The sequence below is a fragment of the Artibeus jamaicensis genome, unplaced genomic scaffold, assembly GCF_021234435.1.
Source record: "Artibeus jamaicensis isolate MK-2021 breed Jamaican fruit bat unplaced genomic scaffold, CSHL_Jam_final contig_471, whole genome shotgun sequence".
Classification (NCBI taxonomy): Eukaryota; Metazoa; Chordata; class Mammalia; order Chiroptera; family Phyllostomidae; genus Artibeus; species Artibeus jamaicensis.
In genome coordinates, this window is record NW_026521850.1 from 30,355 (window position 1) to 589,776 (window position 559,422).

A 559,422-nucleotide genomic window follows, 5' to 3' on the forward strand; every position below is an offset into this window, starting at 1 on the left:
GAATGCCCTGCAATGGCTGGAATAAGTTTGCGTTTGCTGCGCCATCACGCCTTGGAGGTGTTGAGTTTGGGAAAATAGTTTATAAAGGTGACAGTCACGTGGCCGAAATAGCCACATGGCACAATCCGGAGCAACACTGTAGGGCCCTGACTTTTCCTGGTTCTTCAGGAGCCGCATCAGGAAGTATTCTTCAAATGCCGCGCGTTTTATGAGAGATCAACGTAAAAATTTTTCATAAAACAGCTGAGAGTGATAATGCTTATTTCAGCAAAGAGGGCGGCACTGGGGCAGGAAGAGTGCTCCCTGCCCCACAGTGTTTGCCGGGGGACCTTCGGGTAAATCGGGGTGCAGTGGCCTGGGAAGGTAACACATCGGGCGCGGCCGCCCTGATGTTCTCCTCTGCACGCTCATTATAGGGGCTGGTCAGCGATGCCACGATGCCCCCGTCTCCCAGCTGAGGGCCACTGTCCCGTGTCTGAATGTCGTTTGAGGGCCATCATCTAATTCCCCAGAAATGCTGCATAGGATGTAAAGGTTCACAGGATGAGGCTCTTGCTTTTAAGGAACTTAAAGTCTGAGTGGTAAATGAGATAAACACCCAGTGCCTTTAAGGAGCAGCTGGGATTACTGGGGAGTGGCAGAAGCGTCTGACAAGGTTGCGGGCGGGGTTGGGGACAGGGCTGGAGCAGGAGGAGACACGCAGGGAGTCAGGCTGCTGAGCAGGTGACATTTCCACAAGCAGAAACGGAAAAGTTCAGCCCAGAAACGAAGATGCAGAGAAACCTCCATGTGGAACAGTGCCGGGCGGTCCCGTGCCTCTGCCATGGGGTCCCCCGAGCACAGCATCCCTGGCTGCGGCCCCACATCCACTGGGAGCAAGAGCCGGACCAGTGGAGGAGATAAGATCTTGGAAGAGAATTCCTCCACCTTCTCACACGTCTCCTCCAGGTCGGGCAGGTGCCAGACGAGTCTGTGCCGCCTGGGGTCCTGCTCTTGGGACTTTAATAGTGGAGATAAATAAGGAAGAACATTCTGTGTCCACCTGCTCCCTTTGAAGCAAGCAAAGCAACGAACCCCACAGACACCGGGTGTGGCCTGTGGGCAGTACCGGAAGGATGTCTGTGGCACCAGAACACTCAGGAAGGACTGACGGTGCCTCTGGGACACCGTCCCCATTCCTGTTTGTAGGTGCTTTGCTATTGAAGCCTATTTGATGCCAGTCACCCCCTCACCGGTCAGACCCCTCTGTCAATGGGTGTAGCCCCAGCCCTTCCTCTTCCCAGCGGCCCAGCCACCTGCTGCTTCCTCACCCATCTGGCCTCGTCCCTCCAGAACCCACTCTGCGTCCGTATGCCCCTCCCTCAGCTCCGGGCTCCGCCTCCAGCTCTGTGCAGGCCACGCTCAGCTCACCAAGACTCCGGCCCAGGTGCACCCCAGTGCGTGTGTCTGCAGTCAAACTGATGTCCCGACACCTCTCCCTCCTTTGAAATCTCACAAAGTGTTTTGTATTCTCTCACAGTGGAAATAGACTAACAGAATAAATAAAATTCTGATAAAGTAAGTACGTGGGAAAATCATAATTGGGGAAATAAACTCATGAACAACTTCATATCTGAAATATTACTATTGACCCACCGTTGTTGAGAGAAGACAAGTTAGACAGGAAAACTCTGTGCTGTCACAAATAGAGAGGGGACGTTTTGACTAAAGTATACATCTGGTGCTGCTACCTGCTTGGCAATGAAGGCCCACACATTTCAAATACAGTCCTTTTATGAAAAGACTGCGGAGTGTGTTCACTGGTTTCCCGATCTTTCAGCGGGCCACTGCGGGTCCCCGGACCCCATCGTGAACGGCCACATCAGCGGGGACGGCTTCAGCGACCGGGACACCGTGGTGTACCAGTGCAACCCTGGCTTCCAGCTTGTGGGCACCTCCGTCCGGATTTGCCTGCAAGACCACAAGTGGTCGGGACAGACCCCAGTGTGTGTTGGTGAGTGTCCCTCCCCAGGTGGCAGGGGCCACCTTCCTCCCGTCTCTCAGCTTCAAGTTGGGGCACAGGCCCGAGTGGAGACCTCTCCTGAGATGGACCGCCGGGCAGCTCGTCCCCTTCTGTCCCCAGGGTTCCTCCCCGCTCTGGTTCTGTCCCCTCCTGTAGAATCCATCAGTCCCCTGGGAGGGATGCTTCCCCTGGAGGGTGGAGCGGAGGGTGGCGCTCCTCCCCGATGTCCTCACAGGGCGGACGGGGACAGGAGCAGATCCGAGTGGCCCTGCACCGTCCCCTCAGCAGCCCCACTCCCCCCGCCCCCCACAGTTCTGTGTGTTTGCCAGGGACCCCCTCACACCACAGAGTTTGGGGACCGGTGCTTTCTCCCATAGAAAGAGGCGAATGGCATGTGACGATCGTCCTCAAACTCGGTAACTTCCGAGGTAAACGCGGAGAAGTGTTTTCAGGAGAGATTGAACCCGCACCGCAGATTTGGTCTTAAACCAAATTTTCTCCCGCCTGCACTTTACGAAACAGAGGGGATGTGTCTGTGACTGTGGCAGAGAGGCAGGCACTGTCTGGGAGAGCCAGTGGGTGAAGACTTCACTTGGAAGGAAAAAGTGTCGTCAAGATAAAGGAGAAACACTCCGGTTTTCTGACGGTCACGTGGTTTTTCCTTTGAAAGGGCCGGCAGAGGGTGTCTGTGTTGCCGTTAGATTGGCCTTGACGTGATGAGAGTTTGCTGCGTCTCAGAGGACCACACGAGAGGGGTCATCAGAGCGATGCTGTCTAGCGCGCACACTTGTTTTTGCTAATTTCCTGATGTGAGATCGTATTGGCATCATTTATCCACACACGGTTTGAATGATCAGCCCCCATAATATTTGGAAATGAGGGTTCTACCAAATTAGCTGGTGTTCTAAGGTGAAAATATTCAAAACTCATAATTAATGCAAAAATTTCAGCATCTCTTGTTTTCATTGCTCTATTTGAAAATTACTTGTTATTGTATCATAACGTAAGACATAGTAATTATTATAATGAAAAAAGTACATTTTGGGGGTGCATTTTCCACAATTTTACCAAAATCCTGTGGGTTCAGCCCGTGGTGTTTTCCCAATAGTTCCTTCCAACTCCAGTGTCTGATTAGTTGTAAACCCTGGAATCCATCCATTCAGCTACCTGCTGCTGGTTACTGACGAGCTCCAGGTGACAGGGGCGACCTGCTCGCTTGCTGACGATGAAACGCACCTGTCTCACCCCACAGCCATCACCTGCGGTCACCCCAGCAACCCCGCCCACGGGCTCACCGATGGCGGCGCCTTCAACCTGAAAGACGTGGTGAACTTCACCTGCAACACGGGCTACGAGCTGCAGGGCGCGCGACCCAGGCCCAGTGCAGGAGCAGCGGCCAGTGGAGCAGCCCGCTGCCCGCCTGTCGAGGTAGGGAAGCTCCCTGGGCAAGGGGCGCTGCCCCGCAAGTGGCAGGCCCTCGCACGGCTTCCATCGCTGTAGAAAACGTCCCCGAGGGGAACGCGCATCTCTCCGGGCCGGGCCTCCATGCGGGACAGAGGTTCATTCAGTCAGAGCTGTCTAGGGCTCTCTGCTTCCAAGACAGAGCCCCTCCCATTCCTCCGTCCACTCACTCGCCCGCTCCTTTGCGGCTCCCACGTCTGCTCAGCATCGCTGGGCCCGTGAACTTGCAGCCTTACGGAGGTGCCACCCACATTCACCAGAGTTCGAGGCCCGGCACCCGCAGGCTCCTTCTGAAAGGGGCCGGCGCTGGATCCACACGCCTGTGGGGCCAACAGCAAACTCCAGGCGCACTCCAAAGTGTGTGTGTGTGTGGGGGGTTCATTACTGTCTGACACGGTCCGGGAATAGCACCCACGGGGGAAAGTACTTAACCAAACGAGCCTCAGCTGGTTGCAGGTTATTTTCATAACATAAAAGCTTAACCAAGAAAACTGGAGTTTAGACTTTCCATGGAAGGAGCCCATTGTTAAGAGGTAGTTCAAGGAAATTTGCCTCATGTTGCTAAAATCCCTGTAGTTGCCTGTAGGGCACCTGACATGTCTGAGCCCCTCCGGCCCAAGGTGGTGAGGGGACGGCACAGGGGAGTGGATTTTATGACGAGCCGGCTGCGGGCAGTCATCTGGTGGCCTTTCCGCGGCAGCAAGGGGCCCTCTCTCTGAACCCCGCGTGTCCTGCTGTCTCTTCCCAGTGGTCAACTGCTCCGACCCGGGCTACGTGGACAACGCCATCCGCCACAGGCGGCAGCGGCCCCCCAAGAGCTTCGTCTATGGGACGAGTGTCTCGTATCACTGCAAGAAGGGCTTTTACCTGCTCGGCTCGTCCTCCCTCACCTGCACGGCGGACGGCTTGTGGGACCGTTCTCTGCCCCAGTGCCTGAGTGAGTGGGGCCGTCTCGGGTGGTGGTGCCCCAGGAGCCTCTGAAAACCCCAACTCAGCAAATGGGCTTTTTGTCAAGGAGCCACAAAGGTGTCGGTTTTTCATTCTCTCTACCCCCCAACCCCCCAGTCACAGGTTGTATTGTTATCATGATGTCTGCATAGACTGGCGGGAAGTCACCAATGACAGCTCAGACTAGTTTGGGGGGATTACAGGTGGGGGACATTGGCATGCTCACACCCCTGGCCCCAGGGAGAGACGGCCCAGACACGCACCCACGGGACCAGCTCCATCCGTCTCCTCTCTCCTCACCCTGCTCGTTGCTGCTTCAGCCCAGCAGACGACCAAGGGCGTGCGGCCAGACAGGGCGCCCAGCTACGTGTGCCTCTCACTTCGCCCGGGTTCAGAAAAGTGGGCCAAGGTGCCGGTGGGGACAGTCCACCTGTGGACCTCCCACCTGTGGCCAGAGCGGGGAGCACTTGCAGGGGCTGATTTGGGTGTCGTGGGCACTTCTGGTCAATAGTAACTACACTAAAAACGAGGCTCGTCCTCAAGTAGCTTCCTCTCTGTCTGCACGGTTGACTCGGGGCAGGCAGAGTGCTGTGAGGGACAGGCTTCAGTGAGCAGACGGAATCTGGGAGCCCCGCAGTAGCCCCCGAAAACATTATTATCTGTACACCTCATACCACATAGACCAATGAAATCCCTTTGTTTTAACCTAAATAATTATTATCTGTTTTTTGCCTGAAAAAGCACATAGTCCTTGCGCTCAAAGACGGCCATCTTCTTAGAACACAGCCTAAAACTTAGGAAAAGGGGCTACTCTCCTTGGCCCTTTACAAATCGGTCAGAAAGCAAACAGGCTTTAAAATGAGTATTTTCTCTTCTCAGTGTGTATTCCACGTGCGTGAAGGAAGTGGAGGGTTGTAAGCCCCCCGTGGGTGGCGTGTGATGAGAGGCCCGTGGCCCTTTCCACCCCTTGTCACTGCGGAGCATCTCCGTGCGTCTGAGAAAGGCCTGGGGCTAGAGGTTCTGGTCCGGCAGGCACTGCCCTTCCCCTCCGGTCCGACCCACGTGGGGCCCCGTCTCTTTCTGGCTGTGACCGGGCTGGCCTTCTCCATGGAAAAAGAGTGCAGAGAGGCACCCAGCCCCGCCAGACCAAAAACGCATCAGTAAACTTGGGGCCGTCACCCAATCTTGCCCACTTTCTGGTTTTCTTTGCCTTCACACAAGGGAATTGCTCTTAGAAATCATTCGTTTTTCTTTTTCTCCCCAAACATTTCTTGGAAGCCTTCCTTGTCTTGTGTGAGACTGCATTTGTTTTTGTAACCATGCCAAGGTGCTCCCAATCTCCGGGAAGCAAGTTCTCACCAGCTCACTTGTTCCTGGGTGGCTGGCTCCCCCCTCCCCCCACCCCCTGCAGTCATTAACCTTTGGAACTGCCAGGCACGTGGGAGCAGAGTCCTCCGAGGGGTGGTCCATTCCCACCCGCTCTGTGACAGCCGAGTGGCATCTCGGGCTTCGCCCTTCTGGTTCCCTTGATCCGCTTTCTTTCATTTCCCCTGGCACTGGTCATGGGCCAGGGCTCTCACCGATTCGGCTCAAATCGGCTTCTCCTTAGGCCCCTGTCTGTCCAGATCAAGCGTGATGTGCAGTGAGCGGCTGTCTTGTTCTCCCGAACGAGCCGCCGCCACCCCGAGGGCGACCGGGACTCTGGATGAGTCACGCCCTCCAGCTGGCCTTCAGGCTACTTCCCTTGGGGCTGCCACTCACCGTGATGACCCTTGGGTGGCACTGCAGTGGCCTTGTGACAATCTGTTGAGGACTTGAGTCCCATGAGCAGTTTGCAGGTAGCATAAAGTTTGTCTTGTTAATCCTGATTTGGGGCTTTCTCAACAGGGAAAGAGAAATCCTTATTATCCCATGTGAATCTGGGGTCCAAAATATGGCTTCTTGAGGGATAATTTCTGAATAAATTATGGGTCTGATTTGGTGTGAGTTTAAGAAAATGAATGGGAATACTGAAATTATATTGCAGAATGACTTGAAAAGCAAATTAATCAATAATTTATGATTATTATTGGACAAACATTTCAGACTCTTAGCTATTCAGAGAGAAATTGCTAGAGCCATCTCCGAGCTGTCAGAACTCAAAGAGTAAGCATATGAAACAGATTTTCCCCCAAATTATTATACACAATTGTCATCTAACTGAAGAGTGGAAATGGTTTTGAGGAATCAATGTTAACTTCTAGCATTTTGAATAATACCGCTTATTTGGGATACGGTTAAGGGCAAATGGAAAAGTCTACCTGGAGTGACTTTCTTTTGAAAAGCCTGAAGGTGAATGTGTGTCTTAGGCAAAGCCACTTGGATTCAAGACTTATAAAACCTCTTCACGGGCAGGACTCCCCTTGCCTGCAGTGACGTGTGGGGGTCCAGGTGGGGAAGTGTGTTCAGGGAGCCGTGGGGCCACGCCAGCATCCAGGGGAGTGTGCGTGGGCGTGTCTCACTGATGCGGAGTGGTGTGATGGGGACGCCATGCACAGTGGTTCCTTCGTTTCCCTTCAGCTGTATCCTGTGGGCACCCAGGTGTCCCGGCCGATGCCATTGTCACGGGGGAGGTGTTCACATACGGGGCTGTGGTTCACTACTCCTGCCATGGGGCCCGGAGTTTCATGGGTAACAGCACCAGAGTTTGCCAAGAGGATGGTCACTGGAGCAGGACCCTGCCCCACTGTACAGGTGAGTGATGGCTGTGCAGGTGAGAGATGGCTGTGCAGGTGAGTGATGGCTGTGCAGGTGAATGATGAGTGTGCAGGTGAGAGATGGCTGTGCAGGTGAGAGATGGCTGTGAAGGTGAGTGATGATTGTGCAGGTGAGAGATGGCTATGCAGGTGAGAGATGGCTGTGCAGGTGAGTGATGAGTGTGCAGGTGAGTGATGAGTGTGCTGGTGAGAGATGGCTGTGCAAGTGAGAGATGAGTGTGCAGGTGAGTGATGAGTGTGCTGGTGAGAGATGGCTGTGCAAGTGAATGTTGAGTGTGCAGGTGAGAGATGGCTGTGCAGCTGAATGATGAGTGTGCAGGTGAGAGATGGCTATGCAGGTGAGAGATGGCTGTGCAGGTGAAAAATGAGTGTGCAGGTGACAGATGGCTGTGCAGGTGAGTGATGGCTGTGGAGGTGAGAGATGACTGTGCAGGTGAGTGATGAGTGTGCAGGTGAGTGATGATATAACTGGGCGATTATTTGAAACACTGCATGAGAGTACAATTATTTTGAAATTATTAATAGTTTTCTTTTAGTCAAATATGCCTTTATTATATATCATCATTGTGTTTCTAACTAGTCTCAATATTTAATTTTATTTTTATCATTGTTTATTTCTCTTGCGCCCTCCTGCACCTCCATACCCCCCCACAATCACCAGGCTGTTGTCAGAGTCTTTGAGTCTGTTCTCTTTTCCTTGTTTGCTCCACCCCCTACCCCTGACCCCTGACCCCTGACCCCCAGCACCCACCAGAGCCCATAGCCTGCCCTCTGCCTAGGAGTCTGTCCCCATTCCATCCTCCTCATCCTCAGCCCTCATCACCTGCTTGTCCTGCTTTATCCCGCAGAGTCCAGAGCTGCTCTGTCACCTGTGCTGGGCGCTGGCCCAGAATGTCCCTGTTTGCTCTTTGTTCTTTTTTTTTTAATTTTTTTATTGATTATGCTGTTACAGCTGTTCTATTCCCCCCTTCATTTCCCTCTACCCTACACCCCCATCCCCACCATTACCCTCCCTTTAGTTTATGACCATGTGTCTCAAGTCCTTTAGATTCTATATTTCCCATACTATTCTTGCCCCCCCTTCTATTTTCTATCTACTGTCTATGCTACTTATTTTCTGTACCTTCTCCCCCCTTCTCCTCCTCCCACTCCCCTGTTGCTAACCCTCCTACAGATCTTCATTTCTATGTTTCCACTCCTGATCTAGCTGTCCTTTTAGTTTGCTTTTGTTTTAGGTGTGGTTGTTAATAACTGTGAGTTTGTTGTCCTTTCACTGTTCATGTTTCTTTAACTTCTTTTTCTTAGATAAGTCCCTTTAACATTTCATATAATAAGGGCTTGGTGACAATGAACTCCTTGAATTTGATCTTATCTGAGAAGCACCTTATCTGTCCTTCCATTCTAAATGCAAGTTTTGCTGGATAGAGCAATCTTGGTTGTAGGTCTTTGGTTTTCATGACTTGGAATACCTCTTTCCAGCCCCTTCTTGCCTGTAAGGTCTCTTTTGAGAAATCTGCTGACAGTCTGATGGGGACTCCTTTGTAGGTGACTGTCCCCTTAGCTCTTGCTGCTTCTAGGATTCTCTCCTTCATTTTAATTTTGGCTAATGTAATTATGATGTGCCTTGGTGTGTTCCTTCTTGGGTCCAACTTCTTTGGGACTCTCTGAGCTTCCTGGATTTCCTGGAAGTCTATTTCCTTTGCCAGCTTGGGGAAATTCTCCTTTATTATTTGTTCAAATAAGTTTTCCACTGGTGGCTGTGCCTTTCCCCCTCTGGTACCCCTATAATTCGGATGTTGGAGCGTTTAAAGATGTCCTGGAGGTTCCTAAGACTCTCCTCATTTCTTTGAATTCTTGCTTCCTGACTCTTTTCTGTTCGGCCATTATTTGCTTTCTTCTGGTCCACTCCACTGATTTGAGTCCCAGTTTCCTTTTCATTGCTATTGGTGTCCTGTGTAATTCCATTCATTTCAATTAGTTTCGCCTTCATATATTTGTCTAATTTGTGGCTATAATCAACCAGTTCTGTGAGGATCCTGATGACCAGTGTTTTAAACTGTGCGTCTGAGAGTTTTGCTATTTTTTCATCGCTTAGATCTATGGTCAGTGTGAAGATCAGTATGAGGTCACTCCTCATACATGGTCAGGCTGAAGAATTTGTTGTTATCAGACTTCCAAAAAGTTCAATTTTCTGTGTTCTGGCTGTGTTTTCTGTTGCTCTTATTTAGTTGTCTCTAAACTTGGTTGTGTGAGGAAGCACGGTGTCTCCACATATGCCTCCATCTTGCTGGAAGTCGAAACTTGTTTTTTATTAATGGCTCGTCTAAATAGAGAGAAATGCTCTCCCTGGGCATGGCTTTTCCCTCATGACTGCAGACTGGCTGCCATTGCTCCAGCCATCACAGCCACGTCAAAGGCTGACAGGCCCAATGTGTGGAGTAGGGGAGGACTGACAATGGCCACACTTTTGTATCAAGAAAGCCCCAAATTTCATAGCAGCTCCCTGGCTCTATCATGAGCCTTATTGGCTTCAATTTTTTTAAAGATTTTATTTGTTTATCTTTAGAGGGGAAGGGAAGGAGAGAGGGAGAGAAACATCAATGTATGGTTGCCTTCATGCGTCCCCTGCTGGGAACTGGCCTGCAACCCAGGCATGTGCCCTGACTGGGAATCGAACCATGATTGTCTGGTTTGCAGGCCCGCACTCAATCCATTGAGCTACACCAGCCAGGGCTGACTTCAATTTCTATCTCATCGGCTAGAATCTGGCCCCAAGCCCCTCCCTCCCCCACCAGAGATGCAAAGGAACCTAGGAAAACAGAGAAGGAACATTTTTAATATCATCATAATTTATCACCTGGAGAAATGTGAGAAATTCCCCAGTTTCAACTTGGGTTTTGATGATAACAGAAGGGAAATGAACTGCTTTAAAACATGTTTCTCTTTGAGGATCAATGAACGACCCCACACTTCCCCTCCAAATAAAGACCGGCCCTGCACCTGTAACTGTGGGTGGGATGCTCCTGCTCCCGCACTCATGGGCTCTGCCTCTTGGTGGGACTCCTGACAACTCCCAGCCCCGCACGCCCCCAGTTGTTTCATTTGGGGCCTTAGAACACAGCGGCACGTGGAAATGGTAAGTCTGTGGATGCAGGCCCTCACCAATGCAGCTTTCTTTTCGGGTCGGGCAGTAGGGGCTTGGGTGTGCCCTAAGCTTGTATTGGGGAAAACGGTTCACGCTGAACTCACCTTTGTCTGCACCTGTTGTTCTGAGGATGTGTGTGTGCCTGTGTGTGTGTGTGACAGACACCCGAGCAGACGTTCTGATGAGAAGGGTAGAAGCATCACAACAGTGTGTGTCCCTGAGGTCCTTCTTGTGAGGTGGCACATGGCTTGTATTCCTGAGGGCAATGGGGCAGCTTGTGCAAAAGCCAACACGCCATTGCCGCTGTCACGGCGTCAGCCCCAGGACCCTGAGCATGGCTCCCTGTGTGTTCATTATGAGTCGCCAGGAGAAAAACAGATTCTCTGTCTCTCATTTTTCTGTTTGACCCAGGCTCTTGTGGCAAATGTGCAAGAAGAGGGGAAAAAAAGACCTGAGCTTTAGAACTTTGTATCAACTTTAGTTTGATGTTTTTAAATAACAAAGTATTGAATGTTTAAAAATTTAATTCAGTGTGTACTTACGCGTACATTATGTGCATTCCAACATTCAGCTGGAGCTGTCTCTAAAGTCACCAGTGCCTGGGCGAGAGGCACTCGTCTGCTGCTCGTGGAATGTGCTGCCTCCCACGCCGGTCGTGGAAGAGCGGAGAAGGAGTTCTCGCCCTGCACAGAAGCAGTGAGGCAGCTGCAGGTGGTCTGCAGAGGCACTGCCGTGACCGATCCCGTGGATGCCGCCAGCCTGCTCCCAGGCTGCTGAGGGCCAGGGCCTCCTCCACATGCCCAAACTGGGCAGGCAGGTCAGTGTGGGCATCGATCATCAGAATCCTGTAGGTAGAGTCTGGCCTTTCTTCACATTAGAGATGAAAACAAACCCCAGAGTATAACTCTGGAAGAAAACAACACACACGCCTGTGCACTAGGTAGAAGATAAATACACACAGACATATGAATGTAATCCTAAAGAAGAACAGCAAATGGATATTTGTGAGGCATAATTTAAAATAAAATTGGAGAAATAAACACTATGCATCCATGAAAGCGATAATCATGAAGACCCAGTGCAAGTTGTTAGAGTTAGGAGGCACTGCAAAAATTAGCATTGATTTGCGCTCCCAACAAACTTGGAGACTCACGGCTCAACTGCCGCGGTCCGGCCGCAGCGGGTCAAGGGGTCCCACAGGTGAGGGTAGGCATCGGCACTGGGTAACAGACGACAACACGCCTCAAAGGACAGTGAAGCTCTGTTCCGTTTATTGCAAGTACAAGCAGGTTTTTATATTTTCATTTTAGGTAGTGATTAACATTTGCAGTATAACATGATCATTTAAGCAGAAAAAATCAATACAAAGGTAATCAGTAAAAGTACGAAAGTTCCCATAGATTTAGTTATAAAGATCAAAGATTATTTTAACTAGGAGAGCCATTAATCAGACAGTTAGAAGTATCCTATTGTATGTTAAAGTTTCTCAGAATTTGGCATAGGGCAAAAGGATACGCTAGATTGAGTAGAGAAAATAGGAAATTTATTATAAGGCCCTTGTGATGTCTAACTTAGCTATCTACCCTTTTTTTTTTTTTTGCCCAAAATGTTTTTCTGTGTACTATAAATTCTGACTCCCTAGTAACTGTTTAGTTTGTAATAACTAACTAGCTTTTGTTATTTCTTTGCCTGTCTAGTTGATATATATTCTTATTCAAGGTAAAGGAGGGGCTATTCTTATGTTGCAGGGGGCTTTCAAGGGTACTTCTTTTAAGTTTCTCTAGGAGTTCTTTTATAGACATGTTTTGTACTTTGATTCCCTCTAAGAAAGCAGTGAGATCATCTCCTGATTTCTTAGAGTATTCTATCTTATCTTGGGTGTTTTTCCAATGATCTGTTATTGATTAAGCTTGAATTCTCAGATTGTTCTGGTTGTTTCTTTGTACCTATATTCCCTGACGTTTCTAGTATGATATCATTATTCTGTTCATTGAGCTGGGAAAGGTCTAGGCACACTATCTGAATCACTGCCAGGGTATTCATAATGATTAAAGCAAAAAGGGTCATGATTCCCAAAGCAAGAACAATCACAATAGGTATTGCAGGGCCTTCCATGCCACGTCCACCAGGTTGGAAACTGCTTCCTTGAAGTCTTACACCCCCTCTCAGGACCTTGTCACGGAGAGAGGGATCCAACAGTGGACGTGGCACTCAACACAGCAGGCAACCCAGAGGCTCGCTCACACTATCAGAGGGGAACCAGTTATGGGTGCTTTTATTTCCTTCTTTAATGTTCTATTGGGTTTAGAATGTAGAAAAACCTTTTAAAGGAGTGAAAGGATAATCACTTCCAAACACCAAATACACTTGCAACTGCTGAAAATTTGGTTTCCTGTCAAAGACACGCCCACGATCCTTGTTCCCCAGGCAACAGACACCATTGCAAACTGCACATGGGTGATGTGGGTGTCCTTTTCATGTACAAGTGTTGCAGTTGAAATCCAGGTGGGCCCTGCTGGGACAATAGGGAGGGACTAGAATGTTCATCTGTTGCTGGGGAGGGTTTAAAAGGGTGTGGCCAGCTTGGAAAACAGTTTGACAGTTTATTAATACGTTAAAATACACTTACCTATGGTTTTAGATCCAAGGGAATGGAAATACAGGACTCCCATGTAAATGTTCCTGGCAGCATTTTTTAAAAATATATTTTATTGGTTATGCTATTACAGTTGTCCCATTTCCCCCATTCCCTCCCCTCTACATACCTCTCCCATCCACATTCCCCCACTTTAGTTCATGTCCATGTGTCATACTTATAAATTGTTTATCTTCTATATTTCCCCATACTATTCTTACCCTCCCCTTGTCTATTTTCTACCTACCCATCTACGCTACTTATGCTCTATACCTTTTCCCCCCTCTCTCCCCCTCCCACTACCTCCTACCCCACCCAAACCCCCCTGTTGCTAACCCTCCATGTGATCTCCATTTCTGTGGTTCTGTTCCTGTTCTGGTTGCTTGGTTTGTTTTTGTTCTAGGTGTGGTTGTTAATAATTGTGAGTTTGCTGCCATTTTACTGTACATGCTTCTTATCTTTACTTAGATAAGTCCCTATATCATTTCATATAATGTCCTTGGTGATGATGAACTTGACCTTGACATTGAACTTGACCTTGACATTGAACTTGAACTTGACCTTGAACTTGAATTTGGCCTTGAACTTGAACTGGACCTTGACATTGAACTTGAACTTGACACTGAACTTGACCTTGACATTGAACTTGACCTTGCACCTTAACAATGAACTTGACCTTGAACGTGAACTTGACCTTGGCACAAATGATTAACTTAACCTTGACAATGAACTTGAACACAAACGTGAGCTTGACCTTGATCATGAACGTGAACTTGACCATGATCGTGAACTTGGTAAAAAGCCAAACTTGACCCTGACAGTGAATGTGAACTTGACTTTGGTAAATACTCAGACTTGGACTTGACCTCGATCATGAACGTAAACTTGAACCTGACTATGATGAACTTGACCTTGGTGATGATGAACTTGAACTTGAGCTTATCTGGCAGCATTTTCCCATACTGGCCTTAAGCTGGGAAGCCTCCAACTGTGGACTGTAAGTGGATAAATCAGATATGGCATTCTTCACTCAAATGCTTGCTTGGGGACAAGGAGACCACCAGAGTGAGTGGCATAATGGTCAGCCTCAAGAACAGCAGGCTGGGAGATACAGGGTGGACGCAGAAGCCCCCAGATGGTTCATCCCTTGAACACAAGGGCCTGTCTGGCCAAGTGGTGTCTTCTCACTCCACACTGTGGTGACACACTCCATAACTTGTACACACTCACTAACCCCCCTTAAACCAAACATGAGGTCAGCCTAACAGAATATAAATTACACTCCAGTAAGGCTTTTGTGAAACAATTGGAATGAACGTTTTCATTTTCTTTCCTAGGCTCTGCACTAGCCAGACTTTGGTTACCCAGAGTTGATGGTGGCTGGCATTACCACGTTAAAGGGCGCAGATGACAAAGACTCCCTGACCGCAGTGGGCACTGGTGTTCACAACAGAATAAACGCATGGTGATGGCCCTGTGAGTCGGCAGCATCTCATGGGTACGTGTACTTTTCAGTGGCTGCAGCTTGCAAACTTCCGAGGGGGAGGAGAGATCAGCACCTTCGACTCTCCTTCCCCTGGGAAGGTTGGAAGGTGACCCCCCCCCGAAGCCACTGCTGTCTACACTCGGGAAAGGCTGCAGAGCCAAAGCTCAAGCCACAGATGGCAGTGACTGGGGGAAAGCAAGACCCCCGGAACTGCAGAGACAAGCTGGTTTTCATTGGAGTAGGATGAGGGAGCGCTCGCCTACTGTGACCACATCCCGGTGCTGCCACGGTGTAGCCACAGGCAGCCAGAGGCGGCCCTTTGTGCCCTCGCTGCTGACCATGGCAGAGGCACTGAACTTGACTTACTGTGAGCCTGGAAACAAGCCTGTCTTTGACTCAGAGGAGCGCGCCCTGTGTGCGTGACACTGGCAAATGGACGTGCCACACAGGTGCCCAGGAGGGTCCATCTCCGGAAGGCGTGGTGGACAGACAGCAGCTCTACATTTCTAGTGGAAGGCGTGTAACCGGCATTGCACGGGCAGGCAGAGAGCCATTTTCAGTCTTCTGTTCGGCAGACAGCAAAGGTCAGCATTCCCTCCGGGAACAGCAGCCTCAGTGCACAAATAAATCACTTCTCTATTTCTTTTCCTGCAAATCTACAACGCAGTTAGCTAATTTAAAATAAATGAAAAAATTTCTAAACCTGTAATAGAAAGGACTCCCGCCCCTAGCCGGGTAGTTTAAATGACATTGTGTAGAAGTCATTGCCTTCAAAATGATATTTTACTATTCAACTGGAGAATTTCTATTATTCAGCAGTTGCCCTTTTTATTTCATTGTGCACTAATTAGCTGCATAATTTAATTATGCATAAAGCTCTAATTGATGGCATTCAGGATGTCCAAATGGCTCTATCAATCAGCAGGAACAAACTGTGATTATTACACGGTTTGGTATGACTCATTCCAAATGAACAAGCATATCTCACACAGTGTGTGTCTTTATTCCTAAAGATAATCGGGATCTGGGAATTATCCCATAAATTTTTATGAAGACTCGGACCTGTGCTGGTCACTCAGGCTCATTAACCCAGCATTTAAACAGGTGTTTACATGTGCTGCCTTCAACCTCTGTCTTCCCGATGCTCCAACTACACTTCACCAAACATTTGAAAACTTAGCAACTTTGTTTTGTTTCTTTGATCAATATCCACAAAGGGAAGTAAATTTGAGTTTTAGGAAATAGATGAACTCTTTATGCCCATTAGGATATCATTGCATTCCTTATTCCTTCATTTTTAATTGGGTTTTTCTATTTTTAGTGCAATTATAGTTGCCCAGAATGTAAAGAGCCAAAGTGTTTCACAAGGCACAGCAGCTCCTACAGGTGACCACATTCAATTCTTGTAGTATTTTTTATATTTACCTCTGGAAGTATAAATCTTTTTAATTCCTAAATATTTATTTTCCTCCTGTGACAACATTTATTTTTATTACAGAAGTTGGCTGATACCTCCCTCCCTCTCCCCTCCCCTATCCTACCCTACTCCACAACACATTCCCTTTCTTCTTCTGTTTCCCTTAATTTTTTAAAGATTTTATTTATCTATTTTTAGAGAGAGGGGAAGGGAGAGAGGGAGAGAAACATCAATGGTTGCCTCTTGTGCACCCCCTACTGGAGACCCAAGCATGTGCCCTGACTGGGAATTGAACCGGCGACCCTTTGGTTCATAAGGCTGTGCTCAATCCACTGATCCCCACCAGCCAGGCTTCCTTTCCCTTCTATAACTTCACTTCAACCAACACGAACTGTGTCCTTGCAACAACGCAATGATGATTCACTGCCAAGCCACGAAGGTCACCAGGCCGCCTTCCATGTTCTGATCATCTCCTCTCCACCCTGGACAGACTTAGCACCCTGTTTACGCAGCTTTGTGGTGGGTGATTTCCTTTCACCCTGGCATTCGGGCAGCTTCTCTTTGGATGATAAATGTCACTCGAAAATTTCAGACCCAGTCCCCTTTGAGCTGCCGTCCCACTCGGCCAGCTGCACAGACAGCCCTCGGGTCTCCGGGCCGTATCCGAGGGCCACCTCCCCTGGTTCCTTCATTGCTTCCCAGGCTCTCCCTGTCCCTGTTCTCTTTCCTCTGTGCTCATTGGCTCGATGGGAGTGTGCACCCCCAGCACAAACATTCAGGGTCACACTGTGAGAGCTCATTGTCCCAGACTGTTTCTGGTATGTCACCAGACTTACGTACTGCGGCCTTGTGACCCATTCTACCTAGAAATGTTTCTTTTTTCACACTGTGAAGGCACTGGTCCATTTTCTCCTGGCTTTCACTGACATTACTGAGAACCTAGTGCTGTATGTCAATGAAATATTCAGACCATCAAGAAGATACAACAGTTATAAACATACTCACACCACTCACAAGACCCTCCCATCACTGAAAGTCCCTGTCAAAGATATGAAGAGAAAAAAGACAATTTTACAGTATCAGGTGCCAAAGTCGGTGCCCTATGTTCAACATTCAGAAGGAGAAGGCAGAAGGCCAGCACAGAAACAGGAGGACAGCACTGGAGAACAAGCCCACCTAAGGCCACGCTGGGGACTCTGCACAGGGACACACAGACACACACCTCTCCAGTGCACGGGGGCACCCACCAGAAGGGTTATTTTGTCAGGCCACAGAACGGTCTCAGTAAACTTAGAAAGACTGAGACCCAAAGCATCTTCTCTAAGCTCAGCAGAATGAACCAGAAGCTAATAATATATACTGTGCTTTTTTTGTCTCTTGTAGCCACTTTCAAATCAGTATCTATTTTGCATGCTATTAGTACGGCCTCCCCTGCCCCTCTGGATTAACACTTATTGGTATAGTTCAATGTCCCTCATTGCACATTCAATCTATCTGCATCTTTGAATCTAAACTGTTTGTCACTTTATTTGAGCCAAACTGAAGGCAACTGCCAGGAAGCAAAACCTCGAGGAGCTGAGAGAATGTTCCGGAGAACGGCAGTTTTGCTCCATAATACACGACAATCACAAGAGGAGGCATAAGGGGTTCCATGAAGTCCACTGGCAATGGATCAGGGAGGCGGGAGGAAGCAAGCAGGGAAACCTCTGGGATTGGATAAAAGGTAAAATGATAGGCGCATCTTTTGCGCAGTGGGTGCAGAGTAGTGACAGCCCACAATGACTGCGATAACAGTAACAATGAGGGGAGTTGTGCCCCCCCTGCTGTGCCTGTGCTTTGAGGGGTCTGGGAAAAGGAAATCTGTCATCCCAGAGGTGTAGTATTGTGGGTGCAAAAACACAACAGAAGGGCTCAGTTAAGGTCAAGATTAACCTTTGCCAGGTAGAGATACCAGCCTAGGACTTGACTGCCCGCCACAACCTGCTTTTAGTTAGAAAGTTTTTCATTTCAGACCTTCCTACGTGATTACTTGTGGTCTCTGCGTCTCAAGGCACACGCAGGCCCCGCTGAGCTGGTCAGTTCAGTGTGTGGCTGCTTTTCGCCCACACGAGGTGACCAGTGATCGGTGGGACACTAGTCTAGAGGTGGCCATAAAGGTGTCATGTGGGCGTAACAAGGGGCGTAACCCTTGTGGTTACCTTGTCAATGTTTATAAATACTCTGGCACTTGTTAAACCTGTGGTTTCATGTTTTAAATCAGTTTGAAACATTTTTCAGCCCTCACCTTCCTGCTCTCTCCACCTCTCTTCTTTTTGGTGTTTTTAAATAGATTGACTCTGCTCTGTGTTTGTAGATTACAAAATGTGGTGCTGAACACCCGGCTGTTTTTTTCTAAAGCAATAGCATTAGAAAATGCTATAGCATTTCTATAGCTTTTTTTTTTTTGCTTTAAAAATTTTTATTTTAAAAAACAAGCATTTTAGGGGGTGCTGGGAAGATGGCGACGGAGTAAGACGGAGCTGATGCTAGCTCCTGTACTCATGGGTGAAAATCCTGGCAGATCTATAGAGAAACAGCAGAATAAACTATCGGTTACCCAGCATTTATGAAATTAAGAGACCAGAGATTGTGACCGACGCTGAAACACCAGACAGCGGCAGCATCAGCTACTGGAGCTGGACACTCCAAGCCCCTGTGATGGTCCTGGGCAACAGAGGAGTCAGGAACCAGAGCTGGGACATTCTCCGCCCCTGTGCTGATGCCATAGCTACCGGCCTGGGCAACAGAAGAGTCAGTTGCAGGAGCTGGGACACCGGAAGGCCCTGTGACGCCACCATAGAGACGGGCCTGGGTCCTGGGGAGCCAGCTATGGGAGCAGGGACGTTCTCAGCCCCTGTGCCGCTGCCATAGCGACGGGACTGGACACCGGGGAGTCAGGTATGAAGCCTGGACACTCCAAACCCCTGTGACAGCCGCGGGCAGCAAAGGAGCCAGCTTCAAGAGCCGGAACATTCTCAGCCACTGTGCCACTTCCATAGCCATGGGACTGAATGCCGGGGAGACAGGTACGGAAGCCGGGACGCTCCAAACCCCTGTGACAGCCCTGGGCGGCAGAGGAGCCAGCTACGGGAGCCCGGGACATTCTCAGCCCCTGTGCTGCTCCCATAGTGACGGGTCTGGATGCTGGGGAGTCAGGTACTGGAGCTGGGACATTCTAAGCCTCTGTGCCACTGCCATAGAGACAGGACTAGATGTCGGGGATTCAGGTACGGAAGCCGGGACACTCCAAACCCCTGTGACGGCCCTGGGCGGCAGAGGAGCCAGCTACGGGAGCTGCTGCCATAGTATCGGGCCTGGGCGCTTGAGGAGGTGGCTACTAGAGCTGGGACATTCAGCAGTGGTAGGCGACCAACACAGGGACCAGCGCGAGGACCAGCGTGAGAGTAGGTGAAGACAAAGAACATCAAGAAACTTCAAGGAGTCTGCACAACTGAACTTCACAAGGATCATACCACGGAAGTTCACACCATAAAACCAGGCTTTCAGAACAGATCAATTTTAGAAGCAGAGACTAACAAGAACAATGGGAAGACAAAGAAACAATCCCCAAATGAAAGAAAAAGCAGAAACTTCAGAAGGAATGTTAGATGAAATAGAGGCTGATCAACTATCAGATAGTGAATTCAAAGCACTGGTTATTATGAAGTTCAAGGAGCTCACAGTGAACTACCAGAAACTACAGGGGAACTACAATGATCTCTCTGCAAACTACATCAACATCAAAAAGGAAATGGAAACTATCAGCAAGGGACAAGAGGAAATGAAGAATACAATTTCCGAATTGAATAACACAGTAGAAAGTTTCAAAAGTAGGATAGATGAAGCGGAGGATACGATTAGTGAGTTAGAGGACAAGGTAGAAAGCATCTCACAGAAAGAGCAAGAAAATGAAGAGGCTCTGAAAGAATGAAGAGGGATTAAGAGAAATGCAAGATAATATGAAACATAATAATATCCGAATAATAGGAATACCAGAAGGAGAAGAAGAAGAACAAGGGATAGAAAATGTATTTGAACGAGTAATGAGAGAAAATTTCCCTAATTTGATGAGAGAAAAAGTCTCATAAATCCAGGAATCACAGAGAGTCCCAATTAAGAGGAACCCAAGGAGGCCCACTTCAAGACACATCATCATCAAAATGGCAAAATTCCAAGACAAAGAGAGAATCTTAAAGGCAGCAAGAGAGAAAAAAAAACATACAAGGGAGCCCCAATAAGGTTAGCTACTGACTTCTCAATGGAAACACTTCAAGCAAGAAGAGAATGGCAAGAAATATTCCAAGTAATGAGAACCAGAGGCCTACAACCAAGGCTACTTTACCCAGCAAGGCTCTCAATCAAGACAGATGGCCAAATAAAGAGCTTCCAAGACAAAAGAAGCCTAAAAGAATGCGCCTCCACCAAACCAGCTCTACAAGAAATACTAAAAGGACTGCTTTAAGGGGAGGAAGGATAAGAGGGAGACAGAGAGGAACACAGGTACAAAAATGGCAATGAATAAGTACCTATCAATAATAACCTTAAACGTAAATGGATTAAATGCTCCAATCAAAAGACACAGAATAGCTCAATGGATAAGAAAGCATGATCCACACATATGCTGCCTACAAGAGACCCACCTCAGGACAAAAGACCATCACAGACTAAAAGTGAAAGGCTGGAAACAAATTTTCCAAGCAAACGGACAAGAATAAAAAAGCTGGGGTAGCAATTCTCATAGCGGACAAAATAGAATTCAAAAAAAGGGCCATAAAGAGAGACCCAGAAAGTCACTTCATTATACTCAAGGGAAGAATCCACCAAGAAGACATTAACATTGTAAACATATATGCACCAAACATAGGGGCACCCAAATATATCAAGAAAATCTTAGAGGACTTCAAGAAAGATATTGACAGCAACACAATTATAGTAGGGGATTTTAACACCCCACTATCAAAAATGGACAGATCTTCCAAACAAATGATCAACAAAGATATTGTGGCATTAAACAACACCCTAGATGAAATGGACTTAACTGATATATATAGAGCCCTTCATCCCAACGAAGCTAAATACACATTCTTTTCAAATGCACATGGAACATTTTCAAAGATAGACCACATGATAGGACACAAAACGAGCCTCAAAAAATTCAAGAAAATTGAAATCATACCAAGCATCTTCTCTGACCACAAGGGACTGAAATTGGAAACCAAACCCAAAGAAAAAAACCCAAAGCACCCAAAATCATGGAGACTGAATGGTATGCTATTAAACAACGAATGGGTCAAGAATGAAATTAGGGAAGAAATCAAAAAGTTTCTGGAAACAAATGAAAATGATCTCACAACAACCCAAAACTTATGGGACACAGCGAAGGCAGTCCCAAGAGGGAAGTTTACAGCAATACAGGCCTACCTAAAGAAGATAGAAACATTTCAAACAAACAACCTAACCCTACGCCTGCAAGAACTCGAGGAACAACAACAAAGACAGCCCAGAGCAAGCAGAAGGATGGAAATAACCAAGATTAAAGCAGAATTAAAGGACATAGAAACTAAAAGCACAATTTTAAGGATCAATGAATCCAGGAGTTGGTTCTTTGAGAAGATAAACAAAATAGACAAGCCTTTAAGTAGGCTCATCAAGAAAAGAAGAGAGAGGACACAAATAAACACAATCAGAAATGAAAGAGGAGAGATTACAACTGATACCACAGAAATACAAAGGATTGTAAGAAATTACTATGAAGAACTGTATGCCAGAAATTTGAAAACCTAGGGGAAATGGACACATTTCTAGAAAAATACAATCTTCCAAAACTCAGTGAAAAAGAAGCAGAAGAAGCAGAAAATCTAAATACACCAATAACAGCAAAAGAAATTGAGGCAGTAATCAAAAAACTCCCATCACACAAAAGCCCTGGACCAGGTGGTTTCACAGGAGAATTCTACAAAGCATTTAAGGAAGAGCTAACCCCTATTCTCCACAGACTATTCCAAAAAATCCAGAAGGATGGAAAACTCCCAAATTCTTTTGATGAAGCCAGCATCATCTTAATTCCAAAACCAGATAGAGACACAACAAAGAAAGAAAACTTCAGGCCAATATCGCTGATGAACATAGATGCTAAAATCCTCAACAAAATATTGGCAAATCGCATCCGACAATATATCAAAAAGATCATACACCATGACCAAGTGGGATTCATCCCAGGGATGCAAGGATGGTTCAATATTCACAAATCGGTAAATGTAATACATCACATAAACAAAAGCAAAGACAAAAATCACATGATCATATCAATAGATGTGGAAAAAGCTTTCGATAAGCTACAACACCCATTTATGATAAAAACACTCAGCAAAGTGGGAATACAGGGAGCATTTCTCAAAATAATAAAGGCCATATATGAGAGACCTACAGCCAATATCATACTCAGTGGGAAAAAACTAAAAGCTTTCCACTAAGATCAGGAACAAGACAAGGATGTCCACTTTCACCACTTCTATTCAATATAGTATTGGAAGTTTTAGCCACAGCAATCAGGCAAGTAAAGGAAATAAAAGGCATCCAAATAGGAAAGGAGGAAACAAAACTGTCACTGTTTGCAGATGACATGATAGTGTACATGGAAAATCCTATAGACTCTACCCAAAAACTGCTCGAATTAATTAATGAATTTGGCAAAACAGCTGGTTACAAAGTCAATATCCAGAAATCAAAGGCATTTTTGTATACCAACAGTGAATCAGCAGAAGCAGGAATCAAGGAAAAAATCCCATTTGATATAGCAAAAAGAAAAAAAAATATCTGGGAATAAACCTAACTAAGAAGGTAAAAGACCTGTATGCAGAAAACTACACAGCCCTGAAGAAAGAAATCAAGGAAGACACAAACAAATGGAAACATATACCTTGTTCATGGATTGGAAGAATTAACATCATCAAAATGTCCATACTACCCAAAGCAATATACACATTCAATGCAATACCTATTAAAGCACCAATGGCATATTTCACAGACATAGAACAAACACTTCGAAAATTTAAATGGAACCATAAACGAGCCCGAATAGCAGCTGCTGTTTTGAGAAAGAAGAACAAAGTAGGAGGGATCACAATACCTGATATCAAACTGTATTACAAGGCCACTGTAATCAAAACAGCCTGGTACTGGCATAAAAACAGGCACATAGACCAATGGAACAGAACAGAGAGCCCAGAAATCAACCCAACTCTCTACAGTCAATTAATATTCGACAAAGGGGGCAGTAACATAAAATGGAGTAAAGATAGCCTCTTCAACAAATGGTGTTGGGAGAACTGGAGAGCTACGTGCAAAAAAAAAAAAGAAACTTGAGCACAGACTTACACCATACACCAAAATAAATTCAAGGTGGATAAAAGACTTAAATATGAGCAGTGACACCATTAAAGTCCTAGAGGAGAACATCGGCAAGAAAATCTCAGATATTCCACACAGCAACTTTTTTACTGACATGTCCCCTAGAACAAGGAATATAAAGGAAAGAATAAACAAATGGGACCTCATCAAAATAAAAAGTTTCTGCGTGGCTAAAGAAAACAGTATTAAATTAGCAAGACAACCAACTGTATGGGAAAACATATTTGCCAATGATACCTCAGACAAAGGTTTAATCTCCAAAATATACAAAGAACTTACACGACTCCACTCTAAGAAGACACCCAACCCAATTAAAAAATGGGAAAAGGACTTGAACAAACACTTCTCCAAGGAGGACATACAGAACATTCAGAGACACATGAAGAGATGCTCAATATCGTTAGCTATCAGAGAGATGCAAATTAAAACCACAATGAGATACCACTTTATACCGGTCAGGATGGCTATCATAAACAAAGCAACAAACAACAAATGTTGGAGAGGTTGTGGGGAAAAGGGGTCTTTAGTTCACTGTTGGTGGGATTCCAGACTGGTACAACCATTATGGAAAACAGTATGGAATTTTCTCAGAAAAATAAAAATCGACCTGCCTTTTGACCCAGCAATTCCACTGCTAGGATTATATCCTAAGAATCCTAAAACATCAATATCAAAGAACCCATACACCACAATGTTCATAGCAGCACAATTTACAATAGCCAAGAGTTGGAAGCAACCTAGCTGCCCATCAGTAAATGAATGGATCAAAAAATTGTGGTACATATACACAATGGAATTCTATGCTGCAGAGAGAAAGAAGGAGCTACTACCTTTTGCAACAACATGGATGGAACTGGAAAGCATTATGCTGAGTGAAATAGGCCAGGTGCTGAAAGACAAATACCATATGATCTCACCTTTAACAGGAAGCTAAACAACAAAAAAACAAGCAAGCAGAAAAAAAACAGAAACAAAGACACTGAAATAGAGAACAAGGGGACAGTGACCAGAGGGGAGTAGGAAGGGAAGTTAAGGGGAAAAAGGGGGAGGGATTGGGAGAAACAAATAGGAAGGACACAGGGACGAGAACTAAGGGGGGTGGAAATGGGAGGGAGGTGGGGAGCAAGGGGCGGGGGAGGCTGGGATGGGAGAAATAGACAAAAACTGTACTTGAAAAATAACTAAATAAAATTAATTAAAATTAAAAAATAATCAGTTTTAAATAAATATATTTCTTTATTTTTCCAATAGCATAATAAGTGTCTCATGATGTCTATTGCTGTGCCAAAAACTGAGTGGTCCCAGGATTGATACGTTACACATTTTGGAAATAAACTAAGAGCTCAGTTTATGGTTAATTAAAAAAACTGTAAAATAAGTTTATTAAATTTCCCAAACATTGACCTATATTTTTTCCTAAAGTTAATTATTATATTGAATATAATGTCAAGTTGTGTCCTCAAGATGTTTTTATGTATTTCTTTTTAAAACATTATTAAATCAAAAAATGAAGGTTTAAAAAAAACAAGCATTTTAGAACAATTTTATATTTACGAAACAAATGAACTGATGGTCCCCCGTTTTCTAACCCTGACACCCAATACCCCCCCCCACACTGGACTCCTACGTTAGGGTGCCATTGTTACCACGAAAGAGCCAACGCCGATAAAACACTTACCTTAAGCATACGGTATACTCAGATTTCCTGCGTTTCCTGCCAGTCCTTTTTGGGCAGCGGGGTCCTGCCCTGGAGGGGACGTCCTGCTGCACTGCCCTCACGGTGTCTCGGATTTCCCTCCTTCGGTGAGCTCCACTCAGTCGACGCTGTGGGAACTGAGGCTGTCTCACGACATCCCTGGGACTGTGGGCTTGGGGTGTAAAAAGGTGACAGAGGAAAAGGGCCATTTTTACCAGGTCATACAGGGACTGCACATCACCACATCGTTTCCGCACCGCACTTGGGGTCCTGCTGCCCGCTGCCCCTTCTGGGAAGAACTGCAAAGGCAATGCTTTGCTGCTAAAGGAAAGGAGTCTCTATTTATTCCCAAGCAGCCCTTTAGCCCGTGGAGTCTAGCTTCAGATGCTTCCACCAACCAATTAAGGCTAAACTCTGACACCTGAGTTCCCTTAGCTCTTCCAGGTGAGTGGTTATCTTGCTCCTGTAGGGTTATCTTGTTCTGTTTTAGTTTTACAAACTAAAACAACATAATCTACAAAAGCTATGTAATTTTGGAAGAATGGCAGGCTTCGGCCTCAGAGCCTGCTCCCTCTAGAACCCCCAAAGAATAACCCTGCCACCCTCTGCCAGGCCAGCCCGACCCCAGGCTACACCTGGAGCTCCTTCCCATCCAAAATACCGTCCACTGGAAAACGCCGCTGCAGCTCAAGCGTCCGGGCATCCTCGAGAAGAGCCCTGGAGCCAGAGAGGTCCGGAGGACCAGAGAGAGCCCACCGAGGAGCCCGGGAGCCCGCGCTCCCCCTGCTTCCACTGGCTCTGCAGGCCTCAGCTTCTCAGCCAACCGGGTCCCAGACAGCCCACAGTCGCTGCGCAAACTCCGCCCACCACCTCCAGCTTCTCAGCCAACCGGGTCCCAGACCGCCCAGTCACTACGGCAAACTCCGCCCACCTCCCCTGCCTACTTCTCTTCAGTGTTCTGAGTTAGTATCTTAGATAGCTCTGTCTCGCCCGGACTGCCGACCTTGAAGGTTGAACTTGACCACCTGTCGAGGTGGTCTTTCTCGGTCTCTCCACCGCCTGACCATTTCCCCAGCCTTCCCCACGCTGCTCTCCCCAGAAGGGAGTCCCGGTGCACAGCACACGCCCCCAGGGGCTGTACGGCGCCCTGATCCTGAGTGCGGCTGCCCCCCGGGTTATAGGAGATGCTCCCATTTGCGTGTGCACACGCGCCTAGACTCACAGATGTTCACACTGTGCTCTCATCCAACGCTGCCGCTGAAGTCGTTCCAGGTTGGGCCAGGGGAGGCTTGCTCACTTGCTGCTGGCACAGACTCCCACCGAGTATTTTCCACTCGTTCATTTCCATTCGGGGGCCACTTCCCTATGTTCTGGTGCTACTCATGGCTCCAGACCCACGTCATCCCCTGGCCCTGTCATCGACTCAGCCGTGAGACCAAGGGTCTGATTCCTCTTACTGGAAGGTGGTGGTGGAGACCCAGACTTGGGCCCCAAGTGTTTAATTGCGAAAGGTCATGTATCCTTGTAAGCTCTCTCAGAAGGAAGAAATATAGGTGCTGACTTGTGCACAGGCACACGGCCACGAGCACTTATCTACGTGCATAACCACGTGTACCCACAGTGACCCCAACACGAGGCCATAACGACACCTCCAGCTCCAGCTCCTGAGCACGGACGGGGGTCACTCCGGATTGTCCGGCTGGCTTGCCTGTAAATTCCTTCCCCAACAGTGACAAACCTTCAGCCATCTGCTGTCCACTCACTTAACTGCTCCATTCCCGGACGTCTTAGGAGCAACAGTCGAACTGTTAACCTGTGAGATCTTTGCTAACGGTGTTGTCAACTCGCGTGCCGCTGTTCCTTCCGCCCTGAATCTACCAGGTTTCCCTCGCTCCTCCTTCGCCAGGGTCAGCACCTTCCCCCTCCTTCTGCGGCGAGGTTGGCTTTTGTACTTGAAACCGTTCCACTTTGTTGTTAAAGCCCGCGTTCCTTCCAGGGATTCCTTGGCCTTCTGGATGACTTTTTAAAAAGATTTTACTTACTTATTTTCAGAGGCAAAGGGAGGGAGAAAGAGAGGGAGAGAAACGTCAGTGTGTGGTTGCCTCTCACGCGCCCCCTACTGGGGACCTGGCCCGCAGCAACACACCAGGACAGCCTTCGGGATGATTTTAAGTTCCATGCACTGACCTTCGCTCTTTGGGCTGGGTTTTGAGGAACGCATAATGTCCCTATCCACCTTTGTGGAATCATACATGGCTCCCAGCCTTTAAAAGCCCGTCTTTTAATTATTTGTTTTCTGACCCACTTTCCAAGCCCCAGGCCACCACTGATTATCTCATTATCTCTATAGCTTTCAGTTCCCAGAAGGCCATGGAGTTGGAATCATACAGAATGTACATCTTTGGTCTGGATTGTTTTACTCGGCAATAAGCACAGGAGGTCCCACATCCCCTAATGGCCTGGCCGCTCCCTTCTTACGGTCGCTGGGAATACCCTCTTGTGCAAAAGTGCTGCAGATCGTTCGCCGTTCACACAGGGGAGGACGTCTCCCTGCCGTTAGTGTGGCCAGGGTGAGTGAAGCTGATGTGATATGAGTGTGCAAACTGTGTGTGAGAACATAAGTTCCAGGCATGCCGGGGCACCTGGTTACACACAGTGAGAGTGATTATGTTTGTAAAGCTGAAAATCCGTCTTCCTGCGTGGCCACAGCATTTGGTGTCCCCACCAGCAATGAAGGAGAGTTTGCTCCACACCATTGCCAGGGTCGTGGTATGTTCCACGTTTTGCATTATAGCCCCGTTCAGTGAATGTGTGGTCATGTGGGGCGGCCGTGCCGCGGTGGTGCTGGTGCTGCTGCTGACTCCCTGGAGGGGAGCCCGGTGGGGCAGAAAGCACCCAGATAGACACCCTGCTGGCTTCATGATGTAGCCCCAGGCTGGGTCTTATTCACAAAACACGTCACTCATACAAATCCAGCACTAATATCGTCGGAGACCCAAAGAACAACAACGAAAAACTGCCCTTGAGAAATAACACAATTAAAGAAACCTAAATTAGACATTTTCAGAGAGCAAGTTCACGTTTATTACCCCGCATTGCAAGCCTCTCATTCGGGTGCATTTTGCTGTGATTTTACAGTGTTGCTAGTTTGACTTTGAACTCCACGCGCACAGAGCCACAAACGGAAGCATCCAAATTGTTTTATCGACTGAAAAGCTGTTGCTAATATACATATTTGTTTTCTTAGGAATGAAGAATTTAAACTCTCAAAACACACAAAATTTTAGTTTGGGGATTCTCTCTCTCTCTATATTTTTCTATATAGAATATATAGAAATCAATCCTTAGGTGAAGAGTATTTCCAAGGGCGCTGGGGATATACAGGAAGAAAGGAATCTTGAATGAACCCGCAGTTTAGTTTTAATTACCAAGATGAACTTGCATTTATCACAGACCCAGAGCAAAGGGACAGTTTGCTACAGCACAGACCTGCGGCTCACCTCCAAAGCGGGACACTTTTCAGGCAGGTCAGACGCAGGCTGAGAGGCGTTTGATGGACATCACCCCACTTATTGATCCCCTGCTGCCCTGAGGCTGCCTTGGCGCCCTGGCACAGCGCCTGCCTGCGTGGACTCGGCAACGCGGAGCCATACAAAGGGGAAATGGGGGAGACCCTGCGCACCCCACAGGGTGCCCTGAAATCCAGTGTGCCCGCTGGATTATAGCTTCGATGTCGGTTTTCTTTGTTTTCACCTGTTTGCTTCTGATTGAACTTGCATCCTCAGGTGTGTGATGAGGGCCTGGCTAAGGAGTCCCTCCTGTGGCTGGAGCCTCGTCACCCCGCCCCCCCCACACACCCCTGCCTGGTCTGCTGCAGAACTGAGGGCGCCGCTTCAGCTGTTCTCTGTGGGCAGAGTCCTTCTCTGCCTTCCCCACTCAGGACCGTATGGACTGGGGGCAGAACTGTGTGGATCCGCAGGGTGGGGCCCCTCATCTTCCGAAACTCCCAAACCCAGTCTTGCCGACTTGTCTCTGTTGAGATAATTTGTTCATCAGGAACAGCACTTTCAGGGGCTGCCACCGCACGTTCTTCTGGAAGGCATCGTTCAAGTTTAAAAGCCGCTGCTTCGAAGGCGGAGTCCTGGGCCCAGCAGAGACCCCCTGGAAAGAAGGGCCATTGCTCTCATCTGGTTCTGGTCCTGGTTCTGGTTCTGGTTCTGCTTCAACACGGGAGCTGGTTCTGCCAGCAAACGACGGGTTTCCTGATCGTCCCTTGGGCCAGCCCAGACAGACATCCTGTCACATCCCAAGTTCAGCCTTTGGTCTAGTCCCAGGCCTTGCTCGCCTCGCACCAAGTGGGAGTCCTGGGCTTCACGTCTCCCCCGCGTTCAAACCCCGTCGTCTGTGCCACAGGCGGTGGTGGCATCTTTTCTAGCTCAGTCACCAGACGGGATTGTAAGCCTCGGTGGGAGGGAGTCTGTGGTGTGCGCTCATGTATCAAAGCCCTCACACCAGGTCTCCCCGTGCTCGCTCTTCTTCCCGGCGCTCCGAGGTTCCTCCTGGCATCCTTCCTTTCGTGTTAGAGAGCCTGCCTTAGTCTTACTCCGCGGGTATGTCTCTGTTGGCAACACGTTGCTTTTCTGCTGTCTGGCAGCGAGCCGGTTCTCACTGCACTCCCGACCATACTGTAGCAAGGCGTAGAGTTTTCTACACCTTGCAGCTGAAGCTTTCTGCAGCGGGAGCCCCCTGCCGGTGCCCCGGAACCACAAGCTCTCTCTCCGGAGGGGAGGGGCCCTTCCCTGAGGCTCAGACCTCACCTCCCCGTCCCCAAGGTGTGACGAACAAAAACTGCACCTGCGCGTCATGATCTTTAAGATGCGATGGAGAAGATCCTGCCGAGCAGAATGCCAGAGAGGGACACAGCGACCACCCCCAAAACTTCATCTATGATATGTTTACTCGTTAAAAAAATAAAAGTCCCAACTCTAAAAACTATGACAAACTTACTGAGACAAATGCTTATTGTTCCATGCTTATCACACTGCATTGCCACCATGTTTTAATGTGTTTTTGTACACTTTTGCTAGACCTCAGGAACATAAACTGAGAGTAAAATGACCCAGACACCAATGGATATTTTTCTTTTAAGTTTTACTATAAGTAAAATTGTAAAGCTTAAATTAAAAGCTTTACAAAAATATAAAAGTTTATAAAAATATATAAAAAGCTTTATAAAATATATAAGTTTAAATTATATATTGCTATTTCTGTGTGACAAGTAAAATTATACTCTCCCCTTTTAAAAATATATGTGTGTGGGTGTGTACATGCATCAAAGCTCCCCATGTACCCCAAGAAGCTGAAATTCCTATTTCTGTATTGTGCCATAATTTTCTTTACAGGCTGAGAAAGTAAGTCCACGGCAATGATTACAATTATAGTGGATTATGTTTTACAATATCTACGTCCTTATGGAGATAACTTCAAAAGCATAAACATCAAAGAAAACGATAGTTTAAAAAATTCACAGTAGAATGCCATAGAAAAATTAACCAAAGCAAATGAATAGTTTTGGAAATGTCTAATTAGGCAAATACCTAAAATATAAACTAGTTAATAGTCCAGAACATGCTTAATTGTCTATTTCAGTTTAAGGGCAATTAGCCATGGATAATTTAACAACAGTTGTAACCATATGTAAAGTTTCAAATTAGTCATAGAAGATACACTGTCATTCCATTTGTGATTTTTTTCTGAATTTAATACTGGTATAAAAGAAATAATACAGCTCAATTTTCTAAGTGCATCTTTATGAAACCTTATTGAGTTTGTTGGGGTGACGTTGGTTAATAAAGTTGTACAGGTTTCAGGTGTACAATTCTGTAGCACGTCATCTGTAACACTGTACTGTATGTGAACCCCCAAAGTCAAGTTTCCTTCTGTCACCACTGAGCTGCCCCGAACACTCCCCCACCTCCCCCACCCCCTCCCCTGTGGTAAAATCACCATGTTGCTCTCCAAGTCTGCGAGTTTTTTTCCTTGCTCAGCCCCTTCACCCTTTCCGCCCAGCCCCCCAAGCCCCCTCCCGTCTGACAGCCGTCAGCCAGCTCTCTCCATCCCGGCCTCTGTTTCTACTTGGTTTGTTAGTTCAGCTCGTCCATCAGAGCGAACACATAAGTGGAATCGTGCGGTGTTTGTCTCCCTCTGACTGGCTTATTTCACTCAACATAATGACATTTTCTCATTCCAATCCATGGTTTGTCTATCTGTTAGGCATGCCAAATCCAATGAAAATGGAAATCTTTTTACAGTACAGGCCAACCCCACACGGCCCCTATCAGCGAGATATGTAGATATTTGATATCTTCCCCATGAATTTTTAATACTCTCAACTCCATGTCACCTGGCTTCTCTGCAGAGAGAAGTAATTTATGCATGCAAATCGCTGCTCTTCATTCTGTATTCAGGAGGGAGGCAAGGGGGTGGGTTGTGAGGAGTGCATTGAACTTCACCTTAACTGTCATTGGCACGGGTGGTCTTTTCATGCGATGGGTTTTCAAAGTGTTATAATAGAATAAAATGGAATCCATATTAATGAGCATCGCTGTGTTTTGAAAAATTATGCAACAAAATAAGTCGTATCTGAAAGGAAAGTGGGCTTCTGTCTAACCCAGGAGGAATCAAGTATTGTGGTAGCAGAAAATTTAAATAAAGTTAAGTCTTCCAAACGTGACAGGAGAGCCTGGTAACTGCCATTCACACACACACACACACACACACACACAGGCACAAGCGAGTGTGTGTGAAGGTGTTCAACACACAGACTTTCTTCTGGGGGAGGAGGGGTGGACGCTGTTTCCTTGTTGCAGGAAAATGAAAGGACCAGACACCGAGGGTTTCTGGAGTGCAAGGTTTATTTTAACGTGTACGGGCCCAGAGGAGTCAGTGTCCAAATTCTGAGCCCTGAACAAAGGATTTGCCGCGGACCAGCCTCGCCAGGAGAGGGGAGGGGGTGGAAATGAGTCAAGGACGCAGGGAGTCAGGTTGGAGAGGTCTCAGCATCCCGCTGAGCCCCGAACTCCGTTTATTCAAGGCTTTTATTACAATTATGGGGAATAAGCAGGAGGGGGCTGCACCCAAGCTAGTTTCTTTGTCCTTTCTGCAAAGCTACTCCACGGAACGACAGGGGAACACAGGGTGCTATCAAAACTTCCCTGTTTATCAAGCACCGGTGCATGACCTACCCTTCTACAGGGAAACAGACTGTCTAGCTTTCTTGGGAAACCTATTGTCTAGCCACAGCAGGTTCCAGGCAGGGAGCCAAGCAAGGTGGAGAGGAACTGTGCCACGGGCAGCGGCCTTGCCAGCTGGCCCTGCCCCCCCCCCCCCGGCTTTGCCAAGGGGGGCTTACGGCACATCTCCACGAGCAGTGGCTATGCCGGCTAGTCCTGACCCCCTGGCTTTGCCATGGGGGGCTAGTGGCGCCCACAAGGATTCTTGGGGTTTTTATAGTTTACAGCGTCTTCTTGTCTATGTAGCAAAGCGGGATACAGAAGCGGAATGCGGAAGTCAGTTCTAGCTATGGGGCAGAAGCAGAGGACAAAGGCCAAACTCGAAGGTCAGTTTTTAACAGCAGGGGTGTTAATCTCAGTCCTAGTAATGCACTGTTGTTTACTTATCCCAGACAGCCCCATCACTCTCCCTAGGGCGCCTGGGGCGTGGACAAATAAAGGTTAAACAGAGGTTTTTTCAAAGTTTCCCATATCAATAATAGGAGAATTATCCAACCCCTATCATTCAGGTTCTGTTTCAGAATCAATAAAACCCACAAAAAATAGTACAAATATTTTTAAAATAACATGAGAAAAAATGGCATTCAGTGTGCATAAGTACTTCACTACAACCCAAAACTGCAAATTACAGATGCTTTCCAAGCTGCCTGGGAATTTTTTTAAAAAGTAACCATATTGTGATATAAAGCAAGTTCCAACAAACTTTAAAAAGACTGAAATTTATATATAAAAAGTGAAACCCCAAAAAAAAAAAAAAAAAAAAAAATATTTACAAATTATGAAATACACTTCTAAATAACCACCCCAAAATAAATCACAATTGGAGTTAGAAAATTATTTGCATGGAATGATAGTACATGATCACAGCTTCCAGTTCAGTGGTTTTCCACCTCAGGTGGACTTTTCCCCCAGGGGACATTTGGCACATTGTATGGAGACCTTTCAGATTGTTCTTGGGGTGGGGTTAAGGTGGAAGTTACTGGCATGCACTGAACAGAGGGAAGGATTACTAATAAGCACCTACAATGTGGAGAAAAATCCCCCAGGAGAAAATATGATCCATAGCAATGAGAAACCCTACTCTCTGTGGAGCAGGATGGAGACTCCATTAAAATACAAACAGCATGTGACTTTGCACCCTAGATCTGAAATCACGCCTCTCTCTAGACAGACAACCTGGAGGCTGAGAGGTAAACAACAACAACAAGACATAAATGAAATTGTCAGTCATCTTGCAAAGAGTGGGGAGGAATGTCCTTGGCTAAGAAGACACCCAGGGAAACTCAGAAGCCAAGGGAGATCTGATACCTTAAGAGACTGCACCACACTGTGACAAACCACAGCACTGAGGGTCACTGTCTCCTTGCATTGTCCATAAATCTCTCTTCAATAATTGTTTCTTAAAATTACTTAGAATCTACAATCTTACCCCTTTACATTCCAGAATTTACCATCTAACATTCTCCCTTGTGAAAATGTGGACATTTGCCACATTGTGAGTTCCTCAGGTAACCTACAAGGAGCACAATTTTACTTACAAAGTACTTCTGATTTCTAGAACACCATTGCTCCAGGTCCTGAACTCATTTACAATGCTAAGAAGCATGTTACTATTTTATCTAATTATTAATGACCTTATAACTAGCACATTTTTAACTCTTCATATTTTCATGTTTTATTCCAAGCTCTATTTTTCGTGCCTTATACAGCTAAACTAATGTAATTTTATTATTGCATGACATCTTATTTATCTTGACAACTCATGAATATCAACCTAAAGGTATCATAAATAATACAAGTTAGTAAATTGTCTGGTAAATAACATGCATAAGTAAGTATCTTTTATATATAGCAAGAATAATCAAAGACATAATTAAAAAACCAATGGTGAACCCCCAAATTCAGTGTCTGGTCCAGATGATGTGCTCATAAAAAGTGGTTCCAGGGAACTTGTCACTGACATTGGGACCTGAAATTTGTACCTCGAAACAGTCTTTTAAAAAAAAAATCAAAAGTCACTGATATTCCACTGTAATCAACCACTTTTCCTGCTGACCTGTACTAAGATGTTATTCCCCAAACTTCCCACGAGATGGCAGCAGAGATGCACGCTTGGTACAGGTATTAGTGGTTTGGCCAAACAGTTCCTTTGATTTTTATGTATAAAATGATAGTGTTTTATTTTTTTAACCTCTTGGGTTAAAATTCATTTCTTTTTTAATTTTTTAAAAGATTTTAAATTTATTTATTTATCTTTAGAGGGGAAGGGAAGGAGAGAGAGAAAAAAATATCAATATATGGTTGCCTCCTCTCTGCCCCCTGACGGGAACTGGCCTGCATCCCAGGCATGTGCCCTGACTGGGAGTCGAACCACAATACTCTGGTTCGCAGGCCCACACTCAATCCACTGAGCTACACCAGCCAGGGCAAAATTCATTTTAAAGAGATTTTACTTTCTTCATTGTTTAAGGAAGCTGCAACAAACAAAGCACATTACAAATGTGGTTTTCACACTTAGATCTTCTAAAAATTTCAAGCACACTTGGATCTTCTAAAAACCTGACTCTATTACACTATACAGCTAGTTCCAACAAATGTCACATAACACACATTTATTGCTTCCTTTGCTCTAATCTGGAAACCAGGTAACTGGGCAGTTCTTACATTTAGACATTTTTAAATACACTTCTAAATACCGTGGCCATCAACAGTCATTGACATTCCACCAGAACCAACCACTTTTCTTGTTGATTCTGTTCCAGTACTAAAGCGTTATTTCCAAAATGAACAAGAGATGGCAGAAGACAATCAAGCTTGGAACTGGTTTTTTGTTTCATTTTGTTTTGTTTTCATTGACCATATTGTACTATGGAGCAAGTTTTTTGTAAAAAATCAGATTCTTTGAGGTTCTGGCCAAGATGGAGATATAGCTAGAAAATTTTCACTTCCTTGCTCCAATGACCAATGTAAAATCAGTAAACAACCAGAACTGCCTGAAAACCACACTGCATGGCACTCTGACAACCAAAGAACTAAGGAAACAGTCAACCAGACCAACCAGACCAGTGCACACTAACAAAAACATATGGCCCAAATGAAAGAATGGAGCAAAACTTCAGAAAAGAAGCTAGGTGATGAGACAGCCAACTCATCTGTGGGAGAGTTCAAAGCCTTGGTAATCAAAATGCTCACAGAACTGATGGAGCTTGGTCGCAAAATGAAAGAACAAATGAAGACTACCCAAAGTGAAATAAAGCAAAATATTCAGGGAACCAACAGTGAAATGAAGGAAATCAGGACTCGAATCAGCTATTTGGAACTTCCAAAATGAACCACCATGGGAGTTACAAAATAATTTGAACTGAATGATGCTAAACATACTACACACTGAAACTTAAGAACAAAAGCTGCCCCTCTGAACGAACACACGGGTTAGTCACAAAACCTCCAATTGTACAAGAGTTGCACCCATTTTAGGAACTGCAATGAGTAAATGAAGCCAAGACACACTGGAGGGAATATGAGCACAGACGTGTACAGAAGGGCACAGACGTGAAATGACAGTGATGTTATTTTATTTTATTCTGTTCTATTTTATTTTATTGTATTCTATTTCTGTTCTGGATGAAGGATTTTGAATAAATTGTATTTTCCCCTTATTTAAGAAAGCTGCAACACACAAAGCAAATTAACCTGCACACCACTCACAAGGTAACTGGACCGTCCTGACATTTAGACGCTTTGGAATGCACTTGGAAACACCACTACCCTCAAAAGCCATTGATATTGCACTACAATTTAACCACCTTTCCTGCTGAACTGCACTAAGTGTCATTCCCAAAAATAGCCAGAAGGTGGCAGCAGAGACCACCACTTGGAACAGGTCCCACAAATGGCTCAGCTGAAAGGTTCCTTCACTTTTTACTGTGAGATGCGATGACAGGCACACTTTTCATTTTCCCTCAAACACGATGACTGCACAAGGTCGTCACCGTTCTCTTCCACTGCCTTCTGTCACCTTTCAGGTAATTTCACCATTCCATAGTCCCGTAACTTTGTTATCTTTGGGAGCACTGAGCTCTTCCAGATGGCTTCTGCAATCTTCCAGGGAATGGAAATTTCTCTCCAATAAGAGAAGTACAGACAGACTGAAGTAATTGGCCACGTGAATGTGCAAGGTCTGGTGAGCACTGTGGATGAATCAGGACTGTGCAGTCAGGCTGGAACTTTTTTTTCACTGGTCACCAAAGACAAACATGCATTCTCACCTTATCATGAAGCTTCTGCTGACAAATTCCAGACTCATTCCCTCAGGCAGTGCTTTCAGTTGGTCTGACCTGGAGCAGTGCTTGTTGCAAGTCACCTGCCGGCTTTCTACAAGGAATTCCTTCTGCAGGACCCCCTCCAGAAACCACCACAAGGGCAACATCACCTCTCTCGGATGAAGACCACCTTATGGAGGGGCCTGGTGTTGGTTCCTTTGCTGACCCTCAATCTCTCCCATCCCACAGTATTCTAACATATCAACAATTCATCACCCCTCACAATTTATTCTGGAAACAAAATGTTTTCCTTACATTTCAGTAGAGAACCACATGTGGATATGTGTTCAAGATGGGTCCCCTCCTTGTACCCGCCTAATTTCTGTGGAACCCAGACATCAGGGTGACTAATCTAACTGTGCTGGTGCAAATGATTTTCAGTGCTTAATGAGGATACTTTGATTATGTTGCCTTTCTCTAGTGAGCCACACCATGGTCTGTCTTCAGTAAATATCTGCCATGGATGGCTCCCCACTTCAACTGGCCTTTCAGACCCATGGAGCAACTGCACACCAGAAATCTCTGGAATGAAACTTGAAAATACACTTGTGACACGTTCCATCACTCAGTGCGATGTCTCCAAACACACCCCAAAAATCTTTCTTTGCCTTACACTTGCACCTTTCTTTCTTTTTTTTTTTAGGTTTTATTTATTTATCTTTAGAGGGGAAGGAAAGAGGGAGAGAAACATCAGTGTATGGTTGCTTTTCATGCATCCGCTGATGGGAACTAGCCTGCAGGGAACCGACCTGCAACCCAGCATGTGCCCTGAGTGGGAATCAAACCGTGAGCCTCTGGTTCACAGGCCTGTGCTCAATCCACTGAGCTACAGCAGTCAGGGCTGGACCTTTCTTGAAATGACAAAGCCTAAGGGGCTGAAAACGTTGCTTATGTTCTTCCATCTTCAGAGTGAAAATTGCCGCACACACATTCTCCTGTTGTAGTGAGATTTCTTTAATGCAAGCTGGTATGACAGCTGTCACAATGCATTCTAACAAAATGGTTCCAAATGACGTAAAGGCAAGTATGTGAGACCAGAGCCAGGTGATGGGCTGGGGTGTGGTGGTGGGGGAGGTTAGGGGGCTGAACTGACATTTTAAGCAGGCCCATTTATAGCAAGTTTCAACTAGCATCGCAGCCTCTAAATCCTATACAAAATGTTTTTGCCCTCATTGCACTGAAGCAGCATTCACTGAGAATAGATGACTAGAAAGTTCTGTTGTTTGGGACTTCTGAAATAAACTCCTAAAGAACCTCTGAAATAAACTGCCACTGGAATTACAAAGTAACTGGACCCGAGTGATGGTAAAGGTGCTCCGTAACGAAACTTGAGAAAGAAATCTTCACTTTTGAATGCACAGCTTGGAAACATACCCTGGAAATGCACATGTTTTTGCACCCGTATGAGGAACCTAAAATAGTAGACAAAGTCCAGGGAAAGGGAAGAAATCAGCCTGTAGACACGTCCCAAAGGGCAGGTACAGACAATGATGGCGCTGGTATTTTACTTTGCTTTTTTGTGTCTCTTGTAGCAGCATTATATATAAATTTTACCCCCACATTGTTTTAGGAAGCTGCAACAGACAAAGCAAATTACAAATGACTTTCAGGCACACTTGGCACTTGAAAACACCTGCCCGTATTGTGCTACAAAGCCACTTCCAAGAAACGTCCCATAAAACATGCTTATTCCTCCACTGGCGATTACTCTGGAGCCTAGTCACAAGATAGCTGTATAGTGCTGATATTTAGATGTTTTCCAATGCACTTGTAAATACCACTACCATCAAAAGTCATTGATATTTCCCTGGAATCAACCACTTTTCCTGCTGACCTAAACTAACACGTCATTCCCCAAATGTCCACGAGATGGCAGCAGAGACCGACACTTGGAACACATACTGTACTGTGGGCTTGGCCACAAGGTTCCTTCATGTTTTCCAGTAAGAAGCAATGACAGGCACATTATTTCATGGTCCTCAACACTGTGAGCAGTCCGCGGTGTCATCATTTACTTCAATTGTCCTCTGCTATCATTCAGCCCACTTCGCCATTCCATCTGCCCACAACATTGTTATCTTTCTGAGCACAGAACTCTACCAGGTGCCTTTCGCAGTCTTCAACGGACTAGAAATTTTTCTCCACTAAGAGAATTTAGGAAAGTCTGTTGAAATGCCTGGCAGTTGGAGGATACAACATCTTATGTGTACTGTGAATGAATCAGGACAGCCGCACCAGGCTGAAACCGTTTTCCCCTGGTCACCAAAGAGGAACATGTTCTCTTGCCTTTTCCTGATGGACAATTAATTAATTACACATCTTCTGCTGACAAACTCACTACTCTTCCCCTGGGGCAGTGAGTTCCACTGGTCCAATGGGGAGCAGTACTTTGGAAGTAAACACTTGGTATACAGCAAGGAGCTCCTAGTACAGGACTCCCTAGTGATCCCACCATATCCACAGCATCACCTTCTTTGGGTGCAGACCACACTTCGAAGTGGCTGCCGGCCCTGATGAAGGGCACTACTTTCGGGTTCCCACCATCTCTCCCATTCCACATTAGTGTCAGATATCAATGATTCATCCCCCTGTCCACAATGTCTTGGAAACATGACATTTTTCTCACATAGGAGCAGACAATTTGATGTGGAAATGTGGTCAGGCAGGGATCCTTCCTCTTCCTCCCTTAACTTCTGTGAACCCAAACATCAAAGCAATTAATGTAACCATACTGGTGGAAATGACTTTTGACACTTGCTTAGGGGTTTTTGGGTATGTCACCTGTCTCCCGCATGGCATAATGTGGTCTCTCCTTGATGAACATCTGGACTGGTTGGCTATCGACTGTGACTGGTCCATCCGATGTGTGGGGAAACCTCACACAAGAAATCTCCAACAAGAAACTTCGCAAACCACTTCTGACACATTCAAGCCATCATAACACCTCCTCTTACATGGCACAAATCTGGTATTCCATTCAATTGACACTTAAATCTCTTGATATGCCACAGTGTAATATACTGAAAATATTACTTCTATTCATCCATCTTCAATATGAAGATGTCCACACACTCAACACTTCTGATTAGTTGTTTTTAATGCACACTGATAGGACACCTGTCATGATACAATATAACCAAAGGGTTTCAAATAAAGTTAAAGACAAATACATGAACCCAAGTCCACATGATGGGAGAGTGAAGGTGGGGGTGGTGAGGGACTGAACTGACTTTTTAGCCAACCCAGGATAAAGCAGGCTTCAACAAGCATTGCAGCATTGAAATCATACACAGTGTGTTTTTTGCTCTCATAGCACTGAAGCTACAATTCACTGAAAGTGGGTGACCAGAAAGTTCTGTTGTTTGGTATTCATGAAACAGACACCTAAATAATCTTCAAAGTGAACCACTTTTTGAGACACAAAATAACTTTAACTGAAATATGCTTAACACACTACGTGACAAAACTTAAGAAAGAAATTTTCACCCAGAAATACGCATGTCAGAAACAGAAACTGGAAATGTACCAGTTTTTGTACCATGAGGAAACTAAAATAGTAAAAGATCCAGACCAAAAAAAAAAAAGAAAGGAAAAGAGGCCCAAGACATATCCCTAAGGCCACATACACAAAACAATGACACTTTTGTTTTCTTTATGTATTTTATTTTCTATTTTACACCATGGTAGAGAATACTGAATAAACTTTACTTTTATCACTGCTTAAGGAAGCTGAAAGAGACAAATCAAAATACGAAAGATTTCCAAGCACGCCGGCAACTCGTCAAAGCTTGACTTTATTACACTACAAAGCCAGATTCAAGAAACGTCACATAAAATGCATTCATCACTCCCTTTGCCCTTAACCTGCAAACCAGTCACAAGGTAATTGGATAGTGCTGATATCTAGACATTTTATAATACCACTGCCATCAAAAGAGCCATTGATATTCCAGTGGAATCAACCACTTTCTTGCTGACCTAAACTGAGGTGTCATTCTCAAGAATGACCACAAGGTGGCAGCAGAGACCGACAGTTGGAAACACATTGTTACTATTGGCTTCACAAAAAAGGTTCTTTTGCTTTTTACTGGTACAATAAACTTCAAACAGTAAAGTCAATCTAGGCAAAGCTGAGGAAACGAGCCCATCAACATGTCTGTGGGGGCACGTACATAAAATGAGGGGGCTTGTGCTTTACTTTATTTTCTTTTAACTCTTGGTGGAGAATTTCAAATAAATTTTACCTCTGTGGTAAGAAAGCTGTAACAAAGCAAATGACAATTTTCAAGCACACCTGGAAATTGTAGAAACCCGACTCTATCACACTACACAACCAGATCCAAGAAATGTCACATAAAACACGCTAATTGCTCTCTTGGCTGTTAATCTGAAAACCAGTGACAAGGTAGATGGACAGCCCTGAAATTTAGAGTTTTTCAAATGCACTTTGTACAAACCCCTGCGATCAAGCCCTGGCTGTTGTGGCTCAGTGGATTGAGTGCTGGCCTGCAAACCAGAAGGTTACTGGTTTGATTCCCAGTCAGAACTCATGCCTGGGTTGTGGGCCAGGTCCCCAGTTGGGGGTATGTGAGAGGCAACCGATCAATGTTTCTCTCTCATACATTGATGTGTCTCTCCCTCTCTTTCTCCCTCCTGCCCTCTCTCTCTAAAAAAAAAAGTAAACAATAAATAAAATCTATAACAAGATACTTTTTAAAAATTAAAAAAAAAACACCCCACCATCAATCAACCACTTTTACTACTGACCTGTACTGAGGCATCATTCCCAAAAATGGCCAGGAGATGGCAGCAGAGACCGACACATGGAACTACTGGCTTGGCAGAAAAGTTAGGTCACTTTTTAGCATCAGGTGCCATGACAGGCACGTTTTTCATTTTCCCCCAGCAACGTGACTGAACAACGACTGGACAACATAGTCACCACTTTGTTCCTGCTACTTTTCAGGCAACTTCACCATTAATCCCACAACATTGTTCTCTTTCAGAGCAGAGAACTCTTCCAGGTGCCTTCTGCAGTCTTCCAGGACATGGAAATTTCTCTCCATTAAGACAAGTTTGGAAAGACTGAACTAAATGGCTTGCACCTTCTGTGTCTTCTGCTGACAAATTCTGAACAATTTCCCACGGGCGGCTTTCAGTTGCTCTGTTGGGAGAAACCCGCTGGGTTTCTGCAAGGAGCTCCTACTGCACAACACCCTCGGGAATCCACCACATACACAACATCACCTCCTTTAGATGAAGACCACCCTTTGGAGGGGATGCTGGTGGTGGTTCCTTTCTTTCCCTCAATTCTCCCGTTCCACATTATTCTAACACATCAACAGTTCATCTCCTCTCAAAATTTGTTCTAGAAGCAGAATATTTTCCTTAGGTTTCAGTGGAGAACTGCTTGTGGAAATGCAGTCAAAAGGGGTCCCCAAGTGCCCCACTTAACTGCTGTGGAATCCAACGTCAAACTGATAAGCATCACTGTGCTGGTGCAAATAATTCTTCGTACTCGATTTTGACTCTCCTACTATGTCACCTGTCTCCTCCATGCCATAACGTGGTGTGTCCTCAATGAACATCTCCCCTTCATGGCTTTCCACTGCACCGTATCGCACAACTTCACTCAAGAAATCTCTGGCATGAAACTTTGCATTCCACTTCTGACATATTCCATCACTGCAATGTCTTCGCATACACCACAAAACTTTTGTTGCCTTGCAGTTGCGCTTGTACCTTTCTTGAAGGGACAAAGCCAAAGGGGCTGCAAATGTTGCTTATGTTCATGCATCTTCAGTGGGAAAAGGGCCACACACACATTTGCCACTTGTGATGAGGTTTTCTGTCTTCCAAAAACTTTAAGACACAGGGTTTAAGGTAAAAGAGGGTCAACAAGCTCTTGCTAGGAGTATTACTGTCTAGAGCTGTACTGAAGCTCTTTTCCTAAACCCAGTTTTGGCAACTAAATCTCTCAGGAATAAGTGACATAACAATCTTCAGTAATTCCCCAGTCTTCCCTTTCCTAAAAGCCAGTTTAAAGTCAACATGCCAAATGCAAAATGTTGCTCCTCTCCATTACCACCTCTGAAACTGCACATAGAAATTTTATATCAACAAACTAAATTAGTACATTGCTCCATATTTCATTCAAATAAGCATTCAGTTTTGAGAATAAGTTACTTCAGTTAAATTTTTAAATCTTACTTAAGATTAAATATCTTACTGTTTGCTTATATGGTGGAGAAACAAACCTTCCTCTAATCTCAGAAATCTTTGGGCTGATCTAATGATCCAACAGGTATGACACAGATTACCAAATGAAACCATCAAATTTGAGACGTGCATAGGCATGGGAACCTCACTCACATGAGAGAGTCAGGAACCCCACATGCAGAAGAACATCAGGGATAGAATGGAAACGTGGACACACAAAATGTACTGAGGCGGTGATAGTGTGAGGTGCCATGCGGTTTCTAAGTGACCTTGTAAAAAGATTGGAGCAAATGCTATGAAAAAGGTGCTATTCTCAAGATGCACACAAGGTGGCGACAAAAGAGCATTTCCTGCTGGCCTCAACTCGGATGCTATTCCAAAGATGCACACTACATGGCGGTGTGCAGCAGAGTGTGAAAAAGGGTCCCACTCCCAGAGAGCAGGGGTCCTGCCAAGTCAGCCCTGGGTCCTCTGACTGCCGGGAAAAGTACTTTCACCTAAGAGAGGATGGATCCACATAACAGGAGCTCTGGGTCCTCACCAAAGAGCATAAGAGGTCATGTCAGGTCATCTCTGCGTCTTATAAGCAAGGGAAGGGGCCCCACCTGAGACCTGTAGGTCCAAGAGTCCTGTGACCTCAGGTCTGGGCCACTTGAGTGTGGAGAGGACCACATGAGAGACAGGAGTGTCCTGTTACTGCACACCTGTGTCCTGTGAGGGTTCAGAAAGGTCCCTGTCTGTGAAATGTAAGTGTCCTGACCCTCCACCTTTGAGCCTGGTGACTGTGGGGAGGGGTCTGACATGAGACAGCAGGGGGTCCTGTCACTTCAACTCTGGGTCCTGGGAGTCTGAACACAGCCCCCCTAGGAGAGTACAGGGCTCTGCCACAACAGCCCTGTGATCTCGAGGTGCGCAGAGGCCATGGGTCCATGACTGCAGGGAACATCTCTGCCTGTGAGTGATGGGTCTCGTCTCATCACCTGTGTCCTGTGGGTGCGGCAACAGGGGCTTCTCGGAGAAAGCTGTGGGTCAAGTCCATACTTAAGGCTTCTCAGAAGTCACAGGCCCAGATTAGGGCTCCTGAGGGCCCCTGAATGTTTGCTGAATGAATGATTTCACAATTACTAATTAAATTAGAAGGTGATCAATGAACCCTGAAGATAATTTCTGTGGGATGGAAATATGGAGAGAGATGAGGGGTAAACTGATAGCACATTCATGCTTTATTACATAATTCACAGAATACTTTGTTGAATATTATTTAATTGCATGTTCAGAATAACATTAAAAATTATCATGTTATAGATCAGGAGACTGAAGAAAACTAGCTACTGGTACAACCTTATTCAAACAATTGGTGAGAACCAGCTAATCTAAGTACAAATATTCTTTCCAAGGTATTACATATTTTCTCACCATTTTATTGTCTAGACATGTTTCTGCCAACTATCCATTTATTCTCTTCCGAATATCCTTCACTCTCAATATTATAGAGACAGTTGAAAGAAAAGAGCCATAAGGCATGGGTTCTAATCTTGGATTCATTACCCACATTGGCCCCATACCCTCTAATATTTATACTCTTGAGGTATTTCCAAGGGTTGAACTATTAAAGACATGCATGTAAAATACATGATAAGCCTTAAAAAACTAAATACATGTTATTTTTTAATATATGACTTATATCGAAGGCCATTAAGCAATGAATATATAGCTTGAGGGAATTGTCAGGAACAGCAAATTTGATGACTGCAAGTGACTCAGAGCGGGCCCAGAAACCGGTGTTTTCTCCTGGTGAAACACGTGCCTTTGGAAAGCACACTAGGCAAAAATCAGGTAAGAGAAAATACTTTGGAAACTTTAGTTCTTCTAAGTCCTACCAAAAATCTAATAAGTATGGCCTAGGTCCATGGGGTGGACTTTGGTAGGCCTGGATTTAAGCTGGGCTAAGCTGAGACTGAAGTTACCACTGGACCTTTGGGCAAATCCTATAAATTCTCTGAGCTTCTACATGCTAATGTGTAAAGTGAAGATAAGGACATAACTCATATATTGTTTGAAAACATTAAATTGAATTTAAAACAGGTGACACATGCAAGTTGTCCAATAAATCCATCTGTGATAATAGCAACCACACTTTACTGTGTGCCCAGGCCTTTACTCAGTGCCTAACACATAATATGCTTTCCATAACTATTTTATGAACAATTAAAGATTGGCAACTTAAACCTGGTAATGCGAAGATCTATAAACTAAAATTGAATCAGTCATTTGTAGTTAGTGTGGAGTCTTAGTCTTCTGAACCAATAGTGAACAGTAAAATACCAGAGTATGCAAAGAACAGGTAATAATTTGATGGGAGGAGACTGTGTGTTTATGACACAATGGGAACTTACACTCCAGACCCCACCAACCTCACTTACCTGCTCTTCTCCAACTCAGAACTCAGCAGAAAGGAGATGGACATGAAGATGTACAGCATACAAGAGAGAAAGGACTGTGTGTACCAAGAGGTCACCGAGCCCCAGGATGATGTCTACCTTTGTAAGTGACCCTCACGAAGAAGCATGTTATGTATGATACAATAATTCCATCTGGTCCTTTGTTCCCCAAAGGGGAACTCATTGACCTCCTGTAGTGACCTGGAGTACAGGACTGAGTGTCAGTGATGTCAGTGCTGCACTCCCTCTGAAGCTCTTTGTGTCTAGGAACAGGCGCTATACCTTCCCCAACCCCTGTCATTCTCGGCTCCAGATTGTGAGAAGTGTCAGAACTTCTGCATCGACCGCTGTGCTGTACATGGGCCCCCTGCATTTGTAAAGGACTGTGCAGTGGACAAGGGGCATCCCCACCGCTCAGCCCTCACCCTCCCCCCTGGGTTGAGAATCGGGCCATCCTGCATCCTGGAGGCTGGGCTTGGAGTGTGGAATGAGGCAGCTGATTTGCCAGTGGGTCTGCACTTTGGCCCTTATGAAGGACACATCACAGAAGATGAAGAGGCAGCCAAGAGCAGATACTCCTGGCTGGTGAGAACTATTTACCTCTTCCACTGTCCTCTGGCTTCCCACATTCCTTCTGAGGCTTGGGGGGACCTCTCCTCTTATGTGCTAGACACGGAGGGGACAATGTGGTCAGCTCTGTGTACTGACTGGACTTTCCATGAACACAGAGCTGCTGTTTAAGGATCAGAAGATAAGTGGGAGCAAAGCGGTGCAGACACAGGCTCCTCCCTTGTGAGGCTCCTGCTCTGACTGGACAGGTAGACTCAGGTGTGTAGGTGATGAGTAAGAAAAATATGTGGTCACAGCTGGCAGTTGAATCCCCAAACAGGCAGAGAGAGGTTTGTTGACAGTAGAGCAAAATTCTTCTGATTATTACCTCCCCACGAAAAAAAATAAATAAAAGGCCTTTAACTTCTTTTCTGAAAAACAGTTCGCCAAAGGGAGAAACTGCTATGAGTATGTGGATGGAAAGGACAGATCCTGGGCCAACTGGATGAGGTGAGGCCACCAGGTCTCTGTGTGTCAGAGGGGACACTCAATCCCCACAAGCCCGTATATCTGTCCCTCTCATCATGGCTCCCTCAGTGGTCTCCCTTAATCTTTTTTTCCCTCTTTTTCTCCATACAGTGTTCTTTCATTCCAGGGGACTTTCAGGAAGAAAGTATAGCATATGTCCTCAAAATGTAAAGCTCTCTGCTAGACACCATCTGGGCGCTGGAAAGGTCCTTGAAGAGCCTAGATTCACCAGGGACACTGGATTACACTTTAATTTATCAAATGAACATTAATTAAGCACTTAATATATTCCAGATTAGGTGAAGGGATACGTTACTAAAAAAGATCATACGACCCATGTCCTACTGGAGAACTTATTGCAGAAAGACATAAGACAGTTGCTTTTAGAAACATTTAACTATAATTTCCAAGAAGTGCACAGTGTCAAGATAGCACAAACCAAGGGTGGCCTCAACCTGTGCAGGTAGCAAACCATCCCAACCTCACTTTTAACTAGAGCTGGGCTCTGAGGCCTGCAGAGGAATGGTCATGGGCCCTTTCTTGAGAGGGGCTCTCTTTTATCAGGGGTAACAGAATGGGATAACTCACATTCATAACAGAATGTGAATGAACTACTATTGTTCTGTTTTATTTTACTAAGACAAAAAGACCTCCACTTTTTTATAGTAACCTTGGCCACACAAGTGAATGGTACCCTAAATAAAGTATATGGGGGTTGGAGAAAGGCCTCTCAAGAGAAAACAGACATGGGCTGAGTACTGGATAATTAGTGAGCTAATTTAGAAGCAGAGCCCTAGATCAAGCACCAGGTTCTGTGGTGTGAGACAACTTGATTTAGAGTGTGGAGAAGCCAGAAATCACTGGATATTATGGCCAATCAGAGTGGACGTTAAGTGTAGAACTGGGTTTTAGAAAATAGTATTAGGCAGGATGAACACTGCAAGCAGGACTTGCAGGTAGGCATTCACATGACACGCTGGCAGATGCTCAGAGACTGAACAGAAGGTTCCCTGGGAGCATTAGGAGCAGTGGGCAACACCAGAGCCTGAGGGTCTTAAGAATCAGTGAGGATGGAGCTGGACAGGGATGTCACAGGTAGTGGGAACTCATCACCATGGTTTTCTTTCCCTTCCTCTGCCTCAATCCCAGGTATGTGAACTGTGCCCGGGATGATGAAGAGCAGAACCTGGTGGCCTTTCAATACCACGGGCAGATTTTCTACCGAACCTGCCGGGTCATCAGGCCGGGCTGTGAGCTGCTGGTCTGGTGTGGGGACGAGTATGGCCAGGAGCTGGGCAGCAAGTGGAAGACAGAGCTCATGGCCAGAAGAGGTGGGCACCACTGTTCTTCAAAACAGAAAGAAAAGAGAGAATTCTCCATAAACATATTCATGGTCCAACTCTTAAGTAGAGTAAAATCCACTCTAAAGTCAGTAAAGTTTCAAATCACATGCTTCAGAAATTCACAATTCATTCATATGCCTTTGACTCTTAGGCAAAATTTTTATATTTTTTATTTTTAAAATGTTTCATGAACAAAATATACAACCGCATATAGTGCTGAAAGACTGAGAGGCAGGAAAAAAAGTTTTCCAAGTACTAACCAGCTCTCTCACCAAGGCAGCTTTTCTGTCACTTTTAAGTTGTTTCTTCTTAATTTTCCTCCATACTTCTAAATGAAACATTTTTGTGTATAGGCATTCATTATTTTTTAAAGATTTTACCCTGGCTGGTGTGGCTCAGAGGACTGAGCACCGGCCTGTGAACCAAAGGGTTGCCAGTTTGATTCCGAGTTGGGGCGTATTCCTGGGTTTCGGGCCAGGTCCCCAGTACGGGGCATGTGAGAGACAACCACACATTGATGTCTCTCTCTCTCTCTCCCTCCCTCCCTTTCCCCTTTTCTGAAAATAAATAAATACATAAATCAAATATTTTTTAAACAATATTTTATTAATTTTTACAGAGAGTGGAAAGGAGGGAGAAGGAAAAATCAATTTGCAAGGGAAACATTAACCGGTTGTCTATGGCACATCCCCAGCTGGCCCACAACCCTGGCATGTGCCCTGACTGGAGCTGAACTTGTAACCTTTCAGTTTTCAGGCAACACCCAACCCACCAAGCCACACCATTCAGTCAGGGCACATTCGTTCATCATTTCAGTGAATTACATGTGAGGTCCTACTGTGGTGCACAGCGTCCTGGGACCTGGAAATACAGATAAACGTGAGGATCAGAATCCCTGCTCTTGAGGAGCTGACGGGTGAAGGACGGAAACCCAGACACACGTGCTTGCATGTGCATAACACCACAGAGCAGTTAGTGCTTTGGAGAAAACTACTCCAGGACCATTGCCTGGGGATCAGTGTGAGGGAAGGTGCAGTGTGGCAGGTGGTCTGGGAAGGGCTCTCTCCAGATACAACATTTACAGAAATACTGCAGGCAAAGGATCCCAGGCAGAGGGAGCAGCTAGTGCAGGGAAGAAAAAAGGTGGGGTGTTGAATTGGCAGAGGGTCACTCAGGTCTCGGCTCAGCATGCAGTGTAAGAAGGGAGTTCACATAGATGCCTAGCAACCTGGAAATGCAGTGACGATGATCCGAGTTGAGACACTGGGGACTTTCCTGAGTGCAAGTGTGCAGTCGTCAGCTGTTGAGTGGTGTGTTCTCTGTTCCGATTATGCTCTGTTAATTTTTAGAAAATAAACTCCAGGGGGGAATCCCCGAGGAGGTTACTTCATCTCCAAGTGAGAGACAATGGTAGATTGGCCAGAGAGGAACTGGAGTTGGGCGTATAGAGTGGTAGGAGAAATATTTTGAAACAGGAGTTCTCAGTGTATTTGAAATTGGCTAACACTGAATGAAATGAATCATAAAGATTTGGTGTGAGGCTTGAGGAAGGACTCTTTTTCAAAGATTTTATTTATTTACTTTTAGAGAGGAAGAGGGAGAAAGACAGGGAAAAATCAATGCCTGGTTGCATCTCACACGCCCCCTATGGAGACCTGGCCCACAACCCAGACATGTGCCCTGACTGTGAATCTAACCTGTGAGTCCCTGCTTCCCAGGCAGGCACTCAATCCACTGAGCCACAGGAGCAAGGACAGAGAGGACACCTGTAGTTGGGAAAGGTCACTGCAGTTTAGGAAGTGAAATTGCCTCTCATGCTACTCGAAACTCCCTATTCTGAGCAGTATTAGCAAAGACCCTTCATGTGGGTTTTCTGGATTTCTGAAGAAGAGGCACTGCATAAAAATAAAAAGGAAAATAGACAGCAAGGGGACACTTTGTGGGAGACAGAGGCTGTGTTATCACCACAGTAAGAAGGATTCATGGGGCAGGTCTTACTAGGAGACTAATCATATGGCCCAGACATTCTCATCAACATCTGCCCTGACCAAACCTTTCTCTTTCAGTGGAACCAAAGCCAGAGGTTCACCCATGTCCCTCCTGCTCTCTGGCCTTCTCCAGTCAGAAATTCCTCAGTCAACACATGAAACTCAATCATCCCTCTCAGATTCTCCTGGGAACATCTGCAAGAAAACAGCTCCAAGCAGAGGAACCCTGTCCAGAGGATCAGAATCAGCAGCACCAATGTACTAATACACACAGCTGGAATGATAAAGCTGAAGATCAAGAGGTCAAAGAAAGGTCCAAACCTTTGCTTACAAGGATCAGTGAGAGGAGAATCTCAAGACCCTGTTTCCAGCATTCCAAAGAACAAATGAGGAGCTCTAATGAGCACGAGAGAATGATGGAAGAAGAGCCCCCCAGAGGTCAGAAAGAGAGTTCAGAGGATACAGGCAAGTTATTTGTGAGAGTGGAAATGTCAAGAATTGTAACAATGGAGCATGGAGGGTGTTGGCAAGGCTTAAATGATGGGTCACATCACTTCACACACCAGAGGACACACTCTGGGGAGAAGCCCTATGTTTGCAGGGAGTGCAAAAGAGGCTTTCCACAGAAGACAAATCTCATCACATACCAGAGGACACACTCAGGGGAGAAGCCCTATGTTTGCAGGTGGACTAAGTGACTCGTTAACATTAAGTCACATGTGAATAGCCATAGGAAGTTTACAGCCCCTCACACTCCCCAAGATTGTAATTAGTACAGAAGTAACTTGTTAAACCTCCAGTTTCATGACAAGAGATGAGATGGACTAACAATTTCATAGTGATATGGGGATGTCAGTACCAATCTCATTTCTGGATTTTTGACATCCTATTCTGAAACATTTTATCTCCATACAAATATGAAACCCAATACCTCATTCTCCCCATCACCAAAAGTAGAGGGTTCCTGAAGAGCCACAAAGAACTCACACTCAGCCACATATATTCAGCTCCTGCCAATGTGTAAATCTGGAGTCAGTCTACTTTGGTTACTCTCCAGAGAGGGATTTGAGAGATGCATCAGGGAAGGGATTCCCCGGACTCATGGGAAGGGGGCCTTTTCTCCCAATCAGCTCCCTACCCTTCTCCCTTGGCTTCTCTTGGCTCTTCTGGTTTCCTACAACCTCTGGAGCCTCAGAGGTGTAAATGGCAGGGAGAGATGGATATTTGTGCATGGACGTGAGCCTGGCTCAGCCTGGGCACCTGGTCTTCCTCATTCTCCTTGCTGCTCCTTCAGGGTCATCACTTCCTGGTGCACAGAATACAGATTCCACATCAGTCCATACTGGGTGTGAGTCTCGGCTCTGTCTTCTCCAGCTGTGTGATGTGAGGCAAGATTCTCAACTCTCTGCCTGCTTCCTATTCTGTACAGTGTAAATGGGAACTCCAGCCTTTATGTTTGACTTTCAAAGTTGAGTCAGCACAGACAGCATCTGGCGAGAGCATTGCTGAGATCACAGGTCCTGCTGAACAGCCTTCAGTGCCCATGTCCTCCTGGTCTTTAGTGCTGGACAAAGGAACATAAGGACAGGGTAGAAGTCTGTAGCCAAGTTCAGAATTTGACCAGACACCACTGCTTTCCCCAGTAGACTCAGCTGCCCTGAGAAGGAGGCCTGATGTGGGGGATGTACCTCCCTTCAGGTCACTCCCCCCTCCCACTGACCCTGCACACCCTCAGAGCCTCCTCCACACACACAGCTGCTACTGAGAGCGAGCTGTAAAATAAGACCCTAGCCCACCGTTTGCTCAGAACTGACACTGGGAAAAACATCTGTCCGCGCTGGTGTGTTAGGATAGATGGTGAGCCAAGAGAGGACGAGGAAGACGTGCTACCCACTGACTCAGCAGTCCTGAGCCTGGTCCAGTTCTATCGCCAGATGTTCTGGCATCACAAACACCATGCTAACGCATTGAAATTCCAGGTCTCATTTCCAGTATATGGGAAAGAAAGGCTTTCAGACTGTATTCATCCCAAGGGCTAGAAGATGGGAGAGGTTCTACAGCACTCAAGGAAAAGACCCATAAAACAAATTTGGTTAATAGTTTTCCTATGGCCACTCTCTGTTTTATGAGAGGGTCCCTAGTGCTTACAGAAAGAACCCATTGGTAATTTTGGGTAACCACCTCAACTTTGTCTCCTGTCACAAATCTATTTTACAAGATGACCAAATGGGGTCTGAAGCAAGATAAAGATTCAGCATACCTACGTTTGGGTAGTCACATTCCCCATGCAAGCTGACACCACTTTTACCTGCTAAACGATGTGTAACTGCTCCCCCATCTCAGCAACTACCAATATATAAGTTCTCAGGACAAAGGCCCTGATGCTCTTGCCTCACTCCCATCTCAGCAAGACCTGTTCTCTTCCATGAGAATGTATCACTAATAAACCCTGCGTGCACACTAATACACTTGTTGATCTGTAATCCTTGACTGCATTGGCAGGAAGAACCGAGTTGCTCCTGTGACAGGTGCACCCAGTCTGCATATGGTATTCATGAAGCTCACAAGGCAGCAGCTTCTGTGATGCACTGTCCTTGTACCTGAGCCCCACAGGGCTTCATACACCACTGACACCATCTCAAAATTATTATTGTATCTTTAAACTTTTGTTTGTGAAGTCTGATGGGATGATGAGCATGCACAATGTTGGTCGTTCCTGGCCACCCATTCACAGGTAATGTCCACAATGGCCCAAGAGCACAAAATTCCCATGGACAAAATGGGTGGGAGTCCAGCGAGACTCAAGATGAGAACAAGGTAAAATCTACACCTGCATAAGCATAAAGAGGGGTGCTAACAGTTCCCAGAGGCCACACTTTTCTTAGAACCAGAGCTGAGTTCAATAGAGAGATGGCAATTAGCAGGACCCCATCATACCCTCTCCTGCATGAGGGAGACCTAAGCAACACCCACCCTTCTGCTGGAGTGGGTTCACCAAAGGGGGGCACCCACCCCCATGACCTGGAAGGATGACCTTTATGTCCTCCCACTGCCAGGCTTGTTAAGAGGAGTGTCTGCATAAACTATGTGATTTCAATAATAAATATCCACTATTATTTTCTTTCATGCTTTTTTAAAGGAAGGTGTCTTTCTTGGGTTTTGTTTCCCTTCCCTGTTTCTCCCTCCCCCCACCACAGCCCAGAGAGAACACGATAAACTCAATATTCTGTGGCTTTCAGCATGGGCCATGGAAGAAGGGCAGAGTCCTGGTGTAATGCTGGCAGAGGGGTTACCACTGAAATACAGTGGGGAGGGGAACCCACAGACTGCCAGGTGATGCTCACCACTCCCCCACCAGGACAGACCCTGGAGTGATTCAAGATGAGTACAGAGGTCTGTTCCCTCTCCCGCCCCTCCCCCATTATCTGTATAGCTGCCAGGCTCCAAGTCGTCCCCCGACTGCACATGCTGTCACCCCTGCCCTTGTACAGTCCCTCCTTCACACAGCTGAGCAGATCTTTGTTGTGAAAATGGTGTGTGGCTCTCAAAGCTAAGTCGGAGAGAGAAACTTTTGTCTCAGCCTTGCTTGCATAGTTCACACAATCTCAGACCACCTTGTACAGGGAGCTGGGTGTTTACACAACCCCCATTCCCACATGGCAGTGGCTGGCAGCCACCATCCTTGTTTTGAAGTGGAGGCTCCAAGAAGTGACTGCAGCCTGACATCTGCTGTATGCTGAGTCTCTTGCCCTTGCCCACAAGCTGGTCGTTTAACAGAGGATGGTCCTTCTAGGTGGGTGCCTCAGGGGTTTCTCATTTGTTCTCTGGGTGGTGCTGGGTGGACGAGCCCAACCTGCCTCTGATCCCCAGGGTGGAGCACCGCGTGTCTGTCTGCAGAGCGTGCCCGTGTACAGCCCAAGGTTCAAGGTGATGACCTCCAATGTGACAATTTAAGTTCTGCAGTGACAGGTAGACTCACACACTGATGCCAATAGCCACCCTCCCATCTCCAGCCTGACCATGTCCAGCAGGGGCCAGCGCACATCCTGTGAATTGTGTTTGCTGGTGGCTCATGCATCACTTTGTTGAGCCGCAGTGTTGCCTAGGCCTGTGGCCCTAACCAGGTGGTTCGTTAGAACCCTCTGGGCCTCACTGGGACACACCGACTGACTCTGTCCCAGGCAAGGGCAGCCACCCCTGGGAAGTAACTCGAATAGGGAGACCAGTGAAGAAAACAGAGTCCATGACAAAATCCAGATGTGGTTGCTCTGGATTTGGAGAGGGGCTCTGACTCCAACCACAAATTCCCATCACAGTGGTGTCATGGATAGTCAAAGGCATCCTTCCTGTGACAGTCCAGCCACCATGGCATGTGGGCCTCCCTGTGGTCTGTGTTTGTCCAGACAGCAGCCAGACCAGCCAAGTTCTCAGGACTCTGCTCAGGACCTTGGCTGACCAAGAGAAACCATCAGTTCCAGGTTACTGAGCAGCGTGTGCTGCGTGTTTTACCTGCATAGTCTCTAATCTATGAGGCAAAAATGCCCAGAAATGTCAGCAAGGTGGTTCAAGAGCACGACTGCACTATGGCCCTGTCACACAGTCCAGGCCCAGAGGCCCGGCTGCCAGGCAGCCCGGCAGCAGCACCAGGCACACAGCTCCACCTGTCCTGCTCTGTCTTCCTGGGCCTGTGTTTTGTCCTCCTGGTAGCGAGGGGCTCCTGCACTTACAGCATCGCACGCCTCCAGTCCCAGAGACAGGGAGGGAGGGGGCGAGAGCCAGTTCCTTTGAACTGGGAGGCCGCTACTGCTGGGCTTGTTACAGTTGGGAAGCCCTCCCCACTCTGGATGAAGCCATAGTTTGTGTCCTTTGATTCCAAAACAGAGATGCCAGGATGTAGGGAACTGTTCCACGTGGACTGGGGAACGTAGCCCAGCCCCTACTGGGAAACACCAGTGGGGAAGCAGGGTTGGCACACAGGACCCACACCCATGGATAGGTTTTCCCTTAAAGAATCAGGCCTACATTGTACCTAGGCTGCCATGAGACTTGCTTTTGTTAAAAATCCCTCTCCCTGGATTGAGGCAGCAACGTTTACTGCATATCTTTAACTTCCTAAAATCTGTGCTAAACCTCCCAAGTATGGAGTGTAACTGGTTCAAACACTTTTCCCCTTGATCTGCAACATTTTTCTCTTTGAAGTAATTAGCAACGTTCTTTCCTTTGTTATCTGTAAAAGGTAATCACGTACAGCAAACCTGTGCATAATAAATGAGGAGCATCCTTGATGTAATGTACCCAGAAAAGCATGAAGAGCCTGTTCAGGCAGAGACCAGGATGAGCACAGGCAGGGGTGTGCTCATCCTGGTCTCTCTTGTGATCTTTGAACTTCCGAAAATCTTACTTGACCTGGCTCAGCACTGCTGAATTACCGGGTGGGATGTGTCCCCATCCTCCTCCCTACCTTGGTTTGCTGTCTGTCCTGCTTAGCAGCGCTGAGAATGAGGAGCCCTGCTCTGTGTGGAACTCAATGAAGAGTCCAGGAGAATGGAAACCGCATGTCACTTTGCTCCCTAGATCTGAAACAATGTCTCTCTCTTTTCACAGAGAGCATAGAGACTGAGACCTAAAGAACAACAACAAAAGCTCGCCACCTTGCAGAGATTGGCCAGTGTCCTAAGCTGAGAAGACAGCCAGATAAAGTCAGGAGGCAAAAAGGTCTGACATCTTAGGAGACAGAACCACACTGTGATATGCCCCACATCTGAGGGTCACTGCTTCTTCTCATTGCCAATACATCACTCTTTAATAGATGTTCTACAGTGTTACTAGAATCAATAACCTTAGTCTTTTAGTTCTCAGAATTCACCATCTAAAATTTCCCTTTTGAAAATTTGGACATTTGACATATTTTAAGTTCCTTAGGTTACCTACAAGGACCACAATTTCATTTACAAGATACTTCCGAATTCTAGACCACCATGCATCTAGGCCCTAATTCATTTGAAATGCTAAGAATGCTGTTACTACTTTATTTAATCAATAGTGAACTTATAACTAACAAAAATAATTTTTCTACCTCTTCACATTGTCTTATTTCTTCATGTTTTCTTACAAGCTTTAGCTATTTTTAAGTTATATATAACTAAAAATGTGACAAATAATCATGTAATTATTATTACATGACAGTTTACTTACCTTGAAACTCATTAGAATGTACTTTTACATTTTTACTAATAGAATTAAGTAATGTGTGGGAGAGATTACATGCATAATTAAATAGCCTTTATATACAAAAGAGTGAGTTAAAAATGTAATTTTTAAAAACACCCAATAGCAACAACACTGGTAAAATGCCTGGTAATGAACTTAACAAGAATGTGCAAGATCCATATGAACCAATTCATAACTTGCTCCCCAATAAAAGACACCTGAACAACACCAACTTGGGTAGCTCAGTGGCTTGGGTGCCATACCAAAGACCTAAAGGTCACCAGCTCGATTACCGCTCTGGGGTGTGCCTGGGTTGAGGGTTCAGTGCCCAGTTGGGGGTGTATGTGAGACACAACTAATAGATGTTTCTCTCTCTCTCTTTACCCCTCCCATCCCCTCTCTCTAAAAATAAATAAAATATTATTTTCAAAAAGACACTTGAACCACAGGAAAGTAACAGCATATTATTGAATAGAAAAATATATAATGATCTCAATTTCACACAGTTACCTATAAATGTAACATGATGTAGATTAAAATATCAGCAAAAAAATTTTAATCCTCACCTGAGGACATGCTTATTGATTTCAGAGAGAAGGGAAGGGAGGGAGAGAGAGAGGGAGAGAAACATCCATGTGAGAAAGAAACATTGCCTCTCATGTGTGTCCCCACTGGGGACCAAACCCTCAACCTAGGCCTGTGCCTTGACTAGAGCTTGAACTACAACCTTTCAATTTATGGAATTGTTATGGGAGAAACTTGGTTCTTATTGATGGCTCAGTAAAGAATTACAGATCAGCCAGTCTATTCATGAGCAAGCAGGGTTTACTAGTGATACGTTCCCATGGAAGAGATCGGGCCTTCCCGAGGTGGGGGTGAGAGGCATAGATTCTGGGTAGGGCAAGGTAAGGGTGGCAACAGCCTCAGGTCCTTGGTCCTGAGGAATTAGGTAGTTGGTAGGATGGGGGTGAAGAACTTACATATGAGTTAGTGGGTAAAGGTGGTGCCAGCTTCCATGGGGGAAGTGACTAACCAAATGCAGGTATGTGTGGGGGTCTGTTAGCCTGAATCCTTATTTCACTCCAGAACCCATTTGTTCCTCTTGTAAAGTAAATACCTGACAGAAGCCAGTTGAAGCTGGGGCAGTTACCCAAAATTATTTATGGGCTTTCTGTAAACAGTAGGTACTCCCTTGTAAAACAGCTGGTGACCAGAGGTAGGCAAATAACCAAAGTTGCCTTGTGAGCTTCTTCTTTGGGCACTGTGGACACCCTCCCACCTACCAACCAGACCTTGGAATTAACACACAGTTTAATTCCAAGGCTTTTTTTTCCCAGACAGTGGGAACAGTACATAGAATTCCCTCCTCCTGTGCTACCATGTGTTTCTTGTGATGTTCCGAACACCTGGCACTATTATCAGATCAGGCTCAGGACGGCTGAGTCAGTGGGTGAGACACATCTCCCTCCTCCTCCTTTCCTGGGTTTGCTCTCTATCCTCCCTAACAGGACAATGCTCCAGCAAACTGAGCCACCTTGGCCAGGGCTCAGCAAAAATTTTTAAAGTAAAACAAGCTCAATTTAAGTGCACCTGTTAAAATAAGGCAGAATTAAAAGGTATATTGTATTATGAAGCTACAGTAAGTACAACAGTGGAGTAATGCCCTGTGAATAGACAGATTAACGGAAAAAATACAGGGTCCATGAATACATACAGATGCACATAGAAATTGTGTTTGTTTTATTTAGCTTTTAAAATGTATTGATTTATTTTTCATTTGGAACACTATCCTTTGCCTCTCATATGCTGTCAACTGGTGAGCTGGCCCACAACCTGTCACCAAATCTTGAGAAAGAAATCTTCACCCTTGAATGCACAGCTTAGAAACTCAAGCTGGAAAATGCACAAGTTTTGCACCCATACGAGGAACTAAAATAGTAAATGAGGTCCAGGAAAAGTGGAGAAAAAGAGTCTGTAGACTTGTCCTGAGAGCCACATACATGAAATGAGAGTACTTGTATTTTACTCTACTTTTTTTACCTCTTGGTGGAGAATTTCTAATAAATTTGACCTCCATGTTACCTAAGGAAGCTACAATGGAAAAAGCAAATTACAAATGATTTTCAAGCACACTTGACACTTGTAATAACCTGCCTCTATTATTCTCAAAGACAGTTCCAAACAACGTCACCTAAAACTCGCTTATATCTCCCTTGGCTGATATCTGGAGACCAGTCACAAACTAACTGCACAGTCCTGACATGTGGACGTCTTCAACTGTGCTTCTAAATTACACTACTATGAAAAGCCAATGATATTTCCCCTGTAACCAACCCCTTTTCCTGCTGACCTGCACTAAGGTGGACCAAAATGCACCCAAGGTGGCAGAAGAGACCAACACCTGGAACGCATGTCCTACCAATGGCTTGACTGAAAGGTTCCTTCACTTTTTACTGTGAGATGCAATGACTGGCACACTTTTCATTCCCCCCCCCCAAAACGTGACTGCACAACATCATTGCCACTCAGTTCCACTGCCCTCTACCACCTTTCAGGCACCTTCCCATTCCATCATCCCACAGCACTGTTACCTTTAGGAGCAGAGAGCTCTTCCAGGTGCCTTCTGCAGTCTTTCAGAGAATGCAAATTTCTCCCTACTGAGAGAAACTTGGAATACCGAACTAAACGGGCATGCGAAGGTGCAAGGTCTGGTGAGTACTGCGCATGAATCACAACTGCGTGGCCAAGCTGGAACCATTTTTCCCTGGTCACCAAAGAGAAACCTGCGCTCCCACCTCATCCTGAACCTTTCCGGTCTTCTGCCTCGACTCTTTCCCGCAGGCAGTGCTGGCAGTTGGTCTGATGGGGCAGCACGTGTTGTGAATTTCCCCAAGGAGCTCCTCCTACAGGACGCCCTCTGGTATCACCACACAGGAAACATCAGCTCCTCTGGATGAAGACCGCCCTGTGGAGGGGATGCTTGTGGTGGTTCCTTCATTTGCCCACAATCTCTCCTGTTCCACATTATTCTCAAGTTTCAATGGTTCATCCCCCCTCACAATCTGCTTGCAAGCAGAATAGTTTCCATGTATTTCCATAGAGAACCACATGTGGAAATGAGGTGGAGAAAGATTCCCCCCTCTTGCTTAACTTCTGTGGAAACCAAACAGCAAAGGGACTCACTGTAACCATGCAGATGCACATGATTTTCAACACTGGATTTGGATACTTTAAATATGTAACCTTTCTTCCACATGGCATAATGTGTTCTGTCCTCAGTTAACATTTGGACTCGATGGCTCTGAACTGCAAATGGTCTGCCAGACCCATGGGGCAACTTTGTGTGAGAAATCTTGGGCGTCAAACTTCACAAACCACTTCTGACACATTTCATCACCTACAGCGCCTTCTCCATACATGCTACCAATCTTTATATTGCATTCCAGTTGTGTTTTCACCTTTCTTGAAATGGCAAAGCCTAATGTGCCAAAAGTGTTCCTTATGTTCATCCATCTTCAGTATGAAAATCACCACAAAATCACAGTGGTTTTGATTAGTTTTTTTCTTTCAATGCACATTTCTATGACATCTGTCATGGTACAGTCTGAACCAAAGCTTTTCAGTAAAGTTAGACAAGTTAAAAACCAGAGTCAAAAGATAGGATGGGGCAGTGAGGGTGTTGGGAACTAAACTGACTCTTGAGCCAACCTGGTATAAATGAAGCTTCAACCAGAATCGCACCATTTACAGTATGTTTTTTGTTCCAACAACACTTAAGATAGAATTTACTGGAAATGGGGGACTGGGAAGTTCTCCTGCTTGGTACTTCTGAAATAGACTCCTACAGACCCTCCAAAATGAACCATCATGTGAGTCACAAAATAAATGGAACTGAATGATGTTAAAGATACTACACATTAAAACTTGAGAACAAAACCTGTACATTTAAACACACGGGTTGGTCACAAAACCTCAAATTGTACAAGAGTTGCACCCATTTGAGGAACCAAAAAGAGTAAATGAAGCCAAGACACATTAAAGGGAACATGCCTCTAAGAAATGTCCAGAAGGGCACATACATGAAATGATAGTGATTTTATTTATTTTATTCTGTTTTATTTTATTCCACTCTACTTCTGGATGGAGGATTTTGAATATATTTTATTTTCTCCTTATTTAAGGAAGCTGCAATAGACTAAGCAAATTACAAAAGATTTTCAAACACACTGAGAACTTGTGAAAACCTCACTCTATGATGCTACGAAGCCAGTGCCAAAAAATGTCACATAACACACGTTCATCACTCCATTTGCCCTTAACCTGCACACCACTCACAAGGTTAAAGGACAGTGCTGACGTTTAGACGATTTGGAATGCACTTATAAATACCACTACCGTCAAAGGCTGTTGATACTCCACTACAATTAACCACTTTTCCTGCTGACCTGCACTTAAGGTGTCATTCCAGAAATGCACCCGAGGTGGCAGAAGAGACCCACACTGGGAACGCATGTGCCACAGATGGCTTGGCTGAAAGGTTCCTTCACTTTTTACTGTGAGATGCAATGACAGGCACACTTTTCATTTTCCCTCAAACACGGTGACTGCACAAGGTCGTCACCATTTTCTTCCACTGCCTTCCGCCACCTTTCAGGTAAGTTCAGCATTCCATGGTCCCACGACTTTGTCATCTTTTGGAGCAGAGAGCTCTTCCAGGTGTCTTCTGCAGTCTTCCAGGGAATGGAAATTTCTCTCCACTAACAGAAATTCAGACAGACCGAAGTAATTGGCCCCGTGAATGTGCAAGGCACTGGTCACCAAAGAGAAACATGTATTCTCACCTTATCATGAAGCCTACATTTCTTCTGCTGGCAAATTCCAGACTCTTTCCCTCAGGCGGTGCTTTCAGTTGGTCTGACCTGGAGCAGTGCTTGTGCAAGTCACCTGCCGGCTTTCTACAAGGAACTCCTTCTGCAGGACCCCCTCCAGAAACCACCACAAGGGCAACATCACCTCTCTCGGATGAAGACCACCCTTTGGAGGGGCCTGGTGTTGGTTCCTTTGCTGACCCTCAATCTCTCCCATCCCACAGTATTCTAACATATCAACAATTCATCCCCCCTCACAATTTATTCTGGAAACAAAATGTTTTCCTTACATTTCAGTAGAGAACCACATGTGGATATGTGTTCAAGATGGGTCCCCTCCTTGTACCCGCCTAATTTCTGTGGAACCCAGACATCAGGGCGACTAACCTAACTGTGCTGGTGCAAATGATTTTCAGTGCTTGATTAGGATACTTTGAGTATGTTGCCTGTCTCCAGTGAGCCACACCACAGTCTGTCTTCAGTAAACATCTGCCATGGATGGCTCTCCACTTCCACTGGCTTTTCAGACCCATGGGGCAACTGCACACCAGAAATCTCCAGAATGAAACTTGAAAATACACTTGTGACACGTTCCATCACTCACAGCAATGTCTCCAAACACACCAAAAAAATCTTTCTTTGCCTTACACTTCCACTTGGACCTTTCTTGAAATGACAAAGTGTAAGGGGCTGAAAACGTTGCTTATGTTCTTCCATCTTCAGTGTGAAAATGGCCACACACACATTCTCCAGTTGTGATGACATTCCTTTAATGCAAGCTGATATGCCAGCCGTCATGATGCATTCTAACAAAATGGTTTCGAATGACATAAAGGCAAGTATGTGAGACCAGAATCAGGTGATGGGGTGGGGTGTGGTGGTGGGAGAGGGTGGGGGGCTGAACTAAGGATTTTACCAGCCTGATTTAAAGCAAAGTTCAACCAGTATCATAGCCTTGAAATCTTATACAATATGTTTTTGTCCTCATAGCACTTAAGCAGCATTCACTGAGAATGGATGACTAGAAAGTTCTGTTGTTTGGGAATTCTGAAATACATTTCTACAGAATTGCTGAAAAAACTGCCACTGGAATTACAAAATAACTGAGTGCTGGTAAAGATGCTCCATAACAAAACTTGAGAAAGAAATCTTCACCCTTGAATGCACAGCTTAGAAACAGAAGCTGGAAATGCACATGTTTTGCACCTGTACCAGGAACCTAAAATAGTAGATGAAGCCCAGGGAGAGGGAAGAAACGAACCCGCAGACATCCGTCAAAGGGTACATACAAACAACAATGTCGCTGGTGTTTTACTTTGCTTTTTTGGAACTCTTGTAGTAGCATTATATATAAATTTTACCTCCACATTATTTTAGGAAGCTGCAACAGACAAAGCAAATTACAAATGACTTTCAAGCACAATTGGCACTTGTAAAAACCTGCCTCTATTATGTATGCTACAAAGCTACTTCCAAAAAACATCCCATAAAACACAATTATTCCCCCCTTGGCTGTTACTCTGGAGAATAGTCACAAGGGAACTGTATAGTCCTGACATTTAGATGTTTTCAGATGCACTTGTACATACCACTCTCATCAAAAGTCATTAATATTTCACTGGAATCAACCACTTTTCCTGCTGACCTAGACTAACATGTCATTCCCCAAAATGGCCACGAGATGGAGGCAAAGACTGACAGTTACAACACATACTGTACTATGGGTTTGGCTACAAGGTTCCTTTGGGTTTTCCAGTAAGATGCAATGACAGACACATTTTTTCATTTTCCTCAACAATGTGAGTGGTCCGCGGATTCATCATTTACTTCCATTGCCCTCTGCTACCATTCGGCCCACTTCACCATTCCATTTGCCCACAACATTGTTATCTTTTGGATCACAGAACTCTTCCAGATGCCTTTTACAGTCTTCCATGGACTGGAAATTTTTCTCCACTTAGAGAATTTAGGAAAGGCTGCTGAAATACCTGGCAGTCGGAGGATACAACGTCTTATGTGTACTGTGGATGAATCAGGACTGCCGAGCCAGGCTGGAACCGTTTTTCCCTGGTCAAGAAAGAGAAACGTGTTCTCTTGCCTTTTCCTGATGGATGATTACGTGTCTTCTGCTGACAAATTCAGAACTTTTTCCCTGGGGCAGTTAGTTCCACTGGTCCATTAGAAAGCAGCACTTTGGAAGTAACCACCTAGTATATGGTGAGGAGCTCCTAGTATAGGACTCCCTAGAGATCCCACCATGTCCACAGCATCACCTTCTTTGGGTGCAGACCACACTGCAGAGTGGCTGCTGGTGGTTCCCTTCAGGTTCCCACCATCTCTCCCACTCCACATTAGTGTCAAATATCAACAATTCATCCCCCTGTCCACGGTGTCTTGGAAATGCAACGTTTTCCTTATGTATCAGCAGACAATCTAATGTGGAAATGTGGTCAGGCAGAGATCCCGCCTCCTCCCCCCTTAACTTCTGTGCACCCAAACATCAAAGTGATGAATGTAACCATACTGGTGGAAATGATTTTCAATGCTTGCTTAGGGGTTTTTTAGTATGTCACTTGTCTCCTTGGCATAATGTGGTGTCTCCTTGATGAACGTCTGGACTAGATGGCTGTCAACTGTGACTGGTCCATCCAACATGTGGGGCACCCTCACAGCAGAAATCTCCAATGAGAAACTTCGCAAACCACTTCTGACATGTTCAAGCCATCACACCACCTTCTCCTACATGGCACGAATCTGGTATTCCATTCAACTGGCATTTAACCCTCTTGAAATGCCACAGTGTAATGTACTGAAAATATTACTTCTATTCATCCATCTTCAATATGAAAATGGTTACACACTCAACAGTTCTGAGTTTTTTTTAATGCATGCTGATAGGACCTCTGTCATGATATAGTGTAACCAAAGGGTTTCAAATAAAGTTAAAGACAAATACATGAACCCGAGTCCACGTGATGGGAGAGTGAAGGTGGGGGTGGTGAGGGACCGAACTAACTTTTTGGCCAACCCAGGATACAGCAGACTTCAACAAGCACTGCAGCATTGAAATCATATACAGTGTGTTTTTTGCTCTCATAGCACTGAAGCTAGAATTCACTGAAAGTGGGTGACCAGAAAGTTCTGTTGTTTGGTATTCATAAAAAAGACATGTAAATAATCTCCAAAATGAACCACCACTTCAGATACAAAATAACTAACTGAAATATGCTTAACACACTACATGCCAAAACTTGAGAAGGAAATTTTCACCCGGAAACACACATGTTAGAAACAGAAACTGGAAATGTACCAGTTTTTGTGCCCATATGAGAAAATTACAGTAGTTGTGGACATCCAGACAAAAAAGAGAAAAAGAGCCCCAAGACATGTCCCTAAGGCCACATACACAAACAATGGCACTTCTATTTCATTTATGTATTTTATTTTATATTTTACACCATGGTGGAGAATACTGAATAAACTTTATTTTTCTCGTTGTTTAAGGAAGCTGCAATAGACAAAGCAAATTAAAAAAGGTTTTCAAGCATGCCTGGAACTTGTCAAAGCCTGCTGCTGTTACACTACAAAGCCAATTTGGAGAAACATCACGTGAAACACGTTCATCACTCCCTTTGCCCTTAACCTGCAAACCAGTCACAAGGTAACTAGACAGTGCTGATATTTAGACATTTTCTAATGGATTTGTAAATACCACTGCCATTAAAGGGCCATTGATATTCCACTGGAATCAACCACTTTTCCTGCTGACCTGAATTGAGGTGTCATTCTTGAAGATGACCACCTGATGACAGCAGAGACTGACAGTTGGAAACTCACTGTTACTACTGGCTTCACAAAAAGGTTCCTTGGCTTTTTACAGGTACAATGAATCTAAATACTAAAGTCAATCTAGGCAAAGCTGAGGAAACGAGCACATCAACACGTCTGTAGGGACACACAAATAACATGAGGGTGCTTGTGTTGTACTTTCCTTTCCTTTAACTCTTGGTGGAGAATTTCAAATAAATTTTACCTCTGTGTTGTTTAAGAAAGCTGCAACAAGGCAAATTACAATTTTCAAGCACACCTGGAAATTGTAGAAACCCGACTCTATCACACTACTCAACCAGATCCAAGAAATGTCACCAAAAAAACAAAAGCAAAAATGCTAATTGCTCTCCTGGCCATTAATCTGAAAATCAGTGACAAGGTAAATGGACAGCCCTGACATTTAGATGTTTTCAAATGCACTTGTAAAAAACCCTGCCATCAAAAGTCATTGATATTCCACTGGAATCAACCACTTTTACTGCTGATCTGTACTGAGGGATAATTCCCCAAAAGGGCCACGAGACTGCAGCAGAGACCGACAATTGGAATACATCAAACTACTGGCTTGGCAGAAACATTAGTTCACTTTTTAGCGTCAGGTGCCATGACTGGTACGCTTTTCATTTTCCCCCAGCAATGTGACTTAACAACGACTGGACAACATAGTCGCCACTTTGTTCCACTGCCCTTTGCCACTTCTCAGGTAATTGCACCATTCCATGGTCCCACAACATTGTTCTCTTTCAGAGCAGCGAACTCTTCCAGGTGCCTTCTGCAGTCTTCCAGGGAGTGGAAATTTCTCTCCATTAAGACAAATTTGGAAAGACTGAACTAAATGGCCTTGCACCTTCTGCGTCTTCTGCTGATGAATTGTGAATGCTTTCCCACAGGTGGCTTTCAGTTGCTCTGATGGGAGTAACCCACTGGGTTTCTGCAAGGAACTTCTACTGCAGAGCACCCTCAGGAATCCACCACATACACAACATTACCTCCTTTGGATGAAGACCACCCTTTGGAGGGGCTTCTGGTGGTGGTTCCATACTTTCCCTCAACTCTGCCATTCCACATTATTCTAACACATCAACAGTTCATCCCCCCTCAAAATTTTCTTGGAAGCAGAATGTTTTCCTTAGGTTTCAGTGGAGAACCACTTGTGGCAATGCAATCAAAAGGGGTCCCCCAGCACCTCACTTAACTGCTATGGAATTAAGTGTCAAAGCCATTAATGTCACCGTGATGCTGCAAATAATTCTTCATACTCAATTTTGACCCTCTGAGTTTGTCACCTGTCTCCTGTGTGCCATAACGTGGTGTGTCCTCATTGAATATCTTCCCTCCATGGCTCTCCACTGCACCTGGTCTACTGACTCATGCAACTGAGCTTAAGAAATCTCCAGCATGGAACTTTTCAATCCACTTCTGACATGTTCCATCACTCACAGCAACACCTCCATACACACCACAAACCTTTTGTTGCATTGCAGTTGTGATTGTACCTTTCTTGAAGTGACAAGGCCAAAGAGGCCAAAAGTGTGGCTTATATTCATGCATCTTCAGTGGGAAAACGGCCACACACACATTCATCACTTGTGGTGAGGTTTTTTATTTTCTGAGAACTTTAAGACGCAGGGAGTAAGGTAAGAGGGTCAACAAGCTCTTTCTAGGAGTATTACTGTCTAAAGCTGTGCTGAAGCTTTCTTCCTAAACCCAGTTTTGACAACTAAATCTCTCAGGAATAAATGAGACGACAATTTTCAGTAATTCCCCAGTCTTCCCTTTCCTAACAGCCAGTTTAAAATCAATGTGCCAAATGCAAAATGTTGGCTCTCTTCATTACCGCCTCTGAAACTTTGCATAGAAGTTTTATATCAACAAACTAAATTAGTACATTGCTCCATATTTCATTCAGATAATCATTCAGTTTTGAGAATAGTTACTTCAGTTAAATGATTGAATCTTACTTAAGTAAATGGTTATGAACATGTACTCACCAAATCCACCTCCTATTTAATATCTGACTGTTTGCTTATATGGTGGAGAAACAATCCTTTCTCTAACCTCAAGAATCAGTGGGCTGGTCTGATAATCCAACAGGTATGACACAGATTACCAAATGAAAACATCAAATTTCAGATGTGCATAGGCATGGGAACCTCACTCACATGACAGAGTCAGAAACCCCACATGCAGAACATCAGGGATAGAATGGAAACGTGGACACACAAAATGTACTGAGGCTGTGATGGTGTGAGGTGCCAAGGGGCTTCAAAGTGACCTTGCAAAATGATAAGAGCAGACTAAGAAAAAGGTGCTATTCCCAAGATGTCCACAAGGTGGCGACAAAAAGCAATTCCTGCTGGCCTCAACTCGGATGCTATTCCAAAGATGCACACTACATGGCGGTGTGCAGCAGAGTGTGAAAAAGGGTCCCACTCCCAGAGAGCAGGGGTCCTGCCAAGTGAACCCTGGGTCCTCCGACTGCTTGGAAAAATACTTTCACCTAAGAGAGGATGGAGCCCCATAACATGAGCTCTGGGTCCTCACCAGAGAACATAAGAGGTTGTGTCAGGTCAGTTCTGGGTCTTATAAGTAAGGGAAGGAACCCCACCTGAGACCTGTAGGTCCAAGAGTCCTGTGACCTCAGTCCTGGGCCACTTGAGTGTGGAGAGGACCACATGAAAGACGGGAGTGTCCTGTTACTGCACACCTGTGTCCTGTGAGGGTTCAGAAAGGTCCCTGTCTGTGAAATGTAAGTGTCCTGACTCTTTACCTTTGAGCCTGGTGACTTGGGGAAGGGTCTGATGTGAGAGAGCAGAGGGTCCTGTCACTTCAGGTCTGGGTCCTGGGAGCCTGGAAACAGCCCCCCCTCCAAGAGTACAGGGCTCTGCCACACCTGCCCTGTGATCACGAGGTGCACAGAAGCCGTGGGTCCATGACTGGGAGGAAATCCCTGCCTGTGAGTGTGATGGGTCCGGTCCCATCGCCTGTGTCCTGTGGATGTGGCAACACGGGCTCTGCAGAGAAAGCTGTGGGCCCTGTCACTTCAGCCCTGGGTTTGGGAATTGCAGAAAAAGCCCCACCAGGGGGAGGAAGGTATGGTTTTGAGTCAGCACTGGGTGTTGACTCAACAGGAGGAGAGGCCCCACCCGAGAGGACACCTGGTCTTCTGACATCAGCCAGGGTCCCAGACAGTGCGTAGGAGTTCAGCGTGGTATAAGCTGGGGTGCTGTGTCATCACCTCAGGGTCTTGTGAATGTGGGGTGGGCCCGTCACTGAGAAAGCAGGGGGCCCTGCCATCTGAACTCCGGGTCCTGGGAGTTTGGAAAGGGGCCTCTCTCTGTGAGGAGTGGAGTCCTGTCACAGTGAAGAGGGACCCGACCTGGGAAAGACAGGGGTCCTGCCTGACAGCCGAGTCCTGTGGACGCGGGAAGGGCTCCCACCTGACAGAGTAGGGAGCCCGTCACACTGGCTCTGTCAACTGTGCGTTGGAAAACAGTCCCACCAGGAAGAAGAGCGGTTCCCGTTGCCTCAGCTCTGAGGCGCCTGAGTTTGGGGAAGGGTCCATCCTGGAAAGCACAGGAAATCCTGTCTCATTGGCTCTGGGGGCTGCGACGCTGGGGTCGGGTCCCATTGGAGACAGGAGAGGGCAGAAGAAGGCAGCCAACGCTGTGGTCCCAATTATTCAGCAATGCAAGTCACAGACCAACACCAACCCCCAAGGACTTTGGAGGCAGTAACTGCTGTAAAGAAAGGTCCCAACTTCAGCAACCAGGTTGGGCGGGAGCTACCACCCTCTGACGCCTTCTGCCTGTTTCCTCCAGTCCATATGCCACCCGCCTAGTTTTGTTGCAACAGCAAAGTTCACTTTCATCTTTAGGGAGAACTGCTCACAGTGGCTACAGCAAAGAAGACCCTCTCCGTCAACCACTTCACTTAGGGGACCAGAACTGTCCCCAAACTCTACCTCGGCCCTTCCTCCTGCCGAGCACACAGTGAGAACCAGACCCCCACTGGGGAGGCGTCCCCTCGGACAGGGACGTTTGTCTCACCAGGAGCATTTCTGACATAAACGCTGACTCTCCCTACTGGCACCAAACAGCCAAAGAAAGGTCTGGAGAGAAAAGCGCGCATGTAACCACCCTGCTGCCCAGAGACCGCCCGTGTGCGCACGTCCCTGGCTCAGGCGTCCGGAGCGTCCGCGTCCGCACGTGGGGTCCAGCGACCCTCTCCCTGTTCTCGCACTGAGGAAAAAGGGAGAAGACCTTCATTCTTTCACCACGCTCCCCGGATGCCTATTTTTCCGTTTTTTGTTTTGTTTTTTTTTTTTCTTCTTTCTTAACCAGGAAATCGAAGGGTGAGCTAGGCGGCCTTGCAGAGCACATCCCTGTGAACCCTCCGTCCCACGCGCCCGTGAGAGGCCTCAGGCGGGGCGCGCAGCATTGTTCGCGGTGAGGCCGCTCCACTCCGCTCTCCTTTCCTTCCCACGGAAGAGAGGGGCCCCCCAAAGCTGCGTGAGCACACGACCCCGTGGTCCGTCTCCCACGCCTTCGCTCCCCCCCAAACCCTCCTGGAGTCACCTCCGCCCACAAGCAGATCCTCCTCTCCAAACCTCCGTTCTCTCGGTTCCACCCGATTTCTGCGCGGGCCCTTCCTCGTCCCGCCCCCAATGTAACCGAGTCTAACCTCCCCCAGCCGGCTCCGGTCCAGCCCCCTTAGTACCCTCCGCTTCCCAGCAGGGTCCTTCCAGACACTCCTCACCCTTCCCTTCTCACCCTGGCTTCGCCCCCTGAACCCCCGACCCACCGGCCCCGCCAGCACCTCCGCGATCCTAACACCCCTCCTCGACCCCTCCGTCCCTCACCGGGGAGCGGTCTGGTCACTCCTCCTCTCAAAGTTCTCCACGTTCTGGGACCCGCATCACCCGCGCCCCCCCCCCCCCCTCCGCTCTCCTTCCCGAGACCTTCGCCTCCACAGGATCCCGCTGACGCCTCTTCGCCTACGGGGGATCCTCCGCCCAGCATGTCCCGGTCATGCGTCCTCTGGGAGGAAGGAGAGGAGACAGGCTGGGTCTGAGAAGGGCTCTGGGACCAGCGGGACGGTCCTGACCACAGGGAGGCCGAGGGCGGGGCCAGACAGCTGCGACTCCACCCGGACGGACGGAGGACACCGACCAGAGGGCGGTCTCGCCCGGGAAGGAAGCGCGTTCACTCGGTAAGTGCCTGTGAAGACGCATCTGCTGGTGTCAGGCCCGGGTACGGGCGTCTCGTGCGTAATACAGGACACACCCTGGTGAGAGGGACACACGTGCCTTCGTGGAGCTCACGGTCCCGGCCTGTGGCCGAGCCGCGGTGGAAGCGTCCAGGCTGAGCTGGCACCTGCCTAAGCGCACAGCCAGCAGGTGGGACCGCACACCTGGGGAGACTGAGTCACGGTGGTGAAGCGCTGGAGGTATGAGAGGATGACAGATTTCTTGTCATTGCTCACACGTCACTCCTTAATAACTGTTCTGTCAGGTCACTAAAAGTAAACACTCTTGCTTTCTACATTCCAAAGTTCACCATCTACAATCTCCCTTACGGGAAATGGGCACATTTGCCATATCGTGAGTTCCTCAGATAACCTAGAGGGGGCGCCATTGCACTTACAAAACACTTCTGCTTTCTGCAAGACCAGGGCTCCAAACCCTGAACTCACTTAAAAATAAAAATCCTGTTCCTCTTTTATTTCATCATTCATGAACACCAACAAAATTTTTTCTGACTCATCACATTACCTCATTTCTTCATATTTTCTCTCAAGCGTTGTCTATTTTTACATGTTTTTACATAACTAAACTAATACAACTTTATTATTGTATGATAGCTTATTTACCTTGGTGAATCATGAAAAGCAACGTAATGATTACAAATAATAGAATTTATTACAGTGAGAGGGAATAACAGAGAAATAAATACCTTTATATATATAGAAACAATAAATTAAAGACAGAATCGAAAAGAACCAATAGTAACAAAACAAAGCGATTCCTAACATAAACGTCAGCAAGATTGTGTGTAATCTGGGTCAACAAAATGTTAAAAATGATGCCCAATGAAAAACACTTGAACAACTGGAAAGTAACATCATATTCTTTGATAAAAAATATAAGGATGTCAATTTTCCAAAGTTGCTTATAAATTTCTTGTGATACAATTTAAAATAACACTTGAAAACTAAAACAAACTTATTTTCAGTACACTTGTTAAAATGAGGAAAGAAAAGAGATTTCTGGAAAAGCAATGTAATAAATACAACCTAGCCCAACCGAACATAACTATTTATTGTGTTATAAATCTACATTAATTTAAACAGTGAGGTAATGGCCTTTGATTAAACAAATTAATAGGACAGAATACAAAGTCCAATAGTAAATGCAAAGTCAGAGGGAAATTTTCTATGACAAAGATCTCTCCTTAGATCTGTGGGAAAAATATTTATAATATAATAAAAGGTATTGGAACAACTGAATAGAAAAAATGTTGGCCCCCTACATTACATCCTCTGCCAAAATCAATTCTTTGATTGATTTTAATAGCCACTCATAACTAATATGAAACACTGAGAGCTATCTGAAATATGCAAACAGATCTAAAGTGAAAGAATGGGGGAAAATGTAGCTAACTGTTTCTCATGTGTGGAAATGTAGCTCAGCACTCAGGTGAACCAGTGGGGAGCAAGTGGCATGCAGGACCACGCCCACGGACAGGTTTTCCCTTTGGGGAGTCAGGTCTGCATTGTACCTAGACTGCTATGAGACTTTCTTTTGCTAAAATTCTGTCACCCTGAGTTGAGGCAGAAAGTGCTTACTGCAACTTCCTAAAGTCTGAACTAACCCTCCCAAGTATGGAGTGTGACTTGTTCAACCACTTTTCACCTTGGTCTGCAATATCCTTCTCTTTGAAGTAATTAGCAGCATTCTTTCCTTTGTTATCTGTAAAAGGTAGTTCCCTGCAGTGGACCTGTGTATAGTAAATGAGGACTACCCCCCATTTAATGTACCCAGAAAAACAATAAAAGCTTCTCCAGGCACAGGCCTCTGGCCCTGTCGCCCTCTCTCTCTGTCGGAGAGTGGCCATGCCATCCCTTTTTCTCCACAGGACTTCAGTTGTCCGCGTGTATTTGTTCACTAGCACCCACGACACACACAGATGCTGCCAGCCAGGATCCACATCAGGAAAATATACTATATGAACTTTAACCAAATGAAAATTATATAACAACATAGTAGACTTGAAAACAAAAAAATACTACTCCACATAAACAGCAGTACTTCATAGCAGAAAGTTCAATTTACCAGTTAGTTCCAAATTTTTATTCACTTAAAAACATAAATTCCAAATTATATAGAACAGAGCTACATGGAAAAATACACAAAATAATAATCATAATAGGTGATTCAACAAACCTCCATCATGTGGGTTCTGTTTCAGAATCAATAAAGCCCACAAAAAATAGTAAAAATATTTTTTAAATCTGAGAAGCAAATTGCATTTAATGTGCATAAGTACTTCACTACAGCCTGAAACTGCAAATTACAGATGCTTTCCAAGCACCCTGGGAATTTTTTTAAACACTGACCATGCAGTAATATAACGCAAGTCCCAATAAATTGCAAAGGACCAAAATTTGTGTGTGTGTGCATTTCTTGCTCTCACTGCCATTAATCAAGAAATCAGTAACAACAGATAACTAGAAAATACTTATATTCACAAATTATTAAATACACTTCTAAATAACCACCCAAAAATAAATCACAATTGGAGTTAGAAAGTAATTTGCATGGAATCATAGTAAAAATACTGCATATCAAGGCCAGATCACTCAGGTTACAAAGATGATTACAGCTTCAAGATCAGTGGCTTTCACCCTGGCTGGTGTACCTCAGTAGATTGAGCACAGGCTGGGAACCAAAGGGTTGCCCACTGATTTCTAGTCAGGGCACATGCCTGGGTTGCAGGCCAGGTCCCCAGTGGGGTCCACGTGAGAAGCAACCACATATTGATGTTTCTTTTCCTTTCTTTCCCCCTCCCTTCTCCTCTCTCTAAAAATAAATACATAAAATTTTTGAAACAAAATCAGTGGTTTTCAACCTAAGGTTGACTTTGCCCCCAAGGGGACATTTGGCACATTGTATGGAGGCATTTCAGGTCATCATTAGGGGGGTTCAGGTGAAAGTTACTGTCATATACTGAATAGAGATAACAGTTACTAATAAGCACCTACAATGTGGAGAAAAATCCCCCAATCTCACAGCAATGAGAAACCCTACTCTGTATGGAGCAGGATGAAGAGTCCATTAGAATACAAACAGCATGTGACTTTGCACCCTAGATCTGAAATCACACCTCTGTCTGGACAGGCAGCCTGGAGGCTGAGAGCTAAAGAACAACAAAAATAAATTTAAATGTCAGCCATCTTGCAAAAACTGGGGAAGAATGTGTTTGGCTAAGAAGACACCCATGAAAACTCAGAAGCCAAGGAAGATCTGACACCTTAAGAGACTGAACCACACTCTGATAAACCACAGTACTGAGGGTCACTGTGTCCTTGCATTGCCCATAAATCACTCTTCAATGATTGTTTCTTAAAACTACTTAGAATATACCATCTTACTCTTTTACATTCCAGAATTCACCATCAAACATTCTCCCTTTTGAAAATGTGGACCTTTGCCATATTGTGAGTTCCTCAGATAACCTACAAGGGGCACAATTTTACTTACAAAATACTTCTGATTTCTAGAACACCATTGCTCCAGGTCCTGAACTCATTTACAGTGCTAAGAATCATGTTAATATTATATTTAATTATTAATGAACTTATAGCTAACACATTTTAACTCTTCTTGTCTTCATGTTTTATTCCAAGCTTTAACTATTTTTCATGCTTTATACAGCTAAACTAATGTAATTTTATTATTGCATGATATCTTATTTACCTTGACAACTCATGGATATCAACTTAAGGTTATTATAATTAATACAACTTAGTAAATTGTGTGGTAAATAACATGCAGAAATAAATATATTTTCTATACACAAAGGGTAATTTAAAGATACAATCAAAGAAAACAACCAATGGTGAACCCCCAAATTCGGTGTCTGGTCCAGATGATGTACTCATAAAAAGTGTTTCAGGGAACTGCTCACTGACACTGGGGCCTGAGACTCATACCTGGAAACAGTCTTTAAAAGAAAAAAATCAACAGTCACTGATACTCCCCTATAATCAACCACTTTTCCTGCTGACCTGTACCAAGATGTTATTTCCCAAAATACCCACGAGATGGCAGCAGAGTTGGACAGTTGGGACATGTATTCCTGGCTTGGCCAAAAGGCTTGTTTGATTTTTACATATAAAATGATAGCAGTTTTATTTTTTCAACCTCTTGGTTTAAAATTTATTTTAAATAGATTTTATTTTCTTCATTGTTTAAAGAAGCTGCAACAAACACAGCAAATGACAATCGATTGTCAAGCACACTTGGAACTTCTAAAAGCCTGCCTATTACACTATGCAGCAAACTCCAACAAATGGCACAATAAACACGTTTATTGCTCTCTTTGCCCTAATCTGGAAACCAGTCACAGTCACAAAGTAACTGGACAGTCCATACCTTGAGACATTTTAAAATACACTTACTTCTAAATACCATTGCCAACAACAGTCATTGACATTCCCAGAATCCATCACTTTTCTTGTTGACCAGCACGAAGGTGTTATTCCCAAAATGAAAAAGAGATGGCAGCAGAGAACCACGCTTGGAGCTTTTTTTTCTTTTTTTACATTGACTATATTGTACTGTGGAGCAAGTTTCAAAAATATATATATATATCAAAAGATTGAAATTGTATAAAGTAAAAAAAAAAAAGAAAATAAAAAGAAATTGTATAAAGTACATTTCTTCCTCTCATTGCAGGTAACCTAGCCATCAGTAATAAAAGGTAACTAGAAAGTCCTTATATTTAAAAATTATAACATACACTTATAAATAACCCACAAATTAAATTACAATTGCAGTTAAAACATAATTTGAAATGAATGATAATAAAAATAATACATAAAAAAGTCTGGGAAAAATTATTGATAAATCCACACGTTAGGGGACAAAGCCTGATAATTCACAGATTTTGCATCATATTACAAACCCAGAATAATAAATTAAATCCAGAGAAAGTGGAAGTGTGGAAAGGTGCAAGTAGCGATGTCTACAAGGGTATATACTTTATTTCATTAAGTGATTTTTTTATTGTTATTCTATTACAATTTCCCAATTTTTCCCTATTACTCTCCTCCACCCACCCCACCCCACACACCATCACTTTGTTTACAAGCACATACACTTAATATAATAACAGTTATTACCTACTTGGGTAGAATTTTCAATTATTTTTATTTTTCTACATATTTTAAGTAAGTGGCAACAAAAAAAGGGCCATGTCAGTTTGGGCTTCAAAAGTACTAGAGGAGAACATGGTATAATTTAAAAATAATAATGATCTAGTCTGTTGTGGTGACAACACCAGAGGCCTTTCTTTGCTCGCCCAGCCCTTTCCAGTTTTCACTTCTTCATGTGCTAATGCAGCCCAGCACAGAGGAAATGAAAGGTCTACATGAGAAATCATGTAGATGAGTGGAGTAGATGCCCTAAACAGAACAGCCAGAGAGGGAGTTTGCCCCAGAACTGCCTCACTTCAGGACCTCCTCACAGGCCTGATGCTATGTAACTACGAAGCAGCAGTACTGAGTTGATACACAGCGTGCTGCTTCATAATTCACCTGTGACAATACTGAGCTTCTTAATAACCCTTCTTTACTCACAGACATTCTGTATTAAAGTTGAGGTATTTGCACTAAAGTTTCCTTCTTCACCACACACCAACCTTGGCATTGACTTGGAGCCAACAACTAAAAATTTATAGGAATGCGCATGGACCCCCCAAACACAAAAACCCAGAGACTGCAAAGCCACACCCCAAAAGACCCCAGATCCAAGACCCATAGAGAAATAGATTCAAACCCCAGCCACAGAGCTCAGACAGGACCCGGATCCATAATCAAGACTCGACAGCCAGACTCCAGAGTGGAAGCTGGACAATGAACCCTAGTTGCCAGATGCCAGACACAGAAGCTGAACCACAATAGTCAGGGCTTAAACTATTCTTAATAACATTTCTATAAATGATCTTGGATCCAATACCTAAATATAAAATTCACTATTTTGATAATAAATGGTTTGCATCTCTCAAACAAATAGTAACTGTGAGACACGGTATATTTTGCGCTGTGGAAATGTTCCTGCTGGAATACACTTTTGGATGTAAATCTGACACTTTGGGTGGTCAAGGTGTTATTCAGAGAAGAAAGGCAGCACAGGCCACTGGATGTAAGGAGGGTGTGAAAAATTTTTGTTGAGTCATTTTCAAATGCATACATATCTAACCAGCTACTCCTCATACATTCTTTTATCTACAATATTTAAAAATATTTATAGATAGGTTTATTCTAAGTAAAGTAGAAAACAAGTGACACAACATTCCAAATGACATGAAAGAAAGGCAAGTTCTCCCCTGCGTGTTGCCCAGGCCCTAATCCCTGTGACTAGTCCCTCTGTCTCCTTTCAGCACATGTCTTCTGCATGGGTTTTTTTTTTTTTACACAATTTGTTTTGCAGGATACTTTTCTCACATAATAACATTATTTAGAAATGATTCTGTTAAAATCCACTAGAACCACCTTACTAGGTTTTATTTCCTTAATGAAATATCATGTATTCTCACCCACTTTTAATTTTCTATAATGTTGCATTGTGAACAAACCATAATTTAATAAATTCTCTTCTACTGGAAATTTCAAAATTATATCTGTTATTATATAAGTGCTGGATACAATATTTTAAACATACTTCATTTCATACACAGGGAAGCATAACTGGGGGAATTTTTTTTATTCTTTTCTTTTAATTTCATTTATTAATTTGAAAGAAAGGGAGAGTTGTTCCACTTATGTATTCATTCATTGATTGCTTCTTGTATGTACCCTGACTGAAGAATGAACTGGCCACCTTAGCATATATGCAGGACACTCTAACCAAATGAGCTACCAGGTCAGGGCAACTAGGAGAAATTTTTGAAAAGTGGAATTTCTGGGTCAGAGGGTGCGACAATGTTATTTCTGGATAGCTATTGTCAAAATGATCAGCAAATAGTCTGCACCAAAGGACCCTTCCCCAAGTCTTTCAGAGCAAGGACACTGCACCTGCTTGCTCATCAGCCTCAGAGATTCCAGAAGTCCTCTGGATTCCCATATGAGCCACCAAATTAGGGTGACCTTAAAAGTATAGCAGTCAGTTATTTTACCAGCAGCTAAAGGGTTTATTCAGACACCGTAAAAAAATGCAATTTAGGACAAGCAAGCTGTAGCCAAAGATAGTCAAGCTCCCCAAATAAAGGAGAGCAACGTTATTTTACAGGGAGAAAAAAGTAAGTTGGGAGGGGTCACTTCAAATGAAAGTACGCTGCAAGAAAGTGTCAGTTCAGGGTGACGATGGTTTCTCTCCAGCTGAGTTTCTGGGGAGTCGGCTTCTCCTGGGGAGACACATGGTACATCTTCATGTTGGGGCCTATGACAGACAATTTTTCCTGTATTTGACCCCAGGTGGTGCTATGTGGAGCACCCCCACTGACCCCCAACTCCACTTTAGTAAGGTTTCCCTTTATGCGGTTTCACAGTAATAATTAGTTAGCTGGCTTATTTCTAATCCAAGGAAATCAAGGAACAAAGACACTATCCCACTTTATCCCGTGAAAGCTCATAGCATCTACCCTGCTCTGTGGACCCCTGTCCTCAAATTTGATGTTTTATTTTTATGCAAAATACTTGTAGGTTTTCTCAGCATTTAAAAAATCTATTTAGTTTTGTTTGGTTTTGACCTGTCTTCCTATTTCTGAAATCTTTTTAGAGTTGACTTACTTACACATAGCTTATTACTCATAACACCACTTATTTGAGAGTTCTCCCAGGGTTTTCCAGCATACTTATTATGTCACTTGTTGTGTTTAAATGTTTGAGCCCTCTGTGACTTATTGTGTGTCTATGAGTTGCTGGTCAGAATTTACAGACTTAAGTTTCCACAGGGTGCCAATGAAGTGTTGACGTCACCCTCACTGGTTACACAGCTTTTGCTGAAAGTGGTTTTGACAAGGTAGGGCACGGATGGGCCTAGACGAAAGTTGGGGATCCCGACCACAGTTGGTGGAACAAAGATACTTTCTCAGGCGGCAGGAGGGCCACATGCACCCCAAAGACTGGCTGGGACTCAGGGGGTCCCAGGTCCTGAGGACCCCTCATTATCCACTAAAACACAAGCCACAGAGCGCCACCCACAGTCCTAGCAGCAGTCGCTCTCTGGGCCCAGAGCAGCCAATCCCCGCGGGCTGGGGCGGGTCTTCCTCTGATCAGGCCACAACCCAAGTAGAGCGAAATGGCTCCGCCCCCGTCCCGCCCTGTCAGGTTTTCCTGACCGCCCTTTGACCCGCAGGACCCGGGGACAGCAGCACTGATTGGCGGGTTGCGCCCTATCCCAGCACGAACCTCGCCCCCGGCGCCCTCCGTCCTCCCGAGGGCGGGAAGCCCGGGATCTGGGAGAGGATGTTCCACAGAGGTGGGCAGCGCGGCAAGGACCCCAGGAGACTGACCGGTAAGCGGGGAGCCTTACCACGTGGAGCCCTTAGTCCGAGAGCTTCAAAGTCCAGCCCCAGATGCCCTCATCCTGAGGGGCCCCAAACCCCTGCAGCATCGAGGGGCCCGCGTCCGCCAACCCGGAGGACCCACATCTCCTGACCCCGAACGCCTAGACCCCCAAACAGCCCGAAAACCCCAGTTCCCCTCGGCTCGGGGCCCCCAACCTGCAGCTCGCCCGGAAAGACCGAATCTCCCCAAACTCAGAGACGCTAAACGCCGTCGTCCTGGAAACCGACTCAGTGGTGGGGACCCTGAAGCCCCTCCATGAGACGCCCCGAATCTCCTCAGCCGCAGGGTCTGACCCTCCCCCCAGACCTCAGTGTCCTCAGCCCGGAAGACGCAGGATCGGGTCTCAGGGACCCCGAGCCCGTCAGCCTGAGAGACGGCGGTCTGCCGGGGACGCGCCTGCGTCTCGTGCGGGCCTCTCCGGACCCCCGGGTGCACCGCCGAGCCCTTCCCCGGGAAAAGCGCGTTTCCTGCGCCGCCTCAGACCCGCCCGGACGCCCGTCAGACGCTGGGGCCACAACCCCGACGGGGGCCCGCAGCACAGCCCTGAGGGAGAAGCGGGGCAAACGGAGCGGAAGCCTCAGATGAGCTGAGGGGCCGGCGGGGAGCCTGGGGACAGGGCTCCGCAGACGCCCGGCCCTCTCGGTGACCCTGGCTGTGCGGGTGCAGGGCGCTGGTGGGAGAGACGGGACTCCGCGGGGCAGGGAAGTGGGAGAAGGCCCAGGGTGCGAGCAGGTCCCCGGGACGCGCTGGGAGGAATAGCCGCTCGGGGACCCAGGACACGACTGGAACACGACTGGGACACGGGCTCAGTGCTTGCAGCACCGGGACCACCGAGGCCCCGCCCGCTCCCTGCACGCGGGGACGGGGAAGGCCCGCCCCACGCATTCTCAGTCGCATCACCGAGTTACTGGTGTTTCCACTCCTCTCCAGGCTGAAGAAGCTTTGGAAGACGCTTCCCTCTACGTCTCCAGGGAGGACTGGGCAGCGATGGGAGACCGGGAGAAAGGCCGGTGCCGGAACCTGAAGAGGAACTTTGACGTGTTCCCCGGCCTAGGTAGCCAGTGCGCAGGCGCTGGGCCCAGGGGCCTGGTGACCTGACAGACTGCTGGGCTGGCTCTGGCTCCCGTGGGTCCATCTGCCTGCTACTCCGTTCTGTTTGGACACCAATGGGGGAATTGGCTCCTTCAGGTCACAGAAGGGATGGTGCAGCACTCACTGCAGCTCAACTCGTTTTACTCTCTCATCCCATTGGAGCCAGTCCCACGGGCTTCCTGGTGCTTGTTCTTCCTTCAAGCTCTTTGCTTTCTCGACAAAGGTTGTGTGTCCTTCTAGGTCTCAGACCCCCTCGGCCGCCCCCTCGTTGGGCCACCGAACTCCAGGAGGAGGACCCTGAGGACTCTGATGACGAATGGGCTCCAAGGCAGCGAGGTGAGGGGCAGGAGGCGCCTGAGCTGCCCTCCTGACACGGCCCTGGTTTAGGTCAGGCTGCATCTCAGGAGTTAACCAGGCAGCAGGGTTTGCTTGTCCAGAAAACAAGAAAGATGCAGAACAGTGAATTGTACAGTGAGGGGTTATTTCTGTAAACTTTCAAGTGTGAAACATAATTATAGATACGATTATAATAAGAAGTAAATGTATAAGAATATACAAGTGAACAAGAACTAACTAATTCAGAAGAGTTGTCATCACAAGAGAGGGAGGCAGGTCTGGCCGGTGAGGGGTGTTCCAACACCTGGCTGCCCAATGACCTGCAGGAGACGGAGGGGAAGCAGTGTTAACATGGTGATTACGGGAGCTGAAGGAAGGCCAGGGACAGGAGTGGATGATCACTGAATCATTTCCTGATGTGGGCCATGGTGCCATTCTGTCCAGTATCATGAGTGTTTGGTTGGTAGGACCCACTTTCATGGGTCTGGGGTTGAAACACAGCTGAAGTTAAGACATGACCTTTAACTTGATTGGAATTCTGTTTCTGTGGTCATCAGACTATGGATGCCAACCAGAGTCTAATGATAAGGAAGGGCCTGGATGGCCAGTATGTGCACAGGGGGGAGGATACCAGAGAAGGGAGGCGAGGTGGTCGTGGTGCCCTTAGCCTGGACAAGGCCAGTGAAGAAAACAAGACAGAGAAAGGGTTATGTTGAAAAACATGGAGTTTCTATGCGGTTACTTTTATTACGTTTTTGTCAGCAGAGGCCAATTTATTTTTTAACAAATGTAATAGATGGTTTATGAACATAGGAGGAAGTGTAGAAGAAACTTTGTCTATTTTTTTTATGATTCTAATGAAATTAGTGGATGGCCCCAATAGAAGCCTACACCTTAATGATACCTCAGAAAACATTTTCCAATCATCCTGGGATTGTTCTTGGACTACTCTCATTCAGAATTCTGTGTCCCTAATAAGAATCTCCAGGTTTTGGAAACATTTACCAAGCAAAACACTGATTTCTCATCATCTTTCAGTGAAACCTTCTTGGGAAGCCTTCAGAAGGACACAGAGTAAACACCACAAGGTGAGTATTTCCAAATCCTGTGGACAAAAAAATTTCCCTCATGGATAGAAATGCAGGGAAGAGTAGGAAAATGCAAAAAGTATCCTAGGAACTGCTGCCTTCCTTTCCTGGTCTTCCCAACACATTGTCCAACATTATCATCTTTTTAAAAAGATTTTATTTATTGATTTGTTTAGAGAAAGGAGAAAGGAGGGAGCAAGAGAGGGAGAAAAACATGTGTGAGAGAAACATGAATAGCTTGCCTCTCACACAACCCCAAATGGGAGACCTGGTCCACAACCCCAGCATGTGCCCTGACCAGGAATGGAACTGGTTATCTTTCAGTATCCAGGCCAACACTCAATCCACTGAGCCACACCAGCCAGGGCTCATCATCTTAATAGTTAATAACTACAGCAACAGTAGTAACTACCATTTGTTTCATTCTCACAGTGTTTCACACTTTAAGAATTCTGTGTGAATAAATGCATTTAAACATTACAACAACCCAATGAGGCATGTACTATATAACTGTCATCATTTATGATGAGGAAAGTAAGCTTTCAGACATAGAAGTATTTTGACTATATGTCTAAGATCACAGTATCAGTCATAGTGCAATCTAACCCATAGTTTCTTCTCTAAATCACTTACAAACTCATTAAAACTTTCGTAGTTTCACCCTCACCAGCATGACTCACTTGGGTGTCATCTTGGAAAATGAAACACTCCTGCTTTGATTCCTGGTCAAGGCACATGCCTGGGATGTGGGCCAGGTTCCCAATTGTGGTGTGTGTGAGAGGCAACTGGTCAGTGTTTCTCTCTCACATTGATGCTTCTCTTCCTCTCTTTCTCCTTCTCTTCCCCCTCTTCAAAAAATAAAAAAATTTAAGATAAAAAGTAAAGCTTTCATTGCTTTCTAAAGTTTACATTGTCTTATCCATATGCCATTACATCATTCATCTGACTGATACTTTTAACCAAAGTTCTATGCTATGCAGAAATGAGAGATGCACTAAGACTCTCTTACTAAGGAAAGTGTACGATGTGTAGGCAGTTGGTGCAGTGGATGGTCCCAGGTGAAGAAGAATGTAAAGTGTCCAGGATCACAGCCTCCCACTCCAATCAAAGACAGCATCTCCCACCCCTGAGGAGCTTCAGGTTTAATGATTGAGAAAGAACAAATAATAAAATGACTTGAGGTCTTCATATAGGTTATACTATTCAACAGAAATTCATCTATCTGGAACTGATTTCAAATGCCATTTCTTATAGGGTGAAGTAACAGCTTCTTTCTCTGAGTTCTAATGAGACCACTCTCATGCTGTTTAGAATCATTTGTTCAGCCTGCCTACCTCTGTGTTCTGAGCTCTTTTCAGGGCCTGGTTCATACCTGAGACTTCTCAGAGGTCACAGGTGCAGATCAGGACCCTGGAAGGCCCCGAAAAGTTTGCTGAATGAATGATTTCACAGTTACAAATTAAACTAGAAGATGATCGATGAACACTGAAGGTAATTTCTCTGAGATTTGAAATATGGAGAGAGCTGAGGGGTAAATTGATAGCAGGACTGTCATCTCACATTCATACTGTATTACACAATTCCCAGGGCACTTTGGTCAACAATATTTAATTGCACATTCACTATAACGTAAAAAAAATTAGCAAGTTATATATGAGGAAGCTGAAGACAACTAGCTACTGGTACAGCCTTAGAGCCATAAGGCATGGGTTCTAATCTTGGATTCATTACCCACCCACATTGGCCCTATACCCTCTAATATTCATACTCCCTAGGTATTTCCAGGGATTGAAGTATTAAAGACATGCATGTAAAATGTACCATAAGCCTTAAAACATTAAAGACATGTTATCTCTTAATATGTGACTCTTATGTTGAAGGAAACATCCAGGGTGCCATTAAGCAATGAATACAGTTTGAAGGAATTGACAGGAATATCAAATTTGATGACTGCAAGTGACTCAGAGCATGCCCAGAAACCAGTGTCCCTTCCTGAAGAAGCATGTGCCTTTGGACAGCACACTAGACAAAAATCAGGTAAGAGAAAATACTTTGGAAACTTTAGTTCCTCTAAGTCCTACCAAAAATCTGATACGTATGGCCTAGGTCTGTGGGGTGGACTTTGGATGGGCCTGGAGTTAACCTGGGCTCAGCTGAGACTGAAGTTAGCTATGGAGCTAACCTACAAATACAGGTATAGCTTCATTTATAGGGTTTGGGCAAATCCTATAAATTCTCTGAGCCCCTGCAGGCTAATGTGAAAACTGAAGATAAGGAAACATCACTCATATTGTTTGAAAACATTAAATTGAATTTAAAACAGGTGACACATACAAGTTGTCCAATAAATCCATCTGTGATAATGGCAACCACACTGTACTGGTGTTGTGTGCCCAGGCCTTTACTCAATGCCTAACACATAAAGTGCACTCAATAAACATTTTACGAATGATTACAGGTTGTCAAATGAAACCTGGTAATGGGAAGATCTGGAAACTAAAATTGTATCAGTCATCTATAGTTAGTGTGGAGTCTTAATCTTCTGAACCAACAGTTAACTGAGTAAAATACCAGAGTATGCAAAAGGACAGGTGATAATTTGATGGGAGGAGATTGCGTGTTTATGACAAAATGGGAAGTTACACTCCAGACCGCACCAACCTGGCTCACCTGCTCTTCTCCAACTCAGAACTCAGTAGAAAGGAAATGGACGTGAAGATGTACAACCTACAAGAAAGAAAGGACTGTGGGTACCAAGAGGTCACCGAGCCCCAGGATGATGACTACCTCTGTAAGTGACCCTCACTAAGAAGCAAGTATGCTACAATGCAGCAATTCCATCTGGTCCTTTGGTCCCCAAATCATTCCCTTCCTCTAGTAACCTGGAGTACAGGATTGAGTCTCAGTGATGTCAGTGCAGGACTCCCTCTGAAGCTCTTTGTGTCCAGGAACATGCACTACACCTTCCCTAACCCCTGTTGCTCTCCCCTCCAGATTGTGAGAAGTGTCAGAACTTCTTCATCGACAGCTGTGCTGTGCATGGACCCCCTGCATTTGTAAAGGACCGAGCAGTGGACAAGGGGCATCCCCACCGCCCAGCCCTCACCCTGCCCCCTGGGTTGAGAATCGGGCCATCCTGCATCCCTGAGGCTGGGCTTGGAGTGTGGAATGAGGCAGCTGATTTGCCAGTGGGTCTGCACTTTGGCCCTTATGAAGGACACATCACAGAAGATGAAGAGGCAGCCAAGAGCAGATACTCCTGGCTGGTGAGAAGTATTTACCTCTTCCACTGTCCTCTGGCTTCCCACATTCCTTCTGAGGCCTGGAGGGACCTCACCTCCTACATGCTAGACATGGAGGGGACAATATGGTTAGTTCTGTGTACTGACTGGACTTGCCATGAACACAGAGCTCCTGTTGAAGGATCAGAAGATAAGTGGGAGCAAATTGGTGCAGACACAAAAGAGCGGCTCCTCCCTTCTGGGCCTCTTGCTTTGATTGGACAGTTAGACTCGGATGTGTGGGCGATGAGTAAGAAAAATATGTGGTCACAACTGGCACTTGAATCCCAATGCAGGCTGAATGACTTTTGATGACAATAGAGTAAAATAATTCTTCTGACTATTACCTCCCAGCCAAAAAAATAAAAGGTCTTTAACTTCTCTTCTGAAACAGATCGCCAAAGGGAGAAACTGCTATGAGTATGTGGATGGAAAGGACAGATCCTGGGCCAACTGGATGAGGTGAGGTCAACAGGTCTCTGAGTGTCAGAGGGGACACTCATCCCCTACTGTTGTAGACCCTTCTGCTGGTTCTAGTAATTGTATCTCGACCCCTTGTGGCTAAGGGAGAGGGACTACCTTTGGAATGCAAGTGGAAGGAGACAAAACTTGTCTCTAGTAGCAAAGGCTGCCTCAGTTTCCTCTCCCTGCCCCCAAAACTTGGTGGGAAGTCAATGATGGGTAAGACCCCTCACAGCAGGGGGCAACCTAAGCCAGACTCAAAGGCCACCTGGGAGGCCTTCGTGGAAGGACTGGGTGTGGGAGGTGTGACAGGGAGCAATGGACTCTTGTCCCCGGCTTTGACAAAGCCCAGGTCCCCATGTTCTCTGGAAGAAGCGCTCCCTGGCTCTAATCCCCTTAAGCCTGAATACCTGATGGGGAAGGGTGCAGCTCCTTGTGTCTTGGGGAAAAACCTGGCATCACAAAGACTTCCTGATAAATCTGTGAAATCTGCTCTGCTAACGGTGCTTTCATCCATATGTTAAGGGTTCAAGTAGAAAAACCTAAAACTCTGTTCCTGACAGTCTGTGACTCATACAAAGCCCTCAGATTTCTTTGAAAGACGTGCCCAAAGACCCCCAAACTCACAGCCTTTTTCCTCTGGGAAAATGGCTACCTTTCATCCCCAAGCAGATCGTGTCTCGTCATATGTACTCTCATCCGTGGTGGCTGGGGGGACTTGTGAGGAAAGTCGCCCCCACAGCCCACAAGTCCATATATCTTTCCCTCTCATCATGCCCCCGTCAATGGTCTCCCTTAATCCTTTTTTCCCTCTTTTTCTCCATACAGTGTTCTTTCATTTCAGGGGACTTTTAGGAAGAAAGTATAGCACAGGGCCCCAAAATATAAAGGTCTCTGCCACACACAATCTGAATGCCAGGAAGGTCCTTGAAGAGTCTAGATTCACCAGGGACACTGGATTACACTTTAATTTATCAAATGAACATTAATTAAGCACTTACTGTAATCCAGTTGAGGTGAAGGAATATAACATTACTTAAACAGATCACACAACCCATGTCCTTATGAAAAACTTCTTGCAGACAGACCTAAAACAATTGCTTTTAGAAACATTTAACTGTAATTGCCAAGAAGTGCACAATGTCAAGATAGCAGAAACCATGGTTGGCCTAAAATTGTGAGGGCAGCAAACCATCCCAGCCTCACTTCTAACTAGAGCTGGGCTCTGAGGCCTGCAGAGGAATGGTCATGGGCCCCTTTCCTGAGAGGGGGTCTCTTTCATTAGGGATAACAATATGAATCAACTACTCTTGTTCTCTTTTATTGTACTAAGACAAAAAGACCTCCAATTTTCTATGGTAACCTTGGGCAGGCAATCAAATGGTACCCTAAATAAAGCGTATGGGAGTTGGAGAAAGGCTTCTTAAATGAAAACAGACGTGGCTTGAGTCCTGGATAATTAGTGAGCTAATTCAGAAACAGAGCTCTAGATCAAGCACCAGGTTCTGTGCTGAGACAACATGATTTACAGTTTGGAGAAGCCAGAAATGACTGGATATTATGGCCAATCAGAGTGGACGTTAAGTGTAGAACTGGGTTTTAGAAAATAGTATTAGGCAGGATGAACACTGCAAGCAGGACTTGCAGGTAGGCATTCACATGCCATGCTGGCAAACTCTCAGACACTGAACAGAAGGTTCCCCGGGAGCATTAGGGGCCGTGGGCAACACCAGAGCCTGAGGGCCTTCAGAATCAGTGAGGGGCTGGACATGGTTGTAACAGGTAGTGGGAACTCATCACCCTGGTTTTCTTTCCCTTCCTCTGCCTCAATCCCAGGTTTGTGAACTGTGCCCGGGATGATGAAGAGCAGAACCTGGTGGCCTTTCAATACCACGGGCAGATTTTCTACCGAACCTGCCGGGTCGTCAGGCCGGGCTGTGAGCTGCTGGTCTGGTGTGGGGACGAGTATGGCCAGGAGCTGGGCAGCAAGTGGGGCAGCAAGTGGAAGAGAGAGCTCACAGCTGGGAGGGGGTGGGCACCACTGTTCTTCAAAACAGAAAGAAAGAGAATTCTCCATAGACATATTCATGATCCAACTCTTAAGTAGAGTAAAATCCACTCTAAAGTCAGTAAAGTGTCAAATCACATGCTTCAGAAATTCATATGCCTTTGACTCTCAGGCAAAATTTTTATATTTTTTATTTTAAAAATATTTCATGAATAAAATACACAAGCACATATTGGCCTGAAAGACTGAAAGGCAAAAAAAAGTTTTCAAAGTACTAACCAGTTCTCTCACCAAGGCAGTTTTTCTGAAACTTTTATTGCTGTTTCTTTTTTATTTTTCTCCATACTTGGAAATAGAACATTTTTGTTTGTAGGCATTCATTATTTTGTAAAGATTTTGCCCTGGCAGGTAGGTGGCTCAGAGAATTGAGCGCCGGCCTGTGAAACAAGGGTTGCCAGGTTGATTCCCAGTTGGGGCACATGTCTGGGTTTCGGGCCATGTCCCCAGTTCAGGGCATGTGAGAGGCAACCACACAGTGATGTTTCTCTGCCTCTCCCTCCCTCCCTTCCCCCTTCTCTGAAAATAAATAAATACATAAATCAAATCTTTTAAAACAAATTTGTGTTTATTTTTACAGAGTGGAAAGGAGGGGGAAGGAAAAATCAATGTGCAAGGGAAACATTAATCGCTTGTCTATGGCACACCCCCAACTGGCCCACAACCCTGGCACGTGCCCTGAATGTAATTGAACTTGTAACCTTCCAGTTTTCAGACAACACCCAACCCACCAAGCCACACCATTAGCAGGCAGGGCACATTCGTTCATCATTTCAGTGAATTATCATGTGAGATCCTACTCGTGGTGCACAGCGTCCTGGGACCTGGAAATACAGATTAACGTGAGGGTCAGAATCCCTGCTCTTGAGGAGCTGACGGGTGAAGGAGGGAAACCCAGACACACGTGCTTGCATGTGCATAAGACTACAGAGCAGTTAGTGCTTTGGAGAGAACTCATCCAGGACCATCGCCTGGGGATCAGTGTGAGGGGAGGTGCAGTGTGGCAGGCGGTCCAGGTGAGGCGCTCTCCAGATACAACATTTGCAGAAACTGCGGGCAGAGGATCCCAGGCAGAGGGAGCAGCTAGTGCAGGGAAGGAAAGAGGTGGGGCGTTGAGTCGGCTGAGGGTCACTCAGGTCTCGGCTCAGCACAGAGGTAAGAAGGGAGAACAGATAGAGCAGCTCTGGAAATGCAGTGACGATGATCCGAGTTGAGACACTGGGGACTTTCCTGAGTGCAAGTGTGCAGTTGTCAGCTGTTGAGTAGTGTGTTCTCTGTTCTGATTATGCTGTGTTAATTTTTAGAAAATAAACTCCAGTGGGGAATCCCCTCAGAGATTACTTCATCTCCAAGTGAGAGACAATGGTAGATTGGCCAGAGAGGAACAGGAGTGAGGCGTGTAAGAATTGTGATTGGAGAAATATTTTGAAAGAGGAGTTCTCAGTTTATTTGAAATGGGCTAATGCTGAATGAAATGAAGCATGAATATCTGGTGTGAGGCTTGAGGAAGGACTTTTTTAAGGTTTTATTTATTTTTAGAGGGGAAGAGGGAGAAAGAGAAGGAAACATCACTGCCTGGTTGCCTCTCACACGCCCCCTGTTGGAGACCTGGCCCACAACCCAGGCATGCACCCCGACTGACAATTGAACCTCCAACTCTTTGCTTCACAGGCTGCCACTCAACCTGCACTAAGCTGCATGAACAAGGGCGGGAAGGATATTTTATTTTACTGTTTTGGAAACCAGAGAGAAGCAATTCCTAGTTGGGGCCTGTGTTTTCCTCTTTAACATGATTTGGAAGATACATATAGATGGAAAAGGTCACTACAGTTCCATCCACACAGGGAGTGAAATGGCCTTTTGTCATCCTTGAAAGCCCCTAGTCTGGGCAATATTAGAAAAGACCCTTGATGTGGGCTTTCTAGATTTCCGAAGAGACACTGCAAAAAATAACAAGGAAAATAAACTGCAAGTGGACACTTTGAGGGATAAAGAGCTTGCATTGTTACCGTAGTAATAATAATTCATGGGGCAGGTCTTACCAGGAGACGTATCATATGGCTCAAGTGTTCTCATCAACATCTCCCTGACCAGACCTTTCTCTTTCAGCGGAATCAAAGCCAGAGGTGCACCCATGTCCCTCCTGCTCTCTGGCCTTCTCCAGTAAGAAATTCAGCCAACACGTGAAACTCAATCCCTCTCAGATTCTCTTGGAAACATTTGCAAGAAAACACCTCCAAGCAGAGGAACCCTGCCCAGAGGATCAGAATCAGCAGCACCAACATACTAATACACAGAACTGGAATGATAAAACTGAAGGTCAAGAGGCTAAACAAAGGTCCAAACCTTTGCTTAAAAGGATCAGTCAAATGAGGATCTCTGATGAGCATGAGAGAATGATGGAGAAAGAGCCCCATAGAGGTCAGAAAGACAGTCCAGAGGGCACAGGCAAATTGTTTGTGAATGCAGGAATGTTAAGAATTGTAACAATCAAACATGAAGGGTATTGGCAAGGCTTCAGTGATGGGTCACATCTCATCAGAGGCCGGAGGACACACTCAGGGGAGAAGCCCTATGTTTGCAGGGAGTGTGGGAGAGGCTTTACATGTAAGTCAGCTCTCATCACACACCAGAGGACACACTCAGGGGAGAAGCCCTATGTTTGTAGGGAGTGCGGGAGAGGTTTTACATGCAAGTCAGCTCTCATCAGACACCAGAGGACACACTCTGGGGAGAAGCCCTATGTTTGCAGGGAGTGTGGAAGAGGCTTTACACAGAAGTCATGTCTCATCACACACCAGAGGACACACTCAGGGGAGAAGCCCTATGTTTGCAGGGAGTGTGGGCGAAGCTTTACATGCAAGTCAGATCTCATCAGACACCAGAGAACACACTCAGGGGAGAAGCCCTATGTTTGCAGGGAGTGTGGTGGAGGCTTTGCAAGCAAGTCAGATCTCATTAGACACCATAGGACACACTCTGGGGAGAAGCCCTATGTTTGCAGGGAGTGTGAGAGAGGCTTTACACGGAAGTCACATCTCATCACACACCACAGGACACACTCAGGGGAGAAGCCCTATGTTTGCAGGGAGTGTGGGCGAGGCTTTACATGCAAGTCAGCTCTCATCAGACACCAGAGGACACACTCAGGGGAGAAGCCCTATGTTTGCAGGGAGTGTGAGAGAGGCTTTACACGCAAGTCAGATCTCATCAGACACCAGAGGACACACTCAGGGGAGAAGCCCTATGTTTGCAGGGAGTGTGGGAGAGGCTTTACATGCAAGTCACATCTCATCACACACTGCAGGACACACTCAGGGTAGAAGCCCTATGTTTGCAGGGAGTGCGGGCAAGGCTTTACATGCAAGTCAGCTCTCATCAGACAACAGAGGACAGACTTGCGAGCAGGTGGACTCTGAGTCATGAGCATTAATTCACATATCAAGAGCCACAGGAAGTCTATGGCCTCTTACTCTCCCCAAGATTGCAATGACTACACAAGTAACTGGTTAAACAAATCTTCCAGGTTTATGACAAGAGATGGACAAACAGTTCCATGAGTGATATGGGGATGTCAACACCAGTCTCCTTCATGGCTTTTTGACATCTCTTTCTAAAATGTGTTGTCTCCATACAAATATGAAGCCCACATCTCTCATTCCCCCGTCACTGAAAGCAGAGAGGTCCAGAAGAGCCACCGAGAACTCACCCACAGAAATTCAACTCCTGCAAATACATAAGTCTAGTCAATCTACTTCGGTTTCTGCCCAGAAAGAGGGATTTGAGACAGATGCATCAGTGAATGGAGCTTCCTGGACTCCTGGGAAGTGAGGCCTTTTCTCCTAATAGGTTTCCTACCCTCCTCCTTTGGCTTCTCTTGGCTCTTATAGTTTCCTACAACCTCTGGAGCCTCAGAGGTGAATGGCAGGGGGAAATGTATGCTTCTGCATGTATGTGAGCTGGGCTCAGTATGTACACACCTCATCTTCCTCACTGTCCTTGCTGCCTCTTCAGGGTCAGCATTTTCTGGTGAATAGCATACAGTTTCCACATCAGTCCTTAGTGTGAGTCTCAGCTCTGTCTTCTCCAGCTGTGTGATGTAAGGCATGATTCTCAACTTCTCTCTGCCTGCTTCCTAGTCTGTATAATGGAAATGGGAACTCCATCCTTTCAGTTTAACATTTGAACTGGAGTCAGCACAGAAAGAATCTGGCAAGAGGATCGCTGAGATCACAAGTCCTGCTGAACAGCCTTTAGTACCTATGTCTTCTGGGTCTTTAGTGCTGGACAAAGGAAAATAAGGACAGGGTAGGAGTCTAGCCAAATTCAGAATTTGAGCAGACCCCACTGCTTTTGCCACATAGACTCAAGATTCCCCAAGAAGACGACCTGAGGTGGGAGATTCACTTCCCTCCAGTTCACCACCCTTCCACTGACCCTGTGCACCTTCTGAGCCTCTTCAACACAGGCAGGTGGTACTGAGAGTGACCTGTGAAATAAGATCCTCACCCACCCCTTGCTGAGAACTGACACTGGGAACAGCATTTGCCCGCACTGGTGTGTTAGGATAGATGGTGAGCCAAGGCAGGAAGAACAAGGAAGACATGTCTCTCCCACTAACTCAGCAGTCCTGAGCCTGGTCCAATTCTATTGCCAGATTATCCAGCATCACAAGAAACACCATGCTAACACGGTGAAATTCTAGGTATCAGTCCTACTATGTGAGAAACAAAGGATTTGAAACTTCATTCCAAGGCATAAAAGATGGGAGAGGGTCCACAGCACTCAAGGAAAGGACCTGTAAATCAAATTTGGCTAATTGCCTCTGGTTACTATCTGATTTATGAGAGGGTCCCTAGTGCTTACAAAAAAGCTCATAGGTAACTGGGTAATTGCCTCAACTTTAATTCTGCCCTGTATCTACATTACAAGATGACCAAATGGGATCTGAAGCAAGATAAGGATTCAGGCTAATGACCCCCACCTACATTTGGGTAGTCATGTCCCCCATGGAAGCTGTCACCACTTTTACCTGTCAATCAATATGTAACCTCCCCCCCCCCATCCCACCAACTATATAAGTCCTCAGGACAGAGGACCCGGTGCCCTTGCTACTCAAGCTCTTGCCTTTCACTCCCACCTCAGCAAGACCCGTCCTCTTCCATGAGAACGTATCACTAATAAACCCTGCTTGCGTGCTAATACACTTGCTTTACTGCATTGACAAGAAGAACCGAGTTTCTCCTGTGACGGATGAACCCAATCTGCATATGGCACTCATAAAGCCCACAACACAGAAGCTTCTGTAATGCACTTTCCTTGTACCTGGGCCGCACAGGCTTCAGACAATCACTGACACCATCTTGAAATTAGTACTTATTTGATCTTTAAACTTCTGTTTGTGAAGTCAGATGGGATAATGGACATGCACAATATTGGTCATTCCTGGCCACCATTCACAGATAGTGTCCATAATGGCCCAAGAGCACAAAATTCCCATGGACCCAATGGGTGGGAGTCCAGCAAGACTCAGGGTGAGAACAGGGTAAACATCTGCATCTGCATAAGCATAAGGAAGGGTGCCAACAGCTCCCAGAGGTCACCCTTTTCTTAGAACCAGAACTGAGTTCAATACAGAGAGATGGTGAACAATTAGTGAGGACCCCATCATACCCTCTCCTGCATGAGGGAGACCTAAGCATGACCCACCTTGTTCCTGCTGGAGTGTGTTCACTCAAGGGGGACACCCACCCCCATGACCTGAAATGAGGACCTTTCTGTCCTTCCAGTGCCAGGCTTGTGAAGAAGAGTATCTACATAATCTACATGGATTTCAAAAATAAATCGACACATGCACTGACCAGCAGTGCCCACGGAGTTATGGATGATCAAGACAAATTCTCACGGACCACTGAATCCTGTGGGGAAAAGGGGCAGGACACGCTAGGGGAGAGTGCTGCCTACCCTTTGCCTAGACAGGCTTTTATTGTTGTGTGTGTGTGTGTGTGTGTGTGTGTGTGTGTGTGTGTGTGTGTACAGGAATTCAGGTACAACTTATTAATCATGGATAGGCAGTAAACAGTAGATAGTATAAAAAGAACCATTAGGGCTTCTCCTAAATCAGGGTGTATCAACTAAAGGGCTGTAAAACTGAGGGAAAATAAAAACATTTAACTATAAGCATTCTTAGCAAAGCAGTTTTCACAGGATTGTTAAGAATTCTTTCTCTTGCCAGATACACCAGATCCTGCACTAGCTGGTAAAAGGTTGCACAGTCTTCCCTGTCACAGGTTTTCAGGCTTAAGGGGATTAAAGCCAGGAAGCACTTCTCCCAGAGGATATGGGGACTGGGCTATGTCAAAATAGCTAGGGCAGAGGAGGGGGGCGGGTCTATCACTCCCTCTTTCTCGCAGCCCCCCAAGTCCTTCCATGATGGCCTCCCAAGTGATCGAGTCTGGCTTAGGTTGCTCTTCGCTATGAAGAGTCTTACCTGTCATAGATCTTTGATCATGCATTGGGGGCGGGGGGTTGAAGCAGGGGCAGCATCTGCTGCCAGAGACAGCCTTGTCTCCTCAGTGGTTTGCATCCCGGAGGTCGCACAATCAGCCTTAAACGGTTACAGTTTCTGAAACCAGGCAGAGCAGTTTCCAACAATAAAAATCCACTATTATTTTCTTTTATGCTTCTTTAAAGGATGGTGTATTTCTTGGGTTTTGTTTCTTTTCTCTGTTTCTTCCCCCACCACCACAGCCCAGAGAGAACACCATAAATTCAATATTCTGTTGCTTTCAGCATGGGTCATGGGAGAGAACCAGAATCATGGTGTAATGCTGGCATCATGGCTGGCACTGAAATACAGTGGGGTGGGAACCCACAGACTGCCAGGTGATGGTCACCACAGCTCCCCGCCAGGACAGACCCTGGAGCTCTCCCAGGAGGCTTTGTGATTCAAGATGAGTAGATAGCCCTGGCTGGTGTAGTTCAGTGGATTGAGCATAGGCCTGTGAAGCAAAGGTTCACTGGTTCAATTCCCAGTCAGGGCACATGCCTGGGTTGCAGGCCAGGTCCCCAGTAGGGGACACATAAGAGGCAACCATACATTGATGTTTCTCTCCCACTTTTTCTCCTTCCTTTCCCCGTCTCTAAGAATAAATAAGTAAAATATTTTTTTAAACAGATGAGTAGACAGGTCTGTTCCCTCTCCCTCCCCTTCAGCAGGAAACCACATTCTTAGTGTAGCTGTCAGCCTCCAAGGTGTCCCCCAAATCCACATGCTGTCACCCTGGACCTCGTACAGTCCCTCCTTCACACAACTGAGCTGATCTGTGTTATGAAAATGGAGTGCAGCTCTCAAAGCTAACTCATAAACAAGCCCTTTTGTTTCAGCCTTGCTTGCATAGTTCACATGGTCTCAGACCACCTTGTGCAGGGAGCTGGGTGTTTACACACCCCTCCCTCCTACTTGCCAGTGACTGGCAGCCTCCATCCTTGTTTTGAGATGGAGGCTCCGAGGTGTGAGTGTAGCCTGACATCTGCTGGATTCTGAGCCTCCTGCCCTTGGCAGGCAGCTGAGGTTACTGTCGTGTCCCCATGACACCTGGTATGCCTCCGAGGCCATGCTAGCTGCACCTGCTGGCTTCCCAACTTCTCCACATGACACTGTGATCGACCTGGATAGGGTAGGTCAATAGTGCTTGTTCAAAAAGGACATCAGTGGCTGAGGCAAAAGGACACAATGGCCAACTGCTTCCATCACACATTTGACTGACTACAGTGGTCACCGCAGCTGTGGCCAGTCCCACCTGGTTTATGTTCTGATTGTCTGCCACCCAGGTAAGGGGGCTGTGGGCTGGCTTGGGAACCATTAGCTGGGCTGCTGAGGGGGTTACTCACCAGAATGGTCAGCCATGAACACAGACCAGCTCACTGCCTTCCAAGCTGGGGCCAGGTAAGCCTTTCTGAAATTTGGCAGATTTGTCTTGACACCCAGACCCGTCACTGTCTGTTATTGGTCTGGCCCCTGGTCTGGCCTTGGTCCTAACTGCTCTAGAAAGTTCCTGACCCAGCCTCCGAGAGCTGCCCTTGGGGAGGTATGTTATCCATAGATGCTGTCTTCAAATATCAGACTTCTTAAAAGTTACTAAAGAAAGCTTTTTTAAAAAATAATTTTTACAGTAAAAGATTGTTAATCTCATCACCTGGAGAAAACTGTAACATTTTGAAGTTTACACTTTAAGATCTTCTTTTGCAGACTCTCACACTTGATGGGAACTTTTTTTTTTATGATATGCAGTTATTGTTTTGAAACAGTCAGTTTAGGAAATACAGAAAATAAAACCACCCATTACTCCATAATCCAGAAGGCACACCAATTAGCACAGCCAGTTAGAGCTTTCTGTTCATCACACACACGGGCGCACCTGCAGTTTCCTTTACAAACGGTACGGAGCCCGTCCAACTTCCTCAGCAGCCTCTTTCCCTCCCCCAGGTCTTTGACACCCTCCTTCAGTTTCCATTTACATTGGGTTCCACACCCTGGGCTGGGGCGAGGTTGCACCAACCCCCCTTGTTGGAAAACAATGGTGTTTCCAGGGAGAGTCTGTACAGCACGTCAGCCTAGTTCAGTACAGACGTGAATGTGCAGTGTGTGCCGTGCATTGAGGGCCCAGGAAAGCTCTCCAGTGTCCTGCATTTAAGGGGACAGCACACTCCACCTTCGGGCCTCACAGGATGTCAGCATCCTCCTCTCAGCCTTCTTCTGAGGAAGGTGTTTCAAAATCATTGAGGCCATGGTGGGGGCTGGGGGCGCTGCTTTGTGGGGAGCAGAGGAGAAACACGAGGCTGAGTGGTGGCTCTCAGGTGGGTCCTCTGTGCCCTAGCCTATTTCTGTATAATTTTGCAGCTTTTTGCTCAGGTGATGCCTTCTAATAAGGGCCCTCAAATGTCTCAGATGCTGTGGTTGGTAATGGAAGGTCAGGATGCAGCAAACCCAAGTCCCTCCAACAGGTCACCATGGCACAGTCACTGGGCTTACTGGACAGTTAGGCTTGTGCTATGGTCTCTTTCCTGTTGTCCTTTTAGGAACCTCTCTATGGGCACCAGATGGACTACTGATGTTCCCCAATGCCCCCCTTGGTCTCAAGAGGCAATGGAGAGACAGCGCTATCCCTCCCATCTACTTCCCAAAGAATGACTGAGGCCCATTCCCAAAAGTGCAGGTCAGGAATTGACGGACCTAGGCAGGCCTAGGAGGAACAGAAAATCACCAGGCGGGAAACTGCCTGCCTCAGAAACTGCCTTGTTGACCCTACACAGGACGAAAAGATGCTCAGCTAAGATTGGGATCTGGGGTCTGCCCATCTGGCCTAACAGAATTCTCAGCCGCTTTAACCTGAGGCTAAGAAGATGCACCAAAAACAATGGTCAGGAGAATCAGCACCCAGCCACCAGCTCTAGAGGATCAGACTCTGACACCCCAACCAGTTACCCTTTGCTGTTTTTTGTGCTTAAAAACCCTGTCCTAAGGACAACCGAGCAATTCCCACCCTGCCTTGGTTGGCTCCACTTTCTCCACTTTCCCCCACTAATAAACCCTGCAACTTAGCTCACTGCGTCTGTCTGGTTTTTTTTTTTGAATGACTCCAACCGAACAGGAATGTCACAGGGCAAGCTCTGGTCTCATTCAAGGAGCCCGCTGAGAACACTTAGACCTGATGGGGATTGTTCTCTGCAGGTTCTGTTCCTGTGTCATCTCCAGATCAAATAGAACAAGGACAAGAAAGTCCAGGTTTCCTACAGCATCATTGTCCCAGGCACTGACCCTCCTTCTTTCTTTTTTCTTTATCACCCAAGGACATTTTTTTGGTCATTGCTTTTAGAGAGAGGGGAAGGGGTGAAAGAGAGAAACATTGATGCAATGATTGGTTGCCTCCCATACATGTTTCAACCAGGGATCAAACCCTCAACCTAGGTACATGCCCTGACTGGATTGGAACCCTCAACCTTTTAATTACAGGACAATGCTCCAACCAACTGAGCATCTGGCCAAGGCTGACAAACCTTCTTAGGTGTTTGTCGTAAGAAGGGAAAGTCGGTGGCTGCAGGTGACGACAACCCTGGACAGGGAGAAGCGATTGCACTGTTGTGTCTCCTGTGTGGCGTCAGGGGGGCCTAGAACCAGGGGTGACGGCCTCACTTCCTAAACACCTCAGACAGCCCCTCGTCTTGTGAAGTCATTCATGACACACTTGTCAGCCCCTTTCACATTCCAGGGGCTGCACACGGTTCAGAGGGTGGAGGTGGGCAGAGCTGGGTGCAGACCTGAGCAGTGTGCGTCATGGACAAGCTCTGGGCCTCGCAGGGCGGGAAGGTTACAAGGCAGGCCAGCCTCTGAGCTCAAAGTAGACAGCAGCAGCTGAAAAGTAAATGAAACTGAAAATTCCGCATGAAAGCACATTCAGATGGGCTGATTTCCTGTCCCACTCGCCTGCCAGTGGCAGCCACTGCTGTTTTCTCCCCCTTTTCCTCCCTTTTCTGTCATGGCAGCTTTGTCCCCACAGCAAACCCCTGCTCCTGATGCAGCACCAACCATCTCCTGATGACCCCATGGGGGGAACAGCCACCTCAGGTCCATTCATGGACCAAACTCCAAAGTCTTGGTTTAAGCGACCAGGACTCACTCCCCCCACCCAGCTCTCCCTTCTGGCTTGTGAGGCCAGTGTCCAGACAGGATGCCACTGACATTGTCAGTGAACGAGGGATGAGGGCCTGGGAGCAGTGGGACAGGTAGAGGGATGAGACCTGAGACAGCCACATGCCCTTCCTTCAGGTCACTGATAGTTTCATGTTAATGAGGGACAGTGTTCCCACAGCTACAGCCATGTCAGAAGAAGCCCCAAATCTTTCCAAGTGTGTGAACAAACAACCATGAAATCGCTGCAGTCGTGCAGTGGACTGTACTGCTGTATCACTTCACAGGCAGTACTGCCGTCTGCACTGTGAGGGGACTGAAACGGGAGCACGTTGCACTGTAGACTGCTGTGCTACTTTTGTTGCCATGCTGGTTGTCAGCTGTTGGGATGTCAACTCCTCTCTGCGTTTCCCTGCAGGCACCACTAGGACGAAGGTCACAGCAATGGACACAGCCGCTGACAACAATACCCAGAACGCAGCCACGGCTCACACCACGGTGCCTCAGCACAGCACGCTCACCATCAACCAGAACACGGGCATCGTCGCTATGCTCACTTCAGGGCAAGATGGTTCGACAGGGTCGGGGGCAGGAGGGGCCACAGAGTGGGGTGTGGTCCATGTATATTTGTCCCAGCTGGTGGGCACAGACTGGCCAATCAGAGCAGACATTGGCCAATCAAAGCAGACACCAGCCAATCAGAACAGACTCTTAGTTAGAACATGCGCCAACCACTCAGAAGGGGCACCTGCCGCAGACTGGGTCCCGCTGGTGCCCACAGGCTGACTTTGAGCCCTGAGCACAATAAGCCCTAAGGAATCACCAGAGTACATCAGAAATGTGCTCACAAGACCGCCCTGTATGTAGCAGGATGAAATGGCCTCTCACAAAATTAGACCACTAATTTTGTGGTCTATTCTCTGCTGAAAATAGAAAACACTCGCAGCATCGCCCGCCACCATAAGTGTGGAACACATAACTGAAGAGGTCCCAGGACCCATTGTCTGGCGCTGGGACTGGGAATACATGGATCAGATCCCGGTCCAGGTAAAGTCTCCTCAGGTCAGTTCTGGGAGGGGATGGTCTGAAATCACCAAACTTTGCCTTTTTGTGGAGTGGGGGGGCCAAGGCACAGCTGAGCTGCCTGTCACCTCACAGGACCTGACCCAGAAGCCGGTGTTTTACTGGAGGATGGTCCTTCTAGGTGGGTGCCTCGGGTGGGCTCCTCGTCTGCTCTATGGGTGGCCCTGGGTGGCGCTGGGTGGACGAGCCCAACCTGCCTCTGATCCCCAGGGCGGAGTACTGAGTGTCTGTCTGCAGAGCATGCTGGTGTACAGCCCAAGGGTTCAAGGTGATAGCCTCAATGTGACGATTTAAGTTTTGCATTGACAGCTGGATTCACACTCACTGATGCCAACAGCCACCCTCCCATCTCCAGCCTGTGTCCACCAGAAGCCATCGCATATCCTGTGATCTGTGTTTGCTGGTGGCTCATGCGTCACTGCATTCTGCCACAGTGTCACCCGAGCCCATGATCCTTAGGCAGGCGGCTCATTAGAATGCTCTGGTCCTTGCTGGGACACACCAACAGACTCTCTGTCCCAGGGCAAAGGCAGCGGTCTCTGGCCTGGGCAGTGATTCAAACAGGGAGACAAGGGCAGCAGGCAGAGTCCATGACAAAATCCAGATGCGGTTGTCCTGGGGGTAAGGGAGGGGCTCTGACTCCAACCGTGAATTCCCACTACAGTGGCTTTGGGGATGGGCACGGGCATCCTTCCTGTGATGGTCCAGCCTCCATGATGTTTGGGCCTCCCTGTGGTCGGTGCTTGTCCAGACATCAGCCAGACCAGCCAAGTCCTCAGCTCTCTGCTCAGGGCCTTGGATGACCAAGAAGAGTCATCCTTTCCAGTTCACTGAGCAGTGTGTTCTGCACATTTTACCTGCATGGTCTCAAATCTATGAGGCCAAGACGCCTTCAGCCATATGCCCAGAAATGTCGGCAAGATGGTTGAAGAGCACGACTGCAATGTGCCTCCAGCACATAGTCCAGGCCCAGACACCCGGCTTCTGGGCAGCCCAGCAGCAGCACCAGGCACACAGCTTCGCCTGTCCTTCCGCTCCATCTTCCTGGTCCTGTTTTGTCCTCCTGCACTTCCAGCATCACAAGAACACTTGTCCAGTCCCAGAAACTGGGAGAGAGTGGGGTGAGAGCCAGTTTCTTTTGAACTGGGAGGCCGCTACTGCTGGGCTTGTTACAGCTGAGAAGCCCCCCCACTCTGGATGAAGCCACCTTTTGTGTCTTTTTGATAGGGGACTCAAGAGTTGGAAAATTTTACTTTAAGGTAAATAGTTAATAAGCCTAGTGGGTAAGGCATGTGTTAAAGCTATTGTTTCAGGAATTGCCGGTAAGGCCCACTGCTGCTGGAGACATCTGAACCGTTGTATTCCAGGGAGAGGCAGATGACCGCCGCCCTCAGTAACACTCACCAGACACTGCCTGTGGGGACAGCCAACAGCCAAAGGCAAGAATGCTACAGTTTTGAATCTAAACTTCCCTGAATTCAAAACCCTTCACCACACTTTGTTCTCTGTTAAAAAAAGAAATGCCAGCTTGGCCAACTTGGAAGGAAGTGTAAGACAAGTCATTAGGGTGTGAAGCCTTGTCTTCTCACATGGCCATCTGAATAAAGCGCCCATAATGATTCAATCTGTCTCTGCTTCTTGGGTCTGGAAGGTGGCAGGTGGCTTCTCCCATCTCACTTTGATCTCGAGACAGAGATGCTGTAACCAGAAAAGACAGTGGTGTTCAGGCTGCCTGTCAGTACCAAACACAATAAGCAATGACAGCAATTGATCTTTTATGGGCACTTTATTCAGATGGCCAGAGATCTGAGAAGATGGTGGTTCATACCCTAACGGACCCTCTTGTGTTCTCTTTCTAGGCCAGACTTTTGTTTAATATATTTTATTGATTGTGCTATTAGTTTTCCCATTTCCCCTCCACTCTGCACAGACCCTGCCACCCAAATTCCCCCCTTTAGTTCATGTCCATGTGTCATAAGTTATTTAGTTTCTACATTTCCCATACTATTCTTGCCCTCCCCCTGTCTATTTTCTACCTACTGTCTGTGTTACTTATTCTCTGTACCCATCTCTCTCTTATCCCCTTCTCCTCCTCTTACTCCCCTGTTGCTAACCCCTCATGTGATCTCCATTTCTGTGGTTCTGTTCCTTTTCTAGTTGTTTGCTTGGTTTGCTTTTGTTTTAGGTGTGCTTGTTAATAGATGCGAGTTTGCTGTCCTTTTACTATACACGTTTTTTATCTTCTATTTCTTAGATATGTCCCTTTAACATTTCATATAATAAGGGCTTGGTGATGAACTCCTTGAACTTGACCTTTTCTGAGAAGTACTTTATCTGCCCTTCCATTCTAAATGAAAGTTTGCTGGATAGAGCAATCTTGGATTTAGGTCTTTGGATTTCATGACTTGGAATACTTCTTTCCAGCCCCTTCTGGCCTGTAAGGTCTCTTTTGAGAAATCCGCTGACAGTCTGATGGGAACTCCTTTGTAGGTGACTGTCCCCTTATCTCTTGCTGCTCCTAGAATTCTCTTCATTTTAATCTTGAGTAATGTAATTATGATGTGCTTTGGTGTGTTCCTCTTTGGGTCCAATTTCTTTGTGATTCTCTGAGCTTCCTGGATTTCCTGGAAGTCAATTTCCTTTGCCAGATTGGGGAAGTTCTCCTTTATTATTTGGTCAAAAAACTTTTCCACTTGTTGCTCTTCCTCTTCCCCTTCTGGTACACGTATAATTGGGATGTTGGAACGTTTAAAGATGTCCTGGAGGTTCCTAAGTCTCTCCTCATTTTTTTGAATTCTTGTTTCGTCGTTCTTTTCTGTTTGGTTGTTTCCTCCTTCCTTCTGTTCCACTCCATTGATTTGAGTCCCAGTTTTCTTCACATCACTATTAGTTTCCTATGCATTTTCCTTCATTTCACTTAGTGTAGCCTTTATTTTTTAAATCTAATTTGTGACCAAAATCAGCCAATTCTGTGAACATCCTTGATCACCAGTGCTTTGAACTATGCATCTGATAGGTTGACTGTCTCTTAGTCGCTTAGATGTATTGGCTCTGGGGCTTTGATCTGTTCTTCTGTTTGAGTCTTTTTGTGTGTTTGTTTGTTTGTTTAATTTTTTTTTAGATCTGGTTGTGCCTGTTACATAGTGAGGCTTGGAGCCTTAGGTGTTCACCAGGGCGGGGCCACACAGTGGCTGGGTTGTGACGCTGCATGTGGAGGTGGGGTCAGAGAGGAAACAATGGCGCTTGCTCTCTTCTCATATTTCAGTCCCTCCTGCCGCTTCCCACAAGCAAATTGGGTCCTTCTGGTGCTGGTTCCTGTGGGCTTGTGTACGTTCTAGGACCCTGTGGGTCTCTCCAGCAAAGTCTCCTGTGAGGCTGGGAGTCTCTCCAGGCACCTCAACCCCCACAAGTGTTTTCAATCAGTGCTTTGAGGCTTTATTTCCCAGAGCTGGGGCCCTGGGTTGTATGGTCTGTCTCACTGCTTGTTTTCACCTAGTTTATCTGTGAGCAAATGTGTATCCTCAGTCAGCCAGCATCCTTGCATGCCTCACTGGGTTTGCCTGTTGCTACCCCAGACCCAGAGTCTGCCAGTCACCACCTGCACACCTGGGACTGCCAACAACTGCTTTTTCTGCCGTGACCCCTCTCTGCCAGCTGCCAATTCCACCCCTCTAGGTAAGATGAATGGTTATCAGCCTTCCATAAGTTCAATTTTCTGTTAGATCTGGTTGAGGGGTTTTTTTGCTGTTGTTTCTAAATATTTTCTGTCCTTAATTTTGGTTGTGTGAGGAGGCACAGTGTGTCTAACTATGCTTCCATCTTGGCCAGAAGACTAGTCCAGACTTTTTATACCAGGGAATAAACAAGGTGCAGTGAGGGCTTTGAGATTCAGGAGGCATTAGATGATAGAAGCTACAACATACCTGTCCTGGGCAGTGAGCTGTTCCCAGGGGCGGTGGTCATCTGTCTCTCCCTGGAACATAAAGGTCGGGTTGCCTCCAGTTGTCCCCTTGTGGTCATCTTTACCAGTGCCCCAGAAGGTCAACTGTTTTCCCAAGAGCCGTATGGGACTTATCTGTAGTTTTGGAAACAAAAGCTTTAACATACACATTACTTGCTAGATTTATAACTTTCTACTTTAAGCTGAAATTTTCCAAATCTTGAGTCCCCTATCAATACAGGACACAGAGAATGGCAGGGGTTTGTGCCCTTATTCCCAGTGACAGAAATGTGAAGGCATGTCTGGTCCTGAGCAGTAAACCTAGCACTGCCCCCAAGGTGATGGGTGGATGTCAGGGTCTCACCTAGGGCTGCTGGGCATTCCAGCTGGACTCTACTGAAGATTTCCCAGCCCTGAAACATAGTCAGAGGGGCTGTGACAGGGAGGTGGGGGGTGGAGACTGTCTGAAGGAGACGCTCCAGACCTGACTTCTGGCTCTGCTCCCAGCCCTGCAGGGCCACAGTCAGAGCCTGAGGGTCTGCAGTCTTGGCACAGCCTCTTGAAGATGCTGCTGCCTCCTCCTCCTGCCAGTGGTGCACCTGGGATCCGGGCTGCCAGTTGTTCAGCCCCTGCAGGCAGGATCAGTGCTCCTTGTCTGACTGGACTCTGAGTCTTGGGGTGGGATGAGGCTGACTGTCAGCCAGGAGCCTGTGAGGAGCCACCCAGCCCCTGACCCCTGGCTCCCATCCCTACCTCTGCCAATGCCCCTGACTGTGGTTTGTCTCTGCCAAGCATCTCACTTGGGTGTCTTGGTACTTTGTTTTTCTTTGTAAGCATCATCTGTATAACTCTAAGTGCCCATGGTTTTAGATTTGTCCTAGAAGGGGCAAAAATAAAATACCATAAATTTAAAAAAATAGCCATATTGTGCTATAAAGCAAGTTCCAACAAATTTAAATTGAATAAAATTACATAAGGTATGCTACTTGTTTTCACTGCCAATAATCTAGAAATCAGGAACAGAGGTTAACTAGAAACTCCTTTTATTTAGATGTTATAAAGTATACTTCTAAATAACCCCCCAAAACAAATCACAAATGGAGTTAGAAATAACTTAAACCAAGTGATAATAAAAATACTGTGTACCACGCCAGGTCATTCAGGTTCCACAAATGATCAAAGTCAGGTGTTCTCAAGCACAAGTGATTTTGCCCCCAGGGGGACATCAGGTAAAGCAGGGACACATTTGAGATGGTCACAGGGGAGAAGAGGTGAGGGAGTGTGTTACTGGCCAGCAGTGAATAGCGGTAATGGATGCTAATAAGCACCTACAATGCAGAAAAGAAATCCTCCAGGGGAGAGAAGATGGTGGCGGAGCAGGATGGAGCAGATTCCATTTCCCCGTACACATGGGAGAAAATCCTGGTCGATCTACAGAGGAACAGTGCAAACAGCCAACAGTTCCCCAGCATATATGAAAATGAGAGAGCACAAATTGTAGTGGACACTAAAAAGCAGACAGTAAGGAGACAGCTGCAGGACAGTAGGGTCCCAGGGACTGAAGCGGAGACAGGAGTGGGCAGTCTCGGCCCACGCCCAGCACCTGGCGGGTCTACTGCTGACTCTTTGGGAGCCCCCGGCCTGCTGCAAAGTCCTTAGGAGAGAGCCAGATCATCAGCTTCCTCCCTCCCTGGGCAAGCAAGGTTGGGCAACACTGGGGAGAGACCTGTTTGCTTGAGTTTACAGAGGGTGATAAGGACAAAGGGCTGTGATCAACTTCGGAGTCTGGTCAACAGCTTGGGAGAATTGAGAGGCGCAGTGTTGAGGACGGACTTCAATAGTCACCGGTCTGGCTGGGGGATTGGGCTGTGCTGAGCGGCAGGCTTTCTTAACAAGAAATTTTTTGGAAAGTAAACTGAAGGATTCTCCTGCGACAGCCACTTAACCTGCCCCCCACCCAGCCTGGCAGTGATCCCGAGGTTGGGTGGAAGCCCTTGTGTTCCCACCCAGAACTGGGAAGGGTCTGCGCCTGAACCCACGAGACCCAGGCAGCCTGGCCTGCATGCATGCTTCTGCACCTCAGCCCACAGCGATGACCCCCAGGAAAAGAGTGCTCTGAAGAGGACCTAGATCCCCTTCATGGGGCACTGAGGAGAGGCGCCAGGTTAGCTCTTGGGGGAGCACTTGCAGAAATACCACACCAATTGCCCCTCAACCTGCTGCAGCTAGTGAGACAAGAAAAACTGGTTTGGCCAGTTTGAAACCAAGAGATTTTTTTTTTTGGTTTTTTTTTTAAGTAACTTTCTATTTTTTAATTTTATTATTGTTTTATATTTCAGTACCTTTTTCCTCTCTTTTCTTCTTTCTTGTTTTATTCCTTCTTCCTTTCTTTCCAAACTTATTGCTTCTTCCTCAATTCTCCTGCCTTTCTTCTCTTTTTTTCTTTTACCCACAAGTGACACAAACAACTTGGAACTACGAAAAGACCAGAGTTATTGAGCGCGGGCCTGCAAACCAGTCAGTTGCGGTTCGATTCCCAGTCAGGGCACATGCCTGGGTTGCAGGCCAGTTCCCTGCAGGCCAGTTCCCAGCAGGGGATGCACAAAAGGCAACCATACATTGATATTTCTCTCCCTCTCTCCTTCCCTTCCCCTCTAAAGATAAATAAATAAAATATTAAAAAAAAAAAAAAGAAAAGAACAGAGTTAGACCCAAAGAGGGGGCATCCCAACAGTAGAGACAAAGAGACAAATTTCACTTTGCTATAGCAGAGAAGCCACAAGTTGCTGCCTACTTGCATTATTATTTTATTTTTTATTATTCTCACATCTTTTATATTTTAATAGTATTTTTGTATTCCTCCTCTTTCTGTATAGGCTTCCTTGCCTTGGCTGGTTACATTGTATCATTTGACAGGTTTCCCCTGTTCTCTCCTCCACAGTGTATTGGTAATCTTCTATACTTCACATCATTTGTGTTCCTTTAGCACACTACTCAAAGTTCTATACCCCCTATTCATGTTACCCAGATCACATAGAGTCTGTCATATGATTGTTGCTCTAATATTATTGTAAATAATAGTGGTTCTATACAACTGTAACTACTTCACAACACACCTCCCAGATCTTAGCCCACTTCACAATTTCCTGAACTCTATTACTGTAGTAATTAACTCTATTTGCTCCCACACTACACCTATTTACTATTCTTTGCTCTCACCTTACCTCAGAATCTGACCACCCACAACCTCACTGCTTTCTAGATCCAACTCACAAGCCTTCCCTCCCCAACAAGAGTCTTACCTTCTGTCCATCATTTCTTAAAAGTGTCTAGTTGGGTTGAAGATTACAGTTAACACTATACATAGCCTAAAGATCTATCTCTTCTCTACTGGCTGTGACTGTAAATATCATAAAATACTCTCCTGCTGTCATAAATCATTTTTCCTCCCACTCCAACTGATCACACACACACACACACACACACACACAAAGGAGTAGGTGGAAACAGAGAACACCAGGATACCCACTGGAAGAGGAAACCCAACAATTGAACCACCAACAGGTAACAACAGAAGTAGGTGAAGGAGAAAGTAGAAACCACACAAACCTCAATCCAAGACCTATCTGAAAATACAACTACATAGTGGAGAAACCTACCCAGTACAAAGAATTGAAGAAGAGCAAAAGAGAATTCTCAAAACATTGTACAAATGGAAGAACTAGCTTCAACACAACTTTCCCTCACCTGTACAACAAATTAAAATAGGTAGTGGACAAAGGGACCATCAGTTAACCAGCTTGTGGGAAGAACCCACAAAAGAAAGACCCCAAAACAACCAAAATCCAAAGACAAACACAGAGCCAACTTAAATGACAGCCCAAGACAAGTGATCTTGGGAGATCAAGGAGACTACACCACCAAAGCTCACAGGTATTATACCACAGAAGTTCACACCATAAATCCAAGAAGCCTGGACAAATCAATTTAAGAAGCTGAAGCTAACAAGAAGACTCTCACAAACAATCGGAAGACAAAGAAACAATGCCCAAATGAAAGGAAAGGAGGAAGCCTCAGAAAGAACGTTTGATGAAATAGAGGCAAGTCAACTATCAGATATTGAATTCAAAGTACTGGTTATCAGGAATTTCAAAGAGCTCACAAAGAGCTACCAGAAACTACAAGGGAACTACAATGAACTCACTGCAAACTATATCAACATGAAAAAGTAAATAGAAACTATCAGCAAGGGTCAAGAGGAAATGAAGAATACAATTTCTGGATGTCCCCGAGACTTCTGCCAAGATGGAGGCATAGGTGGAGATGCCGTGCTTTCTCACACAACCAAGTTTAGAGACAACTAAATATTAGCAACAAAAAACATAGCCAGAACACAGATAATTGAACTTTTCGGAAGTCTGATAACGACAAATTCTTCAGCCTGACCAGTAAGAGGGGCGAAACCAGCAGCTGGTGGAGCAGGGATGCACAGGAAAACTCGGTCAGATGGACTCAGGTGCGCAGAATTCAGGCGCAGGGTTGGACCTGGTGGGCAACTCAGCGAGTGACCGCGGGGAAACAGCGAGGGAGCAGGGCTACAGGTTGACTGTGGTCGCACATTCATGCGTGGATAGACAAGCAAGGGAGTGGGCGATTGGACGGGAGCCAGCAGGCCCCAGTGGCAAGCGGCAGCGGAGGGCGCCAGCATTTCCCTGCTCTGACCCCGCCTCCACATACAGCGTCATAACCCAGCGACCTAAGTGGCCCTGCCCCGGTGAACCACCTAAGGCTCTGCTCCTCACCCAGCAGCACAAAACAGCAGAGGGGGCCACCATTTCCCCGCTCTGACCACGCCCCCACATCCAGCGTCACAACCCAGCAACCTGGGAGTCCAAGGTTCTGCTCCTCATACTTAACAGGTGCAAACAGACCAAAAATGGCTCAAGAAGATCTCAAAGCCCCAGAGCCTATAAATCTAAGCAATGAAGAAATAGCAAAACTCTCAGATGCACAGTTTAAAATGCTGGTGATCAGGATCCTCACAGAACTGGTTGATTATAGCCACAAATTAGAGAAACATATGAAGGCAAAACTAATTGAAATGAATGGAAGTGCACAGGAAACCAATAGCAATGAAAAGGAAACTGGGACTCAAATCAATGGAGTGGAACAGAATAAAGCAAATAATGTCCAAACAGAAAAGAGTGAACCAGACAGTTGCGGTTTGATTCCCGGTCAGGGCACATGCCAGGGTTGCAGGCTAGTTCCCTGCAGGCCAGTTTCCAGCAGGGGACCCATGAAAGGCAACCGTACATTGATGTTTCTCTCCCTTTCTCCTTCTCTTCCGCTCTAAAGATAAATAAATAAATTTTTTTTTAAAAAAAGAAAAGAGTGAAGAAGCACCAATTCAAAAAAATGAGGAGAGTCTTAGGAACCTCCAGGACATCTTCAAATGCTCCAACATCCAAATTATAGGGGTACCAGAAGGGGGAAAGGAACAGCCACCAGTGGAAAACTTATTTGAACAAATAATAAAGGAGAATTTCCCCAATCTGGCAAAGGAAACAGACTTCCAGGAAATCCAGGAAGCTCAGACAGTCCCAAAGAAGTTGGACCCAAGAAGGAACACACCAAGGCACATCATCATTACATTAGCCAAGATTAAAATGAAGGAGAGAATCCTAGAAGCAGCAAGAGCTAAGGGGACAGTCACCTACAAAGGAGTCCCCATCAGACTGTCAGCGGATTTCTCAAAAGAGACCTTACAGGCAAGAAGGGGCTGGAAAGAGGTATTCCAAGTCATGAAATCTAAAGACCTACAACCAAGATTGCTCTATCCAGCAAAACTTTCATTAAGAATGGAAGGACAGATAAAGTGCTTCTCAGATAAGATCAAATTCAAGGAGTTCATCATCACCAAGCCCTTATTATATGAAATGTTAAAGGCACTTACCTAAGAAAAAGAAGTAAAAAAAAAAACCCATAAACAGTGAAAGGACAGCAAACTCACAGTTATTAACAACCACACCTAAAACAAAAGCAAACTAAAAGGACAGCTGGATCAGGAGTGAAAACATAGAAATGAAGATCTCAAGGAGGGTTAGCAACAGGGGAGTGGGAGGAGGAGAAGGGGGGAGAAGGTACAGAAAATAAGTAGCATAGACAGTAGATAGAAAATAGATGGGAGGGGCAAGAATAGTATGGGAAATACAGAATCTAAAGAACTTGAGACACATGGTCATAAACTAAAGGGGGGGGGTAATGGTTAATGGTAGGGATGAGGGGTAGGGTGGAGGGGAATGAAGGGGGGAATAGAACAACTGTAATGGCATAATCAATAAAAAATAAATTAAAAAAAATAATGCAATTTCTGAACTGAAGAACACAGTAGAAGGAATCAACAGCAGTATGGATGAAGCAGAAGATCAGATCAGTGGGTTGGAGGACAAAGTGGAAAAATACACCCAGAAAGAGCAAGAAAAGGAGAAGAGGCTCAGAAAGAATGAAGAGGGATTAAGAGAAATGCAAGACAATATGAAACGTAATAATATCTGAATAATAGGGATACCAGAAGGAGAAGAAGAAGAACAAGGGGTAGAAAATCTATTTGAAAAAGTAATGAGGGAAAACTTTCCTAATTTGATAAGAGAAAAAGGCACACAAATCCAGGAATCACAGAGAGTCCCAATCAAGAGGAACCCAAAGAGGCCCACTTCAAGATACCTCATCATTAAAATGGCAAAATTCCAAGATAAAGAGATAATCTTAAAGGCAGCAAGGGAGAAAAAGGAAGTAACATACAAGGGAGCCCCAATAAGGTTAGCTGCTGACTTCTCAATGGAAATGCTCCAAGCAAGAAGAGAATGGCAAGAAATATTCCAAGTAATGAGAACCAGAGGCCTGCAACCAAGGCTACTTTACACAGCAAGGCTCTCAATTAAGATAGAAGGCCAAATAAAGAGATTTCAAGACAAAAGAAGTCTAAAAGAATATGCCTCCACCAAACAAGCTCTGCAAAAGATGCTAAAAGGACTGCTTTAAGGAAAGGAAGAAAAAGAGAGAGGAACACAGGTACAAAAATGGCAATGGATAAGTACCTATCAATAATAACCTTAAATGTAGATGGATTAAATGCTCCAATCAAAAGACATAGAATAGCTGAACAGATAAGAAAGCATGACCCACACATATGCTGCCTCCAAGAGACCCACCTGAGGACAAAAGACCTACACAGACTAACAGTGAAGGGCTAGAAACAATTTTTCCAAGCAAAGGGACAGGGAAAAAAAGATGGGGTAGCAGTACTCATCAGACAACATAGACTTCAAAAAAAGGGCCGTAGAGAGAGACCCAGAAGGTCACTTCATAATACTCAAGGGAAGAATTCACCAAGAAGACATAAACATTGTAAATATATAGGCACCCAACATAGGAGCACCCAAATATATCAAGAAAATTTTAAAGGACTTCAAGAAAGATATTGACAGCAACACAATTATAATAGGAGATTTTAGCACCCCACTGTCAAAAATGGACAGATCTTCCAAACAAAATATCAACAAAGATATTGTGGCATTAAACAACACCCTAGATGAAATGGACTTAACTGATATATATAGAGCCCTTCATCCCAAAGAAGCTAAATACGCATTCTTTTCATATGCACATGGAGCATTTTCAAAGATAGAACACATGATAGGACACAAAACAAGCCTCAACAAATTCAAGAAAATTGAAATCATACCAAGCATTTTCTCCAACCACAAGGGACTGAAACTGCAAACCAACCCCAAAGGAAAAAACCCAAAACACTCAAAATCATGGAGATTGAATAGCATGCTATTAAACAATGAACGGGTCAAGAATAAAATTAGGGAAGAAATCAAAAACTTTCTGGAAACAAATGAAAATGAACTCACGACAACCCAAAACTTATGGGACACAACAAAGACATTCCTGAGAAGGAAGTTCATAGCAACACAAGCCTACCTAAAAAAGATAGAAACATTTCAAACAAACAGTCTAACCCTATACCTACAAGAACTTGAGGAACAACAACAAAGACAGCCCAGAGCAAGTAGAAGGAAGGAAATAACCAAGATCAGAGCAAAATTAAATGACATAGAGACTAAAAGTACAATTCTAAGGATCAGTGAATCCAGGAGCTGTTTTTTTTTTAAAGATAAATAAAATCAACAAGCCTTAAGTAGGTTCATCAAGAAAAGAAGAGAGAAGACCCAGATAAACACAATCAGAAATAAAAGAGGAGAGATTATAACTGACACCACAGAAATAGGAGCAATTGTAAGAAATTACTATGAAGAACTGTATGCAAAGAATTTTGAAAACCTAGATGAAATGGACAAATTTCTAGAAAAATATAATCTTCCAAAACTCAATGAAGATGAAGCAGAAAGCCTGAACAGACCAATAATAGCAGATGAAACTGAAATAGTACTCAAAAAACTCTCATCACAGAAAAACCCTGGACCAGACGGTTTCACAGGAGAATTCTACAAAGCATTTAAGAAACAGCTAACCCCTATTCTTCACAGACTATTTCAAAAAATTCAAAATGATGGAAGACTCCCAAACCCTTTTTATGAAGCCAGCATCATCCTAATTCCAAAACCAGATAAAGACACAATAAAGAAAGAAAACTTCAGGCCAATATTGCTGATGAACATAGACGCTAAAATTCTCAACAAAATATCAACAAATTGCATCCAACAATACATTAAGAAGATCATACACCATGACCAAGTGGGATTCATCCCAGGGCTGCAAGGATGGTTCAATATTTGGAAATCAGTAAATGTAATACATCACATAAACAAAAGCAAAGACAAAAATCACTTGATCATATCAATAGATTCGGAAAAAGCTTTTGATAAGGTACAACATCCATTAATAATAAAACACTCAGCAACGTGCGAATAGAGGGAGCATTCCTCAATATAATAAAGGCCATATATGAGAGACCTACAAACAACATCATACTCAATGGGCAAAAACTAAAATCTGCCCTGGCTGGCATAGCTCAGTGGATTGAGTGCGGGCCTGCGAACCAGAGTATCGAGGTTCGATTCCCAGTCAGGGCACATGCCTGGGTTGCAGGCCAGTTCCCAGCAGGGGATGCATGAGAGGCAACCATACATTGATGTTTCTCTCCCACTCTTTCTCCTTCCCTTCCCCTCTCTCGAAAAATAAATAAATAAAATACTAAAAAAAAAAAAACTAAAATCTTTTCCACTAAGATCAGGAACAAGACAAGGTTGTCCACTTTCACCACTTCTTTTTTTTTTTAACTTTTTTATTGATTATGCCGTTACATTTGTTCTATTCCCCCCCCATTCCCCTCCACCCTGCATACCCCTCCCCCACCATTTCCCCCTTTAGTTCATGAACACGTGTCTCAAATTCTTTAGATTCTGTATTTCCCATACGATTCTTACCCTCCCCCCTATCTATTTTCTATCTACTGTCTATGCTACTTATTTTCTGTACCTTCTCCCCCCTTCTCCTTCTCCCACTCCCCTGTTGCTAATCCTCCACGTGATCTTCATTTCTATGGTTCATTCCTGATCCAGCTGTCCTCTTAATTTGCTTTTGTTTTGGGTGTGGTTGTTGATAACTGTGAGTTTGCTGTCCTTACACTGTTCAATTTTTTTATCTTCTTTTTCTTAGGTAAGTCCCTTTAACATTTCATATAATAAGGGCTTGGTGATGATGAACTACTTAGTTCATCTCTTAACCAAGAGAAGGAGCGAGCAGTGAGACAGACCACTCCGGCCAGGGCCCCAGCAACAGGAATTAGAGCCTGAAAGCACCAATTGGAAAGACTTTCGGGGTCAAAGTACCAGGAGAAGCTCCCAGGCTCACAGAGAGTTCATTGGAGAGACCCACAGGGTCCTGGAGGGTGCAGAAGCCCACACCCCTGGGAACCAGCAGCAGAAGGGCCCAATTTGCTTGTGGAAAGCAGCAAAGGGGACAGAAATCTGAGAGAGAGCAGAACAAATGCCATTGCACCTCTCTGACCCTGCCCCCACATACAGCATCACAACCCAGTGACCTGGGTGGCCTCGCCTTGGTGAACAACTAAGGCTCCGCTCCTCATATGTAACAGGCACAAACAGACCAAAACGTTATGGCTCAAGAACAACTCAGAGCCTCAGAGCTGATAAATCTAAGCAATGAAGAAATAGCCAAACTTTCAGATGCACAGTTCAAAACACTGGTGATCAGGATGCTCACAGAACTGGTTGATTTTAGTCACAAATTAGAGGAACATGTGAAAGCTAAACTAATTGAAATGAAGGGAAATGCACAGGAAACCAATAGTAATGGAAAGGAAACTGGGACTCAAATCAAGGGAGTGGACCAGAAGGAAGAAAAAAAATGACCAAACAGAAAAGGATGAAGAAACAAGAATTCAAAACAATGAGGAGAGGCTTAGGAACCTCCAGGACATCTTTAATTGGGATTCCAACATCCCAATTATAGGTGTGCCAGAAGGGGAACAGGAACAGCCACCAATGGAAAACTTATTTGAACAAATAATACAGGAGAAGTTCCCCATTCTACCAAAGGAAATAGACTTCCAAGGAAATCCAGGAAGCTCAGAGAGTCCCAAAGAAGTTGGACCCAAGGAGGAACACACCAAGGTACATCATAATTATATTAGCCAAGATAAAAGTGAAGGAGAGAATTCTAGAAGCAGCAAGAGATAAGGGGACAGTCGCCTACAAAGGAGTTCTTATCAGACTGTCAGCGGATTTCTCAAAAGAGACCTTACAGGCAAGAAGGGGCTGGAAAGAAGTATTCCAAGTCATGAAATCCAAAGACCTACAACCAAGATTGCTCTATCCAGCAAAACTTTCATTTAGAATGGAAGGACAGATAAAGTGCTTCTCAGATAAGATCAAATTCAAGGAGTTCATCATCACCAAGCCCTTATGATATGAAATGTTAAAGGGACTTATCTAGGAAAAAGAAGATAAAAAAGACAAACAGTGAAAGGACAGCAAACTCACAGTTATTAACAACCACACCTAAAACAAAAGCAAACTAAGTGGACAGCTAGATCAGGAGCAGAGCCACTGAAATGGAGATCACATGGAGGGTTAGCAACAGGGGAGTGGGAGGAGGAGAAGGGGGGAGAAGGTACAGAGAATAAGTATCACAGACTGTAGGTAGAAAATAGATGAGGGGAGAGCAAGAATAGTATGGGAAAAATAGAATCTAAAGAACTTGTGACACATGGACAGAAACAAAAGGGGGGGATGGCGGAGGAGGTGTGTGCAGGGTGGAGGGGAACAGAAGGGGGGAATAGGACAAGTGTAAAGGCATAATCAATAAAATATATTTAAAAAGAAAAAAAGCAACAAACAACAAGTGTTGGAGAGGTTGTAGGGAAAAGGGGACCCTAGTTCACTGTTGGTGGCATTGCAGACTGGTACAACCACTATGGAAAACAGTATGGGACTTCCGCCAAGATGGCAGCGTAGGTGGAAGCACTGCACCTTCTCACACAACCAAGTTTAGAAACAACAAAGTTTTAGCAACAAAAACGCAGCCAAACCACAGAAAATTGAACTATATGGAAGTCTGACAACAACGAACCCTTCAGCCAAACTGGTAAGAGGGGCAGAGCCAGCAGCAGAGCGAAGTCAGGCAGGAAAGATCCACCAGACCCACCTGGGTGCGCAACCCAGGTGCGCCAGAAGCTGTGGGCGGATCCCAGGTGTGGAGAAGCGGGTAGACCCACTGAGGGCAGACTGTGGTCACAAATTCACACGCAGATAAACCGGTGAAGGAGCTAGTGGTGGTGAGAGGGACCCCGCAGGCCCCAGCAGTGGGAAGCAGCAGAGGGAACCGCCCCCTCTCTGACCCCGCCCCCACATACAGCGTCACAAATCAGCGACCTGGGTAGCCCTGCCCTGGTGAACAACTAAGGCTCCACTCCTCATATGTAACAAGCACAAACAGACCAAAACATTATGGCTCAAGAACAACTCAGAGCCCCAGAGCTGATAAATCTAAGCAATGAAAAAATAGCCAAACTTTCAGATGCACAGTTCAAAACACTGGTGATCAGGATGCTCACAGAACTGGTTGATTTTAGTCACAAATTAGAGGAACATATGAAAGCTAAACTAATTGAAATGAAGGGAAATGCACAGGAAACCAATAGTAATGGAAAGGAATCTGGGACTCAAATCAAAGGAGTGGACCAGAAGGAAGAAAAAAATGACCAAACAGAAAAGGATAAAGAAACAAGAATTCAAACAATGAGGAGAGGCTTAGGAACCTCCAGGACATCTTTAAACATTCCAACATCTGAATTATAGGGGTACCAGAAGGGGAAGAGGAACAGCCACCAGTAGAAAACTTATTTGAACAAATAATACAGGAGAAGTTCCCCATTCTGGCAAAGGAAATAGACTTCCAGGAAATCCAGGAAACTCAGAGTCCCAAAGAAGATGGACCCAAGGAGGAACACACCAAGGCACATCACAATTATATTAGCCAAGATAAAAGTGAAGGAGAGAATTCTAGAAGCAGCAAGAGATAAGGGGACAGTCACCTACAAAGGAGTTCCTATCAGACTGTCAGCGGATTTCTCAAAAGAGACCTTACAGGCAAGAAGGGGCTGGAAAGAAGTATTCCAAGTCATGAAATCCAAAGACCTACATCCAAGATTGATCTATCCAGCAAACTTTCATTTAGAATGGAAGGGCAGATAAAGTGCTTCTCAGATAAGGTCAAGTTCAAGGAGTTCATCATCACCAAGCTCTTATGATATGAAATGTTAAAGGGACTTACCTAAGAAAAAGATAAAAAAGATGAACAGTGAAAGGACAGCAAACTCACAGTTATTAACAACCACACCTAAAACAAAAGCAACCTAAGAGGACAGCTAGATCAGGAGCAGAACCATAGAAATGAAGATCACATGGAGGATTAGCAACAGGGGAGTGGGAGAAGGAGAAGGGGGGAGAAGGTACAGAAAATAAGTAGCATAGATGGTAGGTAGAAAATAGATAGGGGGGAGGGCAAGAATAGTATGGGAAATATAGAATCTAAAGAACTTGAGACACATGTTCATAAACTAAAGGGGGGAATGGTGGGGGAGGGGGTGTGCAGGGTGGAGAGGAATGAAGGGGGGGGAATAGAACAACTGTAATGGCATAATTAATAAAATATATTAAAAAAAAGAAAACAGTATGGAATTTTCTCAGAAAACTAAAAATGAATATGCCTTTTGACCCAGTAATTCCACTGCTAGGATTATATCCTAAGAACCCTGAAACACCAATCCAAAAGAATTTATGCACCCCAATATTCACAGCAGCACAATTTACAATAGTGAAGAGTTGGAAGCAACCTAGGTGCCCAGCAGTAAATAAGTGGATCAAGAAACTGTGGTACATTTACACAATGGAATTCTATGCAGCAGAAAGAAAGAAGGAGCTCCTAACCTTTGCAACAGCATGGATGGAACTGGAAAGCATTATGCTAAGCGAAATAAGCCAGGTGGTGAAAGACAAATACTATATAATCTCACCTTTAATAGGAACCTAAACAACAAACAAACAAGCAAGCGAAATATAACCAAAGACACTGAAATAGAGAACAGGCCGACAGGGACCAGAGGGGAGAGGGGAGTGAATTTAAGGGGAAGGATTCACAGGAACAAGTATAAAGGACACATGGACAAAAACTAACGGGTAGAAATGGGAGGGAGGTGGGGAGCACTGAGGGGGTGGGCTGGGATGGGAGTAAAAGACAGAACACTGTACCTGAACAATAATTAAATAAATAGAAGGAAAAAAAAAAAGAAATCCTCCAGGAGACAGAATTACGTGGCCCAAAAGTCAGTAGTACAGGAATTAGGGGACTTCCCCTCCTCAGTTCTTGTCCTGTTTGACGAATGGATTCAGGCAAGGGACAACAAGCACAGTGAAAGTGAGGTAGCAGGTTTATCTGTGCAATGCACTTGACAGGAACCTGCACGCTTCCACCCAGCTAGTCCCACTGGCCCACCTCCTGGGGTTCCAGGGCTTTCCTGCTTGCAGCAAGCCTCCAGGCTTCCCCTCCTCACCCTTCTCTGGACCTTGGGATTAACATGCAGTTTCAAAAGCCTCCTTCCCCAGATAGAGAAAACAGTACACAGAATTTCAAAGGTTCCCCTCCAGCTGCTGATGTGCTCATCCTGGTCTCTCTTGTGACCTCTAAAAATCTCACCTGACCCGGCTCAGCACTGCTGAATTACTGGGTGGGACGTGTCCCCTCTCCCCCAGCTCCCTGCCTTGGTTTGCTACCTATCCTGCTTAACAGTGCTGAGAATGAGGAGCCCTGCTTGGTGTGGAATTCAATGAAGAGTCCATGAGAATGGGAAATGAATGTCACTGTTCCCTAGATCTGAGACAATGCCTCTCTCTTTGCACAGACAGTTTAAAAACTGAGACCAAAGAACAACAACAACAAAAACGCTCGCCATCTAGCAAAGATTGGCACGTGTCCTAAGCTGAGAAGACACCCTCAAAAAGTCAGGAGGCAAAAAGGTCTGACACCTTAGGAGATGGAATCCAATATCCTTCTGTGATTGAACTGGATGAGTGAGGGAGGGCAAAAGGGAAAATTGGGAATTTTTAATAAAATAACGATAAAAATTCATTTAATGCAAAAAAAAGTATATGTCCTTCCAGACATCACGACTTGGACATTTCCACACTTCCACTGTCTATGGATTTAATTTATTATTCTAGGTTTGTAATATGATGCAAAATTTGTGAATTTTCAGGCTTTCTCCCTAATGTGTGGTTTTATCAATACATTCTCCCAGAGTATTTTTTATGTACTATTTTCATTATCATTCAGCTCAAATTATTTTTAACTGCAATTGTAATTTGTGGGTCATTTACAAGTGCATTTTATAATTTTTAAATATAAGGACTTTCTAGTTATCTTTTATTACTGGTTGCTAGACAAGCTGCAATGAGAGGAAGAAACAACTTTATATAATTTCAATTTTTTGATATGTTTTTTGAAACTTGCTCCATAGTACAATATGGTCAATGTAAAAAAAAAATCTCCAAGCCTGGTTCTCTGCTGCCATGTCTTTTTCATTTTGGGAATAACACAGTGCAGGTCAACAAGAAAAGTGCTTGATTCTGGTGGAATGTCAATGACTGTCGATGGCAATGGTATTTAGGAGTTATTTTAATGTCTAAATGTATGCACTGTCCAGTTACCTGGTGCCTGGTTTCCAGATTAGGGCAAAGAGAGGAACAAACGTGTTTTATGTGCCATTTGCATGAACTTGCTTTACATTGTAATAGAGTCAGGTTTCTAGAAGTTCCAAGTGTGCTTGACAACCATTTGTAATGTGCTTTGTTTGTTGTGGCTTCCTTAAACAATGAAGAAATTAAAATCTATTTAAAATAAAATTTGCTGTGGTTGGTGTAGCTCAGTGGATTGAGCAGGGACCTGTGAAGCAAAGGGTCACTGGTTCGATTCCCAGTCAGGACACATGCCTGGGTTGCAGGCCAGTTCCCAGCAGGGGACATATGAGAGGCAACCGCACATTGATGTTTCTCTCCCACTCTTTCTCCTTCCCTTCCCCTCTCTCTGTAAATAAATAAATTAAAATATTTAAATAAATAAATAAGTAGATTTTAACCCCAGAATGTGGGGGCAGCTTTGCCCACAAAGGCCCCCCACCTGCCACGGAGGAAAGTAAGAAAACCACTCAAGGGGTGGTGACAGTAACCTGTCCTCTTATCTGTAACACACCTGGGGGCCTTACCAAAAGGTGCCCCTGGTCCCTCTGGGGATGATGTGCTAACTTCCGTCCACTTAGGTATGCTGTCTGTGGCGACAGCTCGTAGCCTCTGGATCGAAGCAGGTCCCATCGTCAGGTCCCTGTTTGGGCACCAGATGTGGGGGCAGCTTTGCCCGCAAAGTCCCCCCACCCACCACGAATGAAAGTAAACACTACCAAGACATGATCTGCTTGGGGAGGAAAGGTGGCTGATCCCTCAAAAGGGAAAGGCCCAGAGCTTCTTCCTCAAGGGGCTTTTATTGGGTTCATTTGCATAAGAATACAGGTAAGGATCAAACAATAGACAGCATTCGAGGAACTATGAGGGCCTATTCTCAGTCAGGGTCAGATAGCTAAAGAGCCATAAAACTTTGAGGAACAAATTTCTTGCTTGGACCCTTATCATTTAAATGAGAGCTTTCTAAACAGAGCAGGTTTCACAGGATTTTACATATTCTTTCTCAGGCCTGATTTACCCCGGATACCGCTCTAGCAAGGCAAGGAGCTGCACCTCCTCCCCATCACAGGTTTTCAGGCTTAAGTGGATTAGAGCCAGGAAGTGCTCTTCCCACAGGACATGTCACATAGCGGGGGGAGGGGGGGCTAGGGTCCATTGCTCCCTCTTTGTCACAGCCCCCCGAGTCCTTCCATGATGGCCTTCCAAATGATTGTGTCTGACTTAGGTTGCTCCTGTCCGTGTGAGGAGTCTTATTTGTCATGGACATCGACCATGCTTTGGGGGCAGGGGAAAAAGCAGAGACAAGCTTTGTCTTCTAGGTGGCTCACATTCTGGAGGTTGCTCACTCAGTCTTAGCCATGGGAGGCAGTTACAACTCCTGAAACCAGGCAAAGTGGTCCCCAACACAAGAGGCTACAACAAATAAACCACTATCATTTTATATGTAAAAATCAAACAAACCATTTGGTCCAGCCGCTAATACATTTCCCAAGTGTGCATCTCTGCTGTTATTGTTAGGTTAGGCCGGAATTAGATAAAATTAGCAGGGAGGACGAGGCAGGCACCAGACTGTCTCAGCAAGGGAGATAAAAAAGTACAGAAAGTACAAGGACAAGATAAACCGCCTTGTGCATGACCTTGTCTTTGCAGAAACGTATCCATTGTTGCAAGCAGAGACATAGCCATGTGTGTTCTCTCGAGATAGCCAATTGCTAACAGCTACATCTGCTTCTGTATTTGCTTGCTTGCTCACCCCAATAAAAACCCAGGCTGTAAGCGCCAGGCGCGACTCTCATTTGCAGCCATTTTGGCACCCGTGTCTCTGGAGGCACCCCGAGAGTTCGCCCCTGTGCAGGTAAAACTTTGAAACTTTGGCCAATAAAGTTCCATCTTAAACTCCTGAAGGTTTCCGACATTTGCTCGCATTGGGGTATGTTACATTATCTCCTAGGAATTTGGGGGAATAATATCTTAGGACAGGTCAGCAGGAAAAGTGGTTGATTATAGTGGAATATCAGTGACTGTTGATTTTTTTTAAGACTGTTTCAGGGTACAAGTCTCAGGTCCCAAGGTCAGTGACTAGTTCCTTGGGATCACTTTTCAGGAGCACATCATCTCGACCAGACAATTGGTGGGTGCACCATTGGTTCTTTTATTTGATTATATGTTTAAATGATTTGTTGTAAATACAAAAGACATTAATTTCTGTATGCTATTTACCACACAATTTATTAAGTTGTATTCTTTATTAATAACTTTAAGTTGACATTCATGAGTTGTCAAGATAAATAAGACATTATGCAATGATAACATTATGTTAGTTTAGTTGTATAAAACATGAAAGATAGTTAAAGTTTGGAATAAACCATGCAGACATGAAGAGTTAAAAATGTGTTCATCATAAGTTAATTAATAATTAAATACAATAGTAACATGATTTTTAGCATTATAAATGAGTTCAGGACCTGGAGCAGTGGTGTTCTAGAAATCAGAAGTATTTTGTAAGTAAAATGGTGTCCCTTGTAGCTATCTGAGGAACTCACAATATGGCAAAGGTCCACATTTTCAAAGAGGAGAATGTTTGATGGTGAGTTCTGGAATCTAAAAGTGTAAGATCACTCTTCAATTGTAAGAAAGGATTGAAGAGTGATTTATGGATAATGAAAAGAACAGTGACCCTCAGTGCTGTGGTTTTTCAGTGTGGTTCAGTCTCCTAAGGTGTCAGATCTGCCTTGGCTTCTGAGCTTTCATGGGTGTCTTCTAGCCAAGGACATTCCTCCCCAGTCTTTGCAACATGGCTGGCATTTTTATTTATTTATTTTTGTTGTTCTTTAGCTCTCAGCCTCCAGGTTGCCTGTCCAGAGAGAGGTGTGATTTCAGATCTAGGGTGCAAAGTCACATGCTGTTTGTATTCTAATGGACTCTTCATCCTGCTCCATAGAGAGTAGGGTTTCTCATTGCTATGAGATTGGAGCATGGATTTTTCTCTATATTGTAGGTGCTTATTAGCAATTGTTATCTCTATTCAGTGCATAACAGTAACTTCCATCTTAACCCCCTAATAACAGCCTGAAAGGTCTCCATACAATCTGGAAAATGTCCCCTTGGGGGCAAAGTCAACCTTAGGTTGAAAACCACTGATCTGTTCTTAAAAATTTTAATGATTTTTGAGAGAGGGGAAGGGAGGGAGAGAGGGAAAGAAACATCAGTGTGTGGTTGCCTCTCACGTCGCCCCCAATGGGGACCTGGCCTGCAACCCAGGCATGAGCGCTGCCTGGGAATAAACTGTCAACCCTTTGGTTCCCAGCCTGTGCTCAATCCACCGAGGTACACAAGCCAGGGCGAATATCACTGATCTTGAAGCTTTGATCATCTTTGGAACCTGAGTGATCTGGCCTTGATATGCAGTATTTTTACTATCATTCCATGCAACTTAATTTTCTAATTCCAATTGTGGCTTATTTTGGGGTGGTTATTTAGAAGTGTATTTTGTAATTTGTAAATGTATTTTCTAATTACCTGTTGTTACTGATTTCTTGATTAATGGCAGTGAAAGCAAGAAATATATATATATAAATTTCAGTCCTCTGCAGTTTGTTGAACTTGCTTTATACCATTATATAATCAGTGTTTAAAAAAAGTTTCCAAAGTGCTTGGAAAGCATCTGTAACATGCAGTTTTGGGGTGTAGTGAAGTACTTATGTGCCTTGAATGCAATTTGCTTCTCATGTTATTTTTTAAATATTTTTACTATTTTTTGTGGGCTTTATCATTTCTGAAACAGAACTTGAATGATAGAGGGTGGTTAAATCTCCTATTGTGATTATTAATTTGTGCATTTTTCCATGTAGCTCTGTTCTATATAATTTTGAGTTTATGTTAGTAAGTGAATAAAAATTTGAAACTAACTGGTAACATTTAACCTTCTGATATGAAGTACTCCTCTTTATTTGTAGTAGTGTTTTTTTTGTCTTCAAGTCCAATATGTTATCATATAATTTTCATTTGGTTAATGTTTGTATAGCATATTTTCCCCATTCTTTCACTTTAGATCTGTTTGCATGTTTCAGATAGCTCTCAGTGTTTTATATTAGTTATGAATGGCTATTAAATTCAATCAAAGAATTGACTTTGTCAGAGGATGTAATGTAAGAGGCCCAATATTTTTCCCATTCAGTTGCTCCTATACCTTTTATTATATTACATTTTCCCAGAGATCTAAGGAGAGATCTTTGTCATAGAAAATTTTCATCTAACTTTGCATTTATTGTTGGAGTTTATATTCTGTCCCATGAATTTGTCTACTGAAAGGCTATTACCCCACTGTTTAGGTTAATGTAGGTTTATAACACAATACATAATTCTATTTGGTTGGGTGAGGCTCTATTTATTAATTTGCCTTTTCAGAATTCTTTTAATTCCACATTTTAACAAGTGAACTGAAAATGAGCTTGTTTTAGTTTTAAAAAGTTTGATATTTAAAACTGTATCACATTCGATTTATAAGCAACTTTGGGAAATTGACATTCTTATGGTTTTTTTTTTTTAAATGGAAGAACATGATGTTACTTTCCAGTTGTTCAAGTGTCTTTCATTGGGCATCGTTTTAACATTTTGTTCACACACAACATGCACATTGTCGCTAAGGTTAATGTTAAGTATTGTATCTGTTACGTTGCTGTTGGTTCTTTTCTATTCTATCTCTAACTTACTGTTTCTATACACATATAAGGGATATGTGTATCTGCGTGTTATTTCCCCTAACTGTAATAAATTCTATTACTCATAATCATTACATTACTTTTCATGATTCATCAAAGTACATAAGCTATAGTACAATAATAAAATCACATTACTTTAGTTATGTAAAAATAGATAACACTTGAAAGAAAATATGAAGAAATGAGGTATGTGGAGTTAGAAAAAATTTTGTTGGTGGCAAGTGAAAGATTTTCTTAGGCTCCCCCGAGGAAGAAGTGCCAATCAGCCACAAAGTTAGGCAGTATAGAGCTTTATTGGGGTTTGCGCCGCTGGCTGAGGTTCTCTAGTCCAGAAAGTGAAGCCAGGGAAGTCGCACCCAAGCAGGGAATATGGTGGGGTTTTATTTTCATTGGCTCTTCGTGGGAGCTGGGGATTGGTCCCCTTTGAACAAAGCGACAATATATCATTGGTGGTTGTCCTCGGGCTCAGGTTGCTATGCAAATAAAGCCCACCCTTTGGACTCCCTGGTTTGACCGCATCTATTTTTCCCAGGTTGCAGTTCAGCCACCACTTTGTCCTACCCCGCCCATCCTGACATTCCGACCTCTTCGATAGGATAAGGGGCACCCCATTGGATCCGGCTACTTCCTGCTGTCAGGGGATGTTGGGGGAGGGGCTAGAGGTCAGCAGTTTCTGGTCTAGGAGGCGAGGTGGGTGATGATAGGCTGTAATCCTTTTAAGTTTGCGTGGGAAATAGGAAATTGGGGTTGGGATGGGAAAACGTCCAGCTGTTTTAGGCGGAGGAAGACCGGGCAGTGGCGAGAAGCCACGGTTGGGATAGAAGTGTCCCATACTTGTGGGTTGACAAGGGAAGAGGAAATGGGCGGAGCTGGAGGAGGAATTGGATTTTCTAACAGTGGGAGGAAGGGGTTGGGTTTTGTGCCATTCGAAGAGTGGTGCCTAATAATTTGAGAACATCCTGTCCTAGAATCGGAGTAGGGCAGGCGGGTATGACAGGAATGAATGGGAACAGGGAAAGCCATCCAGACTGCCCCTAAGCAGGGGGGTTCACCACGGGTGAGACAGGGTCCCGTCAACCCCCATGACTGAGATCTGGGAAGGGGTAAGAGGTCCTGAAAAAGATGGTAAAACAGAGTAGGTAGCTCCCGTGCCCACTAAGAAAGAGATGGACTTACCCACTACCTGCAGCATTACCCTGGGCTCGGGGAGGGTGATGGAGGTCTTCAAGTGTGGGCCGCTTCAATCGCCTAGGAGTCCGAGAAGTTCCGGTGCAGCCAAGGAAGCGTCTGCACCTTGATCTGCTGGTCCCCACTTGGAGGCGCCAGGGACGAGTCCCTAAGGGGGCAGGCATCCCTCCAGTGGCCAAGTTGTCGGCAATCGGGGCAAGTCTTCGTTGGTGGCCAAGGTTGAGGACACTGGCAGGCACAGTGCCCTTCTTTGCCACACTTGAAACAAGCCCCCAGTGGGGTGTTCTGTGACCCGGACTTAAGCTTCGCCCCCATGCCAGTGTTTGCCACTGGCCACAGGGCTGCTGCTAGCGTGGCTTGGGTTTGCAGGGCTACCTTTTGCTGTAAGCGAGCCTGGTGAGCAGCCTCGGCCTCTGCTTCCCGGTTATTGAAAACCTTAAATGCCATATTTACCAGATCTCGGATGGGGGTTTGGGGGTGATCCTCGGCCTTTTTCAGTTTCCTTCTAATATCTGGGGCCGACCGGGAGATAAAGTGAGTAGCTAAGACAGTGGCCCCAGCGTTAGAAGCAGGTTAAGGGGGGTATGGAGCACTATTGCCTCAGTTAGTCTGTTGAGAAACAGTGCCGGATTTTCTCCGGGGCCTTGGGTGACCTCTCTGAGCTTATCGTAATTGACTGCTTTCTGGGCAGATTGGTGCACGCCTGCTATGAGGCACTCGACCATTTGGTCCCAGCGCCTCTGACCCGCCTGTCCTACCTGGTAGTCCCAGTCTGGTTCTGCCTCTGGCACGGCTTCAGGCCCTACTGGCACAAGGGGATTGGTGGCGTGGGTTTGGCCTGCATGAGCCCTAGCTGCAGTCCGGATGTGATCATGCTCGTCCGGGGTCATGGTGGAAGTTAAAGTGATATGCAGGTCATGCCATGTGAGGCCACAAGCCTGGACTAGGTATTGGAATTCTTTGGTAGAATTGGTAGGGTTAGTGGAGAACGAGCCTAGGCATTTCTCAATTGAAGAGAGGTCAGTTAGTGAGAAGGGGACACGGACCCCAACGACACCTTCTGCTCCTGCCACTTCCCAGAGGGAGCCTAGGGGCTCTAGATTCAGGCAGGAGCAGGTGTGTGAGCTAAATAGGGAAGAAAGGTCTTCAGAGGGAGGGGGAGAATCCGGCTGAGAAGTAGCTGATGAGGAGGAGGGGGAGAAGGAGGGAAGTTCTGGGGCAGTGGGCTTAGGAGACTGGACAGGTTCAGGGTTCCCTCGGGCGAGGAGAACTTGGACTGTGGAGAACTGGGTGCACAGATCCGGGCGGGAGCGCAAGGCCCGAAAGCCCTGAAAGTAGGGAACCTCGGACCATTTGCAAAATGGTCCGTCTGCAAAAATTATCTAGGTCAGTAAGGGTAACAAAATCGAAAGTGCCTTCAGGAGGCCAGGTTTCACGATTATCGAGCTGACATAACGGTCAGGCCATTGTGGATAGAAAAATCAGCCATTTTCGCTTGAGGCCAGGGTCAGTTGTTGTCAAATTTTTCAGGAGGCACCATAGAGGTGACTTAGGGTCTGGTTTGGACTCCTGCTCCCCCATTCCTGGTCCCATGAGGAGCAGCAGATGGGAATCGGGGTCCCTCAACCCAATCTGCTGATCCGGTCGGGTAAAAATGGGGACCTAGGCCCAGGGACGTCTCCTCCGGTGCCTAGAGCCTCTCAGTGGGGGAGGGCAGTCCCTCCTGGAAGGGTTGCCCTGATGCAGCGCAGCGATTTGGTGGAGAGCAGTCTCTCCCAGCAGACGGGGCCCGGAATCTGTGTTCGGGGACCAGAAATTTAAGGGCAACGGCATTTACCCTGGTTCTTAGTCCGGACTGGTGGGGTGGCCGCGAGGGCTCCTCGGTGAGTATGGAGAGGAGCAGTCTTCAGCAGACAACTCCTCCCGGGTTTCGGCACCAAACGAAAGGGTTTCTAAGGCTCTGCTGAGCAAGAAATGCCAATTAACCACAAAGTCAGGCAGTATAGAGCTTTACTGGGGTTTGCGCACCTGGGTGAGGTTCTCCGGTCGGCAGAGTGGGCCGAGCAGGGAATGTGGCTGGTTTTATTTTGGTTGCATCTCCATGGGAGCTGGGGATTGGTCCCCTTTGAACAAAGTGGCAGTGTATCATTGGTGGTTCTCCTCAGGCTCAGGGTGCTATGCAGATAAAGCCGCCCTTTCGGCTCCCTGGTTTGACGTCAGCCATCTTTTCCGGGTTGTAGTTCAGCCGCCACTTTGTGCTACCCCGCCCCTCCTGACACTAGGGAGTTCATCTGCTGTTGGATAGTGGTTCCAGCAGACCTGTCTACCTGGGGGCCCATGAGGTGTACACTTCCAGCTCTGATACCCTAAACTCCCAACCATATGCCTGCCTGATATGGTTTCCTCCCCAGCTGCAAAGCGACGAGCCTCTAACACAACCTGAGGACACAGAGGTGCTTGACATGAAGTCTCTTGGCCCATGTACCAGGATATTACGCCACCTCCTTTTCTTATTCCTTCTGGTGCGCTGCATTTGCAAAGTGGGGCCGTAGCAGGGGCTGAGCAAGCTAAGCAAAACTTATTAAGTGTCCAAAAGTACAGACAATACAGAGGCAGGCTACCCCAAGAGCAGCCTGCTCCCCAGAACTCCATCCTGGGGGAGTTGCAGTCACTAGTCCAATTCCTAGGAAAACTGTGAAGATGCCAATGAGAGTCAGGAATCCCCAGGAACAACGATCCATTCCCCGGAGTCCTTGCTGGTGGCTGGTCTTCTCCTTAACCTCACGGTGGGCGGCCTCGGCGACGGTGGCTCTGGATCGTCGTCAGCCCTCTGGTCCTCGGGGTCTGCTGCTGTCTTGGCTCCTGCAACCTTAGGGCAGCTGGGGTAGTTAAAATGACTAACTGAGGCCCTGTCCATGTGGGTTGGAGGGGCTCCTTTTTCCAATCTTTTACCCATACATAATTTCCAGGCTTATGTGAGCGGGCTGGCCCCCCTTGTAGACAGGGTTCTTGGTCTAATCCAGCCTGGTGTATTTGGCTAAGCATTTCCCCTAGCTTCTGGAGATACCTAGTCTGCCCTGCTTCTCCAAGAACTTTAAGCTCTCCCCTAGGCAGCGTCAAGATAGCTGGTGGCCTGCCATAGACTAGCTGGAACGGTGTGTACCCAGTGGGGTTTGGGGCATTCTGAACTCTGAACGGTGCTAATGGCAGCAGGTCAGGCCAGGGTAGGTTAGTCTCTTGATGAAATTTGGCCGGTGTCTTTTTCAGAGTCTGGTTCTACTTTTCCTGAGCTCTGGGGGTGGTAGGCAGTATGTAATTTCCAATTAATCTTTAGCTGAGTTGCAAGACCTTGGATCACCTTGGCTATAAAGGCAGGTCCATTGTCACTCCCTATGGTGTTGGGCAGTCCAAACCTTGGAATTACTTCTCTGAGAAGAGCCTTTACTACTTCCCTGCTTTTCTCTGTCCGAGTGGGGAACGCCTCTACCCACCCGATGAATGTGCAGACCACCACGAGGAGGTATTTGTATCCTTTGCTAGGTTTTACCTCCGTAAAGTCTATTTGTCAATCTTCAAAAGGCTGTAGTCCTTTGCACTGGACTCCTACTGGAGTTTTTGGGTGGCCTGGTGCATTGTTCCGGGCACAGGTCAAGCACTGTGCTGAGGCTGTAGCACACAGCGTAGACATGTTGGGGAAGTGATAGTATCTCTTAAGCAAAGTCTCTAGAGAAGTTTTTCCAGGTGAGTGAGGGCATGGCATTGACTGACCAGGTTGCTGGCTTGGCCCTGTGGGATGCGGAGCCGGCCACCTGGCAGCTTCCGTATCCCAGAGGCGGTTTGTAGGCAGCCCTCTTTCACTGCCCACTTCTGCTCCTCCGGGGTGTAGTCCGGCTGGTCTATATCCAGGTCTATCGGGGCTCCCTGCAAGGCCGGCAGCATGGCTGTCGCCTCTGGGCTTGTTGCCGCCCCTTTTGCTGTCTGGTCAGCCCTCCGGTTTCCCCTGGCGACTTTGGTTTCCTCTCTCTGGCGGGCCCTGCAGTGTGTTACAGCCACTTCTTGAGGGGCCCAGACCGCTTCTAATAGTCGGAGTATTTCAGCCTTATTTTCTGTGTCTTTTCCTTTGGCTGTCAACAGTCCTCTCTCCCGATAGATGGCCCCATGTATATGGAGAGTGGCAAAAGCATACCTTGGGTCAGTATATATATTGAATCTTTTCCCTTCTGCTAGTTCTAGGGCTCTGATTAACGCCCACAGTTCCCCTCTCTGGGCTGACCACCCCGCTGGCAGTGACTTGGCCTCTACTGTTTTTGGTTGTCTACTACAGCATACCCTGCTACTCGTTTCCCCTCTATCATGTAGCTGCTCCCATCGGTATAGAATGTCAGCTCTGGATTTGTCAGGGGCTGGTCTCGCAGGTCAGGCCGGCTGGCATGGATCTCCTCCGTCACTTCGAGGCGGTCATGATCAGGTTCTCCCACCTCCGCCGGGAGAAAGGTGGCTGGGTTAATCTGCCGAACAGTTTTGGCTTTTATGCGGGGATTTTCACGAAGAAGGCCCTGATATTGAGTCAGTCTTGGGCTAGAGAGCCATTTATGTCCCTGTCCAGCAAGCAGGCTGGTCACCGGGTGTGTCACATAGATACCGATCTCCTGTCCTAGTGTGAGCTTGTCAGCCTCCTGCAGGAGGGTGCCTGCAGCCACTGTGGCCCTGAGGCAGGGTGGCCGGCCTGCTGCTACACTGTCCGGATGTTTGGATAAGTGAGCTACTGGCTGCTGCCGGGGCCCAACTTGCTGGGTGAGCACGCCCAGCGCTACTTTCTCTTTTTCATGCGTGTATAGACTGGAGGGTCGGCTGGGGTCTGGCAGCCCCAGTGCTGGGGCTCGACTGAGGTGGTCCTTTATGGCCTGGAAAGCTTTCTCTTCCTCAATGTCCCAAGAGAGAGACACCATGTCCGGCCCCTTTAATACCTGATATAAGGGTTTAGCCAAGGTGGCGTATCCCAGGATCCAGATTCGGCAGAACCCAGCTGCCCCCAGGACCTCTCGGAGCTCCTTCCGAGTCTTTGGGGTTGGTAGAGCTATGATAACTTTCTTTCTGTCTTGGGCTAGAACTCAGTTTCCCTGAGAGATGATAAACCCTAGATATTTCACCTGAGCCAGCATATTTGTGCCGTTTTCCACGACACCCGGTACCCTGTCCTAGTCAGCAGTTCGAGCAGCCAGCAGGTGCCCTCCCAGCACCGGTCTCGGGTTGGTGCTGCTAAATAGAGGTCATCCACATACTGTAGCAACACCAGGTCAGTCTCCCTCTCTGTGAACAGCCAGAGGTCCCTGGCCAGGGTCTCTCCAAAGAGAGTGGGAGAATTTTTGAAGCCTTGCGGCAGTGCGGTCCAGGTTAACTGGGTTTCTTACACAGTGCGTGGATCCCCCCATTCAAAGGCAAAGAGCAGCTGACTCGCCTTTGCAATCTGGAGGCAGAAAAAGGCATCTTTTAGGTCCAGACAAGTGAACCACTCGGCTCCTGGCGGGAGCTGACTGAGGAGGGTATACGGGTTTGGCAGTACCGGGTGTAGCATGGTTGTTGCCTCCTTCACTGCCCTCAGGTCCTGGACCGGCCTATACCCACTCCCATCTGGCTTCCGTACTGGCAGAAGGGGGGTGTTCCACGGGGACTGGCACGGTACGAGTATGCCTTCTTGTAGATGCTTGTGGATGACTTCCGCAATGCCTATCCTGGCCTCTCCGGAGGTGGAGTATTGGCCGACCTGCCTTGGGCTGGCTCCCGGTTTTAGACCTAATAATATAGGCGGATGGTTTTCTGCCAGTCCTGGCGGGTTATCTTCCGCCCATACTTTGGGATATTTTTCTCACAGGCTGACTTCTTTATCTTCTGCCTCTGTCTTCCAGTCCCCTTCAGCCCCCTGATATAACCGATACTCTTCCTCCCGGGGGACCAGGACTGCAGTGAGGCTTGGGGTGCCAACCTGTAGCTCGGCTTCTCCCCATGGATGGAAAATAACATGGGCTCCTAGTTTCGTGAGCAAGTCCCGCCCTAGGAGCGGTACAGGGCATCCTGGTAGGTACAGGAACTCACGCTTTATCTGGTGGCCCCCAAGTTCAACGGTTCGGGCCTAGCAGAATTGTTTGGGGGCTACTGGGCCATCCGTGGCTCCACTATAAAGATTTCATGGTCCGACAGCAGTGCAATGGGCGTAGTCACCACTGAGTGTTCTGCCCTGGTGTCTGTCATAAATGGGAGTGTTTGGCTCCCTACTGTCACTTTGACCATGGGCTCAGGGGGCCGAGATTCAGTGAGCCCGGTCCCTCCTAGTCTGAGTCCAAGCCAGCCAGGCTGAGGACTGCAGGTGCCTGTCGGCCTTCTCCTTTTCTTATTATAGGGGCACTCTCTTTCCCAGTGCCCTTTCTCTTTGCAATAGGCGCACTGGGGTCTACGCTCTGGGTGCCGGTCTATTTCCTTTCTCAGATGGCTGTTTTCCTCCTCCTCTGGTCAGCCCTTTCTTGCTCGGTAGGGGGTTACCAAGAGCGGCTGCCAGAAGAGATGCCGTCTCCCTCATCTTTTTCTGGGCCTCTCACGCTGCCGTCTCTTCCCTGTTGTTGCAGACGTTGTTAGCGACCTCTGTTAACTGGCTTATATTCATGGTGGCAAACCCTTCAAGTTTCTGGAGTTTCCTTCAGATGTCTAAGGCTGACTGGGAGATGAAGGCTGTGTTGACCATCCTCTGGTTATCTGGCCCTTCCGGCTCGAACGGGGCGTAGACTGAATAAGCCTCACACAGACGCTCATAAAAATCCCCTGGGCACTCATCGGGGCACCGGGTGACATCGGCTGCTTTCGACATTTTTGTCGGTTATCGGGCCCCTCCTCGGATCCCTCGGACGGCATCCCAGTAATGCTGGAGGGCAGCCCTCCTTCCCTCTGTATTGTGGTCACGGTCAGGCTGGGCCTCCGGAGCCACCGTCCTGGCCCATCGGACTGGGTCAAGGATGCCCACTGGTGCTACAGTCTCTAAGTATCGGTGGGTTTCCCGGAGGATATGCCTCCACTCCTCTGTGTTAAACAGGGTGAGGAGCAGTTGCCAGCAGTCATGCCAGGTGGGGCGGTGGGTCTGCATAATGGACTCCATGAGGTCTATCAGGGCCTGGGGCTTCTCTGAGTAGAATGGGGTGTGGTGCTTCCAGTTTAGCAGGTCAGTGGTGGTGAGAGGCTGGTAATAGACAACGGTCCACCCTGGCTGTTCGGGACCATCTGGCCCGATCTATGGCAGGGCCTGAGTCTCCCTTAAGGGCATCTGGACAGCAGGTCGGTGTCAGAGCCTTGTCATAACGGGCAGGCAGGTGGCTCAGCTGGAGCTGGTGCTGGGGAGACTGAGGGCAGTGGAGTTTCAATCTCTGGGGCCTGCAGGAGAGTTCCCGGAGCACATGGGGGAGGTAGACTGATCGGCGGCTCTTCCTCTGGCTCTTCTTTGAAAACGGGGGTGGGGGGCGGCGTGTTTTTCTTGACCAGGCGACTAAAACACTGGATTGCGCCACTTTTCACCTAGCACCGGCCTTTCCTACTGTCTTAGGCTTCTGACCTGTACACTGCCGGAGCCATGACGGCATGTCCTGTGCTAATTTCTGCCATCTGTCTATGTAAGTGTACTGATCTGGGTGTCCTGGCTTGCCTGTGACTTTTAAATGTACTGCCCGAATTATCCTTAAGTTCAGGGTTCCCTCAGGGGGCCAGCCTACCCCAAATGTTGGCCACTCTGATGTACAGAAAGTTTCTAATTGGTCTCGAGTCATGTTTGGGTCCTGGCCCCAAACCCGATCAAAGTTCTGCAACATGCAGTCTAGTACTGTAGAGGGTCCTGTGGCCATGATGTCCCTCCCACAACGGCACAGACAAAGGGATGGGGTTTCCAGTTTCGGTCGCCTAGCTTCTCCTCTCTCAAGGGACTTGGATCTGTCTTAGCTAAGGCTGCCCGAGTAAAATCCAGGTTAAACTCCCAGCCATTATGCCGTATGACCAACCAAGGAACCGCAGGTTGGGGCCCACTCAGACTCCATAGATTTTCACCTGTGGAGCCACTACTCAGTCACTCACACAAACACACAGACAAACCTCCAACAACACCCAAGAGTTTATACAGTCCCCTCGAGTAGGACTGCCCTAACCAAGTGGGGATATGTTTCCCCTGCAAAGTGGCCAATTGGCCTTTAAAGGACTTATGGCTAATTGCCTGCCTGAGAGATGATCAGTCTCTCCTTTCACTACAAGGGGTGGGTCTAGTCTCGGGTCCTAGTTCCCGGGGCACTCACCAATCCAAAGGCTGCGCAGCTCCCCGAGCTGGACTGGTTCACTCCCTCTCCTGCCCAGGTAGAGAGTGGGTCTTGCCGGCAGCTAACTGCGGAGTCCAGGATGGGTGAGAACCCTAAATAACCGAGGCCGCGCTTCCTCTCCATCATAGGGCTCCACGGAGCTCCCAAGGCAACCTCACCGGAGGCAAACGCCTGCTCGTGTGAGTCGTTTCCCAGTCAGGGAACCAAAATGTTACAGGAAGAACTCAGGCCGAACACTGGAGGAAGCGAAGTGGTTCCTTTATTTATGTGCTCGCAGACCCAGAGGAGGCAGTCTCCAAATTCTGGGCCCTAATCAGCAGGAAGCAATTGCTTACATAAGGTGAGGGGTGGTCTGTCACTTAGACCATTACTTCTGGTGGGAAAGCAAGAAGCAGCTTACAGAAGTGAAATGGTATCTCTAGCACACAGAGACACAATGTTGTCTCTAGCGCACAAATGTTATCTCTAGCAATCGTTATCTCTGGCGTGCAGGGACAAGCAAGAAACAAAGGGGAAAAAAAACAAGTCATTCCCTGGGTGCTGTGCTATGTTTTAAAATAACTGCCAATTTCCTCTAACAGAGTTACTTAAACATACCTATTACTCATAATGCCACTTCTTTGAGACATGAAATTCTCCCAGTGTGTTTTCCAGTATAGTTATTATTTTATTTGCTGTGCTTAACTGTTTGGCCCTCTGGGGCGTATTCCGTGTCTATGAATTGCGTGGTCAGAATTTACTGACTTAAGTTTCCGCGGAATGCAATGCGGTCTTGCCTGCGTCCTCACTCCTTATGCAGCTCTAACCGAAAGTGGGTTTGAAAAGGGGAGGAGGGGGCACGGACGGGCCTAGATGTAAGTTGAGGATGCCGACCACAATCTTGTGGAACAAAGACTCCTCATCAGGCGACAGGAGGGCCACGTCCACCCTAAGGTCCGGCCCTGGCTCGGGACTCCCAGCTCCTGCCGGGTGGGTTCCTCACCAGGTGCAGGCAAACTAGCCACGGTAACCGCCAATCCGCGGTCCTCGCTGCGAGACCCAGGGCGGCCAATCCCTGCGGGGCGGGGGCGGGGCGGGTCTTCTGTGCCGTCCAGTCCCGAACCCAGGGGGCTCTGCCCCCCTCTGCCCCGCCCTCTCAGCTTCTTCTGACCGCCCATTGGCGGCAGGACACTGGAATCCCAGCACTGATTGGCCGCTATCTAGGACGGAGCCTCCCCACCAGGGGCGGTAGCCAGGGAGCTCAGAGAGGACCGCATTAGGGGCCGCCGGAGACTGACCGGTAAGCAGGGACCCCTGCCACGTGGCGCCCTTAGCCCGAGACCTTCAAAGTCCAGCCTGAGAGACGCCAGATGCCCTCATCCTGAGGGACCCCAAACCCCTGTAGCATCGAGGGGCCCGCGTCCGCCAACCCGGAGGACCCACATCTCCTGACACCCAACAGCCCGAAAACCCCAGTTCCCCTCGGCTCGGGGGCCCCCAACCTGCAGCTCGCCCGGAAAGACCGAATCTCCCCAAACTCAGAGACGCTAAACACCGTCGTCCTGGAAACCGACTCAGTGGTGGGGACCCTGAAGCCTCTCGATGAGACGCCCCAAATCTCCTCAGCCGCAGGGTCTGACCCTCCCCCCGGCCTCAGTGTCCTCAGCCCGGAAGACGCAGGATCGGGTCTCAGGGACCCCGAGCCTGTCAGCCTGAGAGACGGCGTCTGCCGGGGACCCCGGGTGCACCTCCGAGCCCTTCCCCTGGAAAAGCGCGTTTCCCGCGCCGCCACAGGCCCGCCCGGCCGACCGAGCCTTTCAGACGCCCAGGCCGTGTCCTGCGGCTCTGTCCACCGGCGGCTCCCTCCTGCGTGGACACCGATCCGGGGAATTTGCTCCTTCGGTCACAGCAGGGCTGGCGCTGATGGTGCAGCGCTCACAGCAACTCGTTTCACTCTCCCATCCCAACCGAGCCGGTCCCACGGGCTTCCCGGTGCTTTTTGCTCCTCCAGGCTCTTTGCTTTCAGGACAAAGGTTTTGTTTCTTTTCAGGTCTCAGAGCCCTGCGACCAGCTTTCCTGTGTCACCACCCCAGGCAGGCCACCAAGCTCCAGGAGGAGGACCCTGAGGACTCTGATGAAGAATGGACTCCAAGGCAGCAAGGTGAGGGGCAGGAGGAACCTGAGCTGCCCTCCTGGCACGAACCTGGTTTAGGTCAGGCTGCATCTCAGGACATAACCAGGCAGCAGGGTTTGCTTGTCCAGCGAACAAGCAAGATGCAGAACAGTGTGTGGTACACTGAGGGGCTATTCCTGTAAACTTTCAAGTATGTCACATAACATATACATTTACAGATATATTAATAAGCAGTAAATGTATAAGAACATACAAGTGAACAAGAAATAACTAATTCAGAACAGTTGTTGTCACAAGAGAAGAAGGCAGGTCTGGCCGGTGAGGGGTGTTCTAACACCTGGCTGCCCAATGACCTGCAGGAGACGGAGGGGAAGCAATATTAACATGGTGATTACGGGAGCTGGGGAAGGCCAGGGACGGGAGTGGTTGATCACTGAATCATTTCCTGATGTCGGCCATGGTGCCATTCTGTCCAGTATCATGACTGTTCGGTGCGTAGAGTCAGTCCACTTCCATGGGTCTGGGTGTGAAACACAGCTGAAGTCACGATGTGATCTTTAACTTGATTGGAATTCTGTTTCTGTGGTCAACAGACTGTGGATGCCGACCAGAGTCTGATGATAAGGAAGGGCGTGGATGGCCAGTATGTGCACCGGCTGGGAGGATACCAGAGAAAGGAGGTGAGGGGGTCGTGGTGCCCTTAGCCCGGACAAGGCCAGTTTGAATGAAGACAACAGAGCAGAGAAAGGGTTATGTTGAAGACATGGAGTTTCTGTGCAGTTACTTTTATTACACTTTTGTCAGGAGAGCCCAACTTTTTAAAAATATATATTTTGTTGATTATGCCATTATAGTTGTTCTATTTCCCCCCTTCATTCCCCTCCACCCTGCACACCCTCTCCCCCACAATTACCCCCTTTAGTTTATGACCATGTGTCTTAAGTTCTTTAGATTCTATATTTCCCATACTATTCTTGTCCTCCCCTCTATCTATTTTCTACCTACTGTCTATGCTACTTATTTTTTGTACCTTCTCCCACTTCCCTGTTGCTAACCCTCCATGTGATCTCCATTTCTATGGTTCTGCTCCTGATCTAGCTGTCCTCTTAATTTGCTTTTGTTTTAGATGTGGTTGTTAATAACTGTGTTTGCTGTCCTTTCACTGTTCATCTTTTTTATCTTCTTTTCCTTAGATAAGTCCCTTTAACATTTCATATAATAAGGGCTTGGTGATGATGAACTCCTTGAACTTGATCTTATCTGAGAAGCACTTTATCTGCCCTTCCATTCTAAATGAAAGCTTTGCTGGATAGAGCAATCTTGGTTGTAGATCTTTGGATTTCATGACTTGGAATACTTCTTTCCAGCCCCTTCTTGCCTGTAAGGTCTCTTTTGAGAAATCAGCTGACAGTCTGATGGGAACTCCTTTGTAGGTGACTGTCCCCTTATCTCTTGCTGCTTCTAGGATTCTCTCCTTCATTTTAATCTTGGCTAATGTAATTATGATGTGCCTTGGTGTGTTCCTTCTTGGGTCCAACTTCTTTGGGACTCTCTGAGCTTCCTGGATTTCCCGGAAGTCTATTTCCTTTGCCAGAATGGGGAAGTTCTCCTTTATTATTTGTTCAAATAACTTTTCTACTTGTTGCTGTTCCTCTTCCCCTCTGGTACACCTATAATTGGGATGTTGGAACGTTTAAAGATGTCCTGGAGGTTCCTAAGCCTCTCCTCCTCTTTTTGAATTCTTGTTTCTTCATCCTTTTCTGTGTGGTCATTTTTTTCTCCTGGTCCACTCCTTTGATTTGAGTCCCAGTTTCCTTTCCATTACTATTGGTTTCCTGTGCATTTCCCTTCATTTCAATTAGTTTAGCCTTCATTTGTTCCTCTAATTTGTGACTAAAATCAGCCAGTTCTGTGAGCATCCTGATCACCAGTGTTTTGAACTGTGCATCCAAAAGGTTAGCTATCTCTTGGTCACTTAGAGTTATGGGCTCTGCGGCTTTGAGTTCTTCTTGAGCCATAATGTTTTGCTCTGTTCGCACCTGTTATGTATGGGGGGGCGGAGCTTCAGGTGTTCACCAGGGTGGAGCCACCCAGGTCGCTGGTTTGTGACACTGTATGTGGGGACGGGGTCAGAGAGGGACAATGGCGGTCCCCTCTGCCGCTTCCCCCCACTGGGGCCTGTACAGTCCATCTCACTGCTCACTCTTGGGCCAGTTTATCTGCGCGCAAATGTGTGACTGCAGTCAGCCCTCAGTGGGTCCGCTGCCTTGCACCCTCAGGGGGTCTGTCCGCTGCTACTCCACACCTGGGATCCGCCCACGGCTGCCTATGTGCCTGGGTCACAAGCCCAGGTCCGTGCAATGGATCTTTCTTGCCCGACCCCACTCTGCTGGCTCTGCCCCTCTTACCGGTTTGGCTGAAGGGTTCGTTGTTGTCAGACTTCCATATAGTTCAATTTTTAGTGGTTTGGCTGCGTTTTTGTTGCTAAAACTTCGTTGTTTTTAAACTTGGTTGTGTGAGAAGGCACAGTGTTTCCACCTATGCCATCTTGGTGGAAGTCACCCCAACTTACTTTTTAATAAATGAAATAGATGCTTTATGAACATAGGATGATGCATAGATGACACTTTGTCTATTTTTTTTATCATTCTAATGAAATTAGTGGATGGCCACAATAGAAGCATAGGCCTTAATGATATCTCAGAAAACATTTTCCCATAATCCTTGGATTGTTCTTGGACTACTCTCATTCAGAATTCTGTGTCCCTAATAAGAATCTTCAGATTTTGGAGACATTTACCAAGCAAACACTGATTTCTCATCATCTTTCAGTGAAACCTTGGGTGGCCTTCAGAATGGAACAAAGTAAACACCAGAAGGTATTTCCCAAATCCTGTTGACAAGAAAATTTTCCTCATGGACAGAAATGCAGGTAAGAGTAGGAAAATGCAGAAAGTATCCTAGGAACTGCTGCCTTCCTTTCCTGGTCTTCTCAACACATTGTCCACCATTATCATCTTTTTTTAAAGATTTTATTTATCGATTTTTTTTTTTAAGATTTTATTTATTTATCTTTAGAGGGTAAGGGAAGGAGAGAGGGAGAGAAACATCAATGTATGGTTGCCTCTCATGAGTCCCCTGCTGGGAACTGGCCTGCAGGGAACTGGCCTGCAACCGGGTATGTGCCCTGACTGGGAATCGAACCACGATTGTCTGGTTCGCAGGCCCGAGCTCAATCCACTGAGCTACACCAGCCAGGGCTATTTATCGATTTTTTAGAGAGAGGGGAATGGAGGGAAAAAGAAGGAGAGAAACATGAACAGGTTGCCTCTCACACTCACCCAAGTGGGGGACCTGGACCGCAACCCAGGCGTGTGCCCGGACCGGGAATGGAACTGGTGACCTTTCAGTCTGCAGGCCAGCGCTCAATCCACTGAGCCACACCAGCCAGGGCTCATCATCATCTTAATAGTTAACAACTACAGCAACAATAGTAACCACCATTTGTTTCATTCTCACAATGTTTCAGACTAAGAATTTTATGTGAATGAACTCACTCAAACATTACAACAACCCGATGAGGTACATACTATAACTCACCATTCATGATGAGGGAAGTGGGCTTTCAGAGATACAGAAATGTTTGACTATATGTCTAAGATCACAGTGTCGGTGGTAGTGCAATCTAATCCTTAGTTGCTTCTCTAAACCACTTACAAACTCATTAAAACTTTCATAGTTTTACCCTAGCCACAATGACTCAGTTGGGTGTCATCCTGCAAAGCAAAAGACCGCCAATTTGAATCCTGGTCAGGGCGCATGCCTGGGTTGTGGGCCAGGTTCCTGGATGGGGTACTTGCAAGAGGCAAGTGGTCAGTGTGTCTCTATCACATCAATGTTTCTCTCCTTCTCTTTCTCTCTCCCTGAATGTCTCCCAAGAAAATAAACGAAATCTTTTTTAAAATTTAGTAAAATAACCTTTCATAGTTTTCTGAAGTTGACATTGTCTTATCCATATATCATTACATCTGACTTATGGTTTCAACCAAAGTTCTTCTCTGCTATGCTGAACTGAGAGATGCACTAAGACCCTCTGACTAAGGAAAACATGTGTAGGCAGTTGGTGCAGTAGATGGTCCCAGATGAAGAAGAATGTAAAGTGTCCAGGATCACAGCCTCCCACTCTAATAAAGAGCATCTCCCACCCCTGAGGAGCTTCAGGTTTCATGATTGAGAAACAACAAATAATAAAATGACCTGAGGTCTTCATATAGGTTACACACTATTCAATAGAAACTCATCCGTCTGGAACTGATTTCAAATGCCCTGTATAGGGTGAAGTAACAGCTTTGTCTGAGCTCTAATGAGGCCACTCTCATCTTGTTTAGAATCATTTGTTCATCCTGCCTACTCTGTGTTGTAAGCTCTTTGAGGGCCTGGTCCATACCTGAGACTTCTCAGAGGTCACAGGCCCAGTTCAGGGCTCCTGAGGGCCCCCGAATGTTTGCTGAATGAAAGATTTCACAATTACTAATTAAATTAGAAGATGATCAATGAACCCTGAAGGTAATTTCTGTGGAATTGAAATATGGAGAGAGAGGAGGGGTAAATTGATAGTACATTCATGCTGTATTACATAATTCACAGAATACTTTGTTGAATATTATTTAATTGCATGTTCAGAATAACATTAAAAATTAGCATGTTATAGATCAGGAGACTGAAGACAACTAGCTACTGGTACAGCCTTATTTAGACAATTGCTGAGAACCAGCTAATCTACATAGAAATATTCTTTTCAAGGTATTACATATTTTCTCACCATTTTATTGTCTAGATATGTTTCTGCCAACTATTTATTTATTCTCTTCCCAATATCCTTCACTCTCAATATTATAGAGACAGTTGAAAGAAAAGAGCCATAAGGCATGGGTTCTAATCTTGGATTCATTACCCACATTGGCCCTATACCCTGTAATATTTATACTCCTCAGGTATTTCCAAGGGTTGAAGTATTAAAGATGTGCATGTAAAATACATGATAAGCCTTAAAAAACTAAATACATGTTATTTTCTAATATATGACTTATATTGAAGGCAACATCCAGGGTGGCATTAAGCAATGAATACATAGCTTGAGGGAATTGTCAGGAACAGCAAATTTCATGACTGCAAGTGACTCAGAGCAGGCCCAGAAACCAGTGTTCCCTCCTGGAGAAGCACGTCCCTTTGGAAAGCACACTAGACAAAAATTGGGTAAGAGAAAGTAATTTGGGAACTTTAGTTCCTCTAAGTCCTACAGAAGGGCTGATAAGTATGCCCTAGGTCTGTGGGGCAGACTTTGGTAGGCCTGGATATAAGCTGGGCTAAGCTGACACTGAAGTTACCACTGGACCTTTGGGCAAATCCTATAAATTCTCTGAGCTCCTGCATGCTAATGTGTAAAGTGAAGATAAGGAAACATCACTCATATATTGTTTGAAAACATTAAATTGAATTTCAAACAGGTGACACATGCAAGTTGTCCAAAAATCCATGTGTGATAATAGCAACCACACTACTGGTGTTGTGTGCCCAGGCCTTTACTCAGTGCCTAACACATAATGTGCTCTCCATAAATATTTTATGAACAATTAAAGGTTGGCAAGTTAAACCTGGTAATGCAAAGATCTATAAACTAAAATTGAATCATTCATCTGTAGTTAGTATGACGTCTTAATCTTCTGAACTAATAGTAGACAGTAAAATACCAGAGTATGCAAAGGACAGGTGATAATTTGATGGGAGGAGATTGTATGTTATCTGACAAAATGGGAACTAACACTCCAGACCCCACCAACCTGGCTCACCTGCTCTTCTCCAACTCAGAACTCAGTAGAAAGGAAATGGACGTGAAGATGTACAACCTACAAGAAAGAAAGGACTGTGGGTACCAAGAGGTCACCGAGCCCCAGGATGATGACTACCTCTGTAAGTGACCCTCACTAAGAAGCAAGTTATGATACAATAATTCCATCTGGTCCTTTGGTCCCCAGATCATCCCCTTCCTTAGTGACCTGGAGCACAGGACTGAGTCTCAGTGATGTCAGTGCAGGACTCCCTCTGAAGCTCTTTGTGTCCAGGAACATGTGTTATAGCTTTCCTAACCCCTGTTGCTCTCGCCTCCAGATTGTGAGAAGTGTCAGAACTTCTTCATCGACAGCTGTGCTGTGCATGGACCCCCTACATTTGTAAAGGACCGAGCAGTGGACAAGGGGCATCCCCACCGCCCAGCCCTCACCCTGCCCCCTGGGTTGAGAATCGGGCCATCCTGCATCCCTGAGGCTGGGCTTGGAGTGTGGAATGAGGCAGCTGATTTGCCAGTGGGTCTGCACTTTGGCCCTTATGAAGGACACATCACAGAAGATGAAGAGGCAGCCAAGAGCAGATACTCCTGGCTGGTGAGAACTATTTACCTCTTCCACTGTCCCCTGGCTTCCCACATTCCTTCTGAGGCCTGGAGGGACCTCACCTCCTACATGCTAGACATGGAGGGGACAATGTGGTTTGCTCTGTGTACTGACTGGTCTTTGCATGAACACAGAGCTCCTGTTGAAGGATCAGAAGATAAGTGGGAGCAAAGTGGTACAGACACAAAGGAGTGGCTTCTCCCTTGTGGGGCTTCTGCTGTGATTGAACAGGTAGACTCGGGTGTTTAGGTGCTGAGTAAGAAAAATATCATATGGTCACAGCTGGTAGTTGAATCCCCAAACAGGCGGAGAGAGCTTTGTTGACAGTAGAGTAAAATTCTCCTGACTATTGCCTCCCCACACACAAAAAAGTAAAAGGTCTTTAACTTCTTTTCTGAAACAGATCGCCAAAGGGAGAAACTGCTATGAGTATGTGGATGGAAAGGACAGATCCTGGGCCAACTGGATGAGGTGAGGTCAACAGGTCTCTGGGTGTCAGAGGGGACACTCCTCCCCCACGAGCCCATATATCTGTCCCTCTCATCATGCCCCCCTCAGTGGTCTCCCTTAATCCTTTGTTCCCTCTTTTTCTCCATGCAGTGTTCTTTCATTTCAGGGGACTTTTAGGAAGAAAGTATAGCACAGGGCCTCAAAATATAAAGGTCTCTGCCAGACACAATCTGAATGCTGGGAAGGTCCTTGAAGAGTCTAGATACACCAGGGGCACTGGATTACACTTTAATGTATCACATGAACATTAATTAAGCACTTAGTATATTGCAGTGTAGGTGGAAGAATATAACATTACTTAAACAGATCACACAACCCATGTTCTTATGGAGGACTTCTCACAGACAGACATAAATCAGTTGCTTTTAGAAACATTTAACTGTAATTTCCAAGAAGTGCACAGTGTCAAGATAGCACAAACCATGGTTGGCCTAAAATTGTTGTGAGGGCAGCAAACCATCCCAGCCTCGCTTCAAACTAGAGCTGGGCTCTGAGGCCTGCAGAGGAACGGTCATGGGCCCCTTTCCTGACAGCGGTTCTCTTTTATCAGGGATCACAGCATGTGAAGCAACTACTATTGTTTCTGTTTTATTCTAACAAGACAAAAAGACCTTCAGTTTTCTATAGTAACCTTGGGCGGGCAAGTGAATGGTACCCTAAATGAAGTGTAGGGGGGTTGGAGAAAGGCCTCTCAAGACAAAACAAACGTGGGCTGAGTACTGGGTAATTAGTGAGCTAATTTAGAAGCAGAGCCCTAGATCAAGCACCAGGTTCTGTGGTGTGAGACAACTTGATTGAGAGTTTGGAGAAGCCAGAAATCACTGGATATTATGTCCAGTCATGGTGGAGGTTAAGTCTAGAACTGGGTTCTAGGAAATGGTATTAGGCAGGATGAACACTGCAAGCAGAACTTGGAGGTAGGAATTCACATGCCATGCTGGCAGATGCCCAGACACTGAACAGAAGGTTCCCCGGGAGCATTAGGGGCAGTGGGCAACACCAGAGCCTGAGGGCCTTAAGAATCAGTGAGGGGCTGGACATGGTTGTAACAGGTAGTGGGAACTCATCACTGTGCTTTTCTTTCCCTTCCTCTGCCTCAATCCCAGGTTTGTGAACTGTGCCCGGGATGATGAAGAGCAGAACCTGGTGGCCTTTCAGTACCACAGGCAGATTTTCTACCGAACCTGCCGGGTCATCAGGCCGGGCTGTGAGCTGCTGGTCTGGTGCGGGGACGAGTATGGCCAGGAGCTGGGCAGCAAGTGGGGCGGCAAGTGGAAGAGAGAGCTCATGGCCGGAAGAGGTGGGCACCACTGTTCTTCAAAACAGAAAGAAAGAGAATTCTCCATAGACATATTCATGACCCAACTCCTAAGTAGAGTAAAATTCACTCCAAAGTCAGTAAAGTGTCAAATCACATGCTTGAGAAATTAATAATTCATTCATATGCCTTTGACTCTTAGGCAAAATTTTTATATTTTTTATTTTTAAAATGTTTCATGAACAAAATACACAGTTGCAAATAGTGCTGAAAGACTGAAGGGCAAAACAAAAATTTTCAAGCACTAACCAGCTCTCTCACCAAAGCAGTTTTTCTGTCACTTTTATAGCTGTTTCTTCTTAATTTTCCTCCAAAGATTTTGCCCTGGCTGGTGTGGCTCAGAGGACTGAGCACCGGCCTGTTAACCAAAGGGCTGCCAGTTTGATTCTGAGTTGGGGCACATGAGTGGGATTTTGGTCAGGTCCCCAGTACAGGGCATGTGAGATGCAAGCACACAGTGATGTTTCTCTGACCTCTCCCTCCCTCCCTTCCCCCTTCTCTGAAAATAAATAAATACATAAATCAAATATTTTAAAACAAATTTGTGTTTATTTTTACAGAGTGGAAAGGAGGGAGAAGGAAAAATCAATGTGCAAGGGAAACATTAACCGGTTGTCTATGGCACACCCCCAACTGGCCCACAACCCTGGCACGTGCCCTGACTGGAATTGAACTTGTAACCTTCCAGTTTTCAGACAACCCCCAAGCCACCAAGCCACACCATTCAGGCAGGCAGGGCACATTCGTTCATCATTTCAGTGAATTACATGTGAGATCCTACTCTGGTGAACAGTGTCCTGGGACCTGGAAATACAGATTAACATGAGGGTCAGAATCCCTGCTCTTGAGGAGCTGACGGGTGAAGGAGGGAAACCCAGACACACGTGCTTGCGTGTGCATAAGACTACAGAGCAGTTAGTGCTTTGGAGAGAACTCATCCAGGACCATCGCCTGGGGATCAGTGTGAGGGGAGGTGCAGTGTGGCAGGCGGTCCAGGTGAGGCGCTCTCCAGATACAACATTTACAGAAACTGCAGGCAGAGGATCCCAGGCAGAGGGAGCAGCTAGTGCAGGGAAGGAAAGAGGTGGGGCGTTGAGTCGGCTGAGGGTCACTCAGGTCTCGGCTCAGCACAGAGGATAAGAACGGAGAACAGACAGGTCTGGAAATGCAGTGCCGATGATCCGAGTTGAGACACTGGGGACTTTCCTGCGTGCAAGTGTGCAGTCAGCTGTTGAGTGGTGTGTTCTCTGTTCCGATTGTACTTTGTTAATTTTTAGAAAATAAACTCCAGTGGGGAATCCTCTCAGGGATCACTTCATCTCCAAGTGAGAGAGCATGGCGGGTTGGCCAGAGGAACAGGAGTCGGGCATGTAAGATGTATGGTTGGAGAAATATTTTGAAAGAGGAGTTCTCAGTTTATTTGAAATTGGCTAATGCTGAATGAAATGAAGCATGAATATCTGGTGTGAGGCTTGAGGAAGGACTTTTTTAAGGTTTTATTTATTTTTAGAGGGGAAGAGGGAGAAAGAGAAGGAAACATCACTGCCTGGTTGCCTCTCACACGCCCCCTGTTGGAGACCTGGCCCACAACCCAGACATGTGCCCTGACTGTGAATCTAACCTGTGAGTCCCTGCTTCCCAGGCAGGCACTCAATCCACTGAGCCACACGAGCAAGGGCAGAGAGGACACCTGTAGTTGGGAAAGGTCGCTGCAGTTCAGGGAGTGAAATTGCCTCTCATGCTATTCAAAACTCTCTATTCTGAGCAGTATTAGCAAAGACCTTCATGTGGGCTCTCTGGATTTCTGAAGAAGATGCACTGCATAAAAATAAACAGGAAAATAGATGGTGAGTGGACACTGTGGGAGACAGAGTTTGCATTGTCACCACAGTAAGAAGGACTCATGGGGCAGGTCTTACCAGGAGACAAGTTGTACAGCCCAGGCATTGTCCTCAACATCTGCCCTGACCAAACCTTTCTCTTTCAGCAGAACCAAAGCCAGAGGTGCACCCATGTCCCTCCTGCTTTCTGGCCTTCTCCAGTAAGAAATTCCTCAGCCGACATGTGAAACTCAGTCATCCCTCTCAGATTCTCCAGGGAACATCTGCAAGAAAACAGCTCCAAGCAGAGGAACCCTGTCCAGAGGATCAGAATCAGCAGCAGCAACATACTAGTACGCACAGCTGGAATGATAAAGCTGAAGGTCAAGAGGTCAAAGAAAGGTCCAAACCTTTGCTTAAAAGGATCAGTCAGAGGAGAATCTCAAGACCCTTTTTCCAACCTTCCAAAGAACAAATGAGCTCTAGTGAGCACGAGAGACTGATGGAAGAAGAGCCCCGGAGAGGCCAGAAAGAGAATCCAGAGGACACAGGCAAGTTCTCTGTGGAAGCAGGAATGTCACAAATTGTAACAGTCGAGCATGGAGGGTGTTGGCAAGGCATTAATGATGGATCACATCTCATCACACATCAGGGGACACACTCTGGGGAGAAGCCCTATGTTTGCAGGGAGTGCGGGCGAGGCTTTACACGCAAGTCAAATCTCATCAGACACCAGAGGACACACTCTGGGGAGAAGCCCTATGTTTGCAGGGAGTGTGGGCGAGGCTTTGCATGCAAGTCAGTTCTCATCACACACCAGAGGACACACTCTGGGGAGAAGCCCTATGTTTGCAGGGAGTGCGGGCGGGGCTTTACATGCAAGTCACATCTCATCCAACACCAGAGGACACACTCTGGGGAGAAGCCCTATGTTTGCAGGCAGTGTGGGCGAGGCTTTACATGCAAGTCACATCTCATCGCACACCAGAGGACACACTCAGGGGAGAAGCCCTATGTTTGCAGGGAGTGTGGGCAAGGCTTTACCTGGAGGTCAGGTCTCATCACACACCAGAGGACACACTCAGGGGAGAAGCCCTATGTTTGCAGGGAGTGTGGGCAAGGCTTTACCTGGAGGTCAGGTCTCATCACACACCAGAGGACACACTCAGGGGAGAAGCTCTATGTTTGCAGGGATTGTGGGAGAGGCTTTAGACAGAAGTCATGTCTCATCACACACCAGAGGACGCACTCAGGGGAGAAGCCCTATGTTTGCAGGGAGTGCAGGCGAGGCTTTGCACGCAAGTCACATCTCATTGCACACCAGAGGACACACTCAGGGGAGAAGCCCTATGTTTGCAGGGAGTGTGGGCGGCTCTTTACAAACAAGTCAAGTCTCATCGCACACCAGAGGACACACTCTGGGGAGAAGCCCTATGTTTGCAAGGAGTGTGGGCGAGGCTTTACACGCAAGTCACATCTCATCAGACACCAGAGGACACACTCAGGGGAGAAGCCCTATGTTTGCAGGGAGTGCGAGAAAAGGTTTACAGGCAAGTCAGATCTCATCAGACACCAGAGGACACACTCAGTGGAGAAGCCCTATGTTTGCAGGGAGTGTGGGCGAGGCTTTACATGCAAGTCACATCTCATCGCACACCAGAGGACACACTCTGGGGAGAAGCCCTATGTTTGCAGGGAGTGTGGGCGAGGCTTTACACAGAAGTCAGATCTCATTAGACACCAGAGGACACACTCTGGGGAGAAGCCCTATGTTTGCAGGGAGTGTGGGCGAGGCTTTACACGGAAGTCAGATCTCATAAGACACCAGAGGACACACTCAGGGGAGAAGCCTCAAGTCAAAAAGTTAGCAAGTCACCTCATCCAACACCAGAGGACACACTCAGGGGAGAAGCCCTATGTTTGCAGGGAGTGTGGGCAAGGCTTTACATGCAAGTCACATCTCATCCAACACCAGAGGACACACTCTGGGGAGAAGCCGTATGTTTGCAGGGAGTGTGGGCGAGGTTTTACACAGAAGTCAGGTCTCATTACACACCAGAGGACACACTCTGGGGAGAAGCCCTTTGTTTGCAGGGAGTGTGGGCGAGGCTTTACACGCAAGTCAGATCTCATCAGACACCAGAGGACACACTCAGGGGAGAAGCCATGTTTGCAGGGAGTGCGAGAAAAGGTTTACATGCAAGTCACATCTCATCCAACACCAGAGGACACACTCAGGGGAGAAGCCCTATGTTTGCAGGTGGACTGAGTGACTCGTTAGCATTAAGTCACATATCAGTAGCCATAAGAAGTCCACAGCCCCTCACAGTCCCCAAGATTGTAATTAGTACAGAAGTAACTAGTTAAACCTCCAGTTTCATGACAAGAGATGAGATGGACTAACAATTTCATAGTGATATGGGGATGTCAGTACCAGTCTCGTTTCGGGATTTTTGACATCCTATTCTGAAACATTTTATCTCCATACAAATACGAAAGAAACCCAGTACCTCATTTTACCCATCACTGAAAGCAGAGGGTTCCTGAAGAGCCACAAGGAACTCACACTCGGCCACATAAATTCAGCTCCTGCCAATGTAAATCTGGAGTCAGTCTCCTTTGGTTACTGCCCAGAGAGGGATTTGAGAGACGCATCAGGGAAGGGAATTCTCCGGACTCATGGGAAGGGGGCCTTTTCTCCTAATCAGCTCCCTACCCTCCTCCCTTGGCTTCTCTTGGCTCTATGGTTTCCTACAACCTCTGGAGCCTCAGAGGTGTAAACTGCAGGGAGAGATGGATGCTTGTGCATGGACGTGAGCCTGGCTCAGCCTGGGCACCTGGTCTTCCCCACTCTCCTTGCTGCTCCTTCAGGGTCATCACTTCCTGGTGCACAGCATACAGATTCCACATCAGTCCATACTGGATGTGAGTCTCGGCTCTGTCTTCTCCAGCTGTTTGACCTAAGGCAAGATTCGCAACTCTGCCTGCTTCCTAGTCTGTGCAGTGGAAATGGGAACTCCAGCCCTTGGGTTTGACTTTCAAAGTTGAGTCAGCACAGACAGAATCTGGCGAGAGGATCACTGAGATCACAGGTCTTGCTGAACAGCCTTCAGCGCCCATGTCCTCCTGGTCTTTAGTGCTGGACAAAGGAAAATAAGGACAGGGTAGGAGTCTGTAGCCAAGTTCAGAATTTGACCAGACACCACTGCTTTCCCCAGTAGACTCAGCTGCCCTGAGAAGGAGGCCTGATGTGGGGGATGTGCCTCCCTCCAGGTCACCTCGCCTCCCACTGACCCTGCACACACTCAGAGCCTCCTCCACACACAGCTGCTACTGAGCGAGCTGTGAAATAAGACCCTAGCCCACCGTTTGCTGAGAACTGACATTGGGAAAAACATCTGCCCGCACTGGTGTGTTAGGATAGCTGGTGAGCCAAGGCAGGGAGGACGAGGAAGACATGTGCTACCCACTGACTCAGCAGTCCTGCACCTTGGTCCAATTCTATTGCCAGATGTTCCAGCATCACAAGAAACACCATGCTAATGCGTTGAAATTCCAGGTATCATTTCCAGTATATGGGAAAGAAAGGCTTTCAGACTGTATTCATCCCAAGGGCTAGAAGATGGGAGAGGGTCTACAGCACTCAAGGAAAAGACCCATAAAACAAATTTGGTTAATAGCTTTCCTATGGCCACTCTGTTTTGTGCGAGGGTCCCTAGTGCTTACAGAAAGAACCCATTGGTAATTTTGGGTAACTGCCTCAACTTTGTCTCCTGTCACAGATCTATTTTTCAAGATGACCAAATGGGGTCTGAAGCAAGATAAAGATTCAGCATACCTACGTTTGAGTAGTCCCAGTCCCCGTGCAAGCTGATACCGCTTTTACCTGCTAATTGATGTGTAACTTCTCCCCCATCTCAGCAGCTACTGGTATACAAGTCCGCAGGACAAAGGCCCTGATGCCCTTGCCTCACTCTCATCTCAGCAAGACCTGTCCTCTTCCGTGAAAACATATCACTAATAAACCCTGCTTGCGTGCTAATACACTTGCTGATCTGTAATCCTTTACTGCGTTGGCAAGAAGGACCGGGTTTCTCCTGTGACAGGTGCACTCAATCTGCATGTGGCATTCATGGAGTCCACGAGGCAGGAGCTTCTGTGATGCACTTTCCTTGTACCTGGGTCCCACAGGGCTTCATACACCACTGACACCATCTCAAAATTATTATCGTATCTTTAAACTTTTGTTTGTGGAGTCTGATGGGATGATGAGCATGCACAATGTTGGTCGTTCCTGGCCACCCATTCACAGGTAATGTCCACAATGGCCCAAGAGCACAAAAATCCCATGGACCAAATGGGTGGGAGTCCAGCGAGACTCAAGGTGAGAACGGGTAAACACCTACGTCTGCATAAGCATAAAGGGGGGTGCAAACAGCTCCCACAGGCCACACTTTTCTTAGAACCAGAGCTGAGTTAAATACACAGAGATGTCAAACATTTAGTGAGGACCCCCTCAGACCCTCTCCTCCATGAGGCAGACCTAAGCATGACCCGCCCTGCTCCTGCTGGAGTGGGTTCACCAGTGGGGGACACCCACCCCCATGACCTTTCTGTCCTCCCAGTGGCAGGCTTTGTGAAGAGTTTCTACATAAACTATGTGGATTTCAATAATAAACATCCACTATTATTTTCTTTCATGCTTTTTCAAAGGGAGGTGTCTTTCTTGCATTGTTTCCCTTCCCTGTTCCTCCCCCCCCCCCACAGCCCAGAGAGAACACGATAAACTCAATATTCTGTGGCTTTCTGTATGGGCCATGGGAGAGGGGCAGAGTCCTGGTGTAGTGCTGGCAGAGGGGTTACCGCTGAAATACAGTGGGGAGGGGAACCCACAGCCTGCCAGGTGATGCTCACCACTCCTCTACCAGGACAGACCCTGGAGCTCTCCCAGAAGGCTTAGCGATTCAAGATGAGTAGACAGGTCTGTGCCCTCTCCCTCCCCTTCAGCAGCAAACCACATCCCTAGTATAGCTGCCAGCCTCCAAAGTGTCCCCCAAATGCACATGCTGTCACCCTGCCCTTGTACAGTCCCTCCTTCACACAACTGAGCAGATCTTTGTTGTGAAAATGGTGTGTGGCTCTCAAAGCTAAATTGGAAACTTTTGTTTCAGCCTTGCTTGCATAGCTCACACAATCTCAGACCACCTTGTGCAGGGAGCTGGGTGTTTACACACACACACCCCTTACCCACCTGCCAGTGACTGGCAGCCACCATCCTTGTTTTGAGGTGGAGGCTCCAAGGAGTGACTGCAGCCTGACATCTGCTGGATGCTGAGTCTCCTGCCTTTGCCCAGAAGCTGGTTGTTTAATGGAGAGGATGGTCCTAGGTGGGTGCCTCAGAGGGTCCTCATTTGCTCTCTGGGTGGCGCTGGGTGGACGGGCCAAACCTGCCTCTGATCCCCAGGGTGGAGCACCATGTATCTGTCTGCAGAGCGTGCCCGTGTACAACCGGAGGGTTCAAGGTGACGACCTCCAATGTGACAATTTAAGTTCTGTAGTGACAGCTGGACTCACACTGATGCCAACAGCCACTCTCCTGTCTGCAGCCTGACTATATCCAGCAGGGGCCAGTGCACATCCTGTGAATTGTGTTTGCTGGTGGCTCATGCATCACTTTATTGAGCCTCAGTGTTACCTGGGCCTGTGGCCCTAGCCAGGTGGTTCGTTAGAACCCTCTGGGCCTCATTGGGACATGCCGATCGACTCTGTCCGAGGCAAGGGCAGCCACCCCTGGGAAATGACTCGAATAGGGAAACCAGTGAAGCAGAGTCCATGACAAAATCTGGATGTGGTTGCTCTGGAATCAGGAGAGGGGCTCTGACTCCAACCACAGATTCCCATCACAGTGGCATCGGGGATGGGCACAGGCATCCTTCCGGTGACAGTCCAGCCACTGTGGCATGTGGGCCTCCCTGTGGTCGGTGCTTGTCCAGACAGCAGCCAGACCAGCCAAGTTCTCAGGACTCTGCTCAGGGTCTTGGCTGACCAGGAAGAACCATCGGTTCCAGGTTACTGAGCAGCGTGTGCTGCATGTTTTACCTGCATGGTCTCTAATCTATGAGGCAAAAACACCTTCAGCCACATGCCCAGAAATGTCAGCAAGATGGTGCAAGAGCACGACTGGCCTGTGGCTCCATCACACAGTCCAGGCCCAGAGATACGGCTGCCAAGCAGCCCGGCAGCAGCACCAGGCACACAGCTCCACCTGTCCTGCTCTGTCTTCCTGGGGCTGTGTTTTGTCCTCCTGGTAGCGAGGGGCTCCTGCACTTCCAGCATCACACTCGTCCAGTCCCAGAGACAGGGAGGGAGGGGGTGAGAGCCAGTTCCTTTGAACTGGGAGGCCGCTACTGCTGGGCTTGTTACAGTTGGGGAGCCCTCCCCCCTCTGGATGAAGCCATAGTTTGTGTCCTTTGATTCCAAGACAGAGATGCCAGGATGTAGGGAACTGTTCCACGTGGACTGGGGAACGTAGCCCAGCCCCTACTGGGAAACACCAGTGGGGAAGCAGGGTTGGCACACAGGACCCACGCCCATGGATAGGTTTTCCCTTAAAGAATCAGGCCTACATTGTACCTAGGCTGCTATGAGACTTGCTTTTGTTAAAACTCCCTCACCCTGGATTGAGGCAGCAAAGTTTACTGCGTATCTTTAACTTCCTAAAATCTGTGCTAAGCCTCCCAAGTATGGAGTGTAACTGGTTCAAACACTTTTCCCCTTGATCTCCAACATTATTCTCTTTGAAGTAATTAGCATCTACAGCCATACCAGCCTGAACGCGCCCGATCTCGTCTGAAGTAATTAGCAACGTTTTTTCCTTTGTTATCTAAAAGGTAACCACCTACAGCAAACCTGTGTATAATAAATGAGGAGCATCTTAGATGCAATGTGCCCAGAAAAGCAATAAAAGCCTGTCCAGACAGGGGTCGGGCCCTCTCTCACTCAGACAGCGGCCATGCCATCCCTTCTCCTCCACAGGACTGCTGTAGTCCGTGTGAATTTCTTTCTGGAAGCCACAACACACAGACCATGCGGGTGGGGTCCACAGCACCAGGACGTAGAGAATGGCAGGAGTTTGTGCCCTGATTCCCAGTGACAGACATGTGAAGGCAGGTCAGGACACTACTCTCTCGTCTAAATGGTCCCAAGCAGTAAAGCCAGCACTGTCCCCCAAGGTGATGGGCGGATGTTGGGATCTCACCTGAGGCTGTCGGCACTCCAGCCGGACTCTACTTAAGGCCGCACAGGCCTGGCTCAGGATGGAGAAATGTGCTCCCCTCGGAAACACAGCCAGAGGGGCTGGGACAGGGAGGTGGTGGGGGGACTGGCAGCAGAGGACACTCCAGGCCTGACTTCTGGCTCTGCTCCCAGCCCTGCAGGGCTGACTCAGACTCAGGGCCTGAGGGTCTGCAGTCTTGGCACAGCCTCTCACAGCCACTGCTGCCTCCTCCCCCTGCCAGCGGAGCAGCCGGGGTTAGGGCTGGGAGGTGTTCGGCCCCTGCCGGCAGGGTCGGTGCTCCTCGTCTGACTGGACTCCGGGTCTTGGGGTGGGATGGAGCTGACCGTCAGCCAGGAGCCTGTGGGGAGCCACCCAGCCCCTGACCCCCGGCTCCCATCCCTACCTCTGCCAACGTCCCTAGCTGTGGTTTGTCTGTGCCAAGCATCTCACTTGGGTGTCTTGGTATTTGGTTTCTTTTTTCTTTGTAAGTATCATTTGCATAACTCTAAATGCCCATGGTTATAGCATCAGACTGGAAAGAGTAAAAGTAAAATAACACAAATTTTAAAAAAATAACCATATTGTGCTACAAAGTGAGTTCCAACTGTCCATTGAATGAAATTATAGAAGGTATGTTACTTGTGCTCATTTCTAATAATCTAGAAATCAGGAACAGAGGGTAACTAGAAACTCCTTTTATTTGTATGTTATAAAATATATTTCTAAATAACCCCCCAAAACAAATCACAATTGGAGTTAGAAATAACTTAAACTGAGTGATGATAAAAATACTGTGTATCAAAGCCAGATCACTCAGGTTCCACAAAAGGTCAAGGTCAGTGGTTCTCAAGTACAAGTAATTTTGTCTCCAGGAGGACATTAGGTAAAGCAGGGACACATTTTAAAGTGTCATGAGGGCAGAGGTGAGGGAGGGGGTTACTGGCCAGCAGTGAATAGTGGTAATGGATGCTAATAAGCACCTGCAATGCAGAAAAATCACCCAGGAGAAAGAATGATTGGCCCAAAAGGCCCTCAGTACTATTACTAGGAAGACCCAAGTTAGGGGAGTTGGGGGATTCCCCTCCTCAGTTCTTGTCCTGCTCAAACGAATGGATTCAGACAAGGGACGACAAGCACAGTGAAAGTGAGGTAGCAGGTTTATCTGTGAAATGCACTTGACAGGAACCTGCACGCTTCCACCCAGCTAGTCTCACTGGCCCACCTGCTGGGGTTTCAGGGCTTTCCTGCTTACTGCAAGCCTCCAGGTTTCCCCTCCTCACCCTTCTCCAGACCTTGGGATTAACATGCAGTTTCAAAAGCCTCCTTCCCCAGATAGAGAAAACAGTACACAGAATTTCAAAGGCTCCCCTCCAGCTGCTGCTTTCTCTTCTGATCTCTGAAAATCTCACCTGACCCGGCTCAGGACTGCTGAATTCCTGGGTGGGACGCATCCCCATCCTGCTCTCCCTGCCTCGGTTTGTTGTCTATCCTGCTTCGCAGCGCTGAGAATGAGGAGCCCTGCTCTGCGTGGGACTCAATGACGAGTCCAGGAGAATGGAAACCGCATGTCACTTTGCTCCCTAGACCTGAAACAGTGCCTCTCTCTTTGCACAGACAGCATACAGACTGAGACCTAAAGTAAAGAATAACGACAAAAGCTCGCCATCTTGCCAAGATTGGAGAGTGTCCTAGGCTGAGAAGACACCCACATAAAGTCAGGAGACAAAAAGGTCTGGCATCCAAGGAGACGGAACCACACTGATACGCCACAGTGCACATCTGAGGGCCACTGCTTCTCTTCATTGCCAGGACATCACTCTTCAATAGCTGTTCTACAATGTGACTAGAATCGGTCACCTTAGTCTTTTAGTTCCCAGAATGCACCATCTAAAATTTCCCTTTTGAAAATGTGGACATTTGCCATATTGTAAGTTCTTTAGATTACCTACAAGGGGCACAATTTCACTTACGAGATACTTCCAAATTCTAGACCACCATGCATCTAGACACTAACTCATTGAAAATGGTAAAAATGCTGTTACTGGTTTATTTCATCACTAATGAACTTATAACTAACAAAAACAACTTTTCTGCCCTGGCTGGTGTAGCTCAGTGGATTGAGCACAGGCCTGTGAAGTAAAGGCTCTCACATTTGATTCCCAGTCAGGGCACATGCCTGGGTTGTGGGCCAGGTCCCCAGTGGGGGCCATGTGAGAGGCAACCACACACTAATGTTTCTCTCCCTCTCTTTCTCCTTCCCTTCCTCTCCCTCTAAAAATAAAGAAACAAAATATTTTTTAAAACTCCATATTTCCCTGGCTGGTGTAGCTCAGTGGATTGAGCACAGGCCTGTGAACCAGAGGACTGAAGTTCGATTCCCAGTCAGGGCATATTCCTGGGTTGCAGACCAGTTCCCTGCAGGCCAGTTCCCAGCAGGGGATGCACAAAAGGCAACCATACATTGATGTTTCTCTCCCTCTCTCCTTTCCATCTAAAGATAAATAAATAAATAAAATCTTTAAAAAAAGAATTGTTTTCAATAGTCACATTAATTTAAAAAGTCCATATTTTTAAAAGTGATGAAATGCACATCTAAAAACATTGAATTCCACATTCCTAGATGATCCAATGCACCCACAACTTTTCCTGCGGACGTGCACTGCGTTATTCCCAAATTGAACAGCAGATGGCAGCAGAGAAGCACATTGGTACTATGAAGCAAGTTTCAACAAACTTCAAAGGATTGAAATTACATAGTGTAACATTTCTTGTTCTCATTGCAGTTAATCTAGAATTCAGTAACAAAAGGTAACTGGAAAGTCCTTATATTTAGAAGTTATGAAACGCACTTCTAATTAACTTCTAATAAGTCACTACTGCCGTGGGAAAGTCATTTGAACTGAAATGCACTACATACCAAGAGCTACAGGGAAACGTGCCATCTTCAGTGCACACAGTAGGAAAGGACAGAAGCTGGCGCTCCAATGGCTCTGAACCCACACAAAGAACCCCGCGTAGTGAATCCAATCCAGAGAAAGTAGCAGGAAGGAAATGTGCAGGTACAGATGTCTGGGAGGGGATGCACTTAAAGTGGTAGCAGTTAGTGTGTCTTGGGGCAGGGTTTTCAACATACTTTTCTGTATAGTTTCAGTAAGCTGCAACAAACAAAGCCATTTTCATTTTAGAAAGAAAAGTACCAGAGAAAAACATGAAATGGTTTTAGGGAATTATAAATAATTCTACAGAGAATATGTGTAAGGATTGAGTTACAATAATCTAGACTCTTGTGGGGACATCAAGCCTTTTCTCTACTCATCCAGCCGGGTCTCTTGACAGTCACCAGGGAAAACATTCTAACCATTTAGACCAAAATGGCTCCTTTCCTCACTTGCACTTCTTCGTGTGCATTGCAGCAGTTCTGACAGAGGAAACTCCTAACCTTTTCGTCTAAAAGTGATGTGAGCCTGGGCCTGCCATTTACAAGCTACGTCTTTTGGACGTGGAAGAAGCCTCCCAGGGTCTTTGCTTTGTCAATGGTAACATTTTTCATTTTTATAGCTCACAACATTTAACTCTGAAGTACTAGACTTCAGACTCGGCTTTGCCTCCCGAGAGCCTGTGAGGCTGGCCCTGGCAATGCTCACTGAACTGGGACCAGAAGTCGTGCACTTCCAAAGCTGGTACAAGGTCTATGTAATGTGCTCACGAGAAGTGGTCCCACAGGAATGGCTCACTTACGTGGAGACCTCACACTCCTACGGCACAGAGCGCCCTTTGCAGCTCCTCCCAGACCGGCTGCGGCTGCTCCCTGCTCCCACTCACTTCAAACACCCCCCACCCCCGCATCCACCCACCGCTCACCTAATTTTCCATGGGCTGGCCTTACCCTGGACATTTCACCTCAACCTGACAGTTGGTTTGACACTAAGGGCAGGGTGAGTGTGGGCCTACAGATGGGGTCCCTAACCCTAAACCTGACCTTGACCCTAACCTTAACCCTAACCTACCATTTACACAACATTTTGGATGAAAACCTTCCTTTCGAGTGGCAGGTGGTGATTCCATTCTTTTGCACCATGATCTCTCCAGTTCCATGTTATTGTAAAGCGTCAACTGTTCATCCACCGTCACAATTTGTCTTGGAAACAGAAACAGAATTTCCTTATGTTTCTGAAGAAAATCCCACATGGAAATGCTGTCAAGAATGGTGGCTGGCTTTTTTTCCCACCTCACTGATGTGGAACCCAAACACTAAAACAATTACCATCACCGTCCTGGTGCAAACGATTTTCAACAACTGATTCGGGTCAACAACTGATTCCGGTCTTTGAGCGTGTGGCCTGCCTCCCACGTGGCCTCACGTGGTCTGTCCTCAGGGAACATCTGGACTCGATGGCTCCACCGCACCTGGTCTGTTCATCCCGGGGCACCTCCGTGTGAGAAACCTCCGCACAAAACGCTGCAAGCCGCTCCCGACACGTTCACTCTGTCACACCTTTTTGTACATGCCCAAAACCTTTTCTTCTGTTTACTGCCATTTTCACCCTTCTCGAAATACCAAAGCCTAATGTACCAAAAATATTACTATGTTCATCCACCTTAAATATGAAAATGGCCACGCAAACACTCAACAATGTTGATGAGTTTTTCTTAACTCACACTGATACATTTGTCATGACACAGTGTAACAAAATGGTTTCGAATGAAGTTAAAGACAAGTACGTGAACCAGAGCCACGTGATGTGGGTGGGGAGATGGGGATGAAGGCGGGGGTGCTGGGGGCCAAACTAACTTTTTGGCCAACTGGGTATAAAGCAGGCTTCACCCAGCATCACAGAGCTGAGATCATGTAGAGTGTGTGTTTTGCTTTCATAGCACTTAAGCTGGAATTCACTGAAAGTAGGTGACTGGAAAGTTCTGCTCTTTGGTACTTATGAGATAGACTCATGAATAACCTCCAAAATGAATCACTATTTGAGTTACAAAATAATTTGGGCTGAATGACTCTAAAAACACTACATAACAAAACTTCAGAAAGAAATCTTCACCCTTAAATTCACATGTTAGAAACAGAAGTGGAAATGCACAAGTTTTGCACCCGCACCAGGAACCTGAATCAGTAAATGAAGTCCAGGCACAGTGGAGGACACGAGCCCGCAGACATGTCTGGAGGGGCACGTACATAAAATGATAGCGCTTTTTATTTTTTTACTTCTAGGTGGAAAATTTGGAATAAATTTTACTTTTCTCATTGTTTAAGGAAGCTGCAACAGACAAAGCCAATTACAATTTTCAAGCACACTTGGAACTTTTAAAAAACCTCACTTTATTATGCTACAAAGCCACTTCCAACAAATGTCACACGTGACACGCTTATTCCTCTCTTCACCCTTAATCTGGAAAGCACTCATAAGGTACCTGGTCAGTCCTTACATTTAGACGTTTTCAAATACACCTGGAAATAGCACTGCCATCAAAACTCACCAATGTTCCCCTGAAATCAACCACTTTTCCTGCTGACCTGCATTAAGGTGTCATTTTCCCAAATCCCCACGAGATGGCAGCAGAGATGCACACTTGGAACACTTTTAACCTGACCATATTTAACCACAAAGCACGTTTCAATAAATTGTAACAGCTTGAAACTGTATAAAGTATGTTTCTTGTTCTCATTGCAGTTAATCTAGAAACTAGTAACAAAAGGTAACCACAACGTTCTTATATGCAGAAGTTATGAAATATGATTCTAAATAATCCCCCAAATAAATCACATTTAGAAAATACTTTGAACTGAATGATAATAAATGCTACATACCAAAGCCAACAGCAAACTGCACCGTCTTAAGTAGTGCATGCAGTAGGGAAAGAGAAAACCTGAAGATTCATGAGGCTGGCACCCATCTGAAGGGCCTGCTGTGGTAGAATCCAGAGAAGGCACATTGGAATAAAGGCCATGTTCACTTACCGATGCCTGGAGGGGCAGGTACTTAGGACTAGAACAGTTTTTGCTGCTTGGAGTAGGATTTCACACCAATTTTATTTTCCGGTGTTGTCCCACCCAGGCTGCTCAAGGTCGCTGGGGGCAGGGACCTGCCCTGAGCTGGGTGGAACTCAAGGATCTGCCCTGGTCCACCAGGACCCAGCTGTGGAACTTCCTAGAACCTTCTAGAAGGCAGTGCTAGGGTACCCCTGCTTGTGAGCACATCCAGGCTGCAGGGTCGATGTCCACAAGTTGTCCTCCGACTTTCCAACGGAGAGAAAAGGGACAGCTCACACCAGGTGGCATCCCAGCGCCCACTGAGGGGCCTTTGCCGGGGCACCTGGTACCTGCAGGACACTGGCCATGATGCAGTGTGTGTGTCGTGAATGAGGACGAGGCCACCCCTGTCCTGGGGCCTCCTTGAAGTCCACCCTGGAAACACGTGGGCCCCGGCCAGGAAGGTCGGGGTGAGCCCCCAGCTGGAGGGGAGGACGGGGAAGCTGCCCCCATCTGCCGCACCCACTCCCCAGGGCCAAGGAAGGTGGGTTCTCTGCCCTTGACCAGGAAGTTCACCAAATATCAGGAATCTGTTCGCGTTCCAGTCCCCCCAACTTGGGCTGAACTGGCAGCAGCTGCATCTACAACGTGTCTGCCTTCAGTCCTCTCTGACACCTTCTAGATGTTCAGTGTCGCTGTTACCGCTCAGGTTTCCGGAAGTGGTTTTCACCACGTTGCATTTAGTTACGTCCAGCCTGGCCATTCAGGCTACACAGGGGCTCCCCACTTCGGGAGCAGAGGGACGCGCGCCGGCCCGCGCGGACGGAGCTGACACGGAGCGCCGGGCACCAAACCCATATTAGAGGCAGCGACAAGAGTCCCCTGGGTGCGCCCCGGGGGCAGAACGCCACCCCCGGAGGGTCCCCAGTTTGGCTGGGAAGCGACTGAAAAGTAAGCTCTGTCGGAGGGGATGTGACTTTGCGGACAACTCTTCCCACTCGGACTTCTGATGAAAAGGCCCCGACGGTCGCCCGTCCACTGCGCGCCTGCCAGCAGGTGTCTTCTCTCCGGGCCCCGCTGGCCCCCCGGCCCCTCACCTGCTGTTTCTCGCCGCAGAGGGTCGGGGGCTGCGCGGGGGCCGCGCCAGGAACCACTGGTCTCGGCTTTGTCTCCACTCGGTTTCAGTGAACCCGCTTCTCTCGGGCGGTTCCCGCGGAGAACCGGGACAGCGGCGGGGCCACGTCCACGCGCTTCTCAGCCGGGCCTAACTCGCCGGCAGCGCCCACGCGGCACAGACACCGACGTGCGCGGACCTCAGTGTCTCGTGGGAAACGGCGCGTCTGGGAGGGTCTGGCAGGAAGACGGAGGGGCCCCCCGGCAGGTTCTCCCGCGGCCTCTGAGGACCCCGCTCCTCACCGTCGTCCTGGCCCCCGGGCACCTGCTTCCGCAGCCGCACCCACTGGGCGTCCACAGAGCGTGGGGAACAGGCTCCGGGCCCGGGTTCGGTGCTGCCGGAGCGGATTCCGGAACCTTCCTGTGCCTCCGGGCCGAAATTTCTCCCTACCCGGCAACCGCCAGCGCGCTCTTCCCGTCCCGGGACCCGCAGGGGCCGCGTCCTGCGCGCGCGCCGGCGCCCCGAAGGGCAGAGCTCCCGCACGCGGGAGACGGTGGGCACCGCCTTCATTCCGAGAACCGAGGCCTCAGGCTCCGGCAGCGGCTCCGAGTTCTCTGGTCGCCTCTTCCGAGAACCCAGGGCGCGTCCCCACAGGCCCGGGGCCGGGCCGGGGGGGCACTCGCGGGACCAGAGACGTGCGGGCCGCTGCCCCAGGGCGCCCAACCCGCTGTCACGGGGACAAGTTCCCCGCAAAGGGGCGGTGGCAGCGGCCCCTTCCTCGCAGCCCGCTCTGGCCCCAGGTCCGCGCCCTGAGACCACGGCGTCCCTACCGCGGAGCCCTCTCAGTGCCGGAGAGCGGACCGCACGTGGACTGCCCCCGCCGCCTCGCTTCACCACTTTCTACCGAACGTGCCGCTCAGCGCCCGGACTCCAGCAGCGACGCTCACATTTGCCCCCGAGCTCCACAGCCCACGATCTCACTGGCAGGCGCCCAGCTGTGGCCACTACGCCCGCCCTGGCGATGCGAAGCATGTGGTTTGGGGCTGGAGATCAGCTGCGGCTCCTCCAGGGTCTCCAGGTTTAGCTGCTCGTTGGTTCGGGTTCTGCTTTGTTGAATTGGCAAAGCGGAGGAAGGCACATGGCTTTGCCCACCGCGGGGCCTCTCCAGAGAGTTCCCCGGAGACAAGGCTCAGACAGCATTTCCAGGGCCGACCGCCCGGCCTGGACGGGTGCGCAGAAAGCCCGGCAGAACGAGCAGAGACAGCACCGCACGCACAGCTCCTCAGGCACCACCGGGACTCCCGTCACTGTTTGTGACTCAGGAGATTCCGCTGACCAACGCCCCGGGGAACCTGGAGAATAGCAGCCCCCAGAGCAGCTAGAGAATAGGAGCCGCTCACTACCACTCACAAGGCCGCAGGCTGCGGAGGGCACTTCGCCTGCGGACACAGCGCGCACTGCGGTCAGCACCACAGTGGAGGCTCAGACCAGACCCCGGGCTGGGAGGGCACAGTCCTGCCTTCCGGGGCCGCGCGGAACCCCGACAGCCACACCCTCCTCGCCCTCTGTCACGATCCCGGTGACACAAGCACCCTCCACTGATGGCAGGAGCCAGCATGGTGGTAACACAGGCGCCCACCAGCCTCGTCCTCACTCTGTGTCACTGACCCTGTCCCCCGGCAAAGCGGATCCGGACTCGGACTGGAAGGCTGGGAGGCGCTCGGTGAGGAGGGGCAGGGAGAGGTGAGGGGGACCCAGCCCCCAGGCTCCTGGTGGGGCTCAGCTCAGGGCCGTCCTCACTCGGGTCCTGTGTAATGCACCACGGGGACAAGTGCGGAGGTGGTGTCCTGAACTCCGAGCTCCAGGGGCTGAACTGCGACAGGGCACCTCTTCTTTCTCTGCAGGAGGAGGAAGCAGACGCAGGACCTGAGGGTGGGCTCGGCCGCGCGGCCTGGAGGAAAGGGGATGTTTTTCTTCCGTAAGCAGCTGCTGTCTCGGGGTCTGGAGTCACTGAGGGGAGCCAAGAGGAGGTGGACGGTGGGGACGGAGGACCCCGGGTCACCTGGGCACAGCTGGACGTGGAGACGGCCCCGAGGGGAGGGGTGAGCCCGAGTAAACAAACTCCCCCTCCCGGAAGACAAGGTTGCGCTGCGGAGTCTGAGACGCTGGCTGCCTGGGCTGGAGGCTGAAGGGCAGCGCCCTCCTGCGGCGTCCCGGTCTCGACGCCGGAACCTGTGCGTGCGTGGCTTTCATGGCAAGGACGGTGAGGGGGGTTCCCCCGGGTTGTGACAGGGGTCCTCACAAGAGGCACACACGTCGCTCCCTCAGAAACAGGTCTACACCCCCGTCCTCACCACAGCGTCGTCCACAGCAGCCCAGACGCAGACACAAGCCCGTGTCTGTGGCAGAGGCGTGGACACGGGGGTGTGCACTGCGCGTGTGGATGCGAGGGGCGCGGTTCGGCCAAGAGCCAGGAGGAGACCCGGCCCTTTGCAGCAGCACGGACGGCCCCGGAGGGCGTGTGCTAAGTGCGATGAGCCGGAGGAAGACGCGGCTGCTGGACCGCAATCTCACCCACGTGCGGGAGCTGAGAACACGGGCCCACAGGGGCAGAGAGGAGACGGGGGTCGGGGGTTGGGGCGGGGGAGGATGATCACAGGGACAGACGTGCAGTCACAGGTGAGTGAGTTCTGCGTGATGACTCATTAACAACCCTGGGAGCTCACTAAGGTCACTGGCAGGTCACTAAGGCGGTGGATCTTTGTTGCCATTACCACAGGAACACAGTGATGCCGGGAGGTGGTGGAGGTGCCCAGGCCTTGCGGCCGTCGTTCTGCTCCACGCCTGCCGGTCAGGTTGTCCCAGTGCGCACCGTGGACACACAGTGTTACATGTCAGCCTTGGCCCGGGCAAGCCTCGGGGGGACCGCAGGCCCTGTTGCTGAGGGTCTTTGGTGGGTGGGTGATGGCTGCTTGGCTCCTAGGTCACCAGCTCACCGGCAACTGGTTTCAGAGCCCTGGTCTCATGTAACCAGCTATCCAGCTGGCAAAGCAACACCACTGGGTGTTCTCAAAAAGAACTATACCCTCATGAGGTGTGGACCCCCCACGTTTGGTCCCTAGCAAGCCTGCAGCCCCCCCATACGGAGGGGCAGGTATTCCCGATTAGCCCACTAGTTGGCAACATTGAGGTGGTATCTGCGGTGGCCAGCACCCAGGTGTTGTTCTCAAGTTCCACACTAGATGGCAGTGGATGAGAGCGTTTCCTCCTGAGCTCTGCTCAGGTGCGTTTACCCGTTGCACCCTAAACTGCAGCAGAGAATAGTAACTTTTTATGATGCCATACACTCGGGTGTTATTCACCAGCTGCCCACTAGATGGCCGCAGATGAAAGGAGCTGGTCGCAGACGGGCACACAGTGCAGGGCTCCATTTACATGAACCGTCCAGGAGGGGCAGGTCCGTGCAGACACAGTGCATTAGTGGTTGCCAGGGACTCGGCAGAGAGGGAAGAGCAGTGACCGTTGAGTGGTAGGGGTTCTTTGTGGGGTGGAGAGAAGGTTCTGGAACTAAGTGGCTCAACCCACACTCCCCTGTACTCCTGACTCTCCACAAGGCCTTACCTAGGGTCCTCCTGCCTCCATCGACTGGGTCTCCACCCCGACTCCCAGCCGGGTCGTGGTACCACCGAGCTGTCGTTCCCTTGGTACCCTCCTCACCGCGCACGGCTGCCCGTGCGCCCACTGAGACGCCGTGGTCCTGGGACTCCCCGTCCTCCGACTCCCGCACCCGGCGCACACACACCCAGCAGCTTGGTGCGGTTTTGTGTTTTCGTTTTTTGCTAAGTTTTATTTTAATTCAAGGACTTTGCTTCATACAAAATGTCAATGTAGAAACAATAGCAGAATCCAAAGTTGGTTGGTAAATATCACTCAAGCAGCAAACTAGTCGATCACAGAACTTCTTTAAAAGTGAGCCCCAGTTGTGTTGTGTGGTTGGGACTTGTTTTTTTTTTCTTTTAACACTGTTCTTAAATATAAAGTTTTGCAACAAACTCTTGATTTATATCAAATATAATTAAAAATTAACAAATGATTACATTGTATCAAAAAGTACGAAGATATACATTGTCATGCACATACTTGCATATAGTATATATGTATAAATTTTACATGCACACGCAACTGGTTCGAACTACGGCCACTGCTCGAATGGTTCCGGTGCAGACAGGTGGTCGATGCATTCCAAGTTTGGCAACTCACTGTGGTTGTGGGGGAACGTGATGGCTGAAAAGACACGGTGCAGAGACAAAACCCCAAGCTGGGAAAACGAGACACACTGTGTTGGCCCCCACATTCTGTACTGTTCACCGTTCCAGTGTCTAGAGGAAGCAGCTGTGGTTCTGCACCTACTGAGCATGCTCAGAGTAATGGGCTGGGGCCCAGAGACGAGACCCCCTCTGCGCTGCGCCAGGTCGCAGAGCCCCCACGCACGGTCCCGCTGCGTCCGACTGGAGCAAAGTACTCCATGACCTTACAGTCTCAGGGCTGTGCCTTCCAGTAAGGAAACTATAAAATGGTTTGGTCACAATCGTGCTGAAACCCCAGAACAGGTGGCGGTCTTGTGTTTTATTTCTAGTAAACGTGTGTCTTTTGTTGCATAGCCCTATGGGGGAGCAGCATCCACTCACTGTGACACACACACACACACACACACGTCACACACCATTTCTTCACGGTGAATCGTGGGTACAGGGCAGTGGGAACACACGACGCAGCAAAGATCGACATTTCAAAACACAGAGGCCACGCTGGAACCTGCTGTCTGAACTCTCAGTCTCCCAGCGTCTCAGGCTTCACGTCCCACTATGGTCTTCCCTTCAGAGAGTGGCCGGCAGATGGACTCCACTCTCCCCGCCTGCGTCAGAGTGGGAGCTGCTCCAGCAGCCCCTCCGCAGCTGCTGGAGCCACGGTTCTCCGTGGAGGGGCGCTGCCTGCAAGTTCTGACCTCGGTTCAGCCGGGCCCCTGCCCGAGAAGCCCCGCCCAGCCCCTGCCCCAACACGCCCCCCATCTCTCCCACCTGGTGTGCAGAGGCACATTCACAACCACAGGTTCTGCTGGGCAGGTGTCCATCCCTGAGGGTCAGTGTGGCCCAGACTGGAAATGCCCCACACAGCACCTGCCCCTCGGAACGCTCAGAAACCTTCCATGTCAGAGGGAGCTGGGAAAGGGAAAAGTCCCCTCACCGCCAGTCACCCGTCCTACTGGACGTGGGCTGCGTGCTCTCAGCTGATGGCAGCTTTCTACTCGGTTGCCAGGTTGCCACACGGAACAGCAACCACACACCCAGCATGGCTCACACAGCCGCGTGGCACCGGCCCCAGGAGCCTGGCGCCAGGGCTTGGAGGTCAGGCACTTGGTCGGGAGCAGCGGGAGCCAGAGGTCGGGGGGGGGGGGGACCACCTGGACTGGTCAGAAGAGGGTCTCCTCACGCCAGTCACAGAACCTCGTGAGAAGTGGAGACCTTCCCACGGGTCTAAGCGTTTGCAGTCACTCCAGCATCTCCATCCCTGTTAGCTGGTCTCTGGTTTTTCTAGGTTGGGTATACAGAACTGACCAAAGAGCAACAGAGGTCGCTGTTAGAAACCAAAGCCGAGTTTCCGAGATTTGGTCCCTTGCAGGGTGGACAGTGTCTGGGGGAGGACAGAGTGTCGGACGTACTGAGTCCACTTGCTGCTTAACATTTAAAGAACCGCGCAGGACGCGTGGCCGAGGGGTGCAGATGAGACCCGTGCACGCCACTGGCGGGCCCCGGGGCTGCTGTTTTCCTCACCATTGCCCGGCCCCGTGACCTCGCTGCTGCTGCTCCACACCACACGTGGGGAGAAAGGCCACGCCTGAGGCCACATCTCCTCCAGGGCCCACGCGACTCCCCAGGTGCCGGGGCCCATCCCCAAAGGTTTGGACTCACAGGGCGCTGCTCCGCACACACCCCTCGTGTGGGGTCCATCGTGCGTGACCCAGAAAGGGAGCGTGAGGGGACAGAGGGCCGCGGGCCGTGATGCAAGGGCATGAAGCCCCCCCCCCCCAGTGAAAAACAGGAGAGGAGCCGCCGCCGCCGCCTCAGTCTCCCCGAGCGTCGCAGGAGCCCAGCACAGATGATAAAACTCATCCACGGGAGCAGGGCCCGCTGGCGGGTGTGTGGCGAGGGGGCCGCGGTGCGCCTAGCACCAGTGGTCCTGGTCGGGGTGGTGGAGGCTGTGCCGCGTGCGGCTGCCCGAGCCGAGGCCCAGGGTGCAGTGGTAGCCGTTGGGCACGCGGCGCAGGGGGTGGGGCTGGGAGGTCAGGGAGGACACGTAGGAGGTCCGGGAGGAGCGGCCCGAGTTGGTGGCCACGGCCTCCTCGAAGGTGAGCACGTCCTCGGGCTGAGGACGGGCAGTGGCCTCGCCGTCCAGGCGCTGCCCCAGGTAAGGGTCGGAGCCGATCCGAGAGCTGGGGACCAGGGGCTGGCTGAGGGGGTCTCTCTGGAGCAGGGCATTGTGTTCAGAAAGGCCTCGGCTCAGCCGGCCAGGGGAGAAGGCGGGCAGGCTGGTCTGAGTCCCTGCGAAGTGCACGGGCGAGGAGTTGGCCGTCTTGTAGGTGATGCTGGGGCGCGGCGTCAGCGGGGTCTGGGGGAGCTGCCTCCGCCCGCCGCGGCCAGGAGTGCTAGCACCAGATGTGGACAGCAGGGGGCTCCCGTTCACTGACCCGCCACCCTGCAGGAGGAGGGGGCACAGCAGTGCAGTGAGCGCCTCGGCAGGGGCAGGCTTGGGGGTGGGTGGCCGTGCCCAGGCTCTAGCTGCCGGTTGGGGAACAGTGGGTGCGGGTCAGAGGGGTGCCGCAGAGCCACGGAAAAGCCAGAGGGGATGAGGTCAGGTGGGGAGGGGCTCGGACTTGGACCAGGGAACAGGGACTAAAGGGGCACCAGGCCAGGTGTCAAGGGGAGAAGCGGCCTTGGCTGCCTTGGCAAACCTGTCTTGGGGGTCCTGGCTCCGGCCCAGCCGTGGGCGACGTGGGGTGGCTGTTGAGGGAGGGCCTGGGCTGCAGGGGCTCCCGGCCCCCAAATCGGTCGCATGAGTAGAAGCGCTGCTTCTCGGAGGAGGAGGAGGAGGGCTGCCTGCGTTCCTGGGACCGGCCCCGCTCCTGCCTGCGCTCCCGCCGGCCACCCGTGGGTGCGTCTCCAGGGGGCGGTCCCGGCCCCACAGTGCTGCTGGGTGCTGGTCCAGGGAGAGAAGTCGTCCACTGAGCCAGGCGGGGAGCAGGCGCCCTCACCCCAGACCCGGTGTCCAGGCTGGCAGAGGGTCCCAGGGGAGAGGCCGAGGCAGGCCAGAGCTGGGACACACTCCCGAGCTCAGGGCCGTCAGAGCCATTGTGAGGCACAGAAACCTGAGGGTCCCGACCCCCTCGGGCTGCCACACCCCAAGCTCAGGCCACTGCCACTGGAGGGCCCTCACACGCACCGCCATCCGCATCCGCTGACAGGCTGGGCCCCTTCTCCAGGGACTTCTGTTTCCGGTCCCTGCGGCGGTGGCAGCGGTGGTGGTGGTGGGTGGCAGCCTGGCCGGTGGGCGGACGGCCCAGGGGGGCGTGGCCAAGAGGAGCCACGTGGGGGCGCTGGGGCGCCAGCGTGGAGACGGAGCGCTTCATCGGGCTGGCGTCCGAGGCCGGCTGCACAGGGACAAGGGTGCGCCCGCCTGAGAGGGGCCCGGGCAGGCTCCCGGCAGGGCGCACAGCAGAACAGCCCCGCCACCGCAGACCGGCCTCCTGGGGCTTGCTGGGGGCCTACCTTACCCGCCCCGCCCCGCCCATAGACCACCCTTCGGACAAGAAGAGCATCTGCAGGGGCGCTGTACCTAATGGTGTCCCCCCTGCCCAGCTGGGTGGTGCCTGAAGGGACACCTGGGGGCAGTGGGGACAGACAAGAGGACGTGAAAACTGGAAGGACAGAGCCACCGTGGGAACAGGAGTGATAAGTGACTAGAATCGAGGGCAGGTTTAACTGTATGGAACCAGAAACCACGAGAGGGGAGGGCCCGGCAGGGCTCTGAGAGCTGCACACAGCCACCGACCCTGAGGGTCCAAGGCCAAGGCCAGCAGTGCCTCCTGACATGACCTCAGGTCTGCAGCCCCCTCCCTGCATCCTCATGAGAGGGGCCCAGCCCCTGCCAGGGCCCTGTGCTCCGTCAGCAAAGGGCCCGCAAGGAGCAGGGGCCAGAGGGGCGTCGCCTCTGGTGTCCAGAGAAAGACAGGCCAGGCCACCCCCAGAGGAGCCCAGGGCCCGAGGACATGGTGGGGAACGGGTGGTGGGAGGCGGGAGGCACCAGGGCATTTTGGGGGGGGGCTGGCAAAAGAGAAGAAAGGCTGGGTCAGGGACGCAGGCTGTGTGCCCCACAGGGACATACGGGGCTCTGGAGACCAACACTGTCTTCTGGGGGTACCCATCGGGGCTGACACTGTCCAGGCAGCTGTGAAGCTGGGGAGGCTGCAGGCCGGCTCTCCTCGTTTCCCCCTCCCACCCCCCACCCCAGCTCCCAGACCCCACCCACCTGTGTCCCTGCCGCCAGGCGGGGCATGGAGGCGGCTCGACCCTGGCTCTCCAGCCCAGGTTGGGGCTCCCCGTCAGGGCCCCGCGGGGCCTTGCTCTGCGTCTGCACATCCACAGCCTGGGGGTACAGCGGCCCCACCCAGTCACACCCACTGCGGATCCCAGCCTCGCCTCCTCCCAGCCCCTCCCCCAACCCCATCTGTTCTCCTCCACCCTCGTCCGGCTCCCGGCCCCGAGCTCAGCCCCCGGACACGCGCCCACCCCCGGCCCGCGCGAGCCTCCTCACTGGTTTTCCCGATGGCGCCGCAGGGATCTCTGTGGAGTGGCCGCGCTCCAGGGGGGTCCGCGCCTCGCAGGGCGCCTCCTGGGCCCTCTGGGTGGTGCCCCAGGAGACAGACTCTCTCATGCCGCTCTCGGGGGTTTGCCTGTGGAGAAGAGAGGCTTGCTCTGTCGGCTCCGAGGTCTGGGAGGCACGGAACGTCCACCCGGGTCCGGCCCCACTTGCCGGGAACCTGCACCCCCTCGTGCACAGGTGCTTCCGAGCAGGGGCACGGCCAGGGGTGTGGGCCCAGTGCCAGGGCTCCTGTGCAGCGGGGCAGGGACGAGGCCACATGTGCACAGCGTGTGGAACACAGAGCCGCCAAGACGTCCCGCCCACGGCGGCCACACCCCCTCCGGAGGCTCCACGTCCTCACCTCCAGGCCCGTCGGCCCCGCCGACCTCCCTGACTCCCCTCGGATGGGGGCTCCAGGGCCGCGCCTGGGGGGGGCTTCCACAGCGCATGCGCGGCGCCTGCAGGCTCCTCCCCCTTCAGTGCCAGTCTTTCCGATCCCGTCTCCCAAGTGGCATCAAAACTGCCCGGGTTCTGCCGGCTCGTGCCCACCGCACTCGTCTCCCGTCACCCGTCACCCCAGCCCAGTGGCGCCCTCACGCTCCGAGTCTGAAGGCGGACTGATGGCCTCTGCGGGCTAGCCGACAGCCACGCCGCTGTCCCTGGGGCTTCTGCCCCCACCCAGAGTCTGCGGGCACCACCGAGAACTGCGGGTTTTTGGGGGTCTGTTCCCAGTTTCCGTAGGGCCCCCTCCGGGTTCTGCGGGGGCTTCCCCTGCCGTGTCGCCCCCCCCCCCCCCCCCACGACCTCAGGCCTGGAGGATGGGCCCACGGAAAGGCCTGGACGCCTCCACCCTGGCCTTCCTCTCGGGCCTGCCCCAGACACTGCCAGGCTGGCCCCGAAACTGGAAGAAGTGACCCGCCACAGAGCTACAGCAGTCTGATGCTGCCCGGGGTGACACTGCTGCAACTGCCTGGCTCACCGTCCTCGGAAGAAGAATGTGAAACACAAGAACCAGAGCCCTCTGTGCCCACCGCGCTGGCCTTGCCCCATGGAGGACAGCAGGCTGGGGGCCAGGCCCCACTCAGCCCCGGCAGGGTCCGATACAGCTGTGTCCCTGCCCGGGCCAGTGGGGACCTGCAGGCAGGGGACCTGCGCTGGCCCGGCCCCGGCTGGAAGCGCCCTGCCCTCACGCGGAGCCCCCGGTGGCCGCCTGTCGGCTGTCTGCAGTGTACAGACCGAGACCGTCACGGCACGTCGCTTGGTGTGGGTGGCTCTTTACCAAGAATCACTGTGGCGAGTGTTCCGTGACATGGGGCGCCCTGCCAGCTGGCCTGGGACACACAGCTGCCTCAGAAATCAGCACCAGAGGCAAGACAGGGAGGCGTCTCGAAGGAGGCGGGAGGATCAGAGCGCTGACTGGCCACCGCCGGACGGCAGGGGGTGAGGACCCAAGGCGGGGACGAACGGTCTGCACGCGGCCAGGGCCCGTGAGGAAGGGGAGGCCCAGATCCTCACCCGACAGTGACACAGGCACTCGTGGTGGGAGGCGACAGCTGGGACCAGGACTTGTCTAACCACGGCTCTCAGAGCCGTCAAAGGCTGTCTGATGCCGGGGGGACGCAGTTCAGAGTTCACCACCAAAACGGTCGCACCTGGACTGGCTTACAGTGGGCTCCCACAGAACGCCTGGGGGGGGGCACAGAGCCAGTCCCAAGAGCTGTGACGGGCCCTGAGGACCCCTCTCCTGAGTGTTGCCCAGGGGAGCCCCTCGGAGTGGGGAGACGGAGAGCCCAGGAGCTCGGCTCTCCCCGACGCTGCCGGCCCCGCGCTGTCCAGGGTCGACACCCCCGCCCAGGACTCACACGGCTCCGCCGTTGCTGAGCGAGGCCGAGCTCTTCTGCTGGAGGAAAACCCGGGCTCCTCGCAGCACGGCCGGCTGCGTCTGCTCCAGTGTGGCCTTCAGGGGGTGGAACAGAGACACGGGGCCCATCTGCAGAAGGGGTGCGGGGAGAAGGGGTGCTCTGAGGGCTGGGTGACTCCTCGGCCCCACAGGGCCTCAGCGACCTGCTCCCGGGGCGGCCTGGAAGTGACCTCAGCAAAGCCACTTCGCTTCCCGGAGCTTCAGCCCCCCACCCACGAAGTTGGAGAGTCGATGTGATTACAGGCGGCGGAAGGAGTTCCTCTGAGCACCCCCCTCCGCTAGCCTGACAGAGGTGGCAGCAGCCCCGGGGGACAGTTCCGAGGAGGTTTTGCGGGGGGGACTCAGTGGACGATGGCAGCGGAGGGCTGTCCTGGGTGCCAGGCGCTTCCCTTCCCCAGGTGGGCAAAGACCCCAGGAGCTCCAAACACCAGGCCACTGGCTAGACAGACAGACCACGGGTGGTCACTGGCCGTGTGGGGAAGGCGTCGCCTCCACAGGGTGACTTCAGAAAGAGAGGCCCCCGAATCACCCCAGTCGGTGCCACAAGTGGAACAAATGGAGACCCCAGACTGTCAGTGGGGGTCGGTTTGGTCCCTGCCTGGGCCCAGGGGGGCGTGAGCTCTCCTTGCCCCTCCCAGAACTCTCTCCACCTGCCCCTTGTGGCGTTTCTTCCACGACCCACAAACACGGTGCTGCCTTGGGCCCACCCTCAGCCCTCTTACTCTCTGCCCCTGCACACAAGGGCCCCGAGTCAGGGGCTGCTCAAAGCCACCAGCAACCAGCTACAGGGACACATAAAGGCGAGGCAAGGTCCTGACTTCGGGGCCACCGAGGTGGCTGGAGGAGCTGCTCTTCCTTTTCCCCCCGCTGCTGTGCTGCTGTGAGAAGGGGCGGCCCCCGCTGTGCTCAGGCAGGGAGGGCGCCAGAGTCTCGGTACCGGAAACCGGGGGCTGGTACCTGCGACAGGCCTCCCGGAGCCTGGTGAAGCTGGTCTCTGCTGGTTTTGTTCTGTTTGTAGAAGTCAAATATCATCAGAGCTGCGTAGACTTTGCCAACTGTCATCTCGTCAGCTGGAGGGGACAGCGGCAAAGGGGAGGAGACAGAGACCGGAGCTTGGAGGAGCGGGGACCAGGGAAGCCACAGAAAACAGGGCGCAGCGTGGTGAGGAGGACTAGTGGGCACGCTCAGGCAGGAGCATGTTTTGGGCAAAGGACTCGTCCCCTGAACCCCAGCGATCCCTCCAGACCTGGCCACGTCCCGCCTGGAGCGCACTGACCCCACCCCTGCCCGGCCGCAGCAGGTCTCCCAGCCAAGGACAGTCAGAGTTTGTCTTTAGCACCTCATCATTTCTGGCATCTAAGACTGCTGGGAGTCCCCCCGTCCTTCCCCTGGGTTGTGTGAAGTCGCTCCCCACCCTGGGAGTGCGGGTGACTTTGCTCCACAGGGGACACCCCGGCACTTTCTCCCACGACTCCTGAGCACGACTTTAAAGACCAGCATTCCCCGCAGGTGGAAATCCAGTCTAGACTCTGCAGAAGGGGAGCCCGCCTCTCCGTGGTCACTGGGTAACACTCCGCGGGGGCCACCCTGCCCTGCCTCCGGGCGGGACACGGAAGGGAGGCTGTTGGCCTCACTCACGTTTATGAGGCGGCACCAGTAGGTCCAGGGTCTTCTGGGGCAGGTTGGCCCACACACAGGAGATCTCCTTCCTCAGTTCTGCATCACACTGGTGCTGCTTCGTGCCGGCTGGGGCGGGGCGGGAGGGGAAGAGGGGTGTCAGTGCCCCTCCGCAGTCCCCTTGGGGAACAGGCAGGGCTGGGCAGGCAGGGGAGACGTGGCCGTGGAGGCCGCTCAGAGCTGTGCCTGCCAGGACTGGTGTCCAGCGCATGGGGTGGGAGGGGCACGGTGATGTCCACACACCCACCCACAGGCTAATGCGCATGGAGCACCCACCCCACGTCCGGTGCTGCTCCCGGTGAGAGAACAAAACCGAAGGAGCTGCCCCGGGAGGATCGTGACTGTGGCCCACTGCGCAGGAGGGACACCTTCGCGGTCCAGTGTGGTGGGGAGAGGTGCAGCCGAGGGGGAGGGGGGACAAGTGTCAGGAGGCCAGTGTCGGGCAGGGGGGTCAGCAGAGGCCTCACGAGCAGGTGGCACGTGTGCGTAAGACCCTGAAAGCAGAGGGACCAGCTCTACTGTCGCCGCAGGGGTCAGGTGGCACCGGAGGAGAGGGCGTGGCACTGCTGCTGAGACAGGAGGCAGGCAACGGGGTGGGCCGCCCCTTCTCCTGAGGTCGGGCTCACCCCGACCTCCTCCGCGTGCAGGGCGAGTCCCCTTCCCAGGCGTCCCACTCCACGGACGCCCGGGAACCCACGTGGCGCAGCGCCCACCACCACAGCTGCGCGTGCGCCCTGGCACCACTGCCCACGTCCCCCAGAGCCTCCGCCCGCCGGTGGCCATTGCCGATGAGCTTCCTGTGCCTGTCACATTGCTTTCTGCAGGGCTCCGACTTCTTCACTGGGAAGGGTACGTGCGAGGCACCCACCTCGTGGGACGTGTCAGCAGCCAGTCCGTGTGCCACTGAGTGCTGGCTCACGACGCAGACCACACGCAGTGTGTCCGCCTGCTGGACGGACATCTGCGGTGTTTGCGGCGCGGGGCGAGCGTGGCCGAGGCTGCAGCCCTTCGCGTCTGGGCCGCTGTGCAGACTCTTCCACTTCACCCGGTTTGTCCTGCCCGGGTGACCGCTGACGCCGGGCCTCCTGCGTGTCTTTCCTGGCCTCCTCGTGTCCTCTCCGGTGCTGTGTCCGTTCAGTCATTTGCCTGTGTACTGGGCTGTTTATCTTCTTATTGCTGGAGACCACTCTGATATCACTGTGCTTGTCACACATATTTTCTCTCAGTCTTTGGCCTGCCATTTTATTTTCTTAAATGTCTTTTGAGAAGCAAGTTTTTAATTTTGATAAAACTCAATTTGTCAATTTTTTTCTTATATGGCTCATGCTTTTTGTATCTTAAAATAATCTTCGCCAAACTCGAAATTGCCAAGATCTTCCCCCTATTTTCTTTGAGAAGTTTTATAATTTTACGTTATGTCTATGATCCAGGTCTATAAACCCAGGTGGTTTCTTAAAAATATAGTTTGTTGGTCATGCGATTACAGTTGTCCCACTCCCCCCTCCTCCCCTCCCCCCGCACACCCCTCCCACCCACATCCCCCCCTTTAGTTCATGTCCATGGGTCACAAGTTCTTTAGTTTCTACATTTCCCACACTATTCTGCCCTCCCCGTCTATTTTCTACCTATTGTCTGTGCTACTTATTTTCTGTACCTTCTCCCCCCTTCTCCTCCTCCCACTCCCCTGTTGCTAACCCCCCATGTGATCTCCATTTCTGTGGTTCCGCTCCTGATCTAGCTGTCCTCTTAGTTTGTTTTTGTTTTAGGCATGGTTCTTAATAACTGTGAGTTTGCTGTCATTTTAATATACATCTTTTTATCTTTTCTTAGATAAGTCCCTTTAACATTTCATAAAATAAGGGCTTGGTGATGATGAACTCCTTGAACTTGATCTTATCTGAGAAGCACTTGATCTGCCCTTCCATTCTAAATGAAAGTTTGCTGGATAGAGCAATCTTGGTTGTAGGTCTTTGGATTTCATGACTTGGAATACCTCTTTCCAGCCCCTTCTTGCCTGTAAGGTCTCTTTTGAGAAATCCGCTGATAGTCTAATGGGGACTCCTTTGTAGGTGACTGTCCCCTATCTCTTGCTGCTTCTAGGATTCTCTCCTTCATTTTCATCTTGGCTAATATAATTATGATGTGCCTTGGTGTGTTCCTCCTTGGGTCCAACTTCTTTGGGACTCTCTGAGCTTCCTGGATTTCCTGGAAGTCAATTTCCTTTGCCAGATTGGGGAAGTTCTCTTTTATTATTTGTTCAAATAAGTTTTCCACTGGTGGCTGTTCCTCTTCCCCTTCTGGTACCCCTATAATTCAGATGTTGGAATGTTTAAAGATGTCCTGGAAGTTCCTAAGCCTCTTCTCATTTCTTTGAATTCTTGTTTCTTCATTCTTTTCTGTTTGGTTATTTCTTTCTACCTTCTGGTCCACTCCTTTGATTTGAGTCCAAATTTCCTTCCCATCACTATTGGTTCCCTGTGCATTTTTCTTCATTTCACTTAGTGTAGCCTTCATTTTTTCATCTAATTTGTGACCAGATTCAACCAATTCTGTGAGCATCCTGACTACCAGTGCTTTGAACTGTGCATCTGATAGGTTGGCTATCTGTTGGCTGTTTGCTGTGGAGGTTTGATCTGTTCTTCCGTTTGGGCATTTTTTTTTTTTTTGGTCTTGTCACGCCTGTTATGTAGTGAGGGGCAGATCACAAGGGTGGGGCAACCCAGTTGCTGGGTTGTGACACTGTGTGTGGGGGTGGGGTCCCAGAGGGAACGATGGTGCCCGCTCCACTCTTGGTTGGGTTTCAGTCCCTTCCACCACTTCCCCCAAGCAAACTGGGCCTTTCTGGTGCTGATTCCCAGTGGGTGAGCTTGTGTGCATTCCAGGACCCTGTGGGTCTCTCCAGCAAACTTTCCTGTGAGGCTGGGAGTCTCTCCCTGCACCTCAACCCCCACAGGTGTTTTTAATCGGTGTTTTGATGCTTTGTTTCCTGGCACTGGGACCCTGGGTTGCACAGTCTGTCTTGCTCCCCAATTTCACCTGGTTTATCTGTGCAAATATGGGACCGTGCAGCCAGCTGCCTTGCATGCAGGGCCTTGCTTCACAATTGCCACCTCGCTTGGTCTGCCCATTGCCAGCTGGTGCCCAGTCTGCCAGCCGCCACCTGCGTGCCCAGGACCCGCCCACTGCCGTCTCGCACGCCTGGGGTGCCTTGTACGACCGGGGCCACTGCTCTTTGTGCCTTGACCCCTCTCCGCCCGGCCACCCAACTCCACCCTGCCTACCAGTCTGGATGAATGTGTCTATATTATCTCCTTGGTTGTCCGACTTCCATACAGTTCAATTTTCTGTCAGCTCTGGTTGTTATTTTGTTTCTAAATTGTTGTTGTCCTTATTTTGGCTGTGCAAGGAGGCACAATGTGTCTACCTGCGCCTCCATCTTGGCCAGAAGGCAACCCAGGTGATTTCTGTCGAAGGTGAAAGGACAGGCTACAAACTGAATGGTATCCCCTTCACATGTTGAAGCACCGACCCCCAATGTGACTGTGTTTGGGCCAAGGATGAGGGAATTAAGGTGAACTGAGGTCCTAGGGGCAGGGGCCTGGCCCACAGGGCTGGTGTCCTCGGGAGAAAAGGCTGCACACGCTCGCCCTGTGCTCTGAGGGCAAAGGCCAGGTGGGGGTGGAGCGCAGGAAGGTGGCCGGGCCTCAGACGGAAACCTGCCTTCCTGGAACCCTGACCTTGGCCTCCAGCCTTCAGAACATGAGAAACGGGTTTCTGTGTTTAAGTGGCCTAGTGCTACAGCTAGTATTTCATTACAGCTGCCCAGGCTGAGTAAGGCAGTGAACATCCAGGCTTAAACAAGTAATTGGCACATAACTCAATTTCTCCAGCACCATCTGTTTTAAAAAATTCTTTTCTCCATTAAGTGTCTTTGCAACATCATTTAAAACCAGTCAACTCACACAAGGGTGAGCCCCTTCCTGGAGCCACCGCTGTCCCCCAATCTTGTCCCTAGCACTGAATGTCTCGGTCGACGCAGCTCTTTAAAAGTCTCTGATTCAGGCAGGTGAGTTTTCCAACTTCGTTCTTTTCAAATTGTTTTTGTTGCTCAACATCTTCTGCTCTTCTATGTACATTTTAGATTTAGTTTATAATTTCTACCCAAAAAGCCTGTTTTGATTTTGACTGTGCTAACATTAACTCTGTTGATCAGTAATAGAAGAACTTATACCATAACACCAAGTGTCCTGATGAGTGAACGCGACATACAGCTTCATTTGTTTAGTTCGATTCCTTTAGTTAATGTTTTGAAATTTGCAGCATACAAAAATTATACATATATTTTAGAGTTTCTGGCAATAAGGAAGATTTCATGTTTTGGGTGTGATTTTAATGGAACTTTGTTCCAACGTCAATTGTTAACTGATATCCTGTGACCTTGCTATACTCACATATTAGTTTTAGTAACATTTTTATGGCTTAAAACAATAAAAATATGTTGTCTCAGTTCTGGAGACCAGGAGCTCAAAGTGAAGGTCTCGGCAGAGCTGTGCGCCCTCCAGGAGGGACAACGAAGAGCCCTTCCTGGTCTCTTTTTAGCTTCTGGTGGTTCCCATAAATCCTTGGAATTCCTTGGCTAATAGTTGCCTCGGTTTTATTAGCATTTCATTCAGCTTTTTGGAATTTTCCTCATAGATAATCATGTCAATTGTGAATAGAGGGAGTTTTACTTTTTCCCTCCCAATATCTACACCTCATTTCTTTTTCTTGGCTTATTACACCAGCTAGGACTTCAAGTGCAACGCTGGACAAACATGGTGACAGCAGACATCCTTGGTGTGCTCTTGACCTTGGAAGAAAAGGAGTCAATCATTCTCTGTTAAGTATCCGTTAGTTGTAGGATTTTCACAGGTATCCTTTACCAGATTGAGATAGTTTCCCTGAATTTCTAGTTTATATAAAATTATTAAAATCATGTTTGTTTAATTTTGTCAAATGCTTTTTCTGCATCAATTGAGTTTTTTTATTTTCTGATGTATTACATTGTATTAATTGGTTTTTACATTTAAAACAAGCTTGAGTTGCTGGGACGAACCCTACTTCTGTCAAGTACTACTTTATAATGTGTGTGTGTGTGTGTGTGTGTGTGCACAACTGGACTCAGTTTGCTACAATTATGTTAAAGGTTTTTGTATCTGTGTTCATGAGAAATGTTGGTCTGTAATTTTTTTTCTACAAGGTCTGTCTGGAAAAAGTCCAGCCATTGTTAACACAACGAGAACAGTGTGTGCAACATCAGTGTAACGGGGCAGCCAAGGAGAGTGGACTGGGATGCACATGCGTGAACAATGACGACTTCACTGCACTAGTCAGTGGGGTGATAGATGCTGCTGAGTGAGCATGTGTGCTGTGTGGCCGTCACATTCAAAATGACTGTGCAAGTGGAGCAGTGAATCTGCACCAAATTTTGTATTAAGCTTGAACGTTCCTCTGCAGAAACTATTTCGATGATTCGGAAGGCCGCAGCTGTGGGCGACCGGTGACTGGCAGCTCCCGCTCATGCGTCACATCTCATGCAGAGTTTTCTGGGAAAACATCAAATCGCCCAGGTCACTCAGTCCCCCTACAGCCCAGATTTGATGCCCTGTGACTTCTACCTTTTCTCCAAACTGAAATTACCTTTGAGAGGGAGGAGATTTCAGATCTCTTTGATGAGTGAGGTTGATGAGATTCAGGGAAATACGATGGGGCAGCTGATGGCAATTGGGAAAACTGTGTGAGGTTCCACGGTGCCTACGTGGAAGGGGACTGAGGCGTCACTGTCCTGAAACAAGTGTTTCTTGTATCTTCTTCAGTACCTGCCTCTATTTTTCACAACCCATGGCCGGATACTTTCTGGACAGACCGAAGCTTTGTTCTGCTTTGACAGCAGACTAATGCTGGCCTTGTAAAATCAGCTGAGAAACGCCCCTGTGTTTCTTCTCTCTGGAGGAGCCTGTATGGAACTGGCGGTGTTCCCCCTCCTGTGAATGTCTGGCAGACGTCACCGAGGAGCTAACTGGGCCTGGGATGTTCTCTGTTGGAAGGTTTTTGACTGTGCAATCAATTTCTTTAATAAACACAGTGATACGCGTTGTACTTTCGTTCACCTTGGATGCACTGGACAGTCTGTGTCAGGACCTCTCCTATTTCCTTTGGGTCCCAGGCTTTGACGTCTAGTCGTTCGTAACATCTCCTCGTTACCCGTTCAGAGTTGGCAGGGTCCGCAGACATGTCTCCTCCTTCACTCTTAATGTTATTTTTATCTCCTTTTTGTCTTGATCCGTCCACATAGAGCTTTGTCAACTTTATGAGTCTGATTTTTAACTTGATGTTTCTGGCCATCAAACTGGAGGAGGGCTAAGGCGGCGAGAGCACAGCAGCCTGGACCAGGAGGCGCCGCGTGAGAAGGCAGAAAAGTGATCATACTCGGGATGTACTTTGAAGGCAGAGTCAGAAGTGATAAGAGGTCAGATATTGGTCAGAAATGGGGTAAAAAACAAAAGAGAAAATATGGCCAACATTTTCGTCCAAAGCCCCTGGAATCACACTTTGCACTGAGGGGCCAGGAAGACCTTGAGGACTCTCTGGAGATCAAGTTCAAGCAGGCGAGCTTTGGAAGCTCACTGGGCCTCCAAGTGCAGAGGGTAAACAGCCTGGGGGCGGAGATGGGGAATTCGGGAGGAGGCCCTGACTAGCCACATGGAACTGGGAGAGCAAACTGGAATTCACGGGGGCCGAGAGCCACGGGAATGGAAGAGATGGAAGCAAGAGACTGGGGGACCAGCAGAACCAGAGGAGACACAGAGGGGGCCAGAGAGGAGGGGGCAGGGCTGAGGAGACGCTGCAGACAGGTCTGTGTGGGGAGGGCTGAGGGGTGGAGGTCAAGGGCGCTCGGCGAGAGCAGTCCTGTGGTGCTGCGGCTGGGGCACACACCAGCCTCTCGGGAGCGGTTCGCCAGGAAGGGAGGGGGACAAACAGGGAAGGTGACAGGGAAGGGACACGTCAGAGCGCGCTCGCTCGTGCACTGACACACACAGAAAGGGGACAAGGCGAGACGCAGAGCAGGTGACGGGGACAGGACCTCGTGTGCAAGGCGGAGACTGGCCTGGACTCACCCGTCACAGGAGTCAGCTGAGCTCAAGGGTACAAGTGCAGGGAGGAGGGGGTGTGGGGGGCAGGGGCGGGGCAGGCCCCCCTCTGGTAACTCCGATGTTCCGTGTGAAGGGGAAACTGCGTCACACAGGGTGAGGGTGGGGAGCGGGCCCCAGAGCCTCGTCCCCTCTCCGACTCGGCACAAACCGTGGTCTTCTCGGCGAGCTCAGGAGAGGCCCCGGGGCGGCGCTGGGCCTGCCGGGGGGCGGGAGGAGCGCGGGCCGTGGGCTCAGGGCTGGGCCACGCTCCAGCTGCAACAGGCAGAGGCCTGGGTGACCTGGACCGGCCACTTCATTTCACTGCCCATCACGTGCAAGTGTCCTTGCGTGAAGAGAGAGCGCCGGCGTGCAGGACAGTTGTCAGGGGACAAACCAGCGCCCCGGCCAGACGGGCCCCTGTTCCCCTCCCTGCCCTCCACCTTGGGGGGCGGCTCGGCAGGGCTGTGCCTCAGCACCTCTGCCGCGAGGCCACTGTGCTCACCTGGAGCCAGCTTGATGTCCAGTGCGGTCCGGATGAGGGCCATCAGCGTGGATGTGAAGTGGACAGTCATGTCCTCATTGGAGATGGGCATGTTCATGCGAACCAGGCGCTGGGGACAAGGGGGGCAGGTCAGGCCCAGGCCTTCTGGGGGCCCCTGGAGGTGACCCCTGCAGGTGCCTGGGACAGAAGGTTGGACAGAGGGGAGCTTTGCCAGCATTCCCACTCGCCCCTGACCCTCCCCTACCCTCATTACTGAGCTGAGGGCTCTTGTGGCTACAGAAAAGCACAAGTCCAGGTAAGGACTTGCACCCTGGGGCCGGCTAGGAGCTCTAAATAGGCTTCCTCAGCTGAGGACCTCCCCACCCCCTGGCTATGGCAGGGTGGAGAGCACAGGGCCACGCCCGGGAGCAGGGACCTGGGCTGCACAGACAGGAGGGGAGAGACCTGTCCTGACTCCTCTGCCAACCCCATCCCTTCCAGCCACGGGCTGAAGCCTGGGCAAGGGCTGGGCGGCCGAGAGCGCAGCCTGGGCAGCAGCCCTCAGCCCCGGGAAGGCTCTGCTCTGCTCTCACTAGCCAGCCAGGGGCCTGGAAGAGAGACCAGGTCCAGGCGGGCAGACCCAGAATTGCTGGGACGGCGCGGGCCTTGGGCTCAGCCAGCTGCAGGGGTGGGGGTGGGGGCCGTCGGCAGGGACAGGTTCCGGTGGTTCTGCGGGAATACAAGTCCTCTAACCAGTGGGGGGCAGTGCCCCCGCAGGTGCGAAGACCCTTTCCCCTCCTCAGTCTCCAAGCACAGAGCAGTTGGGTCTGCGCCGCATACGGGGCCCGAGGCTTGGAGGACTAATGTACTCTCCAGGAGGCAAAGGGGCGCAGGTGTGTCTGCAGCGTCCTGAGCACGAAGGGACAGCACATCCCACCTGTCCTTTCCCAGCAGCCTCTTGGCCCTTCCACAGAGTGGGAGCCAGAGACGAGGGCACAGGCCCTCTGTGTCTGCTGACCTGCCACCTGGGCATCCTGCCCCCAGACGTAACCCTGAGCCTGACGGAGCACAGGCCTGCAGACATGGACCCAGATCCTGTCCCCGAATGCTGTCAAAGCCCCGCCTGGACGTCCGATCACGGTCCCAGGCCCTCACACAGCGCCCGTGTGGCGCACACCAGGAAGCCCGGCATTCCTGCAGACCCACTGGGTGGCAGTGGGAGAGGCAGGGGGGCTCCCCTCCAGGGGACTCAGGGATCAGGGAACCACAAAGGAGGAGCAAAGCAGGTGATTTCCAAGAGAGGAGGGCTCCGTCCAGGGCACCTTCCCCCAGAGGGCCTGGAAGCTCAGCGAGCAGTAGAGGACTGGACAGACAGACCTCCGTGCGCTGGGTCTAGACCCTCTTGGCCACATCACCCTGTGCATCTCCTGCCCCCTCCCCAGCTCGTCAAGCCCATCCACCCCCTCCATCCCGGCCTCTTCATGCCCGCAACCTTGGAGTTGGCCAGCACAGCTGGGGTGGGGTTCCAAGGTCACCATGGGCCCTGCAGCCCCCTGGCCCTGGTATCGGTGTGGACGGAGCTCTCCTTCTCGGGGACGAGGCTGTGGTGTTGCATGCGGGGCCTCCAAGAAGCCAGGTGCTCATGCCAGGCAGGGGTTGAGGGAGACACCAGAGGCTCCCACTCCACCCCCAAAGGCTGTGCTGGGCCAGGAGACAGACAGGATGCAAGCAGAGCTCAGAGACAGGCAGTGTGGACGGCACCAGAGAGACGGAAGCTCCGGCAGGGAGCTCACTCGGAGAGAGGGGGGCGGCAGGAAGGCTCCAGACCCATGCTGGCTGTTTGCTGGGGGTACGGGGCTGTGGGAGGGCTTTCGGGGGTGGGCGCTGCTGGACACCAGGGGGGACGGGACGCATGGGTGGGTGGGAGCAGGCTTGGGGCTGGGGCCACGTGAGGAGGGAAACGCGGAGGTGTCCCTCAGTTTACCCTCTTCCTGCAGCTCAGCGATGGGGGCGGGGGGCCAACACAGGGCCAGCTGGGCCCGAGGCCGCCCCCCCTGCAGTGACCCCTACAGGATGCCTCTCCTTGTCCTTCCCCTCAAGGCCACCGCGGGCTCACAAGGCCCTTCAGGTGTCCACTTCTGCCAGGCTGTGGCCGCCAGGCCTGGGGTGTGGCTGCCTTTCCCGCCTCAGACCCCTCCCTTCAGGGAGGCCCGAGGGTGGGACTGCGCCCAGAACAGAAGCCCCAGCCTCGAAGGCCGGCCTGCTCTCTCATTCCAGGGAGGAGAGGGAGGGACAAGGGCGGGGACACTCTGTCTCGTCTCCCTGAGCCTCCCGGGGCCGCCCTGGGGACAAGGGCTGGTGCAGAGACACCACCGCAGTGTCTGTGTCCCCCTGTCTGGGAAGAAAGCAGAGATGGCTGGGGCAGAGAGAAGAAACGAACAGTGAGACAGCGGAGTGGCAGACAGACAGACGGACAAGCCCTGACAGGCGATGGGAGGCCAGCCCCAGCACAGACAGCCTCTGGGGAGCAGGGCCAGGGTCTACCTTGTACGCCACTCGAGCAGGGCATTTCTTCCCCAGCCCCAGGGGCGGGGACATGTGTTTCAGCATCTCGAACATGTCACTGTACGTGATACGCCCGCTGGAGGCCCGGCCCAGGGAGGCAGAGGCAGAGGGTCCACGGGGCGGGGAGGGGAGTGGGGAGAGCGGGGGCGGGGGGGAAGCAGAAAAGAAAACAGATCCATTAGCCCGTGTCGGAGTGAATGCCAGAAGTGGGGTCACAAAAGTAGCGCCTCTCTGCTCCCGCACTCCAGCCCGCACCGCGGTGGGCGGGTGGCGTCAAGCTAATGAACATGAGGGGTGAGGAAGGGCGGCATCGGGGCGCCTCTGGGTTGCGAACGTCTGCTTCGCACCTTCAGAAACCACAGGGAGCATCGGATCAGAAAAGAGCCCCCTCCCGAGCGAGCGGGGAGCAGGGCGGCAGGGCTGTGGGAGCGGAGGCCGGCGGAGCCGCCAGGGACCCCGGGCTCCCCTTGGCGCTCGGGGTGCTTCCCAGTGAGCAGAACACAGAGGAAGGTCTGAAACGAGCAGGAAAATGAGCGGAGCTGCAGGGAGCCCGGGGCCCCAGACCCACTGGGCCAGGCACGTCCTGCTCCAAGCCCAGAGACGCCCGAGGCCGGCCCAGGGCAGGGCTGCTGCTGGGGGCAGGACTGGGCAGGTCACGGGGACTGCGGGTGGGCGTGGGGTGGGGGCCAGCACGAGGCTACGGCTCCAGGTTCGGGAGAGCGTCCGGTGGCCGGTGACCGCCTCTTCCCCAGGGAGACAGGCCTGAAGTCTCACCACCACCCATGGGACCAGCCTGTAGGACCTGTGTGGGGTCCCAGAGACACAGTCCTGTTCTGCTCACTGGGCCTGGCCCTCTGCCCACGGCTCCCGGCTTCAGCCTGCAGGTTCGTCCGGAGGGGGGGCAGGAGGGCCCTCCGCACCCCTAGGAACCAAAGACCCTGGGTTGTTGGGCTCTTGGGACCCAGAGGCGCAGCAGCTACTGGTCTGCTTGTGCCATGTGCTCTCTTCCGGTCCTTGGGCCTCCGGTTTCTCTGACCATCAGCCCACCCTCGAGAGCTGGAGGGTGGGTGGCGGGGAAGCCGGGGGAGACCTGGCCCCTGGCCCCCACCCAGCAGCCGGCCGTGGAGCTCACCGCCCAGCCCGAAAGCGCTGTGCGCCCCAAGTTGCAGGCTGTCTGTCCCTGCCAGCCGGAGGGTCAGGGAGGTTAGCCGGGGACCAGAGCGTCCGGGAGTATTAGTGCGGGGCAGGACAGGGCAGGGCGGGGCAGGGCGGGGCAGGGCGGGGCGGGAGGACAGAGGTGCGGCGTCCTCATTCCCAGACCAGGCGGGGAGTGTGTGCGGTGTCTGACTTCGGGCAGGGGGTATGTCAGATGGAGGCTCTGAAGTTGCAAACCTTGTAGGCCAACCTACGAGGGCACTTCTTCCCTAAGCCAACGGGCGGCGCAATACAACGCAACAAACTGTACATATCCTTATAATGAATCCGGCAACTGGAAAGGAAACGTCACAAGTTACGCAACCGAGGCTCGGGTGCCTGTCCTGCCGTCCGCCCTACCTGCCGGGTGCCGGACAGGCAGCTCCCTGGTGGGGTCTGGGGCGGGGAGCCACCGGAGCAGGGCCGGGAGCAGTCCGAGGGCTCTGCACGCACATGACCAGCCCCACCCCGCCTGGTGGCGCTCGCTGGCCCCTGGCAGTGAGCTCTCTGAAACCCGGGGGGCTCTCCAGACAGTTCCCGCCTCCCTGAGCAAGAGCCCTCCCTGGAACTCGGGGTCTTACAACGGACCCCCTCGCCCCAGGGTTGGCTTCTCTCCCTGCACCACGTCCTCTCCGTCCGATCAGCTATCAGTGTGAGACCTCACTTCTGGAACCAGGTGGAAAGAGCAGGACTCACCTGGCCTCGCCCCAAGTCATGCCAACATCGCGGGACCAGGGGGAGCGGCCCCCATCTCCAGTTCCGGCCTCACCTCTCCGCTGCCGCCAAACCCCTCAGGTACCTCCACATCAAAACTGTGGGCCCGACGCTGTCACTTGTACTAAAACACTGTCCCTGTGGTCTATGAAACAAGGTCACTTTCAAGGTCTCTCTCCACCTGTCCCAGCTGCCTTTCGCTAGTCTCTCCCTTCGGCCAGAGGCGCTCAGCTTCTACCACCTGCACCCGCAGCTCCTGGTCTCCATCCACCTGCCCAGCAACCTGCCGCCGTCACCGGGGTCAGACCCCACCTGCTGCAACTCACCCCCTCAGACACACCCTGGCCTCACAGGGGGCTCCTCTCTCTACAGAGACCTCGTGGGCCAGGCCCCGGCACGCCTGATGCCCGGCACACTCCCTGCACAGGCGGACGTGCGTCAGGACAAGCTGACGTCGCTCACAGAGGGCACGGCTGGGGTGCCGCTTTGAGTCCACACTCACCACAAAGCACCAAGGCAACTGGGGTGGGGACAGAAAGCAAGGCCTCCAAGCCTCCTCCTGTCCCCCAGCACAGACATGTGCACACAGGCACACCGCCAACACACAGCACACACATGCAGCCACATGCATGCACACATGTGTAGTTGTGTGCAGATTTACACAGCCACACAGGTGAACACACACACACACACACACACATGCACAGAAACTCCGCAAGTCCTGCCGCTATTTCAGAATCTCCCCAAGAAGGAGGACCCAGCAGAGCGACCCCTGGGGGCCGAAGGGGACCACACCCTGGCATCTCTCACAGAGGCCAGGGAGCCTCCAAGCACCACCCACCCTCTGCCGCACCTTCCCCCCCAGTGTCTGAAGCTGCCTGTGTTTCCAGCCCTGGCCCCGTGGGAGCAGTGAGGTGGGTGGGAGCTGTGGTCGCACCTCTGCTTCGGGTGGGCCACTCTGTGCCGGGGCTTCCACTGGGCTGCCTGCTTCCCCACTGGCACTTCCCTGTCCCTGTCCCTGACGGCTGTGCCCTCCCAGGGCCCGGCTGGGAGCTCTGTGCATGAGCGCCAGCCAGTCTGGCCAGGGTCGCGTCCTGGGCATCCTGCTCTGCTCCACCTGCGCTGCCCGGGGGTCCCAGGCTTGCAGTTCACACCAGTTGGAAAGCGTCCTCTCTCCACAGGCCTGCACCCACCTGCCTTCGCCCGCTGGCCCAAGTGCCGTCCCAAACAATCTGTTTTCCTGAAGCACAGCCCCCTCCAGAGGAAATGTGCCAAGAGACAGCGGTGTCCCTGGGGCAGTGTCGGGGACAGTCTCCTCCTGCCGGCGCCACAGTCTGGGCGCCAGGCCTGAGTGCGGCCACCCTGCCCTCCAACCCCACGGCCCTCCTGACCAGAGGACCTGCGATGGCCCCTCAGCCAGGACAACAGGCCACCCTGGGCCGTGGACTCGGCCTCGTGCACCCAAACACTCGGCTCCAGGCTGTGCCTGTGTCCCACTGGGTGAGAACCGTAGGGCTCTCACCGCAACGGGGAGCACCCTGAGGTGCTGCCGGGGCCTCCAGGGGAGGGCTGAGGGGAGAGGGCCTCACCCGGCACCTGTGGGAAGTTGGCTGGAGAGGGGGTGCAGGGGCTGGGGGTCGGAAGGCCCCGAGCGCCCTCTACCTGTGGGGCTTCCACTCAGAGGAAGACGGGTAGAGCCCCAGCGCTCGCTCACCACAGGGGCGTGAGCCCTGCCGCAGGCCTGCGCCACGCAGGGGCCACTGGAGGACAGGGCCGGACCCAGGTGCAGGCCCGTCCGCACCTGGGAGCCGAGTGTCTCGGCACCTCCCTGCCTTCACTCTACTCCAGCTCCATCCGGACGGATGAGCATGTGAAGGCACAGGTGACTGAGTGACAACGCACACACAGGTGGGCCCCAAATGCGAGTGTGCCGTGGGCGTGCGGGACTCTCCCAGGACAGGTGGTCTCAAACCAGCGTGACCCCAAACCACCTTCATGAGATCCTCGCTCTTCTTGGAAATGAACCCCCTCACTCACACGACAGACACAGTCTTTCCGCCACACCGGACACACACGACACCCTCCTGGCAGCTCATCCCGTCTCAGGAAAAGCTCACCAAGGGCCCACTATTTGCATCCTGAGCCGTGGACACAGAGGGGCACATGGATCCCCTCCCGGAGAGAGAGCAGCGCACGTGCACCCACTGGGAGACCGCCCGGGGCCCGCAGCGGTCTCTGAGCTCCGGGGGGACGGGGAGGCCGAGGAGATGGCCCCCGGCTGTCTCCAGGACCCTCATGTGACGGGCCAACCAGGAAGGGCCCCGAGCCTCACAAATGCCCTCAAAATGTTTCGAGACCCCCAAGTAACATCCTAAGGGCTGGACTGAGGATTCAAAAAGAAGTGCTGAGTGTGGGAAGCTTCTAGAGGTGCAGGGAGGGTGAGAAGGGAGCAGTGCCCAGGAGGGAGACAGAGCACCGTCCCACAGGGAGTGGGGACCCTGGGCCCCAGGCCCTCGGAGCGGGCACCTCACTCACCACGCAGCCGGATCGTACTCAGCCCAGACCCTGACGAACTCGTCCAGGTGGTGAGGCCCTAGGATGGAAGAGTCCCGCGTAAGGTACTCAAAATTGTCCATGATCACGGCCACAAAGAGGTTCAACATCTGCGGGACAGGAAGGAGAAGAGGTGACACACAGGGAGAGACCTCAGCCTGCCCTCCCGGCAACCCTGGCCCTCCAGCCTAGCTCTCCAGCCGAAGTCTGTGGGGAAGATCAAGGGGGCAGAGGTCAACGGACTGAGCCGAGCCTGTCCAGACCTGTGTCCCCGCAGCCTGGGCCCTCCGCTCCTCCCCCACCAGCCCCACTGCTCCTCCCTTACAGCCGCCAGGCCAAACCGGCAGCCGCAGAGGTCTAGCGTCAACCACAGTGAACCTCCGAAGGCTTTCGCTCTCGACTCTACAGCCCCGTCTGAATCAGGCCCCTCATCTCCTGACCACGGTCCATGCTGCCGCCAGGTCCCCCGCCACCACCGCCCCACCATCCCCTTTCTCTCCTCTGAGCGAGCCTTCCAGGGCGGCAGTGCCGCCGCCCGATCAATGGTTTGCTCCGGGGGCGGGGGGGGGGCCCAGTTTGCAGTGCGGAGTCAGCAGGGCACCCACCACGCCCCCCCACGCCTCCCGCAGCCCCTCCCCCTCCCATCGGGAACCCGCCGGGCGCCTTCCGTGTCTGCGCAGTTGTGTGTTCGGACGGTGCCTATGGGAGGAGCCAGTCGGACGCTATGCCCTGCTGGGTCCAGCTTCTGCGCGCTGCGTGGTTTCTGAGAGTCTCTCACGTGGGAGGCAGTGCGAGTGGGAGGCCGGCGGTGTCCCCTTGCAGGCAGAGGCCACGGCGCGCCTCTCCGTTCATCCTCTGACGACGCTGGCTCGTTGCCACCTCTTGCTCTCAGGGCTCCTGCTGCTGGGAGGGTCCCGTCCAAGTCCGTGTCCACACTGCTGGGCCGTGTGGTGCATCTGTGCTTAACTCGGGGGGAAATTCTAAACCGTCCTTTCAGAGACGCCCCTGCTGTTTTACATTCCTGCCTGGAAACGCACGAGATCCTATTGTCCATGTTCTTGCCACCCTAGTTATTTCCCATTAAAAAACCATTATTATCGCGACCCAGTGGCCGCGAGCAGCATCTCACTGCGGCTTTGACCTGCATTTCCTGCGCACAGATGTGGGGCGTCTTCACGCTCAGTGGCCCTGGTATTTTCTCTCTGGAAAGAGGGCTGTTCTGATTCTCTGCCCATTTTTATACAGTTGCTCGCCTTTTTGTTGTTGAGGTCCTGGGTTCTTTACATGTTCTGGATGTGAACCCCCTCTAACATACATGATGGGTAAAAACATTCTCTCCTAGTCCTTAGGGACTGTTCTTCACATCATTGGCAACGTATTTTGATGCAAAAGAGTTTTTAATTTTGAGTAGTTTACCTTGTTTGTTTCATGTTGCTCGTGATTTCGGTGAGTCTGAGGTCTAGAGTGAGGTGAGCACCCACTTCCCTGCTTTGCACACGGAGGACACTGATCAGCTATCGCTCACCGCTGGTGGAGGAAACCAGCAGGCCCGCCCAGAGGAACCGCGGCACCCTGGGCGAAAACGTCCCTGCGGCCACGCTGCTTTGACTGCAGGGGATTTGTGCTAAGTGTCCGGGAAATGTGCAAGTTCTAACTTTGTTTTTCTTCTTCAAGATTGTGTTGGCCATTTGGGCTCCTTGAAACTCCGTATGAATTTGAGGACAGGCATTTCCAGTTCTGCCAGAAGAAAACCGCTGGGACCCTGACAGGGGTGGGGGAGGGTGCGGCACCTGCCAGCTGCTGTGGGGCACTGTCACCCTCTGACTCACGGACAGGGACATCTGTCCACTCGGTCAGGTTTCCTTGCCGTGCTCTTGGCAACAGTGGCAGTTTTTAATATGCGAGTCTCTCACCTCCACGGGATCATTTATTTCTACACATTTTATTCCTGTGGATACGAATGGTAGTAGGTTTATTTCTCGACTTCCTTTTCAGATTGCTCGCTGCCGGTGTGCAGAAACACACTGATCGTCATGTACCCCTTCTGTGCCTGGAACGTCGGCGAACTCCTTTCTTGGCAATAGCCGCGCTCTGGTCAGAGCGTGGGCGCGCACTTCGGGATTTTCTGCGTGTGCAGCAATGTCATCTGCAAGTCCTTCCGCTCGGATGCCTGTCATGTCGTCTTTGGCGTAAGCTGGTATCTTTCACCATGAACTATGAGGTCCGCTGTGCATTTTCACAAAAGCTCTTTATCGTGTCCAGGAAGTCCCCTCCTTCTTGTTGGTTCACTGTTTTCACCATGAACGTGTGTTTAATTTTGTCAAGTGCTGTGTCCGCATCTATTGCGATGACCGTGTGGGTTTTTCCTCACTAGTGGGGTTTATCAGGTCGGTTGCCTTTCGGGTGGTGCTCTGTCCCTGCATCCCTGAGAGGGTCCCCAGGTCACGGCGTGTGACCCTCTGCACTGATGGAGTCAGGTCTCGGCGTCCCGTTCGGGACAGTCCCACCTACATTCATGCAGGACGTGCACAGTTTCCTCCTCCGGTCGTGTCCTTGTCTGGTTTTGTGACAAGAGGGTACTGACTTCGCAGAATGAGCCCAGGAGAGTTTCCTCCTCCCCCGGTTCTGTCGGAAGAGTGTGCAGGAGACCGGTGCCGACTCCTCCTTTACTGTCAGGTGGGGTTCCCCAGTGATACGTCCCATCCTGGACCTCATGTTTAGAGGGTGTTTTTCATTATCGATTCAAGCTCATTACTTGTTACATGTCTACTTGGATTTTCTGATTTTTTAAAAAAATTTTATTTATTTATCTTTGGCAGAGAAGGAAAGGAGAGAGGGAGAGAAATGTCAATGTATGGTTGCTTCTTGTGTGTCCCCTGCTGGGAACTGGCCTGCAACCCAGATATGTGCCCTGGCTGGGAATCAAACCGCAATCCTCTGGTTTGAAGGCCCAAGCTCAATCCACTGAGCTACATCAGCCAGGGTGATTTTCTGATTCTTCTTGACTCAGTTACGGGGATTTGTGTCCTAGGAATTTGTTCATTGCAATAGCTGGGTCCCACACGCAGGCCAACCACGGCGTTTAGCGCCTCCGAGCGCCCGGTTTGTCATGGTGACATCAACCCCCGGCTCCTTGTCTACAGGAGCCCGTGGGACTCAGCATGGCGTCTAGGTCAGCAGCTGTGAGCAGCTGTTCTGCTCTCCTCTGCTCAGATCTGGGTGGCTGGACCCCAACCTAGCCCGGTCCTGCCAGACACCCCCAAATCACAATGCCATTTTTCCCGCCGTCACTTCTCTGTCAGACCAAACCAGACCTGAGGGAGTCTGGGCACGAGTCGCCCAACGGACTGACAGCCAACAGCAGGGGCCAGGAGGACTGCTTCCAGCCTGTTCCCCTCTCTGCTTCGGGTGACCAAAAGGCCCACGGGACAGCGGCCACCAAACGCCCACTTCCATGGGGAAGAGTGACAACAGAATCCAGGGGACCCCCCAACTCACCCTGAGCCCGTGCAGGGAGTGTGGGCTTTGTGGGTGGCGACTCGTTGCAAGTCTGGCCTCTGCGGGGCCCGCAGCCGGGAGCCTGGGGAGGCCAGGCCCATGTGCTCAACTCTGCAGCCAGGGCTCCTACAGCACCCGGTGTCTCAGCAGGGCGTGGAGACCAAAGCACCCACTACCCACCAGGCAGAGGCTCCAGAAAGCCTGCCCTCCCTGCTGCCCACGAAAGGTCTTCTGAGGCCTGCCCAGTGTGGCCCAGTTGGTGGAGTGTCATCCTGCAGAGTGAAAGGTCGCAGGTTCGATTCCCAGTCAGGGCACATGCCTCGGTTGCAGGTTCAGTCCCCCCTAGGGATGCGTATGAGAGGCAACATATTGATGTTTCTCTCCCTCCCTTCTCCTCTCTCTAAAATCAATAAGCATGTTCTTGGGTGAGGATTAAATAAAAGTCTTCTTAGGGATCAGAGGGAGGGTGACCTCAACGTGCACTTTCTATGCTTGGTTTTTGGCGGTTAGCGAAACAGTTTTGTAGACTTTTCTGTTTCCTTGGTCAACACGCAAGCTCCTCTGTCCCAGACACACACCGGTGCCAACCGCCCCCCCTTTGTGGCACCTTCAGGGCTCAGCCCACCCTCAGCCGGAGCCCTCGCGTCTTCATCCTGGGTGTTCTCTTCCTGCTGTAGCTGCGACGAGGAAGCCCCCTCCCCGCCATCCTCGAGAAAACGCACCCCTGCTCTTCCATGTGCACAACCTACACCCCCCTCTCGGGGGAGCTCTGGTGCCTGGGGCGCTTTTCCAGATGAAACGTGACTCTCACTGTCCCTGTGGATGTCAGTGAGACAGACAGCAGCCCCGGCCCGGCCGCTCTCCTCCTTGCCCACCGTCATCTCAGCTGCGTATCCTGTTGACTGAAGGCTAAACTCGGCCCTTACCAGAGGTACCACTGCTGGCTGCACAGTCCTAACTCGGGCTGTCCCTCTCCTGGCCCGTGTCACCTACCCTTCCGGCTCACTTCCCCTGACACTGGTGCTCCGCGTGAGGCCCTCGGTCCAGGGGCCTGCGCCCCCACCTTAGTCCCTTCCCTCTGCCCCCAGCTTTGCTCCTGGATCCAGTACTGAAACCCTTCGCACGACCCTCCTCTCCCTCCGCAGACTGGCCTGGGAGACCCCGACTCTGGACCACACCCTTCTCCTCCAACAGCACCAAGGAGTGAGTGGGGCTGGTCCTGCTCAGCCACAGGCACAGACGTGCTGTATCGGCTCCTGCCGCGCTGCCGGGGCCCGGCCTCGCCGACGCCTGACTCCTGACAGTCGCGGTGGCCTCCACCTTCCCTCATGCGGCGGGCACCTCTCAGCCGGCCTCATCTTCCTTAAGTGCCCGACAGCCTTTCCTGTCGACATCTCCTCCCTCGGCCTTGGGGCGCTGCCCCCTGGTTCTCCACCGGCCTCCCCGACAGCTTCTCCACCTCTGGCCGGTGTTCCTCCCCGTCCTCAGCTTCTCAAGTCGCACTCCGCCCGGACGTCTCAGAGTCAAGCGTGCACAGAATCACGTGTGAAGTGTGTTGAGACCCAGACCCACGGGTCCCTCTCCTGGAGACCCTGACGCAGGGAGTCTGGGAGGCCCCGGAGCCTGCATTCTGCGGGTGCTTGGGCGCTGCTTCAGCCGCGGGCCTCTGGACCGCAGTCTGGGCGCGAGGGGCCGGGGAAACACCATCTGGCCCCACAGACGCACCAAACACCACTGAGGACACGCTGACACCTGCGGCCCAGAGGTCTGCACGGCGCCCCCGGTGCCTCCCTCCCCAGTCCCACCCCTGCCGCTCCTGTGCTCCCACTCACCCAGGAAACCTTAGGACACAGCGGTCCCTCCGTCTTCAGACTGTGGCTTGGCGGCCCTGACACGCTCCCGCTACCCTGCTCTAGGCCACGGCCACCACCCGCCCCTGCTCCCTCTGTGCTTCCCTGACCAGGAGCAGCTGCGGGGCAAGGCCTGACAGGGCGGGCAGACCGTGTCCCACCCTGCTCACGTGCCCCAGAGCCTCCCGATGGCCTGGAACGAAACCCAGTCTGTTGCCAGCCCAGCGACCTCTCCAACCAACTCCCACGAGCTCCGCACGGCTCAGCCCCCACACACAGGCCGCGCCTAACGCCCATGGCGCAGCAGCCGTGGCAGGGCTCCGTGGCGCTCACTGCTGGGTGGGGTCATGTCTGAAGAATCAGCTCGCAGTGGGACACAGGTCACAAAGTGGGGCCCTGAGAAGGACCGAGATGGGACACAGGCCAGGCGGGCATCCTGGCGAACTCACCAGGAAGGAGCAGAGGAAGATGAAGGACACGAAGTAGAAGTAGGCGAAGTCGCTGCCGCACTCGGTGGCATTGGCGTGCTCGTCACAGGCCTGGTTGCTGAGACAAGACAGCATGATCTCGTGCCAGGCCTCGCCGGTGGCGCTCCTGAGGGGAGGGGCGTGGTGAGGCCTGGGTGCCCGCCCACAGAGAACCCCCGCCGAGGGGTCTGGGTGACAGGCAGCACCTTCCAGAACAGAGCCCACGGGCATTCCCGGCGGCACCGCAGGGCCTTCTTGGCCCCCAGACCCCCCCCAGGCCAGTGCAGCCCCGCCCGCCGTCACCGGCCTCCTGTCTCTCCCTTTCACCACGTCCCGTCCCTCCGTCAGCCCATCTCCCTGCGGGAAACAGACCTCCGTGCTTCCCGCCCCCCGGGCTCAGCAGCAACCGCCCCCCCGCAGCCTGCAGGTCCACAAGAAACAGGCCGCATCTCGCCACTCATGGCAGAAGCCAAAACCATGTGACTGCCCACAGCCCCAAGGGGGCTGCTGCCTGCCCTTCCTGACCCCGAAGACTGTCCTGCTCAGTCTGCACCGGCCGCACCGGCCGCACCGGCCTCCACTGCTCCCTGGACTCACCTGAACCCCCCCTGCACCGCCACCTGAAGGGCCCTCCAAGGCAACCGGCCACAGAGGCCAGGTGCGCGCTGGGGCCGCAGGCAGGCCAGAGGCTTGGGTCCCCTCTGTGCACCCTTGTGTCCCGCCCTGGGCGGAAGCGGGGCCCGGAGCCCACTGATGGCGACCGGGGACGAGGGGCCTTCTGCGGGGAAGTGGGGCAGCCCGTGCCATGCCTGATGGGCGAGGGTGCGCACGTGTGACATGAAGACCGGGGGGAAGAAGGACCTTCAAGAGCGGAAGCGCAGGCCCCCACCCAAGGCCCCCACCTCAGACCTTCTGTGGCGTGAGGAGCGATATTAGTGACTGAGAAATAGAACTAATGGCCCAGCCGACATTCAGAGGAAAGACGTCATGCGGGGCAAGTGCAGGCCTCGGGGGGCTCCCTCCTCCGAAACAGAGATGGAGGTCAGAGGACTCCCCACACAGCGCAGTCCACCCACCGGGGTCCGAGGTTGCCCCCGCCCAGGTTAGAACCAGAGCCGGTCCCCAGGGCAGCCCTGCGGCAGGCCCAGCTCACACACCCTCAGGCAGGGGGTCAGGGTCTGCCGTCCCTCCGCCCCCGCTCGTCCTTCCTCTTCATCACGGGGTGGGGGACACTCTGGAGACGGCGGGGAAACAGGCCCCGCCCCCGTGCCCCTCCTCTGTTCTCAGACCAGAACGTCAACAGCCCCCGGCCTCCGAAAAGCCCGAGAATGGCTGGGCCGGGGGTGCTGAGCACACCTTCCTGGGAGGCCTGAGCCCGAAACAAGCCCCGTGCCCCTTGGGGCTCCGGCAGGGGGCTGGGCTGCCCCCCAGAGCCCAAAGCACAGCAGCTCCTGTGAGCAACGGAGGCGGGCGGAGATGCCCTCCACCAGCAGTTCCCGCCCACTGGGGCCTTGGGTCACTGAGCTCTACCCTGTGTCACGGGTGGCTCCCTGCTGCCCGGCTTCTCCCTGAGCCCACAGGTCCCTACACTCAGGAGGGCTGAGCCCAGCACACAACACAAGGCCCTGCTGGGCATCTCTGTTGTCCCAGACTTTCGCGGCGGCAGCTTCGCAGGCGGCCTCTCGGCTGCAGCCCAGAGCAGCAGCGCGGTGGGGAGGTGCCCCTGGCCCAGGCCCCCAGGTGACCTGCCTGCGGGGTGTCCCCTGCTCAGGAGCCCTTAGGAGCAGACGGCAGAACAAGGTGACCTCCCACACAACACACCTGAACAGCAGCATCAAGGCTTGTAGAAACGTCCGGAAGTTGTTGTGCCTGTTGATGCTGGAGTCGTCGTCCAGAGCGATGTTCCCGAAAACCTGAAACAGGGGTGCAGGCTGCAGGCCGGCCCACCGCCCCTGGAGTCGGGACCAGGCACAGCGGGCATGTGTGGGACCCAGACGGGAGCTGCCCGGCAGACTGCCCCTGGGTCGGGGCAGGGCCCAGAGGAAGCCTCCTTCAGGCCAGGTGAACTCCAGGAGGGAGACCAGAGGCAGGCAGACGGCCTCGGGCGGCACCTAGGCCTGTCCTGGCTGCAGCTCTGGTAGGTCGTTGCAACGCTTTTTTCTAAATTCCTGGGTGAATACCACCGTGGGCTTTTTATACATTTCAATTTATTGTTTTTCAAGGTGAGAAATGCGGATGTGTCAATAAACTTTCTCAGCTTAAAATCTGGAATCTAGAGCCCTGGCTTGTGTGGCTCAGTGGACTGAGCACAGGCCTGTGAAACAAAGGGTCACCAGTTTGATTCCCAGTCAGGGCACACGCCTGGGTTGCAGGCCAGGTCCCCAGTAGGGGGCGTGCGAGAGGCAACCACACAGTGATGTTTCTCTCCCTCTCTTTCCCCTTCCCTTCCCCTCTCTCTAAAAATAAATAAATAAAATCTAATTTTAAAAGCCTGGAATCTAGCTGGAAAATTTATGAACCGTCACAATCTATAGGAAGCAAACCCCGACTTTGTTTCTGCAAAGCCGGCCCACGGCAGGAACAGCGTGCCTGTCTCACAGGGTGTCAGGCTGGGCCCCTGGGAAGCAGGACGACTTTTCAGTCCCAGACGGACTTTCAACTCCTGTGCTCAGCTCAGCTCTAACACGCCGCCCTCCCTCCACGGGAAGCGGCCAGATGACCGAGGTTTGTAACAGGGACGCTGCTCACATCCTTTCCATTTTCCCAAATAACAGACGCAGTGTTCTCTGGCCACGTGAGGAGAGACCACACTGTGCAAGGTAGACATGACACACGCCAGGAAGGGATCTAACCCTGCGGACTTCGGCCACACGTCCCCACAGAGGAGTGGAGGGCTGGCCCTCAGAACTGCTGCTGGACCAGGACAGTGACCAGCCGCTGCTCCCCCAGCTGAGCTCGGACGCCCAACACCACGGGGCCCAGCGGCCCCTCTACCGTGTGCTTGGGACACCCCAGGGAGCAGGTGCTCCTTATCCGCAGAACGGTCTCTCTCAGGGTCGGGTTCCCCAGGTGCTCACGTGGCGCCTGCTCACAGAAGTGTCGGCTACGTGCCGTCCACTCCCCCAAGGCCGTGGCCTGGCCCCCCTGCGGCCCCGTGGGCGTGCGCACCTGCATGCCGATGATGGCGTAGATGAAGAACAGCATGGCGATCAGCAGGCACACGTAAGGCAGGGCCTGTGGGGCGCGGGGAGGGTGTCAGCCCCAGGTCTGCTGCGGATGGCGGACGGGCCGACCCCAGACCCATCCTACTGGCCAAGCCCCTCCCCCAGGCGACTGCCCGCTTGCCGTCTCCACAAACGGGGCCGGGAGGGCAGCTGCTGAGGGGCGAGCGGGCCGGCCCGGCCTCACCTTGAAGGACTGCACGAAGGTCCAGAGCAGGATGCGGATGGTGTAGCCCTGGCGCAGCAGCTTGACGAGCCGGGCGGCGCGGAAGAGGCGCAGGAAGCTGAGGTTGATGAAGTTGTTCTGCGGAGAGAAGGCCGTTCTCTGACCTTCCAAAGCCAGCCTCTGGCTCACCAGCGGCAGCCCAGCTGCTCCCCGCCCACCCTCTCCAGCTCCCCGGTGGTCCCAGAAGAAGGTGGGTGGGGAGAGAGATTAAAACAAGGTCACCGCTTTGGTCTGAGCAGCTGTCAGCCACGAGAAACCCTTCTGTGCAGCACGTCTCGCAAACCCGTTCTCATGCAGCAGCAGGTCAGTGACCAAGCCCACCCGCGGGGGTCGGGGGGCAGAGAGGTCTCCCACGCGGCTCCCTGCTGCCAGGTGGGGCTGCTGTCACCTGCGTGGGACACCGCCTGCAGTCCGGTGCTGGGCGGGGCTGCTTCTTCCAGGAGCTGCCCTACATGGTGGCCTCACCCCGCCCTTCCCCACGCAGCCAGTGAAGCCCCTGCCCCCGGGACCCCGCAGGGGCAAACAGGTGCTCTGGGGCCTCTCCCATCCCTCGTAGACGGGCCGCCTAGCAGGTGAGTGCCCAGGTCCTGCTGCTCACGCCACGGAAGCCACCTCGAGATCCAGACAGGTGTCTGCTCCGGATGACCCGGGACACCTTCCACTGCTCCCTCCTCCAAGGGGTTTGAAATCCACAAAAACAGACCAGCACCCTCTGGCCTCCACAGAGGACCTGGGACTGAGGCCCCACCTGGCCGGGAACTGAATCGTCAGTGCTTCCCCTCAGAGCCAGGCCTGGGCAGTGTCCCTGAGGAGTTGGGGTGCGTGTGGACCAGGCAGCTTCCCAGCCCCGAACCTGGGGCCACGCAGCCCAGAGGAGGGCAGCTTCCTGCCACCGTGCGACCCCAGAGGATGGGCGGCGTGGGCTCAGACAGGCTGTGCCGCCAGATTCGGGGTGAAAGAGGGCGGCACACAGAGGCTGATGGCGGCAGCGTGCGGCTGGGCCTCGCTCCAGGGCTGCCTGTCTGGTTCTGGTGGCCACCGGTGCGGATGGGAGTGGCCCTCTGGCCCCGTCCTGCACCTTGTCTGCTACTTCCCTGGGGCGTATGCACCCTCAGGGGCTGACCTCTCGGTTCCCAGCGGTTGGCAGGGCCTCTGCTGGGGAGGGACCTGGGGCTGCACACACACGGCCCAGGAGAGGATGGGTTTGGACAGTGACATAAAATGGGGGGGCTCGACGGGCAGCCGACTGTGGTCCAGGCTACCGAGAAGCAGAAGGGGACCCCCAGTAGGACCCAGGGGTGCGGGCTGCCCACGGCCCCCCACTTGCTCGTGCCGGGGAGGGAGCCCCGAGGGTGCATGACAGCCAGGAGACGCCTCGCCCCACCTGCGGCCCAGGACCCTGAGGACTCTCGACGGGCTGGTCTCCTCAGGAGGATGGCACAGGGCCACTGCGCACGGGGCAGGACGACACAGCCCGTTGAGGGGCAGCCGAGTGCCTGCGGCCAGAAGGTGCTAACAGTCAGCACTTGCTGGCTCTGAGCAGTCTGCTCAGGCAGCAGGCAGACTTCCAGAAGGTTCTGGGGCAGAGCCAACTCTAGAGTGAGAAGGCAGGGGCTTGTCCATCTTGTTAGCTCCCACCCTGGCCCAGGCTTCTTTCCTGGGACCCAGGGGGTACTCAGGAGAGCGGTGGGGGCGGCAGCAGACAGACAGCCCTGGACGGATGGTGAGAGCACACGGACGCTCCGAGTGCAGCGTGAGAGGCGGCGGCTGCATGCAGGGCGGGGCAGCACGACGCAGCCTCCCCAGGGCCGCGCACGGTCTCCTCCGGCCTCGGCCCCACCCCTGGAGGTGGACACAGCTGCCCTGCCCCCCAGAGTCCATGGCTTCTGTAGCACCTGGGAGCAGCTGCACCTACTTCAAAGCCAGGGTCTGGCTTATTGCGCCCGCCCGAGTCGGCAAAGGCCTGGAGAACCACGGGGCGCCTCTTTGCCCCCTCAGGTGGATGGGCCACACAGAGGTCCCCTGCCCGGGTGGGGAGGGGTCACTGAAAATGGGACCTGCCAGCCTGCTGGGCTGTGAAACACCCCACGAGGTGATGGCCTGACTCTAGGCCCCCACAGCCCAGCACGTCACTGCTTCTGGTCAAGGCCACAGCCAAGCGGGGCCCCGAGACCTGAGCAGGTGTGCTGGGGCCAGGTCAGCGATGTGTGGCGGCCCCGCTCCTGCTCGGTCACCCTCATGGGGGCTGACAAGGAAGGAGACTCTGTGCCCGTCACCACACGGGGGGCGCTGAGTGACACGCATCGGAGCCTGGGGAGCGCCAGCTGTCATCTCTCCAAACTGATTTTCCACCCAGCTGGGACGCACTTTCCCAGAAACGTGAACCTATGTCACATGACTCTGCAGATGCTGCCTGGGTGCCGTCCGCCCCCCAGCCCGGCCTCCTCTGGACATTCCTGAAGGACCTGGCAGCGGCCCAAGGTCCCCCCCCCGGCCCCCTAGCTCGGTGCACACACGCTAACCCGAGGCGCCTGGGTGGTGAGCCCCAAGCTCTGCGGCGTCCAGGGACAGGCCCTCCTCCTCCTCCTCAGCCAGGCCTTACATGCCCTCCGGACTCAGGGACACAGGCCACGGTCCCCAGCCCTGGCCCCAGACTGACCCCATATGGGAGGGGCTGCAGGAAGGAGGCCAGGGAGACTTGGTCAGAGGCCGCTGGGCAGAGAGAACCTGGGCGTCCACCAGTGGAGCCGGCAACAGAAACCACGGACTCTGTGGGGAGCAGGCCCAGACTCGTGTTCTGTGAAACCTCCCCCGCTCCGAGCCGACCCCAGCAGGAAAGCCTGCACCAGCTTGGAAGCCCCTGGGGACCGTGCAGGTGGCCGGGGTGAGTGAGGCCAGGCTCTGACCACAGGCCCAGGTGGGCCCGGGCGAGGACTCTCGGGACACAGCCAGGCAGCGCAAGCGAAGCGAGGAGACTGAAGAACCGTTAGGAGACCAACCATTTCCTACGTGTGATGTTTTCATGGATGGATGTTTGAGCGTTATTGACAGATGGGGCGTTCGGGCAGCAGGCGAGACATGCAGACGGAGACAGGTGTTCGCGGTGCGTGGTGGTGGGTGGCGTGAGTCAGCAGGGAGGTGAGGGAGGGTCAGGAACAGAAAACAGAAAACAAGGAGAAAATGAGTCATCAACACAAGCCAAACCGAAACTCTGAATACTTCACTGGAAAACTGCAGCATTTTGGTAAAAACTGGGTATTTCCCTTAAAATGCACCAAAGCAGTGCTTTGGAGTCTGCAGGTTCTGCGGACAGAGGTGCTCATTTGCATTCCTGTTTGCAATGCAAATTCAGAGTGAGGCCCAGGCAGATTTATTTCCAGGCAAAGACGTCAGTGTCGATTTTGAGCTTGGAGGGCTTGCTCCCCGAGCCCCTGCTGGTGCCCGCGGCCCCTGCTTGCTTTCCAGTCGGGGGTGGGGGACCGACACTCATGTTTTTGCCAAAGGAAAAAAAGAGTGCATTCGCCAAGTGATGTATGAAGTGACCACAGATGGGAAGGAGACACCACGAACCCGCAGGATGGCTTCTTTTTGTCTTTCCCTCTGTACAGGGGGAGGGGTGAGGGGGGCTGCACCCCTGTGCCAGCAAGGGCGGTGAGCTTTCCCACCCCCCACCCTCTCAGCCCACCCACCAGCCCTGCGGGACCTCCAGGGGGACGGTGGTCTGAGGCGACCACCAGCCGCCAGGGTTGGGTGTCCAGCCACTGGGCCCCCAGGCACCCACCCCGATCTCCCTGGAGGAGGTCTCCTGTCTGCACCGCGGGTGCCCTGCCTGCCTCTCCTTGGAGGCCCCCCAGCATTACCCCCTTGGCGAGGACGCATACACACAGAAGCCCCCAGAGTGGCATCCATGTGGGTGGGAGCTCAGTGTCTGTGTCCCTTCACTGGGGGCCAATCTTCCTGTGAGGAGCACCAGGAAGGGACGGCCTCTGGGCGAGGACACAGCGCCGCAGGTTGGGGACAAACTTGACTTTTTTTTTTGGAGTAAATGGCAGCTTTCAGCTTTTTTCCTGGATTATTCAGATCATTCAATTGTCAAAGCCCTGAAATGTACCTCATAGAAAAGACTCTGTGAACACAGGGACGTACGCACAGTTAGAAGAAGGGTAACAAGAGAATTCATCACCTGGCTTGGGGAACGACCCGACCATCATCCCGGGGCCCTCGCCGTCCCCCTCTCTCCTGTCCAGGGGGGGCACTGGCCCTTAATTCTCGGGAATGTTGTCTTTCTTTATTGTTTCACCACAAACTCTTAAAATGGGTCTCCTTGCCCGTCCTTCACCTTGGTGCTCGGACTGTGCCGTGAGTGCCTCTGGGACGTGGGCTGCCTGTGCATGGACCACGAACAGAAGCCCCACTACTGCTGTGTGCTCACGCGTGTGCACATCACCACATGCGCAGACACGGTTCCAGCTTGAGGACCGGGGTGCGGCTGCCGGGCTGCAGTCGGCCTGTGTCCAGCAGCGTCCGCACCGGCAGGGGCACAGTTGTGTTTCGCTTTGCCAAACCGGCATCTCCGTGCTGTCTCACTTTGGGTTTCTCTGGATACAGATGAGGCCGAGCATCTCTTCCTGTGCAAACTGGCTGTTTATGTTTTTCTGTAAAATCCCATTCAGACCATTTGCCACCTTCACACTTGGGCGCTGTCTCCTGTTGGCTCAGGGAAGAGCCTGGCACGCTCTGGACACTCCCTGCGGCCACAGCTCCAGAAGCCTGTGCCCTCTGGCCACGCCTCCGTCCCCAAATGCTGGTGCACCTGGAACTCAGCTGTCACCCTTTGCCCCGACCAACCTCACGGCTCTGACACCAACTGCGTGCTCACAGCCCCTGACCTCATCACCAGCCTGGATTCCCCGCCAGGCACCAGGCCCCCGTCCAGCTGCCTGTGGCTGATGCCTTCGGAAGTCAAATCACACACGTGTCCCCCCTGTACCTTCCCATCCCAGGTCACAGTGGTCCATCCTTCCGAGTGCTCAGACCAAAAGGCCGGTCGTTCTTGCCTCAGCTCCACACCCATCCCTGTCCATGGGCAGCTGTGAGCCTGACCACTAGTCGGCCCTGCCCTCTGCCTGGCTCTCGGCAGCTGTGCCGCACTGACCACACCCACACCCACTGCCTGCACCCCCGCCTTTCTCCCGAGACAGTTCCCAGGCTGGGACACGGGGCCCCTTCCCCCAGCAGCACCAACCGGTGGCAGACGCAGCTGGGAAAACAGCCCAGAGACTGGAAAACCCGAACTGACCGACTGCTGAGCCTCGGGCTTAGCATGTCCTCGTGTGGGTCTCCCTGCTCGGCTCCCTCACAGGCCCAGGAGCCTCCCGTCACCATCCCGGGAAGTCACCACCCCGGTGACGCCTAGTGCGACCTCCAGACACCCTGTCAAAGCTCCCTACCCCATGCTCTCCGGTGCCTCCCACAAGGATGAGGCTGGAGAAGGGCGGAGGTGCGGCCTCCGACACACGCCGGCACCGCAGCGCTGCCTGGAAAGGCCAGAATGAAGGGAGGTCATGTCACCTGCTGACCCTTCCTTCTTCCGACCCACAGAAGCTCTTTACTCCGGCCCTTTCTTCCAGTTCAGCACCTTCCTGGTGCTTACAGATCAGTCCGTACCAAGGGCTTAAAGACATTCTCTATTTTCTTCTAAGAGTTTTAAAGGCCTGCTTCTTATACTTCAGCCTTCTCACCCACTTGCAGTAGACTTTTTGGGACCAGTGTGAACTGAGACCCGACGTCTGCGTGTCCCCACGTCGACCACGGATCCCACCCAGCTCGGCCCCTCCCCAGGCGGGCGGCGGCGACTTCCCAGTGGGTCACAGCGCGGCGGGAGCAGCCGCCTGCCACACCCCCCGCAGCACCTTCTCCTTCCTCAGTATCTTGACTCTGGGGGCTTTTGCTCCTTCTTATAAATTTTAGAAGCAGCTCAAGTTCCAAAACAAACAGACAAAATCACTGGTGTTTTGATGGAAATTGCCTTGAACCTGCAGATCCACTGGGGGAAACTGTCGTCTCTCTGAAATGTACACGACTTCCTAATTAATGTAAATAACGCCATCCGTTTCAGTCTCCTTAATCTCTTTCAATAAAGCGTAGTCACTGTCCACGCTGGGTCTGCCGTCTGGGCGCCGCGCGGTTGGCGACCCTGCTGCGTCCCCTCCTCGGCCGCCCGAGACTGGGCACCAGCCCTGGAAGGTGAGTGACGTGCTACCTCAGCGTCTCTGCCACAGGGGTGTTTTCTCTCTTCCTGTCTACTCACCGGACGAGGATTCACGGAACACCCGCGGCGTGGCGGGCGCGATTTCACGCAGGGAGCCTGACAGCCGAGCCCCGGCAGCCCCCTCGGCCTGACCAGGTTCCGGGCACAGCGCCAAGAAGAGCTGCTCACCGCCCTCGCTGTCCCCTTCTGGCTCAGACGGCGCTCCCTCCTCACGCTGCCACTGCAGACAGTGTCTGCGTGGAATTTTCTGGCAACTGCTCTTCGTCCACTTAGTGATTCCTAGGTTGCTAGAGCTTCTTTTTCATCAGGAGTAGAGTCTGCGCTTGGTTGGGTGTCTCCTCTGCAGCCACGACCGACCACACTCGCAGCAACTCCCAGGCAGAGCCCTGCGTCTGGGACGCACCTGCCCTCCCTCCCCGGACGGTGGGCCTGTCCGCCGAGCACATTTCGGAATTCCACGTGTTGGCATGACCAGTGAGCATGGGCCGCCGCCCTCCCTTCCCACTGCGTCTGTTTAAAAGGCTGCGAGCAACAGGGCGCACTCCCCACATTCTGTTCTCTGCGGGAAGCTGTGCAGAACTGGGGGGGGCCGCTCCTCACACCTCAGGGGGAGGGTGCAACAGGAGGTTGCCAACACGGTGAGCAGCGCTGGCAGACGGACGCAGAGCCCCGTGCGGGGCTGTCTGTGGTGGACAGAGACACTGCGGGGGCCCAGTGAGCAGTCCTGCAGACGCCTGCAGTTCGGAAGCAAGCTGTCCCCAGTGAGGGACCACCCTGCTGGCCCGGCAACTGTCTGCCCACGAGACTGTGTGTCTGTGGCACCACCCGCACACAGTGCAGGCGCCACACCCGGGACTGGACGCCAGCAGGACGCAGGGCTCAGTCCGACACCGCCGGCCCACACCTGGCTCCTCTTCCTCACTTACCACCCCCTGCCCCCCGCACCTCCAGTGATACCCCTGCAGACCTGGTTCAGGGAGGGGCTGGTCGGACATGAGGGTGCAGGCCCCACGAGAGTCCATGGCGCAGACAGCAGTGGCCACAGCGTGTGGAGGAGCAAGCTGCCTGGGGTCAGAGTCGGGGGGCCCTGGGCCTGGGGAGGAGGCCTCCAGACCAACCAGAGCAGGTCTGCACACACACAGACGCCAACAAGAGTCTGCAGCCCGGTGCTCCCGGGGCCCACAGAGGACCGGCCTCAAAGGCCCAGGTGAAGGCCCAGCCTGGGTCCAGCAGCTGGGCTCTATCTAGTAAGGCTCAGCGGCTGCAGTCCACGCAGGGCACGCAGCCGCTGCGGGCGGAGGTCCATGAGGACTCTGCGTGGGAGGCTGGGGCCACCGACATGTGCCGCTGGGGTGAGCTGCCTGCACGGGACCCGTCACCCTGCAGAGCCTCAGCCCAGCTCTCGGGTCGGCCTCACGGGGGCCCGGGCTCCGCACAACGGGGACTCTGGGCAGCAGAGGGTGAGCGCAGGGCGGCGGCCACAGGACCCGCTGCACGGCACTCGGGAGGCACAGATAAAATGCTAGCTTGGCGACGTGCCTCCCATCCTTCAGCACAAACCAATGGCTACGTCGGTGCTGGGTGTCTGAGCGGAGACACATGTGGCTCAGGCAGGGAACAGGCCAGGCCTGCAGGTCGCCCCGCCCACGTCCCCGAGGGACCAGGGGACTCTGCCCACCATCCCACATGTTTTGGTGTCAGGACTCCAGAGGTCCTGGCTCGGGGACGGGAACGTGCCGTGTGCAGCGAGTGCGGAGCCTGTCTCCCCGGCTCTCCGGGCCAGACACCCACAGGCAGAGCCCGGCTCCCACACGGCCGCCCTCGGCAGGGTCCCTGGGCCCCTCCACACGCCCCCCGTGACTGCTCTCAACCACGGTGGGACCAGGGTGGCAGCTGCTGGGTGCACAGCAAGCCAGGGGGAGGGCCCAGTCCCCTGCCCAGACGAGTGGGAGCCTGACGCCAGGCCCGGGGACCCCCGAAGGGGCACAGAAGGACAGCAGTGACCGACATCTGCTCACACCAGCCCTCTCCTCCGCGTGGGTGACCGGCCCCACCTGCGGAGGTGACTGAGGTGGACACCATGTGAGGCCTGGGCAGAGCGGACCGGGCCAGGTTGGTACCCAGATGTCCCTGCCCTTGTGAGGCCTCACAAGGGTGACACCTGCTGTCCCTACCCCCCTAGGACTCGGGCTGTGGGAGCCCCTTCCTACTGGTGTCTGAAGACTGAGCCCTTGGGGGACAGAAGTCAGGGCTCCCGGCTCTGAGCTGTGACCCACCCGGGCTCAGCCGCCGGAGCTGCCTCTCCTCCTGGTCCCCCAACCGCCCTGTGCGGTTTTGCTGGAATATTCCTGTGAGCCGCCTTCCCCTCGCCCCCGGGTCTGCTCCCACCGAGACCGAATGAAGATGCGCCGCCGTTGAACCCCACGTCGGGTACTGCACTCAGAGAGCAGGCTTCACGGTTCCGACCCTTTGAAACGTGGCCACTGCAGCCCGTGTCTGTGGCTGAGCGTGACTCACGTGTGTGTGACAAGGGTCACATCTCCAGTCTCGTCTATAAGGTGAAGCTGCAGCAAAACCCTGTGAATTCCCATCAGTTTCAGTTTGCGTGCTCTCGGTGCCGGGTTGTTAGACCCATGCAAATTCGAAGACTCTTGGCCTCCCCAGCCAGCTGTCGCCGTGAGCCGCTGCTGCCAGCCCAGTAGACATTTCGGGAATGTCTTCTCACCCAGAAGGAGCATTTTCTGAGAGGCACCAAGTCCCCAGACTGCACCTGTGGCGGGGAGCCCGCGGCCCAGGCTCCGGGGAGTGCCTGCCGGACAGGGGGGCCGCCCTCCGAGAGGAAACCACTCTGGGGCCCCAGAGGGGGCTCGAGAAATGCTACTTACCGCAATCTCTGTTACTAAAATATCAGTAATACTTCCCAACACAGTCACAAAGTCAAAGACGTTCCAGGCGTCTCGGAAATAGTTCTAGAGAGAAAGAAAAGCACTGAGGGCTCCACCAGGAAGGGTACCCAGAGGGGCCCTGGTCGAGAAGGGGCAAGGGGGCCAAGCGGGGGCAGAGTCGGGAGTGGGCGTCTGCCACACGTGCTCTGGGGCTCAGGGCCCCCCCGCTCCAGGCCAGGAGCCCCCCAAGGCCCCTCTGCAGAGGGCAGCAGGACGAAGGTGGCACAGCCCGGGGGCCCAGCCACATACCAGCACCCCGAAGGCGATGATCTTCAGCACGCACTCCATGGAGAACATGGACGTGAACACCATGTTCAGGCACTTCAGCATCAGCTCGTACTCGTCCGGCGCGTCGTAGAACTGCCCGGAATGGGAGCTGTGGGTCCCGGGCTCCGTGGCCCCAGGTTCCCACGAGGGACGGGGACCACTGTGGCTTCCGTCCGAGCACCTCCCAGCCAAGGACACCCGTCCCCGTGCCTCACGCACTCCCACCGCGGGGGCCGGGGCTGATGGACAGCACGCTGGCCGGGCCAGGCGCCCCGCAGCCCCGCCCCCAGCGAAGACCCACCTTCATCATCAGCACCACGGTGTTGAGGGCGATCATGGCCATGATGAAGTACTCGAAGGGCGGCGAGACCACAAACGTCCACGTCTTGTACTGGAAGCTCTGCTTGCTCTGGGGCATGTGCCGCGTCAGGGGCCTGGCGCTGATGGCGAAGTCGATGCAGGCTCTCTGCTCGGGGAGAGCGGCGCCCGCGGCTCAGCCTCCTCTGGGGGCCCCGCCGCCCCCCAGCTTGCCTGGCTGCGCGGGGTCGGGCCAGCAGGGACGCACACAAAGGCCCCAGCACCCTCCCGACCCCCCAGGGCCTGGCCGAGCCTCGGCAGGTGGCACCCGCCCTGACGAGCGGGACGGAGTGCCCACCTCGTTCTTCTCCAGGCTGCACTCGGACATGACCTTGTCCCCCTGCTCCTGGAACGTGATGATGATCAAGGCCACGAAGATGTTGACGAAGAAGAAGGGGAAGACCACAAAGTACACCACGTAGAAGATGGACAGCTCCATGCGGTACCCGGGGCTCGGGCCCTGCTCCTCGTAGGTGGCGTCCACGGAGTGTTTCAGCACCCTGGGCCGGGGCCGGGCGCCAGGGTCAGGGCAACACGATGCACGGCCCCGAGCACGTCGGGACCGGCACCCGGTGCGGCTCCCATGCCTGAGCCCGCAGACGGCCCTGCCGCACGGGGGCCCGAGCCCCAGGTGCTGTCTCGAGGTGGCCGGGCCACTGCCCACAGGGCCGCAGGCAGGGCTGTAGGAGGCCCTCGGGAGGCAGACTCCACGGGCCCGAGGGCCCATCCGAGGGCTCCACCCCGCCCCAGCCCACCAAGCTCACCCGCCTGCTCCCAGCCCACACACGCGGCCGGTGCCCGTGCTCCAGACTCCCCAGGGCTCAGCAGGGAGCGTCCTGCCCGAGCACCTGTCCTGCCTCCCTGCTGCTCAGTGTGGCTCTGAACTCCAACATCCCCCAGCTACCTGATGGCAGCCCGCGGCCCCTCAGCCTCCGGCAGCTCATAAAGACTTCCAGCTCACCAGGCTGGACTCTGCGGTTGGATGGCCTGAGGGCCAGGAGACAGAGCCTCGGGCACCGTGAACGACCAAAGCCACACAGAGCTGGTGCTGCCCCCCGCCCCCACCCCCCGGCCGGCCTGACGCGGACGGGCACTCACACGGGCCAGCCCTCCCCGGTGGACACCGTGAACAGGGTGAGCAGGGCCCAGAGCACGTTGTCGTAGTGGAAGTCGTACTTCCTCCACTGCCGCGGCTGGGCCTCCACCTCCTCCCGCTCGTAATCCAGGTACTGGCCCCTGGGGAGAGACACAGGGGGCAGAGGTTAGGAGAGGGTCCGGCAAACCCGTGCGCTGATGGTGGAAGGACTTCTGGGAGGTGCTGTGCCCTCAGCGCAGAGAGAAAAGTCTCTCCAACAGGTGGCGCTGGGACGACGAGGTGAGGATGCACAGAGGAGAGACCTGGGCCCCGCAGCCCACACCACACACCAAAACCGACCCCCTGGACAAGCGGCCTGCGTGTGAGAGCTAAACCCCTAACGGTCCTGGAAGAAAGCACGGGCCTCTGGTTTGCAAACGGACCCTTGGATCCGACACCAAGCCCGGGAGCCACAGCAGAGAACCGGACACACAGGACTCTCCCGACAACGCCCGTGTGCCCCCCGGCACGCCCACGGCGCAGGATGGGGCGGGACTGCTGAGGGGCATCGGTCCTGCAACTGTGTCTGCAGCACAGAAAGAACTACCCCAACCCACGCGTTTAAAGCTGGGTCGAGGGCCTGGGTAGACACCTCCCCGGAGATGACAGGACGGCCAGCAGACGGGGGGCAGGACTGCTCACGAGGGGGACGCACGTCAGAACCACAGAGACGCAACCTCGACCCACCAGGACGGCCACCACGGTACTTCGAAAAAGGAAAAGAGCAGGTGCTGGCGAAGACACGGGGACAGCAGGACCCTCTCGGGCTGCTGGGGGGCGCGTGGCACCCCAACCACTTAGGGGGACAGCCTGGCACTGCTGGGCTGACAGAGGGGCCGCCGGGCCGGCCACCCACTCCCCGTGCAGGCGTCCACTCAGGAGTCGCGACAGCCGCCTCTGTCCCCACGAACTGACACCCGTCCACAGGGGGGACAGACTCAGGGACACTCGACCACACGCTCTGCGACATCCGGGACAGAAGGCTGCGGACGCGGACAGAGCCCAGCTCTCCTCACAGCTGCTGAGGGCCGGCGTGGGCTCACTGCGGTTTCAGGGGACGAGAGCATCTCGAATGGACCATGGAGACGGTGCACGTGTCCGGGAATGTTCCAAAACCCACGAATTGCACACTTTCAGTGGATGACTTTGACGAGTTATGTCTTAGTAGCTACTTTTATGAAAAAACAAAGAATCCCGGTCTTTTCATATACACAGTGCTGGGCTGCAGGGGTCTCCATGGACAGAAAGCTCGTCTCCCTCCAGGCCAATTGCCAATCGAAAGGTGAAAGGCAAAAGCACGACTCCTGGGGGGCACGTGAGGGGCCCCGCCCAGCCCCTGGGTGGGTTTCCTAGACAGGACGGGGTCCCGCACGGGAGAAGTGAAAACCAGACCGACCACCGTCGGCGCCTGTCCTGTAAGAGACACAGCCACACCTCTGCCCAAAGAGCCCGACCCGACTCTAGAGGAGGAGGCAGGCGTTGCACCCAGGACAAAGGGCTGCGGCTGGCACGGACACACCAGGGACAGGGCCACGCCAGCAGCCAGTCCGCCTGGGCAAAGGCATCGCCCGGGTGTGACGCCCCGACCCTCCCCAGAAAGGCAGGGAGAAACCAACCCCAGGACCAGTGGGAAACGGCCGTCGCACCCCTTCCACACTGGTGGGCCCGAGTTTTCCTCAGAGACGTGGCAGCCGCTTGGGCGGCTCGCGGGGCCTCACGCAGGAACCACCCATGAGCCCATCGGGCACGGCACGCAAGGACAGCGGGCCCGCCGCTGCCTCACGGACCCGACGGTGGCTGTCCGCTGCTGCAGTGGCGCCGGGCCCAGTGGCTGTGGCCATCCCGTCGGGCACCCTGCTGACCTCAGGGCCAGCCCAGCCCTGCAGGGTCCGCAGAGCCCCCGAGCAGCTCCCCTGTCCCCCCGGACGAGGCTGGTCCCGACCTGGGGGCCCTGGTACCTGCAGTCGCGCTCCAGCTCCTTGGACTCGTCCGTGCAGTAGAAGAACTTGCCCTTGAACAGCTGCACGGCGATGACGGCGAAGATGAACATGAAGAGCATGTACACAATGAGGATGTTGAGCACGTTCTTCAGGGAGTTCACCACGCAGTCGAACACGGCCTGCGGGGCGGGCGCACCCTCAGGACCAGGGCCTCCTGCAGCCCAGGTGCGGCAGGGCCCTTGTGGCCCTGAGCCCCGGGACCACCAGGGTGCCCGCTGTCCTCTCTCCCAGGAGACAGGGCCATCTTGGATGTGACAGTGTGGGCGGGTGTTGCAGGAGAGGTGTCGGGGCAGGTGGGCCACAGAGCAGGGATGGCCCGGGGCCTGGCTGGCCTGAGTCAGGTGGGGCTGACCCAGAGGGGCAGCCGGGAGGACAGGATGCGGCCAGGCCCCCATCCCTGCTCCTGGGCCTCCCAGAGGCCACGCTTGGCTCCCGCCCCGCAGGACACAGGTGGGCCGAACAGTGGAGATGCTGCCGCAGCTCCGTTTGGGCCGCGGGCGGGCCCTGCCCTCTGTGACCGCCACGCCTCCTCTGGCCTCTTCCCCACCTGGGAGCCCCGCTCTCCCGGTCCAACTGACCCAGCCTGGCCCCCGCTTCTCTGAGCCGAGCAGACGCCCTGTCCCACTTCCAGTGCAGAACGGCAGATGCCCAGCCTCCTGCCGAGACACAGCAGCTGCCAGCGCGGCCACAGCCACCGCACAGTGGGCTCTGCGAAATGCCCCTGGGCCATGTTGCCTCTGTCCCCAAGGCCAGCACCCTGAGCCGCCTCAACCCAACTGTAGACACTGTGGGGGGATTAAAGGGCTTCGGGCACAGAGGGCACCTCCCCCAGGGCCGGGCACAAGGGCAGCAGACTCTGAGTGCTGGAGAGCACGCCTCCCTTCACCCGGAACCTCAGCCGCACCCGCCCCGCCCCATGGCAGCGCCTGGGGTCCCGCGGGCCTCCGCCTCCCCTGGCACGGCAGCCAATGAAGCGCGGTCCCTCCTGCGGCTTGGGCCAGAGAGCAGAGGGCCCGCCCCACCCAGCAGCACGGTCTGAGAAAACCCAGCGTGGGGGGACTCAGCTCCGCGCCCCCCACCCCCACAGAAGCCGCAACAGGACAGGGCCAGTTACACGTGCACAGAACATGCATGTGCACGCTCACGCGTGTGTGCATGCCGGAGAGGTGCACAGCCCCCGCACTTCTGGAGCCCCGACGCCAGGCCCTCACCTTGAGCTTAGGCAGCCGCTTGATGGTCTTCAGGGGCCGCAGGACACGCAGGACACGCAGGGACTTGATGGTGTTGATGTCTTTCCCTTTGGAGCCTCTAGAAGGAGAGCCACGCATGCAGACGGCGTCCGTCCCCACGAAGCCCTGGGGCCCCGGCTGCACTCCCCGGGGTCAGAGTGGCCGAGGGCCAGGCCAGTGGCGCGGCAGCGGGGGGACAGGGCAGGGAGTGCAGAGCCCCCTGATGGGAAGAACCTGCTGCCCCAGACACTCCCGCCCCCAATCCAGCTCCTGCCTGAGTGTAGGAGGGAGAGGGAGGCGGGCTGGCGGGAGCCTGCGGGAGTCTGGTCTCCCTGCCTGTCCTCCGTCGGAGCCAGAGGCTCCTCCAAATGACGTCCCACCGCACACCGAGGAGCGGGGGGAGGGTGCAGGAGGCCATCCCCAGAAGCGAGGCCGAGGCCCTGAGGCGTGGGCCAAGGCTGAAGGTTCAGGACTTGAAGCCCCAACACATCTTACCCAGAGACCCCTTCTCCCCAAGTTCAGGGACCTGCACATGGGGAAAGTGGGGTCCCTCTGTCTCCTCAGGCTCCAGCCAAGCTCTGGGGACAGCGAGCTGCAAGGCCCAGGCAGGCTCCATGGGCGCGGGGCCCTCAGGCGACCCAGTCCCACCCCAATGCCCTGGGAGCAGCGGGGCCTCCACAGTCACGTCACGCTGCCCCAGAAACACCCACCTCCCAGGTGGGACTCCCCAGCCTCTGAGCTCCGGTCAGCTTCCTCCATCACTGCAGCATCCTAACACCCTCCCCAAACTCACTCCCCAGCCTCCTGCCGAGCCAGCACGGGGAACAGGGCAGAGGAGGCCTGCCCAGGACGGCGGGCGCCACAGGCCCGCAGGGGAAGGCGGCCCTGCCCTGCTCCCGCGGTGGGGACGGCTCCCTGTGGCAGCAGGCCCTGGGCGGTCGGCGCTCCCAAGGGCCAGTGGCTGCGCCGCCCCGCACCAGCCCAGCTCCTGCTCTCGCTCTGAGGCCGCCTGGCTCCACCTCGCCTATGCCCTCACTTCACTCCAAGTCACCAACCCTGGCCAAGGTGGCACCTCCTTCTCAGGGAAAGAGGGCAGGTGAGTCCTTGGGGGAGAGGCTGGGCATTGCCGGGAGGCAGTCATCCAGGGAAAAGAGGAAAGAAGCCGCGTGTCTGGGAGCAGACACGGGAAGATGCGTCTGGTGTCCATGTCTGCTCACACGCCAGCTGTCCACCCAGAACCGCCCACAGGCCCTCGTGCCCTGCCTCCAGACTCGTGCGGACAGCCTGCTCCCCACACCTCACCAGGGACTGCCCCCCATGAGGTGGGGACGCGGGGGTGCCTGGGGACATGGCTCCGGCAACATGCGGCCCGGAAGGCGGAGGTGGATGAGCGGAGATGAGGTGACGCAAGGGCCCCGAGGGGCAGCTGTGATGTGGGCAGTGTGGGTGGGAGGAGGGAGGCATTACCCCGTGAAGCTCCTACCAAGAGTCCAGCAACGGGAGACAAAGAGAAGAGAGTCAGTGAGGGGCCTGGCCAGGGGCAGAGAGGATGGAGCCCCGCCCTTCGGCACCTGCGTCGCCTGGGCACCCTGACCTCTGCGGGCGACCCTCGCCCCACCCAGGCCTCGGCACCGGCCTCAGCCCCCCTCCACACGGGCCCAGCACAGCGGGAAACCAGAGAACGCAGCCTAGAGCCCCGAGGCAGGCGGCGCCCCCCCAGCACCCGCAGCCCTGGCTGCTGAAGGCGGGCGGGGAACTCTGCCGACACCAGGGGGTGAACAAGCCAGAGACCCGCCGGCCCCACTTCAGAGCCAGGGACTGTATCAGGGCCCCGCAGGGCTTGGGCCCCCCCCACCACAGAGCCCAGGCCCAAGCGGACGGGGACGGAGCGACAGATGCCCTGGAGGCCAGCGTCCCCGTCCAGTGCCCTGGATGCCCTGGTGCCCCAACCCTGTCACACCCGGGGGCGGGCCCGGGGCAGAGGCGTGCACTTACGAGAAGGCGAAGGCCACCAGGGCCCCACTGACCACGATGAAGTCCAGGATGTTCCACAGGTCCCGGAAGTAGGCCCCCGGGTGCAGCAGCAGCCCCAGATCGATCATCTTGGGGAGAAGCACAGTTTGGGGGTTTCTCAGGGTTTCTCAGAAGGAAGGGCAGAGCCACAGCCCAGAGTCGGTGGTTCAGAGGGGAGGGTGCCGGGTGGGGCGACACCCTCCTGGGGGAGGGGCCCCAGCCCAGGCCACTGAGGGCCTTCGGAGCTCACTGACATTGACCCCAAACATCCCTGCGTGGTCCTGGCTGAGACTTGGCACGGGCCCTGCTGCAAGAACTGGGTCTACCCCTCCGACGGCATGACCGCTGGCCAGCACCTTCCTGTCTCTAAGCTGCGACTTACTCATCTGTGGATGGAACACCAGCACCTCCCCCAGGTGAGTGGGGACAGAGAAGAGACAGAGGTGTACACAGGGGCAAAGCCGCCCCGAGTTGCACACGCTGCCCACACTGAGCTGCCCTGTGCTGGGGACGGACAGGTGTGCACTGACCCGCACAGAACGCATGCCCGTGTACACACACCTGTGCACACACCGGCCACTCATGAGACACTGACTGACGTGCCCGTCAACGCTCAGCACGGAAAGTGGGCTCGCGGTGGAATGCGCTCTCCACGGCCCGCAGACCCCAGGCCCCCGCACGGGCGTCGGCGGCACCGCTCACCGAGCAGGGCCTGGTCAGGAGCGTGCGTGACTCTGCCAAGGCTGATGGACGCTGTGCTGAGTCCTCAGTGAACGACAGCCTCTCGTGTCCCGTGCATGCACGTGTGAGGGGCACACCTACCACACGCCTTCAGGGAGACTCCGTGAGAGAGGGTGACGGGGGCAGGGGCTCCCAGGTCACTCACCTTTATCACCATCTCGAAGGTGAACACGCCTGTGAAAATGTAGTCCAGGTACTTCAGGACCTGCAACCGAAAGGAGGGTGATTCTTGCAGGGGCCTGATGCCGGAGCCGGGGCCGTTTCGGGAGCTCCGGGTCCCTGCAGACCCCAGGGCGGACGGCCCAGCAGCCAGGGGACCTCAGCCACAGCCCCGGCTCCCACACCGGGCATGTCCGTGATGTGGGGCTGGACCCTGGCACCACCCGCCTTCCGTGGCCGACAGCGGCACCCACGTTGTTCCTGGGCGAGTCTGTCCGCACAGGGTCCTCAGCGGCCAAGGCGATGCTGCTCAGGGCGATGACCACGAGGATGACCATCTCGAAGTACCGCATGGTCACGATGTAATGGCAGAAGCGGCGAAGCCTGGGGGACAACGCACGGCTCACCCGGGGCCGACGGACAGGCTGGCTGGGCCCTTCCTCGGTCCCGCTGCTCAGACTCTCCCACAAGAAGCTGGGCTCCCAGTGTCGGGAGGTGGCGGCAGGTGACGGACGGAGGGTGACAGTCCCGAGAGGGTGTCCCCGGAGGAGCGATGGGACAGCAGCAGCACCCAGGGCAGGGCCGGCGGACACCGTGCGCAGGGGCAGACCGGGCCCCGTGGAGCCCAGCAGGGCCGCGCGTCCCGGCCACTGGGCACAGGGCGGGACAGCAGCACATGTGCGATGCAAGCTGACGGCAGACGCTCAGATGCTGACGCGCAACGTGACCCGGCAGAGGACGGTGGCAGGGGGTCAGGGAAGGCCCCTCTGCCAGGACGGCGAGGCCGCACCCGGACGAGGAGAAGGAAGCGGTGCGAGCGACGCGGGCCCCCCGCCCTGCGTGGTCCCAACGCGCCCGGTTCGCCCTCTGCAGCCGGCCCCCCAGCCCGCGACCCTTCCTGCCGCTGACCACTCCTGCCCCCAAGCTCCTTCCATCTGAAAGGACCACCTACACCCACCTGCTTCCCTCCCCCTTGGCGGGGTCACCACCCCGACCACTGCCCCCGCCCTGCCGTCCACGCCCCGGCCACGTCAGGCCCGCTGGCCCCTGCTGGCCCCTGCTGGCCGCTGCTGGCCGCTCTCCTAACGGAAGTGGCAGGTGCACCCTGTGCTGTGTCCACTGCCCCCGGCCGCACGCCTCCCCTGCTCAGTGGGCCCCCGGCTCCCAGACACTGGTGGGGCCGACGAAGGGTGTGCGTGAGGAGTGAGTGGGAGACGCGTGGCACTGTGACGGGTGAACAGAGGACACACGGATGATGAGTGTGTGTGACATGCCTGGCCCACGGGCTGTGGACGGGTGGCGTGGGCAGGGAAGGAGACTCACAGGTTGGTGGGGCTCAGGCAGAACATGGAGCTGTACGGGACGATGGGCCGGGGGCCGCTCCTCAGCGCGTCGTCGGCTTCCGCCTCCTTCTTCCCCTCCGCCTGGCTCTCCAGGTCCACGGTGCCGCCTGCGAGGACACAGACTGCCACGTTGGGGGTGTGGCGCACGCACAGGCCACACTGCACAGGCCGCACAGACGCTGTCCCAGCTCTAACCCTAGTGGGCGGGCGGCAGGGAGGGGCCCTGTTCGAGGACCTGCCCCAAAAGGGGTGAGGCTGGGAGGCAGCTTCGCATGACTCCCTCCAACTACGGCCAGAAGCAGCCCTGGGGACCCTCGGAGACCCCTCTGTGTGTCACGTGTCACCAGCGTGGGGCCCCCTGGCCATGGACACCTCTGCCTCCACCGGGACCCCTCGGCCGCTTGGACCAGGGCAGGTGGGGGGTCCTGTCCCCGCCTTGTTCTGGGTCAGGCTCGCCCTGGAGAAGAGACGCCCTGTGGTTCCTCTGCCAGGACCCAGTCGCCCTGGACCACAGACACCCTGTGGGACCCGGTGGTCCTTCGAATTTGTGCCCGGGAGGTCGGAGGACGCCGGCTGGGAGGGTGCCGGCCGCAGACACGCCCTGCGCACACTCCTCACACGCTCCCTCGCTCACTGTCCTGGGCCAGCCTGACTCCGCCCCGCTGCAGCCAGCTTCCCACAGATCGGACTCCCCAGGGCTAAACTGGCCGTGGCTTTGGTTTTTTTCAGGCAGAGACGGTTCTCTGTGCACAGCATTTTCTCACAGCAGTCTTCTGTTTTATCGACGCTAACGTGCGTTTCCACTCTCGCAGGTGACATTGTTCCCAAGCGCTCAGAAAGGCCGGGGACAGCCAGTGTGGGGACTGGGAGCCTTTTGTGTCCCACTGCCCCTTCTTGCAAGAGATGTAGAGGCAACAAGGACATTACAGGACCACACAGGGCTCTTGCCCTGGCTCCAGGCCCCTGGCCCAGCAGCGGCCCCTCCGTGGTCCTGCGGGGCTGGGCTGGCCGAGGAAGATGCCCAAGCCTGGGCCGCACTTCTGCACCAGCACCAGCTCCCCTGCCCGGGGGGGCGGGAATCAGACAATCTCACGACGTGAAGTCACAGCCCGCAAAGCGTCTGTCCACTGATTCCACCTGGAAGACACCTCACCTGAGGAGGTCAGGCGCGCACACGGAACCCGTGCTCACCAAGGTGGCACCGTTAGCTCTGTCACAATGACCCAACGCTGTGATATCGGAGACGGCACACAGGACCCGTGTGAAGCTCTGTGTTAGACACGCCTGTGGGCAGTGCCAGTGAAGAAAGGAGAGGCTTACGACGCGGCTGAAGAGATGCTGGGAGACTGGACAAGCACATCTGTGTCCCAGACAGGCTCGCCCATGACAAGGAGCAGCACGGGGACAGAAGCAGCACCAACATGACTGCCGTGGTGGCCGCTGTGACAGTAATTTTAGTCCCTTTTGTAACAGAGTGCAGCCAAGAGGGGGGCCCCAAATAGGGACTTGGAATGGGCTCCAGAGCTCAAGGTGTCCAGGAAATATTGGAGAGATATACAGGACATACGTATATCTATGTCCTCCCCCTCCCCCCACAGGTGTGAGTTGGGGGGAGGGACACGTGGGGCAGGAACACACAGGGCTGTTTTGCACAGCCACGGCTTTGCCGCTGTTCCGTGGCAGGGTCATTGGACGTACCCATAGCCTTTGGCTGGCTGCATAGATGTTACATAGCTGTGGCCATGCCTTGAGCCGGGGGATGGAAGTGATTTGCACCCAAGATGTAACTGGGGAGCAGGTCCCCCGAGTTACAGCGCCTGCGTGAGAGCTTGGAGAGGACTGGCTCCATGACAGGGGGCCACACCTGCCCAGACCCACGATGGCAGCCCAGTAAACTGGGGATAATACAGGAATGCTGGCAGGCGTAATGACAGTAGGAGGAGTCGGAAATGGGGGTACAGAGGAAGGCTGGCGTGGGGATTTAAACCCAGATGCAGCAGCCATGTGAGGAGGGAACCACGCGGCATTGGCCAGAGTGGGGACCCCCGCAGACATGTGAGGGTGAATCCCCAGGCGGCAGGAGAGGGTCATGCAGCTTTAGCAGAGAGTCGCCACCAGGCTGTGGCAGAGTAAAGACCCCTTCACAGCTTTGCCAAGGAGAACCACGCGGCTTGATCCTGGCTGACGACACAGCTGATGGTGCCAGGAGCCTGAATCTACTTCTTTCCTGAGATGTGGTGCCCAGATTAGGGCAGAGGGAGCAGGGAGGACTGTGTGTGTCTGTGGGTGCCCTAAAGGACTGTGATGTTTTAATGAAGACGGTAGGTCACTACTGTAAGTCTGTATAGCTTTAAATAAACATTTCCTTTCCTTTTCACAAATCTCTGGCACTGAGAGACATCTTTCCTCTGGCGGTGGACAATTCGAACCTGGGGGGTCCTTTCGGTCATAGTGTACCATTACCCCCAGACCCTGTGCTGTAACAGTTCCACTATAGCTTTAACAACCAAAAGTTTTCTGATGATACTCACACCTTACCTTTAACTTAAGAATTTTGGACTTCTGGCCAAGATGGAGGTGTAGGTAGCCACACTGTGCCTCCTCGTACAACCAAAAGAAGAACAACAACAACAACTTAGAAACAAAAAAACAATCAGAACTGACAGAAAATTGAACTGTACGGAAGCCCAACAACCAAAGAGCAAAAGTAGACTCGTTCATCCAGAGGGGTAGGCGGGCAGAGTCGGAGGCCAGGCGGAGAAGGGTCGTAGCGACAAAAAAGTGGTGGCTGGCGGACCCAGCAAGGCAGCAGACTGTGGAGGGGTTTACAGAACTGGGCGGTCCCACACTCACGCACAGTTAAACCAGGAGAGACTGGGGAGCGAGACAGACCGCGCGACCCAGGGCCCCGGCTGGGAAATAAAGTCTCAAAACACCAACTGAAAACACCTGTGGGGCTTGAGGTGCCAGGACAGACTCCCAGCCTCACAGGAGAGTTCACTGGGAGACCCACAGGGTCCTAGAACAAACACAAGCCCACCCACACGAAATCAGCCTCAGAAGGGCCCAGTTTGCTTCTGGGAAGCGGCAGAAGTGACCAAAATCCGACAGAGCAAAGCAAGTGCCACTGTTCCCTCTTGGACCCCTCCCCCACATACAGTGTGGCAACGCAGCAACTGGGTTGCCCCACCTGGGCTAACACCGAAAGCTCTGCCCCTCACTACACAACAAGTGCATCAAAACAAAAAAAATGGCCCAAACAAAAGAACAGATCAAAGCTCCAGAAAAAATACAACTAAGTGACCAAGAGATAGCCAACCTATCAGATGCACAGTTTAAAGCACTGGTGATCAGGATGCTCACAGAATTGGTTGAATTTGGTTGCAAATTAGATGAAAAAATGAAGGCAACACTAAGTAAATGAAGAAAAATGCACAGGGAACCAATACTGATGGGGAGGAAACTGGGACTCAAATCAACAGTGTGGACCAGAAGGAAGAAATAACCAAACAGAAAAGAACGAAGAAACAAGAATTCAAAGGAATGAGAAGAGGCTTAGGAACTTCCAGGACATCTTTAAACATTCCAACATCCAAATTATAGGGGTACCAGAAGGGGAAGAGGAACAGCCACCAGTGGAAAACTTATTTGAACAAATAATAAAGGAGAATTTCCCCAATCTGGCAAAGGAAATAGACTTCCAGGAAATCCAGGAAGCTTAGAGAGTTCCAAAGAAGTTGGACCCAAGGAGGAACACACCAAAGCACACCATCATTACATTACTGAAGATTAAAGATAAGGAGAGACTCTTAAAAGCAAGACAAGAGGGGAGAGTTACCTACAAAGGAGTGCCCATGAGACTCTCAACTGATTTCTCAAAAGAGACCTTGCAGGCACAGGTAAAAGGGGCTGGAGAGAAGTATTCCAAGTCATGAAAGGCAGGACCTACATCCAAGATTGCTCTATCCAGCAAAACTTTCATTTAGAATGGAAGGGCAGGTAAAGTGCTTCTCCGATAAGGCCAAGTTCAAGGAGTTCATCATCACCAAGCCCTTATTTTATGAAATGTCAAAGGGACTTACCTAAGAAAAAGATGATAAAAAACATGTATAGTAAAATGACAGTAAACTCACAGTTATTAACAACCACACCAAAAACAAAAACAAACTAAGCAAACAACTAGAACAGGAACAGAACCACAGAAGTGGAGATCACACGGAGGGTTAGCAACAGGGGAGTGGGAGGAGGAGAAGGGGGGTAAAAAGGTACAGAGAACAAGTAGCATAGACGGTAGGTAGAAAATAGACAGGGGAGGGCAAGAATAGTATAGAAAATGTAGAAGCCAAAGAACTTATATGCATGACCCATGGACATGAACTAAAGGGGGGAATGTGGGTGGGAGGGGGTGTGCAGGGTGGAGGGGAGTGAAGGGGGAAATAGGGCAACTGTAATAGCATAATAAATAATATATATATATACATTTTTTAACCATTACTTTAAAAAAATATTTTATTTATTTATCTTTACAGGGGATGGGAAGGAGAGAGGGAGAGAAATATCAATGTATGGTCACCTCTCATGCGTCCCCTGCTGGGACCTGGCCCGCAACCCAGGCATGTGCCCTGACTGGGAATCGAACTGCGATCCTCTGGTTCATAGGCCCATGCTCAATACACTGAGCTACACCAGCCAGGGCTAAAATCTTTTTTTTTAAAGAAGACTTTTACTATTTTTACTACTATTTTAGTTCTCAGCTGAGGATAAGTTTATTGATTTTAGAGAGAGAGAGAAACATAAAAAAAAAAAAGCTTTCGGCTTTCGGCTCAGAGGAGGCGAGGGTGCAACTTTCTTCGGTTCTTCGGTCGTCCCGAACCCGGGTTCATCCGACGCCAGCGCCTCCACTGTGCCGCCAAAGTTCGACCCCAACGAGACCAAAGTCACCGACCTGAGGTGCACCGGGGGGAAGTCGGTGCCGCGTCTGCCCTGGCCCCCAAGATCGGCCCCCTGGGCCGGTCTCCAGAAAAGGTTGGTGACGACATCGCCAAAGCAACCGGTGACTGGAAGGGTCTGAGGACGACAGTGGAACTGACCGTTCAGAACAGACAGGCCCAGGGGGAGGTGGTGCCTCTGCCTCTGCCCTGGTCGTCGACGCCCTCAAGGAACCACCAAGAGACAGAAAGAAGCAGAAAAACATCCAGCACAGTGGAAACATCCGCTTTGATGAGCTCGCCAGCATCGCCCGACAGATGCGGCTCCGATCTCTGGCTCGAGAACACTCTGGAACCGCTAAAGAGGTCCTGGAGACGGCCCAGGCTGTGGGCTGACATCATAGATGACGTCCACAGAGGTGCAGAGGAGTGCCTGGCTCGCTAAGAACTACAAAGGAAAATATCTCAGTTGAAGACCACTTAACAATCAAAGAAAAGAAAAGAAAGAAAGAGAGAAAGAAAGATCGATCAGCTGACTTCTGTGCACACCCTGACCCGGGACTGAACCCACGATGTTTCTGTGAGCTGGGCGACGCTCCACCTGACCAAGCCGCCTGGCCAGGGCCAGGATTTTACTATTTTAAAACCACGGCTTCTTAGACTCCTGCACAAGAACCATAAGGCAAACCCAAGGACGAGTAAACGGGGGAAAGAACCACGTGGACTCGCTGAGCTCTGAGGCACAGACGAGGAGGCAGGGAGCCCCAGCCGGGGCGGGGACACGTCCGGGCCAGACTGGCAGCAAGTGCGAGGGGCGGGGGCAGAAGGGGCAGAAGGTGGGAGGAGCACAGGCACAGTTGGTGGTGACGGTCAGGCTACTGGAGAGGAGGAGGGACGTGGCAGCAGGCGTTAGGTCACTGAGGAGACACTGGGCAGGACAGCGACAGAGGCCGCCACGGAGGAGCAGCCGCGAGGCCGACCTGGTTCTGGTGCTGGGCTCCCGGGCACGGCTCTCACGGGCGAACCTAGACGCAGGCTTTCGGAGGGGGCGCCCCGGGGGACGTGGCCTAGCGTGCTGGCAGGGGACCCGAGCCGGGGCTGGCCGCAAGGCGGGAGACGGGGTGAGGCTGCACGTCCGCCCGCTCCCTCTGCGGGGCTCCGGCCGGTCCGGACGTGGTGCCGGAGCCCTGAAAGGCCACCTCTGAGCCGAGGGCCGGCTCCCACGAGGAGCTGAAGGCCAGGAGGCCGCAAGGCCGGCGCGGAGTGGGGCCGCAGGGAGCGAGGACGCTGGCGGTCCCCTCGGAGGAAAGGCCTATTCCAGGTCCGGGCAGGGAAGGGACGTGAGGACCCGGGGCGTGTCCTCGCTGACGAAAACCGTGTGGCTGTCAGAGACCTGCAGGGGCAGGTGAGGTCCCAAAGGCCGGCCTGCGGGGGCTCCCACTGGCCACCAAGGGGGCAATTTAAGCACCAAGAGTGACAGCGAGTTCACAGGAATGAACACAGCAAAAACGTTACGACCCGAAGACTCACAATGCTCCCCTCAGTCCCCCAGGCTCACGACTCACGACTGTGGAAACTTAAGCACAAGCACAGAGTTGAGCTTGTTTCTCGCCTAAACACAACTGCAAACTATTTCGGAAGAAAGTCCTTCCTTACAGAAGAAGGCGAGATCGTAAAAAACCCCACTGTGACTCCGGATAACATCTGGGTGACAGACACTGGTGAGCACTGAACCACGGGGGGACAGTGGGCGACGCCGTGCACGGAGGACACCGCGCGGCCTGATCCACCTCAGCGTCGCCACAAGGGGGCCGGACCTGGTGGCCCGAGGGAGGGTGGCAGGGACTGGACGCCGCTGCCCGGGGAGGGTCCGCAACGGCATCGCCGGCTTCCTGTCAAGTGTCTGGCTCTGTGCCCGATGCGCGGGGGTGGTGTGGCCTCCCGGGGACGTGTGACGCCGTCAGGAGGCCACCGACAGGGCTACTGGCACCCACGGGCCTGCCTTCGACCTAACGACGCGCCCAGAGGGGACACTGAGGGCAGAGGAGGCAGGAAAGGACACCGAACGCGGACCCTGGGGGATTCCACGGGCCAGACCCCGGTGCCGACACACACGGCATGGGCCCCACGAGCTGGCGGTTTCTGGAGGGCGGGCGACAGAAACCGATGGCCCATCACACTCGTTCCTACTCCCGAGGTTTCAACTCCCCACTGTGAGGAGGGTGCACGAGCCGCCACGCGGGGCAGGCAGGGCGGGCGGCAGGCGTGGAGGAGGCGTGTGCGGACGGGCACGAGTCAGAATGCCAAGCAAAGGGAACCCGCTTTCCCCCAAAATAAAGATTTTCCAGGAAAATCGGGAGAATTCGCCACTGTCAAATCTCACTAAAACAAACTGGAAGAAATGTTCTTCCTGAAGAAGTAGAAGAAGAGGATGGTATCAAATGCAAGGAGAGATGCACTACAATAATGAAATCAATGGGAAAAACGGTTTGGAAGAAAGCAATTTAAAAAAACCACACATACAGAGCCCTGGCTGGTGTGGCTCACTGGACTGAGCACCGGCCTGCGAACCAGGGGGTCGCCGGCTCGATTCCCAGTTCGGGGCACACGCCTGGGTTGCAGGCCGGGTCCCCCGTGTGGGGCGCATGAGGGCAACCGCGCACTGATGTTTCCTTCCCTCTCTTTCTCCTTCCTTCCCCTCTAAAAATAAATACATATAATACTTTTTTAAAAACTTCTAACATTTGAAAATTCAAAATCATACTTACGAACAACTCATGGATCACACAGAAAATCGCAACAAAAGTTGGCAAAAGATGTAACATTAAAAGCGCGATGCCACCCACACTGACCCCAGGAGCCCGGAGCACAGCACGGACGTGGAACAGCCTGGAGACTCCGCCTGGGGGACCAGACGCCTCCTGGTAAGTGGGGGAGAGAGGGACCGAGGAGACCACAAAGTGACACGTCAACCAGAAGTGCCTAGGGGAGACACAGAGCTCCAACAGAGGAGACCAAGAAGGCCAGAGGCTGAGGGGGAGCCTGTTCGAAGTGCCGGCCCTGCAGGGGCAGCGGGCTCCGCGGGAAGGAAGGGGAGGGAGCGAGAGACGTGGCCGAGGCTGTGAGTTCTCACCCAGCGGAAGCCGCGGGAGGAGGCCGGCGCCCCGCTCGCCTCCCCACACGCCCTACACAAACCACTCACGGCCCACACCTCACAGCATCTGGTGACAGAGCCGCAGACGTGAGTGCACGGGCAGGTGGGGACTCAAAGCTGGGGGGGGGGCCCACCCTGGGCCGAGAAATGCCGAGCAGCAGAGTGAGACCCGGTTGGTGGGAGCGCAGCCCCGGGGGGGCCGCCGCTGCCTCTGAGGGGCCAAGGGACAGCTGAGCGGAGAGGCGCCCTCGGGGGCTGAGTGACCAGTGAAGCAAGGGAGAGAGGGTGGAGGCCCGGGGCCCCCCAGAGACAGGGTGGCCCCCCAGACCGACGCCCCCCAGGCCTGCCAGGCGGGGCGGCCGGGTTTCACCCTGCTCACCGAAGAGCAGCTGCCGGACTGGCTGCGAGTCGGCCGCCCGAACCCTCCCCACACCCTACACTGTCCGCGTCACCGCAGGCGCAGGGAGACGCGACACGGTCCTTGTCACCAGACAGTGGGGCCAGCGTCCACGTGCACCCTTCCCCGTGAGAAAACGGAACGTAAGGAGGAAAACCCGTCAGGTGATGACCACACCCCACGAAGACCCAGCGCACAGGAGCACGCACGCGGCGTCCCCACCGGACGCGAACACCATCGAGCAAGCGATTCCTGCTGGGGAAAAGCGCCTCGACCAGACCCCAGAGCTCAAAACGACCGCGCGTGGACAGCCAGGAGGTGTGAGACGGGCGCCGGCCACATCGCAAGGGGCCGATAGGAAATGGGTGGGACTGAGGCAGAGCAAGGGAGACAGAGAAGGACGCGGAGGAGCCACGAGAAAGGAGCAGAGAGGAAGTCGAACACCAGGCCGCAGGGCAGAGCCCACCTCCAGCACCGCGTGTGTGAAAAGCAAACACAAGACAATGTAGCGGAACTAACATTTACAACTGGAATCCCAGAAATTCCTCCTGAAATGCAATCACACCCACCGATTTATTTATATTTATTTATTTTTAGAGAGAGAGAGAGGAAGGGAGGGAGAAGGGGAGAGAAACATCACTGTGTGGTTGCCTCTCACGTGGCCCCCACTGGGGGACCTGGCCTGTAACCCGGGCTTGGGCCCTGACTGGGAATCGAACTGGCGACTCTTTGGTTCGCAGCCCGTGCTCAGTCCCCCGAGCTACACCAGCCAGGACCCCACCGATTTATTTTTAACAAAAGTGCCAATTCGCTGGGAAAAGGAGAGCCTTTCCCACACACAGTAACCAAACACAGAGACGTGGGGGCTGGGGGGCAGGGTCTCAGCCCGTTCCTCACGCTGTGCACAGAGATTCTCTCCGACGTCAGCTTCTGGAAGGTGAAGCAGCAGGGCCCCCCCCTGCATCCCACGCAGCACCAAAATCCCGGGCACCACCCACAAGGCAGACGTCAGCGGTGGAGGGAGGGCGGCAGACTGGCCGGGGGCCCTGGGGCCTGAGCAGTCCCAGGGGGACGTCCCCTTTCCCAGGTTTTCTTTTAGCCTCACGTGTTCTTGGTGCTGGAGAAGCTGCCAGCCCAGAAATTCCCAAAGGCACAGATGTTTTTCAAGTCCCAACAAAAGCCAGTGTCCCCAACCAACCGCAGGGCACAGAGAGATGCATGGTGGGCAGCGGCCGCCCTGCCGCAGCCCAACACGCAGACACCGAGTCAGGGGGCTGAGGTCACGCCCCACAGCCTGTAATGATGAGGTGCCCGCCAGGGTGGTTCCGCAGAGAGCCCAGTGGGGTCCTCTCACCCCTCCCTCTGGTAAGAAGACTCCCAACCCCGGCAACGCCAGGAGAGGCCACATGGGGACATGGACTCCCACCACCGCCCAGGAGTGACGAGGCAGCCGGCCCTTTGAAGGAAGGAGAGAACCCCGTGGAAAGCCAGGATCTTTACTCACAACCCAGAAAAAACGACGTCGACCCAGGCCATGTCACCAAAGGCCACACGGGGCGCAGAAAGGGCACTCCCAGTCTCTCAGACAGGGCAGGTCCAGCGAGGAGAGGGGACTCCCACCCGGGACGAGGCATCCTCTCCTGCCGGGTGTCAATGGAGGCCAAGTGAGAAACCTGACCTTCAGCCCGTCCCTCAGTGAGACAGCGCCCTCCCCGCCCCCGCTGGAGAAGTGTCTCAGCAGACCGGTGAGGACAGAAATGAGGCCCTCAGGCTAATGCCCCAGCACCACCATGCCTGGGCCTCAGCAAAAGTCACTTGTCACACCCAGAGCCGGGGAAGCGTCCACTCAATGAGAAAAAGCGACTGATGGACAGCAAACGGTGCGGGCGTCAGAGATGTCCGAAGGTAACTCAGTGCGCCCGTCACAAAAATACTCAGGCTACTAACACGCATCTGAAATGAATGGAAACACAACCTCAGCAAAGAAACAGAAGGTATAAAGAAGAACCAAACAGAAATTTGATAACTGAAAAATACAATAAATAACTGAAAGTAAAACTCAAAAGATGGGCCTCACGGTGGCCTGGGGCCAACGGGGACCCGTGACCCGGCAGACGGACAATGGAAGCCACCCGGTCCGAACAACAGAGAAAACGGCCACGAAGCCGCGGAGGCCTCTGCGACCGTCACGGCAGGGCTACAGGTCAACGGTCCTGAAAGGAAAGGAGAAAGCGGCCGAGCCAAAGACGCAGTCAAAGACATAATGGATGAAAAGATTCCAAATGTGGCAAAAAGACGTAAACCTACAAATTCAAGACTCTGAGCAAACCCCGAACAGGAAAAGCCTGAAGAAACGCATGTCGACATACATCATCACCAAACTTCCGAAATATAAGGACAAAGAGACAAATCCGAAAGCGGCAAGAGAGAGAAACAGCTTACCTACGGGCAGAAAACAACGCGAATGACCGTGGATTTCTCATCAGAAACCGTGCAGGTCAGAGGAAGAGGCCCACGTTTGTTCAAGGGCTGAAAGAAAAAGAGCTGTCAGCCCGGCGCTCCGCACGGCGCGCACCCCTCGGGACGGGGCCGAGACCCGAGGCTCTGCAGCCTGCGGGCCTGCGGCAAGAGAAGGACCCCGGCAGGTCCTCGAAAGGGAACACAAATTACGAACGAAGAAGTGCTGGAGTTTCAGGAATCGACAGAGTAACGGTGTGAGTAAATACGATGCACTTTCTTCTCCTCTCCGGTTCTCTAAATTCCCAGGTCGAGGCAACAGTCACGACACACAGACGTGGGTCGGACACTTGCAGAGGGAAGGTGTGAGACAGTCACACACAAGGAGGAAGAAGAGAGGCAACATCCTCACGCTTCGTTCGAACCGGTCAGATGGTAACTGGCATGTTGGATCGGTGCCTGCGCAACGTAATGACGACAGAGGGGTGCACTCAAAACACTGCAGTTAAATCAAAACGAATTCTAACGTGTACACACGTAACCCAAGGAAGGCAGGAAGCAGAAGCCACAGAAATGAAAAAATAAAAATAGAAAGAACAGAACAAAACCAAAAAGAAGCCCTAAGCCATAACACGTGGAATTACCTTATTTCTCAGACTATAAGATGCAGATTTCTCCTGCTCCAAATGTGGGAGGAGTGACAGCGGTTAATGCTGCTGTTGAGTTCTGTCTACATTCACACGGGTGAAATATTATGTTATTTATGTTATTAAATATTTTATCACACTTTTTGCTTCAAAATATTTTTCTCTATTTTCTCCTACAACCGAGGTGTGTCTTATGGTCTGAAAAATAAAGCACATAAATACAAATGTTCCAAACAGGCCAAACAAAAGACGGAATGGACAGAATGGATAAAAACACGACCCAACTACGTACTACCTACAGGAAACTAACTTAAAATATGACCACGTAGCTACTTGGAAAGCAGAAAGGTGAAAAAAATAAACATAAAAACATCGATTAAAATAAAACAAGAGTGGCGAACACACGTGTGAGGTGAAGAGGACACGGAGCAAAGCACACGGTCAGACGCAGACACAGACACGGCACACGGTGGCCGCAGGGCCGCACAAGCAAGAAGACACCACTCCGCGTGTGCGCGGGCCCCAGGCAGAGCTGCACAGGGCGGGAGACACACACGCACACGTAGCAGGGAGAGGGGAGAACCCAGGTTTGCAGCGGGACCCGGGGCACCCCCTCCTCCACAGTGATGGACGCCGACAGAACTCAGCCACACCATCCCCCCCACGGGTCTGGCTCTCCACCCCCACAGGGCGCGGACTGAGACACGCCGAGGGACATCGCTCAACCCCCTGCAGGTGTCAGAGACCTGTCCTGCCGAGTGAGCTCGTTGACCTCGGGGCAGTCACACTGTAAGTCGGTGACAGAAAAACAACCAGAAACAGAGCTCCAAACACTCGGAAACTCGACAGCACACTTCTATGTCATCAGTGTATTAGACAGGAAGTCCTAATGGAAAAAACTGCTTTAAATTTTTATTTATTTATTTCCAGAGAGAGGGGAAAGGAAGGAGAAAGAGAAAGAGCAACATCCATGTGTGGTTGCCTCTCATGCGCCCCCTACTGGGGACCTGGCCTGCAACCGAGGCACGTGCCCTGACTGGGAATCAAACTGGTGACCCTTTGGTTCTCAGGCTACACACAATCCACTGAGCCACACCAGCCAGGGCTTAATGAAAATTTTTAGTGGGAATAAACAAAGACGAAACTACAACATGTGAAAGTCCGGGGGCGCAAGTGAAGCGGTGCTGGGAGAGAACTCGCAGCACTCAGTGCCGCGGGAGTGGGGAGACGAGTCAGTGATGTGCGCTTCCGTCCCAGGGAACTACAAAAGAGCAGAACCAACCCAAAGCAAACAGAAAGGAGAAAAATGAAACAGCAGAAATCAAATGCGATGGGAAACATAAAAACAAGAAAAAATCAGTGAAAAGACCCACGAGACTCACTAACTTCTAGCAAGACTGACAAGGAAGAAAGAGAGAAGTCGGGGGTGAGAGGCTGCTGCTAGCCAAGACGGGGAAGGAACAAGGTGCGGCCGTCGACGGCGCGGGTTCCAAAGATCAGTGTTTCACCAGCAATTCCAGCAAACGTTTAAAGGAGAATTAACACCAACGCTACACAATCTCTTTCAAAAAAACAGGAGAAGAAAGCCTTTCCACTTCATTTTATGGATTCAATATTCCCATACCAAAAGCAGGTAGCCGCACGGAAAAGAAAACCACAGAGCAATATCCCTCCTGGCCTCACAGCAAAGTCCTCAGCAAAACGTCAGTGAACAGAATCCAGGAAAACGTGAAAGTGGTCGTGTACGATGACTGGAAGCATCTATCCCGGGGAGGCAAGGCCGGCTGAGCACGGAAAACCAACCTGTGCACCCCCACGCGGGGCGGGCAGAGCAGGCTGGCCGCTGGCCATGTGGAAGAGGACACAGTGACTCGTGAGCAGTAGCACCAGGGCTGGCCCTGCGTTTCTGGACTCACAACCGCGGCCCCGCGCCTGCCCGGCGCGGCCCTGTCTCCCGGAGGAGAAAGCCCGGCGGCTGCAGGACGCCTTTGGACCGAAGGCAATGCCCACTCGACACACAAACTCTCAGAAGAAAAGAAAAATGGGAATCTGATGACACACGTCTGCAGAAGAAACCAAAAATGCCCCGACTAAGACGCCACTTCGGGAGCAGCCAGGCCGACCGTCAGTTCTCCGGGCACCACGTCCTCGCACTGGAGGCCGCCCCGGGGCGGGAGGGAGGACGGGGACCAGAGGGCCTGCCTGCCGCTGGGAAAGGCACCGTCGGTCGGCTCCTGGCAGGCGGCCCCCTCCGCAGAGCCCAGGGAGCCCCCACGCACCGACAGGGAACACAACCCAGATCGCCTGGTTTCCTTAAACTGGATGAGAATGAAGGCTCCAGAGGTCAGACTATATAGGATGCAATTAATTAGCGATCAGAGGGAAATCCGTGTCGTTACATAATCATACAATAAAAATTCAAGAATAAAGCAAGCCGAGTCTCCAACTCAAGAAGCTAGAAAACGAAGTAAAACAATAAAAAGGCAGTTGGGGAATATGAGGATAAAGTTGGAAAGTCATGAGTTAAAAAACAAAAGCATAACAGAACTAACAAATAAATTAAAATGCTGGTTCTTTTTATACCACTCCACAAAATATAAAACTGGTAACTAATTTAGTCAAGAAAAAGGGAAGAACACAGATTATAAAGAATAAAAAAATGACAAAGGGGGAAAAAAACACTGAACCAGAGAAAATGTTTTCAAATTAGCCACTTCTTTGCATAATTCTTCAATAACTGGTGCTGGCGGAACTGGAGAGGTATGTGTCCCCAAAGTAAATTTAACTACATTCTTACACCGCATACAAAAATAAACTCAAAATGGGTTACAGACTTAAATGTTGGACCCAAAACCATAAAACTCCCTGAAAAAACATACGCAGTAAACTCCCTAAACTTGTTCCTGGAAATATTTTTTGGATGTGTCTGTTTGAGCAAGAGAACAAAAGAAAAGATAAACAAATAGAACCACCAGACCAACAGCCGCGGCACAGCCACGGAAACCATCAACAACACGGAGAAACAGCCACTGCATGGGAGAGGGGTTACCCTCCCGTTACAGGAGGTTATTTCTCCTACACCGCGTCACTCAACAGTGACGAATCCTACAAAGGGTGAATGTTCAGCATTTAGTAAAAACGCATACACCTCAGCACCAAAAAACCCCAACTCATTACCAGATGGGCAGAGGAGCTGACTGGACACTACTCCAGAGAGGACACCAGGTGGCCCACAGACACGAAAAACGCCCCCTGTCACTGCTCGTCAGAGAGACGCGCACGGACACCAGAGCGGGACACCCGCACACCCCTGCCAGGACGGCTCTCGACAGTGAGTCAATGAACAGCGAGTGCTGGCCAGGACGCGGTGCCAAGGGACCCCCGTGCACGGGTGGGTGGGCCGCCCGCTGCAGCCACGGTGGGAAACAGCTCGGAGTCTCGTTTACACACGGAATCTACAAAAAACGAAGACGCTGAGGAAACAAAACAAAGTAAAAACAGACCCACAGATGCAGAGAACAGCCTGAGGGCTGCAGAAGGACAGGGGCGGGGGTGGGATTTAAAAAGGAAATGAATAAAACAGTTTTAATAGGTGGTAAAATTCTTTTGAGAGATTTTAAAGTCTGCGTTCTATAAGGAAGTTAAGCAAAAGAGAATTTAAGAACAAGAAAGTAAAAACTTCTTAAAAAGTTAAGCCACTTCTTTGTATGACTGGCCAAGTCAGATGCCGCATTTCTAAGTGTAACTTACCAAACTGATCTCAGGAGATAGGACAGTTTAAACAGAGTACCATCCATACAGAAACAGCGAAACTCCCGAAGAACTGCTCTGCCCCCAAAACAGACCCACAGGACTGCACCAGGAAATCCTGCCCAGTCTGGGAAGAGCAGGGAGCGTGATGCCAAGGGCCGGGCCCCAGGACGGGAAGCCAGGAAACGCTCTCGGCTGCTCTCTCTGGGCGGGCGGGCCTGCGACCTTCCCCGGGGACGTCCCCGCAGAGCACGTTCATAACTCGCACCACACACTCGGCCGAGAACACAGGCGTCTCGCATCCGTGCTGCGGGGGCTTCACCCAGTCGGCCACTCTCAGAGCCCTGTGCGGGTGCTTTTGAGCAGCGTGGGCGGCGTCCACAGGGAGGCGTCCGAGGAAGTTGCCCGGCAGCAGCTGTGCTGGCCCCAGAGACCCGGAGATGCTGCCCGAAGCATCCGTGTTCTAACGGGCAGTTTTTAGTTTTCAGCGTTTAACTGCACTTCAGTTGTACTTTAAGAAATTGGTTGGGGACACAACCCACTGTGATGCACTGTGACTTTACAGGATGTCACTAGGGTCCCCACTCAGCAGTGGGGATGAGACGCGAACACCACGTCAGGTCGTCTGTGAGGTCTGTGAGGCTCAGCGAGAGTCGAGATGCGTGACACCAACGTCCTAACCTGTGGCGCTTCAACGGAACCCAAGAGGGGCACAGAGTCCGTCCCACTTTCAAGCATCAGCCCAAATATCCTACATAAAACATTTATTGTAAGAAAATTCATGATCATAAACCCCCACATTTCTGGGTGATCTCTATCGATGATGAAGGCCATCAGAAAATTCAACCTTAGTTCCAGATAAACACATTTACTAAAAGGGCACTAACAGGCAGTGTCTCATGACTTCATCACGCTGACACACACCCCCCAGCCCCAAACCAGCACCTGGCTGGGTGCCGGCACGAACGAGGCCGGCTGCCCACCAGCTCCACTCCGAGGCTGCTCTGGCCACTGCAGTCCGGCAAAGGACAAAGCAAAGCAAAACAAAAATGAGAGAGGTATACGTCTTGGAGTGAAATGGTTAGAACTATACTTGTAGACATTTTAATAACACACTAACCAGAAAAAACACAAGAGAATCAATGCTCAACCAAATCGCAATTTGAGGACTGAGAAGAGCAACAGGCTATGGAATTGACTCCTGAGAGTCAGGGGCCTGGGCGCCGGCTTCCCACAGGAGCAGGGACCAGCCCGGCCACACGGAGGAAGTGTTAGCAGCCACTCGTCGGCAACGATGTGGACCGGTATCCAAAACACACAAACAAACCTTAAAACTCAACAACTGGAAAACAAACCAATTAAAAAGTGGGCAAAAATGTTGATTCCCGGAGCACAGTAAAATTAAACTATGAATCAATAATAGAAAGGTAACTGAAAAATCCCCAACTATGCAGAGATTAAATAACACACTTCTTCTCAATAACACATGAATCAAACAAATCCTAAGAGAAATTGTAAAATATTTTCGACTAAATAAAAGTGAAGTCAAATTTTTGTTAATGAAGTAAAGCAAAACTTAGAGGGAAATGTACAGATTTAAAAAAATATTTTACTTATTTATTTTTAGAGAGAGGAAGAGAGGGAGAGAAACATCAATCGGCTGCTTCTCGAGCGCCCCCAACCGGGGACACGGCCTGCAACTAGGCACATGCTGGACCCAGGGCATGGAACCGCCAGCCTCGGGTTTGCAGGCGGGCCACTGAGCCACAGCAGCCGGGGGAACACACAGCTGTGAATGCACGCTGGAAGAAAAGAAAGATCGAAAATCAATCATCTAAGCCTCCACCTTAGGAAACCAGGAGAAGAAAAGCAAATTAAATCCCAAGTAACCTAAAAAAAAAAGAATTAGAGCATAAATCACTAAAATGTAAGACGGGAATCAACAGAAAATGCTGGACGACCAAAAGCTGGTTCTCTGAGAAGGTCAAACTGAGGAGCCTCCAGTCAGACCAACCAGGGAAGGGAAAGAACACTCGAAACACCTACGTCGGCGGAGAACCAGCAGCAGCCACAAAGCCCCCTAAACCCACCGGGGGCCTCGGCTTCAGGGCCCGGCAAAGAACAGGCGGAATCTGAAGCTCGGAGCAAGACCACTTGTATCAGCCCCCAGAAGTGGAACGGGTGGGAACAAATCCAACAAAACGTGGACGAGTTCTCCGTGAGCAAAACGGCGACACTCCAATGATGAAGCAGAGACCTGAACAGACGCGGGGACAGTCTGCGCCCACGGGCAGCGGGACCCCCGTGGTCAGGTGTCAGTTCTCCCCGGCGTGACCCACGGACGCAGCACGGTCCCGGCGCAGCCCCGACCAGGCACCGATGAACTGGCCCTGAAGTGCTTGGGGAGGCAAGAGACTCAGGAGAGCGGCGAGTCCACACTGAAGGAGGACAGGCTGGAGCAGCAGCGATCGCTGCCGGATGCCGAGACCGACTGCAAAGTCACAGTCATCGGATGATGCAGAGTCAGCGGAAGGACCCACGGACAGAGTGACGAACGAGACAGCGGCCCGGACACAGACCCACGGCTGCGGCCAACGGACCAGTGACACAAGGAGCAAAGGCCACACGGGGGATGAGGACGGTCTCTTCAACAAACGGCACTGGAGCAAGTGGACACCGCGTGCACCACCACGAACCTTGACACGACTCTACACTCCTCACAGACGTGCGGCCAAGACGGCCCCCACGCCTCGGCGTGAAATGGAACCGGAGGAGGTGGCGTGGGCGCTGACACGGGCGGCCCCGGAGCGCAGCCCCCTCTAGGCGGAGCGCCACAGGGGCAGCGGGGGTGGGGGGGGAGTGACAAGCTACCCGGCGGTGTTCGGTTAGCAATGTTCATCTTGTATTAGACCCAGGGGGGCTAATCACCTGCAAAAGGCAAAACTAGGACTAGTAGAATGAGAAGACAAGCCACAGGCTGGGAGGGAATATTTGCAAAAGGCATATTTGATAAGACCGTCACGCAACATGCACAAAGAATCTTAAAAATACAAATGAAAACAAACAACCTGATTAAAAAATGGGCCAGAAACCTGCAGATACCCACCAACGACGGTACACGGGCAGCAGCACGCACGCCCAGCTCTGGGCTCCACGGCGCACCTGCCCGAAGGGCCGGGATGCGCCTGCTCACACCCCACCTGCCACGGCGCCCGCGGTGCTGATGGGAATGCAGAACGTGCAGCCGGTCGGGCGGCTTCTTACAAAATCACACCCAGAGATCGCTCGCCTTGGTACCCACCCAAGGGAGTGGAAAACTATGTCCACACAAAATCTGCACACGCGTTACAGCAGCCTTAGTCACAACTGCCGAAATTCGGAAGCAACCAAATTGCTCTCCAGCAGGTACATGGAAAAACAGCGTGGCCCCTCCAGAGAGTGGGGTGTTATTGGGCTCGGCAGAGAAATGAGCCAGCGGACGCAGAGGGACTGGCAGGCACGTGACTCAACGAGCGGAGCCCCACTGACAAGGCCACACACTGTGTGCATCCAGGCCTATGACACTCTGGGAAAAAAGAAAACCATGGAGGCAAAAAGACCAGCGGTTGCTAAGGGCTGGGTGGTTGCCTGGGAGGAAAAGCAGGTGGGGCGCTGGGCTGGTCCTCAAGCTAATCCAGAGTCAGGGTCAGGGTCAGGGTCAGGAGTGGGGGCTGGCTCCTGGGAGTCTGGGGAGACAGTCACTAGCACCCACAGAGGCGAAACAGCCAGGAAGGAGGAGGGCGAGGCAAAGTGGCCACAGCCGGCCAGCTTCCCTTGTTACCCCTGGGGTAGCACGTGGGTCCACAGGCCCAGGTAGCTGCACCTGAGCCAGGGGAGCAGGCGCAGGCCCGTGTCTGTGCGTGGGCTGCTCCGGCATCCGTGTCCGCTCTGCCCGTGCCCCTCGGAACGTGTTCTGTTGCGTCAGGGCCCACACAGCAGCCGTGCACAGTGCGAGAGGCCTGGGTTGGCAGGCCTCCCCCACGTGCTGGGGGCCCACACGCAGCCAGTGTCGGCTGCTCCGTGATGACCTCGTGCCCACGAGTGACCAAGGGGAGGAAGGCGAAGGCTCGGGTGGGACCGCAGGGCACTGGGCGGGACGGAAGGCCACCCCCAGGACCTCCTCCTCTGCACCCACGGGTGTCGCCCAGTCAAGTCAGTGGACGTGGTCCTCAGCAGCTCTCGTGCAGTCGTGACCACGCCGTGACCTGTCCTCCTGATGAGACTGTAACCCCACGGGGCAGCCCTAGGCCCCCTCCCTCCTACTGTGTCCCCAGCACCTGGCTGGGGACTTGCAGATGGTTTTGGAAGGCAGGAAAGCAGACAGGGAAGCCCTGGGCACAGGGAAGAAAGCGAAGGGGCATCGAGGCACCGGTGCGGACAGCACCTGACGCTCCCTCCGGCGGGGTGAGGACGATGCCCAGAGGCAGGCAGGACAGGAGAAGCGATGCTTGGGTTCGGGGAGATACTCACTGGGAGTGACGGCAGTCTCGCCCGTGGGGCCGGCCAGAGTTCCTGGGGGGTGTGGGGGGTCCCCTGGGTCTGGGGGCCGACCGCCCATCCGAGTGACGTTCTGCTGGTTGTCTGCGTCCTCCGGCTGCTCCTCCACCCTCTGCACACAGGTGCTGGGCAGCGCCCGCACAGGGGCCGCGCCCTCGACCCCAGGGCCCTCCAGGTCGCACTGCGGCTCCCTGCAACCAACAGTGAGCGTCGGGGCTGAGGCAGCCCTGCCCCACCCTCCCACCGGGTCCACCAAACCCAGCTCCCGAAACCCCTATCCAGATGCAGTAAGCTCCCCACCACCTCCTTGCTACACCAGACTTCCACAGGGCTCTTCACCCCTCTGCACATTTGCGTGGTTTTAGGTCTAAAAAACCCTAAACCCATGTGGGGATGGGGTCAACTCGGCTGTCCCGCCCTGACACGAGGCCAGGCGCGCTGGCATCACGAGGCAGTGTGTGTGAAACAGAGCTGTCTGCAGGAGAAACTCGGAAGAGACTCTGTCCCAGGTCAGCCTGCCGGTGGCCAGGACAGAGCTCTGCACACGTCGGTGCGGCGGCCGCACTGACCCTGCGCAGGGGCTCTGGCTGGCGGCTGGCTCCGGATGCTGTGTGGCCAGCAGGCGAGCGTGGGGGCCGCTGACCTGAGCTCGGGAATCCGCAACCCCGGCCTGGCCCCGCCCCCGCCCCAGCGCAGGCCCGCCCACTCCGGCGCCGGGTCTTTCCCAAGCCTGCCCCACAACCTCCCAGGGAGCCCCGCTTTCTCCTGGAGCCCTAACGTGAGGGAGCGGTTCGGGCGCTCCCAGTCCCGTCACTCGGCAGGTGGGCTCCACCCGGAGGGGCGGAGACAGCGCGGTGGGAGGGTGGCGAGCGCTCACTCACTGGGGCTGCGGGGTCCGAAGCTCCCTCTCCTGGTCCCGGTCGTCGGTCTCGCCCTCCTTCTCCGGGGCCTCCTTCTCCCCATCCTCCTGCACGGGCGGTGCCCTATGCCGAGCCCGGTGCCGCCGCGCCGGCTCCTCCCCGCTCTCTGCCTCCCGGGGCCCTGCGCGGGGGCCACCGCGGTGCCGTGCTCGCCGCTCCCTGCCCGTGTCGGGCGCGTGCCGGTGTGCGCGGTGGCGCCGGGGCTCTCGCTCGGCCGCCTCCTCGGGGGAGCCACGCCGGTGGTGGCGCCGGCCGCCCTCAGGTCCCGCTCCGCGGCCGCGCTCACTCCGGACCTCCCGGGTTCCCGCGGCCTCCTTGCTGCGGCTCCGGTGCGCTCGTGCCCGCTCCTCCCGGGCCGTGGGCTCCCCGCCCTCCGTCTTTGGGGCATCAGCCCGGTCCTGCTCCGTCGCCGTGGCAGGGGCGGCCTTGTCCTTGTCGCGGTGCCGGTGGTGCCTGCGTGGCGGGTCCGCACCATCCATGGCCTCGGTGCCCTCGGGCCGGGCCTTGCCCCCAGCCGATCCCCGCGAGCCAGGCTCCACCACGAGGGGCCGGTCCAGGTGCGTCTTCATGTCAGGCCGCAGGTGGCGAGAGGTGGCAAAGCGCAGCCGCTCCTCGGGGTCCAGCTCGCTGTACAGCGCCTCGCAACTGGCCCGCAGGTTCTGCAGCCGCAGCTGGCTGGCCCGCTGCTCCCACACTGAGCGCGCCTTGGCCGAGTTCTGCTGCCGGCTGGGGGGAGATGAGATGTGAGCACCCCCTGCACACCCCCAGGTCTCTGCCTCGCAGGGGAAGCCACAAATGACATTCAGCGATGGAGGGGAGGTGGCGGAGTGGACACAGGGAGCAGATGGGCAGAGCGGCACGGGAGCCCTCAAGACCCAGGCAATGGATGCAACAGGGCAGGTGGGCACCCAGGGTAACACATGGCCCAGTGGGGCCCACACGCTGCAGGTGCACCGGTGCGGGGCAGGATGCAAGGCCGCTCCTGGGCCCGGATGCTGGACTGAGGCCAAGAAGAACAGGGCAGTGGAGATGATGGGCACCAGCCCAAGGTGGCAGCCAGGCCCACCTGGCGGGACAGGTGGGCCGCTGACCAAGAAAGCCAGAATACGGGGTGGAGGGGCGTGCAGATGGGTAGGCCCGAGGGTCTGGCCTGAGGCCAGAGGCCAGGGGCCCTGCGACAGGACAGCAGAGCTGCCCAAGGCCGGAACTCTCCCCTGAACGCCCCAGAGGCAGCCACTGTCCAGAGGGACTGGGGACAGCAGACAGCACAACCCAGAGAGTGGGCACCTGGGTGCAGCCGCCCCCTTGGGAGCAGCCAGGGGGCCAGGACTAACCCTGGGTGGGGGCAGCCCCATCAGGGCAACTGCCGCCCAGCCCAGTGCCCGTCTGCCCGCGGGAGACAGACGCCCGAGGCGCCGACGCCCTGCTCTCGCCTGCTCCGTGGAGAACACCCTGCCCCCGCCCACAGGGAGAGCCAGAGCCGCCCGTGGAGTGGCCTGGGGTCCCGGCTCAGCCCTCACTGGACAGGCCGCCCCGGCCTCGACCCTGCCCACCCCTTCTCAGTGGGCTCTATACCCGGGGACACAGACCTGTGCTCTCTGGTTCTTTGCTGAGAAAACCCCAAAGTGGGAGACTCCAGGCCCCTTGGCCAAGCAGACCTCTGAGGTGGGATGGTCACCCTCCATCCCCAGAGGTCACCAGACCACAGTGGGGGAGGCACTGGCAGCCAGAGAACAAGGATGACGGTGATATCTGTGTCGTCTAGTGGCCCACACTGTGGCCTGGGCACTGGTGCCCACCTGCTCCGACCCCCACCACTACCTGGGGGTCGGGTGCTGCTCCCACTTCACAGGTGAGGGCACAGCCCAGAGAGCTCGACCCACAAGGGTCCCACTGCGAGTCGCTAACAGAGCTGGGACCAGACACTAGGGTCTAACCGCAACGGGCGGCCTTGGCCACAAACACACCTGGGCCACAGCCTGAGGGGTTCCCATGCAGCCCGGCCACCAGCTCGGGGTGGGGGGGCCCTGGCCCCATGGGTAGCTGCAGGGAGGTGCCCGCTAGTTTGGACCACGTGGAGGACAATGAGCCCTGCCCCTTGGAAGGCGAGCCCGGGCCCCTACGTGGGAAACACTCCGGGCAGAGTACACGGCACCTGTCCCTCACCTGGGGGCCCAACCGGGAGGCAGGGTGACATTCGGGGGACCTGTGTGCACCTCTCTGGTCGCCTGCTGACTCATACCCTTGCCTGCTGTCGCAGGCCCTGCTCCTGGGTCCCCCTGCAGGAAGCCCACCTCTTCTTTCTTTGGCTTCTACCTGGAGCCACAAGGGACCCACCCGCCCACCGTGGACACCAGACACAATGCAGAGCTGGTTTCAGGTGCCTTCCGAGTGCCGCCGACCCGTGCAAGTGATGGCAGCAGGCGGGGCGCACCCCGAGCAAAGGAGCCGCGAGGGTGTCACTGCCTCAGTGCCCTCTGTCACCCCAGACGGGCCCAGAGCCTGGGCCACTTGGTCGGCGCAGGAAGACTGGAGCCGCAGCCCTGAGGCCCAGCTCTGCCAGGACTGACGGGCCATAAAGAAAAGGGGATGCGGCTGCCGACAGGCGGTGCCCTCCGCCGGTGCGGCCGGTGCCCACGCTGGAACCAGCTCGAGGTCACAGAGCAGGGGACTGACTGGGCTGGACGGGAGGGCGCCATGGGGTTGGTGGGCCCCCGTCAGGAATTCTCCAGGGAGCAGGGTGCACTGCCTTCCGCCGGCCCCAGCCTGCGGCCTCTGGTCTCCGCGCCTCCCCGGGCCCCTGCCACCCACACCGTCCGCAGGCCCGTTCCCAGCGGAGCCGCCGCCTCCTCTCTGGACACACCCCGTCTGTACCTGGCCTCGTTCCCCGCCCCCCGGCGTCTGAATCGGCCGCCTGCCCCGGCACTGGCCTCTCTGCTCCGAGTGCGCACACAGCGTAGGGACGTGACCGCAAGGACCACCGCCCTCTGCCCTGCAGGCCAGTGTGGCCGCGGACTCCAGTCCAAGCAGAGTCCTCCCTGGAAAGGGCTCAGTGGGTTGGGCTTCATCCTGCAGAGCTAAGGGTTGCTGGTTGGATTCCTGGTCAGGACACAGGCCAGGGCGTGGGTCTGCTCCTTGGTAGGGGCACCAGGGAGAGGCCACCGATCAACGTTTCTATCCTCTTCCTCCTGCCCCCGCCCTGTCTCTGCAAAGCCTCCACAGAGAAAAGGTGCTGCAAGGGGCACGCAGAGGAGCCGCTCCCTCCAAGTCCTGCGCCCGCTGGCAGGCACAGCCGACCGGAGCGCCATGCCTGCCTCTGGGCCGTGACCCCACTTTGAGGTTTCTGGGCCGAAAGTCCACTCACCTGTGGCGGCTGAACACACACAGCAGCCCAGGTATGACGCCCTCCGTCCCCACCTCACTCCACCCGCCAGTCGCTCGCCCCAGATCCAGCTTCCTTCCCCGTGAGACATCAGGGCCCCAGCAGCCAGCAGCTCTGGGTGCCTGTGGGGGACCAAGCTCAGCTCGGCGCTGGCCGTGGGGACAGCAGGGGCCACCACCACCACCTCCACCACCAGGGCACCACCTCCATGCGGGTGGCCCAACCATACCCGGCTCCCGCCGGGACTTCCCTCCGCATGGCCTGACCTCACCCTGAGGAGGAGGCCTGGGGCCCAGCCTCCCGGGCCCACTCCGCCCCCCACGCCCGCCTGTGTTGCCCCGGGAGGGTTATCTGGGGTTCCCGGGGCTGTGCCTTGGGCCCTGCTGGTCTTGTGTAAGCCTCACGACCAGAAGCAGCTCCACTCTTGCTGGGACAAGGACTTCATGAGGGTCACAGACACGTCCTACCCCGAGGAAGGAAGGGACAAGGCAGGAGGAGCCCAGGGACGTCCCAGGGGCACCGAAGAACACACCGCATCACAGAGGCCAGGAGGGGACCCGAGACCCCAGAGTGACGGCGCACGGACAGACAGCAGATGAGAGGACAGAGACCAGGAGGGAGAGGAGGGGGCCACACTCGGAGTCTGATGCCTGCCAGCAGGACTCGGGGACGTCGGGAAGCGAGCCCGCCGTCCCTGCCAGGCCGCGGGAGGCTGGCCTGGAGCTGCCCTGAAGCGAATGACCGGAGGCAGAAGCAGAGTGAGGAGGGGGAGGTGTTTGCGTGTAGCTGCCATGAAGCCAGGGTGGGGACCGTAGCGACTCACGGTGAGTTCACGCTGGAGACAGAGGAGCTGCGAGATACAGTAGCTCGAGTTTGCTTTACAAAACTGCACATGCAAAAAACAAAACAGAACGGAAGTGAGGAAACCAGAGAGGGCTCTCAGACACACGAGCACACGCATGAGCCGTGTCAGGTCTGCGTGCAGGCTGCGGTGTGCATCTGGGCAGAAGGCCAGGGACAGTCCGTCCAAACGGTCACTGGCCGCAACCTCGGGGTAAAACAGAAGTTGAGAAAGAGCATCTGGCACAAAAGTGAGACGGAGGCGAACAGGGCAAACCCCCGGCGGCCAGAAGACAAGGGCACTGCCCAGGGGCCGCCTGCCGCAGCCGGGCACCCCCGCCCTGGGAGGACAGCGCTAGACCCCACGGGCCGGGCTCTGCACGGCCGCCCTCCAGACCTGGGGCCCAGGGCAGCTCCGGGCTCAGCAGGAGCAGAGTGGCCCCTGACTCTGCCCTCGGCCCCAGCCCCAGGCCACCATTACCTTTCCCAGGGCAAACAGGCGTCACCATCCCCAACCCGCCTTCCCTTGGGTGTGACCGCATCCATTTCCAGGTGACTTTCTGGAAACTTCCAAAACCAGCAGGGAGAAAGCGAGTACCCTACACCATCGCCCCCACCAGCGCCTCCTCCTCAAGGCCGAGCGCACTGGCGTTTGTGAGGCGCTCGGGCAACTCGCCTGCCTGGAGGCCTTGGGGATAAGCAGGGGTGTGTGTGCGAGGGAGTGTGTAAATCAGTGTGCGACTATGTGTCAAGTTTGTGAATGAGTATGTTAGTGGCAGTGAGTGTCTGAGGGTGTGGAGTCAGTGTGCATGTGTGTGAACACGTGAGCTTGAATGCGTGTGTGCAGGCGAGACTGAACGTGTGTGAGTGTAGTGTGTGTACGAGAGTGAGGGTGTGTGCAAATGAGAGTGACTGTGAGTAAGCAGGACAGGCGTGCAAGTTCCTGTGAACATGCGTGGGTGTGTGAACGTGCAGGGTAAATGTGATCTTGTGTGAGTGAGTGTGTCAGGGTAGATGTGAACGTGGGTGAGTGTGACCACGTGTGAGTGTGCGGGTGTGTGCGGCAGGGCCCCCGAGTCATGCCGATGAGGCTCAGTGCAGTGACAGGCAGGACGGCACCCACCTTGGTGTCCCCTCCTCCTAGGAGCCTGGAGTGGCCACCCCCCGAGGCCAGACACCCCCCCGCCCCCCGCGACCCCTGAGGGGCAGGTCCCTCTGAGGCGGGACCCCAGTTCGGCCCCTGCCACTGGAGCAGCGCCTGCGCCCACCTGCACAGAGCACCGGCGGGAGCCACCCGAACACCCAGGACACTGACGGTCCCTCCCCATCCAGATGTCACAGACAGCGTCCCACCCTCCCACTCCACAGGCTACACAGCTCAGCAGGAAGCCACGTCAAGGCGAAGGTCCCTCAGGTGGCTCCTCTCACCCACGCAGGTGCTGCTGGAGGGACCCTGGACAAGCAGGCCCTGCCTGCCCAGTAACAAGACTGACCTGGAGGACAGGAAACGAGGGGGCGGGACAGAAGACACTGGGTGCACTGAGCACAGCACCACAGGACCCGGACACCCTCTGCCCGCACGCGCCAGGACAGGCCTCGCCCTGCGCAGCACCTCTGGTGACCACATCAGACCCACTGAGCGTCCGAAAGAGGGCCAAGGCCAGGACTGGCACCCGGAGAGCCTGCCGGGCCGTACAGGGGACGAGGCCAACACCGGGCTGACCAGGCTGAGCTCAGGGGCCCTGGGAGGTGGGCGGAGCTCCAGGGCAGAGGTCAGACCCTCAGCTGGCGTCCTGGGTGCCCAGGTGGCAGGGGCCACAGGACCACGGCGCCACTGTGCTGCCGGTGCACACTCACCCACTCCCTCGTGTGTGTGGACACAGGACACACAGTCTTAAACCTGCCACAGACGACCTGGTGAGCCCACGGACACTGCAGCCAGAGGTCCCCATAGCCATGCCGGTGCCAGGGCCACGGCGCTCACAGGAAGAGGCAGCCACGGCGGCACTGGGGCCCGGGGCTCGGCCGGGAGTGGGGGCGTGCGGGTGGCTCAGAGCTGAGCTCGGCTGGGCCAGCGGAGGCCCCGGCAGTGCGTCTGTGCGTCTAGCGGCCGCCCCAGGCCCAGCCGCCAGGCTCTCCCACCTCCGTCTGCACCGTCCTGCCACCGCTGACCTTGCCCAGACCACGGCAGCCCTCGTCCCTGGGCTGCACGCTCTGTCCCACCGCCGAGGTCCCTTAGTGCCCCCCATCATGCTTCTGCAATGTGCCTGGGGGTTCGGCGGGATCTGTGGGTGGACGACGAGTCTCCCCCAGAGGCCGTGGCCCCGCCTTCACCTTTACTCGCCACGGAGGCTTCTGCCTGCCCGCAGGCCCAATTCCCAGAACTCAGGACGTTAAGTCTTTTGCACTAAGTCTTGGGGCTGTTGACATGCCACCAGGAATCGTTTGGTTCACAGAATGCGTGCTCTGAAAAGTTGTATGGAACCCGACTCCTTTCCCTACCGCACCGCCTCTGCCCGGGGGGGGGGGGACACACCGAGCCTCCCACGACCGTCAACGACCGTTCAGGAGCACACGGCTCCAGCAGAGCCTCCACCACTGCTCACAATGGGGGAGGCCGCAGGCGCTGCCTCACCAACCCCTTGCTCCCGGGCTCCTGCGGGAGAGGGTGGGGAGGGACTGTCCCAACGAGCTCCAGCCAAAGCCAGGGGCCCCACCCCCCCGCTCTGGAGAGCCTTACGCGGCAGCAGAGACGTTTGTGGCCGACATGGGACTGACTTCAGCCACTTCCTTGGCCTTCTGCAGGGCAAGCTTCTGGTTGGCGGCTTCTTCCATCTCCTCCTCGTCCTGCGTGCGAGCAGAGCAGACAGAGCCGCGGGGCAGCCCTTCAGGGCGACGCACCCACCTCCCAGCCGAGTCCCTCCTGTCCTCGGGGCCTGGGGCCAGGCTGGGGGCTCCAGTGTGAGCATGGCCTGAACAGGTGTGTGCATCTGTGGCACAGCACCCGAGCCTCATCAGGTGAGAATGCAAACCCAGTCCTCCCCAAGCCCCCCGCCCTGCCCCCAGGAGCACCTGCCTGAACCAAACCAGCCTCCGCCCCACAGCTGCAAGGGCCGGTCAGGAGCCGCCGGGAGGACATCCAGCAGGGGCACCCCCCGGCCTCTGAGCTTTTCTGCTCAAACTCCTGTCCCCAGCTGTGACTCTGAGGGGTCCCTCTTTGCTACCCCCACACGTGTGTGGCCATTGCATCTCCTGGCCCTGAGTTCCTTCCACACGAGTCCCGGAGAGGACCCGATAACTGTGCCACAGGGGGGCTGGTGGTGCTCACGTGTACACACACGACAGACACGCTGCCCCCCTCTGGCCCTGACCCCACGCCACTGCGCCAAGCCCGTGTACTGCGCTCCTGGGGCCCGGACAAACCGCTCCAGGCCGAGGTCACAGGCCCCGGAGCTCTACTGGCCCGCGGGCTGCTTACCTCCCCAACCCCAGGCCTGCGGGGCTCCCAGGAGCTGGCGGTCTCCGCGTGACCCAAAACACGCTGCCATCTGCTCTTACGCTCACAACAATGGCAAAACTGAGTCCCCGGGGGCTGGCTGTCCCCAGCTCTGGGCCCCATTGCAGTTTACGGCCCTTAGGGGCAGGGATATCACCACAGTGTTCTACCGACAAACTTAATCCTGAAAACCACACGGCCGTGTCTGCGGGGTCACGAAGGAAGGACAGTGGAGTCCCGCCAGCCCAACACGCAGGCTGCCCGGCCCGACGTCCACAGACGGGCCCAACGCAGCCATGTCGTCTGCCCGTGGCGTGCAGCGCGACCTCACACGGTGCTGCCAGGAGAACTGGGGCTCACGCCTGCTCTGGGACAGCCGGTGCCAGGCCACTGAAGGCTCCGCGCAGCTGACACCAAGAAGTGCTCCGTGGGTGCACGGGTCCCCAGCCCCAGCGGCCCAGCCAGGTCTCGGCCGTTCTGGACCTGCCCATGGAAGGTGAGGCCCAGGGACTTTGGCCCCTCCTGACACCAGGCCAGGGCAGCTCCGGGCCTCCCCACCCCAGAGGCCACAGAGCAAAGGAGGGGCCCAGACCCATAGGCACCGCCAGGGCCAGGGCCCGGGCCGGGAAGCGGGAGGCTGAGCAGAGGCCGAGGGAGGTGGGCTGCCCAACCCTGAGGGCCCTGGCCGGGCGGCAGGGTCGCCTGCCAGCACCGGGAGTGCGCCGAGGTGCACCTGCCCCCCGCTGCCTGCACAGCCGCCCGGAGCCCGCCTTCCTCAGGGACGCCAGTCCACGGGGCCCGGCACAGGGACAGTGAGCAGAGCGCTGGCACGTGCCGGCCTGGAGTGGGCTGGACTGTGTCGGACGTGCTCAGGGACACACACAGTCGGGAGCCACACACTAGACGCTGACAGGGGCACCGTGTCTGCAACAGAGGCGGCCCCGTCTCCCACGGGCCCAGCCTGACAGCAGCGCCCTCCACACAGGACTCTGGGGCTTGGTAAGCAGGAGGCTGAGATAGCAGGCGGCCCAGCAGCACCGTCAGGGCCGTGCGGGTAAAGGTGACCGAGCAGGCAGGGGACCGTGTCCTCTGGAGGGAAACCACAGGGAGGCATGTGGAACTGCACCCCCTGGGCTCAGGGGCACGGAGAGCAGAGGCGGCCCGCTGGGGCGTCTCACATCAGCGGGGCGGGCGTCTGGCTGCCGCAGCGCCTGCTGAGAAGGCAGCACCAGCTGCTCCCGCTGGCCCGGCGCCTGAGAACAGCACCTGACCCCCCACACCTGCGACCGACCCTGGGTCCCCTCACCGCCCAGGGACAAGCACGGAGGTCCCACAGATGGCCACCTGGACCCTGGACCTCACGTGGCTTCTGTCCCGAGGCCGGTGCAGCTGCCCCCACTCCTCAGGGCCTGTGTGGGCGGCTCCTCCTCCAGCCACGCGGCCCCTGCCCTTCTGGTTGGTTCCGGGGCAGTGGCTTCTCCGAAAGCCGCCCCAGGGGTCCCTCTTCCCAGCACGGGGGCAGCTCTCCCACGCGGAGCGACAGCCTGACCTCGCCCGGCCACGCCCTCGCCCGGCGGCCCCACGGCCCCACGGCCCCGAATCCAGGCCCTCCTTGCGGCTCTCGGGCCTCACGCGGAGGGACAGGGCCACCCCCACGCCTGCACCGGGTCTGCGGGCGTGTCCCTACCTTGGTCAGCTCCTGAGCGTTGGCCAGGTTGTCCACAGCAATGGCCAGGAAGACATTCAGCAGGGTGTCTGGGTGGCTCCGATAAGGAAAGGGACCCTTCTGCCCCGGCCCATTCCCGCACGGCCAAACCATGGCTTCCCCGTGCACAGCAGGGCCCCCAGCCCCCGATCCCCACCGCCCTGCAGCCTCCTGCCCTTGGCGTCCACCGCCCCCAACGCCCCTGCCCTCCTGGCCCCCTACCCCAGCACAGCCCTTCAGGGCGACTTCCAGGCCCCCACTCAGGAGCAGTGGGGGCCCCACTTGCCCCCCAGGAGGCCCCTGGGCTGCCTCCTCCCGCCCCGGCCCTGTTTCTGGCCACCAAGAGAAGCTTCCTGACAAACACGGTGCCTCGGTGGCTGCACGGGGCTCCCCCACCCATGAACGCTGTGGGCGGAGGCCGTGTCGGACTGACGGACACACCGTGCAAACCCGTCCCTGGCCGGGCCCACAGACACGGGACACGGCGCCCAGCTCCAGGCCCCACCTGGAACCTCGTGCACCGAGAGCCCCGGGGCCCGTGACCACACACCACCACGCTGTCCTCACGGGGAGGAAGGGGGGGCCGAGGCCACACAGAGGAGGGAGCTTGCCCAGGGCCCCAGGCGCCGTCGCCCCGGACCAGGCCCCGCTGTGCCGCTGTCCCCGCAGCACCCCTGCCACAGCTCACTTCTGGGCTCGCCTGGCCCTGGGGCGGCCCCCCAGCCCTCTGTGCTGTGCCCCACACGGTGCCCACAGGGCCAGGCCCTCTGGGGTCACCTCGATCCCGGGTACGGCTGACACTGGGCAATCCTGTCACCGGCCCGAGCAGCATCTCCAGCCTCCACCCACGCTCCTCCCCCGCAGTCCTGGCCACCACACGTGGCCCTGGGCCTGGGGGCCGTGGGGCAGCAGGTAGCTCTGTGAGTGGCCAACAGCAGCAACGCTTGCTGCTCAGGTCCCCGCCGGCCTCTCAGGCCGTCACCTCTCAGGCAAGGACGTCCGGAGCTCCGGACAGGACACTAAGGCCGCGCTGCCCCCTCCCTGAACCGCCTGTAGCCGTGGGCACCCTCGGGGTCCTCCCCACAGCCAAGGCTGTGCCCTGCAGGACCAGAAGAACACAGAGGGACAGACCCGACTCCGGGTGGACAGGTCCGCAAGGTCAGGGTCAGAGTGTGTGGCCAAAGCCGGCCACTGCTCAGCCCGCAGCCCAGCCCCTCAGAAGGATACAGTTTCCAAACAGCGTGAGGACAATGAAGTAGAAGGACGAGAACATGCCTTTGCTGACCCCGCCTTGCGACTCGATGCCGTGATACATCACCGCGTTCCAGTCCTCCCCCGTCAGGATCTGTGGGGTGACACTGCTGGGCAGGCCCGCGCACGCACTGCACACACAGCTCTGTCCACACACGTGCACACACGCCATCAGCACATGCACACGCTTCCTCCCAAGGGCCCCTGCATGTAGGCACACCACTGCCCCCACGTGCACACGCACCGACACGCAGACATGTGCACACACAGGATTTGGGGTGACGGTGCCTCCGGAGGGCAAGGTGGCCACGGTCCCTCCACAAAAACCTGCAGTGGCAGGGTGGGGTCAGGCCTGTGGGTGGGGCCGCTGCGTGGTGGGGCAGGCACTGCGGGCACCTTCCGGCCCCTCAGCCGCAGCGCCCTGCGGCCTCGGGGGTGGCTGGCGCAGTCCCCGCCCCCCCGGGACGCAGGCCCCTTCCACTCGCGTCTCTGCGAAGTGTGGGGGTGAAACGGCGCAGGCCTGTGTCCTGTGCCGAGCGGACGCCTGTGCACCTGCCGTGTCTGCATCAGGTCCCTGCCTGTGTGTCTGGCAAGGACCCACGTCTGGAGTGCAGCTCCGCCCCACAGCAAACACAACAGGCCAGCACGCCGCTTCTGTCCAGCGCCCCGTGTCCACCACGTTGGGACATGCCCACCACACACAGGTGCGAGCCGCTGCCCTGCGCTGCTGCTCATGCACCCACTTCCCTTGCGGCACCACGGGCACACCTGCCGGGCCATGGGTGCCTCCGAGGCCCCCGGGCCCTGCTCTGCACCCTCACACGCCCCAGCTCCGTCACGCCACCTTCTGTGTCCCAGGCCACTCCGTCCCTCCCGGGGCCGGCCCACAGCCCGTGTTTCTGACTCCTGAGAGCTTCTTGTGTGTTCTGGTGTCTGCTGATCCTGGGTCAGGAATATTTTTCAGAAATATCTTCTGGTTTTTTTCTTTACTATTAACTTTTTATATTAGAAAAAAGTTTAATATAGTTAAATGTATCCATCTTTTACGGTTTCTGCTTTCCACACCTTGAGAAATTCTTCTCCGTCCCGAGTTCATGAAGATGTTTTTGTTTTCTTCAAGTCATTTTACGTTGGTTTCTCACACGGAGGGTTCTAACGTGACGGGACTGTGGGCCCTGCCCTGTGCACCCACGTTCCAGCATCCCCGCCCCCCACCCCGGGGTGAGCCCTCAATGTCGGACACCGACTTCCCACACAGGCGGCGCTTTGTCCCGGGCTCCGTGCTGTGTTCCTTGGACATTTCTCTCTGTCCTCCCAGTCCTCACCATGGTGGCTTCTTATAAAGTCCTGCTGGTTGGGGGGGACCCCTCCTGAGCTCCAGGCTGCCCTGGACACTGGCTCTCTGCAGGATGGAGGCGGGGCCGCCGTCCTGGGGGACTTGGACAGGAGTATGGTGAAGCCGCCAATTCGAGTGGGGACAGCTGCCTCGTCACCGTGTGAGCCCCCCCCTTCTGCGAAAACACCCCCCCTGGGCCAGTGCCTCCAGGCCCCTGCCCGGCAGCCATGAGCCGCCTGCAGAAGCCCCGCCCCCTCTTCGTAGGGTGACTTCCTGGCACTTACATTGTCACCGCTGTGCAGGGACTCTTGCGTTTGAGCTGGGTTTCCTGAGTGAGTGGTGTGTTACACACGAAAGCCGTGTTTTTGTCCACTGACAGTGTGTTCAGCCACATGGGTGAACTCTTATTTCTAACTGATCTTTTCCTCTTTCCTCTGTAAGCGACCCCATCGTCTGCAAACAGCGCCCCTGCCTGCTCCCTCCCGAACTCCCTGCCTTCCTTCTCTTCCCAGTGCCTGCCACAGCCTGGAGCCGAGGCAGCCTCATGTCACTTGAATCACAACCTTTCAGTCCGTCGTCATCTGAGTTCTCCGGAGAGACAGAACCAGGAGACGCACACGAGGAGCCGGCTGGGGGGCCCCGAGGTGCGCAGGCAGCAAGGAGGGGGGACAGTGAGGGGCCGGGCTTGGAGACAGGAAGCCAGGGGCCCTGTCAGAAGGGACTAAAGAGGCTCGGGCGGGTGCCGCCCCAGGGCGGGCTGTCTGTCCACTCTCCTCCAACTCCTGACTCGTGGGTTAGTCCCACCCACACACAGACCCACGGGAACACGCTGGCGCCACCGACACACGCAGACATCACGCAACCTTCCCTGCGATGCGGCCGTGGTCTTTTTCCAACCGCTGCCTCTTGGGGCTCTAGGTCACACGCACACAACCCAGTCATTTCAAGTGTCAAATGCAACGGTTTTGTTGGTGTGTCCACAGATGTGTGCAACATAGCACAGTCTACTTCGGAACATTTTCACTCCCTCAGAAAAAGGAGCCCATGCCAAGGAGCTGAGCCCGGCCTGGAGCACACGGAATGCGGGTCATCCCTGAGACCCCCGTCCCTCAGGCAGAAACCACCCCCGCTCCGCCTCAGGCTGGCACCCCGGGCATCTCAAGGGACAGAATGGTCGCCCGAGAGGACAGAATGTCTGGGCAGCAGCCCGGCCAGAGGCTCATGGAGACACAGGGGCATTTGCAGGCGTGAGAGGATGGAGGGTGTTGGGGTGCTTTGCTGCTTTATCCTCAAAGGAGGAAGAACCCTTCCAATCCCGGGGCCTTGGGGCTCAGACAGAAGCTGTGGCTGGAAGCCAGGGGCTGCCGGACAGCGGAGCCCCGGGGACAGCGGAGCCCGGGGGACAGAAGGAGCTGTGAGCTTGTCTCCACTCGCTCTCTCGTGTGACGAACGCGGGCCGTCGAGGCGGCGCGGAGACACTCAGGAGGAGCGGGAGGGGCCTCACCTGGAAGACAGTGAGGATGGCGGCAGGGAAGGTGTCGAAGTTGGTTGTTGGCGTTTCATCTTGAAAGTTGAACCTGAGAAAACACAAGTCTCAGGAAAAGGCGGCCCCACCAGGAGCCGGGAGCGCCCGGCCCCCCGGCGCCAGCTCTGGTGGCGGCTGCATGCAGGCGGCGCTGTGTGGCCAGGCAGGCGGGGGGAGGCCGGCAGAGGCCCCCGTGTTGGTACAGCTGCTCAGAGCCGGCGCCCCCCACGGGCCACATACTGTCCCCCGAACAGCTGCATGCCCAGCAGGGCGAAGACCACGATGAACAGGAAGAGCAGGAACAGCAGGCTGATGATGGACTTCATGGAGTTGAGCAGCGACACCACCAGGTTCCGCAGAGAGTTCCAGTACCTGCCGGGGTGGCCAGGGCTGGTGTGAGCGGGGACACTGTCATCGGCCCGCCGCGAAGGACCTGTGTGAGGACCGCTCACACGGCCGCCTCTACACGGACCCCCCGCCAGGGGACCAGTGGGAGTGGGCTGCCAGCTGGGCCTATTCCCCTCTCGGACTCTCCCTGGGGTCCCCAGCACCCCCTCCACCCCCTCAAGTGCTCCTGGAGGCCAGACCCCAAGTCCCTCTTGATGTCCTGCCCCCCAGCACACAGGCCCCCTGGAGTCCACCCTCAGCTGTGCTGCTGACCCCTCAGTGACCAGTCCTTGCCAACTGCTTCCCTCCAGGTACCACCATCAGCCCAGGCCCCAGGGTGACAGGCCGAGTGCCCCGTGGGGTGCCGGGACCCCACAGGGACCCTGCAGCCACGTTGACACATTGTGGGCTCCGCACCCAGCTGTTCACGGGGACGGAGCCTCAGACACTTGGGCCAGTGGGGCCCTGCTGTCCTGGGCCGAGGGCTGCAGACTGTGCGGCTACGAGAGGCGTCTCCCCGTCCTGCCCCTGCGGCTCTGCCAGGCGGGGGGCGGGTGGACCCCACCCAGCTGTCCCCACTCACTGCACCACCTCTGCCTCCTCGCAGGCAACACGGGACGACTCACAGAGTAACGCAGACCACCAAGGGGGTCACACTGGGGTCGGGCAGCCGGGCAGGACTGACGAGCTCCCTTTGGGTCACCCCCTTTACTCACGGGGAAGCAGTTGCCCGTAAGAACTGTGTATGTGGCCCACCGCCCTCGAGAGAGGGTTCACGACCACAGGGCGTGACTGGAGTCTCCTTTGCTGTTGCGTTTATTAGGTGACTTTGGTCAATGAGATGACACAGGCTCAGGAGCACAGCCCACATCACCTGTCTGCTGTTCTGTGTGCTCACCCCCCAGTCTCGTCTCCTTCCGTCACCGTGCACCCCTCTACCCTCTCCAACGTCCCCCGGCCCCCTGGGCTCCAGAGCGACTGACCGATGGGAGCAAACTAATGACGGCAGAGACCCCCTGGTGACACTGGAACCCACTGGGGTGGCCCCGATGGTGGACGTGCCCAGCAAGGCCGATGGGAAGCCGAGCCGGGCTGTTACCACCTTTGAGTTTGTAGGTTTGCGCCTGTGTGTTTACAGAGCCGCAGCGAGAGGTTCCGCCATCAAACGGGCAGCACGCGTTCGAGAAGCAAGTGTGCAGTGCGGCCGACCTCCCACACGGCCCCCGAGCACCCCGAGGGGACGTCCCCCCATGCCCAGGAGCCCACGGGGACCTACTTGGTGACCTTGAAGATCCTCAGCAACCGTAGAGCCCGCAGCACGCTGATCCCGAAGGAGGTCCCGGGCTTGACGGCGGCCCAGACCACTTCGAAGATGCTCCCCACGATGACCTGCAACGGCGCGGGGTCAGCCTCCGGCCACACGTGCCCAGGTGTGTGCAGCGGCACCGGCCGTGCCAGCCTCGTCCGCAGCCCCTGCACCCGCCCCCCAGGAAGCCGCGGAGCCCACAGGCCTGTCCTCCCCTCGGCCCACCAGTCACACCACCAGGACACGGGACAGAGTGACAGCCGGGGGCCCAGTGCCGCTGCCTTAGACAGCTGGCCTCTCCCGGGTGCAGCCCTGCTGCCCTGTTGACTCCTGAGCCGTCGTTTCCCGGTGCCCAGAGGCCAGCGTGGCGCACCGGGACCTCCTGTGGCCAGCCTGCCCACAGGTTCCCACCCCATCCACGCTGGGCCTGTGGCCCAGGTCCCCACGGTCCTCACAGGCTCCACAGGGGGCCATCCTGGCTGATGTCCAGGGTGAGAGACTTGCAGAGGACGGGCGCTGGGCCTGGGGCACAGCAGGCCCCTCGCCGGCTCCCCCTGGACAGGACGCCTGGCAGGGCCACCAGGCCCACCTGCTCCTCATCCCCAAACCCAGCCCCACAGCTGGTGTGCAGAGCCCGAACGTCCAGCCTCAGCCCCTTACACCCCAGGTGCCACACTTGGCTTGGGCGTCACCCAAGGGCTCGGTCGTTTCCACCCATCTCACGTTCGCCTCCAATCAGCCAGCTTCCAGCAACGTTCTCACCTCGCCCCGAGAAAGGCGGGCGTCCGGGCAGAGGCCTGGCAGGCCCCTGCGACCTGCCTGTGGTCACCAGCGGCCCGTGAACCTGCTTGTCAGGTCTACTGACGCACACACGCGTGCACAGCTGTGCACCTGAACAGAAATGCATCTTTCGAGGCATGTCGGGTGTGTGCCGACGCCCCGGCGCACCGACGACTCGGTACCTGCACCAGCGGCGTCCCTCCAGGTGGGGCCCAGGCTGCAGTTTCCAGACAGGCCTCCTCCTCACTGTGGGTCCCTCAGCAACTCTGCCATTTCCCATCAGGTGGGGCAAGTCAGCCTCTAAGATGACCCGATGGTCCCCAGTGCTTGGTGCTCACCCCTGAGTGTACTCCCGTCTCCTGGGCATGGGCTGAACTAGGGAGTCACTCCAGCGAACAGAAGGTGGCAGAGTGATGGGACGTCACCTCTGAGGTGAGAGTCATACAATGACTGCAGTTTCCTGGGGTCACCAGCTGCAGCCCACGGGGACTGCCAGCGACTCGGGGGCTGGTCCCTGAGGCAGGTGCCGGAAGGGTGCTCTCCACCCCAGCGGCGCTCCCGAGAGACACCGAGCCGGGACCCCCGCTGAAGTCACACCTGGTGCCTGACCCACCAAAATGACAGATAATGTTTGTTCTGTCAAACCACTAAGCTCTGGGGCCGTTTGTTACACACCAAGAACAACAACCTGGGTTTTGGCATCAGAAGGTAGGGCACCGTTGGCATAAACACCTAAAATGCAGGCGAGGTTTGGGAAGCAGAGAAGGGCCCCGAGCAGCCTGTCAGTGACTCTGGAAATGCCAGGCCAGCCACGTCGGACCCTGACACTGAGGGGCCCTTCCCCCAGGCCCCCGGCCTCTCACCAAGGGAAGGACCCCGCGGTGCTGGCGGCTAGGACAGCCCCTCAGGAGCCAGCAGTCGGGGCCGAATCCAGCAGGTGCTTAACAAACAAGGAGCCCGCCAGGCCGGGCTGCCCATGTCTTCCTGCTGCCCAGGTCACACGTGAGAGGACAGTGACGAGGGAAGAGCCGTTACGTAAAAGGTGGCTGGGACTTGCCGGCTTGGGAGCACTCAGCTTCTCCTGACAGCGGAGAACATGGGCACCAAACAGAGGGGACGGCACAGCGCGCCCACCATGAACCCCTGGCCCTGCCGGTCGGTGAACAGCTGACAGAGGAGGCAAGAACGCAGTGGGGGAGAGACCGGCGCTTCAATCAACCGACACATGTGGCGAAAAGAAAGCAGACCACCGCCTCGCACAGCACCCAAGAACGAACTCAGAACGGGTTGAAGACTTAAATGTCAGACTGGAAACCACAAAACTCCTAGAAGAAAACGCAGACAGTAAACCCTGACTCTGACCTTAGAAATACCTTTTTCCTGGTGCATCTCTGAGGGCGAAGGAAACAAACAAAAAAAGAAGAAACAAGTAGCACCGCTGAACCAGAGAAGATATTTGCCAGTGATACATCCAATAAGGAGTTAACATGCAAAACTTATAAAGAACTCATACAGCTCAACACCAAAAACATAAACAATCTAACGTTAAAAATGAGCATGTGGCTGGTGTGGCTCAGCGGACTGAGCACTGGGTTACAAAGCAAAGGGTCGCAGGTTCGAGTCCCAGTCAGGGCACATGCCTGGGCAGCTGGCCAGTTCCCAGTAGGGGTGCGTGAGGGGCAACCACACATTGATGTTTTTTTTCTCTCTCTAAAAATAAACACATAAAATCTTTAAAAAGATTAAAAAAAAATATATATATATATATATATATATATATATATATATATATATTTTAAAGACGTTATGTATTTCTCTTTAAAGGGCAAGGGAAGGAGAGGGAGAGAAACATCAATATATGGTTGCCTCTCGTGCAGCCCCTGCTGGGAACGGGCCTACTACCCAGGCGTGTGCCCTGACTGGGAGCTGAACTGCAATCCTTTGGTTCGCAGACCCGTGCTCAATCCACTGAGCCACACCAGCCAGGGCAGATAAAATATATTTTTTTAAATAAAAATAAAAACGGGCAGAGAACCGACCTGAATAGACACTTCTCCAGAGAGGACCCACAGACCTGTGCAGGCACATGAAAAACACTCAACGTCACTAATTCGGAAGGTGCAAACTGAAACCACTGTGAGACGTCACACACGCCGGCCAGAATGCCCACCACCGGCGAATCCACAAACAAGTGCAGGCGCAGAGAGAAAGGACACCCGTGTGCACTGCGGCGGGGGTGTGGCCTGGGCGGCCAGGTCTCTCCTTCCCCACATGACCAGCGACACCCACCCAGGGTCCAGGAAGCCTGGGCCCCACCCAACCCCCCTGCACGGCCCCGGGCCCATGAGGTGCTGGCCCTGGTGACTCAGCCACACGTGAGTGTCCTGGGTGGCTGGCTCTCCGAAGTGTGAGCAAGATGAGCCATTCCTGTCAGCTCCAGGCCCACCGCGGCCCCGGGCCCTCCCTGGCTGCAGAGAACTCTGCGGGGACGTCTGTCCTTCCTTCTCGTTTAGCACCTCCAGCGGTCAGAATGCGGCCTCTCTCTGGGTGGGGGCCAGCAGTCCCGGCTCGGGGCTCACTCGCACCTCAGACATCTGTCTCCCTTCGAGGCTTCTCTGAGCACAGAGGGCAGTGAAGGGCCCGGGGCCCTGCCGCCCGACCCCACAGAGAGGGCAGGCCATCGGAGTGGCCTGTCCTCCCCTGGCAGCTCTGGTGTGCCCACCTGTCCATGGCCAGGATGGGGGGCGGGGGTTGCAGGACCACAGCCCCTGACCTCTGCAGGGCAGCAACACATGGGGAAGGTCATCGTCCCAGGCCCCGAAGGGCCAGGGCCTCCTCGAACAGGGAGGGGGAGTGGGGTCTGCAGAAGGCACCCCACCCACTGGGGCCTCACCAGGGCGGGGGGAAGGTCCGAGGGTGCTCTCCAGTGAGGGTCCCGCTAGACCCGCCGGGACCCCCGCACAGACCCCTGCACAGGCATCCCACTCACCCCAAAGTCAAAGCAGTTGAAGGAGGACCGGAAGTAGCTTCTGGGCCCCAGGCCGTACATCTTCAGGGACATCTCTGTGAGGAAGAGACCCAGGAAAACAAACTCTGCAAAGTCTAGGAGAAGCCGGAGAAGAGGGGGCGGTTAGCTCGCGGCCTCCTCCCACCTGCTCCAGCCCGGACCGTGGCTGCCAGGCCCTGGGCCTCGAAGGGCTGAGCTGGTCTGTGGTCCCTGAGCTCTGAAACCTCAGCCAGGACAGGAAGAACTGAGGGACCGGGAGGGATGCAGACAGGTGCTCATTCCAGTTCGAGAGGTGGTAAGTGACTGGTGCCGCTGGACACAGGGACAGGCTTCCGGGACTGAGCTCAGCGGGGAGTTCCGGGGCACGGGGTCCTCTGGGCACCCCGGGCAGATGGCTGGGCCACCCTGGACCCATCTGCCTGCCGAGCCCCTTCCCTGCCGGCAGAGTCCCATCTCCAGAGGTGCCTGGTCTCTTGGGACCTGCCGAGGTGCCACCTCAGAACCTCGTGGCACCAAGCTGGGTTTTAACTCTGTCCACAGTTCGCCCACTGACTGGGGGGCATCCCTGCGGCTTCAGCACCCCCAGCTCTGGCCAGTCCGGCACTTGCTCTGAGTCACGCAGAGGCGCCTGTGGCCACTGGCTCGAGACCAAAGGGAGGCCGTGGTGCAGCTGGGCCGAGATCCGAGGCACGAGCACGGCCCCCGACCCGGCCTAAGTGGAAGGAGGGTCAGATCCAGAAGAACAAGGCCATAGACAGCAGGAGGTGCAGCCGGCTTGGCCACTGGCCCCACCAGGGGCTCCAGCCACCAGCTCAAGATCACTGCCTGTAATCCTCCTGCTCAGGTGCTGAGCGGGAATCAGCTCACTGTGAAGCTGACCAAGGGCAACATGGCCTCCGACCCGGCTCAGAACCCGCGGTGGGGCCTGGCGCAGGGCACCAAGGCTGAGAGAATGTGGGAGGGGCCAGCTCGAGTGGCCACCAGCCCAGGCTCCCCAGGGCCTCGGCACCTCCAGCAGCTCCTGGTGAGACAGAGGGCAGATGAGGGGCCCCACACTTCTCCCGTCACTGTGCACCCCGAAACCAGCATGCTCCCCCACTCTCCACACGGTGCCATGCTGAGAACCCCGCAGCACCTGTCGGGGGCACACCTGCCGCAGCCCGGACCCCAGACGGGCAGAGACAGTGGCTGGGCTGCCCACCGACAGACACAGGACCAGAAGGTCTCAGGCAGGGTCCCCCTTCCATGGCCTGAGGACGTGGACCATCGGCCCTGGGGAGCAGGCCTGGCTCCCGAAGCCGGCCAGTGTCCCCGGGGCTCCCAAGCTGGGCACCTCAGCAAAGCAGCCTCCCTGCAGGAGCTGAGAGGCAGTGTCAGAGGCACAGGGGACCCTCAGGTGGGAAGGGCTCAGGCTCAGTGCAGAAAAAGCCGCCACCAAGGCCTGACACTCCCTCATGCCGGGCAGCAGGGGTCGGGCTGGGGGCTGGGAGAGCTCTGCCTGGCCGGCCCGAAGTGTAGCTCACAAGGCCCAGCAGCCTGGAAAGACCCAAGGCTCCTGGCCACCGAGACCCAGAGCCACCCACATGACGTCACAGAGGCGTGGGCACCTGCCCCTCCCGGGCCTTGCCCCCGACAAAGGAGCCCAGGTCCTGGGCCGAGAAGCCACCGACACAGGCCCCTACAGGGGCCCAGACACCGGAGCTGCCCAGAGGCTCATCCTGTTGCCCTGGAGTCTGGGGAGAGCGGCCTGGGAGGGACCCAGCAGGAGGTACGGAGGCCGAGACAGTGGCGGGGGAGAGGCGGTTCCTGCGTCTGCCTCAGCCGTTCTTCTGCTCTGTGCTCAGCCTCCCATCTGAGGCTGCGAGGCGGTGGTCACTCCCTCACCCCAGGGGCTCTCCTGCCCCCGGCCCGGCCTGCCCAGTGCTCCCTAGCCCACCCCACACACCTGCGCCACGTGTCTGTGCGGCGCTCCCTGGGCCCCTCCTGCGCCTGCTGCCTCTGCCCTTCCCGACGCATTTCCATACAGACCTGGGAGTCTGGCCTCGAACCCCACCCCCACACAACCAAGTGGCCTGAGGGACCATCCAGCGCACGTGAGCCCTTCAGGAGCCGCTGGGGCTCCATGGTCCCGCAGAGAGGCGTGCGGCCAGCCTGTGGGGACCAGGACTGGCAGTCGGGAGGGTCGTCCTCTCTCCGGGGCACCCTGGGGGCTCCAGGCACACAGGGCTCCACAGAGGAAGGTCCCCGGGGGGCCCCAGACCAGCCTCGCCCCGAAAGCAGCTGCAGCCTCCTGGGCTGGTGAGGGCAGCTGAGCCCGGGCAGCAGGGTGGCCGCTTAGTCCCTGGACGAGGGCAAGGAGCCCCCCCCCCGCTAGCTTACTCTCTGCTTCCTTGGATGGTCGCCAGGGCCTAGACAGGCCATGACACGCTGTGGCCAACGGACGCTGGCCAGTCAGCCCTGCTCATGGACACACCAGGTCCAGTTGGTCAGAAAGAACGTGGAAACAGCCAGGTCAGGCTTGCTCCTCGGGTGCAGCGGGAGAGGCTGCCCCGCAGCCCTGCAGCCTGGTTGTGGCTCCGAAGCCCTCGCAGGGGAGCCCCCGGGTCCCTGAGCTTCCTTCCCAGGGGGCCCGGGCCCTCCCCGGCTGGCTTCTCACTCCCCGGTGGATGGGGCTCTAGCCAGATCAGCTGGGTTCCCGGAACACAGGCCCAGCTCTGCGGGACCTGGGCCGCCTGGGATGGGGCCCCTTTGTCAGTGCGGAGATCCCGCCCGGGGCGTTCCAAGACCAACGGCCACAGCCCAGGAGTTCCAGGCTGTGGACCCGAGGTGGCTGAAGGAAGAGGGAGAGGCGGGGCCCGGCTACGTACACAGCGCCGTGGTGAGCCGCTGGGGCTGGTTGTAGTGCACCATGGCCACACACAGCGTGTTCAGGGCCACCACGCACAGCACCACCCAGTAGAAGCTCTGAGCCTTCACCATACGCCGCACAAAGAACCGGAACATCTTCTCCTTCCTGCGGAAGTAGGACGAGCCCTCCGTCTTCCCACTCTTGAGGCTGGCTCGGGCAAAGGGGGACCCTGCGGAAAGGGGGCTCGCTGAGGACGTGTGGGACCAGTGGCCCAGGACACGCTCCCCTCTGCCCCCCCAATAGGGACACGCACCACTGTACCCTGGGTGGGCCCTGGCCCTGCCGCCGCTGCACAGAGGGCCAGGGGCTCCATGGCTGCTGAGCTCTGGAGGGGAGGGTGGGTCCCCGCACCCGGCCACCTTCCAAGAAGGTGGCCCCCACACTCCCAGGCCACCCGAGCCCCTCCCCATGGCCTGGGGAGTCCGGCTGCCTCGGACACTCCCTGAGTCTCTACCCCAAGCCAGCAGCCCGGGGGGCCACCTGGGACATGGGAGACAGACAGCCAGGAAGATCTGGTCCCTGCAGAGCTGGTGACACGTGCGGCTCCAGCGTGGGCTGAGACAGACGGCTCCCTGTCCAGGGGACAGCAGAGCCCAGAGTGGCCGGTGAGAGCCACACTGAAACGAGCCGGCCGAGGCCAGCTGTGCACACTGCTTGGCTGGAGCCCCAGCCAGACATCTGCGCACCGGCCAGAGAATGCTGGGCTTCTGTGGCACAGCAGGCCCAGGACTAGCTTGGGAAGGGTGGGCAGTGGGGAGGGAGTGGAGAGGGACCCTGGAGAGCTGGGCAGCCTGGGTGACAGACAGGAAGCTGGGTGCACAGAATCCCAGTGGCCACAGGCTCAAGCAGCCCAGGGGGCCGGTGGAGGCTCACCCGCGGCACAGAGATCTGTGAGCCGGTCCTGGCCCTCCTCAGCGTGGATCAGGTCGTTCCGGCTCTTCTTGGCGGCCGCCCGCTTCAACACTGCTTTAGACGAAGGGTGGAAGGGGCCACTTAAGCCAGAGCCAGAGCCACAGGCTGCCTGCCCGGCGGGGGGTGGGGGGGTGTTTTTCAGCTGAGGACCCTTCATCTTCCCGGGAACAGGCCCTTTCCTGTCTTCTGCCCAGAAGCTGAGGTGAGGAACATGAGACGGCTCCTGCCCTGTGGGCCTTCCCAGTCCTCAGGGCGAAGGGACAAGGAGCTCCGAGGGTGGGCCCCACGTTCTCTGCTCGCCACGGTGACGTCAGGAAGGCCTGCCACCAGCAAACCTCGGCCGCAGCCAGGCCGGGCCTGCAGCCGCCCCAGAGCCCACTCTCCAGGCCAGCTGAGGCCAGAAAGGTCTGGCCAGGTCTGCAGACCTGCGCTCTGGCCCAGCTGACAGCACGGGGCAGGGGCCTGGGCTGACCTGAGCAGGGGGTGGAGACAGCAGCTGCCCTGCCCCAGTGGCCCCCAGCTGTGCTATGCGCATCTCCATGGCCACCAGGGTGGCGCCACGCCAGCCCTGGGACAGGTCTGGTTGGCGTAACCCTGCCAACGAGAGCTTCCGGAAGCAGCGCCCCCCAGACGTGCTGTGAGGACGGGACCTGCTGACCGAGACGGCAGGTGCCGCCTGGCGATCGGGCGCTTGCACTGCGCTGAGCACGGCTGAGGAGTGGTGTTTCCCGTGTCACGGTGGGGCCCCTGCGTGCGTGCTCTGGGTCACACGTAAGCCGCCACGCTGGACAGCATGGGTTGAGACCACGGCCACACTGGTCCGCGGCACACAGCTCGCCCGGAACACGCAGCAGAGTCACAGGGCCTCCCTCCCTCCCTCCAGAAGGGCCCTGCCAGGCCCGAGGGTGTGTATGCCGGACGGGCGGGCGCGTGGCCTGGCGTGCGTGCACAGCGGTACTGCCCATGGGCACCAAGCCCTCTTCCTGGGGAGCAAACGCCACCCGGGACCTACCATCCAGAGGGGACTTCTCCTCCGCGTTCTTGTCCTCCTCGGCCAGCATGACCTCCTCTGGGGGCGAGACACAACCTCAGCCGAAGCCTCTCTGTCCCCACCCGAGACCAATGAGGCCCAGCCTTCTCAGAAACCTGTGGGGCCCACGGCTCAGCTTTTCTACCAGGAAAGGGACCCCCGTGTCCCCCAGGGCCACTCGTGAGCCACCTCCCTGAGCACAGCCACCCCACGAGGCACCTGTGAAACCTCCCGGCGCACTGCGGGTGCCCCGCCCAGAGGAAGGGACACTGGCTTGGGCTGGGAAAGGGGGTCAGGAGCCACAGGTAAGATGGGGCAGAGCTGGGGGACTCAGGTCAAGGGCGGCGCACTTGCGTGTGATGGGCAGAAATGAGGGGCAGGCTGGGCTGGGCCCGGTCTTCGTGACCAAGGCCAGTGTCCCCAGAGCCCTGAGCCACCTGGTGTCACACGGGGCGAACTAGAAGAAACGCGTCTTCCCCTTTCAGAAACCTGGGCGACCCTCACTAGGTGAGTCTCGTCCCCCCGGGGCCAGGGACCCGGCTGGCAGCCAGGAGGCGGTGCACCGGCAGGACCACAGCAGCTGCCCGGCTCTCACCGGCCTTGAAGATCCACTCCAGGTACCCGTTGAGCTCCCGCTCGATCTGCTGCTGCCGCCGCAGCTTCAGGAAGGCCCGGCGGTTCTCCACCCGCTCGCGCTCCTTGGCAAACTCGCTGTGGTGCAGGGGCCGAGAGAGTGCAGGTCGGGTGAGTGGCACACTGCCGGCTGCCCCCAGGTGCGCAGCCCCAGGGGCAAGGGGACCAGGAGGGGCTGGGGCAGAAGGAAGAGGCCATGGGCAGCCCCTCTTGGTGACCCCCACCCCAGCCTCTGAGCTGAACTGCAGGGGGCACACCAACCCCCCGTGCTCAGACACCCCCCACCCTTGCACACAGGGACGGCACCCGCAGAGGGGACCAGAGGGCAGGGACCGGCCCACACCTCCCCGCCTAGAGCAGGCCCGGCCCCGCTGCCCTGCTGATGAGAAGCCCTGGAGGGGCGCGCTCGCTGGGTCCTCTGCGGGGAGGACGGGCAGGTGGGAGCGGGGAGAGGGGCCGGGTCGGGGCGGCCGCAGCCGGAGGAGACCTGCTTGAGCCCGTCAGCCTCCTCTGGGGCCCAGAGGCTCAGGGGGAGCCTGTTCTGCTCAGCCTCCAACATCCTGCCCGCCCAGAGCCTTCAGGCTCACGGTGCCAGGGGGCGGCTTTCTGTACACACACACACACACACACACACACACACACACTCACGTCCCGCCTGGCCCAGCTTTCCCAGTGCAGGCCAGGGGAGGGCCCGCACCACACCCACGCCCCGCAGCACGGCCGGCTGCTCCCAGCCAAGAGGCTGTGTCTCTTCCAGGAAGAGCAGCTCTGGGCTCAGAGCTGGGGCACGGGCCTGCCTCCAGGGACTCAGGGAGAATGCGGCTCTGACCCAGGCTGACCCCTAACCTGGGCCAGGGACCCCCAGGGCCTGAGCGGCAGCCACCCAGGCTGCAGGAGGAAGGGCTCTGGCCTGACCACCCCCCTCAAGCTCTGAATCTGCAGCCACAGGGTCCCCAAGGGAGGAGACCTTGCCTAAGGGGCAACAACCATGACCGGCCCCCAGGCTCCGCCCACCCCAGTTCCTCCTGCACCTTCTCCAGAGGGCCCTGCTCAAAGCTCCCGCCCCCTCCCCACTGTGTCCCCCCACTGGAGGCCACGCTCCTCACGGCCCAGCCATCCCCCCACCACCGGGGAGAGGGGAGCACATGCATCGCACGGCCCCTCCCTCCTCGGGAGGCCCCTCCCTCCTCCACCGAGCTCATCCCTGGTCCCCTTTGGGTCTCCGTGGAGATGTCTCTTCACCAGGTGCCTTCTCTGAGCCCAGGCCTCCTGTCTCGGACCACACACGTTCCCAGAGATTTCCACCCGTCCCCAGTGCTCTGGGCGTGCCAGCCCCTAGGCATGTGCTTTCAAAGGCATGCTGGTGTCCATCACCCCCTCTCAGGGCTGGTCCTCGGCCAGTGATACAGGCCAGACCCGGGGCATGGAGGCCTCGGCCCCCACCACTGTCCTTTCCACGGCTGCTCCTTTCCCGGCCAGTATGACGGCGGCCCCTTGGGTGCCCAGGCTCTCCTCCCAGGCCACTGCAGGAGCCCTGGCTTGAGCAGGAGTCCACGCGGGCCGGAGGGTCCTGTGCGTTCCCGCTCCCTCCCAGTGCGGGGTTGGGAGGCACCTTTCCCACACAGGGCTCCCCATCTCGCACCCTCCCCCGTCCTCTCCTGGGGCTGGACAGAGAGACGACGGGGCCAGGGCTGGGCTGCAGAGCCCGCGATCGCCGAGACTCAGGGCCGCCCCCTCCATTCCCTGGTCTCCACCGCTGCCCCAGACCCACCACGGACCCAGTGAGAGGCCAGCGTGAAGACCAGGGATGGGTGGTCGGGGGAGGACGGCCGCACAGAGAGAAGCTGGCTAGATCTCGGGACTCGCAGTGCCCACCCGGCGGTCAGGCCGGGTCGCCGGGCCAGGGCCACCCCCGCGTCACACACACTGTGTCTGACGCCACACGGAGGGCACAGCCCTCACGGCCTCTTACCCCGAGAGCACACCCAGCACCAGGTTGAGCATGAAGAAGGAGCCGATGATGATGAGCGGAATGAAGTACAGCCAGTTCCAGGTGTTGCCAGCAGCGTCGTTGGTCTGGAAGCAAGAGAAGATGAGAAAGGACGGGGACGAGACACACAGCCACGCAGCCCTCGCCACGGAGGCGCCCCTGGCCCTTGTCGGATGCCTCACGACCCTCAGCACCCCGGCCACTGCCCAGCATGCCAGGATGCGAAGGAGCAGCCTCGGGGAGCAGAGGCTGGCGGGGGGGCTGGGGGGCGCCTGCTGGCCTCGCTGGGTGGGACAGCCCGCTCCCTGCCGGGCTGCTGCTCGTGAAGACCACAGGCCCCCGGGCCCAGGTCTGACCTTCCGCTTGCAGCAGCTTCCACAGCTCAGGGGCAGGGAGGCCCGGCCACCGTCCCCCAGACAGACAGCAAGACCCCAAGTCCCCAGACAGGGTTCTGGCTCTGTGCTGGTCCGAGACAGAGCCCACACTTGGGCGTGGCCCCAGCAGCTGAACGCAGACACGAGCGTGGCCCCCGGCCTTGGTTTTACAGCAGGGTCCGCGGAAGGGGCTGCTCCTCCAAATCCAGCTAGTTTCTGGGTGCAGTTTGTTCCTACGGGGCCCCAGGGAACCCGGCTGACGGGCAGAGAGCCTCACACTCCACAGGGCCAGGGCAGACCCGTGCCCACCCCACCGGCGGGGGTGCTGCCGCTCTGCCACCTCGCCCCGCGCTGCTCTCCCCAGGGGCAGCTCCAGTCACGGGCAAAGCCCCAGACAGGACAGAGGAGGCAGAGGGGGCGGCCCTGGGGGATCCCCACCTTCCGCCATCCGGGGGAACTTACAGACTCTGCCCTGAAGGTCCTGGGCCCCGGCACTGATGGCAACGTGTGGCTGCTGATGGCTGGACACTGGCCCAGAATGAGTGATCCGACCCCCACTGCAAAGGGCCATCGTGCCCCTGGACCACACCCTGCTATGCCAGTCTGCTGCCTCAGCCACGGAAGCCACCAAGCCCCTGGAGGGACACTCCACGGCCCCCCTCCTGCCCGGGAAGCAGTCTCTCCTCCCTGGCGGCCATTCCCACCAGCAGCCAGGCCCCTCTGTCCTCCTCTTCAGAACAGAGCAGATGGGACTCCCCCTTCTGGGAAGACGGAGTGGACACCCTCTTCCCATTTCTCCCACCGAGAACGACGAAGGCCCTGGACATCATGTGGACGACGAAGACGAGATGCCCTGGGAATGCGGCAGAAAGGGAGGGAGGGAAGCAGACCGGCCGGGACCCCGGGACCCCCACTGAGCTTCCTGGGCCGATGCTCCCTCGCTCGTTGTTGCGGGGTGTGCCCCAGGCCCGCAGCTGCTCTGGCCAAACACAGCGGGGAACGGCACAGACCCGGCAGGGAGCCTGGACTGCACCCGGCCCAGGCGGCGATGAGGCCACCAAGCCACCCAGCCCCCAAACCAGGGTGGCGTCCAAGAGGAGGAGCGAGCAGGGAGTTGGCACGTCCCCTGACAAGTGGGTAAGCAGACACCCCCGCCTGAGCTGCGGTCGGAGGGCCTATGACCCTAACCCTACCCAGCAGCGAGGAGACGGCCCACCCCTCACACGGGGGAGCTTTCAGGGAGAGCGAGGAGCCGCGCCTAACCCCCGGGGAAGCGCCCTACAGGCGTGTGGGGCAGACAGAGGGCGTGTGGAGGGAGTCTGAAAACAGACCGAGCTGGGCGGAAACAAAAGCACATCGGACCCGAAGAGCACCGCCAAAGCCGCGCCGAGAGGTACGTCTGCGGCCGTGGGTACACGCGTCACGAAAGGGGCGGGGCCTCAAACCAGCCGCCTGAGCTCACGCCTCCGGGAGCCAGAAGAAGGGCAACATCAATCCAAAGCCAGAAGGAAGTAAACAATAAAAACGAGAGCAGGAATCAACAAAGTTGAATTTTGTTATAAATAACACAGGAAATTAATTTTTAAGTTGGTTCTTTGAAAACAATCAGGGAAGCTGACACACCTCTGACAGAAAGAGACAGACAGAGAGACAAACAGAGACAGAGACAGAGGCACAGACAAAGGCACAGCAGAAACGTTCCTCCCAGGACCGGAAACAGCGCCGACAGGCCCCGCTCGGTGCGGCTGAAACACATCAGTCTCTCAACACACCAACCCCCACCACTTGTCCAACACAAAACAGACACGTTGCGTAGTCCGGTGATTATTAAGGAAAGTAAAATTGTAATTTAAAAAGCTCCCCCCCCGCCCCGGCTGGCGTAGCTCAGTGGATTGAGCACTGGCCTGAGAACCGGTTTGACTCCCAGTCAGGGCACCTGCCTGGGTTGCGGGCCAGGTCCCCAGTGGGGGCCACATCAGAGGCAACCACACACTGATGTTTCTTTCCCTCTCTTTCTCCTTCCTTTCCCCTCTCTCTAAAAATAAATAAATAAAATATATATTTTTTTAAAAAGCTCCCCCCCTCAAAGGGTTACACTGATTAATGGAATAGGACTGATGATTTAGAAACAAACCCTTCCATTTACAGTCACCTGACTTTTCAACGAGGGTGTCAGGACAGTCCAGCATGAAAGACTGGTCTCTCCACCCAGTGGGAGGGCGGGGCCTCCACGTGCAAAAGGAGGAGGCGGGAGCCCCCCACTGCACGTGCGAACACCCACTCTCGGAGAGTGGCGGACCTCCCTGCGAGAGAAGAAGTAATACGACTCTAAGAAAACACAGGCAGAAGACTTCATGCCTCTGGGTTAGGTAACAGATTCTCAGACAAGTGGTAAAGACGAAAATGGAAAAATTGTTCTTCATCAAAATAAAAATCCTCTGTTCTTCCTGTGATGGCATCAAGAAAGTAAAAAGCCAAGGCACGGAATGCAAAGAATGCCTGCAAACCGTGTATCTGACGAGAGCCTAGACCCGTAATGTCTAGATGAATCTTACAGCTCAGTAACAAAGTGACAAATAACCGGGTGTTCCAAGGAGCGAAGAACCTGAACACGCGTCCCCGCTGGACCATGCAGGCCCCCAGGGAGCGCAGACCAAAACCCAAACGGAGCAGCCCTTCGGGGGCAGAGCAGCAGCATCCAGAAATACAGCAACTCCGCGGGAGAAGCGCAGTCCCCGCAGCCGTGGGCGGCAGGGGCGCTGACGAGCGAGGCAAGAGCCTCCACAGGGAGCATCGGGAGCTAAGACCGCGGGCCGCCGCCGGCTCCGGTGAAAACAGCCACAACACGAGGAAAGCGAGACCGTTCTCAAGCGGCCGGTGGACATGCAGAAGCACGCAGCCCTCGGAGAAGCTTCAGTTTCTTACACAGCCGACACGCGGCTGGGCCGGGGCCCAGAAATCGCACCACCGGGCACTCACCCCAGAGGAGTGAAAACCTGCATTTGCAGTTTGCACACGAATGTGCACAGCGACATTATTCCCAACAGCCCCGGATGGCGAGAACCCAGGTGTTTGGTAACCACAGGGCGTGTCCCTGGCACCAGCTGGCCCACCCACCCCCAGACTGCTCAGCCACCACTCAGCAGCCCGGGGGAGCCCCAGGGAGCGTGGTGTCATCCGACAGTCCTGAAATGGCAAACCCCCGGAGTCAGCCACCAAGCCGGCGGCCCGCAGGGACACAGGAGGGGACCCTGCAGGGGGACACAGAGCCTGCATCTCACCTGCGTGTGACACGGGCTGGCCTTGCAGGCTGTCGCCATGAGAGGAGACACTCAAGGACTCGAGGGGTCTGCGTTATTGCTCCAACCGTTTCCCAAGACATTTAAGTGTAAAAAGCTGGTCCCCAAACGTCCCTGCACGGCCTCTCCCCGCCAGCTCCAGGTCACAGAGAAGCCCAAACCTCAGAGCTGACGCCGCACCCCGTCCTCAAACCCGAGCACCCCGGGCTTCCTGCCCACCCTGCTCCAGTCAAGTTTACCAGCATCTTCCTTGACCTCTCACGGCCCCTGACCTAGCTCACCACGCTCTGGAAGTGCCTGCTTTGCTCTGCTGGCCCCGAAGTTACTCCTACCCCCACCCCAGCCCACCTCGGGCTCCTTGTGAACGCCAGCCCCCGCCAGCCCCGGGCTCAGAGACGCTGTGTCTGGTGTCCCCAGGTCCCCATCTAGGCTGGTTACCCTGCGATCTCATCCACCCCCATGAACTTCCACCCCACTGGCGACTTCACACACACGCCCTCGGCCCCGCCAGTCCTCTCACCTACCACCTTCGTACTCCACACCCCACTGGGACAGAAGGGTCACTGAAAACGTTCCAGGCTGAAGCAGAATACTGGGGTGCCCCCACTCTCTGCAGAAGCAACACTGCGCAGACACCTTGCTCATCACTCTCCCCCTCAGTGGAAGGCACCCGCTTCCCCAGCAGCTGCTCGCTCGGTCCCACATCCCAGCGAAAGGCAAGTCAGTCCTGCGCCTCCTTCGGAACACGGGCCTTGGCACACTCCCTCCTCGGGGCGTGATGAGGTTACTACTCAGCACAACGAACATGTCAGAACCACACATCCACAATCACAAACCAAAGTCCCCCGCCAACCTGGGGATGGCATGGCCCTGGATGAGAGCTGAGCAACAGAAAGCTCAACAGTCACTTCAGACAGAAGGCTCAATTCAGCAACCGTCTCCCGTCCCAGCTGCTACTGAACAGGTCAGCGTGCTGCACACGGAGGGGCCAGCCCGGCTGGCCACCATCGGCAGGGAGGGGTGGGCAGCTCCCCTGTGCCCCCAGGCCCAGCATCAGCCCTCCTGCTGGGCTGCAACCCTAATGCCGCCAGAGCCTGGGAGGGGGCAGGGGACAGGCCAGCTCTTCCTTCTGGCCGCTGCCTGGAGAAAATCATGTCTCTCTGGGCTGCAAAGGCATTCGCTGCTGACTCACTCGCTTTCCAGAACCCTGGGAGCCCTTTCCGGCACGGGGGGAGGCCCCCACCGCCACTGGGTTTTCGGGGGTCCACTCTGAGCAGAGGTTCCCCACTGAGACCCCGCTGTCCTGCCGGCAGAATGTAAAGGGGCTGCTGTCTGCCCACTGGCCCCTGGCGACAGCTGCCTTGCCGACATCCTGTCTCTGGGCTCCCGACAAGGCACGCGCCCCTCGGCTCGAGGAGCCCATTTCTGTGGGAGCCGGGACGCCCCCCACCGGGCTGGAGGCGAGGGCAGCCTCTCCCTGCAGAGAGCCCCCCTCAAACACCCTGACTGCCTGCAACCGACCCCGGACCCCTGGGTGTGGACAGTGGCCACCTGCTGTGGGCCCACACGTCACCCTCGCCGCACCCTGGTGCCCCCACCCCACAGCATCTGGGGCCTCACGCTCGGGGGTCTTTGCGAAGCATCGCCCTCATCGAGCCCATAGGTACTGAATGCCTGCTGCTCAGGTCTCGGGAGGTGCCCAGCACCCCGTGGGGCCTGTGGAAGCCTCTGTCAGATGGGCTCCGGGGACCTCTCCTGACAGTGTCTCCTGCCCCCCACCCCGCTCTCGCCCGCCCCCCAGGGGCCCAGCCCCAGGGAGAGCTGGGGGCGGTGCTGGCGGCCCTGCTGCCCCTCGTCTGGGTGGGGCTGGCAGGGATGTGGCCAGCGCAGAGCTATTTTTAGGGCCGGTCTTTGTGGAAACCGTTCCTTGATCTGCTGCAGGGAGAGAACAGCCAAGCTCCTCGTCACTGCTTTTGTCCCTCGATCAAACAGGGCTGTCATCAGACACGACTCCCACTGCATAAAGGAATCTAGTTCAGCAGACTCGGGCCAGCTCTCCTGCCATCCGCCGGCTCACATTCACCAGGCACCTGCTTCGTGCCCGGCCCCGGGGCCCCCCTGGGTCTCACAGGCCCACGGGGGAGGCACAGAGCGAAGGGTCCCGTCTGCCCCTTCCCCCCGTGCCCCGTCATGACAGCCCCGAGCTGCCAGAGGCTGTGGGCGCAGGGCCCCGAGGGCTTGCTGCCCAAGCCGTGCAAGTGAGGGTTCAAAGGGAAGTGCCTCGTGCTCCAGGGTCCCCCACCCACGGCATCTGCACACCCTACAGCGGCGCAAAACCTAGCAATGCGCCAGCCTCGCCTCCCCGGCCCTGTCCTGGCTCCCACGCACCTTCCTGCTCTACCTCCCAGAGCCCCTGAGGCACTAACTTCATTGTTCTCTTGCCCTGCTGGTTCCCAGGGCTCTAGGGACAGAAGGCAGCTGGGGGCGGGGTGGGGGACGGCAGGGGAGGCCACCCCATTTCAAAAAGACAGAGGTCCGGGCAGGAGCAGAGGGCCTGCAGCACGGGGAGGGGGGGAGGGACGGGGTCACCAGGCCGCCCCCAGCTCTGTCTCCAATCCTGGTAGGACTGCCCAGGGGGTCGCTCACTGTGCGTGACTGTCTGGGCCGGGAGCCACGCTGAGACAGCGAGGAGACTGAGGAGGACACAGGCATCCCGTGTGGTGACAGAAGTGTCCCTGAGACCTACAGCCTACCGCTGTTCAGTCATCCCCAGGCCACCCCACCGTCCCCTTCTCCACCCAGAAGACCCAGCAGGGACACTCAGCCAGTCATCCACAGCAAGCCACCCACCAGCCCCAGGCCCTGGGTGAACCCGTCGCTGTCCCAGCCTCAGCTTCACCTCCTCAGGGTGGGTTGACGCCCCTGGGTCATGGGTGAAATGCCTCCCACGGCTGGACCGGGACCACACTCGTCTGCCTTCACCCGCCTTGCGAGAGAACCTTCCCGGGCATCGCCTTTTCAGAGCTCCCCCCGCCCTCAGTTCACTTTCCTAGCAGAAGCTGCAGGCCCTGTCCAGTCAGGAGCTTGAGCTGAGAGCAATCACAGTGAGCCGGGGGGCACGGTGGGGGGGCCTGAGGAAGGAGCCCGGGGCTGGGCAGAGGCTCCTGGCCAGGAGCACCACCCACGGGGCCCCGGAGCTGCAGGGCCCAGACGGACTCACATTGTACAGGATGTCGGTCCAGCCCTCCATGGTGATGCACTGGAACACCGTCAGGATGGCGAACAGGATGTTGTCGAAGTTGGTGATGCCGAAGTTGGGTCCTGGCCAGTACTCCCGGCACTCGGTGTCGCCCTCACACAGCCGGGCGGGGGCCTCCTTGCCACAGGGGAAGTCACCCACTGGCTCCGCGTCTGTGCACAGGAGGGCGGGGCTCAGGCCCTGAGCTCAATGGCACCGAGGTCTCCAACCCCTCCCCTCCCAGACGTGAGACCCTGTCCTAGGAGAGTGGAAAGCCCGTACCTGTGGAGTCCCCCAGACTCTCTGCCCCCCTCGCCTGCAGCCTGAGCTCAGACCCGCCCTCGGCCTCGGCCGGAACACGCGTCCCAGCTAAACGTGCTCCGGACGCCTCCACCTGGACACCAGAAGCCACGAACTCTTCAGCCCAGATCTGCTCCCCCCCCACGCTGATTCCTCCCCCCCCCACCCCAGACCAGACGGCCACAGGGCTCTCCCGACAGGAACACCTGCCCGTCACTCCAGAGCCAACACCACGCTGGACTCAGCCACTGCAGTCCCGGTGCTCCTCAGGCGGGGGACCCAGGGCCACCCCTCCTGTGCAGAGGACACCCAGGGGACGCACTGCCTGGCCCCACACAGGGACAAGCTGAGGGCAGAAGCCCGGCTGGCAGCCGGGGCCACACGGAGGGACGTGGGGGAGTCACCAGGAACCAGCGCCAGCAGCAGGTGCCAGTCCCCTCCACACCCAGAACCCCAGTGAGGGCACGAACCTCAGTTTGTTAACACACAGAAGCCCCGCCTCCCGACACGGGACAACTTCTGAGTGATTCTGGGAAGAAACCGACACTCCCAGGTTTAGGGGGCAAAGCTGACCACACGGGTTTATCATCCTTCCTCCATAAACGCTACGGAGAAGCCGGGAGAGTCACTACCTGCAGCCCCACTGTATCCTCCAGAACAGTAACTTTTCTTTCCGGCTCTCACATTCTGGATGGACTGGTCATCCCATCCTGGTCTCCTGGCTGCAGTGATCACAGCCATGTGACCAGAAGTGCCAACTCCAGGTGCCTTTGAAGGGAAAGCCCTCAAGACTCGCAGCAAAGAATGATGTTTGCAAGAAATATGGGAGGTGTTAAGAAAATTCCCTTTTATTTTCGGTCCGGTCAGAGACTTTTAAGACCTGAAGTTGCAGGAAAAGCTCTTCTCCAGTACTAAAGTGGTTACACGCGTCCTCCTTGAACGTGTCTGCAGCTCGAGCCAAAGCCCGTGTCGTCCTGCCTGCCCTCCCCTCAGCCCCATGTCCTCGCCCCCAGCAAACCCGAGGGCCCCACAGGCCTCGCCTCCCACAGCCCGTCCCCGGAGCCCTGGGGGTCCGGCCACAGCCACCAGGACACTCAGCCTTGTGGCGGAAGCTCTGGCCAGGCGGCCACCCAGCTCTCCCTCACTGCAGTGACACCTGCTCAATGCGCCCCCGGGCCTCCCGGCCACCATCTGAGGAGCGGCCCCCATGGCCATTGCACTTCTGATATCCTCTTGGCTTCCTTCCTAAAGTCACTACAGCCTGCACTTGTCTTCTTCACGTGTTTGCATTTAGCAGGCCCGTTCAGCACACGTCATTGGCTGGGCACCTGGGGGCCCCAGCTGCGAGAACAGGCACATCTCCTGGACAGACAGGTGTGGGCCTCACCTGTGCTGTTGGGGAAGCAGGCCTTGTGGAATTTGCCCATGTAGAACTCGAGGCCGATGATAGCGAACATGAGGATGGCGAAGAAGAGCAGCAGCCCGATCTGCAGCAGCGGAACCATGGCCTTCATGATGGACTTGAGCACCACCTGCAGACCTGGGCCAGGGCGATGGGAGAGCAGTGAGTCGGGGGGCGGGGCGCCATGGGGCGGGGCACGGAAGTCCTGGGGGCGGGGCCGGGTGTTGGGGGCGGGGCTGATCCCTGGGGGTCGGACCAAGAGTCTTTGGCTTAGGCGCCCAGCAGTGAGGACTTGAGAGAACCTGGGACAGAGCCTGGAGCCCTCAGAGAAAGGACCGAGCGGGCCCGGAAGTCCTCGGGGAAGGAGGGCGTCGCTGGGGCGGGGACAAAGCCTAGGGGTCTCCGGGGAGGTGGGCTGAGCAGCATCGCAAAGCCGGGGGAGGAGCAGGGTTGCAGGGGTGCGGAGAGGGAAGCCCGAGGGGCCTGTGGAGCGGTTAGGTGCAGAGTCCTGAGAGGGCAGATGAGGGGATCCCGAGCGGGAGCTGCAGAAGATTCTGGAAGGGGAGCGCAGAGAATTGTGGGAAGGACGAGCAGGGACTGCTGGGAGGGAAGGGCGGAGGCTGCGGAGGCCATCTTGGCGGTGACCGCCGAGGACACAGCCCGGAAGCCGAGTCCCCCTCGGGCCGTCGTTTGGAGGGCGCCCCCCCCAGAGGCCGCTGCTCCGGCTCCGCCCGGTGCCCTAGTCACAGGCCCCTGGTCCGGCCGTGGCCCGGGCCGGGGGAGGAGCAGGCTGGCGCCTCCGTGGGTTTCCCAGACTCACTCGGAATCCCAGACACCAGCTTGAGGGGCCTCAGCACCCGCACGGCCCGCAGCGTCCGCAGGTCGAAGTCGGTGCCGGCCGTGGCCAGGATCCTGGCAGACACAGACAGAGTGAGAAGGCAGCACCCCCTCCCACCACCCTTCCGCCTGCGTCGTCCTCCGGCCTGCGGGCACCACGCCCCCAGAACGACCTCCCAAGATGGAGCTTGACGGTCCTGGACAGATGGCCCCTCTTCACTGTGCCGCAGGATCCCATGGGCACCAGGGTCGGGAAGGTGGGCTCAGTAGAACCATCCCAATCAGTTCCGTTCACATGAAAACAGTGCAACTTGACGACGAAAGGGAAGACCCCACACCCACCTCTGCGGCAGCGCCCCTCCCCCACGCTCTGCCGGTGCCGTGGGAGCCCCTCTCCACCCGTTCCTGTCACTTCAGCTGTGTCCACCGCGGCCCCCACCCCACTTCCTCCCCGTTCCAACACTTGAGTGGTTTTATTACACGGTCGCTTCTCGTGCCCGTCATTCATCCCTCTCGTTTTCTCTGAACTCCCCGGGAGCCGCTTCTACGTCTCACTTGCCAGCTTCGCCTCCTCTGCCAGACTCGATACCCCAGGGCTCACTCTATGGACCCCCTATAGCTCTGAATACCACGGTGTGCTTATTACTCCAAACCAACACATTTAGCTCCAATCTGGAATTCTGGGCTCTGCATTTTAAACATTTCCACCTGGACATCAACCAAAAGCCTTTAACATTATACACCTAAAGAACTGCGTTCCAAACTTTAACGCAAGTATTAAAAATGGCCTTGTTTTTAGCTGGCTGGTGGGGCTCAGTAGATTGAGCACCGGCCTGCAAACCAAAGGGTCACCAGTTTGATTCCCAGTCAGGGCACAGGCCTGGGTTGCAGGCCAGGTCCCCAGTGGGGGGCCCATGAGAGGCAACCACACATGGATGTTTCTCTCCGTCTTTTTCTCTCTCCCTTCCCTTCTCTCTAAAAATAAACATCTTTTTTAAAAATGTCCTTGTTTTTGAAGTTCAGAGTTGCAGCAACACCATGGTCACTGAAGAGTTTCCGATTCTTACTCGCAGTCTTGCCCCTTCCCAGTGTCCCCCTCGCGGTGACCAGTCACCTGTCACTGAAGCCGAAACCAAGGCTCCATCCCGATTCCTTGCTCCCTCAGCCCACAGCCAGGTCCCCAGCAATCCCGCTGGCTGTGGCCTGTTGGCCACCGAAATGTACCTGGGATCTTGGTGGAGACGTCTCTGTGGCCCTGAATACACTGCAGTGAGGACTAAAATTCGAGGGGGGCACTGGAGTCAAAATAAGATCAAAACTCTCAGGTGGGAAAAAAGAAGAGCAGCAGGAAAACCCATTCGAAACAAATCCCGTCGGGCACGAGGACCGTGCTGAGAGGGACTCAGCTTCCGGTGTCAACTCTCGGAAAACCAACTTTGCTCAGTGGAGGTCAGAAAATCATGAAACGAGAGGGCAGAAACTAGAAGTCCTGGCAATAAACAAATAGTTACTGAAATATCAATAATAATAATGAGTCGTACTCGAGGCTGTTGACGTGCTTTGATAGTATTAATGGCTTAGAAAACAGAAGTAAGACTTCACCCACAGAGTCAGAAAGACAGAAAAACAGCCAGACAGAAGGTAAGCGATCCCACACCTAATGTGAGTTCCAGGAAAGAATCCCAAAGAAGCAACATCTGAAGAGACAACAAGTGAGAAGTTTCCAGAATTACAGACTCAAGTTCTCAAGTTTAAAGTTCACTACAAGTGCCATTCAAGTATGGCATCTCTGGATGTCCCTTTGTTCCAACTAATCTACACATTCAATGCAGTCCCTGTAAAAATCTCAACGTTTTGTATGTAGAAAACCCACCAAAAATTACTGTAACTGCCCTGGCTGGTATAGCTCAGTGGATTGAGCGCAGGCCTGCGAACCACACGATCGCAGTTCGATTCCCATTCAGGGCACGTGTCTGGGTTGCAGGCCAGTTCCCTGCAGGCCAGTTAACAGCAGAGGACGCACGAAAGGCAACCATACATTGATGTTTCTCTCCCTCTTTCCTTCCCCCCTTCCCCTCTAAAGATAGATAAATAAAACCTTTTTAAAAATTACTGTAACTAATGAATTCAATGTTTCAGGATATAAAATGAACACAAAGACAAGTTGTATTTCTATGCACCTGCCATGAACGATTAAAAACATTTTTAATCCATTTATAATAGCATGAAAAAGAATAAAATACTCAGGAATAAAATTAATCAAGGAGGCAAAAGACTTGTACGCTGAGAACTACAAACACTGCTGAGGGAAATGAAAGAACAGAAAGACATACATTCATGAATTAGAAAACAGTATCGGCCCTGGCTGGTGTAGCTCAGTGGACTGAGTGTGGGCCTGAGAACCAAAGGATGGCGGTTCGGTTCCCAGTCAGGGCACATGCCTGGGTTGCCCAGCAGGGGACACACAAGAGGCAACCACACATCAATATTTCTCTCCCTCTCTCCTTCCCTTCCCCTCTAAAGATAAATAAAATCTTTAAAAAAGAAAAAGAAAACAATATCGTTAAGATGTCAAGACTCCCCGAAGCGACCTCAGGTTCAATGCAATCCCTATCAGATTTCCAGACATTTTTTTCAGAAATAGAAAAGCTCATCCTAAAATTCACATGGAATCTCAAGGGTCCCTATAAGCCAAAAACAATCTTGGAAAAGAATAAAATTGGAGGATTTGCATTTCCTGATTTTAAAACTCACTGTTTTTTAGCGTGCAGGCCCTTCACTTTCTCTTTTCTTTTTTTAAAAGACTTTATTTACCTTATTTTTAGAGAGAGGGGAAGGGAGGGAGAGAAATATCATCGTGTGGTTGCCTCTCACATGGCCCCACTGGGAACCTGGCCCGCAACACAGGCACGTGTGCTGACTGGGAATCGAACCGGCGACCCTTTTTGGTCCGCAGCTCGCGCTCAGTCCACTGAGCTACAACAGGCAGGGTAGGTCCTTCACTTTCTGTTAGGTTTATTCTAAGTACTTTATTCTCCGTGTTGCAATTGCAAATGGAATTGTTTTCATCATTTACTTTTCTGATATTTCACTGTTAGCATAATAGAATGCTACAGACTTTTGTGCCCTGACTTTGTATTTTGCTACTTTATTGTATTTGATTATTGTTTCCGATAGTCTTTTACTGGAGTCTTTCAGGGTTTCTACTTTCACTCCCAGCTTGGATGCCGTGGATTTCTCTCTCTTGCCCCCCTGCTCTGGCCAGGGCTTCCACACCACGTTGGGTAAGAGAGGTGAGCGTGGACAGCCTGGACTTGTCCCCGAGTCTAGAGAAGAAGCTCTCAGTTCTCACTGCTGAGTCTGTGAGCTGAGGGTCTGTCCTGCACCCTCCCTATGTTGAGTTACTTTCCTTCTACGCCCATCTTACTGAGTTTTTCCGTCATAAATAGATATTGTATCTTGTCAACTGTTTTCTCTGCTGTATTGATATGATCATATGATTTTTATCCTCGTGCCCTTGGATGGACGACTGGCTAAAGAAGTGGTACAGCCCTGTCTGGCGGGCTCAGTGGATGGAGCGCTGGCCTGCGAACCAAAGGGTCGCTGGTTCAATTCCCAGTCAGGGCACCTGCTTGGGTTGTGGGCCGGGTTAGGGGCATGTTTCTCTTGCACATTGATGTTTCTCTCCCTTTCTTTCTCTTCCTTTCTCCCTCCCCCTCTCTCTAAAAATAAATAAAATCTTTAAAAAAAAAGAAGAAGTGCTACATAGATGCTATGGACACCACTCAGTCATATGATGAAAGACCGCCATTTGCGACAACATGGGTGGATCTTGCGAAGATGATGCTAAATTTAAGTCAGGCAGAAAAGGACAAGAACCGTGATTTCACTCATATGTGGGACGTCAAAGAGAAAGCAGCAGACAGACCAACTCACAGACACAGCCAACAGCGTGGTGGTCACCAGTGGGGGGAGGACGAAGAGGAAGAGGGGGCCAAGTGCCCGGTGACGGAAGGAGACTGGACCTTGGGCGGTGGGCACACAGGGCAACAGGCAGATGACGTAACACAGAAGTGTACGCTTGCAACAGGTCATGTAATTAACCAACATCATTTCGGTAAATTTAATTTAAAACATTTTTTAAACTTACTGCAAAACTGCACCAATGCAAACAGGTGGCGCTGGCAGAAGGACGGACATGCAGACACAGAACAGAACGATGGCCCGGAGACGCAGCCTCACACGCGCTCGGCTGGGTTTCAACGACGGTGTCAGAGCCCATCAGTGGGGGAAAGACAGTCAGTCTTTCCCCCACATGGGCCGGGATACGTGGATTTCCTCACGCAAAAAAAAAAGTTGGCCCCATCTCTTAGACCACATACAAAACCCAACTAAAAATGGGTCAGAGATTTAAATGTAAGACCTTAGAGAATACAATTCTTAGAAGAAAATACAGAAGAAACTCCGGGCGACATTGGATTCAGCAAAGGGCGAGAGGCCAAGAGCATGGGCAGCGACGGGAGCCCCGCCGAGTCCCCCCCAAAATCTACAGCTCTGGCCCATCGGAGGGACCACGGGCTGAGAGGCAGCCTGAAGGGTGGGAGGGGACATTCACAATCAAGTCTGACAAGGAGTTAGGAGCCAGACCACAGGAAGAAGCCCCACAAACCGATAACGACAACAAACCCCGAACGGCCAACATACATATGGAAGGCGCCCCACCCGGAAACGAGTCAGATGGGCCCCCGGCTCCCACCCCCCTGGGGGCTGCAGTCAGGGAAGACGCAGGAGTGAGCCCGCGTCGGCAGGGTGAGGAGAGGCAGGACGCCTTCGGTGCTGCTGGGGGTCTGTAAACGGCGCAGCCGCGGCAGCAGTCAGTCTGGGAGGTCCTCGCAGGTTGGGACCCTGCACACTGGGCTGTAGGTGCACACCGGAGGGAATGAACGCGGGGTGTCGAGGTGTCTGCAAACCCAGGTTCACGGCAGCTGCATCCGCAGCCGCTAGAACGTGGGAGGCACGCGGGGTCGCCACGGAGGAGCAGAGAAGCAGGTTATGGTGTGTGCTTACCACAGGCTATCGACCTGCAAAGGACCGACGTTCCAGGGCAGGGTGCAGTGTGGGTCTGGGAGGATAAGTGATCTGAGCCCATCACAGACAGACAAATGCTGTCGGATCCCACCCACGTGAGGAGCTGGGGGTCATGAAAACCACACAGACAGAGGGCAGAACGGCTGTGGGCTGGGAGGGGAGTGGGAGGGCGTGTCACTTCCGAGGGATGGAGAGACTTGTGCAGAGGGATGGGGATGGGGGCCGCCCGGCACATCAGGACACCTGAACCGCCGCACCGTGCACTTAATGATGACAACGGCAAGTTTTCATGTTAGTCTACTGTGGCAAAATTTAAAAAATTGGAAATCAAAAAGAGACCTGAGTACAGAAAGCAAAACTTAAACCTTTGGGGGGGAAAACCTCAAGAAAACAATTCTGCGATTCTAAAGAAGATGAAAATCACTAACCGCAAAGTAACAGATGGATAGATTTGACCATCATAAAACGTTAACCATATCACGAAAGATGCTGCAGAGAAAATGGAAAGAAAAAATGATTGCAATGCTTATAAGTGATATAATTGGTTTCCAGAACATATAAAGAATCACTATAACTTCATATGAAAAACATGACCTATCAGAAAAATCAACAAATGACGAGAGAGAAGATGCTCAAAACCACTAGCAATCAGGGGAATTCAGATTAAAGTGACAAGGAGACACCATTTCCCTCCACCGTCTAGCAAACACCGGGACAGACAGAGACGTCTCGAGGCAGCCGACTGGTGGAGGAGGCCACTGCGGACAGAACATTTCTGGGAGCATCGGGCTGCTTCTGGAACGTTGTAAAATAAGCAGCCCTATCACCCAGGAAGAGCTACTTCCAACTCCACCAGACACACCACACGAACCGCCCAAAGACCTCCGCGCAGCACGCTCGCAGCAGCGCCTGCCGCCGTGGGAAAGAGGAGAGCCCACGGCTCCCACGCGCACAGGGACCTTTCGCATGGCGGAGCGCTGTGCTGCCTGCACACGGCGGAAGCAGCGTGGAGAGGAAACGAGTCCGGCCGTGCAACACTTCGGTGTCTGCGCGTAAACACCGCACACACCATGACCACAACACTGCTGCTCGTGGACACTGACGTACGCCCCCCACATACTGCGACCACGAGCACAGGTTCACGCAGCTGTGACCACCAGGAGGGGAAGGGGCGGAGCTGGCAGGAACGTGGCACAGGGATGGGACTGGAAGACGTGGTTACACCTGCAGGGCGGTGCACGAGTTTCTTGCAAAATTCCAAATTCACCATTTACAGGCACATGAAAGGGAGAGAAACGCGGGTCAGAGCAGTGAGCGGGGCGCTGCCAGCCAGGTGTGAGTGTGAACGTGCGCTCGGCCAGTGCAGTGAGGGCCGAGAGCTCTGAGGGGGGGGGGGTCACGCTCCACGTAGGGCTTCTGGTCCTCCAGGCGTCTAGACACCCCGTGGCAAACCCAGGTGTCCCGGCCCAGGGATGTGGTCCCAGGCTGCATCTGGATCCCAGCAGGGGCCCCGCAGTGATTGCCTGGTGCAGCCATGTGCTCAATCCCCACAAGGCCTGGTGATGAAAGGAGGGGAAGTTCATGCAGGTCGCTCTTCCTGCCTCTGTTTGGGGGTGCGGTGCAGAGAGCTTGCCAGAACACACCAGCAGCAGGCCTGAGAGGTTCTGATTGTTTACATGTAAAGGGAACAGTGACTTAGACTTGGGGTTTCAAGTTGAAAACTTTAAAAGTTGGTAAAAAACACCAGAGCTTTTAAGCAAATGTATGATCCACCATATTTATACTTATGCACTGGACATACTGTACTCAGTGGGAAGGTCCAGTTATAGTAAATTTACAAATGAACTGTAAACGTTTGGCATATTAAGTTTATGAAATGGGATGCAGTACTATTAGAGTCTCCTTCCAAAGCATTGTTAAAAATCGCCGAATGCAAATGTGTAACTTTCGTAAGCTGAATCTAAAATTTTTCCGTTTTGTTGAGAAATAATCACGACACCTCCCTGTGCAAGTTCAGGGCGTGAGCACGGCGTGGTCCAGCCCACGCCCACGGTCCAGCCCACGCCCATGTCTCCCCCGCACGAAGACGAGAGGACACAGTGCCTCCCGGAGGTGGCACACTCTGCACCTTCCTCTTGGTCTGCTGGCGGTGGCTGTCCCTCAGCGTGCCCCCAGCACTGACGGCTCGAACACCTGGAGGTCTGCAGCTTGTGACACCTTCCTGCAGTCCCTGCCCCAACACCCTCTCGTGGCCGCAGGTCCGCCCCTTCATGGGTTGGGTGTGTTCGTGTGTCTGTGGGTTTCTAGGTCCCAAGTGTAAGCACAATATTTGTCTTTCTCTGACTTATTTCACTTACTTAGCAAGATGCCTTCAAGGTCCATCCCTACTGTCACAGGCAGAATTAAGGGTTTTTTTTTTAAATTTAATTTCTCTTTAGAGGGGAAGGGAAGGAGAGGGGGAGGGAAATATCAATGTATGGTTGCCTCTCTGCATCCCCTGCTGGGAACTGGCCTGCAACCCAGGCATGTGCCCTGACTGGGAGCTGAACCACAATTCTTTGGCTCGCAGGCCCCTGCTCAATCCACTGAGCTACACCATCCAGGGCTCTGGAATTAAGTATTTTTAAAGAGCTCTGTTCTTAGATTTGTAACTTTAATAAATGGAATGATTTTTTTTAGAAAGCAAGATCTTTTCTGCATAATCTATCCAATGCACAAAGTCCACTCTCACAGTGCCCGCAAACCCACATTGATCAGGAAGGGTTTCCTTTAAAATCAGGTAATGAAATAAAAATCACTACCATGATTCTCATCTAATCTCATTTCAAGAGTCCTGGCTGACCGAACAGAATGCGAACAGGAAGTGGGAGGAACGGACGTGCCAACCTCCCGGGACTCGCGGCCGCCCCGTGCATCGGGCCAGCGCCTCCAGCCGGCCGCTCCCACTCCGGAAACCTGTCCCATCAAGTCACACAGAATTAAGAGGCCACAGCAGGGACAATGAGTAACCCCAAACAGCCCTCTCGGAGTCAGCAATAGCACAGTGTCACGGCAGCGGGACCTGTGTGGCCACTACAAACAACAAGACAGAACCAGTGGGTCTGTGACGCAATGTTAACAGACCGGTGCCGAGCTGACGCATGCGCAGCACGGATGCGCCTTAAGCGCATTACAGGGAGTGAAGAGCCCGGCACAGAGGGCCTCGTGCTGCGTGAGGCGGACACTCCCATGGACACAGGAAGTGCGGCGGTCCTGCTTGGGGCCTGGGAGCCTGGGGCGGGGGTCGGGACTGCGCACGGCTGCGGGCTTCTGCGGGGGCCACGGACGTGTTCTACAGTGGACAGGAAGTGGTGCTGGCCATGCAGGTCTTGGAGGCACCGAAAGCCCCGGAACTGCACACGGTGAAAGAATGACCACTACGGCCTGTGGTTCACCTTGACACACTGCTAGACCAAAAGAAAAAGGTAAAATGCAACATTTTACCTAAATTATGATTGCCCCTACATAAAACACGCAGCCCAGAGCACACACTGGCTGTCCACCCAGGCCCAGCAGCCCAGTGCCTCCCACTCCACGCACGGACATGGGGTCGTAGGGACACACGCTCAGACACACGGCACCACAGGCCCGTGAGCCTGCATGGGGACAAGAACAGGAGCCGCAGGCCACCAGCACACTCGGACACTCGGCGGACAGGCTGGCGGTCCCATCTGCACCAGCACCCACGGTGAGGGCACGCTCCCACACAGCTGCAGCCACCACCTGGCTCCCCGAACCCTCACCCCAGATCTCACCCGCAGCCCCAGATTCGGGGTCCCACAGGTCAACAGCTGTCGGTGCAGGAGCCTCTGGGTCACCCCCAGCCTTCCCAGCCTGGCCACACACCCAGCCCCGCTCACACCGAACAGCCGAGGGGCCTGCAGACCAGGCTGCAGCAGGGGTGCCAGCCCGCGGGGCCCCGCCCAGGAGACGGGAGCTGAGGGGCAGCACCAGCACCTGCACGTGGCCAGGAACTGCTTAGTCACCGACTTTCCAGGTGCTGCTTCCAGCCCAGGAGGCTGCTGGCGTTGCCATGGAGACAGCCTGTGGCTCTCAGCCTCCCACCCCCACCAGGCTGAGCCGGAGCACAGGCCCAGGGCCCGGGCTGGCTCCCTGCACTGGAGCAGGCTGGAGCCCCCGGGCAGCAGGACAGAGGCCTGCACACTGACCCCCGGCACAGAGAAGTGTCCCTGCCCCGAAGGGTTCTCCTCCCACACAGGGCAAGGCAGAGAGCCCTGGTCCCCTCAAGGGTCAGGACCAGAGACTCAGCTAAAAAAGGCTTAAATAACAAACAGAGTCTCAGAAAATAATGTGAAAATGTCCAGGTTTCAACCAAAACTCACTCAGAACGCCAGGGAGACCCGAGAACTGGCGACCCTCAGCTACAGCCACCTCACCCTAAGGTGTCAGAGGGGTCGGAACCACCTGCTCTTCCACAGACAGTTGCCGCTGTACTAGGGACAGACAGAAGCCCTCCTCTGAGGGACACAGGACATTGAGAAGGGTCTAGTGGCAGTTTTACGGCTGAAAAGCAGAACAGCCGGGAGCAGAGCTAAGAGGACAGGGGCCCCCCGCCAGCGGAGGGAAAGGAAAAAGGAGCCCAGTGGCCGCAGCGGACACGAGGCCCAAGTGAGAGGGCAGGCCCGTGAGGGCGCGCTGGACGCCCAGACTAGTGGATCGGAGCCCAGGGGGCAAGGCCCAGCGAGGGCGGGCTGAGGACTTAAACCCTCAGGTTCAAGAGGCTGAGTGGATCCCAAACGTGATGACCTCCAGGAATTTACAAGACAGATCATAGTCCGAAGGCCAAAAACTGGGAAAAAATCTTGACTGTGACCACTGTTAACTTGAAAATGGAATAAAGCCAACCGGAACACGAGCAGAGTTTATGCAGAAACATTTCACATGACAGACGGACGGAGAGCAAAGGAGCCACGCGCCAAGGCTGTCTGACCTCCCCCGAGTTGCGGGGAGGGCACTGCGACCACACAAAGCCCACGGCACACACACAGGAGACCGGAAATAAGCGCAGGGACAGCGCCCAGTGGCGGGGAGCACACCGAGGCGAGGCTCAGCCACACACGGCAGGTGGGAAGGCCAGACGCGTGACAGGCCACGGCCACGCCAACACCAGTGGGTATCCAGCTGCCGCTCGGCCCAGCAACACCAGTGGAGGGACGGAAGCTCACACCATCACCCTGCACACGGGCAAGGGAGGCAGCTTTGTTCGTGACGTTTCAAGAGCAGGAAGCCACCCGGACGCCCTTGAACAGGGGCCGGTCAAAACAGACCGCGGCCCGGACGCGCACAGCACTACTCAGCAGCAGAAACGCCCAGAATTCGAGGAACTCCCGCCTCCCTCCGACACTGCGCAGTGAGAGAGGCCGTCCCAGAAGGTGCGGCCCCATCCCTGTAATGTCCTTGGAAGGACGAGATCACGGACGTGGAGAACGGGATCCGCGTGGGGTGTGGGAGGGGCAGGGCTGCAGGGAGGGGCCCGGGGAGGGCCGCGGGACGACGCCCAGCGCGCTGTCCGCCTGGTTTCCCAGGCCGACACTTTCCGTATCTCACGATAACAGCTTCACCTTTTCAAAGGGGGTGTTCACAACAACATTTAGCTCAGGTGGCTGCAGGATTTATCAGATTAGAACAGCAGCTGAGCCCAGGCCAGAGTGGCTCAGCTGGTTGGAGCACCGTCCCAATAACCCAAAGGTTGAGGGTTCGATCCCCGGTCCGGATGCATAAGGGAGGCAACCACTGTTTCTCTCTCCCTTCATCTGTCTCTAAAGCAATGAGAAAAAATGTCCTCGGCTGAGGACTTTAAAGCATCAGAGAGTCAGCTTTTGTTTGTATTTACCTACTCACCTGTGGGGAGCCACTCACCTGTGGGGAGCCGCCCACCTGCTCCCCTGTAACTGCAGCTCTGGCCAAGACTTGGAGACTCTGAGGGCCCCTGCACCCCCTTCCTGACTCAGCACAGGGATGGACGCCCCACCCCCACCCCAGGAGGGAAGCCCTCAGAGTCCAGCACCCCGGGCCCCGTTACACAGTCGGGGGCAGGGCTGGAGGGCAGCTGGAGGGCGGGGCCACCCTGCTGGGTGCAGACCTGCAGGGACTCCCGCCGCAGCCCCATCCCCGTGGAAACGCCGCACCCAGTGGAGACCGGGGGATGGGAAGAGGGAAGCTCTGACTTCCGGAGGCTGCTCAGCCCCCGCACTGCATTCCTAGAACGAGGACAGCAGGCAGAGTGGGAAGAAACACTACAGGCCCCCGGGGACTCCCCCCAGGCAGGGGGCTGCACTGCACCCAGGGAACCCCACCCATGTGCTGATCTGGGCAGGGAGGGTGCCCTGGTGGGCGGGGGGACCCTGGCTCAGCCCACCCTAACAGCTCATCTGCTGGTGCTGCTGGGGCTTCTTTAGACCCAGAGGCTGGGGGCTGGGAAGAAAGACAAAGGACCCAGGGTCAGAAGAAGGGCAAGCCAGGGAGGAAGGTGCTGGATTAGACAACAGGGGCCCACAGACAGGCGGAACCTGGGGTTAGTCACACCGCCACCCGGATCCCCGGGGTGGACGTGGGGCCCTGGGGCACGGGCGTGGGGAGCTCGGCCTGCAGCCCGGGGACCCGGCACAGTGCTGTTGGGTCCCGGGTGGGGGGGGGGGCGCTCGTCCCGTAGCCGCAGTGCCAGGCCCGGGTGGGACTGTATTCGGGACTATATTCGGAGACAGGCCCCGAAGGAGGTCCTAAGGTGGACCCCAACCCAACAGGGCTGGTGTCCCTGAGGACAGGAAGAGCCCGGAGCTGTGACAGTGGGAAGGCAGGGTCACCAAAACCAGGCCTACAGACACCTTGATCTTGGACCGCCCGCCTCCAGAACCAAGGCAGCCAGTCTGCGGTGTGAGCCGCCTGCCTGGGCCTCTGTCAGGGCGGCGGGAGGGGACAGCCACACGGCCTTCCAGGGAACAAGATCACTGAAAAGAAGTGGGTGGCTGGAGAGCTGGCCAGAGCAGGGAGGGCCCCTGGGGTGAGGAGTGGCCAGCCCAGCAGGGGTGGGGCGGCAGGGCGGTGGAGCTAGGGCCGCCCAGACAGGGCAGGGCAGCAGCACACCCAGGGGGCAGAGCTGGAGGGGAGGTTCCGACCCTGCACCTGCTCCGCCCCCCCACAGGCCAAGTAACCAGAAGACACCACATCCATTCCTCCCTGGGGGTGGGGGGTAGAGGGCAGAGCCTGGAGCTCAGCAGCAAAACCAGCTCCAAGCCCAGGGCTAAGGGTCCTGCCCCCCAAGGCACAGACTTGGCTTCCTTGACCTCGGCAAGTGCACCAACCACGGGACCCATGGAGAGGGTGCCAGGCCCACGCCCTGTGGGCCCTGGGCGACAGCACCCAGCCTGAGCCTGGAGGGGCAGCCCCCAGCAGTGCACAGCCCAGCCCCTCTGCAGGGTCCCTCCAGATCTGAGGGACCTGCTGCCGCCCCAGGGGTTTCATCAAAGCAGGTGGAAAAGTGCATTTCGCATAAAGGCTCCTCCTTCTCACAAGTTGGCAACTAATTTAGAGGCTACCCGCCATTCCCCTTCTGCCCACCAGCTATGGACCCAAGAAAGAGACGGGCGGGGGACTCTGCAGCACCCCCCCAATGCCCCCACACACAGACGACGGCCCCGGCCACCACCCCAACCACCTCCCACAGAACAGGGTGGGCCGGGCTGAAACGCCCTAAATCTGGCCCTGAGACTCAATCAGAATCAAAGTGGCCACAGTGGTCTGGCCGAACACTCTCCAGCTCGGGCGCCCGCTGCTGGGACTGTCCCTGAGCAGCTCGGAGACCAGTGGGCTGTACCTGTGGGCCCTGGGGCGCTGGAGGCCTGGGAGTGAGCAGGAACAGGGCCCCAGGCACCCAGCCCAGCCCCCACCAGGGCCTGGGGACCACACCTGCCTTGGGGACGAGCAGCCCAGGCCCTGAGGATGACAGAAGGTCCTTGGGGTCCCGGTGAAACCTCCCTCCATCTCCACCCAGCGTCCCGTCCCAGGGGCCTGTGATGTGGGCAGGTTGCAGGGGCTGGGCCAACGCTCCCGAGGGGCTGCCGGGTCAGGTGGCTGCACCCGAAGCGTCTGCGCACTGCCTGCCACTCTGTCCAGCGACTCCCCCACACACCTCTCCCCACCCATGTAGAACCGTGCAGCCCGGGAGTGGACCCAGCCCACCTTGGGGACACCCCAGGGCCAGAGGCTCAGGCCTGAGTCCAGCAGTTTGGCTCCCTCCTGCCCAGGCGCACCAGGCCTTTGGGGCGGGTGGGGGCTGCAGCCAGTGCCCAGGAGGGTGTGGCTCTGGTCCCCTCGCAGAAGAGTGTAAGCGATTCTGAAGCAGAGGAGACACAGGGGCGAGGGCGAGAGTGGTTCCTCTGTAAACACCCGGCCGGGTGTCTCCACTCCGCCCACCTCTGCCTGGGGTTCCACAGCCCAGGGCAGGCGGGCCTGTCCCCAGGTTCCCGGGCCTGGTCAGAGGGAGGTGCCTGGGGTCAGGCACAGGGCAGCTCCACTCAGCCAGATGCCTGCCCACCCTGGGGGTGGGGTTCTCAAACGCCCGCCTGCCCCCCTGGACCACCAGTCACCAGGGACGCCCCACAGATACCACCTGCAGGGACCCCAACCTCACTCAGACGCCCGATAATGAGGCCCCGACAGCCCTCCCTCTTCTGCTCCAGGCCCTTGTTTGGACTCAGCCCCAGGTCTCAGCCACGTGTGGGAGGGGCTGTTTCCAGCCTCAGATGGGGACAAGAGAGAAGTCCAGCGAACCCGGACCTGACGGGGCAGAGAGACCCCCTGGCAGGACCACAGTCATGGGACGCAGGAAGGGTAGACACCCAGTGGCTCCAGGGGCCGAACGTGGTGCCGTCAGCCCACAAGTCTCTCTGGTCATTGAGACAGGGTGTGTCTTGTCCCTTGGACAGCGTCACCCCACACTCAGGTGTGAGGTCCCTGGTCTACCCGCTGGCTCAGTCCAGCCAGTGTCCCAGCCCACGGCCTCTCTGCTCAACTTCCCCCCACTGAGCAGCTGCAAGAGCCCGCCCCACCCCAGGAGGCCCCGTGCGGGCGGGGGGAGGGGGCCTCTCAGCTCTAATTACACTCCTGGAAAGAGACTCCGGTTTAATTTGGAGTAAAGCAAGAAGTGCGGTTGGAAGTGTCCCCTTGGGGCCCCACCTGCCTGAGCTGGGACACGTCTCTCTGCTGTCCCCAAGGACTAGGAAGGGGAGCCCCAGGCTGGGGCCAGGATGGGGTGGGGCTGCTCGGGACTTCGGGGTTCTGGGGCTCTCTCCAGCAGGAGGACGTCCCCAGAGTCTGAGGGGACCCTGGCCCTGTGCCAGCTGGAATCCCCCCTCAGGACCAAAGGGTGAGGCAGGGGCCACTGAGGAAACTGGGCGGGGCGGGCGCTGGTGCCCCAGGACACGCCAGGTGGTCAGCTCGGGCGGCCGGGCTGTGGGTGCGCCGTCCCCTCCTTCTCCCAGTGCACGCCCTGCACTTCCCCCCGCCCTGTCCCTGCAGTCATGGTCGGATGGGCCTGGACTCCTGGGGTCTGGACCCCACGCCCTCACCCCCAGGACTCTAGTCGCCCACGAGTCCTTGGATCCTGGGCCAGCCCAGCGGCACTCCAGCTGGAGCCCCGGTGAATCCCCCGCCCCTCCACCTCCTGCCCTTCGTGGCTGCAAGTCTCCCTACACGGCAGAGGGGCTGCCCCCACCTGCTTCAGCCCCAGGGTCCAGGACCCACCCGCCCTGCCCACTGCCCTGCCCACACCTTCCATCCCCCTCGTCCTTGTGAGAAGCACCTGCCCCTCCCGGAACACGAGCCACCTGGCCTGTGGGCTCCGGGTCCCCACTCAGCCCCGTGGCTTCTCCTCACCCCTCAGTGACCAGGACCAGCACCACACCTGCATCCTGGCAGGGACAACTCCAGCCCGCCCTGCCCTCCTTGCCCCTTTTCTGCGGGACATAGGAAGCCTGGCACTCTCACGTCCGGACTGTACGCAGGACACGCTGGCAGCACACGGGGCCGTGGAGCACAGGGTGGAGCAGGGTGGAGGGGGACAGATGCGAAGTAATAAGCGTGAGCTGAGAGGACCCGGCGGGGACGAGGGCGCGTGAGCCCCCCGCCCCAGGCAGGCACAGCACTGCTCGTACGGCGTGCTCAGCGCCGGCTGACACGCAACAAGTCCTGAACAAATGCCTGGCTAACAAATGACCCGTGTGTGGGGCGGCTCACGTAGCTAGACAGACACGTGGATGGAGTGCTGACAGAAGGACAGCCGCAGGACAGGCCCTCAGTCCCTCCCAGGGAGCCGGGACGAGAGGCTGTGCCCCCACCCCAAGGTCCAGGGTGCAGCCCAAGCTCAGCTCACAGGCAAGCGGGCAGGAGGTGAAGGGGCTTTCCCGAGGCAGGCCGGGCCCTCCCAGGGCCTGCAGACCCGCCCCAGAAGCAGGAGAGACCCCAGCTGGACTCTGGGGTGCACTGGGCTTTGCCAGGCAGCAGCAAGGGCCTCTCCCCGCCCGGCAGGGCCTCCAGCCCTCTGGGCACCAATTAGGCTCACCCTAATTAAAACAACAAAGCAACAAGAAGTAACAGGCCCCCTGGACGGCTCCCCACAGGGAAGTCAGCTCAGGAGGGATCGGAGTCAGGGCTCCCCCCTGATTCCCCACCAGCCAGCACTCACCCCAGAAGGACTCAGGGCCTCTCCCCGCTGTTCACAGGCATGCACGCCGGACCCACACCCACATGTACACACGTGTGCACACACGACACACGCACATGCATTTACTAACACATATACCCACCCCACAGGCGCTCACATACACTTGCCCACACATGAATGCAGGCCCACACCCACACACGTGCCCACACCCATGTGTGTGCACATGCAGGCACACGTGCAAACATGCACACGCAGATTTGCACAAGGATCCTCCGGTAACTCGGGGCCAGCGTGCGAACCCCTGCAGGACACAGGACACCCTTCCTACCGGGCCTCCCCCTCCCAAGCCAGCTCAGGCTCCAGGGTCAAGGGCAGGACAGAGAGGTGGGTGCTGGCTCCCAGCCCGCCTCCCGAAGACAGAGAACGCAGGGCCTCGGGGCCCAGACCAGAGACAAGCAAAGCAGAAGAGAGAGACGGAAGGAAGGAAAGAGAGAGCAACGGACCCACGAAGAGACAGACGTGTGGACGGAGGCGGAGACCCGAGAGCAAGTCAGGGAGGCGGAGTGGGACCGGGAAGGGGTCCGGAACCGGAGGAGGCAGGGAAGCAGGCACAGCTGAACAAGAGGACAGAAGACGGAGAGACAAGAGGGGTGGGGGGGTCTGCAGGGCTGGAGTGGGGAGACCCTGGGGACCTCTCACTGGGGCTCCCAGGATGGCGAGCCCGCCGGGAATGTGGTCACCAGGCAAGGGAGGGCAGCTCAGGGGCACCCTCAGGAGGTCTCCCCCAACCCCACCGAGGGACCCAGGCTCCCTGGGCCTGGGGTCAGGACATGCTTGCGGAAGACCCGGGGGTCCTGCCACAGGGAGGGCGCGGGCAGACTCCCCGCCGCACGCTCAGCACCGCGGACAGCGCAACCGGCGCTCGGCTGGCACCACCCCCCACCCCGCCCTGGCCCTCGGCACTTCAATAATCCGCTAATTTGCAGACACCCCTGACCCCTCCTGGGAGCCTGCCCCAAGCCAGGCTCTGGGGACACCCTGGAAAATAAGATGCTGTTCTTGTCCTCAGGGACTCACGTCCAGAGGGAGGGAGAGAGACGTAAACAGTGACACTGCCCGACCCTCCCCCACCCCCGCAGTGCCTGCTGGCCAGGCACCCCCCCACTGCACCCCCGAGAGTCATCAGTGGGACAGAGGGCTGCACACACACACAGCAAGGACCAAGAGGAGCAGAGGCGGGAGCACCCAGAGGCACCTCCCCTCACACTGGCCAGTGGGCTGGGTCTCCTGGGGCCCAGGCGGCCACACCGTGGCCCCGAGTCAGAGTCTCCAGGGAAGAACGGACCCCAGTCCCTGGCTCCGGGCAGGGCCCGTGGGGCCGTGCAGACAGGTCTGTGCCGCAGACCCCGCAGCACGCACCCCCCACCCGAGCTCAAGCAGGAGCTCAGCCCTGCGCTCAGCTGTGGACAATGAAGCAGAGCAGGGACCCTACAGCACCCATCAGACAGATGGGGAAACTGAGGCCCCGGAGGGCGGGGGCTCAGCAAGGAAGGGCAGGGCCCTGTTCCCCCGCCGGCCCCCCGGTCAGCTTCCGAGACCCGGGCTGCTGTGGGTCATCGCCAGGGCCTCCATGAAGAGGGATGTGGTGGGCAGGCTGCGGGGCCGACAGCTCCCAGGAGCCACGTGCACCCCAACATGGCCAAGCCCCAGGGCTCGGGGAGACCTGTGCGGCTGCGGCCTCTGGCAGAAGGCGGCTCCGACCCACGGACACGCTGCTGCCCAGGCCCAGACCACCCCCTGCCCTGGAAATCCTGCCCCCGTGCTGACCCGACCACTGAACCAGCGGCCCCGCCCCTGTGGCCCTGCCGGCTTCACCTGAGGACAGGTCCCTGAGAGCGGGCCCCTCAGCCGAGGTCTACAGCACAGTCACCGCTCAGTCCCGCATGAGCGGCCGAGATTTCCCCACACCCGGCCCCTGCAGCCACACCGCCGCCTCCCGTGGGGCGAGGAAGGCCACCTGCCCCAGCAGGGCGCGCCCCGGGCCACCTACCCCGTGAGGACCACCACGAAGTCCATGACGTTCCAGCCGTTGCGCAGGTAGGAGCCCTTGTGCAGCACGAAGCCCAGGGCGATGATCTTGATCCCGGCCTCGAAGCAGAAGATGCCGATGAAGTACGGCTCGGTGTCGTCCTGGGAAGAGCACAGCGCCCGGTCGCCACAGGAAGGGCTGGGTCGCCCCCCAGCAGGGGGTGCGATCACCACACGACTCTCCTGGGCTTCTCCTGCGATGGCCAGGGCAGCCCAGCGCCCACCAGTGAGTGCCACTGCCGACCGACCCCACTTCAAAGGAAACTGAAGCTCAGAGAGACCGAGGGCCTGGGCCGGACACTCACAGCCTTGTGAGGCCACCTGCGCCTGAACCTGGGCTCCCGAGGTCAGTGCCCCGGCTGCCCGCTTGTTCACTGACACACGTGTTCTGGATGATCAACACACGCAGCTCTCAGGAGCACACGTGGCTGGGCCCAGGGAGTCCGTGCAGGGAGGCATCCAGCCGGGCGGCCTCGGGAAAGGCTTTGCTGCCGGAGGGGGCAGCGTGGACACAGGGATGGACTGGGGCATGGTGGGGACCTCGTCTGCACCCCGGCAGCAGGCCACGCAGCCCAGCAGGATAGGACAGGCCCTCTGGTGCGGGGTGGGGACAAGCTCACAGGGCTTGGCTGGGGAGGACACCATGTGGGCACGTGCACAGTGTGTGGTCGGTGGCCATGGAAGTGGCAGAGTGTGCCTGGGGGCAGGTGAACCTGGGAGCTGGCAAAGGGGCAGGTGCACTGGGAGGCTAGCGTGCGATGACCAGGGACCGGGGGCAGCCCTCAGGCGCCTGCGCGCCAGCTCTGCTGCACGAGAGCAGGTGGGAGCGGCCCTGCCGCTGGGGCGAGGGGCTGGGGCCGCAGGGCCGAGAGGGCAGGTGGGCCAGGCGGCTCTGCCAGCTCCCACTCAGCACCGCAGCCTGCGCCTCCCTCTCCTGGGAACCCCATCGGGCCCTCAGCCCGGCCTCTCGGGCCCACAGCTGATGGGCCTCCCTGCGAGGAGTGTCCATCCCAGCCCCGCTTCCCCCTCTTGCCACCCTGATGCTGACTCACGCCAGAATCGGACTCTGCCCCCAGGCTCCTGGTCGCGTGTGGCTGGACCGCCCCTCTCCTCTCCTGCCCCAGGGGAGCTGTGGGGCCCTGCACACGGATCGCACCAGAAAGCTTCTGGGCAAACAGAAGGGCAGGCCTGGGGGAGATGGGCAGGCCCCACCTCGACCCCTGGCCTCACAGCTCTTCCCCAGCTCTGCCCTTGACTGAATGGCTGAGCACTAGCCAATGAGAAAGATGGGGGCCCTGCAGGCGAGGGTCCCGCTGAAGGCTGCTCAGGAAGGCAGTGAGTGGGCAGAAAGCAGAGCCCCCAAGACAGGGAGCCACAGAGGGCCCCTACCAGGCAGGCCGCCTCACTCCTCCAGCCCTGGCCAATTCCCAGGTGGAGCACCAGCCTCCAAGCCAGACCAGAGCCACCTCTGCCACCTCTCCGGGCCTGGCTCCGAGCCAGCCTTCTGTCCAGCCAGGGAGGCCGGCATGGAGGGCGGGGGTCAGCCGAGGCTTCCTCAGGCCTTGGGCCGGGCCCAGGCTCAGCCCCCAACCCTCGCAGTAGGCTTACACCCCTCACCACCAGCCAGCCCCCCCAGGCTGGAGGCAGGAGCTCGGACTTGGCTGCACGCCCAGCTGGCCCACAAGCCCGCCTGCCAGTCGGCAGGAACAGGCCTGAGCCTGGCCGCTGCACCCTGGCCTCCCTGCCTCCTGGCCGGCTTCTCTCCAGCCCAACCCTGGCCACACTTCCTTGGGGATATGACCGGGGGGTTCCTGGGGCCTGGCCTCTGAGACTCCATGTAGGAATCGCCTGTTCCCTTTCTCCCCCTGGTCTCTGCCCTCCAGGGTGGGTGCTTGGCACCAGCTCACGGCAGCAGGAGCCTGGGTCCAGAGCAGGCGAGGGCCCCCACCCAGCCCACACTCCAGTGAGGCTCAGCACAGACTCACCCCACTCCACTGGGGGGGGCGCACTGCCCTTCACGCTCCGAGTGTGCCCCCGGCCTCCCACCCCTGGCAGTCCACCGTGGCTGTCCCCTTCCCTGCCTCCCCAGTGCCCTGCTGCCTGTAGGCCCCCAGGGCAGCCTCGCTGACCCCTTTCCCACCACATGGCCTGTGGCGGGGGCAGCAGGGAGGCCCAGAGCCCAGGCTGACACCACACGGGCCATGCTGTGACTGCTCGTCTCCACTGAGGTTACGGAGACAGGCTTGGGGAGGACCAGTCACCTGCAGAATGTGGGCAGAGGCCTCAGCGGCTCCCTCTCCAGACCACTCTCCTACCCACGTCAAGAGCCCAGGGGGCTGGGGGATCTGAGGGCCAGGGCACATGGCCTCACCACCTAAGCCCGACCCCTCCAGTGGCCCCAGCTCTTCCAGAGGAGACCCCGCCCTGGCACCGGCCCTGTGCCTCAGCAGGGGTCTGGGAGCTTGAGGCAGCAGCTGGTGGAGACCACACAGGATGTTTTGGAAGAAGGCCTGGAGGGGCCCCCAGGAAAGGGACTCCAAGCCAGGGAGACAGTTCAGAAGGAGAGGCTGACAGACCCAGGGCCCTGCCACAGCCGCCCCTCCCCAGGGCCCTCGGAGCCTGACACTCCTACCCCATGCCTTTAGGAATAGCCCCTGCCACACACACACACACACACACACACACACACACACACACACACACAGGTTTAGTTCTTAGTTCTTAGCTCATGAAGACTTAAGGCTGCAGTGGATGGCCCTTTGGGGTGGACAGTGGTTGATAGCACAGGCCGAGCAGCGCGCCCCCCAGCATCAGGGGCTGACCTGGCTGCTGCAGTCCTCTTGCCCCTTCAGGGAGGAATCAGCCTGCTCTAGCTGAAGGGGAGGCGTTCTGTCCCAGATCCGAAAGGGTCTGGGCCCAGACAAGCAGCCGCCAGCACACTCACCAGCCGCTCGGACATGGGAGTCTTGTCACCATCAGGGAGGTGCTGCTCCAGGGCCAGCACGATGCAGTTGGCGATGATGGTGGCCAGGATCATATACTCAAAGGGAGTGCGTGGGTTAAGGACAGGCCAGTTGGCGCCACGGGGAGCGGGGGACGCGGAGGCCGGTCAGCGGCAGCCCAGCAGACGCCAGGGGGCCTCCAAGGGCCTATGACCCGTCCGGACAGAGCCCACCCCTGCCTCCCCCCCTCCTCTCTGGGGGCCACCCAGAGAGGCCTCTGCAGTCGTGGCAGCCCGCGGGTCCCCACATCCCGGCGGCCGTCAGCACCGCGGACAGCTCCACCCGGCCCCGCCCTAAGGGGAGGGGGTGGTGCGCCCCCGCGTGAGGCCAGAGGAGGGACCCCGCGCAGGCGCACTCCCACCTAAAGATACAACCACATGTAGCTACACAGGCACGTGAACATGCATGTCCCGAGAGCCCCGAACGCACGCACGCGCAGCGCAGGGTTCACGTCCTGCCCGCACACACATACACACGAGCCCGGACCTGCAGCCAGGCACGCGCACGAGCCCGCGCCACGCCAGGCTCCCACCTATACGGACCCGGCTTCGCCCTCGGGTGCCCTCCGAGGCGGCCACGCGCTCTGCGTCTGGACTGAGGGAGCGAAGGGACGACTCCGCGGGCAGGCCAGGGGGCTCCACCCAGAGTACGCCCAGCTCCCGCAGCCGCCGCCACCACGACCAAACGCGCGCGCGTGCGCACACACGCACCCGTGGCGCTCGGAGAGGGGCCCCGGAGCCCCGCCCCGCCCCCTCCTCGCCGCGCCGTCTCTGGGTCGCACCCTCCTCCTGGCCCCGGAAAGATGGCCACTGGGCGCCGCATGCAACCCGCCAGGCCCCGGCCCCTCGGTCCCCGGCCCAGCCGCCCCTCCCACACCCGGCGGCCAGTGGACGCCGGACACCGCGCCCGCTCCCCATGCCTGCGCGCCCGGGAGGCCCCCCTCCCGACCCGGTCCCCGGCAGGATATGGCCACTCGGTGATGCGCTTGGCGTATTTGCGGACGACGTTGTCCTCACTGAAGACGAAGAGCGAGCGGTTCACGGTGAAGCAGTTCTGCTTGACCGGGATGGGGTTGTACAGTGCCATGGTACGCGCGCGCTGCGCGATTGACTGCTTGTAGAGGACCCGCTGGCCCGGCTGCAGCCCCCCCGGGCCAGGGCCGCCCGCGCCGCCGGCCCCGCCGCCCCGGGCCCGCTCCCCGCCGCCGGTGCCCCCATAGCGGCCGCCCAGCTCGTCCCCGAAGCGGACCATGGCTCCCGGGCGCCGCGCGCATCCCCCGCCCGGCGGCCCCGACAGGGAGACCGCGGGGCGCACCAGGCGCTCGGAGCAGAGTAGCCACGGAGCTGCCGGACCCACACCGGACCTCGCCCGGCCCGGCAGCCGCCGCACCCGACTCCGCCGCCCGCACCACGCCCTATAAGGGGCCGGTCACATGGCGGTGCCCAGCCAATCCGCGCCGCCCCGCCCGCCCGGATCCTGACCGCCCCGCCCCCAGCTGGCCGCCCCCGCCCTGTCCCCAGTCGCCAGCCTTCGGGGCTGCGTCTAGGCCCCGGGTCCTCCCCGGCTGCGCCCCAAGGGCCAGGCGGGCCAGGCGGGCGCGGTGAGCCGGCGCCCTCGGTGCCTCGGGATTGTGCTGGGTCTGGTCGCTGGCCAAATGCTGAAATGGGCGGTTGTGGCCAGGAGCAGGGCGGGGCCCGGAGTCCTCGACGGCCGTGGGGAGCAACCCAAGTGGACCCTTCTCACCTGCCCCCACCCCCACCCCAGAGGGCGTCAGCAGCCGTGTAATGCTCCAGCCCATGTGGGGTAGGGTCGGCCCTCGGTTCCCAGGTTTCTTTCCACCTCCCAGCGGCCACATCGTCAGCTCCCCTCCCCCCGCATCCCCGCTTTTGACCACCAGCTTCTTCCATGACCAGGCTCCCGGGCCCCGTCTTCCCATCCTGTCCGTGTCTTCGACATCCACATCCCTGTGGACGATGCTTTCAATCCGTGGTCTGGCGGGCGGGACGCACAGCCCTGGCCTGAGGCCCCTCAACCCCTTTCATGCCTTAGACCTTCCCATCGACACGCACGGAATCAGCTTCAAAATCTGTTTGTAGGTTCCGCGCCTCCACCTTTCATCCAATAAAAATGTAAATGGAGCCGTTGTGTCCCGCAGCGTCCCCACCGAGCACCTTTCTGGTGCCAGGCACCGGGCTCCCTGCTGGCCTAGGTGGGGCTCACATTTGCCCACAAGCAGCTGTGGGTGTTCACACGCGCTGCTTTGGCCCCAAGCCACCGTTTACTCCATTCTATGCACTGTGCACGTTGGGGAAGCAGCCCTCCCTGAATCGCTCCTGGTGAGTGACAGGGGTGTCCCTCTGCACCAGGACATCCAGAGCAAGTCGATGCCACCAGAGGTTTTGGGCAGTGCGGGCTCCGAGAGCAGAGCCAGGAAATGAGGTGGTGAGTGACGGGCGAGGAGACCTCTGAACACTGAGCCCAGGAGCTCAGGGATGGCCCCCGAGTACCGTGGAGAAGTAGCAGCAGGACTCAGGGCTCTGCCTTCAGCCCTGAGGGTGAAGGAGTGGCGGCGAGCAGAGAGGTCAGCTGACTGCCGGTCTAACAGGCTCCCCCTGGCTGCTGTGCTGGGGACAGGCCACCGGCCGGCGCCTAGGGGGCCCTCGGAGGCAGGCGCGCCGTCAGTCCCCGCTGCGGGGGCCTCTCCTGCGGCGCTAGCCGCCCGCAGCAGAAAGTGACGAAGCAGCCGCCGGGGAGTGCAGACCCCGTCTCCCCTCCCTGCCCCGCCTCCACGTGCTTGTCGCCTCCTGGCCCGCGGTGGCCGCCACAGCGCCAGGCACGCGCTCCCTACACTGCCCTCCCAAACCGGAAGGAAGCGGCAGGCGCAGAAAGGACACCCGTTTTTAAAACCGAATACGTGGTATCCTTTCATAACGAAGGAACTTTCGCAGGAGCTCCCCCGCGTATTGCTCCCTTCACTGCTTTGGGGAGACCTGGGCTTCGAGAGGGCGGGAGCGCGTGTGGGGCGGAGGACTGCGGCCGCCCCCACCCGGAGGCCGCCGACAGGCGTGTCCCAGGCAGAAACGGAGCGCCTCGAGGGTGTGGACAGGGGACGGCATGCCCCCCCCCCCCCCCGCCTCCGCTGCGGCGCGGACCACACTGCTCACGTGATGCTTGACAGAAAAACCGGACGCTCTCAGCCCTTGACCTAGGCCACTGTGGGCTGGAGCTGGTCACTGGGGTGCGGAAGCGGGGAATGAGAAAGTTGTATTTGACACCCAGGTGGAGGTGTCGGGTAGGCGGCTGGTTAGGGGAAGGGGCGCGCCTGGCTGAGTCCCTGCTGGAGAGAGGGGTCAGGGGGCCCGCACTGAATGCTCTGGACAGCCCCGCCCACCGGCCACCGCCCCGCCCCTACCTTGCCCCGCCCGTCGTCCCTGTCCCCCGCCCACAGCCCCGCCCCTCAACCTCCCCGCCTTCACCTGGCTGAGTCCACCCAGGAGTGCCGCAGGCGCCCGGCCCAGTGATGTGGGTGCCTTCATTCCCGCGCCTGCCTCCTGCTGGAACGGCTTAGGCCTCACGGGGAGGTGGAAGGTCCCAGCACCTGTCAGGCACCCGCTCTACCCTCCTTCCTCTCTCTCTAGCTCCGGTTACTGCTCCCTTCCCCGTTTCCGCTGGCCCAGGAATTGAGGGGGAGGTGGGGCGGGGGTCAGTTCTCTCCCTCAAGGCTTCGCTGCGCCTCTCAGCTGCCAGGTATCTGCCTGGATGGGGGGAGAGGAAAGGACCCTGGGTGCTCCGCTCCACCTGAGCCAAGCACAGGACAGACTGAGAAGGAGCAGCAAGTGTCCTGGGTGAGGCTGGGGGCCCGGGAGGCAGTGTCCAGGGCCCTGGGAGAAGCACGTGTCCACAGAGCATGGCCGTCTTCCAAACGCTGCTGAGACCACGGGCAACACTCAGCCTCCAGCCTCAGGGACCGAGGTGCCTGTTGCCTTGACAAGCAGCTTCCATCCTGAAGAAGGGCCTTTATGGAGTTGGGTTAAGGAGAATGGACAGCTCGTCCAGAGTGTCCCAGCAGGACGCACACGCCTGCTGGGAGAGGGAGTGGTGCTCTGCCTCCTTGCCCCCCCTTTTCTGACAGGGCCCCATCCACTGCCCAGCGGGCCCACCGCCAGCCTTCGAGTTGCCCTGGGAGGCTCCAGCGGCTGAGGGAGGTCACATGGAGCAGTGTGGTGTCCCCCATGGCCCTGCAGGCGCTGCTGGGGGTCCTGGGGTTGGTAATGCCCAGGCTTGGAGGTGGCATGGTAACTGTCCACTGTCCTGGGCTCACAGCCAGGCCAGTGTCCCTCTGTTCCCTGCAGCTGTACTGACATGTGATGGACACATACCACTGCGTGTGACTCACATGCATATTGCAAAGCGACCCCCTTCATTCCTCACATGGTCACCTTAGGTTCTGTAGTGAGAAGACGTCAGGTCTTAGTGATGTTCCCAGCACTTAGTGATGTTCAAGTTCACAGCACGGCATTAACTGTGGCCACCTAGCTCAGAATAAATCACCTTGTGACTGCAAGCCTGTCCCCTTGCCCAGCACCTCCCAGGCCCCCACTCCCAACCACTTCAGTGACTCGGCTCTTTCAGATCCACGTGTGAGGGGCAGCACTGGCACCTGCTTCCTGAGCCACCTCCCGAGCGCAACGCCCCCAAGGTCCGTCCACGTGGACGCAGTGGTAGGGCTCCCTTGTCTGGGGCTGCACGCACGTCTTCCACGGTACCTGTGGACCCGTCTTCCATGCCCACTCACCCACTGGTGGACGCAGAACTTGTTTCCTTGTATTGACGTCTGTGAATGACGCTACAGTGAGCATGGGGTGCAGAAAACCCTTTCAGCCCAGGGTGGTGTGGCTCAGTGGACTGAGCGCCGGCCTGGGAACCAGGAGGTCGCCGGTTCGATCCCCAGTCAGGGCACATGCCTGGGTTGCGGGCCAGGTCCCCAGTAGGGGGCGCGTGAGAGGCAACCATGCACTGATGTTTCTCTCCCTCTTTTTCTCTCCCTTCCCCTCTAAAATTAAAAAAGAAAAAAAGAAAGAAAACTTTTTAAGATGCTAATTTGATTTTATTTGGATAAATAACCAAGGCTGTAAGCACTGGGTCATAAGGCAGCTCTGGTTTTAATCTGCTGAGGACCCTCCGTGTTCTCCACCGCGGCTGCAGCAGTCGGCACTCCCGCCACCCGGGAGTGAGGGCTCCCTTTCCTCCACGTCCTCGCCAGCACTTGGATCCGTCTCCTGTTCACGGTCATTCTCCCGGGTGGGAGGCGGTGCGTCCCTGTGCTTTCCGCCAGCATCTCCCCGAGTGATGTGAGTTTTCTAAAATCAGAAGGCAGCAATGGTCGCCCAACACGATGAATGTGTTACAAGCCACTGCTTCCTGTATTTTAAAATAGTTAAAATGGTAAATTTTATATTGTCTGAATTTTATCTCAATAAAAAGGAAAATCTTGCCCTGGCTGGTGCAGCTCAGTGAATTGAATGCCAGCCTGCAAAACAGAGGGTTGCTGGTTCGAATCCCAGACAGGGCACAGGCCTGGGTTGCAGGCCAGGTTCCCAGTAGGTGGCGCACAAGAGGCAACTGCACAATGATGTTTCCCTCCCTCTCTTTTGCCCTCCCTCTCCTTCTCTCTAAAAATAAAACAAATAAAATCTTTAAAAAAAAGAAAAGAATGTCTTGCCCCGGCCAGGTGGCTCAGCTGGTTGGAGCACCGTCCCGCACACAGGAAGATCGCAGGTTTGATCCCCAGCCCAGGCGCAAACGGGCGGCAACCAATCGATGTTTTTCTCTCTCTTTCTCTTCCTCTCTCTAAAATCAGTAATAAAATATCCATAGGTGAGGATTAAAAATAAATAAAATAAAACTTTTTCAACTCAATAATCAGAAAAGAAACACAGCCAGCTTTGAACAACGTAGATTGCACTGTGAGGCCACCTACACGTGGGTTTTTTTTCAGTAAATACTGCAAATGTGTTTTCTCTTCCTTATGATTTTCTTTTTTTTGTTTTAATTTTTTTTTTTTTTAGATTTTATTTATTTATCTTCAGAGGGGGAGGGAAGGAGAGAGGGAGAGAAACATCAATGTATGGTTGCCTTTCGTGCGTCCTCTGCTGGGAACTGGCCTGCAGGGAACCGGCCTGCAACCCAGGCACATGCCCTGACTGGGAATCGGACCGCGAGTGTCTGGTTCGCAGGCCCGCGCTCAATCCACTGAGCTACACCAGCCAGGGCCCTTATGATTTTCCTAGTGCTTTCTTTGACCTATTTCACTGCACCATAAGAAGACACAAACGCCCAACTGTGTTCACCGGCGTTTGTCGTCAGTAAGGCTCTGGTCAGCAGCAGCTACTAGCAGTGGCATTTGGGGCTCGGAAGTCGAACTCGAACTTTCAGTTCCTCGGGCGTGTGGCGCAGGGCGCGTGTAGTTCACGGGGCAGCTGTAACTCAGTCTAAAAATAGGCTAAGGACGTGAATGCGTTTCTCCAAACGTGACACACAAATGACAAACAGGCACATTTTTAAAGATGCTCGGAATGAATAGTCATGAGACAAGCGGAGATCAATCGCAGCCCCGGGGAGGCACACTCAGCCCCAGGAGGATGCGGCCTGGGCTGGGCGAGAAGCACGGGTCGGTGTCGACGAGGGTGTGGGGGACAGGAGCCCCCGTGACTGCTGGTGGGGACAGAGAACCGTGCAGCCGCTTCGGAAGGCAGCCGGGCAGCTCTTGAAAAGGTTGAACAGACTTTCCATGTGACCCGGCAGCTTCAATTCTAGGCACAGATCCACGAGGAACGAAACGTACGTCCACACAAAAACCGTGCATGCGTGCGTACAGGGTGCGTTACCCACGAGAGCCGAGACCGAAAGCCACCCACACGCCCCTTGATGGGGGATGGACAAAGGGCGGTAGGTCCTCACCAGGGATGGCGGCTGCCCGGGAAAAGAGGCCTGACCGGGGCGCTGCGCAGCGAACCCGGAAGCCGCCTTGCTCGGTGGGAGGAGCCCCAGAGGTCACAGCACCGTGATGACAGGCCGGTCTCCGCAGACCGGGAGCAGAGCAGCAGAGGCCCAGGGCTGTGGGAGGCGGGCTCCTGGGGAGAAGCGAGTGCACCCCGGGTCCCTCTGGGGGCGCTGGCAGTGCTCCAGAGTGGGCTGTGGCCGTGTCCGCACCTCAAAGGTGTGGAGTCTGCGGTAATGAAATCTCAGGGACGCTCGTGTAACAAAGCAGCCAGTGAGAAAATGACAAGCTACAAGTTCAAAGCAATGCTATTTGGCTAACTGAAGCAAAAAGAGTAATAATGAGCCTCGAGAGCATAAGGCCAGGGAGCGGAGCGCTGACCATGGGGCACAGGCAGCCCCTGCAAACAAGACGGCCCCTGCAAGGACACCGGCTGTCACCATGGACAGTGTGAAGGGCACGGACACACAGCTGGCAGACATCTGAGGAGGCCTGAACCCAGCACAGCCGAGCGGAGAGGCCCAGCGCCCGGCTGCAGCTGGGTCGAGTCCTGTGCGGAACCGGGCAGTTAGCAGTTCTCAGAACAAAAGGTCTCTGTACTGTGTGCCTGTAGTCTTTCTGTTCTTGTTTCAAAATTTAAAATTATATGTTAAGCCCATGAAACCAACTACAATGACGCACATCACATGCTGTGTGGCTCCAGTTACAGAAACTTCTGGAACAGGCGACGTTCACCTATAATGACAGGGGCAGGTCAGCATCTCCTGAGGGGGCTTTCTGGGAAAAACAGAGATGTTCTTCACATCAAACCCCAAGAAACGCTTGAAGTGGGCACGTTACGTGGTCAGTCAGTCATATGCCGGTAAAGTCCATTTTTAAGCTTTGAAAAATTCCATCGGCCTTCTTCTGTAGGATCAGAGACAGCGGCTCTGAAACTCACGTGGAGGGCCAGGGAGAGCCAGGCCAAGGGTCCCACTGCCACAAAGCTGGAGGTCGGCCGCCGGCGACTGATGCCACGAGCGCACAGAAGTGAAGGCGCCAGCGCGAAGACAGGCCGGCGCAGGCCAGCGGGCCAGGAGGGACTCCGGAGCTGGGTGGGCACAGCCGGGCTTCATCTCCCCCTCACTCTGGTCTCAGACACTAGTTAAGAAGGAGCACAGACCAGATTAGAAACCCCAAAACTATGATGCTTTTGAAGAAAACAGGAGAACATCGACCGTGGGATAGGCAAGGACACGCCAGGGCAGAGAAAATACAGACCTCGAGTGAGCAAGGAAAGACCGGACTTGGTCGAAATGTAAGTTGTCCGCTCCTACGGAAACCAGTAAGAACTTGCATCTGAGACACAAGACGGAAGCTCTTCTGTCTGTCAAGGGACTCGTCCCGAGAACACACAGAAAGCATCACTCTGTGGCAGGAAGAGGGCCCGGCGTGGAGACGCACAGGATGCCCCTGAGTGGGCGCTGAGCGAAAAGGCGCCCAGGCCGACAGGGTCCCGTGACCTGGAAGTCGGACTGGAAGCACCAGGAGGGGCCACTGCCCACCCAGTGTAACAGAGAAAATCGAAGAGGCCTTTGGTGACGGGAGTCAGAGCAGGGGACGCCTGCTGGGGTGATGGAACGGTCCTTCCCATCCTGGGAAGGGACAGGTCACATGGGCAAAGGCCTCAGAACTCGCCGGGCTGTGCATACACCTCACACCTCATTTAAAAAATCTCAAACGGACACTGTTTCACATCACACACCAAATGAATTCCACCTGGATTCAAGAACTAAACTTCAAAATGAAACCCGGGAAACGCGCCAACTCGGAGTGGGAGGGCTTTCTGAACACGGTGCCCCATCAGAGCCACAAGGCTTCTTCCCGTGTGACCCCTTCTGTGGCCCGGGCACAGGGCTGCACACGGCAAAGGGCTCCCACACCCGACACCCACGGCACACGCAATCTTGCACAACAGCGATTCACACAAAAGGAAAAGCGGATCTGCAGTGAAAACACACACTTGGTTTTTCAATAACCAGCAACCCATGCAAAACAACACAGTGAGGAATCCTTTCCGCTGGATGGTTAGAAAAAGTGTGCGCGTGGCCCCAGTGTGGGCCGTGGGAACTGCCGCCTGTTGGTGGAGGCAAAACGGGGACCTGGTGGACGACCCGGGTGCAGGCAGGCGCCGGCCCACCACGCATGCACAGCGCGGCTCCTGGGCGCGGCACTACCCACAGGCCGGCAGGGACCGAGCCCCTCGGCCGGCGCCCGGGGGGAAGGAGCCTGACCTCAGCCAGGGAACCCTCTCGCCCAGGACCTGACGTGCACGCCCCCGACAGGCGGGGTCGAGGGGCGCACACAGATGATTCACCGTCTCCTTCCAGTCCTCGTGCCGTTTAAATTCGGGGCCGTGAAAGTAGGGCCTGTGCAGAAATAGCAACTCGGGGCTTTGCCCACATCCCAGGTGCGTGTTGGTGGCCGCCCCTGGGACCTGTCGCCGCGTGTCTCACCGGCCTGCTGTGTGCCCCCAGAATTGGCACGGCTGCTGTACACGCACGGCGGGGGCGGTGGCCCGTGGGAGCCGGGAGCCTGCCCCCGCGTCAGTGAGCTTGGGGAGTGTGCTGCTGAGCCCCTTAAGGCCTGGGCAGTGGTCAGGCTCCTCGAAGCCCAGTCCTGGAGTCCTGTTTGAAAAGGCTGGGACCTGCCATGACAGGCTACCCCTATCCCCCAAAGGTTTGCAGCTGGGTCCTGATTCTGGTTACCTGTCCACCTGTGCACAGGACGGGCCACCAGCCCACAAAGCCCCGAAGAAAGGGGCATCAGCCCTGTCCACTGGGGACGGACGGTTTCGCACACCAGACCTCGGCCACTGGCCTGGCAGTGACGCAGGGCTGAGGGACGCAGGCAAGGACCCAGCACGGGCTGCTTGCCGGCCAGCACAGCGGTGGCTGTGGGTGCAGCGTGGGACAGTGGCCCACTGGTGACTCTGTATGGAGCACGAGGCAGTGTCCTCACAGGCCCGCACAGGTGCAGTGGCCGTGTCCCCGTCCCTACTGAGCACAGAACTGATTCCAACTCTGGGGACTCACCTGGTGCTGCCACGGGTGTCCCGACCGCACACAGGCGCGCAGACGCTGGCCCTGGCACATGCGGGCCCTGATGACCGCCCAGGCGGGGGCGGCTGTGAGCACCGCGCACCCAGGAAGGGGAGGGGTTCCTGAGAGACCTCCTGGAACAGGACGCCACAGTGACAACCTCGGTGGAAGTCTTTCTTTTTTTTATTGATTTCATTGAAAACAGAACAAGAAATGGTCTTGAGCCAAAAGACTGCTCTTAAAACTGTCAAAAACATTTTAACAGAAAAAAATAAACATGACTGCATTATGAATGTTTTAGAAGTTGCACAAAAAACCCCACTGTTACTGCACTAGTTACAGTCTTTAAAAAAGTATATGCCAAAAAAAAGGTATGACCCGCAGGCCACCACACAAAAGGCGATGGCGAGTTTATCCACACTACGAGACTAATGTTTTAAAAAAGTTTTCCTGCGTTTTATTCTAAAATCACTTTGTTCTCTTTGTACAGTTGATATTTATTTCACATGGTGAGTAGAAGCCACACCAGAATCAGCACCGTTGTCTGTGGTTTGTGTTTTATTCTCCGTTGTCCTAATGTTCGGTAGCGGTAGGAAATCAATCAGTTCACTCCTCCTCGCAGCGCGGGACTCGAATCGACAAGGGCCGGCGCGGCCCGCGCGGTGTCTCCCCCAGAGGGGCAGAGTGCGGCAGGCCCGGCAGAGGACCGCACGTGGGGTTTCTCCAAAAGCAAACCCACACTTTCCCACCTGTGGTGGCTCAGCCCAGACTCTGTCAGACGGTGACGGGGACGGTGTACGTGTAGCGACGGGAACCACGGGCGGTGGGTCCAACGGAGCAGCTGGCAGGTGAGGGCGGCTTCGGCAGATGCCGAACGCAGGCTCCTGGGCCGACTGGACGCTGCCCACCAGCCCAGCGGTGGGACGGGACCCACAGGGAGCAGAGAGGCAGCGGGGGACGTGGAACGACAAAGCCGCCATCAGAGACACGAGTCTGTGCCAGCGTGGCACCGCAGTGTCCAGGGGGTGGCTCTGTGCGGGCCCGGCTCAGCACCGCCGCCTGGCGTGGCCCTCGGGTGCCACAGGCGAGCACTTCCCGTCCCCTGAACCGCAGCGTGGACGGCGCCCGGCGGCACCTCATCGGGAGCCGGTGCTGGAGGAGCTGGTGTCGGGCAGGCCGTCCTCCTGGGCCTCCTGCGCGGCGCTGGCCTGCCGCTGGGCCAGGGCGGAGCTGGAGTACCGGCACTTGGGGGACCCGCAGCGGCAGCTGAACAGCTTGCCCTTGATGTCCCAGAAGCGCTGTCCGTAGTCGAACCTGGGAAGACAGCAGAGCTGAGGCCACAGAGACAAGGAGAGGGTCCCTCAGCCCCATCTCAGTGGCCCCTCCTGGGTCCGCATTTCGAGGCCCATGTCCGGCTGCACACGTGTGGCCGGCCCCCAGCTGGGAAAGGGGTGCCGCCTACCCCAGCTGCTCCCCGGCCTCGATCAGGCGGGTGCTGAAGAAGGCGATCCGGGGGAAGCGCAGGTCCTGGTGGGACATGAACACACGCACAGGCACCAGGTTGGGCTCGCAGTGGTGGTTGAGGAAGCGGCTGACGTTCCCGTAGAAGCGCGCGTCGATGCAGTACAGCTCCCCGTCCTGCAGGGCGAGAGCGGCCACCGCGGGCGTGGTGTGACCCGGGGCTGCAGTGCCACCGGGACGTGGGGGCGGAGGGAGCACACGGGACGCAGCCGTCCCCAGGGGGGGTCAGGGAGGTGCCGCCAACCGACAACGTCCCCTCCTGCTCCGGCACCTTCAGCACCGCAGGTGGGGACACAGGGCCACACGGCTCCTTAGATGGTGGTGACGGCAGGGAGGGGTGCTCTGGGTAGGTGGGGCCGAGGGGCAGAGGAGCCGTGCGTATCAGAGAGGGGTCACAACAGAGCAACAGGACTCCCGACACCCCTGCTGCTCCACGGGTGCAGCCTGGGCCCGGGACCCTGCAACCCCCATCTTGGTGTCCCCCAGCGAGAAGCAACACCGAGCTAACTGGGAGAAAGGCAGAGGCAAGGGGCCTGGTGTGGCCACGGGGCCCTTTACCAGCAGGCTGTTTCTCTGGGAAGTTCTCAGAGCAAGAAGCCGACCCCGCAAAGCCCCCCCGTTGAGCTGCAGGCAGGGCCCCCAGAGGCCGGAGCAGAGAGCCTGGCCACAGGGAGGAAGCGAGAACCAGCCGGCACAGAGGGTGCGGCCTGGACAGAAGCGCGTCCTGGAGAGTCTCAAAGACCCTCCTGCATCCAGAGCAGGCCTGTGACGCAGGTCCAGCCTCTGCAGGGAGGGAAGGGCAGCTCTGAGCCAGACACCATCCAGGAAGCTGGGGCAGAGGCTGGGGCAGGAGAGCGGCCCGGTGAGGGGGTGGCACCGCGTCTGGACCAAGCACAGGCAGAGGCCCCGAGGAGACCCGGTGTGCGGAATCCAGACAGAGCAGCTGGGAAGGTCCTGACTCGGCCTGAGCCCAAGCCCGGCTGGAGGCAGCCAGGACGGAACAGGGACTGAAGCCGCCCTGAAAGGACGGGATACGTTACAGAAACGCTGGTGCCGCCCACGAGGACCCAGAGGACGATGCGTCTGAACAGCAGAGACGACCCGCGGTCCCTACCCTGAACTCCTGACCACCACTACGGGTCCTCAGCAAAGTGACACTGAGCACAACCCCCTCAGGGACTGGGGTCTCGGTAGAGACATGGAAGCAAGGAGCAGGTGGGACTTCTGTGCACAAGCTCCTGGCAGCTGGCAGGCCCCAGCACCTGTGTGGGGGGCAGCAAACGCCCACCACGTGCCCGTGTGCGACAGCTCACTGGCAGAGTCGGACAAGGTGGCGCCTGCCGGCAGGAGGGGCACCACACACCCCCACCCCGGGATTTCGAGGACAGGACGTGATGGGGACCGCCTGTGTTTCCGCCACGTGGGGCACTTGTGCAGTGGGGCAGGGGACCGACCGCGGACACCGGGAGAGCGCGGGACTGAGCGCGGAGCTCCTGGCGCCTTCTCTGTCGAAGCGTGTGAGTGCTGCACACGAACTGAAGAGACGCCAGAGCCCAGGAACTAACCGACACGCGGGCACAGTGGGGCAGCGGGGCCGAGACGAACAGGCACCGCGGGCCGGGCGGCAGGCGCTGCTCCCAGAGCCGCGTGGGCGGGACGAGGCTCGTGCTGTGTGAGCGATGACTCCCGGGGGCTGGAGAGCCCTGTGCTGTCCGCTCCGCTGGGGAACATCAGTGTGCACACACCAGCAGCACGTCCCAGGCCAGTGACACCACCAGCACTGAGCACGGCAGGGCAGGTTCGGACCCTGCAGGTCCCTACACGGGGGGCGGGGGCGCAAGGACGCCCGAGGAAAAGGCCTGGTGTCGCAGGGCACGGCCGAGCAGCAGTGGAGGGTCTCCCGGCGGCGCGCAGGGAGAGCAGAGCTCGTCCCAGCGGGGCCCACCGGCCACCGGGACAGACGAGCATCAGAGGAGGACGGCAGTCACTGACCAGACGCTCTCAGTGCAGAAAACCCACGAGCCCCAACACCACACAGAGCAACATGTGGGGAACAGGCCCCGATCCCTCCACAGCCAGGGACGCCCCCGTCTCCCCGCTCAGCGCCAGGCCTGGGAGGGAGGGCCTCCTCGAAGCAGGAGGGCTTGTGAACACGGATGGCCCAGCGGCCACCGGGCGAACGCACGCTCGGGGGTGGCACAGAGGCGGGTCCTCAGCTCTGGACCGCAGCCGCCCCTGCCCGATGCGGTGCCCGCACTCCCTGCACCCTGGGCCCCCAGCACCTCCCGCGGTGAAGCCTCCTGGTCGTGTGGAGCTCCTGGTGCCGGCCTCTGTGCGACCCTGCGGTGGCGAGGCCACGTCCTTGAGCAAACAGCACTCCTGGCCTCACTCGCCCACCTGCGTGCACACCGATCTCCCCCCACCAGTCCCTCGCTGTGTGTGTTCAGACATCGGTGCTCTCCGTCCAAGTTTCTCCGACAGAGAAACAACCCCCGCTCGGTTCTGGGGCAGGAACAGTGGGGGCCATGCCCACCCACAACTCAAGTTGTGCGGCCGCTCGGCCGGCAGAGCGGGCGGGAAACTGCTGCAGGAAACCCGCGAGGGGGGGCAGAGGCTGCGGCTGACGGGCATCAGGGACTCGGGGCCACGGGGTGTGCGGCGGTGACTGCCCAGGTGCTGCACACGTTTGTTCAAACGAAAACCAGACGCTTGGTACTCACTCATAATAACGTTAACCCCCCCCCAAAGAAACCCTCAAAAACTCACTGAGAGAAAACCCATCCGACTGAAGACACAGGACATCGCCCCACAGAAACCCTCACGGGCTGCGGGAGACCGAGACACGCTCACGAGACACCAGGGAAGGCGCAGCCTTGCCAGCCCACCAGCCTGTGAGCTCACCGCTGCCCCACCCCAGTGCGGGGGGTTTGCAGAGTCTCACAGAAGCCTGGGGTACGAGGACAAGACCAGGACGGCCCGTGGAGGGCAGGGCCCAAGGGCAGGGGGCCACCTCCCCAGCCGGCGGTGCAGAGTCCTGCAGACGACGGTGCAGGCACGTGGAGGGGGGAGGGCAGCTTCTGAAACAGAGCATGACTGCCGCGCACCCGGGGCTCAGCCACAGACCCACTGGCGTAGGCACTCGCAGAGGCTGGAGGTCAGCCAGCCCAGTCAGGGGAGGAGCGTGTCCACTAGAGGACCTCACGAGGAAGCAAACAAGCCGCTGAGGGACCTCTGTTCAACACCAATGTCACGGAACAGCATCCGTCTCCTATGGCCAACGTGCACTGACACACGTACGTGCTGGGGTCATGGGGGCCAAGGACCTGGCCCGGCTGCCCTGGGGAGGCCCGTCTCACACCGTGGGCACTGGGCCGGTGGGACGGCATCCACACGGGTGCACACCAGCCAACGGGGTGAGTCCTGAATAGAAAGCCCTACTGCCCCTACCACCCTAAGCTGTGCGCCCACCGGCAGTGACGGGAAGGCCCTTGGAGCAGGAGCCGGGCTGAACGCCAGCGGGGCAGCTGCTATCCTCACTCCCAGGAGGGCGGCCAGGGACACGCACACGTGTGCACACACGTCACGCGTGCCCCTGCCCCTCACACAAGGCTCCTGCTGCTCTGCGGGTCCCTGCACACAGGCCCCCCTCCTGGTGGCTGCAGGCTGTACCCCACGATGACAGGCATGGGTTCAGAGAACAGGGCTGACATGGTCTCAGGTCAGGGGTTCCCACAAGGACGACCTCCAGGCCCTGAGCACAGGGAGGCCTGCGCTGACAGGACAGACGTGTCCCCGAGGCCCAGTGGCAGCCGGCTCTATGCGCCCGAGTCCTCAGAAGGCACTACCTTGTTGTCCAGATCGAAGAGGTAAGAATCTTCTTCCCGGACGTCGGCCTCGGAATCAGAGATGAGCTCACCCACGTACCTGTGAGGAGAGGAGACGTGTGTTGCTGCGTGACTGCACAGTGAACGCGTGGGAGCCATGACACGGCCCCACCGGCTGTGGCCACGCCTGCGAGAACTGCCTGTGGCTGAGCCGATACTCAGCCGAGGCCACAGGCAGCAGGGATGCAGAAGCCCCGTGTCTGACCAGAGTCCCAGACGTGACAGTGGCACTTCCGGTGAGACAACAGGTGGAGGGAGCAGGAGAGCGGGGCAGGCCCCCTGCTCTAGCACAGTGCCTCCCGGCAAAGCCTGGGGCCCGTGCCGGCAGGGTGCACGCCTGCACCCGTCCCACGCAGCCCCACAGCAGCCTGGGCATCCTGGGTCCCCACTTACTCGCAGACGAAGGTGCCCACGGGGATGTCCTGCAGGGACCGCACGCCCCAGCCCATGTTCTGTGTCCGGTAGAGCTGTAGCCTCGTCCTGGAAAACAGGGCCTGTGCTCGCGCCCACAGCCATGGCCCACAGCTCCCCAGACCCCAGACAGGGGCCACCTCCACAAACACGCTCCATCGCCCCACACGGCCCAGAGGCGTGCCCCAGGGTGGCCCACACGCCTTTGGTCTCCACTCCTCAGGGGTCGCCTTCAGAATGTGGAACACAGACCCTGGCCTGTGCTGCACCTCAGTTTCCTCACCTGTGACACTGAGACGGACCATGGGCTGAGCCCCCGGGTCACAGTGAATCCCAAAGGGGCTACACTTCCACCAACCACAGGCTACGATGTGGGTCAGCTCGGCTACGGGACAGGCATCCGGGACTCTCCCCAGCCCCGAGAGCCACAGGCACCCAGCTGCCCATCAGCAAGCCTGGGGGTCCCTGCAGGAGACGGGCACGTTGCCCCAAAGGCCCTTCCGCCACACACGGCAGCAGAGGAAGGAGGGCCGGTCACAGCAGGCTGCAGGGACGGAGGTGTACACGGTCCCTGCTCGCCCAGGGGGCCCACGCAGTGGGTGGGTGGGGAGTGTGGACCAGGACATGGGGTCTGGGCCTGGCTCTGGAGGGCAGGGGACACTGCAAGAGGCCATTGCCGTGACCCGGGGACCAGAGGTCCGTGCTGCTCGGGAGGTCTGTGCCAGAACTCCGTCATGGTGTGGCCACTGGAGAATCTCAGGGCACTCGGTGTTCGGGGGTGACGCCAGCCCCACTGGGCCAAGCCCACTCCTCCGCTTTCAGCTCCTCTCACTGAGGCCCTTCAGTCCTCTAGGCCTCAGAGCCGAGTCTGAGCTGGGAGGAAGCGAGAGTGGCTACTATGCCCACCTGTGACCTTGACCTTGGCTCAAGGTCCCTCACACAAGAGCTCAAAGAACAAGGGCTCGAAGTCAGTCCTCAAGCACGCACCCCCCACACACGTGCAGGTGACGGACATACGGCTCAGTGACACCGCAACACCTGGCCGTCCTTCTCAAGCCCCCGCCCCACCCAGGCCTCAGGCCACTCACCGCAGGCCGTTCTGCACAACGCGGTTGCGGCAGGTCCTCCAACAGGCACAGGCATGGTTGCACTCGAACAGCAGGGGCGGCTCTGCCATGTTGAACTCGGGGAGCAGCCGGCCGTCCTGGGGCAGACGTGCCGTGAGGGCCCTGCACACACGTGCCCACCAGACAGCGACACGCTGCTCTGGACCTGCCTCCCACCAGGAGCCCTGCAGGGGGTGGGAGCCTGCACGCCTGGCCCTGCCCCTCCACCCTGTCCCACCCCGACTCCGGCTGCAGGGCCCACGGCCTTGAGCCCTGTGAACCCCCAGAGGCCTGCCCTCCTGTGAGACCCCTGGGGTGACGCACAAGGGTCGAAGGTGCCGAGTCTGCGGCCCCAGCGGCTTCAGATGCCGCCCTGAACAGCTGGAACTTTCCCAGAACCTCGGTCTCCCGCCCTCACAGGGGCCAGGCTCCACATCACACACACGTTACAGGGTGTGAGCCCCCCAGCTGTGCCCACAACACCACAGCCTCTCACTGTGACGAGCACTTGGACACCACAGGACAGGTCCCCATGCTCACACCCCCCCCCACCCCGAAGCCGACTCTGGAGAGAGATGTCTGCCTCTGGCCTCCCTTCGCAGCCTGCGCATCCCCACTGCCCCCAGGACACCCTGGCTCCTGCCCCAACCAGTGAGCTCAGAGCTCCCAAAACCAAGGGCGCCTGGGGCTCCAACTGCAGGCAAAGGGGCCGGGGGAGCCCCGCTCCCCCCACGTGCTCCACTGCTTCCAGGCCACATCAACGGCCCCTCTGCCCCTCAGGTCAGGACCCTCTGTCCATTCCCTGGACGTGGCCACCCCCAGCTCAAGGACAGCTGGCTTTGTCCCCACAGCCCTGCGCCTGCTGCTCCTCCCTGATGCCTTTCCGCAGCAGCTCCCTCCCACGGCCGGCCCGGCGGGCGGTGCTCACCTTGCCGTACCAGCAGCGCATGCTGAGCTGGCCGCACATGCAGTTGCTGGAGGAGCAGTCGTCGATGCACACGCAGTACTGCGGGAGGGGGGGGCTGTCACACGGGGCGCAGTCAACAGGGCGCCCGCAGACGCTCCGCTTGGCGCTCGTCGGCCACGTCCTTTCTGAAAGTGACGGTGGGGGCGGGGGGCGGGGGGCGGGGTCTCTCGGTGCTGCTCTAGGGCTCCAGGGGTAGCGCGGGCTCCCAGGAAGAACAGTGGGTGGGCGCGGGCGCTGGGTGAGGACCCCAGGAGGGGAGGGCGGCCAAGGGCAGGCGGGGCTGCACTGACCACACTCCCGGCAAAGGCCGGGCTGGGGGCCGAGGGCGTGGAGACAGCACGGGTCTGACTCGTGCCCCTGCAGGGGGAAGGGCTGTGGGCACGGGTGCGGAGGCGGGACCCTTGGTGCGCGGCATAGGTGCCTCTCCTTTCACGGTCCCTAGAACCGCCACTCATTGAGGACACTCAGTTCTCCTTCTGGGGACCGGGGACCTGGGACCCGGGCTACTTTCTGGAGGGACCTGTGCGTACTTCTGGCTGTCAGTGGGAGATGGCCACCAGAGCGCTGGGCCTCCGGGGGCCCTTGGCCCCACTGCTGCCCCAAGAGGACAATACCAGCTCCCGCCGCGCAGACCTGCAGGTGCGTGATGTTCCGGTCAATGTTCATGGGGGACGTCACGCAGTTCTGGGAGACGTACTTATAGTTGCTAGGGCTCGGCTCACTGTCCACGGCATTGACGCAGGGAATAGGGATCCGCTCGTAGCCCCGAGCGATGTCCCTGCCACAGGAAAGGGGACGTCACCTTTGCTCCAACGACCCAACTGGGACAGAGGACCCACGGGGCCACCACTGAGCATGGGGGTGGGGCCTGCACTGCAGCTGGGGGTGTCACTGCTTAGCAAGAAACTCTCGTCACAGACCCTCGCGCCCCCCTTGTTGACCATGGTGCCGGGTGCCGCACACCTGCTGACGGTCCTCTCCACGGGGACCGGCCGGTCCGGGGCCGAGTCCTGCAGCGCCTTGCTCATCTGCAGCGCGCTCCACACCTGAGAGTTGAGGCTCGCACACTGCAGCGGCGTCTCCCCCTCCTTGTTTTTCAGGTTGACATCTGAGTCCCGAGAAAGAAAGAGGCTACGAGGAAAACCGAGAGCCGACAGAACATTCGGACCGTGACTCAGAGGCAGGGAGACGAGGCTCGTGAGGTGACTGCGACCAGTGCAAACACCGAGAACCGGAGCCCTCATCCTGATGGCGCGCTCGCTGCCCGGCGCTCCCTCACAGGCTGGCCCTCACGCGCCACCGAGAACCCAGGTCCTGTCCTTGCCCACCACAGTCCATGGCCACCACTGCTCTCTGGCCAGGAAGAGGGTGCGAAGTGCTTGGCGTTTCCACACAGCGCACCCGCGGGTGACCAGGCTGGTGGTGGTGACAGCGGGAGCACACGCTCCACGGCTGTGCACCCAGTGGCCGAGCCACAGGCCCCACATGAGGGCCGTGCCCCACCCCAGGGACCTCCCCTCACTCCCAGGTGACGCGGGTCGCTGAGGTCCTGCTGATGAGCACAGGGGCCACACTCAGGTGTGCGTGATGTGGGACGAGGCCTCAGGAAGTGGAAGGCTCCTCGCAGCACCACTCCCACAGGGCTCCCACCGAGGGCTGTCCCCTGGGCCACCGCCGACCAAAACTCCCGAGGCTCTTCCATGGCGACCGCCCTGAACCGCAAGTGCCCCGCCGGCCGCCCGTGGGCACTCACACCACGCAGGCGTAGCGGTCCTCTCTGGCGGCGATGTGCAGCGGCGAGTCCCCATGGATGTTCACGGCATGCAGGTCGCACCTGGCGGCCAGCAGGATCTCGGCGATGTCCACGCAGCCTGAGAAGGCTGCCCAGTGGAGACAGATGTTCTCCTCCTGCGGGGGCGGGCATGAGGCTGGGGGCGGGGCCCAGAGGTGGCCCTGCTTTGCCATTTGCTTTCCCCTCTATCCCCCGGCCGCAGACCAGCAGAGACACACGTGCCACATGTGTAGGGGCTTCTATCTACTGTTAACAATCCCATTCTCTGTGGAACGGCCCTGACAACCACAGGACAAGGTAACACCTGCGTAACTCTCAAAAAAAACCAGACAACTCTGCCTCAGTGGAGTTTTGCTTCATAGAAGCCTCTGTAGAATAAAAACTTCAAGTACAGGAGAAACCGGAAGGCTGGCTATGCAGAGACGCGCTCTGTGGCTGTTACAAGGTGTCGCCAGGAAAGGCACGAGAGCAACAGGGGGGGCGGGGGGGGGCGGGCACACACGGGAAGGCGCCCAACCTCGCCGTGGCTCCGAGGGGACGCAACCCCTCTCCCGATGCCAGGAGTGCGGTGACCGGCGCAGCTGACCTGGCAGCTGTCCCCGCCAACCCCATCATGCGGCAGGGCCCCCCACACTGGCTGAGCTCCCCCGCGTCTCCCTCGGAACACCAGGCCGGTGGATGCCACAGAGCCCGTCTGTGAACAACCAGCTCCCCTGCAGGCGGGACCACCCACCCGAGGCACAAACTACAGTCCACCAAGCACTGTCTGCTCTGTCTGCCCCTCAGGAACCGCGGCGAGAGTCCCAGCATCCTGGACTCGTGGGTCCCAGTTCCTGCTGTGCCAACTGGGGGTGCGCCCTTTGCACACCCAGGCAGGCGCCCAGCACCTCTCCACACGGGGCTCTCTGCCCCCTCTCCCACTCCGTGTTAAGTGCGCTCCCCACCCTCAGCCCAGGGAGCTTCCTTCGGGCAGACACAGCAGGGCAGGGACGGGCAGGGCAGTGTCCTCACCCTCACCAGCAGGGCCGCCTGGGCCTCTGAGGCCCTGCTCTGTTGCACCCAGAGCTCCGGGGCCGCCTAGCGGGCTAGCGGGGTGTGCTCTGAAAGCCAGGTCCTGCCTGAGCTTCCTTTCCTGGACACCGCCCTCAGCCCTGTTCTCCCTGATCTTGCCTCTGGCTTCTGTCGTCCTCACGTCTGCGGGCTCCTGAGCAAAGTGCGGTTTCCCTCAGGGCCCCTTCCCCTTCTTCCCACCAGGACAGTGTACGACTTCATGAGCAAGCCCCCGCCTCCCGGGGGCCACTGTGGCAGCCGGCTACACACCACACAGCAGTACGCTGGCACCTCCGCTGCCAGCCAAGATGGACAGGAGGCACCAGCCGGGTTACCTCCCAGCCGAGAGGACCAGCCAAGTGACACCTGGTGGCCAGAGGAAGACAGAGCCTGGGGCTGACCTGCATTTGAGGTCAGCTGGCCACTGACAAAGGAGCCAGGTCATCTCTGGAGAAAGGGCGGTTTCCTGAGTGAAGGTGCTGGGACAGTCACACGCCCACACGACACCTGAGAGCACGGAGACGACTCAGGCAGGTCTGTGGGGTGCAGGGTCAGGAGAGTGACCTCTGGGCCGTGCATCGCCATGTTGGAGCGTCTGCTCCTCACGAGACAGCTGTGGGGGTTTGTGAGGCGCACGCCTGTGCCAGAGAGAATGTGCCGGAACCCACACACGCCCCCGGTGCTCCGGGGAGCCGAGAGATGACGCAGTAAACCTCAACCAGAGGCCAGGGTGGACCCGCGGTGCCAGGCAGGTGCAGAGGCTGGGCTGGCGACGCAGGGAGCAGCCGGCCTGGACGGCAGTTTCCCAGGAAAGCTGACACACACCTGTCCTGGCCTTGGACTCTGCGCTGCGACCCAAGAGAGACCACCCACGCCGCACGGAGTCCCGGCCGAGGCAGTCCCGCAGGCTCACAGGCCCACCAGCGGAGACGAGAGGCTCGGATGCCCTAAGTCTGGGCCCACGTCTGCGAACACGTCCACCTGGTGGTGGGGGGAACCTTCTGCGAGGAAGTGAGGGTCACCGCCGGTGGGGGGGTGGGGGGCGGGGGCTTCCCCAGCAGTACACTTCAAACCGTGCTGTCGGCCAACAAGACGCAGAGAACGCTGTGAGGCGGAGCTGTCTCGTTGTGTAAAAGTGACGCACGATCTAATAGATGTTTCTGAGGCGTTGGAGCCCCTGCCCCCACTGGCCCTGCGGCTGACAGCAAGGGACGTGGAGGCCCACACTGCCCCCCCTTCCCCGCCTCCTGGTGAGCGGCCGTCTGTCTGGCCCTCAGTCTCGGCTGTGACTCTCCGAGCCGCTTCAGGGAGGCCAATGACAGGGAGGCAGGGGCTAGTGCCTCTCTGCGTGGCCACCGCGTCCTTCCCACTGACCCTCAACCTAACTCCCCTGCAGCGTCTCAGCCTGCAGCCCCTCTCAGGACCCTGCTACAGCCCCCAGGCCCTCGGGGCCTGGCTGCGAACTCACAGTGGGCTCATGTCAGCCCGGCCTGCACTCGTCCTGCCATCGTTAGAGGGGCTGTGGTCGGACGGCCCACGGAGGCAGCTCTGTGAGGGTGGACAAGGCCACAGTGCTCCTGCCTGTCCTGGAAGCTCCCGCCCTCTGTGGGGACAGTCCCAGACTCCCCTGCCCCTCCCCCCAGCTCGGCGGCCCCTAAAGTCCTCCTAGGAAACGAACCTGACCAGCGCTGAGCACATGGCCTCAGCCGCCCAGCCCCCAACTGCCCTGGTGACAGTGCCACAGGGGGGCTGCCACCTTGGCTGCAGCCCCTTTCCCGGGCAGATGCACCTGGCCTGCCGGCCGACTGTGATCAGGTCACTGGCCTCAGATCAGCCAGAAACCCCGGCCCAGCCTCTGCCTGCTCCTCCCCCAGGGGGCAGTTGAGAGGAACCAACATCACACCACCACCGAGCCAGGCATGGGCGGGGCCCCGACCCCCCAGGTCCTGGTCACTGACGGGAGCTGGTGACAGGGCTGCACTCGGACGTGCCCCCGAGGCTACAGCCAGCAACTGGCTGACACAAAATCGCACCACGGAACCAAGGGCCACGCAGGGCTGGCCGGAGCCCCACACCGGACACTCACGTTGTCCCGGATGTTGATGTCGGAGCCCTTGGACAGCAGCAGCTTCACCAGGTCCACGTGCTTGTACTCGGTGGCCCAGATCATGGGCGTCCAGCCACCATCATCCTGGTTTCGAGAGCAAGAACTAGAAACCCATCCAGCTCTCAGAAGTAATGGTGAGCACAGGCGCTATTGGCCCTGTGCAGTGGCCGGTGGCACAGCCAGGCCAGACCCTCGGACCCTGGGGTCTGGCTGGGGGAGGTGCTGCAGGCACAGGGGCTGCTGACCCCTCAGTGGCCGTGACAGGAGCTCTGAGCACCAGCCACACGCTACTTGTGGACACACATCCAGGCACAGAGGACACAGAACTTGGCCAGCTCCCTCTTGGGGTGATGGTGGCACCAACCAGCTGGCACCTGCGGCTCCGCCCCTCAGGGCCCGGGACACGCTGCTCACACCCGAGAAGGGCAGGTGTGCAGCAGGCGAGGGCCGCCCCCCTCACCGAGCAACTCTGCACCCCCAGCGCCCCAGCTCCCAGCGACTCCCTGCAGGTCGACTGCGGACACTGCCAGGTGCTGAGGACGCGGTGGAGAGGACACAAGCCTCCTGGAGCCACCCAGCACCGTCGGTGGCAAACGGAAAAGTAAACTGGACGGGGTGCCCAGGCAGAGTGGAGGAGGTGGGCCCAGCCCTGTCAAGGTGGAGGCGAAGCACACGCCACACCAAGGGCACTAGGCTGGCAGCAAGAAAGGACGGTGGGGCGGCCTGCAGAGGGGCCCCAGGAGTGGGCAGGGAGCCCTCCGTGGTGTCGGGCACCGCCCAGCACAACACGCGGCACCGAGGGACGCCGACTTCAAGGCTCGGCAAGTCGGGTGATAGCACAAGTGGGAGGAGGCGGGAGCAGATCGGGCCGGTGCTGGAGGGGAGACGCACCAGGAACCGAGGGCCAGCTTGGGGGCGGGGGCATCTCAGCGCAGACACCACCGAGCTCCGAGGCTGCAGTGCAGAGGAGGAGTGTGCAGAGCAGAGCAGAGCAGCTTCGAGTGGGCGGGGGAGGGGGAGCCCTGGGGGCACAGGGAGGGGCGGGGCCTGGCAAGTGAAGGGTGGGGCTTCACCTGGCAGTTGACGTCCATCTGTCCGTTTGAGAGCAGGTACTGCACCACGTCGTAGTGGCCCTTCTTGGCGGCCAGGTGCAAACAGGTGGAGCCCTCCGCATCCTGAAACAGAAAGACCATCAGGTCCCCAGACTCATGGGACTCGTGGTGTCAGGCCAGCATCACAGCCACAAGGGCGGGGCCTTTGGAACGTGGGACCTGCGCAGAGAGGGTGCAGGCCTTTCCCAAGGTCCCATGGCAGGGGTCCAAGCCCTGTCTGCCAGGTCCTGACCCCGACTCCTGATACTGATGGGTCAGGGCCTCAGGTGACCAGGGGTCCCCTGATCAGGGCACACCTGCAGATGCACCTGAGGGCCATCACTGCTCTCTGACCCACAGTCCCAATGGGCTGCAGGACATGGCCAGCATGCCTGGCCTGTCCCTCCGCAGGCCACACCAGCAGGACCTCAGGATGGTCCCAGGCCTTCCACCACACGCACACGCCAGGGCCACAGCTGCCCTCTGGGAGGGAGGGTCCCTGGGCTCGTTTGCTGCCGTGCAGATGACCCAGGCACCGGCGCCCATGCAGCCAGGCCTGGCCTCGTCCCACCTCCTGCGGCTACAGACACGGCTCCCATCAGCCTCCACCGCCACTTCCTCAGGAGGCCGGAAGTGCCCCATTAACTGAACTGTCTCAAGGCGAATAAAAGCCACCCACCCAGGGTCTCTGTCAGACCCAGATGCTCTGGGAGGGTCTACGGGGCCTAGCGGCCACCGCCTTCTCCAGAGGACGCTGCTGCTGCGCTTGCGCAGTCCTGTCTTCACCGCCCATGTCTCTCGAGGCCGTCTCTCCCGAGCACGCCTCCAGCGCGGTCCTGGGTGTGAGCACCCACCACCAAGGGTGCATTCCTGGGGGGGACACGCCCCGGGGAGCAAGACTGCAGACATCCCAAGCTGGGACGAGGCCGGAGCAGGGGCCGAGCCCCGGGCAGTAGCGTCCAGTTGGCACACGGCGATGGCTCACTGGGAGCAGAACGAAGCTGGGGCACCCCAGCCGAGCGACCACCAGAGAGAGAGGCGTAGGCACGGGAGCCCGCCTTCACCCACGGGCAGTACGGGATCCCCCCACCTACCACCTCCGGGAACAGCCCAGGGCCCAGCCCCACTGCATCACCCCTTCACCACCCGAGTCCACGAATGGCGGTTCATCCTCTGCCTCTCCCGAGACTCATCTTTGCAGAAAACAGGCAGCACGGGGTCACTTATTCCCACTGAGGCAGACACTCCTGGCCAGAACACCATTTTCCCAGCTCCACCACCTGAGGCCACACTGACCACTGCACACTCCCCTGCTCCCGGGGGCAGGAGTGGCGGTGGACATCCACACGCCCAGGAGTGCAGTTTCGGGGAGAGGGTTTCAGTGCAGTCGCAGCCAAGCCTTGGGTGTGCCATGCTGCTCACCCCAAAGAGCAGCCCCAGGGCACTCTGGGACTCGATGCTACCAGACACTCGTGCGTGGCGCTCACACAGCGGGGTGGCCACTGTTCTCTCTTCCGGGAGGTGTGTGCGTGCCCTCTTCCCCACTTTTTCTTTGGATGCTTTTGCAGTATCTGTAGGAGATCCTTACAGATACTTCTGGGTATCAATCCTTCGCCAAGGTGACAAACTCTCCTCTCAGGTTTGTAGCCTTTCCTGTACTTTACGATGTCTCTTCTCGAACAGAAGTTCTGAGAATGCACTCGATCCAATCGGTCATTCTTGTCCTTCTTTGGGTCTTGTTGAAGAAGCTTTCTCTATGCTGGGGTCACGAGATAACCCATCTTCCTCTCCACTTGTAACCGGTTTGCAGCCTGGCCTCACACCCACCACGCGCACTTCTGCTTCCTGCTCTTGACCTGCTCAGACTCCTGGACTCCTGCCTTCAGGGGGACCACTGACCAACTCCCACCGTTCGGTTTGAACCTGTCACCTTGCAACCTCCCGTCTGTTTTCATTCATTTTTTCCTGCCTTTGGTCAGATGAACATTTTTCAGCGTTCCGTTTTATTTCCTTTACTAGTTTAAAAAATTTCCTCAAAGCTGATCTCTTCTACACCATTTTCTTAGTACTTTCTCTGGGGATTACAACATCCGATCTCTATCAGTCTCCTTAGATGAGTATGTATCGCCTTTCACGACAGAGATCAGACTGCCTGACAGCGGTCTGGTTCCATTCACTGCTGCCCCTCTGTACACTGTCACACATGCTTGACCTTGAACAACACAGGTTTGAAAAGCATGGGTCCACTTATACACAGATTTTAAAACACAAATATACGGACTTGGCTGGTGTGGCTCAGTGGATTGAGTGCCAGCCTGAGAACTAAAGGGTCACCAGTTCGATTCCCAGTCCTGGGTTGCAGGCCAGGTCCCCAGTAGGAGGCATGCGAGAAGCAACCACATAGTGAAGTTTCTCTTGCTCCCTTCCCCTCTCTAAAAAGAAACAAATGAAACCTTAATAAAATCGGTGCACAGTTGGCCCTCCCATTCCCCAGATTTCGCATCTACGAGTTCAATGCCAGGTCAACAACAGTGTGTTTGGTGGCGACTGGGCAGCTGTGAGTGTGGAGGGCCACAGCCTGCTCTGTTCCCAGCCACCGGACATGTAAGGGAGCTGAGCAACCATGGACTTTGGTATCAGCAGGGTGTCCTGGCATTAGTTCCCCCCCGCCACAGCGAGGGGCCCTTAACTCGGGGAAGCGGAAGGCGCATGTGGGTTCTCAACTGGGCAGAAGTCGGCACCTCCAAGCCCCACGTTGTTGAAAGGTCACCTGTATTTCACTTCCAAATTTCTGTAAATGCCACGCCACGCTATATATAACCTCATTTGCACTTTAAACAGCCTTTTGTCTTTTAAGAAATTGAAAGAACATAGATGTCTTTCTCATTCACCACTTCTGGGACTTTTCCCCAGGGCTGGGCTTTCCTCGTAACCTAACCCTGCTGACGAATCCCCTGAACCCCGCCCTCCGGCCAGCACCCCCGGAGGGTCTTTCCCTGGATGCAGCGACAGGGGGAGAACACGGGGACTCTTCCTAGTGTCGGCCTGGAGGCAGCCTGCTGGTTTGTGCAGCTCCTTTAATGTTTTCACTCCATCTCTGGCTTTGACCGTCCAGCCCAGATGCAGTGAGTCGTGGCAATGCCTGTACTTACCCAGCGTGAGATCGACCGAGTGCCTTAGTCCTGCAGGTTTTCATTAAATCTGGGCAATGTACAACCATTTTCCTGCAATGTGGTTACTTTTCTACCTGGCTTTCTCTCCTCTTTCAGGGACTTAAATGACAGCTAGCTGGTCTGACATCATTTACACTGTTTTCAGATGGGTCGTTCCTGTGACCCTCCGCCATCAGGCTCACTCAGGAGCCACCCATGCCAGAGACCTGCGGCCGTCCTCTGTGCAGCTGGTTCCGACTGCCACTGTGAGGATGGTTCAGGGGGACGTGGCTGGGGTGGTGGCCCCTGTGCAGGAGCCAGGAAACCGTCCCCTGGTGGAGCTCACCGGCACCACAATAGATGGGACTGGTAACAGCTACCAGACAGTCACACAGACATTTGCAGAAAAAGGAAAGGTCTCCAGATCTCGGCACCACCAAACCCGAACCACAGGACTGCACGTGAGGTGGAGAAACATCCTGACGAAAGGGAGCAGCTGTGTGCAGAACCTGATCGCTGGACCAGAAGCAAATTACAACAGTAAGTAACCAGCCCCTGCTGGTGAGGCTCAGTGGACTGAGCGCCAGTCTGTAGATCAGGGGTTGCTGGTTCGACTCCCAGTCCGGGCACAAGCCTGGGCGGCAGGCTGGGTCCCTGGTAGCATGTGTGCAAGAGGCAACCACACCTGGACATTCCTCTCCCTCTTCCTTCCTCCCTCCCCTTCTCTCTAAAAACAAATAAGTAAAACCCTTAAACAAAATAGTAAGTAAAACTGCCAAATGTGTATGGTGAACCGTGAACATTTCCCTATAGACGTGCAGCTGCTGCCGTTGGCAAGAGCAGGGGACCAGAGGTCAGACGGCCCCCGCGCAGACCCGGGGGGCCCGGGGCCTGAAGCAACGGCACGCTTGCACCCAGCTGCCAGCAGCCGGACCGTCCCGAGGAGGCGACCACGCGCGGGACCCAGCTGGGGGAGCATCTGCGGTAGCACGCACGGGACGAAGCTGACGCAGTCACATCAGGAAACACCATGTGGCCACGTGAAACAACATTACAGAATCCTTAGAGACAGGAAAATGGATGTAATTTGATGGGAAAGAGGAAATGAAGAATCAGTATGGACACTAGGAGCACTTTCACCAGCAAATGCGTGTGTCAAATGAAAGGTCACGACATCTTCCTGCCCACGTGCCTGTGCAACACAGAACCTGCCACTCTGACCACGTGAGATGCAGACTTGGTGGCCTCAACCACACTGCAGCGCTGGGCAGCCACCACTGTGATCTGCTCCTGAAGCTTCTTCGTCACCCCAAATGCACACTCAGTGCCCATCAGCAATGACACCGCCAGACCCCAAACCCCTGACCTACTTCCGTCTCTCCACCTGCGGGTCCCACGTCTGTCCCAGAAGGAGGCACACAGCCCTTGTCCTTTTGTGCCTGGCACAACGTCCTTAAGGACCCCAGGGCTGCAGTGGGTGTCAGAATGCCCCGTTCCGCAAGGTGGAACGACGTGCCACTGTGTGGATGCCTCCAGCTCACCTGTCACCCACAGATGGCCCCCGAGGCTTCTGCGGCTGTCTGGGCTGCCATGAGCGCTGCTGCCGTGAGCAGGGTGAGCAAGTGTCTGCTCCGGCCCCCACTTTGCTTTCTCAGTGTGCGCCGGGGGTGAGGGCCATGGAGACTCTATGTGTAACTTCACCCTTGTGGGTGGGTGTCCAGTGGAAGGCCGGCCCTGTCCCCGAGGAGTGGTCATCGATGTGCTCCAGGTCTGTTCCGCTCGCCGTCCCACTCCGGGGCCCGCAGGTCTGACCTTCCCCGGCACCTTCGTCGTGCGGCTTTGCAGCGAGTCTGCAAACCAGGCGGTCTGCGTCCTCGGCTCCGTTCTGCCTCAGGGTCATCTGGGCCGTGCAGGGGCCCCCAGACCCACCTGGATCTCAGGAGGTGCACTGCCGCGTCTGGGAGAGACTCGGTAGGGCGCTGACCCACGGCGCTGACCCTGCAGGTCGCTCTGGGTGGTCCTTCCGCCTCAGCAGCACCGTGTCTCCCGACCCTCCTGCGCCTTCCATTCCCTTCAGTGCATTTTGCAGCGTTCAGCGTGCCTTCCACCTCCTTGGTCGAGTTTATTCCTAAGTGCATCGTTTCTTTTGATGTTATTGTAAACTGAATTGTTTACCTAACTTCCTGATGGCCCGCCAACAAGTGTGAAGAACACAGCTGACAATTCTGTACCAGTGTCCTGCTGCCCACATCTCCTGAATGCAGTCCTCAGCTCCACAGTCCCAACCGTCTTTCTGTGGGCTCCTCGGGGTTTTCTATACACAAGATCAAGTGATCTGTGAACAGAGCTCATTCTGCTTCTTCCTTTCTGAACGGGATGCCCCTTCCCTTTCACCCGAACTGCACCAGGAAACCCCAGGGCAGGAGCGTGTCGGACGGAGGAACCCCCAACACGGCAGGCCCAGAGCACACTGCACTATCCGCAAGCGCCCGAGCTCGCTGAGCCACCTGTTCCTGGAAACTGGTAGATGGCCAGCGGCTACCACTCCTGAAGATGCCCCACAGGGCACCGGCCCTGCCGCTTTGTCTGAGGACAGGTGGGCAGAGCAGGAGGGTGAGCAACGCACTCACCTTCGGGTCCACAAGGGCCCCGGCCTTGATGAGGTATTTCACAGCATCCAAGTGGTTGTTCTCTGCCGCCTCCATCAGTGGGGTCCGCTGGTCCTCTGAGCAGGTGTCGATATTCGCTCCTGCCTGGTGAGACAGGGACAGTCGGTGTGTGGGCAGCTGCCTCTGCAGCCACAGCCTGGTGAGGACCTAGTGACTCACATGGTCCAGACATGTAAAAGCAGAAAGGCCTCACAGGCACCCTGGTGACGTCAGAGCTTTAGTTCGAGAACAGCAGTTTCATTTCTAAATTAATTTGGTAGAAAATATTCACAGAACATGAATAGCAACACCGTTAGAAATGACAACCAGCCAGGAAAGGGTGCAGAGGGTCGCCCAGCAGCGGCAGGCGGGAGGCCCCAGGACGCTGTGGCCAGACAAGCAGGACACCAGGCTGTGCCCTGGCACACCGGCCACCTTCCGGCGGGGCAAGCACTGGCAAAGGGCCACGCAGGCCAGTATGCGCTGCTGGGTCTGTCCGTGGCCCGGGGAGCCCCTAACCTGCCCCTGGTCCCAGGCTCCAAGCCAATCAGCAGTTTGGCAGCTAAAAGCTTCTCCCCGCAGGGGGACAAACTGTCAAACTTCTTAAACTGACAGACAGAGGATAATATTTAATTTTAAAACAAATATTTACCATGAAACAGGCTGAAGTAAGTATTGTTTCTACTTTCAGCAATTAAAAACCAAAACAGACCGGGTGGTCCAGGGACTCTGAAGGTGACTCGGCTATGTGCAGAGTTGCAGCCCCCACCTCACTTGTTCCAGAGCCGGGGTCAGGGGGTCAGAGGCTGGAGCCATGAAAGGGACATGGAGGCAGCGGGTACAAGGCTGATTTCTAAGACACAGGAGTTCAAAGCCAAGGACGGACGGCCCCATCTGAGGGCAAAGTCGAGCCAAAATTCTACAGCATCTAATTGTCACAAATAAACTCTAAAACCTGCCCAAGGCAAGGTGCAGAGTGAGAAGCCCAGGCAGCAGGAGCAAGCCCGGCTGCACAGAGCAAGGCCAGGGCCAGATGCAGCCACCGACGGGGGGCTTGCACTTGGCAGTACTCCTCCATGATACCGAAAATCACAGTGAGAGCACAAGGCTGGCCGGGAGCAGGACCTGAGGCCGCCACGTAGGCTCAAACAGCCCCATGGGACAGGGCCCACTGCACTTCAGCAGGAGCGGGACGGAGACAAAACGGAGCACGCGCTGCTCCTCAGGAGCCACAGCTTGGGGACAGGATGCTTGCTGTGCTCAGCAGACAGGAGCCTGAGAGTGTGAGGGCGCCACCCACCGGGGACCGGGGCGGGCATTCTCAGAGCTGCCTCCGGGCTGTGAGTGTACGGGGTCAGAGCTGGCCCAGGGGAGGACAGCTCCCCAAAAGCTGAACCTCCCAAAACCACACTCTTGGGTTCCAGACCAAACCCGTCAATCTCTTTCCTTGGGAACCTGAGAGGAGCTGCTCAGGTTCTGTGGGGAGGAAAAACACACAGAACACAGGCCCCCAAACTCAGGGGTCTGAGAGTGCCCGGCGGAGTGTGATGGGAGCGGGGCTGCAGCCCCGCCGGCACAGAGACGGGCGGGACTCTCCAAATCGGACGACACTTAGTCTTCAAGGTTCAAGACTCAGAAGAGGTTGTGAAGCGGAACAGAGGCCCTGTGTCCCTTCACCCACTGCCCTGTGACAGTGTCTCAGGCACAGCCAGGAGAAGCGGGGAAAGAACGGAGAGGGGTCGAACCGCTGCCTGCCCCGGCTGCCTGGGGCTCGACTGGAGACACAAAACTCGCAGTGACTCGCTTGGCATCAAGCTGAAAGGCAGACAAGGCTGAGCCACAGTGTTTGGGGACATCTGTCTGGCAGGAAAATAACCAGAACTTGGAGCCGGGACTGTCACAGCCAAGCCTGGGGCACTGCCACCTTGGGGGAGACAGGACGTCTCTAGGGAGCAAGCAGCTCTGCCTGGAAGTGGCGGTCAGATGGGCTACTTCCTGACTGCGTCCTGACCACACTCGAGTATTCAGGAAAACAGCCGGCGGGAACACAGGCCTTTTCAAAGGACAGACACTCGGACTAACCTCTCGAAGGGCAAATGGAAGTGGAAGACGGGACGCTCCCCATAAGCAGTGACACAAGGCCACCAGCCAGCAGGGTCCCAAACCCAGGAACGGAGTCCCCCGACAGCCTCCGCCTGGCCACCACACCCCGCACCCTCTGCCTCACCCCACAGTGCCCAGGACCTGCAGACACAAGAGCACAGGCTTCCCCGCCCCGCTACTCCATGACTACCACCCCTGCGGACATCTCCCAACACCCGCCTCGGGTCCACGTTGAAGACCCCTCACCCCGCTGGCCCGTCGCCGCCCAGAGCCTGGGCGATGCCCGTGGGCGCCCCAGCTCCTGTCGCCAAACCCTCTGTGGCTCTCCCAGGGACGGGGGCCTGCAGGCCTCAGGGCCCCAGGTCAAGGCAGCACACCCTCAGCTCCCAACCCCACCTCAGGGACCCATCAAATGTCACTTGACAGCTCCTGCTACTGAGACCACTGGGGACAAGGAAAAAAAAAAGAACTTCCGAGCGAATGGAAAGAAAGGATGTGACACAATTAAAACAAAAGTCACGTCCAAACAAGGCAAGACAGGAAACTCAGGAAAAATAATTTGTTTCAGAAACTTGGGGATCAAAAGTGTAGGCGCTGGAAATATCTCAGTGTCAGAAGTCACAGCGTCACCTGACTGCAGGCTCCCATTCAGACCCAGCCACACGCTGCCCACACAGCTTCGCCCGCAGCAGAGGCCAGGTGGCCACGACATGCATGTTGTGGGGGCCAGAGTCCTGCCCCCACAGGTGCGTCTGCCAGAAAGCGAGCGGCTCCCACTCCAGGCAGGTGCACTGACCCAGTGCCCGCAGCCACTGTGCCACCCGCACGGGCAGAGTGGAAAGACAGCGGACCCTCCGGGCGCACAGTGACGGGACTCCAGGTGTGCCAGGGGCAGGCCACAGGGCAGGAGTGCAGGTGAGCCCTGCTTTGCAGGCTACCTGAGGCTCCCACGGCGGCCCCACCAGGGACAGCGATGCCATGTCAGGGGCCCAACAGAGCAGCCACCTGCACCACTTACTAGACGGCGACGTGGTGCCCGCCGAGAACCTCCCAGCAGCATAACCTGGTACTTTCCTCGAGACAGAAACAACAACCAACAGGCGTTTGAGGAAAACCTTTAAATGGAACCAAAACGCACAGAGCTGCATACGGCTCCAAAGGAACCGTCAGTCCTGCGGCCAAGAACACGAGGAAGGAGGACAACTGCAGACAGGATGCTCAGAAATGAGCAACCATGGCCCCAGGACGGTGGCACTGACGAGGACCCCCGAGGAGAGTCAGGAACAAGGCCTGGAACATGGACCGGGAGGGCAGAGAGGGGCGCGGCGGGGCCGGTGGGGACCGGAGGACCACTGTCAACCAAGCAGCACCAGAGGATGGGGCTGGGGACAGAAGGAGACACGGCAGAGACGCCAGGTAGGGACCACCCGAGCTGCAGGAGCCTGACGAGGGGACCCTGCACGCATGGGTCCAGGACGCCCCCGAGCAACAGGCAGAGAACACAAGGGCGGGAAGGTGGAACTCGGCACTGTGCTCCAGGAGGAGGCGCCCAGCCCAGGGCTCGGGGAGGGACAGCCCTGGGAGACCAGGGGACAGTGCAGGGGCAGCACAAGCCTGCAGGGAGGGCTCAGCCCGCAGAAACCCAGGACGCACTCGCACAGCCACAGGATGCCTCGGACCACACCCTCAGAGGAGGAGGATGGGTGAAGGAAGCATGTGCTCAGCGCCTGGCCTGGGCCCTCCGCGCCAGGACATCAGTCGACGACCACAGAGACCAAACGAGACTGAAACCACCCCTGAGCGGAGCCGTGGCGGCAGCCTGCTGCTCTGGGGTGCACCGCTCAGGGCAGCCACGAGACCCACCTGGATCAGCATGTGGCAGATGTCCACGTGGCCAGCCTCTGCTGCGGCGTGCAGTGGGGACCGCTTGCTCTGGTGCTCCATCTTGAAGTTGGGGTCAATGCCATCGACTGTGAACAGACGGGTGTTGCTGATTACCTTCAAGCCGGTGCTGCCTCCTGGCACAAAGACGGTCAGGAGGCACCCGGACAACCCGCCATGCCCCAGGGGCCGAACAGCCACAGTGGCTGGGTCTGGAAGGACAGGCCAGGTTCAAAGGGAGCCTCACTCGAGTCTGATGCTGACAGATGGCTACGTTGTCAGAAACTGCCTATCGACACAAACCTGCTCCCTTGGGCCTCCCATCTAACCTGGGCCCCAGTAACTTCTCCTGGGCTCTGTGTGACATCCCCTGGTCCTGGTGACATCCCCCCGACCCTTGAGCTGAGACTCGGTGCACCCCGACAGAGACATGCTGGGTGTGCACAGCTCCCAGTGGCCGGAAGGGGACACTGAGCCAACAGAGCAAAGAGGCAACAGCACAGAGGTGGGAGGAAAATGACTGAAAGTGCCACTTTAGTCAATGCTACATACACGGTTTTTAAAGCAAATTGTTAAGCTTCTTTCCTTATTCTCCAGGAAACGAAGAGATTTTAAGGTCACCCTTTTCAACCCAGAGAAGTCAAGCCCAGAGCCGAGAAGACAGAATCAGATCACTGTCTGTGAGAAGGCCAAAGGCCACACCTGCAGGCACCTCTGCTATGGAGACGGAAGAAAAGCAAAGGCGGAGCAGCTCTGGCTCATGACCCCAGCGGCCCCCAGCAGCCCGCCCTGCACAGTCTTCTCGGTGAGCACGCCCGACCCATCAGAGTGAGGGTCAGAGGCCAGCCCCCTCACATGCACACTGGGCGGGAACAGCGGGCACTGGTGCGGCCCCACTGGGCACGCTGGCTGCACCCGTCAGAGCAGCAGAGGTATCTGCGGCACCGATCCCGTGAGACTGGAAGGCTGCGTGCGGCACCTGCCCGCGCGGACCCTGGCGTGGCCGGCACTCACCCAGCATGAGAAGCACTTTCTGCAGCTCCCCTTGCCTGGCAGAGAAGTACAGCTGCTTCGGGTGGAAGCGGAGCTTCTTGGGTCTGTGGAGAGAGCGCAGGACAGTGTCACCACTGAGCCCCCCACAGCCACGTGCCACGCCTGCCTGCCTGCCTGTGGGCTCCTCCGGGTCTAGGCTCCCACCCACCAGGCTGGAGGCATCTCGCAGTAACAGCAAGGAGAGCAGCCAGCTTCTCCACACAAAGCAGCACAGCGGCTCCTGGGGCCCCACTGCTGCGAGGCCGAGGTCGGCCCAGGTCGGCCCAGGGACGGAATGAACTGCACCTGCCACTGAGACCAGGGCTCCCAACTCGAAGCGAGGCTGAGTGGACTCATGGGCCTGGCACTCAGCTCAGGCTCTCCCAGCATGAACTCCCTGGCACAGCAAGGACTGGGGGCCAGGTGCTGCCCAGGGGTCACAGGGATCAGCTTGCTGAGCTGAGGGCAGCCCCACCACCTAAACTATGTGCTGGCTCCTAAGTCCTAGAGAGCGACCCTTGGCCAAGTCCCCAGCAGACTGTGGGACTCGGAGCGACCTCACATCTGAGGTCAGGGCATGCTGCCCATGGCTCAGTCCTGGCCCCTCAGCCTCAATGACGCAGGGTTCTCGCCACACGAGCCGTGTCTGCACACCGCGGTAGGGCGCGCACAGAATGCCAGGTGCTTTCTCCGGGCCAGTGGTGGAGTGCCCAGCGGCCTGCAGCCAGGAGCACCCTGCGTGTCGGGGGTGGGGAGCACGTGGTTAGAGCAGCCCCAGTGCTGGGCAGACACAGGTGGTCGCAGCCAGCGAGGGGCAGCCCTGAAGCAAGGCAGGCAGGCCTGCGAGCAGCGTGGCAGGGACAGAACAAGCAGCCCAAGGACAGGGCCCAAAACTCAGGAGCCGCCCTCAAAGCAGGGGTGGTGTGATGCCCACCCCTCCCGGCCGGCGGACCTGCTTCCCAGGGGAGGGGGACGCACACTGGCCTGAGGCCTGATGAGCCCGGTGCTCGGCTTCCCCACACCAGGGCCACAGTGTCCCCGGACAAGGATGCTGTTCGCAGGTCAGGGACACCGGGCCTCCTGTGGAGCAGACAGAGGGCTGCCAGGCAGGCCTGAGGGACCAGCAGGTCCGACCTCTGTTGCAGGGACAAGGGCCTGGCTGAGCAGCATCAGCTCTGCAGCCACGTGGTCAGTGCAGCAGGTTGGCAGTGTGCAGCGGGTGTCTGCACGACCCTCACCAAGACAGTCCCTGTTCTGCCTTCAAAGCTGTTACCTTCTGCTCCCCGTGCAGCAGACAGTCACTGGCCATGACTCACTGAAACAGCATAAATCCACATGTGCTATCTCAACAAACAAGCTGATGAGAAAGCTGAACGGTGCTGCAGTGACCTCCCGGGAAGGCCCTCGACCCAGCGTGGGTGCTGACACTGGGGAGGTAGGGCCCTGGCCAGCAGTGAGGCTGTGAAGGCCTGAGAATGCTGCGTGCAGACAGCCCAGTGTGTGTGCTCCACAAGGCAGCAGGCGTGGGGTGTGGGCAAGCTGAGCCGAGGCCCTGAGCACGCCTGACCACGCAGACGATCCTTACTTTTCGGAGTCCAGAGCGATGAGTGCGCTTTCCAAGGTCTCCTTCCCAGGTCCGGACTTGGCCAGCCCAGCGGGCCCCGCAGGGTCGAAGCTCTCGGGTATGGGGGCAGCCATGCTCTGTGGCTTGTCATCCTCGGAGAGCGAGGGGCCGGCAACGCTTTGGGGAGGAGGGAGCACAGGAAATGCTGAGTTGTACAGAGACCAGTGGAATCACAGGATGCCATTTGCTGGGACACCCCTCCCCGCACCCGGAGCACACTGCTCCCCTGGGAGCAAGGATGAGCTCCCAGGCTGAGTCCCAGCTCAGAATCAAGTCTCAGGGAAAAGTCACATCAACAGCAGTGACATCGTTATCAGGGTTTCTAGGCCACGTGTTGCCATTGCTTTTGGGCATGAGTCTCAGGCTGGACCCTTGGAGTCCGCTGGAAAGGGACTCGGAGTGCACCGAACTGACGCTCCGCCCACACTCAGCTCTGCTACGCCTCCCGCTCCAGCCTCCGCCCAGCAGCCCTGGGTGAGGCCTCAAAGTGCTCTCTGTACCCGCGTGACGTCCACAAGGTGCCCCCCGCCTGGCCGCGGACGAGCTTTGCTGCTGGTGGAAAGACTCCTTCCCACTTTGTTTCCTGGCTGGACCCTGCTGGCAGGAGGCACTGCAACCGGCCCCTGGTGTTCCTGTCTCATCTCCGTTTCTCACTGACCCCTCTCGGCTCTGCAAGTCTCCCAGCTGTTTCTACTGAATTCTTCCAGAAAGAAAACCATACGCTTCCAATGGGAACCCTTGTTGCTTAGATTATTCGTGTTCACCTCAGGCCTTTAAAACATAAAGCCGTAACACAGACTGCGGCCGCTGACACTAAAACTCCACAGTGTGTGTGCACACATGCACAGGCATGTACAGGCATGTGCAAATACATGCAGGCTTACTAACATACCCACGTGGGCATACAGGCACGTGCATGCACACATGCTGATATGTATAAGCATGTACATGTGCTTTAGTTGTGCATGGCTATCCACAGGAGGGCTGCTGCCCACAGAGAACACTGGACCTCATGCCAACGTGGACAGTGCGGTATTGCTGCAGAGACATGCGGGCCAGAGAGGGAGGCCCACGCCCTGTGCCAACGGGACTGAGCCCTGGTGTGTCTTCCTGCCAGAGACACGGCGTGTGCTCAGTGGGGGCGTCCAGGGGACGGGGCGGACGCCTACCTGCCTGTGGTGGTGTCGGCCCGGCCCTCCCCCGTGGCATTCTTCTCCTGCCCCGGGGCCAGGGTCATGGTGGAGGTCGTGTCTGCCTTGGCAATCGTCACTTCCTTGGCCTTGGAGGCCTCTTCCCCGCAGTGGGGACAGTAGCTGGCACCACTGACTCGCGAGGCACAGGCCTTATGGAAGCGGTGCGAGACGCTGCTCTCCGGCTGGCACTCCATGAAGCTGCCCTGCAGGTGAGAGGCGAGGGTCCATCTTAGAGTCAGGCTGACAGGCAGGGGGGGAGTGAGTGCGACTGAGCCGCGGGGGGAGCGCAGCACAGCCTTCCCCGAGAACGCCCACATGGCCCGGCGCCCGAAGGTCGAGACCCGGCCCCCGGCTGTCCAAACCTGGGGGGAGACTGCCCATCAGGCTAGGTCCTAGGAAGGACCCGAGGAGGGCAGGTCAGAACATGAATGGCAGGACATGGCGCCAGGAGGAGGCGCTATTGGCAGCAACCCCCATGGCACTTCAGGTGACCCAGGAAAGAGACCTCAGGAAAGGCCTCTCCTTGGCGCAAAGGGGGTGAAATTGAGAAGAAGCCAAAGCTCAATGGACCCACAAAAGCAGCTTCCTGCTTTCTTAGCAGCAGCAGCAGCAGCGGGAGAGGGTGTGGAACCTGCAGCAGCCTGCGGAGGGCAGGGCCCCAGGGTGAGGAGGCTGCACTGCAGGCACAAGGGTGTGCGAAGGAAGCAGCGGACAGAGGCCCGGAAGAAAGAGCAGGTGAAGGTGATGAGGATGGCACAGCGCGCCCTCTGAGACGTGGGCTGCACACGCACCGGCACAGGCAAAGCTGGGGGGGGGGGGGGGGGCCCGGGCCCGGCCCCCGCCAGGTCCCTGTTGCTTCCAGGAGCCCACGGCTCCCAGGCAGGACGGGGGGTGGGGTGGGGTGGGGTGGGGTGGGGTGTGTGTGTGTGCAGACCTCCAGGGTGCCGGGGCCCAGCCAGGGCCCTGTGTGGGCGGCGAGGGCGGAGCGCTTACCGCTGTGCAGAAGTAGCCGCAGCCAGGACAGCACTGGTGCTTCACCATCCGGCCCCGGTGGTCCTCGCACAGGACTAGGAGCGGCGCCTTGCTGGACGGACGCATCAGCTCATGCTTGACCACGCTGTTTGTGCACCGGCCCAGCTGCAATCAGACGACAGCAGGGTCAGCAGTGGGGCTGCCAGGGGCTCAGCAGAGGCGAGTCCAGGGTGGGGTCACATCCCTGTGTGTAGGTAAGGACAAGCATCCCCCAGAACAAAGTGATCTGCGCACACACTGTTAACTTGGCAAAAACGAAGAGAACGCCCCGAGCAAGTCAGGGTCTCGGCTGGGCACAAGTAAACAAATAGAACAAGTAAACAGATGTACACTGGGCAGGACCAGGCTGGGCAGGAACAGTCACAGGCCAGCAGCAGGGAATGCACAGGAGTGTCTGAAACTTCCTGAAGCCCCCAAGTGGTCGGGACAGCCAGAGCAAGCGCCAGACCAAGGGCTGCTGGCCATAGCAGCTGCAGACCACAGGCCCGGATGCAGCGGGGACACGCTGGGAGGCAGCCCAGGCACCTGCCAACGTCAGGATCCTCGGGCCTCAGACAGGACCGACCCCTCCTGCCCAGTGACTGACCAGCTGACACAGGCTCCGCCCCCACCCAGCGCATCTGGACACGAGAGAGTGGGCACGAGGGACAGAGTCCGGGCCACACACCCTGAGCCCCCCCTTCCTTCTCGACAGCTCGCCTTCCCAGCAAAGAGCTGCACGAGGACGCCGAGACAGAAGACAGAGAGCAAAGCGGACACACTGGAATCAGGAGCACCGGGAGGGGCACGCACGCGCCACCTCAAATGTGCCCCAGAGGAATGAACCTCGCGGCAGCTCTGAAATAGGGACCAGAGGCTACAAAGGGAGACGCACCCCAAGGACAAAACAAGCTCCTGGCCCTGGCTGGTGTAGCTCAGTGGATTGAGCATGGGCCTGCGAACCACACGATCACGGTTCGATTCCCAGTCAGGGCACACGCCTGGGTTGCCGGCCAGTTCCCAGCAGGGGATGCTCGAGAGGCAACCATACATTGATATTTCTCTCCCTCTCTCCTTCCCTTCCCCTCTAAAGATAAATAAACTAAAAATCTTCTAAAAACCCTTAAAAACAAACAAACAAGCTCCTGGACTTGGAAACCAGGTAGAAGGAATGAAGGTTTCTGCAGAAGCACTCTTCCAAAGAATGTTATGTTTAATCAGTCTGAAAGATAACAGGATGTTTACAGCAGAAACAGCAGTGACCTACTGTAGGAATTCTAGTGGTTATCAAACTGAACTCCATGTAGGACAGGAGGGGAGGAAGGCTCAGACCACATTGTCATAACACGGCACGTTAAGTGAAATAGAAGCTATATGTTGTAAGCTCAGGGCAACCACTAAACACATCAGCAAAAGGTGTAAATAATAAAGCCAATACTAAAGTGAATGACAGTAATAAAAAACTTCAACGCAGAAGGCCAAAGACGAGGAGAAGACCGGCAGTGGTGTCCGGGCCCCGTGCAGGTGCCTGGGCAGCTGCTGCAGAGCAGGGAGACCTGCTCACAGAGCGCTGTGCACGTGTGGCGCCTGGGACTGCTGGGCAGAGGGGGCGCCGGTCAGACCCAGAGCGCAACAGGGGCCTGCAAGGGCGTCACAGGGACCGTGGGCCTCAGTCGCCAAGATGCAGGGCTGCAAGCACCCTGGGCCTAGGGCTGCGGAGCTGGCGCCGCCGGGAACAGGGCAAAGAGTGGGAATCGGAGCAGCACCAGAGGCGTAGGCCACAGGGCCCTGGCGGGCTGTGGGACGTGCCATCGTGTGCCTGAGCACTACTCACACAACGGTGGTGCCAAGCCTATGGGCTGCCACTGCCTAAGGACGAGACCACGGGACCTGAAGACACAGAGATAACCTGAGGGCATGTCTGTGGCCCCAGAATTTCCTGGAAACCCAGGGACACAGCAAGAGCAAGCAGACAGCAAAGCCGAAACACACAGATGACAAACCCCAGTCACCGCAGCCACATGGGGACAGTGGAGGAACAGAATCCAGAGCCACAAGAGGGGAGGAGGTGGCTGGGGCAGCCTCTCCCAGGCCATCTCGTGCAGGAGGGCACGAGAACAGCCAGGTGGTCCGCGTCCCCGCCAAGTTGATGGGGCTGTGTGGGCCAGCGGAACCCACCCAGCAACCCGCACGGGGCACTGGGGAGGCTGCCAGGAGAGGGAACAGGGGGTGCGGGGCTGGACGGGATGGGGATGCGAGAAAGGAGGAAAGGAGACCAGGCCCAGGAGTTCTCAGTCTCCGGTTTCAGGTTCTCTTCTTCTTAAAACCCTGAGGGTCCTGGCCGAAAAAGCTTTAATCCAAACGGGGCAAATCTATCAATACCTGCCATGCCAGAAACTAAAATTTCTTCAGTTATTAATTTACTTTAAGATAGCAATACACCCCTCATGTGCCAACACAAAAAAGTATTCCAACAAAAAAAAATTTTCCAAAACAAACTTTAAAAAGAGCAGCCTCGTTCTCCGCCACTTGCAGGCTCTGCAACACACAGCATAACAGGTGCTCTGCTCACGCTAACGCAGCCGCATTCTGAGCGCGCCGCGGTGTCTGACACTTTCATGACAAGCCATGCCAAGAGTCACGCAGGTGTCTCCTTGAAGCCCGGCAGCCCTGGGCAGCCCCGGGCAGCCCCGACCGCCGCCTGTGGCTACGGAGCTGCTCCAGCGAGGCCAGCTGCCAGCCTTGGGCCCAGAGTGATCCCGCAACACAACAGAAATGACTGCGCCCCCGAGGCCCGTGGGTCTCCACAGGCACAAAACGCCGCCTGCCCTCTGTGACAGAGCAGCAGGCTCCGAACTCCTGACTGTAAACCCACCAGATCCAGGAAAGATTCCATATGAAGAGGGCCCATGGCCCGTGGGTGGGGCAGTGTGAACAGCAAGAACAAACCACAAAGAACTCAAGTCCATCGAGCAGACTCTCGAGTGTAAGCCCACAGCGAGCTGAAAGGAAGACCTGGGAAGCAAGGGGCTCAGCCCTCATCCTGGAGCTGGGACGCTGGGGGTGAGACACTAAGCGAGGGAACGAGGGTCCGTGCAGACCCGCGCCAGCTAGTGAAAGCAGCAAGTGGGCGAGTGGCGACCCCACAGCCCCCAGTGAACGGACATGCATGTCAGCCGGACAGTACAGCCTGTCCTGGACCAGCGGCCCCGGCGGTCCTGCAAAGGAAGCGTGCGGAGCCAAGTGCTGGGTCCTGGCTGCACCAAGAGGGAGATGGCGGAGCAGAGTAGCACGCTGAATGGTGCCGGGAGCACAGGACCCCCGGGCTCAAAGGGGCAAAAGGCCCACACTGTCCACAGGCAAGCTGACAGGAAAGGAAAGGGCGTCGTTGTAAACAAAGACCAACGGGTGACAGCATCTGTCCAAGACACCCGGCTGAGGTCAAGAATCCACCAGTGAGCGAAAGCACACACATAAGCGGAACAACAAATCGATGCCCACCCCCCCTTTCCCTCTCTCCCTCCCTCCTCCTGTCCCTAAAAAAAGAGAGATGGGCACCAGTGTCCAGGGCCACACGCACGGATCATGAAACTACTCAGGAAACCAGGGAGACCATGACCAAAGTCAGAGTGCCGGCTCTTCAAGGTCCAGGCTCCAGTCTACAGTGGTCGTGAGCAAGCACCCTTGTTTGTCTCACGTGGTTTTCTGTTTCACATTGTACCAAAAATGTCCATGACGAACTGAACACAGAACAGACCATGAGTTCCCAGGATGTTGAAGGGGTGGGGGTGGGGGGAGAACCAGGAGGCTCAGAAACAGGGAAAGCAAGGAGAGAAGCACCACGGCGGCCCCTCCGAGAGACGTGCCCCTTGGGGCCTGCAGCTCGGCAGACGAGGGCCGATCCTCTGGGCTGGGACCCGCCTGCACTGCACTCTGCGACGTCCAACACAGGGATGGGCTCGGGCAGCAGACTGAGGACATGACTCCGCCCAGAGAAGGCTGAGGTGCTGCTGCAGGAGAGCTCAGAGAGCACCACACTGACCCCGATGCATCCCAGGGCCACTCCTGGTGGGCTACAGAGGCAGCTCTGAAGCTCTGAAGCACGTGGGCACAACCAAATTAAAATAAAGCTGAAACGGCGAGGGCCCGAATGCCATCAGGACTCCAGACCAATTGCTCAGACCCCAGGAACCAGGCGCACGACCTAAGGGCAAAGAACGCCATTGACCCCAGGGTCCGGGAATGTGTCCCGTTCACCCAGGGCCTCCACCGGTCCAGCAGCAAGGACCAGGGAGTTTGTGGGTTGAAGAGGCAAAAGCTCAAGGCACACCCAACAAAGACCATGAGAGGAGCTCCAAGGACAGACTGAGATGGCCGACCTCCGTGCCCGCGTCTGACCGGGGATGAGGCGATGCCACAGGAAACCGCCACTGTCTCTGCCCCGTGAGAAACGTCCTGTTTAGAGACCTTCGGGGACATACTGAGCCAAATGGGGTCTGTGGTAAAACGCCAGCTGGAGGCCAGGACGGCAGCAGAGGGAGGGACAAGTGCCGGCAGTGGTGAGGGCAAAGGCAGGGGATGGGGTCAGAGGGGCGAGCGCCCATTGTCCTTGGGGAAGGCCCTCTGAGAAGTGGACAACGAGGAACATGGGCAACCAGCCTTGGTGCCTCGGGCTCGGCCCCACCGCTCGCCCGTCCACATCTGTGTCTGTGGTGAGGTAGGACCCTCGGAGGCACGGTGACCCAGACACCACCCTCAAGGCCGTCTGCACCCACGCTCCACTGGCACCTGCCCACCCCAACCCTCTCACCTGGACGTCCCTGCTGTCTGTCAGGCCTGCACTCACACGCTGGGGCCCAGCCCTGCTGAACGGCAGAGATGCTCACCTCGTGGTCCACACTCTCCGTGGCCATGCATTGGTTGTTGGCCAGCGTGGTGATCTCTCGGCTTTTCGGGGTTTCCATCCGGCAGCTGCACAGGGGCACTTCCTGAAGGCCATCCGTCTCCCCTGCGTCGGGACCGCTGACCAGCCCTGGGTGGTCAGACAGACAGACGGGCGTGTTGGCACCAGTGGGAGGCGTGCCTGGCTCTCACTCCACCTGGCGCCACGCACTCCCCACCTCCAGGGGCAGGAAACACGAGCGGCAAGGCGGCCATGCTGGCACACAGCACCGTGAGGCCCTCCCAGGCCGTACCACCGCCTGGCCCCCGAGAACGACCCATGTGCCCTGTTCTCATAGCCGGGAACCAAATGCAGAGAGAGGTGGCACCTGCACTGGCTGCGCCCACCTGTGGGCTCTCACCCTAGGGTCCCTCACCTGCTTTTAAGAGTTTCAGCCACAGAAACAAACACCCAATTCCACTGGGGAGCATGTGGTAACAGCCTCCTTCCTACTGGGTACCTCCTGTCCCACAGCAGTCAGGGCGCAGTCACCAGCAGGAAGGGGATGTAGGGAAAACCGGGATCGAGCTAGAAACGTTCAGGAGAAGCTGGCACTTCCTCGTCCTCCCAGGCCCACTGCACTGCAAGGGGAGGGGGCCGCAGCCCAGACCACAGCACGGCCTGCGAGGCCGTCAAGCCAGGTGGACCAGACCGCAGCAGCCGGGGTTGCTGCTCCCCGAGGTGGACACGCTCCGTGCGCTCCTCCCCCCCAGACAGACGAGGGAGGGACGCCAGAAGGCCTGTGCTGCCCACGATGCACACTGGCCGGCCCGCCCAGCAACAAGGTTGTGTCCTCACAGGGGTGCGGGCGACACCGACACCTGCCGAGTCTGCCTGTCTGTCTGCCCGGCCGCCCATCAGGATGCCAGTAACCACACCCTCTATCGTGGCCGCCAGGGGGCATCACACCAGCACTGAGGCCGGCGCCCAAAAGCAGAGCGAGATGGTGCCCAGGCGAGTCGCAGCCCAGTGCTCACCTTCTCCTTGTGAAGGCAGCGTCCCCTTGACGCGGAGGTCCAGGGAGTCCAGAGAAACTTCCATGTACCCCACGCTGTCTCCCGGTGCCGCAGGCTCTGCGCTTCCCAATGACGACATGTATGCGTCGGAACCTGTGTCAAAGGCACCCTTGTAAACGCCACGCGGCCACCCAGGCCCCAGCCTTGGGGCTGAGTGACCCGACCAACACAGCCAGCAGGGTACCACCGTGTGCAGGCCCCACGGCCCCCACCACGTCGCTGCCTGTGCTCGCTCCGCCCACTCCCACCTCTGCACATAACACGCGTGGCAGGAAAACGAAGGCTCTTGCGTGTCATAACCCCTTCTCTGACACGACGCCAGCGACGGGAAGCGGGTCCAGTGAAGAAGGGCAGGGCGGACACGTGTGCGTGCATGCTCTGTGGGCACCTCTCTCCACAGGAGAGCTGCAGCGGAGGCGCAAAGACCTGCCAGCTCCGGCTCCGATGTGAGCCAGGCTGCCGCGACGGAGGGAACGGGGCCGTGAGTGAAGGGGCCGAGGCGCACGGGCAACTGCACGTCTGCGAGCCCAACACCAGCTCCAGTCTCAGACAGCCCACCTACACGGGCATCCTGCCACCTGGAGACAGCAGCGCCACCCCAATGTCTGTTTGGCACACCACTGTCTTTGTCAGCAACGTGGAAGACCTCTAAACTGATGACGGGAAAGAGCGAGTCCTGCAGCTCTGGGACGCCAAGATGGATGGATGGATGCATGGTGGATGGGTGTCAGCAGGATTGGGAGGATGAAATGTGAACACCCACTCGGTGGGTGATGCAGGAACCACTGGGCGCTCGTCTGCAGGCAGGATGCCAGCTGGACCCCCTCACACCACGGACACACACTCACAGTGGGTCCAAGACCCAAGGGTAGAAGCTGGAAGTGCAACACTCAGGGAAGAAAATGCAAGACACACTCTGTACCCAACAGTCCGTCAAGATCTCTGAGATCACAAACCACGAACGTGGAAAGGAAACAGGCCTAAGTCTACCTGCAGCACGACGACAAGGTGCTGCGTTTACACACACACGCCCGCCAGAGGACTGAGAGGAGGCACACACACCGATTCCAAGCAAACAAAAGATACGCTTTCCAAAAGAAGGGGCAGAAGACCAAACGTGCTCCCCAGTGTCAACAAGGACACGCTCTGCAGCCACCAGCAGTGCCAGAGGGAGCCTGGCCATGGTGGGCCGGCAAGGACAGGGCCTGGTCTCTGTGCTGCGCAGGGAAGAGAAAAGGGCTTCAGTGAACGGTTTCCTAAAAAGTCAGGCACAGAGCACGACTCAGCCACTGCTGTCTAAACACGTGCACACGAGAAGCAAGAACATCCGTCCAACAAAGGCGGCCACGCGACGTGTGCGGCTGCTGCCCCGTGCGCGGCCCCAGACCTTGGAGAGCCCCACCCTCTGCCCACGGGTGAGGGGCACACGCCGTGGACAGCCCCACCCTGGTCTGCACACAGCACGTGGCTGACTCTGCAGCAGTCATTCAAAGCAGCCAGAGAGACAGGCACCTGCCCCACGACCCACTCACACTTCGGCAGTGCTGGCCCACCCACAGAGATGCCTGAGGACGGAGGGCTGGCAGGGCCAGGCCCAGCAGGGGCACGACCGAGAGTGCGGGCAGGTCACACCTCCCAGGCCCTAGGGGCACGCACTGTGTCTGATGACGAACCCTCGGCAGCAGAGCTGCCCCAGGGATGCCCCTGCCGCCGCCTGCCCGCCCCGCCTCTGACGTCTGGAGCAGGGGGTCTGCCCAGGAGGTCAAAAGCCACCCACAGGGCTGAGGCACCCCCCACAGGGCCCTGGGCTCCCATGCAGGTCATGGACTCCCAGCCACACAGGGAAGGTGACACACAAGCCCATCAACTCAACCTCGAACAAGAAAGCCAGCGCATGTGACACATTTGCCACAAGAAAGTCACTTACGGGTTACCTGAGTGTCTCTACCAAAGGGATCTCAAACTTTCCTTTTTTAAAAAAACAAATGACCCTGGCTGGTGTGGCTCAGTAGACTGAATGCTGGCCTGTGACCAAAAGGTCACTGGTTCAATTCCCAGTCAGGGCACATGCCTGGGTTGCAGGCCAGGTCCCCAGTAGGGGGTGTGCAAGAGGTGACCAACCACGCATGGATGTTTCTCTCCCTTTCTCCCTCCCTTCCCCTCCGTCTACAAATAAATAAGTAAATCCTTTTAAAAAACAAAAATAAGTAAAAGCAAAAATAAATCCAGGAGAAACCCTGGAGACCCCCACTCCAGGCTGGCTTTGCCCAGGGTCCGGGACGGACTCGTGTTTACCTAGCGCGCTGCTCGGCCTCCTTTTATTTCTCCGCCTCCTCTTCCTGGCGGGCTTGACCCAGGGGCTGTCGGGCTTGCCTCTCCTCTTGAGAAACTTCTTCCTGATGCTGGACTCTGAGCTCTGGGAACCAAAGGGCAGACAGCAAATGCTGAGCAGGGGCCCCACAGAGCCCGACTGCTCCCATTCTGTTTTCTAGGAAAACGAACTCCTGCCCTACCCTGACTCTTCAACTAGAAGGTCACTCTCCCTTTTAGACATTGCCCTGGGTCCCATTCGCAAAGACACCCAGGCTTTCCCCCAAATGTCACCCTAGGCTCAGGTGTTTTATAGGACAAATAAAGGGCCAGGAGCACTGCCACGGAACACGTGAGTCTTCTGAGTCTGGCACAAAGAGAGCGCACGAGAAAGCCCCACTCGGAGCGCCGCGGCTCTGTGAGGCCCATTTCAGCAGAGGGGCGCAGGCTCTGCCCAAGAGGCGAGGGCCAGCAAGGCCTGTCGCCGAGCGAGGACACGGCGGGTTCCCAGCAGTTGGGGTTTTCTCCAGTGTGTTTCTGAAACCCAGGTGGGGGGCGTCTACCTGCCAGGAGCGACAGACAGACGCACAGCACCAACAGCCGCCCTCTGTAACTGGTCTAACTGAAGGGCCGCAGGCTGCCCGCCTACTGCGGACATCGAGAAGCTGAAAAGAAAGTGTTCACGAGACAGACGGACACACCATGTGCAGCGGCTGGTCTTGTCCCCGACCGCCCCAGTGTGGGCACCCAGGTGGGACCACAGCCCGCCACCCTGTGCCCCCGCTACCTGCCCCACCCTGGACACCCCTTGCAGACAAAGCTGTGCCAAGCACCAACCCCTAAGCTCACTGTCACTCCACCCCGACTGCCTAAGTCCCCATGCACTCCCTCACCTTCCCCCACCACGTGACCGGTTGACACCACTGGCCACGTTTTGTTTCCAAAGAACGTTCTGCAGCCCGAGAGACCCTGAGTTCCCTGACTGCCCTCCCTACAGCTCAGAGGCCCACTCTGGGTCTTGGCCACGGCTCCCAAGCTGGGCCCCCCGACTCCCAGCTCCCCTATCCCTGCCCAGGCCCTGCCTCCATGAAGCTGCCACTTGCCTGCCCACTAGTAGCAGCTGACTGGTCCTGGCTCCCGCCCCTCACTGCCCCGACACCAGCCCGCCGACCGCAAACCTTCTCGCGCAGCCCTTGCAGCCGGCGCCCACCCCAGGGAAACCACCTGCCGTCTGCAGGGCGTCTCTCGGCCCCTTTCCCGGGGCTGGCCCACACCAGCCTGCGTCCTCGAGGCCCTGCCTCCTCCCAGTGCGGTAGCACAGCGACTCCCAACCCACTCGGCCACCAACACGAGTCAGAATGCACTGCTGGTTACCAGGTCAGACTCGTCTCCATCCTCCTCCTCCTCCTCCCCGGTGCCGGCCGACTCCTGCTCCTCTTCCGACTCTCCATCCATCTGACCAGCCGCACGCCAGGCCAAAAAGAGAACAGACACTCATGAGACCCCTCAGCTGCAGCGATCTGATCAAAACACACTTTCGGTACACTGGCCACAAACACTGGAGATTGGGGTGCAGTCTGTGAGGTGACGGAGACCCCCCCCCCCCACTGCAGACCACTCAGTAAGAGGCAAGTGCACCTGACACATGCTGTGTGTGGCAGAGTTTGTGGACTACAAAATAACAAAAGACACATAAAAAGATCTTCAGAGGCCACAAAATAACACAGAATGAACCCCCGCCCCCGCACAGCCCAGCTCAGCCCCAAGGGGCCTTGCAGCCAAGACTGAGCACGAGGCCTACACACACAAGAAATTCTGTCTGCTCAAATGACGGTCACCGTGCAGTTCTGTGCCACGTTCATTAAGAACACGTTTAGGATTTCTTCCCACATCAGAACACCACATACACTGTATTTCCGCTGCTGCACACGCCCCTGCCGCCCACACAGCTAACCCGGCACGCCGACCTGGCTCTGTGGGGCTCACGGCAACTGCATCGGTTCCGAGGGCCCCAGAAGCTCCATGCCAGGCTATGCCCAAGACCAGCCAGGGACCCCTGGGACAAGCCACTGGTGGGCGCCGCCACCTGCACAGGGCGCTCGGGAAGCTCCAAGCACAGTGCTGGCCATGCCCAAAGGCACCGCCAGCCTCCAAGGGTCACACGTCCCAGGGTGAAAAGAGCACCTCCCTCGACACCTCATCAGCCTGGCAGGACCTACCTGCAATCTGAATTTCCACTGGGTTCGGGGTTTCCTACGATCTGTAGAAGCCACACACATGGGACACCAAAGCTTAGCCTGCTGACTGTGCCAACACCGTCTGCATCGAGTCCTACACACTTTGCTTGTGTTTCTCACCACACAGGACTTTGGGGGTTTCCTCTGGACGAGTCACGTGTGTCCATCTTTCCCTTCTTGGTGTCTGAGTCTGTGCCATGCACAAGAGGGCCTCCTCGTTCGACATTGGAAACAGTTTCCGACGTTCCCCACCACCACGCAACACTGTGTTGACACTTCCCGACTGGAATTCACTGCTTTAACCAGCAGCTCTGCTAGAAGTAGCTCACACAGCCCAGACCTGCCTTTTCCAAGCACCAGGTGGGGTGGTCTCCGCCCGTGCAGACGGCAGCCCCCCCCCAGCTCCGGGAGGGAGGCTCCAGGGTTCCATGCCCTCGAGCAGAGTCCACGTCTATTTCTCCCCAAAGATCAGCTGATTATTCCAGCAACAATCACTGAAAAGTCACAATCCCCAGATCCCCACACGAAACCCGTATCACAGCGAACAGCGTCTATCTGTACCGATGGCTAGCTGTGGACACCCCATCCCTCTGCTGTTCTCCAGGCTCACAAGCCCCCCGGCCTGGGCTGGCACTGCTGTCCCCAACACTCCTCTCGCTGTGGACAGTCCCCGTGTCCACTGCCCACAGAGCCCAGAGATGCTGGGGGGACAGTCCTACACCTGTGAGCGACCCGGGGAGGCAGCACTGGTCCTCCCCACTCAGACTCACGGCGGGTCTTCCCACGGACTTGCCTTTTTAACCTTTTGGCAAAGTCTCACAGTTTTTCTCCACAAGCAACAAACGTTTCTTGTTAAATTCATTGCTAAGTAGCTGGCAATGCCAAATAGTTACCAGTCTTTTAACAGTTACAACCATCCGTTGTGATTTCCAGGATGACACTGTGGTTTGCTTCTCAGTCTTGACCTTCCAAAGCCCCACACCAAGGTCTCCACACCGAGACAGCTGCAGAACAGACGCCCCCAATGGATCCTGCTCAGCAAAGTCATGTCCAGTGCCTTCTGAGACCACTGCTATTGCCATCACTCTGCCCCCAATGGGCGTCCCCACCCACACCGGGAAACCGGTGGTTCTGTCTTCGCCACAGGATGGCTGGTTCACCAGCTGGGAGACTTTTTCAGCTGGTTTCCTCGGATTTTCTAGAGGGACAATTCCATTCTCAGTAAACTTCTCCCTTGTCCTTGGAACTGCGGATGCTTCTTTCCAGTCTCACCCCCCCCCCAGACCCCCGTGACCAGCTCAGCAGTGTCTGGGGGGGGAGAAGGCGGCGACCCCCCCTTCACTACTGATGGCAGAAATGCTCTGAGGTGCTCACCATCGGGCACACCCCCGTGGCGGGGCTCTGCTGCCTTCGGGGGCCACTGGGGAGCTGTTCGCGCCGCAGAGACTGAGCGAGGGGACGACATGCAGCCTAGCAGCCCGGCCCCCGGCCGCCGCCGAAATACCTGAGGGGAGGGAGGAAGTGGCTCTGTACGGGCTTCTGGGCGCCCGCACCGCAGGCACAGCAGCTCCACGGGAGGAGGCTCACGCCGAAACCCCACGGGAGCTGGGAAGAGGAGGAACGGCCGACACAGCCAGGACCTGATGCCGAACAGAGAGCTGGAGGGCAAGTCAGCAAGGAGGGTGCCGCCCCGGGTGGACGGAGGCCCAGCCGCTGGGAGGCAGCAGGACTGGCCCTGGTGCCCAGGCCCAGCTACGCCTCAGGCAAGGGAGTGAGAGTGTAGCCCTCCCCAACCCAGCACTCGAAACGCCTGTGACCCCCAGCTGCCTGCTCTGTGACCGGGCCTCGTGACTCGCTTCCAATCTAAATGGCGTGTGCCGGTCACAACAGCGAGAAGGCGAAAGGAGGCGCCAGGCTGGCGCTACGGCAACTACGGCAACTACGGCAACTACGGCAGAGGCGCACTGCCTACAAGTGACCCCCCCCCCACCGCACCCAAGGGCGCGTCGTCACTACCCGGACAGAGAGGGAGGAAAAGAAACACTAATGTGAGAGAGAAACACCAGTCAGGTCACATCTCCTACATGCTCTGACCAGGAATCGAACCCACAACCCAAGCACGTGCCCCGACTGGGAACTGAACCCACAACCCTTTGGTGCACAGGATGCTCCACCTGAGCTGCTGGGCCAGGGCCCCACAAAATAATGTGTGGAAAGGACAGGTAACCAACAGCAGACAGACAGACACATTGCTGAGCCCTGCGGGGGTACTTCACAGAAACAGGCATCCAAACGCTGGTCAGCAGGAGGCAGCGGCGACTCTGGGACTCGGAGAGGTGGGCTGATGGCAGTGCCGACCCCACGGACGGCCAACAGAGACCTCGGCCGGACGCCGTGCGCTGTGCCTCTGCAGCTCACGTGACACGCAGCTGTGCTCACATGTGGGCACAGGACAATCACACGTGCCCACGGCAACACCATCCAACACAGTCCCGACACCACCGACCACGGGACGCACCGTAAGAACACAGCCGCGTTTCTTGTGGTGGTTCTCAGACGTTCTGGCCCCACCACCCTTCATTTCCTTGAAAACCATGGAAGACGACAGAGCACTTCCGTCTACCTGTGTCCTGTCTGGTGACGGTCACTGTCATTCCGGCCAGAGCGCAGCTCCCATGAAGGCAGCAAAGCAGCAACCGCCTCCAGGCAGGCCGCCAGCATTCTACTAGGGTGCTCTGACCCCAGGCCCCAGAGAGGGCCTCAGAGACCCGAGAGGGCTGTGAAAGCCACTGTGCCCGCACCATGAAGATAAACTGACAGTGGGCAGAACTTCCACAGACACAATACTGTGTAAATACACCCCACTTTAAACAATGCCCACGGCAGGATTCCATTTATGCAACAAACACGAGAGCCGACACCCCGTGGAGACTGGGAGGGTGTGAGAGTGGCTATCCTGGTTCAGATGCAGCCAGTGGGGGGCATGTGACTGTGGCGCTCTGACCCCGAGCGAACTGGACCCGGGCGTCCGTGCCATCACGAAGCACTCGCCAAACCCAAGAGCATGTGCTGAGTGGGGCACATGCCTCTGACGCACACCTGTGCTCTCCAGCCCCAAGTCCTGCCAGGGCCCGTCCCCGAGGCCTCTGTGCCGGCTGGGCAGGTCTCCCCGGCAGGGGCTGGCACACTGGCCCACCGCTCCCTGCCCCCGGAGACCGCTCCCACACTGAGCCACGCTTGCCGGTGCCTGCTGTGGCCGACCGCCGCTCTGCCGCCGGGTTCCCACCGACCACTCTGTTATCTTCATTCCACTTTGTGTCTCAATTCCTTTATTAGCTTCACCTTCATTCAACTTTTCCCTTTATCGCACATCTAGTCACCCAGTGTCTGCGTTCTCTCGCAGATGAAGACCTCGATCAAAACAGAGCACCTAGAAACAGACTCACGTCCACATGCCAGGTTGTGTGTGATAAAGGCAGCTTTTTAAAAAACAGAGGGAAATCAGCCAACAAATGCTATTGACATATGTGAGTAACCACTTTCAGAAAAACTTCATGTTCTGCATAAGCTTTGAGATGTCGTTTACGTCCCATAAAATCCACCCATTTTACGTTTCGTCACTAAAAAATCCTCCACGAATCACAGGCGCACAGAACAGAGGAAACGCAGGAAGTGCCACAAAGTGGCCTGTGCCAGTTCACACAGAGCTGCCAGGAAGCAGGGACGCTCTGTCCTGAGGAGAACGGGGGGCCAGGACCCGTGCAGCAGCAGCCCAGCACCCGTGGGGGTGGGGGAGACAGGACACCACCCTTGTAGGCAGGGCTGGAAGACCAGCCACCCCTGGACCCTGGAGCCACCACCCGACCCCAGGTGCACACACAGGGCCCAATGGGGTGCTGTTGGAGACACGCAGCCCAAAGACCAGGATAACACACATCTCGAGGGGGCTCCCAGAACAGCCATTAGCTGTAACAGCCCAGCTTAAAAATGATCGAAGTTCTGCCCTGGCTGGTGTAGCTCAGTGGATTGAGCGCGGGCCTGCGAACCACACGATTGCAGTTCAATTCCCAGTCAGGGCACATGTCTGGGTTGCAGGCCGGTTCCCTGCAGGCCAGTTCCCAGCAGAGGATGCACGAAAGGCAACCATACATTGATGTTTCTCTCCCTCTCTCCTTCCCTTCCCCTCTAAAGATAAATAAATAAAATCTTAAAAAAAAACCTTAAAAAAAAAAAAAGACCAAAGTTCCCTCACGAGCGCTCCGTGGGTCAGCAGAACCGCAGCCATCGACACCACCCCAATCCCCAGCGAGCCACGCCCGCTCCGGCTCTCCCTCAGGCCAGGGACAGCAGACACTTGCCCAGACCTCCGGTCTGCTGGGACACCAGAGCCACCCCGGCCCATGGCTGAGCCCCAGCCCCAGCCGCAGGCAGGCAGAGCCAGCAGGCAGGGGCCACGGTGCCACTGCTGGGACTGAGCCACCACGCTGTCACCCCCTAAGAACGGGTCCTCGGGTGAACACACACAGACACACACCAGGCGTTGAGAGGCTACATGCAACTCGACAGCCCCGACACTCACACACCCCCACCAGGAGGACCGGGGCTCCCACGTCTGCCCCGACCCACGGGCGTGGCCCACAACTCGCAGCCCTCGAGAGCCATCAACCAAACCCTGTTGGTCTATAGCCGAAGAGCTCAAACATTTCTTTCAATAACCATTGTACAAGGAGACAAGCCCTTCTCTGCTTGAGATAAACAATCTGAAGCTTTGAGAAAATAGACAGAGACTCAAGTTGGGCGCAAACAGGGGACACGACAGCCTGGCAGGGCCCGGACTGTCCCCTCTCAGAGCCGAGGCAGGGAGAGGCCCACCTTCTGGGTGCGGTCACTCCCCGACACGCTCTCTTTGGAAGTCCTGCTGTCCTCCAGGGGAAACGCAGCCGCCTGCTCGGACCCCTGGTCCTCGTCCTCGTCCAGCTCCTCGGAGTCGTCCTCCTCCGAGTCCAGCTCCACGCTCTCCCCGTTCACGTGCAGGGCGCCGTCACCCAGGTCCTGCTCACTCTGAAAGGGGCGGGGACGCATCCGTGAAGTGGAGCCTGGGAGCAGGACTGGCTGCTAACCTGCCAGTCGGGGGGTGTCGGGCATGCGGGGTGTGCAGTGAGGGTGTGGGGGGCAAAAGGTGGGCCTCCAACTCGCCCCAGACAGGAGGCACTGCCTGGGGCAGGGGTGCCTCAGAGCCTGGGGCCTCCAGAAGGGACCGAGGTCGTCCAGCACCAGCCGCCTTGCACAAGCCCTCGAGCCACAGCGGGCCTCCCCACGCCCGGGTGGTCAAGGCAACCCCCTTACCTTGGTGCCCACAGTGGAATGAGTTATACTCTGAAACATCTCAATCACCGTCCTCTGTTTTAACACTTTGGTCTTTCTCTTAGGAACCAGGCTATAGGTTCCCATCCTTCGTTTTTTCTTCCGAGACACTGCAGCTGCTAAAACAAAAGGCAAGGAAGCTAAAAAAAAAAAAGTCAAGAGGAGACAAGAAGGGAAAGAAGTGCCATTCAACTGTTTTTCCAAGGCAGGTAACAGCTTACAAGACCCAGCCACCAACATCACCCCCACTCCACAGTGACCACACGGGTAACAGTCCTGCGCTGCTCGGACGGAGCAGAGGGCACGCCACAGGCCTCACAGTGAGTTCACGGGACACGCCAAGTTGTGTGCACGCATCGCTGACCCTGAAAGCCCTGCCCCTGAGCACCAGTGCAGTGGGACAGCCAGGTCCCAGGACGGCAGCCTCAGCTGGTCATGGGGAGAGGGCCAAGGCTGTCCCCACTTCTCACCCAAAGGAGAAAAGACACACATCTGGTGTGTCAGGCGCTGAAGCACAGCCACGCAGCAGGGCCCAGCGACTTTCCTGCCACCCGACTCACTCAGCAGCCCACAGCCTCAGGGGAAGAGGCCCCTGAAGGGACTGTGGACGGCCGCGGGGACGCAGGGGCAAGCGCCGGGGAGCGCAGCGGCAGGAGGCTGAGCGGGGGCCTGACCTTTCTGGATGGTGCAGCGCCAGGATGGCTGGTTTTACACAGTGAGGTTCTCAACAATATTTCATTTCTTAAAAAAAGCCCCAGGGTTTAGAATATTTCTGAAAACCACGGAGAGGGACTCCCTGTGCCAGTTCCACCAGGTGCAGAACTGGGCAGCTGGGAGACGGGCACGGTGGGGGCTGCGGGGGCCAGAGGACAGGGCGCCCCCTGCGGGGCAAGGGGTGGCACGCAGGACACCAGGACAACCGCTGCGTGGCCCTGCCGCGTGCCCCCTGGCAGGGGGCTCAGGCACCTGCCTCATCACAGGGAAGCCTGCCCTGCCCCTCCGAGAGCCGCAGCAGGGACAGGGGTGCGCAGCCTAAGACCTGAGTCCCATAGTCCCAGGGGTAGGGGTGGGGAGGTGCGGCCTGCACTCTGACCCACACGTGAACTCACCCATCCTTCCTGCCTGTGCAGCTGGCCGGAAAAGAACAGAACCTTCTGGGACCATCCCCACAGAGACCTCATCTCGAGCTTCCCGAGAGAGGCAGCCCATGAGGGCAGAGGGGGCCTAAAGCCTAAAGGACACGAGGGACGAATGGAGGTTCTCACAGAGGACGCCGTCCCTGGCAGCCTCTCTGGTGTCCCACACATGGACAGGTCCACAGGGACAGCCCGAAGGCCAGGCGGCCAGGTGGGGGGTCCCTCACCAGGGGACCGCTGCAGACCCAGGGCAGGTGAGCCCTGGGCCTCCCTGGCAGAGACGGCACTGGGGCAGCTGGGCTGGGGGAGCCTCCGACACCAGAGAGCACTGGGCCTTGCACTGGCGTGCTGACCAGCCACGTCCTGCTGACCCCGACCGGCCAGGAGGAGGCAGTAAGGACGCTGGAACTGCCAACCCACAGAGCATGTGGTCTCGGAAAACCCAGAAGAGAAAGACGATACAACCCAAGGCCGAACAGGGAGAAGCCGGAACACCCTGACACCGCCCAGTGGTCGGAGCACAGATGGCTGCGGCTCCGAAGAGCTGGGCCAGGCACCCGGCCTAGCTGTCCCAGACAAGTGATGCTGAGCCCAAATGGCCCAGGAGCTGGGGACAGTGACATAGGCTGACCCTGTCTCCTGCTGCCCCACCCCAACAGGGGAGGGCAGAAGGGCAGGGCCCCTGGCCACGGGGCAATCCTGGGGTCACGTGATGACCCGTCACACTTGAAAATAAGCAGATGGGCCCTGACCACTCATCCCTTGACCAAGCGTGAGGCTGTGGGTTCGATCCCCAGTCCAGGGACATATAGTCTCCAAGAACGGGGGGTGGAGCAGGAGCAGTCCTTCCTCCCCTGGAGCCCTCTGGTCAGTGGAGGGGGACAGAATGAGACCCCTCTGGTCACAGTCAGGTGGGCAGATGTCCTCAGGTGCTGATGCCCCCTGACCCTGGTGGAATGAGAATAGAAACTGCAAGTCCTTCCCAAGACACATACTGGCCACCCTTCAGGAAATGAGCTCTGTGACTGGGGCGGGGGGGTGGGGGGGGACTGTGATAGGACAGTTGCCACACCCCAAGAACCCATGCCCCTCAACCACGTTGCAGGACCTGCGCCTGACCCAGGGGAGAGCAGCACCCCACACAGGAATGCTGCAGTGACTGGAACCCGGGACCCAGGCCACGGCTCTGCTGGAAAGGGTGTTATCAGGCCAAAGCTGCACATGGCACCACAGGAGGTGAACGTCCTTATCTCCAGGGACACTACCCTGTCATTTTTAAGGGACGATGCTGCAGTACTTAGAGGCTACAGGGGATTGAGTCTGAAGCTCCACTCCTGTTCCAGAGACAAAGTGAGGAGGAGATGCACAGCTGTAAGCAGGAGGCAACACGGGGCTTCACGGAGAGACGCACAGCCGGACCCCTGCCTCTGCGCTGAAGGTCTGTACCCCTCACGTGTAGGAAGCAGCTCAGCATCCAGGAGCAGACGCACACCTGCGACCGCCGACCCTCCCCAGGCTGCCTTCCCTGCAGACGGCCCCCAGCAGCCCCAGCACCAGGCTGGCCTGGCTCCTGCCTACACCCAACATGCACAAGGGCCTCGCACGAAGGGCCTCTCTGCACTGAAGGGCGTCCCCTGTCCACGGTTCCATCCTAGAGGCTCTAGAGGACACCCCTGACCCACTCCAGGTGTGCCCGCTGTGGACCAAACCCCCGCTCTGCACAGCCTCCGTGTGCAGGTCTCCCAGTGCACGTGGAGGACTCCCAGCCACGCCTCCTACCCGACCGAGAAACCAGGGAGTAAGAGTCAGTGACGAAAACCACGTCCACACGAGACGGGCAACCAGCAAAGAAGACAACCCAAGTAGGGGAGGGCGCTTAGCTCAGAAGCCCAACCTGGCTCAGCAGGGGTCCAGGTGACTGAGGACCTGCCAGGTCCAGCGCTGCTGACCCAGAGCACGCCTGTGCCTGTCTGTGGTCAGATGAGGCCCTAGCTCAGCAGGGCACATGCGCTCGGTGCCACGGGGCTCTCACCTGTCTGTGACTTGGTGGTGGCCACGTAGCACTGGTTCTGAGGTAGCGACTGATGAAGGGGGGGGAAGGGGGGCAAAAGCTGCTGCCGTCCAAAATCAGGTGCGTGTTTGCCGAGCTCCTCTCTTGGCTCCTCGTGGTCTCGAGCTTCTCTGGGCTCCTTGCCGGCTGCATGCTTCAGAACAGAGAGCGTCAGTGCCTGCGACTGGGGGCTGCTGGGACAGCGCACCCGGAGCACAGCTCCTCCCCACGGCCCTCCACGGAGACGGGTCACTGCCAGAGGCAGGAGGAGGTGGCGCCGGGCTCCTGGAGAGACACCGGTCCGCACCTCAAGCTGAGGCCAGTGTTTCCACTTTCAGAGGGAAGAGAAGCAGCGGTAGTGACCGTATGTGGCAAACCCGAAGTGACTCTCCTATACAAAGAACACCCGTCAGCCCCGATGCAGGCCACCAACTGCCCCCAAAGGTGAACAGTCCTTCCAATGGGCTGCACCGAGTGTGCTCCAACCACGCTGCCGCGGTGACACACGTGCACGGCAGAGCCACGCTGCCCTCGAGCCCGTCTCAGCTCGCAGTCTGCCGAGCTCCCGAACCGGTCTTCATCCTCAGCTGTCCCAGCTCTGGCCACCTGTGACACCCATTTGCGTCCAGCCCAGGCCCTGCCGTCATCACACAGCCCCAACGCCACCGTCTCCAGGCCACCTACTGCCCTGAGACAGCGTACTCAGATGCCACGCGGCAAAGCCAGCCTTACTGTGCACACAGCAGGGATGCTAAACCAGAAAGGCACAAACACCCTCCAACAAATGATCCTGAGAAAATTGGACATCCACATGCCAGAGAGTGGATGGGGCCCTTACATCACAGTGGACACAAAAAGTAACCTAGAAGGGATCAGACCTAAACACACAGCTCTTTGAAGAAAACCTCCGGGGGTATTCATGATGTCGGATACAACAGAGATTTCCTGAACGTGACACCAAAAGCACAGGCAACGAAAGAGCAAAGAAACAGAGCAGACTTTTCAGCATTGAAGATGTCTGTCTGTGCGTCCACAGACGCAATCGGCAGAACGGAAAGGCAACCCAAGGGATGGGAGGCATGGTTTGTAAGTCACGCATCTGGTCAGGAATTAGTGCCCAGAATACACGAAAACTGTACGACTGCACAACAAATGACCAGGTTTACGAGCAGGTGCCCTGCCTGGTGTGGCTGAGGGGGTGAGGCGTCGCCTGCACGCTGGAAGGCTGAGGGCCAGGTGCCTGGTTGGCAGGGGCTAGCAATCCCTGTTTCTCTCCCTTTCTCCCTCCCTTCCCTTCTAAATATAAATAAATAAAATCTTTTAAAAAAATAACAAAAGGCAACAGCCCCGGCTGCATTGCTCAGTTGGTTAGAGTGTCGTCCTGATGCACCAGGGTTGCAGGTTCGATCCCCAGTGGGGACACACACAGGAATCAATGAACAATGCGTGAATAAATGCAACAATGAATCTATATCTGTGTGTGTCTAAGAAAAAATCAATAAAAAGAATGGGCGAAGCACCTGAACAAACGCTTCTCCCAAGATGCCCAACTGGCCAACCAGCACCGGAAAAGGCACCGTCACCCATCCTCAGGAGCACGGGGTCAGAACCATGACGAGACAGCACCTCACTCCCTCCGAACCACCTGCAGTTGGGGAAAACTCAGGAAACTGCCCATCATACCTCGCGCTAAGCTGCACACGGAGAGAAAGGAGTGCTGGTGAGGACGTGGGCACAGCAGCGTGCGGGGCCGTGGGGCACGCGCAGCGGTGCAGCGGCTGCACAGACAGTGTGGAGGGGCCCCCAAAGCCAACCCCGAGGGGCCGCATGACCCAGCAGCCCCATTCCCTGGTCAACACCGTCAAGGACGGAAACCAGGGGTCCCAGAGACTCAGTGCACAAGGCGAGGGGCGGCGTCCCTGGTGGGCATCAGAGGGACAGGTGAGCCACACATGCCCATGAACATGACAGAGTGCCACTCAGACTTAAATAGGAAAAACTCTGACTCCTGCCCCCACCCAGACAACCTGTGAGGACACTGTGCCGAGGGAACGCAGCCAGTCAAAGAGGGGGGGCCCTGTGAGGGTCCACTCACACTCGGTCCCTGGAGGAAGCAGACCCACAGAGGCAGGCAGTCCACGGTGGGTGCCTGACGGGGGCAGAGCGTCCGTCTGTGTGGGAAGCTGGACCGTCTGGGAGAGGACGGTGATGGTCCCACAGCCACGTGAATGCACCTGATGTCGCAGAACTGACCCCTGAAACTGGTGAAGACAGTGTGTGCTGTGTTAGGGGTGTTTTACTACAGTCTTTTCTCAAGGCCTCCACATCCCCTGGGGTCACCATCGGGAGGTGCCCGCTCGCCCTACCAGCTGTGGCAGTGACGAGCGAGCTGGGGGGGACCCTGGGGTTCCAGCGTGGCCCCCGGAGCGCCCTCCACCTGCACCCCTCTGACAAGGGCACCCTCCTCCTCCTGTGCCCAGTGCAGCCACACCCGCAGCCCCCGCCCTGGGCCAGCAAGCGCTGTTCCAGTGTGACTGGTCCGCCCTGCACGACACTCTCCACGCTGGCTTCTGGTGAAGTCACATCCCCTACAAACTGCCAGTGCTCACAGACAAGTGCAAAGCACAGCACAAACATAGGCGTGGGCGGGAGCCAGAGCAAAACCTGAGAGGAAACAGCCATCTGAGAGCTACTCAGGGACAAAACCCACTCTTTAAGGTATGATTTTATTAAATCTAAAAAAAAAAAAGAAAAACACAAGATCCTGGATTTGTTAGGGCTCTATTATGTGACGAAGCAAAAAAATAAGAGAGACAAAAACTGCTGCCCCCACAGGCTCCCTGGATGGGTCCTGGGCACCCCACCAAGCCCTGGCCTCTCCCCAGGAGTGCACCTGCCGCCCACCTGCCATGTGCCTGCCTCAGACTGCAGAGGGCTGGCACACCCCGATGCCCTGGCTGCCCGCTCTCTGGCTCACGGGCTGCAGGTCAGGATGACCAGAGGATGGGACGAGCCCTCCCAGCACAGACGGCATCTCCATGCAGACGATCCAGCTGCAGTGAACACGGGGAACAGCCTAGAGCTCTGAGAACAAGGCCGCGCTCGCCCAGAGCCCGGAAGACCCCAGCAGGCATGTGTAGGAGAATGGGGCGCAGCTCAGAGGGAGAGACCCCTGAAACAAGACGCCACGGTGACGGGCACCATGGCCTGGGGCGAGGCCTAAGGGGACAAAGAGTCCTGTGCACTGGGGGTCACACACATCTGCCCCGAGTGCCAGCCATGTGCCATGTGACCTGGAAAAACAGGGTGGACAGCACAGAGGTCTCCCCCGGGGTTTTGCAGCTTCCTGGGGTCCCTGAGGCCACACAAAGAGCCTGTGAGAGTGGGGCAGGTACAGGACGGCACTGCGAGGGGAGGAGCCAGGTGAGGCGTGCGGGCTGGCCGTGCAGTGCCCTGCCCCACAGCAGGAGGGCAACGGAAAGTGCAGGCAGAACTCAGGCAACACAAAACCCGGGAGACCAGTACGCACACTGCGCAGGGGATGACCCCCCCAAGCCGGTGCTGATTCCAACAACACTCCCACAAGAGGAACAGGACTCACAACAGAGATGACAGAGAACTGCAGCTAAGGCCATTTAAAGGGTGAGACAGAACACAACAAGAACACCAGTTGTTAATGAGAACTACTTGAAAATACTGAGCACAAAGAAAGCACCCGTCAAAATAAGAACGTCAATATGTGGGATGACCAACAAAAATGTCCCAGCTGGACCCTGGGGAGGGACCGTCGGAAGAGACAGAAGAGCCACGTCACAGACAGAGCCACTCCCAAACCGCGCTCCTGGACGGAAGAGACGCCCGACCAGACCCACAGGGCCCACGGGGAGGGCTGCCGAGAGGCAGCACGGGCGACCTACACACACCAGGCATCGGACTGGCAATGCCAGGGACAGGAAATCCCCAGGGCACCTGAGCACAAGCCCAAACCCAGAGCCCTGGGAGAGCAGATGTGACCCTGCAGACACCCAGAGAAGAGGTGCATGGCAGGCGTGGCAGAGGGGACACGGGGACAGTGCCGCCTGTGCTCAGCCCCATCCCTGAGCTGGGGGCTTGGGGCAAGGACAGAGACTGAGACGTGTCCTTGGTGTGGCCCCTTGTCCCCTCCCTCTGTGACACAGTGGGTCTGACCCACTTCCTGTGGTGGGCATGGGGCTGGTGGGCGGCCTCCAGCACGAGTGGCGTCCGTGAGGTGCCTGCTCGTGGGCAACGGGCACCCACAGGAGAGCAGCGCAGAATGCAGGCTGACGGTCCTACTGCCCCTCAAGCTGCTGGCAGCACCTCCCAGGCTCCCTGGCCTGCGGATGGCTGCTGCCTTCTGCTGGCCCACTCCCTTAGCACAGGTGCCTGCCTGCCGTGGTGACAGCCAGAGAAGACAGAGGAAATGGCAAACCCAACCAACAGGGCGCATTACCAGGCCCAGGATGGACTTCGGCATGGTCTTCCGAGCCCTATGAACCTTGACATCGGCACTAGGGGCCACGGGCTTCTTGTCCTCCGTGTCTCTGCCCCCTTCCCCAGGCCGGGCTGGCGCTGTGGCGGCTGGCATCTGGGAGAGCATGCTGGGAGTCCGCCCTCTGCCAGCTGCAGACGGGAGGGTCTTCGCGGCATGCCCAGGGAGGGAGGGCGCCAAGCTGCTGGGGCCCCGTGGGGCCGGCTCCTGCAGGGCCGGCTTACTCAGGAAGTAGCCGTTGCTCCCAATGACAGCTGTCTGTGTGGGGTCATCAGTTGGGACGTGGTGGTTCTGCTTCCCGGCTTCAGCCTCCCTTTCAGAAACCCCATTCTCCGCGACCCGCGTCAGCTTGTTGGGACCTTCCTGCGAGCTGACTTTCGCGTGTTCCTGCGTGTGCTCGGCTGTGCTGGCGTGCCTGCTTCCGTCACTCCTCTCTAAGGTCCCGTTGGTGGCCCCGTCTGTGGCCACATGGGCCCCTCCTCCCAGCTTCTCTGCTGAGCCTTCCTCAGCGGCCATGGAGATCTCTGCAACAGAGGACAAGAGTCAGCGGCTGCCGCCCACCTGTGCCACCCAACCTGTGCCAGGGCGGCAGCCCCTCCAACAGTCAGACTTTGTCTAAGGGATACTCAGTGCTCCCCATACAGACAGTCAGTTCTCACAGATCCTGTGCAGAATGACTCCAACGTGAGCTTCAAAAGTCTGTTGATGAAGTGTAGGGAGGACCAAGTCTTGAGAAGAAAAGCCTGCTGGCTGGCTGGCTGTCCACCCAGCGTGTGCAGTATGGGTAAGGCCTGCAGTCCGGCCTGAAGGGACCCAGTGTCAGACCAATGGCACCACATAGTCACTGCCCGGAAGAGTCCACGACTCACGGCGCAGGCTCCCACACCCCAGGCGCTGAGGCACCACTCCAAGGAGCCCTGGGCAGGACTTAGGCAGAAAACAGGCTTCAGAAGTAGCTTCACAACTACGAACTTAAAGAGAATGGGCCCCAGACCCAGAAAACACACCCTGTCGGCCAGAGCGCCTTTTCAGCCTACCCCCCTCCAGAGCTTCGCCCCTGCACAGTGCCCACAGGCGCCCGGGACCAGTCACAGGTAAGTGCACTTCCCAGCAGAAGACCCCCGGGCACCTGCCCTTGCAGGGCAGGCCAACGCAGGCCACCCAGGACCACTGCATCACCGGATGCAGAAAGAGCCTTGATCAAGACCAGAAGCCACCACTCCACCACTCCCTGCCCCCCCACTTCTTACAGGACAATTGCCCGCCGCTGGGCCCCTGGAACCCTGGGCCATGAGGGCAGGACTCTGCCCATGTGTGCACAACTGCACCTCGAGCAGACACAAGCCTTAGCAGAACACGAGTGTGAGAGACACAAACCAAACGAGTAAACAGACATCCGTTTTCTTTAAACGCTCAGCTAGGCAGAACCGGTGGGACCTGCACTCGGAGAAGGCAACGCACCACAGTGTGCAGAGAACACGTCTGTTCAGAGACTGTGAACACACCCACTGCGAGACCAGAAGTACCCTGAGGGCACCGTGGGCACCTCCACTGTTCACACAAACGAAGTGAGGTGACAGAGGAGGAAGGCATGGGGCTGAGGACGAGACGGGGGAAGACTGCCCTGCATGTCCCAAGCAGCCCCATCAACTAGCGATGGGAACAGGCACAGCACTAAACACGAGGCCGCTCTCTCTGCAACAGCATGAGCAGGAGTATGAACATGGGGAAAAGAAGACACTATTCAAAAGGGAACATTTTAAGAGGATATAAAATGTTTTTAAGATCTTTTATTTATTTTTTAGAGAGGAGAAGGAAGAGAGAAGAGACACACACACGTCAATGTGTGGTTGCCTCTTGCACGCCCCCTACTGGGGACCTGGCCTGCAACCCAGGCATGTGCCCTGACTGGGAATCGAACCAGTGACCCTTTGGTTTAAAGGCCGGCGCTCAGTCCACTGAGACACATCGGCTGGGGCAGGGATATACAGTTTTAACCAAGACCTCTAGTAGAGAAAACCTCTGGTTTCAAGACCTCTAGTGATTTTAGTCAAGCCCTCTTGACTAAAAAACATAGAGAAAAAAAGTTTAAGTCATCTCCTGACCTTCAACAGACCAAAAAATACCAAGATGTCACCTCAAATGATAAATCTAGAAACTCAAGGAGGCCCCACCCACAGTGCAACCGGTGACCTGAGGTACACCACGACCTCATTCCAAAAGTCACGGAGCATCTTCACAAACCATGAAGTAACTCACAGAGCAGACAGTGAAGCACTGGGCGGGTGGACTCCCTGCAGCACAGGCAGCCCTGGCAGCTGCCCCAGCCGCACCTGCTGACGCTGGGTCCCTAGGGGCAGCCCACACGCCTGCGGATTCACTTACACACTTCAGTTTGAGAAATGCAATCCCAATGGTCTGAGAACCTGGTCACAACAAGGGAGAATGTAGGAAAACAGGAATGTGGCCTAGAAAAGCTCAGGGACAAGAGAGAGACAAGCTTGGTCACACAGGGTGGCTGGTGGATAAGGAAGCGGCCATCTGGTCTCAATCCTGGGTCCTGACACAGAGCTCCTTACACCCTTCACACTTTCTGGGTGACAGGAGTGTCCTTTGTTCTAATCAGGTGACTCTGGGGGAGCTCCTGGGAGGGAGCGGTCCCCAGAAACAGCAAGTATGCCTGGGGCAGAGCTGGGCACTGCAGCCCAAACCTGTACCTGGGGAGCAGAGAGGACCTGGGGCTGAGCAAGGGAGGCAGCGTGCCTGCCCGCAGGAGAAGCCTCTGTAAAACCCCTAACTGCGGGCCTGCACCTGCCCCAGCACTCAGCCCGCCCATCTCTGCCACCTGCTGTTCCCGAGCAGTGTCCTGCACGATGCCCCAGCCCAGTCAGTCAAGTGCTGCCCAGAGTCCGGTGGGTGTTCTAGAAAATCACCCAGCCTGAAAGGGGCTGAAGGCAGCCCCCAATCTTCAGCCAGTCAGCGTGCAGATACAGGGCCCTCTGAGTGGGACAGCCGTCCGAGGCGGGTCAGTCCACGGGGCAGAGCCCGTAGCTCCAGGGGTCCTCGCCACCTGCAGGAAGACAGTGCTGGAGCAGAGCTGCACGGGGGACACCCGCCGGTGCCAGAGAGCAGGCGCTGCCCGGGGCGGAAAGCGCTGCGACAGGGAAAAGCTGCTCCCCGCACACGAGCAGGCCAGGCGTCTGCCCTCATGGCTGCATTCTCGCTCCACATGGCTCTGCACCGCTGGTCAGGGCACCGCCCGGGGGAGACACAGAACAAGGGCATTCTGCTCAGGAAGCAGAAGCAATACCTTTCCCTAGCAACACAAGCACCTGGAAGGAGCACGAGAACTGATGACCGATGATGAAAACAGTAACTGAATGTGAACCTCGATCCAAACCTCTCCACACCTCACAGAAAAGTTAACTCAAAACAAGCCAGAGCCCTGGCTGGTGTGGCTCAGTGAACTGAGTGCCGGCCTACAAACCAAAAGGTCACCAGTTCGATTCCCAGTCAGGGCACATGCCTGGGCTGCAGGCCAGGTTCCTAGGAGAGGGCATGTGAGAGGCAACCACACATCGATGCTTCCCTCCTGGTCTTTTTCCCCCCTTCCATTCTCTGAAAACAAATAAATTAAAGCTTTAAAAAAAAAAGAAAAAGAACACATGAAGACCCTCAGGACCTTGAGCCAGGCTGCATGTCTCACACTCTACACTGAAAGCACAAAACTCCCTGAAGAAAAGTTGAGGGTGTGGCCTTAGAATCAAACACTTCCCAAAGCTCAAGAGCAGCAAATGTACGATGAGAAAGCAGAACTCCCTCCCCCACAGACGGCTACAATGACGGAGACAGACAGATGGACCACGAGGAAGAGTGCGGATAAGGGGAGCCCAGCCACGGCTGCAGGGCGTGCAAGTGGGCACTGGTTCCGGAAACACTTCTTACACGGCCGCCAGGTGCTCACCCTGGACAGCACCACAGCGCCTCAGTGGCACAGGGCCACGGGACGCAGCCAATGCCACTCCTCCTCAGGTGCCCACAGTGGCAGCAAGTGAAACGCACACATTTGAGGAAGCCATGGCTGCAAGATGTTCTTTATCAAATACTTTCCAAGTTTGATGGAAATGATAAAATAAGTGAACAAAGAAACTTAAAGAACTCCAAGCAAGGAAGGCACCAACAAACCAGACCACAGTACAACAATCAAACTGCTGAAAATCAGCAGTTGAGCATATTTAAAGCAGCCCTGGCTGGTGTGGCTCAGTGGATTGAGTACCAGCCTGAGAACCAAAGGATTTCGGTTCGATTCCCTGTCGGGGCACATGCCTGGGTTGTAGGCCACATCCCCAGCAGGGGGCGTGCAAGAGGCAAGCACACATTGATGTTTCTCTCCCTCCCTTCCCTCTCTCTAAAAATAAATGAAATCTATATTAAAAAAATATTTAAAGCAGTGAAAGGCAACAGAGCACAGAGAAGGGCCAGCCAGAACAACAGGCTTTTGGTTAAACCCTGCGCAAGCCAGGAAGCAACCCCTAGAGGAAACAGTTCGCCTGGAGCTCTACAGCCAACATGGTGCCCTGCAAACACTTCCAAAGCAGTGATTTCTTTCTTAGACGTCACACCACAGCACAAGAATCAGAGAAAAATTGATGGCACGGACGTCGGAACCAGGAACGTCTGTGCAGAGCACCAGCAAGAGGTCGAAGGACAAGCCACGGAGTGGGAGGGAGCACCTGCCAATCACACCTCTGATGAGGAACCTGTATCTACAACAAAACTCAATAACCAACTCACACCCCTGCTCCTTTTAGAGAGGCCAGGAGCGGCCAGGGAGCACATGCTTCCTGAGCCCCAAGTTCATCTTGTCCAGCACAGCGCGCAGTGTGGCATGGCTGGGAGCACCATGCTGGGCCTGGCCTGGAGCCCATGCCCTGGTCTGTGGCCAAGTGGACGTGACCGGGATGAAGCTGGGGGACGGTGATGTGGTCTTGCTCTCCTGCGTGGACCTGAAGTCTCTGCTATTCACTCTGCGCAGGGAGAGGGGCGCTGGCAGGAGCCACCACTTACCTTCCTCTCTCAGCAGCTCGGTCTTCATGCCGCAGTCCTGCTTCGGCTCCCCCTTCGCGGGCACCGCCTGCTGAAGAGAAAGACCGTCAGCCGGGGAGGCTACGCTATTCTCCAGCATGGCCTCTGAAGTGAGCTCCACCCCCCCCACACACAACTGAACAGGAGTGATACAGGGAGGCCTAGGGCTCAGGCCCCTCGGGAAACACCGGCCTAGGGAAGCACGCGCCTGCGTGCTGGGATCGGGCTCCAAGAAGGGCATGCTCGTGTGCGGCTCACACAACTGGACCTCGCCACTTCGGCTGGGCTAGAAACGCTATAAATTCCCACAGAGTGCCTTCTGCTGCCAACAAGAGTCCGCCTGAGTATCCCAAATGTCCACCAACCTACCAGAAAGTCACAGAAATGGAGAAACGAAGTCACCCCGAATCACCGAGGGTCTGGTCCACAACATGGATGAGACAGGCCTCCTGGAGCTGTTCTGGGACCACAGCGCCTGCCTCGAGGAAGCCTGGCCCCCGGTACAGCGGTGCGTGCCCCCTCGGAGGCTCTGCACCAGGCCTCCCAGGGCCCCTGCGGGGCCACATGGGGAATGGGGACTCACAGGTGCCTGCCCCTCTAGGGGGCTGCCTGATACACATCCTCCAAGTTTCCCACTGAAAGTTCCAGAACCCAGGGGCATGACGCCCCTGGTATGTGTGTGACTGCTGGGACGTTTTCTCCCAAGACACAACAAAATGCTCTCAGAACACTCTCACGGAGCCACAAGCTCACAGCTAGCTCCCTCTGTGCACCATGGCTCCAAGAGCAGCAGGGTCCTGCCCCGGCCACCCCAGACCTAGGACTGCCCGTCAGGCCACGACCCCTTCCTCAGCGTCTCCAGGATGCTCCCACAGCAGCCCACAGGCAGAACTGACCTCCCGGCCAGACACCCAGGCCAGGAAAGGGCGCCCACTGGGCCCAGTCCCTCTTGCCCAGGGCTGCACATGCGGCCCTACTGGCAGCTTTCCCAGTGGGTGCAGAGGACGAGACTGCAGGGGCCCTGAGAGGATCTGGCTCTCTGAGAAACACACATGTGCACACACGTGTGCACACACACGGGGCTGGGGCCCAGTCAGTAGTGGCCTCGCTCTCTTCTGAAAGGCAGGGAGGCCTCGGAGAACCAGGCCCGGCCAAGAACAGCAGGGCCTCAACCTCATCGGCCCAGAAACAACAGGTAACACGCAGTGGAGGCCTCTGTGGTCAAGGCCACTGGTGGTCCTCTGCAGGAATGTCACGGCTGCCTGTCTGAGGCCTGAGTTTGGCTGGGGGGAACAATGCACACGGTCACTTCCGGGAGTGGGGTGTGCTGAAGTGGTGGAGGAGGGGCAGCTGTCCAGGCCGTGGCTCTGTGCTCTCGGGGGCAGGCCGAAGCACCGCCCCTCCTGCCACTCGCCGTCTGCACCATCACCACTGCCACAGGAGGCTGGGGTGGGGTGCCAGGCACTGCCACACACTGGGGGTCTAGGCGCCTCCCTCTTAGAAAGAAGGTGGGAGACCCTCCTTCCAGGGCTCCAACCTGGATGCTTCGCCCATGAGGAAGAGCCATTCTCCTCTGTGAACAGTGAAAGTGAAGCCTGCGGCCCAGCCTCCGATCCCCCGCCCACTCCCTAGGCCACAGCCCACATACCAGACAGCCTCTCCCGAGGCCTCTGTGACTCGTTACCCCTTGCTGGCACCTCCATGAGACACACCGCCCAGCCTGTCTGTCCCACAAGCACTTTGGGCTCCACAGGAGGGACCTTCCTGTTTGAACTTCTTTCCGATGTGTTGGCAGCGCTCAGCGTGCACAAGGCACAGAGCTAAGTACGTGGCAGGAGAACGAACGAGGCCTTTCCAAGGAGACCGAGGAAGGAAAGGCCACTGAGTGAGTGAGGGCAGGATAGCGCCCCACAGCTCCCCACCCAGGCGAAGTCTCTGGAACACCCCGGATCCAGACGAGAAGCTGCTGCATGAACAAAGGGGAAGGCCAAGGTGTCGCCACTGACCCTGTGGGCGAGGGGCTGAGCAGGGTACAGACAGGCTGAGCAGGGTACAGACAGAGTCTGGTGCTGAGCGGGGCCCGCGAGCAGGGCAAGAGGACTGGAAACCTCCCAAATTCAGATGTGCTCTGCAGGCTGAAGGTGCATGCACCTACAGAGGGGGCGTGTGGTTCCATCACCTTCCAGAAGGGCCAGCCACTACCAAGTCAGTGCAGGGCCAGGAAAGGGCCAAAGATGGAACCTGTGGCCCAGCCTGCAGCAGAACCCTGCTCTGGCCCCCGCCAAGCCACCAGGGCTGCTGTGGAGGCCTCAGCCCCACAGGCTCTCCACCCTGACTGAGGCTGCAGAAGTCCTCCCCATACTAAGGGCAGGGGGGCTGATCTGAGCCTCTGATTTGCAAGAGGAGCCTTAATGGACACCAGGAGGAGGGTGGAGGCGGTGGGAAACCCCGTGGGAAACTGCCAGCCAAGGCGCCATGCGCGGTGGAAGCTCTGCCCACAGCCAGGGCCCTGATGCAAGGTCCCGAACGAGGGCTGACTGGGATGGGGAAGGCGCAAGGGCACAAGATGAGTTTAGAAGGTTGTGTTGTGCCCACGAGGTAGTGTTCAAAACTGGTGAGGCTGACACGAGGACACAGAGAAGCCGAGAGGGACACTCACTTGCCAGTCTGGGACTCTGGGCATCAGAACGACAAAGGGCAGGAATGGACTGATAACCCACTGGCAAAACAGGGCCGGTGTCTGCAGTGGGGTGAAATGAGTGAGTGGACATTCAGTGACGCAACGCCGACGATGTGTGAAGACAGGGTACACTGGGGTTCGGTCTCCACGGAAACTCCAGGTGGGCAGCCGTGGGAAGCCCAAATACACAGTCTCGAGGCATCTTTGCAACAGAAAAGCAAACAACAGTAACACTACATGGGGAAGCCTGGTGGCATCGTCTGAACCCCATGACAGCCGTGGGCAAAGCACTGTCGACACACCGATTCTGGGGCAGGTCTGCCACAGCGCACAACCCAGAGTCCACTGTGAGGGGCCTTCCAGAAAACGACTGGCCTGCCCTCCAAGGAGCCCCTTTGTGCGAGGAGAGGATGGGGCTTGGCCGAGGCCCCTGTCGGGCAGGAGAACAGGTGTAAAGGTGATGATCTTCTGGGTCAGACAGCTGCCTCCGTGGGAGGAGCCCTCCTCAAAGCCAGGACCCTATGTTTACGCAGGAAACATGCCCTCCCTGTTTGTAGCAGAAGAGGAGGCAGCAAAGTCTGAACCTGACCTCTGAGGAGTTCAGGGGACAGGGGCTGTGTGCACACATGTGCGTGTGCTTGCGTGCCACTCACGGGACGGTGTCACTCTTCACCCACAGGCAACCACACCTCCTTTGCCCATCCATGTGAAACAAGGAGCTCCCCGCAGCACCACCTGGTGAGGTCAGGGTCTCCTGTGTACCCTTCTCTGTTATGTGACTGTCAGCCCTGAGCCTCAGCAGCACCTGTACCAGCTCACCTGCAAGGTGGGGTGCCTCCTACACAGGTGAAGAGCCCCAGGCCCAGAGGCTCAGCCTCCAGGCGCTGCCCCACCAGTCTGCACACCACTGTTTCCCTTTGTTCTCAGTGAGCAGTGGCTGGTGGCCATGACTGCAGCAGCTCCGACGTCCCCCTCTGGGACTGTCGACATCACAGACAAAGAAGGGCTCCCGCACTCTAGACAACGGATCAAAATTACTCAAAGACAAGTCGGAGGAGTATTTAAGGGGAGTCGTACCAATCTGCACTTTGAAGACCTGGAAGAAAGAGCCAGGACCCCGTATGTGCTGGCTCTAATGGCCCTGGGCTCACGAGAAGGAAAGACTTCCACAGCTCCCAGCTCCCGTGGGCCCAGGATGGGAGGCCCGCAGTCCCATACAGAGGAGGTCAGAGGCCTGAGCCCAGTTTGGGGTCTGCCCGCCTCTTCCAGCCGCCTGCTCCGGCTCCGGCCCTCCCCTGGGTCACGAGCAGCAGTGACCTCGGGGGTTCCCCACCCACCACAGGCGCTCACGGCTACTGAGCACAGAGCAGCCTGTGGCACCTCACAGTCCACCCAGTCAGTGGTGGGCACGAGGCTGGGGCTAAGGAAGCAGCTCGCACCCTCTGCGGTGAACACACACAGCACAATCACCTCGGAGGGGTGGTTCCGTTGCTTTTCCTACTCAAACTCAAAGGTTTCCACCAAGGTCTAGAAGAGCCGACCTTGCTCCACTGCCTCTGCATCCTGAACCAACTGGAACAGTGCGTGTCCATGCCACGCCCACAGGTGGTAGCAACAGCGATCATCTCCGCAAGCTCCTCTGCCCACTGGCCTTCAGGCCTCCACCCCGCACCTCACCCCCAGTCTTGGAGGGGAGAGTGACACCGAATTCCCCGGAGAGTGCCACGCCCCTCTGGAGCAGGCTGTGCGACCCCCTCAATTCAGGCCAACCATCTGCAAGGAAACCTTCCCAGAGAGCCTGTCCTCCCCGAAGCCCACCTCAGCTACTGACGCCCAGCTACACTCGGTCCACTTCCCAAAGAAGCAGTCTCGCAACCAGTCATACTTGGGACTCCGGCAGGTTCCTGCATGTGTGCTCTGACTGCCACGCACAGCACGCACGTCCCAGGGAGAAGTCTCCCCGCCGCAGGACGCTACAACTAGAAAAGGCGTCCTTCCTGGGGAGAGTAAAGGAAAACTCTCTACTCACAAGAAATGCTCAACTGCTTCCAGTTGCCATGATCTTCGAAACGGTGCACTGGCTGCACCAAGACCCACGCGGGACACGGGACAGACCAGCCCGCAGGGAGGGGCAGAAAGGCACACCCTACAGGACAGTCACCCATAGAAACACAGAAGCCCGACACGGGACCAGCCTGGCACGCAGACCTCGCGCCCTGCCACGTGAGCACAGTGTCAGCTCCAGCTCCAGCTCCGGGCTCAGGCCTAAGAACAGGAGGCCTCGGGGTGCGGACGCCGGCTTCTGCGCGGAGGTCAAGAAGGTGCTCCTCAACTGCAGCACGCACCTTCAGTTTGAAAGGGGCCACAGCTATTTGTAAAAGGTCTGAGACAGACCAGACTACAAGGGCAAGGCTGCAAAGGTGCCCAATAATGGCAAGAGTAAGAAAAAAGGAACAAACACTCTGAACACTTCTCTGCCTGCTCAGAGCACCTGGTAAACTAACCTACCTTCGTGGGTCCACAGTGACTCTGCTTTCACAGATCAGAGCTGGGAGGCCCAAGCAGGCAGGCCCTGCCCGCTGGGCTCTGCACGGACCCCTCGCTGGGGCCACATCACAGTCGACACTCGAGGCGGATGAGAAGGGCCTCCTCTCCCCACAGGGAGACAGCTGGCTCTGGCCAAAGCCAGGCGCCGTGTGCTGAGCCGCCCCTTGCTGCTCTCTGCTTCAGACGTCCGCCTGCCCAAGACCTGAGCCAGGGGCGGTGTCGTCCCCAGGGGTGACAAGCATGCAGGGCTGCCCACTCCAAGCGGACGCTCAGACACGGGACACAGCTCCAGACCAGGAAACTGGTAAGATGCCGCGTACTCTCTGTCCACCCCCTAATTCTACACTATTCTTGATGCACCAGATTCACTGGCTAATTATCGAAAGGGTCGGAACAGAAAGAACAGACGCTGTCACTGTCTGCTAGTTTTCTTTTCCCTCTTTTGTCTTTTTGTTTTTTCCCTTGGCAGAAGAAGGAGTCAGTCTCCTAAATTTGGAAAACACAATAAATCCAGTATCACCCCAGAACTCACGCTCGCAGGCCTCTGCGGTATCACGGCACAGACCCCCTTCCCATCTGCCACGTAGCCCTCGCCCGGCCTCTCTGCAAAGAGGAGACCAAAGTGCTGCCTCCCCGCTGTGGCTCTCGGCTTCCAGGGTCTCCAACCACCACCCCGCCCACCCTCACAACCCGCAGGCATGGCGATGCTGACACTCCTCAGGACAGGTGGGCTCTGCGTCCCCTTGCCTTGACTACACGGCCCCTGCAGCCGCCCAGCCCCACATGGTGGCCACATCAGGCCCCCAAAGTCTAAGGCCACAGCAGCGGCACCAGCACAGCCACACGCTGTCAGGAGCCCAGACCACAGGACAGGCTGCCTGGGGACATCGTCCAATCAGCAGCCACATCGCCGCCAGAATGAAAGCCAGAGATGCAAGTGAGCAAGCCTGCAGGTGACCCCAACCAGGGCCCAGGGCTCCCGGCCAGTAAAACCGTCCCCTCTGCCCTGTGACTCACGGGCCTGCAGGAAGCAGGGCCAACCAGCACTGCTGCAGTCAGGTGGATGGGCAGGTGCCAAGTGTCAGGCAAATGTGGCACAGACCACTGAGACAGTGCACCTCTCCTCCCCGAGCCCCAGTCCCCCGAGTAAGCCACATCCCCACACAAGCTCCCTGTTCCCTGACCACACCGGCTGCACAGCTGAGGCCGCTCCGCCCCAGAACCTGACCTCCTGAGAGCTAAGCCTGGCTCAGTGGCACCCAGGAAAGCCCCTCAACCCCACTCCATGTCCGATGCTCTGAGTGAAGCCCTGCTAGGTGCTGCCCCCAGGACTGTGGAGAACAAAACAAACAGCCAGGCTCTAGCTGTAACCTCTGTGCCAGCAGAGCAGGCATCTGCCCCAGGGCAGCGCTGTCCTCATGGTGCAGACAGGTATGCGTCTCTTGCCACCACAAACAGGCTGCTTTCCTCACTCGCTCGTCAGTGCCCTCCACCTTTCGGTAGTTTGACCAAGTCAAACCAATCTATGACAAAGTCAAATCTGGGTAACGTCTGCCTTCCTGGGGACCTTCTGCTGGCTCTCGTGCTGACAGCTCCCACCTCCTACAGTAGCGCCTGGGGCTGCTGGGTCCCCTTGGGACTACATAGTGGAGCGGCAGTGGGCGTGGGGGCCAGGCACCATTAGGTGCTCACAGGCTCCCAGCTCAACAGGACACCGTGGAGATGCACCGCCTTTTCCCACGAGCAAGGAAGGCATGGGCAAGGCATGGGGCAAGGGCGTGCTCCCGCCTGAGTGCCCTGAAGCAAGCTGAGGGGATTGCCTCACGGGCAGGGGGCACAAAGCAGGGATGGTGGGACCACAGGACGCTGCAGTCAGCTTGGGCCCGGCTAACGGGGGCCTGCCCACCAGCAGTGCCCGCCTCGCACCACAGTGACTCGGCACACCAAATCACCTCTCAAAACCAGGGTAACCCAGCCCCACTCCAAAGAGCTAGCTCCTACACCCCCCCATGGCAACAAAAGCTTCCATCACAGGAAAGCTGGAAGGACTTCCCATCAAGATGGCGGCATGGTAAACTCTTCACTCCCCTCCTCCCACGACCACATCAGAACCACCCTCGAGAGGACAAGCTGAGCAGAAGTCTTGTAACTGAGACTGTCCAGAAGGAGCCACGTCGACACTGGGAAGAAATCCGACGCTGCGTCGCCTGAGTTGTCTCCAGAAGCGTTGTGTGAGTGTCCCAAGTCTACTTTCCTGCAACAGTCGCTCCGCCAAAGTCAACGCATAACCAATGTGCCTCTGATTCAGCTACGTGGCAAAAAGGGTTTTCATGCAAACTAGGTGTGTATTTCCTTACACACTCAGGGGGAGGCGCTCCACATGACACCGCCTGTTACACTCAGGCTACTGTGGCTGAGAAAAACCAGTAACAGAAATGCAAACCTGGGGCACTCTGACACAAAGTGGGGACAGACGGTTCCGATGACAAGCCACCACCCACGTGTGGTGTGGACCCTGACATGAACAAGCCAACCAAACCTCGGCACCCTGACATATTGGCAGGAAACTGAAACATGGCAAGAGGAGGCCCCGACCTGCCTGCAAATTGTCAGTTGTGAAAATGACACTGGAACTGCGTTTTTGAAAAGTCTTTGTTTTTCAAAGATACGAGCTCAGAGTTCAGAGGTGAAGACTTCCTGACATCTGTGGTTGCTCAGCTTCAAGACACCTGAGCAACTGTGGAAAGGAGAAGGCATAAACGAAGACGGGGCCATGCAACAAAATCCTGACTACCCTCACAGGACTGTAGATGCTCTACTTCTATGTACAATGAACATTTGCTTTCATTTTTTAAAAGATTTTATTTATTTGTTTACTTATTTATTTATTTGAGAGAGGAGATAGGCGAAAGAGAGTGAGAAACATCTACATGTGGTTGCCTCTTGCATGCCCCCTACTGGGAACCGCACCCACAACCCAGGCATGTGCCCTGGCCGGGAATCAAACTGGTGACCCTTTGGTTCGCTGGCATGTGGTGGACATTTAAATTCAACACTGCCCTGACTGGTGTGGCTCAGTGGATGGAGTGCCGGCCTGCGAACCAAAGGGTCGCCAGTCCAACTCCCAGCCAGGGCACATGCCTGGGTTATAGGCCAGGTCCCCAGTAGGGGGTGTGTGAGAGGCAACAGCACATGGATGTTTCTCCCCCTCTCTTTCTCCCTCCCTTTCCAGCTCTAAAAAAATAAATAAAATCTTTTTTTAAAGTAAAAAAATAAACAAATTCATCATATAATTCCAAAGAAAAAACAAACCCTACAGAAGACAATAGACTCAAAGGAACAGTACCCGGCACCCGGGCCCAGGCATGGGGGGGCAGGGCAGGAGCCCCGCAGGCTGCACGTGGCCTGGCAACACACACTGCGCATCAGAGCGTGGTGTCAGCACACGGGTCCAGCCCGAGCTCCCTCTCCCACAGCTGTGGGGTCCTGGCGATCTCACCTCTGGCAGCTCCACATTCTCCTCGACGGAAACCGGCAGCGGCACAAAGCCACCGCCCACCCCTGCACGGGAAGGAGGTATAAAGGCTGTGCGACGGCGTGGCACAGAGTAAGTGGCCAACAGACACGGGCCACGGGTCCTGCCCGACACCCTCGGCAAACATGCCACAGGCCGGACATCCCTCCTCCTGGCCAGCCAGCCCCCAAGTCAGCAGCTCAAATGCGGGGCCCCTCTCCAGCTGCGGGGTCCCTGTGCCCCAGCCAGCCCCTCCCCACCACCAGAGACGCAGCGGGACCTGCTCAGAGCCCCCCTCCCCACTACCACACGGCAGCCGGCAGCTGTGTCCTCTAACCGCCTGTGAGGGCTGCTACACTGAAGGGCTGCGCCGAGCCTGCACACAGCAGGGCGGACGTCCCCTCTGGCCTGCCTGTCCGCCCCGACCTGAACGGGGGCTGTCTCAGGCCCTCCGTGAGTGTGCACACACCATGCCCACGCCCTCACCACCAGCTCATCCCCGGTGCCCACGGGGCTGACTCCACGGGGGTCCCAGGCATCCCGCACCAAGGCTGAGCACACTCTGCAGGGTAAAGCACACCGTCACCAGATTCCCCGTGGACACAAAGACACATCTGAAAGAACATTTTCTCAGTTTTCCCTACTGTAAGAACTCCTCCCCAACGGAAAAAAGATCGATTGGAAATACCACCTAATGACAGAAAGCCATCAAACACCCAGGGCACACACAAGGACTCCCTGAGTGTCAGCAGAGGGCCCTCCCCGCAGGACACTTGGACACCGGAGCAACAACATCAGCCTGGAGTCTGTCGAGATCTCCGTGTCACACCACTCCCAAACTCTCCCAGAGCGCGGCCCACTGTCTTGCCCGCTCTGCCTGGTCTGCACTTCCACAGAGTCCGCAGCCTCCAGTGAGTCTTCAGGGGCCTGTGCCGACCTGCACTCTGTGGCAAGACAGCAAGCTCCTGTGTGAGGCAGGAAGGCAACAGAGCCCACCAGAGCCGAGGAGGCAGAGAACAGGGTCCCACCGCAGCTTGGACGGCTGGGCAGGGCAGGTCGACCCAACGAGATGATCACAGTGATGTATCTTGCACCCACCAGGTAGCTGTGATCCACACACGGAGGCTTGCCGGGCTGGCATGGCTCAGTGGACGGAGTGCTTGCCTGTGAACTGGGAAAGATGGAGCCCAACAACACAGGGAGGCCGGCAGACACGGAACCCCTCGGGCACCGCCGGGGAGGGAGTGCACACCATGTGGCAGCTGTGCAGAGCAGCGTGGTGGCTCCTCGTGAAGTTGCCAAAAATCACCAAATCAGCAATTCCATTCCCAGGTACACAAGGCCTGTCTGTAAAAGGTCCAGCCACAGTTAATACGAGAATGGCTGGCATGACACCGATGTGACCGGCAGCCGAGGAGCGTGGACTGGAATGCACATGCATGAGCCACGATGACTCCACTGCTCTAGTCAGTGGGGGTGTCGGGCACCAGTGAGGGAGCATGTGCACTGTGTGGCCGTCATGTTCAAAATAAGCGAGTGAGGAGAGCATCAAATCTGCCTCAGATTTTGCATTGAGCTTGAACGTTGCTCTGTGGAAACTATTCAGGTGACTCAGAGGCCGCAGCTGTGGGCACCTGGTGATCGGCAGCTTCGTCACAACATGCCCGTTCACGCATCGTGTCTCGTGCAGTTTTTGCAAAACATCAAATCACCCAGGTGACTCGGCGCCCCTACAGCCCCGATCTGGCGTCCTGCAACTTCTGCCTTTTCCCAAAACTAAGATCATGTTTGAGAAGAAGAGATCTCAGACCGTCGATGAGATTCAGGAAAATACGATGGGCAGCTGTCGGCGACTGGGGGGACTGTGTGAGGTCCCAAGGTGCCTGCTTGTAAGGGGACTGAGATGTCATCGTCCTGTGAGCAGTGTCTCTTGTGTCTTCGATAAACGTCTCTACCTCTCATACTCGTGGTGGTTGCCATCTGGACAGGCCCCATATATAACAGTAAATAAAATCAGAAGATAACGCCGTGTATGGTAAAGCAAAGGCGCACAGCACGGCAGTGCCGGTTGCTGACAGCACCACGTCACGACAGTGCGCTTCTGCAAGCTCCCGACAGCGGCGGCCACAGTGAGCTGCACACCAGTGTCTCTGCAGGAGAGGCACCAGATGTAGTGACAGGCATCACAGAGGCAACTTTATCTCAAATCGATGGTAAGAAACCTTCCATCACACTTACAACTTTTCTTTTCTTTTTTTAATATATTTCTTTATTTTATTGATTATGCCGTTACATTTGTTCTATTTCCCCCCTCCTTTCCCCTCCACCCTGCACACCCCTCCCCCACCATTCCCCCCTTTAGTTCATAAACACGTGTCTCAAGTTCTTTAGATTCTACATTTCCCATACTATTCTTACCCTCCCACCCTATTTTCTATCTACTGTCTATGCTACTTATTTTCTGTACCTTCTCCCCCCTTCTCCATCTCCCACTCCCCTGTTGCTAACCCTCCACGTGATCTTCATTTCTATGGTTCACTCCTGATCTAGCTATTCTCTTAATTTGCTTTTGTTTTAGGCGTGGTTGTTGATAACTGTGAGTTTGCTGTCCTTTCACTGTTCATCTTTTTTATCTTCTTTTTCTTAGGTAAGTCCCTTTAACATTTCATATAATAAGGGCTTGGTGATGATGAACTCCTTGAATTTGATCTTATCTGAGAAGCACTTTATCTGTCCTTCCATTCTAAATGAAAGGTTTGCTGGATAGAGCAATCTTGGTTGTAGGTCCTTGCCTTTCATGACTTGGAATACCTCTTTCCAGCCCCTTCTTGCCTGTAAGGTCTCTTTTGAGAAATCTGCTGACAGTCTGTTGGGAACTCCTTTGTAGGTGACTGTCCCCTTATCTCTTGCTGCTTCTAGAATTTTCTCCTTCATTTTAATCTTGGCTAATGTAATTATGATGTGCCTTGGTGTGTTTCTTCTTGGGTCCAACTTCTTTGGGACTCCCTGAGCTTCCTGGATTTCCTGGAAGTCTATTTCCTTTGCCAGATTGGGGAAATTCTCCTTTATTATTTGTTCAAATAAGGTTTCCACTCGTGACTGTTCTTCCCCTTCTGGTACCCCTATAATTTGAATGTTGGAACGTTTAAAGATGTCCTGGAGGTTCCTAAGCCTCTCCTCATTTTTTTGAATTCTTGTTTCTTCATTCTTTTCTGTTTGGTCATTTTTTCCTTCCTTCTGGTCTGCTGCCTTGAGTCCCAGTTTCCTTTCCATTACTATCGATTTCCTGTGCATTACCATTCATTTCAATTAGTTTTGCCTTCATACGTTCCTCTAATTTGTGACTAAAATCCACCAATTCTGTGAGCATCCAGATCACCAGTGTTTTGAACTGTGCACCTGATAGGTTGGCTATTTCTTCATCGCTTAGATTTATTGGCTCTGGGGCTCTGAGTTCTTCTTGAGCCATGTTTTTATCTGTTTGTGCCTGTTACATATGAGGAACGGAGCCTTAGTTGTTTACCAGGGTGGGGCCACCCAGGTCGCTGGTTTGTGACACTGTATGTGAGGGCAGGGTCAGAGAGGGAGCAGTGGCGGTCCTCTCCTCTCGCCAGTCCGCCTCACCACTCGCCCCAACCTGTTTATCTGAGCACAAATGTGGGAGCCCTGCGCCGCGCGGTCTCAATGCTCGCCTCTTCACTGGTTTATCTGCACACAAATGCTGAACCGACCACAGACAGCCAGCCACACCTCTTTTCTGTGTCCACCCATAGCTACCCTGCACTTGGGATCCGCGCCCTCGGCTGCTTGCGCACTGTCCAGGTTGGGGGATCTTCTCTGCCCAACCTGCTCCACTGCTGGCTTCTCCCCTCTCACAGGTTTAGCTGAGCATTTCATAGTTTTCGGACTCCGTATTGTCCATTTTCTGTGTGGTTTGGTTGCATTTATTGTTGTTAAAACTTTGTTGTTTTTAGGTTTGGCTGTGCAAGGACACAGTGTTTCCACCTATGCCTCCATCTTGGCGGAAGTCCAGACAACTTTTCTACTAAGTCTGATAGCATCTCAAACCAGTTTCATAGACAGGGAAACAGTAAAACCCACGAACATCCCTGAAACTCATCTGATAGAAGCTGTGGGCAAAGTGGGAGAAGGTGAGAGGGTAGATCCTGCCTGAACAATATTTGATTTCAAAGGAAAAACTCATTCTTTACTCTATGATTTTATTTTTTAAATATAAGTAACGGAAACTGGGAAAAGTTAGAAAGTGAAAGTTACCCAGAAGCCCACGACCCCGCCACTTGCGCACAGCCTCCCAGACGCCTCCCTGCACAAATGCACTCGCCTGGCTGACTCGGGCTGTTGGAAGGGCTGCTCTGAACCCATCTCACCTGAGGAGCGGCGCCAAGACCCTGCAAGGCCCACCGGGAGCTGCCCACCACCCACAGGGCCCCACTGTGCAGCTCAGTGTCACAGGCTTGAAGTGACTCAACTCTACAGTGAGCAGACAAGTAACAACTACAAACCAATTTTTAAAGACAACAGGAAGATGGGCGAAGAATGAAATGGGCAGCCCCGAATGGCCAGCAGGCACACTCAGCCCCTCAGTAACTCAGCCCTTCTGTGACCGGCGCAGAGAGGACGCTTCCCAGCTGGCCCTGCGAGAACAGTGTGACGCATCAAGGACACCTGAGGAAACACCCGAAAATCGGTGTGATGAACACTGATACAACAGAGCAACCACAGTGACCATCTCAACAGATGCAGAAAAACTCTTCCGTGACAAAAACGCTCCCCCTGACTGAGCACATCTAGGAAACAGCTCAGGGCTTCCCCTTAGGTGGGAAGCAGCTCCCCACCTGGTGCTTTGGGAGGGGGCATCCTGGTGGGAGGCCGACGGGCTCACGTCCGATGGACCGCAGAGCACGCTGGCCTTGCTTCTCTCCTCAGCAATGAAGAGCTCCACACAACCTTCACGACGCCCAACAACGTGTCACACAATGACAAGCTACTGTTTCTGGCTGTCACAACCACCACTGCGGTGGCCAGTGTGAACCCCCAGCTAGGAAACTCCAGCCTGGCGCACCCGCACGTAGCCCCAGAGCCGGGACCCCTGCACGCCAGTCTGCTGCTACCTCCTCAGTTCACAGTGTTTTGGCTCTGAACCCACTGGCCCGAGGAACGGACCCCACTCTCTAACTCCGGTCTCTGCCCCTTCCCATCACATCTCGTCACGGCCTCAGTCACCTTTCTAGAGCTGCGATGTTACTACAATGTTCTTAAACCACAGCCCTCTTCCTGGCCGTGAGCTGGGGCACAAGGGTCCTAATGTGGCACAGGCTGGCGCGGGGACAGTGAGGGCGGGGCCCACAAGCCACGCCCACTGGCCCAAGCCCGTTCGTTCCACACTTACAGAAAAAAAAGAATCCACATCAGAGACCATTTGTGGCTGGCACAGCTGACCCTGTACAGAAACAGTCTGCTGGCCCCTAACCCGACCCAACGGCGCTCAGGGCCAGAACCTGCCTGCCCAGCACGTGAGCCAACTGCACGGAGCCACTATCATCACCCCTTGGACCCCATGCCCTTGAGCCTCCAGACACGATGCCTGTCTTTCCGCAGCTTTCACCCTGGGAGACCCGACTCCTCCACGAGGGCCGCCAGGCCCCACGGCCCCCCACTGACAGCCTGTCCCCTCGCACAGGGGGCGCCCTGAAAAACAGGCCTGCACTAGTCCATCTTTGCCACCCTGCATTCAGCTCCCCAACACATGACACGTGTTCAGTGACTCTCTGAAGAATCCACTTATAAAACGCTGAAAACAAAATGCAGGCCCCAGACACCCAAAGGCCCTCACACACAGACAGGTCCCAGGGAGCTGCCCAGCGAGGCCGCCACCTGGGCTGCACGTGCTAAGACTGGAGAGAAAAACAGAGAGAACAAAGGAGAAGGCCCCCGGCCAGGTCTGGGAGCTCCTGGGGTGTCTGCCAAGTGTGGGAGCCTGAGTCCGGCTGCAGTGTGGGGGACGACCCTGAGGACAGGCCCAGCACACCAGCTCGGCAGGGCTGTTTGTGCCTACGGGGGCCCCCAGCTCAGTGAGAAAAGTCAGGAGGACTGGCCACACAATAGTGAGTGACCCACACTCCGAGACAGTCCCTGCACACAGCTTCAGGCCAGAGCCCATTCCAGCCCCACCCCACCTCCGGTGACTCGGCAGCCAACTGGGCCCACCGGTCCTAAGGGCACCTCCCTTTCTGAAGGACACAGGATGTCAAAGTGACTCAAGGGAGGTGGGAGTCCTGCATGGAACATGGGGGGGGCAGCCGATGGTCACCTCAGGACAGCCGAGTCCCAGCAGAGACACAGCAGGTGCTTGGTAACTGTGTGCCAGGGGCAGCTCCCACCCTCCCTAGGACCTGCACCACCAAGGGTCATCTTCAAGCGGTGAAAGGTGCTTCTGGTCACTCTGCCAGCTGTGAGGGAAGCCCAGCCGGCGCCCGGTGGCTCAGCAGAGCAGCTGCGCCATCTGGTGGCCGCCACACCACACCACTCGCAGGACATCGTCCCAGCGGACCCACACTTCCCACGCTCCTGACCACAGGGCCCTTTTCTCCTCTTTCTGCAGTGCTGCTCCATGATGGTACTGAAGCCACGGGGCACACATGCACTTGTGCAGCCGAGTCTCATTCAAAACCCAGTTTTCAAAGGCTGTACTCATTTATTTTTAGATAGAAGGGAAGAGAGGGAGAGAGGAAGGGAAAGAAACATCGATGGGTGATGGCCTCTCATGCACCCCCCCCGACTGGGGACCTGGCCCCCAACCCGAGCCTGTGCCCTGAATGGGAATCTAACCGGCGACCCTTGATTTACAAGCTGGAGCTCAATCCGCTGAGCCACACCAGCCAGGGCTCAACAATCCCCCTTTGACAGAACACTGAGCACGGTGAGGAGAGTAAACCAAAACAGCAGATGACCTGGAAGCACGTGACACGAGCTGGAACACACGTCCCCTCTCAGTGGAAGCTCAACAGGGAACGCAACGTCTGCTGGCCAGTCTGTCCATGAACATCCTACCAAGGCCTTCAGTTTGCAGCGAGCCGACAGCTCTCTGCCCCAGGCCAGAGTCGTGCTCTAGAGAGTGTTACACCCTAGAGAGTGTTACACTAGAGAGTCTCTGTTCTCAATCCTCGTCACTTCCTTTAAAAATTACAATGAATCCACTGCACATTTAAGGAGACAAGAGAGACCCTGCTTTCTGTGTTTGCAAACACCTTTCTGACTCAACAGAGCAGGGCCCTCACCCTGTGCTCACCCGCGGCAGCGGGAAGGCCCACACAGGCAGCCTCCAGACACTGACGCCGTATTAGGGCACCATGGCCAGAAAGGGGTCCCGTGCCTTGGCTTTAGGACAAAGACAGCCTGACCCTCCAGCCCCAAGACAGGCCTGGGGGACCCCCTGCTCCAGTGTCCGGGCACAGCAGGTGCTGAGTGGCAGGCCCGGCACTGCAGCAGACCGAGCTGGGGATGGGTGTGTGCCTGCTCCATGGCACTGAGCACAGCGTCGCCTTCCCTGCAGGCTTCCTAGGTCTTTCTTAAGAATAATGAGCACTAATCGTATGAATTCAATGTGGGTGCAAACGAAGGTCTCTGTGAAGCTGGTTTGCCGTAAAACCAGCAGGAGCTCATCGTGATACTCACACCCAGAAACCACTGCCAACCCCAGGGCTCAGAGCCCCCACGCCAACCACTGCTCTACTCCCCCTGGTTCCTTCCCGAAAGTCAGATACATGCAAGCTCAGGGCCCCTCCCTGAAGCGGACGGGCACTGGGAGAGGGTGCTGGCCGCACACTGGAGACCCTCAGGGAACCTCCCCCACCACGGACTCGGCAACACCCACGCAGCACAGGGGCCAGGCCCTGGAAGAGCCCACTGAACTGGCCGTTCCACCCCGTGGGCCATGGGCAGCACGGGGTCTGGAAGGAGGACTCGCCCACAGAGGCCAAGAATGAAGCGGAAGAGGAGCTGTGGGTGGCCCCCCCTAGTTATGGAAGACCTGAGTCCTCTGGAGGGAGGGAACCTCACAAGAGAGCTGGGCCCTCGGCCCAGGACAGCGCCCCCAGCCATCCCAGCACTCCATGTGGGGGGAAAGTTGGCGGAGGGGGAGGTGGGAGCAGGGGGGTGTCCCCATGGAAGGAGAGGTAGGGGGCAGGTGGGCCACTTCAGATGTGGGCATCACCAGCCCTGGACAGCGCCTAGAGCCCCAGGATGGCTGGAGGAGAGGCCGGGATCCTGAGGTGGGCAGGGGTGCGGTGTCTGCCCGGAGGACCAAAGGGAGAGTGGAAGATAGAGGACTCTCACCTGCATGCTCACCACGCCCTCGAACTTGGGAGGGTTTGGTGTAAGAAACCACGGGAATGGATGAAGAGCTGGTGGGGAAGCAGGACAGAACAATGGTCTCTAACAGCGGGAACTGAACATGGCTGTGTGCAGCTGGAGCAAAACTGGAGGTGTGGGGAGGTGGGGGATGAGGAGGGGGGAGTCATTTGTGCAGCAAGCCCAGAAGGACCTGGGGCAGAGCCCGGGGACCTGGCCTGGGGGCAGGGTGGAGTGGGCAAGTGCACTTGCTGGGAGGAGCCCCAACCTCCCAGTGGGCGGGAAGCAAGGTCCTCTGTGGGCAGGACAGGAAAGGCAAAGTGTGAAGGGTGCACCTTGATCCCCTGCTCTGATGGCCCTCAGCCTCTCACCTGTCTCCACGGACCCTAGGACTCTCTCCCACCAGCAGCCAGAGGGATCCGAGTGTAGCCGTGGGTAAACCCCCCCTCAGTCTCAGCCTCCGGCCCAGCCCGGCGGTGGACCCTCAGCCACCAGGATGCCCCCAGCTCACGGGGCAGCCTCCCAGCTCTGGGCCTGGGCACTACTGTTTTCTCCTCCCAGAACCCACGTCCTTCCCTCTTCTAAGTCTGATCGTGTATCACTTTCACAGAAGAAGTAACAAACAGAAAAGATAAACTGGACTTTTATCAAAACTAAAAACTTTTGTGTTTCAAGAAAGTGAAGTCAACCCACAAATGCATAAAATTGTTCGTTCACATTAACATCACGACAAATGGCACTGGCATCTTCGTAACATCGGAAGTGGGAATGACCTGCATGTCCATCCGCCGCTGAATGAACACACAGCGGCCTGCCCACGCCACAGCCTGTGATCAGACACCGACACCACCAAACCCACAGGCACCTCGAAAACAGCACGAGAAGGGAAAGAAGCTGATTATAAAACACCACACAGGCGGCTGCACTCAGATGAAGTGTCCGGAACATTCAAACCTAGAGACACAAGGCAGATCAGTGGTTGCCAAGGGTTACAGGGAAGAAGAAATGGGGAGTGAATACTGACAGAATGAAGTTTCTTCCTGGCGTGATGAAAACATTCTGGGTTATTATTTATGCTCTGTTCATCAACATAACCAAGTTTCTGGACTAGTAATTCTGGAATAAAATAGGTAATTAATGAGGGTGGATGGGTGGGTGAGGCAGACGGAGAAGAAAGAGGGCGTGAGGCAGGGCAAGGTGTTCCTCTTCCGGAAGAAGCCCAGGAGCCCGGTACCGACCACGCCCCCAGAGCGGACAGCTGGCGCCCGCCGCTCCCCGGCCAGTGCTCCCCCTTCCTGCTTGGCTACCTCCCCGCTGGCCCACCCCATTTCCAAGGCAGGAAAGAGAAAAATGTGTTTGTTCAAAAGTCTGTAAAGTAGATGGGTGCTCTTCCCTTCACCACACCCTCCCCTTCACTTTTCTTTTAAAAACCAAGTCCGTGAGCCCTGGCTGGTGCGGCTCAGCAAGTTGGGCATCGTCTCACGAAGCCAAGGGTCACCAGTTGGATTCCCGGTGGGGGCACGTGCGCGGGTTGAGGGTCCGGTCCCTGGTTGGGGTGTGTGTGAGATGGACAGATGTTTCTCCCTCACATTGATGTTTAAAAACATCTCTAAAAACAAATAAATAAATAAATACATGAGAACAAGTCTGCGAAATGGAGATGAGTTAGAGGAAATGACCTCGACAAGGTTCCATGGGCCATCTGTGACAACTCTGAAAAGTGGTTTATTCTGAAGGCGAGACAGCTTACACAGGCTTTTTCCTGGGCTCCATGACGCCCAGCGAGCACCACAAACCCTACGAGACAGGTTCCTGCAAGACCTCAGATGCCATGAGGGCCAGACCACTGTGCACGCAGCCTGACAGCACACCTCTCCGCCGACTCCCGAAAGGAAGATAAAATGCTGGACCCAAACCGATCTTTAAAACTCACAACTTTTACTTCATTCAAATGTTTCCATTTTGGTTACATTGTCCTTTTTCTCTCAATTCCATGATCCACAGATGCTTCCTGCTGCTTCAGGCAGAAGATAAAAATCTTCTAACGCTAAAAACACCTCCATCTCTAAAACTCTCTTAAAATGGGCAGCAAACCGAGGTGTCCCTCGGCCCTGCCCTCGCCACGTGCCCTGCGTGTGCCCAGGACTGCGGCCCATCCTTCCCACAGAACCTCCCACCTGACCGGGAGGGGGGGGGTAGTGGCGGGGAGAGAAGACTACAAGGACAAGGGAGGCTGCAACCTCTGGAGGCCAGGGGCCTGAGGACCCAGCCCTCTCCCCTAAGCACTGAGTTTGGAGTCCAAGAGGGTGAAAACCAAGATTCCCCATGGGCTACGCTGTCTCCGCCAACCCGTCAGTCACAGGTGCTCCTGGGGGCTGCAGGCCTGGGCTGGGGTCCCCTCACGGGCCCCTCCTCCTGCGCAGGGCCTGGATGCCAGAAGCCCTGCTTCCAAGGGAGACTCAAAGAGCCGTCCCTACAGTTCCCTCCTCCTCATCCGCTGCCTGAGCGGGCGTTTCCTCAGGCCTAGGGGAGAGACCTGCCCTCACCACCCTTCATTCCAAGGACCCAGCTCCAGAGCCCACAGTCTGTGGAGCAACCTGCCCCGTGCCTGCCGTGTACTGTTACGGACCCCACGGCCCTCCCCAGGTCCCCCCACGGCACGTCGGTCACGTGCCCACACACCGGCTGGTTTCCTGGGCAATAACTCAGAAACCCAGTGCCCTGGGTCTCTGCATCTGTCCAGGGCCTGACTGCTGTCCGTCCAAGGGGAACAGCATCTCCCAGCCACGGGGGCCGAGCAGGCCACCCCACAGCCTGTGACGCCCAGTGGCCTCTGTGGGCAAGGCACAGCCCTCCGAGGGCAGGCCTGCTCAGGCCGGAGTCAGTGTGGACCCAGGCAGACAAGCTCCTGTCCCTGCAGCACAGACACCAAGACACGGAGGGGCACACAGTGACAAGGCCAGCTCCTCTCTTACACGTACCCCCCAGCCTCTCACGATCCCACGAGGCTGCCGTGGGCACAGGGAGAGGAGGGAGGGAGCCTCCCTAGTCTGCCAGGCAGAGCACCACGCCGCTCCCGACTGCAGAGGCCAGGCGCTCCTCCCTGCCAAGACCAGCGCCTCCCCCCCCTCCGGTCTCTCGCAGCTCTAGGGGCCCCGCCCCCACAGTATCAAAGCAGGCTGCGGGCAGGTGGGGGGTGACCCATCAGCACAACAGACACCCCCGTCCCAGCCATGCCGGCCTGGAGCACGCGTGTGGCAGGCAGGCACGCCATCCTGCTGGCAGCAGGCTGTCCCAGGCACACTCAGTGGCTTTCCTCGGCAGCAGCCTCCACTTCACAGACCCAGACAGCCCTAGGCGGGGAGCGCTGCCCGGCCGGGGCCCACAGTGCGTCCGAGGCCCTCGAACACACGGGCTAAAACCATTTTAGTGTTCTCGGGAGGAAACCACCCGTCCGACTGTCTTCACCCTAAAATGGCGGAGGGTCCCTCCACAGAACCCTCAGTAACAGCCCATCCCCACACAAAATTGCTTCCTTAGGGTCTCTTGGGTTCAGCCTTATTTTAAAAACACCGACAAACCCAAACCCAGGAAAGGGGTCTGAGGTCAAGTCTAAGGGAATGAGCACCACGTCACCAGCCCTGGCCCGAGGGACACACCTCGGAGACTCAGAGGCCGCCCCCCAACCCCCTGCCGGGGGTGCCAGGACCTGCCATGCAGACACCTCCACCCGCCCAGCAAGTCTGAGCTGCAGCCCTGAACACAGAACAGGGAATGTTCGAGGTCTTTTTTTAAAGATTTCATTTATTTCTCTAGAGAGAGGGGAAGGGAGGGAGAAAGAGGGAGAGAAACATCGATGTGCTGTTGCCTCTCACACACCCCTACTGGGGACCCAGCTTACAACCCAGGCATGTGCCCTGAGTGAGAATCGAACCGGCAACTCTTTGGTTCACTGGTCAAACTCAATCTACTGAGCCACACCAGCCAGGGCTGGAAGTCCTTTTTTTTAAAGGAGGGGGCAATACTTTTAAAATAGTGCGCTCACGTTTCATGCAAACAGCAAAACAAAAGCAAAATTTAAGATCACATGAAAGTATACCCTGGCTGGTGTGGCTCAGTGGTTGAGCACCAGCCTGTGAACCGAAGGGTCACTGGTTCAATTCCCAGTCAGGGCAGATGCCTGGGCTATGTGCCAGGTCCCCAGTAGGGGGTGCGTGAGTGTCAACAGCACGTCGATGTTTCTCTTTCTCTTTCTCCCATCTTCTCTAAAAATAGATAAATGTTTTTAACGAATATTCTAAACTGAAAAAACACAACATTTCAAAATTTATAAGGGGCAACCTGATTCAGTTTTCTGGGCTGCCGTGACAGAGCGTCATAAACTGGGTGAATCACGACGACAGAAACTCCCCGTCTCACGGTTCCGGACGCCAGAAGTCCCTCGTCAAGGAGCCGGCCGGGCCCTCGCCTCTCGGCTGCGGGCTCTCCGTGCCACTCCCCGGCTGCAGGCCCGCACTCCCAGCACTCTGAGGAAGACGGACCGCTTTAAACTCCTGTACCAGAAAAGAACTCAAACCAAGATCCTAGGTTTTCGACCTAAGAAACTAGACAAAGGGCAAAGTACACTTTTGGCAAGCAGAAGGAAAAAAAAGATTCGCGTGGAAACAAACAAAACAGTGAAGAGAAACGACAGAGCGGCAGCAAGGTCAAGATGCTTCTCTGAAGTCTCCACTCGACTCAGAGCTTCAGTGGGACCGACAAGAAACAGACAGGGAGGACTGAGGGCCCTCGTCGGGAGCGCCAGGAGTGTCCGGTGCCTCTCTCAGAGCCGCCACAGGCCACAGAGCGCTCGAGGAGCAAGCTGCACGCCAAGATGGAGTGATTCCTAAAAAGACACAAAAAGCCAAAACGACTCAAGAACAGAAAACCTAAACTCCTTCAAAGTAAAGAGATTAAATTAATAACCAAAAACCTTCCACCCCAGCAAAGCCCAGAACCCGATGGCTCCACAAACTCTCCCAGGCCTGTGCAGGGCACACTCAGTCCCCACCCCCCACTCTTCTCCAACAGAGAACACGGGGGGCACTTCCCAACTCCCTCCAAGCAGCTGCTTTACCCGACACCAACTGCACCAAGGCATCACCAAAAAAACCCACAAAACCCTACACTGATACCCCTTATGAATGCAGATGCAAAGCCCTCCACAACCAGCAAACCAAATGCAGCCAGAAGAAGACAAGCCGCGGCATCTGACAAAAGGGATCCACTACGTGAGAGACGGGGTCGATTCAACGTATGAAAATCAATACGATGCACCATGTGCATGAAGGACAAAACCACAGAGCTATGTGACCATCTGAAGAAATGCAAAAAAAAAAAAGATAGCATTTAACAAAATCCAATACCCTCTGATAGAAACACTCAACCAAGTAGGAATGAAGAAACTTCCTCAGCAGGACACAGAGCATGTCAAACACCCAAGGTGAACCCCACGCGCAACGAGAGGCCAAAAACACCCCCTGAAAACAGGAAGGAGACAGGACGGCCTAGCCCACCACAGCTCGCCCACGTGTTCCTGGAGGTTCTGTAGAAGATGTGGAGCAGGGGGCAGCCAGGGAAGGGTCCGGGTTGGAAGGAGCTCCGCTGGGCCCAGTGGCGCGACCTGGCACAGAGGACGGCCACAGAAACTCTGGGAGCGGCAGACGGCCTCAGCAAGGCTGCACGGTACGAGGTCAGTGTGCAAGGATCGATGGCATTTCTATATGCTGCCAACGAACAAGCCAGGGAGGCATTAAGACAACAGTTCCACTACAAAAGCATCAAAAAGAACTGACACTTTTTTTTCAGGTTGCCTTTTTACTATTGAGTTAGAAGATTTCATTACAGATAAAGGTTATAAGTCTTTTTTTTTTAATTTATTTAACTGTTGTTCAAGTACAGTTTTCTTTTACTCCCATCCCAGCCCACGCCCCAAGCGCTCCCCACCTCCCTCCCAGTTCCACACCCCTGGGTTTTTGTCCATGTGTCCTCTATACTCCTTCCTGTGAGAGCTGACACTTTTAACCGAAGCAGCGCAAGCTCAGCAGTACATGCCAACACAGTTGGAGAAACCAGACACGCGTGAAGGAGCACACCCTGCGTTCACGGACGGGAAGACTCAGCATTGAGGTGGCAGCACCCCAAACTGGCTTGCCTTTCTACACAACCCTTACCGAAACCCCAGGGTTTTTTTGCCAACCCTAAAAACCCAATGCTAAAACTCCTAGGAAAATGAAAAGAATCCAAAGGACCTTTAAAAATCTTGAAAAAGAACGAAGCTGGAGGACTCACACCTCCCCAATTTTGTTTCTACTCACTCATGGCTACAATAAATCAAGAAAAGAAGGGACTAGCACAAGACAGACACAGGGAGACCGAGGGAGCAGAGATTGGAGAACTGGAAATAAACGCTCACGTCTGTGGCCCACTGTCGACCAGGGCACTCGCACCCATCGTTCGATGGGGGAAGGAAAGGGGTTTCAGCAGACCTGGGGCTGGGCCTGCGAGACAGCCACACCAACAGAATCAAATGGCCCTCCTACCTCGTACAAAAACTAACTCGAGATAGAGCACAGACCTAAATGTTGTAAAACCCTTAGCAGAAAACAAAGTTTGTAACTGGAATTAAGCATAACACCAAAAGCATAAGCAACCAACGGGAAAAAAACAGAAAAACTGGACTTCATCAAAACTTTTGTGTTTCAAAGAACAGCATCACAAAAAAGTTAGAAAGTGAAAGAACAGTTCACATGATGGGAAAATACCTGCAAATCAGAGACCTAGTAAGAGACTTGAATCTAAAACACAGGCCAACCTTGGAGATACTGTGAGTTCGGCGCCAGGTCCACAATAAAAAGCAAGTGTCGTAATAAATCGAGTCAAAATCTTTTTGCTAATGGAGGGACTTGGGTTCAGTTTGTTTTAAAAAAAAAAAGCCTGTGGAGCACCACAAAGCAAGGCACAATACAATGCAGAGGGCCGGTATATAAAGATATCTTACCATCAGTAACAAAAAGACAATCAAATTGAAAAGGGGCACAGGGCACCGGCTGACTCAGTTGGTTAGAGAACCAGCGTGCTACGCCAAAAGTGCGGTTCAACCCCTGGTCAGGGCACATACAAGAAGCAACCCATGAATGCATGAATGAGTGGAACAATGAGTTGATGTTTCTCTCTCTCTCTTCCTCTCTCTAGAATCAATACATAGAAAAAGAAAATAGGCACAGTATTTGAACTTCTACACAGAAAATACCTGAGTGGCTAACAAGCTTACAAGAAGATGCTCAACTTGCCCTAATTGGTGTGGCTCAGCTCCTTGGCTTTGCTCACAAAGCGAAAGGTCACCAGTGCAGCTCCCAGTCAGGGCACAGACCTGGGATGTGGGTTCGGTCCCTGATGAGGGCGCATTTGAGAGGCAACAGATCAATGGTTCTCTCCCTGTCTCCCTCCCTTCCCCACCCTCTAAAACTAAGCAAAAAGAAAATCTGAAAGAAAAAGAAGATGCTCAACTTCGCTAAGCATCCACACGCCCAGTGAAACCACCACAAGGTGCCCCTTGCCACTCACTAGGACAGAAGCAGCAGAGTCCTGAGGGACAGGTAACAAGCAGCGAGCAGCTGGAACTCCCACACCCTGCCCGTGGGGTGGAGAATCGTGTGGCCACCTGGGGAAACAACTGCATGCAGAGCCATCGCAGCCCGGCAACCCCAGTGCCGGGTGCCTCCCCGCGAGGACCTGAGACAGAGATCCCCAGGTGTCGTCCTGCACCTTGAAAGGTCGTCAGTTCAATTCTCGGTCAGGGCACATACAGGAGGCAACAGATCAATGATTCCTTCCTTCTCCCTCCTTTCCCCTCTCTAAAAATAAGTAAATAAGATATTGGGGGCAAAAAGCACAAGGCCTTACCTGGCCTGCCCGCCTTGCTCTACCTGTGTCCTCCACACCTCCACTGGGCCACGGTGCCTTGCCCTTCTCCAGCCAACAGGTGACTCTGTGCGGGGACTCAACTCTGGCCTTAAAGCTGGGCAAAGAGCTCTGGACCAGCAAACGATGGCAGGGAAGTGCTCAGGGCATGCCCACCCAGGGAGAGAAAGCTCTCCGTGAGCGACTCAGGAAGGGCCCCCTGCACCTCAGTGCCAAGCCAGCTCCTTGCAGTCGTCCTCCGAACCGCCAGGGGCTGGAGTGTCTCCCAAGCTGCTGATGATCCTCGACATGAGGCAGAGCAAACACAGAAGCAATGTTCCGGGAAAGAACACACGTGACAGTCCACGGTTTACACGTGTCCCAGAACCCAGATCTGACCCTGATCTGAAATCCAAGCCAAAGAGTGGCACTTCTGTTGTGCCACCCAAGAGGCCGCCCTCACCCACTGGTGCCCACCCACCAGCGAGAACACGTCAGCACCGGGCAGCCCTCCCGGAGGCAAACTGCGCAGCGATGGCCGCGCAGTCTCAGGACAGGGCCACCGGGCAGCACCTGCTGCTGAACACCACACCCTGCGGAGCAAGACAGGGGCTGAGCTAACAGTGCAGTGTTAGGCTCAGCCCGTCGGCTTTGCTCACAAAGCGAAAGGTCACCCAAGGCGACGCTGCCCCTTCCAGCTGACCAGCCCCCAAAGCTTCAGTGACCACAGACAGGTGCTGCCTGGCCCTGGGCAGTGGGAGAGAGCAAGTGAGCTCCTCCCTCCCTGCTGGGTTCCAACACTGAGGACCCACCAGCCTCCCCTGTATTTCTGGGGAAGAAGCCCCTCACTGCAGCCCCCACCTAAACCCTGAGGATCTCAAGAACACTAGGCCTCTGCCCAGCAAATATGCTATTCGCTCAGGCCCTCCGAAATAGCACCTCAGCAAGGTCCTTGCTCAGCAAAGCCTCACCCAGCACCTGGCACCTCTGGACAGTGTGGCAGTGTGCACGGTCCCCACCCTTCCCGACGCCCGCCGTGCTGCTCCATCCACCCTGAGGTGCCAGTGCAGACAGGGGTGCCACACGGACCCGCACACCTCGGCCCCAGAGAGATCAACTGGGAAGGGGAGGCTGCCCCAAACCCCACTCAGTGCTCAGTGATGACTGATGAAACCAAGACCGGACTGCATTCCTGGGGGGAGTCAGCGCACAGAGCAGTACACAGCACACGGCAGTGGGAGGGCCGCAGCATGGCCGTCACCACAAACAGCGTTTCTGACCAGGCCTCTGCAAATGCCCAGGGTCACCACTGCCCTCACTCTGCCCCCCAAGACAACACAAGCCAGGCAGGCGGGAGTGCCCACTGCCTGAGCGGGTTCCCTGAGCTCAGGCACTCAGCAGAGGGAGAAGGACCCTAAGGGGAGACAAGGGGCCCACCTGTTTCCGTTAGGCAAAGTGACCTGCAACAACAGCCCCTGGAAACGCAGCCTGCGGGACCAGCCTGCCCAGGTCCCGCAGTGCCTCCGTCACAGAACCAGGCACTGCTGCGCAGGATGGTCCCACAGCTCACAGCAGAAAGGGCCAAAGGCAGAGACAAAGATCAGACAAAACCCAGGCAGCAGGGGTTCCTTGCTCCCTGGTGAGCAGAGCAGAGGCCAGCAGCCCCCCTGGGGGGGTGCCCACCCCAGAGCGGGCCAGGGGAGCAGACTCAGGAGCTCCCCCGGTTTGCTGCTGTGGACCAGGAGGAAGGTTCTGAGCAGGTTTTACTTGCTCGCTGTGCTGCCGTGCAAACTTCGGAACCCCTGGCTAACGCCACTGGCCGGACACCTGAACTCCTTGGCCTCTCCTGTGAAAAGGGGACATGGGACAGCAAGCCCACCCAACTGGTAGGACTGGGCATGGATTCAGGGAAGAGCCCATGCAAGTGGCTCGGTAGGGGCTGGACCTCACTCCACACTGGGGCGGGGGAACCACAGACAGTCCCACAAATACCACACCCTCTGGTCCCACACACGAGTACGGGGATTCTGGCCTGCCTGACCAGCTGGCTGGCAAGGCTTCCAAGTCCCACAGGCCTGTGTCTGGAAAACCACCAACTCGGCCATCCTAACGCGTGGACGCAGGCGCGGCGGCAGCCCCTGTGGGTCCTCTAAGCGGCCACGCACCTGCCAGCAAAACCCCACTGCTGATGCTTCAATGCCCTACCCCCACTGTTAATCTTTATTTTTATTTCATTCTTTTTTTTTTCTGAGGTAGGGGAAGGAGGCCCTGAGGAGAACTTCCGAAGTTTTCTCCAAATATCGGGGGCGGCCCAGGTTAGAAATTGGTCCTGTGAAACCGGGGGTCTGCGTTAGTTTGATGAGGGCTTCCTCCATCTCTCCCGCAAAGGCGTGGGCTCCTCCAGAGGGTCCCGGCTGACAACGGCTGTCCTGGTGTAATGGACTGGCTTAGACTGGCCCTGCCCTGGCCCCTCCAGAAGGTGCGTCAGGAAATGGTGCTGGTTCTGGGCTCCCTGGCAGGTAGCACACCACATTTTACTGTGCGTAGTGTGCACTTTTTTGCCCAAATTTTTGAGGGAAAAATAAGGATGCACATTATACATGGGTAGTGCTAATTCTATATCTATATAAATGCTTTAATTCTTTTATTTATGTTTATGCATTAAAGCAATAACCATATCCATATGCAAAATAGTACCCTAGAATACGATAATTGACTTCATATGTAAATTAAGAAACCGAACTAAAAAATTAAAGTGAAAGATTTTTTTCCTGGAAGTTTGGGCCAAAAGCAAGGGAGCACATTACACACGGTGGGTGCACAGGGACCAGCGGCCTGAACGACAAGCCACTCCTCCAGCGCACTGGGGGGTGCTCCCAGGTATGCTGGTCCTGACCCAGAAGGCAGCCGCCAGGACTGGGTCTCTCCCTTGTGACACCCCTCCGGGCCAGGTCAAAGCTTTGGGTTAACCCCTGAAACTTCTACGTGACTCTCTGGGTCTTGAGAATTTCCCTAAGTCCTACTGGATTTGGTGTGAATCTTTCATAGAGAAAGGGGCGTGTACTCTTACAGGGGCACTAATCGGTCATGCTACTCCTTGTGAAGGGCAGGTTAAAAGGAGGATGAAGAGGCCTTGTGTATGGGTGCAAGAGAACCAGAGTCTGGCTGGTAAGCTTTTCTTCTTCCTTTGGGGCTAAGGGGGGGTAAGGGGGGGCAAGGAAGAGAGGAATTACCTGGGGGATGGAAGGGGGCAGGGGCTAGAGTGCAGTGGAGCAGCTGTAGAGAGACCTAGTTTGCAGGCAGTGCCCACCTGAGGGTTACACCTGAGAGCCCCAAAGGCTTGGATGCATGGAGCTTCCATCCACTTCCCTGGGAACTGCAAAGCCGGTCCAGCTGCAAGACAGTATTGAAACTAATGGTGCCACTGACTGGCCAAACCTGTCACCCAGTTGACACTGGGGCCAGCCTGCCCTGGCCCCTAAGAGGCATAGCAGGGAGAGGACAGCCACCCTAGCAGGGAAGGAAGTATCCCTACTAAGTGGTCCCTGGGTCCCCAGGACCGTGAGAAAAACAGAAGAGACAGTTAAAGGACGAGAGCAGAAGTTGAGGGCGGCCCCTTTCCCCGTTTCAGGGCTTTAAGGAACATACAAAAAGAGTATTTGCCCTGGCTGGTGTGACTCAGTGGATTGAGCACTGGTCTGTGAACCAAAGGGTCGCTGGTTCAATTCCCAGTCAGGGCACATGCCTGGGTTGAAGGCCGGGTCCCCAGTGGGGTGTTTGTTAAGAGGCAACCACATGCTGATGTTTCTCTCCCTCTTTCTTCCTCCCTTCTCATCTCTCTAGAAATAAATAAATAAAATCTTTATTTTTTAAAAAAGTGTTTAAAAGACAGGGGCCTATCCTGGCTAGAGGGCTCAGTCAGTTGGAATGTCGTCCCGCACACAAAAGGCTGCGGTTCAGTCCCAGGTCCGGGCACGTGCAGAGGCAAACAATTGATGTCTCTCTCTCACATCGATGTTTCTCTGTCCCTTCCGCTCTCTAAAATCAGTGATAACACACTCTCAGGTGGAAATTAAAAAAAGAAAAGAAAAGCCAGGGGCACTGGGAGGGATCAGAGAAGATGCTCGGTGACCTTCGTATCTCAGCTGGGCCGGCCAGGGACAGCGCCCAGGGCCTGGAGACAGACCCTGTCAGACAGAACCACTGGGCATGTGAGGGCACCGGGGTTGCAGCAGAATCCACCCCAACATCCGGGTTAAGACGAGTCAGAAAGGGAAATCGAAAGACCACCGCAGGGTCTAAGGAAAGACTCCGGGAAGAGGCAGCAGAAGCACCAAGGCAGCCAGAGAGAGACCTCCTGAAGGCCGCAAGGTGCATGCAGGGCAGTGGCCTAAGGCAGGCTTATGAGCAAGAGCCCTGCCGGTGCTGCCATAGTTGTGAGCCACAGCACAGGCCACCAGCCAAAGCTGGTCTCGGGAGGTCACCAGTAGAAAGAAGGTGGGAACCTGGGAGATGCTGCTAGGGGCAGGCAGTGCCAAGAGGTGAGGCGGATACAGCAGGACCCCCGGCCACAGACAAGGCACAGAGAATCTGGGAGCTCCGTGTCGGAGGACGCCTGGAGGCACACAATGAGAGCGCCGAGAGCTCGTGTCCGGAGCCCCGAGCTCATGGGTCTGGGATATGCGGGAAGGATGCAGACAGGAGCAGGGCAGGGAGCCAGCTCAGGGTTCCCACGTCGGAGGTGAGCTTTCCCGTGTGGACTTCAGTTTCAGGTTGGGGTCTGCAGAGTCTGAACACGCTCCTGGGAGACCCTGCAGTGGGATGAAAGGGGCTGCCTGTGGGCTGAGCTCAACAGGGCTGTCACCTCCCGAGTCACCTCAACCCTCTCCTGAGTCTGGGTCTCTCTCCCCAGCTGCACTGGGCAGCACTGAGAATTCGGAGTACTAGGGACCCCGCTGGACCTGCACATCCCTGGACAACTCAGGGCCTTAATCACAGCGGAGCTGGAGTGACCCCTGGGGATCCTGCCCTCTGGCACCTCCACAGAGAGACCCTCGGCACCTCACCTAGGAACGCCTGAGGTCTACCCTAAAGGGACGAAGTGCCCCTCACCGTAGGAGCTGAATGAGTCCGAGCTCTCTTCTGCATGGCAAAGGCTTTTGTTCTGATCCTCAGAAAGCAACTGGCTACCACGATGATGGCAGTCTCTGCTCCCAAGCCTGCAGGTCCCTGGAAAGGAGTCAGAGCCACGGTGCACGGCGCGGACTCAGGAAGCAAGTTGCAGAAGTCAAGGAAGAGTCCTTAGGGGGGTTAGCAGGAATGAAAGGCCGCAGCCTACTGCTCCCCTGGTTGCAGATTTCACGGGGACTCTTAGCACTTAAGAAAAGGATGGAAGGGTGCACACCTGGGGAAGAAAAGCGCAAGCACACTTCCGAGGGTGAGGTTCTGAGAGCAGAGAGAGGGACAACCTGAGTCAGGGCACCGTATGCTGGTGGAAGAACAGCACCCTTGGCACCTGCATCCTGACTAAGAAAATACTCGGAGCCCTGGCTGCTGTGGCTCAGTGGATTGGGTGCCGGCCTGTAAACCAAAGGGTTGCCAGTTGGATTCCTTGTCAGGGCACATGCCTGGGTTGCAGGCCTGGTCCCCAGTAGGGGGCGCTCAAAGGGCAACCACACAGGAATGTTTCTCTCCTTCTCTTTCTCCCTCCCTTTCCCCCTAAAAATAAAGAAATAAAAAAGAAAGAAAGAAAGAAAGAAAGAAAGAAAGAAAGAAAGAAAGAAAGAAAGAAAGAAAGAAAGAAAGAAAGAAAGAAAGAAAGAAAGAAAGAAAGAAAGAAAGAAAGAACTTGAAGCCAAGACTCAGACTTTAAGAGGGAGTGTATTTAGAAAGTCACAGAGGTAGAAGTGGTGAATCGTAGAAGAAATGGACCCAGGAAATGAGTTACGGCAGCACAGCAAGGGCCCCTGGTGCTCATGAGAAACGGAGAGACAGAGCTGCCTCAGGAGGTGAAAGAGGGAGGAAAGGGGTGGGCGTGCCCTGGGAAAAGGGAGAGAGTACATGCCACCACCCCAACTCCTCACTGTCTCACAACAGAGCACACACGGCACTCGAGCACATCGCGTGACCGGCACTCCAGCTCCGCACACGGCTGCTCCCCGACGTGCTCCCCTGCAGCCGAAAGCTTGCCCAGCCAAGCTGCTCCTGTGGGCGCCCACAGTGATACTCCCAGGCAGACTTCTCCTGCAGCCTCAGCCCTCTCGCCCCAGCACGCTCCTCACCAGTCCACGCATGGTGCCACACACCAGTGACAGTGGTGGAGGGAGAGACCAGGAGCAGGGTGCTGTCATCCGAGCGCCTGCCTGAGCCAGCTGCCCACATGCAGTTGCCACAACCCGAGAGAGGGCAGAAGACCCAGAGGAACCGCGTGACATGCTGCAGAGCCGTGAGGCCGCAGCTGAGCTTCAGTGACCAGGCTGACCTCTGCCCGACCTCTGCCTGACACCCAGCTTCACCTGTACCAACGTCATTAAAGCACGGACTGCCACACCTGTCACCTACCTTCCCCTTCCCACACCATCACCACACAAGGAAAGCAGCCTGTGCAGGTGACCTGACCAAATCTTCAAATCACTGAGTGACCCCAGATGCTCACTGATGCTGATGGCAGGAGAGACCAAAGTGTCACCTCAGAGCAGTTCTCTGGGCCCCATGCGTCGTGGCCTTCTCACCCGAGGCATGAAGGACACCACAGTGCCAGGGCGGGGGGAGAGGCTTTTAAGTAAGTGACGCCGGTTCCAGAGCAAGTCTGCACAGAGGATGGTGAACCTGGCACCTCACACAGAAAACTGACTCCAGAACCTGCGAACTCAACCCAGAGCACAAGCAGCTGTGAAGCTCACAATGGGAATGAGTGAGACAGAGCACCAACAAGACCAGAAGCCGACTCTCTGACAAGACAATAAAACTGACAGAACTTGAGCTACAATGACCAAGAAAAAAATACACTGGAAGACACTGAAGACACCTAAATACAAGGAAGACACCCTGTGCTCAAGGACTGAAGACTCAGCATCGCTAAGGTAACAGAGCTCCCCGGAGTGACCTACAAACCCAATGTGGTTCCCGTCACCATCCTAGACAGCTGTTTTTTTTGCAGCTATGGGCACCCCAAACCTAAAATTATCTAGATTTGCAAGGGGCCCCAAAGAGCAAAACGGAGCAGGTGGACTAGCATATCCCAACTGCGAAACTGCCCAGGACGCGATGGCGGCCCAGCCCAGTGTGGTCCCGGCGCACAGACAGACCTGCATGCAGATGGGCGCCTGGGACTCAGGGTCCAGGAACGAGTCCAAATGAACCCTCACATTTACAGTCAACTGATCTGCCACCAACATGTCACAACAGTTCAGCACAGACAGGACAGTCTTCTCAGCCAGCGGTGCTCGGGCAGCTGGGCCCACCTCACTCCACACACACAGACTGTGTCAAAATGGAGCCCAGGCCCTGGCTGGTGTAGCTCAGTGGATTGAGCGCAGGTCTGTGACCAGAGGATCGCGGTTCAATTCCCAGTCAGGGCACATGCCTGGGTTGCAAGCCAGTTCCCTGCCGGCCAGTTCCCAGCAGGGGACGCACTAGAGGCAACCATACATTGATGTTTCTCTCCCCCTCTCCTTCCCCTGTAAAGATAAATAAATAAATAAATAAATAATTTTTTTAAATGGAGCCCGGGCGAGAATGTAAGACTGAAATTACAGCTCTTAGAAGAAAATGCAACCTCATGACATTAGACTGGCCAGTGGGCTCTTAGGTATGACACCAAAAGCACAAGCAGAAAAAAGAGAAAGTAGCCAGGCTGGACGGAGTGGAATTAAAAACATGTGCTTTTCCAAGCACAATAACAACAAAGTAAAAAGCAACCTACAAAATGGGAGGAAATATTTGCTAACCATGTATCTATAAGGAATTTGTATCTACAATCTTTAAAACAGGTAAACAACTTTTACAACAGCAAAAAAGACAATCCAATTGAAACGGACCAAGGATTTCCACAGAGATTTCTGTAAAGACGATACAAATGGGCCAATGAGCAAATAAAAAATGCTCCACATCATTAGTCACTAGGGAACTCCAAATCAAAACAGTAGAGATGACACTTCACACCCACCAGCACTGCTACAACCAAAAAGATAGTTAGTAACCAGTGCTGGCAACAACGTAGACCAACGAGAACCCTCAGGAGCCCCTGGTAGGAAGGTAAAGTGCTATAGCTGCTGTGGGGAACAGTGTGGCAGTTTCTCAAAAATAAGTCACTGAGTGCCCAGCATTGCCACTCCTCAGTACACACGACCGAAATGGAAACGCTGGTTCGAGAAGGTTCACAGCAGCATGAATCACAACAGCCAAAAGGGAGACAACTGATAAATGGATAAACAACCCACAGTACCTCCACACAATGGAATATTATTCACCCAGGTGAAAAATAAAATTCTGCCCTGGCCCTGGCCAAGTGGGAGCGTCCTCCAACGCACCAAGGTTCCAGGTTTGATTCCTGGTCAGGGCACATGCAATAGTTAACCAGTTAATGCACAGATAAGTGGAACCACAAAATTCCATGTTTCTCAATCTCTCTCTAAAATCAATCAATAAAAAATTAAGTAAAATAAGTAAAACACCCCCCCCCCAAAACCTACAAAAGTTTAAATAGGCACATCACAAAAGTGGTTAAACAAAATAACCAAAAAGCATACTGCCTCTTAATACCACAGTCACCAGAGAAATGCAGAACTAAACACACCCACACCACCAGGGCAGCTAAAGAAAGAGGACAAATGACACCAGACGTCAGCAAGGACTGTCACGCCTGCCCCTAGGCACACCCCGCTGTGCACACACACCTGTGTTCCGAAAGACACACCCAAGAGAGTTCACATCGCCGCTACTTAAATGCCCACAGAACTGGAGGCAATGTGATGTCCAGGGGCAGACAGCACGGTGAGGAAGGCAGCGACGCTGCGTCCAGACAGCGGAACACGTGACACAGCAATGAGAAGGGACCGAGCACCCGTGAGCAATAGCAGAGGCGAACCTCCCAGACGCTGGCTGAGGGAAGGTGGGGCCCGTGCCCACGGCGTGACCACCGATCAAGCTCACACCCGGGCCAGACGAAGCCGGTACGAAGTCCAGACGGCCGCCAGCCCTGGGGAGGCTCTGAAGTGCACAAGGGCTTGTGTGGCCATGGGACGCTCCTGCCTGACCTAGGTGCGGGAGGCACCTATGAAAATATACATACGACACCCGCGTTTCTCTACACAGGGTGGGGCAAAAGCAGACTCACAGTTCTGAGTGTGTGAAAAGCTTATTCTTGAGTGAATTATTGTATTCTTTTCCGTACAAACAATTGTAAACCTACTTTTTGCCCCGCCCTGCATTTGTGTCGAATAGTAAAAACTTCCCCCCGAAATACAATCTTCATGCTTTGGTTAATCTCTCTGTCGCCAGATCTTGCTAAGGGACGGTGACAGCCACCACGGGCCCGTGACAGATTCTGGCAGCCCACTTCTCCAAGGGAAGATCAGAAGGACAGACTGCGCCGCAGGTAGGGTGCGCTGGCCCATTCACTGGGCCACATGATGCCTGGCATTTTGCTCCGCCCCAGTGTCCAAGGGGTTCAGGGCGCAGGCCGGTGACAAGGCTGAGGAAGCAAGCAGGCCCCCTCCCACCCGAAGGCAGGCCCCAGAGCCTGATGGAGGGGCGAGGACCGAGACTTCGGGACCGAAGTTGTCTTAACCACCAGCGTAGCAAACCACCTCCCCCGGCTGGCCAGGCCGGCAGCTCCCAGGAGGCCAAAGTGTCCAGCAGCTGTGTCCTGGTGGTGTCCAGAACCAGCCCCGCTCCCAAGAGAACTGTGTGTGTCCCAGCAGCACCATGGTTCTCCTCGCAGAAGTGCTCCAGCCAGTGAATGGGGACAGACTGCCATTTTGCAACCCTGGACGAGCTAATGGCTCCAGGCAATGAGTAGCGATGACTGCTGACCTCACAGAGCAAGGTGAACAAACTTATCACGCCTGAGTTAAAAACCAATTCCAGGCCTGGCTGGTGTGGTTGAGTGGTCTGTGCACAGGCCTGTACTGAAGGGTCACAGGTTTGATTCCCAGTAGCACATGTCTGGGTTGCAGGCTGGGCCCCCATCTGGGGACATGCAAGAGCCAACTGATCAATGTCTCCCTCCCTTCCCCTCTCTCTAAAATTAAATAAATCATTTTTTAATTAAATAAAAGTTAAAAAAAAAACCTCAATACCACTTATTACATATTCTGGCTAAAAACAATTTTTAAAGACAAACCCACCCACCAGTACGTCTGACGGACTGCAGCCAGGGGCTGTCCAATCAAAACGTAATGTGAGGGCACAAGCTGAGCCACATCTGTAACTCTGCATTTCCTACTAACCACATTTAAAAAAAAGAATTAGAAACACAGGTTACCTTTAATATTTTATTTAACCCAATATATCCAAAATGTTGTATTTCTACAGGCAATGTCTTTTTTTCTTCAAGATTTTTATCTATTTATTTTTAGTGAAAGGGGAAGGGGAGGAGAAAGAGAGGGAGAGAAACATCCATGTGTGGTTGCCTCTCGAGAGCCCCCCACTGCCCCTGCTGGCCCACTACCCAGGCCTGTGCCCTGACTGGAAACTGAACCGGCCACCGTTTGGTCTGCAGGCCAGCGCTCAACCCGCTGAGCCGCCCGCACCAGCCAGGGCAGCAGTCAGTCTTTTCAGTAACAGCGTGACACTCTACACTCTCTTTCCCACATTTAGTCTTCAAAATCCCAAGTGTGTCTGGCCCTCACCCTCTCAGCGCACGCCAACCAACGACAGTCAGCGCTACGCGGCGCCTGGGCCAGTGGCTGCAGAGCTGGAAAGCAGGGGCCCCAGGCCTCGAGCACCAGTAGCGACGGAAATGAAGAGAGAGGAGCATGTCAAACACGTCTCTGAGCCCAATCAGCCAAGTGAGGGTGTGGGGAACTCGGAGACAAATGAACCCACTATACTCAAAACTTAAGTGCAGGAAAAAAAGAGAGACGTGGAAACCACTGCACGGAGATTCAGGAGGTGCCTACGCAGGGCGATGGACAGCCCATACGCTGCTCCCCACCTGGAAGGAAGGAAAGTCCAGACCGCGCGCCGTGGCTGACTGCCATGTGAAAATGCACCGAAACGGTCTCGGACGAGGCACGCCTGAGAGCTGATGCAAAGTGACGGAGGGAAGAGGGCACCCGCTGCATGCAGGGCACCCAGACGCAGGGACAGGCGCAGAGGCCGCTCCCTCACCACAGCCGCGCCCGAGCGGGCCGGGCTGCACCACTCAGAGGCTGCACCTGCGCCGGCGCCCGGCGGACGCGTGCCCCGAGCCAAGAGGAGAACTGAGTGGCTCGGGGACAAAGGCGGGAGATGTTCCACTTCCTACTCTTTTACACTTTTTGACTTTTAATCATGTAGTGTGGTCTTATCCACCCAAAAAAAATGAAACGTACAAACCTGTACTGCTTCTGGGGGCCTCTCTGTGCCTCCCCTGCCCCCAGGCTGCTCTTCCTTCGCTCCACTCCCCACATCGGCCAGGCCTCAAGACTCTTCAGTGACTGTCTGCCCACTTGTTACCACGGAGACATGGCCCTATATGACCTGTCCCTGCCTCTCCAGCCAGCATCACCTCAGCCACTCGCCCCTTCTGACTCAGTAAATCCGTGCACCCGAGCACACAGGCTCGGGTCACTCAAGGAAGCCAGTTCAAAACCAAGGAACTGGGACATCTACGTAACCAACAGCACAGGGCAATGAGAAGTGTTGAAGGCGCACATGCGCTGAGGAGAGGGCCAACAGCACACTCTCACTGGTTACAGTCCATCTGAGGTGTGAACACGTTCGTAAGGCTCAGGAGAAACACAACATAGTTGGCATTCTTGGGTTCCTAAGCTTCAATTTTCTAAATTCGCTACAATCCTTAATCTTTTCTTTGAAATGCACATACCTCAATTCCGGCCTCGGTCCTTGGAGACCCTGACTTGCAAGTCCTCCTGGGGCCTCCCATCAGAGCCGGCTCAGGCCTGTCCCTGTTTACTCTTCACTGGTGCCACCTCACTTCCTGCTGGGTAACTCCATCACACGCGTAAACTTTGTAAAATCAGGGACCCATCTCAAAACCTCGTATTCCCTTTTACACCATACTTCGAATAGTCCTCTATAAACAGTAGGTGCCCTGTAAGTGCTCACAGACCCCCCTGGAAAGAGTATTTCAAATATACTCTGATCAGAACCTACAAACCTACTAAAAGCAGGATGCAGAAAGCAGTCCAAAACCTTTTCCAAAATAAAACACCAACTGACAGCAACAGTATCAGGAAGGTGACCTCTCACTCAGGAAGACTCCATCTCAAGGGAAATGCCACATTCCACAGGTTAAAGAACTGCTTCAAAATCTAGAATGTCAGAGATGTTCTCTAACAGATGAAAATCCAGAGGTGAAACAAAAGCAGAGCAGGAGCGAGAGGCCCCCCGGTTCTGGAACTGATGGTGTTTGCATCGACCTGCCAAGACCACGGGCCCCATTCACTTCTCCCCACGTGACCTGCTGCCCCCTCATCAAGATAAAAGTATCTGTCAAAACACTGCAAGCCCAAGCTCACGTGTGACAAATACAAAATGACAAAGAACACAGAGTTCCTAAAAGGAAAAGCCCAAAATATGCTTCTTATGCTATAAATTATTTTCAAAGACAAACTCAATAAAATGTGGTCAGATACACAACTGTTTGTGACATGACAGGAAGCAGAGGCAGGAAGCCGGGGCCCCAGGCCCCACGCTGGCACTGACCACAGGTGGGGTCTCCAGTAGCCAGATGGCTCCGGATGGCCCTGTGGGCGGCCAGGACGGTGAGGTCTGGGGCCGGCAGCCCTTTCCCCAGGACTCGGAGCCTTCAGTGCTGCTAAAAAGTCGCTTCTCAAGACTTCGAGCATATGCCTCTGACTTCCAGATGGCAGAACAGACAAGCCACCCCCTTCTCTTGTCAAAAACCAACAAAAGAAGAGGATATGCAAGTTGGGAAATTGCTAAGAAGCAGGCGACTGACCCCATAGAACCACAGAAAGGCTCAGAAGTTGGGGGTGATGTCTGCAGCAAAAACGGGGTGCATGCAAGAGCCCAGGTCAGGAATGCTGGGCTCTCAGGACCCCAGGCCCCTCTTCTGCAGTCCTGGGGGAGCAGAGGGTAGCACTGAGACACCCGCCAGATGTGGGCCAGACTGGGGGACAGCGGGAACCAGGACAGACAGGAGTAAGGTCCTCCACTGCAAGCAGGGACAAGAGGTAAAGGCTGTCCACCAAGCCATGGGCAGGCCCCCCCCCCCCCCCCACCCTTCAACCTTCCGGAACGGCGTCCACTCACGCCAAGAAGGCAGGCCACCAGAAGACCCCCCCCCCCCAGGAAACAACCCAGCAGACACTAAGCTCCAGAGTACAGCCAACAGCAGCGAGAGCGACCGCCCTGAAGCAGGTCAATAGCACCCCAAACAGCTTTCAGTTTTCATTACTTTACCCTCAAAGGTGACTGAACAGCCAAGGGAGTCACCAGACATAGAAGGTTTCCAGCACGAAAGGAAAAGACCAAAAAATGCAACATCAAAGAGCATGCATGGAAAACAGAAAAAAATGGGGAAAACAACCATTTTTAATAATTTTTAAAATTTAACTGTAATTTAATAAATTAAACTGAAATGAGGTAAGCAAAGACAGTGCACACATCAAACAAGAACAGGAGGTACTTCAAAAAGGACAGCCCTGGCTGGTGTGGCTCGGTGAACTGAGTGCTGGCCTGGGAACCAGGAGGTCACTGGTTCAATTCCCAGTCTGGGCACATGCCTGGGTTGTGGGCCGGGTCCCCAACAGGGGACGCATCCGAGGCAACCACCCATGGATGTTTCTCTCCCTCTCTTTCACCCTCCTTTCCCCTCTCTCAAAAGAGAATAAATAAAATTTTTTATAAATAAATAAATATCCAGCGAAACTGGAAAACAGTCAAGAAATTCTCCCAACAAGTAGAACAAAAAGATCAATACAGGACAAACAAGAACACATTTTGAAAACTAGAGTACTAAGAGTCAGACATCAAAGTAAAGGAATTAGAAAGGGAGAACAGAGAAAATAGCAGAGCATGAACTATCTCAAATGTATTTGTCCAGAAACTTCCTACAAATGAAAAGGCATCAACCTGCAGCTTCTGGGGCCATTTAATGCACCGTATGATAAATGCAAAAGAGCCCCAACTGAGGCAAATCATGAGAACCGGGAAAATCAAGGATGCAACGATCCTCAAAGCCAAGTTAGAAGTGGGAAGGGCACTCACCATAGATTAAGAATCAAACTCACTTCTCGAGAGCAACAACAAAAACTAGAAGGTGCTGGAACGGTAACTGCAAAATCAACTTTTCTTCCCACCTGGAATGCCGAGCCCAGCCCAAGTTGCTCCTCAAGCGCAGTCAGACATGCAGGTCCCAACGAACTACAGCGCCTGGAACCTGTGTGCCAGCACCAGGAGAGGGAGACATCCATCTCCCCAGGAAGGGGACAACTCCCCGGGGTGGACGCTGTGCAGTGGCCATGAGGACAAGCACCCTCACTGGGCAGGGTGGCCGGGGAGTACCCAGGAACGCTGGCAAGCTGACATGGCCAAATGGTGAAAACTTTAAATGAGAATAGTTTTCTTTTTAATTTATTGATTTTCAGAGATAGAGAGGAAAGGAAAAAGAGAAACATCAACTATTGTTTCACTTATTGATGCATTCATTGGTTGATTCCTGTATGTGTCCTGACCAGGAATCAAACCCACAACCTTGGCATACCGAGACAATGCTCCAACCAACTGAGCTACCCAGCAGGGGCCTAGAAGGAGAAAGGTTTTACAGAATGAAAGGTGTGAGAATGTTATTCTGAGATTCAAAGGAAACTGAACTAACCAAAAATAAGGCAACCACTTACTCTAAGGAAAAAAGAAAGTCTGTACAAAAAAGAATAACTTGCCCTGGCTGGTGTGGCTCAGTGGATGGAGAGTGGGCTCTGTATCAAAGGATCACTGGTTCGATTCCCAGTCAGGGCACATGCCTGGGCTGCAGGCCAGGTCCCCAGTGGGGGCCACATGAGAGGCAATCACACACTGATGTATCTCTCCCTCTCTTTCTCTTTCCCTTTCTCTAAAAATAAATTTTAAAAATCTTAAAAAATAAAAAAGAATGACTGTAGTTTATTATCCAGCTCAGATGGCACAATAATGACCTGAACAGACTGATAAAGGTTCAGATGTGACCCTGGCCCATGAGGCTCAGCGGGCAGGGGCTTTGTCCTGTGAGCCAAAAGGTCTTTGGTTCAATTCCCAGTCTGGACACATTCCTAGGTTGTGGACTGGGTTAGGGGCAAGTTTCTCTTGCACGTCGATGTTTCTCTCCCTCTCTTTCTCTCTCCCCCTTCCCCTCACTCTAAAAATAAATAAGTAAAATCTCTTTAAAAAAAGATGCCGGATATGGATTTAGTCAAAATTGTGAGTTACCTGGATAAGAGAGCATGCCAGAGCTGAAATCACCCTCCAGCATAAGTAGGAGCCAAAGGAGAACCCTGAAATCTCTGACGAGACATGACAACACAGCACACGTTTTACACATGTGAACCCTGAAACTGCTGGTGGAGACACGACAGCAACTGTGTCTCTGGTATGGTGTCTCTAGTGGAGACACAATGGCGTGACTGCTGGTGGCAGTCACGCTACATGTGTGGCTGCTGCCTTTCTGCAGGGCAGCACAGGAGGCGGCTTGATAAAACTCCCAGCACCGCCTGACTTTTTAAACTGCATGCATGTGTACCTATTACTTCAGGAAACAAAAAGTGAGGTTCAAGAAAGATACACAACAGCCACCCAACTAGAAAAGTACAGGATTGTCCTGGGACCCGTCTTGCTCAGACATGACATGTCCTTGGGTTCAAAGCCCTAAGTAAAGTGCACGGCCCCACCCCAGGGGGGCTCTGGGTGATCCTGGGTACCCTGAAGCGAATTAGTAAGGGGCTCCACTTACTAATTCACAACGTGGAAGTGGGGAACACAGCCCACTAACTCAGGAGTCCTTTTTAATGTCAAAAAGTAGTGACTGCCATTCCAGGTCAAGGAAAGCAGGAGACAGTAAACCAGTTGGAGAGGATTCAAGGGTCCAGTTTGGTGGTTTAATCATTTGGTGATTAGTGAACCCTGGCCCAGGGCACACCCACTCTCCAGTAGCTCCCCCACCCATGCTCAACACCTGAACCCAAAGCAGTGATTAACCTGAAAGGCCACCGCAGGTACACTGCGTTTGGCAAGTGGCATCTCTGGCACCATGCCACCTGCATCCATCTTCTCAGCCACAGGCTCTGGAACCCTGGGTCTCATGGGGCCTGTTTCCTCATGTGCCGATGGGGACACCCCAGCACCCTCCTCCTAAGAACACCGCCATGCCTTCACGAGCAAGCCCTGGCAGTGTGGGCCCCGGGTAAGGTTTAATGAGCACCGGCTGTCACAGTCAGGCCTTCTAGCCCAGGACGCCTGTGGAATCGGAGACTTCGGGGCCATCCACTAATCAAGTACTTACTAAAAGCCTACTGTGTGCCAGGCATGGAACAAGTGCCAGTCCTAGGACGGACCAGTCTGAAGTCTCCACGAAAGGACTCACCTGGAGGGCTTGCTCAGTGCCTGGCCTGCCGCAGGCGCTCAATGAATGTGTCATTAAGCATTAATTACAGAGCTGCTGCTCCCTTACAAGCCACTTCGGTGTCCAATTTACCTCTGCGTCCCCTTCCATGTTGCCGGCTCAATACATGCTCCTCACGCTGAATTAACGACTACCCTGCACCTTCCGTTTCCTAACAGCAACACTGCCAAGTATGCAAGAGCAAAATTAGTAAGTGAAAAGAGTGCCCACTACCTTGATCAGCACAGACCAATAGACCTGCGCACCACGTCGGCTCTCCGATCTGGAGGAGTCCCTGCCGTTATCACTAGACCAGGAGGGGCCGCGAGGAAACCTGCTCATCAACACTTTCCCACACTGGCCCCACTGGCCGCCCCGAGACCACACTCTCCCGCATTTCCGCGGACACAAGACGCGCCCCGCCATCCCCCTTCAGCGGGAAGCCGGTGTCTCCCCGGAGTTTTGGTTCCTGGGCCGCCACCCTCGACCACGAGCCAAGGGGAAGGCCAAGAGCGTTAACAAAAGAAGGGGAACTTTCTCCGCTCAGAGCCCGGCGGCGCGGTCTGCTCAGAAATCCGCCCAAGTCGCGCACTCCGGGGCTGACAGCTGCCAGGGCCAGGCAGCATTGTCCGGGGGAACGCGCGCGGACCGCCAACTTTTCGTTCGAGGCGCGGCCGTCCTATTCGGAACAAAGTGGAAGGTCAGCGGCGCCGCGGCGGCGCCGGGAGCGCACAGCCTCACCCGGCCGCGCCGCGAAGTTGGCTGGCGCGCCCCACTTTCCTTTTTGTCCTCCCGGCCTGCGGGCTCGGCCGGACCCCTCCGCCTCCTCTGCCCGCGCCCGCCCCGCCCCCGCCCGCGCCCGCACAAAGCGCGCCCGGCGCCGCGCGGCCCGCACGCCCCGGGCCTCGGCCCGGCCCGGCCTCGGCCTGAGGCGCGGCGGCAGTGGCGGCGAGGCGCGGGCCCGCCCTCCAGCGCTGCGCCCCCGCCCGCCCGCGCGGAGCCCCCTCCGTGCCCCAGCCCCCCCGCCAGCCTCTCATCGCCCGCCCGCGCCCGCCGCCGGCCCGCCGGCTCCGCTCCTCACCTCAGCATCGGCGGCGGCCATGGCCCGGGCCCGCAGCGTGGCCCCGCCCCTCCCGCGCGCCATCGCCCCGCCCGCGCCTCGCGGCTCAGGGTGGGGCGGGACTGCCGCGAGCCTCTGCGCCTGCGCCGGTTCCCGCGCCTGCGCGCTGCGGCCTAAACGGCGGCGTCCGCGACGCGGGCCTGCGAGTGGCGGAACGGGTCGCGGGAACAAGGCGAGGTTGAGGGGGGGTCAACCGGAGCGGACTTCCGGGAGGCGCTGCGGTGGGGGAAGTCGACCCCACGTTTTCACAAATATCTTCTAGTTCTACTTAGGCATTCCGGAGGGCTGGCCGGGGGCGGAGTAGGACCCCTGACCTCTAACCCTGGACACGTCTTTCCGTCGGCCTTCACAGAAGGCGGGTCCTGCCCTGCGTCCTAGGGCGGTGCCCCAGTCCAGGGTGCGCCCACCGGGAAGGGCGACCGGTTAGGAACTCTGTGGGTGAGGGGTGGCGATGCCGGAGCTGGGTGCACTGTGCAGACTGCGATAGCCGCCCCGAAGCGGGGGAGGGGAATGTCCCAATGGGGAGAATTGCCCCAAGTTGGATGGATGCTTCACTGGGAGCGTCGCCTCAGACGGAGTTGCTGCGTTTGCGGGAGTTGCGACTATTAGGGAAGCGCCGCCACTCGGGGGTGCTGTAGCCAGGAGCCTGTTGGGACCATGAGGGACAGTCCTGAGTGCGAAAGCTGCAGGTGGGGTTCGGAATGTCCGTGTGCGAAGGGTTGCACCCGTTTCGCGGTGCTCTGGATAAAGGAGTGGGTGCCTGGCTGCCCCAGCCGGGCAGCGTCCCAGATCACCTCAAGCTCCATGCCCAGCACCTGTCTGCCCGCCTGCCACTAGCTGTGCACAGGGCAAGACCTTTCTTGCGCCCCAGCCTTCTCTGGGCATCACTGGCTTAGGCCACCCGCATCCTAAACCTGCTTCACCTATCCCCTGGGAGCCCAGGAGAAAGTTGTGGGCAGAAGTGGGGTTCTCTAGCTATTATTGGAAACAAGAACTGAGGAGGCCGACTTGAAGATTAATCTGCCTCCAACCCCGTGAGGGCTCAGGAAAATGCTGCTGTCTGTCATTGATGATGGTGCACCCTGGTGCAAAGGAGAGAATGGACGACCCTAAGTACCAAGAAACCTTCCATTCTTCTTTTGGGCAACCTAAGTCAGCTTGTGACAGGCTGGGGACCCCCAAGCTCTATCTGCAGCCCAGGACAGGGGGCTCAGGAGCAGTCACCCACCATGGCTCAGATGATCCAACTTGACCCACCTTCACCCACACCTGTCTCTCTGAGTCTGTCCTCTCCATCTCCAGTCCTGCCTTGGGCCCTAGTCTGACCCTTCCCTGGAACGCTTTCAGCTCAGGCATCTGTGTGGCTCACTTCTCCACCCTCCTTGAGTCTCATCACTACCTCTTCAGGGAAGCCCTCCCTTACTTAAAAATGATGCTGCACCCCAGAACTTAAATTGCTTCACCTTACTCCATAGCCATATTGTCTTTCTCACTGCAGTGTAAGTCCAAAAGGTCAGGGATTTTGTTGTGCCCTGGTGCCTAGAACTGTACTTGCATCTTTTGAATGAATAAATGAGTTAAGAGTTGGAGAAAAATCCTTCACCAGGCAAATACAAACGAGTATCAGAAGTAGGCTACGCTCCTATTTTGCACAAGTGCAATCCGCCCACCCTTGTCTGATCCCAGGTAACTTGTGTCAGACGCTGTTCTTAGCATGTGACTATTAACTCTGACCATCGGGTCGGTCGTAGATGGACACTGTGCTTTACCCACATTCGGTAAATGTGCAAACCATAGCAAGGGCGTTAAGTACACTGAAGGCCACACCACTGCCAGGAGGCAGTGATAAAATTGGAACACAGGTGGACTTCCCTTTCGACAGAGGCCACAGCTCCTGGCAAAGATTTTAGATTACCCCGTTTGTGGCATGCTATTCTCTGGTATTCATCCTTTCCCTCTTCTACAAACAGTAACATTTGGCCGAGTACATACATGGCAGCCCGCTAAAGAGCACATTTCCAACAGCAAAGGATGGCCAGTGGGATGCGTGCAAAAGTTGGAGGTGCAGGCCCAGTAAGCGGGGTGATGGCGAAAACTCGAATAGCCGCCCTGTACAGAGTGTGTGTGTTGGCGGGGGGAGGGGGGGGGGCACAGAGTCTGGACAAAGAATAACAACTCCATTACTCCATTACCAGACCCAGATCCTCCACCTCTGGACTGTTAGACATTCCAAGAAATAAACTTGTCACATTGGGGATACAGGGGCTCGACCATCCCCTCCTAGCCCCATGAGCTTGTTACAGACTAAGGTAACTGAGCCAGGCTTACCCTGCACCATATGGCAAGCAGGACTTCGAATCCAAAGCCTTAACCCCATCTCCAGTGTTTCCCGAAGTTTGTTCCAGGATCACTGACCAGGAAGGACCTGGAACATCTGCAAGGATGTCCCTTTGAGAAACGTCTTTCGGCAAAACCCCGGCTTTTTATTCGCACTTGGGTTCCTTAAGAGTTAAATGACAGCCCTTAGTAATACCGACCTCGGGGGCTAGCCTGAGTGGGGGCTGGCCTGAGTGGTCATACTGGACGGGAGGTGAGAAGCAGTCCCAGACAGACGTGACACCCGAGGCCAAGGCTAAGGGCGACCCTCTCCTCGCCCGACCTGATCTCCAGCGCAGGAGGTCTAAACTGCGCTGCCTGAAATGATGCATAAGTGGCGGCCCAAGGGTGTATTTACGAAGTGGAACAGGGTGGCCTTCTCCCTTTCACAAACCCATTTTAAATTAGGGCCAGAACTCCATACATTAAACCTGGCTCCCTGGGTATATCCCTAGGGAGCTCCAGGAGTCCAAGCACCAACTCTACCTCTTGCTCCACCGGGCTGCTTGCGCTCCAAGACACCCGGAAGGAAGAGGGACCAATCGGAGGAGGGACTTGCCCAGGAAGAGGTGGGGCCTTGAAAGGGGCGTGGCCTGGGCGCGGGGGGAGGGGCTCAGTGGAGGAAATGGGCGGGCCAAGCACCCCACACACACACACCAGAGGATGGGGGCGTGATCAGGGAAGGGCCCCCTCGCTAGGCCCCCACATCCAGACACAGGAGGGCGCCCGAGAGGCCGACCTGCGCCCGCACTACAAATGAAGAGCTTTATTTACACCTGTCCGTCCAGTCCCTGCTGCTAGGAGAGGCCGACTGCAGGGGGCCAAAGAGGAGGCCCAGGGGAGGAAGAGGGCCCGGCAGGGCGTGAAGAGTCCTGAGTAGGCCAGGCCAGGCTGGGAGTGAAGGCACGAGGCCCTGAGTCCCACAGCAAAGGTCAGCCCGCCTGGAGAAGGCGGATCGGTTCAGGGTCAGCTCCCTGGGGTCAGGCCCGGGTCCGCACCGCTGCAGCTCTGCTCGTAGGACGGAGGAGCCTCTGTAGAGAGAGAGCAAAGTCTGTAAGGGGCTAGTGGCACACACCACCCCTCCCCCACCAGGCCCCAGGCCCCCACTTACCATAGGGGTGGCCCCAGGAACTGTACTCTGGGGGGAGAATCAAGGTACCAATGGTGGGCACTGCCCCTCCCGACCCCTCTGCAAAGTAGGGCACGGTGGCACCTGTGGAGATGCACAAGGTAGGGGGCACAGGGTGGGAAGCAGGGCTGCCGTCCAGAGGACAGGGATCAGCACCGCCAGGCAGTGGCGGCTGCAAATGGCTCTGGGTGATGAGGGAAGCAGGGTCTGCAAAGTGGGGGTGGCCAGCAGCTGCCTCTGCTTCCTCCTGGGGCGGTGCAGAGGGCACCACCAAGGGCAGAGCCCCAGCAGGTGGCCCAAGGCCTGGCCGGGGGCTCAGCGGGGCTTGGTTCACAGCGATATTGCCGATGAAGACCGGGAGGGTCACGGAGGCTTCAGGCGCCTTCAGGGAGACCTGCAAGGGATGGGGGGTGAGGGCCCAGGTCACCAGGCCCACTCCCCCAAGCCATCCCCCCAACTCCAGTACCTGTAGGTAGTAGTCCACGTGGATGAGGCTGCAGCCTGGCAGGGCAGACTGAGGCAGGGCAGGCACCAGGATCTGTTCTTGCCACTGCGTCTGTCTCCAGGCCTTGACACCAGCACCCTCCACCTCCGCGATGGTCCGCACATCGTAGATCCAGCGCTTGGCCTTGTAGGACACTTTCTGGGGAAGGGCCAGTCTGTGAGCACCGAGAGGCCAGCCACCTGCCCATCCACCATCCCAGGGGGACTCTGACCTGCAGCAGACTGGCCATGACAGGGCTGGTGTCCTTGCCCGACTGGTTCTCAATGTCCACCTGCAGCCGCAGCACCTGCCCCACCACATAGCCTCGGAGGTCTGTGCTGGCTGTGAGGACCACGCTGCCCGTCTTCACCAGCTTGTAGGAGAACTTCTTGGTGGCAGAGGCCACATTGGGTTGCTGGGGGTGGGAAGGGTGGGGAAGGGGTTGGTGGGGGGGCTGGCTGGACCCCTGTGGAGCCTGGACAAGGCCACTCAGCCCTGCCATGCCCCAACCCTAGACAAAGCACAGTCAGCTGAGGACGGAGGTCACTGTTCTTTCAGACCCTGGCCCCTGTACCTCGGATGGGGACAGGACATTGGGCAAAGGTGGGGGCCACCCAGGGGGCCGCCAGCCCCTCCTCACCTCAATATCTGGGATGCTGTTCAGGTTCAGGGGGCTCAAGATGTAGAAGACACAGCTGCACTGGTGACCCTTGGAAAAGCGTGGCGTGTCAATGGTGGCCCTCACCTGGTGCACAATCTTCCCAAAAGGGCCCTCGAAAGACGTGGGTGCGGTGGCTGGAGAAAGAGCAGAGACTGGCATCCCACCATCCCCCCACCTCCCACCCTCCCCCACCAACTGCCACCACCAGGCCTGGCCAGGCTGGGCCCTCACCAGGAAGCAGAAACTGGAAAGGGAAGTTGTGCTCTCCAGTGGGCAGGCTCCCTGCAGAGACAGGAGGGAGGGTGAGGGCGCAGAGGGCGCAGGGGCCTCAGGGGCCCAAGGGGACACCACACCGCCCAGGAAGAAGCAGGCACTGTAGCCAGCTGCCTCACACTGCATTGGCTTCTGGGACTCCCAGCCTCTGTATCCAGCACCACAGCAGCATAAGGTCATGGCCAGGGCAAAGGATGGGGGACAAGAGCTTGGCTCGAACAGTGGGGGCCAGGGCTGTTCCAGGGGCAGGAGCCCACCCAAACCCAGGAGAAGCTGGCCCCTTCAGCCACCCAGCCCCCACAGGACGAAGCCCAGCATCTGCCAGGGCAAGAAGTCCATCCGGGTGCACAGCGCAGGGAGAGGATGGGCACATGTAGGGTTCCCAGAGGCAGACTGAGGAGGTGGGGCGGACAGACGGGCTCCCAGACAGACTCACCCTTGTCAGCCAGCGACAGAGTGCTGTTGAAATAGCCCTCCTCCACCACCCACGCAGCATCATTGGCCTTGCTGGAGACCCTGCAGGAACCTGTGCAGCTCACTCGGATGGCTGCAAGAAGGGGGGACCGTGTGAGCCCCAGGGAGCTGCTGGCTCGGGCCCCTTCCTGCCCCAGCACAGGGTTCCAGTGGGGCTGGCAGCACCCAGGTGCCGGGCAGTCCCACCCAATCAGGCTCCGAGAAGGCCAGCAAATGGTCTGCTGCCTTTAGGAGACATCTCCTGCCCATGCCCCCATTCTGGGGTGTTGACAGGGAGCCAGGGTGGTGAGGAATGGAGTGCCATCTGTTCTGCAGCCCAGGAGGGCCCCAGGGGTCACCCAGAGGACCCCTGGGCAACCCCCAACTTGGTAACCGTGGCTCTAGCCGCACCTGAGCCCACTAGACCTGAGAACCCAGCTCTCTACTGGGGCTGCCTGGGGTAATGATGAGGAAGGGAGGCCTGGGCCACTGATGACCTCTGACCCCTCAGCTTCATGCTGCCTCACAGGCAAGTCAGTTAGGCTGGGGGCCCACTTCCGGCCCTCCCAGGAATGTGGTCAGACCTGCCCGACCAGCAGAAGCACCCAATTCTGACATGCTGCAGAGTGGGGACTTGACTTCCTGGGCCAGCACTGCCCAGGAGAGCTGATTTCCTGCGTCCAGAGAAGGCGGGGTTCTCCCTACAACTCCCCAGTGGAAGCGCCACCCTCGGCAGCAGAAGCCGTCCCCCCACATGGTTCTGGGGTCAGGAACTCGAACTTCACAGTCCCACACACACGCTCAGAGTCCAGGACAGTGGGAAGGCCGTGGCTGGACCCAAGCAAGGAGCAGGGCGGAAGCTCGGTGACAGGCAGCGGAGCTGCAGGGCTGAGTCAAGGCCAAAGACTTCAGTCGCACCTGATACATCTCTGCCCAGTACCATTTCCTCCTGTGACTTAATAATCAGGTGAAGGGAAACTGACTCGGAATCTGATACCTTCCTGGTAGAGCCACCAGGCAGGAAGAACCTGGTGTCCCCAGTGCCCAGCACCAGGGGTCAGCCCCAGTCAGTCCCACCAGCCATGTCCACAACCTCCCCAGAATGGCCCCACCTTGCTGATGCAGCTTCCTGTGGGTCACCCTGAGCACACACAACTTCCTTCATGACCCTGGCTTGTCCTCGGGCCCCACTGTGACCAGCCCTCAGCCTCTGTGCCAGCCCAGGCTCACCTCCGGACCTCAGCCCTGCTTTCTAATTCCAAGTCCGTCATCCAGGCCCTCCTGGGTCCAGACCCGCAAGTGTTCCCACCATGAAATCTGGGACACCAGGGCTCCTGCAAACCAACACAGCCCAAGAGCAACCAGGCAGGGGACAGACAGGCACACAGGAGAGGGGTGACTGTGACCTAGGGAGAAGCTTTAACCTTCCCCGTGGACAGGGCACATTCGCCCCTTGAATCTGGCTGCCTTGGGGACACTGGGACCGACAGAGTGTGCCAGAAGGGGTGCAGTGGTCCCCAGACTGGTCCGGTGCCAGCCGAGCCCTACCACGTCACTCCAGAGGATGACACATGAGCCGAAAAACTGCCCTGCCCACCTGTGTCTGAATGCCTACCCACAATGCCGTGGGACATCATAAAATGGTTGTTTAAACCACTTGGTTCGGGGACGATTTGTCACTCGGGAGTTTACACAGCAGCAGATAACAGGAGCAGGTGTCCACCTCACCAAAAGTCAGGGAAAGGCAGAGGACTTACCACTATAGACACTCAAATTAGCAAAAATTAAATATTTGATATTTAATATCAAACTATTGGATATTTTGACATCACAGCGACCAAACGCAGGCTGACACGGGGCCCGGAGAAGTGCCAGGCAGGACAGACCCACCCAGCAGGTCTTGGAACCACACTCTGTTCACGCAGGACCCTGGAGGGCCTCTGCTCACCCTGGCCCACGGTTCAGGCACAGCCCATTTGTCTACGAGCTTGTGGCTAAAAGACTTGCTTACCCCACCTGGCCCTGGCCCCCTGAATTCAGGTGAACAAGCTGTGGGTACACCTGACCCCCCAAAAACAAACAGTATCAAATCAACCCTTGGGTTCTCCCAGAGGGACTGGAGGTCTGAGACCTTCCCAATGCCCTTGCAGAGCCCCACTTCACCCGGACACACGGAGATCCCCTGGGGAGCCCTGACTGCGTGAACAGCCTCCAGTCACTGTCTTGGAGTCAGACCGGCCCGTTCCTGTCCACCTTCTTCTCCACGGGGGAACAATGGGGGCACGGTGGGGGGACCCCACACAGCACGTCGTCCTGCCCCTTGCGGGGGGCATCTGCCCCTAGAGGACAGCGTGGCCCTCATACCGGAGTGTGTGCCCACGGCCTAGGACGGGGTCAGGTGTGCTCCGTAAGCCTCCACCACACGGCACCACTCCGGCTGTGGAGCCACCGAGCCCTGCCACCTGGGTTTGCGACCGCTCAGCTGTGCCGATGCTCCACGTGCAAGAGAGGCAGGTGCGGAACGGACAGGCATTCATGTCTGGACACATAGGGCTGCTCTGGTTCTCTAAGGAAAGTCATCATGCAGACCTTGTTCCAGAGTGACTTCTAGAGCTGTCCTCTCCAGCCAGCCCTATCACCTGGCCAGCAACCCCCCCCATCCGTCCACGGTCTGACCATGAAGACTTCTGTTTGCCCCTCCTCTGCTCCCATAGGTCTCTCCCACCACCTGCCAGGTCCCATAGACCTGGAGCAGCCTGGCCTTTGCCACATCCCTTCACTAAAGCTTAGCCCACGAGCCACTTTTCTCTGTCCTGGCTCCAAATCTGTCATACCAGCGCCCACCTCCCAGGGCTGCTGTGAGGATTCGTGGAGTTGGACCACAGCAAACAGAGAGGACAGCATCTGGCCTGTGACAAGGGCACAGTGAGCTAGTAGGGCTGGCGGCTGTCCCTTCCTCTGTGTCCTGCCCGGGGAGGAGAAGGCCTCCCCATGGTATCGCTGACTGGTAGCAGGATAAAGCTTTTATTATAAAGCTTTTTAATTAAAAAACCCCCACAACCTCTCCTTTCTCACACCCAGGCGGGGCTGGAGAATGCCCCAGAGCAGCTGCAGCACCCACATTCTCCCTGCTCAGGGGCCGGCGCCTTCACAGCGGGGACCATCAGCGGGGCTCCCTAGGCCTTCTGTGGCCCGGCTCACATCCACTCACCACGTATCTCACTCACCACATGAAGGCCAGGGGGCTCTGCTCAGCCCAGCCCAGTCACACACAGCTTAGGCCATCCCTTCACTGTGGTCAACATCGGCCTGCTGTCCAGGACCCCAACTACAGGAGGGTGACAGGGTGGGTGTGCCAGGCGATGGCTGCAGCACCGGCATCTGTGGTGCGTTTGTCCACCCGGCCACGAGCCTGCACCTCCTTCCTGTGGCCCTGCATGGCACTCTCCCCTCAGCCAGGAGCCTTCTAGCCCCATCTCATGTCTCACCTGTCACTTGTGCCCCAGGGAAGAGCTGTACTGTTCCTACTATGCCCCCTGCCACACCTACTCTCACCCAAACCCCACTCTAACCAGAGAGACCAGAAATGAGGCGACCGGGTCACGGAAGGAAGCTCCACGAGGCTGGACCCCCAACAAGAGGCACCTGCACCAGCTTCCTCTCAGACCCCTGTAGCCTCACACTGTCACATGCTGGGGCGGGTGAGGCCTGTCCAGCATAGAGGGGCGACTGTCCCAAGAGTTTAGCGGCTTTCAGTCCTCAGCAGGGACCAGAAGCGCTGAGCTGTCAACCACACAGGTGTCTGGAAGGTCAAGGTGCAGGGGGAAGCCCAGCAGCTGTGGTTTTGGCCAAGGATCCCAGAGTAGAGGAGCAGCCCAGCTGGGACACCCCACACAACCTTGCACTCGGAGCCAAGGATCCCCGCGCTGTGCCTTTGCCACACCCCCCGCCCTGAAGATGGAGCCCCAAAGTCCCACCCGGAGCCCGGTCTACGCCTGGGACAGCAGATGAAGCCAGCACCTATGAACAGCCCTAGCAAGGGCCACTGCAGCAACCCGATCCCCAGTCCCGAAGTCCCAGATGTCTGCACCAGCAGCGGGACTGGCCAGGAGGGCTCAGGTTCAGCTCCCAGATGCCGGCTGGGCCGGGGGCCTGGGGCACGCAGGTATGAGCGAAAAATCCCCAGCACACAAGGACAAGCTTAAGCTGGATGTAAGCGGGTGCAGGAGTGCACGGGTACCGGGTGGGCCCTACCGGGGACCTGCACACGGGTGGGACTGTCTGTGAAGAGGAAGGGGATGCACCAGGAGCCTGGCTGTGTGGGAGGGAAAGCCCAGCCTCCAGGTGAGGGCCCATCAGGTGCAGGCCTCAGCGGACCCTGCATATCCTACAGGGAATATCGGAGGCCGTGCGTGTGTCTAGCCAGAGTGGGCTTCAGCAAGCTGGACTGGCTCTAAGCCCCCGCCCCGGGGCGGGGAGACGGAGAGAACAGGAAAGGCAGAGAAGGAAGACGGCCACCCAGGCCTCCCTACTTTGCCCCGACCGCGGCCGGCCTCCCACCCCGGAGGGTCTGCACAACCCGCCAGCCCCACCCAACCTCCCCGAAGCCGGGGAACCCGCCTAAGAGCCCACAGGAGCTCCGGGCTGGCAGGAGGGGCGAGGGGGTTTTCCCAGGCTCAGCGCCACCCGTAGCCTCTTCCGGGAGCCCTGGCCCTGCCCTAGGTGCGGGCGCAGCCACCTGAACCCCGCCCAGCCTGGCCCACCCCGAGGCGACCCCGCGCCCACCTCGGAAAGGCAGCGGCGCCCCCAGGCATACGCGCACGGTCCCTGCCAGCGGTTCCCCGGGGCTGTAGACGACGCGGCCGCGGCTCAGGCGGATCTCGAAGAGCTGCACCCGCCCCATGCCGCCCGCGGGCCTGGCCGCACCGTCACTCACTGCCACCCCCACCCGCCTGCTGGCCCGCTGTGTTCCCTGCACCCCCCGCCACGGTCCGACACGCCCTCGACCCCGCCCCCGTGCTTGGAGACGCCCCGCCCACCGACCCACCCCTCGGGTCAGGCCACGCCCCTGATCTGGCCCAGCGTGGCCCCGGTCGGACACGCCCTCAATCCGCCTTACGCCGGCCAGACCCATCCCCCGCCCCGGCCACGCCCCCGCCCCTTCCGCCCCCAACTCGGCCACACCCCTAGGCCGGTGGGTTCCTTCCTGGCCCTGTCCCCCGACCCCCCGCCGGCCCCCAGACCCCGCCAGTGTGCCCGCAGCCCCGGCCTGGCCCGCAAGGTGGAGGTCCGTGGCAGGTCGCCGGAATCAGACGCACGTGCGCCGCCTGCTGCCTCGGGAAAGCTATCGGCTCACCTGTGGAGGGGGCGGGGCCTTGCCGTGGCCGGAGAACAGGGGCGCCGGGGCGCGGCAGGCGTACGGCCAGGTCCCTCGCTGCGCCCAGCGCGTCACTCCACGGAAGGACGTCAGGAGGGCGGGCCGGTGTGTGGGCGCCGCGGTTCTGGGGCTCCGGGTGGGCCCCTAGGGGCGGCCTACGCTGGGAGCCAGCCCTGAACACGTGGGTGTGGGGCTGCGTGGGGCGGGATGCGCGTGATTCCAGGGCGCCGAGAGACATCTAAACATGTATCGTCTTTAAAAAGCGGCTCTGTGCCGAGAGAATTGCGGCGCACGGTGAGTGCGCAAGGGAGACCGGGAAAGTCTGGGAAGGAGAAGGCTGTGCTGGCTCTAGGAAGCTTGCAGTGGGCGCCCACCGCTGCTAGTTAAATACGGGGTGCTTGAGGCAGGACGTCGAGGTATGGGGTGTGGAAGATGAAGGACTAAGAAGTGGTTACACACTTGTGTGTAGATGGTAGCTCAAGGCAGGGTGCTGAAGACATCAGTTTGAGGTGAAAGCCACAGAAATCTGATCTAGCCCTGAAGCAAAAGGAAAGGAGACTTGCAGGCTGGAGAGGTCCTGCCGGGCCAGGCGAGGAAAGGGAGGCCCCACCTGGCTCCCGCAGCATCCTGCTGTACTGTACCCCAGAGGGGGTCTAATTAACCACGGAGCCAAACGGGGGAATTCCTGAACCAGGAGTTCAGCGCGCCCAGGGGAAGGAGGGAGATCGTGGGCAGCCCAAAATGCCAAATGTCCACAACAGAAATCAAGAATGAAGCTTTCAGGAAGGAGGGAGGGAGATGGCGCTTTGGCTGCCGCTAAGATAGAATGAATGAGGACACGAGAGGGGTGGCCTTTATACCCTCTGTCTCCCACAGTCAGACCCCCAAACGGCCCTGCATGGCCTTCACTCTGACCGCATCACCCACTCATCGATGTTCTGGAAGCTGCCCACATCTGCCCTGACCTTTGTCCCAAAGTCCCTTCCTCTTTCTCCCCAGCACCCAGGCTCTCCTGGGGCCTCTCCAGTGTAGATGTTTATTTGCACACAACTTCTGTACCTACCTCCAGGCCTGGAGGTAGCTACAGACCCCTGTGTCCACATCCAGACCACTTCCCTGTTACCCTAAAATCTCCCAGGATTAACTCTCACCTTCTCAGAATAAAAACCCACCACCCTCTACTGCTGCCCTCGTGTTCAAGGCCAGGTCAGTCCCCTTTATGTCCTGGTGACGTCGGCTCCTGACGCACTGTCATCTCTCCAGTACCACTTTGCAGGAATTCTTAGTAACTTCAGGATCCACATAGGTGATCCTTCCTACCCCCTGGCCTCTGTCTTAAAAATGTACCCAGCATTTGTTTTAATCAGGTGAGTTGACCGACACAGACAACTACTTGAAGAAAGAGCTTAGTACTTACCCACGAGGAGGGGAGAGCCACCCCACCCGGCCACATGGGGAAGTGCCAGGGGTGGCTGGCCCAGAGCCCGTCCCGTGTTTTCTGTGGCAAGGAGTGGGTGATGCAGCACAGGCAGCATCACCGCGTTCAGGTTGGAGAGCGTGAATGAGCTCAGTGGGCTCTGGGCTAAGGGGTGCTCTTATGGTGCCCAATACCTGGCCCTGGGGTGAGTTCGGCAGAGAAATACTGGCGCGAAGCGTGGGTTACATAAAGGAGGTGGGCCCAGGCCGGGTAACTCCGTTAGTTAGAGCATTGTCCCAAGGTGCCAAGGTTGTGGGTTTGATCCCTGGTCAGGGCACATACAAGAATCAACCAATGGATGCATGAAGAAGTGGAGCAGCAAAATATCAACGTTTCTGTCTCTCTCAAATAAATAAATTTTATATAGACATAGATATAAGTAAGAGAGGTGGGGCTATGGGCTCTGGATTGGTTTGCATGTAAAAGGTATGGTCTCAGAAAATTGCTGTCTCTAGGAATTAGTCCCTCCCCAGCCAGCAAGGGCTCCCAGATGTCAAAGCATCATAAATAAGAAAATAGCCCTGGCGGGTATAGCTCAGTGGATTGAACTCGGGCCTGCGAACCACATGATCGCAGTTGAATTCCCAGTCAGGGCACATGCCTGGGTTGCAGGCCAGTTCCCAGCAGGGGACTCACGAGAGGCGACCATACATTGATATTTCTCTCCCTCTCTCCTTCCCTTCCTCTCTAAAGAGAAATAAATAAATATCTAAAGAAAAAAGAAAATAGACCCTGGCTGAGTGACTCAGTGGCTCGAGCACTGGCCTGCGAACTGAAGGGTCGCCAGTTGAATCCCAGTCAGGGCACATGCCTGCCTTGCACTTCAATCCTCGCTCGTACGAGAGGCAATGAATGGATGTTTCTCATATCAATGTTTCTCACCCTCTTTCTCCTTCCCTTCTCCTCCCCCTAAAAATAAATAAATAAATGAGTCTTTAAGAAAATAAAAGAACACCAGCAGTACAGTTCTCGTCTCCGAGTCCTGTCCTCCAAGACTCCAGCAGACTAGCAGCTCTCTCCAACGGCCTCGCTGGTCCGGGCTGCACAGCTGTCTGCCCACCCCTTCCCTCATCCCCCCGTGTCTGCATTGCCTCTCCCACCACCCGGTGGGCTCCGCCCCCTCCCGTGGGACCTGCTGGCCCTGCGACTGGCAGGGCCGCGATGGGAGGTGCTGCACTAGTTGCGGGACCTCAGGAGGCCCAGCAGCTTCTCAGCTCGTTCTCTCCGCATCCGAGCTGCTGTGTAAAAATGCCTGGCCACCCTGCTGAAGAAATCTCCGTGAGAGAGGTTGCCCGGACACGTGTGACACTGGCTCATGAGACTGACACGTGAGACTTCCTGCGTCGATCACACCCAGGGACCGTGGTCGCTGCGTGGCCCTGGCCATGTCAGCCAGCTACCGCCGTAGAACAAACCACCCCGCTTGTGGCCGTGACAACGAGGCCACACTCAGCTGCAGGCTCTTCTGCTCTGAGTGGGGTCAGGTATGGCAAGGTGACAGACCTGGTCAGGTATCTTCCACCAGGCCTCTCCAGGTGGCAAGTTTGCAAAAAGCCAATTGACCCTTTAAGTATCTGCCAGGAAAATCAGATCATTAAGCACATTTTACGTCTTCCAGCATGATGGTCTCCAGGCAGCGAGCCCATGGTGGCAGGCCCCCGAGACAGAGGGAGGGGAAGCCGCCTGTCCTCAGGCCTGCGGTCTGAAGTCCCAGAACTTTCTTTTTTTTAAAAGATTTTATTTATTTATCTTTAGAGGGGAAGGGAAGGAGAGAGGGAGAGAAACGTCAATGTATGGTTGCCTTTCATGCATCCCCTGCTGGGAACTGGCCTGCAGGGAACCGGCCTGCAACCCCAGTATGTGCCCTGACTGGGAATCGGACCACGATTGTCTGGTTCGCAGGCCCGCGCTCAATCCACTGAGCTACACCAGCCAGGGCTTTGAAGTCCCAGAACTTTCTAGCACAGGAACTGCGTCAAGAGCCACAGGACCAGTGTGGGTGGAGCATCCCACACTTACAAGGAGAAAAGAAGTTGTGATGACAACTTGAGACAGCTGACCTGCCAGCCAAGCGCAGACCAACCAGCCGAGCTCAATCCAGATGACAGAACCTTGAAAAAACGGTCCTTTAAACCAGGAAGTCTCGGGTGGTCTGTTATGCACCAATAGGTCATGGGAACAGGCATTGGTACTTGGAAGTGAGATACTGCCACAACACTGAAGTGTGGCACTGACCTTGGAACGAGGCCACAGGTGGACCTGGGCAGGGCAGGCTGGAGGGAGGGAGCCCTGTGTTAGGTATCAGCAGGAAAATGGCGAGAACATTGTCTGTGGTAACGTGGAAGACATAAAATGTACCTGGTGATCTGATTCGCCTGGCAGAATGCTTAAAGGGTCAATTGGCTTTTTCCATTCAAGAAGCCATACAAAAGGGCTCCAAGAGTTTTGGGGTCATTGTCCCACTGCACCCGACTTGTAGCCCACAGTAGGGAGGAACCTTCCTGAAGACATTTACAATGAGCGTCTGTCTAATGAAGTGGGTTACAGTTTGATACATAGAAAAGCCACAGGTTTTTTTTTTTCAAGGGTTCTACTGCTTGAACTAAAATGTACAGAATTCAAAATAAATGAGGCCTTTGGCCCCTAACTTTCTTTTTTTAAAAAAGATTTTATTTACTTATTTTTAGGTGGAGAGGCAGAAAGAAAGGGAGAGAAACATCAATGGGTGAGAGAAACACTAATCGGCCACCTCTCACCAAGGAAGGAGCCGCCTGAGACCATGTGGAGCGAAAGAGCGCCAACTGCAGAATCGTGACACATTGTGAACTGATGGTGTTTTAAGCCATGAAGTCTTGGGAAGGCTTGTTACCCATCAGCAGAAAACAGAAAAAGATTGTCGTCACTAGCAGCTGCAGCCCCCTCACAACGCCAAGTCCATGCTTCTCTGACCACCGCCTCCTGTCCTAGCTCGGTCTGCTCGGCACCCCAATGCCAGCCTACCTATCCCACCCCCTTGGCTGTTGTCCCTCCTTTCCTCACTCAGCTCCAATGCCATGGCCAAGCACTGGGACCACTCTCTTTTAGGTTCTCCCGCATCTGTCCCCACTCATTCCAGTGCGTTCACCCTGGCACGACTCCGCTCTTGGCTCAAGCTGTCTCTCTTCTCCTTGCCTTCTCTGGAGCAGCCTGAACAGGCTGGAGAGAAACACAGTCCTCCTGACAGGTCCCCCTTGACACTGCCGGGCCCTCCTCCTGCATCGTTCTAGTTTTCTAGCCAGTCAGTCAGTCAGTCACCTCTCGTCCTTCCTCCATAAACCACCAACCTTTGCTGGCTTCTCCTCACTTTCAGCTGATGACCTTGTTTTCAACTTAACTGAAAAATGGGAAAGTTCTCATCAGATCATTCCCCACACTTCTGCCTCCTCACCCCCTCCACACCGTCCCTGAGCCGCCCCTGCTCCCATCTAGAGCCGGCTCCTCATTCCTCGCCTCTCCTAAAATGCTTCCACCTCTTTTCTACACCATCAACTTCTCCTCTCTTTCTTAAAATATTTTTATTTATTTACTTTTAGAGAGAGTGGGAAGGGAAGGAGAAAGAGGGTGAGAAACATCAGAGTGTGGTTGCCTCTCACACGCCCCCTACTGGGAACCTGGCCTGCAACCCAGGCATGCGTCCTGACTGGGAACCAAACTGGTGACTCTTCGGTTCCCAGGCCTGTGCTCAGTCCACCGAGTTACACCAGCCAGGGCGACTTCTCTTTGGGAGTCATTCTGTTGAACAAACATGCTCTTTCCTCTCTGACTGTAAAAACAATTACTCTTGACTTCCCTTCTCTTTCTAGTTCTGGCAGTTTCCCTGCTCTCACTTTTAGCAAAAAAAGCTTTGGAGGAGTTGTCTGTCTCACCGTCTACAACCTTCTTCGTCCATTCCTTCTTACCCCACACCATTTCATGAACACTGTGCTTCCCGAAACACCGGTGCCCTTGTGTTGCTCAGCCTGTTGACTGACTCCCATTCCCCCCCTTACAGGACCTACCAGCAGCATTCGACATGGCCAGCCGTCCCTTCCACACACACTCTCCACCCGGCCCTCTCCTGACTTACCTCCATCTAACTTCTTGGTTTTCCTTACTGGCTCCTCCTCTTTCCGACTCTCTTCCCCCTTAATATGGGAGTGCCCAGGGCTCACTCTTTGACCTCCCTTCCTGTCTGCATTTCTCGCATGGGGATCTTTGGAATGCAGTGAGCGTATGATACAGTGAGTGCCACATCGACACCCCAGGCCAAAGATCTCCCCTGAATCCGGGGCTCACAAGGGTAACCGCCTGTAGCCTTACCACGGAGCACGAGTACGAAATACATTTGGGAAGCCACTAGAACTTGGGGTTGTTTGTTACCGCAGCATGACCAGGACTGCCCTGACTGCTACAGAACACTGCCACACCCGTGTCCGAACACCATCACCTCTGGGCTGGGTACTTGCACCTTCTAAACGGCCTCCTTCCCTCCACTCTTTCTCCCCATGAACTATTGTCTCCATCAGCCAGTGCGGTTCACTAAAAAGCTACTCCTGTTCGAATCCTCCCGTGGCCTTTGCTCTTCTGTTATTTTTCTATTACAGCTGACATACGATATTGTATTAGTTTCAGTTGTACATTGTGATTAGGCATTTATATAATTTACAAAGTCTTCACCCCGAGAAGTGTAGAACCCACCTGGCACCACACATAGTTAATTTTATTGACTGTATTCCCTATGCTGTCTGTACTTTACACCCTGGGGCTGTTTCTACATGTGGCGATTTGTACTTAATACCTTCCTTTTTCTCACCCACCAGCCCAACCCCCTTCCACCTGGCAACTATCAATTTATTCTCTGTATCAATGAGTCTGTGTCTGTTTTGCTCATTTATTTTGTTTAAATTCCACATATCAGTGAATTCATGTGGCATTTCTGTCTTTGATTTATTTCACTTGGCACAGTACCCTCTAGATCCCTCCATACTGTCACAAATGGTAAGACTGTATTCTTTCTATGGTGGAGCGATATTCCACTGTATATATGCAGCACTTCTTTCTCCTCTGTCCGGATAGGCACTTGGGCTGCATCCATATCTTGGCTATTGTAAACAACGCTGCAATGAACATAGGGGTGCATATATCTTTTCAAATTAGTGTTTTGGGTTTCTTCAGATAAATACCCAGAAGCGGAATTGCGGGGTTACATGACAGGTCTATTTTTTATCTTTTTTTGAGGAATCTCCATGCTGTTTTCCCCAGTGGCTGTACCAGTTTGTAATCCCAGCAACAATGCACAAGGGTTCCCTTTTCTCAACACTGGCCAAGTGTTGTTTGATTTATTGTTGACGACCATTCTGACAAGGGTGAAGTGGTGTCTCACTGCGTCCTCACTCCTAAGTGTAAACGTCAAAGTCCTTACAAGAGGCTATTGCCCCTCATCCACTCCAGTCTGGTCCCAAGGGCCACCCCTGTTTTCAGACGCACCAGAAATGTTCCCGGTCTGGGGCCTTTGCACTGGCCTCTTCCCTGCGGGGATCCCCTATGTGAACATGACTCACACTTTCTCCTTTCACTGTTTGTTCAAACTGGCGACAGGGCCTGCTCTGCTCCGCACCTTCACTGGGACCCCCGACCCCTGCTGCTGATCTCCGTGTTTCCCCCAAGGCATTCATCGCCTTCCAAAGACTCATTCATCCTGAGTCTTTTCGGCCACCCTCCCTGAGATATAAATTTACGTAGCTTCAGTGGGTCCTGGGGTGAGTGAAGGCCAAGCGGTTGCCAGGAGCCATGGGTGGTAGGCAGGCCCCACACAGAAGGCAGCCCGGGAGTCCCTAGACCAGGCTCTCCACGCCCCGGGCGTCACCCCACCTCGGGTAAGGAGCCTGCGCCCCAGGGAAGGTAGGTGTAGGCCGGCTTGGGGCGGCGGCCGAGGTCCAGACCAGGCTCCTGCGAGCAGGAGACGCGGTGACCCAGGAGGGAGGAGGGGCGCTGAGCTCCGGGCTCTTCCCGCGTTCTGCAGGCAAGGACCGCCAGCCCGGCTCCTCGGCGGCCGGGGGCTCTGGGGTCCCATCCTCACCCGGTGCCCCTGCCCGTTGCCTCGCGCACGCGGGGCCGTTTCCGGCGTGGGGGGCCGCTGCGAGTCCTCCAGAGACCGAACCCGCGGGGTCCTTAGGGCTGCTCCGGGGCGCGGAGCCAGGAGCGGACCGAGGAGTCGGGGCGGCGCGGGGTCTGGACGCAGCGTCCGGCGCTAGATCGCGGTTCAAGCGCGGGGTCAGGGGCAGAGAGCGGCTACCGCGTGGAGGTCTGCACAAAGCTTCCCGCGAAACTGACGTACACCGAGCGGCCGCGAGGTACCGCCCCCCGGCCGCGCCCCTCCCCCGCGCTCGTCTTGTTCCTCCGTGCGCCTGCGTACTCGCCCGCTCCTCATTGGCCCCAGCGGGGCGGCGCGCGCCGGCCGGTGCAGTGCGCGCCTCGCTATTGGCCGGATGGTGGCGGGCGGGGGTGTGTCCGCGCCGCGCCCCGCCCCCGGCTCGGCTTGCGGTGGTGCGCGCGGCGATAGCGGCGGCGCGTGGCAGGTCCGGCGGGCGCGAGGCGGTGGCGGCGGCAGCGGCAGCGGCCTGAGCCCGGCCCAGCCCAGCCTCGTCCCGCCCGGCTGCCTGGACCCGAACCCTGCCCGCCCGCTCGGCTCGCCCGGCGCGCCGCGGCCCCGCCCCGGTCCGGCGCCTCCCGAGGGAGCGGCGCCGCCGGCCGAGCGCAGGCCTGGCCATGACCGACTTCAAATTGGGCATCGTGCGGCTCGGCCGGGTAGCTGGAAAGGTGAGCGGCGCGGGGCCGAGGGCTGGGCGGGTGAGCGCTGGGCTGGGAGCGCGAGACTGGGCCGGGGACGCGGGGCCTGGCCGGGGGCGCGAGGCCCGGCGGTTGTGCGGGTGGCGGGCCGGCGGCGTGTCCCCGTGGGGCAGCCCTTCGCTGGCCGCGGCCTTGGGACTCGGACGGTGTGCCGCGGCCCGCGAGGAGGGGGCTAGAGGCTGCGCTTGCGGCGCGGGGAGCGCAGCGCCCTTACGATGCGGCGCGCTCGGTCCTTGTCAAGACCGGTGTGCGCGCGCCGTTCCTTGCCTGCGGGTCCTAGTGGAGCTTCGCACAGGTCTCACGCTGCGAGTGGTGGCCAAGTCTGGCTGAGCCTCAGTGGGCCTCACCAGAGCAGGGCCTACCTCTGCTTCTCTCCCATACCTATCCCCGCCCTCCACGTGTTCGAGGCTGGGGCTTCCTAGCACCTGTGGGCATTGAGGCTTGGCTGTTTCCAGGAGCCGGCCGGCCGTGCAGCTGCACCAGCCACGGACCTTACCCTGGATGGGAACCCTGTTCCCATCACCAGCGGCGGAAGCTTCGGGTGGGAGAGAGGAGCAGAGGCAGTCAGATAAAGGTAAAACGGATTCAGATCCTAGAAAAAAGCTTTCCAAGCAAGAGTGAGATTGAGATTGGTCCTTTCGGGAACTGTTTCCTGCCCATCATGCAAGAGGGACGTGGTTTTCTAACTAGGGAAGGGTGGGCTTCCATCAGCTCTGAGACTCCCTTTAGTTTAGGGATTGGTTACATTGTCATTTTTTAAAGCTTTGATTTGGAACAAAAAGCTACAAAGGACAATTCAGTGGGCGGTTGTGTACTGAGTACCCTTCCTAACCAGTAAACATTAATTGGTACCTTCTGGATATTCTGCTTCGACTCGGGCCCCCGCCCTGCACTCCAACAAAACCACCATGGTGGGCTAGGTTTAGTGGCTCATTAAAGGCACAGAATAGAGGTTGGCCAGTTCGGTAGCAGTTCTGATGGTTAGTCTCATGCAGATGGGAAGTGCAGCCTGATACCTGCTCCTGTGGCACAGTCTCTCTGCCTTTTGTGGTAAACTGCCCACACCCCTACCCTGCTGACCTCTCAGTTTGAAAAGGCCATTGCTGCCAATCACCAGTACCTTACCCCATCCCAAATTTAACTTTTGAAATGTGGTTAATTTGTAGACCAAGTACACCCTGATAGATGAGCAGGACATCCCGCTGGTGGAGGGCTACTCCTTTGAGGTAAGGACGGACTTCCTTTGTGCCTGCGGTTGGGTGGGTGGATCATGAGGGCCCCAGAAGCCTTTTTCAGGACTCGGGGTCTCAGTGCTGCCTCCATGACCCTGGTCGTCCCTGAGGCCACCCTGCTTGCCACTCTTCCTTGAAAACAGACTGGTTGTACCATGTTTGTGACCGAATTCAACTGGGGACAAGGCCTGGCTCCTTAGGAGATGATCTAGTGCCACCCACCTGTCTTCTGGCCTCGTCCCTGTTCCTTCCTGAGCCCCTGCCTTCCACTGTCTCAACTTGACCAGCTTCTGTTCTTGCCCCAGGCTGCCCCCACCCGTTCCTCCCTCCCAGAGACCCTCCATGAGACTGGACCCGCTCTCTCCTCTGGGTCTCCTCCCTCTCCAATAGTCTCATGTGCAGGGTTCTCTTTCTCACTGGGTTGTGGGCTCTTTTAAGGGCAGGAGAGTGTATTTCCCCGTGTGCACGGTGTGCGGCACGGTGGTCCATGAGCGTCCCTTGCTCAAATGCAGGAGAGCGTCTGTGGAGATGTGACTGATTTCTCTAGCTCTTGTTGGCTCCAAGGGTCCCAGGAACAGGCCCGCCACCTGTCCCTCTGGCTCATTTACATCACTCGGTTTTTCTAGGAGGTAATTGAACTGTTGGCAAGAGTTAGAGGCTTTTTAACACACCCGCATCTTGTTTTTTCTCAGGCCCGGATGGAAGTAGACGCAGACGGAAATGGTGCTAAGATATTTGCATATGCCTTTGACAAAAATCGAGGAAGGGGGTCAGGGAGGCTTCTCCACGAGCTGCTGTGGTGGGTATTTTGAGTTGCTTGCCTCCCCCCCCCCCCCCGGGCCTGCATGGTCCAGGTGTGCACAGGGCGTGTGGTGCCGGGCAGCCTCCTGCCCTCACGCTTTCGGGCACTGCCGCCAACTCAGGAGTGGCTGCGTGTTGTGGCACCAGTGGTGCAGCCTGCGTCTCCAGTCCGAGAGCCCTGTCTGTCCCTCTGCCTGCTGGGAGACACACAGCCTCCCTGGGGAAGGCGTATAGCCCCTGCCGGGCTCTCGCTGAGCCTGTTAGTGGCATGTGAGGAAGGGGCTGCGGTCCTTGGCGTGCATGCAGGGGCCGCTCGGATGGGTGTTCTCTAGGCCGCATGTCAGGTGGTCTGGGGTTCCAGCCTTGGCTCCCTACAGCCCAGGCTTATCCAGGGGCTGGACTGTTGACATGGTCCTGGTTGGGCCACGGGCTGACACCGTGGATTTTGGGCAGCCTCGCTCCTGGTGCTGCTCCATCAGTGTGATGAGGGCCCGGTTCAGGTCCCGCGGCTGAGATGCTGGGAAAGTCTGGGAGGCCGATCAAGAGAGTTGTCTGTGTCCTAGGGAGCGGCACAGGGGAGGCATTGCCCCTGGGTTCCAGGTCGTGCATCTCAACGCCGTGACCGTGGACAATCGCCTAGACAACCTGCAGCTGGTGCCGTGGGGCTGGCGGCCCAAAGCTGAAGAGACATCCAGCAAACAGAGGTGGGTCTTCTCCAGACTGGCGATGGAGGCAGAGCCACCCTTGAGGGCGGCCTCCTCCAAACCCTTGTCACCAAGGGGGCCCACATCTCAGCTCTGTTCTGGTGCTTCTGTGAGCCGAGGGCCTCGGCCACTGTCCCGCAAAGCAGAGGGCCCTCCTTTTCTTCCCGGATACAGGCAGCATTCCAATGACTGTCTTCCTGGGCTGGTCTCGTAGTGACCGGCCCTGCTGGGAGAGGGGCTGTCTCCAAAGGCTGGATGCCTGGCGAGGGTGGGACTTCTCCAGCGCCCTGAAGGGTCTTCATCTGAAACAGCACCTGTGCTCAGGATGGCTCAGGCAGCCCACGTGGTGGGTGGGATGCAGCCCAGCCAGGAGCTGCGTGGGGCCTTGGGATCAGCTGGGGGACCCACAGCAGGACGGGAGCCAGGAGCCAGGGTGTCCCTGGACGAACCTGCATTCCGGATTCACGGGGCTCCCTGGGGCTTCTGTGTGTGTTGTCAGGCCTCCGGGCAGTGGTGGTGGCCCCCAGCAGGCAGACGTCAATGAGCTTCGGCGGGACAGTGTCTTTTGGGATCTTGGCAAGTGACACTGGGTGAACCGTTGCAGCCGTCTCCTGTGCAGCAGAGGCAGACACAGCAGAATGACCTGGGTCCTGGCGGGAAGGGGCTGTCCCCAGGTTCTGTGGAGGCCATACCTAGCCAGTGCTGCCCTATTCTGTAGGGCCCTGCATACCCTCACTTCCTGCCAGGCTTCTCAGGCAAGCAGGGCAGGGCTGGGGCCCACAGCCCCTGGGTTCTCTCCTCTAATGTCAGAGTGTGGCCCTAGAGTTCCCTGTCCTTGAGAGGAAACGACCCTTTTACAACAGTCACTCTATAGAGTTTGGGTTGAAAGCGAGGGGAACCGGCCCCAGATTGAAACAAAGATAGGGGTCCTTAGTGGCTCCCCAAACTGAGGTGTGGACAGCCTCAGGGCTGACGCGTCCAGTTCTTCCTCTGGCACAGCCACCGGAGCTGCAGGCTTGCTTTCCTCGGGGGCATCGTCCCCGAGGCACTGAGGACACCTGGGGTCACCAGTTAGCTCATGTCCGCTCACTGTGCTGCGCACTCTGGGGAGGGAAGGCTGTTCTACAAACAGAACAAAGACGGTGGTGGCAGACGAGCAGGGCAGCTCGGTGGGCAGGCCAGTGTCCACGGCCCCACACGGGTCAGGGCGTGCACCTCAAACCTTCCCCTTCCCCCCGGCTGGGGACCTGGCCTACAATGCAGGCGTGTGCCCTGATGTGGAATCAAACCAGCAGCCCTTCAGTCTGCAGGCCAGTGCTCAGTCCACTGAGCCACACCAGTCAGGGCAAATAGTTCATTTTTATTGTATTTTTTTTCCATTACCATTTATCCCCCAATAGCCTCTTCCACCTTTACCCGCCCCTCCCTTTGTCTTTTTTTCCTTTAAGACTTTATTTTCAGAGAGAGGGGAGGGGAGGGAGAAAAAGGAAGAGAAAAATTAATGTGTGGTTGCCTCTGTGGTCCCACTGGGGACCTGGTCTGCAACCCAAGCATGTGCCCCAACTGGGAATTGAACCAGCGACCTTTTGGTTTGCAGGCTAGAGCTCAATCCACTGAGCCACACCAGTCAGGGCCTTTTTTTTTTTTTAAGATTTTATTCATTTATTTCAAAGTAATTTTTGAAGGTTTTATTTATTCATTTTTAGAGAGGGGAAGGGAGGGAGGAAGAGAGGGAGGGAAACATCAACGTGTGGTTGCCTTTTACATGCCCCCTACTGGGGACCTGGTCTGCAACCCAGGCATGTGCCTCCACTAGGAATCGAACCAACGACCCTTTGTTTTGCAGGCTGGTGTTCAATCCATTGAGCTACACCAGCCAGGGCTACTTTTATTTATTTATTTATTTACTTATTTTTATTGTGTTTTGTTGATTATGGTATTACAGTTGTACTGATTCTCCTCCTTTTTCCCCCTCCACCCAGGACCCCCACTCCCTGAGGCCATCCCCCCACCCTTGATCGTGTCCATGGGTCACACGTGCAAGTTCTTTGGCTTCTCCATTTCCTGTGCTGCATTTGACGTCCCCAGGGCAGTTCTGTGACTACCTATTTGTACTCAGTCCCCCCACCCCCTCACCCACCCCCCACACCCCCTCCCATCTACCAACCATCAAAATGCTCTCCGTGTCCATGATTCTGTCTGTTCTTCTTGTTTGCTTAGTTTGTTTTCTAGATTCAGTTATTAACAGATATGTATTATTTCCATTTTTGTTCATAGTTTTGACCTTTTTATTAAATAAGTCCTTTTAACATTTCATGTAATAATGGTTTGGTGATGATGAACTCCTTTCAATTTTTCTTGTCTGGGAAGCTCTTTATCTGCGCTTTGATTCTAAATGACAGCTCTGCTGGGTAGAGCAACCTTGGCTGTAGGTCCCTGCTTTTCATGACCTTGAATGTTTCTTGCCAGTCCCTCCCAGCCTGTAAAGTTTCTTTTGTGAAGTCAGTTGACAGTCTTACTGGAATTCTCCTGAAGGTGACTAACTGCTTTTCTCTTGTTGCTTTTAGGGTTCTCTCTTTATGTTTACTCTCCGGCATTTTAACTGTGATGTGTCTTGGAGGGGCCTCTTTGCATCCATCTTGTTTGGGACTCTCTGTGCTTCCTGGACTTGCATGTCTATTTCCTTCACCAAATTAGGGAAGTTTTCTTTCATTATTTTTTCACACAGATTTCCATTTTTTTCTCTTTCTCTCTTCTCCTTCTGGCACCTCTATGAGGCGGATGTTGGAATGATTGAAGTTGTCCCAGAGGCTGCTGACACTCTCCTCATTTTTTGGATTCTTTTCTCTTCTTATTCTGATGGGTTGTTTTTTTGTTCCTTATGTTCCAAATCATTGATTTGATTCTTGGCTTCATCCACTCTACTGATGTTTCCCTGTAAATTGTTCTTTATTTCAGTTAGTGTGTCCTTCATTTGTGACCTGGTCATTTCTATGCTGCTGAGGTCCCCACTGAGTTCCTCGAGCGTCCTGACCACCAGTGTGTTGAACTCGGAGTCTGATAGGTTACTTACCTCCTTTTTCTGGAGATCTGATCTCTTCTTCCATCTGGGCCGTGTTTCTTTGTCTCCTTGTTTTGGCAGCCTCCCTGTGTGTGTTTCTATGTATTAGGCAGAGCTGCTTTGACTCTGTGACTTGGTAGCGTGGCCTACTGTAGTAGGTGTCCTGTGGGGTCCAGGACACCACTTCCCCCATCACCCAAGTTGGGTACCTGACCTGAGGTCAGCCCTTCGGGTGGGCTGAGTACACCCTCCTTTGTAGTTGAGCCTTGGTTGCTGTTGGCAGGTCAATGGGAGGGATTTATTCAGGCTGGTCAGCTGCAAGGAGTGGCTGTGACCACTGACCACCAGCCTCTGCTGTCTGGGGAGGATCAGCTGTGCAGGGGCAGAGTGGTGGTGCTCCAACATGGTCTTTAGCTGTCCACTGGATGTGCTGGGCCTGGGATTTCCTCAGTGGCGCAGGCCAAGGTCAGCCCCCACCTGTGTTCTGCCGGAGGCAGCAATCTGAGATGGCTGCTCCTTGTGCTGGGCTTGGAGATTCCCAGGTGTAGCCAAGCTGTAAATCTAATCTGGTTGTTGGTAGTGCTGGGCCTGGGGCTCGTTTGAGAGGATTTAGGAAGTTGGGAAGCTTGAGACAAGACCAGGCATTCATAGGGAGAAGCTACCGACCACAGGTCTAAGTTGGGTGGGAATGGAGCCTCAGGGGATCTCCCGAGTGGGGCAGGCAGTGTGAGCCAGGTTGACGGAGTCTCAGAGGTGGCACCTGCCCGTTCTGTGGCTCTGTTCCCTTTTCTGTCTGGGAGGAATCTGTCCCCCAGCTCCCACCTTGATACCAGATACCTCAGTTTCTCCCTGCGCGCCCCTGGTGCCATTCCAGCTGCCACCAAGGGGCTGGAGCTCAGGGGCAGTGAGTCTGAGTGCATCCGCGTGCGGCTTCTTCAAGGGGAACTGCTTGGGGCCCCAGATGTTCCTTCCACCAACTCAGTCCCTGCTGGTTTTGCAGCCAGAGTTGTGGGGACTTATCTTCCTGACTGGAACCCTGGCCTGGGGACCTGCTGTGGGGCGGGGACTCCTCGCTGCTGAGGTATCCCTCCCGAATTTTCATTCACCACCCTTGGGTGTGGGGCCCGCCCCTTCGGCATCTGCGCCCCTCCTCCCAGTCTGGACGGATGTGGCTTCTTCTATTCCGTGGTTGTCAGCCTTTCATTCAACTCAATTTCTGATGGTTCTGAGTGATGGTGGTTTTGTATTTTAGTTGTAATTTTGATATGGCCGTGGGAAGGGGCGCGCCATGTCTGCCTGTGCCGCTGTCTTGACTGGAACCCTTTGTCTGTTTTTAGATTGTGTTTATTTCGCTGTTGACGTGTAGTAGTCCTTTATGGCTTCCAGACATGAGTCCATTGTCAGGTGTGTGCGTTTTCCCACGTTCCCTGTGTTGCCTTTTTACTCCGAGGACGGCACCTGTGGTGCACAGCGGCTCCATGACTGTGCAGCCTGATGCGTCCGTGTTGTCTCTGGTCTCCTGGGCCTTGGGGTCACGTTGGAGAGGTCATGGCCAGTCCCATTTGGTGTGGCTTTGGTTCTGTGTTTTTTCTAGATCTTTTGTTGAGGGTTTTTTTTTTTTTAATTGTCTGAGAGAGATACATCGATTTGTAGTTCCACTTATTGATGCATCATTGGTTGACTCTTGTATGTTCCCTGACTGGGAATTGAGCCTGTGACCTTGGTGCATCAGGGTGATGCTCCAACCTATTGATCCACCCGGCCAGGGCTGTTTAAGGTCTTGCATTTAGGTCCTCGTTTCATTTGAGTTTTTGTGTCCCGTGTTGTGTGAGGGTGACCCTTCCCTCTTTTAACCAAGTCCCTGCAGGCCTGGCCCCGGGCGTGGTCACTGTGCCATCTCCTCTCAAAGTACAGGCGGTGCCTCCCTTGAAGCCCAGCTCCCGAGTGGGCCACTCCCTGCCCCAGCCGCACCTGGGGAGGCACTGCTCCAGCTTGAGGTGGGACCTGTCAGAGGCTGCGCTCAGCTCTGGTAGCCAGTGCAGCTCCTCAGTTGCCACCTCGCTGTCCACTCTCACAGGACAGGTGTTTAGGAGGATTTGGCACCATTCACAGCATTGAAGGGGAGAAGGACTGACCAGGGGCTGAGGCAGGCGCTGCTGGGGCCACGAGCAGGGAGAGGGGCTGCCTGGCCTTGCCCAGGTAGGCTGGGTGTTGGGACTGAGACCACCGGTTTGCCATGCCTGCTGTGCGCCCGTCAGTCCCGGGTGTGGGGAGACAGAGTGTGCTGAGCACTTGGTGTCACGTGGAGAAAAGACGCAGTGCAGTGGCTGTTGGCCTCAACAGCAGTTGGGGTGGGGGCCTGCTGAGCAGGAGAAAGCAGCCCACCCACCCTGCAGCCCAACCGTGGTCGCCTGTGCCTGGAGCTGGTCCCCTTCTCCCCCTCAGAGAGCAGAGCCTGTACTGGCTGGCGATCCAGCAGCTGCCCACGGACCCCATCGAGGAGCAGTTCCCTGTGCTGAACGTGACACGGTTCTACAACGCAAATGGGGATGTGGTGGAGGAGGAGGAGAGCTCCTGCACCTACTACGAGTGCCACTACCCGCCCTGCACGATGATCGAGAAGCAGGTATGGCCGTGGTGCGCAGGCTGGGCCCGCACTCCCTGCATCCACTCGGGCCCCTTGTTGCCTCTGTAGCCAGCAGGGGGCGGGTCCTCCCCATGGGGGCTGTACCACCGCTGTGTGACTGTGAGGCCCCTGCTCTGTGTTCTTGCAGCTCCGGGAGTTCAACATCTGTGGGCGCTGCCAGGTGGCCCGGTACTGCGGCTCCCAGTGCCAGCAGAAGGACTGGCCCGCCCACAAGAAGCACTGTCGGGAGAAGAGGCGCCCCTTCCAGCAGGAGCTCGAGCCGGAACGATGACTGGGTGTGGGCAGTAGCACAGCCCTGAGTGGTGTCGGTCTTCCGTGGGCACCTCAGACATGGTGGTGGTTGAACCTGCGGCGCTGAAGAAGCCAGCACCGCGCCCAGAGCGGCGCAGCGGAGGACCCTCATCACGGCGCTTCGTGCTGTGGCACAGCGCCCCCTGGAGGTGTTCCCTGGCGTAGAGACAGAAGAGCCGGGGAGGCTCCCGCCAGGACGCTTCTCATTATTTATATGTTAATATGTTTGTAAACTCATGTACAGTTTTTTGGGGGGAGGAACTGGAGGGTTAGAAAGTACGAATAGAACCATTTGTTGTAACTTCAACGGCCAGGTGGTCGGGCCACATGTCTCACGGTCAGGGAGGAGAAGCCCCTCCCTGTGGGCTCGCCGCCGGGGCGTGGCAACTACAGCGCAGTCCAGGCAGGTGCCTGGCGTCCTCTACTCTGCTCTTCTTTCCTGCTGAGCACGTTTTCCATGGGTCCTGGGGTGGGGTGAGGTCTGCCTTGCTCCCGGACTTCTCCAGAGAACCAGACCCGTTCTTGTCCTGGGGTGAGCCACTCCGGAGCAGGCCTGGGTGGTCTCAGCCTGGTTCCGGAAGGCTGTTGCTTGCCCTCCGTTGACTGGCCCGGAGCTCCGGGGGGGCCTGAGGCCCAGCCCGTGCATTGAAGCAGCCAGGGTGCCTGAGCTCCGCCCCCTCCCATCCCCTTATGGGCCTGGACTGCCCTTTCCCCTCCTGGAGCCAGACGGCCAAGTGCTGGGCAGCCTCTGGCCCCGCAGGACACCTTGCACAGCCGCCGTGGGGCAGTGAGCTGGGCTGTGCGGCTGGCATCTGGCCAGTCCCCAGGTCCAGCCAGCTCCCTGGGGGCCTTGCTTCTTAGCCATCTCAGCTCCAACGGGCCTGGCTGCCCCTGGCCCTGTAGGTGCTCCTGCCCTTCCCCTGCTGCAGCTCCCCTGCCCCCTCCAGATGCCCAGGCGAGTTCACTGCCTTCCTACTGGGCAGCCCTGGGGCAGCCTTTGGTCTGGGAGCCGGGTTTCCGGTGGCTGCTTCTGCATCCCTGGTGTCCTGGAGAGTGGGAGTGGGTGCTGGCAACATGCAGGGGGCAGAGGGCTCAGTCCTGACCCCAGAGGAGGGGGGTCTTTCTGAAGGGGCGAGGGCCTCATGTGCTCCACACACTGGTCTTGACTGAGAAGGCCCCTCCGCCACTGCAGGCCAGGTGTGGGTTTTCTAGGCCAGAGACATGCGTTGCCTACAGGGGGGTCACTCAAGTCGCTCTGGACCCTGCACTGAGCAGCATGGGTGCAGAGCAGGTTGGGGTGGGCGGTGTGTGTGACCCTGAGAAGTCTTCCCTCCAGACGGCTGGCTCTGACCAGGACAGCGGGGAAGGGCCTGTGCAGGTGGGCATGTTGGGGTTGGGTGGCTTTTCCATGCCTGGGTCCCAGGTGCTCAACCTGTTTTCAAAGGCTCCTGGGACAAGGAGGCATTGGACTGCAGGCTGTGGGTTTTGTCTGCCATTTGGGGAGTGGCCAGGTTGGTGCTCCAGCCTGTGTACACCCCTTGAGCAGCACAGGTTAAGCAGTCAGCTCCTCGCCAAGAAGTCACGTGGGAAGGGGAGTGCCCAGGGTTTCGGCTCAGCACAGAGCACCATGCTGGGTCCTGACACACGGTTGCTTTCTGTGGTGGTTTGTGGCTCTTACGGCATAGCCTTGACCTGGGGATCACTGTCTACTGTGGCCACTGGGAGCTGAAGCCACAGTAGGTGCCCACATACCCAGTCTGCTGGCAAAGGGCCCTGGGCTGGAGCTGGGGGCAGAGCCCCGGGTTAGAGTGGGCCCCAGTGGCGGTTCCTTCCCTGTACTCAGTCAACACCACGGCCCCCAGGGCAGATGCTGTCATGAAGGTGCAGGTGGGTTTGTTTCCTTCCTAGGTGCAGTGCATTTTCTAGGTCAGAGACAAGTGCTGCGTGGAGTGGGGGATAGTGGGGGAGGGGTTGGGGGTTTTGTTCCAAGTCCCTCCAGCCCCTACACTGAGCAGCAATGGATGCAGAGCTAGTGGGGGTGGGGGGGATGTGCGTGGTCCCTAGAGAGGGTCTTCCCTACAGACGGCTGGTACCCGGCACCTGGTTCTCTTCTGATGGTTCCAACTTCTTGTCCTTTGTATCCACACACCTGAGAGCATTGTCGAGTTTGGCTTGTTTCTAACGGGTTAGAGCACAGCATGTGTGGTTGCTGACTTGACCCTCTTGTACCGCGTAGAGATGTGTTCAGCTGTTTCAGAATGATCTGCCCTTTCTGCTTCAGCTCCCACTGTAGCTGCTAACTCATGCCTGCATTTGTAGCCGTGGCCTTGCCTTTGAGCTGCCTGCTGGATCCAGGACTCCATGTGGGGTTCAGTCTTCCAGGTGCGTAAGGTTTAGCTGCTATAACTAGTATCCTCAGAAGGGTGGATTAAAACAATACATTGTCTCCTGCAGGCGAGGACTCAGACCCAAGCCTGGGGCAGCGCGGTGCTCCCTCTAGCGGCCCTAAGGAGAGGCGTGTCCAGGTCTCTCCAGCCTCTGGCAGGGGCATGTGGATCCATAGCCTGGGTCTTCATGCTGTCTTTCTTCCCTGGGTGGGTGGCGCCCCTGACAGACGGAGCTCCCCGTCACCAACACAGCAGTCTCTGGATTAGGGCCCACCCTAGTCGCCATTTTCACTGCATCGTTTCTGCGAAGACCCTGCCTCTAAAGGTCACGTCCTGTGGTGCTGTCCAACTGCAACATCGTTTTGGGCACAGTACAGTCCACCGCTGCCCAAACTTGCGTCCCCTAAGCCTGCTGGGTATAACACGAATTTTCTTGAATGGTACCAGTGCCTTTTCAGTCTTCCACATCAGATCACGGCTGTGCCGGGATGGCCCCTACGGCCTACCAGGGGTGTCAAATTCATTTTCACTGACATCAACCTCACAGTTGCCTTCAAAGGGCCAAATGTAATTTTAGGACTCTACAAATGTAAATACTCCTTAACTGGTGAGAGCTCGGCCCTGCCACCAGGTAGAAACAAGGTGCCGCCCAGATTCGACGCACGGGCCTTGTGTTTGCCACCTGTGGCCTAAACCTAACTGGCCAAGGGACCCCTGCCCTTTAAGAATGCTGGCTTTTCCCCCTGCGCCCCTGCATCGCCTGCCCAGGGCCCCGCCACTCACGTGGGGACCTCCAGCTGGGCGTCCTGCACGCACTCTGCTGTGCTGGCAGGCAGGGCTGTGGGGGCGGGGGGGGGGGGCGAGGCGGGGGAACAACAGGGAAGGAAAAGCAGTCGAGTACCAGCCCCTTTGACCTCGGACTCTGCTCCCTGGTGTCCAGGCCCTGAGCACGCCATCAGTTCCATGTCTGCGCCTTTCCCCTTTCTGGGCCCAGCTGTCCTGCCAGTACGTGCGGTACACAGCGGTCCTGTCCACTCCACCGTCTCACGGCAGGTCAAGGGGACGCGTCCTGCTGGCACGTGGTGGCCCGCCGAGGTCTTCCGGCCGGGAGGGGGCGCAGGAGCCCGGCCTTTCGCGTGGTGGCCACGGCGGCCGGAAGTCCCGCCCCTAGATCCGAGGAAAGTAGTGGGGAGGGACCGCGGAAGGACCCAAAAACCTGCTGCAGGTCTGGTGTGCTCGCAGCGTTCTGGTGCCCGGCTCTGACTCCGAGCCGGCTCTCGCCCTGCCTTGGCTTGCATCCTGGCTTCGTCCCGCGTTCCCCTCAGCTCAGCCTCCAGCAGCCCGGCGTCCTCCGGCTGCTGCGAGACTGGCCGTCACCCGCAGCTGCTGCAGGCAGTGGACACGGAGTACACCGCAGACTCAGTGGAATGGTGCCCCCTGGAGGGCTCCCGGCGCGTGCTGGCCTGCGGCACCTACCAGCTGCGGGCGTCGGAGGGCGAGGTGCGCGCTGGCCCGGCAGTCTGGCCGTGCGTGTCCGCGCGCGGGTGCCCGGTGGCGTCCCCCTGGGGAGGGGCCGAGGCCCAGAAAACTCCGGGAGGGGCAGATTACAGCCCAGGCAGGCAGAGCTGTTTCGACGTGGAGACCTTTCTGGCCGGGGAGCTGGAAGGGGAGTCTAGAGGGAGTCACGGGGTGGAGATGCAGCCTTGGCCTTGTGGCCAGGATAGGTTGGATGTATGCACTGTGGCTCCAGCTTACTTGTGAAATCTCAACTAAAGAGGGGTCCAAACCAGGACCCTCGACAGTGAGAATGGGCCCTGCAGCCCAGGGCGCAGCCAGGACTGTCCCTGTGGGACCCTGAGCACAGCTGGCCAGTGCACCGGTTTAGAAGGATGTCCTGGGCCCGAATATCCACACCCACCGATCCCTTGCAGGAGAGGAGACTTTTGTCCAGCTCGGAAAATCCCAGGCAGGACGTAGTCTCCAAAGACCTCCTTCCCCGGCTTCCTGTCCCAGCGGCAGTGTCTCATAGGGTGATTGGGACGTGGCTGCATCTTTTGTAGGGCGAGCTGGAGGCCACTGGGCCACAGACCCGTTTCGGCCGTCTGTACCTGTACAGTTGCAATGAAAACCTCTCTGCGTACTCCCTGGCTGAGGTCCAGAGGAGAGACACTGCTGCCATCCTGGACATGAAATGGTACGAACTTGGTAACCACCTGGCCTGTCTGGAGTTTGTCTCTTGGTCAGGGAGCCTGATGTCTGGCCGCATCCAACAAGACGGGGCCACGTCTGAGCTGTGGGTTCATTCCTTCTCCGTCCGGCCCCGTGGGTGGCTGCAGGATGAAGCAGATTTGGGATTCATTTCCTTTGTCAGTTCCCAAGCTTCAGAGCTAATATTCTGAGAAGTAATGCAGTGTTTTGATTCGTAAGCTGGGGGATCTTGCTGGGACAGAACTGTGGGCTCCAAAACAGTGTAGGGGCTGAAGCTGAAGTGATGAGTTCCTGTGCCCTGGGCACGCCCCCTGTTCTGACTGGTCTGTGGATTCTCCCCTCAGGTGCCACGTTCCGGTGGCTGGCCAGGCCTTCCTGGGTGTGGTGGACGCTGGTGGGTACATAGAGCTGTTCCAACTGGTGGGATCTGAGGTCAGTGACTGGGGATGGGCTTTGTAGGAGGTGGAAGGAAACCGGAACGGAGCAGGTTTGGGAAGAAGACTGACAGCAACGCTGCTTTTCCAGGACATTTCCTGTGCAGCGGTGAACTTGATCACCAAACGCTCTAAGGCAGCGAGCAGTGTATTTTAAATCGCTAGGGTCTGCATCTGACACCGAGAGGAGGGCACTTACATGTCACCAGCAGGAGTGACAACAGGCTGTTGGTTTACCTGTCGACGGATCTGGAAGTTCTCCCCTAAGGAGACCCTTGCCCAGCGTTCTTGGGTGGGCACTGCCAGAGCTGAGAACAGCAGTGGCCTGTCCCCGAGGGAAGGGTCCTTCCCAGTGACAGTTAGCAGAGCACGGGGTCAGCTCGTGAACTTCTCAGACATGTGCCGGCTGTCTACAGGGACAGCCCTGACCGTTGGGGGTCCTGCCATGCAGGGAGGTGGACAGCCTGCTGGACCACACCTGCCCCTGGGACACACGACCTGCTGTGAGCAGCCTGAGGCACTGGCTCTGTGGCCGATGAGCGTGTGTGGAAAGGACCTCGCTCCAGGCTGACTGGCAGCAGCAGCCCTGTCCTGGGAGCAAGGGAGGACGTTCGGGGCAGACCAGCCGGGGGAGCAGGCAGGGGGCACCCCGGAACAGTCAGCCCGAGAGTGCCCCAGTGGAGCCGCCAGCCAGGAGCCTGCGGGTGCAGGAGGGCACGTGCAGGGCTGCTCGGGCGATAAGACTAATGTAGGTTTTGGAAGACGTGAACAGCACTTTAGTGGCTGGTCATGACTTCTGAAAGGGAAATCCAAGGAAAGGGTCCACTGCCTGTGTCCTGGAGACACGCACGATGTGCCAGCCTTCCTGGGGTCCTGGGGAGTGGGAGGGTGTGTGGGAGAGCCGAGTGGGTGCGGGTGGCGTGGGGTCTGAGGAGGAGCGGTGCCTGCTTCCCTGGGTCCCGGGGGCGGGAGGTCCTGCAGCTGTGCGGAGGGCAGAGCCCGGTTCTGCTGTATCAGCACGTTCTCTCAGTCGGTGGTGGCCCGTGGCCCACCTGGCAGCGGGTGAGGGAATGCCGGCGGCTGGAGCTGGAGGAGTGGTCTTCCTGGGGCCTTGGACGGCCCCCCTGACAGTGCCCCCTCTCTCCAGGGCGGCGCGCAAGCCCTGCAGCTGGCGGCCAGCTTCGCCCTGGACGAGCAGTGTCTGGCCTTGTCGCTGGATTGGTCCACTGGGAAAACTGGAAGGTGAGGGTCCCCACCTGTGCTCTGAGGACTTGTTCCCATGTACTTGCAGGAGAGGATTCGGGCCCCTGTAGGAGCCTCAACTGCTCACGGGCTTGGGAAGGTTGGGCCAGCCCCAGCCCGAAGAACAGACGCTGCAGCCCCTCAGGGACGAGGGGTGGGGTTTCCATCAGGACAGGGGCACTGGCTTTGCTGTGGCAGGCCCAGTGGTAGCTCTGGCCTCTGCCAGGCCCCGCAGCCAGCCTCTTAGGAAGCTGAGTCTCTCCCAGGACCTGTCTTGAGGGCACAGAGTGTCAGTGCTTGGGAACCAGAAGGGGTGGTGAGTTTGGGTCTCTGAGTAATGCTCATCTGGGTTTCTCCATTGGTCTTGTGTCTAGAGCCGGTGGCCAGCCCTTGAAAATCATTAGCAGCGACTCCAAGGGACAGCTGCACCTCCTGAAGGTGGACGAGGCGGGGCCAGGACCACAGGCTGTAGCCACGTGGCAGGCCCACAGCTTCGAGGCCTGGGTTGCGGCTTTCAATTATTGGCAGACGGAAATCGTGTACTCAGGTGGGTGCTCCTCTGCCAGCCTTGGTCGCCCGGCCTCATCAGTCTCCCGCCCTGAGGACTTGCTGGGGGGCCAGCACAGGGGGCACTGGTCGGCGCCCAGAGGCTCCCCCGGCCATGCTCCACGATGCTCCATCCTGCTCCACGCTACTCCCCCACCCGGGGCACCTGCCACCCTCCACCTCTGTCTTTGCTCTGCAGTGTCGCTCTCCTGGGCTTGGTCACTGTCTCTTCTGGGGACAGCCACGCTGGGCATTCACCTTTTCTCCTGAGCTCCTGACGACACTCCTGTGTGGGTGCCCCGGGCGCTGCCCCCACACCCGCTCCTCTCCTGGCTCAAACCAGGCACCTCTGTCCCCTCACCCCTCCCTGGGGCCACCCTCGCCTGCCTCCGCGCCTCCTTGCGTCTCACGCTCACCCTTCTGAGGGCAGCGTCCCTCCTGCCCTCTTCGAATTGCAGCCCAGCGCAGGCTCGGCGAGAAGGGTGAAGACTTGCTTCACATCTGCAGTCTCTGGTTCCGAGTTCCACCCTGGGGACCAGCTAACTCAGAGCAAGGGTGTGGTGGGGCGGGGAGTGAGTGATTCAGGACCGCTTCGTCCGCTCAGCAGACATCAGTGAGCACCCCGCCCCTGCGCCAGGCCTGGCTCCCGGCGGTGGATGGAGCACAGCAGTGAAAAAGGGACCAGGTCCTTGCTCCCACGGAGCTCTCGCTGAGGGAGAGGAGGGCTGCGGCCGGGGCAGGAGCTGTCCAGTGGGTCCAGGTGGTGGGTGCTTTGGGAAGAAAGGTCAGGTGGCGCCCAGAGCAGCAGAGCCTGCGGCAGCAGGACAATAGGGAGGAGCCACTGTGGCCAGAATGACTGAAGGGACTCAAGTGGGAGAAGGTGACATCAGAGGCCAGCGGAGGGACCTGGACTCTGGCTGAGCGTGAAGCATTGCTTGGGGCGTCCTCACAGGGAGGGGCTTCTCTGCCCTCCCCCCAGAGCGCCCTCTTCAGGCCCACAGATGAGGCTCTGGCACAGGGCTGTGCCCGGGGCTCTGCTGCCCGAGCCCCTCCCCCAGCGTTGCCACGGCCAGTGGGTGTTTGTTTCCACACAGGTGGGGACGATGGCCTTCTGAAAGGCTGGGACACCAGGACACCCAGCACACCTGTGTTCACCAGCAAGAGGTAAACCCTCAGGCTGGCACCGAGCTCATGGGGGCGGCGCTGTCCCACAACCGTGGACACTGGTGATGGCAGCCCTGCCCTGGTCGGCTAAGGTGTTGCCCTTCCGCTCACAGACACTCAATGGGCGTGTGCAGCATGCAGAGCAGCCCCCACTGGGACAGTGTCCTGGCCACAGGCAGGTGAGGCCCTTTGCCAGCTCCCTGGGTCCTTTCTCAGGTCGGCCGTGGCGATGTCGGGTGGGTAGCTCCTGATCTGGGTGGAGGTGGGGGTGGGGACTTGGCCCTGGGGCAGTGAGTGGGGCGGGTCCCCTCCCCCACCGAGGGGCTCTCCCACCCACTTCCTGGGGTTGCCGGTCTCAGCTACGATGAGCGTGTCCTGCTGTGGGACACGCGGAGCATGGGGCGGCCCTTCGCCGACGTGCCGGTGCAGGGAGGCGTGTGGAGGCTCAAGTGGCACCCTCGGCACGGCCACCTGCTGCTGGCGGCCTGCATGCACGGTGGCTTCAGGATCCTGGACTGCAGGAAGGCCATCGGTGAGTGGGGCCGTGGCAGCAGCAGGGAGGGGTTCCCCGTTCCCGGTCCCCTCACTCTACCCACGTCCGCCCCCACATTGCCTGCGACCAGTGACGCACTGGGCTCGTGCGAGAGGCTGTTCTGTCCCCTGGTGTTGGGGCCACTCGGGGCGTCCTCTTCCACCTCTTCCTTCCGGCTTGTCTTCGACCTGAGTCTGCACTGAGTCTTCTGTGGAGGGTGGTGTGCTGCCCGCCTCCATGAGTCCTGCTGGGAGCCACCTGGCGCCGCTGCTCCGGCCCTTCACTGCCCATGTTCAATGGGTCAGTGGGGTCGGGGGGCAGCCCTGGCCCTTCCACTGGAGAGATGCTGTTTCCCTGGTAACCCAGTTGCTGTGGGTCAAACTGTGCTCCTCCTCAGACCCAGTTTTAGAGAAGGGAAGGAAGGGAGGAGGAGGGAGAGGGAGAAACATCGATCAGCTGCCTTAGCTCAGGCCCTGACTGGAGACCGGCCTGCAACCCGGGCACGTGCCCCCAATGCGAACAGAACCGGCGACCTTGCGGTTCGCGGGACGCCAACTGAGCTGCACTGGCCGGGCCCCACTCACCTCCTACAGAGGATGCATTTCACTGGGTTTTGGCTGTGGTGGTGCAAAAATAAGTATGTGTCTGTATGTGTATTCACACGTCTTTTGTCCTGCACAAAACGCACTCCTTACACCCCCGGTGCGTCATGTAGTTCATTTCAAAACACAGTAGGGGTCGCATGGGTTTGCACAGCCCTCTGTTTAGCGGTGGTGCCGCCACGGTTTTGTCTGTGAGGGTCTGGGTTCTCCCCGGCTCTTTGCAGGTCCAGGTGATGCTCCACACGCGTTCTGCTGCGTGAAGGTGTGTCTTCGGGGTCCCTGCTTCCTCCCTCCAGCGTCCACCCGGTCCTCCAGCGGCACTCTTCGCCCTGGCTGGGTCGGACGGTGACCCAGGTGCCTGGGATGGACGGTGACCCAGGTGCCTGGGATGCGGGCCCAGCACTGGGAGGCCGGGGTGGCCGCCCTTCCCGAGCGTGAGGTGTGCAGGCTCCAGGCTTCCCGCTGGGGACAGTGCTCTAAGCCTGCACCCAGTTCTCTGGGCAGCCTCAGCCCCGCCCTGGACCCAAGGCCCCTCCGGTCTGGAGACACCTCATCCTTTCTTTTTCTGTATGGTGACTTTCAGGGGTCTGCCACCGCGCCCCCTGGAGCTCTTTTAGTCTCGCCCTCTAGCCTCAAAGTTGCTGTGGCAACTCACTGCCAGAAAACCCCTGCGTGTCCTCCCAACTCCTCTCCAAGTGGAAGGCCAACCCTGTGGCCCAGGGAGCTGCACTGGTGGGACTTTGAGCTTCCAGACAGGCTGAGGGCACTTCCGTCAGGCTCCCGGCTTGTGGTTCTTTGGACGGGTCGGGCCCTCGTGCTTCACATGAGCCTTTCTCCCCACCTGGGCATCCCCTTTGTCCCCTGCTCCTCGGTCTCCACGGGACCCTCCCGCTGGGAAAGGCAGCGTAGCCGTGTGGCCTGCGGCCAGGCTGAGCGCACTCAGTGGCGCGGCGCATCCTGACAGCTGTGGCTTTTTCCTCTGCTCCCTGCCCGTGTATTGGCCACTCCTGCGTGGCAGTGGCTGCTCCTGGCAGAGTCTCTCTTTGCGGGTGGGCCAGGCCGTGGGTTGGCAGTGACGAGCCAGCTTTGAGTAACGTAGCATTTCCTGTGTTCTGTCCTGCCCAGAGGAGAAGCAGGACGTGTGCACAGTGCCTCTGTCCCACACGCTGCCCAGCTCCCTGGTGTACGGAGCCGACTGGTCCTGGCTCACCCCCTGCCGTCTGCCACACGCCCAGCAGCCAGCAGAAGACAAGGTTGCAGGTCAGTCACCAGGACCTCCGGCTCTCGGTTGTTTAGCAGTGGATGACGGAGGGGGTGGCCCCACGCTCCAGAGTGGAAGTAAGGGAAGGACTTCCCTCCAGCCACCCACCGAGGGTCAGCCACTCACCCCAGGGACCGGGCTCTGTGACTCTGACCAGTGTTTGGAAGCAGCGGACTTTGACAACAGCCTCTTTGCCACTTGCTCCTTTTACGACCACACCCTTCACCTCTGGCAGTGGGAGCCAACGGTGGAGCCGGGAGCTGTGCGGTTGGTGGGGGGACCTGGTCTAAAGCTGTGAAGAGCGTGTCTGTGCGTGAACTGCCCTGACACCCCCTCAGAGATGTGTGCTGCAGGCCACAGCTCAGTGCGGGGCTTGTGTTTCTGGGGACCCAGTGTCCACAGGGAAGAAAGCCGTCAGTGTCCCTGAAGTGACCCTTACTTACTGGGCCCTGCAAAGTGGGGACCCTGGCAGGGGCTTTCCTGTTCCCAAACTTGTCAGTTTTACATGGTTTGGACTTTCACTTCTTTAAGCAATGTTTATATTAAATGAAGTTTTGTAGCCTTTTTTTTTAAAAGTTTGTTTTTTTATTCTTAGGGGAAAGGGAGGGAGAAAGAGGGAGGGAAATTCTTTGGTTGCCTGTCACATGCCCCCGATTGGGACTGAACCCCAGTCGAACAGTGACCTTGCGCTTTGTGGATGGGGCCCAGCCCTGGGAGGCGCACCAGCCAGGGCTAAGTGCGGTTGTTTTTAAAGCTATGACATCACCAGAGCAGTGTCACATGAACTGCCCACCAAGGCACCCGAGCACGTCTACCAGCCTGCTCTGCGGGGAGCAGGAGGCCAGGTCCTGTGCCCTGCACGTGAGGTGTCCCCGGGGTGGCGGGCGAATCACACCTGCTTGTGGTGGCTTCCAGACACTGCACACGAGAACCTGGACACAGGGCTGGGCTCGTGACCCCGACTCTCGCCCAGCCTGTGGCCGCCTATCACAGGCCACTGGAAGCTGTCAGAGCCCCGGTGTCGCTGCTGGTGAATTTCTGACGTTGATCACCGCTGCGTGGGAAATGGGCACCCTGACGCAGGTGGGCAGCACCTGTGGGTCCCGTGTGCAGTGAGGGGTTACTCTGTGCTGCATGGGCCCTCCCAGCTGAGGGCCCATTTACTTCCATAAACAGTGACACCCCCCCCACCCTTCTTTTGAGTTGTTATGAAATAGAGCACAGGAGATGGGGCAGCTGTCACTGAGACAGGCGGACACTGGGGAGACCCTATTGAGAAGCCCTACTTGGGGCTCATCCTGTGATGCAGCCTCGGCCGACTTGTTTGCCCCAAGAGCAGCGGTTCCTTCCACCTGACCTCGCCCACCCAACCCCGTGGAACACGCCCATCAGTAATACCTGGAGAAGGGCCTGGTCTGTGCACCCTGCCAGGCCAGGCCAAACACTCCACCTCACGAAGACCACATGCCAAAACCTCACTCTGCAGAGCCAGGACCTTTACTAGAAACCGGGCACGGGGGTCCCGAGTGTTAGGGTGGCCAGGGTGTGGGCTGTGAAAGAATTCACAAAAGAAAATGCAGGCAACAAAGTTTTATTTCTATTTTCCCAAGAGAGGGAAAGGGCTGGGCACGGAGGGACGCACCAACCCAGAGGGGTCGGGGCTCTGAATTTTTAAGGAATCAAAACGGGGAGGGGTTTGTGGCCAGTAATCCTGGCAAGTAACTGTCAGTCAGGTCATCGGATCTCAGGCGGACTGTACCGCTTCAGTTCATCCGCTGTTATCTTTGGGTTCAGGGTCCCGGGGCTCCGGTCTGACACGTCCTGTCTAGTTTTAAGGCAGCTGCGCAGGGGATGCTTCCAGTCCGGAGCAGAGCCTCAGAGAAACAGCCGTTGCTGTGCCCGGTAGACTCAATGGGAGAGCGAGCCAGCGCCGGTGAAGAGGGCCCAGGGGGGGCTTTTTGGTCCCTCCCGCGCGCTGCTAGCGCGGGAAGTTCTTGGGGTACAGCTGGAAGAGCTTGCCCTCCTGCGTGGGCTCGAAGCCGTACTTGTCCAGTCGTTCGGGGTCGAAAGTGCCGGCCCGGAAGTCCCTCTCCACGGCGGGCGCCACCACCTCCTGGAAGAGCCGCGCGGCCGTCAGCGGCGTGTCGTCGCCCGCAGGAGCGCGGTAACTCACGTAGGGCTTGAGCTTGAAGCCGGCCAGGTCGGGCACCACCAGCTCGGGCACCATCTCCTTGACCAGCACGAACTTGCCCTTGTGGGTGCGGACGCCGGTGCCCTTTGCGCCGCGGCTCTTGTAAAAGGTGCGCGGGCCGCGCTTGCTGGTCCACTGGCTCATCCGGTCGGCGCCGCGCACCACGCAACGCGCCGCCGCGCTCAGCAACCCCATGCCGCCGTCGCCCAGGCCTTGTGAGTTCAGTGCGCAGCGGGTCGCCTGCTCCACTGGCCCTGAAGCCCCGCTTCCGGCGCCCAGCGGCTTCCGGCACCCAGCGACTTCCGGCGCCCGCCCCTCGCGGCAGCAAGAGCCTCTCCGATTGGTTGTGCCACCGTGCCGGGGGCGGGACCAGAGGGGCCGGCCAATGCGCAGCGAGATCCGGTGCGCTGCAGGCGCGGGGAGCTTCGGCTCGGTGAGTCGTCTCCAGGCGTCGGGAGCTGGCGGTCCCAGTCTAGCCAGGTGGGGTGGGGTAACCCGCAGCTCTCCCGGCCGGCGCCGGACGCACACGCCCGCTTCGGGCAGCCGCAGCCCGCTCCTCTCAGGCCTCCGCACCCCGACGTTCCTGTAACACCAACCCCTCTCCATAACCCCTACACCCCTTAAACACGATGCTTCTGTAACGCCAACGCCCCTGGTAACACTAGCGCCCCCAAACTCGATGTCCCCTGAACCTGACACCGCTAAACATGATGCCGCTGGAATGCCAATGCCCCTGTAACCCCAGTGCCTCTGTAACCATGAAGCCCTCCAACTCGAAGTCCCAGTGACACAGACGCACCTGTAACTCCAGTCCCCTAACCTGCGCCTCTGTAACCCCCTGGCCCCCAAGATGCTTCCCAAACCCTGGAGCCCTCACAACCCTGATGGCACCCTAAATCTGACCCCTGTCATATCCCTGTCCCCTAACCCTCGTGGCCTCCCTAAACACCACTCACCGGCCCTCCCCCTAACCCTGATATCCCCTTCACCCTACCTGGGCAACCCTGCTGCCAGTGCCCTCAGTTCTGCGCTGGGTCACCTTCCCACTGGCCCTGGGCTGGCCCAGGTGCTGGAGATGGTGTACTGGGCCCCTCCACCAGCCTGGGGACGCTGGGAGATGGGCAAGTAGTCAGGGCAGTGGCAGGCCACAGAGCCGGGTCCAGGCCTGCTGGCCCTGGCCAGGACTAGCTGAGAAGGGTTTCCCCCAGGAGACGAGGACGTGTGACGCCCACGCGCCTGGCTCCACACCTGCTTTCTCAACTTCTTGGGGTGGGATTTTGGAAGCGACAAAGGCTCTTTTGCTGCCAGTTTCCTAAGGGAGCTGCAGGGTGAAGGCCCACACCTGGCTTTTTCCCACCAGACAGAGGCCTGGTGTGCAGGCTGGTCCCCAAGTTTGTCGTCCCTGGACCCAAGCACACCCACTTGAGGGCTCAGCCACCCTGGATGGGGGGGGTCCCCAGGCACGGGCCACTAGGGAGGGCCGGTCTCAGCAGCCACGCCCCACGCTGGCCTCTGCCCAGCTGCGAGCTGCCAGGGGCACCAGGCCTTGGCCCGGCTGCTCACTGCCCTTGGCTGGCCAGGGCTTGGCTGCAGTCCTAGGTGCCTGGGTGGCCACGTGAGGGCTGTTTACGGAAAGGCAGTGGCTCTGATGCCTCTGAAAAGGCAGCTCCTCTTCACGGGGAAGGTTTTTGTGTTTTTGGCCGTCAGTGAGAACGTACCTCAGGAACCTGGGGAAGGCGGGACACGTCGCTCTCCCATGTGACTGAGCTGGAGGGACACCTGCCTTCGTTGGAACCAGTCTTTCTTCTTTTCACCTGGACTGTTTGCTTCCCTCTTAGCCATGGAACAGGAGGAGGACGCCGGCCCAGAGGTATGGAGCTGGAGGGTTCCGGCTGCATCCGAGCCCTGGTGTGCCCAGTCAGGTGTTTCCGGACCAGGAGAAGGGTCCGTGCAGCACCTGGTCAGGTCCTCGGAGCTGAGTGCAGAAAAGCCCTGCGTCTCCCTCCCCCGAGGCCGGGTTGATGCCTCTGAGCTGCAGTTTGCGGGGGAGGAACATGTGAGATGCCGGCCGTGGCGCCGTGTACAGAGGCTGTGGGCACCTTGTGCTCGGTCCTCGGCAGCCCTGCTGTGCTGGGGGTGAAGGGTGCGCTCAAGGGTCTGGGCACTCTGTGGGCTGCGGGGGCCAGGGATCTCAGCTGGGGAGCAGAGAGCCCCCACTGCTCCCATTTGCCTCCTGCACCAAGTGCAGAGATTGAGTGCTCTGGACACTTAGTGTCCAAAGGCCACACTCTGCTCATGAGACGCTGTTCAGAGCACCCTTCCCAGTCCGTGGGCACCGGCGCTGCCTCCGATCCGGCTTTCTGGAGGGTCAGGCACTCTGCCTGTGTCCCTGGGTTTGCGCAGAACCTGGAAGGACCAGCAGGTGCCTGCCCCATCCTGGAGGGGGATCAGTGTAGCTTGTTTGCTGCCCTTGTTTCCCTCTTCATCTCCTCTGGGAACTGGCCAGCACCCTCCATGAGGGTGGTGCAGCCTCTGCCCACTCACCCCCAGAGGTCTCTTCACCTCCTCTTCTGGACTTTTAAAGGCAGGGTAGCTCTTCCCCTGGGGTGAGGTGGTGTGGCAGGTGGGGGTGGGGGAGCAGGCTCGCAGCCCTTCTCTGCTGTGAGCTGCAATTTAATGTTCTCAAAACGCAGATGGCTCTTCGGGGTCTCTCAGCACCGCCAGTGCTTGGGCTTCCGTGTGTCCTGGGGCTGCCGCTGTCGTCCTACTGGTGACCAGAGGGCACTGGGAGTGGCCTTTGCCCTCACTGCGGCCAGGCAGGCCTTTTCCTCTGGGCTGGCGTCCTGGGTACTTCGGGTTTGGATGTGTCAATGACTCGAGGAGCGTTTGCTGTGAACATAGCCAGGCCACCGGCCCCATCCAGCAGTCCTCTGTGTAGCCCCGGACCCAGGCTTCTCGCCGTGCTCCTGGGCTGTGGGCTCAGGCCCTTGGTTCCTGGAAGGCGGCTTCTTTGCTGAGGCCCCTCCCTGACCTGAAGCTCCACTCTCACTGCCCTCCTGACCGCCATGCTCTCCTCCAGGCTGGCGTCTGTCTGGGCCCTACCCTGCACTCCTGGTGGCTGCAGGTGACGGAACAGCACACGCAGTCCCCCATGGTAACTGCCGCACTCCGGGCACCCCAAGCCTCGGTCCCTGGGCCCCTGGAGCTCAGCCTATGTTTGGGTGGGGCAGGTTCCTTGCAGCCCAGCTGACAGGTGCTCCATCTGCCTCCCCTCCCAGCTTGCAGGGATGGCGATTGGAGCCCTCCTGGCCCTGACCCTCGTTGGCATCACCGTCTTTTTTGTGTACAGGAGGGTGAACAGACTCCGTGAGTGTTTTGCGTCTGACTCCAGCTCTAGGGGCAGGGCTGGAGCTCTGGTGGGACAGGAAGTCTGGGCCTGGCAGCTGTTGTTGGAAACGGCTGTCCATCCAGGCCAGGGCTGAGCATGTTGGACCCATGGTGGCTGAGTGTCCGGCATCCTTGACTCTCATTCAGGCTGCCCTTCCTGCATCCCCTTGGTGGCTCTGACAGCCCCGAAAGGGATGCTGCCCTTCCTCCCCCCTGCTGAGTGACAGCGGCCCGTCTGCTCCCTCGCAGGACAAGTGCAGCCCACCCCCCAGTACAGGTTCCGGAAGAGAGATAAAGTGATGTTCTACGGCCGGAAGATCATGCGGAAGGTGACCTGGCTGCGGGCTCCTGTGTGGTATGGCCTCTGCCCCCCCAGCTCCGGTGGCTGGAGACAGCTCTGTGTGCCTGGTGCCGCACGGCTGTGGGGCTGGGGAAACCTGGGGGGGCTCGGCCGGGCGGAAGCACCTGCAGTTGCTTGGGCAAGTGCGCGGTGACAGAGGCCCTGGAGAAGAGGTCGGAAGGCCCCTTCCTGGACCCTCCCTGGGGCCAGTGCACACTGAGGGTCCTGGCTCCGGGCTGAGACCAGGCCTCCTGCCAGGGTTCAGAAGCCCCCCTCAGGGGACAAGCACCTGGCCTAGCTTCCCTGGCGACCCCGGCCTGCTCCTCCCCCGAGGGCTCCGTGTGATGGCTCCGCTGTCCAGTTACACGGTCACCCCACGTTCTCTGTGGGAAGCTTGCAGTGTCAGACGGGAGAACGTGTGGGCGTTCTGACGGGATTTTCTGCTCTGACCAGCGTCACGAGCTGGGGATGGGCTTTGGTGGCGGCTCGGTGCTGGGATGCTGCCCTGCCAGCTGTGTGGCAGGGCCGGCCTGGCGCGCGGGGCGGCCTCACGGTGCAGGCCCACACGCAGCCACCCCGGCAGGCCTTGGCGTGGGAGTCTTGGTGACCACACACCCGCAGTGCAGCCCACACCCCGGGGCCGCACTCCTCAGGGGCCTGAGGGTAGCAGGGGCAGTGGCTGCCTGAGGGGCCCCCTCTGTGCCCCACGCTGTGCCCCCACGCTGCGCCTGATGGGGGGTGGGACACGGGGGCTGTGAGGCACAGCGGAAGGTGGAGAAGCATCCTGGGCGGGTCACGGGAGCTCAGGGGTGGGTCCTGGGCTGACTGTGGGGATGTGACGTGTGGTGGTCATTGTCCACAGCACGAAGGCTCATTCCCCACATCCTGGGCAGGCTGAGGGCTGGATCTAGCCTCAGGGTTGTGACTCGGCCTCTCTGCAGGTGAGCACACTCCCCAACACACTTGTGGGGAGCACGGCCGCCCCCCGGCAGCGGGTGAGGAAGAGGACCAAGGTGCTGTCTTTGGCCAAAAGGTAGTGAGTGGGGCTGCCCCCCCCCCCCGCGGGGGCACGGCCGCGCTCGCCCCGCGGGCTCTGCTCCAGGGTGGGGGTCTCTGCTTTGCAGAATCCTGCGTTTCAAGAAGGAATACCCAACCCTGCAGCCAAAGGAACCGCCCCCCTCCCTGCTGGAGGCCGACCTCACGGAGTTTGACGTGAAGAATTCTCATCTGCCGTCGGAAGTTTTGTACATGCTGAAAAACGTTCGGTAAGAGGAGCTGGGTGCAGGTGGCCACGCTGGCTGGGGACCGGTGTTCCCCGTGGCCGCCGACAGTGGACGGGGCTTCTCTGCTGCGGCCTCTGCCCAGCGGCTGGCAGAGCCTCCTCTCCAGTTCTTTGCTGTTGTGTCTGCCTGCTTGTCAGCCTTCTCCCCTCCAGCAGGGAGCTCGGAGTGTGGGCACTGTGCGCTGGACCGAAAGGCGCGGGTCGGGTCCCCTCCGCCTCTCCCCAGAACCCTGCCTTTCCTCTTTCTAGCCCATTTCACTGTCCCGCGGGGGCACTTCTCAACCCGGCCTCGGTTGTGCATCTGGTTCAAGCTCAGAGTTACAGCCCCCGAGTGCTTTTGAGCTGAGACTAGCTAATGGGGCTTTCTGGGGCCTGCGCGTCTGTCCCGACGGTGACCACAGGCTGCAGGAGCCGGCTCTGTGGGCCTGGCTGGGGTGGCACCGGCCTGGATCCCTGTCAGGCTGCTTCCAAAGGCTGCCCTGCCGCCCTCCTCCCTGGAGGCATCCACGCGTGCTCTGGTTCTTGCAGGGTCCTAGGCCACTTCGAGAAGCCGCTGTTCCTGGAACTCTGTAAGCATATGGTCTTCGTGCAGCTGCCCGAAGGGGCGCATGTCTTCCGGCCGGGCGAGCCGGACACCAGCATTTACGTGGTGCAGGAGGGGCGGCTGGAGGTCTGCGTCCAGGACGCGGTGAGCACCCGCTGGGCTCAGGGTGGGGCCAGGGGCTCGGAGCCAGGTGCAGGGTGCGGGACTGCATGTTCTCACCAGGTCTGCCCCGTTAACGTTTTTATTCGTTTCCGTTGAAAAGTTGGTGCAGAATCTCACATTCTAGTTCTTCACGGAGGAGGGCACACTCAGCAGCCCGCAGGCCCTGGGCAGGCCGCCCGCCCTCCCTGCTGTCACCACGCCTGCTCTGTGCTGGGGGGCAGTGCTGAGCTCGCCTCACAGTGTCCACAAGGCTCAGCACAGGCAGCACTCTGTCCAGGCTGGTGCCTGGGGCCTTGGCTCCCTGTGTGGCCTGGGTGTGCAGCTGCTCCGTTACCGGGGGCGGGCGCCTGCCCCGTGACGGCTGCGTGCCAGCAGCACGGACACGGGGCCCACAGCCTCCCAGCGGGGCCACCTCACTGCAAGTTTGCGAAGTGCAGACTCAGGCCTCCTGGGGCGGCCAGGCCCAGGGCCTGGACATCGTGCAGGCCAGCGGGGTCTCTCGGCGCCCCCTCCTGTTAGTTCTCGTGCTTTTCCTTCTCTGTGTTTGAGCTCGTCACCTGTGACCCCTGCCCATCAGCCTGGGCACGGCCTCGGCCATTCCAGACAGCAGCTGGCTGGGCCAGCCCAGGCCCTCCACCAGGGGCCCACTGTGCTCTGCTCCCCGCACGCAGGACGGCACGGAGGTGGTGGTGAAAGAGGTCGTCGCTGGGGACAGCGTCCACAGCCTGCTCAGCATCCTGGACGTCATCACCGTGAGTGCCCTCTGCCGCTCTGCTCACACCCTCCCGGCAGCAGGTCCCTGCACACCAAGGCCGGGGGTCCACGGTGCGGGGCTGGCCCAGGAGGGCGGGGGACCCGGGAGGTCGGGGTGTCACGGGAGCAGCTCCACGCACACGCAGGGCCCAGCACTGGCCCTCGGGTTTTGCTGTCTCCGCGAGGACGGGTTTGGGGCCGGGCCTCACACACGCCTGCTGCAGGGTTCCCAAGGCGCCGAGCGTCGTGGGGGACGCGTCCTCCCTTCCCCGCAGGGACCCGCTCAGGGTCTTCTGCGCTGACGGCACCGCTGTCGTTCCCAGCCCGCATTCTCTGCCGCGTGACTGGCCCCGTCTGGACGTCGCTCCGCATGTTTGGGGTCCAGTCTGCAGCCAAGTCCTTAGCAGGGGCTTGCGGGGCCCCAGGGCACACAGCGCCTGCCGGGGCTAAACCCCGGCCGCCCCTCGCCCTCCAGCCAGCGAGCCCCTGAGGCTCGGTCCCTGCTCCTCCCGTCGGTCCCGACACAGCGTCTTGCGCTGCAGTTTCTCCCTGTGGGACGTGTCACGTCCGGAGGGCAGAGGAGCCCCTTTGCGCCCCTGGCTGCCGTCAGCTCAGCGCCCGCGCGCCCCCCACCCCCAGGGGCCTCCTCCTGAGTCAGGTCCCCTCTGCACCAAGGGCCTCGCTGGCCCTGCACACACCCGTGCAGCTCGGAGGGTGCGGACCCTCGCCGCCTCCTCGACGCGGCGAATTGCTCTCGTTCCCCACGTGGAGGCAGCTGCCCCTCAGTCTCAGGGCGGATGGACCCGAAGTTCTCGCGCAGGATGGATGACGAGCTGTGGGCAGAGACGTGGGGCGTCCCGCGTGCTCACCCTGCCCTGCCAGACTAGCACAGGCGTGTCTGAGCCACTTTGGGGCCAGGGGTGGAGGCGTGGAAATGACAGAGCGTAATGCGTGGCCCCTAGCATGGCACTTGGCCAGACCGAGGGAGACACCCGTTCCTCAGAGCAGGGCAACCCCCCCTGGAGCCGCTGGAGGGCAGGTGCGGTGGATCGGACTCCGGCTGGCCTGCTTCGGTGTGTGCGCCAGGCCCCGTGGGCCTGGGGGGGCACCCACTCGTGCAGGTGAACTGGGAGCGATGCAGCCTTCTCCACTTCTGCCACCGGCTTGAAGCGAAAAATAGCTTCGGTCCAGCAACGGGGGCCTTTCCCTCTTCTGAGCGGTTGGGGCTGACAGCGACCTCCGGGACTTGGGCTTGAACGCCATTGCTCACAGCGCTCAGAGCGGCGCCCCCAGCCCACGGCGGCGTCCACCTTCCTCACGTGAGGTGGGGGAAGAAAGCGGGGCCGACGCTTCAGGGGACGTAACTCTGTAGGATCAGTTCATCATCCCGAAGGACCTCACTCCTGCCCGAGCAGACATTTGGGTTTGTTGTTTTTTAAAAACGTAAGTCTTAGTTAGTGAAGCCATGTGGGAAATTCTAAGCGCATATGTGATGTTTTGTGAGCCTCTCTCGTCTGTCCTGCCGCCCCTGCGGAACAGCTCCTCTAGGCTCCTCTTGTGTTCCAGAACCTTCTGTCTTAGATTCCTGTCAACTTCCTGCACGGGGTCAAAGAGGCACAACAGTCCCAAGTGCGCACTCGCCTAGCGACCGGGTTTCCAACTACGCGATTTTGGGAGTAGGGCAGAAACTCAGAACTGAAAGTGCTGAGATCTGCGCAGTGCAGCTAGAGCAGCGCGTCCGGGGAAACCAGAACCAGTGATGCTCGAGTTCCGAGAGGAGAAAGGTCTGAATCAGCAACCCAAGCTTTTGCCCCAGGAAACCAGGGTGAGCGGATGGAAATGCCAGCAGAGCCGGGGTCACAGGGGTGAAGGCAGGATCCCATGAGACTGGCAGCAGGAGAGTGACAGAGAAAACCCACAGAGCCAGCCACCAGCTCCAGGAGTGAATGCATCAGCGTGGCAGCTGCCGGCCAGACCAGTGAGGAGCAGGGAGACGGCTGCCAGAGTCTGCAGTGCTGGCGGGGACTGTGCTGCAGGCTCTGCAGCCACCAAGGGACGAGTGTCAGGACCCGCTCTGTCCCTGCTGGTCAGCACCTCGGGCGAGAGCAATGCAGGCCTTGATGGAGACCAAGCACCCAGCTCCCTGGGTGGGGTGCAGGTCATCAGGTCGTCCTGTGCCTGTTCCAGAAAATCAGAGTCGCACCTCAAGTCCTTCCCACGGGGAAGACTCAGGCCGGTGGCCGCGCTCAGGTCCCTGCTGCCTGTTTGCGGGAGGGACGCCGGTTCACACGGACCTGTGGGAAGTGCGGAGCAGGGGCACCTCCTGACCCAGTTCAGAGCCGGTGTGAGTCGGATGCCAAACTAGACACGTCACAGGAAAAGAAAATCGCCAGCCAGTGTCTCACGAACAAACCCACGAAAACCCTCCGTGGGCCATGTTGGAGATGAGAGTCCCACAGTGTATCAGAGAGGGCGGGCCAGTGGGTCTGGGGGGCTGCTCCAGGAATGGGGGGGTCAGGAATTTACACCCGGAACCTACACGATTTTACTAACCAGTGTCACCTCAATACACTTAGTAGAAAACGAAAAACAAAACCAGTTGGTGACCTTGACCAGATCCCGCAAACAGAAGGGACACCGTGCGATCACCCCACACAGGCAGGAAAGTGCCAGACAGAACTCAGGTCCGTCCACGAGGAAACTCAAAGCTCCGAGGAGCCCTCCCTAATCCCATGAGGCCACCTGCCACCCGCACAGCTGACGTTGTTCTCGACATGGAGCGATGGCTGTTTCCCCGCAGGCTGGGTCACACCCAGGGTTCGAGCTCAGCACCCAACTCAGGCCCCCTGGAGGCCCCACTGGGGAGTCAGGGTGGGGACAGCATGTGAGGCCTGCGTGTTGGGCTCGTGACAAGGTCCTGCGGAATCTGCAGGAAGTGCCAGAGCTCGAGAGGAGGGAGGCCAAGGTCCGTGTCCCAACCTTGGGGCATTTCTGAGTGTTGGCAGTGAGCCACTGGAAACGGGAAATTTAAAAGCCAGCGGCGTTGAGAACAGCGCCCGGCGTGACAGCGCTGTGACCGATCCACATGCTGAAGGGCCCATCACCGATGCCAGGGGTCGGGCCAGGGACTCAGCGTCAGTGAGAAGGCACATCCGCCCGTCGGTCAGCGCCACCGCGGGGCCACAGCGGCGTCTTGTCCTGGGAGGTCACACCCACCGTGAGATGTCACGGAAGGCAGAGGAGCTAGAACAGCGGAGCTAGAGTGGGGAAGCCCATTTGAAAGAAAGAGCGACGGCCCAGGGGTCTCACTCCCTTGTTCCCGTCACAGCACGGGGCGCGACCGGGGCAGCTCGGCGGTCACACAGGTCGGCGGCCAGCAGAGGGCCCAGGCACGGGCTCGCGGGCGGGCCGAGCTGGTCCTCCGGGGTGGACGTGCCGGAGAGCACCTGTCATCTCCTGCTGTGCCCAGACTTCCCAGATACGACAAAAAAGCCAGGACCTCGAAAGGCAAACAGCGGTCACTTAGGCTTCACCGCAGTGGAAGCCTGGCCTGCGGAGGGCACCGGAGGGGACGGGGCGTCTGCCCAGGACCAACCCCCGCCCTCTGCCCCCGCGGGTCTTCCTTCCTGGCCTGGCACCGAGCTGCGGCTGACACTCGGGCACTTCCCGGCTGGGAGGTGGCTGTGCAGGTGCGGGGCGTGGGGGACCCCGGGACGCTCGCTCACTGCCACGTGGTGCCGCCTCTGAGAGGCAGCTGGTGCTGCCTCAGAAGTGACCACACGTCCTGCTTCTCCGTGCCCCGCAGGAGAAACAGGGACTGTCACGTGGCACCCGCTTGTCACTGTGCACAGCAGCCTCACATGTGCTTGTCGCAAACTGGGGACAAGCGTCCTCCGTCCCCCACGGGCGAGGACGCTGGGGTGTCCGTGAGTCCACTGCCTGGTGTGAGCAGCTGGCCTGGGGGCCGTCCAGGCCCAGCGTGACGTGTCGCGGGTGCACCACCGCAGTGACAGGAGCCAGACCCCGAGTGATTCCCCTTGTGTGGCAGTTCGACACAGGCAGCGCCATCGGGGCAGGAGAGAGCTGGGTGGTTGCCGGGACCCAGTGTGGGAGACGAGCGTGGTGGTGGGGCCGGGTGGGGCACCGGGGGCGCAGGGCGCCTGGAGCATGGGCCTGGCCCCCCCCAGCCTCCTCCTCCCTGCTCACCAGGCCCCTGCCCAGGGGGCCTTGCGGGAGCCTTGTGCTGGCTGGAGTCACAGGCCCCAAGCCACTGCGGGGTGGGGAGCGGGGGAGCCGCCGGGTCAGCGGGGGGGGGGGGGGGGGCTCACGCCATGCCTGTCACCGCAGGGCCACACCGCACCCTACAAGACCGTGTCTGCCCGTGCCGCCGCCCCATCCACCATCCTCAGGCTTCCGGCGGTGGCTTTCCAAGGAGTGTTTGAGAAGTACCCCGAAACCCTGGTCAGGGTGGTGCAGGTGGGTGCTCCTGGGGCCACTGCCCCGCTGTCACGGCGTCCCCGTGCGAGTCGGCAGCGCCGAGCGGCGCTGTGGAAAACCTTAGCGTCGTCCACGACCCACGCTAATGCTCAGGCCTTCCCGTCTGCCCCCACCCGCAGAGCTTTTCCAGTTTTAAAGTTCTTGTTTGAAGTACGTTTAGATTTACAGAAAGCTTACAGAAATAATGCAGAGAGCTCTTGCCCCTGATGCTGACCCCCTAGGCGACCGTGGTGCTGGCCGGGCCTGGGCGGGGAGGGGCGGCCCCGGGGGGCTCCCGGCCCGGCCCACCCTGCCCGCCCTGCCGCCCACAGGTCATCATGGTGCGGCTGCAGAGGGTCACCTTCCTGGCTCTGCACAGCTACCTGGGCCTGACCGCGGAGCTCTTCAACCCGGTGCGTGCCGCCGACGGGGGTGACGGCGGGCCCTGGGGACTCTCTTCCCCGAGAGAGAGCTGGGGCCCTTGCACTCAGAGCTGGCCATCTCGGGCTGGGTGGTGGGGTTCCTTCTGCCTCCAGGACACCAGCTGCCCGGCTGCCAGCGGCGTGACGGGGCCGTGGCTCCTATGCCGCAGGGTCCCAGGTTTGGTCTGGACCAGCCCCTCTGATCCTCTGGTGCGAGCCGAGTGACAGCCCACCAGAGGCTGCCCTTCTTGTCCCTGGGGCCCCTTGACTGTCCTTTCTGCCAAGGCCGGCAGGTGGCTGTGACAGCGGAGAAGCTCACTGCCACCCCCTGAGTCCTTGGGAGAAGCAAGTGGGACGGTTGTGACCTGCTGTGTCCTCGTGGCCCAGAGAGCGCCTGGTCCCAGGAGCCGGTGCTGGTGAGGGACCCGGTCAGGCCACATGCCCGCGGCCCCCAAGTGCCGTACATGTGTTCGCTCCTGGAGCCCCGGAGCTGGCGCTGCCCCGGGCTTCCAATCTCCCGTTGCTGTTCTCTGAGGGCAAGCTCTCTTGCTTTCTACACGACTTCTCGTCTTGATGAAGACGGTTACAGTTTCTGAGAATTCTGAGCATTATTTAAACTCGCTGGGTCTTTGTCGCCTCAAACAGGCCAGCCCGGCTTCACATGGCGGCTCTCCCAGCCGACCCTGGCCCCCGTCCCTGAGGCGTGGCTGCCTCCAGGGTCCCCCGCTCGCTCTGAAAGTGCCGGGCGTCCCGGGCGGCACCTCCATTCTCTCCTGTCCCCCATCCCAGGAGAGCCAGGCCATCCCCCTCGTGTCTGTGGCCAGCGTGGCTGCGGGCAAGACCAAGAGGCAGGCGAGCTGCGGCCCGGAGGAGCCCGGTGACCCAGGTACCTGTCCCTGGGACCTTCCTTCACCTGAGTCAAGGCCCCACCCATCTGCTGGCCCTCTGGTCACCTGCTGTCTGCCTGTCTCTGCGGAGGGACTCAGCCCCAGGTAGAAGGTTTTCAGGGAACAGGTTCTGAGCTTTGTGCGCCAGCCACACTGCTCTGGGACTGCCAGCAGGGCCTGGACTTGGGGCAAGAAACTGGCCACTGAGGCTCCCTGGCCAGGAGTCGCTCCAGGGGACGTGGTGCGCATCCTCTTGCCGGGAGGGCCGCTGGGGTGCTGATGGCCAGGCTCACCCAGGGAAGTGACCTTCAAGGTGCTCGGCCGGCAGTGAGGGGCTGGGCAGCCCAGGAAGACCCCGGGGACAGGGCAGAGCAGGGCCTGCGTCTGAGGCTGTCCCTGCTTGTCAGCCCCCTGGCCCGGTGTGCAGAGGTGGCCCCCGGGCCCTGAGGTGGGCGGTGTGGGCTGTCATGGGGACAGCGGCCTGGCCTCACACCCGTGCCCCGCCCCAGCAGACCGTGGGGGCAGCCGGGCAGCCGCCTCCGGGCCGCTGCTGAAGAGGAGCCACTCCGTCCCGCTGCCGTCCGTCCACGAGATCTCAGACGAGCTCGGCAAGGCCCAGGCCGGCGACCAGGCCCCTGTGGCTCCACCAGGTAAAGGGCGGCTCTGCCTGCCCTGGGTGCCCGCTGGTGGGGGAGGCCTCAACCTGGGGACCCTGCCCGGAGCGCTGGCTCTGTGGAAGACAGTGGGGGGGCCTCGCCACGCCCCCCTGTTTAGCCACGCCCCCGTCTCGCCACGCCCCCTGCGTTGGTGTCCTGGTGTCCGTGTGTTGCAGTGCTGCACCCATGGGCCCTGCAGGCCCCCCAGCGCCGTCCTCCCTCCCCGGGCTGGGCTGTGCCTGCCCCACGAGAACACGCGTCCTCCTAGGGGACACCGGAGTCCCAGGCTGCTTGGCCATCACTGTGTCTGGAGCATCCCCAGGAGTCACTGCTTCTGCCTGCCACCTGCTGGCTCCTGGCTTTCTGGGTGGCTCTCGGTCACAGAGGTTGCCTCGGCCTTTGGTCTGGCTCGCTCCTTCCATGGCGGTGACGTCCGCTGGCTTGCGAGCGCTGCGGCCCCTTCTCCAGCTCGGGGCCCCGTGCTGCCTCCCGGGCGGCCTGTGTGCTTTGTCTGCCGTCCACAAGCTGTGGGCCCGCGACGCTCCCTTACTGGGCTCCAGCCGCACCCTGGAGACGGAGTTTGGGGTCTTTCTCCTCCTTACTCCCGGGTCAGAAATGTGCTCTCCTGTGATGTTGGGGTCCCTCGTTCCTGCGTACGGTGTCCCGGTGAGGAGCTGCCCACACCCTCCAAGGAACGTCTGACCGGCCTCCTGCCCGTTTGGTGCCGCCTGTGGGGCCCAGTCCACGAGTCCACATGGTGTGCCCCGTGTGCCGTGAAGTTCGCCCCTTTGAGGGCCCCGTCCAGGGGTTTTAGTCTGGTCTCTGCCCGTCACCACGGTCTGGTTCCAGAACATTCCCGTCACCCGGCAAAGCCACCCTGTCCCCGCAAGCATCGCCACCCCCGCCCTGGCACCCACCACGTGGTTCCCGTCTCCGGGTTTGCCTGCCGGACCTGTTTCTTCCTGGAACGTTTGCCTCTTTCTTCAGCAACACTGGGTTGCCTTTCGTTTTCCGAGCCACGCGCGGTGGCTCCGCCTGCCCACGGGGTGTGCGCACTGTGCGGCCAGCGCCCGGCTGAGAAGCCAGCCGCCCGGGAGCCCCCCCACTCACCCCTGCGGCCTGGCAGCAGAGCCGTCAGGCCGTGCCCCCCGCCCCCCACTCGGACGGCGGCCTGGGCCCAGGTCTGTGATGTCCACGCAGGTCGGTGGCACATGCGCTGCCCTGACTGCGGTGAGTCAGGTGTGGACACACTTCTGCTGAAGCTGGGTACACGTTCCCACGGAAACCGCCACCATGGAGTGCACGCCTGTTTACTCCTGAGATTTTTAAAAAAGATTTTATTTATTTTACTCTTAGACAGAGAGGAAGGGAGGGAGACAGACAGAGAAACATCCATGTGTGGTTGCCTCTCACACGGCCCCTGCTGGGGGACCTGGCCTGCAACCCAGCTGTGTGCCCTGACTGGGCATCGAACCGGCGACCCCTGTCCACTGAGCCACACCAGCCAGGGCTGCACGTGTGTTTAGATGGAGAGACCGTGCCCACGGTTCTCCACCAGCCTCATGAGGCTGTCTGACTGCTCTTGGCACCGTCCACACAACCGCAGCCACACAGCCTGTTCACAGGTAGATCTGAGCAGTTCAGTTCTCAGTCCACTCGGGGGCCAGCGCAGCTCATGGGCCGTGGCCCTGCCTCACAGGCCACCCGGCGTCGGGAGGGCCCCCCGCCCGGCCCTCCTGGCCTTCTGTCGTCTCTGTTTGGGCCGCCCGTGCTCTGCGTGAGGCCTGGCCTCGGTGCCACCCTGCCCGGCTCCCTGAGTCACGTGACCCCTCCTGCCCTCTGTGCCCAGGTGGACTCACGGGTTTGCGTGAGGTGTCTTCACTCACTTTCCACTCTTGATGAAGAGGTTCTTAAGTTTAAGAGTCCAGCTTGTCAAGTATTTTCTTTCATGGTCTATGCATTTTGTGCAGGAAACTGTCGGCAAGATTCAATGTTCTGTTTTGCACGGTTGCCCCTCCGGATTGGGTCTCTTATGTGAGGTGAATTGGGGTCCACGTGGGTATCCGGTGGACTGGCCATATTAAAAAAATGCATTCAGTAAGTTTTTTCAAATGAAAGAAGCTTAACTGACATAATTGAACATAGTAGTGCTCCAGGCATGGCGAACTCGAGTGTGAACTCTTCAGTACATGGGAGGGGCAGCGTCCCCTCCCCACTCGGACCCCACCGTCCCGCAGCTCCTAGCGGGCGGCAGGTGCGAGACCGGACGGAGGGCCTTTGGCACAGGCGTGTGTTTACCCAGGGAGCGCAGTCGGGTTTCATTTTTACTTTTAAACTACACCTCGGTGTCCTAATACCTTGGTTTGTTAACCCTACTGCTGATGAACAACATGACAACAAACTACAATCCATGTTAACCTGTAGCCACATTGTAACCGGTACTACAAATCCACAGTGTGTCGGGATGGAGGAGAGAAGTTACTAACTGCTCTGTTATCCAGAATGTTTCGAATCTTATTCAAATAAGACGGGCTGGGCAGACTGATTCCCTGGGAAATGCAGCCTTCGAGAGGCTTGTGGGAACCCGTCGAGTGGCTCCTGGTAACTGTCCGTCTGAGCGCAGGCTCCATTCTCAAGGCGGGTGCGAGGCGGTGCAGACCCGGTCGGAGCACAGCGGGCCCGGCCACCCGCCCCTCGCAGTCCTGTCCACTTCCTCCGACGTGCGCCCACCCTGTGCCGTTTCTGTGTCCCCAGCGCAGCTTCTGCGCCTGTGAGCTGGTTTCTGTGAGGGCAGCAGGCGTGGCCGTGGCTGGGGTGGGCCTGGGCTCTGGGACCCGCCGCCACGGTGCCACTGGTCGCTCCACCCCCGGGGGAGCGTGTCCCCACCTTCCGAGGTGAGCAGCACCTGCCCCTCCTCACCCCTCCCACTCTGCTTGGGGGCACCCTCCTTCCTGTCAGGCCCGACTGCACTCCGAGGTGTGGGGAGCTCACCGCATTTCCGACTGCTGAAGGGTTAGGACCAGCCTGACCCCTGGGTATATCCTGGGAGCCACAGCCTGCTCAGGCCTGGGGGCCGGGAGGCAGACCGTCCAGCGCCGAGTCAGTGGTGTCCGGGCGAGAGTGGCTGGTGCTGGTGTGAGCACGTTTAAGAGGCACAACGGCACAGTGGCCTCACTCTCAGACCGAGTCTCACCTGCGGGTGGGCCCGCCAGTGTTGGGGTGCCCGGCCAGCCCTCCCGCCAGCACATGTCCTGAGGCCCTCCTCTGTCCGCAGGTGCCACCCCAGACCCACGGATGGCTTATGACTGTGCCCGGGCTCCCCTGCACGCAGAGGAGCGCCCCGGGAACACTGCGGCCAGTAAGGTGGGTCACGCCCTCCACGCACCCCTGCGCGGCCGCCCCGCCCGTGGGGCCCCTCCCATGGTGCGTCTGTGCTCTCTTCAAGCCCAGGAAGAGCGTGGTCGTCACAGAGACCCCCTCTGCCGTCTTCCACTACTCGGACGGCAGCCCAGACGAGACAGTCGCGAGCTCAAAGACAGATGCCATCTTCAGAGCCGCCAAGAAGGACCTGCTGACCCTGATGAAGCTGGACGTAGGTGTCCTCAGCCCCTGGCCGCGCTGAGGTGGACAGGCCCGTGGCTCTCAGAGGCGTTGCCCCCGGTCCAAGCCTGGGCTGTGTCTCCAGGCTGACCCCCCCCTTCCTCCTGCCTCGGAAACCGTCCCTGTGACCTCACGCAGAAGTGTCTCTGTGGCTTCTCCTCCGCGAGGCTGCAGTGCACCCGGAGCAAGGACCCAGTCGTGACATTTCTGCTCTGTCGTGGGTGCGGTCCTTCCCCACTCACAGCGCGGCACCCCCACCCACTGGGCCCACAGAGTTGGGGACGGGCTTCTCCCTGCCCCTTCCACCCTCAGGAGCCTCCTTCTTGCTCAGGAAAAGGGGCTTCAAAAAAAGTCCTCACCTGAGGACACGCCTGACTCATGTAGAGAGAGGGAGGGAGAAACTTCAATGGCTGCCTCCGGTGTGAGCCCCAGTCTGGGGTCCAACCCGCAGCCTCTGGCGCTCGGGACGGTGCTCCAGCCGATGGACGGAGCCGCCCGGCCAAGGGGCTTCTGGTGCTTCTGTCACCGCACCTGAGACCCTCACAGAGTCCCGACCGGGTTTCCTTTTGGGCCGGTGCTGGGGGACAAAGGAATGGTGACGGGGTCCCCGCGCTGCTCCGAGGACGCCCCCTGCTCTCCGTGCGGAACGGGTGGTTCCGCTCCGCCCGGACTGGGTGCGGTTTCCTCCTGCTCGAAGGCATGGAGCTCTGGGCTGCTTCCGTCTGTCTGTCCAGGCCCCTGCTGGATGGCGGTTGGCGCGAACTCGCAGACACGGCCCGCCCTGGCTCCCCCCCCCCCCGTCCCCAGACGGGGCCGGCCGAGCGCTGGCCTCCTGCAAGGGCTCCACGTGCAAAGCCTTTGCGTCCCGCCGGGGCCCGCCTCCTCCGCGAGCTGCTCGCAGGGGCTTCGCCCCACGCGTGTCCCGGCTGAGCCCTGGGGGTCCTCTCTGTTCCCCACACTGGTGTGTGCGGGGCTGCACCCCCCCACTCCCTGCCCACCACCCGCCGCCCGCCCCCCAGCTGCCTAGACACCGGGCGCGGGGGGCATGCGTCCCAGCTGGTGCCCTTGCACCTCCATCAGCTCCGTCTCAGATGCCAGAGGAGACCCCTTTCACCCGGGTCCTCTCTGTCCCTCCAGGGCACCAAGGTCATGTCGGACACTGGACACGGCCGCACTGGGATCTCTGTCCCGGCCACCTCGGGGCCAGTGTTGGAGGGTGGCTGTGTCCCGGCGTCCTCCCCGCCCCCTCTGGGGGTCAGGCCGCCTCTCTGAGCCCCTTGTGCTGACTCTGCCTCTCTGCTTTCAGGACCCTTCGCTGTTAGACGGCCGGGTGGCGTTTCTGCAGGTCCCAGGGGGCACGGTGGTGTCCAGGCAGGGAGACCAGGTGAGGGGCCTTCACAGGCGCCCGGTATTCTGGGTCCCGCGCACCCTCTGAGACGAGGTATCGGGGCCCAGGGGACTCAGGCGTCGGCAGGGGGTGAGCTGGCCTGAATGGGACACAGGACATGGAGAACAGCCCCACGCAGGCAGCAGAGGCCTGGGGACAGCTTCAGGTTCCTGAGGACTCTCCTTGAGACGCCCACGGGCATCAGTGGCCCCGTCCCCGCCCCGTCCCTCTCTTCCCTGCGTTTCTGTCCTCCCCTCGAGGAAGCAGACGCTGGCTGGCTGGCTTCCCCCACCCGGAGCCTCTGGGTCACCCGGTCGGAAGCCCCTGGCCTGTCCCCCCCCAGCCCACACCGGGCGGCGTGCCTCTGTACCGAGCAGCCCGTTTGGGGTCCTGCCACCCTGGCCCCCTCCTGTGCAGACGGCAGAGCCGCTGTCCGGTGGGGGAGGGGCGTGAGTTTGGAAAGAGGCCACAGGATGGACGCAGACGCGTGGGGTCAGCACCGGAGCCGTTTCAGAGGCACATTTGCCACCGTTGGATCCAAAATGCCTGTGATGTGTGCAAGGCAGCCCAGGGTGGGGGTCCGCCAGCCGATGTCAGAGGCAGGCCCGGCCCAGGCGGGCAGAGGGCAGGGGAGCTGGGCAGGGAGAGAGGCCACGTCCCGACCTCCTGTGCAGCTTTGGGCCAGGTCGGGGGTGGGGTGGGGACGGGGTGCAGCTGACCCGGGCCCGCCCTGCCAGGACGTGAACGTCATCTTCGTGGTCTCGGGGCTGCTGCACGTGTACCAGCGCCAGGTTGACAGCGAGGAGGACAGCTGCCTGTTCGTCACACGGCCCGGGGAGCTGGTGGGCCAGCTGGCCGTGCTCACGGGCGAGCCGCTGATCTTCACCATCAGGGCCAACCGCGACTGCAGCTTCCTGTGCATCTCCAAGGCCCACTTCTACGAGTGAGTCCCGCCGGCCTGCGTGGGGCCCACGCGGTGTTTCACGGGCCCCGCCCGGCCCCGCATGTCCTGGCGGGAGATGGGCATCCTGGCGGGAGGGTGGGGTGGCCACCATGTCCCTCGGCCTTGGAAGCCGAGGCGCACTCAGCGCCTTCTCGGGGCAGCCGGTCTCCTGGGCTGGACGGGCCCCCTGTCAGCCCCACCAGCCCTGCCAGGCCCAGGTGCGGGAGCAGCCTGGGGGACCGTGGCCCCATCCCTGCGTGTCCCCATCCCTGCGTGTCCCCGAGTGTGTCTGTGCACTCACAGCCCGAGGCCCTGACCGGGCAGCTCCCGGGCAGCTCCCGCCCAGCAACCATCGTCCCCTCCCTCCCAGGGGTCCTCATCCCACCTGGGGCTTCAGGCCCGAGGTCTCTGCCGACAGCCCTCTTGCTGCCTGTCCCCCTGCCACCTGTGGCAAGGACACCTGGGGGTGGGTGACAGCTGGCAGGGACTTTGCGGGCTCAGGGCATACGAGGCGGATGGGCCGGCGGGGTGACCGGGCTCCCTGCCGGGTCGCGGCCCCTGGCCCACCCATGTCACCTGCTCAGTGGACGTCACAGCTTGACAAGTGGGGGTGGCGGGAGCTGCGTACTCTCAAGTGCCGTGACCTGGAGGGACGGGGCGGGGTGGGGGGTCGGCCGCAGGACACGGCTGGAGTGACCCGGGCTGGTCTGGCAGGATCATGCGGAGGCAGCCGAACGTCGTCCTGGCCGTCGCGCACACGGTCGTGAAGCGCATGTCGTCCTTCGTGCGGCAGATCGACTTCGCCCTGGACTGGATGGAGGTGGAAGCCGGGCGCGCCGTGTACAGGTGGGCGTGGGGCCGTGCGGGGCGTGCGGTGGGGCAGAGCTGCCGGGCTCCCCATGACACACTGCCTGGGCTCGCGTGCACACACCCGGACACACATAGGCAACCCACACCCTCCTCGAAAGGGGCCCCAGGAGGCAGCGTCCCAGCGGCATTGAGAAGACTGCATCCCTCTCTCGGCTTTGTGGTGTGGCCTGGGGCCCCTGGCCGGCGCCCTGCCCACTCTCCGTCACTGTCCCTGCAGGCAGGGGGACAAGTCGGACTGCACGTACATCGTCCTCAGTGGCCGGCTGCGCTCGGTGATCCGCCAGGACGACCTCAAAAAGCGCCTGGCCGGGGAGTATGGCCGGGGAGACCTCATTGGCGTGGTAGGCTGGGGGGCCGCCCAGCTGGGCCCTGCCCTGTGGGGGAGTGGGGGTGCTCAGCATGGCGTGATGGGCCGCCCTGTGGTTCTCCGTTTCGTGTTGCGTGCGGGTTTGCCTCGGCTGCAGTGGGTGGGATCCAAGGGCCAAAGGTCTCCAGCGAGGCCGGCGGGGGCGGGGCCCTGCCCCCGGAGTCCCACCCGCACCCAGTTGCTGGAAGCCCCGCCCTGTGGTCCACCCTCTGCTTCGGGGTACGGGGCTGCGGGCATGCAGCGTGGTCACGTCACCCCCCAGGTGGAGACGCTCACCCACCAGCCCAGGGCGACCACGGTGCATGCTGTGCGCGACTCCGAGCTGGCCACGCTGCCGGCCGGGGCCCTGACGTCCATCAAGCGCCGGTACCCACAGGTGAGGGCTCCGAGTGGGGCTGCCTCGGGGAGCAGGGCGCCTGCGCTGGGAGGCCGCCACGCCCGGGCAGGGGGGCGGCTGTTCCAAGGCCAGAGTGCGGCACAGGGGAGAGAGTCCGGAGCAGACGGGTTCCACGGTTCTGAAGGGGAGCCTGGGCCTCAGGACGGGCGGCCCAGCTGACGGCAGAGGGAGGGAGGGTGATGCAGAGTGAAGCCTGCTGGGCACTGTGGTCCTGAGGCCGCGCCCAGACCTGCCATCTCACAGGCGACACTGCAGTTGTCACCGGGGAGGAGTTGGCTGCAGGCACGGGCAGGCGTGATCACAGTGCGGACTCCCCTGCGTGCAGCCGTGGGGTCGGGGTGTGTGAGGCGGGCGTCTGGGGGCAGCGTGGGCGGCGGCCCTGCCCCCGGGCGGCTGCTGTGGCGGGCGGTCCGACCTGGGTGTCCCTGCCTCTCGGGGGCTGGCAGAAGGGGCGTGAGGCCTGGCCGTGCCTATCAGCACATGAGGCCTGCAGGTTCCGTGCAGACGTCTCTGTTCTGGAACGAGTGGGAAACCCACCTGTGCATTGTGTGAAGCAAACCGGAGCTTAGCACAGAAACCCGATAAAAATGACAAAGCTTGAACCAGGTCTGTCAGAGCCACAGCTGCAAGCCGTGCTTGGCGAGTCAGGCGTGAAAGGCGCGCCTGGTTCAGGAGCGTTGGTCCCACGATGGGAGGTCACGAAACAGGGCGAGCTGTGGCGGAAGTCCGAAGAGCACGCGGCTGCATCGAGGCGTCGGACGACATCCGGCGTAATATACGCGCTGAGTGAAATAGGAGGGAAAGGAACCGCTTACGTCTGAGGGCTGTTCCGACCAGAACGTCAGCGGACGCAGAGCGTTGGCAACCCGGAGCCCCGGGCACACATTCGGAGGAGGGGTGAAGCCGTGTCTGCAGATGACCTGCGTGTCTTCTTCTTCGCTGGAGAACCACGGAGCGAAGTTGGTGGGGGTGTGGGCGTTGAGATCCGCAGGGCGAAGCCCAGCATTTCCTTATCCAGGGGCGTCCAACTCATTTTCACCGGGGGCCACATCAGCCTCGCGGTGGCCTCCAAAGGGCTGAATGTAATGTTAGGACTGTGTAAATGGAACTGCTCCTTAACGGTTAAGCAAGAGCTTGGCACTGCCGCCGGTGGAAACCAGGCGCCGGGCCGGATAAAACAAGGTGGAGGCTGGGTTCGGCCCACGGGCCCTGTGTGTGTCACCTGCGCCCCAGTTCTTCCCACCAAGTAGAAATGGAAACAATAGACTCCCAGTTAAACCGCAGAGTTCTTCTTTATTTTTAAAGATTTATTTATCTTTAGAGGGGAAGGGAGGGAGAAAGAGAGGGAAAGTAACATGAATGTGTGGTTGCCTCTCACATGCCCTCAAATGGGGACCTGGCCTGCAACCCAGGCACGTGACCTGACTGGGACTTGAACCAGGTCGCAGGCTGCTGCTCAGTCTACTAAGACACATGAGCCAGAGCGAAGTTCTGGAGGTTAAGGTCAGTCAGAAAGGCTCTGGCCGGTGCGGGCAGCAGGCCCCAGCCCCTCCCAGGGCAGGGCTCTCCTGCCAGGAGCAGCCGTCCCCCTGGGTGACTAACAGACAGGGCATGAAGACAGGGAGACGCTAGACAAAGGGCTGCCTCAGGTCCCGGTCCAGGCAGAGTGGGCCTGTGTGAGGTCTGTCACCCACCCACGGACCGGAGCTACTGGCAGCCATGGTGGCTCTCAAAATGTGGGCCCAGGGGCCTTGGCTTCCTGGGGTAAAGTGAGTGGTTTCCACCCCAGGTTGTGACTCGGCTGATCCATCTCCTGGGCGAGAAGATCCTGGGCGGCCTCCAGCAGGGGACTGCGCCCGGTGAGTGCACTGGCCGAGGCGCCACTGCAGCCTCCGGGCTGTGCCGGGACCCCTGCTTCGGCCTGCTGCCCCCTCTGCCCCAGCTGCCAACTCAGCATCCCCCTCCCCCCAGGCCCGTGCTCCCAGCCCCTCGGTTCCCTGGTCACCTTCGTGTTTCCCGGCAGCACTGGTCCCCGCCAGTCAACCGCTTGACGCCGCATGTCTCCCCTGGGAGCTGTGCTGCCCCTCCCACACTGGCCCGTGAGCTGCAGGAGGGCAGCCCTGTGTCCCAGCTTGTCCACCACGGACCTCGGAGGGGACAGGGGACAGGGGACGGACATGCAGACACGCTGTGGGGGTGGCACAGGGGGTGGCAGGAGCCGGCCTTACTGGGGGGCTCCTCTCAGGGGGCCCCACCGGCTGAGGCCCTGTGCCCAGTGAGGTCGCGGTCCCGGGCAGACAGGCGTGTCTGCCTCAGTTTACTTTTTTCTGGGGCGGGGGTTCATTTTATGTTACTCTTGAATTATGTTTTATTAATTATGCAATTACACTTGTCCTGACTTTTCCCCCTTTGCCCCCCTCCACCCAGCAGCCCCGCCCCCTCAGGCCACCCCCCTTGTGTCTGTGGGTCACACGTGAAAGTTCTCTGGCTGCTCCATTTCCTGTGCTGCACTTGACATCCGCAGGGCTGCTACCTATTCGTACTTCTTTTTTTTTTTTTAAAGGTTTTACTTATTTATTTTTAGAGAAAGGGGAAGGGAGGGACAAAGAGAGGGAAAGAAACATCAGTGTGTGGTTGCCTCTCACACGCCCCCTACTGGGGACCTGGCCTGCAACCCAGGCATGTGCCCTGACTGGGAATCGAGCCGCTAACCCTTTGGTTTGCAAGCCTGCGCTCAAACCCTTGAGCCACACCAGCCAGGGCTATTTGTACTTCTTAATCCCCTCACCTTTTCCCCATCACTCCAACCTCCCTACCGTTTGACAGCCTTCCAGGACCTAACTTCTTTTCTGTCACTGCTTTTAAGATTCTCTCATTGTCTTTAATTTTTGGCATTTTAACTGTGGTGTGTCTTGGAGGGGCCTCTGCATCCATCTTGTTTGGGACTCTCTGTGCTTCCTGGACTTGCATGTCTATTTCCTTCACCAAATTACAGAAGTTTTCTTTCATTATTTTTTCCGATAGATTTCCAATTCCTTGCTCTTTGTCTTCGCCTTCTGGCACCCCTATGAGGCGGATGTTGGAATGATTGAAGTTGTCCCAGAGGCTGCTGACACTCTCCTCATTTTTCTGGATTCTTTTCTCTTCTTATTGTTCTGATGGGTTGTTTTTTTGTTCCTTATGATCCAAATCATTGATTCGATTCTCGGCTTCATCCACTCTACTGATGTTTCCCTGTAAATTGTTCTTTATTTCAGTTAGTGTGTCCGTCATTTCTGACCTGGTCATCTCTATGCTGCTGAGGTCCCCACTGAGTTCCTCGAGCATCCTGACCACCAGTGTGTTGAACTCTGCATCCGATAGGTTGCTTATCTCAATTTTGTTTAGTTCTTTTTCTGGAGATTGATCTGCTTTTTCATCTGGGCCATATTTCCTGGCCTCAATTTGGCAGCCTCCCTGTGTTTGTCTCTATGTATTAGGTAGAGCTGCTTTGACTCCGTGTCTTGGTAGCGTGACCCAATGTAGTAGGTGTCCTGTAGGGTCCAGTGGCACAGCCTCCCCTATCGTCCAGTTGAATACTCCAGGTGTGCCCTTTGGGTGGGCTGAGTACACCCTCCTCCAGTAGTGGAGACTCGGTTGCTGTTGGCAGGTCAATGGGAGGGATTTTCCCTGGCCTGTCAGCTACAAGGACTGGCTGTGACCACTGACCACCAGCCTCTGCCCTCCGGGGAGGATCAGCTGTGCAGGGGCAGGGTGGTGGTGCTCTGACATGGTCTGTAGCTGTCCTGTGGGTGCGCTGGCCCTGGGGTTTCCCGGGTGACACAGGCTAAGATCAGCCCCCACCTGTGTTCTGCCCGGGGCCCCCTGCCTGAGCCACAGAGCACTCTGAGGTGGCTGCTCCTTGTGCTGGGCTTGGAGGTTCCCGGGGAAGCCAAACTGTGAATCTGGGCTGGCTGCTGCCATGCTGGGCCTGGGGCTCAGGGAGGCCGGCTGTGCTTGATGGAGAGGATTAGGAAAAGGCAGCTTGGGGGGCGGGCTCTAAGTTGGGTGGGACAGACTCTCTGGGGATCTCCAAGGTGGGTCGGTCAGTGTTAGCCAGGTTGCTGGAGTCTCAAACGTGGCACCAGCTTGCTGGCTTAGTGGCTCAGTAAAGGGACAATGGTTTGTGCTGGCCCCGGTGCCAGACGCCTCAGTCTCTCCCCGCTGCCACTGGTACCTTTAAAGCTGCCATCCCGGTGCTGGAGCTCAGGGGTCTGAGCAGGGGAGTCGTGTGTGGGCTTTTTAAGAGGAACTGCTTGGGGCTCCAGAGGGTTCTTCCACTGACTCAGTCCCTGCTGGGTTTTGCAGCCAGAAGTCGTGGGGACTTCTCTTCCTGGCACCGGACCCCTGGGCTGGGGGGTCTGGTGTGGGGCTGGGAAACCTCACTCCCGAGATGTCCCCCTTCCGAACTTTTATCCACCACACGTGGGTGTGGGACCAGCCACCCCTCCTCCCAGTCTGGATGGACGTGGTTGCTCTCATTCTGTGGTTGTCAGACTTCCATTCAACTCCATTTCTGACGGTTCTGAGTGACGGTGGTTCTGTGTTTTAGTTGTGATTTTGATGTGGGAGGAGGCGAGCTGTGTGCGCCTGTGCCGCTCTCTCTCGACCGGCAGCCCCTTGTGTTGCCCTTACCCGGCGGTGCAGCCGCGTGGGAGGCAGGCTTCCCGCAGGGAGCACGGAATCGGGCTGTGTCCCGTCGTCCTCTGACAGTCTGTGTCCTCGTGTTCAGCCCATTCACGCCCGATGCCGTTGTCCGCGTCGGGCGGTCCGTCCTCCCCTCCTCCCGGCGCCCCCTCCTGGCTCCCATCTTCTCTGCAGGGACCCAGCTGCCTCTCCCGCCAGCACCGCCTCACATCCGTGCAGTGTGGGCGCTTGTCGCTGTTCGGCCACGGCACTCTGCCCCCAGTGGCTGAGAAACCACCTCTGTGTGCGTGGAGTGAGAAGCCCTTGCGCAGTGTCGTGACTTTTGCTCTGAGCTGTCGGGTGTGTCTGACACTTGGGACAAGCGTCCAAAACCTGCCTTCCCAGTCCCTCTTCCGTCACCCTGGGTCCCAGGCTGCCCCCGGCCCCTTCCCTTCTCTCTGAAGAAGCTGCGTCCCCAGTGTCTGCTGTCCCCGCCCCGCCCCGCCCCCCGTGCTCAGCCGAGGGGTTTCTTCTGATCCGAGGTTCTCGGCTCTTCCTTTGTCTCGCTCCTGCTCTTCAGCCTGTCCAGAGAGTTTAAAAATGTTTTCTCAGTTACTACATTTCTGCACACGGTCACCGTTTCTACTGGTTACAACCACGGCTCTCTTGTGACGGGCAGTCCCTGTGACGTGCTGTCACTCATGCCTGTCAGTGTCCGTTCTCACTCAGTCTGAGGGTCTCCTGGCTCCAGGCACACGGGCACTTGGAGGGTGCAGCCCGCATTTCGAGTGTCGGAGCCTGCTGTGGCGGACTGCCAGTGTGCCCACACGCCCCCGGCACGTCCTGGCCTCATTCCCAGACTGGGTTTGAGTGTGGGCTGACTCGCAAGGCCTGTGCATCCTGGCCCGGCCCGTGTGCAGCCCAGCACCGGCGCGACGGCTGGCTGGCTGGCGTCCTGGCCCTGCCGCTCTCCCAGGCCCTGCCCTGTGGTGCATGGGCTCCTTGGGAGCAAGCCAGGAACTTCACACTCGGTTTCGGAGACTTTCTTTCTCAGCCCCTGCTCTGTGATCGCCCCCTCATAGTGGGGGAGCTGCCTCTGCTTGCCAGCACAGGGCTGGAGAGTGGGGGTCTGCTGAGGGGGTCTGCTGAGTGCCCTAGAGGCAGCACCCGATGGGGGGGAAGAACCCCACCTGCCCGGAGCGGCAGTGGCAGGGTCACTGCTGATTTTGCGGCATCAGCAGACCCTCCCAAGAGCCAAGGGCCCCAGCTCTGGGTGACCTTCTGAGGGCTGCGTCCCTGTGATCCTGCCTCGGGGCCAGAACCAGAGCCTCATGTGCGGTGGGGCTCCTGGTCAACTTCGGCTTCCTCCCGGGGAGGACGGTGGCAGCAGAGGTCACCGGAAAGACGGAGGGAGGGCGTCCCGAGGAGGGTGCAGGAAAACCAGTGAGAGGGGCGCTCTGCTGCCGAGTGCAGCCTCGCTTTTCTTCCCCGGCCTCCGATGAGCTCTCAGCACGGCCCCCACCCCATCCTGCATCCCCACTCTGGTCCACTCTGCGCTGTTGGGACCACCACTCATCACCAGGGCGGTGGGGCATGGCAGAGCCACAGTGGACAAACCCTCGGGCAGCTGGGCCTTTCTGTGTGTCCAATGCACATGCCTGGCTGTGCATTCCAGGGTCAGGGGGTCTGTGCAGGAACAGAACAGCTGGGCTGGGGGATGAGCAGTCAGGAAGCCTGGGAGAGAGTCCTCAGTGTGGCCTGGCCGCAGGAGGCCAGGGTCCGTGGGGCAGGTGGCTGGTAGGAGGGGTGAGACACCCCTCTATGAAGACAGGAGATGCTGCCGTCCAAGAAGTGACTTTGTTGCTGGAAATAAACTTCTGCCCACGACCCTCCCATGCAGGCTGATGGGTGTGGGTGTAGCGTCTCAGGGCCGGGGGCTGTGCCTCTCCAACTTGTCCCTTGGAGTCCGCTGCCCCCCAACTAGCCCGAGGGCCACATTGTTGATCGTTTCTAGAATGGAAGCCAGCGCTGGCAGGTGGGTGGGTTCACAGGACCGGCCTTGCTGCCTCTGCGTGACGTCCGTGTCCTTGAGTTTTCTGTTCTCCGTTCCCCTCCCGAGGGCCGAGCGCCGAGGGTGAGGCCTGCCTGTCGGTGGGAGGGGCTGAGGCGCCCGTCCCTCATCTCCACCCCAGGCTCCCTGTGCCAGGGTGTCCTCCGGAAACATCTAGAACCTCCAGGGTTGGTCACAGGGGTGCCCCACCCCTCGCGCTGACCCACGACCCTGTGCTTCCAGGTCACCAGTTCGGGCTGCAGTCCGTGGGCAGCAAGTGGGACTCCGGGAACCCTGCCAGCAACCTGTCCACGGTGGCCATCCTGCCCGCGTCCGAGGACGTGCCCCTCACCGCCTTCGCCCTGGAGCTCCGGCACGCCCTCAGCGCCATCGGTGAGCCCCGCCCCCCAGGCCCAGGGTCTGGCCCGACCCCTCCTCCTGCCGCTTGAGCTCACCGCCGCTGCCGCAGGAGCTCTGCTGCCCACTGGGCCTTGCACGGACCGGGTGCTGGGGGCTGCCTGCCTGCCCCCGGGAAGCTTGGGTTGTGTTTCCAAATTCCTGAAAGCTATCAAACTTTGGGGTTCAGAAGCGAGAAAGTCAAATCCCTGAGAACCCGTAGGAATTCCCCCAGGCACCCAGTTTATTCGATTGTCAACAGGCCACACGTTTCTGTACAATTGAGAGCGACCATCATGAGAGACAGTGAATTGGTTCGCAGTGACCGGGTCCCACCAAGTGTCAGAGGTCGTCTTTAAAAAATGACACAGCAGTGGACGCACGAACGTTCTCTGCTGTGAAACAGTTCAGTGCCTGAGATGGTGCTCTCCACCCGAGGCAGACACTTGATACCAGAAAGCACTGAACAGGTGCCAGATGACAACCATGTGTAAAATCAAAAGACGCTGCTATAGACATTCAATATTCAAAAGTTATTCTCCAAGTGAAATTTTAAAGCACAGAGAGCGTCGCTTGCCCTTAGTCTTGTTTTCTATTTTAGAACAAACATCCTGCTCTGGACAGGCCCCTCCCTCTTTAAAGATGCTTCGTTCGGAAATAACGTAGGTGCCGGGGAGCTGCAGAACCTGCAGAGAGGCCGCGTGCCGTCCCCCGGCTTCGTGACTGCAGCTGCGGGACCAAGACACGGGCACTTGTCTGCTCTGTGTGTGCTCCTCGGATGCCACTGGTTTTCATGCGTCTGTGCCCACACACGCGTGTGCACATGTGTACATACATGCACATGTGCTCGAAGCGCGCCCGTGTGTGTGCACGTGTGCGTGCGTCTGCACGTTACAGGGAAACTCCCAGACACTCGGTTCTTCTTGCCGACCCAGTGAAGGATCACAGAGCAGCAAGCCTGTTGACAGGCGGAACTCATTCGCGCTCAGTTCTAGTGGGAGAGCAAAGGCGGGGCGGCCAGAGCAGGGGGGCCAGGAGCCCCCCCATAGCAGAGGAGCCAAGTGAGTCCTTTGTTCTGAGGACTTACGTAGTTGGCGGGATGGGGATGAGGAAGTTACATACTAACTGACGGGTCCCAGACGTAGGTACAGGTGGGGGCCCGTTAGCCCAAATCCTTATCTTGCTCTAGACTGCATTCGTTCAGGCAATTACCCAGAGTTGTTTTATGGGGCGCTTCTCTGGGCACCGCAGGCCCGTCCCCTCCCCGCTCCAGGCCTTGGGATGAACGGAGTCTCAGGGTTTCCTTTCCCACTAGTGGAGCTGACATGCACAGACTCTCAAGGGCCCCCCCCCCCAACTACTGTAGTTCGCGTATGCTGTGGGGGACGCCCGCTGCCTCTCCCGGCTGCCTCTCCCGGCACCTGCGCCCTGGCGACCAGGACTCTGCTCTCCGCCCGCTCAGTGCCAGAATCTGGCGTCGGCAGCCCAGGGCCTCCTGAAATGGGCTTTCTTCTCTCGGAGCCGATGCCGCAGAGCAACGGCGTGTCCCTTCCACGGCGAGGAGAGGCCACTGTCGGGATTCACGTGGTTCTCGACCCCTCACCTGCCGGAGGGTGTGGGGTGGTCTCCAGTGTGGGCTTTCCGGAACAGAGTTCTGTGAGCATGCGTGTGAAGGGTTTTGCATGCACACAGCTTCCCTGCTCCCCGTGTGGACGTCCAGGAGGGTGGAGGTGTGGGGAGCAGATTCCCACTGCCCACTCCTGGCTGGAGCAGCTGCCTGGCGCGTGGTCATCTCTCCACCCCTCCCAGCCTCTGGGGTGGTCACCAAGTTTACCTCAGTGGCGCTGACGGGGCGGCAGGAGCACGTGGCCCACCGTGCAGTCCTGGGTGAAGTTTCTGCTCGAACCCGTGCTTGTGTTCCCACCGAGTCCTGGTGAGTTTTCAGGCTCCGTCACTCAGGGCAGACACCGCCCTCTGCGGGGAGCGTGCTCAGAAGGGCGCTGCCCGTCCCCAGCTGTCTTCCGTCCTCGTAACCCAGGCTCCACAGGCAAACCCTGGAGTTTCGAGGAAGTCTAGTTTATCTATTATTTTTTCTTGTGTGGATCGTGCTTTCGGTGTTTCCTCTTCACCTAACCCTACGGCCTCGGTTTTCCACGCTTTTTCTGAAAGGCTTGTAGTTTTACGTTTGAATCCAGGATCTGTTTGGGGGCTTATTTTTGTAGAAGGTATGGTGTTAGGCAGTGGCAATTTTCTTTCGTATGTGGGTGTCCAGTGGAAGGCCAGCCCTGTCCCCGAGGAGTGGTCATCGATGTGCTCCAGGTCTGTTCCGCTCGCCGTCCCACTCCGGGGCCCGCAGGTCTGACCTTCCCCAGCACCTTCGTCGTGCGGCTTTGCAGCGAGTCTGCAAACCAGGCGGTCTGCGTCCTCGGCTCCGTTCTGCCTCAGGGTCGTCTGGGCCGTGCAGGGGCCCCCAGACCCAGCTGGATCTCAGGAGGTACACTGCCGCGTCTGGGAGAGACTCGGTAGGGCGCCGACCCACGGCACTGACCCTGCAGGTCGCTCTGGGCGGTCCTTCCGCCTCAGCAGCACCGTGTCTCCCGACCCTCCTGCGCCTTCCATTCCCTTCAGTGCGTTTTGCAGCGTTCAGCGTGCCTTCCACCTCCTTGGTCGAGTTTATTCCTAAGTGTTTTACTGTTTTTGATGCCAATGTAAATGAGTTATTTTCATAATTTTCTTTCAAATTGCTCACTGTTCGTGTATAGAAATCAGCTGATTTTTGTGTGTTGTTTTCGTATCTTGCACCTTCGCTCATTCGTTGTAACAGTTTTTGGTGGATCTTTTAGGGTTCCTTTTATATAAGAAAACGTACGCAAACCAAGATAATTTTACTTCTTCCTTTCCAATTTTGATATCTTTTATGTCTGTTTAATTGCTTAATTATATCAACAGTGCCGTGAGGAATACCAGTGGTGGGGGCGGGCACCCCCGCCTTGTCCCTGATCTTTCCCCTTCAGTGCCGTGCTAGCTGTCGGCTCCGGTGTCTGGTCATCGGTATGTTGAGGAAGTTCCTTTCTCTGAATTGATTTTAGGGATAGAGAGAGGAAGTGGGGAGAGGGAGACAGACAGACAGACAGACACCACTTTGCTGTCCCACCTATTCGTGCATTTGTTGGTTGGTTCCTGCATGGTCCCCCGACCAGGGATCGAGCCGGCCACCTTGTGCAGGGGGGTGACGCTCAAACCTGCTCAGCTACCCAGCCAGGCGAGGAAGTTTCTTCCTGAATGTAGTTTACTGAGCGTTTTCATTGTGCAAAGAGGCTGCGTTTGTCGGGGCTGTTCTGCACCAGCAGAGGGGCGGTGTGTGCTTCCCCTTCGTCCGGCAAACCTGGTTTGTCGCGCTGACGGCTGTTTCCCCGTTGAGCCGTCCCAGCTGTCCAGGACAGTCCCACGTGGCGGCGGCAAACAGTCCTTTGCACAGACTGCTGAGTTTGGTTCGCCAGCCTCTGGTCGAGGATTTCTACATCCGTGTTGACAGAGGTCGTCCATCCCAACTGTCCCGGTGTCCTCGCCTTCTAGTGGCCTTGGTATCAGGGTGGCGCCCGCCCTGCGGGGCGGGGTGGGGAGGGCCCCTTCCCCTCTGCATTTCAGTAGAGTCTGAGGAGGACCGACCGGTGTTCATTTTACTTTAAATATCTGATGGAATTCACCAGGGAAGCCCTCGCGTCCAGGGCTGTTCTTTGTTGGTTTCGTTCTCATCTTTACTGGTTCGATCTTTGTACCTGTGACAGGTCTGTGGAGGTTTCCATGATCCACTCTCGGTAGGTCTTGTGTTCCTAGAAGTCTGTCCGTTTCGCCCGGATTATACAATTTGTTGGTATTGGGTAATCCCGACAGTTACCCATAGTGTTCTCATGCTCCCTTTTATTTCTGTGAAGTCGGTAATGGTCCGCCACTTATTGTAGTGATTTGAATCTTCTTTTTTTCTTTATTCATCTTGCTAAACATTTGTCATTTCTGTTGCTTCTTTCAAAGAACCAACTTTGGGTTTCATTTATTTTCTCTATTTTATCTCTAATTTTTTCTCTATTTTATCTCTAATCTCCCCACCTCCTCTATTTTATTATTTTATTAATTTTTTTAGTCCTCACTTGAGGACATTTTTTCCGTTGCTTTTTAGAGGAGGTGGGGAGAGAAAAACATTAATGTGAGAGAGAAGCATCAGTTGGTTGCCCCCCACGGACGCCTGGACGGGGGATCTCCTCACAACCTAGGTATGTACCCTGATCGGGATTTGAACCTACCACCCTTCAGTTATAGGACAATGCTGCAGCCAACTGCACCATACCAGCTAGGGCGGTTATGAGTTTAGTCTGATGTTCTTTTTCTAGTTCCTCAAGGTATAAAGCTAAGTTGCTGATTTGAGGACTTCCTTTCTCAGCCCTCCTTTCAATGCGTCCGGGAAGCTCTGGAATGCTGCGCGCTCATGTACTTGGGGCTCAAGTCTTTTCTACTTTCCTTGAGACTTTGACCCATTGGTCGTGTAAGCGTATGTTGTTTAACTTCCACACACTTGTACGCCTTCCACTTTCCTCCTGTTCTTGGTTTCTAGTTTCACACCACTGTGATCAAGAAAGAGACGCTGTGTGATTTCGGCTTATCAAGCCTCATTGTGCGCCCTGGAGGAGAGCGCGTGTTCGTGCCGTGGCGGACTTTCTCCCCGTGCGCCTCAGCGCGCGCACGGGGCCTCTGTGCACGGGGATGTGCGGTTCTCAGAGACAGGGAAGTTTGCTGCCTGGCCGCTGGGGTGCCCTCCATCACCAGTGCCTGTCATGTCATCTCCCCTCTTCATTGGGGTGCCACCTTCTCCTGCCGATGGCAGAGTTCTGTCTGTGATCTGGTTACAATTCCTTTTTTGGATGAAAATACTGCAGGTACTGTCCCTTCTCTGTGGCTTTTTTTCCCTCTCTTTCAGTGATGTCTTTTGGCAAACAGAAGTTCTTGATTCTGATATAGGCCAGTTTATCCATTTTTTTCCTATCTTGATGCTGATTTTTGTGATTTGGTCATGATAGTAGGTAGCCAAGATCCACTTTGCCTCTTGGTTTCTTCAGCTGACCTAGAACCTCATTTAGAAAGATTGAACTCTGACCCCGGCCTGGCTGGGCCACCTCTGCCAAGTCAGGTGACCATGTATGCGAGTAGCCCTCTCTTCTCAAGGCTGCTTTTGCTGAGCAAAGACTTCAGCCAATAGCCACCGTCCTGTAGCACGCAGTAGGTGTTGCTCCATCCCCTTCAGCTGCCAGGGTTCGGGAGAGAAGCTGTTGGGCGGCCCAGCTGGTGGCCACTGTGTCTGTGTCTCCTCGGGCCTTGGGCCTGCACCACCTGGGCTGCAGGCAGACCCCTCGTGGGTGGGATGGTCGCCCCATTCCTGATGGGCAGGAGCTGCAGATGGTGCCGTGGGGGCCAGAACACCACCTTTGGGGGCTCCCCACTCCCCTGGAGGCCTCGGAGAGTCCCCCCAAGTCCAGGAGACAGGCACCAAGGGACAGGTAGGGGCCCAGCCCAGGTCCTCTGAGGGTCTCAGGGCTGGGCTCCTCAGTGCTTTTGCAGTCAGACATGCCTGCCTGTCTGGTCACATCCTGGATGTCCAAGGGGTGGGCGAGATGTGTGCCTGTAGTGCCCGGAGGGCCCACCCCCTGGGGAGGAGGCAGACAGCTCCTCTCAGCATAGAACCCTCCCCCAGCCCCCCCTCAAAGCCTTCTGCCACGTGAATCAGCCACCATTGTAGACACACCTTTATTTGGGCAATTCCTTACCTCACCTTTTAATCAGATGCCCTTGGAGAAGCTTTGATGTGAGTGCAGGGTAAGAAGGAAGCCCTGCGCCGGGCGGCACTCCTGCCGCGCCGTCAGACCTGGGGCCTCCTCAGCCCGTCCGAGACTGTGCTGTCTTGGCTGCTGTCCTGAGCCCCAGCAGCCTCTCCATGGATTCTGACCCTGGCCGTGCTGGTTGGGCAGGTCCTGACCACTTGGCAGACGAGGGCGCTCAGACGCCGTAGATGGAAGATGCTTGCTGCTGTCAAAGGCACAAATGTGAGAAGTTGTGCATCTCAGCCCTGGTGGGCGGCACAGCACTGGATCCAGCCAGCCTCGCTGATCTGCATTCGAGAAATTGTATTATCTTGCACTTTATGACCTGAGTCCCCTGCCCCCAGCATACAGTCTCAGTGCCTCAGAGTTTCAAGCCCTTTGTGTATAGAGAAAGAGACTGAAGTTCAGAGAAGCCCGTCCCTGTGGCTGGTGAGCCCCTGAGCAGGTACAGTCCTCCCTACTCTGGGGGCTCAGCACCCACTTCTCACCATGCAGACCCACCTGCCCAGAGGCGCCCCTCAGGTCACAAGCACTTCCTTGTTGACAGGTGCAAGGCTACATACAGCCTTCAGGAGCGGCAGACGTGCTGGGGGCAGCGGCTGGCCCTGCGGACGGGCCCTGCTGCCAGGAGGTCTCCCGTAACCTGGGGCTCTGTTTTCAGGCCCAGTCCTGCTGCTGACCAGCGACAACATAAAACAGCGCCTCGGCTCTGCGGCTCTGGACAGGTACCCCCACCTGCTTGTCACAGACCAACTGGCTTCTGGCTCTCAGCCAGTCCAAGCACAGTTTGGAAACGTACTGTGTCTGCACACCCCAGGCTCTGCACCCACGGGGCCCTGTGTCTGCCTTGTGGTCTGCCCTCCATGTCTGTGGCCCCTTTGTGCCCCAACACGTCCATGCGCCACCCTGTCAAGGACCCCACGTCCGTGTCTTCCAGTATCCATGAGTACAGGCTGTCCAGCTGGTTGGGGCAGCAGGAGGACATCCACAGGATTGTGCTCTACCAGGCAGACGGCACGCTCACGCCCTGGACCCAGCGCTGCATCCGGCAGGCGGACTGCATCCTCATCGTGGGCTTGGGGGAGCAGGAGCCCACCGTGGGCGAGGTAGGTGGATCACCCGGGGCAGAGGGCAGAGCTGTGGGTGGGACAGAGCCATGGGAACAGGGCAGGTCCTGGCTGGGGTGGCCACTCTTTCCTCATGCGCGCACACACGCCAGGGAGCCTGCCTCTGCTGCTCTTCCCTTTGAATGAAATATTTCAGGAACTCGGAAAGGATGGGTTGTGAGAGTTAACACCCAGATATTACATTTAGTAGCCGTTTTAGCACAGAGCAGAGCGGCTCACCCCCTGCCCCCACCACGGCCTCTTGTGAAGTCGGAGCCTCTGTCCGGTTTCACACGGTTGCTGTGAGTGGGCAGCTCTGCCTCACAGGGCGAACTTTTATAGAAACAGTGCCCTATTTTTTAAAGTCATTTTGAAGTCTCCCTGTTTGTGAGTTCCCACCACCTGTCTGCCCCGGTCCGTGGGCTGGGGGAGGTCATTTCCTGCACAGGCCCACCTGGACTGGAGCGTGTCGCCTCCAGGTTCACAGAAGGCCTGGAGCCACGTCCCCCACTCTGGGCACTGGCACTCCTGTCTCTTTCCTGCTTCCTGGGTAAGAGATGGACACTCTTCAGCTGGCATCTTCCATCTCCTTCCGCTTTCCATCACTGCTCTCATCTCAAGCTTCTGCCCTGATCCTGGGGCAGCTAGAAGTCCCTCCTCAGTGATGCGGGTCCCTGTTCCTCGGGCAATGAGGCTCCCTCGCCAGGGGGTGTTTGCAAAATTCATCATCTGAGGTCTCCGTGTGTGTGTCCAAGGGGCCGTGTTCTGGGAGGTGGCCCGTGCACTGCGTGGCAGGGGTGGGTGGTGGGGAGACCCCCGGCCACAGCCTCACAGCCAGGGACAGAGGGCTCCACAGCCCAGCTGGTGTACAGAACCGGGGTGCCACCTGGTCCCATCCTGGCCTTCAGGCTCCCCTGACCGCAGCTCTGCTCCCCGCAGCTGGAGCGGATGCTGGAGAGCGCGGCCGTGCGTGCCCAGAAGCAGCTGATCCTGCTGCACCGGGAGGATGGACCCGCGCCCGCACGCACCGTCGAGTGGCTCAACATGCGCAGCTGGTGCTCCGGTCACCTGCACCTGCGCTGCCCCCGCCGCGTGTTCTCCCGGAGGAGCCTGCCCAAGCTGGTGAGGCGCCGATCTCCCCCTGTTGCTGCGGCCCGGCAGGGCCCCGGGGTTGGGGTGAGCCCGAGATTCCAGAGGGCCTTGCTGGCTGCTCAGCGGAGCCACTGCTCCCTGTAGAAGCGAATGCAAACCCCGAGGCCCCTGCCTTTGGGGGAGGGGGGTGCACAGCCCCTCTGCCCCCCCCCCCCCAGCTCTGTACCAGCGTCCTGACAGCTGCATCCGCGCCTGGAGTCTCTGCCCGCAGCGCTCTCCGCCCTCGGGCCGGGCGTTTCAGCCGGGGTTGGGGCTTCCCGTCCCTCTGTGGCTGCCGAGGAGGCTGGCCGGTGGGTGTCGGACAGCCGTGGCGTCCGACGAGCAGCCCAGCCCCTGCCGCTGGCGTCCCTCAGGTGGAGCTGTACGAGCGGCTCTCCCAGAAACCCCCAGACCGGCACTCGGACTTCTCACGGCTGGCGCGGGTGCTGACGGGAAACGCCATCGCGCTGGTGCTCGGAGGAGGCGGAGCACGGTGAGTGCCTGCTCTGCATGCTCTGGGCATGCGCAGCCCCTGGCGTAGTGTGCGCATGCTTTGTCGGTCTCAGAGCACGTGGCCAGCTGTGGCGACCTCAGGTTGATGGTTGCTAGCAGGGTCCGGAAGCTTCCATCGCGTTGCCTTTACTTATAACCACTGTGTGACCTGTGTGAACCACTGCCTTTGGCCGGCTTTTCCCAGGCTGGGCGGGCTGTCCCTATTCTGTGCAGCCCCGCAGAGGACCGGGTGGGACCGGGCTGGGGCCAGCCCTGGTGGTGGCGCTCACAGTGTGCTCCCGGGCGGCACAGAGGCTGCGCCCAGGTCGGTGTCATCCGAGCCCTGACGGAGTGTGGCATTCCCGTGGACATGGTCGGAGGGACGTCCATTGGGGCCTTCATGGGCGCCCTGTATGCCGAGGAGCGGAACTACAGCCAGATTCGGATCCGGGCCAAGCAGTGGGCTGAGGTAGGGGCCTCAGCTGTCCTGGGGTGCAAGGCCGGTGGGGCAGGAGCACACTGGGGCCACTGGCCCTGCACCCGGCTGGGCGGGGCTCCAGGCTCAGGGCGTGGCTTGAAGCAGGGAGGGGGTGCACACGGGCTGCGGCCACTCCAGTGTTGGGGGGCTGGCCCAGGGTGGTGCCTGGTCTCAGTTTATAAAGGTGCCTGAGGACAGCATAGAGAGGTCAGTGTCACCCACAGCTCCCCTGGAGACGAGAGGCACGCCCCAACCCACAAGGCCACTGGGGAGCACCAGCGCCCGTCAGGAGGCAGGGAGGAGCCCTTCCTGGGTGTCTGTGGGAATGGCAGGCTCAGCAGTTTAGGATCAGCACCTCCAGTGGCTGGGGCCCTGGGCGTTGTGCCCAGGTGTCTGGTCCCTGGGCTGAGAAATGGTGGCTTGCTGTGAGATTTTGTGAAGGGGTGGGGGGCTGCGCATTCGTTAGTTTGCAAGAGAGATCCCCAGGGCAGGCCTTCGTCCCTAACAACTAGGTAGTCCTGGGGCACTGTCCCTCCCTCAGTCTGTAAGACCCCAAATGCCAGGGCACTAGAGACGCAGAAAACGTCATCCGCACCTGTGATCGATGAAGGCAGCAGGCAAGTCCAGGGGCTAAGGCCTGGCTGGAGCAGAGGGGCGCAGCAGGGGAGGGGCCGGACCACTGCCTGCTGAGGGTCCACCCGAGAGTGCGGCCGCTGTCTGCCCTTCTTAGGCTCTGCCTGTTTTCAGGCTGAAAGTGTGAGCAGAATCAGAGCTGTTTGCATCCCCCTTTGAAAGAAAGGGGGGCTGGTGGTCCTCCACACAGGCTCTCTGAGGGCACTGTCACAGCGACCCCCTTTCCTGAGCCTGCGGGCCTCCAGGAGCAGGAGCTGCAGGGGACACTGTGCTCAGCCTCAGGAGGGTCTGTCCCAGGCCTCTCCCCACCCCACCCCCGCCTGTCTGTTGCAGATGTGGGAACCACCAGGGAGCTTTGGGTCTCGCCATCTTGAGGGGGTCTCACGGCCTGTGTCCCCTGGCACGCCAAGGGGGTGGGTGGTCGCGGGGGCCACACGGTTTGTCTCTGGGCCCTCTGGCACAGGGCCGGTCTGATTGTGGAAGACCCTGGGCATGACCTAGGCCATCCTGGGCCCCTGTCCCCAGGAGCACGTGTCCCCCTGACAAGGTCTGCACACCTCCCAGTGTGGGCACCTGGGGACAGGCAACACGCCACTGTGAGCGCCCCCACGTCCAGCCCAAGCTCCGTACACAGGCACAGAGGACCCTTCCTCTCCATCCCTGACCCCTCAGAAGTCAGGCGGCCTTGAACCAGGGCGTCCTTGGGGTGAGGCCAGCACTGCTGTTTGGTCACACGTGCTGCCCCTCACAGGTCCAGCTTAGCCCTGTCCACACGGAGGAAGGACAGCCCCTGGGCCCCCAAGGGGGCCATCTCTGGCAGTGAGGCCCTTGCAGGCCTGCTGCTTCCCGGGAGCCTGAGGGGTGGCCGCCACGGCAGAGTGTGAGGGCCGACCTGAGCCAGCCCATGGGCAGCTCCCCTCCCGCAAGAACTCCACGGGTCTCCTTCGTCTGGGCGGCCTCGCGGCCAAGGCGGGAGCTCCCGCTGCTCACTGACCACACCCCACCCACACCAGGGGTCAGTGACGTCCCCTTGGGACCTCCGGGCATGCCGGTCACCCGGAGAGCCCACCCTAAGGGTGCTTCCCAACACCCTCATTCTGCTAACGGAAGGACACGCATGTGCCCATGTCCCTGCACCCTTCCGGGAGGCAGGCTCTTGTTGGGTCCCGGAAAGCCACCTGCTGCCTGTGCCACCAAGTGGGGTGCGAGTCTTCCTGAGGCCTCACCGTGCCCCTCCCAGGACATGACGTCAGTGGTGAAGACTGTGCTGGACCTGACCTACCCCATCACCTCCATGTTCTCTGGCGCCGGCTTCAACAGCAGTATCTGCAGTGTCTTCCAGGACCGGCAGATTGAGGTGCTTGCCGGCTGCATGGGGACCCCTGCCTGGCCTGTGCTCCCTGCTCAGACCCCTCATCCCCTGGCCTTACCCCTCGTCCTGGCGGCCAGGAGACCTGCTGAGCCCCCCTCCCCCCGCAGGACCTGTGGCTCCCCTACTTCACCATCACCACGGATATCTCAGCCTCAGCCATGCGGGTCCATACGGATGGTGAGCACCTGCCCCCCAGCGGGGGCTCCTGCGCAGGGCCCTTCCCTGGGCAGAGAGCCCAGGGACTCCATGCGTGTGTGTGCGGGGGGTCCGAGCTCGGAGATGCTGTGTGGTGCACATGGCAAGCAGGGTATTGGGGAGATAGCCAGGAGCCCAGAGACCCCTAGAAGGCCAAAAAGAAAGACTCTGAGAGGAGGAGATGACGAGTGAACTGGATGGAGAGAGAGTGAAGGGCCCACTCAGGTCACGGGAATAGTTGGTTGGCGCTGGCCGTGGCTGAGACAGAGGTGGGCCTGAGGAGGGCGCTGTGTTGCGAGTCGCACTGAGGCCTGGTCCCGGCAGTGTTTCTGGAGCTGCCAGAGTGTGTCTACGGATGTGGGGAGGGGCCGGCTGAAGGCTTGGCACCCAGTGTTGGCGCCTGGCATTGGCACGTGGGGGTGCCCTGGAGCACGCCTGGCTTTCTTGGGGGCTTTGGGGAGGGTGACGTTCGGGTGTGTCCAGGCCCAGAGCTCTGACCAGAGACGGGACGCGTAGGCCCTGGGACTCCTCGCAGGCCAGGCCGTGAGCCGAGGGCACAGGGCAGGAACGTGTAGCCAGGGAGGCTCCTCTCCTGCCCTGGGCGTGTCCGGCAGCCTCCCCCACTTCGGACCCCTCCCAGGCTCCCTGTGGAGGTACGTGCGCGCCAGCATGTCCCTGTCGGGCTACATGCCCCCGCTCTGCGACCCCAAGGACGGACACCTGCTGATGGACGGGGGCTACATCAACAACCTGCCAGGTACCGCCGCCGCCCCCGCTCCTGTAGGGCTGGCACACGTTTCCCTCGGCGTGAGCCAAGGGAAGTCAGAGGCTGGCTCGGAGCGGAGAGCACACACGCGCGCGCACACCCTGGCGCCGTGAGTCCAGCATATGGCTCGTTTGTCAGCTCAGCGGTCCTCAGAGCCGGGGCCAAGGAGAGGCAGGGAGCAGCGTGCTGTGGGGGGGCCCCGTCTTGGCACACCTGTCACCTGTTGGACAGTGCCGTGCACTGTGCTGGCCTCACGGCCTGTCGGGCAGGCTCTGTTCCCACCTGGGGCACCGTGTGCCTGTCCCAGTGGTGACAGGGCTGCCTCTTTCCCAGCGGACGTGGCCAGATCGATGGGGGCAAAGGTGGTGATCGCCATCGACGTGGGCAGCCGGGATGAGACGGACCTCACCAACTACGGCGACGCACTGTCTGGGTGGTGGCTGCTGTGGAAGCGCTGGAACCCCTTGGCCACCAAAGTCAAGGTGGGGGCGCAGCCTGGGCTTGGCGGGCCCTGTTGCCGCGCTCCTCGCAGCCTCCCCACGCCTCCTGCTTGCCAGGGACGGGCTCTGGGGAAAGGGCCGGGGGAGAGCCACACGTCCCCTGGGGCGGGGTGACCCCGGGTGTGGGTGTGCGACGCAGGCAGCTGTGTGGTGGCAGGTGTTGAACATGGCGGAGATCCAGTCGCGCCTGGCCTACGTGTGCTGCGTGCGGCAGCTGGAGCTGGTGCGGAGCAGCGACTACTGTGAGTACCTGCGCCCGCCCATCGACAGCTACGGCACCCTGGACTTCGGCAAGTTCACCGAGATCTGCGTGAGTGGGGGCAGGGCGTGAGGGCCAGTGGGGCGTAGTGTCCGCCTGCCTCTTCCCAACCCCCTGCCCTCTGAGCACAGGCAATGGTCCCAGCACCCGGTCCCGGGTCCCCTCTGTGTGCAGGAGGTGGGGTACCAGCACGGGCGCACGGTGTTCGGCATCTGGGCGCGCGGTGGTGTGCTGGAGAAGATGCTGCAGGACCGGCAGGGCACGAGCAAGATGAAGGCAGGCGATGTGAGTGCCCAGCGGGCACCCCTCTCCCTGTCTCCTCCTGTGACCTGTCCTCCTCTGAGCCACCCCAGACAGGTACCCTGCTCCCTGCAGCCCCTTGGAGAGGCCCCCATGGGCGAGAAGACAAAGTCAAAGGCAGGCAGCAGCTTTGGGGTCTGTCTCTCAGCCTCTGCCCCGAGGTCCCTCTCTAACCCTCCAGAGAGGATGGTGGTCTCCGTGGGCGTCTGCTCAGGACTCTGCCCTTTTTCTTGCCCCTGCCCCTACTCTGGGGGCTGAGGGTCCTCAGCAAGCTAGGGCCACAGGGGGCCCAGAGGGGCTGTGGCAGGGGTGCGGGGAGCAGTGGCTTGGGCTGGACGTGTCCTCCGCCTCCCCCTGCAGGTCCCCACCTGCCCTAATGCCTCCTTCACCGACCTCGCAGAGATCGTGTCGCGCATCGAGCCGGCCAAGGTGGCCGTGGTGGACGGTGAGTGGGACACGTGGGACGCGCACCCACACAGCCACAGGTGCTGGCGGCAGTGTTCCAGATCCTTGGCACACTCAGCAGGCGCCCTGGGACCTGGTGGCTGGGGCTGGGGACCTGCCCACCACTGCAGGATGACTCCTGCCCTGGGGAGGGACCGACAAAGCCCCCTCTGCCTAGACGAGTCCGACTCGCTGACCGAGTGCGAGGAGGGGCTGGCGGACGGCTCCCAGGACGCCTACGCTGACTTCCAGAGTGCCCCGGCCGACGAGGGCTCTGACTTGGTGAGCAGCCTGCGCCTGTGGGCTCTGAGGGTCCCTCGCAGGCCAGGGCCGGAGAGTCACCCCCCTGCCCCGGGGCCAGTCCTCCAGCTTGTCCCCACCTTGACGGCGCGGTCTGCTTCCAGGAGGACGAACCCTCGCTTCGCCAGCAACACGCCCGTCTGGATTCCCCCAGACCGCCCCAGGATGCCTCGGCCCCCTGGCGCTCTGACCTGAACCGGTAGAGGCCTCCTCCGAGGCCCCTGAAGCCAGCCAGCCTGTGGGCCTGTGCCGGACACCACGGCTCTGGGGGCAGGGGACCTAGCTGGGCCAGGGGCTGCACTGGCGTGGCTGCCTCCCCTCACTGGCACCCCTGGCCACACAGTGGCTCTGGGAGCCGCCGGCCCGGCGAGTCCCAGGGCCCCTGGGAGACACCAGAGTCCAGATGCTCCCACCTCGCTCGTCAATAAAGGCAGATGCGACTGTGTGGAGTGTGCTGCCCGCGCCGAGGTCCTTGTGCCAAGAGTGATGCCGAGAAGGGCCTGGCTGGAGCCAGCTGGCCACTGTCCCCATCGCTGGCCACAGGCAGGCCTGCATCACTGCGACCCAGGTGGACGTGGCCTTGTCTGCCCTCCCGGGAGGGCTCCACATGGGGCCTGTAGGGCCCCAGATGCCCTACTGCTGGGCCTTGAGAACCCTGGGCGAGGAGTTCCAGACAGAGCAGGGAGGTGCCCGAGGTCTGGAATGAGCTGGGGTCCACCAAACCGAGGATGAGCCTCTCGTGATGGGTTACTGGGACACACAGGATGCTCCCAAGACACGGGATGCCCACACTTGCCGTCACCTGTCTTTAAATAGCGCCAGGGATGCGGGGGCGCTTTTGTACCAAAGGAGGGAGAACTGCTGGCCCAGTGACTTTGGACCCCACCGGCCCTGCAAGTCTCCGAGCGGGGGATACGGGTCCGCGCGGGGCAGGGAGGGCCTGGGCCTGGGCACCCGCGAAGACCGGACTGCCTGCTTCCGGCTCCCTGAGCGCCCCGGTGGCCGCGCCTGGCCCCGCCACACCCTGGGGCGTTGGCGGAGCTGCCACTGAGGTCCTCATGCCCAGGTGACCAGAGCCCCGGGCTCACTGACGTCATGGAAAACGTCCCGCCTCTCACGTAGCGGAGGGCGGAGCGGCTCCCGGGTCCGGCCGCGGTGCCGGGTGCGGGACGTGGAGGGCCCGGCACAGCCATGCGGGTCCCCGGCCGGAGCCCCTGCACCTGGCGGCTGCTCTGGCAGAGGCGGCGGGCGCGGGGCGCGCTCTGAGGCCGGGGATGTGCCGCCGCCTCAACAATGGGCGCCGCCGCCTCCCGGAGGAGGGCGCTGAGAAGCGAAGCCATGTCCTCCGTGGCAGCCAAAGTGCGGTGAGCGCTCCGGCTGCGCCGGCTCCCCGCCCCCACCCCGCCCCCGCAGGCGCCCTCGCGGAGACCTCACCCCCGCGTGCGCTGGGTGACAGGTGCCCCCAGGACCTGGCCAGGGCCGCTCTGCAGGTGTAGTCACAGGGCACTGGGACCCCAGGGTCCAGGCAACCGCGACCCGCCTGCCCCGGGCTGTTTGCGTTGGGTGGGAGTGCCGGTTTTGAGGGACCCCGACCCCTCTGGTGCCACGGTCTGAGGCCAGGGTGGGGACCCACGCTCGTGTGCGGGCGAGGCCGGGGTGATGGGGAGGAGGGCTGTGCACTGACGGCGCTCCGCTGTCCGCCCTTCAGAGCCGCCCGAGCTTTCGGCGAGTACCTGTCCCAGAGTCACCCTGAGAACCGGAACGGTGCAGGTAGGGGCTCGGGAAGCATTGCTGGCGTGGAGTCCGTCCACAGCCCCCGTCCCTCCGGCCGGGTCACTGCCTCTGCTCCAGGCCGGCCCGCACGCCCTGGGCGCTGTGGGGGTGAGCCCAGCAGCTGCCTTGCCGGCCAGCTTCCTCATCCCCCTGCCTGGCCTGGCCCAGAGCCCCAGCAGGAGCTCAAGTCACCCATCACCATGGCACCCACCCAGCCTGGGCCGTTGGCATGGCAACAGGCCTCCTGGCACCCCCCAGGGTTGGCACCACTGTCTCTGGGGGCCAGCTGGTCGGGGGGAGGGGAGACGTTGGCATTGGGCACAGGAGCACAGCGGCAGGCTAGGAGGGGTCTGCTCCTTCCTGCCCCTCAACACCCACACACGCGAGGAGGGGCTTGGGGCCCAGAAAGGAGGCAGCGGGGAGCCTCTGGGAGGAGCTCAGGGAAACGGGCTCTGAAGATGCAGGGATGAGAGTTTGGTCAGCAGGGCTGGGGGGAGCCGCAGGCTCCACGCTGGGCCGGAGCCCCGTTGGGGTTTTCTGCCGGCCGAGCACCAGGAAAGTGGAAGGGCACAGCCTTCAGGCCCCGGCTCACCTGGGCCTCTTCCCCAGACCACCTGCTGGCCGACGCCTACTCTGGCCACGACGGGTCCCCGGAGATGCAGCCACCCCCCCAGAACAAGCGCCGCCTCTCCGCCGTCTCCGACGGCCGCTGCGACGGCAGCCTCTCCGAGGAGGCGGTCCTCGGGCGGCCGGCCGGGGAGGGCCCGCAGCCCCGCGTGTACACCATCTCGGGGGAGCCGGCCCTGCTGCCCAGCCCCGAGGCGGAGGCCATCGAGCTGGGCGTGGTGAAGGGGCGGCGCAGCCGGGAGCAGCACCCCCACCACCACCACCACCACCACCACGGCCAGCCCCTGCGTGCCAGCCCTGGTGGCAGCTGTGAGGACGTCAGCACGCCCTGCCAGAGCTGGGCAGGCAGCCGCCAGGGTTCCAAGGAGTGTCCAGGATGCGCCCAGCTTGCCCCGGGCCCCTCCCCTCGGGCCTTTGCGCTGGACCAGTCCTCTCTGCCCCAGACCACCAGCCGCCGCAAGAAGCTGGAGAGGATGTACAGCGTCGACCGTGTGTCTGGTGAGGGGCATGTCGTGGGCATGGGGAGGATGGGCGGAGCGCCGGTGCCGCATCTGCCAGCAGCAGCCATCGTGAGGCTTGGACAGGGGGACGGTGCCCGGGTCACAGCATGCAGGTTGAATCCTGCTGTCCTGTCTCATGCTCCACAGTTGGCTTTGGTCCTGCCAGTACCAAGTCAATCAAAGACAGCTTCCCATAGGAGGGGACCTGGGAGGATCTTGAGAATTGAGCAGGTAGAAAATGTAGCTTAGTTGGAAGGCTGGGCTGCCTCTGGGTCGTCCTGGGGCACAACCCTGCCCCAGGCCCACCAAGCAGGGCTCTGCTTACCTCAGTGCACACTCAGCTGTTTGGGGCCTTGCCAGCCGGTGGGTTTCTCCCTGGGATTGTTGGGCTGTGTGGGTGCTGGCGACCCAGAGGCCTGCGTGTCTTGCAAAGGCTTCCTTGGGTGGTCAAGCAGCCCTGTGCCTCTGGCTCTGAGGCCACTTGCTGAAAAGCAGAGCTCTAACCAGCTGCCACGTCCCCCAAGGACACCTGCTGGGCTTCCAAGTCTGCAGTCGGCCTAGGCCTGGGGTGCAGGCAGTTCACGTGTACGACCTCGTGCTCCTCCAAGGGATGCAGGCAAGGGCTTCAGTAGGGATCCAGGTGAGAGGGTTGAGCCAATTCAACCCTCCCCCTCCTCCCCCTCCTCTAGCAGCTGTAGGGTCTCCATGCTCCCCGAGGGTCTTCACCGAGCCCTCCTGGAAGGGTCTGGGGAAGGACAGGTCTGGCCGAGCTTACTCTAGAGCGTCCTTGCTTCGGAGAAGGCCCTGGAGCCCCAGGAGGGGCGTCAGCCATTGTCCCTGCTGGGCCCTCCTTCCCAAAGGGAGACAGTGACCCTTCCCCAGAACAGGCTGCGCTCCCAAAGGAGCACCCCTCACTGTGGGCAGCCAGAGGGGAGCTGAGCAAGGAGGACCAGCGAAGCGCCTCGGAGCCTCCAAGCTGTCTGGGCCCCAGTGGCTGGGGCACGTGTGGGCACGCGTTGCCTCGTGACCCCGTTGACCTCCGCTGGCTCCACCCCAGCACCCCCCTCCCCAGGAGGATGCCCAGGCCACCCTGGCCACTGCTCCCTCGGTCTCTTCCAGATGGCAGCCACACCCCTATCCGAACCTGGTTCCCCAAGGAAAGCCTGTTCAGTTTCCAGACCGCGACCACAACCATGCAAGCGTGAGTCCCGGCCCGCCGTGCAGGGCCTGGCCGGGGCCGCCTCCCGGACCTTGCCCCTGCCCCAGGGCCACCTGGGTGGCTGTTTCTGAGCAGCCCACGTGCCCAGGCGTGGTGTTGGCCTGCAGGACGGCAGGGCCAGCTGCTCTTCCAGCCCCCGCCCTCCCCCGTTCCTCACAGTTCCTCCTGTCTGTTCGTCCTGTCTTGTCTGTGGGGTGAGCTGGAGGCTGCAGCTCACAGTCACCAGCGGGGGTGGCTCTTCTGGGCCTGTGTCACCCGGCTCTGCCCTCACACATGCCACAGGCAGGCAGCCTGCTGGTGTCCCACGTGGGCCACGAGAGACCCGCACGTGCCGCACGCATCTGGGTCTCCCGTTTGGGGGTTCCTTCCGGGGACGGCACCCTTTGCTGTGGTGCGCCCCACACTGAATTCAGTCCCGAAGCACAGGCTACTGCCCTGGGCACAGGAAGTGGCACCCTCTGGCCCCAGGGCCGGCGGGGCAGCCAGGCCACCGGATGCAGCACCTGGTGGCCGGGGCCGTGGTGACCGCAGGGTCCTCTGCCCTTTCAGGGGCTGGCCACAGTGTGCAGCGCCTCGCTGGCGCCCGGGTGCTTGTGAGGGACCCTGAGTCGAGCACAAGGAGGGAACTGACCACAGGGAGCTTGGGGGGCTGAGGGGTCGAGGCTCATTGTGTCTTCTCTCCCACGCTGCCCCTTCCGGCCGCACTTCCAGCATCTCGTAAGTACTCCGTGGGACCTCGAGGTGCCAAAGGGCACACAGCTGTCCCTGGGCGGCCCTCCTGCCCCCAGTAGGTCTGGGCAGGCCAGGCACCAGGGCCTAGACCGTGAGGGAGTGCTGTCTCCCGGCTCGCATGGAGGCTGCAGGGGCCAGGCCCAGACAGGGCAAGGCAGCCAGGGTCCCTCCGCCAGGTCCAGCACCCCGAGTGCCCCACTGGTCCCCGTTCTCGTGCGTCTGTCCTCTTGTGTCTGTCCCTCTGCCCACGGCCGAGGGCAGCGCTGACTCCCGGCGGTTCCCCAGGGTGTTCAGGGGCTACGCGGAGAGGAAGCGTCGGAAACGGGAGAGCGACTCCGCGTCTGTGATCCAGAGGTAGGGCCTGCCGGCCACTCGCCACCAGGGTCGTCTCTTGTCCGTGCTGGTCTGGCCTGGGCCCCCGGCCCCCGCAGCCCGGATGGGGGAAGGGTGGTGGCGACCGCTGGCCTGGCCCTGCCCTGGGGACGCGGGGGCCGGGGGAGCCATGTAGCCTGGGCCCCCCAGGCTTTTGTTTTGGGGGCACGTGGACAGTTGTCTCTCTGGCTCTCGAAGCCCAGAGCTGTGGGGTCAGTGGCCAGGCTTCCCCTCCCCGATCCCTATCTCAGAGACACACCTAGGAGCTGTCTGCCCGTCTTGGAATAGGGCATTGTCAGGGCACAAAGTTTGGGGGCCAAGAAACCTGCCTCCGAGGTGGTCCGGGAGCATAGTGGTGGGGAGGGGCATTGCCTGCCAGCCCCACATCTATCTGGGGGGGTGTAGACAGCGGCACTGCCCAGCCGAGTGCAGGAGGCAGGAGCCCTCGGCCACGTGGGGAGGGAGGCTGGCCCGGACCCAAGGAGGGACTGGGAGGGCGTGAAGGGGTGGTGGCAGGCTGGGCGCCCTGAGTCACCAAGGGACAGATGGTGGGGTCGCCCAAGAAGGCTTGGTCATTGTGCCTTTGTCCAGGCAGCAAAAGGGTGAGCCCTGGAAGGGTCTCAGTAGGAGAGGACTGGGTGGGCGCTGGGCCAGTGGACAAGTTCAGGGGCGCTGGGAGAGCATCTCTCGCTAAAGAGGGGGCAGCGCCACGGACTGTGCCTGGCTGGGGCGGTAAGGGACAGTGGGGCGGGGGGGGGGGGGGGAGGGCCGCTGCCACCCCCTCTCCAGCCCTCCGCAGCCCCTGATGCTTTCTTCCCAGGAACTTCCGGAAACACCTGCGCATGGTCGGCAGCCGGAGGGTGAAGGCCCAGAGTAAGGGGGGGCGGGGCGCGGGGGGGGGGCGGGGCCTGCTCCTGCCTGGCCAGGCTTTGTTCGCTGCTCGCTGTGCCGGGGAAGACCACCTAGGCCCCAGACCCAGCTCCACTCCACCAGCGATTACCGCCCCAGTGCAGGACTCAGACTCCCCCAGCCCTGCCTGGGACCCCAGGCTCCATCTCTAGCCCTGCCCTGGCAGCCCTGACTCCTCCCACCGTCACCTGTACCCACTGGTGTCCTCCGGCTCTGCCCCTCGGTCCAGCGCTTGGCCCTCCCCAACTCCATCCCTAGTACCACCCCAGCACCTCCAGACTCCATCTATAGCCCCAACACCCACCACCACCACCCTGCCCGGTCCTGCATTGGCGTCGCCCGGAGCTCTTAGACCGCCCCTAGCCAGTCCCCTATGGCCATCTGCCCAGCCCACATCTTGCCCCTTCAGGCCCCACCCCCGCGGCTAACGCGGGTGTTGCTTCCACTGCAGCGTTCGCAGAGCGGCGCGAGCGGAGCTTCAGCCGGTCCTGGAGCGACCCCACCCCCATGAAAGCCGACACTTCCCACGACTCCCGAGACAGTAGGTGCCCCGCACAGGCCAGCCCCTGTCTCCTGGAGGCTCCCCCTAGGCTCCCGGGGCAGGTCCCCTGCTGGGGCAGCTTCTGCGCTTCTGCACTCTGAGCCTCAGTTTACCCATCTGAGTAAACTAGGGTGCTCTGGCACTTCTAGCCTCGCAGACAGAGCTCATGCTGTGGTGGCGCTGAGCAGGGTCACCTGTAGGCCTTCGCTCGCTGCCTGGCCTGAGGGGGGCTGCGATGCTCAGCTCCTCATTGGTCCAGGGCACCAGAGCTGACATTTGCATCCCAGAGGGGTCCCCCCAGCCTTGCTCTGGGGCCCGTTGGCCTTCCCAGTCAGGCAGCTTCTGGCCCCTGAACGGGCCAGTCTTGCCCGGCTGGCGGCGACCTGGTCCTGCGCCCTCTACCACCCTGTGTTCCTCGCTGGCCTGGAGAACATCTCGGCTCACCAGCTCCGGCCACCGCCCACCTCCCGGAGCCTCAGCTGGTGGTCCCCAGCCCAGGTGACCCACCTGCCCTTCAGGTAGTGACCTGCAGAGTTCGCACTGCACCTTGGGTGAGGCCTTCGAGGACCTGGACTGGGAGACTGAGAAGGGCCTGGAGGCTGTGGCCTGTGACACCGAGGGCTTCCTGCCACCCAAGGTCATGGTGAGGACTGGCCCCTGGGCTTCTCCAGCCGTTCTGGGCAGGGGGGTCCTTTGGCGCTGGGAACCCAACTCTCTGTGTCTGGGATTGAGGCAGCCACTGGGGGCCGCCCAGGAGGATGGGGGTGGTTTCTCACCGGCCTCCCCTGTGGGCTGCCCGGGGGTGTCTCCACTGCAGGGGTCGGGGGTCCACCTCACAGGGGCTCCTGCTGCCCCTCAGCTCTGAGGCGGCCGGACCGTCCCTGAGCAGCTCTGTGTGTCATCCCCAGCTCATCTCCTCCAAGGTGCCCAAGGCCGAGTACATCCCCACCATCATCCGCAGGGACGACCCTTCCATCATCCCCATTCTCTACGTGAGTGCCCCCCGCCTGTCCCCCAGGGCCCGGTGTGGGTGCGGCCTGGGCGTGGCCCTGACTTCGGTGTGGCCTGTGTCTGTCTCAGGACCACGAGCACGCGACCTTCGAGGACATCCTGGGTATGTGCCCTCCGTCCCCACCATCCTCGGGGGGCTGGGTGTGCGCAGGCCGTAGGGAGCCCTGGGGGCAGTGCTCACCCCTCCTTCCCCAGAGGAGATAGAGAAGAAGCTGAACATCTACCACAAGGGTGCCAAGATCTGGAAGATGCTCATATTCTGCCAGGTAGGGCCACATGCCTCCCTGCCGGGGAGTGGGGGTTGGAGGGGCAAGCCGAGGGTGCCGCCTCCCTGCACGTGTGTGTGTTGGGGGCAGCCGTGGATGGATGCCTGGTGTGCGCAGACTTCCAGGCTGACCATCGTCTCTTACAGGGAGGCCCAGGACACCTGTACCTGCTCAAGAACAAGGTGGCCACCTTCGCCAAAGTGGAGAAGGAAGAAGACATGATCCAGTGAGTGGGCGGGGCTGGCCCTGGGCCTGGGAGCGGGGCTGGAGGCAGTGTCCTCTGCACCAACCCCACAGTCCCCTCACCAGGAGGCTCCTGTCTTGGGCCCTGGGCCGTCTCTGCTCACACCTGGGGGCCTGGGTTGGAGACCACCTGTGACGTGCCCCTCCCTCGCCAGCTTCTGGAAGCGGTTGAGCCGCTTGATGAGCAAAGTGAACCCAGAGCCAAACGTCATCCACATCATGGGCTGCTACATTCTGGGGAACCCCAATGGGGAGAAGGTACAGGGACCCTCAAGCCCCACCCAGGCTTCTGGAGACCCCTGTCCCATGAGGAGAGTGGATAGAATTACCCCACCCACCGTGTTTCTCCTGGGATTCCCCTTCCCTCTTCCTTCAGCCTCCCAGAGAAGCCCCTTATGTCTTAGCCCAGCCAGTGGTGAGGGTTCCTGCCCCCTCTTTGCATCATGCCCTCAAATGACCACCCCTGCCCTGGACTCATGGTTCTGTCCCCTCCATTCAGCTGTTCCAGAATCTCAGGACCCTCATGACCCCTTACAGGGTCATCTTTGAGTCCCCGCTGGAGCTGTCAGCCCAAGGTGAGTTTTTCAGGCTGATACCCAGCCCTCCGGGTGGGGTCTTGGAGGCAGCGCCCCTCCCCCAGCTCCACCCTGAGCTAGAACCCCGCCCCCGAGCTCCGGCCCCGCCCCTTATGCCTCCTGAGCCCCTCCCTTCCCATCCGCCCTGTACCCTGGGCTACGCCCTTCTGTCCTGGCCCCGCCCTGGCCACGCCCCTCTCATCTCCATCCTGAGCCCCGCCCCGCCCGCCTCCTCAGGGAAGCAGATGATCGAGACGTACTTCGACTTCCGGCTGTACCGCCTGTGGAAGAGCCGTCAGCACTCGAAGCTGCTGGACTTCGAGGACGTGCTGTGAGGGCAGGGCCGCCGCTCGGGTCCTGGGGCGCCCGCCGGTCCTGACTCAGGCACCTCAGGGCAGCCTCACCGCTCAGGTTCCCGGTCGAGTCCTCAGCCGGCGGGAGCATCCCGCGGCCGCAGAACAAGTGCCATTTCTTCCCGTCCCTTGTGAGCTCGTGTAGTGCGTGCGCGTCCTGGTCCCGCGCCGGCCCTGCCGAACCCATCACCAGCACAGGGCCGCGCCCAGCCCCAGTCGGCTCGGCTCGCGTGCGCCCCTCCGCCGGCCCCCGCCGGCCCGTCCGAGCGGAGTGCGCCCTGGGCTGGTGTCCTCCTGGGGGTCCCACGGGAGCGCGCCCCCTGCCCCGCCCCGCAGCCGGAGGCGCCGGGGCCCAGCGTGCTCGCCCCGCCCACGCTGCTGCTGCCCAGCGGGCCCTCCCGGCAGAGGGAAGGGGCCGTGCGGGCCAGTCGGGGCTGCGCCCCGCGCGTGTGAGACCCCGCGGCCCCGCCGGGGGCCCGGACCCCGGACCCTGCCTCCCAGGCGGAGGGCGAGCTGCTGGTGGGTGGGGTGGCGCTCTTGTATATATAGCTGGGGCTCGGGGGCAGGCCCCCCTTTGCAGAGCCTGGGCCTGAGGGCACCTGGCTGTGTCCCTGGCCGAGGAGGGCGGGGATGTGCGGGCTCTAACCATGTACGATACCCCGTAGAGTGACCATTAAACCTGACCCTCTGCTGCGGCGGCCCGCGGGTCCTTCTCTCAGCGCCGCCCTGTGAGTCTCTCAGCACGGTTGCCTCCCTAGGCCCCGGAGCTGCTGGGCCCGCTGCTCTGAGGGCTCTGCTGTGGGGGCCGCCTGCACACCCCGCCTGGGTCCGGGTGCTGGGCTTCTAGACCTCCCCAAACAAGGGCACACTCCACGAGAGGGTGGGGGGCGGGCTCCAGGGCTCCCGGAGGGCCTGGTCCTGGAGACAGCTGCGGGGAAGTAGGGCATGTGGCCCTGGAAAGGGGTTTAGCGAGGGCCAGAGTTGAGAGCCGACTGAGCCCCAGCCACTGAGCAGGGGACCGCCACCCCATCAGGGCCCCTGTGGTCAGTCTGGCCACAGCACAAGGCTAGGAAGTGACCGCAAGACCAGCTGGTCTCCCTTAGTCTGTCTTTCCCAGACATGCCCATTGCCATTCAAGCCCTAGAGATTGAACCGTTAAAGGCGTAGCCGGGCCTGCCTGCTCCAGTGGTTCCCAGTCTGGTGGCCTAGGAAGGGAGCAACTGGTACCAGCTGGGCTCATCCAAGGCCACCAGGGGCTGAGGGTAGGGAGAGGCCTCCAGTGGGTGGCATGGGTGCAGCCTGGAGGGTTACCTGCGACCTGGGGGTAAGCAGCCCTTCCCAGGGTGGGCCTCACAGCCTGAAAGCAGCCCTGCTGCACCGGTTCCCAGGGCGTCCCAGCTGGGGCTGGATGGGGGAGCAGAAGGCTTGGTACAAACTTGAATAGGTGAACTTTTAAGGGTTTAGATTTAACACCACATACCTGTGTACATAGTTTGGCTTATGAAGTCTCTCACCACAAAGTCCCGTGATTCGGGGCCCTCTGCACACTCAGTTCCTGAGGCCCGACGTGGCTCCCCGCCCTGCAGGCTTGGGCTCAGCGGAACTACCAGAATCTCCATTTGTAGACAAAAACCAGCGCAGGCCTGCGTAGGCAGAACGCTCCCCCGAGCGCGACCCGCCCACCTGAACACCATATGCACGGGGGGGGGGGGGGGGGTGCTTACCCTGTCGCCTGCAGTCCTGACCCCAGACCAGCCAGGAGCTTGGCGACATGGCCCTTCCCCTTGTCTGGCCTCTGATGGGGACCCTGCAGTCCAGGGTTGGGGCTGCTTCAGTGTGTCCTCCCACGGTCCCGGGGGTCAGCCGCCGTGGGTAAGAGCTGGGAGGGTCCACCAACAGGGGGCTCGAGGTCTTGAGTTCGGGTTCACAAGATTCTGTTTTCCTACCTGTGACCACTGAGGAGAAGTGTGATGGAGGAAAAGAAGGCAAACCCAGAAGGTGCTCGGTCCCCAGCGAAGTACAAACACGGAAAAGCATTTTGGGGAAAGCAGAAAACCAGGAAGGTGATGGCAGGCTGGGTGGGGGCAGCACAGGGACCCCCCGGGGTGGCCTGTCCGCCCGCCCTGCTTGAGAAACATGAACAGGCAGCAGCCAGAGGTGGTCGGGGGGAAATACATGCAACCTGTGAGGGAGAGCAGGTTAAGGCCTTAACATGTGAGCAGTCTTCTGTGTGCTAATATGGGAAACGCAGCAACCAACAGGAAACGTGGACAAAGGTCTGAAGAGACAGCTCACAGAGGGGAGACCACGCAGCTGGCACATGCGCAGAGGGTCTTGGCCCCTCAGAATCGAGTCATGGACAGCAAAGGAATGAGGCATTACCTCTTACCTGCCGGTCTGGCAGAAAAATCGAAAGGGTGTTGGTGCCCCGTGCCGGTGAACACATGGGGGACAGGTAACGTGAACTGCTCTCGTCTGTTTGGAAAAGAACCTGGCGACAACTTAAATACAGTGAATGGTGGTGAAACAGTCTGGACAGACTGGTCACTAGCGGGGAGGTGGAATCAGTCATCAAAAACCTCCCAGAAAACAAGTCCAGGACCACATGACTTCACTGGCGATTCTATCAACATTCAAAGAATTGATACCATTCCCTCTAAAACTGTTCTTTAAAAACAGAAGAGGTGGAACTCTTCCAAACGCACTTTATGAGACCAGCATTAACTCTGATACCAAAGCCAGACAAGGATGCCACAAAAAAGAAAATTACAGGCCAATATCCCTGGTGAACTAGATGCCAAAGCCCTCAACAAAATATTAGCAAACTGAATTCAACAATACGTTGAAAGGGTAGTTCGCTGTCCAGAGATTCGAGGATGATTCCACGTCAGTGTGATACACAGCATATTCAAAAGTAAAGGTGCAAATCATAGCGTCTATTGCAACAGACGGAGAAAAACGGGCAAAACTCCACAAGTCTCCAAAAAGGAGCTGTATAGGGAACCTCCGCATAACAAGGCCCATACACCACACGCTCACAGCTCACGGCGGTCTCAGTGGTGCTAAGCCGAAAGGTTTTTCTCTAAGAGCGGGAACAAGACAAGGATGCTCGCCGCTTTTGTTGAGCATAGTGTCGGAAGGCCTAGCCAGAGCAGTTAGGCAAGACAAAGAAATGAACGATTTCCCAATTAAAAAGGAAGAAGTAAAACTCCCTACTTGCAGGTGGTGTAATATTATCTACAGAAAAACCTAAAGACTCCACCAGAGACTGCTAGAACTAATAAGTTTGGCAAAGTTGCAGGATACAAAATCAGCACACAAAAGTCTGTTACTTTTTTTACATTAATAATGAACTTTCAGAAATTAAGAAAACAATTTTATAGTTGCATCAGAAAATAAAATACCTACAGATAAATTGAACTTAGAGGGCAAAAGACATGTACATTGAAAACTGTAAGACATTAATGAAACAATTGAAGACACCGACAAATGGAAAGATATTCTGTGCTCATAGGTTGGAAGGGTTAATGTTAAAATGTTGATGCCATGCAAAGCAATATACAGGTTAAGTGCAATCCCTATTAAATTTCTAATGGCATTTTTTAAGAAAATAGAACAAACAAATCTAACATTTGTCTGAAACTACAAAAGTCCCCAAATAGCCAAAGCAATCTTAAGAAAGAAGCACAAAGTTGGAGGCATTTCATCTCGATTTCAAACTGTATTACAAAGTACGGTATTGGTGTAAAAACATGTTAGTGGATCAGAGAACCCAGAAATAAACCTGTGCTTGTATAGACAGTCACTTTATTTGTGAGAAAGGAGCCAAAGTAAGCAGTGGGGGAAGGGCAATCTCTTCAATAAATGGTGTGAAAACTAGACCCGTAGTCTTACACCACACACAGAAATTAACACAGGAGGGTTAAAGACTTGAACCTGAGACCCGAAACCATAAAACAAGGAGAAAACATAGGCGAGAGTCCTTGACATCAGTCTTGGTAGTGACTTTTTAAATCTGACACCCAAGTGAAAGCAGCAACAGACAGGTGGGACCACACCCAGCTGAAGCAGCTGCGGCACAGCCGAGGAAACCGTCCAGACAATGAAGCACAGTTACCGAATGGGAGGAAGTCATCGCAAATCGTCTGTCTGGTAAGGGGCTGATACCCAGTAGAGAAGGACAATAAAAAATAATCCGATTTAAAAATGAGCATCCTAAGCCCTGGCTGGCGTAGCTCAGTGGATTGAGCACAGGCCTGCGAACCAGAGGATCGTGGTTCGGTTCCCAGTCAGGGCATATTCCTGGGGTTGCAGACCGGTTCCCTGCAGGCCACTTCCCAGCAGGGGATGCACAAAAGGCAACCATACATTGATGTTTCTCTCCCTCTCTCCTTCCCCTCTAAAGATAAATAAATAAATAAATAAATAAATAAATAAAATCTTAAAAAAAAAAAAAAAAAGAGCATCCCTGGCTGGGTTGCTCAGTTGGTGAGAGCATCAACCTAATGTGGCAAGGTTGCAGGTTCGATTCTCAGTCAGGACACATACAAGAATCAACCAGTGAATGTGTGAGTACGTGGAAAATCGATGTCTGTCCCTTCCTCTCAATAAATAAATAAATAAATAAACCTCACTATCCAGTGAAAAAAATACACAGAAGGTCTTGTCAAAATTAATGACAGACACCCTAACCTAGGGTGGACTCCGGAGGGCCCGTGGGAGGAGCCGGGAGAGCCCTGCCCTTGTCCGAAACCGAGTGCCTGGAGCCCCGCGCTTCGACTTCTTTCTCCTCGTAAAACACAACGCCCTCCGTTGCTCCTGACCATGAGTCCCGCACAAGATGGGAGTCCTTCCTCTTCTCAGATCCTTTCTGGTGACATCGTACCTAGTTGCGTTTTGTTTATGGTGATCTGAATAGACATTTTCCCGAAGACGTACAGGTTGCCCACAGGCACAAGAAAAGCTGCTCAGCGCCGCTGATCGTCAGGGAAAGGCGGATGCGCCACCTCACACCGGTTAGAACGCGCATCACCAGGAAGACACGCGACGGGCATTGCCGCACGTGGGAGCGAGGAGGGGCCCTCGTGCCCAGTCGCGGGGAGTGCGCACTGGTGCCGCCACTACGGGAACCATACAGAGACTCCTCACAAAATGTAAACGGAGCTGCGCTATGGCCCAGCAACCCCACTTTTGATTATTTGTCTGAAGAAAACAAAAACACGAATTCAAAAAGGTATCCACACCCTCATCAATCACAGCAGCTAAGATATAGAAACAACCCAAATGTTCACTGACTGATGATGAATAAAGAAGACGTGGCCCGTGTACGCCACGGACCTTCTGCTTGGCCTTAAAAAAAGAAGGAAGCCGTGCCATTCGCGACAACATGGAGGAGCCTTGAGAGCATGGTGCGGAGACAAAGGCTGTGCGACCTCCTGTGTGTGGGACCGGACAAGGAAGAGCTAACAGGGAGGAGAGACTGGTAGTTGCGATATGTGGGGGGTGAAAGTGAGGGAAACGGGTCAACTGGTTTTTTCCTAGTTTAAGTAAATTAAGGTTCTAAAATATATTTTATTGATTATGCCGTTACAGTTGTCCACATTTTCCTCTTTTCCCCCTTCTGCCTGGTACCCCCGTCCTTCTAGCAATCCCCCTCCTTTAGTTCAGGTCCATGGGTCATGCATATAAGTTCTTTGGTTACTCTGTTGCCTATACTGTTCTTAATATCCCTGCCTATGCTGCACCTACCAATTTGTACTTCTGATCCCTGCCTGTTGCCCCCACCCCGTTCTCCCCATTCCCCCTCCCAGCGGGTAACCCTCCAAATAAATGCTCTCCATAGCTATAATTCTGTTTCTCTTCTGGTTGTTTGCTTAGTTTGTTTTTTTTTTTTAGATTCAGTTGTTGATAGGATAGTTGTGAGTTTGTTGTGATTTTAATGTTCATACTTTTGATTTTCTTTTTCTTAAATAAGTCCCTTTGCAAGTTTCATGTAATAATGGCTTAGCGATGATGAACTCCTTCAAGAAAAGGCTTCCCAGAAAAGACTCCTTTAGCTTTGTCTTGTCTGGGAAGCTCTTTATCTGCCCTTTGATGGCTTTGCTGGGCGGAGCAACCTTGGCTGTAGGTCCCTGGTTTGCATGCCTTTGAATATTTCTTGCCAGTCCGTTCTAGCCTGCGAAGTTTCTTTTCAGACATCAGCTGATAGTCTTAAGGAAACTCCTTTGTAGGCCACTCTCTGCCTTTTTCTTGCTGCTTTTAAGGTTCTCGGTTCTCTCTTTATCTTTAATTTTTGGCATTTTAGCTGTGATGGGTCTTAGTGTGGTCCTCTCTGGGTCCAACTTGTTTGGGACTCTCTGTGCTTCCTGGACTTGAATGTCTATTTCTTTTGCCAAATGAAGGAAACTTTCTTTCATTATTTTTTCAAATCAGTGTTTGATTTCTTGCCCTTCCTCTTCTCCCTCTGACACCCCTTTGATTTGGACGTTGGTACATTTGAAGATGTCCCAGAGGCTCCTGAGCCTGTCCTTGTTTTTTTGAATTATTTTTTTCTTCTTGCTGTTCTGATTGTTTTTTTCTTCCTTATGCTCCAAATCATTCCTCTGATTATCGGCTTCATCCCCTCCACTGTTGGTTCCCTGTAAACTTTGTAATGTAATGTAGCCTACATTTCCGCCTGGGTATTTTTATGCCGTTGAAATACCCAGTGAGTTCTTTGAGCATCCTGATCACCAGGGTTTTCAACTCCGCGTCTGATAGATTGATCTCCATTTCGTTTAGCCCTTTCTCTGGAGTTTTGATCTGTTCTTTCATTTGGGCCGTGTTTCTTTGTCTTTTCAATATGGCAGCGTCCCCATGTGTGTTTCTGTGGGTAGTGGGTAGAGCTGCTTTAACTCCCTGTCTTAGTAGCATGGCCTCCTGTAGAAAAGCACCTGTAAATTGTGAGAGGCAGAACTTTAGGTGACCACCAGCGCAGGGAGTCCCGTGTCCATCATCTGTCGTTCTCAGCAGTGGGGGGAGGGCTCATGGGAGGGGCAATGTCGCTACCTGGCCTCTTCCGGGAGGAAGCCTAGCGCTGGCCCTGTTGCCAGTCACTTCGGTGTCTCCCCGTGGGTCACTGGTGCCCCTCCACCTGTTGCCCTGGTGCTGAATCCCAGAGGGGGTGGGTCTGTGCAAGTCCCAAGTCTATTTCAGGCCCCATAAGAGGAGTCTTCAGTTTCTTCCGCTGAGAATCCTGCAGTTTCTTCCGATGCCCCAACCCCCACTGGTTTTCACAGCCAGAAGTTATGGGAACTTATTTTCCTGGTGCTGGGACCCTGGGCTTGGGTGGTCTGGTGCGAGGCTGGAACCCCTCGCTCCCGAGGTGTCCCTCCTGATTTTTATCCACCACACGTGGCTGTGGGACCGTCGGTTTCGCATCTCCATGCCTCCCCGTACGTGTCCGCTCCTTTCGGCACATCGCCACATCTCCGCCTGTCCTACCAGTCCGGATAAATGTGGCTTCTTTAAATCTTTGCTTGTCGGACTTCCATACGGCTCAATTTTCTGATGAGTCTGGGTGGCATTTGTTCTGTAGTCTAGTTGTCATTTTTGCTGTCATTGTGTAAGGAGTCAGAGGGTGGTTGCCTGCACCTCCATCTTGATTGGAAGTCTCAAATTATAAAGACGTACTGGATCTTATTCTGGAAACTAGAAAATGCTGGTGGAAAAAAAATTTAAACATCTAAATCCTTTATAAATTGTGTTCTTAGGTTGGAAAACTCAAAAGTGTAAAATACCAATTCTCCGTTAAGGGATCACAGATTTAACATAACGCCAATCAAAATTTCAGGAGTATATTTTTTATATATGGAAGGGCAGAGGAATTAAAACAGCTAGAACAACATCAGAAAAGAAGAACAAGGTTGGAGGACTCACACTGCAGAATATTAACACTTAGTAGTTGGCTGCAGCGATTGAGACAGTCGCGATTGTGGGTCAGAAATAGAACGGTACAACCCTGGCTGGTGTAGCTCAGTGGATTGAGCGCGGGCCTGCGAACCAGACAATCGCGGTCCGATTCCCAGTCAGGGCACATGCCAGGGTTGCAGGCAGGTTCCCTGCAGGCCAGTTCCCAGCAGGGGGTGCACGAAAGGCAACCATACATTGATGTTTCTTCCCCTCTCTCCTTCCCTTCCCCTCTAAAGATAAATAAATTTAAAAAATCTTAAAAAAAAAACCGGTACAAACATGGCCATTCGTGCAAGGATGGGAAGGCGCTCACAGAGCAAGGGCAGTGTCTGCAAGCAGCGCTTATCCACTGCAGAGAGAGTGCACCTGGGCCTAAGCCCCGCACCTCACACGGCCATGCACGCCCTACCAGTCAGTGGGCGAACGCCTAGGGGCCACGCCGAGCCCGACAGCCCGAGATTAAATCCCCCGCAAGACAGACGATGTGGACGAGACGCAGCGAACACCAGACGGATGAGGCTGCCACTGGTGCACCGCGACCTGCTGTCCCTACAGCACACGTTTTTTTGAGAGGCAGACAAAGTGCATCCTGAAGTGAGGGCAGAAACATACAGCACAGTAAACGCATTGGCTTATTGTGTGTAAGTTGTTCATGAGCAACTATCACATCCTGTACACAATTGTTATGCTCTTAGGTGGCAGGCAGCAAAGATTTGCTTTGCCAAAAAATAAGTAAGTAGTCCCAGCTGCTGTAGCTCACTGGGCTGAGTGCCGGCCTGTGAACCAAACGGTCTCCAGTTCGATTCCCAGTCAGGGCACAGGCCTGGGTTGCAGGCCAGATTCCTGTAGGGGCTGCATGAGAGGCAACCAAACACTGATGTTTCTCTCCCTCCCTCCTTCCCTTTTCCTCTCTCTAAAAATAAATAAAAATCTTAAAAAAAAAGAAAAGAAAGAAAGAAAGTGGAGGGTCTAGAAATGCCTTGGACAGGGGCGGCCGGCCGTGCAGTTGGCCTCAGCTGGGTGCAGAGGGGGGGTGCTGGGCACCCACAGTAGCCAGTGGGTCTTGGCCACGTGCTGAGTGGAAGAAACCAGGCTCCGTCCACCCCCGGGATCCCAAAGACGGCTGCTGAAAGGGGGCTGGTACCTGCAGTGGGGCAGCCAGGGGCTCGGCCACAGGGGCTCCGGGCCAGGAGGGCCCCGAGGCGGCTGTGCACAAAGGGGCGACCAGGTTGCGGTCCTCTGTGTGCAGCGCCCCACCGCCCGGCGCTCTCGCCCCTGAGGACAGACTGCACAACAGGCTGGGCCGCCTCCTGGCCTTTGCTCTGGCTGAGCCTGGGCCTTCCACCTTTCCTGGTCACCTGACTGACCTGCCCTGGCACTCAGCCTCTGGCGGGGGGAGGGGAGGGTCAGAGGGTGAAGTCCAGCACCGGCCAAGGAGAGGCGGGGCCCACCGGCTGTGGTCCCGAGGCAGGGCGGGCAGAGGGGGTGACACCCCTGGGCGGCAGGGGCCTGGAGGGACCCTCAGCAGTGAGGGGATGACCCTGGGCAGGGGCCGGAGCCCCATTCCACTGAGACCCGGTCGCTGGTCTGTGCGCTGGGCGTGGGCTGCCACTCGGGGTGGGCGGCTCTGGCCAGCAGCTCGCCTGCTTCAGGCTCCGCCACCCTCCTGGCTGCAGACCCAGATCCGGGAGGCTGGTGAGTAACTGGCGGGCGGGGGCAGAGGGGGTTGGGACCGGGAGGGAGAGGCAGGCTGGACAGAACCTGGCCGGTGCCTGAGAGAGCAGGCCAGCCTTCTGCTCGCTGCAGCGGCTGCCCACCGGCCCAGGTAAGGGGGCTTTTCTGGTCCAGGGCTCCGTCCTGGTCTGGGCGAATCTGTACCAGTCAGGTGAGTGCTGCCCTGGTTTGGGGCGCTGTTCTGGTCTGGGGTGGCCTGTCCTGGTCTGGGGGCGTTGTTCTGGTCTGGGGGTGCTGTCCTGGTCTGGGGTGGTCTGTCCTGGTCTGGGGGGAGCTCAGGCTTGGGGCTCACCTGGTGCATCCCCTGCAGGTGGGGTGTGACATGGGGTCCTGGTGTCCCTGGCACCTGCCTGGCACCCACTTCTTTGTCACTGTGAGGTGAGAGGTGGCCTGTGGCCTGCGCGCTGGTTGACGACACAGGCTGGTCCCCTCGAGGCCTCTCCTGACTGTAGCTCAAGCAGGTCGCCTGTCTTCTCCGCACCCCCATCTTCCCTCTGGGATCAGAGCCACATGGCCGGTGGCAGTCCCCACGGCCAGAGGCCTGGACAAAGCGCAGGGACAGGAGATATGATACAAAACCCCGTGACCCCAGAGTGCTGCCACCTGGAGATCGGCTTCCCTGGGCAGTGGTGCCGGCCCCAGGCTCCTGGTAACCCCGAAAGCACGGCCAGCTTGAGAGCCCTGTGTTCCTGGGTCAGCGGCGGCCAGCGCCGGGGCCATCCGGGGCCAGCCAAAAAGTTTCAACGCAGAGACCCCGCAGGTGGGGTTTTCAAGCAGAAACCAGATGTTTGTCAACTCCGCCTCCAGGTCCTTTTGTGAGAAGATGTGCTTCCCTCGGCCCCACCGCCCCCACCACCTGGGCCACGGGAGGTCCCCCGGCGCCCACCGGTTCAGGCTCGACCTCAGGGCCCCAGAGAAAGCCCCTCCTGGGGGGGCCCTAAGGGTGGGGCCCGGAGAGGAGGCAGGTGGGCGGGAGCTGGTGTCCTGGGCCTGGAAGTTCAGCCCAGAGCTGACCGCAGAGCTGGGAGCGAGGCAGGAGGGGAGCAGGGTTTCGGGCCCGGGCACCGCGAGGGCCGGGCAGGCAGCGCCACTGGTGCTGCCTCAGGGCAGCGTCAGAAAGGGGCCGCCCTGGGCGGGCGTGGTGGGCCTCCAGGTGCCTGGTGCGCACATCCCCTCCAAACCTGCCCCGCCCAGGCTCCCAGGCGTGGCCTTCAGCCCTGCCCTTTCACCTGGTGAGCACCGCTGCGCCCCAGGAGCGCCAGGTGGCGGGGTCTGCCCGCTGCTGCCCGCCATTGCCTTATGCCCCCAGGTGCAGCCCTGCCCCCACCATGAGGCTGACCTGCAAGGAGTGGGTCCTCACGGCCCTGCTGGGCGTCACTGCAGCCTCGGCCCTGACCACACTCATTCTCATCCTGGTGGAGGCCACCGATGTCCTGCTGCCCACGGACACCAAGGTGTGCTCCCAGTCCCTGGGCCGGGGGCGGGAGGGGCCAGGCCTGCGCCATCCTGAACCCCGTGTCCCTCCCAGTTTGGGGTCGTGCTGGACGCAGGGTCCTCCCACACATCCCTCTTCGTGTATCGGTGGCCGGCAGACAAGGAGAACGACACGGGTGTGGTCAGCCAGGCCCTGGCCTGCAGGGTGACAGGTCAGTGGGCCAGTCTGCCAAAGGTGGGCGATGTCGGGGGCCCTGCCGACTGGGCCTCCCTGCTGGGCGGGGCTAGGAGGCAGCGCAGGCTGGTGTCCATCCCTGGGCGGGTCACCCTAAAGGGACTTCCGGAGGTCGAGTGGGCTGCCCCAGGTGGCACGGCCAGTCAGGGCGGGGCGGGGCCAGAGCCTGCCAGGGCCTCCTGGAGTCCGGATGGTGGGGCCCCGCCTGAGCCTGCGGTCCTGCCTCCTCCGGCTTCGGGGACGCCTGGGGTTCCTGCAGCTGTGGTCCCCTCCTGCCTGCCCCTGCAGGGCTGCCTCCCTGGGTCTCAGTCCCCTCTCCGTTCTCTCATGAGGGCCCTGTCCCACCACGGGGGTCCCCTAGGGGAATCCAGGAGAATCAGCTTGAGGCCCCTACTGACGTCTGCAAAGACTTTTTCACAAAGAAGGCCATGCTGGAAGGTTCTAGGGGGCGGTGAGGCGACATGGACACACCTTTTGGGGACCACTGTCCAACCCCCGCAGGCCCTCTCAGCCCAGCCAGCCTTCTGGGCCTGCAGCCTGGTCCCAGAGTGCTGTGTTTCAGGGCCTGGCCTCTCCTCGTATGCCTCCGACCCCGCCCAGGCCGGCGAGAGCCTGGAGGGCTGCCTGGAGGAGGCGCTGGCCGTGATCCCAGCAGCCCAGCACCAGCAAACGCCGATGTTCCTGGGGGCCACAGCCGGCATGAGGCTGCTCAGGTGGGGGCCGGCACTCCCCGAGGGCAGGTGGGCGGGTGGACAGGCGGGCAGGCCCCCTGAAGACCTCAGCCCCGCTCCCTCTCCCTCGCAGCCAGAAGAACAGCTCTCAGGCAGCGGCCATCTTCGCAGCGGTCACCCAGGCCCTGGGCCGAGCCCCCCTCGACTTCTGGGGTGCTGAGCTCCTGCCTGGTCAGGACGAAGGTGCCTTCGGTTGGATCACCATTAACTATGTCCTGGGCTTGCTGGTCAAGGTGGGTGGGCGGCCCCGGGGCGGGGGCTGGAGGAGCAGGACTGGCCCGACCCGGCCGGTCCACACAGTGCCTGTGTGTGTGCTCAGTGCTCTTTCTCTGGAGAGTGGATCCGGCCTCCAGAGGGGACGCTGGTGGGCGCCCTGGACTTGGGTGGGGCCTCCACCCAGATCACCTTCGTGCCCGGAGGCCCCGTTCAGGACAAGAGCACGCAGGCCACCTTCCGCCTCTACGGCTTTGAGCACAGTGTCTACACCCACAGCTACCCCTGCTTTGGGCGCAGTGAGATGCTGAACAGGCTCCTGGCCCAGCTGGTGCAGGTGGGCTCTCCCGGGGGAGGGGACCCGACGGCCGAGCCCCTGCTCCCTGGCAGGTGCTCAGGGCTACCTCCCGCCTTCTCTGCAGAGAAGCCCCTCCCACCTGGTCCGCCACCCCTGCTACCACAGTGGCTACCAGGACACACTGTCCCTGGCCCACCTGTTTGAGTCGCCTTGTGTGCAGGCCACAGCCCTCCCCCACCTGCCCCCGAACCTGACCGTGGAAGGGACCGGGAACCCCAGGGCCTGTGTCTCAGCCATCCGGGAGCTCTTCAACTTCTCCAGCTGCGAGGGCCGAGGAGACTGCGCTTTCAATGGGGTCTACCAGCCCCCCGTGCTGGGCCCGTTCTATGTGAGCCCCTGGGGCCCGGGACCAGGCGGACCCAGGACTCTGGGCTCTTGGGGACTCTGCGCCCGGCGTGGGGAGGGGAGACTGGCGCTGCCCCAGCACAGAGACACCTGTGCACAGAGGCCTGTCCCCCCACAGGCTTTCTCCAGCTTCTACTACACCTTCCACTTCCTGAACCTCACCTCTGGGCAGTCGCTGGCCACTGCCAACACCACCGTCTGGGAGTTCTGCCAGAAAACCTGGAGGCAGGTGGGTGCCCCGGGGGCCGCCCGGGCCACCGCTTGTCCGAGCGGGGACTGGGGGACCCCACCCCAGACAGCGTGACCACTGGGGTTGGGGGAGGTGTGGAAGAGAGGACCGGCCCCGGCGGCCCAGGAGGCGTGGCTTCACCTGGCTGCTGGCCCTCTCGGCCCAGGTGGAGGAGGCCGCGGCCGGGCAGGACAGCCAGCTGCGTGACTACTGCGCCTCCGGCCTGTACATCCTCACGCTCCTGGTGGACGGCTACGGGTTCAGCGAGCGCACCTGGCCCAGCATCGAGTTCCGCAAGCAGGTGGCTCCCTCCCAGTCCCAGGAAGGGTGGATCAGGGTTGGGGACAGCCCGCCACAGCCCTGACCGCCCGTGTGTCCCCCAGGCCGATGGCACCGACATCGGCTGGACGCTGGGCTACATGCTGAACCTGACCAAGATGATCCCGGCGGAGGCGCCTGCCCAGTGGCGGGCGCAGAGCTACGGCGTCTGGGTGGCCGGTGTCACCTTTGTGGTGCTGACCCTCGGGGCCATCCTCACTGCTGCCGCCGCCCTGCTGCTCTGGCCCCGGGACTAAGCACCCAGCTGGGCCACCCAGCCCGGATGCCGGCGCTGGCCGGGACCTCTCCGAGCCCCTGACCGTGCGGCCTCGGAGGGGGCTGGTCCTGGGGGCTCTGACCTGAGTTGCTCTGGCCGAGGAGGCGGTGCCGTGGCCCCCACTGGAGCCTCCTCACCAGTGGCGTCTCTGTCCGGGCACCTGGGTCCCCTCCACTGTGCTTTCCGGGGCAGCGGGTACTTCCTGCACAGCTGCCCACTGCCAGGCCTGCCGGGCACTGGAGGGACTATGCGCTGGGTCAAGCCCAGGAGAGGGGACTGATGGCCGGAGCAGAGGGGGCCCAACTCCCTGGGGGGGCAGGCAGGGGGCCCAGCATCCTCAGGAGGAGGCCGGGGGAGGCCCCGCCTGGAGCCGAGGAAGAAGGGGTCTCTGGAGCGGCCCCACCCCATGCCCTCAGTCAGGCCTCGAAGTGACCACGCCCAGAACACACCCCGGCCTCGAGGGGAAGCTTTTATTAAAACCCTCTCGCCTGCCACGGCGGTTGTCAGGGCTGGTGTCGACACGGCCGCCGGCGCTCCTCACGCAGGTGGCCGGCCGGGACCACGAAGCACTTGGGGAAGATGCCAACTCGGCCATCACAGTGGCCCTCCAGCCACGCCCGGTCCACTGCAGGGGACGGGGCCTGATGCCAGGTCCGCTCCCAGACCCTGCCTGCCCCGGTGGCCCCAGCAGGTGAGGGGGAGAGGGCGCCGCCTGCCCCACCTTCACACAGGACGTCCACAGCGTCGCCCGGCTGCAGGTCCAAGTCCTCAGGCCGCTCGGCAGAGTAGCTGTGCTGGGCCACCACCTGGCAGAGGACAGGCCGGCCGTCTACTGCCTGTGGCAGAGGGACACTGCAGGGTCAGCTGGCACCAGAGGGTCCTTCCCAAGACCGCCCCACGCTGGCCCAGGCCCTGGCTTCCTGAGGCTCACCTGGCACCGGAGCTGCAGCCCTGCAGGGCCAGAAGCCGCGTCCTGCCAGGCCGGCTGCGGCACCTGCCCCTCGAGCAGGGGGACCCAGCGCCCACTCTCACCAGGCTCTCGGTAACTGCAAAGGGGCCCATCAGCGTGGCCAGCAAGGGGCTGCCGGCCTGTGCAGGCCAGGGCTGTGGGCGGCTGCCGACTCTGGCACCACAGCCTCTGGTACCATGGCCCCGGTGCCCCCTCCCTGGGCTGAGAGGGGCCCACCTGAGCTGCCCGCACCGGGCCTGGGCAGGGAGGGCCTTGCACAGCAGGGCCCGCAGGCTGGACAGGCTGGCTCCTCTCGGGGCCTCCAGGGCCAGGGTGAAGGCACACTGCACCGTGACGGCCACTCCCTGGGGCTGGGCAGAAAGATGGCGGGTCTCTGAGGCCCCAGATCTTCGGGGCCATGGGCAGCTTTGGGCCCAGGGGCAGGGGACGTGGTGAGGTCCCGTACTGGGAGGGTGGAAGGGGCTGGGTCTAAGGGACTGTACAGCTTCTTAGCTGGGACCCCTGGGGCCACTCAGGGACGGACTGATCTTGGGGCCCCCTCACTCCTGGGAAGTAAGGACCTCTCACCCCAGCACCCACCGGGTCTTCAGAGGACTCTCGGTCTGGCCGCCCAGCCGCCGGCCGCCCTGATGAGGGGGATAAAGGAGGGGCTCAGCTGGCCATCGGGGAGCATTTTGGAGGAGCTGCCAGCCCCGCCCACAGGGAGGCCGCCAGCTTCCCTGTCTGACCATTGCCTGCTCCCGCAACCCCTCCCCCGAGGCCTGTTCCCACCCAGCACAGCAGGCAGGACGCCCTTACCCACAGGAGCCTGCTGGCCAGCCTGCTCCCGGTGGGGTCTCTGCAAGGGAAGCCACGAGTGGGGCCGTGGGTGGGGGCCAGGGGAGGTGGGAGCTTCAGGGACAGCAACTCCCTCCCCTCGGGTCTTCGATAAACTGAATGTGCAACCGCCCCTTCCTCGAGCGGCAGGAAGTGAGGCCCCTGTCCCTCTCTCCTCGGCCAAAGCCCAGGGCCTGGGGCCAACCCGTGTCCAGTAGGGGAGGCCGGGGGACGGGGCCTGACTGAGGCAGGGACGGCCCACAGCAGGGACGTGGGGGACAGGCGAGGAGGCGGTCTGCCCAGCCTGAGACCCTTGTGGTGCCGGCTGTGGCCACTGGTCCCCACACTCAGCCTGGAGTGGGGGGTCCTCCTGGTACTGCGGCCCCGGCCCCTCGCCCGGCCCACTCACCTGCTCAGCCTCGGTGTCAGGCACGTGGTGGTCAGCCCGCCCTGCTGCCTGTCCAGATCCGACCTCCATGGCTGCGCTGGGGGGCGTCCTGGGGCCCAGGGGCGTGCTGACTCCGCGGGGGCCTGTGTCGTGGGCCCTGCGGGGAGGGCGCCCCGTCCTCAGGGCTCACCTCCCCCAGCGCAGCCCACCCGCTGCCTCCGCAGTCAAGGGCTCTACCAAAGGTGGGCCTCAGGGGGGCCCTGAGTGCAGTGATTCAGGGGGCGAGGTGAGGGGCCTGCCCCCACCCCACGAGACCGTCAACGCTTCCGGTGGCAGCAGCCGCCCTCCAGGCCCAGCTGTGGCAGTGGGGTGGCTGTTCAGGGGAGACACGGCCCAGCCCGTGCCCCCACCCCGCCTGCTGCCTGGAGCCCACCGGGGCCTGAGCGGCGGTCAGAGGGTGGCGGCACAGGCCCGGGACAGAGGGTGCCCTGGGCCCCTGCACGGGCCAGGCCACAGGAAGGGCTGAGAGGTCGGACGCCCCCGCACCAGGGGCTTTGGCTGGTCCCAAGCTGAAAAGGGGACGTGGTGGTCCTGGCCTGTAGCTAGGAGTGGCCACGCGGGCGAGCGGGCTCCGCTGCCCCAAAGGAAGCAAGCATGCGGAGGGGCGGCGCCCCTTCCTACCTTGGGCCCGCCCTGGGCCTGGCTCCCCAACCCTGGTCCGGAACCTGCGGGCACAGAGCGACATTTCGCTCAGCGCCCAGACACCCATGGGTGAGGGGCAGGGCAGGGGGACCAGCAGTGCACCCCCAGGCAAGACTGGTGTTCAGACTGCCCCACGGGACGGGACAGCCACCCCCAATGCCCAGAGGAGCGCTGGGGGGTCCTGGCAGGGCTCAGAGCAGGCATCTCCCCGCCTCCTCCACGGGGCATCTCGGGCTCTGACCTGCAAGACGCAGGGCAAAGGGGCTGGGCCGAGGGGCAGTGTCCACCCACCTGGGGCTGCTGAGGGCCAGTGCCAGAGGCCACCACCACCTGATGAGGGACAGCAAAGGGACGGCCGAGTCGGAGGTGCCCAGCCACACCCCCGGGGGCCCGGGGCTTCCCAGCCCTGGATGCCTGCCTGCGCCCCAAGCCTCCCCTCTGCTGGGCGGGGCCAGACCGCCCAAGGGCCGGCCAGGTGAGGAGACAAGCTGGGTGGAGGAAGGCTCATCGTTTTAACTTATTTTCATGGTACAGATTTAACATTTTTTTGCTTCTTAGAAAGTCTTCTACTGTGAAAAGTCGAGTCGAATGTGATAGGTTAATGCCACCCAGAGCCCCTGCCCCACCCAGCGGGCCGGCCTCCACCAGGGGTCATAGCGAAGGGTTGTCGTGTCTGTGACACCCACTCTCACCGGGGGCCCCAGGCGGCCACACACAGCGCACTGGCCTGCGGTGACCTTGGAGTGTCCGGCTGGCCCAAAGCCACCGGCCCAAAACCAAAGCGACTTTTCCTCTGAGCACACAGGGGCGCACTTGCCCACCTGCGCCCCGTCCTTGGGGACAGGCTGCTCCCCAGTGTCCTGTGATGGCGGTGCTGCCGGCCTGGCCCAAGTGGGCGCAGTGTGGCCAGGCCAGCCCAGCGCGGCCACCCCTGCCCTCGCACTCGGAGGGGCTGCTGGAGCCGGCAGAGCCATGGCAGCACCGGGGCCCCTGCTCTGCCCCTGGTTTTGAGGTCCCAAGTCTGTGAGCCCCATCTGAAAACGTGCCCCCAGCCCCGTGCCCGCCGTCCACCCAGCAGGGCCCGTGCGGGACGTGCACCGGGCCCGCCTGCCCCTGAGAACTCAGCACAGGCCTGGCCGCCTGTCCGTCTCTGGCCCCCAAGTGCCTAGGGCCCGAGAAGCAAGAAGCTGCCTCCTTACCTTGGCCTTGCCCAGGAAATCCATGGGCTTCAGGTGCTCCAGGTGCTGCCTCAGGGGCCGGAAGACCTCGCCCCTGGGGACACTCCGAGGCTGCAGGGTACCCTGTTCCTGGAGGGAGGCCAACCCCACCTCTGGCTGCCCACACCAGCCACAGCCCCTGAGCTCCAGAGCACATGGGGTCACCTGGGCCTCCGCACCTACCCCTAGGTGGTCCTGTGGGGGTCTGTACGTGTGTGAGCACTGGGCCCCACGAGTAGCTCTGAGTCGGCTCAGGAGCCGGGGGGCAGCAGCCGGCCTGGTTCCCCTCGCCCGCCCCTCACCTGCACTTGGGCCAGGGCCCCGCCCAGGTCCCGGCGGGCGCCTTCCGGCCCCTTGGAGACGGCGTCCTCCAGGCTGCGGGCGGCCTCGGCCCAGAGTCCCAGCCGGCACTGCGTCGCTGCCACGTTGAATAGCACCTGGGCCAGGTGAGTGTGGGCGGCGGCCAGGGTCCCCTCCCCCGTCCCACCTCTGGGCCCCACGGTTGCTGAGGCCCAGCCACGCGGAGCCGGCCCGACTCGGGGGATTCGTACCCCAGGATGCCCCCCACCCCGCGGTCTGTCGCTCTGGCCCATCTCCGGGGTGTGGCCCTCTGTCCTGTCCTGTCCTGTCCTCCCGTGTGAAAGGACACGGGGTTGGGCAGCAGGGACTGGCCAGGGACCGTGGGCTCTGTCCCTGTGGCCCATGGGGGACACCACGCTCCTGAAGCCAGCTGGCCACCCTCTAGGGACGCCGAGACAGGGCCCAGTGGGAATCCCCTGCCTTGCTCAGTGCCCTGGGCTGGGGGACACGGGGGGGTCTGTGGACCCGCCCCAGTGCACCTTCCTCCACAGTCCCCGGAGGGCTTCATGACAGCGTGTTTCTGGGTTGCCGGGTATTTGGGGCTTCTTCCCAGTGCCCCTCCCTCAGTGCCCACACTGTCCCCTAGCGAGGCTGCCTTCACTCACCCCGCTCTCCTGGCGGGAAGTGATTCTGGCATCCCCACCCCGCCAGGCCCCAGCCTCCCCGGGGTGGGGGGATAACCAGCAGGGTCCAGGGGGTACCCTGGCCAGAGGGAGCCTCTGTCCACAGCCCCACCTGTGACAGTAACCAGGTGGAAGACAACAGGACCCAGAGGAGGGGGTTTGCAGGAACCGAGGACCTCGAAGGACCACCCGGGCCACCCACCTCTGGACAGCAGTCCCGCAGGCCCCCCTGGCCTACCTCCCAGGCCTGCAGCTTGAAGTGCAGGCCCAGCTGTGTGTAGTCGATGGCCGAGTTCCCCCGCAGCTGGGCCAGGGCCACCTGGAAGTCGGACAGGGCCTCCTGGGACCTGCAGGCAGCGGGGGGGGGGGGGGCAGGGGCCGTCAGTGGGGAAAGGGGCCTGGCTCCATCCCCACCTCCCCCTGACCCAGAGCTCCAGGGACACCTGCTGGGGGCAGTGGCAGTTACTCAAGTCCCCACAGAGCCCTCAAGGGGTCAGTGTGCAGACATGGTTACATTTGGAGTGTGGGGTGGTGCCCAGCTCAGGCCTAGCTCTGCGTTCTGGGCATCTCCCTCCCCTGCCCCTGTCTGCACCCCAGACCCCCTCTGGTACCCCAGCTGTGCCCTGGCCATTTCCCTCCTGCTTCTCAGGACCCCCACTCCCTGCTGCAAGGTCCCCACCCACCATCCCCCCCCTCCAGAGAGGCTGCAGGCTGGGCCTTGTGCCCAGCATGGGGCCCCGTGGGGCTCATCCTGGGGGCCGGGCCTGTCTCTGGGAAGGCAGCGGTGCAGGCAGCCTGGTGAACAGGGCGGACCCCACGCCCCTCTGCCCTTGGTCTCCACAGTGGTCCTGCTACAGCAGACGACGTGGCGAGGAGCAAAGTGGGGGGCGCCTGCAGCATCTGCACCCCACCCCGCAGAGATGAGAGGCCCTGTGGCTCTGCCGCCGTCCCGCTCCCGTCCCGGAGGAGATGGCCCGCAGGAGAGGAGCCAGGGGCCCGTGCTCACCTCTCCAGCTGGAAGTTGGCCACTCCTCGCTGGAAGAAGCCGACAGCCAGGTACACATCCTTGGCCACTGCTTGGTCAAACGCCTGGGAACAAATGTGCCCACGGAATGCCAAGAGCACCAAGGTCTGTAACCCCACGTCACAGACGCACTCCAGATGGATGACCAGCAGTGGGCCCAAGGAATTCTATAAGCCCCCTGAAAGTGCCCCGTGCCAGCCCGGGCCCGTCGGAGCTCGTGCTTGGGCGCACAGGGCCATCCGGGTCCCTCCACCGCCATAACCCAAACCACCCGAGCCCTGAGGGGCCTTGAGAGGGGCTCAGAGCGCAGCGAGGTGGCGTCACAAACCACTTTGTTCACCACGAGGACAAGAAGAAGAGAGGACAAGGGAACAAGCCAGCACATTGACTCAAGCTGCCTCGGGGGGGGTGCCGTTATGAAGGATTTGCGTCTTTTGCAGACCCTATTCTCTGTGGCTCGTTCACAGTGACATACTTCTTGTCCGGCAGGATCAGGGAGAACACCAGCACAGCTCTTCCCGAAACCGCACTCAGAAACAACGCCATCTGTTCCTTCCGGAGACAGAGGCCCCAGAAGGGGTGTGGCGGTCATACTCTACCAGGTCCACCCAGGTTGGGGGCTTGTTGGACTGGATCTGACCCAAGGTTGAAGGTTCTGTGTGTCGACCCCTCCGAGCAAGTACAGCCTGTGTGTGCTGTCCCGCCTGCCCCCTCACCTCGGAGCAGCTCAGGGCTCACGTGGAGCCCACAGAGCACAGCCTGGCCTCCACAGGCCCCTCCTCACCCTGTGCTGCTTCCCAGAACAATGGTTAATGGCAGCTGTTCCACCGCTTTTAAAAATCTCGAATTTCCAACGAATATGCTATTCAGTGGTTACTCGGTTGCATTGACTTTGGACAGCACAAGGCTCCTCCTCTTTGGGGGAGGGGAGAACCGATGGGGCACCCCCTCTCTGGGTGACTCACATTTATGCAGCCGTGATGGCTGAATAGCCAGACAACGCAGTTGCTGCCGAACCAACTGGTGTCCACTGATTGGACGCCCTTCCTCGGTCAGCAAATAAACAGAAAAGGTTACTGAGCGTCTCGGATTCGTATGGGAGGTCAGAAACAGCGGCGGGCCTCCAGTCCCTTCTGGGGGAGGAGTCTGGGAGACACTGACATGGGTACCTCACCACATCACCTCCCGTTCTTCATTCATGCAGTTTTCATCCACCACGTGACGGACCTAGGAACTGGGCTCTTTCCACAGGTTGGGGCCTGTGCGGCACGGGGGTGGGGTGGGGGCACACCAAGCCTTAAAGGACAGAGAGCGGCTCTGTGCTGCCCCCTGGGCGGAGCCAGATGTGCAGGTGCTGCGCATCCCCTGTGTTCCTGGTTCTGTTTTGGGGAGCAGGTTGGGAGACAGGGGAGCCCTCACATCGGGGCTTTGGGCACAGACCTGTCTCCTCACCATCGCCACAGACATCTGCCGAAGCTCCCTGCACCAAACCCTACACCTGCAGGGACAGTAAGCCCCTTCCCAGCCGGATCCAGCCTCAGGCTTGTTTCCAGGTATGTCAGTGCCTCTTCTGAGCACCTGAGCTAGTGTCGGACTGGGCCTTTCCCCGTGACCATACAGTCACGGCACAGTGGAGGCAGTAGGAACCCCTGCACCCCCATGGTGGCCCTGACTCCGCCAAGTCAGGATGAGGGTCCCTCGACCACAGAGCCCTCTCCCGCCTTAGGTGTTCATTGAGGCAGAACACCGGACGGACTTCCCCAGGTGACCCGCGGGAGGAATGGCGGGGCATATCCCTGCAGCTGGGTCTTCCTCACACTGCTCAGCCGCCAGGCGCGGTAAGGGCCCCAGTGCCAGAGAACAGCCTCCCCCAGAAGTGGAGTCTCAGTGACGCACCCTGGGGCTCCCTGGCTCACCCGCAGCGCGGCCTCTGGGTCCCCGGCGAGCAGGTGCACGCAGCCCATATTGAAGCACATTTTTGCGGGCGGCCCCGGGACGCCCGAGAAGAGGCGCAGGGCGCAGCCCCAGTCTCCGCGTGCCACAGCCTGGACGCCCCGCTGCCAGTCGAGCAGCAGGTCCCTGAGCGAGGGCATGGCGGCGTCCGCACCTGTTCGGCCGCAGCGGAAGTCGTTGCTTCCGGGCCGGAGCGCGACAAGTGGCGGGATGGTGTCCCTTGAGGGGTCCGGTGGGATGACGGGGGGACCGAGGACCGCGGAGCAGGGACGTTTGGATCTGGAGGTGGGCTAGGGCTGTGGTGCCCCTTCAAGGCCGGGGGTGGGTCAGGGGCGGAGGACCGCCGGGCACTTGGACACGGGGGATCTGGGTGAGCGGCAGGTGAGCCACACCTCCTGCTGTCCGTGGCGCCCCCTGGCGCCACGTGGCGACAGAGCAGCCCTACGCCTTCCCCCACCGCAACGCCGGCCAGCCCCTCCCACCGCTATGGTCCCGCCCAAACCCCGCCCCAACCAATGGCCCGGCCTCCCGCACCTGGCCCCGCCTCTCGGCGCCAGCCCCGCCTCTACTCTGACCACGACCCCGCCCAACAGGCCAGCCCCTCCGGCGTCTGGCCACGCCCCTTTTCTGTCAGTTCCACTCTAGACTTGTCCCGAAAAGCTCCGAAAATCTTCGAAAAGCTCCGAAAAGCTCCGAGCGCTCGTGTTTGCTTGCCAGCCTCCCACGAGTCTGCTTTGGCCTGGGTGCTCCAGGGAAAGCTGTACGGGTCCGCTGCTGACTCTGCTGCCCGAGCTGGGCCAAGGTTCCGGGCGGGTCCCGCGGGCTCAGGTGAGCGACTCCCTGAGTCGCGGGCCGAGGTTGGGCGGGCTCCGGGGTGGCTGAGGCGCAGGAGGCAGGGCCGCAACCCAGCTCCCTTCAGTGGCCGTTGTCGCCCCCCTTCCCTCCAGCCCACGGGCCGAGTGTGACAGGGGCGGAGCCCTCGTCCTGCGGCTCTGCGGACTGGGGTGCGCGTGGAGCACGTCCTGGGCCACAGGCCACACATGGTCCCCACGCCAGCGGCCAGTGCGGCAGAGGGACACCAATGGGAGGGAACTGGGAGCGGGCCGGCCCAACCCCAGGAGCGGATGCCGGCCTGTTCTGGGAGTCGCACAGAACCAGGCAGCCAGAGGGGAGGCCCCCGGGCTCTCCCGGGGAAGCAGGTGGTGACGGCGACCCAGTCACACTTTTGGGAACCGTCTCTGACGTCCCCGCCGCCCTCCCCAGCGCTCCCCATCTTTCCCGCAGAGATGGGGTCCCAGTGAGCGAGCAGGCGGCACTGGCTGTGTTGTCCCCAAATAGTGGTGGGCAGTGGGCCCTTTTGACCTTAAAAATAAATAAAAGTTATTCTACCAGCAAAATAGATTTATGCGGGAATAGCAAAGAATTGCTATTCGGGACAAGCAAGCTATAGCAAAGGAAGCCCAACAAAACTGAAGCATATTATTTTATGGAGAAAAAGGGGGAAGTTGGGAGAGGTGGTCTCCAGCGGAAGTCCACTGGAGGAAAGTTAGGGGTCAGGGAGGTGACGGTTCTCGCTGGCCCAGCCGCAGGGCAGCCGGTGTCTTGCACAGCCCGCTGGGCCGGTAGGTAGGTAGCTGGTGATTCTGTCCTGGGAGGCGGTCCACAGCGCCCCCTCCTGCCCGACTCCACTTGAAACGAAGTTTACTTCGGTTCTTAGTCCACGAGGTTCCCCAGAAAAACAGTGTAACACCTGCACCCAGAAGAAGCGATTCATGGATATTTAGAAATTAGCTCAAGCAGTCGTGGGGGCCGCAGACCCTGGCAGCGCTGATGCTGAGACTCAAGGCCTCCTGGAGCCCGAGGTCCTTCCTCCCTTGGAACCTCAGCTGTTGTCAGGCCAACTGATTGGCCATGAGGCCCGCCCACCCCATGGAGGGGGAGCTTGTCTAAGTTCTGAAACATACTTTCACAGCAGCTTGGGACTGTGTTTGACCACTTCTCCGGGCACCATGGCCTCACCAGGCTGACACGTAAAATCACCCACCACAGCCCCCAGCCCCAGAAATGCCCCTGTGGATGGCAGTGCCCTTTTCCCTGCACTGAGCCAGCTGAGACCTCGGAGTCCTCGCCTGTGGGAGGGATGACAAGTGCCTACCCAGGGGTAGGGGGGCTGTCATGGGAAGTGACAGGGGAGAGGCCTTCGAGGTGCAGGCGGGGCCCCGGGCAGCTGCTCTGCTCCGTGCACACGCTCAGGCCGCTGCCCGCTGAGGCCCGCTCACTCCCCAGCACAGACTGAGTTCCCCCCGCGCCTGTCCTTCCAGGATTCCCTGGTGTGGATACTCCCCTCACCGGCCCACACCTGCCACTGTCCCATCCTCCCTGGTCTCCCATCAGTGTCTGCTCCAGGTCGCTGTCCTGTCTCGGGGTTCACAGCCTCTGAGGTGCCAACCTCCTCCAACTGTAGGCTCCCCTGTTTGCTCTCATGGTCCCACCACCCCACCCAGAGGTCCTGGTTGCCAACTGCTGCAGCCCCCACACCCTCTGCCGGATGACCTCTCACCCACTGGGGCCTCCCACTCCCCCCTGTGGGGGTAGGAGCCCAGCTGCGCTGACCCATCTGTTGTTCTTGACCTGGAGCCTCAGGGGACACAGGCAGGTCCCGTCTGCCCATGGGCTCCCCCTGTGGCTGGGGTCTTTCAGGTCCGATCTCCTGGGCCCCAGTTCCACCTGTCCGTCTCCAGCCCAGGTCCAGGCTCCCTGCTTCCCAGAGAGATGGAAGCAACCGGAAGGGGTCCCAGAGCATCTGTACCCACAGATCTGCCTCCCTGAGAACGTCCCTCTCTGGCGTCAGTTCCAGAGCAGAGATGTCGATCCAACAAGCAGGAGTGGCTGTTTGGAAATTGATTGTAGCCCCACTCAAGGAAAGTGGGGTTTTTTCTTTCCTTTAAAAACAATGACACTTTCCAAGAAAAAATAAAATGCCACATAAAAATTTTCTCTCAGGAGATAAAAATAGGCTTACAACGCTGGGCTCCCAAGATCAGCTTCCAGACACCCAGGCACACCCTGGACTGCATCTGTCGTGGGCGTTCTCAGGGCCCCTCCCCCCCGTGACGCTCTCTTTGGCAGCTGCTCCCTGGGGCCTCATCCCAGCTCCCGCTGCCCGCCAAGCTCGCCACTGCAGCCCGATTGCGGGCTGCTGACCATTAACACATGAGCTGAGAACATTGTCACCGTCCCCTACACCCTGGTCCCACTTGTGTGCTCTCCCCAGCAACAGGAGGTCGGTCAAGATCAGTGTCCTTTGAGGTCAGAGCTGAGATAATAGAATGAGGAGAGTTTTTATTCACTCCTGTGGGTGGTGGGGCCGGTGCAGGGACCCCGGAGGTAGGGGCCTGGGGCCACCTGGGGGCGCGCAGCTGCTCCCCCGGTTGCTGGTGTCCGAGCTCCTTTGGTGCCGGCACTCAGCCTGCGGTGCCCCACCCCTGACCACGTGTCCCGGGACACATCCCTGGGTGCAGAGAGACCGTGTGCATGTGAAGGGTTTACAGCAAACTGCCAGCGTGATGTCTCATGGATGGAATGAAACGAAACCAGCCCGTGTGAAGAGGCGCGTGTGACCCGAGAGATGAATGACTGAGTTGAACCCAGAAGACATCGGAGGGAAAGGGCCAGTGTCAGGCTTCGCAAGAGAAATGACAGGTCCTTACACAGGAAGGGCCGGCAGTGCTGGGCGTTGGAAGGAAGAGGAAGATCTGTAGGCCATCAGAGAAACAGCGAACCCAGGAAGCCTGCACTTAACCGGGAAGCGTTCAAGGGAGAAAGCCACACCTCAAACGTCAGAAACAAACAGAGGGACCCAGGAGGAAGAAGAGGGTGCGACTGAAGAGAAGAGCGCAGTTAATGAACTATTACATCAGAAAGCATAATATTCATAAACCCAAAAACTGGTTCTTCAAGAAGATGGCTGAGACCAGCCTCTGACCATACTAAGGAAAAGCAGGGAAGGCGACCGCTGCGGAGGAGCCGGGGGAGACAGACACACAGGGCGCCCACTGCGGTTCGTAACAAGTACCTGAGTGGCCGCCTCCCACACCCGTCGCTGCTGCAGGGCTTGGGGGGGGGGGGTGCAGGCAAAGCCCTTTCCTAAAGCTGAGACAGCACTGTCGCTTATTGTAACTTTTAAAAATAACAGTTGGGGGTTTCTTTTATTGGTTTGAAAGAAAGAGATACGTCCACCTGTCGTTCTACTTATTCACGCATGGTTGGTTGATTCCTGTGTGCCCCGCCTGGGGATTGAACCTGCAACCTTGGTGCATCAGGACGGTGCTCTCACTAATAGTGCAGCCCCCGGGCCAGGGCGGGGGTTTCTTTTTTCATGAGTACAAAGTGGGGAGTATTCCCTGTAGAACACTTAGGAAATGCAAACAGCAAAACAGAGAGTACTGAGACCTGGCCGTCTGCACCCCTCGGCGCCCGAGGGAGGCCCAAGGCCCGCCTGCCACACGGCCGCACGGCCCTCTCCGGTTAGATGCACTTTGCGCCACGCCGGGAGCATAGTTTTTTATCATGTGGCTCATCGGATTTCTACCCCGTTCTGTCCAACGTGGCCGGTGAGAGCAGACAGGGACCGGGAAAGCCCACCAGGGCCTGGCCCCTGCAGCCCGGCCCCCCCGGGAAAGGTCCCCGGCCAAGACTCGGGCGGGGCTGGTTCCCCAGGAACTCCACACGGGGCTGAAGCCCACACGGTCAGCAGACTGACCTTAAGCAGTGGACACCACCATCCCAGCCGGCAGTGGCACAGTGACGCTTGCCTGGCCGCTCCAGAGAAGTGTGGGCCCCTCTGCGCCGCAGCTGACCCTGGACCCGGCTCCATGCAGGAGCCAGACACAAAGACTCCGTGCGGGGAGTGTCTGCGAGGGCCACGGGTGGGGGTCTCTCTGGGGGTGCCCTTGTGAGCAGCCGTGGCTGTCTGCTTCCCCCCAGGCCGGCCTGCAGGCGGGCGTGGGCAGCAGGCTGGGGAGGGTCCTGGGCTTCTCCAGTGGGGAGGCCACCAGGCCCTCTGGGGCCAGTTTGTCCGGGCGGCGGCTTCCCGGTCAAGACCACTGTGTCCAGCAGAAGTACGTGAGCCACACCTGTGCTTTTAAGTTTTCTAGCAGACGCACTGAAAACGTGAAAGGAAATGGGCGAGACCGATGTCACTCCCGTAGTGACATTAGTGTCATTTAACCCCAGAGTGCCGGAGACATTGCCATCCCTGCAGTGCAGGGCTTGCCACAGTGGCCACTGAGCAGCGTCCAATCCCGCCCGGCAGACACGTTCCTGCCGAGGGTCTGGTTGGCGTCCTGGGGGCGGCCGCCATCCCCAGGCCAGTGAGGGGACGGTGCCTGTGGTGAGGCATTCTGGGAAGGGGAGCCTGGGGACTGCCAGCCTCCTCCTTACCCCTCGAGGCCCCACCTGCCCTCTCGGTGAAGGGCACAGGGACCTCCGGAGGGGTACACAGAGCGGGGCCCCCATGTTTGTGGAAAACAATGCAAAAACGGCGAAGGACCTTCTAAAGGTCACTCCCTGGCCCCCGCAGGGGGTGGGAAACTCCCTTGTGTTCTGCAGGCACAGGGCAGCGCCCACCCTGCTCTCCTGGGGCCGGGGACACGCAGCCAGAGTCCGGCTTCATGGCGCCTGCCCGGCCCCCAGCCAGAACGTGGCTTCTCGTGGGGTGCTTACATTTCCCGTTTCTGGGTTGTTTGAAGGGTAGCTGTGGGTCAGGAGACTTCTGTCTGCCCCTCGAGGTACTTCCCAAACAGGGAGGCCTGGTTCCAGGCTTTGCCCCCAAGTCCCCTCTGGCTCACGAAGCCTCTGGGAGCACGGCCCCCCCCACCAGGCGCTGACCTGACCAGGCCGCCTAAACTGCTTCCTCCCTTGGAAATGAGGGGCCGGGGCTGGTCGGAAGGCCCCCCTGGAGAAGAGAGCGCCTGCGCGTGGTCAGGACTCAGAGCTCAGGCCTCTTCACGCCAGCACAGCAGCTAGGGGGCGGCAGAGAGCCCTCACCATCACACGCACGGGGCAGCTTCTCACCTACAGCCCGGACCCAACTGCGTGTCCGGCCAAGAGTCAGGGTTTCTCTCACGAAGCCCCCAGAGGAGGGGTTCCTCTGGGGCCAGGGAGCGGGAAGCGCGGAGGCGAAGAGGACGTGCGAGTCAGGCAGCGCAGCGGCCCCCCCAGAGGAGGGAGGGCAGCAGGGCGGCGGCCAGGCTGCAGGGCTGCAGAGGGACCTCTGCACGCAGGGGCAGAGCTTCAGGCTCGTGTGTGCACACCGAGAGTGGCATTGCGGTGCCAACAACCTGTCCCGCCCGTGATGGCGAGGGCAAAGCGTGGCCGGGAGGTGGTGCCATGTGCTCTTTCCACAGGACGATGTCTGTCCTCCATTCTCTCCTGTCTCCTGTCAAGCCCAGTCCGTGGATTCTTCATTTCGGCAGTTGTCCTTTTACGGGAGAATTGCCACCTAGTTCTGTTTGTCTCATTAACTTCCATTCCCCTTCTCTGTCTTCTCACTGTGGCCATGTTCTCCTCTAACTTGTCCAGCACGTTTTTTTATCCATCCTTTGAGCACCTAGCCGTTGGGTTAGAGTCTTTGCTGAGCCCAACATCTGAGCCACCTTGCGGTTGCTTTCTGTGATCTGCTGTTTAAGTATTTTCCCCTTCACAGTCAGTCATGTTTTTCTTTTGTGCCGATATTCTGATTTTGAGTATGTACTGAAGACTGTGAATGACACATTGTAGAGACTCTGTATTCTGTTAGCTTCCTCCAAAGAAGGTTGACTTTTATTCTAGTGGGCAGTTAATTTCCAGCTGATGACCTTGAACTGAGGGGTGTGGCTTGACATTTTGTTAGGGTGAATCTTTATCTTTATTTATTTATTTATTTATTTAAAAGATTTTATTTATCTTTAGAGGGGAAGGGAAGGAGAGAGGGAGAGAAACATCAATGTATGGTTGCCCTTCATGCATCCCCTGCTGGGAACTGGCCTGCAGGGAACCGGCCTGCAACCCGGGTATGTGCCCTGACTGGGAATCGGACCGCGATTGTCTGGTTCGCAGGCCCACGCTCAATCCACTGAGCTACACCAGCCAGGGCTTGAATCTTTATCTTGTTGTGACTCAGCCTACAGTGTGTCCCCTGTGCATTTGACTGGGGTTTGGTTTCAGGTTTAGATTTAGGAGTCAGGTCCAGACTGACGCTCCCTCTAGGCCTGGTCCCAAGGAGTGGACTTTGGGGAGTCTCAGCTCGATGCCTGGCGGGCAGCTGCGTGGGGACCCCACTCTGCTTACACGCCCTTCCTGACAACGCCCTGGCCCACAGAGGCACCGCCTCCTCTGCTCGGCAGGACACTGTGCTCGCCAGGCCCCAGGTCAGTGCCCTTGGCCGGCCGGTGGTCCCCAGCTGGGAGCCGGCCCCTCTGGGGTCCGCCTTGAGGATGGCCCCACCGTCGGGTAGCACGGCCACGGGGTTCCTGGTGTCTGGAAGCCGGCTGCCTCCAACACGCGGTCCGGTGGGTGTGGCTTCGCTGGGCCAGCCGGGCAGTGCCAGGTATCCACACACCTGGGCGGGAGCCTGGAGCGACCTGGGTGAGGAAGAGAAGGCACCGCGGCCCACGCGCCGCTCGGCCGTGACTGGTGTCCACGTGACCCCGTGTGCGCCGACCTTGGGTGCGACCTTGGGTCATGACTGAACAGAAGGCGTGGGCTGTCTCAGGAGGGAGCGGGGTGGGGGCCCTGGGGCTCAGCGGGGAGCTCTGGCTTGAAGTAGGTCAGTCACACGTAAGGCTGGGAACTCAGGAAATAAGCGTGCCCTGCACCCCTCAGAAAATGCACATAAAAACCGGAAGGAGCAGCTGCTCTGGGTGACATCCGTCTGCCACGCCCAGGGCAGGGTCCCGGGCACACGCGGTGGCCCGCGTCACACTCCTGTGCAACAGGCACCTCACGGCCTGCTCGTCAGGGTCCCTTCTCCCTGCTGTGTGGACCCAGAGCCTAAGTGTCCCTCCTCTCTAGCTCCAGATGCCTCGAGGTGCCTGCTGCCTTCCCCGGCCCGGCCTGCCCTGAGGATGGACCCTGGACAGGCCCCACTTCTGGGGACCCTGCTGGTGGCGAGTGCTGCTCCGCGGGTGAGTCTGGGTCCCGCTGGGCTGCAGGCGGCTGGACTGGGTGTGGGGTGTGCCGGGAGCTTGTCTGGGGAGAGTGTGCATGCGTGGACGTGACGAGGGTCTGGTGTGCATGTGTGCGATCTGTGCACAGGGCCTGCGTTTGGGGTGTGGGGTTGCAGGTACGTGTGCAGAGTGTGAGCTTTTTGTGCCCGGGGTCCACATGGATGCGCTGGGCGGGGACCCGGGTGGGAGCGTGCGGGTGCTGCCGCTCTGGGTGGGGCTGGGCACGTGGAGTGGCCTCCGGTGTGGACGCGAGTGTTGGCATGAATGGGATTTTGGACGTACCTCAAGGACTTGGGGTTTTTGTGCCGCCGTAACTGGCACTTTTTAAATGTTTGTTTGGCCTGTCCTTCAACAGCAGGGGGCCGAGGGACTTGTGGGCCCCGCGCGTGTGTGTCTGGGAGGCGGCACATGCCTGACTGCGGACCCAGGCTGCTCAGTGGTCGTGGCCCCTCAGAACCGTCTCTGGTTTCTTTCCTCCAGCAAGTTCCCGTCTCCTCGGCTCCGTTCTCCCGACGGGCCGAGCGGCTGCAGCCCGGGCCTTGGTGAGGCCCCGTCCCTGCGGCCAGTCTGGCAGCTCCCAGGCTGTGCTGATCGGCACTGAGTTCCTAGGTGCTCCAGTCGCTGGTTCCAGTCTGTCTGTCTTTCCCAGTCGTCCCTGACGGTCCTGTGCCTCCGGCTTCTATGGGGCTTCCACAGCCGCCGCCTCGAACCACTTTCCGACCGCGGGGGCGGAGCTGGTTTCCAGGCCGACACAGGCCCCTCCTTGTTTCTGGCCGCGAAGGCACCATCCGAGGGCCCTCGTTGTTGGTGGACCAGAGGCTTGTTCCGTGTGCGTCTGAGTGGGTGTCCCGAGTGCCCTTCCTCGGTGGGTGGGTGGCTCTAAGCTCCTGCCCGGCGGGGCGCTGGTTGCCTCGGCTCAGAGCTCACGCCCCAGAACTGGCCTGGGCTTCAAGCCGGCAGACGGCGCCACGCTGTCCGCTGTCTGAGCTCGGGCGCTCCCAGTGCCTCAGGGCCCAGAAGCAAAGTGGGGGCGGAGGGGCAGTGGGGCAGTGGGGCAGGACGGGCTGGGTGCGAGTCCAGCATCCCCCTCGGGTTTGGGGTGCCAGGGGCGTGGCTGCGGCTCTGGGAATGAGGGAGTAGGCGGCCTGGGCAGTCCTGACTCCTGACAGTGACGAGGGGCCGGCTGAGTGAGAGCAACAGGCAGGCAGGTGCCCCAAGGCTGCCAGAACCCCAACAGGACAGAACCAGGGGCCTGGAGGCTGAGCCTGGAGGACACACTTGGGCGTCAGGGCGGACACGCAACGTGGCTGCTGGCCCCTGAGCTCACAGCTCACACCGGCAGCTCTGCTTGGGGGCCCCGCAGGGACTCGGCCGCAGGGCATCTCCCCAGCTGGGTGACTGACTCGGGCAGAGAGGAGCTGGGGCCCCGCTGACCAGGCCTCTGCACCTTGCCGTGTCCCTGTGGCCAAGGAGGAAGGTACGGCTCTAAAATCTGTCATGTGGAGGACACTGCCCTCTGCTGGAGCCAGAAGGTGGGGCACGTGTGCGATTCAGGAGGTAGAGAATCTCAACCAAAGGCACTGTCCAGTCTGGGTTTTTCTTTCCCAGCTCCTGCCCCGGTGCTGCTCCGCCCCACGCACCGTCTGTCCCCCTCCGTGAAGCGCCAGCCCTGGGCCCTGGGCCTGCTGTGAGGCAGACTGGGCATCACCCCCGTCTGGCCCTTGGTCTCAGTGGGACTGTCCGTCTGTCCGGGACCACCAGCGTGCACAGACACTGCCGCCCGGCCCGGGGGACAGGAACAAGCAGGACCTCGGTGCTGGAGACACCGTGGCAGCCGGGTGCTGCCTGGTGGTCACCGTCCTGCCTGGTGAGTGACTCCCTTCAGTGTTGCCGAGCGGGGACCAGGCTGGTGGGAGGGTTCTGCTGATGCACGACTCTGTGCCTGCAGCTCAAGGCGGAGGCCTGGCGGGGCTTCACTGCCCTGGACGACTCTTGGGCCAGCCTCCTGGACCTGCTGGAAGGCAGCAGGGCCTGGCGGGGGAAGGGCCCCACCCTGGATGCCTGGGTCGCCCGTGAGCCGGAGCACTGGCTGCAGGCACGGGCCCCCAGGGCCTGCCCAGGTGAGCCCCGCCCGCAGCCCCACCTGTCTCCGCACCACGGGCTCCACGCTCTTCAGCCCCTGTGTACTTGGCCTCAGGACTGGTCACTGCACCTCAGCATGTGGGCTTGACCCCCAGCCTCCTGAGAGCCACACGAGTCCCTTACCAGTGTCCCCCACCCTCTGGGCCTCCCCTGCCCAGCTCCAGGCCACAGGACATCACTGCCAGCAGAGACTGGGTCTCGGGACTTCCAGGGCAGCCTGGGGCTGAAGCAGCTACAGGCCCATATGCGCAGGGTCCTGGCTGAGAGCCCCCTGGTCTCATGGAGCCTCTGGTCAGCATCTTCCAGCCGCGGGACACAGGCTGGGCCCCCCGCTGGCCCGCATCCACTGGCTCCACCAGGAGGGCAAGTTCGAGGAAGTGAGTGTGAGCTCCCAACCTTCGAGGTCAGGGGGTGAGGTGGGCCCAGGGACACTCCTTCCTATGCTCAGGCCGTGACTCCTGTCTGCTTTCGAGGTCCACAGGGGAACCAAGAGGGGTCTTGGCTCCCCGGGTCCAACTGGAAGTATCCTCATTGCCTCTCCACTGCGGGGGCTGCTGGGGGCCTTGGGGACCAGCTACTCGGGGACCCAGCCCAGGGCCACACCTGAGGTCGGGGTCCTGGGAGCCCCCCACGCTGGGCCTGGGTCTACCCCACAGCACCCGCCGCCTTCCTCCTGAGGTGCCACTGGGCCCTCCCTCCACGTCAGCAGCACGGGACACCCAGGCTGCAGCTGGAAAGCTGTGTGCCAAAGCCACCTCCCCAGGACACTGTGGTGCAGCCTCCTGTGCTAAGACCTGGCAACACTCTCGGGGCCTCGGAGGAGCGGGGCCGGGGCAGCAGCCCCCCAGGAGCCCTGGGCACTGTGTCCGCGCCTCCTGGGCTCTGTCAGGAGGCCCTGCCTGGGCGCCAGGGGCCAGGGGCTACACTCCGGGTGGCGGCGTCTCCTCCTGAATGTTTGCTGGACCAGGTCAGGCCATCTGTGGTGACTCTGTGAGGGACTGACTCCTTGCGGGTCCTGTGGGCCCCCGGCCATCACCGGGCTCAGACAGAACGCACGTCCGCCGTGCACCAGCAGACCCGGGCCAGCCCCTCAGCATCGCACTCCTGTATTCGTGGGAGTTCAGTGGGAGGCAGAGTGCTGGCGTGCTGGGGCACAGACCACTGGTTGTGATGGCGGGAGCCGAGCATTTGGGTGCCCGAGTGAGGGGTCGCCTGCCCCCTTGCTGAGGAAGGGGAGTCACAAGAGGTGGCGTTGGAAATGGGCAGCTGGGGGGATCTCTGGGTAAGTACTGGGGCCTTGCCATCCCAGGGCATCTGTGGAGGCGGCTTTGTGAGCAAGGCTACCCCCAGCTGAGCCCTGAAGAGCCCGTGGGGACGGTGGTGCCCTGAATTGGGACTGGAACGCAGGGGAGCCCGGGGGCTTCTCCATGTGGTGACACGTGACCATCGCTGGGGGGAGGGGGGTGCAGCAAGCGGTGGATCCATGGCGGTGGGGACTCCCAGGGAGGGAGGAGTCCAGCATCCAGGCTCAATCCAGCTGGCCACACCCATGGCCGCCAGGGGCCTAGCCCAAGCCGGGCAGAGCTCTCGGGGAGGGCCAGGCACCGAGGCCGCGCGTGGGCCCTGCTCCCCGAGAGGACTAGTGTTGGAGGCCCTCTCCACGGCTGGGGAGGAGCCGCTGCAGGGAGGCTCCAGGGCTCGGAGCGGTGGGCCCTGTGTGGGTCACCAGCCACTGTCCAGCCCGGGGTGTTGCCTGGCGGCTGGCGAGTGGTGCTGTGACATTGAGACGGCCACGCGGGGACAGTGTGGGGCCAGGCTCCTGCTCACACAGGGCGAGAGGCCGTTCTCCGAGGGCTGAATGGGGTGGCTATGCCTTCGAAGAATGCAGGACGCAGGAGGCCGGCTAGTGTGTCTCGTCTTCTGTTACACTCGGGCCTTTCAGAGAGTGTCTGGGGCGGCTGAATGCGCCAGCCCTGCACTGCGAGGCAGGCATCCCAACACAAAGGGGGCTCTTGTCCCGCACAGGCCCCTTCTGCGCAGAGAGGCCATTGTCCCGAGCGGGCCGCCCGGCAGGCGGTGCATGCTCCAGTGCCCGCGCCCAGCCGCACGCGGGCCTGCGCACTTGGCTCCGCAGCCCCGCCGACTTAATGCAGCGCGGTATTTCACGTCCAGGCAGCGGCTGGCGGGATGAATGCCCGCTTTTGTCTACTTAGCTATTTTATTTACATTTTTTAAACAGCTTATCAAGGTAAAAAGATAGCTTTGCTTTAAAAAAAGAGGGGAGGGGGTGCCTTGGCTGCCGGCCCAGCCAAGCCGCAGAGGTGGGAGGCAGGCCGGGCTCGGGTCCGAGGCCATGGAGGCAGGAGGCGCGTGGGCTGTGGAGCCTCTTCCCACAGCGGCCGCCGGGCCCCTCCGGGTTTTCACACTTGTTTTCCCCCAGAGCAGCTGCTCTGTGGCCCAGCCCAACCACTGGGCAGCCTGCTGTGGCCCCTCCTGCTGGCCAGCTCTCATCCTCCCATGCGGAGGTCAGGAAGGCCTGCAAGGTGCCAGCCCTGGGCAATTCTTTTTTGGGGGGCCCAGGGCCCTCCACACCTACCGTGCTGCTCCAGATCTGGGGCCAGGCTCTGGGTCTGGGGTGAGTCACAGGTACCTAAGATGACAGGTGACCTTCCTGCACCTGCTGGGGCTCCCAGGTAACTAGACAGCAGGCAGCCAGGCCTGTGGGTCCCCTCAGCAGAAGCTCAGACTGAGAAGTGACCAGAGACTAACTCTAAGCCAGACCTGATGGCAGAATCATATGGACCCTGCCCCACCCCCACCTCAGCCCCAACATGGAGGCCAGGCCAAGGGGGCTTCCTGGAGGAGGTGGCTCTGCTGCCAGCTGTTTCCCCAGGTCACCGCAGCTGCCCAGATGGAGCCAGGGCGCCCTTCTGTGACTGGATGAGACTAAGTGACCTCCCCAACCCCCACGCCTGTGCCCTCCCTCAGCCCAACTTCCAGGCCACTGAGGCTGAGGTGCCTGGTGAGGGTGCCCCCTAAACTGTCCCAGGGGGTGTCCACAGCCTGCAGCCTCGGGCCCACTAGCCATACCCCTGCAGCATCCACACAGGTTGCCTAGCCGGGAGAGGGCACCCTGGGCACACGGAGAGCTTTGGCCAGGCCTGGACAGAACACTGGCTGCCGCAGGAGGGGGAGCGGGAGAGGACCAGGGAGAGGAGAAGGGGAATCCCGTCTGGCAGTGTCGTGTGTGGTCAGGCAGAGTGTGTGGCCCCCTCATAGGTGAGGTCTGAGCTCGAAGTTCAGTCTGTCCCTCCACACGGGCCCCGCCCTCCCCACAGGGCCCTGGACACGGTGCCCACTGTGCAGAGACCTGGCTGCAGGGCAGCGAGCGGGCGGGTCCGGCTGCAGCGGCAGGCCCCCCGGACTCCACCAGCTCCCAGCGGAGCAGGGAGTCCCGGCAGGCAGAGTGGGGAGCGCCGACCTGCGTGTGCCCCACCTGGATCACCTGTGACCAGGCCACCCCACCAGAGAGTTGGGCCCAGAAAGGTGATGAACTCTGGCCCTCTGAGGCGCTGGGCCCACCTGATGTGAAGGCTGACAACCCCTCCCCCACATTGTGGCCCCTCCCCTCTTGCCTCTCCCGGTCACTGGCCCAGGCCCTGGGGGGAAAGGCCATCCTTCCCCAGCCCCCTCTCCTCCAAGCCCAGGCCAGCCCCATGCACCCTCCCCTGGCCTTATGCCCCCTTCCCCAGCCCCGGGCCCCCAGGGGGCTGGTGCAGGCCCAGCTCCTGGACCCCCGCCAGGCTGTGGAAGCGCCGGGTCAGTGCTGCACAGGGAAAGGCCCCTGGCCCCGTGCCCCGCCCCTCGAGGTCCGGCTGAAGGCCTGAGTGAGCCTTTCCCAGGCTGCTATTTTGGTCTGTTCTGTGAGCCGTGTGGGGCGGGCGGCTGCCCTGCCGGGTGTTTTGCTCATAATGGGAGCGCGATGTATGGAAGTTATTAATAGCACGGGCAGTGCTACGTGCGGGCGCTCAGGGCCAGAGTGTCCTCTGCTGAGCGGCCTGAGGGTCAGGGTCTGGCTCCAGCCGCACCCACGCCCCGTCTGGGGGACAGCTGCCCCTGAGGAAGATGCTGGGCTTGGAGCCTCTTTCTCTGTGGGCACGTGGCGTGGGCAGCTGCCCCCTCCTGTCCTCCACCCCCTCGTCAGCAAGCCCTGGCTGGGGCCACCCGGGTTCAGTGCCCACCACCCAGGCCATGCCCCTGCCTGGGGGGCAGGGGGGCGTTCCTACCCACCCCTCCCCTGCGAGTCTGGCTCAGCGCAGGGGCTTCTCCGGCAGGCGCCCCCAGCGCCCCAGGCTCAGTCCTGTGCCCACACCCTCCCGGCATCTGTGCCGGCAGCCCCCCCACGGCCAACTGCGCCCCAGGCCCTGAGTAACCGCCCCTTTGTGTTTGCCAGGCTGTCATGCTGGGCACGAAGCTGCGGCTGCAGCCAGAACTGGACGTTGAAAAGGTGAGTGTCTTTCTCATGTAAATGTCAGGTTCCCACTTGGCTAAGGCCCAGGCCTGTCAGGCTCCCAGCACTGAGCCTTGGGCGCTGCTCCCCGCAGGGCGGGTGGGGGTGCCAGAGGGCAGGGGTCCCGTGTTACCACAGAACCGCGAGCAGGGGCTGGGGGGAGGGGAGGCGCCAGTGTGAGCCTCTGAGCGGTCAGCGGGCCCTCCTGCCCCATGTACACAGAGGGTCCAGTCTCCAGCAGCCTGCCCAGCCGGTCAGCCTCTGCCTTACGGTGGACAGAATGGTGTCCACAGGGGCTCCCGGGGATAGGGCTCCCCACAGCTTGACCTATGAGGCTACGTGGGGGGCAGGGAGGGAGGGAGGGGGCTTTGTTGGGGCCTGGTTCTCGCAGGGGAGTGGCTGGCAGTTCCCAGGCCCAGACCCACATCCAGGGCCTCCCTCAGGGCCTGCTGGGGCGCCCAGGCAGCTTGGGGGTTCTGTGGGCCTGCGCCAGGCCCACGTGCTGGCGTGCGGTCTGGCCCCGACGAAGTGTTTCTGGGCCACCAGGCCCAGTGCCGCTGGCCGGTCTGCACGCTGCCCTCAGCGGAGCGTTCCCCCCGCCCTTCACCACGGAGGCAGGCTGGCCCCAGAGCTGCAGGGACTGGCCGGGGCCGCAGCCTGTGTGTGGGAGGGTGCCGGTGTGCGTGGGCACTGGGGGCGTGCGCGGTGTGCAGCGGTCGCAAGCACCAGCAGGGTGAGTGCGCTGCCCTCTGAGAGCTGGGCGTTCAGGCTCCTCGGAGGGGCCCGGCCGGCACAGGGGCTGTGGGCTGCGGCCTGAGGGTGCGTGCCTCCCCACTCCCGGCAGATGAGCACGCCGCTGCTCCGCCAGGACAAGGCGAACCTCGTGGAGCGCTACGTGGACCGCTTCCCAGACCTCCAGAGGGGGCTGCTGGCTCTCACGGACTCCCGGTGCCAGCCAAGCTTTGACATCAGCGTCGTCGCCAGGTGAGCCCCCGCGGTGCCCCGTCAGCGAGGGCCCGTATGGGTGGGTCCGAGCCACGGGGCTGGGGCTGACAGGAGAGCGTCAAGGCCACGCAGCCCCTTCATCTGTCTTCCCTCCATGACGTCCCTCCGAGCGCCTACTGCGAGCGTCCCTTCTAGCAGTTGCAGAGAAGGGAAGTACGTGTGTGCGTGCCTGCATCCGTGCGTGCGTGCACGCGTGCGCGACGCCAGGGTCCCTGGGAGCTGCAAATGGCAGCAGGGAAGCGTCGCGGCCCCTCCGACTGGGCACTCCGGAGGGGGTGGCGCAGCCGCGTCACTCGTCACTCGTATGCGCAGACGTTGTGCAGAGGCTTGTGCCCGGCGGCCTTTGCTTTCACGCTGCCTTTTCTGTGAGCCCGTGGAACCACCGACTCTAAACCTGTGCGTGCCCTCAGCGTGAGGTCGGGGGGCGGGGCTTCGTCCCGCAGGCCAAAAGGTCACCGGTTCAGTTCCTGGTCAGGAAACCGGCCTGGGTCACAGGTTTGGCCCCTGATGGGCGCGTGTGAGGCGACCAACAGACGTTCCTCTCTGACGGCGAAGTTTCTCTCCCTCTCTTTCTCCCTCCCTTCCACTCTCTCCAAAATTAAATATCTAAATTTTTTTTTAAAACCGCGTGTGTGACAGAAATGAAACCTGAAGGCATTCACTTAAAAAGGAAGCAGGGCTGGGCAGGAACCGCGTCTCTCTCCCGCAGACATACCCGAAGCTGAGACTGCGAGGGCGGCACGGCAGGTCCAGGACCCCGTGACGCCCGCGCCAGAGCCCCAGCGCTCGGGGGTGGGGCCAGCGCGGCCCGGAACCCACCACGTGCAGTCTCCTTCCTGCCTCCTGCCTGCTCCTGCTCCGCAGCTGCTCCGGGCCTGGGCAAAGAGCAGGCGATGGGGCTGTCAGCCCCTCTGCCCACCTGGGGCCGCTGCTGGGAGTCCAGGCCTCTGGGTGAGGGCCGTTGAAGCTGCCCCTGCACTGTGCCCACCCCCAGTGCCCCCCTACCCTGCTCCCGTCCTCTGCATTCACGGGCAACCGCGCCTTTTGCTCACCTCCGAGCTAAGGTCCTACGGATGGTGTTTTGAGGACCGAGCTTGTTTATTAGACTGTGGGAATTCTGTCCAATTCCTCATTGAAATTGTGGGTCGGGAATGGACGTTGAATGGCATCGCATCCTCTTTCTGCCTCTCGGGGGGGACGCGCTCTGTCCTGCTGGGTCTGTGACTAGGGCAGCCAGCCTCGCATCCTGGTCGCGGACCAGCCAGGCCGTCGGCCTGCTTCTCCTGGATCGTGCGCTTCGCATCTGTGCTCCTGACAGACTCCCCCCGTCCAGGGCTGTGCTTCGGTGGAGCGGGCCCCCAAGCATGAAACAGGCAGAGGCCTGCCCTCCGAGCTAGAATTGCTTCTTCCTCAGGAGTCGGGCAGAGGTCGCCTGTGAGCCTGGCTCCTCTTTGCGACAATGAGGCTACGGCTTTGTCTCAACTGGGGGGGGGGGGCTTGTTATTTGGGGGGGATTCGTCTGTGTGGTTTTCACAAGGTCCCCTTGCTATTTTTCAAACGTCTGCAGACAGCTGATTCTGTAGGTTAGCTATCAGGGCTTCTCTTTTTTTATTTTCATTTCGCTTGACCAGTCTCACTGGTCCAGAAGTGTTAGCTTTTTCAAAGAACTAACTTTTGGCCTTTTCCTCCAACTTTTTTGGAGATAGAATTGGCATGTAGCATTGTACTGGTTTCAGGTATATAAAGGGGGGGCCCCCCCAAATGGGGTTGTCTTCTGGAGGGCAGGCCTCTTGTGGAACAAGCTTCCTGCACTGGGCCAACGTTCCGGGAGCCTGTCTGGGTCAGGGCACCAGCTGGTGTTGCTGTGAGAGGCTGCATTTGGCTTTGTCAAACTTTTCTGACAATTCTTTCACCACTTTTGCCCATTTCACAACCGGTGATTTAGGAGCGTACCTGCCCACACCACGTGGAGTGCTCAGCAGATATTGATCAAAAATCGGCAGGGCCTGGTGCCCACCCTCCCTGCTCACCTGATCTCACCCTGAGCAATGTTTTTTGTTTCCCCGGGTGAAACAAGTCCTCAAAGGGAAACGTTCTGTGAATGTGGAAGAGGTGAAACAAAAAATGGCAGAGGCACTAAAAGGCATCAACATCAGTGAGTTCAAAAACTGTTTTGAGCAGCTGAAAAATCTCCATAGGGGTTTGCACCCAATGAGAGTACGTTAGCGGTGGCTGAAGTCCAAACACGTGACAGTAAATACACAACTTTTTATAAACGACTTCTGCCGGGGTCCAGCCTCGGCAGGGTTCAGGGTCCCTGAAGGGTGGACGGCGCAGGCGAATGACGAGTCAGACGCCCAATCGGATGCCGGAGAACAGCCAGCCTCTGTGGGACTGACCGAACTCGTAGAGTTTGATTTAGGCTTTATTTTTATAGAGATTGTTGTATAACATTAAAGGAACAGGTGCATGGTGTGATCAGTTAAGCAGAAAAAACCAAGACAGAGGTAACCAGGAAAAGTACAAGAATTTCCATAGTTTCAGTTATGTTAAACAAAAGTTGTTTTGACCAGGAGCACCATTAATCAGGCAATTTGAATTACCTCTATGTACAGAGTTTGAATGTCTTATTGTTTATTAAAGGTCTTAGAATTTAACATGGGGCAAAAAGGTACGCTAGACCGAGCAGAGATTAGGAAACTCATTATAAGCCTTTGTGATGTCTGACTTAGCTATCTATCTTTCTGTCCAAAATGTTTCTCTATGTACTATGGACTCTAACTCCTTGGTAATTGTATCTACATGCTTAGTTTATAGTATCTAACAAGCTTCTCCTGTCTCTTTGCCTGCTAAATTCTAATTAATATATATTCCTCTTCAAGGTAAAGGAGGGGCTGTTACTCCAACAACGTTTAAACATTCAGGGGCTCTTTCATTAGAGGGAACTTTGTTCTCCGGTCAAGAAATTATTTTGTACAACTTCATTGGAATTATGCGAATCAATGAACCTGAAACACAGGTGTCTAACAATCCCACCACCTTCTGGTCACCCAAACAAACATGTAAAGAGAGACAGACAGGAAATCCAGCCACAGGTGCCTCTGCCTTGCAGATGCATCTCAACCGTCCTGACCTTGTCAAGGGACGGTTGCCGGCCGGCTCCCGACAGACTTCGCATTTTTGGGTGCCCCCTCGCACAACGCTAGGATCCGATACTTGTGTGTGTTGTGAAGTGGTCTCCATCCGTCCATCAGCTACGCAGCCACACATTTTTTCTTGTGATGGGAACTCCCAACACCTCTGTGACGTGGGATCAGAACCGCAGTCACCACGCTGTGCGTGGCACCGGCAGCGTCGCTCTCTTTTCACTGGGGGTCTGCACCCTCGACCACCTCCGTCCATCCCTCCCACACACACCTCTGCAGCCTCCAGTCTTCTCTGTGAGTCCGGGCTTGTTAGACTGCGGGCGAGCTCACCCATGGGCATCGTTCCATCCGTGCGGTCACAAGCGGCAGGGCCATCTCTCTGACAGCTGCGGGTGTCCCCGCCGCAGGCCGGGGCCCTTCCTCTGTGTCCACTCGCCAGCTGGCGGACACGTGGGCCATCTCTGCGTCTTGAGGACCGTGAACGGCACTGCACCGAGCATGGGGTGCAGGCATCTCTTCAAGGTCCCGATTTTGTTTCCTCCAAATTAGTGCCCAGAGGTGGAGGTGCTGGGTCATACGTGGCTCCGCTCCTCACTGTTCCAGGAGCCTCCATGCTGTTTGCCATGGTGGCAGCACCAGCCGAAACCGCCTCCCCCCCCCCAGGGCACAGGGCTGACCAGGGTGAAATGTGTTGCTCGGACAGAACTGAACTTTGAAAGATGTCTCTCCTCTTTCTCTGGCTACTTTGAGGCTCTTGATGTGCTGCGGTTTCACGTAAGGAGACCAGTTACAGATCTCCTTTACCTACCTGCTTGGCACCTGCTGGGTTTAGGATGACTCTGGTGCTGGGGGCAGCCAGCAGAACCCAGGCCACGTGGGGAGAGGGTGGGGCACACTGTGGGGGCCAGCGGCCTGGCCTGGAGCCCGCTCTCTCTTTCAGAACCGTGTCCCAACGTGGCCGCCCTGCAGCACCTGAGCTGCGTGTGGTTTGCGGAGGTGTGCGGGCCCCCATTCGAGGTCTGACCCTGCGCCCACAGCAGAGCGGCTCACGCCAGGCTGAGCCCAGGCTCCCGGGACTGCCACTGGAAAAGCTTGGTGTCCCTTTGCAGGGAAGCACTTCTCAGGAGAGCTGGGTGGGTCACGTGCCGGCGAGTCTGGCCCAGGGAAGCCTGGCCTGGTGGGGGCACAGACCCACTCGAGGCATGGGGTGGGCGCCCCCAAGACAGTGTGCGTACATGTGTAGCCTGGGCGTGGGTATGTGGCTTGTGTGGTCCCAAAGCCCAGCAGGTTGGTGAGGAAGGTGCAGAGAAAGAGCCCCCCCCCCCGCCCAACAGAAATGCCATCTCAGCAGCCTTTCAGCCAAGCAGGGGGTGGGGCTGTCCCGACCTCCGGGGTCACTGCGGTGCAGGCATGAAGTGTCCTTGGAGAAAGGTGGGGCCTGGGGGACCCAGGTACAGTACGCACAGGGACCAGCCTGTGAGGAGGGTCACCTCCCTCCCTGGCAGACAGCACACCATTTATTGTCCTGAGTGGTGGTCAGGCCAGCTGTGTCCAGCGGGGGGCAGTGCTGAGCTGCCCCTGGAGTAATGGGGTGGGGAGAGTGTGGTGAGTCACCAGGGAGGAACTCGGACCCCAGGGCAAGGCCCGGAAGGCCGGTCCCCCCTGGGTGCCGAGGCCGGAAGGGCAGCGGACATCCTGAGGAATGCGGAGGGTTCCACACATTGTCGTCCGCGGGGGAACCTGAGGTCTGGGGAGGTGCCCCGCCCGCAGGCCGGCAAGCAGGGCCTCCTCGGGAGCAGCAGGGCCTCAGAGGCTGGGGGGGGGCTCCGACTCCATCCCTTCCCATTTCCTGGGCGCTAGGACTCAGCCAGGACTGAGCCCCTCGGCTGGGACCTGCCGGGGCGGGTTCCCTGGGCCGAGCTCCCACACTAGACGTGGGTGGGGGGCAGCCAACAAGCCAACAGACAGGAGGCCCGAGAGGCCCCCACAGTCCCTGCTGCTCAAGGGCTGCCCCTCTGCCCACTCTCTGGTCTGTGGGTTCAGGGGTGTCCCGTGAGCTCACCCTCCCTGAGCACGATGGCAACTGAGGGCAAGGCGAGGGAGGCGGGGACCCGGGAGGGCAGGGAGCCACGCCGCAGGGAGAGGGTTCCCTCAGCCCGAGAGGAGGGGGTGTCGGTGGGCCCTGGCAGACAGGGCAGCGTGGGGTGGAGCTTGGGCATGGGGAGAGGGACCACCGCAGAGGGTGGGGCAGGGACAGTCCACCTGCCGCGAGTGCAGGGGCAGCGGTGGCTCAGGACTGGACCCTGCACCCTGAGCATCTCGGTCGTGGGAGCTGCTGCCAGGCTTCAGGGCACAGGCAGCACCTCTACCCGGAGGCTGAGCTCGGGCTCAGGGCGGAGGCAGGGCCTGGGGGGCTGCGGGGCCCTGTGCCCTCTGCCCCCGGCAGAGTCAGGCGACCCAGCTCACACCCTGCCCGGTCCGCAGAGCCTGGCGGGGCCCAGAGAGTGCCTGCAGGAGCAGCTGCTGCAGTGACGGGGCCACAGTCGCCCACTGTGCCCGGGACCTTGCACTGCCCGGCCACGGTGGCCACAGAGCTCAGCTGGCTCAGGCTCCAAGACAGGTGAGCAGTGAGGGGCCACCCGGCTCTGGTGGGAGCCCACAGGGTGGTCAGGCCCTTGAAGGCTTAGGGGTCAATGAGGGGACAAGACTTTAGGCCCCTGTTCCTTGGGAAGTGGCTCCATGAGCCATATATGCCAGTGGCTTGAAAATCAGTAACACAGAGAACCAAGAATGGGGTACACACCCCCATCCCCAGAATGCAGGTGTGCAGAGCAGCTGCGATGGGGGTTCCTCCAGGGGAGCCCAGTCCCCCAGCCACACTCCCCAGGGGCCTGCAGACCGGAGGGCAGAGGCATGGGAGGAAGACCATCGGACAGTCCCTGTCCGGCCAGGCCAAGATGTGCTGAGGTGGGGTGGGGGGGCACCAGGGACCCCAGGTGCCACAGTTGTGCTCCTCCCAGGACGCCCAAGGTATCTTCGGAGCACACAGAGGACCGTTACTACAAGCTGCCCATCACCAGGTAGGACGTCCACTTCCTGGCCCGTGGGCGGACCTATCCAGGCAGGAGGAGGAGCTCCTGCAGGTGGGCCCCCAGGCCAAGGGGCAGTTGCGCAGGCCGGTCGATGGACTTGGCTTCTTCTGTGCAGAGTGAGGGTCTGCCCAGCTCATGTGGGAGCTCACGGGCTGTCGGGCCCTCCCCACAGAGGCGCCTCCCCTGGCCTGGGCCCCGGGAGCCAGGCAGGCAAGCCCCGCCCTTCCAGTCCCTGGCTGCGCCCGCTCAGGCCCACTTCTGTCTGCAGCCCAGCCAGGCGGTCGGCCTGGACATGGAGTGGAAGCCCTCCTTTGGCGCCGGGGGCCGGCCCCAGTGTCCCTCACGCAGGTGGCTGTGGAGGGTCATGGGTTCCTGCTAGACCTGGCCTTCTCCCGGCTGGTGTCCCGGCTGCGCTCGGACCCGTCCATCACCAGGCTGGGTAAGTGCAGCCCCCGCCCTGCCAGGCCTGCCTGCCCCCAGGGGGGCTGCTGGAGGCCAGGGCACCTCCCTTGGGCCTGTCACCCAGTGGCCCCTGCACACAGGTTATGGGATGGCAGGGGACCTGAAGAGCCTGGGGGCCTCCTGCCCTGGCCTGGGCCACACACAGAAGCTACTGCAGGCGACGTGGACCTGCTGCAGGTACACAGGCAGGTGAGCACAGCAGGGCGGGGACAGGGCCCACAAGGCTGGCCGGTGTGTCCTCTCACTGCCTCCGGGCCTGGCCCTGCCCCTGACCACAGGCGACCAGGAGCCCAGGCTGCAGGGTCCCCAGGACGGTGTCACTGCATGTACCTCAATTTCCTCAGAACCAGCTCGATTCTGGGCTCTGCTCAGGAGCCCTCGGCTTGAATCTTGGGGGTTAAGACATCAGGGAGCCACAGAGCTGACCGGTGGGCAGTGACCATGGCCCTGAGACCCCAGCACACCAGCCTTGGCCATCCTTACCCCTCTGTCCCTGCAAGGACCGCCATGGAGCACAGGGCCTTCCCCAGATCCCCAGGTACATGGCCAGTGGCCAGTGGCTCTCCTCCCCCCAGGGCGGGCCTCACCCTGAGGGCACTGCCTTGGCAGATCTGGGTGACCGACATGCCTGCCCTGGGCATGGATGGGGCTGGGGGGGGGCCTCAGCCTCCTGGTGCAGCAGGTGCTGGGCGAGTCCCTGGACAAAACACAGAAGCTCTCCAACTGGGACCGGTAGCCACTGGACGAGGGGCAGCCGCTGTACGCAGGTGTGTGCCCCCTACCTGCCCCCCATGCCTCCCACAGCCCTGACCCCCCCAGAGCAGGAGGCTAAGGCCGACCGCTGTCCACCAGCCGCTGACGCCTACCACCTGCTAGAGGCGCACCAGGTGCTGTGCAGAGAGCCCACCTGCTTCCACCTGACCAGGAGCCTGCGGCCAGGACACGGCCAGAGACCAGGGGCTCGGGAGCAGCCCCACCCCAGTAGGCAGCCAGAGCCCCCCAGGGTCCCTCTGTAGGGTTCTCAGGGAGGAGGGCGGCAGTCCGCACCATGGGGACACGGTGAGGGTGGAGGCCTGGGGTGGGGCATGGGGTGCGGGGTCCTTCACAGGGAAAGAAAATGCAGAGTGTATCCCACCCCCAAGGTCCAGGGCAGCACCTGGCTGTGTCTCAGGGCCCCTGGAATCCTGAACCCCACTTCAGGGCGCATGGGATCCCCAGAAAGCAAGCAGTCTCCTTTTGGGGTCCGGCGTGGCTGGTTCTGTATCATTTTACCCATTCTCTGCAGTGCGTACATATTGCTCATGATTCTCTTTATAAAGTTTTGAAAAGAAGAGTGACCACACAGCCCTGGAGCCCACGCTCCCCACCAGGTCAGGGGTTGGGCGGGGCCTGAGGGGCACAGGCTGCTGAGTGGGCCATGTCGCAGGTGCCCGGGGCCCCTAGGTCCCGGCCAGGGCCTTGCTCGAGGTGTGTGACAGCTGCAGGGGCCAGGCGCCAGCGAGGATCACCACCAAGTGGCTGAGGTGAGTGAGGGTGCCCCATGCTGCCCACTGCGCCCCACAGCCCAGCCGCAGGGCTCTGCTGGGAGCGGGGCTGGAGGGCTGGGTGTGCAGTGGGGCGGTGGCCATTTCGTGCACAGCCCCCGGAGCCCCAGACACAGCCAGGGCCTGCCAGCTGGAGCCCACCTGGCTCCTTTGACACGGGCAGACCCTGGGAAGTCCTGTCCCCTGGGTGTCCTTTGGCACCTCGAGACACTGCACACCCAGAGGCCCTCTGTCCTCTGAGAAGCCAGGGTGGATGCCTGGTGTGAGAGCAGGGTGCTCTCCACTTGGGCTCCTTGCGCACCCACGTGGGCCCCACCGGCGGGGGACACCAGCCCCAGGGTGGTGAAGAAGCACCCTGCCACGTGGGCCACAGCAATTGAAGTCTGTGTCTGGTCCTCCAGAGACTTGTCTGGCCCCTGTGGAGGTCGCTGTCATCAGATACGAGGGGACCTACGTGTCCGGCGTTTTTCGTGCCTGTGTCCTACCAAACAGCCCGGAGACTCCTACTGGGTAGGGGAGACACAGGGAGCCGGGCTGCCCCCCAGTGCAGGGCCCAAGGCAGGGGGAAGGCTGCACTTGTCCTCGGTCACCGGGCTGGTGGGTGCAGCGGGGCCCTGGACCAAGCAGCTGCCTCCGAAAGCAGGGGCAGGATGGGCATGGTGAACGCCTCTCCCACAGGTTTACCGAGGTGTAACTCACACACCACGGGACTCCCCGACGCAGCAGTGGCTTCACTGTGCGCGCAGGCTGTGTGGCCGCCTCTGATCGAAGTCCAGAACTGTCAACCCTTGAGTGTCGCTCCTGCCCCTGGCTGTCTGCTTCCCGTCTGCGGATGCGCCCCTTCTGGGCATGTCATCCCGCTGCTTCCTACAACAATGCGGCCTTTGGGGGCGGGCTTCTCTCAGCACCACCCTGTCCAGGTTCATCCGTGTGGTGGCACCTGTTGGCACTGCGCTCCTTCCTGTGACCACGCAGGGTGCCATCGTGTGGACAGCCCATGGCTGTGGACACGGCCTTCCCATCTCCCGAGAGTGGGCACCTTGATTTAGGCGGGAGCCTCTGGACAGAGCCAGCAGAGCCCCCGTGGGCCAGGCTCCACGGAGCTCTTCCCACCGCGTGGGAAATGGTCCACGGGGGCTCATGCAGAGTTAGGGATGGTCCAGACTTCGGCCCCCGGGGCACAGTGCCGCTGGGACAGGCGCCCGCGAGTGGGGAAGTGTCTTTGAACCCAAGTGTGGGGGGTGGGGACAGGAGGAGTTTTGAGGATCAAGACAGAAAAATCCTAGAAGACCTTGGACCGAAATGCAGACGCTGGGGCTCCGCAGATGAGCGCTCTGCAGGTGAGGGCTCAGAGGCCGGATCACAGCAGAGGAAGCAGCATGCACCTGGGACACCTGCAGAGCGGAGGACAGACTGCGGGTGTTGTAAGGGTGTCAGGGCCCCGTGAACCAGACCCAGCTGGGACCTCTAGTGCAAGGAACAGGAAAATGTCACCGTTCGTCAGACGAGAGGGCCCACTATGCTTGTTGCGCACGAGCAGAGGCCTCCAGCCCGCGCGCCGCCCCGTAGCTCACGCAGGCGCCGCAGCTCACGTAAGCGCCACGCCGTCGGGCAGGCGTGCTGACGCAGACGCCGCTGGGGCCGTAATGCATTTTCTGCGGAGAAATTCTTTTGGGTGGGATCCGCCCCCTCCCTTTTCCAAGTCCTCTGTCCGCACCGAAACTCCACAGCAGATGAACGAGGCATTTCGTAGGAAAGGGTCGCTTCGGGCTCGTTCCTTGTGCCTTTTATGAGAACTATCAACACACGAGCGTGAACAAGGAGAGGGGCCACTGTGTGGGCTCGGGCTGAGGGCGCCGCTGCGCGAGCGGGGAGCGGAGGCCTCGCTGCGGCAGCCCGCTCCCTGCACCGGGGCAGGAACAGACGCGTGCAGGGTCCAGGTGGCCCGGGCACTCGGTGGGAGGACAGGGACGGCCTGGGTCTGCCTGCTGAAGTTATGAGTCAGGAGGGACACCAGCCGAGAGACAGGGAGGCCGAGAGGAGCTGGCACTCAGTCACCGGGACCTTCCCTACCTGTTCGGAGGGTCGGAGACGCTGAAAGTCAGTGACCCCCTGCAGACGCGGGACCTAGACAGCAGGCTGAGTATGGCCCCACAAGAGTGGAAGGTCAGAGGGCATGGTGAGAAAGGACCAGGGGTCTCTGGAGCATCTTGGCCAGACACGAGCCTCGGCCACCTCCACAGGAGTCAGAACTCGAGAAGCAGATCCATCTGTGATGAGGTGCTCCCACTGCCGCCCCCCGCCCCGGGTCTACCAGGAGAGGAGGCCTCACCGTACACGACCGCAGAGTCCCGGGAGCTGGAAACCGGACCAGAGTTCGTCCATCAGAGGACATCTAATGCAAACTGCCCGGCTGTCACAGGAGACCTGTCGCCTTCTGCGCTGAGCAGTTCGGTTCCGTGTCCTGCACGTGTTCCCTGGCCGTGGGGCCTCCTGCTGCGCCCTGGCCTTGTGTAGACACGGGGCACCAGCCAGCACTGCTGAACTGTCCCCGGGAAGGCCTGCTCGCATGGCAGGTCCCTGGCCGGCATCCCAAAGCCGGGCTGGTGGACAGCCCCTAGCAGACGGAAACCTCCACGGACCGCCCTGACCGCCCTGGCATCATGGGCCCCTGCAGTCCCTCTAGAGTTTGCAGCCCGGTCCACCCAGGCAGAGGGTCCCAGTGTGATCCCTCGGATGACCTCAGCCGCTGTGTCTCCCATGGACTTCCATGACAGACGAGGCAGTGCCACCGCAGGTATAGGGGGTCGTGTCCTTGTGCCCATGGCTGCCAAGTGTCCCGTCTGCACCAGGTCGTGGCTGTGTGCAGGACATGGTGCCAAGTCCTTTGAGGTCCCAGTCCTCTGAGCGTGTCACCAGTTTGTGGCGGCTCTGGGGACCCCGTTCAAGTCTGCTGTGGCCCTAGGGACCTTCCAGGTGGAGCCCCTTCCTCCTGGGGTGGTTTGGGAACAGCTGGAGGCGCTGGGCACTGCAGCAGGGCCCATCGACTCTGGGGGAAGCTTTTATCGTGTCGAGTCTCCCGTGCCTGAGTGCTGACGTGACCCTCCTCTCATGGGTTTGCCTCGCATTCGATCACCTGCCCCGTGACGCTCTGGCATGTGGCCCGTTAGGATTCTCGCCAGCAGGGTCCCGTTTTGCTGCCGTGGTAAATGGTGCCGCCCTGTTTCCTGCTGGCACGGGAACTGCAGTCACCACAGCTCCCGGTTCCCTGAGGACCGGTCTCCTCTCCAGAAACCTTACAAAAATCTCCAAAATTCTGCAAAACTGGCTGTCAGTTCTGTGGGGCTGTCTTTGTGGGCATGTGACCCCAGACGATGACAGCTTTAGTCCTTCCTATCCAGCGCTTACGTTTTTTTAAAAGATTTTATTGGGGGAAGGAGGGAGAGAGAGAAACTTCAGTGCATGGTTGCCTCTCATGCACCCCCTACTGGGGGCATGTGCCCTGACTGGGAATCGAACCAGCGACCCTTTGGCTCACAGGCCAGCACTCAATCCACTGAGCCATACCAGCCAGGGCCAACCGGCTGTGGTTTCTAATTTAAAGGGAGTATGTCAACACGAAGTCCAGGGGTCCCCACCACACACAGGCCATGGACGTCCCATGACCCTGTGTGGGCTTCACGTTCTCACTGTGAGAGGAAACTAGTCCCACCGAGTCCCTCGCAGCTGCTGGGGGGAGCGGCCGCCCCGCCCCTTCCTGTGTGGCTCCCTGGCCCTGTTCCCCACGTGGCCTCAGGAGCTAAGTTGCCGTCCCTGCTTCGCCACCTTGGTCCCTCGATCCCCCTCAGGAGCATGTCCGAGGTGGAACTTTCCTGTCACGTTCTTTCCCAGCCTTAGAGACAAGCTGGAGGGTTCCCCTCTTTTCCGTTTCCCACAACTTTGAGTGACAGGTGGACTGTCCCCTGCAGTGTCAGCTGACTTCCCGCAAAACATCCTGGGCCTGGTGCTTCCATCAGTGGCGTCTTTGTCACCGTGGCATCTGCACCTTCTGGGATGCGTCAGGCAGGACAGTCGCCAGGGCTCCGGTGGAGCTCGGGGTGTTTGCCGCACTCGCCGGGCCCGCCTGCTGCTTAACCCCTCGGGGGCCGGTCCTACCAGCGGTCCGTCCATAGAAGGAGGATTTGGCGGAGTTGAGCCTTTCCATCGAGTCTTTGGTCTCTGTCTCATTCATTTTTGTTCTTTATCGTTTCCTTCCTTTGCTTTTGTGGGGTAGTTTCCAAGTGGAGTGCTTAGCTCTTTAATTCTCAGCCTTTTAAATTTTACAATGTAAACAATTCAAGACCATAAATTCTTCCTGAAGTACTGTTTTCACTGCATTCCATCATCCCACAATGTATTTTCATTGGTCTTTTTAAAATTTTTTGAATAATTTTTTAGCATCTGTTATAATTACTTATCTGAAGGATGTTTCTTAACTTCAGAAAGCTCGGGGTTTGGGAGCCCTTTAGTTATCTTGTCCGTCAAAGCGACTTTCTAACCTTGCTGAAGTGTAGTCGGGTCCGCCTCTGCCCACCGGATGCTGGTGACTCCGGCCTCGAGGCCACGGGGTCCTTTCCAGCCATGTTCCCCGCGGACTTTAAGAGGATACGTGTTCTCCAGGCTCGTTCACACCTCCCTCTTGCACACTCACGCACAGTCACAGTCACACCATCACAGTTGTGCACACACACAGAGTCACACTCAGTAGATGGAGCTGCCCGCCTCGACCCGAGGGCCCTGATGGAGTCCGTGCGCGTGGTGACAGTGACAGAGCCGTCGTGCTCTGTGGGGTCACATCAGTGTGTGCTTTGTCTCCTTTACACTTAAGTGGTGAGGCTCACATGCACACGGTTCTTAGAATTCTTGTATTTCTGTTGAGTGAAATCTCATACAGTTACGAGGCGAACCCATTTGGGTCCAGGAAAGCTCTTCACCGTGAAGTCAGTTTAAGCTGAACTGTGAATGCCAGCTCTCCGGCACCCTGATTAGTGTCGGTACGTCCTTGGTCGCCCTCCTTGGCCTCCCCTCAGTCTCACGCATCAGGTGGGTCTCTCCCCAACTGCTTCCAGCCGGGTTTTCTCGACGTCTCACGTGACGGTGCCCACTTTGTCACTAGTTCGCCCGTGCCCGCACGTCGCCCGCCGCCGCCCTCGTTGGGGCTCTTTGGGCTCTTTTCCCTCCCTTCGTTCTCCCGGCCTCCCCACCCTTGCCCGGAAGCCCCCGATTCCGGCTCTGTTCTTTCGGGGCTCGCCCTGGAACATGCGTGCTTGACCTCACCACGTCTGGAGCTCACGTTGGTACAGGGTCTCCTCGGCCTCCCTCTCCCGCCACCTCCCCGCACACCTGTCACTGCTTTCAGTTCCGCAGGGTGGATGCCCTGCCGGCTGCCCGTGCAGGACACCCTCCGGGCGGCCGCTGTGTGGCCCTGCTCGGCCAGGGGCCTCCCCTTGCCCCGCCCTGCCTTGGGCCGCCTCCCCCGCATTTTCCGCTCCCTCTCGCCCGGTGGTGGAGAGTGCGGCGGGGTTTGTGCCTGCAGGCGGGCAGGACCTGGACAGGGGTCCACTGTACCTGTGGAGACCCTGTCCTGTGTCCTTTGTCATTCTCGCGGAGCTCGTCTGTTCCGTGTTTTCCTCTGTTTACTTCGTTGTGTTTGTTTTTAATTTTTGTATTCCTCACGTAGGTATGTATTTGTTATCACTACAAATAATCAGTCACTTGTTGCTTTTGCTTCCTTTTTTGTGGTGAAACAGCAGTGTGTCACCATAACAACATTTAAACGTATCATTCACCAGTGGTGCGTAGCCATCACAGTGCCCGTGTGCAGACTTTGTCATCATCCTAGACACCTTACGAGCGCACTCAGTCGCCCGCCCCAGTCCCCACCGGCCTGCTGTGTCCCTGTGAGTTCGACTCCTTAGCGCCGCATACAGCGGAATCACACATTGTGTGTCCTCTTTAAAATATATATTTTATTTATTCATTTTTAGAGAGGGGAAGGAAAGGAGAAGGAGGGGGAGAACATCAGTGTGTGGCTGCCTCTTTTGCACCCCCCACTGGGGACCTGGCCCGCAACCTAGGCATGTGCCCGCCCCCACTGGGAATCAAACCAGCAACCCTTTGCTTCACAGGCCCATGCTCAATCCACTGAGCTACACCAGCCAGGGCCCCGTCTTTATCTTAAAGAGAATCCTTCCCTGGCTGGAGTGGCTCAGTGGGTTGAGCGCCGGCCTGTGGACCAAAGGGTCGCTGGTTTGATTCCCAGTCAGGGCACACGCCTAGGTTGCGGGCCAGGTCCCCAGTGGGGGGTGCAAAAGAGGCAACCGCACACTGATGTTTTTCTTCTTTTCTCTCTGTCTAAAAGTAGAATTTTTAAATTTAATTTTGTTTGTAATTATGTAAAAGTCTACACGACTCTAAGACCATGTGAGGCAATGCCCAGGACTCAGGGCTGACCCCTGAGAGCTGACTGCTGGGGCCCAGGCAGAGGCGACTCGGGGGGACAAAAAGGCAGCCCCAGCCCTGGACAGCCATGAGCTCCTCGCTGGTGGGTCTTGCCTCTTGCACAGGTTGCCAGGCAGGAGGGAAGGACCATCCTGACCTCGGGGCTGCCGTACCACAAGGTGAGGACCCCGCCGGTGCCCAGCCTCTCGGCTACCCCCAGCTCGGGCCCAGCCGTGTGGCCGAGGGCAGCGGGGCTCACCCAGCAGTGCTGGCATCCTGGATGGGCCAAGAGGAGGCTCTGGGACTGGGGGGAGGCGGGGTGGCCCGAGCGGCTCAGGGCTCAGAGCCTGTGTCTCTCTGAAGCTCCGGGCCCAGGCCTGCGTGGGGCGCAGCCTCTGGGTGGAGGCAGCAGGGCGCTGAGGTCGACTGAGGCTGGCGCAGGGCGCTGCTCCCTGAAGGCCTGGCAGCGGGCGCGGGCAGTGCTCAGGCATTTCAACGTGCTGTTGCCCACTCGGACCTCTCCGGCCGATGCTAGATGGGTCCTGCGTGCCCCAGGGCTACCGGGGCGCCCCCTGTGTGGTGGGCAACTGAGCACATCCCTGGAAGGTGGCTGGACAGCAGAGGCCGTGGGCCGTGGCCTTTCTGCCCACCCGAGCCCCAGCCACTGCCTCCTTGCGGGGTTTTCTCCTCCCTGCCACCCCACACCCCCAACATCATATGCAAGGCGGGTGAGAGCTGGAAGCAGGTGGTGGTGGCTGCGGCCGAGAGTGCAGCCCAGAGTTAAGGTTTGGGGCCTGTCCTGCCCCCAGGACTGGCCTCCCTCAGGGGTTCTGGCTGGAGTAAAGGAAGCCCTTGAATTCCTGTGTGGCCAGGCGTGGGGTGAGGTTCCATAGGAGGCCCCTGGGGTTCACCCTGACATCCGGTGGGGTTTTGGGGAGGAGACCCCCAGGTGGGGGCTGCGTGCTGGGTCAAGAGCTGAGGGTGGCAGGAGCTGACTCACCCTGCAGTGAAGGAGTTCCCCCTCTCTCCCTCTTGCTGGCTGGGTGTCTCTCTGAGCTCTCGGGGCCCTGGGCCGTCTGGCTGAGGGGGAAGTGATGCAGGCTGGGTCTTGGCTTCTCCCAGAACACTCCGGAGTGTGGGCCACCGCAAGGAGGGGTCCATAGCACTGCCCCACCAGGCTCCTTCCCGCACCGGCACCCCTGGGCTGCCCGGGGGGTGTGAGGAAGGAGGGGCAGCGGGGTGCACACCCAGGCCCTTCCTCTGGGCTGCACCGACTGGAGACGGGCAGGAACTGCGTTTGCCGCCTCTTTGTCCTCAAACCAGCAAGTGTGGTGAGGACCCCAAGACGTCCGGGAAGCAGGGGGCACTTTAATGAGCTTCTCAGAGCCTCCACCGGGGCAGTTTTCTTGAGAAAACAGGAAGTTGGGAGCTGGGAGGAAGTCCGCACTGGTGACCTGGAAGCCGCGTGCTGGAGCGCGGCCTGCTCTGCACCAGGCCCACCTGGGCCAGGCCGCCCGCCCACGGCCCCCACAGGCTCTGACACAGCACCTGGGTGGGGGTGGGGCTGGCCCGGAGGCTGGGAGGCAGAGCACGTCCTGATGGCGACCTTCGAGTCACCAGAGGCGGAGGGCAGTGCCTGACGGGACGGCAGTGGACAGATCTGGAGTGCCCGGACCACAGGGCAGGGGGCAGGAGGCCAGGGGCAGAGGTGGCTGGCACCTGAGTGGCAGGCGAGGGTCGGAGAGTGCAGAACGCGATTTTAGTGGGCAGCCGGGTGCAAAGGTTTTAGGCTGAGCCCGAGTCACAGGAGGGTCGGCGTGGGGTCTGGTGTGGACGTGTGGAGGGTGGATCAGACACCGAGCCCTGGGGGGTCGGGGCATGGGGGAGGGGATGTGGCTGCCTCCGCCCATCCTGTTTGTGGTGAACGGGCCTCCCTGTCTTGGGCAGCTGGGGAAGAGGGCCCCCAGCAGGGCTGTGCTCCAGAGGAAAGCAGGCCCCGCCCTGGGTGGTAGACAGGTCTTTCAGGGGGATGCACAGGTATGTACCATGAGGCCTCCTGAAAGGCCAGGGTGGATGGGGGCAGGTGAGCAGAGAAGGGGGGCTCTGGTCTACTTTTGACCCTGGGTCAGTGAGCACAAGGCCCGGGGGGGGGGGTACGAGGGACCAGCTCACGTTAGGTTGTGTCAGCCAGTGGGTGGCCTCGGTGCTCAGGCCAGCGGCTGCATCCCCGTCTCCAGAGCAGAGGCAGCTCCCAGCCAAGCTGCAGTGGCCCCTGCACACAGGGTCCATGAGGGCCTCAGGCCTTGTCCCCACCTGCTCCCCAACGCCCCAGCACGGCATTCCAGCGAACCCCAGCTCAGCCCCAGCTCAGCCCCAGCAGCAGCTGGGAACAGGTGACTGCCAGCCCTGCATGCACACGGCCGCCCCCACTCCCGGCCCAGGGTTTCGGGGAGCGCTGCTGTTCTCAGGGTTGGCCAAGTGCACCAGGGGCCCTCCCACAGGCGGACACTGACAAGCCCAGAAAAGGTGCCCCCAGACGCCGCAAGGTGGTGGTCCAAGGCTCAGCAACCAGGCTGGCCACATGGGCCCACAGACTGCACGCAGCGAGGGCTGGGCTGGCTCATCAGCCCATCTGGACATCGGAGGGCGCTGGCCGGTAGAGAGCGGTGCCCTCGGGCTGACCCAGAAAGGGCCCTGCCCCGCGCCCCAGCAGCCTGAGCGCCTGGCGCTGGCTCAGGGCCTCCACTGTCCCCCACCCTGGCCGGAGCTGGCCGCCTCCCTGGAGAGCTCCCACCGCCAGGCTGAGTTTCCATTTCTTTTCCTTCCTTCTGCTATTTTGGTGCCGTTCCCAGAGGGAAAACCCACTCAGCGCACGGCGTTCCCAGAGCAAGCGCGGCCACGCTCGGCGCCGGCGTGTCAGGGGCACCGAAGGAAGGAGCGAAGGTGGGAGAGGGCGGCCGGGGCCAGGCCGGGCCGGGGTCTGCAGCTGGCCTCCCCCCGCCCAGCCCCGGAGCCAGAGCAGCACTGATGAGGCAGGTGGCAGGTGCCCTGGGCACTGGAACCCCAGCCCCGGGGCGCCTGCTGCACGGACACAGCCCGCAGAGCCCACTGGCTGCCGCTGGCCAGTGGGTACGGGGCGGTGGTCTTCTCCTGGAGGGCGGGCTGGGACCCCGAAGCTGGTGACCTGGGCCTGGAATGATCCCCCAGGAGCGTCTGCCAAGAGGACATTCCCAGTACTGTCCACCATGGGAAAATATTTTATCAAAGAAAGTTGAGCTTAAAAAAAAAAGCCTACGCACGAACCCCTGACGTGGTGGCCCCAGCGAAACATCTATTTTTACTGTCCCTCTGGTCCCCTCCATGTGGTGGGGAGCGGGCCGTGGCCTGAGTGGGAGAAAGGGGGTGGCTCCCAGAATACGGCGAGTGCAGGGGACTCCAGGGCAGCCGCGCCCCGGTGCCCACAGCCAGAGCCCAGACCCAGGGCAACCAGAGTGCCTGGGGCCTAGAGACCCTGCCTCCCCCCCCCCCCCCCGACAGCCCACCCCAGACACACGGACGGACAGGAAGAGGCTCGGGCACTGACCCCGCCCCTCCCTGGCCTTTGTGCTTGGCGGCCCCCAGCCCAGTTCCCACACTCCGGCCCCCAGGGTCACACAGGCACAAAGGCTGTGGGAGGGGGGCCGGGAGCTCCGAGGGGGGAGCATCAGAGCTCTGGCCGGTGCAGAGGTACCAGGGCTGTCTCGAAAGTCTCAGGGGTAGAGTGAGCCACCAGGCAGGCCCCAGCAGGACTGAGGCCCAATGTGGCCCAGACTTGGGATGCTGACCGGGGTGATGGCTGATGAGCAAGGTCAGCCCAGTCCCCAGGGCTGAGGGTGGGGGAGGCCCAGGCTGGTAAATGCATCCCCTGAGGCCATTCCAGACGCTCCGCACAGCCTGTGGGTCACCATCCCCCTCCGCCCTTCTCATCTGTCCCGTCCCCTCCCACAAGAGCCCTGGGTCTCAGCCAGTGCCCAGCCTCAAGTCCCACCTGATGGCCCTTAGGGGACTGAGGACCTAGACCCCACTGCCCAGGAGACCCTTGGCCCCCGGTGGCCCTGACCCAGCCCCAGCTGGGTCAGGTGGCAGACCGCTTCAGGGAGGGTCCTGGCACTGCTCAGCTAGTGTGGTACCCACTCCCTTCACGCTGAAGCCCTGATGCGGCCAGACAGGGCCGTTCAGCAGTCTCCCTGTCCCCTTCCTGTGTTATTCCTGGGACCAGCCTGAGCTGAGGGGCCTTCAGCGCCATCGCTGTACCAGTGCCCCGGGAGGGGGCTGCGAGCCCTCGGCCTGGTGCACCCCCTCTCTGCTTCCTGGTGTCATATCTGGGGACACAGGGCTGGACCCAGCAGTCAGGCCCTCTCCGCTCTGACCGCGGGCTCCCGAGGGGCCTTCCCATGGGCATCCGGGGCCTCAGGACAGGCTTCTCCAGCTGCATGGTGGACACCAGCAGAAGGGTGGACACGGGTCCTGCCTATGTCCAGAGGGGTGAGAGCTTGGAGTCACAGCTCAGAGGGTGGCCCAGATGGGGCCTCCCTGCCGCCCAGGCTGCTGTGGGGATGGGACCTCGAGCACACATGCCAGCTCATCGTCAGGATTCAGCCTGTCCATGTGCCCCTGCCCCGGCCAGGCCCGGCCAGGGACTCAAGATGGTGCCTCTGAGACCAGGCAGCCAGGGACCCAGAGGAGGGGTGGCGGATAGGTTCAGGAGTAGGCGTGGGCACACCGGCAACTCTGTGCCACCCTCTCAGGCTGTGGCCTGTCAGGAGAACCCCCGAAGCATCTGAGGACACGGGTCTTCCAGTCCCTCTGCCCCACTCACTGGCCCTGGCTGTGGAGCCACTGGCCGGCTCCAAACCTGTCACTCCCACGGCTCTGCCCGCAGCCTAGAATTGGGCTAGGGGCCCAGGGAAGGAAGGTCTCCCTCCTGCATGTGGGTGCACAGGCCTCCAGGCACAGAGGGGTGCAGGAGCGGCTCAGGGCTACGGAGGAGAGGTGCCCCCCCAGCCCTCGGGTCCCCGAGGCTCCGGGCTGGGGTTCGCAGCACACCACAGCCTTGGAGCTCAGTCACATGAAACTCAAACCCCAGCAGCCACAGATGCCACAGGGCCTGGCTGCCATCCCACTGCAGGGCGCAGGGGCCACTCTCCTTGCCTTGGGGCACCTGCAGCCCCAAAGCGTGGCTGGTGGCCACGGGCCTGGCTCAGGACCAAAGGCCTCTGCACACCCACAGCCCACTGGGCCCTGGGTGGAGGGAGGGGCAGGCCCGGCCTCGGAGCTGTGCTGTCCCAGCAGCTGCAGGTAGAAGAGGCCGTGGGCGGCTGGGCTTCCGGCCTGGGAATGGTCCTCAAGGTGGCAGAACAGGGTCTGCCAGGCAATGACAGATCCATTCGTGTCTTGACGGGGCAGGGACCCGTGGGGAGGCTCTGGTAGTGCAGGTGCTCTGGGGCCTTGTCCCCTCCCAGCCTGGGCACCTGCCCCTCCCCCGCTGCAGAGTCAGACAGTGGGGGGCTTCCCTCTCCTCCCCCCACCCCGCCCCCTCCCCTTCCAAGACAGGGGGTGGGGGCAGGGGGAGCAGCCTGGCCGCTGGGGCCTCAGTTGGGTGCGCAGGATGGCCCCAGAGGTGAGCCCCTGACAGCCTGGGGGTGGGGGGCTGCTCAGAAGAAGGAGCCTGTGAAGGGAGAGGCCTGCCTAGCCCAGCCTGGCACCCTCCTGGGGCGACGGTGCAGGTAGGGGGAGGGCGCAGTGCGGGATCCCTCAGAAAAGCGGTGAGAGCCAGGCCGGGGCAGAAACTGCTCCCTCACGTCCACAAACCTGTCTGATGGGGTGCTGATGCTTAGCTTGACTGGGGTCCCGGGCAGGGCGGGAAGTGGGGGGGGCTGGGACAGCCCTGCCACTGTGCTCAACCAGAGGCTGCCCCTTCTGCACACACACCCCCAGCCCCTTTGGCTCCCATGGGCCCCGCCCATCACACCTGGCTCCCCAGCCCCTGACCTCCCACCCTCTGCACCCAGCCCACAAAATCCCAGTGTAGAGGCTTCTTTCTCTAGGAAGTCCTCCAGGTGCCGGGCCTGATTTCAGAACACAGCCGTTCTGTGGAAGAGGACTCTGGGGGGAACGCAGGGGACGGGATGGTCCCCTGGCCCCAATGCAGCCCTGAGATGATGAGTTGGTGACCCGCCCCAAACACTTTAAGGAGGCTCAGAACTCAGGCTTCAGGGCCTGCCACCTGCTGCCCGAGCGCCGGGCTCCTCTGGGTCGGGGGGGCCGGGGCAGCCCCACACCCCCAACTTCCCCAGCGGGCCAGCCCGGCTGGAGCCCACTACCGCCGCCCCAATGGCCCTGGGCTAACGGGGTCCCCCAGCCCCCCAGCTACACTCGCAGTGCTAGGAGGAACGAGGCTCCGGCCCCGGCCCCCCACAGCGCCCCCCACCGCCCCGGCCCGCATCCCAACAACCGCCCCCGCCACAGGGCGCGGGAAGGCGGGCAGGCAGCCGGCCGTTTGCTTTTGAATCTCCGCCCGGCGCCCTGAGTGGCCCTTTCAAAGGCCGGCGGGGGCGGGGGCCGTTCCCAGGCGCGCCCCGCCCTCCCTGCCCGCCCTGCCCCCGCTTTCCCACGCAGCCCGGCCGCCGGCGGGTTCTCACGGCCGCCGCCCCTCCCCCGCCTGGGAACGGCGCTGCGCCGGGGTGCCCGGGAGCCCCGGCCTGGGGGCGCCTCTCGGGCTCCTCAGGACTGGGGGCGGAGGGGGGCGCTCAGAGGCCACGGGGGTACGGGGTGCCTAATGAGGGGGACAAGGGGGGGTGGAGTCGCCTCCCACCCCCAGGGCCTGGGGCCAGAGGCATCTTCTCGGCTCAGATTCTGTTTGATTTGACTCGGGACAGGTGGTTACCCGCATCCCGCCTGGTGAAGAAACCTAGAGGCTCGCAGGCACGCCTGCCTTGGGGACTGGGTGCCCCGCTGGGCCTGTGGCCACGCGGTTCCTGCAGAGCCTGGGAGCATGTGGGGGGCTCAGCAAACACAAGCGCAGACCCGCTGGCTGCTGGCCAAGAACCTGGGCATAGACCCCTCCATTATCCAGACTCGCACTCGGGATCGGTGTACTGCTGACCGCACTGCTGTGCAGCCCCGGGCAGAGTCCAGGGCTCCCGCTGGGCCTTGGTCGCTGCCCTCAGCCTGCCTGGGGGTCCTCCAGCCCACCTGAGCCAGCTTCCTCCGGAGGTCTCATCCTGAGGGATGGATTGGGAGCCCACACAGGGCGGGCTGGGTGTCTGCTGGCCCAGGGCCTAAGGGGGCCCTGGGCTGTGGGTGGCACAGTCAGAGAGAGGCTTTATGGGGCCCAAGTTCGGGGCCGGGGGTGGGGGGGCGAGTGGGAGGCCTGCCTACAGGTTCGTCCGCAGCCCCCCCTCGGTGTCCCCAGCCAGGGTGCCTCCCGTTCAGGCTGTGGCTGCTCTCTGCATCTGTCCTTCCGCCTGTGGCGGCTGAGACGGGCTGTCCTCCCCTGCCAGCCCCTCTTCCTCCCTTACGGTGGGAGGGTCAGACAGGCTCCCCGGGCACTTGGCAGGAGTGCGCGGGGTTTCGGCCACGGCCTCCACTTCCAGAAAGTCTGAGGCAGGCCAGGTAGCCCTCCTGTCCCCACGGCGGGAAGTGGGCCCAGTGGGGGTGGGCCAAGGTCCAGTGCAGGGGCGCCAGGCCCCGTCTCCCTGTGAGGCCGAGGTCCAGACTGGGGGTGCCGCGTTAGTGAGGCGGCGTCAGCCGTGAGCCCGGCCCAGCCAGGAAAGCCCCAGATGTCACTGTGTCCTCCCCCAACCGCCTAGAGAGGCGGCTGTTTGGGGCTCCTCGCACCCCGAAAATAGAGGCCAGAACACACCTCACTCACTGCCCAGTGGGGCGCTTACAGGCATCTGTCCAGGCTGCTCACATGCACCCGGTCAGGGGACACATGAAGCACGGGCCTGCCCGTGCTCACACGCAGGCGCATGCTTAGCCGCTCTTGTCACTGGGAGCCCTCGCCCCGCTCACCCGCGGGCCTGCCGGGTGCCTGCCCCCACACTGGGTACGCCGACCTAGCGCTCTTAGAGCCTCCTCGTGCCCCGGGACCCGTGGCCCCTGACCCCCCAGGGGCCCTGCACTGGGCAGAAGGCGCCGGACGCCCATCCCCCACTGCTGTGCAGCCCTCGTCCTGGGCCCACAAAGGGGCTGGGCGGGGGGAGGGGCTGGGCCTGTGGGAAGAGGCCTTCCTGGGCCTGGGGGCGGGGCACAGGGAAGGGAGGCCCCTGCAGGGCCACCCTCCCAGGTCTCTGGTCCAGGGCGAGGCCAGGGGCTGGGGCCCAGGCCCGCTCCATGGGAACAGAAGAGCCACTAGGCACACCCCCCAGCCTGTGCCCCACCGGTGGGGTGGGGATGGCACCCCATGGTGCCAGGCCGCCCATCTGGGAGAGGGGCTCTCGACTTCCTGCCCCCGCCCAGCCCGTCTCCAGTGCGAATGGGCCCAACGGGGAGGGACGGCCCCCAGTGCCGGGCCAGCGAGGCCTTTGTGGGAAGGTCGGGTGGCGCAGGTGTGGAGGAGGCTCCTGAGCGGTGTCACCTGTGGGAGCGGATGGCGCAGGGCCCCGAGAGCTGCTGCCAGGACAGGGGCAGCGTGGGAGAGTGAGGTGTGGAGCTGACCCAGGCCTTGGGCTCCTTGCTTCCTCCCGACTGGTCCCACCCTGTCCAGCGAGGTGTCCGGCCGCCACTCCAGGCCGGGCCTCCATCCCAGCCATGTCCCCACACCCGGGACCATTTGTTGGGGCACCTCCGGGGTCAGTGTGAGCAAGCCAGCGGGAGTGGCCTTGGGCCACTTCTCAGGGCAGCAGCCCCGGACGCTGCGGGAGGGCGAGGTGCTCTCTGCAGGAACCAGACGGGCCACAGTCACCCCGGGGGACAGGGACACTGGAGTCCTGAGGCCGATACCTGCCCATGTCTCTCGTTTCCCTGACACGAGTATCTGTCTGAGACTCCGCTCACAGAAGGTGCCGGAAACCTCCTGCGGCCGTGCTGAGATGGGGGGCTGTTTCCTTTCTCCTGAGTGTCTGTGCTCAGCTACTCCTGTCGGTTCGCGGCCCGTCACTCCGGAGCGAGTCACAGCCCCTCTGGCCCCCCGCCTCCTGTGGGGGGTCGGAAACCCCTGACGGGGGCTCCCAGGGCCCCCAGCTGGCCATGCCGCCCTTCCTCCACTCGGGGCCCGGGAGCAGCTGTATCACAGCCTCCCCTCGGCTGCAGCCCCCTCAGTGATGCCTGCGGCTTGGGGTGGACTCGGGCCCCAGGGTTTAGAGGTGGCCACAGGCGTTACCAGTTTTCAGCACCCAGTGGTGGGAGGGCCCAGCAGGCTCTGGGAAGAGTCTGTAAAGGCCCTTCCACAGCCTCCTCCCAGCCCTGTCCACTGAGGTCTTCAGCCCCGTGGGGCCTGCCCACGAGAGCCCTGCCCCCACCCTGCCTGGGCGCCCGCTCCACTGCTCGGTGTGTGTGCCGCAGACCCCCAGGGCCCACAGACCAGGACGACTAGGGACACAGGCTGTCCCTGGATTGTGGTTCTGGACAGACACTGGGGTGGGACCTTGCCTCTCCCTCAGCCCTGGCTCATTGGCCAGGTCCCCAGGAAGCAGGCTGGCTCTTCGGTGTGGCCCTTGGCACTTGGGAACTGACCCCTTGAAGCCTTCCAGCTTCTGGCCCCCCAAGTCTCGGTTTCAGAGGAAGGGCCAGTGTTCTGGGACCTGCAGTGGCCCCTTCTCAAGCCCCTCAAAGCCTAGCAGGGCCCCTCCCAGGGAGGTGGCTGGGACAGCCAGCCGGGGGACACAGGGGCTACTTAGTGGGGACCGCCAGGACAGGCCTGCCTAGCTGCAGGTCCCCAGGCCCCACCAGCACCCAAGACTAGTTCCTGGAGGTGGCCCAGCTTCCAGGAAGCAGCCTCGTGCTGCGGGCGCCTGCCCAAGGCTGTCCCTCGCCTGCCCTGAGTCAGGCTGTACGGCAGGCGTTGGCTCCCAGCAACCTCGGAGGCCGTGGGAACCAGGCGGACCCCTGGGACCCGGGAGCCATGAGCCTTCCCAGCCCCTCCTGCCCGACTCACCTGGTCCCGCCCGCCCAGCCAGGATCTGGGGGCGGTGGCCAGCCCTGCCCTCAGGCTCCCTCACAGGATGGGGGTGCCACAGAGGTGGGGGAAGGACCCTAGGCCCTTGCCGGTCTCTGCCAGACCCACATGCATCTCAGGCCAGGGTCCGCCCGGCCACCCAGGGAGTGGGAAGTGGTACCACCTGCACGTGCCTCTCAGCTGGAAGGAGGAGGACCCGGCGTGGGGCCCTGTGACTGAGCAAGCCACTCGGCTTCCTCTGCAGGAAGCCCCCATATTCAGAACGGGGGGCAGAGGCCCTGCTGCCCCTCAGTGCCTCGGGGGTGACACTGAGCCTGGGACCAGGCGAGAGATCGGAGGGAGCCCCCCAGGGGCAGGGCCACAGCCTCCCTCCCGGGGTGGCCGGGAGGCGGCAGGGAAGACCTGGGTGCCAGCCCTGCCCTCCTGCAGGTGGGAAAGCCAGGGCAGAGGGCGGGCCGCGGGCACAGAACCGGCTTTTCCAGCCTGGGCCGGGGGTGCGGCGGGGCCTCTCAGGACCCAGCGGGTGACAGTGGGCAGCGGCCGTGGGAAAACCGGCGCTGGTGGTTCCCGAGGGTGTGGCTGGGTCCCGGTGGATGGCACCGGGCGTTCGTCTGTGCGGCGTGACTCAGCCCTGAGCTGGCGGCCACGCCCCGATGCGCACACCAGGCCCAGGCCCGGGAAGGAGGGCAGACCCCTCACGGGGGCCCACACCACCCTCCCGCTGCTGCGCCGTCCCTCCCGAACCACACCTGCCGCCACCGTCCCCTCAGGTGGCCCAGACAGGGGCCGTGGGGGCCCCACGGCAGGTGCCCCAGGGCAGCAGGAGGGCTGGGCCCAGAGTGCCCACAGGCCTCCCTGCAGCCAGGGCCTCGCCTGCACTCCCGGCCCAGGGGAGTGGGGCCCAGGGCAGCCCCTTCGTGCCAGAGGCCAGTGGCGTCTGGAGGTGGTGAGACAGGGGGCCCCCCCAAGGAATGGGGGAGGGTTCTGCCTTGGAACCAGCCTACCCCAGAGGGGCAGCCCAGCCCCTGGCCACCTGCAATGCTGGAGACTCGGCAGTGAGGCCACAGCTAGAGCTCAAGGTGTCGAAAGGCCCAGGGAAAGGGCGTGTGGTGGCAATGGCTCACCCCGCGGCTCCCGGGGCCTGAGGCCACCGCCTACTCCAGGCTCCCAGAGGCCCATCATCCTGGGCTCTTGCCCGATCACGGCAGGGACTGATCACAGTAGCACAGAGGGTGGCCCCATACCTCCTGTGGCTTACGAACCCTGGTCCCCCATGGACCCTGCCCTTGGCTCACCCTCCTCCCCCAAGCTGGTCCCATATCTCATGTCCGGAAAGGCTGTGACCCAAGACCAGCACGTGCACCTCCGTGGGGACCCACCAGAGGCCGGGTCTCCACGGGCACAGGCCACTCCCGTCCTCCTGGGCCCCTGTGTGCCCAGTCACCTGAGGGAATCCTGGGGTCCAGACCCACCCTGCCAGGCAGTGACTGTCATGGAGCGGTCCTGGGACAGCTGCACTGGGAGGGCGGTGCGAGGCCCCAGCCTGTGGGCAGCCCAGAGTCCGTGAGGCCCCGCGGTGCCGCCCTGAGCTCCCGGGGCTGCTGCAAGTCCCGGACAAGGCATCATGCACAGCAGCTCGGCGGCTGCACTCCCGAGGGTCACGGGCCTGGTGCCAGGCTGCGGGGGCAGCTCAGGCAGATGCACACACTCCAAGGGTCTGGCTCTGCCCACAGTGGGCCTCGGGTCGGGCAGCCATGGGTGTGTGCACCCTGCGCCCACCACGGCCCCTTCACGCTGGGCCTTGCACCCCCACCTCTGCCGAGTGAGCCCAGAGTCGCCCAGGCTTGGCTGTGCCCTTGTAGGCCCTGGGTTGCAGAGGACAGCCAGGGTGACGGCCATTCCCTGTAGTGTTTCAGGAGCTGGAGAAGGTTGCCCAGGGCCCACTAGGAGCCACTGCAGTCAGGGAGGGCCCCCAGAAGTGGTGCCCTCATGGTCCTACCGGGAGGAGGGCGGTGTCATTCAACTCAGTGAAACACCCGGGCCAGAGCTGCAAGGAGTGTGTGGGTGAGGAAGGGGTGAGGGATGGAGGGGGCCTCCCCTGGCCTCAGCACCCTCTCTGCCCCCAGGCCTGCAACTTCGACCAGTGCCTGAAGGTTTCCAAGGACCAGATGCGGCAGCTCACGTGGCTCAGCGGCCACCAGAAAGGCCCCAGCAACACAGGTGAGTGCACCCCAGGGGGCCAGGTGTGGGCTTGGGGGTGTGGGCAGCAGCCCCGTCGAGCCGCTTGCAGGCCACTCCCGGGCCCCCTGCAGGGTGCAGACCAGGTGAGGGTGTGGCGGACAGGTGTGCTCAGGGCTGTGCCGGGCCCCTGTCTGGGTGGAGCCCCGGCTGCCTGCCCAGGGGACCTGGAAGCTGAGGCAGGCGGAGCCCCTCCTGGGTGGGGCCAGCAGTCTCTCTGCAGTGGGCCCTGCTCGGCTACTGCTCGCCCCCCCCACCCTGTGTGAAGCACACTCGAACACTGGCCCACGCACACCCGTGGGTACGAGTGCCCTCCCCCATTCTCGTGCCCTGGCGACACCTGGCTGTCGGGACACAGCTGAGCCTGGGCCCGCAGGAAGGGGGCTGGGGCCCAGGTGTCCACCCCGCACTGGGGCAGGTCCGACGGGGGACCCAGCCCCAGGTTCCGTTTCTGTGAAACTAGAATGCGCCTCCTCGGAGGGCGCAGGGCCCTGGAGGACTGCAGGTGCGGGCTGGGGTGGCGGGACCCCTGCGTCCCCAGCTCTCCAGAGAGAGGGACCCAGTGGAGGACGACACCTCCTCCGGGGGGTGGGCAGGGCTGGAGTGGATAAAGGGCATCTTAGGACCCTCTGGTCGGGTTGTCCTGAGGCTGGGGCGCCTCTCCAGGAAGCCCACCCAGCGGCTCCTGTCCGTCCCGCCTTCCTCCGAGGTTCAGGACCCGTGCAGGGGCCACCCGCACGGCAGACGAGCCATCTCCATGGCTCTCAGCACGGGCGGCACTGTCCCTGCGCCCACCCAGAGGCTCTCGCTGGTCCTGGGCGCCTGCGGGCTGTCTCGTGTCTCAGAGGCCACCTGGGAAGGGCTGGGGTCAGACCGGCTGGGTCGAAGCAGGACAGTCAGATGAGGGTCGTGGTCTTGCTGGACTCCGAGGGGGCAGTGAGCCGAGGTGGGGCACCCTCCATTCAGGCTGCAGTCAGTGTGTAGAGAGATGTTTGCCCAGCAAATTACAAGGGTCAGCAGGACCCGGGAGGCCACTTCTCCCACCTGCCGGACCAGGCTCCTCAGTGGCCCCACCCCCAGCCCCGCACTCGCCCCCCAGCCTCAGGCAGCCTAGCCAGCTCCTTGTGCTCTCCGTGGGGGGGCAGGGAGGGGGCCCTCCTGGGGTCTCCCCTGCACCCTGAGCCCCAGCCGGTCCCCTGGGTCCCCGCCCGCCATCGTCCTGGTGCTGGCTGGTTGTGCAACAGACCCCTTGGCAATCGGCTTATCTGCTTGCTCATCGCCACAGACGGGCCGCCCCGCCCCCGCCCTGCTGCCCGTTCTCAGGCCCCCGAGTGCCCTAATCGGCCAATCTTGAGTCCAGAACATGTTTCCCAAGGACCTTTGAGTCCCAAGAACGTTCCAAGGTGTGAGTTCCCGTGGGAGGGGACTGGGCTGGCACGGAAGCTTCTCTGGCCCCTGCCCTCTGCCCTCTCCGCTGGGGGTGGGGGAGAGGCTGGGGCTGCCAAGCCCTGTCCTCAGGAGTCCCTGATGCCCTTGATTGACAGGTTACGAGGCCCAGATGGAGGACACACAAGAGCCAGGTGGGCGTGGGACTGCCCATGGAGGACAAACGAGGCCCCGGTGTGGGGACCCACCACCCTAAGTTGGGTTTGCGTCCTGGCCCAACAGAGGGGCTGCTCTGAGGAGACGGTTCCTGAGTCCAAGGCTGGAGCGGCGAGGGCGGCAGAGAGTGGTGGGAAGAGAGGGCCCGGTCCCCCAGGTGGGATGAGGCACGGGAACCAGGAAGGAGCGTGCTGGAAGCCTGGGCCACAGGGTGGCTGCTTCCCTGGTCCAGGCTCCGCCCCTGAAGAGACGCAGGTGGGCTGCCCCTGTGACCCCCTTGCCACTGGCTGGAGGAGGCAGATCTGCACGCCCATGTCCCAGCCACACTGGGCAACCGCACCCGCTGCAGCTGGCAGGGATCCCGGCAGGCCTGGGGTGGCGGCCTGGGCTGTGGCAAGGTCTTCTGGGAGGGCTCCCACCTGGGCCGCTTCGCCTCTCAGTTCCTTGAGGCCCTGGGCAGTGTCCCCAACCCCGGCACGCCCAGCGGACCCCCGTCAGGGCTCCCCAGCCCCCCTGGCTTCCGGACAGTAAACGTGGGAAAGGCCCCCCCCCCCATGTGGGCTGAGGTCGTGGACTCACTCGTGCATGTTGCACACGTGTCGCTCGCTGTGGGGCAAAGGTGAAGGTCCCCACCTGGGCAGGGCTGCACCCCGGTCCCGGAGCGGAGACCTGTCTGGTGCTCAGCAACAAGGCAGACAGGG

The 559,422-nt window shown here is 57.0% G+C and overlaps 13 protein-coding genes and 2 pseudogenes across 47 annotated transcripts in view; 10 read left to right on the forward strand and 5 right to left on the reverse strand.

Annotated features, from left to right (window-relative positions):
* The first annotated feature begins 44,549 nt into the window (after positions 1-44,549).
* Positions 44,550-79,475, forward strand: LOC119043644 (histone-lysine N-methyltransferase PRDM9-like). Its single transcript, XM_053667635.1, has 8 exons — positions 44,550-44,664; positions 45,271-45,372; positions 45,583-45,854; positions 46,261-46,328; positions 47,496-47,752; positions 78,166-78,324; positions 78,682-78,806; positions 79,308-79,475. The coding sequence occupies exons 1-8, from the start codon at positions 44,574-44,576 to the stop codon at positions 79,473-79,475; spliced, it is 1,242 nt and encodes a 413-aa protein (XP_053523610.1). The 5' UTR covers positions 44,550-44,573.
* A 3,280-nt stretch (positions 79,476-82,755) lies between these two features.
* Positions 82,756-87,254, forward strand: LOC119036091 (histone-lysine N-methyltransferase PRDM9-like; annotated as a pseudogene).
* A 647-nt stretch (positions 87,255-87,901) lies between these two features.
* Positions 87,902-92,706, forward strand: LOC128627817 (histone-lysine N-methyltransferase PRDM9-like; annotated as a pseudogene).
* A 26,781-nt stretch (positions 92,707-119,487) lies between these two features.
* LOC119036092 (histone-lysine N-methyltransferase PRDM9-like) lies at positions 119,488-148,214 on the forward strand. 6 transcript variants are annotated; one of them, XM_053667796.1, is made up of 10 exons: positions 119,488-119,553; positions 133,979-134,089; positions 134,656-134,742; positions 136,895-136,994; positions 139,931-140,032; positions 140,231-140,502; positions 140,915-140,982; positions 142,128-142,321; positions 144,327-144,710; positions 147,942-148,214. In XM_053667796.1, exons 4-10 carry the CDS (start codon positions 136,979-136,981, stop codon positions 148,031-148,033), a joined length of 1,128 nt encoding a protein of 375 aa, XP_053523771.1. In that variant the 5' UTR covers positions 119,488-119,553; positions 133,979-134,089; positions 134,656-134,742; positions 136,895-136,978; the 3' UTR covers positions 148,034-148,214. The 6 variants fall into 6 exon arrangements, with proteins under 6 accessions (XP_053523771.1, XP_053523772.1, XP_053523770.1 ...); XM_053667797.1 differs by lacking the exon at positions 119,488-119,553 and adding an exon at positions 119,812-119,829; XM_053667795.1 differs by lacking the exon at positions 119,488-119,553 and adding an exon at positions 133,149-133,228.
* A 15,810-nt stretch (positions 148,215-164,024) lies between these two features.
* On the reverse strand, positions 164,025-292,388 carry CACNA1B (calcium voltage-gated channel subunit alpha1 B). Its single transcript, XM_053667845.1, has 46 exons — positions 292,034-292,388; positions 291,009-291,114; positions 288,027-288,166; positions 270,152-270,243; positions 269,317-269,469; positions 267,612-267,802; positions 260,701-260,804; positions 258,691-258,806; positions 258,078-258,134; positions 257,027-257,116; positions 256,113-256,322; positions 253,228-253,340; positions 249,429-249,541; positions 248,006-248,137; positions 247,745-247,817; positions 244,881-244,998; positions 243,636-243,703; positions 241,193-241,299; positions 234,192-234,956; positions 233,284-233,501; positions 213,422-213,548; positions 212,353-212,482; positions 212,085-212,144; positions 211,181-211,287; positions 209,168-209,264; positions 207,915-208,075; positions 205,920-206,057; positions 205,120-205,321; positions 204,766-204,930; positions 204,447-204,557; positions 204,138-204,221; positions 194,943-195,059; positions 194,703-194,768; positions 193,356-193,447; positions 191,517-191,661; positions 185,702-185,829; positions 181,238-181,334; positions 178,715-178,823; positions 171,002-171,109; positions 170,321-170,433; positions 169,305-169,432; positions 167,395-167,533; positions 167,110-167,226; positions 166,024-166,231; positions 165,536-165,780; positions 164,025-165,279 (listed from the first exon to the last, which is right to left on the reverse strand). The coding sequence occupies exons 1-46, from the start codon at positions 292,315-292,317 to the stop codon at positions 164,749-164,751; spliced, it is 6,975 nt and encodes a 2,324-aa protein (XP_053523820.1). The 5' UTR covers positions 292,318-292,388; the 3' UTR covers positions 164,025-164,748.
* An 8,923-nt stretch (positions 292,389-301,311) lies between these two features.
* EHMT1 (euchromatic histone lysine methyltransferase 1) lies at positions 301,312-401,328 on the reverse strand. Of its 8 annotated transcripts, none has more exons than XM_053667658.1 (28): positions 401,268-401,328; positions 358,352-358,421; positions 353,246-353,808; positions 348,757-348,928; positions 345,571-345,728; positions 345,097-345,285; positions 339,362-339,442; positions 338,551-338,652; positions 337,973-338,093; positions 335,639-335,770; positions 334,606-334,751; positions 329,702-329,845; positions 328,685-328,911; positions 327,477-327,632; positions 325,874-325,956; positions 324,842-324,948; positions 320,858-320,980; positions 315,058-315,159; positions 313,964-314,068; positions 310,789-310,943; positions 309,999-310,166; positions 309,669-309,813; positions 308,997-309,074; positions 308,051-308,166; positions 306,945-307,031; positions 306,513-306,591; positions 302,609-302,784; positions 301,312-302,460 (listed from the first exon to the last, which is right to left on the reverse strand). In XM_053667658.1, the coding sequence occupies exons 1-28, from the start codon at positions 401,286-401,288 to the stop codon at positions 302,283-302,285; spliced, it is 3,984 nt and encodes a 1,327-aa protein (XP_053523633.1). In that variant the 5' UTR covers positions 401,289-401,328; the 3' UTR covers positions 301,312-302,282. The 8 variants fall into 8 exon arrangements, with proteins under 8 accessions (XP_053523633.1, XP_053523634.1, XP_053523635.1 ...); XM_053667659.1 differs by having other exon boundaries at positions 358,352-358,418; positions 401,268-401,322; XM_053667660.1 differs by lacking the exon at positions 401,268-401,328 and adding an exon at positions 379,822-380,348 and having other exon boundaries at positions 358,352-358,418.
* A 3,105-nt stretch (positions 401,329-404,433) lies between these two features.
* Positions 404,434-412,126, reverse strand: ARRDC1 (arrestin domain containing 1). Of its 3 annotated transcripts, none has more exons than XM_053667666.1 (8): positions 412,039-412,126; positions 406,666-406,776; positions 406,188-406,238; positions 405,936-406,004; positions 405,528-405,710; positions 405,278-405,454; positions 404,794-405,205; positions 404,434-404,713 (listed from the first exon to the last, which is right to left on the reverse strand). In XM_053667666.1, exons 2-8 carry the CDS (start codon positions 406,726-406,728, stop codon positions 404,649-404,651), a joined length of 1,020 nt encoding a protein of 339 aa, XP_053523641.1. In that variant the 5' UTR covers positions 406,729-406,776; positions 412,039-412,126; the 3' UTR covers positions 404,434-404,648. The 3 variants fall into 3 exon arrangements, with proteins under 3 accessions (XP_053523641.1, XP_036983702.1, XP_053523640.1); XM_037127807.2 differs by lacking the exon at positions 412,039-412,126 and adding an exon at positions 411,468-411,622 and having other exon boundaries at positions 405,936-406,090; XM_053667665.1 differs by lacking the exon at positions 412,039-412,126 and adding an exon at positions 411,468-411,559.
* Positions 412,127-420,106: 7,980 nt separating this feature from the next.
* Positions 420,107-429,446, forward strand: ZMYND19 (zinc finger MYND-type containing 19). The gene is made up of 6 exons (XM_037127835.2): positions 420,107-420,373; positions 421,570-421,629; positions 422,328-422,434; positions 423,000-423,140; positions 428,647-428,827; positions 428,976-429,446. The coding sequence occupies exons 1-6, from the start codon at positions 420,323-420,325 to the stop codon at positions 429,117-429,119; spliced, it is 684 nt and encodes a 227-aa protein (XP_036983730.1). The 5' UTR covers positions 420,107-420,322; the 3' UTR covers positions 429,120-429,446.
* A 4,191-nt stretch (positions 429,447-433,637) lies between these two features.
* On the forward strand, positions 433,638-439,752 carry DPH7 (diphthamide biosynthesis 7). Its single transcript, XM_037127801.2, has 9 exons — positions 433,638-433,720; positions 434,079-434,166; positions 435,316-435,410; positions 435,785-435,957; positions 437,051-437,120; positions 437,234-437,299; positions 437,480-437,652; positions 439,380-439,514; positions 439,616-439,752. Exons 1-9 carry the CDS (start codon positions 433,713-433,715, stop codon positions 439,660-439,662), a joined length of 855 nt encoding a protein of 284 aa, XP_036983696.2. The 5' UTR covers positions 433,638-433,712; the 3' UTR covers positions 439,663-439,752.
* A 1,338-nt stretch (positions 439,753-441,090) lies between these two features.
* On the reverse strand, positions 441,091-442,011 carry MRPL41 (mitochondrial ribosomal protein L41). The gene has a single exon (XM_037127620.2). The coding sequence runs from the start codon at positions 441,899-441,901 to the stop codon at positions 441,494-441,496; it is 408 nt and encodes a 135-aa protein (XP_036983515.2). The 5' UTR covers positions 441,902-442,011; the 3' UTR covers positions 441,091-441,493.
* A 54-nt stretch (positions 442,012-442,065) lies between these two features.
* Positions 442,066-483,581, forward strand: PNPLA7 (patatin like phospholipase domain containing 7). Of its 5 annotated transcripts, none has more exons than XM_053667819.1 (36): positions 442,066-442,139; positions 443,414-443,576; positions 444,786-444,860; positions 444,985-445,072; positions 445,343-445,422; positions 446,375-446,466; positions 446,558-446,698; positions 447,244-447,403; positions 448,093-448,173; positions 452,522-452,650; positions 452,983-453,063; positions 453,862-453,958; positions 454,469-454,609; positions 457,890-457,978; positions 458,061-458,207; positions 459,522-459,599; positions 460,340-460,545; positions 461,260-461,391; positions 461,633-461,756; positions 462,045-462,158; positions 463,969-464,038; positions 469,138-469,287; positions 475,822-475,885; positions 476,098-476,266; positions 477,206-477,388; positions 477,772-477,890; positions 478,202-478,358; positions 480,241-480,357; positions 480,480-480,549; positions 481,208-481,324; positions 481,667-481,815; positions 481,991-482,143; positions 482,267-482,449; positions 482,753-482,837; positions 483,015-483,118; positions 483,241-483,581. In XM_053667819.1, exons 2-36 carry the CDS (start codon positions 443,547-443,549, stop codon positions 483,337-483,339), a joined length of 4,074 nt encoding a protein of 1,357 aa, XP_053523794.1. In that variant the 5' UTR covers positions 442,066-442,139; positions 443,414-443,546; the 3' UTR covers positions 483,340-483,581. The 5 variants fall into 5 exon arrangements, with proteins under 5 accessions (XP_053523794.1, XP_053523793.1, XP_053523792.1 ...); XM_053667818.1 differs by having other exon boundaries at positions 442,104-442,186; XM_053667817.1 differs by lacking the exon at positions 442,066-442,139 and having other exon boundaries at positions 443,312-443,576.
* Positions 483,582-483,679: 98 nt separating this feature from the next.
* NSMF (NMDA receptor synaptonuclear signaling and neuronal migration factor) lies at positions 483,680-492,950 on the forward strand. 4 transcript variants are annotated; one of them, XM_037127618.2, is made up of 15 exons: positions 483,680-484,500; positions 484,845-484,906; positions 485,519-486,034; positions 487,156-487,237; positions 488,273-488,341; positions 489,180-489,232; positions 489,720-489,809; positions 490,328-490,452; positions 490,718-490,801; positions 490,890-490,923; positions 491,016-491,086; positions 491,233-491,312; positions 491,485-491,587; positions 491,829-491,904; positions 492,142-492,950. In XM_037127618.2, exons 1-15 carry the CDS (start codon positions 484,430-484,432, stop codon positions 492,237-492,239), a joined length of 1,614 nt encoding a protein of 537 aa, XP_036983513.2. In that variant the 5' UTR covers positions 483,680-484,429; the 3' UTR covers positions 492,240-492,950. The 4 variants fall into 4 exon arrangements, with proteins under 4 accessions (XP_036983513.2, XP_053523811.1, XP_036983514.2 ...); XM_053667836.1 differs by lacking the exon at positions 489,720-489,809; XM_037127619.2 differs by lacking the exon at positions 488,273-488,341.
* A 9,105-nt stretch (positions 492,951-502,055) lies between these two features.
* Positions 502,056-506,084, forward strand: ENTPD8 (ectonucleoside triphosphate diphosphohydrolase 8). 2 transcript variants are annotated; one of them, XM_037127696.2, is made up of 10 exons: positions 502,056-502,092; positions 503,251-503,395; positions 503,470-503,610; positions 504,112-504,323; positions 504,415-504,574; positions 504,661-504,891; positions 504,977-505,240; positions 505,376-505,486; positions 505,653-505,787; positions 505,870-506,084. In XM_037127696.2, exons 2-10 carry the CDS (start codon positions 503,270-503,272, stop codon positions 506,059-506,061), a joined length of 1,572 nt encoding a protein of 523 aa, XP_036983591.2. In that variant the 5' UTR covers positions 502,056-502,092; positions 503,251-503,269; the 3' UTR covers positions 506,062-506,084. The 2 variants fall into 2 exon arrangements, with proteins under 2 accessions (XP_036983591.2, XP_036983590.2); XM_037127695.2 differs by having other exon boundaries at positions 503,470-503,587; positions 504,173-504,323.
* Positions 506,085-506,493: 409 nt separating this feature from the next.
* On the reverse strand, positions 506,494-514,519 carry NOXA1 (NADPH oxidase activator 1). 13 transcript variants are annotated; one of them, XM_053667832.1, is made up of 14 exons: positions 514,098-514,519; positions 512,164-512,246; positions 511,396-511,504; positions 510,477-510,611; positions 510,157-510,264; positions 509,249-509,287; positions 508,937-508,980; positions 508,277-508,412; positions 507,850-507,889; positions 507,619-507,677; positions 507,268-507,401; positions 507,013-507,127; positions 506,803-506,917; positions 506,585-506,706 (listed from the first exon to the last, which is right to left on the reverse strand). In XM_053667832.1, the coding sequence occupies exons 1-14, from the start codon at positions 514,272-514,274 to the stop codon at positions 506,585-506,587; spliced, it is 1,416 nt and encodes a 471-aa protein (XP_053523807.1). In that variant the 5' UTR covers positions 514,275-514,519. The 13 variants fall into 13 exon arrangements, with proteins under 13 accessions (XP_053523808.1, XP_053523806.1, XP_053523807.1 ...); XM_053667833.1 differs by lacking the exon at positions 507,013-507,127 and having other exon boundaries at positions 506,494-506,706; positions 506,803-506,887; XM_053667828.1 differs by having other exon boundaries at positions 506,585-506,917.
* A 14,017-nt stretch (positions 514,520-528,536) lies between these two features.
* EXD3 (exonuclease 3'-5' domain containing 3) overlaps positions 528,537-559,422 on the forward strand; it is a 30,912-nt gene continuing 26 nt past the window's right edge. Inside the window, 19 exon segments of the mRNA XM_053667636.1 lie at positions 528,537-528,990; positions 529,838-529,977; positions 535,629-535,764; positions 536,165-536,224; positions 536,505-536,568; positions 536,571-536,675; positions 536,779-536,850; positions 536,853-536,887; positions 537,308-537,351; positions 537,353-537,465; positions 537,551-537,679; positions 538,018-538,080; positions 540,560-540,696; positions 544,848-544,901; positions 545,115-545,305; positions 545,900-546,053; positions 557,008-557,101; positions 558,664-558,743; positions 559,006-559,422. The exon segment at positions 559,006-559,422 is cut by the window's right edge and continues 26 nt beyond it. Coding sequence (XP_053523611.1) covers positions 528,943-528,990; positions 529,838-529,977; positions 535,629-535,764; positions 536,165-536,224; positions 536,505-536,568; positions 536,571-536,675; positions 536,779-536,850; positions 536,853-536,887; positions 537,308-537,351; positions 537,353-537,465; positions 537,551-537,679; positions 538,018-538,080; positions 540,560-540,696; positions 544,848-544,901; positions 545,115-545,305; positions 545,900-546,053; positions 557,008-557,101; positions 558,664-558,743; positions 559,006-559,344 — 2,058 coding nt within the window. The 5' untranslated portion in view covers positions 528,537-528,942 and the 3' untranslated portion in view covers positions 559,345-559,422.

Excerpts from the sequence above, each read along its gene's own strand:
- LOC119043644 (XM_053667635.1), top strand. The coding sequence starts at position 44,574 with ATGACTGCAAGTGACTCAGAGCGGGCCCAGAAACCGGTGTTTTCTCCT. Across the intron at positions 47,753-78,165 it reads ATTCATGGTCCAACTCTTAA|GACCCGGGGACAGCAGCACT; the intron begins GTAGAGTAAAAT and ends TTTGACCCGCAG. Across the intron at positions 78,807-79,307 it reads GGGCCTCTCCGGACCCCCGG|GCTGAAGAAGCTTTGGAAGA; the intron begins GTGCACCGCCGA and ends ACTCCTCTCCAG.
- LOC119036092 (XM_053667796.1), top strand. Across the intron at positions 140,033-140,230 it reads CCAGGATGATGACTACCTCT|ATTGTGAGAAGTGTCAGAAC; the intron begins GTAAGTGACCCT and ends TCTCGCCTCCAG. Across the intron at positions 140,503-140,914 it reads AGAGCAGATACTCCTGGCTG|ATCGCCAAAGGGAGAAACTG; the intron begins GTGAGAACTATT and ends TTTCTGAAACAG.
- CACNA1B (XM_053667845.1), bottom strand. The coding sequence starts at position 292,317 with ATGGTCCGCTTCGGGGACGAGCTGGGCGGCCGCTATGGGGGCACCGGC. Across the intron at positions 211,288-212,084 it reads CCTTCGAGATGGTGATAAAG|ATGATCGATCTGGGGCTGCT; the intron begins GTGAGTGACCTG and ends CTTCTCCCCAAG. Across the intron at positions 205,322-205,919 it reads ACCGGGGAGGGCTGGCCCGT|GGTGCTGAAACACTCCGTGG; the intron begins GTGAGTGCCCGT and ends GCCCCGGCCCAG.
- EHMT1 (XM_053667658.1), bottom strand. The coding sequence starts at position 401,288 with ATGGCCGCCGCCGATGCTGAG. Across the intron at positions 358,422-401,267 it reads TGGCCGCCGCCGATGCTGAG|CAGGCGGTGCCCGCGAAGGG; the intron begins GTGAGGAGCGGA and ends CTTTCTCTTCAG. Across the intron at positions 338,653-339,361 it reads ATGGAGACGAGTCTGACCTG|CTTCTCGATGTCCGCAGTAG; the intron begins GTAACCAGCAGT and ends CTTTCTTTTCAG.
- ARRDC1 (XM_037127807.2), bottom strand. The coding sequence starts at position 411,585 with ATGGGGCGGGTGCAGCTCTTCGAGATCCGCCTGAGCCGCGGCCGCGTC. Across the intron at positions 405,455-405,527 it reads TCATGGCCAGTCTGCTGCAG|AAAGTGTCCTACAAGGCCAA; the intron begins GTCAGAGTCCCC and ends GCCCTTCCCCAG. Across the intron at positions 405,206-405,277 it reads ACGTGGACTACTACCTACAG|GTCTCCCTGAAGGCGCCTGA; the intron begins GTACTGGAGTTG and ends CATCCCTTGCAG.
- ZMYND19 (XM_037127835.2), top strand. The coding sequence starts at position 420,323 with ATGACCGACTTCAAATTGGGCATCGTGCGGCTCGGCCGGGTAGCTGGA. Across the intron at positions 420,374-421,569 it reads TCGGCCGGGTAGCTGGAAAG|ACCAAGTACACCCTGATAGA; the intron begins GTGAGCGGCGCG and ends GTTAATTTGTAG. Across the intron at positions 428,828-428,975 it reads GCACGATGATCGAGAAGCAG|CTCCGGGAGTTCAACATCTG; the intron begins GTATGGCCGTGG and ends GTGTTCTTGCAG.
- DPH7 (XM_037127801.2), top strand. Across the intron at positions 435,958-437,050 it reads GACGGAAATCGTGTACTCAG|GTGGGGACGATGGCCTTCTG; the intron begins GTGGGTGCTCCT and ends GTTTCCACACAG. Across the intron at positions 437,121-437,233 it reads CCTGTGTTCACCAGCAAGAG|ACACTCAATGGGCGTGTGCA; the intron begins GTAAACCCTCAG and ends TTCCGCTCACAG.
- MRPL41 (XM_037127620.2), bottom strand. The coding sequence starts at position 441,901 with ATGGGGTTGCTGAGCGCGGCGGCGCGTTGCGTGGTGCGCGGCGCCGAC.
- PNPLA7 (XM_053667819.1), top strand. The coding sequence starts at position 443,547 with ATGGAACAGGAGGAGGACGCCGGCCCAGAG. Across the intron at positions 477,389-477,771 it reads GGAGGAGCCTGCCCAAGCTG|GTGGAGCTGTACGAGCGGCT; the intron begins GTGAGGCGCCGA and ends GGCGTCCCTCAG. Across the intron at positions 481,325-481,666 it reads CTACATCAACAACCTGCCAG|CGGACGTGGCCAGATCGATG; the intron begins GTACCGCCGCCG and ends CCTCTTTCCCAG.
- NSMF (XM_037127618.2), top strand. The coding sequence starts at position 484,430 with ATGGGCGCCGCCGCCTCCCGGAGGAGGGCGCTGAGAAGCGAAGCCATG. Across the intron at positions 488,342-489,179 it reads TCCGCGTCTGTGATCCAGAG|GAACTTCCGGAAACACCTGC; the intron begins GTAGGGCCTGCC and ends CTTTCTTCCCAG. Across the intron at positions 490,453-490,717 it reads TCCTGCCACCCAAGGTCATG|CTCATCTCCTCCAAGGTGCC; the intron begins GTGAGGACTGGC and ends TGTCATCCCCAG.
- ENTPD8 (XM_037127696.2), top strand. The coding sequence starts at position 503,270 with ATGAGGCTGACCTGCAAGGAGTGGGTCCTCACGGCCCTGCTGGGCGTC. Across the intron at positions 503,611-504,111 it reads AGTGGGCCAGTCTGCCAAAG|GCCCTCTCAGCCCAGCCAGC; the intron begins GTGGGCGATGTC and ends CAACCCCCGCAG. Across the intron at positions 505,241-505,375 it reads CCGTGCTGGGCCCGTTCTAT|GCTTTCTCCAGCTTCTACTA; the intron begins GTGAGCCCCTGG and ends GTCCCCCCACAG.
- NOXA1 (XM_053667823.1), bottom strand. The coding sequence starts at position 514,274 with ATGCCCTCGCTCAGGGACCTGCTGCTCGACTGGCAGCGGGGCGTCCAG. Across the intron at positions 510,265-510,476 it reads GGGCCCTGGCCCAAGTGCAG|GAACAGGGTACCCTGCAGCC; the intron begins GTGAGGGGCGGG and ends GCCTCCCTCCAG. Across the intron at positions 509,288-510,156 it reads ATTTCCTGGGCAAGGCCAAG|GTGGTGGTGGCCTCTGGCAC; the intron begins GTAAGGAGGCAG and ends GTCCCTCATCAG.